This window comes from Oryctolagus cuniculus, chromosome 4 (genome assembly GCF_051225735.1).
Source record: "Oryctolagus cuniculus isolate XC-2025 breed Fujian yellow rabbit chromosome 4, ASM5122573v1, whole genome shotgun sequence".
In the NCBI taxonomy this organism is placed as follows: domain Eukaryota; kingdom Metazoa; phylum Chordata; class Mammalia; order Lagomorpha; family Leporidae; genus Oryctolagus; species Oryctolagus cuniculus.
In genome coordinates this window covers 139,501,132-139,958,157 of record NC_142870.1, presented here as the reverse complement: position 1 = coordinate 139,958,157, position 457,026 = coordinate 139,501,132, and the positions used below count along the sequence as shown (strand labels likewise).

Genomic DNA, 457,026 nt, shown 5'->3' with positions numbered 1-457,026 from the left:
TGTTAATGTGTACCTGGGAAGCAGCAGATGACTGCCCCTGCCAGCCATGTGGGAGACCCTGACAGAGTTCCCAGCTCCTAGCCTGGGCCTGGCCTAGCCCTGGCTGGTGCAGGCATTTGGCGAGTGAACCAGTGTTGCTGTGGATTCATTCTGAGGAGCAGCGTGGTGGGGTCAAGAGGCACGGAGTCACCACACAGAGCCCGGGAGTCAGGTGAAAGCGGGCCAGAGGAGAGCAGCCTACAGACTCATTTATTTCAGTTGGTACAGCAGCTTATATAGCCAAGGCAGCCAATCTGGCCAAGGGGCGGTTTATGCCCTAACCAATCACAGCCTGTTGCCAGGCAGTTTCCGAAGCCATCCAATCACAGCCTGTTGTCAGTCAGGCTCTGTTGTCATGTGGTTTCCGAAGCCATCCAATCACAGCCTGTTGTCAGGCAGGCTCCGTTGCCAGCGGCCATCTTGGCATGGCCTTCTCATTCCACCACAAACCAGCAGATGAAGACCTCTCTCCATTTCTCTTTCTCTGCTTTTTCAAATAAAAAAATAAAAATAAAAACTTACCTAGGGAGCAGACATTTAGCCTCACATCCCACACCTGTGTCTAGCTCCAAGTCCTGGCTGTGGTTCCTGACTGCAGCATTCTGCCAGTGCAGACTCTGGGAGGCAACAGCGGGGGCTCAGTGAGCTGGGCTCCTGCCACACAGGAGGAGATATGAATTGAGTTCCTTCCTCCCAGCTCTGGCCCAGGCCCAGGCCCAGCCATTGTGAGCATTTGGGCAGTAAAACAACAGATGGGAGTGCTCTGTCTGCCTCTCAGTAAATAAATAAAATTTAGGGGTTGGGTATTGTGGGGCAGGGGGTTAAACTGCCATTGGGATACTTGCATCCCCCATCCAAGCACTGGGGTGTAGTCCTGGCTGTTCTGTGCTTCTGAACCAGCTCCCTGCTAATGTGCCTGGGGAGCGCTCAATGAAGCCAGGGGCAAGGAACTTCATCCAAGTTTCCCATATGGGTGGCAGGGGCCCAAGGTCTTGGGTCATCCTCCGCTGCTTTCCCAGGCCATTAGCAGGGAGCTGGATTGGAAGTGGAGCAGCCGGGACTTGAACCTGTGCCCATATGGGATGCCTTCACCACAGGTGGTGGCTTTACCCACTACACTGCAGCGCCGGCCCCACAAGCGTATGTTAGCAAAACCTGAAAGCAAGTCCATGGAGACAGTACTTTCAGGACCACCACTACTGCATCAGCACAGTCTCCTCACAATTTCCAATTGTAGCCGGCGCCATGGCTCAATAGCTAATCCTCCACCTTGTGGCACCGGCACCCCAGGTTCTAGTCCCAGTCAGGGCACTGGATTCTGTCCCGGTTGCCCCTCTTCCAGTGCTTGGGCCCTACACCTCATGGGAGACCAGGAGAAGCACTTGGCTCCTGGCTTTGGATCAGCGCGGTGTGCTGGCCGCGGCGCGCCCGGCCACGGCAGCCATTGGAGGGTGAACCAACGGCAAAAGGAAGACCTTTCTCTCTGTCTCTCTCTCTCTCACTGTCCACTCTGTCAAGAAAAAAAAAAAAATTCCAATTGTGAGCCGGCACCTCCTGAGCCGGGAGGGGGATGAGACAGACGGTCACTATGCCCCGTGGCAACCATGCCAGTGACTCACATGAGAGGGAGAAGGCGGCTCCGACAAATTCCTTGCATGAAACGGGACTGGCATCATGAGCCTGCCTTGCTTTCCCACAGAGCGCTTCAGTGTAACAAGATTTCCAGCAAGGCTGGGAAGGCCTCTCCGGAAGAGGGCTTAGCACTCAGGGCATCACCCACGGCCATAATAATGGTGGAGCCTGCCACAAGACACCCAGAGAGCCGGAGGCACCCCTGGGAGTGAGCGTGGGCAGAACAATGGGTGGGCCGCAGGGGCAGCTGTCCGAGGTGGGGAACAGGCAGAGCAAGCTGACCGCCGGTCAGATCCTCTCTTGGCTCAGGCCTGGGTCTTCAAGCTGGGCTTTGTCCCCGGAGCCACGTTTGGCTCATCAAGACACTTGGCTCTGTGGACACCTCCCCTGGACAACAGTGTGCCCAGGGCTACCTGTGACCCTGCCAACGGTCATCACAGTGTTCCCCACAGGACCACAAGAACAAGAGCACTTTTTTTTTTTAATTAAGAGAATTTATTTTCATTTTACTTGACTGGGAAGGGGGAGAGAACCTCCCATCCACTGATTCACTCCCCAAGTGCCCACAACAGCCAGGGCTGGGTCGCCAGGCCAAACAAGGAGCCAGCGACTCATGTAAGTGGCAGAAATCCAGTGACTCAAGCCATCACCTGCTGCCTCCTAGGGTACACGTTAATAGGAAGCTGCGACCAGAAGTGGAAATCAGGGCTCAAATCCAGGTACCGGGATATGGGATGTGGGCAAACAAGGTGTCCTGGGACACCTTGACCACACAGCCCTTCATAGGAGGCACCAAGAAGGAACAGAGCACGCAGGGCCAGCTCAGGCTCGCCACCTCGCCTGGTCTATTGAACCCAAGTGAGAACTTTCCTTCCTGGGTATTAACACACATGAGTGCCTGTGGGACCGCCTCTTAGCGTGTGCGAGAACTGACCCCTGACTGGGCTGGCCCTGTGCCCAGCTTGCTGGAACAGAGGAGCTGGCGTTACCTTGGGCCCTTGCCTCTCCTCTGAACAGGGCCACGTGGCTCCCAGGCCAGGTGATGCTCCAGCTTGCGCCGGGGACACGGCTTTCTGTATTCCCCGCTGAGCTGTTCTGCCGCCGACGTGGTGGAAAGCAACTTCCCTAGGAACCATGGGTAGGGTGAGTGTTTCAGGATATTTCTCCCTGCTGTTGGCTTCCACAGCAGTCTTTAGAAGATCACACGAAGGTACTTGAGAAAGTTCACGGAAAAATCGAATTAAAATTACGAGGGGATTTTTGTTGTTGTTGCAAATTTTTTTCTCCCACAAAATGTGGAAAATACAATTGTGAAAAAACCATGCATGGATTTCAAGAACTCCTGCACCAAAATAACGCATGCTCTTTTAAGTCCATTTTCCTTGTCAGCTTCGTGCAGGACCGAGAAAGAACAGTGTTAAATGCCTGACGTATATGCCCGGCACAGGGGGGCAGGTGGCGCACACCGGGGAATGCTCTGGACCACCACGCAGCCGGTGGGGGAGGTGGGATGGCACGCAGGGAGCTGAGCCACGCTGCAGGGGATGCAGCTGCCCGAAAGTGGGGGCCCCCTTCGGCCACCTGGGGCTGCGGGGCAGGGCCTGTCTGGGGGTTATTCCTAGGGAGACGAGGCTGGGGAAGGGGTCTCGGTCCTAAATAGGGGTGGGCACCACAGCATCTGCCCCCCGACAGCCTGCTAATAATGAGACCAGCATTACTTTAAATCTTTTACTCTTTTGTATAGTACATATCATTCAAATCACAGAACAGTCTGATACATTTTTTTTTTTCTCAAGCACAGTGTACACTCATTTCAGATGCTTTTTCTTTCCTCCTTTCAGTCTTCCAGGCTGGACAGAGATATGCTTTGTAACAGACAGAACCATGCGTCCTCTGACTAAACCCACAGCTTCCCGGGCTCCACGATCCAGTGTCTGCAGGGGTCCCTGGAAGGCCCAGGCTGGAGACCCCACAGTCCATTCCACTGCAGGTGGTTCCGGAAATAGCCCAGGAGGGCGTGCGTGCTCAGGTCTGGTACCTTATCCATTGGGAGTGATGTCGGAACACCCAGGAATAATTAAGTATACAGAAATAGCTCTTCTATAAAATTTTCATATATAAAAATAATGGAATTTATTTACAAAGTTTGAGATACTACAAAATAATATAACATGTTGGCTAGGAACTTCAGTCTAACAGAGTCTATGCTAGGCAAGTCAAACGTGGTGGATGCATTTTCCTCTTAAATTGCTGAAAGCACACGGCACCACCATGCAGAAAAAGCAGAACTGTATTTTCTGGAAGGAAAACTTAAATGCACACAGTCAGGGTAAAGGCCTTCAAACGAGAGGTGAGCAAACTGGAGATCTGGGCTCAGAGCCGTGTCTTTTCTGTCCAGAAGCCAAGGGAGGTACAGGAGGTCCCTGGAGGAGGGGACAGTGGAGACGTGGTCCCCAGTGCCTGAGGCCTCCTGGTCAGCCATGGGACAGCTGGTGGCTGTTTCTCAGGACACTGAGAGGCTGAAGCGGACACAGGGCGATGGGGCCAGAGCAGCTTTGTCCCAGCAGTTGGCTGGCAGAGACCCAGGCTGCGTGGGAGAAATGACCAGGCCACATCTGATGATGCCCAGCACGGACAGCAGGTGTCTACGGTGGAGCATGACAAAGTGGCACACGGCTGGGGGCGTTTCCTTTCAGGGTTCACACTTGTCCCCGACCCAAGCCAGGCTGGCCTGGGAAGGGTCAGCTGGCCACTCCACCCCATGGGCCCCCCACCCACTGGTCAATGGAAGCACTCCCTGCTATGGAGGGGCATGCTTCTCCCCAGCGGGGTCCCAGCCCAGGGACTTCAGTCAGGAGGCCACGGCTGGCACTGTAGCTGTGTTCCTCAGCGGTTGGCACCGGGTGACTCCGAGGACAGATGCAGGGACTGGAGGGACAGCATGGCTTCTACAGGGTGACCTGGCCCTCCCAGGGGAGGCAGCTCTGGGCCTGCTTCACACTTCAATGAGGCCAGGGGAGAAGGGGCAAGTCTGCCCCTTTATGTTTCAGCTATGCTGGCTTCCAAGGCAGCTGCAGGCAGGGAGGCCCCAAGTCCAGGCTCCTGGGACAGCAGGGGTCAGGGTGGCACTGAATGCAATAGGCCTTTTCCGCCAAGGCTCCGGGAGGACACTTTGCCTGGGGTAATGCACGTGGCACGTGCACATGCCCATCTCCTGTTTCGGGACCAGGGGTAATACACGTGGCACGCGCACATGCCCATCTCCTGTTTCGGGACCACAGTGAACAGACGTTTGCCGGGAAGGGACCCAGGGGCACGGCCACAGGGCGGAGGTTTTGTGGACCCCACTTTTTCTTCCTTAGCACATATGTGGGGAAGATGGATCCCAGAAGTGGTGGTAGATATTTTGGTTAAGCAAAGGGGCTGTTTCCTGAGGAATGTTGTAATTCATGTGGGCATTCAGCTTGCATTGTTTTTTTTTTTCAAAGGCAAACTCTTGGGCAACACTCTCCTCCCCACCCCAGGCCTCTCCTGGGTGTGGGATGGCATCTGACTGAGTGCAAGGCTGAGGAACAAGGCGGCGACTGCGCCAGGGCTGGGATGCACACTTCTGAGTGTGTGTAGGCTCCTGGCTCACACGGCGGGCTTCAAAAAATTCCCATTCACGGTCATCAGTCCCTGGGGTGCAGGACAATGGGAAAGCCACTTGGGAAACTGTGTTCTTAGCTTCACTAAAGCCAGCTCGAATGCAGATTATCTTCAACCAGTGCAAAACCAGGTCCCTGTGTACCCAACTTAGAAATCAGGTAGAAAAACTCTACCACTAATCACTTTTGCTGTGTAAACAAAAGGAAGCTAGTAATGAGAAGAAACTCACGGGCTTACTACAATCTTCTCCTGATTTATGGGTACTGCTAGTAACTAGGCTTGGTATCTTTTTAAGTCTTCCAAGTTCCTTAACACACTCCAAAATGTGCGCCCGCACCTGCAACAGCAGGACTCTATGGGCGTGTTACGGAACAGAGCGGCCTCTTCAAGACAGTACACACATCTGTTTGCACCGAGACAGAACCCATGTCACTCTGTCAGAGGCCCTTTGTCGACGAGAACAGCCTCACCCCACCGCCACATCACGCCCCCGTTTCCCGCAGCACGAGGCACTCAGCACGCTGCCCGGGAGCACCTGTGTCCCCAGCAGAAGGCATGGCCCTCACAGCTCTACCACCCCCCACTCGGGGGCTCCCCAGTACTCACTGAGCCATGCAGCGTTTGCACTCGCTACCCGACCCACACTCACCAGAAGGCAGCTCGGGGCTGAGGTCGCTGTCACGGGGACAGTCCATTCTGTCAGGGACGCAGGGAGACAGGTATGTAAAGGGGCCTTGAGAGGAAACATTTGTAAGGCCACACAGGCTCCTCTCTCCGGGTGTGGTTGGGGCGGAAATGGCAGAGGCAGGTCTCCTCTGCTACCTCCCTCCCCCACGGGCCCACCCAGTCTGACCACGCCCCATGACCCAAACAGCCACAGAGTCTGGGTTCGGCGACGGGCAGAGTCCAAGGTGTCTGCGGGGCTGACTTGCCCAATGTGCACAGTGACGACGTCCCCTGGTCAAACAGCAGAGCTCTGAAGGTGTCCCGCTGCCTGTTTGGGGCATGCGGAACACGCGGTCACCGTCCAGGGTGCTCAGGGCAGTGGTATGGCTGCCTGTGCCAGCCCCTCCCCTCCTGCCCTGTCCCAGGCCCTCGGTGACCTTAAGGCACAAGGTGTACATTCCCTGACACCGCTCTGGCCACAGGGGACGCTGCAGGGAGGCCGGCAGGCACTGGGGGTAGGGGGCAGCACTGCCCTGGCACTAAGGGTCAAACACACAGGCCCGGGCACCTCCTGCGTGTGTGCTGAGAGGGGCGAGAGGCCGAGTGGCGCGACCCGCCCCTGGGGTGGGTGGGGGCTTTGTGGGTCCGCACGGAGCCTGAGGACTATTCCTACCTGGGAAGCTGGAGCTCGTGACCACAAGGTCCTCACTCAGACCCCGAGGAGCACGCCTAGGGAGACACGGCGCCACCGCGGGGCCTGGCCTGAGCCTCCCTGCCTTGTTTTTTCCAGGGAGGTTTCACACCAGCACGAGGTGGGGTGGCCTTGGTGGTGGTACCCTGCCAGGGGCCCTCAGCAGCGACCCCCACGTATCCCTGAGGGCGGAGGCCATTTCCACCCACACCACGCCTCCACGGCTGGGGCCCCACCACGCGGCAGAGCCTCCCGCCGCCTACCCTTTGGAAGCGCGCACTGGATGGAGCGCACAGCACTCTAGGGCAGAGCCAGAGGGCAGAGAGGGGAGAAGGCAGACGGGGAGCGGCCTCGGCCCTCCAGCAAGGACTCGGCCAGGGGCCGGAGCAGCGCTACTGTCCACGCACGCATCTCACATTCTGACATGGTCGGGCATCTGCGGCTCCACGTTTCACAGACAGAACAGGAAGCTGTGGCTGTTGGTCTCCCCAGGGCACTGCGGGGACCCCCAAGCGCGGGGATGAGAAAGGCTGTGGTTAGGGAAGGCAGGGCTGGAATTTAGTCCCATTTTCCTGCGGCTCAGACTCCAGGGCAGCATTGCAGGCCCTGCTGGCACGGCCTGGGCTCAGAACCCAGGCCGAGACAGGAGGCGCCAACAACGCCCGCTACCTTCCAGGCCCCTGCCACGCTGAGTCTGCGCTGAGGCTCATTAATTTCTGAACTTACACACGCCGGTTGTCAGTTGGGGTGGCCTGGTTAAAAGGTGACAAGTGGTCACCTGCAGGCCACTTCGGGCACAGAGGTGGGGCTCTAGGAAGGCACTGCAGCACAGAGCCCGCACCTGCACATGGGAGACAGGAAAGAAGCAATCTGGGCCCAGCACGGCGCCCAAGTATAACCTCAGGGCAAATCCCTGACTCTAGCAAAACTCAGGGTGAGCCTCCCGGCTCTCAGGGCTCCTCTTCAAGGTGGTAACGTGAAGCCAAGCCACCCCCACTCCCCTCTGCTCAGAGGGACAGGGCTCCGTGCCGCAGCAGCACCGGAGCACCGACTGCCCGCAGGCATCTTTGGCGAAGACACAGCGCTAAGAAACCACACGGCGAAGTGGCCAATCACCCACGGTGCTCACCGTCCTCCACGCAAACACCCCGCATCCGGCTGCTTCAAAATGCGATTTTCCCGGGGCTAAATCTAGTAAGGTCCTTGTGAAGAGTGGAAATGGGAAAGAAAGGTGACAAGTACACGAACACGCTGCTGTTCATATTCTTGCAATAGACTTTAGGACAACAGTCGGGACATTTGGTTCGTTCTCACAGAGCGCACGCTGGTGGAACCCACAGAACTGCCGCAGGGACTGGAGGCAAGCGGCCCGCTCGGGGGATCTGCTCCTTCCTTCTGCTCCGAATGGAGAAGCTGTACGAAAGGCACAGCTCTGGTGAAAACTGCAGGTGCAGCTTCCTGCCCTGGAAAGCTCTGGATCTAGAAAGCTGGCGAAAGGCAGTGCTGGCAGTGTTTAATGCACGTGGAAATGCTGTTCTATTGTGGCTCCCAGAAGTAGCCCTACTCAATTCTATGCACCAATGCATTGGCTAATAATGGTCATTTATTTCACTATAAATTATGCTAAATGTCACTTAAGTACTTAAGAATCAGCGCGCGCTCCTTTCTAGAAGCTGGCTAAGGCAGCGGATGCGTCAAGCACCTCGGCTACTCTCCCTAGTTCAGCAGCGCGGCCTGTGCTCCCGAGGCCACAGGGACTGCCGTCTGCACCCTCCCGGCACTGCCCGTCTCCTTCTGCTGCGGGCCGCCAGGCGGGAAGGCGAGAGAAACAGGGGCAGCAAGGGCTCCCCAGCAAGCTCAACTCTGACAAGGAGTCCCCGGGCATGGGGGAGGGGGCACACAGCAGCCCCTCCTCACAGAAGGCAGGCGCCCCCTTCGCCTGCCACTTCTGTGGGGTCTGCCCGGTCTGCCCCTCTGCTGGCTCGCCGGACAGGCTGGGGCTGCCCTGGCACCCGCCGCCCTGGGCGCTGGGCAGAGGAGCAGGTGGCCACGCCGCGTCAGCAGTCGTTTCAAGCATCCCGGCCTCCGTGGGGTTCGCTTATCGTGTTTCTCTAGCTGTCACTGCACACACAGTGCAAACAATGGCAAAGACTGAAGCAATCATTCCAGAAACAAGAGCTCACACTAAAAACACACATGAGCATCGCAGATTAAAAACGCGGGTTTTCTCCTGTCTTTATTCGGGGGAGGAGGAATCCTCCTCGTCGTCTTCCTCATCTTCGTCGTTGAAGGAGCAGGGGGTCTCCCCTCGGGATTCGGAGCAGTGAGAGGCGGCGCTGCTGGACTGCTGGCTGTGGGGGGCGAGCAGCTGCCCGGTCGCCAAGGCCACTTCAGCATCCAAGCACAAGCCCTGGCTCACGCTAGCGAACAATCAGAAACACACAGGTTTACGAACGCGGCGTGAACAGTGGTGCGCAACGCGGGCATCGCAACAGGAAGGGGGCGGCACCGGCGACACAGCCCTGGCTGGACCCTGGCACCTGGCACGAGACACTCACCTCGACTGCGGCAAGGCGGCCCCGGGGGTCAGGTCCAAGCTGGAGACGGCCTGGGTGGAGTTCAGCAGAAGTCCCTGATGTAACCAAGCGGGACCCGTGGAGATGTCTAAAGGAAGAACAGAACAGAACATGCGGGTGCTGGCGGCGCTGGGGCAGCCCAGAGGCCAGGGACAGGCTGTGCCTAACGACACCGACAATCCTGCCCCGGGGAAGAACCCAGGTGTCCTCATCTCCAAGGAAGGAAAAAAAAATGTCTAGAACCGAAGAGCAGGAGAAACCATACAGGAAGGCAGACCACCTTCGGGAGACAGAAGTCAAATGGAAACCACCACTGCCAGATCTGGCCACCTGCTGTCCTCACCGGCAAAGGCCTTGACTGTGGTGCTCACGGCCCCGGCCAGCAATGGAGAAAGTGAACATCAACTTGGAAATCCTCAGGTAGGGAGGACCCCTGCTGCGGGCCACGCAGGAACGAGAACTCAGTGCTGAGTCAGCACAGATCTGTCCTTCCTCCTGGCAAGTGTGCTCCGCGTTCTCTTTGCTCTACAGCTCAAGCTGGCTCTGATTTTAAAAGGTCATGTTTTCAGCACTGTCACGCCTCTGATGAGGGTGACACAGACGTTACTGTTTGTGTCTACATTAAGTATATCTTTGCAATCCTATTGCCCCCAATACACATATCATGTTTTTCCTACTGCAATACTGACCTATTCTTACCATCATTTTTCTTAATAGTTATCTAGAATATCAGCTCAAAGAAGGCAGGAACAAGAAAACAGAAGATCTAAATGTTACTGAGTTAGAGTTTCCTGGAACAGTGTCTTTAAGGTAAGCTTGAGCATATCCTAAGAAAATGTAATTCGCCAAAATAATGTTTTATTTATTTTATTCAATCAAGTATTTTGTAATTACTGTGCCAAAAGAAAAGAAAGGAACAAGAAACCAGAGATTGGGAACTCTGACGGAGTGAGAGGCCATTCCCATGTAGGTAAAGTGTAGACTGAGTGACTTCATTAATTTTAGGATGATCTTTTGAAACTTTTTCTTCCCAGGCTAACTACAGCAGCTGTGGGGGGCAAAAAAGAAAAAAAGAACTTCAATTCTGAGAGGAATCGCAGATGTGAAACACATTAAAAAAGAACAAGTCTATACAAGAAGATGAAATGAAAGCCGGATCCTGTGCTGAATATTAATCCATATACGGAACGCTGGAAACTTCCTGTCAGAACACAGCTATCTACTTGTTTATGAACACAACACATTCCACTTTCTCCTTACAATGGATGTGGAAATCCCAGCTTCTTTCACATGATCACAGGAGCTACACAATGGCTCTCACATTCTTACCCAAGAGCCTTCAACACTGAAGCCACACGCTTCTTCCTCTGAACGACCCAAATCTGTGTCCCAGTCTGCAGATGAGGTCATGGTGAGATCAAACCACAGAGCCTGCCTGGCCGCACCGAGCCTTTTCACTGGGAATCAGCTAAAATAAACTCCTCGTGATTTATTGAGTCAGCCCTTTATTCGGCCCCTGCTGGGCTGCCAGTGCATCGGGCAGGCCCTGCGCCAGGCAGCGTGCAGGGAAGGGCGCGCGGTGGAGACTCGGTGGGGCTGGCTAAAGGGCAAGGAGGCACGGGGTCACATTTGTAGGAGGTGGACGGTGCCAATTTAAGGATGAAATCCAACAGAAACCAGAGCTCAACCAACAGACTCTTCTGTGTAAGCAAAGGGCCAAAGCCATAAAACAAAACAAAATGAAAGCTACCTTTCTGCTTATATTTAATACAACTTAGAACTAATATTAAGATGGTCTTAAAAAATGAGGTGAAACTCTAAGTGGCAGGACTTACATATGAAGGAAACAGGAAAAAACAAAGGCAAAAAAATGTATATGTTCAAATTATATCTGCAGGGTACATGGCAGTGTCAGGAATCAGAACAATTCTGAAGACTTCTGAATTAGTGAAAAGTATCTCAATGACAGAACATGCAAAACATGGTGTTTCTATTTTCAACCATACTTGTAGACTCTCTACTAAGTAACTCAAAAAGAAGGCAAAGATCTGAAGAGACAGGTCTTCAAGGACGGTATTCAAGTGGACAGTAGCACATGACAAGATGCTCCACACCCTCCGTCACCAGGGAAAGCACATCCACAGTGAGATAGCACTTCACAGCCACCAGGACGCATCACTGAAGACAGCCCAAGCAACCAGTGCGAAGTACACTAAGAAACTAGAACCCTCACACATTGCTGGCAATACTGTGACATGCAAAGCAGTAGGGCATTTCCTAGGTATTTGCCCAACAGAACTGAACACATGTTCACGTGAGAACTTGTATAAGCAACATCAGTGGAAGTAACTCCAAACTGGAATAACCCAAATGTCTGCCCACTGACAACTGAATGCATACACAAAGCGTGGGATTGCCACCCAACGGAACGCTACTCGGTAATAAAAAATAAGGAGCCGATACACACTGCAGCCAGGACAAGCCTTGAAATCGTCATGCTCAGTGAATGAAGACATACGCAAAGCTCACAGCCTGTAAATTCCATTCATACGAAACCCACAGAAACAAATCTACAGTGGCAGAAAGCACACTGGTGGGTGCCAAGGGAGTGACTGCTTATGGGTGTGGAGTTTCTTTTCGGAGGGGTATAATTCGAGAATTAGATAGTGGCGGTGGCTGTCCAACCCTGTGAACACAGGAAAACATCACTGGATTGTACATTTTAAAACGGCATATTTGATGGTATGTGAATTAAGTCTCTATTTAAAAAATGGCGATGATGCCATTTCAGACTTACCTGAGAAAACAGAATACTTTGTGTGTGAGAGTGTAATTTGATAAAAAGAATACTGAGATTCTGACACTGCCTAGGAAAGCTGAAGACACATACAACTCCAACCCAACAATTTCAATTCATACATTTGCACATGGGCAGGCACCAGGGCACATTACAGGAATATTCAAAGCAGCCTTTTTAGGATTTTAACACCAAGTAATTAGGAACAAATTAAAGGTTTATTATCAATAAAATGAATAAGCTGTGCTTTTAGTCAAATACTGCAGTGGTCTTGGGAAGTAGAACTGTGTGAATGAACAGCCACATGAAATCATTTGGATGGATTCAAAGAACATAATGTTGAAGAAAAAATCCAATCACCAAAGAATGTATCTCTGATTCCATTCATATAAAGGTAAGAAGTGGGCAAACCTCAATAACAAATTGCTTTCAGTTACCATATTTGCTTGTTTCTCTAAAAGAAAAGCACGAGGCTCTAGTCACCATGTCCTGGCCTTGTTTTTCTGGCGCTGAAACTTTCTATTTTGACTTTTATGTAGAGAAAGACAATACAGAAAACAAAGGAGCCCAGAGAGCAGGACGGAGGGGCACCTACTTCCTCTTGCAGACTGCCCAGGTGGCCCTGGAAGGGTCCAGAGGGCACTCAGAAAGGATGTTCACAAACTCCATCAAGCACTTACTGAGCGCTCTCCCCTGCCCAGGCTCTAGGCCGACTGCTGGGAAGAACAGATAAAGATATCACTGGGGAGCCAAACTCAGTAATGAGTCAGCCAGTTTAGATCTCCGTAACGCATGCTGTACTACACAGGTGGAAGTTCCCAATGTCAGGAAAACAACGTATTTATTCTAATTTGGGGTGGGTGGGTGGGAGGAGTCCTAAATGTATTCAGTAAGGGGTTAAAAGTCTCAATTTGGGGACATAAGAACAGATTTTCCAAAATTCTGCCGTTTCCTATGGGAGAAGCTTGAACAGGTTGGGGTTTGACAGGGAGTAGGTGTGTGAGCCTGTTACCCTACCTGTGACGTAGCCTTCCAAAGCCTTTGGCACCAGAGATTTTGCAAGTTTCAGATCCTCCAGAGAGCATTTGCCCGACTCCAGGCCAAAGGACATGCCCATCCGCTTCAGCACTTCTATGTCGTCATGGATCTCAAAGGTGTTGTCAAAATTGAAAAGATACTCAAACCTGCATCAGGAAACAAAGTCGGTATGCGGTCGCTGCTAGTACTGGAGAGCTCTGAACAGTTTTGTACAAGCTACTTTAAACAAGAGAACGAGGGCCTAAGTTCAGCTACAGGGCCAGAACTGTCAGCATTTGGAGCAATGAGTCATTGTGCAGTGCTCGGGGAATGACATCTCACAGAAAGCGCTTTTCCAATTAAAACAACTTTCCCGAGACATAAACTTTAGCCCTAATGCTGTTGCATGCAGGAATCTAAAGTTTTATTCTGAATGCAATACATTTCAAAATGGTCTACAGCTTTGCCACAAAAGAAGTCTTTCTAGTTTAACGAATGATATTTGGACTGTGAATTGGCTTATCAGCTTCAAGAAAAAATATAACATTTTGAATGCTTACTTCATGTTCATGACTCAGTGTTAGCTACAGCATTTTTTTTTTAATTTTTTTATTTTTGACAGGCAGAGTGGACAGTGAGAGAGAGAGACAGAGAGAAAGGTCTTCCTTTGCCGTAGGTTCACCCTCCAATGGCCGCCGCGGCCGGCGCGCTGCGGCCAGCGTACCGTGCTGATCCAATGGCAGGAGCCAGGTGCTTCTCCTGGTCTCCCATGGGGTGCAGGGCCCAAGCACTTGGGCCATCCTCCACTGCACTCCCTGGCCACAGCAGGGAGCTAGCCTGGAAGAGGGGCAACCGGGACAGACTCCGGTGCCCCGACCGGGACTAGAACCCGGTGTGCCGGCGCCGCAAGGCGGAGGATTAGCCTAGTGAGCCACGGCGCCGGCTAGCTACAGCATTTTATCCATTCATTCATTCATTCATTTATTCTTTCATTTGAAGCAGAGAAAGCCAGAAGCAGAAATTCAGTCAAAGTTAGCACATGAATGGCAGAGACCCCACTACATCTCCCAGAGACTGCACCAGCAGGAAGCCGGAGTCAGGAGTCAGAGTCAGGATTCAAACCCAAGCAATCTGATGTGAGACACAGGCAGCGTGGCTGGCATCTCAACTGCTGGGCCAAATACCCACCCATACAGGATACTTCAGCTGGGCAATATATGGAAGACTTACCAAACTGAAGCACCCATGAATCCTAACTTGGTAGGCTAAGGAGTGCAAAATCTTAAGAAACAGTGTCATAGACATTGCCATTGCAAACTCCTCAATCCCGCTGCTCACCTGCCCAGCACAACCCTTCCACACAGAGGGGCCTGCAGGGGGCACAGCCACTGAGACCGCCACTGGGCCTCCGGCACCTTCACCCAAGGCCCCGACCACAGGGACAGAGTTCAGAGGAAGCTCCAGACAGTAGGGATTCTCACCTTGTCCTCAAATCATACTGAAATCATGGGAGGGTGAAACACTTTATGTTATATCAGTATAAAAATGACAACTTGAAGGCCGGCGCTGCAGCTCAATAGGCTAATCCTCCACCTAGCGGCGCCGGCACACCGGGTTCTAGTCCCGGTCGGGGCGCTGGATTCTGTCCCAGTTGCCCCTCTTCCATGCCAGCTCTCTGCTGTGGCCCGGGAAGGCAGTGGGGGATGGCCCAAGTGCTTGGGCCCTGCACCCCATGGGAGACCAGGAGAAGCACCTGGCTCCTGGCTCCTGCCATCGGATCAGCGCGGTGCGCCGGTCGCAGCGGGCCGGCCGCGGTGGCCATTGGAGGGTGAACCAACGGCAAAAGGAAGACCTTTCTCTCTGTCTCTCTCTCTCACTGTCCACTCTGCCTGTCAAAAAAACAAACAAAAAAAAACACAAAAAAACAAAAAAAAACAAACTTGCTAGTGTACTTTATTCAAATCCATGTATTTCAGGACTTTCTGCTTCAAGTTGTTTTTTTTTTTTTTTTTTTTTTTTGACAGGCAGAGTGGACAGTGAGAGAGAGAGAGAGACAGAGAGAAAGGTCTTCCTTTTGCCGTTGGTTCACCCTCCAATGGCCGCCGCGGCCGGCGCGCTGCAACCGGCGCACCGCACTGATCCAATAGCAGGAGCCAGGAGCCAGGTGCTTTTCCTGGTCTCTCATGGGGTGCAGGGCCCAAGCACTTGGGCCATCCTCCACTGCACTCCCGGGCCACAGCAGAGGGCTGGCCTGGAAGAGGGGCAACCGGGACAGAATCCGGCACCCCGACCGGGACTAGAACCCGGTGTGCCGGCGCCGCTAGGCGGAGGATTAGCCTAGTGAGCCGCGGCGCCGGCCCACTAGCAAGTTTTTTTGAAGAAAAAAATATCCACAGTAGATGCCTACTTCAGGGATGGTTTCAGGCATCTGTCACAAGCAGATGGTTTTTCTTTCTTTTTTAAGAGATTTATTTATTTATTTGAAAGACAGAGTTACAGAGGAGAGTGACAGTGAGAGATCCCCAAATGGCTGCAACACCAACTGAGCCAGGAGCTTCCCCAGGGTCTCCCAAGTGGGGGCAGGGGCCCAAGCACTTGGGACATCCTCCGTTACTGCATGGGAAGGGGAGCAGCCGGGTCTCAATGGCGTCCATACGGGATGCCGGCGCCATAGGCAGGGGCATCCTGCTGAGCTACAGTGCTGGCCCCCAGCAGAAGGTTTTATAAACTCAGTCCTCCCTGTGGGAAAGCCTCCTGGCCAATAAGAGGAAAGACTGCCTCCCCAAACTGAGAGCCAGGGTTTGGGACCCAGTTTGAGGAACAGGTTTACTGTTCAGGAATGCCTTCCGTACGCTCAAGGAAGGCTGGGAAAGGGCTGGGCCAGTGGCCTGGAGAGACAGAACCCTTGTCAGGCCCCAGCCTCGGGGCATGCTGCCATAATCTTGTGTGTAAAGGGTCACAGGTTTTCCTGATACCTTTTTTAGACTTAAACAACTGAAGATATGAATTGTTAATTCCCCTACAAAACAAGACTAATTTGAAAGAGACTAACTAAAAATGCCAAGTTTGGGGATTTTTTCCTCAAAAAAGATGTCAACCATTTTCTAGAATTCTCAGTTGAATGAGAATTGTTAACAGTCCTTTTAGAACTTCTTGCAAAGAAACTGCAAGGATATGAATAATAATTCAGACTTATGGACCTCCGGGCTGAACCTGCCCCTGTGTCTTTCACATACATTTTAAAAGAAATAAATAAATTTTAAAATGCTTGGTGGTTGAGGCTATGTGTCCATACACAGTAAAAAATAGTTTCAGTTTCCTGTAAGGCTGTACATGGTCCTTTTATTTCCTTGTGACCTGCAAAACTGGTTTATAATCAACTTTTAAAAGAATTAAAAAAAAGAAAGAAAGAAAAGACAAGACAGTAGACACCACGCAGGCGTCCAGGCAGCCCGAACCGCTGTCACAGCAGCTGACGTCTGTGAAGTGTCTGTCCCCAGTGAGACTCCTCAAGCATCGTCCAACTGCAGCCTCACAAGGCTAAGGCGACGGAAGCTCTGCTATCACTCCCGTCAGTTCTTGAGAAGTGGAGCTTCAGAGCAGGCAGCGTGGGTGGGAGGTGCAAGCCACACAAGGGCCAGGCTCACTCCACGCCCGTACACACTCTTCACCCTCTCAAGATACTGGGAACAGCCAAGACATTCCACGAGGGACAAAGTAATGCTGCGTTTGAAAAGTGCTACTTCGAACTTGCTATGATGTAGATTAATGTTATATCAATCGTAGTTAAAAATGTGAAATAAATAAAGTAAAAGGCAGAGAATGTGCCTAGCATGTTCATGTCCATCCGTTCGTACCCAGGAACACACAACAGCGACATGGCAAACACAGGAGCACAATGAACTACGCCAGGACGCAATCAGGACCCCACCTCGGCACAGCCCCTCAGCGATGCTCTCACCCACTGCACACAGGAAATGCATCGCAGCTGGGGCCCAGGCCGGGCCTCGCCTGTCACTCAGGCAGCACAGTGCCTGGACAGGACAGGGGACCGTGGAGGGCGCGTGACAGCGTGGCCGTGGAGAAGGCTCCTAGGCTTGAGGAGGCGATTTGTGCACCCCAGGCAGGGCAGCCTCGGGGGGCTGCGGCCGACAGAGTGCACGTGAGGACAGCACGCCCGCAGGGGGCCAGGCCTGCGCGCCCCCACGTCCCCACTCACTTGTCACTGGAGATGCTGCAGTCTATCACTGTCTTCTTGCTTGTGTTGATGATTATAAACGGCAGCTGAATGGTGGAGTTCTGCGCTGGAGGGCCCTGGTTCTGCTGTTCGCTCCGCCGATTCCTTTGCACCAAGTTTTTAAAAGCGATTTGCTGTAATGATCAAAAGAAAAAATACTGTAATGTAGTATGGACAAGTGAGTTAGAGTTTTAAATGAATTAACACAGGGCATGCAAAATAGCACTCGAAAATTTAAAGAAGCAGCCCACCTGTATGAAGGAATTAATTAAAAATTAAGCATTTCTACATGCAGATTGGAATGATCCCACTCAACAACAAATACATTCCGAGGCACCTAAATGCTGCCTGAGGTCCTGATGTCAGTAACAGGGCCTGTGGTTTCCAACACCCACAGGATCAGGATCTCACCAACGTGGCAGAGAGCCACGTGGCAGCTGCAGCTCTTCTCAGGGGCACACCAAGGGAGTTCATCTTCTCCACTGACCTAACACAGGCTGACGGGGTTTTAGATCATCTAGACCTGGGAAAGGCAAATGTTTCAAAGCCAAAGAACCTTTTATTTCCAAATTAAAAAAAAATTTTTTTCACTGGACCCTCACTGTATAAAACAGAAGGACGTGGGTTTGCTCTGGCTTGCTCCAGGGGCTGGGGCCGGTGCCGTGCCAGTGCCACCTCCACTAACTGCCACAGTGGTGCTAGGACACCGCCACCGAGCTTCTCAGCACCCACAGGGCACGAGGGCGTGGCCTGGAATCCAGTCCAAGCCTCCTCCCACCTGATGTCTGCCAGATGAAGACAGATGAATGCCGGAATCGTTCTCTGGTCTGTTTTAAATGTAATGGCAGAGCTTCACCGGCAGGGAAGACACACAGAGCTCTTCCGCATGCTGGCTCACTCCCTACATCGCCACAATGGCTGAGGCTGGGCCAGGCCAAAGCCAGGAGCCTGGAACTCCATCCAGGTCTCTCACGCAGGTAGTAGGGATCCAAGCACTTGAGCCATCTTCCGCTGTTTTCCCAGACATTTAGGTAGGGAGCTGGATTGGAAGTGGAGCAGCCAGGATTGGAACTGGCGGTGCTCACGCGTAATGCCAGCGTCACAGGTGGCAGGCTACACAATACTAGCCCTAAGGTCTGAATCTTTATTCTGAATTTTGCTCCAATTTTTAGTTACTCAAAAGCCAAAGAAAGCAACCCCCTCCTTTTAAAAAGTTATCTGAAAGGCAAAGAGACAGACAGACCCAGCAAGGTCTTCCATCTGCTGATTCATTTTCCAACTCCCTGTAACTGCCGAGGTTGGGCCAGGCCGAAGCTAGGAGCCCCAAACTCAATTCGAGTCTCCCAGGTGGGCAGCAGGGACCCAAGTTCTTGAAATATTACCATCTGCTAGGGTGTACCTCAGCAGGAAGATGGAACAGGAAAGAAGTGGAGATGGCCCAAACCCAGACATCCTGAAATGGGACTTGGGCACCTCAAACAGTGTCTCAACCACTATGCCAAAGGCCTGCCCCTGCACACACCCTTTAAAAAGGCAAAAGCATCGTAAAATGTCACAGTAAGACCTCGCCCAGCCCAGGTACTGCATCTGCTCATGAGACAGGTAATGGTTTCACAAGCTCACAGAGTCAAGGCTGTTGACCCCTTTCACTAGCTTGTAACGCAGCCTCTCTCTGTCACCATGAATTCAAGTTATTTTCTGCTGCTTAGTAACCTTATGCTCGGGACTGTTTATTGTAGATCCTGGGCCTTAACTAAAGTTTGGTTAAAATGACTAGTATCTCAAAATGGCGAGGTACTGTCTCTGTAGAAAGTGAACCCTGACTCTATTAATAAACCAGAATGTACAATTTATTCTAATACTAAGAAGTGTTTCCAAAAAACCACTAACAAAAAAAAAATCAATATCAGTATCATTATAAACTATTACTTAAGCTCTCTTAACTTTGTTATTTTCTGTTTCTTAAGAACTAAGGCTAGTTTATATTCATCTCTTAATTCACTCAGTATTAAGGGGAAATGTGCTGAAATGGCAAACTCGAGAAAAAGAGCTTCTCCCTGGCCTCTCTTCCCATCTACTGGAATGCTCATCTTTGAAAGTGCTCCTAGACTTTGCCTGGCTTTGTGGCCCTGGGTCATGGGAGGGCCTCAGCGTACGCAACGTATACATGGTGATGAAGAAGAGTTCTTACATCGTTACAACACCCTGCTTCATGCTGGGTGCACTTCATAGCTTGAGAGATTTGGTTTTTTGTTTTGTTTACAGGTGAAGAGAGCAATAAAAATGCAACGTTGTATTGGTACTAAGAAGAAGCATCAGGGATGAGTGTGTGGCACAGTGGTTACATCGCCACTTGGGATTGAGTTCCATATCCCCAATCCACCTTCTTGCTAAGGACATCATGAGAGGCAACAGGTGAAAGCTCGAGTTCTTGGGTCTCTGCCACCCACACGACAAGGCCAGCTTGAGTTTTAGGCTTCAGGTTTTGGCCTGGTCCATCTCCAAGTTGTTGGGAGCATTTGGGAAGTGAACTAGCTAATAGAAGTCCTTTCTCTGTCTCTGTCTCTGTCTCTCTCTTAAAAACAAACAAACAACAAAAAAAAAAAACCAATTAATTAAAAAATAATAAGAATTTAAAAAGACAGGTGATGTGACACCACTGAGTTGTGACATCAGCTTATTTTAAAATCATAATAATCAGGGATCAGTGGTGTGGCACGGTGGGTTAAGCTGCCTTCCGAAGTGCCAGCATCTCATATGGGCACAGTTCGAGTCCCCACTGCTCCATTTCCAATCCAGCTTCCTGCTAATGTACCTGGGAAAGCAACAGAGGGTGGCACAAATGTTTTGGCCTCTGCCACCATGTAGGAGACTGGAAGCAGCTCCTGGCTCCCGGCTTCAGCCTAGCCCAGACCTGGTCTTTGCAGCCATTTAGGGAGTAAACCAGCAAATGGAAGATATCTCTGTCTCACCTTTTCTCTCTCTATAACTCTGCCTTTCAAATAAATAAACGAATCTTAAAGAAAAAAAAAAAAAGTCAAGCTACCTTGTCCACAGCAAATTAGAGGGAAAGACAGAGACAGAGAGAGATAATCTTCCACCTGCTGGTTCACTCCCCCGATGACTGCAATGGCCAGCGGCCAGGCCAAAACCAGGAGCCAGAACCTTTTTCTGGGTCCCCTACATGGGTGGCAGGGGCCCAAGCACTTGGGCCATCTTCTGCTGCTTTTCCTAGGCCATGAGCATGGAACTGTGTCAAAAGTGGAACAACCTGGGGCCAGCACTGTGGCTTAGCAGGTAAAGCCTGCAGTGCCGGCATCCCATGTGGGCATCGGTTCGAGACCTGGCTGCTCCACTTCTGATCCAACTCTCTGCTATGACCTGGGAAACAAGCAGAAGATGGCCCAAGTCCTTAGGCCCCTGCACCTGTGTGGGGAGACCTGGAAGAAGCTTCTGGCTCCTGGTTTCAGATCAGCCCAGTTCCCGCCATTATGGCCACTTGGGGAGTGAACCAGCAGATGGAAGATCATTCATTCATTCATTCTTTCATTCTCTCTCTGCCTCTGCCTCTCTGTAACTCTGCCTTTCAAATAAATAAATAAATAAGTTAAAAAAAAAAAAGGTGTAGCAGCCAGAACACATACTAGTGTCCATAAGGGATGCTGGTGCCACAGGTAGTGGCTGTACCTGCTACACCACAACGCCAGCCCAATTTAATCTGCTTTCTAAGATAACTTCATAAATGTTATTTGATAAAAGAAAGAAATCAAAACTTTCAGAGGAGATAAGCTGTATGTCTACCAGAAGTCGTGGACTTCAGTTTTACTTTGGGCTTCATCTCAGTGATCTGTTTCTGTAAATGCTGCCAGCTAGGCGGACTCTGGGGTTGGAATCTTCCATAAACATTTGGCTTAAGACACAGCAGAGGAAAAGAAATCTGGGTCTTAAAAAATACAATATTCCCTGTCCAAAGATCAGCAGTGAAAACACACTCCACTGCACCGGTCGTGTGGGCCCTTGCAGAAGTGCAGGTCCCACCTCTGGGAGGGTGATCCTGCCCGCCTGGTTTCCCACAGACACACGACACTCGTGGGTTTGCTGATCAATGGGCTTTTGAAACCCTGGGCCAAAACTCGAGCTCCAGGATGTGCCACAGAGGTCCGAGGAACTCTCAGGCAGTTTAGGGACTGTACGCCAGTAGGGAACTACTGCAGCTGAGGTGCAGTTCAGGGCAGCGGACGGTGCCTGGAGGCAGGGCAGGAGCAGAGCACGGAGTGCAGCGCTGGCTTTCTACTGTACTTCTGAAAGGGTGTAGTACGCTCTTTCAAATAAAACATATCTGGGGGACCTGATGTGGTGTAGGGGGTTAAGCAGCTGCCTGTGACACCAGCATCCAACATGAGCTCTGGGTTTGAGTCCTGACTGCTCCACTTCTGATCCAGCTCCCTGCTAATGTGCCAGGGAAAGCAGCGGAAGATGGCCCAGGTGCCTGGGAGACCTGGATGGAATTTCAGGCTCCTGGCTGTGGCCTGGTCCAGCCCAGGTTGTTGCAATCATTTAGAGAGCGAACTAGAGGATGAAAGATCTCTCTTTCTCTCTGTAACTCTTTCAAATAAATAAATATTTAAAACAAAAAAACCTGGGGCTGATGCCGTGGCTCACTTGGTTAATCCTCTGCCTGCAGTGCCGGCATCCCATATGGGCACCGGGTTCTAGTCCCGGTTGCTCCTCTTCCAGTCTAGCTCTCTGCTGTGGCCCGGGAAGGCAGTGGAGGATGGCCCAAGTGCTTGGGCACCTGCACCCTCATGGGAGATCAGGAGGAAGCACCTGGCTCCTGGCTTTGGATAGGCTCAGCGCGCCGGCTATAGCGGCCATTTGGGAGGTGAACCAACGGAAGGAAGACCTTTCTCACTGTCTCTCTCACTGTCTGGAACTCTACCTGTCAAATTAAAAAACAAAAACAAAAACAAAAACTCATGTTTGGAAAATCACTATGAAATATACCTAAAAAGCAAAAATGTTAGCAGGGTTGCAGTGGCAGCTCCTGAGGCAGACCTCCTGGGGCTCAGCACGAAAACTGGACCCAGAGCACAGCCAGAGGGAAACGCTCTGACCAGGACTAGACGTCGTCCCTGGGCTTCCCGCGTGCACAGTCTCTGCCCTCGCCTTGCTTCTCTGCCTCCTTCCCAGGCTCACATCACTGATCTCTGGTGCTGCCATCTCCTACCTGATTTCTACATGTAACTACACCACAGCAAGTCAATGAGTAAAAAAAAAAAAAAAAAAAAACCTCAAACATATGCAGCCATAAAGTGAGAAAGAATCACCTGGAATACTTATGACCACAACATAACCTCATCAGCAGTGGAGTATTGAAGAAAAAAAGTCTGCTACGGTATTTGGTAACTCACCCCTACTTTTGAACAGTGGATTAGGGGTGGGTGCTTGGCAGAGCAGTTAAACTGCTGCTTGGGGGATGCCTGTAGCCTGCACAGAGGTGCCTGGGACTCATCCTGGCTTTGTTCTTAAATTCAGCTTCCTACCAAAGTGCACCCTGGAAGGCCACAGGCGATGACTCAAGCACACAGGTCCCTGCCCCCAATGTGGGGGACCGGGACGGAACCCCCAGCTCCCAGGCATTAGGGAGTGAACCAGGGGATGGAAGGTTTGTCTCTCTATCAGGAGGAAAAAGGAAGTACATTAAACCCAAAATTGAAAAGGATCTACATTTGTTCAAATCAAAGTGGATTTGCTGATTGGTGGCAAAATTATTCATATAAAGACATTTTGCTGAGGAAATCAGAAATAGCAACTTCCTCTGGTTCATTTTCCAAAGTTTATTTTTATACCAATCGCAATTATCAAAGAGAGAAAAAAAAAACCCTCTACCCTATAATTTTACTTCACATGATTTTTTTTTTTTTTGAAAGGCAGAGTTAAAGAGAGAGATCTTCCATCTGCTGGTTCATTCCCCAAATGGCTACAAGAGCTGGAGCTGGGCCAGTCTGAAGCCAGGAGTCAGGAGCTTCCTCCTAAGGACTTGGGCCACCCTCCGATGCTTTCCCATGTGCATTAGCAAGGAGCTGGATCAGAAGTGGAGCAGCATGACTTGAACTGGCACCCATATGGGATACTCGTGTCCCAGGTGGTAGCTTTAACCACTACATCACAATGCCAGCTTTCACGTGAATTTATATAAAAGCTCTATTACACTTTAGAAATTTATCCAAATTCTAGGCAGTTATCCAAAAAGTAGAAATATAAGAATCCTATAATACTATAAGGTTCTTCTTCTTTTTCTTTTTTTTTTTAGATTTATTTATTTATTTGAAAGAGTTACACAGAGAGAGGAGAGGCAGAGAGAGATGTCTTTCACCCGCTGGTTCACTCCTCAATTGGCTGCAACAGCCAGAGCTGCACAGATCCAAAGCCGCGCCGTTCTGAAGCCAGGAGCCAGGAGCTTCCTCCAGGTCTCCCACGCGGGTTCAGGTGCACAATGACCTGGGCCATCCTCCACTGCTTTCCCAGGCCACATCAGAGAGCTGGATCAGAAGTGAAGCAGCTGGGTCTCGAACCGGTGCCAATACAGGATGCCGGCGCTCCAGGCCAGGGTGTTAACCCGCTGCGCCACAGCGCTGGCCCCTATAAGGCTTTTCTTAAGCAGAAATGCATTTTAAATTTTGTTCTTTTTATAAATCTTTTTGAACCTTAAGTACTATGGGTAGATTCGATTATTTTACTTAAAGTACATACAATTAAAGTAGCCTTACCATTTTATATTCCAAACCAGGGCGAAGATAAACAGAAAAAGACCCCTGAACTTCGGTTTACATTTGGAGTGAGGATAAGGTCCGAAGTGCAGTGCCACCTACAGTGCCACTGGAGGGAGGGGCAGAGATGAGGCCACCACATAGGCAGAGAGCGGGATGCAGGCAGCAAGGGGAGGGGGCGGCACCCTGGTGTGGTCCCCCAGACACTAGCGAAGACCACAGTCAGAGATCAGCCACTCTGAACCCACGTAGGTGGAAAAGCAACCGGACAGGCAGGGCGGGTAAGGAAAACACAAACCCGGCATCTTTACCTGTAGGAGGAGCTCCTGCAGCTGGGCCCGCTTCTGTTTTATCCGCTCTATCCGCCTTTGCTTCTCTATCTGTAAAGGTTACAAAACACAGACCCGGGGAGAGCATAAAGGACTGCTCACTTTTCACGTCCCTATTTCTGACACAGCAAGAATTTTCCTTAGAGAAACGCAACCCATTTTACCCATCTTTAGGGACGTGGATTTGGGATGAGAAAGCAGGCACCCCAGTAGAAATACGGCAACTGTCTTTAGAAATGAAATTCAACTGTTCGCTGAACACTTGGCTGGTAGTACCTGTTGCCGTTATCACTCACATTCTAGTCAAAGCAGCCAGCACTCAGCTCATGCGGTCACACTCATGAGGCAAGATCTCGCCGATCGTGGCCTACTTGAGCCCCCAATGAGTGGGGCTGCTAACCTCATCACCACACATGTGCAACACAAAGTCCTGTGTGCAGTGAGAAACACACATGGTACTTCCCAGCTGGAAGCAACTGACGTTTTTTCTCTATTCTACAATGACCTAGAAAGCAACCAGAAGAGGTCTGAAGTTCCTTGCAGTTGATGTCTTTCCTGAGCAGACGTCAAAGCCTTCTGTCAAGTAAAATCTACAGGAGGCCTTTGGTTTCGACTGAGCTCCTGCACCAGGCCCAAAAGACCCCACCACAGTGGAGTCCCTGGCGCTAACGTCTGGGCACCGAGCCCAGACCACAGCATTACTCTGACTCTCGGGGAGACCAGCAGAGAGGGAGGTAAGAGCTGTCCCCGGACAGGCCGGTTCCAGTGGGCCTGACAGGGGAGGCCCTGTGCTTCCCGTGAGAAGGGCCGACCCGCACCGCTCTGCCTTGCATCTCTTCAGCCCTGTTTTGCCCGTACGGCCAGCCTGCTCTGCCAGCTCACCACAGCAGTTACTGTGTTTTATAGAACGGGGTGCTGCCCAACCCTGGAATCCCCAGGGGGAAAAAAAAATCCAATTCAAATCTTAACTAAATTTGCTGAAATTCTGTCTTTTGAGATATCAAATAACATCTTTTTGGGGGTCTACCCCCCAGATTGCTTCTTACTTGTTCCCCACCTACTTAGGAACTTCTGCCCATGCTCCCCCTCACCACCTTAACACCAAGCTTCACTGTGAAATCTCAGGCTGTCCACCCTTGAAGAACATCGTGCGGGAGTTCATCCAGGCCAAGCCTCCACCTGCCCACATCCAGCCAGGCCAAGCCGCACTGTCCCTGCCTCTAACCCCACTGACACTGCCCTAACCCCGACCAGCCGCTGGCTTCCTCCCTGCCCCTTCTCTTTCCCCATCTACCTTTAACTTCACCTCCAGCCCACACTGAGACACGTCCTGTAAAACGTCCTATTACCAACAGTTTCCCAACATTACGGCATCAGGGCCACCCTGCCCAGCACTGAAAATCTGACCCTTCTCCACGCCCACTCTCGGCCAGACATGGCCTGGGCTGTCAAGGCTTGTCCTACACCACCCAGCACCTCCCCTTCTCCATGGGCACCCTCCACTCCTGCCCCTCCCTCGTGACCCGGCACAGGGGTTACTCCCCTGTAGCCTCTTTGCTAGGAGTAACCACACTCTGGGAACTCTCGGACACTCCTCTCTAAAAGCACAGCGACAGGTCCTGGGGTGGAACCTGGGGCTGAGCACGAGGTGCACAATGACGGATCTTCACCTGCTGAGCCTCTGGATTCAGCAGAACGTTACTGATACGAAAGTTATGTTCAAATTCTACTATGTTAGGAGGAATAAAAAGAAGGGCCGTGTCACTCCAGTGTGTGAATAACGTTATTCTACAACTTTCGATGAGAGCCTGGCTTCTCCCCGGGGAAAGGGAATGAGAAAGACCAAAAAAAAAAAAAAAAAAAAAAAGTCAACCTTAATTATCTCTAAAACCCAAATTTAAGCTTAGTTTACTCCAATTCACGACAATAAACAGATTTAGAAACAATATGTCAGGGGACATGCTCACTTAGGGATGAATTTCTACAATGGGCAAGGTTAGCAGAACTAAAGATGTTTTGCCCACATTACTCCAAAGTTCCTGTACGTTGAACACTGTCCATCCTGATAAAGACACAAATGAAATACCATTCTGTTGCTACTGATTTCAGAGCCAAAGGTGAAAGGTTAGCTTTCACAGCTACCTTTAGAGGAACACAGAAATAAACATGCGGCTTGATCCTTTTCTTCTGATCCACACAGCAAGCCTTTCATAAAATTAAGGTGGTATTTCTAGTACACAGTTCACCAAAATTAGTAGAGTACTCAGAATTAGAATAAAAAAAAAAAGACCTTCTCTAAGAAACAGCAAGAATCACTTTAAGTCATTTAACTTTCCTATCCCTTAGTGTCATCACTGACAAGACTGCTGAGTATACTGCTACTGTTCCTTCCAGTTCCGAATTCTAAAGTGAGAGTCCATTGGAAAAATGATGTCATATATAAGAACTGCGACTATTTTAATTTTATGTGATTATATGTCTAAACTAAAATGTATCCGATGTAAAATAATGCAAGCAATCACCCACAAACAGGCGGGGGCCTGCTCGCTCACCTCCAGGTTCTGACACTCCTGGGCAGAGTTGGTGGGCAGCCCGAGCCACTTAATTTCTTTTTTTTCCTTTGAAATTATGTTCATCGCCATTAGCACATTTAAAGCATCATAAACTCTTCGCCTAATGTTCTTCTGATCGTAAGCCTGCTAAAAAACATTTTTATTGAGTGATAAATGTTATGGTTAAAATACAGTCACATGACATCAACATATTAAATTAATAATATTCAGATACTTTTTTTTTTTTTTTTTTTTGGACAGGTAGAGTTATAGACAGTGAGAGAGAGAGAGACAGAGAGAAAGGTCTTCCTTCCGTTGGTTCATCCCCCAAATGGCTGCTACAGGCCAGCGCGCTGCGCCGATCTGAAGCCAGGAGCCAGGTGCTTCCTCCTGGTCTCCCATGTAGGTGCAGGCACCCAAGCACTTGGGCCATCCTCCACTGCCTTCCCAGGCCACAGCAGAGAGCTGGACTGGAAGAGGATCAACCGGGACACAACCAGTGCCCATATGGGATGCCGGCACTGCAGGCAGAGGATTAACCAAGTGAGCCACAGCGCCGACCCCGATATTCTGATACTTTCAAAGTGCGGAAAGAGCTCTAACCCTAAGGATTATGTTAGCAGTAGATCTGTATTATAAAGTACTAAAGGGATTTCTTCAGGTGGAAGAAGATCATCTAAGATGGGAGCTTGCAGATGGGGGACAGAATGAAGACCCATTGGCCAGGTAAGCATGAGAGCAAATCTCAATTATTACTGCATAGAATGGATGACCAGGATGGCAGCCACCACGGCTCAGGAATGAACATCCCTTGCATTTCCTGACTATTGGAAGAACTCGAAGAAGGCCAGAAAGCAGGAGGAGGTGTCACAGTCACCTGGGGTCTAGAGGGTGACGGAGACATGACACTTGCAAGATGGACAGGGATGATAACTGGGCCTCCAAGAACAGTGTACGAAAACCGGAAACCAGAGGTACAACCTTAAAATAGAATGCGCACCTGAATACCCAGAAGCACCCCTCTTTGTATGATTTTAACAAAAATTAACATGAACATCAAGGTGCCTGCAGAGAACTGGAGCTCCCTGAGCTGCCAATCAGAGGGCACAGCCACGGGCTCTGCCGCCCCTGTTTGGTTTAAGCAGTCTTCATTTCCCCCAGTAGTAAATTTTCTAGATTCATCATGTAGGCCTCAAAGTACTGGGAAGGAAGTTCCCACTCAAAGGCAGTTTATCTAAAGATACTGTGAATGATACTCATTCTCTGTGCATTTATGTTCTGCTATACCATCACCTTTGCTTAACCAAAATTACTGCTGTATAAAATAAAGACCATGCCTAGGGGGTCTAGCACATACAAAGAATACACAGGCCAAGAGTTTACGTATCGGAAAGGGGCAGAGGTAGGCAGTGTTCTGTTTTTGGGAGGGTTGCAGCCTTTTAAAAAGGCAAGAATACAGGTTTCAAGTCCCAGGTGCAATGTACCTCATGTGGCCCTCCACGGACCAGAGGAGAGCTGGTCATGCAGCTTGCCCAGAGTAAGGACTTGTATGGAAACCGAACTACAGTGCACCAGGCCAAAGCTTTAGTTCGGCTCATCTTTTAAAATTAGTTTTGGTAGCAAGACTTTCTTTTTTGACAGGCAGAGTGGACAGTGAGAGAGAGACACAGAGAGAAAGGTTTTCCTTTGCCGTTGGCTGCTGCAGCTGGCACACCGCGCCTATCCAAAGGCAGGAGCCAGGTGCTTCTCCTGGTCTCACATGGGGTGCAGGGCCCAAGCACTTGGGCCATCCTCCACTGCACTCCCTGGCCACAGCAGAGAGCTGGCCTGGAAGAGGGGCAACCGGGACAGATCTGGTGCCCCGACCGGGACTAGAACCCAGTGTGCCGGTGCCGCAAGGCGGAGGATTAGCCTACTGAGCCGCGGCACCGGCTGCAAGACTTTCTTAATGAAAAAACCATGCTGATGTAGAAGAGTACTTCAAAAAGTTACTGGAGAAGCCAGAATTGCAAGGTTAAGTTGATCTTGGTGCAAAGGGAAACCCATCAGTTTGAAGGGTCATCCAAAGTTCAGAGGGCTGGGTGTCTGCTCCCTGGGGAGACTGGACTGAGTGTCAAGCCCCACCCTTCCCCTTGGGAGTAGACTAGCAGATAGGAGCTTTCTCTCAAATAAATAAAATCTTCAAAATAGAATTATTTATTTTATTTGAAAGTCAGAGTTACAGAGAGAGAGAGAGAGAGAGAGAGGTCTTCCATCCGCTGGTTCACTCCCCAACTGGCCACAATGGCCAAAATGGCGCTGATCCAAACCCAGGAGCCAGAAGCTTCTTCTGGGTCTCCCAGGCAGGCGCAGAGACCCAAGAACTTGGATCATCTTCTGCTACTTTCCCAGGCCATAGCAGGGAGCTGGATAGGAAGTGGAGCAGCTGGGACTCAAACCAGTGCCCATATGGGATGCCAGCACTGCAGTCAGCAGCTTTAACACCTACACCACAGCACCGGCCCCAATAAATAAACCTAAAAAAAAAAAAAAAAAAATCCATGGATGGGCCAGTGTTCTGATGCAGTGGGTTAAGCCACCTGTAACACTGGCATCACATATGGGCACCAGTTCGAGTAGTCCTGGCTGTTCGATTTCCATGCTAATAAGCCCAGGAAAGCAGCAGAAGATGGTCTAAGTGCTTGGTGCCCCCTGCACCCACGTAGGAGACCTGGATGAAGCTCCTGGGTCCTGTGTGGCCCAGTTCCAGATGTTGCGACAATTTGGGGAATGAACTAGTGGATGGAAGCTTTCTTCCTCTCTAACTCTGCTTCTCAAAATAAATCTTTTCCTAAAAATTCATGAAAATACATATTATGGAAAAACTACATAGGGATTTCCAAAAAATTTTACACCAAAACAAATCGATCTTTTAATTTCAGATTCTATGGACTTTTTGATCCCATACTATAAATATTTATATTAAGACCTCAAATAATTAGTTGTTACTATTTAATATTTCTGGGAAGAACATATGATTACATTTAAATGAGATGTGGACTGGAGACAGTGCTGTGGCGCAGCAGGTAAAAGCCCCTTACTCCAGTGCTGGCATGCCATATGGGTGCTGGTTCGAGTCCTAGTTACTCTACTTCTGATCCAGCTCCCTGATTAAGTGCTTTGGAAAGCAACAGAGGATGGCCCAAGTACTTGGACTCCTGCACCCATGTGGAAGACCCAGAAGAGACTCCTGGCTCCTAGCTCCTGGCTCGGGCTTGGCTCAGTCTGGCCATTGTGGCCATTTGGGGAGTGAACCAGCGAATGGAAGACACCCTCTCCCCTGTAACTCTGCCTTTCAGATAAATAAATAAATCTTAAAATAAATGAAAAAAAAAACTTAAAGATAAAAAAATTAAGATGTGGACTGCTCTGTAGTCACAAAAAGCAGATCAGTACTTGCTTGGAGATGGAAGCAGAGGGAAGGAGGGAGTCAAAGGCACACAGAGCCTCGGGGGTGAAGGAAGTGCTCTGTCAGCTGAGATGCTGACTTTGAGGGTGCAAAACTCATCAATTTTATACCTGAATACATCTGTGTAAGCAACCTGTTCATCAACGAGGAAACAAGAATTCAACTGCACACTTAAGACACGTATGTTTTCCTTTCCTAATTTTATCTCAACTGAAAAACATGAGGATGACTTCCATGCACTAAAAAGGAACAGTCTTTGTGGCTGGTGGTGTGGTACAGCAGGTTAAGCCACCATCTGCAATGCCAACATCTCATATGGGCACTGGTTTGTGTCTTAGCTGCTCCAATTCTTATTTATTTATTTATTTTACAAAAACCAGAGCCCATATGAGATGCCAGCACAACAAGGCCTCCAGGCCAGGCTGGGCTCTTTTTTTTTTTTTTTTTTAAAGATTTTATTGATTTATTTGAGAAGTAGAGTTACAGACAAAGATGGGGAAAGACAGAGAGAAAGGTCTTTCACACCCACTGGTTCACTCCCCAAATGGCTGCAACAGCTGGAGCTGAGCCAATCCAAAGCCAGGAGCCAGGAGCTTCTTCAGAGTCTCCCACGCAGGTGTAAGGGCCCAAGTATGTGGGCCATCTTCACTGCTTTCCCAAACCATCAGCAGAAAGCTGGATCAGAAGATTACTGCTCCACTTCTGATCCAGCTCCCTAATAACAGCCTGAGAAAGCAGCAGGAGATGGCCCAAATCCTTAGAGCCCTAGACCAGGAAGAAGCTCCCGGCTCTGGTTTCAGCCTGGCTTAATCCTGGCTGGTACAGCCATCTGGAGAGTGAACCAGTGGATGGAAGCTCGCTCACTTGTTCGCTCTTGCTCTCTCTCTCCCCACCTCATTCTAACTCTGCCTTTTAAATAAATACATAAATCTTAAAAGAAAATTTATCCTGTGCATACCTACAGAATTTCTGGGATGATTTATTCAAGAAACTATTAACGATTTTTTAAAAAAATTATATACTCTTATATAACTGAAATTTTAATAATCATACTCCTGTATTAACAATTAAAAATAAAACTGCTATTGACTTAGACATTAAAGAAACAGTAAGATTCAAAAATATATATTGGCCAGCGCCGCGGCTCACTACGCTAATCCTCCACTTGTGGCACCGGCACCCCAGGTTCTAGTCCCAGTTGGGGCGCTGGATTCTGTCCCAGTTGCTCCTTTTCCAGTCCAGCTCTCTGCTGTGGCCCGGGAAGGCAGTGGAGGATGGCCTAAGTACTTGGGCCCTGCACCCACATGGTAGACCAGGAGGAAGCACCTGGCTCCTGGCTTCGGATTGGCATAGTGCCAGCCATAGTGGCCATCTGGGGGGGTGAACCAACAGGAGGAAGAACTTTCTGTCTCTCTCTCTAACTCTACCTGTCAAACACACACACACACACACACACACACACACATATATATATAAAGCCACTGGACAAATGACTACTTGTAAAAATATGCTTCATCAATAGCCTCCCAAATTGCATCCATTTTTGTTTAAGTAAAAATTCCTTCCACAACTTTTACAACAACAAACATCCCCCACTAGATAGTACGAAACCCTCAAAGTCAAGGGGAAGGTGAAGAGTCTGTTGCTCATCTCAATCTCAAATCGTGACAGAGACAACTCAAAAAGGTAAATTGCAGCATCGCTCATCGTCATCAAGGTCAAGTTCATTATTTACTTACCGAATCAGCTGCCAAATGGTTATTCGAATTGGTGAACTCTGACACCAGCTCATCAGCTACCTCATTATACGATGTTGTACCTTTCCGCTGAACTTTCTCACACACTTTCATTGAGAAATGTCTCAAGCCTTTTCCATTTTTATCTCCTTTTTTACTCCGTTTACTAGAAGAAGAAAAAAGATCTACTTCATTACTCATTAGACTTCCCTTACAAAATTCTACAAGATCATGCAAGATACTGATTTGTGCTTTGAGAGGTCATGATTTAAACCAAGAAAAGTTCTTTTATCCCCCCAAGTTTATTTGTTTATTCAAAAGGCACAGGGTGAGAGAGGGAGAAAGAGAGAGAGAAATAGAGATGTTCCATCCATAGGTTCTCTCCCTCAATGCCCTGAACAGCTAGGGCTGGGCCAAGCCAAAGCTACGAGCCAGGAATACCATCATGGTCTCCAATGTGGGTAGCAGGACCTTGAGCACTTGAGCCATCTCAGGGTAGGCATCCGCAGTAAGCTAGATAGGAAGCAGAAGCAGAGGTGGAAGTCCATCCCAGATAGTTTGATAAGGAATGTGGGTGTCCCGAGCAGTCGCATATCCTGCTGCACATATCCTGCTGCCTGTGCCGAGTGAAATGTTTTTAAACTTCTATGTTCTTAAGACTATTAGCACCAAGCATTGTTACAGGCACTAGGAATATATATCAGTGAAGAAAGACAAAATGCCTAGCCTTGTAGAGCTTATGTACCAGGTAATAGTCATCTTTTTGTATCTATATATTATAGTTTTCCCCATGAACTTCAATTATCACTATTTCGCTTTATTTCCCTATTCAATTTTTTCTACTGAATTTTTTATCAGCTGTAATTAGTATTAATATTGGACCTAAGTCTTTAAGTATGCCAAACATGGCTAACTTAATCACCAAAATTTTCTGGGGCTCCAGACAGGTAATTTCAACATAAGAAGGTAAATGCCAAATTAAAGTTGTTCACAGCGTTCTACAGGAAATGGAAGAAGGACTTTCCCCGCAATGTGGAGGAAGGAGACCTGCTGAATGGGGGTCCTGAACAAGGAGTGAGTCAGGTGAAGGGGTCAGACTCCTGGCCAGGGAACCTGCCCCCCACCCACTCACAAAAAAGCCAGGGGAAGGAAGTCAGGAAGGCTCTCCAGGCAGGAGAGTCAGCAGCAGTAAACACGCAAATGCTCAGACAGATGACAAAAGTGAACCATCTGCGGGTTCACTCCCCAAATGGTCACAACAGCCAGAGCTGGGCCAATCCGAAGCCAGGAGCCAAGAGCTTCTTCCGGGTCTCCCATGTGGGTGCAGGGGCCTAAGCGTTTGGGCCATCTTCTACTGCTTTCCCAGGCCATAGCAGCAAGCTGGATTGGATATGGAGCAGCCAGGTCTTGGATCAGGGTTCATACGGGATGCTGGCACTGAAGATAGAGGCTTTCCCCACTATGCCACAGGGCTGGCTCCCAGCTACTCTCTTCAAGTATAATAATGCTTTTTAGGATTTTATTTAGCCATTAGCATAATCTTAATTTCTTCACACCATAAAGAAACCCTATACCCGCCAGGAGTCACTCCCCATTATTCCACTCCCTGCCCCCAGTCCCAACAACCACTATTTTTATCTCTATTTCTATACATTGTGCCTATTCCTGAAAGCCAACTTGGCAACTGAAATTCTTCACTACAGTACTTCTGTTTCTGTACTGTTTTCTTTCCTTGAACTTTCCCAATCTGCGAGCTTTATATTTATATATAAAAACAAACACACATTTATCATGGAGACTAAATCTGATCAAGACTCCAGATCCAAGGGCCAGTTTGAAGAAGTACAGAGGACAGCAGATGAACACAGTGAACTACACTACAGGATGCAATAGCAGAATCTTTAGGATTTCCGTTCAGGATAATAATATGATTATTTCAACTGAAGGGAAAATAAAGGAAGAAAGAGAGGTTTGGGTATAAAGTAGTTAACCTATAGATAATAAAAGATATATCAATTGATTTGAATCAGTGCAAATAAACTGTAAATACACACACACACACACACACACACACAGAGTTATAGGGCATCCTGGGAAGACAGCAGCAGCAGCACAGTTCTTAAACTCTTCAAATTCCCACTTACAAATAGACAAAAACTAGATAGCAAACCTGAAAACCCACTGCCAATATCTGCAACAAAACTACACAACAAGGTATCTCCACAACCACCAGAACGCCAGAAGGCCCACAGAGGAGTGTCTACGAGGCCAGGAGAAAAAACACTCCAGAAGCCGCATCCAGCAGACCTCAGGACAGGACAACTTCAAAACTGCCAAACAGAGTCTCCCAGGAAGCACAGCTGCCAGTGTGAAAGCATCAGCTGAATTGAGGAGCTTTGCTCTCTCCAGTATCAGTTGAGTACAAGAGGCCTACAACTAAGACTAACTAGCTAGTTGCTCTAACTAGGACAGAACAATCTAGCACGCGTGATTTCCAAAACTGAGATGCAAGAGAACGTGACAAATACTGGAGGTAGGCAGACAGTTTATAGATAAGAACGCCTGAAAAAGAAGACCAAGACAAGGAAACAGGATACTCCATTCCAGAGTTCAAGAAAGTGCTCATGAAATCAAAGAAAACAGCTAGTCAACCCAAATATCAAAATGTTCTGGTGTAATTACTGGACTTCAAAGAAAAAGAATACTTTGGAAATCTAGAAGAAACAAACATCAGATTTCTCAACGGCAAGTGGTAGGCCAGAAGAAAATTTCAAATTAAGAAAAAAAAAAGCACAAGTTGAGGCTTTTGTGACCAGCAAAACTAACGTAAATACAATTGATTCAGATACAAAACGTAGAACCTCAGGGATTGATATTCCATGAACTCTTCTTAGGAAAGCACTAGAGAACAAGCTTCAGACAATACAGACACAAGGCCTGGTGAGGAATAGTGATACACAGTTACTATAAATGTAAGACCAAATGAGGACAAGAGGGAGAGAAGAGCATGGATGCTCCACTACTGCAGACGAAATACAACATCAGAAAGTGGAGAGAGAATAGGGAGTGCATTTGCAACAAATCTAGCCTTTCTTGATCACATCAGTGGGAATATTATTATTTGGGACTGAGGAGAATGCAATAGATAAAGTCACTCAGTAATCATCATATATACAGATTTTTATCATTTTTTTCATCACTGTATCAAACAGCAGGATGTTCAGTGAGGAAGAAAGAGGACTGAGATGTAATGGAAAAGTATTTTAGAATTATAAGTATAAACATGAACTCAAAGTATTTTATCTTTGTGTGGATGGGTATATTAGCTTCATCCATTGAAAAGGATTAGGAAAAAAAGACCAACCTTATAGCAATAAGCACCCCTAGCCCCCTACTGGAGTCTTACACATAATTCTCACCAAAAGAAACTAGAGCTTCCTCCAGTTCTAGGACAGGAAACACACAAAGATGAACCTGGAGCATCTTGTCACAAAAGACACAAATCAGCTATCAAAGACTGCTACAGTCATGTCGAAAGGACCTAAGAGCCAACTTGATCAGGCTCCCTGGCCAAAGATGGGACCCTTTAGACTTCAGTTGTGATAATAATTACAGTGTATGAAATCTACCAGTTATGTTTAATATCATGAGTCTGTAGTATTTTTAAAAGGAAGACTTGGTCACATGGGGGGCAAATGGGAATTAATTCATCACCTTAATAACTGGTCGACAAAGGGAAGGGGTCAGGCACGTGTTTTCCTTTCACATATGAACTATGCTTCCAGATAATGAAACACAGGCTGAGGGAAGGGTCTTTCATAAAAGCAGAGCCAGTGGTGGAGGAAAAGGAAAGGACAGGATCAGAACAGTCCTAATTGTAAACCACAATGAATTAAAAGATGGAGGCTTTAGCCACCAGAAATACTCACATTATAGAAAGACAAATAATCTAATTCCACACGCCTGTAAGTGGAAGAACACACAAATACTTACATAAATCTTCACACAAAGCCTATGTCTTTGCTGCCTTGCCCCTGGAATCTGGTGTACTCAGATACAAATGGCCAGTCACATCTAAATTTATATAATTAGTACCAGTGACAAAATAAATAAATCTTGCTAAAAGTAGAAGGACATGAGTTATTTTGGAAGAAATTAGGTTGTGTATGGGGTTTTATATTCATGCTAAAAACTGGATAATGGCTTAAAGTAAATAAATGTCTTAACACAGTGGTTACATGCTTTTTAAAAACCAGGAGTGAAGTTCTTGTTTGTCATCTGCTTCTAGGTTTTTTAAAGGCAGCAATAAAATAATCATAGGGTGGTTTTGGGTAATCATTTGACTAATGTGCTCTCTGCAGTCATGTATGGATAATATTTAAAGGAAAACACTAAATAAGGTTCTTAAGTAGAATCAACTAGACTTTTAACAATTATTCAATGCTAATGGCCATACTCTTCAAACACAGATGCAAGCCTTCATGTAAAAGTTTTATAAAATTGGGGCCAGAGTAGTAGAACAGAGGCTAAGTTGTCACCTGTGATTGGGCATACCATATCAGATGGCTATTTAAGTCCTGGCTACTCCAATTCTGATCCAGCTCCCCAGTGGAGGAGGCCTAAGTATTTGGGTCCCTGCCATCCACTTATGAGATTAAGATAGAATTCCTGGCTCCTAGCTTTGGCCTGGCCCAGCTCTGGCCATTGCAGTCATCTGGGGACTGAACCAGTAGATGGAAGATCAACCAATCTCTCTCTCTCTCTTTCTCTCTCTCTCTCTCTCTCTATATATATATATACACACACATATGTCACTCTTGTCTTCCAAATGAATAATTATATATTTCTTTTCTTTTTTTTTTTTAAAGATTTATTTGTTTATTTGAAAGTCTGAGTTACACAGAGAAAGAGAGGCAGAGAGAGAGAGGTTTCCATCCACTGGTTCACTCCCCAGTTGACCTTAACGGCCGGAGCTGGCCTGATTCGAAGGCAGGAGCCAAGGGCTTCTTCCAAGTCTCCATGCAGGTGCAGGGGCCCAGGGACTTGGGCCATCTTCTGCTGCTTTCCCAGGCCATAGCAAAAAGCTGGATTGAAAGTGGAACAGCTGGGACTTGAACTGGCACCATATGGGATGCCAGCATTGCAGGTGGTAGCTTTATCTGACATGCCACAGCACTGGCCCCTAAACGAATATTTCTTAAAAGTTATAAAATTAGTTCCTTGCTGTGAATTCATAATAAACTTGAAGAAAATTTTCATTAAAGATTAATCTTGGGGCTGGCACTGTGGTGCAGCAGGTTAAAGCCCAGCCTGAAGTGCCGGCATCCCATATGGACGCTGGTTCTAGTCCTGGCTGCTCCTCTTCCGATCCAAATCTCTACTCTGGCCTGGGAAAGCAGTGGAAGATGGCTCAAATCCTTGGGCCCCTGCCATCCATGTGGGAGACCCGGCTCCTGGCTTCAGACTGGTGCAGCTCTGGCCATCACGGCCATCTGTGGAGTGAACCAAAGGATGGAAGACCTCTCTGTCTCTACCTCTCTTTGTTACTCTTTCAAATAGATAAAATAAATCTTATAAAAACAAAACAAACAAACAAAAAACCATAAACTGTTTAAAAAAAGATCAATCTTGATAAACTATTTACTAGCTATATATTTTGAGCAGTGTATGTCATGTAACTCTGATCCACAGTCTTCTATCTGGAAAAAGGGCATACAAGTTGAAAGAACGAAATCACACAGCATACACAAAACACGCAGCACCCAGAGGTGATTCTTCCCTCTTAGGAGCTGCCAGAATTTTCGCAAGCAATGCAAAACTTTAAAGGCACTACTCAATAATGGCTGAATCAAGAAATTAAGCTTAGTTTGCTCACAGGAAGGCTGATAGAACATCATGTCAAAATTCAATCAATATCGATATTAAGATTCAACAATGGAGGATAGAACAATCAGTACCTGCAGTGCACAGAGAGGAGATCCGGTCCTGACACTTAGAAAGTTGAGCAAACAATTTCTTTAGTAAATTAATGTTAAAAGGTCCCTTTTGGCTGGGATTGGCATAGCACAGTGGGTTAAGCCACTGTCTGTGATGCCAGCATTCTACATGAGCCAGCTGGGATCTAGCTGCTCCCCGCTGATATGCCTGGGAAAGCAGCAGAGGATGACTCAAAGGCTGGGCCCCTGCCATCCGGATGGAGACCCGCATGGAGTTCCAAGCTCCTGGCTTGGAGTGAACCAGCAGATGGGAGCTTTTGCAGTCTGTGTCTATGCATCTCTCTCAGATAAATAAATTAACACCCCCCCTCAAACATACACATTGCGATGCCATTTCATATCCACAAGGACAGCTACAACGAAAATGACAGATGTGGGAAGGCTAGAGCTGACCCACACTGCCAGTAGGAATGCACAATGGGTCAGCCACTTTCAAGTCTGTCAGTTACTCCAAGGGCTAAACAGGGAGTGATTACATGATCTGACAATGCGACTCCTACTGTTTACCAAAGAGAAATAACACACTCAACCAAAAACTTGTTAACAAATGTTCATAGAAATGTCATCGATCTGACATTTATATCCCTAGGTATATATCAAAGAGAAATAACACTCATTCAAAAACTTAACCAATGTTCATAGCAGCATCATTCATAGCAGGCAGGAACGGGAATGGATAAAATGTTGTACATCTACATAATGCAATATAGTTCAGGAATAAAAAGGGATGAAGTATCCACAAATGCCACAACACGGATGAGCCTTGAAGACATGCTGACTCAAAGATGCCAGCCACAAAGGACCACACATTGTATGCTTCCCTTTAAATGAAATACCTAGAGGGCTGGCGTTGTGGGGTAGCAGGTAAAGCCATCGCCTGTGACATTAGCATCCCATAAGGGTGCTGGTTCGAGTCTTGGCTGGTCCACTTCCAATCTAGCTCCTTGCTAACATGCCTGGGAAGGCAGCGGAGAATGGTCTAAGTGTTTGGACCCAGCTACCCACATGGGAGTCTTGGAAGAAGCTCCTGACTCCTGGCTCTGGCCTGGCTCAGTGCTGACAGCGGTGGCCATCTAGGGAATGAACCAGCAGATGGAAGCTCACTCTCTGTCTCTCCCTCTCTCTCTGTAAATGACTTTCAAACATTTCTAATTTGTTTGTTGATAAAACAGTGTTAAAAGGAAATTTTAAAAGAAAATACACTCCAACTAATCTATTAGAAAAACTATACACATTGTTTTTTTCTAGATTCCTTTGAACAGACTCCCCAAATTATGTTATACCATTTTTAATTTACATAAATGGTACTTTAATCATTTATGTAAAAGATATGGAATAAAAACTAAAAATTATAATGCATATGAACATTTGGTAAGTTTCTTGAACTTAGTATATATATTATATAATATTATTGTAAAACATTTTCCATGTTGTTTTACTTAGCTTTTTTGGTTCAGAATATTCCTCATAATAAAACAATTTCAACCCAAAAATAAATAAATTAAATAAATAAAAGAAATATCCAGAATAGGCAAATCTACAGAGACAGAAAGTCAATTAGTGGACGCCTAAAGTTGGGAGGGATGAGGGGTTGTAGATAAAAACGTTTCCTCTGTGGGGTGAGACAAGTCCTAACGTTGAGGGCTGCACATTTCTGTGAACATACCAGAAGTCATTTATTGTATTTTAAATGTGTGAACCACTGTAACACAGCATTCCTGTGCATGCCCACTCTATAGTTTGTACCACAAATGACTCACTCTGTGCAATATGACAGCACTAAGATAGAGTTGCCCATCCAGCAGGTGCTGAGATCAACATCAAATTGCTATGAAGGTCCTGAATTCGATTTGCAGACTTAATTTGCCATGGACTGATAACAAATTGTTCTGGACTGGCCCCAGTGCACTGACCACACGTATGTGTTACTACTTAGGACTACTTTCCTTTTGTCTCATTTTTTTTCTGCAGCTGGGACTTTGACTTAAAGAAAAAATTAAATGTATAAGTAAATTTTAAATTTCATTTACAGGTGATAAAAGAAACTTTTTTATTCAAAAAGGGATAACAGGTTGGGGAGGGTTGACATTACCATGCTAGAAACTGTTCACAATTACTGTGAATTAGCTTAGACTACAAAAGAGAAAGGAAAACACATGGGCCCACAACCTGGGAAAGAAAAGCTTTTGTCCACTGCCATAGCCTAGTGACTTCAAAGAAAGACCAGCTATTAAGAGCTACCTGGCCGTTGTTTTTAACCTTTCCCTGAGTTTATGCAATCTTATTAACACACAACGTTGTTTTTTTTTTGTTTTTTTTTTTTTTTTTTGACAGGCAGAGTGGACAGTGAGAGAGAGAGAGAGAGAGAGAAAGGTCTTCCTTTGCTGTTGGTTCACCCTCCAATGGCCGCCGCGGCTGGCGCGCTGTGGCCGGTGCACCGCGCTGATCCGATGGCAGGAGCCAGGTACTTTTCCTGGTCTCCCATGGGGTGCAGGGCCCAAGCACGTGGGCCATCCTCCACTGCACTCCCTGGCCACAGCAGAGAGCTGGCCTGGGAGAGGGGCAACCGGGACAGAATCCGGCGCCCCGACCGGGACTAGAACCCAGTGTGCCGGCGCCGCAAGGCGGAGGATTAGCCTAGTGAGCCGCAGCGCCGGCTCAACATGTATTTCTTAAAAAAGAAATGAACCATCTGTATTGTGTCTCCTTCTAGTTATTACCACCCCCAAAACACCTACCACCATGAAGTCTATTGTTACAACTTTGCTTTCTTAAAAAAAAAATTGATTTATTGGGGCCAGCTCTCTGGCATAAGTTAAACCTTAGCCTGTAGTGCCAGCATCCCACTGTATGGTCCCCACTGCTCCACTTCAATCCAGCTCCCTGTTAATGGCCCCTGTCACCCATGTGGGAGACTTGGAAGAAACTCCTGGCTTCAGATTGGTCCAGTTTGGGTGTTGCGGCCTTTTAGGGAGTGAACCAGCGGATGGAAGACCATCTCTCTCTCTAACTCTGTCTCTTACATAAATCTTTTTTTTTAAAAGATTTATTTATTTATTTTGAAAGTCAGAATTACAGAGAGAGGGAGAGATGTAAAGAGAGATCAATCTTCCATCTGCAGGTTCACTCTCCTGATGGTTTCGATGGCCAGGGCTGGGCCAAGCTGAAGCTAGGAGCCAGGAGTTTCTTCAGTGCCATCTGCTGCTGCTTTTCCAGGTGCATTAGCAGGGAGCTGGATCGGAAGTCAAGTGGCCAGGACATGAACTGGAGGCCATATGGAACGCTGGTGTCAAGGCAGTGGCTTTACCCGCTGTGATACAATGCTGGCCTACTTTTGCTGGTTTTGAACTGTTAAAATTTAGCTCATCTGTACTCTTTGTGAATGATTCAACATTACCTTTTGAGAGATTCACCTTTTGAGAGATTCATTCATGCTTTTCATGAAATTGTCATTTACTTAATCCACTATATGAATACACTGCTATTCATGTATCCACTCTGTGGGTGAACATTTGATTTGCTGTTAGTTGGAGGCTACCATGAACAGTCCTTCTAAGAACTTCCTTCCATAAAAATGTTTCTACACTTCTGGGGAGTATGCATGAATTTCTATGCAGTATATACTTAGAAACAGAATCAAAGAGTCACAGGGTTTGTGCTCCTTTTTCTATCTCTGCCTCTGAAATAAATAAAAGGAAACAAAGGACCTAGGAGGAAACATTCTTTACCAAATAAAAACCAAATTTAGAAACCAAAAGACAAGAAAATAAAACCATTAATAGTTTGAAAAGCATGTTACATTTTATTAATAATTTCATTTGAAGTATTCAAACCAAAAGAATAAAAGAAGATGAACTTAGCTTTCCATGGGAAGGAGCTGAAAGAGGATTAAATTTTATTTCTTCTGGAACTTTCCTACCTCCCACGCTGCATTATGTCACCCACATCTACAACCACTCACATGCTCATCATACCACCCATGAACTAATTATCTACTTGGTTAACTAATAAACTTGAACTTCACATATCTAAAACAAGACTCACTCCCTCAGTAGATGGTGTCACTACTCACCCAGCTGTTCACGAGAGGCAAACTGAAGAGCCACCCTTGATTTACTCCTTTGCTTCCAATCTATCAATAAATCCTGTTGGTTCCACCTCTGAAATCTGAGCACTTTTTCGCATCTCACTGCCAAGCTGCTGCTTCCAACAACAGCTTTCTAACTGATTTCCTTGCTCCTGATCTTTCTCCTTACAATCCATTATTCACTCAGCAGTTGGTGTATATTAGATCAGTCATTTCCCTGCTTACCATCCTTAGAACAAAAACCAAATTCCCTACGGCGACCACAAGGCCTTCCTGCTCCAACCCTCCCTCTGCCTTCTTTCCTCTCAACACTTGGCGTTTCTCACTATCTCCAGTCTACTTGCTCCCTCACTCAGGGGTTCTGTCCTTGCCATTTTCTCTACCTTGTCTGCCTGGCTCTCCTACTTACCCCCAGATTAGTTTACATACTTGGCTTTGCACTCACCTTCTTTCCAAGGTAGCCATTACTGTTCCACTGCTCACTACATCTCACCCTTATTTTCTTACATAGCATCTACTGCAATCTAGAATTATCTGGTTATTGCTCCCAACCCATGATAAGATTTTTAAGGGCAGAGATTTACCCATTTGGTTTATTATTGCCAATGCCTACAACAGAATGAGTGAACACTTGATAAACATCACTGAAGCAGTATACAGATTCTAATTATATTGATTTTTATTAGCTTATTGCTTCATATACTACAAATTGTAATCATTTATTATCAGTTTATTATATATAAACTGAGTTTTAACTGTATTTCTGACAGGAAAAAAAGACATTGAGATTAAAGGAGCATAAAGACAGAATGACCCATCACTGGGCTAAATCTTATTTAGTACAGGAATAAAGAAAACCATACATAGCAATCCTTGTGGACTACTGGGAGGTGGGACACAGTCCAGAAAAAAATACATTACAAAATAAAAGAATAATAAAAAGGCCACAGAATCGAAAGTAGAAAGTTGAGTGAGGGGCCAGTGCTGTGGCGTAGCAGGTAAAGCCACCACCTGCAGTGCCGGCATCCCATATGGGCTCCAGTTCAAGTCCCGCTGTTCCACTTCCGATCCAGCTCTTGGCTAATGGCCTGGGAGAGCAGTGGAAAATGGCCCAAGTCCGTTCAGTTCGGTCCAGCTCCTGCCATTGTGGCCATTTGGGGAGTGAACCAGAGGATGGAAGACTTTCTCTCTCTCTACCTTTGCCTCTCTGTAACTCTGCCTTTTAAGTAAATAAATAAATCTTTAAAAAAAAAAAGTTGAATTGATGGCTCCATCGATAAATTCGACCTAGCATCTTGCTGAGTGACTTCATAGGGCTCTCTCAAGGAGGAAGGGTAACAATGGGCTTGTTTTTATGCTGTTTGCAGTACAGAGGTGCCATCAATCAGAGCTAATGAACTGCTCCATTGTTTAGGCCTCAACCACTGCTAAACACATCTGTAAGAACACGCACTGCTTCCCTTCCCGCTGATGAATGCCAAGACCAGTGGGAGTTGGAAAGAGGACTCCATTAGAGAAAAGAACACTGCACCATATATTCTACATGATACACAAGTTCCTCAGATGTGACTGGCTCTGTACAAAACAGCTAAGAACCAAGAAGCAAGCAGCAAAGGTAACCGAGGAAATAAAGCAGCAGCACAGTCCATGCAAGAAAACACAGAAGGCTGAGTCTCCATGTATAGGGATCTCAAGGTCCTCCCACAGAGCCTAATCACACGCATGTGGACTGAGTCCTAACAGCTCTGGCCACCTAGCTTCTCAGTGCACAGCAAATCAGAGATTAGAAAATGTGGAAGACAGAAAACTATTATATCAAGAGCAGATGACTTAACAGGAGGAAGTAGATTAAGCACAATCTACAAAAATGAGTTACAAAATTTCAGAAATTAAAGCAAACCCAGAAAAGAATAGCTGGAAAGGTTTTTATTAAAAATAGTGGCAATCGGGGCAGGTGTCTAAACTAGTCCTGAAGATGCCACATGGGATGCTTGTATCCCATACTGGAGTGGCTGGGTTTGAACCCCAGCTCCCTGATTCCAGCTTCCTACTAATGGGCACCCCAGGAAGCAGCAGGTCAGAGAGCTTGGTCCCTGCCACCTGCTGGGAGAGCTAGACTGACTTCCTGGTTCCTAGATTTGACTTGGTCCAGTCCCAGCTTTGGGAGGTATTTGGGGAGTGAACCATTGGGTGGGAGGTCTCTTTCTACCTTTCAAATAAATAAATAAGAATTTAAAAAATGATAATCTTAGAGAGTTCAATTGTCACTGAGAATATGAGTCTTATCTTAAAACAGTGCAGCGTTAATATGGCACCTCATATAGTGGTTTCCATGAAACGCTGAATTTGCGTTCAAATAATGACCCTAAGTTGCTTTCTCTTAGTCCTGGAGTTTCTGACTTGATGGCCATTTATATTTTATTTTACAGACCACAAGTGATTCTGAATGAGGAATTACTATTGTAATATTCTAAAGAAAGGTAATAACACACTCAAAATATTACTTAAAAGAAATAAGTAATATTTTACCAATATCTACAAGTGTTTTCAATAAAATCTACTTATTAAAAAGTCTGGGTACATTAAAGTAATGTGAATATTCACTTGGGTAAAACACTTCATCTCCCAAAGTGAGGGAGGGGCTAACCAACACACCACCAACAGCCAACCTGCTCTCCAGATGGTTTCTCCTGAAACCACCCACTGTTACCAGAGAACAGGAATACTCGATATGGAATGAAATCGTGGTAGAAGCTGAATTGCAAGTTATAGGAAAAGTATTTCATGACTTAACACAGAGTGTGGGCGCCACACAGCAGAACACGCCAGACAAAATGCTGCACCTCTACTCACCTTTCTGAAAAATCAGAGTCGATAAATTCTCTAGCCCGTTTCCTATCACTAAAAAGAAAAGACAGCATAAAAACACTTAACATATATACAACTTTATTTAACAGGGAAGTATTATAACTTGTCTATTCCTACACTGAATACATCCAAAGACAAGAATTAACAAAAATAAAAGATACGTACAAAGTTTTAATTTTACCATGGGACAAAGACATCATGACATAAAAATCATAGGTTGAAACAAGCTTGACAATTAATATTTAGGGAAGAAATCATTGCATATTTACAAGTAAGAAGAGGAAAGTTTATTCGTTCTGGAATGGCTGACAATAAAAACACTAGACAGTCCTGTCAGCCCCAATATAAAGTGGGAGCTGAAAACACACAAATCCTGGTTATCTCCAAAGTGAGCCGACACTACTGGAAAGGGCTTGGTTCTCGCGTTAGAATCCTTCAGGCCATGTAGAAATCCAAGGTTAACTTTTAGACCTACATGAGAATTTTCCATGAGAATTTTCTTAAGGATTGAGTAAGGGTCATAGGGCTACAGGTGATTCTGTCATTTCATCTTATTAAGATGCTGGAAAAGCATGTACACATATATAAGACTCTCTGTCTCTCCTATACATGTATGTGTTCATGTATACATGTATGTATGTGTGTATATAAGCATATATATGGCCTAAAGCATTTGTTAGGATTGTTATTCCATTAATTCACTTAATATTTTTAAAGGAGATTCTAGCTCACACATGACAGAACCATCAATGCAGACGCCACTGTGTAAATAACTCCTAAAGTAACAACTTCAAGGTAGAGATGAGTATTTGGCTTAGTGGTTACAACCCCGGTTAAGACATCCTCATTCTACACTAGAGTACCTGGCTTTGATACCCAACTCCAGCTCTTGATTCCAGCTTTCTGCTGATGCAGGCCCTGGGAGGCAGCAGTGCTGGCTCAAGTGACTGGGTTCCTACTACCCACATGGATTAAATATGTATTATTATCTGGATAAATATAATAATCCATAAAGATCTGGATTAAATATCAGATCCCAATTTTGGTCCAGCCTCATCTCTGTTGTTGCAGGCAATGAGCCAGTAGAAGAGAGCTTGTTCTCTGTCTCTTACATTCACTCACTCTCTGCCTTTCAAAATAAACAAACAAATAAAACAAAAAACTTCTAAAATGACAAAATTAGATTTGGAGTCATTTATCTTAAAGTGTTTCTTTTTCCATGGAAGGATGAAATGCTAAAATGAAGGAGTGAGAAATGTTGGGTAAGGATACAAAGATTTGATACTAAGAGTGGCAAATGAGTAACACTGAAGGGACATTTGTTTAACTGGCCAACATTCAAAAAGAATCAAGGGATGGGGCTGGCATTGTGGTACAGCAGGTTAAGCTGCTGCTCGTGATGCATCCCATACTTGGGTACCAGGTTAAGTCCTGGCTACTCTGCTTCTGTTCCAGTTCCCTGCTAATACTCTGGGGGAAGGCAATGGAAGATGGCTCAAGTATTCGGGCCCCTGACACCCACATGGGACACCAGATAGAGTTCCTGACTCCTGGCTTCAGCCTGGCCCAGCCCTGGCTGTTGTGGCCATTTGGGGAGAGAACCAGCAGATGGAAGACCTTTCTCTCCCTGTCTCTCACTCTTTGTTGCTCTACCTTTCCAAGAAATAAATAAACCTTAAAAAAAAAAAAAAATACCTGGCCTCTTTTCCCTAGTTCCTTTTCTTGCTTTTATGGAAATAAGAATTCAGAGGGGAAATCTTGAGAATATCTAATACTTAATACATAACTACTTAAAACAACATACAAGACAGTTTTTATGTCGCCAAAGCAGCTCAATACTATAGCCATAAGAAGCAGTCCTGTTTCAGAGCTGAGAAGCCAGGAGATTCAGTTACAAGTTACTGTACTGGTTACTGGTTTTCCTGTTTACAAATGGTTGCTCCAGAGACGATTTATATCTAAGATGTAAAGTGAAATAAAGTAAGTGATTCTAAAGGAAACAACATTGGTTTTTATGAACCAAACTAACATAAAAGAACAGAAGACAAGAGAAATTAGGGAAAAAAGTTCAGAGCTCTTTTTAGAATTTTCATTTTAAGGTTTTAAAAATGGTAATTTGCAACACACTTACCTTGGGACCCAGCCAGTAGCTTCTGCTATGTGTGTCTGAGTAACCATGGCTGGTGCAGGGGTGTATGGACTCCCAATCAGAACACTTCCTGAACTGGTTAGTCTCTGTGGTGTGCTTATAATCTGCAAAGTGAGGAACAAAGAAAACACTCCTATTGATTAAGAGGAGAGTACAAGCAGAAAATCTACACATGAGGACGACACCTTGCTGCCCCACCACCTAAAGTGTAAGCAACTTGTTTGATTATATTTCTGTAATTATATCCTAGGATCTTAAGGTGTCTTTAATATCAACACGAGGTCACAAAACAGCTTTCAGCAAGTAAACAGCAACCTTGAAGGCTTCCTTTAAGTATCAATTAAGAGAAGGACTACATCTCCGTTACATAAGCCTTAACACAGAAGTGACTATTCTATGCAAATGAATGCTAATTAACTCCTTTCACTGTTTAAATGAAATCTGTTTCTGAAGCCTCAGTCTAAGTCACCAAATTAATTGTTAGCTTGCTCCACACAGGAACCAAAGGCAAGGATTCTTAGGCATTTCAAGCTCTTCTTTTGCATTTGAAAGAATAACCTCTGACCTGTAACAACAGTTCAGATTTAGCTGCTAAAGGGTAGTCCACATTTGTACACTTACTATTAGGGAACTTAGCTTCTGTTTCTGTTTGGCAATACATCAACTTGTGGCTAGGGAGATGTCAGTACAACAAATATTCAGGAATAATTTTGGTAAGTTAATTCTATAGTTAAAATAAAACCAGGGGCCAGTGTTTTGACGTAGTGGGTAAAGCAACAGCTGCAACACCAGCATCTGGTATGGACTCTGGTTTGTTTCCTGGCTGCTCTACTTCTGATCCAGCTTTCTGCTAATGTACCTGGGAAAGCATCAGAGGAAGATGGCAAGTACTCAGGCTCCTGCCACCCAGGTGGGAGACCCGAATGAAGCTCCTGGCTCCTGGCCTAGCATATCCCTGGCCATTGTGGCCATCTAGGGAGTAAACCGGCAGATGGAAGATCTCTGTCTCTAACTTTTTCAAATAAGTAAGTAAATCTTACTAAAACATAATATTAAAGTAAAATTAAAGCATAATAGAGTAGATGTCCAGAAAAATTGTGATTATCTACAATAGGCATTCTGAAGCCTGCCTCCTGAGAAAAGATGAAACTTTTGTACCTCACCGAAGTCTGCCTTGCACCCTAGGGATGTGCAGACCTCCCAGGCCTCCCCACATCTCACGGCACCTCCCCACTCCCACCTCCCTGCAGGATCTCCACAGGCAGCAAGCAAGCACACCTCGCTAAAAACTGCATCCTTTGCTGGGTCTAGCACAGTGCAGGGGAATGGAAAGCATGATAAATATTTACTTAGCTGGGACAGTAGCCCAATTTCTAAAATTACGGGCAGGAAAAAAAGTAGCTTCCTCATTCATTGAATGCTAAGAAAGGATTATATAAAACTCAGCCAGAAAAAAATGTATAATATAAAGTGCACAGTTCTCCTTTCCATGCATCCCTAATTTAAATGTAATCATATGGTTTCTCTGGTAACAGATTAGTTAGGCAGAAAAGTCAGATAGTGCTGGACTTCAGTCTGAAAATTTTCTGTGTTCAGTCAACTTCCTGATGCTCTACTGCCATCTACAGTCCGAAAAGCCAAGAAAGCAGACAGATTTTGAAGGGAAAAAGAATCTACATAAAGTGTTTATTAAGCTTCCATTACTTGACAAAATTTCGGTTTTTACTACAAGAATTTTTTTAACCTACTGAAATAAGATGGCCATGAAAATTCTCATCTATCAAATCATAAGATATGCATTTATATTGCTAGCCTCCAAGGTAAGCTGCAGGAGATGAACTGTCAGAAGGCAAACATCCCACATTAGTTTCCATAACCACAGAAAACAAATGAAACCTATCCACCACCACCACCCCCACCCCGTCCCCACATCCAGCTTCCCAGAGAGGAGAAGGGTGAAGGGTGAAGGGCAGGTGGAGAGAGATGGCTGCTAGCAGCAGACAGCAAGGCTTCATCCAAGAGCTACCCAGATAACGAACACTTTCAAAGGCCATGGATAAGGAATTGAGGGCGAGGGGACAAAGTGCAAAGAACAGGAAGAGAACTGAGAAATGGCTCTAATTGGGTATCTCAGTCCATCTGGGTTGCAGTTAACAAAATGCCTTAGACTGGGGGATGTGCCAACAACAGAAATTTACTGCTCCCTGTTCCAGAGGCTGGGAAGTCCTAAACCAAGCCACAGACCAATTCCACGTCTGCCAAGGCTCCTGCCTGCTGCACTCCCATGTGACAGTGAGGGTGCTGGGCCTCTTTTATGAGGGCACTCGCTGCTCCCACTCAGGACAGCAAAGCGCTCACACCTCTCCACCTCCTCTGCAGACTACCACAGTGGGGGTTAAGCTTAAACAGAACGTGGGGGAACACATTCAGAGCATAGCATTCTGTCCCCAGCTCCACCCTCCTCCACAGAAACTCCTATGAGTCTCACACAGAAACATATTCCTTCCATTCCAACAGCTGTGGAAGTCTTAACTCCTTCCAGTATCAACTCCAAAATCCAAAGTCTCATCTCTATCAGGTATGGGTGAAATCCAAAGGGGTGATTCATCCAGAGACTAGTTCCCTGCAGTGGGAGCCTGTGAAACCAGACAAGTTACATGCTTAAGAAATACAACCCTGGGACAGGCACAGGATAGACATTCCCAGAAAAAAGGGATAATAGTTCTTAACCAAATTCATACCCAGCAAGGAAAACATGAAATCTTCAGGTCTGAGAATTAATCTTGACACATGGGACTGGGCTGTGAGTCCCCAGACTCCAGGGCTTTGTTGGGACCGGCCCAGAGTGCAGTTCTCTTCCTCCTGCCTGCGGTTCGCCCACCACTTCACTGGGCATTTCTGCTGTCAGGGCTTTCTACAGAGCCCCACCCCGTCAGCAGGTCTCTGCCAGGGCATCCTCAAACTCAGACAGGAGCAACCAAGCCCACGCTCATGCACTCTGCCAGAGGCCCCAAGCGTTTTACCACCTGTGCTGTCTCGAGGAGTGGGTTCCGTGCCCTGCACTGCACCTGTGCCCACTGGAACCACGCTTGGAATGGCTCAGAGTTCTGTGTCAGAATGCAGGGAGCACGAACTTGAGGCAGTGCCAGGCAGCGATGGCCAAGGTCCCATAAGCTCCTGAAGCCACACTTCTGATACAGTTCTTTCCCCTGGCCCTGTGATGGGATAGGTAGCACCAATGGTCTCGTCAATGCCTTCGGGTTCATTCTCCCCTGTCTTGGTTAACAGAACCAGGCTTTCACTCATCTCATCCATTCCAATCTCCTTATCAAAAGGTTGCTTGGCAATGCTTTGCTCTCTCCCAGACATGCATGTTCACACAACATGGACAGGCTGTGAATTTCACAAATCTTTTACGTTCTGTCTCCTTTCTGATTACAAGTTCCATCTTTAACTTGTATCTCTCTTCTTGAATTTTCCTATACACAGAAGTTACCCAGGGGTGTGTGTTACAGCATGGCAGGATAAGCCACCACCTGGGATGCTGGATCCCATATCAGAGCGCCGGTTTTGGTCCTGGTGGCACTGCTTCTGATCCAGCTCCTGCTGATACACCTGGGAAGACAGCTGAAGATGGCCCAAGAACTTGGGCTCTGCCACCTGTACTGGAGACCAGGATGGAAGTCCTGGCTCCAGGCTTTGGTCTGACCCAGCCCAGGCTGTTGCAGCTATTTGGGGAGTGAATGATTGTTCTGTTTCTGTTACTTTGCCTTTCAAAAAAATAAAACAAAAAAAAAATCTTAAAAAAAAAAAATAGAAGCCATGTCACACCCTCAAACACTGCTTAGAGATTTCTTCCACCAAACTGAAATTCCTTCTTCCAGAAAACACTGCCTCACAAACATCACTGTCAAGTTCTTTGTCACTTTGTGACAATGGTCTTTCCTGCTCCTCACTTCCAAGATCCTGTTGTCCTTCACTGCTCCCATGTCTACCAACACTGATGGAGATCACCTGAGGCCATCTTTAAGCAAACAGGCTTTCTCTCCAGCTCTCCTTTTCCTCTGAGCCCACACCGGTCACCCTTTATGGTCTACACATGGCAATACGGGCTGGTTCTAGGCAGCTCCTCCAAGTGCTGCCAGTCTCTGCCCACCTCTCAGCTCCAAAGCCACTTCTGCACCTTCTGGTGTTTGTGACAGCAGCAACCAACACTTCTAGGTACCAGGTTTTGTCCCGGTCTGCTGCAACAAAATACCTTAGACTAGGCCACTGATAAATAAAAACCTACTCATTGTGAAAGACAGTATGGAGATTCCTCAGAAATCTGAAAATAGAGCTACCATATGACCCAGCCATCCCACTCCTAGGAATCAGAAAATCATCTTGGACACAGGGAGACAAATTAACGTCTTGGGCCAAAATCCTCCTCTTGTTCTGACTTTTGTTTTGCTAATCCTGAGGTTTACGGTGACTGGGTTAGTAGTATACATGACTGCTCATCGTCAGAGCTAACCTTTTTGCAAAGAGCTTACATGCACGTTAGTTCAACTTGACCATGGGAAGGCAAGTTTTGTTTCCCAAAGAGGAATTCAAAATTGAGTCACAGCAGCAACTAAAACACCAACAGCAAATGGTCTGTCAAAACACAGGGGCACTGTAAGGGCCAGATTCATAAAAGTCTGAGAGTGTTTAATTTGGTGCTTATATAATCACATTTCAAATTACAGACTTTAAAGTCAAGAGCCTTATCTCATCTGCACCTACTGAAGAGTTCGTGGGGTGGGGGTGGGGGCCCTAAATGCTCAGCCAATGTTTAAAAACCTACCCTGAATTACCTCAAAATGGGGACATCTATTTGAGCCTCCATAAGGTTTGGACTACATTCTTCACATACCTAATGGTAAACTGTGTTGTATCTTCAGCTTGAATTCTACAGATGATTAATAGTTCTCAACTGACCAAGGACAATGTCACATCCAGAAAGTGACTTTACAGTCTTTCCGAAACTATTAATTATGCCTTTAGAGAAAGGAACATATTTCCCATTTTATATACATTATTTCTACTGCTAAAGATGGAAATGAATTGCCATATTGTTTTCTCTGCACTGGCCCTTTAATGGGAAGGTTAAAATTAAGAGTTCCAAACACAGGTTAACTACTGCATCATATACTGAATTTATCAGAGGATGCAGAGTTTAGGCAGTGAAGCTCATTTTAAAAGGAAAAGAAAAATGAAAAGAACATAAAACATAATGGATTTCAAATCAACTTTTTTTTTTAAGATTTATTTATTTGAAAGAGTTTTACATGGAGAGAAGAAGAGACAGGGAAAGACAGAGAGAGTGAACTTCTATCCACTGGTTAACAAACCATACAAAGAGAAGGAAAAAGCTTCGTCTTATACACCCATAGGCCACTGATTTAAATATATGAAAATTAAACACTGAAGAGTGCAATGCCTTTCTTCTTAGGAATTAACCAGCTACACTCAAATAAAAACAAACTTTTAAAAAAGTAACAGAGGGATAATAATCTTCACTGCAATATTTAACCAAACATCTTCGGTACAATTATCCTTCAAATCAATCTTGCCTAGGCACAGTTTCACTTCTAAGATTCAATGATTGTCTTACCATTTGGGGTCCAACATTCACATTTATTGGTCCTAAGGTTTTTGGTAAAATCTTTGTTGGTGAGTTGGTGCTTGAAACGGGAAATGCGACAAATGAAATGTTACCTGCAATGACATTGAAAGAGGAAGTCAGTGTTCTGTAAACTATGGCCACGCTCCACCTATAAACCCATGGTCCTCACTCATGTTGCTAACTCATGATTATCTTAAAAAGCATATCATGGGGCCAGCTGTAGCACTGGCTGCAGTGCTGGCATCCCATATGGGCGCCGGTTTGAGACCAGGCTGCTCTGCTTCCAATCCAGCTCTCTGCCATGGCCTGGGAAAGCAGTGAAAGATGGCCCCCTGCACCTGTGTGGGAGAGATGGAGGAGGCTCCTGGCTCCTGGCTTTGGATCGGCTCAGCTCTGGCGGTTGTGGCCATTTGGGGAGTGTCCGAGCAGATGAGAGACCTCTCTCTCTCTCTCTGCCTCTGCCAATCTGTAACTCTGCCTTTCAAATAAATAGATAAATCTTTTTTTTTTTAAAGCATATTATAAGGGGCCAGCACTGTGGCATAGTAGGCTAAGCCCGGGGCACCAGCATCCCATGTGGACACTGGTTTGAGTCCCAGCTGCTCCACTTCTGATCCAGCTCTCTGCTAATGGCCTGGGAAAGCAGTAGAAGATGGCCCAGGTCCTTGGTCCCCTGCAGCCACGTGGGAGATCCAGAAGAAACTCCTGGCTCCTGGCTTCAGATTGGTGCAGTTCCGGTGGTTGCAGCCAATTGGGGAGTGAACCAGAAGATGGAAGATGTTTCCGTCTCTCTATCTATAAACTCTACCTCTCAAACAAATTAAGTAAAATCTTAAAAAAAAAAAAAAAGGCATATCATAAACAAGAAGCTTTACCAAAAATCCACATTTGACTGCTTTGTTGTAGTGAATACTGTTAGTTCAGCTGCGTAGTTGTCTTATTTATAAAAATCTACAGTTCCAGTCTATCTGACAATTACCTACTAACCTTTCAGTTGGTCTTTAGAGGAAAAAAAATTTAGAGTAAACATAATGCATACCATAGTTTATGGCAGACCTGTGATAAAATTAGATCTTTCATACATATCATGGCTGGGGCCGGCGCTGTGGAGCAGTAGGTTAATCACCTGCCTGCGGCGCCGGCATCCCATATAGGCACCAGTTCTAGTCCTGACTGCTCCTCTTCCCATCCAGCTCTCTGCTATGGCCTGGGAAAACAGTAGAAGATGGCCCAAGTGCTTAAGCTCCTGCACCCACATGGGAGACCAGGAAGAAGCACCTGGCTCCTGGCTTCAGATCGGTGTAGCTCCGGCGGTTGCGGCCATCTGGGGAGTGAACCAACGGAAGGAAGACCTTTCTCTCTGTTTCTCCCTTTCACTGTCTATAACTCTACCTCTCAAATAAATAAATAAAATCTTTAAAAAAAATACATATCACGGAACACAACAGTATAAAGTATAACATGAAAAGTTAAGTAAATGTCTATTTGAATTTCTTTATAGTATAAAGTATGTATATTAACAGTTGTATTTTCAAAATGTCCAGTTGGAAATCTTTTGAAGTTGACAGTATTAGTTAACAGGAAGCTAAGTGGCAAGTAAGTGAGGGTGGCAAAATTGGCTCTGAATAGTGTTTAAGTAATTTCAGCACTTTCAATTTCAAATTAACACAGTAAAATGCTACCAAAAAATCTACCCCCCAAATTAAAAGCCTACCAATTAGATTTCAAACTGCAATATCAACTATGAACTCCTCTGGGCAAACTGCAGTTTATCTACCAGAAGATAACAGAACACTGAAACAGAACAAAGGAGATCAAAAGTATGTGAAAGAGGCCCTTCCTGAAACCCTCAGGGAAGGCAGCGCTGAAGAGCAGACCCCTGCTCAGGCTCCTTCCTCTCAGGCTCCTGCACCCCTGTTCCCACTCTTGACAAATGACCGAGTCTTGGTATACGATCATCCTCCAGCCACCCAGCCACCCAGTCTAGGAACAACCTGCACTCACGCCCTCCGCATTAGCTGAGCACGCCCTTCTGGTTGCTGCCTTTATGCTGCTGGCACTTGTTTCATTTCTAACATTTTAGGTCGTGGTTCACAATCCTCCCCAGGCGATGGAGGCCCCGGGAGGCAAGGAACTCCACCAGGGCTGGGTTTAAGGGAGCCTTACAAGTTCTCCAGATGTTTGCACGGTGCAGCCAAGGGCAGCCTACCTCACAGAGCTTTCCTAGCCACTCCACACAAGTAGCAAACCTGTCTTTCCACTGAGAAAACTGTTCTGGACAGTCCCCTACTCGAGGCCTTCAAACACTCCACACATCACTTCCCAAATGCCTCTCCATGTCCTCAGAAAGTCGTCACAGCTGCTGTCTCAAGATGCCACCCTTCCCAGCTTCGGCTTCAGCTACTCCCCAGCTGGTCAATACCTCCCAGTTCCAGAAAGGCCCCCGGCTTCAGCCAGCTGGCCCTGCTGTCCACCTCTCCCTCTGCTGCAAAGGCCCTTCTCTGCTGGGTCAAAAACCAGACGAACCCTGCACCAGTCCTGGGTGACTGCTATGCATAGCCCTGCTCCAGAGGCCAGGACAACAGCATGACACAGGTGATCACTGGCCCCATTTTATACATGAAGAAACTGAGTCTGAGGACACTAAATGACTTGTGCAGGGTCCCCTGGCTTGTGCAGGTCCCAGTGTCCACTGCCAGGGCCTGTGCTCTGTGTGTCACCTCCTCCTCCTTCCAAGCTGTCCCAGCCTCTGTGCTCCGTGGTCTGGCTCTTGCTCTCCGGCTTCTCATATGCTCTGTTCTTACTGACCAACAGTCCTGAGCTGAGTGGGCCATCTTTCTTGGCTTTGCACCCCAGCACCCAGTTTAGTCCCGGACACAAGACAGGTGCAGGACACTGGACCAACCGTGACCAGCACAGACCAGACGGCAGACTTCCTGTGTAATACAGCCGAGCTGCCAACCTTTGTGACTTTTTTCAGCAGGGATCTTCTCTCATATTGAGCTGGAAATCAATTTAAGGGCCAAGTCCTTTGTTGATTCTATTTTAAAAACATAACAGACCAGCTAGAATTATGAAATTACATTTCCTAGCCTTGTAACTCTGAACTCTCCCACCTAAAACATGCATGTGGTACTTCAAAAAGTTCCTGGAAAAGAGTAAAGAGACAAGTTTATTTCACTGCAAAACATTTTTGAAATCTGGGGATAATTTTTCCATAATACACAATTCCCAGGAACTTTTTGAATAAATAAATAAATAAATAATATAATATAATAAATAATAATAATAAATAAATAATATAATATAATAAAAAAATAAATAAAGATTATTAGAACTCTAAGAATCTACTGCAGTGGAGAATGGTAACGTATGATTGTAACTGAGAGGCATGTGTTATAGAACCTGTAACTGTACCATAAACTCGATCCCGAGCAGAAGAACATGTCATGGAAGAACAGTCTGGGAAAGAGCTTTCTTAGAGGCTGGTTTTTAAAAATTACTTTAAGGGGCAGGCGGCACTGTGGCACAGTGGGATAAGCTGCTGCATGCGTCACTGGCATCCCATATGGGACCAATTCGAGTCCCAGGTGCTCCACTTCCCATCCAGCTCCCTGCTAACACGCCTGGGGAAGCAGTAGAAGATGGCCCAAGTGCTTGGACCCCTGCACTCATGTGGGAGATCAGGTAGAAGCTCTTGGCTTCCTCTGGCCCAGCCCCAACCGTTGCAGTCATTTAGGGAGTGAACCAGTGGATCGAAGATCTCTCTCTCTTTCTCTCTGTATCTCCCTCTAACAGTCATTTCCAAATAAATGAATCTTTAAAAACAATGACTTTAAGGCTGCTGAAAGTTTAAGATGAGATCATCTTTGCTACATTATGCTAGAAGCAAAGTAAAGGGGCTGGCACTGTGGCGCAGGTTAAAGCCTTGGTCTGCAACACTGGCCTCCCATATGAGCGCCAGTTCAAGCCCTGGCTGCTCCACTTCCAATCCAGCTCCCTGCTAATATGCCTGGGAAAGCAGCAAAGGATGGCCCAAGTCTTTGGGAGTAAACCAGCAGATGGGAGACCTCTCTGTCTATATCCTTCTAAATCTTTCTCTCTTTCTTTCACTCTCTCTCTCTCTCTCTCTCTCTAATATTTTACATACCCCCAAGCAATGTCTGAGGGTTCCACTTTTTTTTTTAAGATTTATTTATTTATTTGAAAGGCTGAATTACAAAGGTGGGGGGCCTTCCACCTGCTAGTTCACTCCCCAAATGGCTGCAATGGCTCGAGCTGGGCCAATTCAAAGCCAGGAGCCAGGAGATTCTTCTGGGTCTCCCATGTGGGTGCAGAGGCCTAATGACTTGGGCCATCTTCCACTGCTTTCCCAGGCCATAGCAGAGAGCTGGATCAGAAGTGGGGCAGCAGGGACTTGAACCGGTGTCTATATGGGATGCTGGCACTTCAGGCGGCGGCTTTACCCACTGTACCACAGTGCCAGCCCCTCTAACTCTTTCCAATAAAATAAATCTTAAAAAAAAAAAAGCAAAGTCAAAACATTAAAAAAATAATCTGAACCAAGAAACACAAAAGCAGATGCTTAAGGTTAGAGAACAGATTGAGCCTAATCTTAAAGCTAACATTAAAGGAAAATAAATCTTTGGTCAAAACAAAAAGGAAAGCATTAAAGCCAGAACTGCCAGGCTGGTTAATGTCAAAGGAATTTGGAGGAAACACAGTACATTTGACACACTGATTTTAAAGTGCATCTGGAAGAGTAACAGCAGAGAACAGCCAGGAAAATTTTAGGGGGCAAAAAGAGTAATGGGGAAAGGGAAACCACCAGATTTCAAAATTATGAAGTTACAGTCACTAAAATAATGTGGAAGCGGCAGAGAAGCAGGTGGAGAAATTGATGGGGGCTGGCACCTCTTCTGGCACTGAAGGCTCCCAGAGGCACCCCAGTGGCCCTGAGTTCAAGCACCAGCTCTGGCCCCAGGAACTGGGTTCCTGCCAGCCCTGTGGGGGCCCTGGGCTGTGTTCCTGGCTGCTGGCACCAGCCCCAGCCATCATAGGCACGGATGGAGTGAACCAGCAGATGGAAGTTCTCTGTTTCTGTCTCTCTGATATAAATAAATAAATAAAAGGGCAGTAGGATGGAGAGATACATCCTAGTACATGAACTAGTATTTTTTAAGTTGACAGTTGAGGAGAAGAGAGAAGAGGACTGTATAATCTATAAGCACCTTACTAATATGTACTAATATGCATACACTGACTAGGTCACTTTTAAAGGAAAGTTTAATTTACATACAGTAGGATTACATTTTGTTTTGTCCTAGTGTTTTGAGCACTTAATAAGCACATACCCCACCAAAGTTCAGGTCGCTTTCCAACTTATAATCAGGGTTAGAGGTAGGCTTGTCTTGTGAGGCTGGACCCTGTATATCTGGGATACACCAATGCTTTTTGAGAGATTCATAAGCCCCTAAAAAAGGCATATTTTTTACTATGGTAAGTTACCTAATTTGATTCTTCTAAGAGAATGTGATAGAGGCTTGGGTGAAGGTTTTTCTTAAAACTAATTAAGGGAGAAAAAAATTTTTTTCCCAGAGATTAATGTGAAAAAAATTATTAACACTGGCATCATCTAGAAAAAGCACAATAAATTGAGGTTTTTTGGGGCCGGCACCTACGGCGCCGGCATCCCATATGGGCACCGGTTCTAGTCCCAGTTGCTCCTCTTCTAGTCCAGCTCTCTGCTGTGGCCCAGGAGGGCAGTGGAGGATGGCCCAAGTGCTTGGGCCCCTGCACCCACATGGGAGAACAGGAAGAAGCTCCTGGCTCCTGGCTTTGGATCGGCACAGCGCCGGCTGTGGCGGCCATCTGGGGAGTGAACCAACGGAAGGAAGACCTTTCTCTCAGTCTCTCTCTCTCTCACTGTCTATAACTCTGTCAAAAAAAAAAAAAAAACAAAAAAACTTGAGGTTTTTTTTTTCTTTTTTTTTTCAGTTTTATTAGACATACTGAAGTATAGTAACTGTAACTGCACCCTACTGCAGAATCATGAGTGAAAGAAAGTTTTGGTATCTAGACAATTTTGGTTACAAAAGAAACTGAAGTTTACAATTATTCAAGAACTTAAAATAAATTTTGAGCTAAAATCGTGTGCTTGTGCCTAAGTTTGGCAAAAGCTTTCAGTTCCTCGGTTTCCCCTGGGTGATCTCACTCAGTTAACTGAGAGAACTGCTGGAACCAAAATCCAAGCCACTTGAAAAGTTTTTGTTTTTCATAAACACAACTGAGTGCCAAGAATTGTCCCTGGACAGTGTCAGGCTCCTATTGCCAAGAGCTGAGATCTAACGCCAAACACTTGTGAGAAACTGTTTGGGCTTGGTTTGGCTCACTTCTGCTAACTGGGGAAATCTGGAGTAACTGGCTGTTTGCAGCCTATTTAAATAAGTCCTTTTGAGTTAAAAAAAAAAAAACATATATTCTGCTGCTGAACTTAGCTGATTAGTTTAGTCTAAATAGCTGACTTCTGTTTCCGACTCTTAGGCTTCCCGGGATGCCAGTGGAGCCGCTCTCCACCCCGTCCAGGCGGGCTGCCTGGTTACTGACTGTGACGTGCTCATTCATGGATCTTCACCTTGTTTCAGCACCAGAGGCTGACGCATTCTCTCTTGTAACAGCTTTGAAAAATTTTATTTATTTATTTATTTAATTTGAAAGACAGAGATACCGAGAGGAGAGAGAGAGAAATCTTACATCCACTGGCTCACTCCCCAAATGGTTGCAACTGCCGGGGCAGGACCAGGCCAAGACCAGGAGCCAGGAGCTTCTTCCGGGTCTCCTGTGTGGGTGCATTTGGGCCGTCCTCTGCAGCTTTCCCAGGCACATTAGCAGGCAGCTGGCTGATGCTGCAGGCGGAGGTCTTCAGTGGCAGGGTCTTACCTACTTGAGCCATCATCACCTGCTGCCTCTCAGGTTCCACATGATTAAGAAGCTGGACTCGGGGCCAGCGCCGTGGCTCACTTGGTTAATCCTCCACCTGTGGCACGGGCATCCCATATGGGCACCGGGTTCTAGTCCCAGTTACTCCTCTTCTAGTCCAGCTCTCTGCTGTGGCCCAGGAGGGCAGTGGAGGATGGCCCAAGTGTTTGGGCTCCTGCATCCGCATGGGAGACCAGGAGGAAGCACCTGGTTCCTGGCTTTGGGGCTTTGGATAGGCGCAGGGCTGGCCGTAGCGGCCATTTGGGGAGTAAACCAACAGAAGGAAGACCTTTCTCCCTCTCTCACTGTCTATAACTCTACCTGTCAAAAAAAAAAAAAAAAAAAAAAAAGCTGGACTCAAACCCAGATACTACAACATGGGACGGGGGCACCTTAACCATTAGGCCAAACCCCTCCAACTAAATATATACATGCACCCACTTCGCCACACCCTCACCAACTCAGAGGGCATTCTTAACCTTTGACAGTTTGATAGGTGAAAAGGTTTATTTTTTGTAAAAGGTCAAGTTTTTGATTAATTTACCTTTTTCAGTATACTGGATGTTTGGCTGTAGAGAAATTCTGACTTTCAGTAAAATATGTTAATTTAATCCTTTCACTTAAAAATTTTAAATTCTGTATTATGGTTAGAAGGGCCTTCCTCATTCCTAAATTATAAAACCACTGCATTTATTCCTTCTAATACTTTTATGGCTCTAGCTTTTATGTTTAAATTTTTGCTCTTTCTGGAATTTAGTTTTGTGCAAGCTAAGAAATTGAAATCTGAGGGGGCTGGTGCTGTGGTGCAGCGGGTTAACGCCCTGGCCTGAAGCACCGGCATCCCATATGGGCACCGGTCAGTCTCGGCTGCTCCTCTTCTAATCAGGCTCTCTGCTGTGGCCTGGGAAAGCAGTAGGAGATGGCCCAGGTCCTTGGGCCCCTGCACCCACGTGGGAGACCCGGAAGAAGTTCCTGGCTCCTGGCTTCGGATCAGCACAGCTCCAATTGTAGCCAACTGTAGCCAATTGGGAATCAACCAGCGGATGGAAGACCTCTCTCTCTCTCCCCCCTCCTTCCCTCCCTCCCTCTCTCTCTCTCTCTCTCCTCTCTCTCTGTGTAACTCTGACTTTCAAATAAATAAATCTTTTTTAAAAAAAGAAAAGAAATTGAAATCTGAGGTTTCCTTTATCCTAATGCACAATCTCTTGCCCCAACATCATTTCTTAAGTAATCACCCTTTCTCCCATTGGCTTGAAATGCTACCTTTACAAATAACAAAAGTCTCATATATAATATATAAATGGAATAATTTATGAGCTTTAAGTTCTGCTTTGTTGACCTTTTTTCTTTTTTCTTTAGGAAACAGCCTGGTTAAGGTGGTTAAGGTGCTCATGTGCCACACTGGAGTTCTGGCTGTGGTTCCTGACTCGAGCTCTCCACTAACATAGACCTAAAGAAGCAGCGACAGATTTCCTGGCTTCCAGCTTTGGCCCTGGCCCAGCCTCAACAGCTATGGGCATTTGGGGAGTGAGCCAGCAGGTGAGACTGTATCTCAGTGCCTTCCAAAATCCATGTGTATTCTGTATCAACCACACCCTTCCTCTCTGCTGGATCACTCTCATCAGCACATACACAGACATCATCTCTTCTACCTTAGAAACAAGGAAACTTTTCTTGACCATGCGCAGCCCTCCAACTAGCAATTCCTTTCTGTGGTCATCTACAACAAGATTATTCACAAACAGCCCACACTGGCTGCTTCTACCTCTTCCACTTCTCAGTTTCTGGGCTCCTTTCCCCCCACAACTCCACCGAAACACCTCTTGTCAAGGTCATCCATATGTTGCCAAGTCCAGTGGTCAAATCTTAGCTCTCGGCTTCCTGTAACCTGCCAGCTACATAGGACTCTTAAAATCACAACCCCCTTCAAAACACTTTGCTCACTGGTCACCCAAACAACATTCTCCCTTGGCTCCTCCTGCGCATCCAGCTGTTCCTTCTCTCTCAGCATTCAGGAGCCTGAAGTTTGGTCCTCCGACTTCCCTGTCAATCCTTCCTTACTGGGTTGATCCCACCTAAAATTCATGACCCGAGGCAGGCACAAAAGTTCACATCCGTATTGGAGTGGTAAATCTCTCTCCTCCTGCCTTTCAAATAAAATTAAATAAATTTTAAAAATGTAAATCTCGGGGCAAGTGTTATGGCACTGTGGGTTAAGCCACCGCCTGCTATACAGGCATTCCATTTGGGCACCAGTTCAAGTCCTGGCTGCTCCACTTCCAATTCAGCTCCCTACTAATGCACTTGAGAAAGCAACAGAAGATGGCCCAAGTGTTTGGGCCCCAGGCTCCTGGATTTGACCTGGCCTAGCCCCAACCATCCCAGCCATTTGGGGAGTGAACCAGCAGATGGAAGATCTCTCCCTCTTTCTCTCTCCCTCACTGTATCTCTCTCTCTGTGTCTTTAACTATGCCTCTCAAAGAAATAAATAAATCTTTAAAAAAATGCACTGATGACTCCATACACATTTCTCTAGATTAAACCTCTCCTGGTACTTCAAATTCATATCCAGCTGTCTTCTCATATCTCCATTTTGATATCTTATACTCAAGCTTAACATATCTAAAACCTTTCATCTATTCATTTCAGTAAATGTCACCTCTATTCTAAATTATTCAGACCAAAAAAAAAAAAAAAAAGCCAAATCCTTTCTCTCATATCTGACATTCAATTCATCAACAAATCTATTTAGCAGGCCTTGAACACAGGCAAGCCTCACCACTCTGCTCCAGGCCATCACCTCTTGCTTGAATTATTGCAGTAACCTCCTGATTCATCTTCGGGTTTCTGCCCCTCCCACCCTGCTAACTCTATTTCACCAGACACACGTGGCTAATGAGCACTTAGCATGTGGTCAATGTGACTCAAGACCTAAATTTTAAATTTATTTAATTTTAATTAAGTTTTAAAACTAAGGTGGTATAAAATGTTTTAACACAACACTCTGTTTTGGTAGTATATACCTTATAGCACATCAACTGCTGAAAATTTAGCATCTAAACTGAGGGGTGCTTCATGTGTAAATTACGCATCACATTTTGTGTAAAAGATGTAAGCTATCTATTAATAATTTTTATTAATTACATGCTGGATGCTAATGTCTTGGATAAATATTTTGGTAAATGGATAATGTTTTGGATAAATGTTTGGGTTAAATAAAATATCATTAAAAATGAATTGATCTGTTTCTTTTTATTTTCAAAAATGTGGCTACTCATCATAAATGAGAGTGTCAATTGTTAAATCAACAACAGGAGTCACCATGCACTTGCTCCCATGTAGGACCTCTGTCCTTAATGAATTGTACTATGAGAATTAACGTAAAACTTGTCTTCAAACAGTACTTTATACTTTGTGTGTCTGTGTGGGTGCAAACTGTTGAAATGTTTACTTAGTATAGAGTTCATCTTCTGGAAATAAAGATAATTAAAAATGAATCTTAATGAAGAATGGGATGAGAGGGGCCAGCGCTGTGGTGTAGTGGGTAAAGCCACCACCTGCAGAGCCGGCATCCCATATGGGCACCGGTCCGAGTCCAGGCTGCTCCACTTCCGATCAAGCTCTCTGCTATGGCCTGGGAAAGCAGTAGAAGATGGTCAAAGTCCTTGGGCCCCTGCACCCATGTGGAGGACCTGGAAGAAGCTCCTGGCCCCTGGCTTTGGATCGGCACAGCTCCGGCCATTCCAGCCAAAGGGGAGTCAACCAGCGGATAGAAGACCCCTCTCTTTCTCTGCCTCTCCTTCTCTCTCTGTGTAACTCTGACTTTTAAATAAATAAATCTTTAAAAAAAAAAAAAAAAAGAATGGGATGGGATGGGAGAGGGAATAGAAGGTGGGACAGGAGTGGGGGTGGGAGGGCAGGTATGGGGGAAGAACCGCTATATTCTTAAAGCTATACCTATGAAATTTATATTTATTAAATAAAAGCTTTCAGAAAACATGCGGCTGCTAGGAGATTTAGAATTACGTAAGCAGCTCCTAGTATACTACTGAGCAGCACTGGTTCGTCCTGCACCAAGCAGTCAGAGCAGCACTTGGAAACCTCAAAGCGTTCCCTTGGCTTCGCACCCCCATCAACACAAAGCTCTGTGTCACCGGTGGCCTTCCTCTCTGACCTTGTCCTTTGTCAGTCCCCCACCCCAGCCCGCTCCACTCACCTACACTCACACAGGCCTCTTCCTGGAGGACTATGCCTTTCAAAGTTCCTCTGCCTGTAGCTTTCTTCCCCCGGAGACCTCAGGGCCTTAATTCCCTTCTCTGCCAAGTTTCCGCTCATCATCCCGGCAGAAGATGCCTGCCCACCTGCATCAGCTCCTCCTCATTCCTGGTGTTCACCCCAGCCCTTCTCCCTGTATAGCAACTTACAGACTCACAGGTACTTGCCTGTGTGACTACTATGACTCAGAGCCCCTCACAACAGAAGTCCTGCAAATTCAGGGGCTTTGTCATTTCATTCGCCGCTGTCTCCCAGCACCCAGCACAGTGCACATCGAGCAGAGCTGAATAAATGCTGGTCGGATGAATGAAGCAACGACTGTATGAACGCCTGCATGTAACCACACAGCACAAACTCCTGAGACACAACCACGCCATGAAAACGAAGTCCCTTCCCATCCCCAACAACCACCATTTCCTTCCCTAGTGACAACTCCAGTGCCAGTTTTGATAAACTTCCAGAAATACAAAAACATATATGCAAAAATAACATTTCTCTTTATACATATTTATCGGTTTCCATGGTTTTTTTTTGGGGGGGGGGCCACTAAGAACACTGTATTCTACCTTAGGTATTTTTTCCTTATCTGTATCATGTAATGTTACCTCACTATTATTGTTAGCAGTGCAGTATTCCTTTTTTATGGCTCCAGCAGTTTATCTGTTAAGCCCTTTAGTAACAGAAAAGCCTTCAGTGTTAAAAACACTGGGCCAATGACTACGCACATGACTTTACACCCACTAACTGTCCCATCTGGTTGCACCAATTTCCCTTCCCTTTAGAAATGCATTACAGCACCCATTGCCACATATCCTCACCAACCCAGTGAGTTACTAAATGCTATTTTTTTTAATGTTTATGCTTTCAAAAAGTATAGCACTTCACTTTGGTTTTAATATGTTGTTACTAGGCCAGCTTGGGGAGTAGCAGGTTAAGCCACTGCTTGCAACAGCAGCATCCACATGGGCACTAGTTTGTGTTCTGGCTGTTCTACTTCTCACCAGCTCTTCTATGTGTTATTATTAGTAGGATGTTCATACTGTTAGCTACATCTTTTTCTTAAAAGTCATCTGAATCTTTCCTGAGAATTATGTCCACCGTTTTACTGGTTGTTGGTAATTTAAAAAAAATTTTTTTTAATGTGTTCACTTTGGAGGCATAGAGGAGAAAGACCAGGAAAAAGAGAGAGTGCTCCCCAGATGCCAGAACAGGAACCCAATCACTTGAGCCATCACCTGCTGCTTCCCAGGGCCTGCATTAGCTGGAAGCTGGAGTCAGGAGCCCAGTATCAAACCCATGTATTCCACTGTGGGATATGGGTGTCTTAACTGATAGGCCAAATGCCCACCCCAGTAGTGATATTTTTATTGGTAGAATCTCTTTAAATATTTAAGGAATATGATCATTCTTTTGATATACCTGTGGCAAATACTTTTCCCAAATAAATATATCTTAAGAAAAACAAAAAGAAAAAAAAAAGAAAAAGTACTGGGTGCTTTTTTCCTTTCTGTACTACCCTTTTAACTATTGATTAGTAACTATTATAAAAGACTATCAACAGTTTCAAATACAGTACTACAGAGGTCAAGTCACAACAGGTCATTTTTGGAAAGGGAAATTATTTTTTAAAGATTTACCATATCTATTTGAAAGGCAAGGAAAGGAGAGGGGAGGGGAGGGGAGGAGAGGGGAGGGGAGGGGAGGAGGGTCTTCCACTACCTTCCCAGACCCATTAGCAGGGAACTGGAGCATAAGGGAAACAGCAGGGACCTGAGTGCTCATATGGGACGCTGATGTTACAGGTGGGGGGCTTAATCCTCTGTACCACAATGTCAGCCCTTTGTTTTGCACAAAAAAAAGATCCCACAATTTTTTTTTAAAGGTATTTATTTTCATCTACTTGAAAGGAGGAGAGAGAGAAAGAGAGAGAGAGATCTCCCTCCACTGGTTCATTCCTCACCTTCCCACAACAGCCCAGGCCAGGCCAGGCCAAAGCCAGGAACTCCATCCAGGTTTCTCATGTGTGTGGTAGGGGCCCAAGTACTTGGTCCACTATCATTTGCCTCCCAGGCACATTAGTTGAAAGCCGGATTGCAAGCATAGTAGCTGGGACTTGAACAGGCACTACAACATGGTATGTAGGTGACCTAAGCAGTGGCTTAACCTGTCACACTGCATTGCCCACCCTGAGATTATATCATCTTAAGACCATATTCTTTATTTTAGCTGGTCAGACATCTACAAAGCGATGTAAGTCAGTAAAAACAGGCAGACCAGTGAGAAGGGATATAAATAGCTCAGGGGCTATCTATCACTTTTATTTGAAAAGAAACCCAAGCCCTGTAGGTCAACAGTGCTATCTTCATAAATGAATCACATACCAATAACTCACAATTAATTTGAGAGCACAGCATATCCAACTGGAACTATCCACCCTGTGAGATCAACATATCCTTGTGTAATGTGCACCTGCAGAGTGGGGAGCAAAGGTAAGGACATAAGCATGGTTGCTACTCTGACTTCCTTCATTTTTATGTTTGAACATATGCAGATATCTTCTTTCTTAAAAAACAGTTCCCATTCTATTTAACAAGCATGGCTATAAAGTACATTAACAACTCACCCACTTTACCACCACTGTTATGTTCCATTTGAGAGCATTTATACTCAATCATATTCACTTAAGATCAACTCCAAAGGCAGTCACCATTATTAAACTTTCTTAACATTTATTTTGTATTTATTTGAAAGCCAGAGTCACAGAGAGAAGGAGAGGGACAGAGAAAGATTCTCCATTAATTATTCACTCCCCAAATGACCACAAGGGCCAGGGCTGGGCCAGGTCAAAGTCAGGATCCAGGAGCTTCCTCCAGGTCTCCCACCTGGGTGCGGGGGCCCACGCACTTGGGCCATCTTCAGCCGCTTTCCCAGGCACATTAGCAGGGAGCAGCCAGGTCTTGAACTGGCACCCATATGGGATGCTGGCATTGCAGGTGGCAGCTGAACCTGCTGCACCACAGCGCTGGCCCCATTACTAAACCTTTTAACTGAGCGATTACACCATCACTGTAAGTACGCTAGCTGAGAAGGCAAGAGTTTAAAGTACAACGGTTGACATACCCTCTGAAATCTCCTCTCTGTAACTGGTTCCAAAACAGAATCAAGCACCCCTGGGTGCACTGGTAAGCACACAAGATGCACAGGATTCCTACATGTCACAGACCCGAAGCGTGGTCTCCATGTTTTTGCAGCCGTGAGAGTCAGAACACAGAACTTTTGGGATTTCCCCATTAGAGCACGTACCCAGAATCTTTCCACGAGCCAACGACAGGTCCTTGCAAGGGCCGTAATAAGCACAATCCTGAGTGGTTCAATGAACCTTACACTTGTAAGTGAGGCTTCCCTAGAAGATCACATCTGCTCTCCTGGCTCTGATCAGAATTTTTACTTGGTGGACACCTTTCAAATGACTAGCTAGCTCCTTTCTCTGGCCTCTGGAACCATAAGTATCCTGGACTCTACAGTTTGAAAGGAGAAAAAACAAACATCGCTTCTCCATCTTCCCACATGCCAGATGTAAGCAGTACTTCCTCATTTCTTTTTTTTTTTTTTTTTTTAATTTTTTGACAGGCAGAGTGGACAGTGAGAGAGAGAGACAGAGAGAAAGGTCTTCCTTTGCCGTTGGTTCACCCTCCAATGGCCGTTGCAGCCGGCGCACCGCGATGATCTGATGGCAGGAGCCAGGTGCTTCTCCTGGTCTCCCATGCGGGTGCAGGGCCCGAGTACTTGGGCCATCCTCCACTGCACTTCCCTGGCCACAGCAGAGAGCTGGCCTGGAAGAGGGGCAACCGGGACAGAATCCGGCGCCCCGACTGGGACTAGAACCCGGTGTGCCGGCGCCACAAGGCGGAGGATTAGCCTAGTGAGCCGCGGCGCCAGCCTTCCTCATTTCTTAAGCAAATGCCTTGATTCAGTCTCTGCTAACTGCAATATTCTTTCTTTAAGATGTACTTATTTATTTGAAAGGCAGAGTTACAGAGAGAGAAGGAGAGGCAAAGAGAGAGAGAGGTCTACCAACCGCTGGTTCACTCCCAAATAGGCTGCAACGACCAGAGTTGTGCCAATCCAAAGCTAGGAGCCAGGAGCTTCCTCCAGGTCTTCTCATCTGGGTGCAGGGGCCCAAGGACTTGGGCCATCTTCTACTGCTTTCCCAGGCCATAGCAGAGAGCTGAATCGGAAGTGGAGCAGCCAGGACTAGAACCGGCGCCCATATGGGATGCTGGCACTGCAGGCAGCAGCTTTACTTGCTACACCACAGTGCCAGCCCCAACTGCACTATTCTAACTGGTTTCATTTAGTTAATGAAATCTCAAAGCTAAATAAAAAAATCTCAGAAATAATGTGGTCCCTGCTCACTAGGTCTCTTACATGGCCATTGCCTTTCAGTATTTTTAAATTATCTACCCCAAAACATCTGTTTTAGCCACAGGATTGATCTTACTGTCCTTTCCCTGGCTTCTTTATCTTAAATATGCGATTTTTGATCTTTTTTATGTTAACCTTCTTTAATCAAGAAACCTTTTTAAGTCTTAAATCTTCCCCTTTCTCTTCTACCTGCTTAACTAAAATTTCCTATTTTGGGCAATGCATTTTGTGCTGAATAACTGAGTAAGTTTACTACATACCATTCAGCGAGGTTCCTCCAGCCCATCACAGCGGCTCTCCCCAAATGCGCTTGGGTTATGAGATGTGAAGCGATAGGGAGGTCCTCTTGCTCACTCCACTGGACACACCCAAAGAATCAGAAACTACGTGGGTGGCCGGCTCAATAGGCTAATCTTCCACCTAGCATCGGCACACCGGGTTGCCCCTCTTCCAGGCCAGCTCTCTGCTGTGGCCAGGGAAGGCAGTGGAGGATGGCCCAAGTGCTTGGGCCCTGCACCCCATGGGAGACCAGAAGAAGCACCTGGCTCCTGCCTTCAGATCAGCACGGTGCGCTGGCCGCAGCGCCAGCCGTGGCGGCCATTGGAGGGTGAACCAACGGCAAAAGAAGACCTTTCTCTCACTATCCACTCTGCCTGTCAAAAAAGAAAGAAAGAAAGAAAGAAAGAAAGGAAGGAAGGAAGGAAGGAAGGAAGGAAGGAAGGAAGGAAGGAAGGAAGGAAGGAAGGAAGGAAGGAAGGAAGGAAGGAAGGAAGGAAGAAAGAAACTACGTGGGTAACTGTGCCTCTAACAAGTGCTTCACGTGATTCTTACCGTTAGCCAAGGCTGAGAAAGAACGACTGCTTCAAGTTCCCCTCTTCCGTTTGTCCGAATTAAAGAGTGTAAGCAGACTCTATTCCATTGAGCTTAAATTTATTTTCATTTTGAAAAAGAGAAAAGACTGGGTAACCCTTATTTCTTTAGTTTCTTGTTCTTAAATGTTGTATTTGTGCAATGGTTTATCTTTATTTTCAACCACCACTTTTAGCAACATCACCACAGCCAATACCCCGCCAGATGGCACACAGACATTGTTTACAGGCCTAGTAAAAGAGAATGAGTAGAAAGCAGCACAGTTTATCTCCTACCAACAGCCACTGAATGGCTAGAGCAGATCAAGACAGCTGGGTGCAACCACAGGGATCATAATTTGTGAATATTAAAATACCCAGGAGTGCTTAATTGGAAACCATTCTCACAACCCCTCTGAATTGGTAGCCATTGTCAACAAATCATTTTGAATTTACAGTTAAGTAAGGTCTTTTTCTAGCATTTATAAAAAATGACAATAAATACAGGCAGATCTTGAATTAAAAAGCTGGATTCTTAACAATGAATTTGCAATTTTAAGACACAAACAAAAAAAACAAGGACTACCTATGAATTACAGTTTCAAAGAAGCTCTTTTCCTTGGCAAATAAAAAAGGAAATAATTGGATTCCATAATACCATGTGAATTAACTCATCCAAAGCTGCGAGTTACTGATGTCCTCTCTCCCTCTCCCTCCCTGGATAGGCAGAGAGACACCCAGACAGACACAGAGAGGTCTTCCATCCACTGGTTCACTCCCCCAAATGCCCACAATGGCCAGGACTGGGCTGAGACTGAAGCCAGGAGTTGAGAACCCAATTCTGGGTCTCCTATGTAGGTGGGAGGAACCCAATTACTTGAGCCAACACTGCCATCCGTCAGGGTCCACAGCAGCAGACGCTGGAGTCAGAAGCTGGAAGAGGGTAGGGTATTGGACCAGACACTGATATGGAATGTGGATGCCTAGGCCAAATGCCTGCCCCACTTGGGGGCTACTATTGAAGAGCAGGACATCTAATCAGGCCTGCGCTGTGGTTCAATAGGCTAATCCGCCACCTGAGGTGCCCGCACACAGGATTCTAGTCCTGGTTGGGGTGCCGGGTTCTGTCCCGGTTGCCCCTCTTCCAGGCCAGCTCTCTGCTGTGGCCAGGGAGTGCAGTGGAGGATGGCCCAAATGCTTGGGCCCTGCACCCCATGGGAGACCAGGAGAAGCACCTGGCTCCTGGCTTCGGATCAGCGTGGTGCGCCGGCCGCAGCGCGCTGGCCGCAGTGGCCATTGGAGGGTGAACCAACGGCAAAAAGGAAGACCTCTCTCTCTCTCTCTCTCTCTCTCTCACTTTCCACTCTGCCTGTCAAAAAATAAAAAATAAATAAAAAATAAAAAAAAAGTTAGACATCAGTGTCAACAAAGCCCTGTTGTATTCATTCAAAGACTTCTTCAAACCTACTGGGTCTACTTTACACACAGTAAGTGCTCAGTTACTGATCTCTTGGTCAGAGATATAGTCAATGGGGTTGCCAAATTTTCACCAATGAGCAGACCAAAAAACCAATGTTCCATAATCATGGCCTGTAGCTTTGAGGTTCTATCATCTAAAAATCCTTTGAAAATACTAGTCCTTCGAAACTTGGTGAAAACTATGTTATTACACAATAGGTTCCTGGGTCTATTCCCAAAATACAGTGAACTCAGAATATACCCAAAGCACTGTGATCACACCGCTTCATTCGTTCTGAAGCCGTAGAAATGGTTTTCTTTTCAGAAAAATACAGGCGCCAGGCAAATCTTCCCTCTTACACCCACCCCGAAGGTGGGAAATTCTTAGGTAGCTATTAGCTATTTCTAATCACATCTACATGTAAGGCAGAGAGAACATTTAAATCAACCGCTGTGGGGATTCTGACTTGGGGAACAATGAACAGGTAAGGCTAATTTCCTCAGGACCTCAGTTTTGGGCTACAGGGGATATGATGGAAGAACCCCAGGTACCTTGCTCCTGAAGTCTTTTGTCAGTATATATTTTGTTTTCTTTTTTAAAGATTTATTTATTTATTTGAAAGTCAGAGTTACACAGAGAAAGGAGAGGCAGAGAGAGAGAGGGAGAGGGAGTCTTCCATCCGATGGTTCACTCCCCAATTGGCCACAACGGCCAGAGCTGCACCAATCTAAGCCAGGAGCCAGGAGCCTCCTCCGGGTCTCCCACGTGGGTGTAGGAGCCCACGGACTTGGGCCATCTTCCACTGCTTTCTCAGGCCATAGCAAAGAGCTGGATTGGAAGTGCAGCAGCAGGGTCTTGAACTGGCGCCCATCTGGGATGCTGGTGCTTCAGGCCAGTGCATTAACCCACTGCGCCACAGCGCTGGCCCCTTGTTTTCTTTATTTATTTGAAAGGCAGAGTTGCAGAGAGAGGGAGCGATGGACTTCATCCACTGGCTGCTCAACTCCCCAAATACCTGTAACTGCCTGGGTGGGGCCAGACAGCCCATTCAGGCCTCCCATGTGGGTGGCAAGAACTCAAGTACCTGAGCCTCCCAGCTGTATCAGCAGGAAACAAGAACAGCTAGGACTCAAACCAGGCACTCCCAAGTATGGGATGCAGGCATCTCAAGCTGAAGCTCAGTCTGCTCCATCACAACATCCACCCCTCAATCTGTATTTTTAAAGAGTGAAGTCAATTGGGGATGGAAGTGTTTCTTAGAAATTAAGGCTAATTATGGAATTACCTCTAGATGACAGCTGAACTAGGACTTTCTTTCCCAGACACTACCAATGAATTTCACACATAAATGCGCAGTATAATAGAAACTGGTTTATCACACAGTATATATACACTACAATAAAAACCAATATGATTTTCTCTACCATAATTTGAACACGCACTCAATAATTCCATGATAAATTACATTTACAGCAATAGTGGGAATTCATCTTCAAATAATTCAACTGATTTGCTCTTAACTTCTTAATTTGGAAGGTTAACAGTCTCAACTATATTTGTGTTGCTACTACTTATGCTGTTTTCCTGAAGTAACTTCTTATCATGTTTACATTTATCATCTTTAGTGACACATTTTTGATAACTACCATCTATGATGCTATCACAGTTACATATCTTATGGGGTCACCAACTTTTTTGAAGGCTATCTAGTCCATCAAAATTCACATACTTTGGTCAAAATTGCAAAAGTTCTCTAGGCAAATCTAAATTCCATTTTTAAACCCCAGTTAAGTTATTTTACTTATCTTACTTATCTTAGAGGGAGAAAAAAACACCTTAATACTAAAGGCTACTGTTCCTTAAAACTGCAAGATGTATATAGGTCAATTTTAGAATCATATCTTCATTTTAATTAAAACATTGATCTGATAAACTCCAAATTCTCTAAATTAGGTCATAATTCTTTGAATAAAAGAAAATCCTCAGGGAAGCCTACAGACCCTAAGCTAAGAGAAATTTTAAATAATCTCCTTGAATGTTGCTAACATTTCCAGTCTTCTCCTTAGATCAAATATTCAGAAAACTATATAATATTTGATCCATACACAAATTGTAAATTTCAGCTCAAGGAATTTTTTTAGCTATTTTAAGTCACTACTGATTTTACAGTGTAGGGTATGGCAAAATTTAATAGGTGCCTAGAAGATGAAAGATCGGATGCTCAGCACTGGTGTTTCCAGAACTAACTTTAAGAAGAACATTAAGTTGTTAAGTGTATAAATGTGCATTATATGGGAGCAAGGAACTTCTCTTTTGATTTACTTGTAAAGGAAAGGTTTAGAGTTTACTGAATATAAATCCCACAACTTCAAAAATATTGTTTTAATTTGACTACTTTCATTCCATGCATGTTACTCTTTCAAACTCTTTCCTCCTTACTCCTTCCAACACATTAAAAAAAAAAAAAAAGGATCCCCTCTTCCCAGTAGCAACCAATCTAGGCTTATTATCATTCTTTACTGAGGCAAACTGAGACACATCATTTCAATTACACCAGAAATCTTTCTCCCACATTCTTAATGCAAAGCTCTCTGTAAGTCTAATGCTTCTCAGAGAAGATAAAATGATTTCTCAACTTAGGCAACTGATGTTTCATATTTCAATTTCATTTTAAGCCCTTCTACCTATTGTGTAATTCCAAACTTCTGCAACCTAAGTTATTTCCTACATATTTTTATGGCTTAAGTTAAAAAAAAAATTCTATATGATTCAGTGATCCATTTTTTTTCCAAAGCTTTAAGTGCACTAAAATTAACTTTCCAACATTTTGATTAATTGCACACAATTTTCGAAGATCTTCTAAAAGGACTCTTTAAAACCTATGGTACTCCACATTGATTCTCAAATTCTGAATATAAAAGATTAAATTTTAAATGACTTCTGTTTGTCCCCTGATTAAGTCAGATTTATGACCCCTCTCCCTGTGGTAGCTGCTGAGTTTTGAATGAGGCAACCTCAATTGTAACCGAAGAAACATCTGTTGCTTTTTTCCTTCAGGAGGGCTTTCCTGGCTGAAAGAAAGGCTCTCCGCCTGACCTCCCACTCCCCTCCCCACCCACCCCTAAAGTTCCTTGAAACTTTTCAGTAACTGGATTAAAGTTCTACAGTATCTGTTAAAATACCATAGTTTATCTACCAGTGTTCACTTCCTTGTTAAAATTCAAAGGATGACCAAATGCTACATACATTTAAAAAAAAAAAACACACACACACACACAAGACATGTGGTTGGTGGGATATAAACTGTTACTAAAAAGCGGGCTTCAAGGGTATACTTGAAATGATCAATACAATCGAGTTGTCACACACATTCCAGGCTCACTAAGAACTGCTTAGGGGTAAGATTTTCTTCCCAGTATCCAGACTCATATAGCATCTTGTATGCTCTACTTTCTTTGCCAATCCAAGGCTAACATAATGGCAGTCACTACCCCAAGAGGCAGACACCAAATGGTGCCACCCACACTCTCACACTGTGCCTCATAATAAACCCTAAAGCAGTGGAATGCACCGGCCCCTTTATGAGCAAACAATGCCTGAGCTTCATTAGAATACAGCTGACATTTTCAAAGCACAAATACTTTTAAGAAAAATGTACTAGGAACAAAAAGGGAATGGACCAGCTATAAAAGCTGAAATATTTTTCAAGTGTCAGGTTGATTTACAAAGATCCCGAGGCAGCATTTCTTGCTGTTGACAATTTAAAAGTTTTTGTAAATGAGAAAAAATGTTTGGTTAAGGGCAAAGCTTATTTTATTAACTGTTGTTGGGGGGAAAAAATGAAAGTAAAAACTACCCTTTGAATTGCTTTCACAAGTAATAAGCATGGAGTACCTTTAAAATTATTAATATCCTCGCGGCTTCTTCAGTTCTTGAATAGAACTGGGCTCCAGAAGTATTTCCACATTTTAATTCATTTATGTAAGTCACTGAGTGATAAAATAAGCCAACTCTCCCCTCCCCCCCACCCCAACCCCCATGCCCTGTAGTTTTTCTGTCTGCAACAAGCAAGGGCGTCTTGAAATCAGCCCGTTCCTGGCTGTTTATCAATTTAACATTGCTGCTGTTTCAAGACTATAAAATAAACACCGCGCAAAAACTCACCCAGCAGTAGGAAACAAACTGATCTCTCTTACCTGGTCTAAGGAAGCATGCCTCCCACTGCAGTACCAACAACACTCCACAGTCTTTGTTACCATTCAGTGGAAACTTGAGACTGTGTCAGACAGAAGCAATCGAGCTCAGAAAAGCTCAATTTAAAATACTTCTCAGTAAAACTAAAAAGATGCTCAAGAAAACTGTTCGGCTAACTGGCTTTCAGAGGACATATGAATACTGTCAAATGTAACAGAGATATGAGAAAAGAAGCTGCAAGCGTAGGTCTTAAGAGACCAGGGGGCTCTTCTGTATAGAACTTTGCTTTCTTACTAAATTAATAGATTTTTTAAGTTAGAAAAACAAAAATGCTTAAAGTGAAAACAGTGACATGATAAAATGCTCAAATCCAAGCTAACATTTTTCTAAATATCATTTGAATTTTTAACTAGCTTAAAAATAAGATTAAACTTACTCGTGAAACCTGCACAATTCGAATTATACATGTCAGGGTACTGGCTGGCTCCAAAGAAGTCACAAAGCAGACCTCAGTGCATCTTGAAAGCAGAGCAAAAGCGCCTTGAGTTCCAGGGGGAAAAAAAGAAGAAACTCTTGAAAAACTGGTCGGGCTTTTTGAACCTGTAATAACTGTCCAGGCGCTTGTGGGAGGAAAAACAGTTGTGGTCCTGCCCCCTGAGATAGGCGGCTATGCTTCAATGCCAGAGTGAATGACAGGCCCATTTCTGATATCAACAAAGAGCAGCTTAGTTGGGCTTTATTTTTTCCCCCCACTTTCCCACATAGTCCGACATACGAAGAATCTGCAGGTTAGTCCCTTTATATCTAGGGTTAAGTACCTTTCTCCAATTTCTCAAGGGGGGACCCAATTATGTTGTCCTAGTTTTTTAAATGATTAATTAAAAATGCATACCTAATCATCTTGCTCAGTTTTCCTAGGCAGGAAGCTGAACAAAACATGACCTCTTAAGTTCCTTTCCAAATCTATTCTTTGCAATATCAAGTTACCATATGACTAATTATCAATATTAATATGTTTTTCCTGCATCCTGATACGGGGCACAAGCAAAACAAAAAGTAGGTAACATTAACAATAAAGCAACTGAGATAGCATTTTCCACTAGCCATATATAAAAACAAATTACCAATGCACATGTTTATTTTTATATACTAAATAACAAACAATAAACATTTTAATCAACAACATATTTACTTAAAACTTATTATAAACCAAACCCTATTTTGGGCCCCAGGACCTAGATGGGAACCCAGCAGACTGCAGCCCAACAAGCCTCGGGCTCAGTGAGCTTGTTAGTGGGCACCTCAGCTCCCCAGTGTGGGCCACCACTCCTTCCATTAGCAACCACCTAATCTGAACCAGTCCCCTTTCAGAGCGAGTCCTGACAGCAGCTCCAGGAAGGCAGACAGTTTGCACTGTGTTCAGTGCTGTATCTTCAGGGTCTAAAACTGTGCCTGTTACACATGCAAATGCATATTGAGCAAAAGAAACCGCAGAACCTTTTCCTACTCATTCCCCCCCCCACATATATTATGCCTACATGTATACAATGACATGCCAACAATGACACAGTATAGGCTGTAAATTAAATTGAGTTGTAGGGGCCGGCGCTGCGGGAAAAGCCACTGCCTGCAGCGCCAGCATCCCATATGGGCACCGGTTCTAATCCCGGCTGCTCCACTTCCAATCCAGCTCTCTGCTATGGCCTGGGAAAGCAGAAGAAGATGGCCCAAGTCCTTGGACTCCTGCATCTGTGTGGGAGACCTGTAAGAAGCTCCTGACTCCTGGCTTCGGATCGGTGCAGCTCTGGCCTTTGCGGCCAATTGGGGAGTGAACCAGCAGATAGAAGATCTGTGTGTGTGTGTGTGTGTGTGTGTGTGTATGTAACTCTAACTTTCAAATAAATGAATAAATCTTTAAAAAAAATTGAGTTGTAAACACCTTAGTTCAAACAAAATTGAAAATAAAACTTACATGGCCCTGTATCTTTTCAAATTCTAAAATCTGATTTTACCATCAGATATGAGGTCACTATAATATTTGAGGAAAGGAGTCAGTTAAAATTCTATAAACTAAGTTTCTGTAGACAGATTTCAGGAATTTTGACTAAAAAAGAAGAAACCTGGAAATTTCACAGGATCTGGTAAGTTTTGTGTATTAAAATCTTACATTGTATCCATTTACATAGTTGGAAACAATTTTAAGCTCTCCATCCTGCTTCCTACCATTCCTGATCATCTTACTGGATGAACCTGGTTTACAGAGAAAACTAAGAGCACACCTCTAACTGATCAGATCGGCCAGAAATGTCTGCCAACATCCCCCAAGGCCAGGGTGTTCATAATTTTGATCCGGTCACAGTATGAAAACTGAAGGAAATCCAACTTCCAACTGAGGTGTATTTTCACCACACCCCTAATAGCAGAGCATTCTCCCATTCCTGTCCCTCAGAGCTGGACAATGCTTACAAGTTCAGATACACACTACCAAGTACATGTTTTAACAATGAACTATGGGGTCGGCACTGTGACATAGCACGTTAAGCCTCTGCCTGCGGCGCAGGCATCCCATATGGGCACTGGTCCTGGCTGCTCCTCTCCTGATCCAGCTCCCTAGTGGCCTGGGAAGGCACTAGAAGATGGCCCAAATCCTTGGGCTCCTGCACCCATGTGGGAGACCTGGAAGAGGCTCCTGGTCCTGGCTTGGATTAGCCCAGCTCCAGTTGCTGTGGCCATTTATTTGGGGAGTAAACAAAAGTAAACGAACAGAAGGACGACATCTCTCTCTGTGTGTCTGTTACTTTACCTCTAAATACTTTAAAAAAAAAAACAACAAACAACAACAACAAACAATAAACCTAACAACAGCAACCCAAAGTCAGGAACACAGGTAGTGACTGAGCCCAAGTAAGGAAGAAAACAAGGTGGGGCCAGAGCAGGATTCCACTGCTCTTCCAGGAGCAATTTTCCTTCTCCCTAATGAGCACTCATTCTTATTGAGCACCTACCATCTATCAGGCACTGAGCTAGGTGGCAAATTCTCCAGCTACCTACTGTCTACTTCATACATCTACCCTCCACCTGTCTCTCTTCCCTCCACATATTTCCTCTTCCCAGTGCTCCACTCACATGGCCCTTTCATCTACAGTACTCCAAGAGCGTAATCACTACCCTCCACACTCCTTCGTAAGCGTACAACAGTGTGAGAAAATCCATGGGACTTGTCAGTGCAATAATAAAATGCATCTTATAAATAACTTCTCCTTACTCTTTTTTTTCTCCTTACTCTTCTATATGATATCCATTTGAGCATCAGATTAATTTCATCGATTATCTAGAAAACATCAAATGGAGCTAAGTATTCCCTCTCTCAGGTTTATAAACTGATTCATTTGAATTAGAGTTTGCTAGATATATAAGCAACCTGACCAAATACTAACCAAGTATAATGACGTATTTATGGTCCTATATGGCAGAAAACACACTATATGATAGCACAATAGCTTTTACATGTTCAATGCCTACTTGGAATAACTATCTACCAGGTAGAAGGAATGGAACTTAGCTATGCTGTGTCTAACTTAGCCACATTTTCAAGCAAAATTCTTCTTTTTTATTTTTTTATTTTATTTTATTTTTTTTTTTTGACAGGCAGAGTGGACAGTGAGAGAGAGAGACAGAGAGAAAGGTCTTCCTTTGCCGTTGGTTCACCCTCCAATGGCCGCCGTGGTCGGCGCGCTGCGGCCGGCGCACCGCGCTGATCCGATGGCAGCAGCCAGGAGCCAGGTGCTTTTCCTGGTCTCCCATGGGGTGCAGGGCCCAAGCACCTGGGCCATCCTCCACTGCACTCCCTGGCCACAGCAGAGAGCTGGCCTGGAAGAGGGGCAACCGGGACAGAATCCGGCGCCCCAACCGGGACTAGAACCCGGTGTGCCGGCGCCGCTAGGCGGAGGATTAGCCTAGTGAGCCGCAGTGCCTGCCCGCAAAATTCTTTTTTTTTTTTAATTTATTTTATTTATTTGAAGGAATTACAAAGAGAGGTAGCGACAGAGACAGAGAGAGGTCTTCCATCCACTGGTTCACTTCTCAAATGGCTGCAATGGCCAGAATTGAGCCAATCTGAAACCAGGAGCCAGGAGCTTCTTCTGGGTCTCCCTTGTTGGTGCAGGAGCCCAAGGACTTAGACCATCTTCTGCTGCCTTCACAGGTACACCAGCAGGGAGCTGGATCGGAAGTGCAGCAGCTGGAATTCGAACCAGCACCCAAATCTGCCAGACAGGTGCTTTAACCCGCTGCACCACAGTGCCAACCCCTCAAGCAAAATTCTTAATCTTGCTGACAAGTACTACACCTAAAGCAAGGGGTTCCTGCTACTACCTGGACAGGTTAGAGCCTGTTCCTTAAAAATATATCACAAGATAATTTCACCTCTGCCTGCCCTTCTTTCTACAGATGTTTTTCAAGGTGCTAATGTTTGATGCTCTTTTCTTAAAAATCTGCATTCCTCCTTTAGAGGACATTTCCCATTTCCATGGATATTTTGTTTGTTTGAAGATTTATTTATTGGAAAGGCAGAGTGACATAGAGAGATCTTCCATTCACTTGTTCACTCCCCAAATGGCTGCCCAGGTGCTAGGAACTCCACCAATTCTGCCATGTCGGTGGCAGGAACCCAAGTTTGAGCCATCATCAGCTGCTTTCCCAGTACCTTAGCAAGGAACTGGATCAGAGCAGAGTGGCCGGGAAGGAATGCAGGCATCCCAAGCACTAGTTTCACCTGTTGCGCCACAATGCCTGCCCCTGTGGCTTTATCACCTCTGTGTAGATGACTACAAAAATGTGTATTTCTAGTCCTGGTCTTTTGTGTTTTGCTCTAAACCCTTACTTACAATGGTTGATTAGACTTGTCTTTTCTCTGTCTATATATCCCATGATCTCAACTCTGCTTCCACAGTACTGAACTTACATACCTTTCCAAACCAGCTCATTCTCCTGTGTTCCCTATCCTTGTTAAAGGCATCAACTTCCAGATTAAAGAGTGATTTCTTTGCTTCATCCAATTGCCCACATCGTTTCCACTTTAACTCTTTTTTTTAAAAAAAAGAATTATCATTTATTTGAAAGAGTTACATAAAGAGGTAGGACACAGAGAGAGAGAGGTCTTTCATCCACTGGTTCACTCCCCAAATGGCTGCAATAGTCAGAGCTGAGCTGATCTAAAGCCAGGAGCCAGGAGCTTCTTCCTGGTCTCCCATGTGGGTGCAGGGGCCCAAAGACTTGGGCCATCTTCTACTGCTTCCCCAGGCCATAGCAGGAGCTGGACATACCGGCATCGCAGGCACAGCGCTGGGCCCTCCAGTTTTATTCTAACACATATCAGTCTGCTAGTTTAAAAACAAAAGAAATAAGAAATACAACCTCTGGTGATCTGCTAGAGGTCTGGAGCTACATTAACAAAATGGTAGCCTTAACTACATGTGGCTATTTACATTTAAATTAATTAAAATTCAATGCAGTTGAAATTCACGGTTTCTGTCCCATTAGCCACATGTCAAGTGCTCTGCCTGGTTAACAGCTACTACATCAGACACTGCACGTAGTAAACAACTCCATCACTGCATCAAGTTCTGTGAAACACCTCTGGCTTAGACAACAGCAAGAAACTACTTATGTTAGTCGTCCAAATTTTTCTCAGTCTGGCCCAAATCTACTTTCCTGTAACTTCGCCTCTTGCAAAATCCACATGCATGCTTTAGTCATGGCTGAGTTAGTGGCGCCCACAGAATTAAACTGGAGGCTTCACAGGACGAGCACGGCCTATGCCAAGTAACATAAAGAGGGATCTATGTGAAAGGAAAAAACCAGAGACGCCGAGAAGACAGAAATAGTTCACTGCCGCCCTTCTGAGTTAGGGAGGGACAATGTTTTAGACATAAGAGTTTTAGCCTTAGAGAAAAAATGGTACAGTGGAGAATGCATGAGCTTTAGTCAGAACACTTCACGCAAATGCAGGTATTGATTTAACCACAGGAAACAGAAATCAAACTTGGGTGACTTGAAAGGAATTAATTGGCTCAAATAGTTCACAGAATCCAAACAACATTAGATATCCAGAGTAGGAGGGTCAGGTATGTATCTAGGTCTCAAGAATTCAAAGGCTGGGGCCGGCATTGTGGCACAGAGATGTTAACCCAGCCAGCATGTGCAATGCTGGCATCCTGTACTGGAGTGCTAGTGCTAGTCCTGGCTGTTCTGCTTCCAATCCAGCTCCCTCCTAATGTGCCTGGGAAGGCAGCAGAGGATGGTGCAAGTACTTAGATTCCTGCCACCCACCCAAGAGACCTGGATGGAGTTCCAAGATCCTGGCTTCAGCCTAGACCAGCTGTGGACATTTGGGTAATGGACCAAAGAGCCCTCTTTCAGTCTGCCTTTCAAATAATAATAACACAACCAGCGCTTTGTCAATGTCATGCCTACCTTTGGCAAGAGGAAGGGTCCCCATGCCAACTCTTAAAGTCCTTTGTGATTCTGGCTTTCTCTAATAGAACAACTTAGCCCAGTTAAGAAAATAATAATAAATCTTAAAAAAAAAAAAAAAAGAATGTGAAGGGTGCCACGGCTGTGTGTTTGGCTTCATCTATTTTTTGCTTCTGATCTTGTCTTAGTTAGCATTATTGTCTTTCATGATAGATCAGCATTCTTCACTGGGAGGGAACCATGGCCACTAATGTGTCATTAGTTTTATACTTCACAGATAAAAAGTATCAGGAAGAGATTCATTGACTGCATTTAGGTCAAGTGTTCATCCCTAGCCAATGAAATGTTGTCAAAGTATCAAGGTGTTGGGCCAGTTAATTGTGACAGAAGACCTAATTATGTAAAATGTAGTGGCTAGGTAGCTAAGAGAGAGATTGGTGGGGAAACATCTGAATACCCCATACATGGCCACTCGCTGAACTATTTTGAATAAGTCATTTAAATAGATATGACATTAAGTGATTTTCCAGTAATCTAGCAAGAGGTGAAGACTTAACTCTAGATTTTCTGACTCCAACAACTATATTATTTTCATCAGAATATTCCTTAATCATTAAGTGGTAGGTAGGGGGAGCAAGTATTATCTACTCACTAGCCTAATGCTACACTGTCCACTCTGTAATAGATTTTTTCCAAAGCAGCAAGAGGTTTAGTTTCCAAGTTTACTTCTCTCTTCAAAATCTTTGATTTTTCCTCTCCTGAATTTATCTCTCTCTCACTTTAAAGATTTAGTTACTTATTTACTTCAATGGCAGAGAAACAGATAGAAGGGAAGAGACAGAGATAGAGATCTTCCATCAGCTGCTTCACTCTCCAAATGGCCACAACAGCCAGGACTGGGCCAGGCTGAAGCTAGGAATCAGAAGTCCATCCAGGTCTCCCACATGGGTAACAGGAATCTAAGCACGTGAGCCATCACCTGATGCCTCTCAGTTGCATTAACTGGAAGCTGAATCAAAAGCAGAGAATCTGGAATTCAAACCAGCACTCTGATATGAGATGCAAGCATCCCAGGCAGCAACTTAACTGCTGTGGCAAACAGAAAACTTTTTAAGAGTGCTAACATCTCAGCTCTCTGTTCATCAATTAGTTATAGTATATAATACATAGTCTTATCAATTAATTATAGTATTAGTTCTTCAAAAGTACACAAAGTGCCTCCTACATAATAATCACTCTGTTAGGCAGCAAGGATACAAAAATAATCAAGGCATAGTCCTTAGCCCCAAAGAAACATCCTAATCTGGCTTCTACCCAACTGCTCAAATGACACTGTATTTTCTAGACAACAAGCTCTGCCTTGGTAAATCTGACGTGGGCTATGCACCATAACCTTGCTGCATCTGACCTTGGGGATCACATCTTTTACTGCTATTAAAACTATCCTCTCTTGGCTTGGTAAAGATCATTCCTTCTCTGTTTTGATCTCAACTTTTGTGGTCTTGCCTTTAACTTTTTTCCTCATTACTTGTATTCTAGATGTCTCAGACATGGCCATCTCCTCTTGCAGTAAGTTTGCATTAAGAGGTAACTGACCACATCAATTCCCTACTTGAAAACCTTCAATAGTTCCTTTCTCCAAAACTTCAGGCACAGCATATAAAAACTTACTTAGAAATAGCTATCTCTTGGGGCCGGCGCCACGGCAAGGTAGGTTAATTATCCTCCACCTGCAGCACTGGCAACCCATCTGAGTGCTGGTTCTAGTCCCAGCTGCTCCTCTTCCAATCCAGCTCTCTGCTATGGCCTGGGAAAGCTGTAGAGGATAGCCCAAGTGCTTGGGTCCCTGCACCTGCGTGAGAGACCAGGAAGAAGCTCCTGGCTCCTGGCTTCAGATCGGTGCAGCTCTGGAAGTTGTGGCCATTTGGGGAGTGAACCAATGAATGAAGGGAAGACCTTTCTCTCTGTCTCTTCCTCTCACTGTTTGTAACTCTACCTCTCAAATAAATAAAATCTTTTAAAAAACACAAAAACTAGCTATCTCTTAAGATTAAACTTCTACCTTTTCTATGGCAAACTTCAGGTCTATCTTCACTCAGTACTCAACAGTACACAACAGTACACTTGGATTATATTATATCTAACAGTCTCATTTGACATCTTCCCCATCCAACAGCAACCTCATTACTTCCTCCTGATCAGCAGTGCACAAAAATCAGTCATAAGCCTCATTATTCACATAAAAAAAGGAGGCTTACCAATATGAAATAACTTGCATTCTATGCTAGCAAGCGGTAGAACTGAGAATCTAATCCAGCTCTTGCTATGTACTAGTGCACACACTATGTGGACACTATGACCACAGATATTAATCATAATTAAGAATGCAATGAGATTTTAGCAACAGCCTTACTAAAACCATTATTCTCCAGGTCATCTACATGCCCACTAGTTAAACTATTCCGGTGGAAAAAAAAATAAATAAAGAAGGTCATTTTAGTCCTCTATCTGAAAACTTTTGATGGTTCCCTCATCGAATAGATGACAGAAGGTCCTTAATGATCCTAAACTGCTTTCCTAAGCTCCATCTCCCCCAGCGCAAGGTGTGTGAATTATTACCATTATATGAATGGTCCGTGACTTTACTGATAAGGTCTCAGTTTCCTTCAACTGGTAAACTAGTACTCATCTTTCAAAACTCATATAAAATGTTAACCCCTCAGTCAAGATAGTCCCAATTCTTTGAGGCTCATGTCATGGCACAGCAGGTGAAGCTGCCACTTTGGACACCTGCATCCCACATCAAAGACCCAGTTCAAGTTCTGCTTCCTATCCAACTCCTTGCTAATGCGCAGAGGAAGCAGCATTTGATGGTTCAAGTACCTGATTTCTTGCAGTCCACATGGACTCCTTGCATGGAGTTATTGGCCCCAGGCCAGGGCTGCTGCAGCTACTAGAGAGTGAGCCAGCAGATGAAAGATCTCTGTCTCTCCCACTCTGTCATTTTGCCTTTCAAAATTCCCAATTCTCTACTGTAGGCTTGGTCCTTTTTTGAGTTCTCAAAGCACTGTGAAAATGCATTTATTGCAACATTTACCCCACTCCTTTTTTTAAAAAAAAATATTTATTTGAAAGGCAGAGTTATAGAAAAAGAAAGAGAGGAAGATACAGAGAGAGAGAGAGAGAGAGAGAAAGAGAGAGAGAGATCTTCCATCTTCTGGTTCACAACCTCAAATGGCTGCAACAACCAGGGCTGGACCAGGCTGAAGCCAGGAACTTCTGGGGCTCCCACATGGAAGCAGGAGCCCAAGGATTTGGGCCATCTTCCACTGCTTCCCAGGTGCATTAGCAGGGAGCTGGATCAGGAGTGGAGCCGTCAGGACCAGTGCCCATAGGGGAGGCCAGCATTGTCCCAATACCACTCCTTTTTAACTTAACATGTTTGTCACTTCCTAAAACTATGAGTACCTCCACAGCAGATTTTTGGCTTTCCATTCCTTCTATTCCATTTCTGAACTCCTGTCTGTAGTACAAAGGGTCTTCAGAGATTTCACATAGAAACAGATTTTGAAAAAAACTATGTCACCCAAACCAGGTGGGATTTATTCCTGGTATGCAGGGATGGTTCAATATTTTCAAATCGATAAATGTGATACATCACATTAACAAACTGAAGAACAAAAACCATATAATTATCTCAATAGATGCAGAGAAAGCGTTTGATAAAATACAACACCCTTTCATGATGAAAACTCTAAGCGAACTGGGTATAGAAGGAACATTCCTCAACACAATCAAGGCAATTTATGACAAACCCACGGCCAGTGTCCTATTGAATGGTGAAAAGTTGGAAACATTCCCACTGAGATCCGGTACCAGACAGGGATGCCCACTCTCACCATTGCTATTCAATATATTCCTGGAAGATTTAGCTAGATCCATTAGGCAAAAAAAAAAGAAATCAACGGGATACAAATTGGGAAGGAGGAAGTCAAACTATCCCTATTTGCAGATGATATGATTCTTTATTTAGGGGATCCAAAGAACTCTACTAAGAGACTATTGGAATTCCTAGAAGAGTTTGGTAAAGTAGCAGGATATAAAGTCAATACACAAAATCAACAGCCTTTGTATACAGACAATGCCATGGCTCAGAAAAAAAACTTCTAAGATCAATTCCACTCATAATAGCTACAAAAAAAAAAAAATCAAATACCTTGGAATAAACTTAACCAAGGATGTCAAAGATCTTTATGATGAGAATTACAAAACATCAACGAAAGAAATAGAAGATACAAAAAAATGGAAAAATCTTCCATGTTCATGGATTGGAAGAATCAGTATCATCAAAATGTCCATACTACTGGAAAGCAATTTACAGATTCCATGCAATGCCAATCAAAATACCAAGGACATTCTTCTCAGATAGAGAAAAAAATGATGCTAAAATTTACATGGGAACACAAGAGATCCTGAATAGCTAAAGCAATTTATACCACAAAAACAAAGCCAGAGGCAACACAATACCAGATTTCAAGACAAAACAACCTGGCACTGGTACAAAAACAGATGGATAGACCAACGGAACAGAATAAAAACGCCAAAAATCAATCCAGGCATCTACAACCATCTCTGACAAAGGAGCTAAAATCAATCCCTAGAGCAAGGACAGTCTCTTCAACAAATGGTGCTGGGGAAACTGGATCTCCACATGCAGAAGTATGAAGCAAGACCCCTACCTTACACCTTACACAAAAATCCTCTCAAAATGGATCAAAGACCTAAATCTACGATCCCATACTATCAAATTATCAGAGAACATTGGGGAAATGCTGCAAGACCTTGGTATAGGCAAACAGTTCTTTGAGAAGACCCCAGAGGCACAGGAAATCAAAGCCAAAATTGACAAATGGGATTATATGGATTACATCAAATTGAGAAGTTTCTGTACTGCAAAAGAAACATTTATCAAAGTGAACTGGCAAGCAACAGAATGGGAGAGGTTATCTGCAAACTATGCAACTAATAATAAAAGAGATCAAGAAACTCAACAACAAGAAAACAACCCAGTTAAGAATTGGGGAAAGGACTTACATGGACATTTTTCAAAAGAGTAAATCCAAATGGCCAATATACGTAAGAAAAAATGCTCAGGATCACTAGCTGTCAGAGAAATGCAAATCAAACCCACAAAAGCGGGTTTCACCTCACCCCAGTTAGAATGGCTTTCATACAGAAATCAACAAACTGGCGAAGATGTGGGGAAAGAGGCACCCTTAATCCACTGTTGGTGTAAGTGTAAACTGGTATGGAGATTCCTCAGAAATCTCAATACAGACCTACCACGTGACCCAGCCATCCCACTCCTGGGAATTTACCCAAGGGAAATGAAATCAGCATATGAAAGAGTTATCTGTACCCCCATGTTTATTGCAGCTCAATTCACAATAGCTAAGATTTGGAATCAACCCAAATGCCAGTTAAAACTGAAGGCTGGATGAAGAAATTATGGGATATGTACATCATGGAATAGTACACAGCAATTAAAAAAAAAAAAAACAAAAACACGAAATCCAGTCATTTGCAACAAAATGGATGAAACTGAAAAACATCATACTTCGTGAAATAAGCCAGTCCCAAAGGGACAGATACCATATGTTCGCCATGACTTGTAATAACTAATAAATTACCTAAAAGGCAATCTGTAGAAGTGAAATTGATACTTTGAGAAGCAAGGACTTTGAACAGCCCCTGTCTGGACTGTTGAGGAAGTTTTTTTTTTTTTTTTCTTACTATTTGTTGAACTCTTTACTTAACATAGAGTTAATCTTATGTTTATAAAGTTAATCGAAAACAGATCTTAGTTAAAAAAATAAGAGCAAGAGTAAGAGAGGGAGGAGAAGGAGGAGTGGGAAAGTGGGTACAGTGGAAGAATCACCATATTCCTAAAGTTGTAATTATGAATTGTAAGCTTGTATTCCTTAAATAAAAGGTTTTGGGGGGGGGACTACGCATGAATTTCCAAATATTTTGCACCAAAATAAACTCATCTTTTAATTCTATTTCCCCACAAATTTTTGGAGTGCCCTCATATACTTTATCTATTTGATCAATATCTATTAAATAAATGAATGACAAGGGCCAGTCACTTCATCAAATGCCTTCACTAGTGTATCTGTTAAAAAGAATGCCACTGACTACATTAATTATTACTACTATTTTGGCTTTTTTGCCAATAATTACATCCAGGTGAAACTACTAGCAATTTTCTATTTATAATTACCAGTAACTAGCTGCCTTCCCCATTAGCAACCTACAATTATCTATAATGTTTTCCCAAACATGCCAAAGGTATTCCTACAGTCTTGAGTTAAAAACTCTTCACATCTTCAAATTCTACCCACTCTTCAATGTCCAGTGGGAATTCCAAGTCTGCCATAGCAGCGTCTATGACCCCGAGTCTAATCAAACTTTCTCCTCTAAATTCCTACATAAAATACATTAAATATAAAAACCAATATGGCTAAAATACATGAGTTATACTTGTTATAATATAAATTACAAGAACTTAATTTAGTTACACCATGATTTTTTTTCAAGATTTATTTATTTATTTGAAAGGGAGAGTTAGAGAATGGAGAGGGAGGGAGAGATTTTCCATCCACTGGTTCATTCCCCAGATGGCCATAAGGGCCAGGGCTGAGTCAGGCTGAAAATAGGAGGCATCAGCTTCTTCCAGGTTTCCTAAATGGGTGGCAGGGGCCCAAGCATTTGGGCCATCTTCCACTGCTTTTCCCAGGCCATTAGAACGGAGCTGGATTGGAAGTTAGGCAGCCAGGACATGAACCAGTCCCCATACGGGATGCTGGTGTTGGAGGCGGCAGCTTAACCTGATTTGCCACATCGGCCCTGCAGAACAAATTCTTAATGGGCTACTGTCAAAACTGCAAAATTCAGTCTATTCAGTCAATCCGTACAAATTTACTGACTATTTACAATCATTAGAGGAGGATCTAAAAATATACTCATGAAGATATATTGGAAAGTGACAGTGCAAAGAAGGAGACACTTGACCAAGCAAATACAAAAACATCCAGTGTGTTAACTGCTATAAAAGAAATTATGGGCATGAGAGCTGGTAAGGGGTGTTATATTGATACTCTTTTAGATCAAGTGGCCCAGGAGGATGTATCTGAGTGGAGTGACGTGTAGGCTGCAACACAGAAGGTGATGCGGGCTTTGCCTCGGTTGAAGCAAGCAAGAGCAGTTCAGGCAGAAGAGTAGAACTGTACACACCACACCGAAAATGGAAAGTAAAGTGAACAGACTGAAACTGAGAAAGGCAAAATACACATAAGGAAATGGTTTGGGGAAAAAAGTTGTTGACTAATTTCAGCAATTTGCAAAACAGTATTAGGAACCCATTTCTTATTTGTTTATCTGGCTACTGCAAAGAACATTGAGTCTTTAAAGAAAATTATAGATGCTATTCTGATCAGAAGACTAACCATGGGATAACAGAATTACAGGATAAACAAACATTCTTTAAATAACATAACAGATAAATAAGTCTATCACAAAACTGTGTTATATTTTCTCTATAAATCATTATTTATAATCTCCATATTTTTTAGATTATACTTATGTAACAGATAATTCACTCAAATCTTTGATTTTCTTCTCATGACAAACTTCCAGAGGGTTTCTAATGAATGAAAGAACAGAAATTCTTATTATTAAATGTTTATTTATTTATTTGAAAGTCAGAATTACAGAGAGAGAGGGAGAGACACAGAGAGAAAGAGAGATCTTTGCTCTGATGGTTCACTCCCCAGATGGCTGCAACAGCCAAGGCTGGGCCAGGCTGAAGCCAGGAGCTTCTTCTGCGTCTCCCATGTTTGTGCAGGGGCCCTAGGACTGGGGTTATCCTCCGCTGCTTTCCCAAGCTCATTAGCAGAGAGCTGGATGGAAAGTGGAGTAGCCACGACTCGAACCAGTGTCCATACATGATGCAGGTGCTGCAGACAGTGGCTTAACCTGCTGTGCAACAGTGCTACTCCCCAGAAATTATTTTAAGTAGTTTGACATACACAATGTGTTATCAATTTGCTTCCTTGAGTTTTAGTGCTGACTTACATTCCCAACAGTAAAGAATAAATAGAAAAGATAAAAATAAATAGAAGTAGAACACAAAAAAGTGGATATGAATTGAAGACACAAATTTCTTACATCTTTGCTAACAAAGGTCATACTTAAAAACTTTTTTTGCTAACTGCGTAGAGGAAAAAGACTGGTTTTCCACAGTCTTTTACAAAATGTTCAAAATACTACACATGCTCATTGCATAAAAATTGCAAAATATACAAACATAAAAGCATACAGGAGGGGCCGGTGCTGTGATGTAGCAGGTAAAGCCGTCTGCAGTGTGAGTATCTCTTATGGGCCCTGGTTTGAGACCCAGCTGCCCCACTTTGAATCCAGTGCTCTGCTATGAGCTGGGAAGGCAGCAGAAGATGGCCCAAGTCGGTGGGCCCCTGCACCCACATGGGAGACGCGGAAGAAGCTCCTGGCTCCTGGTTCCAGATTAGCCCAGCTCTGGCCATTGCAGCCATTTGGGGTGTAAACCAGTGGATGGAAGACTCTCTGCCTCTGCCTCTCAGTAACTCCACCTTTCAAATAAATAAGTAAATCTTAAAAAAAAGAAAAAAAATCATCAAAATCACTCTGAAATATTACAATTAATGTTTTATTTACCTATATCAAGTCTTTTTCCAAAAAAGAGGATAAACCACACCATATCATGGGCACTTGCTCAAGAAGTTCATGGAAATCTATGTAGGAAAAAACTACGCACAGCTTTCAAAAAAATTTTGTATCAAAATATGCATAATGGAAATGCACATTATGACAACTATGCATGATTTCAAAAAAATTGTTTGTATCAGAGGTAGGCAGTTTGCCTAGCAGTTAAGACACTATTCTTAAACTGTCCCCCAGGCCACAAGTAATTCTGTGAGCCAATGTAGCAGTGATCCTCACCCTTAGCTGCACACCAGAATCAACTAGGAAACTTAAAAATCTCATGCCCAGGGGTAGCATCTGGTCTAGCAATTAGGACACCTATGCCCCATATCACAATGCCTGAGTTCAATTTCTAGCTCTCGCTTCTGATTCTAGCTTCCTGCTAGTACAGCCCTGGGAAGCAGTGGTGACTGCTTTACTTACCTAGTTCCCACCTCCGAGGTTCAGCCTGGCCCAGCCCCAGCTGTCACGGGTATTTGAGGAGTGGAGCGAGACTGTTTGCTCTTTCTGTTCCTCATATAAATGAATGAGTGAGTGAGTGAATGAATGAATGAATAAATAAAACGTCATGCTTAACCCACATGTCTAATTCCACCAGAATCTGAGGGTGGTACCAATGCAAAGCAGTGTTGTAAAGTAATAACAACGTGTACCTAAGCTGGAGAACCAGAGCCTTAGTCCTCTCCTGCCCTTATTAAAGCATCATCCCCATTACACACTGCTGAGTAATGCTGACTCCACGAGGCACAGGTCATCTCCCTCTTCCTCTGCTGAAACACTGGACGTCTGTGAAATACCAAAGCTCCAAGCTTTGTCATATTTGAGATAAGCATGAATATTTTAGTCTTTAGTTATATTACCCTACAAGAAATACACATAAGCAGCAACGCTCAGGACTTAATAAGAAGATCTTAGTTACATTTTGTTTTGATTTTTAAAAAACTCATGTTTACTCTATTCTTGTGGGACTCATTCATGACTGAAACAGGTTATTACCACTACATAAGATTCAGAATCATTTTCCCTTGGTAAAAATAAGGAATTTTCTTAGAAGTTTAACCTCCTTCCCTCAAACATATTCTCAGTTCCTTGACCAAATACATGTCTATTATACTATTGGCTCAACAGACATGACTAGATATTACCAAATTCTAGCTTAGGTTTAAATTAGAACTTCTGCCACAAATGCTTATGTCATAACCCAGCATCTCAATGAACTTTCTTATTAATACCAGTAACTTTTTATTTAATTCTTTTAGACTTTCAAGGTACACAAGTACATTAGATACATACAAATCATGATCATTTCATTTTTTCCTTTCCAATAACCACAACTTTTAAATCTATTTTATGTTGTATTATATGAGATCAGATATAATGAAAAAAGAACTGGTGCCGGAGACCTCCACTCAGGATAGAGAAAACCCCAGAGAATGTTTCTGCTATCTCTACAGAGAAAAGGCTAGGTCATGCACATAACTATAACTTCTGCTGAGTTCACCAAAGGACTGAAGCTGCAAGATGACCAAGCACACAGAACCTCGCAGGATGACAAGTCCTTTGAAGGAGACCTGGGACACCAACTGCTCCACCTGTGGCAGGGCATGAGAGAAAGCAGCAGCCACCATACAAATGACAAAGAAGAAAGCAGCTAAAAAACAAACAAATTCATATAAAAGTGTGGCTTAAGATGACAACTGGAAATTGTTGGAAGCCCCAGAGGCAAAAGGGAGTCCACATTCTAGCCTTGGCCAAGTGTTCACACAGCAGGGGGCTGAAGAGAGGCCCCCACAATGGCAGTGCACACGGGAGTTAGGCCACTGGCTGTCACAGGAAGACAGGGAAAAAGCCCTACCCACTTCTTCAGGTCCTTCTACCCTATGAAACTAAAAGTCACAGGCCACTGAGGGAGGGCTAGAAAGTCTTTTCACTCCCAGGGTTTGGATAAAAACAAATCACATCTTCTGGGGGGAGGCTTGATGGAAAGGACAGGGAAATCACACAGACCCCATGCTGTTTGGGGGAGAGGCAGAAGCAAAGATCCTCCATCTTCAGGACAGGCATGGGAAACCCTCTGGGAGCCAGGGTTCCACACTGGTGTCACACAGAAGTCTGCCGCTGCTCCTACTGATCTATTAATCAGGACACAGCAGCTAAAGGACATGCCTGGCACCCAGATGCCCAGGGACTGCCTTAGACCAAGGCTGGATCAAGACTCAGAGAACCGTCTAGGACACCACCAGGAGCACAGCACCAAGGAAAAGCAGCATCAGTCAACCCGGGGTGGAGGCCAAGGACATGGAAGAGATCCCCCTTCTGTAATGGAGGCAGGACAGGAACCAGAGAAGTGAAACAGGAACACCAGGGAAAGCCACCTGACATCACAGAACAAGGCAACAGCAGCCCAAGTACACTGAACACAGCCTTGGCAACAAAATCCAAAACCACCTCAGCTCCAGACTTGACGGACTCAAATCCACAGACAAATAACCTGACGGAAGAAGTGTGCCATTTTCAGGCAAAAATACCATCTACCTGTCTCCACTCTTCCTCTACCCATGACATCTGGCATTAAATCAGAGATTACAATCCACACAAAGGCTGGGGAGGGGACCACTACCAAGAGATAAAGCAATCAATGCAGCCAGACTCGGAAATGAGCCAGCTGTTGTAAACACCAGGTGAGGGCTTTCAAGCAACTATTTTATTTTTCCTATCATTAGATGGGAAGAGAACTTTTTTTCTACCTTTAATCACTTAAAAAGATGACTAAATTCTAAACCGAAGCACTAGAAATATATTGTGGAGCTTCTAACTACATATGGTACATTCTTAATTCTGCCCTGTGTGTCTTTTTTCTTAAAAAATCTCTTTTTTTTTAAGTTTTATTCATTTTATTTGAAAGGCAGAGTTGCAGAGAAGCTGAGGCAGAGAGAGAGAAAGAAAAAGAAAAGAGAAAAGAAAGAGAGAGAGAAAAAGAAAAAGAGAGAGAGAAAGAGGTCCTTATCCGCTGGTTCACTCCCTAGATGGTTGCAATGGCGGGAGCTGCACCAGCTCAAAGCCAGGAGCCAGAAGCTTCTTCAGGGTCTCCCACACAGGGGCAGGGGCCTAAGAACTTGGGCCATCTTCCACTGCTTTCTCAGGCCACAGCAGAAAGCTGGATGGGAAGTGGAGCAGCCAGGACTCGAACCAGCGCCTATATGGGATGTGGGCACTGCAGGTGGCGGCTTTACCTGGTACACCACAGTGCCGGCCCCTTAACAAATCTTAACCTCTATCCTTCACCTGTAATAAACTGTAATCATGGGTACAAGAGTTTTCAGGGCTGGTGCTGTGGTGTAGTAAGTAAAGCCACCACCTACAACGCCAGCATCCCATTTAGGTGCTGGTTCATGTCCCCACTGCTCCACTTCTAATCCAGCTCCTGCTGAGAAAAGCAGCAGAAGATGGCCCAAGTGCCTGGGCCTCTGCCACCCATGTGCGAGACTCAGATGAAGCTCCTGGCTCCTGGCTTTGTCCTGCCCATGTACTGGCCATTGCAGATGGAAGATCTCTCTATAAATCTGACTTTATATGAAAGGAAAAAAATAAAGTTTTCAGTAAGTTGTTCAGTCCTTCTAGTGAATTGCTGAACCTAAGGGTAGTTCTGGGAACCTCGAACTTGTGACTGATGTCCAAAACACAGACAGACTTCTGGACCCCGTTCTGACTCTGCAATTAACTGGCTTCGTGAAGTCTTTGATCGGATACATTTCTTGCAAGTAACTCCTCCCAGTATGTGGTTTTCATTCTCTCCACATTGTATTTCTAAGAGCAGAAGTTTTTCATTTTAATAAATTCCAACATCAGTCTTCTGATTCAGGAATCATGTTTTTGGTGCTATAGCTAAGAAGTCCCTGCAAAACCTGGCCGGCGCTGCAGCTCACTAGGCTAATCCTCCACCTAGCAGTGCCAGCACACCGGGTTCTAGTCCCGGTCGGGGCGCCAGATTCTTTCCCAGTTGCCCCTCTTCCAAACCAGCTCTCTGCTGTGGCCAGGGAGTGCAGTGGAGGATGGCCCAAGTACTTGGGCCCTGCACCCCATGGGAGACCAGGAAAAGCACCTGGCTCCTGGCTTCGGATCAGCGCGGTGCGCCAGCCGCAGTGCGCCAGCCGTGGCGGCCATTGGAGGGTAAACCAACGGCAAAAAGGAAGACCTTTCTCTCTGTCTCTCTCTCACTATCCACTCTGCCTGTCAAAAAAAAAAAAAAAAAAAAAATCTAATATCACCTAGATTTTCTGCTAATTTCCTTCTAGAAGGTTTACAGCTTGTATTTCACATTTAGATATATGATCCATTTTGAGCAATTCTTATGAAAAGTGCAAAGTCTATATCTAGAGTTTTTGTCTTTTGTTATTTATTTATTTTTAAAAATGTATTTATTTGAAAGGCAGAGTTACAAAGAGAGGAAGTGAGAGAGAGACAGAGAGACAGAGAAACATACCATCCATCTGCTGGTTCACTCCCCAGTTGGCTGCAATGGCCATAGCTGAGCCAGTCTGAAGCCAGGAACCAGGAGCTTCTTCTGGGTCTCCCATGTCAGTGCAAGCACCCAAGGACTTGGACCATCTTACACTGCTTTCCCAGGCAGATTAACAGGGAGCTAGGTAAGAAGTGGAATAACCAGGACTCAAACCAGTATCCCAGAGGGGCACTGGCACTGCAGGTGGCAGCTTAATCTTCTATGCCACAGTATGAAGGCCCCTAGTTTGTCTTTTGCAGGTGGCCTTCAATTGTACTAGCATCATTTGTTGAAAAGACTCTCTGTTCTTGGGCCAGCGCTGTGGCTCGCTAGACTAATTCTCTGCCTGTGGTGCCGGCACCCCAGGTTCTAGTCCCAGTTGGGGCACCGGGTACTAGTCCTGGTTGCTCCTCTTCCAGTCCAGCTCTCTGCTGTGGCCCGGGAGGGCAGTGGAGGATGGCCCAAGTGCTTAGGCCCTGCACCCACATGAGAGACCGGGAGGAAGCACCTGGCTCCTGGCTTCAGATCGGTGCAGCACTGGCAGTAGCAGCCATTAGGGGAGTGAACCAACGGAAGGAAGACCTTTCTCTCTGCCTCTCTCTCACTGTCTATAACTCTCTCTCTGTCTTTCTCTCTCACTGTCTAACTCTAAAAAAAATAAAAGAAAAAAACTCTCTGTTCCTTTGTCAAAGGCCCACTAGGGGTAAGCATTTGGGGCAAAGGTTAAGACACTGCTTGAGAGGCGCACATCCCCTGTCTAAGCACCTCGGTTTGAGTTCACCTTCCTGCTAATAAATACATGTCCTGGGAGGTAGAGAAGAGCTGGTGATGGCACAGGTACCTCCTTCCACCAGCATGAGAAAATCAGATTCAATTTTGGGCTCCTGGTTTTGGCCTAGGCCAGCTACAGCTGCAAGCATTCGGGGGGTGAGTCGGCAAAAGGAAACTAACTGTCTCTGTCTCTGTCTTTCTCTGTCTTTCAAATACTGCAAATACACAAATATCATTAAGTAAAATAAAAACTACTTATATGGGTCTGTTCTGGGTTCTATAGCCCAGTCCACTGATCTGTGTATCTACTCTTTTGCAATACTGCCTCGTTTTGATTAGTTCAGCTTTATGGTAAGCCTTAAAACCAGGTACTCTAAGTCCTAGACATGTTTTTTGGATATAATCTTTATCGTTTAAAACTTATGCTAGATCATTTTTATTCTGATTAGTTCCCTGATTTTAGTACTATCTCCTATTGTTTTCTTTTACTAATAACACTGCAGGTATTTTCTTTTTCATTTTCCTTTTCTCTTTTTAATCATTTAGTAAAGCAAAAGAAACTGTGGTAAATTTCATTAACTGTTCTTTTTTTAAGATTTATTTTTTATTTATTTGAAAGAGTTAGAAATAGGTGGAAAGACGGGGAGAGGGAGAGGGAGACAGAGAGAGAAAGAGAGAATTTCCATTCACTCGTTTACTCTCCAAATGGCTGCAATGACCCCGGCCAAAGCCAGGAGCCCAGAGTCTCTCTGGGTCTCCCATGTGGCTGTAGGAGCCCAAGCACTTGGGTAATCATCCTCTGCTTTTCCAGGCCATAAGGAGGGAGCTGGATTGGAAGTGGAGCAGCCAGGACTCAAACTGGCACTGTATGGGATGCTGGCATTGCAGGCGAAGGCTGAACCCACTATGCTACAACACAAGTCCCACTACAGCATATCTTTAATCCTCTTCAAAATTTAAAATTTTTAGTATTATTTTTTGGGGCCAGCACTGTAGCATAGCGGGTGAAGCTGCCTGCAGTGCCAGTAGCTCATATGGGCGCTGGTTCGAGTCCCGGCTGCTCCACCTCCAATCCAGTTCTCTGCTATGGCTTGGGAAAGCAGTGGAGGATGGCCCAAGTCCTTGGGCCCCTGCACCCATGAGGGAAGACCCGGAGGAACTCCCGGCTTTGGTTCAGCGCAGCTCTGGCCGTTGCGGCCAACTAGGGAGTGAACCAGCGGATAGAAGACCTCTCTCTCTGCCTCTCCTTCTCTCTCTCTGAGTGTAACTCTTTCAAATACATAAATAAATCTTTAAAAAAATTATATGGAGTTTCAATAACTTTGTGAGCCAGGAGAATCTTGAACAGATTCTAAATCTTTTCTTTAAAAATCCCAAGACAGGGGCCAGCACTGTGGCGTCTAACGGGTAAAGCTGCGGCCTGAAAGGCTGGCATCCCATAAGAGTGCTGGTTTGAGTCTTGGCTCTCCACTTCTGATCCAACTTCCTGTTAATGTGCCTGGGAAAGCAGCAGAAGACGGTCCAAGTCCTTGGGCCCCTGCACCCACATAGGAGACCCGAAGAAGCTCCTGGCTCCTCACTTCGGACCAACCCAGCTGTGGCTGTTGCAGCCATCTGGGGAGTGAACTAGCATATGGATGATGTCTCTTCCTCTCTCTGTAACTCTACCTTTCAAATACATAAATCTAAAAACAAACAAAACAAAAAACTGTAAAGATGCCCCATGTTTTTTATTTAAAAAAAATCTAATGGAGAAAAGTACAAAGAATGATGCAGGATTCTATGTAATCATCCTTATTTCCTCTAGCTCTAGGCAACTGAGTCAGCATATTTGGATTTAAATCTGAGACCTAATTCTTACTAGCTATAATCTTCAAAAAGGAATTTAACATATGCAATCTTCTTGAAAATAATCACTTGATTAGACTTAATCAGCCAACTCATGCGGGTTGGTTTTTTCATTTGTTTGTTTTTTTACATTTATTTGAGAGGCACAGAGATAAGCAGACTGACCAACAGAGCTCCCATTTGCTTGTTTACTCCCCAAATCCCTGGTCCAGGCTGATGCCAGGGTGTGAGTGTCACAGACCTAGCCACTGTTGCTTCTCAGGGTACACATTAACAGGTCACTGGGATTGACAGCAGAGCTGGGACTTGAACCCAGGTACACTGATACAAGATGCAGGCATCACAAACACGTGTGTTAGGCCAAAGGCCAATCGCCTTATGAAGTACTCAATAACTAGTGAACTATTATTATCACATAATCTTTGCTGACATCTTGGTTGATTCCCTTTGATGTCAGTTGTCTTACATACTATTTTGCAGTCATTAAAAAATGCTTTGAGGGCCAGCACCGCAGCTCACTTGGCTAATCCTCCACCTGCAGTGCCGGCACACCGGGTTCTAGGCCCAGTTGGGGCGCCGGATTCTGTCCCGGTTGCTCCTCTTCCAGTCCAGCTCTCTGCTGTGGCCCAGGAGTGCAGTGGAGGATGGCCCAGGTGCTTGGGCCCTGCACCCGCATGGGAAGACCAGGAGGAAGCACCTGGCTCCCGGCTTCAGATCAGTGCAGCGCGCTAGATGCAGTGCACTGGCTGTAGCAGCCACTTGGGGGGAGAACCAACGGAAAAGGAAGACCTTACTTTCTGTCTCTCTCTCTCTCTAACTCTGCCTGTCAAAAAATAAATAAATAAAAAATGCTTTGAGAATAAGTCAAACAGCATCTAATATTACCTGCTTCCTTTCTCAGTTCTCCAAAATATGATTTTCTTTTGTTTCTTAAGGATAACACTTCCTGGGGCCAGTACTGTGGTGTAGTGGTTAAAGCCACTACCTGCAGTGCCGGCATCCCATATGGCCGCCAGTTGGAGTCCTGGTTGCTCCACTTCCAATCCAGCTCTCTGCTATGGCCTAGCTAAGCAGTAGAAGATGTCCCAAGTCCTTGGGCCACTGCCTGGGAGACCTGGAAGAACCTCCTGGTTCCTGGCTCTGGACTGGCCCAACTCCGGCTCTTGTGGCCATTTGGAGAGTAAATCAACAGATAGAAGACCTCCCTCCCTTTCTCTCTCTCTCTCTCTCTCTCTCTCTCTCTCTCTGCCTCTGCCTCTCTGTAACACTGTCTTTCAAATAAATAAATCAATCTTAAAAAAAAAAAAAGGGTAACAATTCCTTTTAAAGCAGGTGTTTGGGCTAAAGGTTGAGATACCAGTTTGGGACTCCTGTATCTCAGAGTGGAATGCTGGGGTTCAACTCCAGCTCCACTCCAGATCCAAGCTTCCTGTTACAGTGCACAGCGGAAAGCAGCAGTGATGGCTCAAGTGGCTGGGTCCCTGCTACCTAGGTGGGGGACCCAGATTGAGTTCCTGACTCCTGGCTTCAGCCTGGCATAGGTCCAGCCTTGGCAGGCATTTGGGGAATGAATCAGGAGATGGGAAAGTTGTCTCTCTCCCTCTCTTCTGCTCAAATAAACAAGTTAACTAATTTTTAAAAAACCTTCCTTCTTTTACTTTTCAGAATTTCTTAATAACCCCAATATGGCTTTAAAAATTGTCAATTATTTGAAAATTGAGAAATCTATCCAGGTTTAGTTAAGGAAAAAGTTAGGTAAGTTCTCTCCTTTGTTGTCCAACGGCTGTTCTGTGACTTTTCACTCACAGTGCTGGTGTTGGAGAAAAGACTGAGTCACACAATTTCCAGTGTAAAGCAATCATGCAGTATTACAAGTCTCATAAATTGGGGGGGATGAAAGATCTCTGTGGGGAGTCCATTAAAATCTTATACTCTCTCCAGAGCACAGAATTTTACTCACCTTAGTTTGTCATAACTTGAAGTCAAGTCAGGGATTCTAGGTTAAGGATCTCCAGATGCTGCTGTCTTGTTATAGGTCTAGAGATTGATAATTCAACCCCAGATACTCCGAAGCAGACTACAGTTCCTCCCTAAGTAGTGCAGTCAAGTTGTTTATACTGTTAATCGGTGCAAGGGGATCCTTTGGACAGTTCTTTACTCTTGTAAACAGTCAAAGTTTTCCATAATAAAAGCTCCACTTGTGTCTTTGTCTGAAGGAGGACCTGAGAGGAAACCACTCCCTTGCAATTTCTTCTCTCTGTCCCTTCCACATCTCACAACCCACCCCAACCATGGATCCACTTCTAAGGCTGCCTTTACAAGGGAAGTAAAAGGTGATGATAAGAGAAAGGGGAGGGAGAAGGGGAGCCCTGGCAGCTGCAGATAACAGTTGCCACACAGCTGGCGCGTTTCTGGTTGACAAAGACCCTGCTTCTGTGAGGTTTTAGGTAGCAGTTAGAGATGGAGAGAAATCTGCCTTTTTCTTGCCTGTCCTCGCTATGAGGACCTTCACCTTTGCTCATGAAAATTCCTCCTGCTATGTGGCCTACTTGGATTTGAACTGCTGGCTTCTGATTCCATCTGTAGCTCTGCTTCTCCATTTTTCACGAAGTTGCCCATGGGCGAGTAAAGGAGACGGATGCCACTACCCAGATGCCAACTAAACTCAGGCTTCTCACACAATAACTGAGCACATGTTCACGCTGGAACAGCAGACAGAGAGGAGAGCGAGCTGCTCCTCCATCCTGCTCCCCTTCACCTGTTCAGCCACACTACAAGCTTACATAAGCAGAAATGCACTTACTGCTATTACTGAGCATACTGAGCAAAGTGAAAAGGCAAGAAACTCCAATCTGGATTAACAACATCAAAAACTTACCAATAAATGTAAGGTTTAAACTGAAGCACTGTTGACATTTAGAGATCTGATTGTTGTTTACAGCCCTTGTAAGTCCCTGAGGAACAGTGGTTTTTGTACTTGTTCAATTTTTTATTTAGTGGAGGATGAAGCTGTGATTACAAACTGAAAGTATATCACTGCAAAAATTAAAAGAAAAATAAGAAAAGAAGGAGGAGGGAGGGTAGGAGTGAGGGAGGTTGAGAGAGAAGTATCATTATGTCCTTAAAACTGTATATATAAATACATGGAACTTGTTCCCTTTAAATAACATTTTTTAAATAAAATGAAATATGGGGCCGACACTGTGGAGCAGCGGGCTAAAACCCCAGCCTGCAGCGCTGGCATCTCATATGGGCACTGGTTCAAGTCCGGGCTGCTCCACTTCTGATCCAGCTTCCTGCTAATGTGCCTGGGAAAGCAGCAGAGGATGGCCCAAGTTCCTGGGCCCCTGTACCCATGTGGGAGACCCAGAGGAAGCTGCTGGCTCCTGGCTTTGAATTGACTCAAATCCGGCTGTAGCACCCATTTGGAAGGTATCAGCAGTTGAAAGACCTCTCTCTCTCTCTGACTCTACCTCTCTCTCTTTCAAATAAATAATATAAAAATTAAATATATATGTCCTGAAGAAACAAAACTGAAGCATTCTAGCAACCAATTAGAAACATTTCAGCTAACGTACAGTGAACTGTCCTTGATAAATTGTTGGCGGCCAGCGCTGTGGCATAGTGGGTAAAGCCGTTGCCACCTGCAGTGCCAACATCCCATATGGACACTGGTTCGAAACCCAGCTGCTCCACTTCTGATCCACTCTGCTATGGCCTGGGAAGGCAGTGGAGGATGGCTCAAGTTCTTGGGCCCCTGCACCTACATGAGAGACCCAGAAGAAGCTCCTGGCTCCTGGCTTCGGATCAGTGCGGTGCGGCTCTGGCCGTTGCGACCAACTGGGGAGTGAACCAGCGGATGGAAGACCTCTCTCTCTCTCTCGGTGCCTCTCCTTCTCTGTATAACTCTTTCCAATAAATAATAAAAAGAAAGGAAGAAAGAAAACCAATCCATGTGATTCATAATATAAATAGAATTAAAAAAAGAAACTACACTATCATCTCAATAAATGTCAACAGGACATTTAATCAAATCCAGGAGCCATTCATGTTAATTCTCAAAAACAAGGAATAGACAGGAACTTCCTCAATGTGCTAAAAAGTAACTACAAAAATACTCATAGCTAAAAATCACACTGATGATTAAAAATAAAATTGAATGCTTTCGCCCTAAAATCCAGGACAAGACTATGATATCCACTTAAATGACTTCAATATTGAACTACATTTTAGCTAGTGTAATATGTCAGGAAAAAGAAATAAAAGGTATAAAATAAGAAAGGAATAAGTAAAACTATCTTTGTACACAGACAAAATACTGATCTATTTTTAAAACCATGATAGCTTTTTTCATAATACATACTTTTTATCAACTTTTTTGATGTATTCATGGATTTCTATTTTTCTGCAACAAAATAAACTTATCTTTAAAACATTTCTTTAAGATTTATTTGAAAGGCAGAGTTAGAGAGAGGCAGAGGCAGAGAGACAGAGAGAGGTCTTCCATCTGCTGGTTTACTCCCCCAAATGGCCACACTGGCTGGATCTAGGCTGATCTGAAGCCAGGAGTCAAGAGCTTCTTCAGAGTCTCTCACGTGGGTACAGAGACCCAAGGACTTGGGCCATCTTCCACTGCTTTCCCAGGCCATAGCAGAGAGCTGGATAGGAAGTGGAGCAGCTGGGACTCAAACCCCAGTGCCTATATGGGATGCCGGGACAGCAGGTGACAATTTTACCCACTATGCCACAGTGCTGGGCCCCCAACAAAAACATTCTTGAAATTAATTTGGGGCATTGGTCCCTGCCAAAAATATTTTAAATTAATTTGGGCCAGTGGACCTTTTGGATTTTAGGCAGCAGATATCAGGAATGTTACTGTAGAGGCTGCTGGCTTGTGGCAGATTACAATAACAGGATCATCCATTTTTGATCCTTCAATGCTGTCTCCTCTTATCACTAGGAACAAACAGCACACTGTTCAGAAATACAGGGAAAACAAGCTATTTTAACTAATCTAAAGCAGGTTAGTTTTATTCTACTGGTGTGTTGTGGCCACAGTAATCCCACTGCAGAAAGAAAGACATATTTGGCTCAGAATCTACCCTTGGTGGAATCATGAGTATCTGAACCAAGTGGCAGAACCAATCAAGGACTTACATTCTGAAGGTCAACGAAGCTCCATTAGAGATGTGCTGTGGCCCTATCATGTGCCAAAAACAGGTACCACACAAGGCAAGATCATGTGTTTTATCATGTAATCCTCACAATGTTCCTGCTTTGGGGATGAGAAAACTGACATTCTGAAATGTGACCAAGCCACTTGCCAAGACTTCACTATGTAACATGAAGATTCAAACTCAGGGCTATTGGATTCCATGTCCTTTACTGCTCCTTAAAACCTACTGCTTCTACAATAAGCCCAACTTCCAACTATTGTTTACAGTTCACTACAGTTCCTAGAAAATAGTAGGCCTAATTTTTTTTAATTTCCTTTTTCTTATGTTTTGCTTCCAAAGTAGGAAACAGGTATTATCCGTAGCTATAAGAAGGAGGAGCTGAAGCTTATCCTCATATTTATTGAATATTCACTAAACTCATGGTGTTTGACACTGGGATAGAACACTGAATTTAAAAAGTTTATTCCCATAGGTAAGTTCCAGCCATGTGGGAAAACACTGACAACAACTAAACAGAAGATTAAAATATACTGCAGGGGGTCAGCGCTAGGCGCAGTGGATAAAGCCGCTGCCTGCAGTAGGGGGATCCCATATGGGTGCCGGTTTGTGTCCCAGCTAATCCTCTTCCAACTCAGCCCCCTGCTAATGCGCCTGGGAAAGCACTGGAAGATGGCCCAAGTCCTTGGGCCCCTGCACCCACGTGGGAGACCCGGAAGAAGCTCCCAGCTCCTGGCTCCGGACTGGCCCAGATCCAGTCGTTGAGGCCATTTGGGGAGAGAACCAGTGGATGGAAGATCTCTCTGTCTCTGCCTTTCTCTAACTCTGCCTTTCAAATAAATAAATAGGTTATATACACACACACACACACACACACTGCAGTTAAGTGTCAAAATGATGCCACAGGTAGAGAAGAGAGGGTGGAAATTGGGCTATCAGATAAAATGGAAGACACTCAGTTAAATCTAAATTTCAAATAAACAACACATTTTTAGTAAAAGTAGCTCCCAAATATTGTCCACTATGTTCATTTATGTAATTGGCAACCCTTGGTGGAGGTGTCTCTGAATAAATGATACGTAAGGTGAAAACTGAACTACTATTACTTGCCCCAACAAATGTGGAGAAAATCATCAGGGACCTCATGAGAACAGCCAGCAAGGTCCCTGTTTGGGAGCCATCGTGGGAGATCTTCCAGCCCTAGTCTGGCTGTCAGGTGACCACAGCCCTGGCTACCAGTTTGCTTACAATCTCCAGAGTAGTCCTGGGGCAAAATTTACCTAGAGAAGCTACTCCTGGATTCCTAACTCTCAGAAACTGTGTGAGAGGGACTTTTGTTCATTTGTTATGCAGCAATGGGCAGGTAGTGCTGTGCTCATTAGAGGGGCCCTGTGTCCCTGATGAATGGGACTCTACTGGACCCCATCAGGCTCCTTCAGTGGCTGGGAGGAGCCACAATCAAGTGTGACCTCAGCAAGAATGAGGCTGTGAATCCCAAGGGGCCACAGCCTGGACTGTCAATCTGCTGTGCCTCACCCCAGCAGGAGATCTGAATGGTGCATTTTCACGGGCGCCACAGGCTTACAAAAAGTTTATTAGATACAGCATAGCCTTTCTGAAACAAAATAATAAGATTCTTTTAAAAGAAAATTTGAAAAACACTCTTTGAGTTCAGCTTAATCACTTGAGAGAACTTGTGAAAATGGAAAAATAAGGGAGAAAATTAGCAGAGCTAAGAAAACTCCAAATTTTGGATTAACTCTGGTTGTTAGCTTGATTCTATGTGCACAAGGAATTGACCTTGCTCTGCCAACCAAGAAAACAATATGTTCCGAGCTGGGTTGTCTTTCACTCAAAAAGGAATTTCTGAAACCTAAAGAGACCAGGCAAAGGAGGAGCTGTGAAGTGTGTTTTATCAACCAAGTCAGAATTTCTAAGAGTACTCTGAGTGTTGTGAATTCCATAAATTATTTCATCCCAATAGCAAATTCAAGTGACTGCATTCCCAACTATCAAAAGTGAACAGAAAAATGTCAGAGAATGACATTTCCCTCTTGATCCAAAAATACAGGATGTGTTGAAAAGGAGTAATAACACAACCGTAGAACTAACCATGGCAGCAGGAAGATACTGAACGCTTTCGTCCTCCACCACAACTCCCAGTTTCCATTCCTTGCCTTTATGAAGCTTTCCATCCAAGTCATCTAGAGTTTATGCTATTATGACCTATTCCTCACCCCACATGCCCGCCAGTTCAATGCCAGTTGAGCTGAGTATGTGTTTTATGTTGGAACCTATGTCTATGTCCCAGAAACACCAGATGTCATTTTTTTCCAGCAAAATAGTCACAACTATTTAAGACCTTTCACTCAAAGTTCATAAAAACTGAGCTAAGGACATTGCCTTAATGAGATTACACGGGATGAACATTACAGGCCAGCAGGGTAAACTGCCGCTTGTGACACCTGCATCCTATACTGAGTGCTGGTTTGAGTCCCGGCTGCTTTACTTCAGATCCAGTTCCGTTAGTGCACCTGGGAAGCAGCAGAAGGTGGCTCTAGGACTTAAGTTCTTGCCACCCATGTGAGAGACCTGGAAGAAGTTCCTGAATCCTGGCCTGGTCCAGCTCCAGCTGCTGTGGCCACTTGGAGTGAACCAGCATCTGGAAGATTCTGCCTTTCAAGTAAATACATAAATCTTTTAAAATAAATAAGTAAAAGCAGGGATTACACTTCCAGCAGAATATTATCCACTGAGTTAAGTAAAGCATGATCTAACATGTTTTCTAGAATCTTTGATGTAGGTTCATGTTTTAGTATTCTATTTAAAAAATATCCAAGTCATTTTAAAAGTATTTTGGTAAACCAGCCCTAAATATTAAAAGAAAGAACACAGTAATCAAAACAAAGGGCATCTAGACAATCTGTGAATTCAAGCGCCCAACAACAAACTGAAGCTGTTTTTACTCACAACACTTCTGACATCTACGCGAGAATTTTTCCCTGACACTAACTAGGTATACAGAATTTCAACTCAATTCTGACAGTAACTACTCAGCTCACAATCCACAAATTAACAGCTCAAGTCCACCAAGACTGCTCTCCATTTCAGATGTCAGCTACAAACGGGGTGCCCAGGTTGTTTTCCATTTTTGCCTGGCAGATTAGAAGTCCTACAGCTCCCCATGACTTCTCTCCTCAGGTTTGATAATTTGCTAGAGTGACAAGGAATTCAAGAAAGCATTTTACTTACTATTAACTGTTTGTTAAAGGACGTGGCCCAGGAATACAACAGCCAAATGAAAGAGGCACCCAGGGCGCCTTAAGGGGAAGGAGGAGTGGGCGGAGCTTCCACGCCCTCCCTAGGCATGCTACCCAGCCAGTACCTTGATGTGTCCTCCAACCAAAGGGCTCCAAACCCTGCCTGGGAGCTTCTAAGGAGGTCTCTGTGCAGGCAAGACCAATTAAATCACTGGCTACAGGTGACTGACTCATCTCCAGGGCTCTCTCCACCCAGGAAGCCAGGGCATGGGATTATAATGCCTTGGGTCTTTCCGGCAACAAGCCCACCTTCCATTCTGAAGAGATCTAGAAGCCCCAACCAACTATCATCTCATTAGCATACAAAAGACATTCTGATCACTCTGGAGTTTCCAAGGGTTGTAGGAACTGGGTGCTAGGAACTGGAGACAAAGACCACATATTTATTTTTCATGGCTATTCAGTTATTGTTTTTACAGAAAGAGACAGCAGTCACATATTTGCTTTTATTGAAAACACAAAAAATGATACACAAATCAAACATAGCACTGAAGTTTTAGGCCTAACCCCCTTGCATTTGCTTGTGGTCATTCTACCACATATGGTTCAAATTTTCCACTGAGTGTTTCATTGTAAGGTGGAAAGATCTGGAATCCAAAATGAGGATAAGCTTTAAATACTGACAAGCAAAACAATCCCCAATTTCTAGAGGACTGGCTAAATTTTCTAAACAAACATCACACACTGGGGCCAGTGCTGTGGCATAGTGGGTAAAGCTGCTATCTGCAGTGCCAGCATCCCATGTGGGCACTGGTTCAAGACCCGGCTGCTCCACTTCCGATCCAGCTCTCTGCTATGGCCTGGGAAAGCATTAGAAGATGGCCCAAGTCCTTGTGCCCCTGCACCCACGTGGGAGACCTGGAAGAAGCTCCTGGCTCTTGGCTGCAGATTGGCCCAGCTCCGGCAGTTGTGGCCATTTGTGGTGTGAACCAGTGGATGGAGGATCTGTCTGTCTGCTTCTCAGTACTCTGAGAATACTGAGTGGAAGTCTGGGAGTTCCACTATGAAAATTTCACCAATAGCAACTCTCTTATTCCTCTCAAATACCGCTTTTTAAACTAAAGTTCCAAAACTGGAGTTGAGGAGACAAGTGGAAGCTCCCAAACAAACCTGAAAAGAGGAAAACCTCAGAGTAGAATTTTGTCATTGTCAGGCCCTAGCCAAGGACAAGCACCCCCCTCGGGTGCAACTCTTACTTTGTTTCAAGAACCTGACCAAACAAAAGATTTTTTTTTTTTTAAGATTTATTTAAGAGGCAGAGCTGGGGGGGTGGGGAGAGAGGGGAGGCTTTCATCCACTGAATCACTCCCCAGATGGCCACAATGGCCAGAGCTGTGCTGATCTGAAGCCAGGAGCCAGGAGCTGCTTCTGGGTCTCCCATGCAGGTGCAGGAGCCCAAGGATTTGGGCCATCTTCTACTGTTTTCCAAGGCCATAGCAGAGAGCTGGGATCAAGTGCAGCAGAGGGACTCCAACTGGTGCCAGCACTGCAGGTGACAGCTTTACCTGCTATGCCACAGCACTGGCCCCTACAACAGACTCTTAAAATACCAATGAAGCTAATGCCATCCTATAGTTATTGACTAATTTCAACTCCACTTAAATAGATTACATAGATTCTATTTAAATAGACAGTTTCTGGATTGTTTTGTGACTTCCATCTTGTTTTTAAGACTCAGACAATAGTAAGAATGAAATAATTTCTGAGAATTTAAAATAAAATTCAAATAAGGGTATCAGTGAATAAAACAGAAAGCAAACCAAGATATTAAGAACATTTCAGAATTATTAAAGTTCTGAAAGTAATACAAAAACCTGTGTAGTGCTTTATAAATACTATCTTATTTGAGGCTAGCAGTGTTCCCGACTACAGCAGCCAGCAGAGTCTGGCTATCAGCTTACTCATCTTTGCCAAAAAATTCCAACTCAGTCTACAGGAGGATTTTCACATGAGAACACAGCTTCAATTTAGCAGGTGAAGTAAACAGGAAAATAATAGCATTCAATTACAAAAATTTAAATCAACAAATTTAAATAAAATCTTATTAGATGTCATAGCATATTAATTAACTCAAGTCTTAATTATTATTTACTTTTTTGTATTTTTTTAAGATTTTTTAATTTTGTTTATTTGAAAGAGTTACAGAGAGAGGTAGAGACAGAGAGAGAGAGGTCTTCCATTTGATGGTTCATTCCCCAAACGGCCGCAATGGCCAGAGCTGAGCCGACCCAAAGCCAGGAGCCAGGAGCCTCTTCCAGATCTCCCACATGGGTGCAGCAGCCCAAGGACCTGGGCCATCCTCCACTGCCTTCCCGGGCCACATCAGAGCTGGATTGGAAGCGGAGCAGCCAGAAAAGAACCGGCGCACTCAGGACAGGGCCTCGTCCCTATTTTTTTGGAGGTTTTTAAAAAATTTATTTGAAAAGAAGAGAGAGAGTTATCTTCCATTTATTGTTTACTCCTCAAATGCTCACAACAGCCAGGGTTGGGCCAGGCTGCAACCAGGAGCCCGAAACTATTCAGGTCTCCCACATGGGTGGCAAAAACTCAATCATGTGGGCGATCATTTGCTGTCTCCCAGGATACACATCAGAAGGAAATAGGATCAGAAGTGGACCATCCAGGACTCAAACTAGGCACTCTGATATGGGATGCAGGCATCTCAAGCAGCAACATAAGCCACTGCACCAAACACCTGCCTCTTGAACCTTACTTTAAATAGTAAATGTAAGCTATTTTTAAGATCATAGCCATAACATTGGATCAAGTTATAATATGCTTTTATGCATTTCAAAAAACACTTCTTGGGGCAGGAGTTGCGGCCCAGCAGGTTGTCACTGCCTGCAATGCCAACATCCCACAGGGGAGTGCCAGTTCGAGTCTCAGTGGCTCTGCTTCTGATTTAGCTCCCTGCTAAAGTACAGAGGATGGCCCAAGATTGGGGTCCCTGCCACCCATGTGAGAGATCTAATTGGAGTTTCTGGCTCCTGGCTTTGACCTGGCCCAGTCCTGGTTGTTGTAGCCATTTAGGGAAGATGGAAGATCTCTGTCTCTCCTCTATGTTTCTCTGCCTTTCAAATTAAAAAAAAAAATCCCAGACTTCTTATAATTAAACACCATGAAATGAAGCTAAAACACGTTCAATACTGAATCACACACTACAAAACTGTTTTAGCATAATTCACAACGAAAAATATAGGAATGGTTCTTCAGTCATTTCTCATATGGGAAACGTGAATTAAAGCCACAGTGGATTAACACTAAAAGCAGCCACACTGAGCTCAAGGAAATAGATGAAAAACATTGTGGCGGTTAATTTTATGGGCCAACTTGACTCGGCCAAAGGATGCCCAGAGAGCTGACAAAACATTAGTTCTGGGTAGTCTATGAGGGTGTTTCTGGAACACATTAGCATTTGGCCAAGCTGAATGAAGAAGGCTGCCCTCACTGATCTAAGTGAACATCATCCAATCTGTTGAGGGCCTGGATGGAGAAAAAAGATAAAGACGGGAGAATTTATTTCTCTCTGAGCTGAAACATCAGCCTTCTCTTGGCCTCAGATTTTGGCATTACTCATTCTTGGGTCTTGGAACTAGGACAAAGACTAACACCATCAGCTTCCCCGGTTCCTGGGCTTTCAAACTTGGCCTGGGACATACACCACTGGTTCCCCTGGTTCTCAGCCTTCAGACTCAGGCTGAAACGATATGATCGGCTCTCCTGGCTCTCCAGATTACAGATGGCAGATCACGGGGCTTCTGGCCTCCACAACCACATAAGCAATTCCCGTAACAAACATTCCTCCTTTCCCTCACAGTCTCTTTCTCTCTCTCACACACATGGACACACACGCACACACATGTTTACAGGGGGCTTCAAAAAGTTCACAGAATATGCGTACTTTTAATTCCATTTTCCACAAACTTTTGGAAGCCTCATCTTACTTATGAAACCAGTAAGAGATATCTTATTGATTCTGTTTCGCTGGAAAGCTCCATTAGGCACTGGCAAGGAATTGAAGCGACAGGAATAGTCAAATACTGTGGGTAGAAGTATAAGTTGGTATAAACATTTGGGAAAAAAAAATCAAGTGGAAGTATCTATAAAAGCTGGATCCTAATCAAACAATTCCATTCCTAGGTCTATGACCTACAGAAACGCACGTATGTGTTCACAAAAGGACATGAACTAGAATATTTCTGACATGGCTAATCATAAAATCTAAAAACTCAGGGGTTGACATTGTGGCATAGAGGGGGCAAAAATGCTGCCTACAATGGCGGCATCCCATACAGGCACTGGTTCAAGTCCTGGCTGCTCTACTTCCTATGCAGCTCCCTGCTAATAGCCCAGAAAAAGCAGCAGAGGATGGCCCAGGTGCTTCTCGCTACCCATGTGGGAGACCTGGAAGAAGCTCCTGACTTTGGCCTGGCCCAGCCCAAGGCATTGTGGCCATCTAGGGGAGTGGACCAGTGGATGGAAGGTTCTCTCTCTCTCTCTATATATATATAATTCTTTCAGGTAAAGAAATAAATCTATTAAAAATTCTGAAAACTTAAAACTACCATCAACATACAATACTAGAATAAATTATGTTTTATGCACACTGGAATATTAAATAGTGATGAGCAAGATGAACTACAACTGGTTACAACAATATGGAAGAAGCACATAAATATACTATTGATCAAGCCAGTTACAAAAGAATAAATGCTGTATGATTACAATTATATGAAGCCCAATAATACCCCATGCTTTACTTTTCTTCTAATTTTTTTGGAATGAACCACTCTTCTACTATTTTAATTTATTTTAGGTAGAGAAAGAGACACACAGACAGAATGGAGAAAGAGAGCGCCCATCTTCTGGTTGACTCCCCAGATACCTCCAGTGGCCCCCAGCTGAGGCTGAAGCCAAGAGCCAGAAACTCAATTCACGTTTTCAACCTGGGTGAGCAGGCACCCAATCACTTGAGGGATCACAGCAGCCTCCCTGGGTCTGCATTAGCAGGAAGCTGGAATCAGAAAATGCAGGCACTCTGATGTGGGATATCCGCATCCCAACTAGCATCTTAATCACCAGGCCAAATACCCACCCCAACCCGTGCCTTTAGAAGTCAAGACAGCAGTCACCTGGAAAGGAAATACAAAGCATGCTTCTGGGGTGCTGGCATTCTGCCTCTAAGTAGGAGAGCTGTTTGTAAAACGTCACTGTGTAATTGATCATAATGAAAGGACTAAGAGTCAAAGGGAGCACATAAACAAGTCTAGTACCTGCTAACACTAACCAATAGAATAAATAAAGGGGAGAGTGATCCAACATGGGAAGTGAGATACTCAGCAGACTCATAGAATGACAGATGTCCTAAATAGCACTCTGGCCTCAGAATCAGTCCTAAAGGCATTCGGATCTGGCTGAAAAGCCCATGAGAGTATTTCAGGCAATGAAAGCCAAGACACTCTGGCAAAAAGATCTCTGTGAGTGAGATCCCAGTGGAAAGAACAGGTCTTCAAAGAAGGAGGTACCTTCCTCTGAAGGGAGGAGAGAACCTCCACTTTGACTATGACCTTGTCTAAACAAGATAATGAGTCGGAGAACTCAGAGGGCTTCCATAGCCTTGGAAACTCATGACTGGAGCATAGGGAGATTACTGATGCCATAGACAGGAGTGTCAATTGGTAAAGTCAACAACAGGAGTCACTGTGCACTTACTCCTCATGTAGGATCTCTGTCCTTAATGTGCTGTACATTGGGATTTAATGCTATAACGAGTACTCAAACAATATATTTCACCTTGTGTTTCTATGGGGGTGCAGACTGTTGAAATCTTTACTTAATGCATACTAAACTGATCTTCTGTAAAAAAAAAAAAAAAAAGAAATTATCAATTCCCAACTTGACTCTCACTGGGATTAAACATGACAATAGGTCTGATCTGATTTCATCATCATCTAAAAAAATCATCTTTTATGTTTCTGTGTGGGAGCAAACTGTTGAAATCCTTACTTAATGTGTGCTAGGCTGATCTTCTGTATGTTAAGATAATTGAAAATGGATCTTGATGTGAATGGAAGGGGAGAGGGAGTGGGAGGGGGGAGGGTTGTGGGTGGGAGGGACAGTATGGGGGGGAAGCCATTGTAATCCATAAGTCGTACTTTGGAAATTCATATTCATTAAATAAAAGTAAAAAAAAAAAAGAAAAGAAAAATGACTAGAAAAAAAATGTCACTGTGTATGTGTCAACTAAAAGCTTGCAATATATATATAAATATAAAGCATGAATATTTTAATTATAAAGCTAATACCCTATTATGAACATATTTAAAAATACAGAAAGATATATAGTAACAATAAATCATAATCATATAAAGATGCTTTGCAAGAAATAACGACACATCTTATTTTTTCTATCAATTTCATAATTAAAAACATAAAATACAAAAAAATTAAATTTGAGCTGTTATATTACAGCAAAACACCCCCACATAAACTGTTTTTTTTTTTTAAAGATTTATTTATTTATTTGAAAGTCAGAGTTACATAGAGAGAGAAGGAGAGGCAGAGAGAGAAAGAGGTCTTCCATCTGCTGGTTCACTCCCCAAATGACCACAACAGCCAGGAGCTGAGCAGATCTGAGGCCAGGACCCAGGACCCAGGAGCTTCTTCCTGGTCTCTCATGAAAGTGCAGGGGCCCAAGCACTTGGGCCATCTTCTACTGCTTTCCCAGGCCACAGCAGAGAGCAGGATCGGAAGTGGAACAGCCGGGACTTGAACTGGCCCCCATAAAGGATGCTGGCACTGCGCGCAGCAGCTTTACCCGCTACCCTACAGTGCTGACCCCATAAAATGCTTTTCATAAACAAATTTTATTGACTATAAATAAGCTGTTGCATATATATTCAATTTATTTTAAAAATTATTTTAAAGATTTATTTATTTAGAAAGCAGAATTACACAGAGAGGGGGAAAGACAGATGTTCCCTAAATGGTCACAATGGCTGGGGCTGGGCTGAAGTTAGGAGCTTCTTCTGGGTCTCCTATGTGGATGCAGAGATCCAAGCACTTGGGGCATCCTCCACTGCTTTCCTAGGCCTTTAGCAGGGAGCTGGATTGGAAGTGGAATAGCTAGAACTCAAACCAGTACCCAAATGGAATGCTAATATCTCAGGAGGCAGCTTAACCTGCTGTGCCACAATGCTAGTCTACCCTTCATTTACTTTAAAAGCACCTAGCAAGGGATTTCTGAACAGGAGCTACTCTTATGCTAAACATATCTATTGAAATGATACTTTAAAATTCATTTCCTTAGGATAGAGGTGAATTACAGGAGCCATTATTTTCACATTAAAGTTAGTGAAAGATAAAACATTGCTGTAGCTTGAAAGCAGAGGCTTTATAAAAGCAACAAGAGGGCTGGCGAAGAAGCTCCTGGCTCCTGACTTCAGATCAGCACAGCTCCGGCCTTTGTGGCCAACTGGGGAGTGAAACATTGGATGGAAGACCCCCCCTCCCTCTGCTTCTCCTCTCTCTGTGTAACTCTGACTTTCAAATATTTAAAAAAAAAAAAAAAGCAACAAGAATACCTCTTCCTCCTCCATCTGAAAGCCCAGGGGCACGGACACTTGATGACCTCTCAGTATCAGACACACGCAGGTAAATTCAGTGAAAAATCTTAGGCAGGAACATCAGGCTGAAACCTACTGCCTGCTTTTCAATCCCCACCTCCATAATGCCCTTACATTCTTGCCCAGGACTGGCAACATCAGTTTCCCATGGGAACTTGTTAATAGTGATTTCAGACCCCACCCCAGACCCACCTACTTAGAAACTCTGGAGGTGAGCGCTGTAACCTGCCCTCCAGGTGATTCTGACGGTCGCTGAAATACGACAGCCACTGGGTTCTGTACTCCCAAATCCAGGCATAGGAAAGAAATGTTACTTTTATTAATCAGGGATTGGCAAAAAAGGTAAGTCACAATTTTTTGTGTTTTTTTTTCCAAATTATTACCATAATGGTTACTTTGCCTATTTGAGGTCTTTATTGATAGATAAATGTTTTCATTTAGATGTGTGATTTACATGACTGCACTTTCAATCAGGCTGTTATTCACACTTTAATAGCTCCCAAATGGTTTCAATACAAGATATGTAGGCACCCAGCCAGCACTGTGGCACAGTGGGTAATGTCCCACCTATCCAGTTCCCTACTAATGCACCTGGGAAAGCAGCTGAAAATAGCCCAAGTCCTTGGGCCCCTGCAGCCACAATGGGAGGCTGGGACGAAGCTCCTGGCTCCAGGCTTCGGCCTGGCCTGGCCCTGACCATTGAGGCCATTTGGGGAGTGAACCAGCAGATGGAAAAAAATCCCCCCTCCTCTTTTTCTGTACCTCTGACTTTCAAACAAAAAAATCTTAAACAAAAAAAAAAAAAAAAAAAGAGAGAGAGAGGTATGTAAAGGATGACATTGAAAAAAGGGCTAATCAAGAGTTCCCATCCATCTTGGGGTCCTCATTGCAACATCGAAGGGTAAGCCCCATTCAAGTCCCAGTTGCTGCCTCTCCTGATCCAGCTCCCTGCTAATGTACCTGGGAAGGCAGCAGATGACGGCCCAAATGTTTGGGTTCCTGCCATCCATGTGGGAGCCTAGATGGAGTTGCAGGTTCCTGGCTTCGGCCTGGCCCATATCTGACTGCTGTGGTCATTAAGGGAATGAACCAGCAGGTGGAAGAGCTCTCGCTCTCTGTCTCTGCCTTTCAAACAAAATGGAAATAAATTTAAAAATTTAAAATGTGCTAGCTTTACAAAAATAATATTTTTAGTTACTATAATTAATAAAGAAGGAGGGGGAGAAACTAGGTTAAATGTCAGAATGGAAAATTTAATTTCTCCTGAGTAACAAACACTTGCAAATAAATTACATTGCTAAATTTAATGAAAATACTTAGAAATAGAACTGTTCAACAGTGTTATGGCATGTTTGTGGATACTTTGCTTTTGGATTTGGCAACTCATGAAAATTCTGTTAATCACAAACAAGACAAATTTAAATAAGGAAGTTCAAATAAAACATTCAAAACAGATTTTAGAATCAAATGCTGGCCGGTGCCACGGCTCAATAGGCTAATCTTCCACCTAGCGGTGCCAGCACACCAGGTTCTAGTCCTGGTCGGGGCGCCGGATTCTTTCCCGGTTGCCCCTCTTCCAGGCCAGCTCTCTGCTGTGGCCAGGGAGTGCAGTGGAGGATGGCCCAAGTGCTTGGGCCCTGCACCCCATGGGAGACCAGGAGAAGCACCTGGCTCCTGGCTCCTGCCATCGGATCAGCGTGGTGCGCTGGCCCGCAGTGCGCCGGTCGCAGCACACCAGCCACTGGAGGGTGAACCAACGGCAAAGGAAGACCTTTCTCTCTGTCTCTCTCTCTCTCACTGTCCACTCTGCCTGTCAAAAAAAAAAAAAAAAAAAAAGAATCATGCCAATTGGGAACTAAAAGTATCTTCCTCACTTAGTGCTATGATTAGCTAGTAGCTGTCCCAACAGCAAGCAAGATGGCTAGCGAAGTTGAGCATGCAGCTCACAGACATGGAAAGATTTGGTTCAGTGAGAAGACAATGGTTAATACTGGAAATTGGAGATAAATAGGAAATCGCATTTAAAAAGACGTTTTCATTCCAACAGTATTCTACTGTGCTAACTGAAGCACAAGCTGATTCACCAAGAATGGAGTCTGAAATAAGACCGAAGCAAGACTCCAGACACTCTTTCCTCCAAAAAGAAGAATATTACTTGTCACCCTTTTCATAAATAGTAACTGCTTCTACTTTAAGAACTTAAAAAACAGTGATTATCATGTCACAGCTTTATAGTAATGCAATTTATGTGATCTACTAGAATACAGGATACAAATTTAAAATCCTTTTATTATTGTAGGTCAGGTATAACGTAAGTCTACAATAAGCCACAAACCAGCAAAATTATGTAATCCTGCCCAACCACAATGTATGTTACGAAAGTGTTAACAGGAAGATAAAACATGAGGTAACCACAGGTTTAAAAAAAACACTTTTAAGTTTTTCCCTTATTTTTGTGTCTGGAACTACTTAGAATTTCACTTCTAAAAGGTCACTGTTATTTAATTCAAACATTTAATGTGGGAACAGACTAACAACTATTATTTAAACAGAATGTATCTTAAAAGATAAATACAGGAAAACTACATGTGAGAAAAAGGATCTGACAAAGCTCCTTCAAAAGCCACCTACAGAAATGAAGAGGTCAATAAATAAAACTATTTGTAGAAGAGGAGAGTTGTCTATTTTCAGGTCATTAAGATATTTTTAAATATCCTGAAACCAAACCCAGATTCAAAAGGCAAAGCCAGAACCATTCACAGCGTTCATGAAAATACAATCTCTTACTAAGCCTAGCACAGTAAGAAAGGCCAGACTCACCCTAATATGACCTCATATGCAGTAAGCCTGCCAAAGAATGTTTATAGAAATAGCAACCAAATGTTGCATACACCTATTATTCAAAGTAATATAAAATAAAACAGAAACTTACTAGACATTTTAGGGTTTATATTTGTGAAATAATCCCCTACCACCAAAGAATGCGGGCAAAAGCAGCAGTCTGTTTAATTAAACACAGAACTCTTAAAATATATAAGCATCTACATCTCTTTCAAAAATTTATTTACTTGACAGGCAGAGTTAGAGGAAGGGAGAGACAGAGAGAGAGAGAAAAAGAGATTAACTATCTGCTGGTTCATTCCCCAAATGGCTGTAACAGCTGGAGTTGGGCCAGTCTGAAGCCAGGAGCCAGGAGCTTCATTCAGGTCTCCCACGTGGGTGCAGGAGCCCAAGCACTTGGGCCATCCTCCACCGCTTTCCCAGGCACATCATTAGGGAGCTGGATTTGAAGCAGAGCTGTTGGGAGATGCCAGTGTTACATGCAACAGGTTTACCCACTGCATCACAACACTAGGTCTGGAATCTGGATTCCTTTTTGTTTGTTTGTTTTTAATATTTATTTATTTATTTGAGCAGCAGAATTACAGAGAGAAGAGACAGAAAGGTCTTCCATCCTGTGGTTCACTCCCCAAAAGGCCACAATGGCCAGAGATGATGGATCCAAAGCCAGGAGCCACGAATTTCTTCTGGGGATCCCACATGATTGCAGGGGCCTAAGCACTTGGGCCATCCTCCGCTGCTTTCCCAGGCCATTAGCAGGGAGCTGGTTTGGAAATGAAGCAGCCAGGACTCGAACTGGTAGCCACATGGGATGCCAGTGCCACAGGCAGAGGTTTAGACTACTTTGCCACAGCACCAGCCCCAATCTGCATCCTTAACATTTTAAACACATAAGTTAACTTTCTAATACCGACTCCCTACCTCTTCAGGTTACCAACTCCTTTTAAACTTTATCTCATTCTCGCCAAGAAAAATGAAGTTCTTGTATTTTCTCTCTGCGGAAATGCATTTTCATTGTCCCTATAAGAGACACTTGTAACAGATATTTTTGGTAGAAATTCTAAATTCTTTCTCTTCCTACTGCTTTGCCCACATAAATACTTCCTTTACCCCTGTTTCCAAGCTGTAAAGATCTTTTCAGAAAACATCATAGGGGCCGGCACTGTGGCACAGCGGGTTAAAGCCCTGGCCTTCATCCCCTATGTGTGCTAGTTCAAGTCCCAGCTGCTTCACTTCCAAGCCAGCTCTCTGCCATGGTCTGGGAAAGCAGTAGAAGATGGCCCAAGTGTGTGGGTCTCCCTGTGGGAGACCACAAAGAAGTTCCTGGCCTTGGATCAGCTCAGCTCTGGCTGTTGTGGCCATTTGAAGAGTGAACCAGCGAATATAAGACCTCTCTCTCTGGCTCTACCTCTCTCTGTAACTCTTTCAAATAAATAAAATAAATCTTTAAAAACCAAAAAACATTATAAAATCTAAAACAATTGGTTCTACTCTAAACATATGTCCTCTAACTTCATCTGGGCCTCAGAAACCTGCTGCATAAGCAACGAATGTGCTAACCAAGGAAATCCCTCTGCTGATGCTGAAAGAAGAGTGGAAGATACACAACAGAGCTCTCCTGCCCGAAAGGACGTGAGCAGCTCACCCAAAGCATGCACCTACTCTATACGACCCTGTGGCTTCCCAGGGTACTGCATGTAGCTGCAGGCAGGTGTGGCCTTTCTACATAATATCCAAAGGTACAAGCCATGCAGTAACAGGTGCCTCTCATGACTAAGGAATCCCTCGTATTCACTTACAGATCTGCTAGTCTTTCACCACCACAGATAAAGATGTTGTGAGTTACACTATTTTTACCTCTCATTTTTCTCAATAATGTATATTATATTATATAATATATAATATATAGGCCAATATATTTCACAGCAATAATTCATGGCAAGGATATACCAATACTCAATTGCTTTTTTTTTTTTTTTTGACAGGCAGAGTGGACAGTGAGAGAGAGAGAGAGAAAGGTCTTCCTTTGCCATTGGTTCACCCTCCAATGGCCGCTGCGGCCGGCGCACCGCGCTGATCCAATGGCAGGAGCCAGGTACTTATCCTGGTCTCCCATGGGGTGCAGGGCCCAAGGACTTGGGCCATGCTCCACTGCACTCCCTGGCCACAGCAGAAAGTTGGCCTGGAAGAGGGGCAACCAGGACAGAATCCGGCACCCCGACCGGGACGAGAATCTGGTGTGCCGGCGCCGTAAGGCGGAAGATTAGCCTAATGAGCCGCGGTGCCGGCCTCAATTGCTTTTAAACCCTCTCTGGTTACAGGCTATACACAATTGCCTTGAGGCTTGCTATATTTTAAGTAATTGTACAACTTTTAAACTTCCAGCTCTTCAACACATGTTCTAAGACAAAGGGTTCAGAAATATTCCTCACTAAGCACCTTAATACTGTTTCAAAAAATACTTTTAAGGGGCCAGTGCTATGATATAGGGGGTAAAGTTGCCACCTGCAGCACTGGCATCCCATATGGGTGCTGGTTCGAGACCTGGCTGCTGCATTTCTGATTCAGTTCTCTGCTATGGCCTGGGAAAGCAGTAGAAGATGGCCCAAGTCCTTGGGCCCCTGCACTCATGTGGAAGACCCAGAAGAAGTGCCTGGCTCCTGGCTCCTGGCTTCGGATTGGCCCAGCTCCAGCCGTTGCAGCCATATGAGGAACGAACCAGCAGATGGAAAATTTCTCTCTCTGCCTCTGCCTCTCAGTAGTTCTGCCTTTCAAATAAATAAATAAATCTAAAAATAAAAAAGTACTTTGATAAAAAGCCTGAGGATGTTCTGTTTCATAAAAGCTCTGAACAGTTCAGTATCTCTAAGTATAACTGGGAGAGACACCAAGCTAGACCCAGGGGACAAAAATATTTAAAAAAAACCTTGCCCTCAGGGAGCTCCCTGTCTGGCCAAGGAAAAAAAGAAAGATAGAAAGAATCACAAAGCAATGTGGGAACGGCAGTAACAGAGTGCATTGGGTCCAAAGGTAGCACCAAGGAGGCCAGGGGACAAGGAAGCGCAGAGGAATGCATGTTCAGCTGGACTTTTGAAGAGTAAACAGGAGTTTGGCCCTGGCCAGAGGTACTGCGGGCAGTAGAAAGGACATACATTCTTTCAACAGAGCTCCTAGAGCAGACCGATACTAAGGCAGAGACACTTCCAGAACCTATCCCAGCGATACCATGATGAATAAGATAAACGTTTCTGACTTCCTGGAGTTTACAATCAGATGAGAAGAACAATAATTAAACTACAGGCTTCTGCTACACAACAGGGATAGATGCATACCATCAGTGGCCCAGGGCCGGGCGGGGGGTGGGGTGCTGAGCTTACATGTGAGGTGAAACGGATAGCAGGAGCCGCAGGAAGGACAGAGTGAAGGGAGCACAACATTCCAGGCCCAGAGAAGGGCGCCCAGCAGGGCTGCAAGGAGAGAGGGCATGGGAGCTGACAGGAGTCCAACGGGGCAGGAGTGCAGGTGTGTCTGAGATAAGACTGAGATGAAAACAAGAACCCTATCATGCAGGATCTCTTAAACTGGAGTTCAGGCTTTATCTTGAGGGCAATAGGGAACTATCAAAAGGTTTATTTAACATGGAAAGACTAGTTCAGATGTGTGTTTGAGAAAAGGTATGTAGCTATAGTCCAGTGAGTGAAACCAAAAGAAGTTAACCAAGAAGCAAAGAAAACAGCTATGAGAAACCAGGAAACAGTTTACAGTAGTCTGGCCTAGGGCAGTAGCAGTGGAAACAGAAAATGGGCCAAAAGGGCTGAGGGATTCAGCAGGCTAGGAGCGATTTGACTGGAAGGAGGGAGAATGAGAAAGGAGCCAAAGACGGAACCTCAGTTGCTGGGTCGGGCCACAAGCGGGTGGCACCATGATTCAACAGGACGAGGCTGAGAGGCAGAGTGGATGTCGAAAGGGTAAAATGATCATTCAGGAGTGAGCATTCAGCACACCGGTGAAGACCCTGCTTTGGTTACCTGCTTCCCACATCCGAGCGCCTCGGTGTGAATCCTGGTCTTGCTTCAGACTCCAGCTTCCTGTTAATGCAGACCCTTAGAGGCAGCAGTGATGGCTCAAGTACTTGGGTCCCCGCCACCCACATGGGAGACCTGGATTGAGTTCCTGGCCCTGCCTGGCTGTTGCGGACATCTGGGAAATGAACCAGAGGATAGAAGATTTCCACCACCACCCTCTCTACCTTTCAAATAAATGCAATAAATAAACACTTAACAAGAAAAAGCTTAAATATGTAACCAAAGGACCCAGCAATTTCACTCCTAGGAATGAATATATCAAAAGAACTGAGGGCAAAGTCTCAAAAAGATACAGAGACACCACTGATCACAGCAGTGTTAACCCGAGGGCCAAAAGGTGAAATAACCTATCGTCTCCCTGTAGATCCATTAACAGATGAGCGAACAACTGAAATGTGATATATAGAAATAATAAAAATTATTCAGCCAAAAAAGGAAATTCTGCTATATGCTACAACATATATAGACTTTTAAAACCTTACGCTAAATCAAAGATGCTAGGTACAAAATGACAAAGAATGGGTGAGTTCACTTACATTAAGTCCCTAGAATAGGCCAAGTCATCGAGACAGAAAGTAGAACAGAGCTTACTAGAGGCTGGGGTAAAGGGAGAAGGGAAAGTTATTGCTCACTGGATACAAAAAGCTTTCATTTGTGGATGATGATGAAAAAACTGGGGGTATAGAGGCAGTGATGGTTACACAAGACTGTGAATATATTTAATGCCAATGGATTGTACATTTAAAAATAGTTACAATAAGTATTATATTATACATATTTTACCACAATAAGATAGGTATTAGCAATCATACTCATTATTATTATATTTTATAATATTCCTTTTTAAAATATTTATTCATCTAAATGGTAGTGTGACAAAGAGACATCTTCCATCTGGTTCACTCCCCAAATGGTCCAAACAGCCCGGGCTTGGCCAGGCTGAAGCCTGGAGCCAGGAATGCCATCTGTGTCTCCCACCTTCCTGGGTGGCAGGAAATCAAGTACTTGGGCCACGACCTACCGCTTACTAGATGCACTGGCAGGGAGCTGGATGGGAAGCAGAGTAGCCTGGACTTGATTCAGGTCCTCTGATATGGGATGCAAATATCTCAAATACCTTCCTTGAGAATTTTAGAATCACCCTGTCAGTTTTTACAAAAGAAACAAAAAACAGCTGGGATTCTGAAATGAACTATGTTGAACCTATAGATCACTTTGGAAAGTACTACCATCTTTCTTTTTTTTTTTTTAAGGTTTATTTTATTTATTTGAAAGACAGAGTTACAGAGAGGTAGAGAAGAGTCTTTCATCCATTGGTTCACTACCCAGATGGCCACAATGGCCGGAGCTGCACCAATCCGAAGCCAGGAGCCAGGAGCCAGGAGCTTCTTCTAGTTCTCCCACATGGGTGCAGGGGCCTCAAGACTTGGGCCATCCTCTACTACTTTCCCAGGCCATATCAGAGAGCTGGATTGGAAGAGGAGCAGCAGAGACTCAAACCAGCGCTCATATGGGTTGCCGGCGCTTCAGGCCAGGGCTTTAACCTGCTGTGGCACAGTGCCAGCCCCAAAGAATTCCTTTTCAAAATCAACAATTTCCACCTTGGTTCTTGCCCTCACACATGGGATAGCTGGTAGGGGAAATTTTTTTGTTAATTTTCTCCTTTAATTGAGAAATACAGGGTCAGCACTATGGTTTGATGGGGTTAAAGTTCCAGTCTGCAGTACCAGCATTCCATACAGATGCCGGTTCAAGTTCTGGCTGCTCCACTTCCAATCCAGCTCTCTGCTATGGCCTGGGAAAGTAATAGAGGATGGCCCAAGTCCTTGGGCCCCTGCACCCACATGGGAGAACTTAAAGAATCTCCTGGCTCCTAGCGTCAGGTGAGCATAGCTCCAGCTATTGTGGCCATCTGGGGAGTGAACCAGTGGACAGAAGACCTCTCTCTGCCTCTGCCTCTCTGTAGCTCTTTCAAATAAATAAATAAATCATTAAAAAAAAAAAAAAGAAAGAAAAGAAAAATACATGCTCATGAAGAAATTCAAAGAAAAGCACAAGGAAAAAGATCTATTTCTAGTCGGTGCCGCGGCTCAATAAGCTAATCCTCCGCCTGTGGTGCCAGCACCTCAGATTCTAGTCCTGGTCGGGGTGCTGGGTTCTGTCCTGGTTGCTCCTCTTCCAGGCCAGCTCTCTGCTGTGGTCAGGGAGTGCAGTGGAGCATGGCCCAAGTCCTTGGGCCCTGCACCTGCATGGGAGACCAGGAGAAGCACCTGGCTCCTGCCATCGGATCAGCGCGGTGAGCCAGCCGCAGCGGCCATTGGAGGGTGAACCAACGGCAAAGGAAGACCTTTCTCTCTGTCTCTCTCTCTCACTGTCCACTCTGCCTGTCAAAAAAAAAGAGAAAAAAAAAAGATTTCTAACAAAACTAAAATAATATATTCATTGCATTATTTTTCGTCTGTTTTATTTATAATATTTACTCCCAGTATTTTCTTTTTTTTCAAGTGGTATTATTTTTTTAAAAATATTTATTTATCTATTTGAAACACAGAATTACACAGAGAGACAAGGAGAGGCAGAAAGAGAAGTCTTCCATCCACTGGTTCACTCCTCAATTGGCCACAATGCCAAAAGTGCACCGATCTGAGGCCAGGAGCCAAGAGCTTCTTCCAGGTCTCCCATGCAGGTGCAGGGGCCCAAGGACTTGGGCCATCTTCTACTGCTTTCCCAGGCCATCAGCAGAGAGCTGGATCAGAAGTGGAGCAGCTGGGACTCGAACTGGTGCCCATATGGGATGCTGGCACTGCAGGCAGCAGCTTTTACTTAGCGTCAGCCTCTCAGTATTTTCAAACTTGAGAAAAATTTTGTGACCATTATACAACTGTACAGCAATATAATAATCTTAGAAAGTTGACAGAGGAAACTACGATCAGGATGTCAAGTTTTGTGACACTTCAAAGTGAATTTATATTTTACTAATCACAACCTCACTTTCATACAGCCAGACCCTGGGTCCTCATGTTCCATCCATGAGCTAAACCCAGCTCCTGTGGACAGAAGAAGCATGTAGTCCTATAACGGCTTTTATCTGTACTGAACATAAGGTCTTTTCTCGTCCTTATTCCCTAACACAGAGTATATAACAAGTGTTTACATAAGTAGTCTACTGACGATTTAAAGTATAGGGGAAGATGTACTAGATTACATGAAACTCATAAGTCATTTTATTGAGGGACTTGGTATCCACAGTGATCCTGAAACCAATCCTGATGCATAAGGAGGGACAACTGTAAATACGTTAAGAGCCCTTGCAATAAATCAAAGATTCAAGGAAAAACACCATTACATGATTAGTAAATTTCCATATTCGTGCCACATACGATGTTTTGGTCAACAACAGATTACATAATACAAAGGTGTCTCCATGATATTATGATGGAGCTAAAAAATTTCCATCACCAAGTAATTACTTACATGTCTGTAGTAATGCAACAGTAAACAAACCTGTACTGCCAGTCATATAAAAACAGCATATACAATTATGTATATTAACAAACATTTGATAATAAATGACTATGTTACTTGTTTGTACTTGCTTGTTTGTACTATACTGCATTTATTTTTTCTTTTTAAAGATTTTATTTACTTATTTATTTGAAAGGCAGAGTTACAAAGAGGCAGAGGCAGAGAGAGAGAAGTCTTCCATCTGCTGGTTCACTCCCCAAATGATCACCAATGGCGGAAGCTGAGCCGATCCAAAGCCAGGAGCCTAGAGCTTCCTCCAGGTCTCCCACTCAGGTACAGAGACCCAAGGACTTGAGCCATCTACTACTGCTTTCCCAGGTCATAGCAGAGAGCTGGGTCGGAAGTGGAGCAGCTGGGACTGGAACCGGCGACCATATGGGATGCCGGCATTACAGGTGGCAGCTTTACCTGCTATGCCACGGGTGCTGGCCCCTACTATACTGCATTTCTATCAATATTTCAGAGTGTTTTCCCTTTATTCGAGAGACAGGCAAGGCTCCCATATTTTGAATCACTTTTCAAATGCCCACAAAATCTAGGCTGGGCCAGGCTGAAGCCAGGAGCAAGAACCCAATCCAGGTTTCCCAGCTGGGTAACAGGGATCCAAATACTTGAACTATCCATCTTATCTGCTGCCTCCCTGGGTACGCATTAGCAAGAAGCTAGAATCAGAAGTTTAGCTGAGACTCAAACCCAGGCATTACAATATAGGATGCAGTTGTTCCAACCCAACATCTTAACTACTGGGTCAAATGCACACCCCAAGTATACTACTTCCTTTTTCTTTGTTAAAACCAGTTTACTATAAAACAGCATGTTCACAGCTCCTCTTGATTACGTTAGTTCTCTTGTGTTTGATATTGTGGTGTTTTGTTCATTATGGTCCTAGCAAGATTATAGCTCCCTCATCTCCCCCTAACCCCAGACCAAACAGCCTAGGTGTCTAGTCAGCTATACCATATACCTGATTTCACATGACATATTTCTTAGAACAAATCCCATTATTAGAGAACACATGGCTGTACTGTTTTTCAGCTTGCCTTAGATGTCACATTTTCCCCACATTATTGTAAACCATGTCTAAATACTAAATAATTGCGTGATATTCTGTTCAGCAGAAACTATAATTTACTCATCTACTGCCCACTGTCTGACACGTACTTCCAGTCTATCACTGATAAACGGGACCAGAAACATCCTGTTTTAGTGACTTTCTGTTTCTGCTTCTGATATTGTCCTTTACCTCCTACTGGATCAATCCTATTGCAGATAACACCTAGACTTATTGGGTGAAATATCTCTTTTAAACACTATCTCAAAGTAATAGGGGGAGACCAACAAAGTCAAACTTGGCTAGCCAGGTGAGTTCACCATTCTTTGATCCAGACAAGGGAAGTCCCAAATTCTGTGTATAAACTGCCAAATTTGTGACAAACTCCTGAACCACGCATATACATGCCTGGGACAGGCTCCAAGTAGTACAGTTAAGGCTAAAATTTTCAAAATCGAAATTAAGATTTGAGTTGTCACCCATGCCATGGTAAACAGTTTTCAGTCAGAGTTCAATGAAGTGCCCACTAAAACCAAGTTAAAAAAAAAATACTCTTTAGAACAATATAAACAGATCTAGAATCTACAACATATTTGTTTATAATATAAAATTAAAAAGAATCAAATATAAACTCTAGTATTGAAAAGTACAGGATCTGGAAAAATTCATTGGATAGGATTAATAGCAGAATAGTGATAACAGAAAAAAAAAGAGTACTATATACAAATGAGTACTTTCTTGCTACAGGTTCTAAGTAGCTTAAATAAACAGCCTGAGGAAATCAACACTTTTAAACTCTCAAAATGCAAATTGGCTTCCCAAAAAAAACACCACTGAGGCTGAAGCACAGCGGGCATGAATCCATGTCAGAAGCAAGGATGTAACTCTTTCAAATAAATAAAATAAATATTAAAAAAAAAAAAAGAAGCAAGGATGAAGATACATGGGGGTAAGAGATAATATGTGATGGTGTAGGTGTAGAGTTTGGTAATTTATTTTAACTTAAATAAGAATTGTTTAAAATGTCCTAACCAGTAACTGTACTGCTGGATTATTTATCTTTTTTTTTTTTTTTTTTTTTGACAGGCAGAGTGGACAATGAGAGAGAGAGACAGAGAGAAAGGTCTTCCTTTTTCCATTGGTTCACCTTCCAAAAGGCCGCTGTGGCCGGCACACAGCGGCCAGCACACCGTGCTGATCCGAAGCCAGGAGCCAGAAGCTTCTCCTGGTCTCCCATGCGAGTGCAGGGCCAAAGCACTTGGGCCATCCTCCACTGTACTCCTGGGCCACAGCAGAGAGCTGGACTGGAAGAGGAGCAACTGGGACAGAATCCAGCGCTCCGACCGGGGCCAGAACCCAGGGTGCTGGAGCCACAGGTGGAGAATTAGCCTATGGAGCCGTGGCACTGGCCTGGATTATTTATCTTAAGAAAATTAATTATAAGAAACAAAAGCCTGGGGCTGGTGCTACGGCACAGAAGGTTAACGCCCTGGCCTGAAGCGCCGGCATCCCATATGACTGCCAGTTCTAGTCCCGGTTGCTCCACTTCTAATCCAGCTCTCTGCTGTGGCCTGGGAAAGCAGTAGAAGATGGCCCAAGTCCTTGGGCCCCTGCACCGGTGTGGGATCCCCAGAAGAAGCTCCTGGCTCCTGGCTTCGGATCAGCGCAGCTCCGGCCGTTGTGGCCATCTGAGGAGTGAACCATCAAACAGAAGACTTCTCTCTCTCTGCCTCTCCCCTCCCTGTGTAACTCTGACTTCCAAATAAATAAATAAATCTTAAAAAAAAAAAAAAAGTCTATGTGACTAAAGACATTATGATATTAAACACGCGTATGTTATAACATATATAAATATATGCACACATATCTGAGGGATAAATATATATATCATATATAATAAAACATCAATAAGTTCAAAAAACAAAATTAAAGGATAAGCTTATTTTGCTGCAAAAAATGTTTGAAACCCATGGATACCAGTTTTTTTCATAACACATTTTTTCATGAACTTCTTAAAGACCCCTCATATACATAGATTTCAATTTTTTTACACCAAAATAAACTTACCTTTAAATTCCATTCACCATGAATTTTTTAAGTATCCATGTGTGTTATGTGTGAGTGTGTGTTGTGTCTGTTTGTATACAAAATCAACATAAGTCTTAAATATCTAACAATAAGAAAATGGGGAAATGTTTAAAATATTATGATTCAGCTGGCGCCGCGGCTCACTAGGCTAATCCTCCGCCTAGCGGCGCCGGCACACTGGGTTCTAGTCCCGGTCGGGGTGCCGGATTCTGTCCCGGTTGTCCCTCTTCCAGGCCAGCTCTCTGCTGTGGCCAGGGAGTGCAGTGGAGGATGGCCCAAGTCCTTGGGCCCTGCACCCCATGGGAGACCAGGAGAAGTTCCTGGCTCCTGCCATCGGATCAGCGCGGTACGCCGGCCGCAGCGCACTGGCCGCGGCGGCCATTGGAGGGTGAACCAACGGCAAAGGAAGACCTTTCTCTCTGTCTCTCTCTCTCTCACACTGTGCACTCTGCCTGTCAAAAAAAAAAAAGAAAAAAAAATATTATGATTCATAAACAATGAGACAGCACAAGCTCTAAGAATGGTATTGATGAAGACTGTAAAAACATGGAAAGAGGGGTTTTTTTTGGATGCAGTAAATAAACAAACAAAACTAAAAACAGAATAGGGTCAGCATTGTCACACAGGGGGTTAAAGCCACCACATACAATGATGGCAACCCATGTGTGTGCCATTCTGAATCCTGGCTGGTCCACTTTCAATCCAGCTTCCTGCTAACGCACTTGGTAAAGCAGAGGAAGATGGCCCAACTACCTGGGTCCCTGCCACCTATGTGGGAGACCCAGATGGAGTTCTGCGCTCCTGGCTTTTACCATGGCAGCCATATGGAGAGACTGAATCAGCAAATGTGAAATCTCTTCTTTCTCTTTCTTTTCAAAATAATAAATATATAAATAAATAATAAATCTTTAAAAAATTAGAGAAGACTATATATATGAGTTTTGTAACTTTAAAACATAAATACTATATTTATAGGAGCTTTGTAACTTTAAACATAAATACTATATGTATATGAGCTTTGAAACTAAAACATAAATACATGAATAATGTAAAAATAATGAATCTATTTCATATAATGTATGATGAATAGTGAAATAATATACAAAAAAGAAAAGGTTGTGATAGACTGGTAGAATTTTTTCCATGTTTCAAAATTTTCTATACTATCTTTGCCATATCATTTCCATCAAGAAAAATATTTTTCTGTATCTTTTTTTTTGTTTTTTAAAGATTCATTTTATTTATTTGAAAGATGGAGTTACAGAGAGAGAGGTCTTCCATCCGCTGGCTCACCTCCTAGATGGCTACAATGGCAGGGAGATACGCCCATCCTAAGCCAGGAGCCAGGACCCTCCCATGCAGGGGCAGGGGCCCAAGGACTTGGGCCATCCGCCACTACTTTCCCAGGCCATAACAGAGAGCTGGACTGGAAGAGGAGCAACCGGGACTAGATCTGGCACCCATATGGGATGCCGGTACCGCAGGCAGAGGATTAACCTAGTGTGCCATGGCGCTGGCCCCTGGGCTTTCTTTTCTTAAGGTTTATTTATTTATCTGTTCGTTCTTTCTTTCTTTCTCTCTCTCTCTCTCTCTTTCTTTCTTTCTTTTTTTCTTTCTTTCACAGGCAGAGAGGACAGTGAGAGAGAGAGACAGAGAGAAAGGTCTTCCTTTGCCGTTGGTTCATCCTCCAATGGCCACTGCGGCTGGCGCACTGCAGCCGGCGCACCATGCTGATCCGATGGCAGGAGCCAGGTACTTATCCTGGTCTCCCATGGGGTGCAGGGCCCAAGCACTTGGGCCATCCTCCACTGCACTCCCTGGCCACAGCAGAGAGCCGGCCTGGAAGAGGGACAACCGGGACAGAATCCGGCGCCCCGACCGGGACTAGAACCCAGTGTGCTGGTGCCGCAAGGTGGAGGATTAGCCTAGTGAGCCGCGGCGCCGGCCTATTTATTTATTTGAAAGGCAAAGTGAAAGAGATCCTCCATCTGCTGACTCACTCCTCAAATGCCTGAAGCAGCCAGAGCTGGGTCAGGCTGAAGCCAGGAGCCAGGAACTCCATCTGGGTTTCCCACATGGGTGGCAGGAACCATTTTCTGCTGCATTCCAGGTGCATTACAGGGAGCTGGATCAGCAACAGAATAGCTGGGACTTGAATCAGCACTTCAATACAGGATGTAGGCTTGCCAAGCAGCAGCTTAACCTGCCGTGCCATGTCTACTCCTGTTGTACCTGAGGGAGTGCAAACAGGGGAGCACCACACATTGATAAAATCCGATGGGTCCTTTATTGTCGGTGGTGGAGTAGGCTCATGCCCTAAAGAACTCTTGACTCCAAAGCCCAATGGAACAGGGTTTATAAAGGCAAAAACCATAAAAACAGGAGGGGGAATACATGGTTACTGGGGTCAAGCTAACCTAAATCCTGTGCTAAACTAATATCAATTATAATCTTAAATTAATACCAGTTACAATCTTCACAGTTTTAATTATAATCTTGACATTAATCCAGGTATTGGCCTAAGTCATATACAGGACATAGACAAATCACAATCTTATCAGTAACCCAGGTACAGCCTGTTTTTGAACTTGAGCTGTCCTGCTAAGGGGATTTCTATGCTTTGCCAAGTGTGATAGTGTTTGCTAAGTGTGATGTAGTGGTTACCTATGACTTTATTTATTTATTTATTTTTTGACAGGCAGAGTGGACAGTGAGAGAGAGAGACAGAGAGAAAGGTCTTCCTTTGCCGTTGGGTCACCCTCCAATGGCCACCGCAGTGGGTGCATTGCGCTGATCTGAAGGCAGGAGCCAGGTGCTTCTCCTGGTCTCCCATGCGGGTGCAGGGCCCAAGCACTTGGGCCATCCTCCACTGCACTCCTGGGCCATAGCAGAGAGCTGGCCTGGAAGAGGGGCAACCGGGACAGAATCCGGCACCCCGACCGGGACTAGGACCCGGTGTGCTGGCACCACAAGGCGGAGGATTAGCCTATTGAGCCACGGCACTGGCTGGTTACCTATAACTTTAAGTAACCCTTTTGTTTGACTACAGCACATCCTATAAATGTTATCATTTTCTAAGGATGTCATAATGTGGAAAAAAAACTGAGAAGTATGAAGGCTTAAAGTCTAACGTAGGGGTGGCATTGTGGTGTATCAAATAAGGCCACTGCCTGTAGCGCCGGCATCCCATATGGGTGGCCATTTGAGTCCACTTCCTATCCAGCTCTCTGCGATGGACTGGGAAAGCAGTGGAATATGGCCCAAGTACTTGGGCCCCTGCGCCAATGCCGGAGACCTGGAAGAAGCTCCTAGCTCCTGGCTTCAGCCTGACTCCACCTTAGCCATTGCAGCCACCTGGGGAGTGAACCAGTACATGGAAGATCCCTCTCTGTCCCCCCCCCCCCCATAGCTCTGACTTTAAAATAAATAAATAATCTTTTTTTTTTTTTTTTTTTAATTTTTGGACAGGCAGAGTGGACAGTGAGAGAGAGAGAGACAGAGAGAAAGGTCTTCCTTTGCCGTTGGTTCACCCTCCAATGGCCGCCGCGGCCGGCGCGCTGCGGCCGGCGCACCGCGCTGATCCGGTGGCAGGAGCCAGGAACCAGGTGCTTTTCCTGGTCTCCCATGGGGTGCAGGGCCCAAGCACCTGGGCCATCCTCCACTGCACTCCCGGGCCACAGCAGAGGGCTGGCCTGGAAGAGGGGCAACCGGGACAGAATCCGGCGCCCCGACCGGGACCAGAACCCGGTGTGCCGGCGCCGCTAGGCGGAGGATTAGCCTAGTGAGCTGCGGCGCCGGCCAATAATCTTTTTTCAAAAAGTCTATCTTAGGGGCTGGTGCCATGGTGCAGTAGGTTAATCCTCCGCCTATGGCGCCGGCATCCCATAAGGGCACCGGTTCGAGACCCGGCTGCTCCACTTCCAATCCAGCTCTCTGCTATGGCCTGGGAAAGCAGTAGAAGATGGCTCAAGTCCTTGGGCCCCTGCACCCATGTGGGAGACCTGGAAGAAGCTCCTGGCTCCTGGTTTCGGATTGGTGCAGCTCCAGCCATTGCGGGCCATTTGGGGAGTGAACCAACGGAAGGAAGACCTTTCTCTCTTTCTCTCTCACTGTCTGTAACTCTAACTCTCAAATAAAATAAATAAAATCTTAAAAAAAATACTACCTATTAAAAAAAGTCTATCTTAAATAGCTTCTTCATATATCCTTAAACTTTCAGAGTAATTCTGGTAGACTCTCAATGTAGTCAAGCTGGACATTTTCATACTGAAATACAGATCTCTGGGCTTTTCTACAGAGTACAGCTGCTACCTTAAACATAAACCCTTTGAGGAAGCTGATTTTTTTCATACAGTTGTTTGTATTTTTTTTTTTTTTGACAGGCAGAGTGGACAGTGAGAGAGAGACAGAGAGAAAGGACAGTTGTTTGTATTTAATGGCATGCATTTTGGTCCTCTTTTACAGAAGGGAATACTGAACACCCCACATAGCTTAAACAATTAATCAATTTATAGAAAAAACTGTTTTACTGATGCTGCCACTCACACTACCCTCCTTCCTCCGGTGGATTATTTCGAAGCCTATTCCGACTTCCTATCATTTATCCATAAGTACTTCAGCAGGTGTCTCTGCATGTAAATGATACTGTTCAAAAACACATAAGCAAGACACTGCTGGTTCCTGGTCTTGTGATGCTGGCTCAGATTTCTGATATCAGGATTTCCTCAGGAAGCTATATATTAGGCACAGGGGAGTGTATAAACATATATTCATATTTTCTCTCTCTCTCTCTGTTACTTCCTTACATATTAAACCACTCAAAGAAAGGCTCTCAAGAAAATCAGACACAGAGTAGTTTGAATACTTTGAATTGTAACAGGATTACTGATCAAGGATTTTAGAGACGGCTCAGGGAAGAGATGGAGAAAAGTGACACACAAAACCCTCCACTTCTCAGTGGTGACTGACTTTCACTCACCCTATTGCTTGGTGTGCAACAGCTCAGTATTACAGTTACTGTACATGAAGTAACTCACATAGCTGCATATAAATAAATGCAATGAAGCTAGCTTAATTCAGAAAATGTCTATTAGTGATCCTTACCTTTTGCTGGATTGAGGTTCTGAGCTATAAATCCTCTTAGTTCTGCATTTGTGGAAGTCAAACCAACCTGAAAATAGTTTAAAAAATTAAAAATAGGACCTTAAGTGTTATGAGATCACTTAATAATCTATTTTATTTGCCTCACACTAGAAGTATGTATCAAACATCCATATATCCACATCAAAAAGAATTTTATTAACCATAGGAGTGTTTTTTAATGTTGCGCCGCTGTTTGAAATGGGAAAAATATGAATTGTCCAGATAAAGATAAAAACAAACTCAGTAACATTCTTAGGAGAATAACTGAGATCTATAGATTTACTAATGGTTTTTAGAAAGCAAGTAATATGGCAGCGAAGTTGTCAGAAGACTTGTCAAAATTCCACCCTCACTGCTGCCCTTAATTTCCTCTGTTCTTAGGTACTATCTGCAATGCTTTTTATACTATGACATGGACAGGATCAAAGAAAGACCATTAATACCACAGTGCAGAGGTGAAATGCACTGATCTCAGGTTCAGCTGCTTGGGTTCACATACGGCTCATAAGGCTACCAAAGGGTATGGCGTTCCCCAATCATGCAATCTCCTCACCTGTAAACTGGAGAGTGAAACCAGTACTTACCAATCCAGGTTGCTGACACATTAAATAAGATCATTTATGTAAAGCATATGGCATGGTGCTTGGCATATGGTGCTCAATCCATGTTAACATTCATTACTGTTAGTATTGTATCCGAGGGAATACTATAGAGAGTGCTCATAAATTCAACTCTAGATGATTTAACTACTGTAATGTCCACTGAACCACTCAGCATCACAGGGGTGAATATGGTAGTATCATCAAACAAGTTTTTAAAAATTTGTTACAGGGACTGGCATTGTGGCATATAGGGAAAAGCCCCCACCAGCAACACCAGCATCCCGCATGCATGCCGGTTCAAGTCCCAGCTGCTCCACTTCTGATCCAGCTCCCTGTTAATAGCTGGGAAAAGCAGTGGAGGATGACCTAAATGTCTGGGCCCCTGCCACCTACGTCAGAGACCCAGATGAAACTCCTAGTTCCTGGCTTTGGCCTGGCACAGCCTCAGCCATTGTGGCCACTTGGGGAGTGAACCAGCAGATGAAAGATCTCTCTGTCTCTCACTTTCTCTCTGTGATTCTAACTTTCAAACAAATAAATAAACCTTTAAAAAATTTGTTATAGAGGCTGGAGAAAGAAAAAAAAATCTCCATTTTTGAAAACTTAGTACAAAGCAAACATCCAATAAATGGCTCTATTATTACTAGTATATTATATTATTGGTTTAAGCATTGAAGACTTGTAATCTTGAAACGAGTTTATGACATTAAACAAACTTTAGTATTACAAGTTTGTAGTTTAATACTTCAAACATTTTTTCAAGGTGCTACCACAATGAAAGGATATTTCTAAACAGTTTTACTGAGTTATCATTGACATACAAAATTATACATATTTAAGGTACACAACTTGATGTTTTGATATATGTATACATTGTGAAATGATTACTACAATCAAGCTAACTGACATATCCACTACCTCTATAAAGCTACTTTATCACAGTGTTATGTGTATGTTGGGAAGATTCAATTTAAAATCTATACTAGGGGGTCGGTGCTGTGGAGAAGTGAGTAAAGCTGCAGCCTGCAGTGCTAGCATCCCATATGGGCACCAGTTCGAATCCCAGCTGCTCCTCTTCTGATCCAACTCTCTGCTATGGCCTGGGAAAGCAGCAGAAGGTAGCTCAAGTCTTTGGGCCCCTGCACTCATGTGGGAGACCCAGAAGAAGCTCCTGGCTCCTAGCTTCGGAATGGCACAGCTCCAGCCGTTGTGGTCAATTGGGGATTGAACCAGCGGATGAACCTCTCTTTCTCTCTCTCTCTCTCTCTCTCTCTGTAACTCTGCCTTTCAAATAAATAAATAAATCTTAAAAAAAAAAAAAAAGATCTATACTACATGTGAGTACTTAGCCTAGCAGATGAGATGCCTGCATCCCACAAAAGAATGCCTGGGTTCCACACTCAGCTCTGGCTCCTGACTCTAGCTTCCTGCTGATGTGATGGCTCCATTAACTGAGTCCCTGTCATCCATGTGGGATCCACCTCCTGGCTTCAGCACAGCCCAGTTCCAGCCACTGTGGGCATATGGGGAGTGAAGCCATTAGGACCTCTCTTTTTTTCTGTCACTCAAATAAGTAATATTTTAAAAATATTGTACTCTCACCAAATCACAAGTATTCAATACGGTATTATTAACTACCATTACAATGCTGTACATCAGATCTCTAGCAATTGGAAAGGATTTTAAATGCAACTGTACATTGTATTATTATTTTTTTAAAGATTTATTTATTTATTTGAAAGTCAGAGTTACACAGAGAGAGAAGAGGCAGAGAGAGAGACAGAGGTCTTCCATCCGCTGGTTCACTCCCCAGATGGCTACAACAGCCAGAGCTGTGCCGATCTGAAGCCAGGAGCCAGGAGCTTCCTCCAGGTCTCTCACTTGGGTGCAGGGCCCATGGACTTGGGCCATCTTCTACTGCTTTCCCAGGCCATAGCAGAGAGCTGGATCAGAAGTGGAGCAGCCGGGACTCGAACCGGCGTCCATATGGGATACCGGCGCTTCAGACCAGGGCGTTAACCTGCTGCACCACAGCACCAGCCCCTGTTGTATTATTTTTAAAAATCATTCACAGATTTAACATTATGTAATTGTACTTCAGGGAAAAGGGATTTAAAAGGTAAGTTTATTTTGGTGCAAAACATTTTTGAAACCCATGCCTATATTCTTCATAGACTCATATGATACTTTACAATTTTATAAGGTTATAACCTTATTAGTTGGATAACTCAAATATACTAACTGCTCACTTAATGGACGCCAGTTCAAGTCTCAGCTGCTCCCCTTTCAATTCAGCTCTCTGCTGTGGCCTGGCAAAGCAGTGGAAGATGGCCCAAGTCCTTGGGCCTCTGGACCTGTGTGGGAGACCAGTAAGAAGCACCTGGTTCCTGGCTTCAGATTAGATCAGCTCTGGCCATTGCAATCAATGGGGAATGAACCAGTGGATGGAAGACCTTTCTCTCTCTCACATCCACCTCTCTGTTCAAATAAATAAATAAATCTTTAAAAAAACAAACAAAAAACACAAAAAAGTATATAACCAGAAGTATGTGCATACAGTTCACATCATAGAAAGTAATTCTGAGGCAAATCTGTATCTGACATTGAGTACCAAATTTTACAGCAGCAGTCGAGTCTGAGATACCCAGAGGACAGTTTCTTAATTCAACACAGCCAACAATGTCCAGACTTAATTTTGTCTAGCTTCTTGAAAGCATTCAGTTAGAAGTAAAGTTAATCCTTTGCAACAAAATTTGCAGTAAGTAACTACACGCATGGCCTAGCTTCCCAAAGTTGCTCTCAAATATGAATGTTGAATATTCAATTTGCTGAAAATCTTTTGAAGAGTTCACTGTGGCATTATTAACATATTCCCCCACCAGACTCCTCTTATTTAAGCTCTTCCTCTCTAACAAGGAAAAGGCAAAAATTTTGTTGATGTTCTACTTTTAAAACAAAGCAAAGGCGGTAAAGATAGCCTTTAATATAGGCCATGCTTGAGCCAATGGGACCATTTGGTACATGTATTCTGATAACTCCAAAAGGATCCATTCGCATATTTTTGTTACTATACAACAGCAACGGCTAAAACCACACAGTCACAGTAGAGTTCACAGTTACTGGGTTCCTGTCATGCATAAACACCTGCCCTTGATGTCCAACTTCTGCAGATGAAGCAGCAAGCTAATTTGGAAACTTTTTAAGCAGCTGTACACCTGCACCTAAATAACCAACAAATTATATTCTAACTGTATGCTAATTTTAGTCTCAGAAACGGAAAGTTGTGTAAAACATACATGTAGCTTATATAAATACTATAACATATACTTAATTAAAATTCAAAAATCCATATATCTGCTCTCAGAAACACTTTGCAATTTATAGACTCAGAAAAAAGTACATTAAGAGTAGATGAAATTGATCAGGAAACACATTTCACAGTAGCTATTCTTTCCTATTCCACCTATTCAAAAAGTACCTATATTTTACTGAGAAAGAAAAAAGATGAATTCGTATGTCATACAATTTTTCTATTTTTTGCCTAATCGGGTACGGATAAATTCTTCTATCTGGGTCTGGGTGTTGTTCTTTTTTTTTTTTTTTTTTGACAGGCAGAGTGGATAGTGAGAGAGAGACAGAGAGAAAGGTCTTCCTTTTGCCATTGATTCACCCTCCAATGGCCGCCACAGTTGGCGTGCTGCAGCCGGCGCACCATGCTGTTCTGAAGGCAGGAGCAAGGTGCTTCTCCTGGTCTCCCATGCGGGTGCAGGGCCCAAGCACTTGGGCCATCCTCCACTGCACTCCCTGGCCACAGCAGAGAGCTGGCCTGGAAGAGGGGCAACCAGGACAGAATCCGGCACCCCGACCGGGACTAGAACCTGGTGTGCTGGCGCCGCTAGGTGGAGGATTAGCCTATTGATCCGCGGCGCCAGCCCTGGGTGTTGTTCTTAAAAAGGCTTTTTTTTTTTTTTTTTTTTTTTTTTTTTTTAATGGAACAGCCATTTGGTGCCATGCTTAAGATGACAATTGGACATAATAGGGCCTGGGTTCAATGATCAGTTGTCGCTCCCTGTCTTCGTGGAGGAACGACACAGGACCCTGCGCTGTTCTTTTGTCTGCTCGGCCCTCCCTGGGTTTGCTGCTGGTTCTTCCCGGGTTGGCTACCGACCCTTCCACCTCCGTGGAAGGGCGGTTCCCCCTGCCACTTTCCCCACTTCCGCGGGGGAGCGGCACACCACCGGCAGGCTCTCTCAGGGGCTGCACAGGTGTTCCTTCAGATAGATGTTCCTCTTAGATGTTCCTGGTGCATGTTGTCTCTCTCCTCCTTTATAGTCCTCTTCCACCAATCCCAACTCTGCTACCCACACGCCGAGTACGCTGCTCTCCTGCAATCAGGAGCAGGTCCTGCTGTTTATTGGTTGAACTGGAGGCAGCTGTGTAGAAGCTGTTTCTTCCTCTCCCAGCGCCATATTGTGGGAGAGCAGATGCATAAAATAAGTCTTATTTCCAGTAACTTAGTCCAGTCCGAGTTGCTCCCCACAATCAGTTCCACTTCTGGTTCCATGTTCCTGCTAATGTGTACCTTGGAAGACAGTAAGTGATGGCTCAAGTACTTCTGCTCTTGCCACTCACGTGGGAGACTCAGATTGAGTTCTAAGCTCCTGGTTTCAACCTGGCCCAGCCTTTGCTGTTTCGGCCAACTGGTGAGTGAACCGAAGTATGGAAGATATCTCAACCCCCACTCCTCTACCCCGTAACTCTTTCAAATAAATAAGTAAATCTTTAAAGTATATAACAGGATGTTATAAGATACATATTTACTTATTTACACATATTTATATTTATATAAGGCAATATCTGAGTACTCCAGATTCTATGCTGCATACTATCAGCAGTTACTAAACACTGAATACAAAAAAAGTCCAATTTTTAAGAATCAAATCGTATTTCCAATAATAACATTATGAAGTTATTGGAATTTCGCATTTCTGGTAGACATAAATGAAGAAAACAGGAGTTGGAGATGATCTGTGCTCCCTGTTAAGTCTCACCATCGATAGGCAAGGTGATCCTTGAGTCACTGCAAAACAGGGGTGACAGCACTTGTGCACACAACCAACACAAAGAACCACTCCGGTCAAGTGAAGTAGGTATGTGAATACATTTGTTTGTCAAAGGTTCACTCCCCAAATGGCCACAAAGATTGCGGTGGGGCCAATCTGAAGCCAGTAGCCAGGAGCTTCTTCCAGGTCTCCCATGTGAGTGTAAGGGCCCAAGCACTTGAGCCATCTTCCACTGCTTTCCCAAGCACATTAGGAAGGAGCTGTTTTGGAAGTGGAGCAGCTGGGACTTGAACTGGTGTCCATATGGAATGCCAACACTGCAAGCGGCAGCTTAACCCACTAAGCCACAATGCAGACCTGAGTATATAGAATTCAAGTGTGGGCTGTTATTCAATGGTAACGACTTCTGGTACCACAACCTCAACAGACAACTTACAAGAGAAATGCAAATGACTCACAGATATATGGAATGTTAGCTTAGACTAACCTTTAATCAGAGAAATGCAATAAATTCCACACCACTTTTTGTGGACGAGATTGTCAAAGATTAAAAAAAAAAAAAATAGGGCCTGGGGTTGTGGCACAGTAGGTTGGGCTGCTGCTTGCAATGCCAGCATCCCATGTTGGAGTACCAGTTTGATTCGTGACTGCTCTGCTTCTGATCCAGCTTCCTACTACTGTACCTGAGAAAGCAGCAGGAGATGCCCTGGCACTTGCATGGAAGAACCAGATGGAGTTCCAGGCTCCTGGCTTCAGCCTGGCCCTGCCCTGGTTGTTGCAGCCCTATGGGGAGTGAACCAGAGGATGTAAAGATCTCTTTCTCTTTTCCCTTCTCTACCACTCCACCTTTCAAATAAATAAAGCTTTTAAAAAATTATATAGCAGGCCAGCGCTGTGGCTCACTTGGTTAATCCTCTGCCTGCGGCACCAGCATCTCATATGGGTGCCGGGTTCTAATCCCAGTTGCTCCTCTTCCAGTACAATTCTCTGCTGTGGCCCAGGAAGGCAGTGGAGGATGGCCTGGGTCCCTGGGCCCCTGCACCCATATGCGAGACTAAGAAGAAGCACCTGGCTCTTGGCTTCACATTGGCATAGTTCCAGCTGTAGCGGCCATTTGGGGTTGAACCAACGGAAGGAAGACCTTTCTCTCTCTCTCTCTCTCTCTCTCTCTCTCTCACTAACTCTATCTGTCAAATAAAAAAAAATATGTAGCAGAAGTATTAAGATAAGAGAAGGTACTCAAGGGCTGGTGCTGTGGCACAGTAGTGGCTCTGGCATCCCATATGGGTGTCGGTTCAAGTCCCAGGGCTCCACTTCCAATCTAGCTCCCTGCTGATGGGCTGGGAAAGTAGTGGAAGATGGCCCAAGTGCCTGACATCAGATTTGCCCAACTCTAGCCATTGAGGTCATTTGAGGAGTGAAGCAGTGGATGGAAGACCTCTGTATGTAACTCTGCCTCTCAAGGCCAAAGACCTCAATAGACATATTTCAAAAGAGGAAATCCAAATGGCCAACAGACACATGAAAAAATGTTCATGATCACTAGCAATCAGGGAAATGCAAATCAAAACAATGAGGTTTCACCTCACCCCAGTTAGAATGGCTCACATACAGAAATCTACCAACAACAGATGCTGGCAAGGATGTGGGGAAAAAGGGACACGAACCCACTGTTGGTGGGAATGCAAACTGGTAAAGTCACTATGGAAGTCAGTTTGGAGATTCCTCAGAAACCTGAATATAACCCTACCATAAAACCCAGCCATCCCACTCCTTGGAATTTACCCAAAGGAAATTAAATTGACAAATAAAAGAGCTGTCTGCACCTTAATGTTTATTGCAGCTCAATTCACAATAGCTAAGACCTGGAATCAACCTAAATGCCCATCAACAGTAGACTGGACAAAAAAATTATGGGATATGTACTCTATATAATACTCTACAGCAGTAAAAAAAAAAAAAATGAAATCCAGTCATTTGCAACAAAATAGAAAAATCTGGAAAACAACTGACCAAGCACCAAAAAGGAAACCTGTTGAAGTGAGGGGAGGGTGCGGTGGGAGGGAAGTTATGGGGGGGGGGGGGGGGATAAGCCACTGTAATCCAAAAGCTGTACTTTGGAAATTTATATTTATTAAATAAAAGTTAAAAATAAATAAATAAATCTTAAACAAAAGAAAAGAAAAGGAAAGGTAGTCACGAAGATTCAGCTAAACAGTAGGTTATAAAACAGTTTGCTTTCCTTTTTATTAAAAAAAAAATATAGGGGCAGGCATTTGTGGTATGGCAGGTAAAGCCATTGCTTGGGACACCTGCATGCCATATTGGATGCTGGTTCAAGTCCAGTTTCTTGTTAATGCACCTGGGAGGCAGTGGACGATGGTCCAAGTATGGGTTTCTGCCACCCATGTAGAGATCTGGTTGGAGTTCCTGGTTTCTGCCTTCAGCCTGGCACTGTCCTGACTGTTGAAGGCACTGGGGGAGTAAATCAATGCGCACATGCTTTCTCTTTCTCTCTTATTCTGTCTTTCAAATAAATAAAATAAAAAACATTTTTTAAAATTAAAAATATGTTGTCTATGTAATTGTTTACATTTGTGTATATACTAGCTGCTGATAATTTCCACGCTAGCTATTTTTTTCTTTTCCTTATCAATGTTTTCTAATTTTTCTGTAATGAGTATCACAACATGTATTTTTTAAAAAATTCATCGACAAAGCAAAAAATTATTCCTCAAGTTATATTTCAAATTTTTAATTGTATACTAAGGGAACTTACATTAGAATATACCTGTATTGTTGGTCTAGAAGAATATCACTAGATACTATTCAATAACAGTTTGGCCTCAGATGCATGGAATATATTGCTTTTCATCTCCTTTTGCTAAACAATCCATTCCACAGCCATGCAGTTCTGATACAACTACTCATCTTAAAGGCTCAACTATGCCACGACAGCATAGAATGTGTTCATGACTCCAGCCTGGCGATCTATAGCACCCCACTTCCTACCCCACAGTGTCTACCCAGGTGGGCCAACCAGTGTCAACCGCAGCCCCTCCATGGAATTTGAAACACAAATACTAAAAGAGACAAGTTCTCTCTTCTTCTGAGATAAAGCATTGTAAAGCCATGGCAGGCCACTATGCCACTGCACAGAGAGTCAAAGATGAGCAGTGAGAGACAAAGCCCTGACACTACCACCTGAATCCCCTGAATCCAGATACATCTGCAGTTAGAGTACCCTTGACTTTGCAGTCATGTGAGACAGTACATTCCATTTTTTGTCTTGGTTTCTATCATTTGAAACCATAGGGGACTAGAATGGCAGAGACAACGAACGCAAAAGTAGCTCTTTGCAAAAATGTGGTTCTCATAAAAGAAATATGAAGTGAGAAGCAGAAATTAAAGGTGTTGAGTACTTCAACATCTGTCCAATGAGCCTCCAACAGACGACAACCTCTTTCATACCTGCAAGTCGCCTCTCGCAGCACGTGACACGGCTGACCCCGCCCTCTCTGAAACCTTCCTTCCATGGCCTCCGGGTTCCCCGACCTCTCTGGCCACTCCTGCACAATTTCCTTTGCCGCTTCTCCTTCTTCTCATGTTTAAATGGAGAAGCCCTGAGCTCATACCTTGGCCCTTCTGTGTTCTACATTCATGTACTAACTATGTAGTCTCATATGGTCCCACTGATTTAAAATAATTTTAATATAAAATCACTCCAAAATTTCACCCTCTGCCCCAAAGCATTTCCCTGAGCTCCAGAGTCACTGATCAAACCCCCCAGCCAGTATCTCCAGTTGGATGTTTCTGGATCCTTCAATTTATTAGATTCCAAAGAGAATTTCTGAATTTGCCACAAAATTCTGCACCTCCCCAAGAGTTTGTCTTCTCCTTAGATAGCAGCGCAGTCAGGAACCCAGTTACACAAGCCAAATACTGAGAGGTCCCCTTTTACTTCTCTCCTGCACCCATATCCTAACTTCTCAGGAAACCTGCTGGCTGTCCTAAAAATGACAAGGAAGCAAAATCTCTACCTGCTTATGGCTACTGAAGCATGTTAAAAGTTCTAGTTCTGAACTGTAAGCCAAATCAATGAGCAGAGATACAGTAATAGGCTAAGGGTTGGTTTGTTTATGCAACTCTTCAAGTGTATGATGGACAACATTTAGAACTTTTTGTCTGACTCCTAAGAGGCTGTTATCTTCTTGCCTCATACCCCGCGGGGGCCCCAGCTCCTGTTCACAACTAACCAAACCACTGGTGGACAACAGACTCACGCTGTACCAGAGTCCTCCCCAAGCAGTCTGAAGTCAGGGCCAACACAAGCAGGCCACGAGCTGCTGGAGATGCTGAGAGAAGCCGTGTTCTACCATGCGGACTGGGGAACTCCTCTGAGGAAGATAATTTGCAGAGGTGGGGAAAGAGGAAGAAATGAAGCAGAAACACAGCAAAAAGCAGAGACAAGAGATGAAACCAAACTCTGCTTCAACTCCTGGGCCTCGATATTCCAGAGGGCCCACTATGTTCCTATTCTTGAATTCCTTGAGGCATCTTTCAACCTTTGCAATGAATTACCTTTCTGTTTAATTCCCAAAGATTCTTGCCTAATAAGCTAATTCTGTTTAATTCCCAAAGATTCCTGGGGCCGGCGCTGTAGCACAGTGGGTAAAGCCTCCACCTGCAGTGCTGGCATCCCATATGAGCACCAATTTGAGTCCAGGCTGCTCTCTGCTGTGGCCTGGGAAGGCAGCAGAGGATGGCCCATGTGCTTGGGCCCCTCCCTGTACCCGTGTGGGAGACCCGGAAGAAGCTCCAGGTTCCTGGCTTCAGATTGGCTCAGCTCTGGCTGTAGTAGCTATCTGGGGAGTGAACCAGCAGATAGAAGACCTCTCTCTCTCTCTCTCTCTCTCTCTCTCTGCTTCTGCTTCTCTCTAACTCTGCCTTTCAAGTAAACAAATAAATATTTTTAAAACAATTTCCTGGAAGTTGCACTATTTACTTTATGGCATTATCCCTTCACCATAACTGGAAAGAAACCAAAACATTAACACAGGATGGTAAAACAATAACTTGGAGGAAAGTCATTTACAGTTGGTAGCCTCAAGCAGAGGGTAAAAAGGAAACAGCTTCTTCAAAGCATCTACTGTGTGACATTGCATGGGAAATAGCAGGCTTCTTCTGGATGCTGTCTAAACACACACATTTCCCTGAGGAAAAAATAAGCCAAAAATAATAGTGATCTTTTTCAATAGGGCCAAGTAACTTCATCAAGCACCAAAGTGAAAGTGTTACAGTACCCAAAAGAGGAGGTGGGTGAGAAACCTGAAGATGGCAATTTTACAGCTGTTGGTCAGGAGCAACTTGGCACCTGTTTATGAGAATGCCGCCATGCCCATTAGGGGACTGAGTTCAATAGCATCAAAGTTTATTACCTCACATTCTGCATTAAAAAAAAAAACCTGATAAATTCATGCCAATAAATACTTATCAGAATAGTGAGAAAATATGCAGAGGAAAAGGGACAATGCACTTTAAATTTTTTTTACATTAAAAAATTTACAAATACTTACATTTTTTGTCATCATGTCAAACTGTATTCTATTTAAGATTCTGTAAAGCCATTAAAAAACAAACAATAAAAAACCTCGATCTTCAATAATTCTTTAAAATAACATCCTGTTAAAAGGAAAAAGAGGGAATAGTAATGTAACAAAAGAAGAAGCAACACTGATGTCATATTTACTGTGTGACATGCATTGTCCTCTAAGTGAACTGCCTAAACTGATCCTCACAACAGCACTATTGAGAGCTACACCACTTAATCCCCATTCTGCAGATAAAAACTGGAGTTTGAAGAGGCTAAACAATTTGACCAAGTCAATTCAGCTCGTGGGTTATGCAGCCTGGACTCTGAAATATTAAACTATGCTGCTTTAGACCATGCAGTAAAAGAAACACCGAGGCTTCATGGAGCAATGGCCGACTCCAGGGCAGGATAGGAAACATACAAGATGAACCCAGAACATTTCATTGTGCCTAAAGTAAGGAAGGGCTCAGAAACTGCCGGAGCCAAGTCAAGAGCATGCGGGAAACAGCACAGGGCCTCTGACTGGATCATTCAGGACATGCAGGCGTCACAGAATACAATGACTGTCAAAGACAGTAAACCCAACAACTATGATAATTATATGGGATTTCTGGGGATGTGGGGGGGGAGGGCAAACTCTTTTTTGCAATCGCATGCCAACTAACAAATACAGTTTCTAAAACTTGCATGTATCATAATAACTGATAAGGCAAGACTCATTAATAGGTGGTAAGATCAGACAGTGAAAATGTGTTGCATGAAATATCTCCCTACAACATATCTATTAATTCAAACTTTCCAGTGACAAACTTGATGAACCTGGCACATACCACTTCAGCTAAGTGATCAAAGTTACCAAATGACCACCAATAATGGAGCACCCAACACTGCACATCTAAGTGCACCATGATGGGTACAACATCATTTCTGAGGTATTTCTTCCCACAACGCAAAATCTAAATCTAATTATGAGAAAATACTGGAGACACCAAATTTAGGGACATTCTACAAAATGATGGCCTGAACTCTCCACAAACAGCAGTGTTATAAAAGGCAGTAGTTGGAGAAACATTCCAGATTTTAAAAAACTAGAAACACATGAAAGCTAAATTCAGCATCTGATCCAGACTAGACACTGAACCAGAAAAAAATAATTGCTGTAAAGACCAGTATCGGGGTAACTGGCGATAATAAAGTCCCCAGACTTGGGGCTGGTGATGTGGCACAGCAGATTAGGCCACTGCCTGCAATGCCAGCATCCTATAGGAGTACTGGTCCAAGTCCTGGATGCTTCACTTCCAAGTCAGCTCCCTGCTAATGTGCCTAGGAAAGCAGCAGAAAATGACCCAAGCACTTGGGCCCCTGCACCCACACGGAGACCTAGTTGAAATTCCTGGTTCCTGGCTTCAGCCCAGCCCAGCCCCGGCAGACATCTGGGAAGTGTACCAGCAGACAGAAGACCTCTCTGTAACTTTGCTTCAAATAAATAAATAAATAAATAAGGTCATCAAATTAGATATAGTATTATTTCAATACTATATTTCTTGATTTTGATCAACGAACTAGGGGATTTTTCTGTAAGTGAGTGTCCTTGTTCTTCAAAACACATTAAAATACTTAGGAGTAGAAGGGTGGGATGGTAGGAATTTGCTGACAAAAGATACATAACAGAATGTGTGGGGACACTTCAACACATTCATGGAAAATGGAATTAAAAGATGTTTATTTTAACACAAAAAACTGCAATCCCTGCACGTAAGGGACTTCACAAATTCATGACAACTGTATATTATGAAAAAACTATCCATGGGTTTTAAAAAGATTGTCCACCACCATCAACTTACCCTTTAATCCCATTTTTCCACCAATTTTCTGAAGGACCCCCATACAGCTGGTCTTAAGTATCTGCAGGTTCCATATCCACAGTTCAACTGATTGTGGATGCATTGAACTTACTTTTGCAGCTTTTCTCTGAGACTACAATTATGTGAAAACTAAAGCTTTAATAAGACATTTAGAAGGAATGAGAAAACTTAACTTTGAAAAGTTCATAAGTGATGGGGGCTCAGAGAAAAGGTGCTTCAAATATCTGCCTTATATGCTACACAATAAATCTACAAGTAACATTCTATAGAAGAAAAACAACAATACAACACTTAGTTTATAATTTTTCAATGATGAAGAAAATACAAAGGGTGAGGTGTTTGCAGTAGCAATTAAGGCACTACTTGGGATGCTCAAATCCCAGAGTGCCTAGATTCCAGTCCAGGCTCCGCTCCCAACTCCTGCTAGTTGTTAATGTGCACCTGGGAGGCAGCCGTGATGGCTCAACTAGTTGGATCCCTGTCAACCACATGGGAGACCTGGACTGAGTTCCCCACTCACAGGTTCAGCCAGGCCCATCTCTGGCTGGTGTGGGTGTTTAGGGAGTGAACTAGCGAACAGGAAATCTCACTGTCTCCCTGTCTTTCAAATTAAATAATTTTTAAAAAGAAATAATAAATTTATAATCTAAGTAAGACCTGACCCACAACTATAATTTTTGCTTTCCCACTGTAGCTACACAATGTCTACTGTGACCTATCATGGAAATCAAGTTTCTACACTAGGTCTGCTTCACACTTATCAATTACTTCTCATGTCTTCTTCAGTGATACAAATTCAAACACAAGATAAATAATACAGCACAAATTCCTGGTAGCCCATTCATCAAACTACCTGACATATTCAAACTAGGCCTAAGGTATAAATATCACATAGTTTTTTTAACCAAACTTGATCTAACAGATCTATATAGAACTCTTTATCCAACAGATGTGAAACATCTCTTTAAGCACAAATTTACAAAATATGTCCACATACGCTATCACCAATGAAACAGCAACACATTTCAAAGAGAAAATATACAGATATGGTCTCTGACCACAATACAATTCAATTAGGAATTGATTATTTTCTTTAAAAAGTTAAAAATTATTCATAAAGAAAAATATAACAAAGATATTAAACATCCTATGAATTTGAAATGTTTAGCCCTGGACCTGGCACTGTGGCATAGAGGGTAAAGCCACCAGTGCTGGCATCCCATATGGGTGCTGGTTTGGATCCCAGCTGTTCCACTTCCCATCCAGGTACCTGCTAATGCACCAGGGAAAGCAGCTGAAGATGGCCAAGTCCCTGGGCCCCTGTGCGCATGTGCGAGGCCAGGAAGACACTTCTGACTACTTGGGGTGTGAGCCAGCAGATGGAAGATCTCTCTCTGCCTCTGCCTCTCTATAACTCTGCCTTTCAAATAAGTAAATATATCTCTTTTTAAAAAGAAATATTTAGAGCTGAATGACAATAAAAATAATTTTAAAAGTAAAATATTTAGGGGCTGGAGCTATGGTGCAGCAGATTAAAACTCTGGCCTGCAGCACAAGCATCCCATAAGAATGTTGGTTCAAGTTCTGACTGTTCCACTTTCAATCTAGCTCCCTGCAAACCCACCTAGGAAAGCAGCAGAGGAAGGCCCAAGTTCTTGAGCCCCTGAACCTGTATGGGAGACCCAAAAGAAGCTCCTGGTTCCTGGTTTCTGATTGGCTCAGCTCCAGCCGTTGCAGCCATTTGGGGAATGAACCAGTGGATGGAAGACCTCTGTCTCTCTCTCTGCCTCTGCCTCTCTGTAACTCTTTCAAATAATGAATAAATAAATCTAGGTTGGTAGCTTAATGAATGAAAAGAAATACAAGTTGAACATCCCTATTCTGAAAATCTGAAATCTCTACTTCTGACCCAGCTCTCTGCTATGGCCTGGGAAAGCAGTAGAAGATGGTCCAAGTCCTTGGGCCCCTGCACCCACATGGGAGACCTGGAAGAAGCTCCTGGTTCCTGGTTTCAGATCGGCCCATCTCTGGCTGTTGCGGCCATTTCGAGAGTGAACCAGCTGATGGAAGACTCTCTCTCTCTCTCTCTCTCTCTCTGCCTCTCTGTAACTCTACCTTTTATGTAAATAAATAAATCTTTAAAAATTATAAAAAATAAAGTAGAATAAAATAAAAATAAAATAAAATAGAATAAATTTAGGGGCCAGCTGTAGTGTAGTAGGTTAAGCCTCCACCTGCAGTGCTGGCATCCCATATGGGTGCCAGCTTGTGTCTTGGCTGTTCCTCTTCCTATCCAGCTCTCTGCTATGGCCTGGGAAAGCAGTAACAGAGAGTCCAAGTCCTTGGGCCCTTGTACCCATGTGGGAGACCTAGAGGAAGCTCCTGGCTCCTGGCTTTGGATCGGCCCAGCTCTGGCCATTGAGGCCATCTGGGAAGTGAATCAGTGGATGGAAGGCCTTTCTCTCTGTCTCTCTCTTTCTCTGTAACTCTAACTCTCAAAATAAATTTTTTAAAAAGTATTTATTCATTTATTTGAAATGTAGAGTAAGAAAGAGAGGAAGAGAAAGGGGGCGGAGTGGTGTTGTGTCATAGTGGGTAAAGCTGCCTCCTGCAGTACCAGCATCCCAATTCCGATCTGGCTCCCTGCTAATGGCTTAGGAAAGCAGAAGATAGCCCAAGTGCTTGGGCCCCTGACACCCACATGGGAGACCCGGATGAAGCTCCTGACTCCTGGCTTCAGCCTGACCCAGCCCTGGTCAATGTGGCCATTTGGGGAGTGAATCAGTATACTGGAGACCTCTCTCTCTCCGTCTCTCCCTCTCTCTTTCTGTAACTCTGCCTCTCAAATAAATACATAAATGCTTTCTAAAAAAATTAAAAATGGAACGTTTTACCTTTAAAATACAGCTTGGGATACTGGCATCCCATATTGGGATGTGCCTAGGTTCAAGTCTCAGCTCTGTTCCAGATTCCAGCTTCCTGCTAATGCATGTTTTGCAAGGCAGCAGTGATGGCTCAAGTCCTTGAGATACTGCTCCCAGTGTGGGAGACCTCGATAGGACTGCAGTTTTCTGGTTCAGCTCTTTTTTAATTAAATAAATAATTAAAAAAAAAAAACCATTTGTGATAGAGACCTCCTTTATTCAATTAAAAAGAAGCTCCTTTATTCAATTAAAAGTATGCTCTCTTGCCTTTGAGAAAGTTTATAATGTTTTGATTAATATATACTTATTTGTAATTATTTTAAAGCTTTTGTCTTTATTTTACATTGCCTTTCATGGAAAACTATTTGTAGTCTATGACTTAAACCCTCAAAGTACCTAGAAAGTAAATAAACATGGCACCAAACGTTTCAAGAACCTGCCGTCTGTGGCAGCCCTGATGATGTCAGAGACAAACCGGTCATGTGCGCTGATGCATTATGCTTTATCCAGACACAACAACTGCACACTTCTGCCTGTCACCCAGCCCTTCTGTTGGTTAAAAATATAAATCGGATTTCTTCTTCCAGCTTCATGAACACATTATGTTAAACTCAAAAAGTCAATCTTTTGACCTCACCATCTGCTATGATCTCTTGTCAGCTTCAGACAATGCAACTTCCACAGATGGTCTCCAAACACAAGCCCTTTTCTACTCCAATCACAATTTGGCAGCTCTGGCCACACAGCCTTTTAAAATGGTACATTAATTAAAACATAGAGAGAAAGAAAAAATAACTATAGGTAAATCCATAAAATAAAGCGGTAATGTCACTTTAACTGCAGCTTGTAGACTTTCAACACTGCCAAAAGGATGCTAGTAAAACCTGAATTTCAGCAAAGGCAGCTTATTTAAATGGCAGATATTACTAATTTTAAATACATGCTCATGATTCAAGAGTTTAAGAAATATACAGACAGCAAAGCAAGAATCACTATCAGCCATACTCTCACATGTCAGAGGCAACTACAGTAACTTTTGGGGATAACTTTCTTCAGTATTCTCTCCGTGTACCCTATCTTTTGACATGTAGTATTAACTAGAAGATATTTTCAAAGAGTGACAGTATGTAATTTTTTCTTATATGATCAGCACATCTAGGTACTCTCCTAAATGCTACATGTGTATGATAATATATAATTCACATCATAATTCTATCAGGCAAATATTATTGTTTTCATTTTATAGATGATAAAACAATTTCAGGTAGTTCAACTAATTTGCCCAGTTAACTAACTATACACATAGCAGTGCCAAAAAAAAAAAAAACAAAAAAAACAAATGGCAGTGCCAGAACATGAACCCAGGATCTGAGACCAGCAAACGTGTTAACTACTATGACACTTTACAAAATGTGGCTTAAGATACAGTAAATAAATAAATCTTTAAAATAAATAACTAAATATATCCTCAAAATACTATAACAAAATGACATACAGACTGACCATCCCTGATCTGAAAATCATAAACTTTTTAATCTCCAATATAATGCCACAAGTGAAAAATTCCACACCTGATCTCATGTGACAGGCCACAGTCAAAACACAGGTGTGCAAAATACTGTACAAAAATGACCTTCAGCCTGTATGTATAAGGTTTATGAACATATTAAATATTAAGGAATTTTATGTTCAGACTTGGGTCCCATCCGGAAGACACTTCATTATATATACACAAATTACTAAAAAATTCAAACAGATCTGATATCTAAAACAGTTCTGGCGCCAAGCACTGTGGAGAAAGGATACTTGACCTGCACATATAATTATTATTATTATGGAAAATAAAAAAAAGATAACTTATCATATACCAAAGAATCCTTGAAAATTTTCACATAGGACAGATCATATATAATTGGGTTGAGTTTTCTCCCTTTTTAAAAACTCTCTTTTTTTAAATCTAAACATTGAATTGGAATTTTTAAATTTTTAAGTATTTTTTAAAAACCACAAAAATATTCCTTTACATGATTATACTATAATTTACTATACCAGCCCCTACTGACGGACATTGAGATTTAATAATTTTCTAATCAGGTATCAGTAATCACATTTAAATGCTGCAAATCCTTCATGTGGTTTAGTATGACCTGGTCTGCCTACACCTCCAGCTTTGCAATGAACTACTTTCCCATAATCCTTTCTGATCCAGTTCCACTGACAGCTTGTCAGTTCCTCAACACTGGTTCACTCCCCAAACGGCCAGCCAGGCTGAAGCCAGGAGACAGAATTCCATCTGGGTCTCCCATATGGGTAGCAGGGGCTCAAGCACTTGGGGTATCTTCTGCTACTTTCCCCAGGCCATTAGCAGGAAGCTGGATCAGAAGTTGGGTAGCCAAGACTCGAACCAGTGCTCATATGGGATGCTGGTGTCAAAACAAGTGGCTTCATCTGTCGCACCACAATGCTGGCCTCCAAAGTAATTTTTAAAAATCACTTTTGGGGGCCAGCGCTGTGGAATAGCGGGTAAAGCTGCTGCCTGCACTGCTGGCATCCCATATGGGCGCCGCCAGTTTAAGTCCCAGATGCTCCACTTTTTTTTTTTTTTCCTTTGACAGGCAGTGCACAGTGAGAAAGAGAGAGACAGAGAGAAAGGTCTTCCTTTTTTCTGTTGGTTCACCCCCCAATGGCCGCTGCGGCCGGCGCACCGTGCTGATCCAAAGCCAGGAGCCAGGTGCTTCTCCTGGTCTCCTATGCGGGTGCAGGACCCAAGCACTTGGGCCATCCTCCACTGCACTCCTGGGCCACAGCAGAGAGCTGGACTGGAAGAGGAGCAACCAGGACAGAATCCAGCGCCCCGACCGGGACTAGAACCCAGGGTACCGGTGCCGCAGGCGGAGGATTAGCCTATTGAGCCGCAGCACCGGCCTGCTCCCCTTCTAATCCAGCTCTCTGCTATTGCCTGGGAAAGTGGCAGACGATGGCCCAAGTCCTTGGGCCCCTGCACCCGCGTGGGAGAAACTCCTGGCTTTGGATTGGCACAGCTCTGGCCATTGCAGCCAATTGGTGAGTGAACCAGATGGAAGACCTCTCTTTCTCTGCCTCTTTTTCTCTCTCTGCATAACTCTGATTTTCAAATAAATCTTTTAAAAAATCACTTTTATTTATTTAAATCTGTTCTCCCACAGAAGTCATTTTACACACAATGTTGTGGTGCAGCAGGTTAAGCTGCAGCCTGTGATGAGGCAATCTCATATGGGCACACGTAGTCATCCAGGCTGTTCCACTTCCAATTCAGCTCTCAATTAATACGCCTGGGAAAGGAGCAGAAGATAGTCCAAGTCCTGGGGCCCTTGCTCCCACATGGAAGACCCAGAAGAAGCTACTGGCTTCAGCCTGGACCAGCCCTGAGTGTCACAGCCATTTGAGGAGTGAACCAGTAAATGGAAGATCTCCTTTTCTGTCTCTCCCTCCTCTGTGACTCTGCCTTTTAAATTAATTAACTAATTGATTTAAAAAATGTAGAGGGGCAAGCATCTGTCCAAGTACCCGGTGTTCAAGTCCCAGTTCTACTCCCAATTCCACTCCCAATTTCCTGTTAACACACACCCTAGGAGGCAATGAGTGATGGCTCAAGTAGTTGGGTCCCTGCCACCAACGTGGGACACCTAGATGGAGTTCCCAGCTCCTGGCTTTGTCCTAGCCCAGCCCCAAATGCTGTAGGCATCTGGAGAATGAACTAGCAGATAGGAGGTAAGAATCTCCCTCTTTACTTTTCAAATAAATAAATAAATACAGGCCGGCACCGCGGCTCACTAGGCTAATCCTCCACCTTGCAGCGCCGGCACACCGGGTTCTAGTCCCGGTCGGGGCACTGGATTCTGTCCTGGTTGCCCCTCTTCCAGGCCAGCTCTCTGCTGTGGCCAGGGAGGGCAGTGGAGGATGGCCCAAGTGCTTGGGCCCTGCACCCCATGGGAGACCAGGAGAAGCACCTGGCTCCTGCCATCGGATCAGCGCGGTGCGCTGGCCGCAGCGCGCCAGCCGTGGTGGCCATTGGAGGGTGAACCAACGGCAAAAGGAAGACCTTTCTCTCTATCTCTCTCTCTCACTATCCACTCTGCCTGTCAAAATAAATAAGATAAAATAAATACATATTTTTTAAGATTTTTACTTATTTATTAGAGGGGTGGAGTTACAAGACAGAGAGAGGGAAAGACAGAGAGAAATGTCATCCAGCTGGGGGTTCTCTCCCCAAATGGCTGCAATGGCCGGAGCTGAGCTGATCTGAAGCCAGGAGCCAGGAGCTTCTTCCAGGTCTCCCACGCAGGTGCAGGGGCCCAAGCAGTTCAGCCACCTTCTACTGTTTTCCCAGTACTGAGCACTTGGGGCCAGCGCTGTGGCGCAGCGGGTTAACTCCCTGGCCTGAAGTGCCAGCATCCCATGTGGCCACCAGTTCGAGACCTGGCTGCTCCACTTTGGATCCAGCTCTCAGCTGTGGCCTGGGATTGCAGTGGAATATGGTCCAAGTCCTTAGGCCCTGCATCTGCATGGGAGACCTGGAGGAAGCTCCTGGCTCCTGGCTTCCGATCGGCACAGCTCCGGCCATTGCGGCCAACTGGGGAGTGAACCATCAGATGGAAGACCTCTCTCTCCCTCTCTCTCTCTGCCTCTCCTCTCTGTGTAACTCTGACTTGAGATAAATAAATAAAATCTTAAAAAAAAAAATGCTGAGCACTGAAAAGAAAATGCTACGGAAACAATGACACAGGCCCCACCTTCATGGTGACATTCTAGCTATGAAGGCACACACTGAAGAAAGAATTTCACAAGTAACTTCTTAATGATAATTACAAGTGCTAGGATGGAGACTCAAAAAATACACAGGAACAAGTAAAATAAGGGATTTGAACCTTGATGGTTTTACAGAGTGACGTTTGAACTGAATTCATCAAAAAATAGAATTCAAATCAGAGTGAATCACTGGCAAAGGGAAGAGCGGGGAGGAGAGCCCAGAGGAAGGAGAGCACATGGCAGTTCTAGAGCTGAGCCGGAGTCTGTGTGCCTGTAAACAAAGGGCAAGAGAGAGAGGGCTTCTGAGACCAGGGTGAGAGCCAGACAGATAATGAAGGACGACTAGTGGGAAGACCAGGAAGGATTCAAGCAGAGGCTGCAGCATCCGAGCCAGATTCTAAGTTCTGTTCACCAAAGATTAACGTGGATGTGAGTTCTAATTCTTTTTTTAAAATTAAGATTTATTTATTTATTTGAAAGGCAAGACTTGACAGATTTACTTATTTATTACAGAGGCAGAGAGAGAGAGAGGTATTCCATCCGCTGTTTCACCCCCCGCCCCAAATGGCCCCAACAGCCAGAACTGGGCCAATCCAAAGCCAGGAGCCAGGAGATTATTCTGGGTCTCCTATGCAGGTGCAGGGGCCCAAGCACTTGGGCCATCTTCTACTGCTTTCCCAGGCCATAGCAAAGTGGATCGGAAGTGGAGCAGCCAATTCATATGAGATGCCAGCACTACAGGTGGCAGCTTTACCCACTATGCTACAGCACCAGACCCATGTTCTATAAAAACCAGCAGTACCGGCTGTATTCCATTCTTCGGTAATTGAAAAGCTCACTCATTTTTTGAGTATACCCAATTCACTTATATTTGCTACCTATAATCCATTATCTAGCCATCAAACCACCTTTACCCACTAGAACAAAACTTCTAAGGTCAGAAATAATAGAAAAAGAAATGACCCTGGTGCTCACATTAGCTTCCACAAAACCCATGAACAAATTAGTTAATGCAGATCCTTGGGCTTGCCTTCATCTTACTGATTTTATTTAACATAAAGTTCATAGTAAATTTGTTTATCATATTCTCAGGCTAGAAGCCATTAATGCTCTGTGGAAAGGATGTGGCAATGAGGAGGCAAGGTTTACAGATGAGTACAATGACAAATATGAGACAGAGTTATGTATCACCCAGTAAATTCACAGAAGGAGGATTCCTCCCTTGTTTCCTGGCAGAATAGCATCATTACTGACTTTTCATACAGCTCCATAATAAAACCAAAGGCTGCCTTTGTTTCAAATACATGTAACGAATTATCAATACTTATCATTTATTAATTATTGAACACGAAAGTATGAGAAAGAAAACTTATTTTTGCCCCTATCCAAAGAAGCAGTATTGGATGGGATCACTCAAATTTAGAACAAAGTCACACTTCAATATCCTGCCAAGAACCTAACAGAAAGGGTCTTTCACTAAGCAGCACATTCCAGATTTTAAACCATGAATTCATTATGCAGAATGACTGCATGGATTAATCACCTGTTACACACATGCTGCTTAGCAAAGTCGCATTTCTAGATCAGCTCCATTTTAGGCTAGTGACACAAGCATCACAATTTAGCCTTATTTCATTCATCAAAACAAGCCAGACGTGCTTTTAAAGTACTATTTTGGTACTAATATAAGTTTATAGATAAAATGCTGTATAAAGAATTAGGAAAGCAAAAAATGGTTTGATTTACTCAACAGGAGTCCCAGGAGAAGACCACAGGACAAGCAAAGGGCAGCAATCAATAAAGAAAACACTGGCATGTCCGATGCTTATTTAGAACACCACTGTACTTATTAGACACATATTTAATCCACAGTCTAATAAAAAGGAAATAATTTTATAATCAGCATCATTGCAAGAGTCATTTAATAAGTAATTCTTCAAAATAACTCTGCAGAATAGTCACCTCCATTCACAGGAGGGAAAACTCAATCATAGGGCTTAAATGAGTTGTTCAAGGTCACAGAGAACCAAACTTTACCATAAAGTTTAGATAAATGAGATATATATTATCATGTTTCATGGTATCATAAAAAGGTAAGTTCTAAACAGCTTTAAGTATAAAGTAATTCTAGCTTTTTAAACCCATTAAAGATATTTGCATTGCTTATAAATGTTTAAGAATACAAATTAAATAGTTTAAATTTTATTTAATGAGCTTAAAAGAATTTTGGGGGCAGGAATTGCGGCACGGCATGTTAAGCCACCACTCGGGACCTTCACATATCCTAAATCAGAGTGCCAGCTGGAGTCCTGGGTCTTCACTTCCGATCCAGCTTCCTACTAATTCATCGTGGGAAGCAGCAGGTGATGGCTTAAGTGCTTGGGCCCTTACCTCCCACATGGGAAATTCAGATGGATTTCTGGGCTCCTCCTGGCTTTGTCTGTCCATTCCTGGCTGCTACAGGCATTTAGAGAATGAAAGAGAAGATGAAATCTCTTTTTCTCTCTCTCCCTCTGCCTTTCAAGTAGATGAAAATAAAGTACAGTTCAATATTGCAACACAACTGTATCATTTTAACTGATCAAGTGATTAGTACTCATATTTCCTTGTCTTTTCTTTATGTTTGGAGCTTCTGAGTGCTCTCTTTTAGTTCCTCATACAGTATGTAACACATTATTGTGAACTACAGTCACTGTGCCAGGGAATGCTAGATCTTATTCTGAGTGTACTTTAGTATCTTTTTTAAAAATTTATTTATTTATTTGGAAGTCAGTTACACAGAGAGAGAAGGAGACGCAGAGAGAGAGGTCTTCCATCCACTGGTTCACTCCCCAGTTGGCCACAATGGCCAGAGCTGAGTTGATCCGAAGCCAGGAGCCAGGAGCTTCTTCCAGGTCTCCCATGCGGGTCCAGGGGCCCAAGGAGTTGGGCCATCTTCTACTGCTTTTCCAGGCCATAGCAGAGAGCTGGATCGGAAGTGGAGCAACCGGGACTTGAACCAGCGCCCATATGGGATGCTGGCACTGCAGGCGGCAGCTCTACCTGCTGTGCCACAGAGCTGGCCCCAGTATCTTTTTAATCTAAAAGAAACTTTTGGGGGAAATGGTATGTTCTTAAGCTCCCCACACACTAAGCACGTTTTCATCCATCATAGGGTGAAATTCCCAACAGCTACAAATCCCTAGAAGACGCCACAGAATACAACGACAGCAGTGAAGTTTGAACTGACAGGGGTTAACTGTAAAAGCTGTCACCAGCTTTCTCAACTTTGAAGCAGGGTACAGATTTTTTCCTGTCTTTTGTTGTTCCTTTTTAAAGACAAATTTGGGAAGGGAGGGGAAAGCAGAATGATACATATGCTCACTAAAAAGTAATCCTTTCATGGCACAACGGACAGCGCAGTGGACTTCTAAAAGTAATCCAAACACAGCACAAAAAATGAAATAATAATGACTCTAAATCCTACCACTGAAACAGAATAACTTAATAGTATTTGTACAGATACTTCTAGGACTATATATGTATACATGTATGTTTATATGTAAAATACATATATGAATATTGTTATATAAGCAAAACAGATTGAGTCTGATACTGCCATTTTTTAAAAAAATATTTATTTATTTATTTGAAAGTCAGAGTTAGAGAGAGGGAGACACAGAGAAAGAGAGAGAGAGAGAGATCTTCCATTGTTGGGCCAGGCCAAACCCAGGAGCCATGAGCTTCATGTGGGTCTCCCATGGCAGGGATCCAAATACTTGGGCCATCTTCTGCTGCTTTCCCAAGTGCATTAGCAGGGAGCTGGATCAGAAGTGGAGCAGCCAGAACATGAACCAGCGCCCATAAGGGATTCTGGAATCACAGGCAGTAGCTTTATCTACCATGCCATAATGCCTGCCTAGAATTGCCAATCCAACTTGAGAAATCCTATAGATGAGGCCGCCATAATAGATTTTGTATTTTTAAAAAATTCTTTCAATGAAAAAAATTATACATGCTTATAATAAAAGCATTCAACAGTACACAAGAAAATGCAATTCAAAGCAAGTCTTCTCAATCCCTATCCCTCTACCTTATCTCAATTCTCACTAGGCGTACCATTAACAGAATTCACTGACAATTATATTCTTGTGCTCATATATATATATATATATGTACATTTTTAAAAGTTTTTATTTATGTATCTGAACGGTAGTTACATAGAAAGGGAGAGACAGAGAGAAAGGTTATCCATCTGCTGGTTCACTCCCCCAAATGGACACAATGGCTAAAGCTGGTGTAGGCTGAAGCCAGGAGCCAGGAGCTTCCTCTGGGTCTCCCATGTGGATGCAGGGACCCAAGTGCTTGGGTCATCTTCCACTGTTTTCCCATTAGCAGAGAGCTGGATCGGAAGAGGGGTAGCTGGGACATGAATCAGCATCCATATGGGATGCTGGCATCGCAGTTGGAGGCTCAGCCTACTAAGCCACAGTGCCAACCCCAGTTATATATATTCTATAAAAAAATTACAGGTGATACATGAAAACATTCTAGTTATAAAGATCTGAGTACAGAGAAAATCCCCATATGAACATTTCAAATCTAATTCATGAATTTCACTGTTATCAGTTTGGTAAATATTCTTACATAGAGTTCATTCTGTGTATTTTCATGTAAGTAATTAGATGGAGAGAAACATGGATTTTTAGTCTTCAAATTTTAGCCTTGTTAAATGGCATCATGTTGCAATAATTTTTCACTTAAGAATGACTCTTAAATGTTACTATAATGCAATCTCTTTGTGTTGACAGAGGAGTTCCATATTTTGATTGTGGTAGTGGCTATATTAACTTATACAGGTGAAAATATGTCCCAGGGGGCCAGCACTGTGGCGTGGTAGGTTAAGTCCCTGCCTATGTTGCTGGCATTCCATATGGGTGCTGGTTCAAGTTCTGACTGCTTCATTTTTGATCCAGTTCCCTGCTAATGACCTGGGAAAGCAGTGGAGGATGGCCCAAGTGCTTGGGCCCCTGCACCCCATGGGAGACCAAGAGAAGCTGGAGGAAGTTCTGGGCCCCTGGCTTTGGATCAGCCCAGCTCTAGCCATTGCAGCCATTTGGGGAGTGAACCAGTGTATAGAAGAACTCTCTCCTTCTCTCTGTAACTCTGCCTCTCAAATAAATATTTAAAGAAAAAATAAATAAGTTCCAGAACGGTATATAAAGACATACAAAAGAGAGCACACATGGGGCAGCATTGTAGTGCGACTCAAGCTGTACCTGTGACGCCCTATCTCCTATCAGAGTGCTGGTTTCAGTCCTGGCTACTCTGTTTCTAATCCAGCTTCCTACAAATGCATCTTGGAATGCAGCAGGGGATAAGGGTTTGGGTCCCTGGGAGATGAAGATGGAGTTCCTTTGTTCATTGCTTCCAACCTGGCCCAACTATGGCTATTGCAGGCATCTGGGAAGTCAAACAATGGATGGAAAATCTACCCTCCCCTAGTGGCTCTGCCTTCCAAGTAGATGAAAATAAACACTGCTTTTAAATGCATGGGCACTGAAACTGGTGATAGTCGATTAAGATCTATAGTCCAGTTAATCATACTATGCCAATGTCAATTTCCTGGTTTCATAATGAACTATCATCACATAAGATATTACCACTTGGTTGGTGGGTATACAGTAAGTAGCTCTACATTCTAGTTTTGCAACTTCTTTTAAGTCTATAATTAAAGTCAAAGTAAAAAAGACACCATACAACTTATTTTTAATTTGGTTTGCTTAATAGTTAGTACATTAACTTGGTAAAGGGGAGGAGAGCCAAACAGTAGAAAGGGTACACAGCGCAATGTCATTTTCCTAATGCTGTTCTTGTTTCTCGATTTCCCACCCACGCCACTGATACCCCTGTGTGGGACAGTTACAGTCCTAGTACCTATGTTCATGTACTACCTGGGGTTTCTCTGAGCATTATAAGCAATACAAGAACATCCTACTTTTCCCATTTTATATTGTGCTTTGATATATTTTTATATATAAATTTTTTAAAGATTTATGTATTTATTTGAGAGGCAGAGTTACAGACAGAGAGAATGACAGAGAGAAAGGTCTTCCATCTGCTGGTTCACTCCCCAAATGGCCATAATAGCTGAGCAGATCTGAAGCCAGGAGCCAGGGGCTTCTTCTGGGTCTCTTACACAGGTGCAGGGGCCTGAGCACTTGAGGCATCTTCCACTGCTTTCCCAGGCCATTTGCAGGGAGCTGAATTGGAAGCGAAGCAGCCGGGACTCAAACCAGTGCCCATATGGTTTGCTGGCACCACAGGCAGAGGCTTAGCCCACTACACTACAGTGCCAACCCCTTGAAATAGTTTTAAGATCCTGCCATATCAGTACAAAGAGAACAGTCTCATTCTTTTTCACAATAGTCTAATATTCTATTACATGACTATTACATTATTTAAGCAGTTCCCCTCTTGTTGAAATTTGGGTTTCCAATCTTTTGTTATTATAAACAATGTCTCAGTGAACAACTTTATGCATACCTAACTTCATATATGGAATTGCTTGGTCTATGATATGTGCAATTTGGAGAGGTATTAAATTTGCTCTTCACAGGTGCAGAAATTTGCCTGTATTTAAATTAGTAGTCTTTAACAGTAGCTGTTTAAAAAAAAAAGGGAGCTGTTTCTTCATAACTTTGCCTGCTCAGTGCATTTGCTACAGTGTTTATTAAACAGGTTTTTTTTTTTTTTAAAGATTTATTTATTTACTTGAAAGGCAAAATTACAGAGAGAAAAAGAGAGAGATCTTCCATCCGCTGGCTCATTCCCCAAACGACCACCAATGGCTGGAGCTGAGCCGATCCAAAGAGAGGAGCCAGGAACTTCTTCCAGGTCTCCCACGTGGGTGCAGGGACTCATGCACTGCGGCCGTCCTCTGCTGCTTTCCCAGGCACATTAGCAGGGAGCTGGATTGGAAGCGGGGCAGCGCCCACATGGGATGCTGGCACCACAGCGGAGGCTTTACCTACTACGTCACAGCACAGCCCCTATTAAATAGGTTTTATAAAAGAGTTATTTGCAGGCAATTTCATTTTGTTCTTTTCAGATTTTAATTCATTAACACTCTTGGTCTACTTTTCCATTTGAACTCTGCAATATACACTTCTAGTTCCAAGATTGGAAAATGTCAAAATGTCAGTGTTTTTTACTGGATCACATCAGTTTTCTCTAAATTAATAACTTAGAAATTGAACATCTTCATACTGCTGTCATCCAATCACAGAATATGACATATATCTCCACTTACTCAAACTCTACTCTAGTAGAGTTCTTCAGGAGTACTTTAAACTTCCTTCACATGGGTGTTATGAGTTTAACTGTATTCTCCACTACAGATGCGTTCAACTCCTAACTCCTGCTACCTGTAATGTGACCTTATTTGGAAATAGGGTCTTTTGCAAATGTAATCAAGTTATAAGGAAATCATAAGATAACTGACAGTCTTGTCAGAGAGGAAAAAAGAAACTGAGACAGAGGCAGAAAGGAAAGATGGCTGGGGAAGGTGAAGGTGGAGAAGAGGGTGACGCCGTCCCATGCCAGGGGATGCCCGGAGCTACAGGAGCTGGAGGATGCATGGAAGGAGACTCCGCCATGGCTTGGAGGGAGCAGGACCTGGCTGATGCCTTGACTTTAAACTTACAGGCTATAAATCTGTGAAAGAACAGGTACATTTCTGATGTTTTAAAACAACTGTCTTGTGTTACTTGGTAAGAGTAGCCCTGAGAAAGTAATACAACAGGTTTTGACACTTTTTGTTATGGTTACTTCTAGGTATTTCATTTATTTTGTTTTTGAGGTCCTTTTGTTCATTTCATTTTGGTATTGCTGCTATTATATACTTGGTTCTCCAACATATGTTCCAAGCATTTGCAAATAACAAAGTTAGACTCTGGGGGCTGGCGCTGTAATTTAGCTGGTAAAGCTTCTGTCTGCAGTGCCAGCATCCCATATTGGTGCCGGTTTGAGACCCAGCTGCTCCACTTCTGATCCAGCTCTCTGCTATGACCTGCGAAAGCAGCAGTAGATTGGCTGAAGTCCTTGGGTCCCTGCACCTGAGTGGGAGACCTGGAGGAATCTCTAGGCTCCTGGCTTCGGATTGGCTCAGCTTCAGCCACTGTGGTCTTTTGGGGAGTGAACCAGTGGATGGAAGACCTCTCTGCCTCTTTCTCTCTGTAACTCTGATTTTCAAATAAATAAATCTTTTTTTTAAAAAAAGCCAGACTTTAAAATTTTGTAATTGATTACATAACTGAATTCTCTTACTATTTATAGTAATTTTACTATAAACCAATTGATTTTTGATTTCTCAGGTACAAACATATCATCTGAGACAGGCACTGTGGCACAATGGGACAAGCTGCCACGTGTGATACTCACATCCCATATGAGAATGCTAGGTCACATCCCAGCTACCCCATTTCTGATCCTGCTAGAATGCAGCAAATGATGGTTCAAATACATGAGTCCCTGCCACCCACATAGGAGACCCAGATGGAGTTCCTGGCTACTGGTTTCTGCCTGGCCCATTGCTGGCTGTTGCAACCATTTGGGGATAGAAAGAGCAGATGGAAGATCTCTGCTCTCTGTTTTGTTCTTCTTTTCAAGTAGATGAATATAAATATTTAAAAAGAAACAAAAATCAAAACAACATTAAAGCTACATTCCAAGAAAACTTCCAAAAATAAAAGACTTAAATCTATATAATGAAAGGACCTACAAGATAGTTGAGAAAACATGATCCAGGATCATCAACTCATGACAAATATCATTGTAAACCTTTTAAAAAAAAATGAAGGGGCTGGCCGGCGCCGCGGCTCACTAGGCTAATCCTCCGCCTAGCGGCGCCGGCACACCGGGTTCTAGTCCCGGTCGGGGCGCCGGATTCTGTCCCGGTTGCCCCTCTTCCAGGCCAGCCCTCTGCTGTGGCCAGGGAGTGCAGTGGAGGATGGCCCAGGTGCTTGGGCCCTGCACCCCATGGGAGACCAGGAAAAGCACCTGGCTCCTGGCTCCTGCCATCGGATCAGCGCGGTGCGCCGGCCGCAGCGCGCCGGCCGCGGCGGCCATTGGAGGGTGAACCAACGGCAAAGGAAGACCTTTCTCTCTGTCTCTCTCTCTCACTGTCCACTCTGCCTGTCAAAAAAAAAAAAAAAAAAATGAAGGGGGGCTGGCACCATGGCTCACTTGGTTAAATCTTCCGCATGTGGTGCCGGCATCCCACATGGGCACTGGTTCTGTCCCAGTTGCTCCTCTTCCAGTCCAGCTCTCTGCTGTGGCCCAGGAAGGCAGTGGAGGATGGCCCAAGTGCTTGGACCCCTGCACCCGCGTGGGAGACCAGGAGGAAGCTCCTGGCTCCTGGCATCGGATCGGTGCAGCGCCAGCCATGGTGGCCATTTGGGGAGTGAACCAACGGAAGGAAAACCTTTCTCTCTGTATCTCTCTCTCTCACTGTCTATAACTCTACCTGTCAAATAAAAAAAATAAAAAAAAAAAAAAGAGGGGCTGGTGTTGTAGCACAGCAGGTTAAACCACCCCTTACAACACCAGTATCCTGTATCTGAGTGTATGTTTAAGTCCTGACTGCTGTACTTCCAGTCCAGATTCCTGCTAATGCACCTGGGAAGGCAGTTGAAAATGGCCCAAGTGCCTGGCCCCGACAATGAAGTGGAAGACCAGGATGCAGCTCCTGGTTCTTGGTTTCAGCCTGGACCAAACCTGGCAATGGCAGCCATTTTGGTAGGAAGGAAGGAAGGAAGGAAGGAAGGAAGGAAGGAAGGAAGTCTCTATTTCTCTCCTTAACACTCTTTCAAATAAACAAATAAACATATCTTTTAAATACTTCAGGCCTTATAGGCAAAAAGACAAATAATATACAAGTCCTAGGGAATTATCATCAAATTTTTCAAAAACATATAAAGCGAAACAGTGCAGCAGCATTTTTAAAGAACCTTAAGAAAATATAAACCAACAATATTTCATCCCGCCAAGCTATCCTTCAAGTTTCATGGTCATCAAAACAGTTCTGAGCACTACAGAAAACAAGGTGGCGATTCTTCAAAACACTGACTATAGATTTACTGACCAACATGCAAAATATATTAATGATAGAGTGTTATATTTTCTTAAAGAGAAGTGCAATCATTGTGACAGGAACAAAAAGAAGAAAGATTCATATCATAGAAAATAAAGCATTCATTCCTAATAAACATGAACCCACCCAGTCATTGGTAAAAAATATTTCAGAAGTAACAGAACCAGATGACTAAAATCTCCTACCTACCCAACAAGTCTGTAAAGCTCTCCACACAGTCGTAGCTGTTGTGTGTATCATTTTGCTTACTGGTTCCTTTCCCTTCTAGGATATTGCAGCAGTAAGGTTAAAAGGGGGTGGAAACGGAGCTCCCAGCTGCTGTACAGCTGAGGCGGCTGGGAAAGGTTTGCAGCTTATGTAGCGGTGATGCACTCCAGTCTCTGACAGCCCCCCCAAGCAAGTGCACTGACGCATACCAGTCCTGTTCATACGCCCGTGACACTGCTCACTCACTGTGCACATAAACACCTCTTGGCACTGGAATTCAACAACTGCAACAACTGCTTTCGCCATAGTCCTGGGGTTGTATCGCACTAATTTAGTTGGGCTGTAGAACAGAAAACCAAACCAGCTCAACAACGTCATCTGCAAATAGTGGGGACTCCATGAAAGAGGCAGCCAAGTGCAGGGGAGCCCAACAGCTCATGACGAGAACAGAACCAGACCTGTGGCATCAGCTTTAAAGTATGGACACTCACCACGGAAATTTGGAAAAAACAAATCAGATGAATAAAAAAAAATTGTTGGAACTGTCAATGAGCAACTAGGGGGCTTGGGCTTTCAAGGAGGCCAGGTTCATCTTTTGTTCAACATTTATTCAGAGCCTAGTTATCCCCTGCATTGTACTATTTCCAAAAGACATAAAGAAATCATAGCTTAAGAAGTTCATGAGAGGCTGGCGTTGTGGTATAGCAGGTTAAGCCACTGCCTGTGACGCTGGCATGCCATTTGGGCAATGGTTCAAATCTCAGCCACTCCATTTCTGATCCAGCTCCCTACAAATGGGAAAAGCAGCAGAGGATGTCCCAGGTACCTGGGCCCTTGAACCCACATGGAAGATCCAGAAGAAGCTCCTGGCTTCAGACTAGACCAGTTCCACTTGTCGTGACCACCTGGGGAGTGAATCAGCATATATACCTGGGATAAAGTTTGAGCTCTACCCCCAATTCCAGCTTCCTGCTAATGCATACCCTGGGAGGGACCAGGTGATAGCTCAAATATGTAGGTCCTATCACCCACATGGGAGACCAGGCCTGAGTTCCCAGGGCTTGGCTTTGGCCTGGCCCAGTTCTAGCTACTGCAGGCATTTGGAGAATGAACCAGCAGATGGGAAAGTTCTGTCTTTCTGACTTTCCTTATTTTGAATTTAGAAAATTTCAAAAGTTCACAAACAAATGAACAAGACAAATGTCTTCTGTGTAACATGCTGCAATTCTGCAAAAACTAGACAGATATATAGGGCACCATGGAAGCACAATGGAGAGACTTCCGCTAAGACAAAAACCTAAGCTGTTTATGGTCAATTCAACTGTTGGTGTTAAGCCAGCCAAAACCGCCTTCTAATTCTGCTGTGAGCAGTGAACCAAGGAGGAGAGACCCTCCTTGACTGGTTATCCAGTTTAGAAACTCTTTCAAGGAGTACCATACGCCTGGGATAGAGGCAACACACCTCTTCTAAAGAGGGCCAAAGGAAAGACCTATCCGTTACAGCTAGCCAGTTGTCTATTACACCGACTGGAAACAAGTTCAACCTTGTCAATCTACCCCCTAGTAAATCAGAAAAGATGGGTATCAGAGATGTTTGTACATGGTGCATATTCTTTTAAATCCTATTTTGTTAGGAGCCGGTGCTGTGGCATAGCAGGTAAAGCCGCCACCTGTAGCACCAGCATCCCATATGGGCGCCGGTTTGAGTCGTGGTTGCTCCACTTCCAATCCAGCCCTTTGCTAATGTTCCAGGCAGAGCAGCAGAGAATGCTCCCAAGTACTTGGGCCCCTGCACCCACATGGGAGACCAGGAAGAAGCTCCTGGCTTTGGCCTGGCCCAGACCCGTCCGTTATGGCCATGTAGAAAGGGAATCAACTGATAAATGCGCGCTCTCTCTCTCTCTCTTCTCTCTGTAATTCTGACTTTCAAATAAATAAATAAGAATATAAACCCTACTTTGTTAAAAGGAAGCCAGCATAAGGAATCTTTGCTCTCAAAGAACACATCAATTATTTAAATTACATTTCAAAGGGTGTTACAGAGTAGTGTAAGACTATGGCATCTTAAGCCCAAAAAACTACAGAATTCTACATCTCAGTCTAAAAATAACAATATATCAAAGTTTTACTGGTCATTTGGCTCCCAGGCAGTGGTAAGTTCAGGGCAAACCCAGCTATACAGCTCTACCTCCCACCAGCAATGGAGTCTTCACTGCCAGAGATCCATCTTCAAAACCCCTTCTTTGACCACCACCCAGGACCACTTCCAATACTGTCTTTGTCTTAGACTCATTCCTCCAAAACAGACGCTGAGAAAGAGACTAACATGCAGGAAGTTTCCTGGGGAGTGCTCTTGGGAGACATATTACTAACAAGTGAAGAACGGAAGAAACTAATGCAGTGATGTTGCAGTGGGAGCCTCAGCTGACATCAAATAGAGCCCTTCAGAGTCGCAGAGGAGGCAAGTTGAAGTTGGATCCCTGCAACATCAAGTATGGGCCACAGGACCTACAGAAACCTCAGGGAAACAGCATTAATGCTAGACAAACAGTGTCCTCAGCCAAGAGCAAATGCCAGTAAGAGATGCTGCTGTGAGCCACCAGCCCGAATAAGTACAGAACACTAGTTAAGTGAGGAAGAGATCTAGGCAAAGCATCCAGCAGTCACACGGAAATGAGAATACATTAACTGCAGTAATGTGTAACAACATGGATAAACCTTCCAGGTAAGAGTCTAAAAAATAGCAATACAATAGGAATGCATTTCTATAGTTAGAGCAAACAAAATGATGACATTCTTAATGAAAATGGATACTGAATGAGACTATATTATATTAAAAATGCATGTACGTATTAGCTTTCCATTAACACAATAAAATACCGAGGCAACTAACTTTATTTACTCATTTTTAAAAATTTATTTATTTATTTGAAAGGCAGAGTTACAGAAAGGCAGAGGCAGAGACAGAGACAGAGACAGAGACAGAGAGAGAGGGAGAGGTCTTCCATCTGCTGGTTCACTCCCTACACGGCCACAACGGCTAGAGCTGCACTGATCTGAAGCCAGGAGCTAGGAGCTTCTTCCAAATCTCCCACGCAGGTGCAGGGGCCCAAGGATTTGGACCACCTTCTACTGCTTTCCCAGGCCATAGCAGAGAGCTGGATCAGAAGTGGAATAGCCAGGACTCGAATTGGCGCCTATACGGGGTGCCAGCACTGCAGGCCACAGCACTGGCCCCGAGGCAACTAACTTTATAAAGAGAAAAGATTCATTTAGTTCACAGCTTTAGAAGTTCACATTCAAGACTGGACAGCCCCATTGGCTGGGCATCTGAGGAGGGTGGTGGTAGCAGTGGCAATGCTTGTGCAGAGAAAGGAAGCAGAGAGAAAAGCTGGGCCTAACTCAGGATTTTATAAAAAACCTTCCCTTGTGAGAACTACCTTCCAAGGGCACACCCCCCGTGACCTAAGGAATTCCCAACAGGCCTCAGCTCCCAAAAGTTCCAATACCTTCCAAGAGCGTCACCCTGGGGGCCAGGCCTTTAACACATGTGCCTCTGGGGAATACTCAACATCCAAACTCACATCCAAACCACGGCACATATACAATTTTATCAAACGTTCTTTCAAGCATCTATGGTATAGTTTTCATTAGATATCACTGAAATAACAATTGTAGTCAAGAAAACCACAAATGGTATCTCCTTGGGATGAGTGTTAAGGCGCAGTGGGTTAGGCCACCACTTATGATGTCTGCACCTCATTTCAGAGTAAGTGGTTTGAGTCCCAGTTGCTCAGCTTCAGATCCAGCACCCTGCTGATGCACTTGGAAGGTAACAGGTGACTGCTCTAGTACTGGAGTCTTTGCCATCCTTGTAGAAGACCTAGATGGGGTTCCTGGTCTTGGCATCAGCCTGGGTTGGCCCCACCTGTTGTGGATTTGGGGAGTGAATCAGGAGATGGGAGATGCTTTCTCTCTCTCTTTCTCTCTCTCTCTCTCTGTCTCTATTAGTCTTGCCTTTCACATAAATCAATCTTGAAAAAAGAAAAAGGAAATGATATCTATTCTTATTACTCACCATGATTATTTAACATTGTTGTACAGGTAGACAAAGCAATTCACAAGATAGTAGTACATATAGCAGAACCAAAGAGGTAAAAATAAGATCACTTTTATATGGATATGATTGTTTACAGAGAAGCCCCAAAAGACTCAAGTGAAGATGGATGATTACATAATACTCAGAAATTAGGATCTTCTATACATATATATGGAATCATGTCTTCTAATACCAGCTATTGACAAGAGATAAGGGAAGCAGTTACCACTTAAAAAAGCAACAACAAGAACAAAAAAGAAAAATTAGGAAGAAATTAAGCAAGAAATACCCAGGAATAGAAAAGATAAATTTAAAAAAAGGCTCTTGAATGACAAAATGCAAAACCATAACAAGATCAACTGCCCCAAAATTAATCTACAAATAGAATGAATCATAATAAAATTAATATGTTTTCCTTCTAATTAGACCAGATGATACAAAACCCAATAGGGTAAAATAAGCAAAAATAGCCATAAAATTCTGGAAACACTGATTCTAGCTTCCTGGGTTTTTTTTGTTTTTTTTTTTGTTTGTTTGTTTGTTTGTTTTTGAAAGGCAGAGTGGACAGTGAGAGAGAGACAGAGAGAAAGGTCTTCCTTTTGCCATTGGTTCACCCTCCAATGGCCGCCTGCACACTCTGGGAGACAGTAGTGATAGCCCCCAAGTATTTGGGTCCCTGCCATATACATGAGAGACTAAGACTGAGTTTCAGGCTCCTGGCTTCAGCCTGCCTGTTGTGGGCATTTGGGTAAAACAACTGACAGAAAATATCTATCTATCTCTATCTCTCTCTCTATTTCAAATAAATAGAAAAATATTTTTTTAAAAAGTTGGAAACAGAGAAGAATCAACCCCATTCAACTATAAAAAGAAGTTACAGATTTACAATAATTATAATATCATACACCGGTAAATGATTAAAAAAACACATATTGATAGAACAGAAAACAAGTTCAGGGATAGATTCAAGTCCACAAAGAAATTCAGTGTAAGTCAAAATTAACACTTCAAATTGGTGAAGTTAATCAGGTGGATTAAACAGGGCTGAAACAAGTGACAACTGAGTAATTGTCTGGAAAAAATTTAATAACAATTAATAACAGTCATAATTTATACTTCACTCAAAATAAATTCCAGATGGACCATAAAATTAAATGTAATTTTTAATTTTTTTTTTTTTGGACAGACAGAGTTATAGACAGTGAGAGAGACAGGCAGAGAGAAAGGTCTTCCTTCCATTGGTTCACCCCCCAAGTGGCTGCCACAGCTGGCGCGCTGCGTCAATCGAAGCCAGGAGCCAGGCGCTTCCTCCTGGTCTCCCATGCGGGTGCAGGGCCCAAGCACTCGGGCCATCCTCCACTGCCTTCCCGGGCCACAACAGAGAGCTGGACTGGAAGAGGAGCAACCGGGACAGAACCGGCTCTCCAAATGGGACTAGAACCTGGGGTGCCAGTGCCGCAGGCGGAGGATTAGCCTAGTGAGCCAAGGCGCCGGCCTAAATACAATTTTTAGGCAAAACAAGAAAACATGGTAGTTAAATTTTTTAAAATCTCTGACAGCTGATCTTTTTTTTTTTTAAAGATTTATTTTTTATTTATTTGAAAGGCAGAGTTAGAGAGAGAGGTAGAGACAGAGAGAGAGGTGTCTTCCATCTGCTGGTCCACTCCCTAAATGATCACAATGGCTGGAGCTGAGCCAATCTGAAGCCAGGAGCTTCCTCCGGGTCTCCAAAGTGGGTGTAGGGGCCCAAGAAATTGGGCCATCCTCAGCCGCTTTCCCAGGCGCATCAGCAGGGAGCTGGATAGGCAGTGGAGCAGCCAGGACTCAGACCATTGCCCATATAGGATGCCGGCACTGCAGGTTGGGGCTTTAACCTGCTATGCCATATAAACCCCAACCCACAAGTCTTCCAAGACAGATATGAGGAGCCAGTGCTATGGCAGAGAGAGCTAAGACACTGTTTGTAATGCAGGCATCCCATATGGAGTGCTAGTTCAAGTCCTAGCTCCTCCACTTCTGATCCAGCTTCCTACTAATGTGCCTGAGAAAGCAGCAGCAGATGGCCCAAGTACCTAGGCTCCTGCCATCTATGTGACCAGGATGGAGTTACAGGCCCCTGGCTTCAGCCTGGCCCAGACTTGGGTATAACATCCACTTGGGAAGTCAACCACTAGATGAAGATCTCTGTCTCTCCCTCTCTCTCTGTTGCTCTGTTTTTCAATAAATAAGTATTTTGGAAAATGGATGATATGATTACAAAGTAAATACACATATAATTTTTTGCACTTTAAGAAATAATGAAAATCGTAAGAAAATCAACCTATGAAAAAAGTATCTGCAACTCATAATAAAGAGTTCATTTCTAACATAAATTATAAGTTTCTAAAAATAAATAGAAGCCCAAAAACCTAAAGAAAAATGGACAAAGGATATATAATAGAAAACACAAATAACTTTAAAATAGATGAAATTATGTAACTCATAAGAAAATGTACTCATAAGAATAACATAAATTAAAGCTCCAAGACAAGATTAAAAATATTGATGCCAGGGGTAGGTGTTTGCAGGGGTTAAGTCGTTGCTTGGGAAGCCTAAATCCCAAGTTAGAGTGCTTGGGTTCAACTCTGGCTGCCTCTTCTGATCCAGTTTCCTACTAATATGCACAGGAAATGGCTCAACTACTTGGGTCCCTGCCACACACATGGGAGACTCATATGGAGTTCTGGGATCCTGGGTTCAGTTTGTTCCAGTCCCAGGTGTTCTGGACATTTGGGGAATGAACCAGTAAATGAGAGATTCCCTTTCTCTCTCTGCCTTTGCAATAGATGAAAATAAATTCTAAAATGTTTTTAAAATACTGATACCAATATATTGCATTGAGAAGGATAAGGGGAAACGGACATTCTGACACATTACTGGCAAGAGAATAAACAGATAATGTTCTTTGTGTGTGTGGAGGGCAATTTCACCATATCCATCTAAGTTACAAGTGCATACACCCTTCTATGAATTTTTTCTACAAATTCACATGGAACCACACACACACAGACACAGACACACACACACATATACATAAAGATTCTCAGCCGGCGCCGTGGCTCAATAGGCTAATCCTCCACCTTGCGGCGCCGGCACACCGGGTTCTAGTCCCGGTCGGGGCGCCGGATTCTGTCCCGGTTGCCCCTCTTCCAGGCCAGCTCTCTGCTATGGCCCGGGAGTGCAGTGGAGGATGGCCCAAGTGCTTGGGCCCTGCACCCCATGGGAGACCAGGAAAAGCACCTGGATCCTGGCTCCTGCCATCGGATCAGCGCGGTGCGCCGGCTGCAGCGGCGGCCATTGGAGGGTGAACCAACGGCAAAGGAAGACCTTTCTCTCTCTGTCTCTCTCTCTCACTGTCCACTCTGCCTATCAAAAAAAAAAAAAAAAAAAAAGATTCTCACTATGGTGTCAATTTTATAGCAAAAGATTAGTAGAAAAACCCTGTTTACCAATGGTGTACTGGTTAAACAAACTGTGGTCTAAAAAACCCGAAGGAGCTCACTGTGTTATAATATGGAAGAAGCTCCAGTCCCAACTGTTTAGCTGTAGCTGTAAAAAGACTGCTACAGGCAAGTCGGCGTGGCATTCACCACTTGCTTTCAATGACTATTCCTGAAGCAGAAGTACTGAATGGCTAAAAGATGAAATACATATTAATTTTCTTATCCTTTTTATTAATTCTTATAGAAAATTAGGATGATTTACTTACACCATTTTATACTACTTATATTTTGTACCAAGGACACAAACTATGCTACAACTTAAGTTTCAAAATTCTATATTTTCCTTCACACAGACACATTACACTTCCATTTTCTTAATGTAAGTAGCAATAACCATATGAGCTATCAACAGAGAAAAGCTATACTTAAAAAAAAATATTTTAGATAGAATCCCTTCTAAGTGAGCTTGAACAGACATTAAATATTAGGATGTAATCAAATCCTGTGTCCAGGAAAGCATTTTCCTCCAAGAAGCTAGGGAACAACAGAATAAGACCAAATGCACCGAATCTGACTCAGAGTACAAGTTAGTGCTTTAGTGGGGGTCCCCGGATGTAATTACAAATACAATGCGGTTCTTCAAGCAGCAGCTGCCGGTGTCACTTCTCTCACCTCTCACAGATATCTGGCCCACAGGCCCTTACTCTTTGTAACTCTGTTTGCTCTTTTGATTCCCTCCCATATTTTGGAAACTGAAATAAGCATGAGTAGAAAAGAACACAGAAGAAATTCCTGAGTGTGCATAAAAGTACAAGTAGCATAATTAAAATGCATTATAAGCTTCCTGTTAAATACGAACACCCAGGGGCAGGTGTTAGGTGCAGTGGTTAGGACATTGCTTGGGATGTCCACATTCCACACTGAAGTGCCCACTTTGAATCCAGACTACTTTGCTTCTGATTTCTGCTTCCTTACAGCACAGACCCAGGGACACAGCAGGTGACAGCCTAATTATGAGGGTCCCTGCCACCACACGGGACACTTGGAGAGAGTTCCAGTTATGGCTTTAGCCTGGCCCAGCTCTGGTTGTTGCAGGCATTTGGGGAGTGAACCAGTAGGTGGGAGATCTCTCTCTGCCTTTCAAATAAAATGAAAATAAATAAAAACTGTTAAATAATATGAACACACAGGTTTACATCCACTAAAATTACATAAAAAAATGAGGCTAAAAATTGACAAAGGATAAATCCATCACACACACACACCCCCCACATAAGGGTACTTCAAAAAGTTTATGAGGCCGGCGCCGCGGCTCACTAGGCTAATCCTCCACCTTGTGGCTCCAGCACACCGGGTTCTAGTCCCGGTCGGGGCGCCGGATTCTGTCCCGGTTGCCCCTCTTCCAGGCCAGCTCTCTGCTGTGGCCAGGGAGTGCAGTGGAGGATGGCCCAAGTGCTTGGGCCCTGCACCCCATGGGAGACCAGGATAAGTACCTGGCTCCTGCCATTGGATCAGCGCAGTGCGCCATCCACGGCAGCCATTGGAGGGTGAACCAACGGCAAAGGAAGACCTTTCTCTCTCTGTCTCTCTCACTGTCCACTCTGCCTGTCAAAAAAAAAAAAAAAGTTTATGGAAAAACATAATTGAAATATATTTTGGTGCAAAAAATTTTTAAAGCCATGCAGTTTTCTCATAATATGCATTTTCTGTCTCTCTCTCCCTTTCAAAATAAATTGATAAATCTTTTTTAGAAAGTGGTTAAGATAGTAAATTTTATGTTATATTTATTTTACAATTTAAAAATTGGGGGAAAAAATAGGTGTAGGGTAAAACAGACAAAGGAATAACAATTAGATCGAAGGTTTCTCAAAAGGAAAAAAAAAAAAAAACAGTAAAGTTGTAACATAGTCTGCATGTATATAATAACATGTGACCCCAGTAGAGCTGTTAAGGGAAGACAATGTGAATTCTTTTTTTTAAGATTTATTTTATTTATTTAAAGACAGAGTTATAGAGAGAGGTGGAGAGAGAGAGGTCTTCCATTTGCTGGTTCACTTCGTAGATGGCCGCAACAGTCGGAGCTCAGCCAATCCAAAGCCAGGAGCCAGCAGCTTCCTCCGGGTCTCCCACGTGGGTACAGGGGCCCAAGGAGTTGGACCATCCTCTACTGCTTTCCCAGGCCATAGCAGAGAGCTGGATCAGAAGAGGAGCAGCCGGGACTAGAACTGGCGCCCATATGGGTTTCCAGTGCTTCAGGCCAGGGCTTTAACCTGCTGTGCCACAGCACTGGCCCCAATGTGAAATGTGAATTCTAAACTGTATTTCAAAAACAAGGGTGAAATAAATTCATTTTCAGTGAGGTATGCTTCAACAGACATTCAGGGGGCAGCACTGTGGCACAGAGGGTTAACACCCTGGCCTTAAGTGCTGGCATCCCATATGGGCATCGGTTCAAGATCTGGCTGCTCCACTTCTGATCCAGTTCTCTGCTATGTCCTGGGAAAGCAGCAGAGAATGGCCCAGGTCCTTGGAACCCTGCACCCACGTGGGAGATCTGGAAGAAGCTCCTGGCTCCTGGATTCAGATTGGTGCAGCTCTGGCTGTTGCGGCCAACTGGGGAGTGGGTCAGTGGATGGAAGACCTCTTTCCCTCTCTCCCTCACCCTCTCCCTCTCTCTCTCACTGCCTTTCTCTGTAACTCTTTCAAATAAATAAATCTTAAAAAAAAAAAAACATTCTATAAAGACACTCTCAAAGGATACGTACTTCTGAAAAATGGAAATTGCTCTAAACTCAGAATAAATTAATGAAAGAGGAACATCCAAAAAATTTTAAATGAGTATATATGAACATCATTTGTATAATAGCTGTACTGATCCTGAAGAATTTCAGAAGATGAATAAAGAAGGAAAAAATAGGAATGAAATACAGCCAAGACAACAACATAATAAGGAATCATTTTGATCAGAATTAAAGAAGGCCTTCCTGTTGCTTAGAAAACAGTGTTACAGGGGCTGGCGCTGTGGCACAGCAGGTTAATGTCCTGGACTAAGGCACCAGCATCCCATATGGGCGCTGGTTCAAGACCCGGCTGCTCCACTTCTGGTCCTGCTCTCTGCTGTGACTTGGGAAAGCAGCAGAAAATGGCCCAAGTCCTTGGGCCCCTGCACCTGCGTGGGAGACCTGGAAGAAGCTCCTGGCTCCTGGCTTTGGATCGGCATAGCTCCAGCCATTATGGCCAATTAGGGAGTGAACCATCGGATAGAAGACACTCTCTCTCTCTCTCTCTCTCTCTCTGCCTCTCCTCATTTTGTGTAACTCTGACTTTCAAATAAATAAATAAATCTTTAAAAAATATTAAAAATAAAAGAAAGCAGTGTTATCATTTCGGAGGTTCACAGACCAAGACTGCACAGACCCCATTGGTTCAGCCATCTGGTGAAGCCAGAAGGTAGCAACTGCAGAGCATGCACCCGGCAAGCCAAGAAACAGAGCGGCTCGGTCCAATTCACTTTTTTTTTTTTTTTTTTTGACAGGCAGAGTGGACAGTGAGAGAGAGACACAGAGAGAAAGGTCTTCCTTTGCGTTGGTTCACCCTCCAATGGCCGCCGCGGCTGGCACGCTGCGGCCGGCACACCGTGCTGATCCGATGGCAGGAGCCAGGTGCTTCTCCTGGTCTCCCATGGGGTGCAGGGCCCAAGCACTTGGGCCATCCTCCACTGCACTCCCTGGCCACAGCAGAGAGCTGGCCTGGAAGAGGGGCAACCGGGACAGAATCCGGCACCCCGATCGGGACTAGAACCCCATGTGCCGGCGCCACAAGGCGGAGGATTAGCCTACTGAGCCGCGGCGCCAGCCCCCATTCACTTTTATAACCAACCCTCTCCTAAGAGCTACTTTCTGGGGCTGGCGTTGTGGTGCAGCAGGTTAAGCTGTCACCTGAAATGCTGACAACCCATGTGGGTGCTGGTTCAAGACCCTGCTGTTCTACTTTGAATCCAATTCCCTGTTAATTTGCCTGGGAAAGCAGTGGAAAATGGCCCACATGCTTAGGTCCCTGTACCCATGTAGGAGAACCAGAAGCAGCTCTGGGTTCCTGGCTTGGGCCTGGCACAGCCCAGGCCATTGCAGCCATTTGGGAAGTAAACCAGCAGATGGAAGATATCTCTGTCTCTCCTTTTTTCTCTCTCTCTCTCCGCCTCTTTCTGTGACTCTCCCTTTCAAATAAATAAATAAAAAGCAAATCTTAATAAAAATAAATTAATGTTCAGTAAAAACTGTAAGTCAAACACTAACAATATAAAATAAACAAAAGTAGGCAAGATAAAAGAATAGTAGTAGTACAGAAAAAGAAGTAAAATTTGACAATAGAAATAAATACAAACAGGTTATTCAAATAACTAGGTTCCTGTCACTCACACGGGAAACCCGGATTGAGTTTCCAGCTCCAGGCTTCATCCTACCCCTACACCAATGTTGTGGACATTTGGGGAGTGAACCAGTGGAGAGAAGCTCTGGGTGTATGTGTGTGTGTCCACACGCAAGCATACATGTGCCTGCCGCTCAAATAAATAATTTTAAAAGACTCACTGAATTAAAATAAACACAAAATCAAGAATAAAAGCCCACTACTGTCTACAAGAAACTTGCCTGAAGTATACCCACAGAAAATAATAGAATTTAAAAGGAAAGATGATGTGAAAATAGGCAAATGGCCTTTATATACTAAGAACATAAAACAACGATGGGGCTGGAGCTGTGGCGTAGTGGGTAAAGCCGCTGCCTGCAGTGCTGGCATCCCACATGGGTGCCAGTTTGAGTCCCGGCTGCTCCATTTCCGATCCAGCTATCTCCTATGGCCTGGGAAAGCAGTGGAAGATGCCCCAGCTCCTTGGGCCCCCTGCACCCACATGGGAGACCAGGAAGTTCTAGGTTCCTGGCTTCAGGACCCATCTGGGGAGTGAACCAGCAGATGGAAGACTTCCCCCAGCCATAGTAAATCTTAAAAAAAAGATAACAACGATACTATGATTAAAGGTTCCAATTAGAAGCAAGACACAGACACAGTCATGCAGGGCCTAATAACTTTCTATCAGATACAGACTGTGTACACAAAAATGCTCCATAAAGTGATAATGGGGCTGAAAATTCCTAACGCCTAGTGAAGCAGAAACCACCATAACCTTGTTTCACAACACACTGCTTATGTGTTTGTGAGTGCTGGCATAAACAAACACACTGCACAGAAAATTACAGCATACGCAATTATGTGCAGTACACATACATCAACGCTTGTGAAACTGGTGTATGTACTTACTAGGCAAGGGTACTTCAACAAGTTAGTAGGAAAACATGAAATCCAAAGATAAGTTTATTTTGTCTCCAAAGAGGAGGAAGGGACCTTCAAAAAGTTCATGGAAATTATTTTATGAAATATGCATGGATTTAAAAAAGTTTTATGCCAAAATCTTCTCATTCCATTTCCTCCATGAACCTTTGAAGTATCACCATACTATACTTAATATTTTAGACTATACTCTTGTTACTCATAATAAAGTTCAGGCATTTGGACAGCAGCTCAGACCCCGTTTAGGATGCCCACATTCCATTATGAAGGGTCTGGTTTGAGTCCTGGCTCTGCTTCTGACTCTAGCTTCCTGCTAATGCTCACCATGGGAGGCAGCAAGTAACAGCCCAAGCAGTTAGGTCCCTGCCACCCAGGTAGGAGACCCACACTGAGTGCCCAGCTCCTGGCTTTAGCCTGGCCAAGTCCAAAAACACTGTAACAGGTATTTCGGGAGTGTACAAGTAGAAGGGGGATTTCTGTCTCTCTCGCTTTCAAATTAGATTTTTAAGAAAATTAAATAAATTTAACAAGAATAAACTTTACCGTAAGAGTATGCCTTCTTATGCTGACAACAGTCTCATGCATCTCACATTTACCACAATGGCATCAAGAGGCCACATCCAGTGACTGATCTGCATCACCTGTGTGTAGTACATTCGATGATATTGGCACAATGATGAAATCTAATGATGCATTTCTCAGAACATGTCCCTGTCATTATGTGATGCCTGACTATATATTTTTTAAAGATATATTTATTTATTTTGAAAGTCAGAGTTACAGAGAAATCAATCTATCTTTCAGCCAACAGTTCACTCCCTAGATGGCCACAATGGCTAGGGTGGGACAGGCCGAAGCCAGCAGCTTCATCCAGGTCTCCCACATGGAAAGCAGAGGCCCAAACACTCGGGCCATATTCCACAGCTTTTCTCAAGCCGTTAGCAGGGAGCTGGATTAGAAGTGGAGCAGCTGGGACTCACACCAGTGCCCATATACATCACAGGAGGTAGCTTTACCCACTACACCACAGTGCCAGCCCCAATACCTAACTATATTCTAAATGTGAATATACTTAACATAATTTACAACCATGTAAGGCAAAACTGACAAACTTATAAGGAGAAACTAAGAAACACAATCATACAAGGAGATGTTAGCATACCCCCTCAATAACCAAGTGCCAAACTGACAAAGACAGACATGCTCTAAGGGTATATTAAATTTGAGCAACACCATGACTCAGCTGAATCTAAGACACACACATGAGAGAAGGTGTCTGGTGTAGTGGTTAAGATGTCACTTGGGGAACCTGGCTCCACTCCCAATTCCAGCCTCCTGCTAATGTGCACCACAGGATGCAGCATGTAATGATTCAAGTAGATGGGTCCCTGCCACTCAACTGGGGACCCAGACTGAGTTTCTGGCTCCTGAATTCAGTCTGGCCCAGCCCCAAATGTTGTAGGCGTTTGGAAAAAGAACAGCAAATTGAGATTTTTCTCTTTCTGCATTTCAAATAAAATTAAATTAAAATTTTAATAAATAACATACACAGAGGGCTGGCACTGTGGTAATACGGGTAAAGCTGCTAACTGCAGTGCTGGCATCCCATATGGGCACAGGTTCAAGTCCGGGCTGCTCCACTTCTGGTCCTGCTCACTGCTATGGCCTGGGAAAGCAGTTGAAGATGGCCCAAGTGCTTGGGCCCCTGAACCTGTGTGGGAGACCCGGAAGACGCTCCTGGCTCCTGGCTTCAGATCAGCTCAGCTCCGGCCCTTGTAGCCATCAGGAGAGTGAACCAGGGGATGGAAGATCTTTCTCTCTGTCTCTCCCTCTCTCTCTGACTCTACTTCTCAAATAAAGAAATAAAATCTTTAAAAAAAATTTTTAAGAACATACACAGAAATCCACCACCAAATGCAAGAGCATACACTGTCTTCCAAATAATTCTCTTCCCAACAATGCCTCATTTGAGGAGGTTGACATAATCTTTATACCACAACCAAAGTAGGACCAATATATTAAATTACATGTAAATTTAATTTAATTTATAATTAGTAAAAAAACACAATAAATACTTGGAGCATATAATGGTAGAGAAACTCCAATAGCAACAAAAATGAAATACTTAGGATAAATTTAATGAGAAATACATAAAGCCTTTATGAAGAAGTTAAAAACACATGTTTACCCAAAAGCTCATGCACAACTGTTCATAGTGGCATTACCATAACGAAAAAATTTGCCAATAAAAATTGATAGTGTACCATGTGAATAAACCTTAAAAGTGTTACACTGAGAATCAGTCACAAAATGCCACATGTTTTTGATTCCACTTACACATAAGATTCAGAATAAGCAAATCCATAGCAACAAGAGGCTGATTAGTAAAAAAGAGGATGAGGAGTGGTTGCTAATGGGTATGGGGTTTCTCTTTAGAGTGAGGAAAATGTTCTGCAATTAGGCAGTGATGATGACTGCACATATCTGGGAATATATTAAAAATTATTTAATTGTACATTTTTATAGGTGAATTATGTGTTATGTGAATTATTTCTGAACAAAGCTCTTTAAAAAAAAAAACAAAAAAACAAAAAAAAACCTGGGGGACAGGTATTGTAACACAGCAGGTTAAGACATCATTTGGGATCTCACATCCCACAGTAGTTCGGTTCAAGTCCTGGCTACTCCACTTTGAATAGAGTTTCCTGATAATGTACCTGGGAGGCAGCAGACAATGGATCAAGTACGTGAGTCCCTGCCACCCATCTGGGAGACCCAGATGGAGTTTCTAGCTCCTGGCTTTAGCTTGCCCAGCCCCCACTACTGTGGGCATTTGTGGAGTAAACCAGCAGATGGAAGATCTTGAACTCAATCTTTCTCAATTTTGCTCTTTCTCTGCCTTTCAAATAAATAAATCTTAAACAAATAAAAACCTGATAAGGAAAAAATTTAAATACTCCTAAAAGACACTAAAACAATACAAACAATGGAAAAACTATAATATGCTTGGATAAGACAATTCAACATTATAAACATATTAATTTCCCCTAAGTTAATTTATAAATTCAATGAAATCCCAATAACAGTACTAACAAATCATTTTACAGTGCTGAATATGCTGGTATTAAAACTGATATGTAAAAACAAACATGTAAGAAAGAAAAAACTGCAAAGATAAACTACAAAGGAGGACTAGCCTTACAGACTACAAAACCCTTTCCAATTAAAACACTGTGCTTCAAATACTTGGACAAAGGTATCAGTGGAATAGAAGAGAAACAGCAGAACTCAAACCAAATACATGATAGTCACGTAGTACATGATACGAGGCATCTCCAATAACCAGGTGAAGATATACTCTTTTCAGGTGACTGTTTTTTTTAAATTGCAGTAAGAAACACGTAACATAAGTTAGCTTCACTGTTTTTAAGTGTACAATGCAGTGTTCTTAAGTATATTCATGCTGTTGTATAACCCATCCCCAGAACTTTTTCATCTTGCAAAACAGAGATTGTGACCCATTAACCAAACGCCTCATTCCCTTCCCCCTTACCTGCTGACAACTGCTATCCCACTTTCTGTTTGTATGAATTAGAGTATACAAGATACCTCCCACCAATGAAATAAATAGTATGTTTTTTTGTGACTGGCTTATTCCATTTAGCCTAATGTTCTCAAGGTGTATCCATTTTGTAGCACGTGTCAGAATGCCATTTCTTTTTAAGGCTAAATAATATTCTTTAGATATGCTGCATTTTTGATAATCCATTCATCTATGGATAGACACATGGGTTGCTTCTACACTTTCTTTAAAAGAGGCATTTATTTGAAAGGCAGAGTGGCAGAAAAAGAAAAACAGAGAGATATCTTCTATCTTCTGGCTCATTCCCCAAGTGCCTGCAACCGTCAGGGCTGGACCAGGCCAAAGCCAAGGACTACATGGGAGACCCAGAAGAAGCTCCTAGCTCCTGGCTTCGGATCAGCACAGCTCCAGCCATTGTGGCCAATTGGGGAGTGAGCCAGCGGATGAAAAACCTCTCTCCCTCTCTCTCCCTCTCTTCACCTCTAATCTCTGTGTAACTCTTTCAAAAAATTTACTTATGTGGAAGACAGAGCTACACGCACACACACATAAACACACTCACACACACACACACACACACACACACACGGAAGGAGGGAGGGAGGGAGGGAGGGAGGGAGGAATGCCAGTGCTGGGCCAGGCCAAAGCCAGGAGCTTCCTCCAGGTCTCCTACTTGGTTTCAGGGACCCAAGTACTTGGGCCTTCCTTTGCTGCTTTCCTAGGCTGTTAGCAGGGAGCTATATCAGATATAGAGCAGCCAGGACATGGAACCTGCACCCACAGGAGATGCTGGTTTCTCAGGTGGTGGCTTAACCTGCTGTACCACAACACTGGTTCCAGGATTATTTTCTTTTCAGATTGCCCATTATTAGTATATAAAAGTGTCCCTGATTTTTCTGTGTTGGTTTTGTATTAATTCTAACAGCCTGGGTTCTTTTTTTTTTTTTAATGGAATCCATAGGTTTTTTCCATAAAAGATCAATTCATTTGTGAACAGAGATTTTACTTCTTCTTTTAGTGCTTCTTTTCCAATTTTGATGCCTTTTATATATATATATTTTAAAGACATTTATTTACTTGAAAGGCAGAGAGAGATATCATCCATCTGTTGATTCACTCTCCAAATACCCACAACTCCACCTGTTTTTCCACATGGTTAGTGTGAACCCAATACTTAGGCCATCAATGGTTGCTTCCCAGGTACATTAGCAGGAAGCTGGATTGGAAGTGCGGAATAGCTGGGACCTGTACCAGGTACTCCAGCATGGGATGTAGTAAGTCAAGCAGTGGTTTAACCCACCATGCCACAACTTTTTCTTGCCTAATTGCTCTTGCTGGGCATCTAGTACTCTATCAAGTAGCTGTGGTAGAAGTAGACATCCTGGTCTTGTTTCCTGATTGTATAGGAAAAACTGTTTTTCATCATTAAGTATGACTGCTGTGGGCTTTTCTTATATGACCTGTATCATGTTGCCATTGTTTCTTTCTATTTCTAGTTTGTTGAATGCTTTCATCGTAAAAGGGTGTTGAATTTGGTCAATATTTTTACATCAATTGAAAATATGGATTTTTAAAATAAATAAATGTTGCTGAACACTTACTTGGAAAATGACAGGAATAGATTCAAATCTCACACTATACATAAGAATAAACTCTTAAAGGAACAGGATGTAAATGTGAGAATAAAACCAGGCAGATATCAACCTATCCAAATGATCAAGAAAAACATCACCAATGATAAAACCTATCTTTTAATACAATGTCCTATGAAAGAAATAGACAACATCAACTTTGTGGTATGTTTACTGAAAATGCATAGCCTTACTTTAATCATGAGAACATATGAAACAAATACAAATAAAGGGATATCTTGAAAAGTAACTGACCAGTACTCTTCTAAAGTTCCAAGGTTATGAAATACAAAGAAAAACTGAAGGCTGGGAGAGAAGAGAGAAGATTGAGGAGAAATCACAATTAAATGCAATGTGGATCCTGGGGAGGATCCTGGAACAGAAAAATGGCCTTAGTGGAAAAACTGGTGATATTCAAATGAAGTCTAGTTTAATTAATAAAACCATCATTTACTATTATCATATTGTTCTTGATAACTATACTATGGTTATATAAAATGTTAACATTTGGGGAAATGAAAGACATAACTGAACTCCTTAAATCATTTTTGCAACTTTCCTGCAGTTCTGAAATTAAAACAGAGGCGGTACTTGGTCTAGCAGCTAAGGTACTGCATCCCCGGTGGGAATGCCTAGGTTCAAGTTCCAGCCCCATTCGCCCCATTCTCAGCTCCTGCCCTGTTCCTGCTCACGAGCATGCTGAGAGGCAGCAGGTGATGGCTCGGCACTGAAGTCCCTGCCACCATGTGGGTGACCTGAACTGTTTCCTTTCTTCAGGCTGGCCCAGCCCTGTCCATTGCAGGCATGTGGAGTGAACCAACAGATGGTTTCTCTGTCTCTGTCTCTCTCTAATAAATAAATAAAATTTTAAATTAGTTTAAGATAAAATGTTTTTTAAAAGAATTAGGGCAATATTTACATAACTTAGAGTTAAAGACATGAAACTAAAGCTGACACAGTTAAAGTTGATTTTATGGATCTACACTGTTAGCAGTTGTCCTGGTTGTGGTTTACCAACCTGTGCCATTAGCAGTTAACCTTGGAGAAGGGGTTCATGACTGGAAGGGGCACTGGGACCCCTGTAAAAGTCTGTTTCTGGATCAAGGGCGTGTGTTACAAAGATGTATGTAGTGAAAATTCATCCTATGTAATCATTACATGTACAATTTTTAAAATCTATCATACTTCTAAAAACAAGATTTAAAAAAAAAACTTGGTTTGATTTATGGAGAATAAGACAAACAATATAGAAAAGATTTTTCTTTTTGAAAATTTTAAAATTGAAACATAGCAAAATATTAATACAAGAAGTCAGAAAATCAAACCTAGGACCTCAGACTCAGAAGTAGTTAGAAAGCATAACTGGCCTCTTTGTTTTCCTCATCTCTAGCATCTGTTATCCTATCTTCCTCTTGAGGAGATACAGGGATTCATGTACAATAAACAATGCTGGCCGGCACTGCGGCTCACTAGGCTAATCTTCTGCCTGCGGTGCCGGCACACCGGGTTCTAGTCCCGGTCGGGGCGCCGGATTCTGTCCCGGTTGCCCCTCTTCCAGTCCAGCTCTCTGCTGTGGCCCGGGAGTGCAGTGGAGGATGGCCCAGGTGCTTGGGCCCTGCACCCACATGGGAGACCAGGAGGAAGCACCTGGCTCCTGGCTTCAGATCGGCACAGCACGCCGGCTGTAGCGGCCATTTGGGGGGGTGAATCAATGGAAAAGGAAAACCTTTCTCTCTGTCTCTCTCTCTCTCTCACTAACTCTGCCTGTCAAAAAACAAAACAAAACAAAAACAAAAACAAAAACAAACACAAACAAACAAAAAAACACAGAGTGCCTAAATGAAGAGTTATCAGATACAGTACAGTTCTCACAGAGTAAATACTGAAAAATATAATCTGAGAAAGCTGCCTGTTTTGGAGAAAATTAAAAAAAATTTTTTTTGACAAGTAGAGTTACAGACAGTGAGAGAGAGACAGAGAGAAAGGTCTTCCTTCCATTGGTTCACTCCCCTAATGGCCACTACGGCCAGCGCTGCGCCGATCCGAAGCTAGGAGTCGGGTGCTTCCTCCTGGTCTCCAATGCGGGTGCAGGGACCCAAGCACCTAGGCCATCCTCCTCTGCCCTCCTGGGCCACAGCAGAGAGCTGGACTGGAAGAGGAGTAACTGGGACTAGTACCCGGTACCCCAAATGGGACTAGAACCTGGGGTGCCGGAACCACAGGCGGAGGATTAGCCTAGTAAGCCACGGCGCCAGTCTGCAGAAAATTTTATCAAAACCAGATTCATTATTTAAGTCTGATATACACTAACTCAGTACATTTTATCAAAGTTGTCATTAATCACAACCTGGAAAATTGTTTTATTCTGTCTACTGCTGTAGGAATTCTAAAAAAGAACTAGAAGGTGGGTGAAGAATTCCTCTACCCATCAGGTAATTAACATGATACAGAGAAAATGTTCTATATAAATCAGTAAGTCGAATAAGTCTAAATGTTCTGAATTTTCATTCGAGGTCATTCTGAGTCCAAGTTTCTGTACAGGAGAATTGCTAGAGGAAATTTCACACAAACAGGAAGAAATATTAAAGACACCAAAGCCCCTAATATTTACAGCTAGACAGACAGACATAAATGCATACATACCTAGATCGATAGTCAATCCAGGCTCAAGCAGTTTGGCAGAATTCTTCATACACACCTAGAGTTAAAAGTAGAGAGAGAAAAATCTTTTGTTCTGTAATCTTCTGTTTTATGTTTTGATGACAGAGACATGTATCATCACTCTTGGTTTCTGGCCTGATATTCAGTTAATCAGACATATTCATGTTCTTGTTCATAACAGGATCATAAGCCACAGCATTTTGGACATTTCTTATATATAGTACTGCTCTGTGACTAACAGCAGACACTGTCCCTATTATCGCTATTATATGCTATTTTTCATGTTTTTTAGAAAACTTTTTCTCTTTCATTACAACTTTAGGATTTTATGTCATTTCATGATACTCATATTTCCTTTCAACTACTTACATTTAGTTTTTTAAGAAATCAGAAAGGAGGCGGGCGCCGCGGCTCACTAGGCTAATCCTCCACCTTGCAGCGCCGGCACACCGGGTTCTAGTCCCAGTCGGGGCACCGGATTCTGTCCCGGTTGCCCCTCTTCCATTTCAGCTCTCTGCTGTGGCCCGGGAGTGCAGTGGAGGATGGCCCAAGTCCTTGGGCCCTGCACCCCATGGGAGACCAGGATAAGTACCTGGCTCCTGGCATCAGATCAGCGCGGTGCACCGGTCGCAGCGCACCGGCCATCAGAGGGTGAACCAACGGCAAAAGGAAGACCTTTCTCTCTGTCTCTCTTTCTCACTGTCCACTCTGCCTGTCAAAAAAAAAAAAAAAAAAAAAAAATCAGAAAGGATCTAAAATGCAGAAAAGAGACAAATAAGCCTTATAAAAATGATGTATTTATGTTTCTTTTTTTCTTTTTAGAGATTTATTTATTTTTTTGAAGGCAGACATATAGAGAGGAAGGGAGGGAGGGAGAAATAGAGAAATAGAGAGAGAGGTCTTTCATCCAGATGTCTGCAACGGCCGGAGCTACGGCAATCTAAAGCCAGGAGCCAGGAGCTTTTTCTGGGTCTCCCACACAGGTGCAGGAGCCCATGGACTTGGGCCATCTTCTACTGCTTTTCCAGGCCATAGCAGAGAGCTAGATCGGAAGTGGAGCAGCTGGGACTCGAACCGGTGCCCATGTGGGATGCAGGCACTGCAGGCGGTGGCTTTACCTACTACACCATAGCGCCTCCCCCTATGTATTTATGTTTCAAAGAAGTTGGTTCAACATTATACATCTTACCTAAATATATACTTGTTTCTATTTACAGTAAACCCATCAGTTTAACAGATTCACACAGTTAACTGAAATACAGCTGAACTTAAGAACTTAAGACAGCACATACAAAATTGCACAGAAATGGTCTGCTTTTATATTACAGTACAGTGATGCTAGCAAAAGAACAATAATAAACTATGGCTAATTTTCAAATCATTCACTTAAATTCATATCTGAATGAATTCATAATAGTTAAAAAAAAAAAACCTAGAAACTACACTGGTAAGATCCAACCAAAAAGCAGCTGTAAGGACTTCTGGCTTCTCCAAACTACTTACATTCTTTCTACTTTGAGGGCTGAGACCATGGCACATCCCTTTGTCAACTCAGTACCTTACACACGGCCTACAACATGCTCAGCACTCCACATGCACCTGCTGAGTGACTCACATGAGGAACAGCTGGAGGGGAGTCACCAACTCTCGGAGCCAACTGTGTGGCTGCTGGTTCATCTCATCCCCAAGAACAGTAAGGAGGTAAAAAACGGCTTGACTCCAAAAGGATAGTAAATTTCATAAGAATTGGAGTTGGGAAGCATTTCTAATTAGATCATCACAGATTCTTACTACAGGGAAGAACCCACTTTGAAAAGACATGTGTGTTTAAAAAAAAGGGGCCAGCACTGCGACACAGTAGTTAATCCTCCACCCACAGTACTGGCATCCCATATGGGCGCCGGTTTTACTCTCGGCTGCTCCACTTCTGTATGGCCTGGGAAAGCAGTAGAGAATGGCCCAGGTTCTTGGTCCCTGCACTCGCGTGGGAGACCCAGAAGAAGCTCCTGGCTCCTGGCTTCAGGTTGGCCCAGCTCCAGCTGTTGTGGCTATTTGGGGAATGAACTAGCGGATGGAAGACCTTTCTCTCTGTCTCTCCCTCTCACTGTCTGTAACTCTACCTCTTAAATAAATAAAATCTTTACAAAAAAAAAAAAAAAGAAAAGAAAAGAAAGATGACTCTGGCTCCTATGCTTAGGGACTAGGGACAGCAAATGACAAGAAGGTAGCAGTAAGAACAGCTTCAGCTGTTGCAGGCTCCTAAGGAATGAATCAGTGGATGGGAGATCCATCAATCTCTCTCTCCTTGTCTTTGAAATAAATAAGAACAATCTTTAAACATGAAATTCAATACAGATAAATTTAACGTCCTACCAAGAAACATTTTAATAAAGAATTGGGGAGATTGAATTAAGATGGTGGAGTAGGGAGGGAACTTGCTGCTCTAGTCTAGGAGGAGATAGTTTTAAAAAAGTGGAGAGAGTGCAGTCTCAGGGAAGAGTTAGGGAGAAAACAGCAGAAGAAACTCCACAAATTGGAGGAACACAGTGGACATATGTGGAGGGCGAGGGTGCGCACAACTTAGGACCTCAGCAGCTGAGAGCCTCCGCACCTGTGTTGGAGAGTGAGGTGAGACCAGACTGAAATAGCACAAGCCACTGGCGAAAAAGCTACAGAAAGAGCCTAGAGGGAATCCAGCTTGGAACCCCGTGGGGGATAGTGTACCCACCAAACTAGAGGAGAAAAAACAAAGTGGGGGTACATTTTCTCTCTCCCCATCATCCTGCAAAGGTGTCCTATAACAAGCTGACAGAGAGCAGATGCCATTTTGGAAAGACATAACAGCTGTGCCAACTTGTCTTCGCGCCCTGTGTCCAGTCACGTGGAGACTCTTGAGACGGGTGGGGAGAACAGACAGGGGGTGGGTGCTCATGATTGTGGGAGGCTAGTGTGCCAGGACTGTGAAAACTCAGAGGCTGCATGGGAGGACTCGGTGTGGCTGGGACATTCGGCAGTCACTGTGGGAGCTTCCACATGATCAGGGCTGCCTGGTTACCTGGCAAGGGACATTGCTGGGGAATCTGGCTTACACTGAGCACTGCACAGATCCTTTGTGTGGTCTTTGTGGCAGAGGGGACGAATAACAAACTCACTGAAGCTAGCGCCCAGGCACTGATCTCCTTTGAGGAGAGGAGCTCAGATGAGTCTATGGCAACAAACAAGAAACCCCCCCCCCCCCGATTAAAAACAAAACAAAACAAAACCTTTAAAAAAGATTTACCATGCCAAACCTGGCTGCATCACTCAGACAAGCCCTCCAACCTGGAGCACTGAACAGGACACACCCACCACACTAATCCACTCAGACATAGTCCAAAGAAAAAAGCTGCCACAGTGAAAAAACAAAGAATAAAACCAATGAGTATCTCCACAAATGCCGAATAACAAATGCACCAATTCAAGAAACAACAATAAGGAAGACAACATGACCAACATGACACCCCCAAAAGAACACACAACTTCAATACTAGATTGTGAAGATGATGAGATTGAAGAAATGTCAGAAACAGAATTCAAAAAATTGATCATAGGAGTACTTAGAAGTATTCAGAAGCAAATGCATGAACTAATGAAATCCATACATACACGACATGAAAGAAAATTTCTCCCACCAAATTGAGATCTTAAAGAGAAATCAAAATGAAATCTTGGAAATGAAGAATTCAATAGAACAAATTTAAAAATACAGTGGAAAGTCATAACAACAGAATCGGTGAAGCAGAAGAAAGAATATACAACATAGAAGATAAAGCACATGAAATTATACAGTCAGACCAACACAAGAAGAAATTAGAAAACTAAAAAACACTGTTGGTAATCTACAGAATACTATCAAATGACCCAACATACAAGTTCTAGGAGTTCCTGAAGGTATGGAAAGAGATAAAGTATTAAAAGGCCTTTTTAGTGAAATAATAACAGAAAATTTCCCCAATGGAGAAAGGGACACCCAAGTACTGGAAGCACATAGAACTCTTAATAGACATGACCAGAAAAGATATTCATGACACATCATCATCAAACTCTCCACAGTAAAATATATATATAAAAAAAAAGATTCTAAAATGTGCATGAGAGAAATGCCAGATTACTTTCAGGGGATCTATAATTAGACTCACAGCAGACTTCTCATCAGAAACCCTACAGCCTAGGAGAGAATGGCAAGATATAGTCCAAGTCTTAAGAGAAAAAACTGTCAACCAAGAATACTATATCCTGCAAAGCTCTCATTTATGAACAAAGGTGAAATAAAGACCTTCCATGACAAACAGAAACTGAAAGAATTTGTCACCACCCGTCCAGCTCTGCAGAAGATGCTTAAGGATGTGCTACACGCAGAAACATGATCATCTCTACTGAAGAAGGTAAAGGAAGCAAAGCTCCCAGTAAAAGTACAAAGGAAATCCAAAGTAAAAAATAGGAATATTTATAGAAAAATGTCAGATCAAAGTCATTACTGATCAATAGCCACCTTGAATGTAAATGGCCTTAACTCTCCAGTTAAAAGATATGGAATGGCTGAATGGATTAAAAAACAAATCCCATCTATTTGTTGCCTACAAGAAACACATCTCACTAACAATGATACACACAGACTGAAAGTGAAAGGATGGAAAAAGATATTCCATGCTAACAGATATCAAAAAAGAGCTAGTGTAGCAATCCTAATATCAGACAAAATAGACTTTAACACAAAAACTGTTAAAAGAGACAAAGAAGGACACCATGTAATGATTAAGGGATCAATTCAACAGAAAGATATAACTATTATAAAGGTATATGCACCCTATTACAGGGCCTCTGGCTATTTAAAAAAATGTTAAAGGATCTAAAGAGAGACAAAGACTCAAATACAATAGTAATGGGAGATTTCAATACCCCACTTTCAGCAAAGAACAGATCAACCAGAGAGCAAATCAAGGAAACAGCAGAGTTAATCAACACTAAAGACCAAATGGACTTAACAGATTTCTACAGAACTTTCCATCCTACAGTTGCAGAATACACATTCTTCTCACCTGTGTATGGAACCCTCTCTAGGACTAACCACATGCTAGGCCATAAAACAAGTCTCAGCAAATTCAAAAAAAAATTGAAATCATACCATGCATCTTCTTGGACCACAATGAAATGAAGCTGGAAATCAGCAACTCAGAAATCTCTAGAACATATGCAAACACATGGAGACTAAACAACATCCTCCTGAATGAACAGTGGGTCACAGAAAAAATCAAAAAAGAAATAAAAAAATTTCTAGAAACAAATGAAGACAGCAACTCAACATATCAAAACTTATGAGATATAGCAAAAACAGTGTTTGTTAAGAGGAAAGTTTATAGCAATAGGTGCCTACATCAAGAAATTGAAAAGGCACCAAATAAATGAGCTATCAATGCAACTCAAGGATATAGAAAAACAACAGCAAACCAAACTCAAAACTATTAGGATAAAAGAAATAATTAAAATTAGAGAAGAAATCAACAAAATTGAAACAAAAAAATAGAAAAGATCAGCAAAACACAGAGCTGGTCTTCTGAAAAAATAAACAAAATTGAACACCATTGGCCCAACTAACCAAAAAAAGGAGAAGGCCCAAATCAATAAAATTAGAGATGAAAAGGAAATGTAACAACAGACACCACAGAAATACAACGAATAATCAGAAATTACTACAAAGAACTGTATACCAACAAACTTAGAAGCTTAGTTGAAATGGATAGATTCCTGGACACATACAACCTGCCTAAATTGAGCCATGAAGACATAGAAAACCTAAACAGACATATAACCAAGTTGGAAACTGATTCAGTAATAAAGATCCTCCCAGAAAAGAAAAGTCCAGGACGGGATGGATTCATTGCTGAATTCTGCCAGACATTTAAAGAACTAGCTCCACTTCTTCTCAAGCTATTCAAAACAATTGAAAGAGAGGGAATTCTCACAAATCCTTTCTATGCAGAAACTTGGAAAAGATGCAACAGAGAAAGAACTATACACCAATTTATCTCATGAACATAGATGGAAAAATCCTCAACAAAATTCTGGCCCACTGAATCCAACAACACATCAGAAAGATCATTCACCCGGGCCAAGTGGGATTTATCCCTGGTATGCAAGGAGGGTTCAACATTTGCAAATCAATCAATGTGATATATCACATTAATAAATTGAAGAACAAAAACTATATGATTATCTCAATAGATGCAGAGAAAGAATTTGATAAAATACAACACCCTTTCATGATGAAACTCTAAGAAAATTGGGCATAGAAGGAATATTCATCAACACAATCAAGGCAATTTATGACAAACCCATGGCCAGCAACCTATTGAATGGGGAAAAATTGGAAGCATTCCCACTGAGATCCGGTACCTGACAGGGATGTCCACTCTAGCCACTGCTATTCAATCTAGTCCTGGAAGTTTTAGCCAGAGCCATTAGGCAAGAAAAAGAAATCAAAGGGATGCAAATAGTTAATCTTATACAACAAAGACAAAGCCAGAGGCATCACAATACCAGATTTCAAGATATACTATAAGGCAGTTATAATCAAAACAGCCTGGTAATGGTACAAAAACAGATGGATAGACCACTGGAACAGAATAGAAATGCCAGAAATTAATCCAAACATCTACACTCAACTTATATTTGACCAAGGACCTACAAGCAATCCCTGGAACAAGGATAGTCTCTTCAACAAATGCTGCTGAGAAAACTGGATCTCCACATGTGGAAGGATGAAGCAAGACCCGTACCTTATACCCTACACAAAAATCCATTCAAAATGGATTAAAGACCTAAATCTATGGCCTGATACCATCAAATTATTAGAGAACATTGGGGAATCCCTGCAAGACACTGGTAGATGAAAAAGTTTCTTGGAATAGACCCCAGAGACACAGGCAATCAAAGCCAAAATTAACAAATGGGATTACATCAAATTGGGAAGTTTCTGCACTGCGAAAGACACACTCAGGAAAGTGAAGAGAGGCAACTGACAGAATGAGAGAAACTATTTGCAAAAAAATGCAACTGATTAAGGATTAATAACCAGAATATATAGAGATGAAGAAACTCCCCAACAATAAAACAAACAACCTAGTAAATAAATTGGCAAGGGACTTAAACAGACTTTTTTTTTTTTTTTTGACAGGCAGAGTGGACAGTGAGAGAGAGAGAAAGGTCTTCCTTTACCGTTGTTTCACCCTCCAATGGCCGCTGCGGCCGGCGCACCGTGCAGATCCGATGGCAGGAGCCAAGTACTTATCCTGGTCTCCCATGGGGTGCAGGGCCCAAGCACTTGGGCCATCCTCCACTGCACTCCCTGGCCACAGCAGAGAGCTGGCCTGGAAGAGGGGCAACCAGGACAGAATCCGGCGCCCCGACTGGGACTAGAACCTGGTGTGCTGGCGTGGCGAGGCGGATGATTAGCCTAGTGAGCTGCGGCGACATTTTTCAAGAGAGGAAATCCAAATGGCCAATAGATACATGAAAAAATTTTCAGGATAATTAGCCATCAGGGAAATGAAGATCAAAACCGCAATGATGTTTCACCTCACCCCAGTTAGAATGGCTTTCATACAGAAAACAACAAATGCTGGAGAAGATGTGGAGGAAAAGATACCCTAATCTACTGTTGGTGGAAATGCAAACTGGTAAAACCACTATAGAAGTCACTATGGAAGGCAGTTTGGAGATACCTCAGAAATCCGAATATAGACCTACCATATGACCCAACCATCCCACTCCTGGGAATTTACCCAAGGGAAATGAAATCAGCATATGAAAGAGTTATCTGTACTCCCATGTTTATTGCAGCTCAATTCACAATAGCTAAGACATGGAATCATCCTAAATGCCTATCAATGGAAGACTGGATAAAAAAATTATAGGATATGTAGTCTATGGACTACTACACAGCAGTTAAAAAAAATGAAATCTGGTCATTTGCAACAAAATGGATGAATCTGGAAAACATCATACTTAGTGAAATAAACTAGTCCCAAAGGGACAAATACCATATTTTCTCCATGATCTGTGATAACTAATAGAGCACCTAAAAGGAAATCTGTAGAAATGAAATTGACACTTTGAGAAGCAATTACTTGAACAGCCCCTGTTTTGATTGTCGAGTTACAGGTTTTTTGTTTGTTTCTTAATTGAGAATGGGACTGGGAATGGGAGAGGGTGGAATAAGTGGGGTGGGAGGGCAGGTATGTTGGGAAAATCACTATATTCTTAAAATTGTACTAATGAAATCTGTACTCATTAAATAAAAGGTTTCTTTGGGGGAAAAAAAATGAAAAAGCAAGGCCGAATGTGGTGGCAATTGGAGACCCGTATCTATCCTTGCTATGAACTGTTAAGGCAGAAACATTCTTCAAATGAACTAAGTGTCTTCTGAAAATTATTCTGGGTAGCAGTTTGAATGTGGTAGACATATTTGATTATTAAATGGGGACATGAATTTTGCATTTATGAAAGAAAGAAAAGAAAAGAAAAGAAAAGAAAAGAAAAGAAAAGAAAAGAAAAAGAAAAGAAAAGAAATGGGAGAACACAACTTCAAGAGTTGGCAGAGCCTGTACAAAATTCAAGGGGAGTGGTGGCACAGTTCCGGCACCCACTATGGGCACTGGTTGGAGCGCCGGTTCCTCCACTTCTGATCCAGTTCCCTGCTAACATCCCTGGGAAAGCAGCAGAAGATGGCCCAAGTCCTTGGGCCCCTGCACCCATGTGGAAGACCCAGAAGAAGCTCTAGGCTGCTGGCTTCAGACTGGCCCAGCTCTGGCTGTTGTGGTAATTTGGGGAATGAACCATCAGATGGAAGATTCATTCTCTCTCTCTCTCTCTCTGTAACTCTGCCTTTCAATTAAATGATAAATCTTAAAATAAAAAAACAATTCAAGAATTTCAGTTGATTACAAAATCAATACCAACAGGTAACATATATATGAACATATACAGTGAACATATATATATATACATGGCACTGAGATGCCACAGACTATTTTGAATGCTTTACACATATACATCCATCCTTTCAGTAACCATATGAAATAGGTACTATTACTAACATCATTTTATAGATGAGGAAACCAAGACTTACCATGTTTACGTAATATATTCAAAGTCAACCCGCTAATAAACTGTAGAGCTAGAATGTAAATCCAGGAAGGCTAACACAACAGTTACTGTGAACTAACAGCAGGATGTGGTTGCCAAAGCAGCAAACCTACTCTTAAAGGGCCTGCTTTAAAACCAGGGAAGTAAGTTAATGGTCTCCTGTTACTAGTTACCACCTGCCTGCGGTGTAATGCTTTGAAGACAAAGACAGATGAATTAAAACAATTCCAATGAGCAAGCCCCCAGTGCTGTGACCGGGTTTTCAAATGAAAACAAAGATAGAGAAGTTATCAGAAGAGGTGAAAGACTGAGAGAGAACACTTGCCCAAAGAACAGAAGAGTAGAAAATGGTAAGTATCTTCAAATAGTTGAAGAGCCACGATACAGAAGTTAGACAGAACATACGCAGTGACAATGCGACTTCCAGTTGAGTAAAAGAATTTTTTTTTTTTTGACAGGTAGAGTTATAGACAGTGAGAGAGAGAGAGAGAGAGAAAGGTCTTCCTTCCGTTGGTTCACTCCTCAAATGGCCGCTACAGCCGGCGCTGAGCCGATCCGAAGCCAGGAGCCAGGTGCTTCCTCCTGGTATCCCATGGGGTGCAGGGCCCAAGCACTTGGGCCATCCTCCACTGCCTTCCCGGGCCACAGCAGAGAGCTGGACTGGAAGAGGAGCAACCAGGAGTAGAACCCTGCGCCCATATGGGATGCCAGCACCACAGGCGGAGGATTAACCAAGTGAGCCACGGTGCTGGCCCCACTATTTTATAAAACTTAAGAGTTGTTGGAGCCAGCACCTGTGACGCTGGCATCCCATATGAGGCACCAGATTGAGTCCTGGCTGCTCCACTTCTGATCCAGCTCCCTGCTAATGTACCTAGGAAAGCAGCTGAAGATGGCTCAAGTGCTTGGTGCCCTGCCACCCATATGAGAGACCTGGATGAGCCTCCTGGCTCCTGCCTTTGAGTTGGCACCACCCTGGCCATTGCAGCCATTTTGGGAGTGAACCCACAGATGGAAGATCTCTCCCCTCTCTCTCTGCACTCTGCCTTTTAAACAAATAAATGCATCTTTAAAAAAAAAACAAAAAACAAGTTGTCCAAATACCTTTGCCTCAGAAATTATGAACATGTCTTCATAAAAACATGCAAATGTACGTAATTTTGCAGAAAATTTCTAGGGGGGGGGGCAGTGCTGTGGCGTAGCGGGTAAAACTGCTGCCTGCAGTGCCAGCATCCCATATGGACGCCAGTTCGAGTCCTGGCTGCTCCACTTCTGATCCAGCTCTCCACTACGGCCTGGGAAAGCAGTAGAAGATGACCCAAATCCTTGGGCCCCTGCACCTACACAGGAGACCCGGAAGAAACTCCCGGTTCCTGGCTTTGGATCAATGCAGCTCCGGCTGTTGCGGCCAATTGGGGAGTGAACCAGTGAATGGAAGACCTCTCTCTCTGTCTTTCAAATAAATAAATAAATCTTTAAAAAAAAAAGTTTCTAAGGGTTCACAAATCTACTTCTAAATATACTAGAGTGTTACGGATCCCAGATTAAAATGGAAAAGACTCAAGTATGAATTGATATATTAACAATTTAATAATCTTTAAAATCTATTACAACTTAAAATTCTGATCTCAAAGAACTCTCAACTTATGTTTTCTAGATTCCTCTGAGATTTACTATGATACATGTTACAATAAGCATTTAAGTGATGATGGCTTACAGGGGGTATAAACTCCATTTCAAGTCACACTAAAAGCACAGAGCCCAGATAAGCATTTTGGCCACAGTGCGAATACTTCACTGTGCTACACATTCCAAAGAAGGGGTCTGTGGTGGTGGGGGGGTACAACTGCATGATCACAAAATGGTCATGCCACACACTAGCGAAATTCAGCTTTCCTTCTTAAACAAACAACTAGAAACAAAGAGAACTCGAAAATAAGAGTTGAGTAAGTCTTGGGCCTTTCTGTACAAGTACCACCCTGCTGCAACTGTATGCCAGGGCAGTGCTCCCAGCCACGATGGCTGCCATTAGACCAGACCAGTTCCAGGCACAAGATGTTCTACCACACAACAAACACAGCCAGTGCCAGTGCCCAAGTGCGATAGAATCTGGGGTCTGGGTATTTGATTTTTCTCCTGGTGCTATTTGAGAGTGGACACTGTCATTAAAGATTAATTATAGTAATGTGATAGCGATAAAGCTTTCGCTAAACCATAGGCCAGCCAACGACATGGAACAGCAAGATGCAACACAGATTCAACTACTCTGATTCTGAACAGAGACAGGTAGGGTCATGATTATGTCCTTTTAGAGAACAGGTGAATAATTCCAATTATATTTATTAGGCAAAATGACTAAGATGAAACCATTAAGAGAAAAGAAAAACAAGTGACCCAGAAAAAATTAGGTAATAGAAATCAAAGGAAAAGTCATGAAACTAAGATCTGGGGGAGAGGGGAGAAGGCGGAAGAGGGAAGATGGGGGGAGAGGGGAGATGGGGGAGAAGGAGCCACGCACCCACTGAAGCAAGCAAGCAGGTGGCAGAGGGCGTCTGAGCCGTCTGCGAGGGAAACGGAAGAGGAGAGCGTTCCGGGCTTCGGCGGAGCTTCGGCGGTGAGTGGGCAAGGGGCAGAGAAAAGGATCCTCTCGCGAACCCGCGCTCGCGGCAGTCAGAAGCGAGGGTGCCCACCTCGTGCCCTGCGCTGCCGGGCGGCGAGCTCGCGCCCCGGGCGTCCCTGACCCAGGCGGCCCCAGACTTCCCTCGGCGGCGGCGCCCACGCCGAGGTCCCCCAGCTCGAGCAGACGGAGACCTCACAACGCGAGCGCGCGGCGTCTCGGCGCGGTCCCACCCAAACCCTGCCGCTGCCCGGCGGACGGGCACCTCGGCTCTCCGGGATTTCTCCAGCCGTCTGGGCCCACAGAGCAATGCCAAAGTTCCCTTACGGGGCACAGGTACACACAAAGCCTCCCAACTCTTAAAAACAACAACGAAACCCTGGCGGAGGCAGACGGGGGGTCGCGAAGCAGGGGGCAAAGTCAGCAGCCAGAACCCGAAGTCATCGCTCCCTACGGCCAGGACGGGAAGGGGGAAGACACCCTCTGCCCGCCTCGCCGAGGCGTGACTCAGGGACCTCACCTCCCCCAGTTTGCAGGCTGCGCGAGGAAGGGTGACCTCCCTGCCTGCCCAGTCTCGCCCGGACACTCAGGGGTTATTCCGCCAGGCCTGAGGAGCCCGTGGGATTCCCGGGGGTCCCCCGGCGTAGGTAGCGCGCCGGGCCGGGTCCAGAGGCCCTCGGCACGCGGGCCCGCGCCCTCGCCCCGGACCTTACCGCCGCTCGGCTGCAGAGGACCCGGCGGCCGCGCGAGGCTGCAGGGCCGAGCCGGGGGCGCGTCTTCGGGCGCCGCCGATCCTCTGGCGCCCGGGTCCCGGCGGACTCCCACCCAGGCAGCCGCGGCCTTGCCCCGGTCGAGGCCCCCAGGAGTTCGAGGCCCCGGCACGCCGACCTCGCGCCCGCGCGCGCCCTCAGGGCTCGGTCAGGGCGCGCCCCGCGTGCCGGACAGCGGCCGCGCTGCAGCCGAAAGCGCTGCCGACTTCGTCAGCCCGCACTCGGCTCGGCGGCCTCCCCGCTTCCCCCGCGCGAGCTTTGGCGGCGGAGCAGCACGATGCACGTCCATTGGCCGGTGAGAGGCGTGACGTAGGGCGCCGCTCCTCACGGATTGGCCAGGCCCAGCGGTGCGTGCAAAGAGTAAACAAACCCCGCCCCCAGGCTGCCCAATGATGGGAGGGGGCACGAGAAGAAGAGGCGGAGCCTTTAAGCGCCGCGCTCCGACCCCTGAAGTTTCTCCCGGGCTGCCCAAAGGGTAGGTGGCGGTGGCCCGGGCTCTTGGTTCCAGCTCCGATTGCTGGACAAGCTGTAGGCCTGAAGCCTAAAGTTTAGAAACACGCCCTTCCCTCTCGCTCCTAACTCCCCCACGAGGTCCGCCCACGAAGCAGGAAGATCGCAGCTGTTTGAGAGGCGGGAGAAGTGGGGCAGGTGCATCTGGATCCTTCGCATTTGAGGAGTCGCGGGAGTAAGCGGTGAGGCAGTGCTTGGGGCCAGCCGTGGAGCGCCTTGAAAGTATTCGATGAGTGAGAGACTCCTGGGGAGTTGGAGGTTCTTCCCTAGCCAGGCGAGTTAGGATCCACACAAAGCCAGGCCGCCTTGCCCTGGGGCTGCCCGCTTCCCCAGACACCTTCCTGTAGGGTCGGTAGGTTAGCGTTACAAGATTGTGTCTGTTCGTTTTCTGCTGATTTGGAAAATTCCGCGTGGACCGCGCTGTGGAGGTTGAGAGAGGAGAGAGAGATGGGAGCTGCCCTGCTGATGGAGTGAGGCGTGAGGGCACAGTGTTGCAACGATAGGCCTTTCTCATTTCGCTCTGCTCAAATTTTATAAATCGCCCACGTGCGGAACACTGTTCCAGGTGCTGGAGATACCTCTGTGAACAAAAAGAGACAAAAACTGCGTTCGTGGAGCCCGCATTCTAGTGCGGTGGGAAAGACGACAGCTAAAGAAATAAGCCAAATAAAAACGATGCTACCTGCTGATCTGAGCTGTGGAAAAACAGTAAGCAGAGTGTGTGTGGGAGGGATGGCTTCAGCCTTAAGCATGGTGGACAGGGAAGGAGATCCTAAGGACGCGTTTAAGTAAACACATAAAGGACTTGAGGGAGACAGGAGATCACCTTTGGATCTGGGTGCGGTGGCGAGACACTGGCCTGCCACATCACAGTAGGGAGGTGAAGTCCTCGGAGTCCAAGAATGCCGGATGCTGCCTGTTGCTGATTGACTGTGACATGCAGATCCCCAGAGGAGTGATTACATTTTTCAGCCACAAATCCAGAAGGAATTCTTTAGTTTTCACAAAAAATCTAGTAGATGTATTCAACTCAATTAAAAACACACAAACAAACAAACAAAAAAAAAAACTCTTACCACTAGAGATACAATGAGCAAGCCTGCGGACACTCCCACTCAGTTCAGGGAACTCAGTGTAGCGGGGGCACAGCTCATAAACCACCCCAATATGGTGTGCAAAGAACCTTCATGGAAGCAGACCCAGAAAGTGCCTCGGTTAAGGTGGAGAGGGGTGGGTGCTGTTGAGGCGCTGTAGCCAAGGGTCTCTTTATTACATAGCAAACTTAGTGCTAAATTTTGGAGTAAGGCAATGGCCAGGAGGAATTCCCTAACCTCTTTGTAGGTGAGACCCTGAAGATGACATTAAGTTGAATCCAATGAAATTGCTGATATTTGCCTATTTTCATAGGGTTCAGCTTACTCTAGCAGAGTTAATTGAGAGCATTTTGCTAAGCAGTGTGTACAGTAAGTGTTCAGTAAGTGGTAGCAATTATTATGATCATTCTATAATATTACTGTTGAGAAATGATTTCAAAGTCAATGTTTCATAACACCTTCCAATGCCACAAAGTCTAATAGGCAGTGAAAGCTTCAAATTTTCCATTGACTAGTTTGATCTAGCTGTGAATTTCCATGACCTAATCAGGGGATGCTGTAAAAGACAGTAAATGCTAGTTTCACAGCAGGCCAAGAAATTCAGAAGACAGAGGAACAGCTTGGCTTTGAGGCCAAAAACTGAAAATTCTCCAGCACAGAATAAATTGTTGAGTTGCCACTGGGAAGAAAATTCATGTAAATCCATTTTTAATTCCCACTCATAGTTCCAATTTAGCAATTTGTACAACAGTCAGCTCTCTGTCTCTCCTCTCACTTCCCCATTAAGGATTTTAATTCTTTTGGAAAGGAACACACAGCATCCACCATCTCCAGTGCCAGAGAGTAGATGGCTGAAATGTGCCGAAATGCTTATTGATGCAGCATACACTTATTAAGTGCCTATTGTAAGCCCAAAACTGTGCAAGGCATTGGAAATCCAAACACAAGTATCCAAAGAGTATTCCTTCCTTGTCTTTGGAACAATCTCCAATTCTCCTACAATTCAGCTTCCCCTGCCTCTTACCTAAACAACGCTTCACCCCAAAAAGGAAAAAGGTTCCCCTGACTTCCCATCTCCAGCTTTTTTTCTAGTAAAATTCCATTTGTCTTTCTGACATTTATTTAAACTGATAATTACTGGTTTGGTATCCCATCAAACTGTAAGGTCGGTCAGAGGCACAGCTGTATCCTCCCATTCACTACTGTACCCTCAGTGCTTACGAGACTTTCAAGGGGCCGGTGCTGTGATGTAGCGGGAGAAGCCGCTGCCTGCGGTGTCGGCATCCCATATGGGTGCCGGTTCAGATCCCAGCTGCTCCACTTCCGATCCAGCTCGCTGCTGTGGCCTGGGAAAGCAGTGGAAGATGGCCCAAGTCCTTGGGTTCCTGCACTCACGTGGGAGACCTGGAAGAGGCTTCTGGCTCCTGGCTTCAATCACCTCAGCTTTGGCCATTGCATTCATTTGGGGAATGAACCAGCCATATGAAAGACTTCTCTCCCTCTCTCCCTCTCCCCCTCTGCCTTTCTGTAGCTCTGCCTTTCAAATAAATAACAACCAGAGCTGGACTGGGACTGAAACCAAGAGCCGGGAACTCAATCCAGGTCTCCCCACATGAGCGACAGCTGCCTCACCAGCTACACACCACACTTCGAGTAACAGTAGTGACACCTTTTTTGTTTGTTTAAAGATTTATTTTGTTTATTTGAAAGACAGAGTTACAGAGAGAGGTAGAGACCAAGAAGCCTTCCATCTGCTGATTCACTCCCCAAAAGGCTGCAATGGCCGGAGCTGTGCCAATCTGAAGCCAGGAGCCAGGAGCTTCTTCCAGGTCTCCCACACGGGTGCAGGGGCCCAAGGACTTGGGCAATCCTCCGCTGCTTCCCCAGGTGCATTAGCAAGGAGCTGGATCAGAAGTGGAGTAGCCAGGACTTGAACAGGTGCCTATATGGGACACTGGTGCTGCAGGCTGGGGCCTTAACCTGCTGTGCCACAACACTGGCCCCAGTGACACCTTTTTATCACACAAAAACACTGGTAGTTGTCAGAACAGTTCAAGATATGATTTTATTTTTCTGAAAAAAAAAAAAAAGGCATCCTCTTTTCACACTGAATCCATCCACTGACTGACAAAAAAAGAACACTTTGCAAGAGAAGTGTTCAGTCTGGGTCTTGTCTTCCAGAAGAAGCCCCCTTAGGTGTGGTTTGATCATCTGAATCAGGAAGGGTTGAATCCAAGCCCTAGAATTTCCTTGGAGAGGGAAAACCACCTCTCCCCAGCTCCTTCCCAGAATGACTGCCTCACGCCAGCAGGACAACATCACAGCCACCCTAATGAAAGCAGCCCCTCCTTAAAGGCCCAGACCTAAAGGCTTTTATAAGATATTTTATTCCTCCTGAAAAGTAATGAAGCCGGCGCCGTGGCTCAATAGGCTAATCCTCCGCCTTGCGGTGCCGGCACACCTGGTTCTAGTCCCGGTCGGGGCACCGGATTCTGTCCCGGTTGCCCCTCTTCCAGGCCAGCTCTCTGCTGTGGCCAGGGAGTGCAGTGGAGGATGGCCCAAGTGCTTGGGCCCTGCACCCCATGGGAGACCAGGAGAAGCACCTGGCTCCTGGCTTCGGATCAGTGTGGTGCGCCGGCCGCAGTGCGCCAGCTGCGGCAGCCATTGGAGGGTGAACCAATGGCAAAGGAAGACCTTTCTCTCTGTCTTTCTCTCTCTCACTGTCCACTCTGCCTGTCAAAAACAAACAAACAAACAACAAAACACACACAGAGAAAAGTAATCAAGTAAGTGCGAAGCCTAAAATGAGGAGCCCACGTGCACAGCTGAAGCACCAGGATATTAACCCCATGGGAGCCACACCTGCTCCTACCCCGTGCCCTTCCATCTTGCTCTTCCCCAGATAACATCTGGAATTTTGTCCAGAATTTCCTTATTTTTCTTTGTAGTTTTAAGACACGTGCATCACCAAACAATACAAGAGTACTTCAAAGTTTGTGGAAAACGGTATTATAAGCTAATTTTATTTTGGTGCAGAAATTTTGAAATCCATTAAATCCTTCATAGCATGTATTTTCCAGGAGTTTTTAGAAAGTATTTATTTAGAGGCCGGTGCTGTAACATTGCAGGCTAAGCCTCCACTGCAGCACTGGCATCTCACATGGGCATGGTTGTCATGTCCCGGCTGCTCCTCTTCCATTCCAGCTCTCTGCTATGGCCCGGGAAAGCAGTGGAGGATGGCCCAAGTGGTTGGGCCCCTACACTCACGTGGGAGACCAGGAAGCAGCTCCTTGCTCCTGCCTTCATATCGACTCAGATCCAGACATTGGGGCCATTTGGGGAGTGAACCGATGGATGGAAGATCTGTCCCTCCCTCTGTCTGTCTGTAACTCTGCCTCTCAAATAAATAAAATCTTTTTAAAAAATCGAAGAACAAGTCAATGGAAGGTAAGAGACAGCTCTGTACATAAAAATACTATGGTTAGACAAGATATTGATCAGGGAAAGCTGGGTGAAGGGGGAACTCTACTGTTCATGTAACTCTTCTCTAAGTCTATAATTGTTTCAAAATAAAAGTTAAAACTATTGGGGAGTCTTATCAAAATACAGATTCTCATTCAGGAGATCTGGGATGAGGCCTACCGTTCTTTTCCTGAAAAGCATGGAGGGACTGTCTAGACTACAGGTTCCAACAACATATGTGAATAGCGAGACACTGTCCCAGTTGTACTGAGTAAGCGACAGAACTGTGCCTACTTACAGCAAGCACGGTGGTGAGTTTGGATGTACATACACATCCATGAAAGCATGGCCACACCAAGGAAAATGAATTTACTGTTGTGAGACAATCCTACACTGGTCTCTCGTTTCTGGCTTTTTTACAAGCCAGAGGCACTGTAGCCTTTGCAGTAATTACGATAGAGATGGTGGGGGTGGGTGGTGGCATTGTGGCATAGGGGGTAAAGCCACCACCTGCATGCTGGCATCCCACACTTCCAATCCAGCTTCCTGCCAATGCGCCTGGGAAAGCAGAAGATGGCCCAAGTACTTGGTTGTGCCCCTGCACTCAAGTGGGAGCTCTGGAAGAAGCTCCTGACTCCTAGCTTTGGCCTGACCCAGCCCTGGCTGTTGTGGCCATTTGGGAAGTGAGCCAGTCAATGGAAGATTCTCTCTCTCTTCCTCTCTCTATGTAACTCTTTAAAATAAATAAATTATTTTTTTTTAAAAAAGGATGGAGATGATGTCTTCCTTCAGAGCAGAGGGCAATTTTGTATAAGCGTTAATATAAGAAAAGTGATTATTTCTGAAGCAAGCATTGGGCAGGTTTACTTCCAACCCATTGCAGAAAGAGTCAGGTTTCCTAAGCTGTACCACACACACCACGTACAGCATCAACCTGGACTGCTCCACCTGGGACTTGGGAGGCATGAAGACCCAATGTACGTGCGAAGACAATTAATACTTGGCTATGCCAAGTTTTCTTTCTTTCTTTTTTTTTAAGATTTATCTGTTTATTTGAAAGGCAGAGATGCACACAGAGAGAGACATCTTTATTATAGAGAGATCTTTCATCTGCTGGCTCATTCCCCAAATAGCCACAACAGCTAGGGCTGGGCCAGACTGAAGCCAGGAGCCAAGATCGTCTTCCAGGTCTCCCACATGGGTGAAGGGGCCCAAGAACTTGGGTCATCTTCCGCTGTTTTCCCAGGCACATTAGCAGGGAGCTGGATCAGAAGTGGAGTAGCCAGGACTCGAACTGGCGCTCATATGGGATGCTAGTATTGTTGCAGTGGCTTAACCTGCTATGCCACAGCACTGGGCCCCAAGTAGTAATGTTCTTAGTCTCTGACCCAAGAGTCTCATATCTTTAGTCACTACCCATGAAACTATGGGAGACTCACTTCTTAGCTTTCATGTAGAGCAAAATTCCAGTCACAGTTATTGCAAACATTTTATGAGTGAAGCAGCAGATGGGACCTTGTTCTGCTGCCTCTCTGTGTGTCTGTGTGTCTGTCTTGCAAATAATTTTTAAAAAAGGGCCAGTGTTATGGCACAGTGGGATAAGCTGCTGCACCCATATTGGTGCACTAGTTCGAGTTCCTGTTGCTTGGATTCTGATCCAGCTCCCTGCTAATGCGCCTGGGAAGTGCTCAAGTGCATGGGAGCCTGTCACCCACATGGGAGATCCTGGCTCCTGGCTTTGGTCTGGCCCAGTCCTGGCCTTTGTGGTCATTTGTCAAGTGAACCAGCAGATGGAAGATCTCTCTTCTGTCTCCATGCCTGTCCCCTCTCTCTGTCACTCTTTCAAATAAATAGTTTTTTTTTTTTAAATCCCTTCCTTTCTTCAAATAATTAATTCACTGTTTATCATTCTTCAAATTTCCTACTACAAAATGACCCCATAGACTTAGAAACAGTAGGAGACTCCACTGCAGCCAGGGCAGGGGATCCAGAGCACCTGCTGTGTCTTCCAGCATATGGAGGTCACTGGAAATGTGTGTTCCTGCACAGCAATGAAGAGAGGAACAGGAAGTAAAAACAGCTTTAATAGACCCACATGTATAGGTCAATCATGCGCCATTTCATTGCAGTTCCCCAAATACTTTTCAATTATAATTTTCAGAAGTGATTTTTAATAGCCGCTAGACTACTTTCATATTAGTACATGAAATTACATTTCCTCTAGTTCTTGTCTTCTTAAATATTTAAAAGTACAATATATTTCACAGCATCTGATGGTTTCCTCACCACAAAGAACTAACCCTCTTCTTTAGTAGTTTCCTTTATGCAAAAATGTTATATATAAAGAATAATGAGCCTTAAGAGGAAGCTTTCATAAAATTCTTCTTCTCTAACTATATTAAGCATAAATTTATCTCAGGGTAGAATTGTAGTTAACATATGCTTATTTTTGTGACTTTCTTAATGTGCAGAAACCCAAACAGAAAATAGTAATAAAAATGTCCAAGTAATTTCTTTTTTACATTTAAAATTTAAAGTACACAAAAACCTAAGGGAAAAATTCACATGCATAGAAAAATATTTATTTCAATTGCTGAGCATCCTTGATTTTTATCTATAGAGCTTAACGATTGCAATTTATGAGGTTCTCAATGACTACTTAATAAAACTATGAAATTAAAGAACACCAGAGAAATAAGAATATATGAATGCACATGAATAGGATTCTACATTTACCCATGTTGCACAAATAGGAAAAATTTTAATTAATTTTTCACAAAGTCATTCTGACACCCTTAAATCACTTATTTTAAATAAAAAAGATTAGAAACATTCTGGTAGCCATGTACAATGTATATATCTGTACATTCTGCTTAACATTCCAAGTAAAGGTATCTTTGAAACTTTACACAGTATTAGTACCACACAAGGAATACAAGAATTCTTCTGCTCAGATTAAAAAATCATGTTCAAACACTATACATATTTTACCTAGAAGGATTTGAAAAACCTTTTAATGATTTCTTAAGTCACTGGACTGATTTAAAAAACTTTAAAAAGGATATTTTAAGATATGGCTCATTTAGCAAACAATCCAATTAGCAAACAGGCAAAAGATATAAACAGAAATTTCACAGAAGAGGATAAATAAATGGCAAAAAGATATATGAAAAGATGTTCAATATCATCATATTACAGTAATACAATTAAAACCACAATGAGATATCACTGTCAGATGACTAAAATAAAAGACAGTGACATCAATGCTGGTGAGGAAGTGGAGAAAGTTGACCATCATACACTGCTGCGGAGAAAATGATACAGCCACTTGGAAAACCAGTTTGGCAGTTTCTTATAAAGATAAGGCTCATTTAAATTGGAGTTCCTGTATCATTTTTTTTCCCCTAAACAACACCGATATCTGTCTAGACACAGCCATTTTATAATAGACTAAATTTAGGAAAGCGTCAAAGGAGGGGAAACAGAGTAGCAGGGAATTTCATAAATAAGTGATTCTGCAGGCTCCTGTCTCCTGTTCCCATTCCTGCGTTCCTCCAGGGACAAGCATCTCACGGAACGTAGAGACAACAGAGCCAGTGAATTACAATAGATGCTAGTGCCAAAATATTTATGGCTATGAAGCCCCAAAACTTACAAAAACAACATGATTCTGGATCACCTGTCGGATGTTTTGGCATCACCTATTTTGAATGGTTTGAACAGATGACCTGGCTTTTGCTATTTTGAGATAATTCTGGGACCAAGTAGGTCTCAGAGATCTGAGGTGGGTTTGGGGTCTTTAACTTCAATGGAGAAACGTGATCCAGGTTTCCCAAAGGGATTCAGAATCCATTATGGTATATTTAAACTGTCTAGGCTGTCTGTAGATGACTCCTGACTCCAAGTCTAAGAATGCCAGGAGATGGCTGTATCTCCCCTCGGAACTATAAAATTGCTGCCAGTTGGGGTTAAAGCTTGGTCTCCCGCATATACGTCCCCCACAGAAGGGGCTTCTTCTGCCTTTTCCTTCCTATAGCACCAGCTTGTTTGGCATCCGGAAGATTCAATCTCTTGTTTGTTACCCACAGTCAAACACATAAACTAAGCGATTTGCGGATGTGTCTCTCTGAGAAATGCACTTGCAGACATATAAACACATGAAAAATTTTTAAATAAGTAACACAAGGATTCTAGCTGTCATAGCAAAGTAGTCCTCAATCAGTCACTGACCTAGTTCACTTCCAACAAACGACCAGGAAAGTCAGGAACAAAACATGTATGCAAACAAAGTTGCACTTACAAAGCAAAAACGGATCCCACAGACAGGAAGGCACAGTGTTTGGTTCTGGGGATGCAGACACGATTTCTGCTTTCAAGGAGCTTCCAGTCTGGTGAGGGTTTATACAGAAGGCAGATGAAAGAGAGTGATCACCCTCTTTATTCCCAGTTAAAAATGAAGTAAAAAAGCAGATCAAGTCAAAGACAATCTGCAGAATACATTAACCCCTAACCCTAACCCTAAACCCTAAATACTATACTGAAGTCATGAACCTACTAAGTAAGATCACAGTGTGCAAAGGTAGGGCTGGGGGTGGGTAGATAAAACATCAGAAGACATAACTGCAACATCAGATTTTTTTTCCTTATTAACTAGCAAAGCAGAAACCCTATTTATTTTAACATACTACTACCACCTCTTAAACCATTTCCTAAGGTAAAATAAAACAGAGAAAAAGAATGTGACTCTATATTCACTGTGTCTTCCATTTTCTTCTATCATTGGCTCTCATCTGGGGGTGATCTTGTATCCCAGGGAGGCAATGCTTAGAGGCCTATTTGGTTATAACTAGGGGGAGCTGGAGGGCAGAGGTCATGGACACTGCTAAACATCCTATAATGCCCTCCAGAACAAAGAATTATTCAACTGAGTGTCAGTGCTGAAATTGGAAAATCTTATGTTGGTCAGATAGAAAAGATTTAAAAATCAGTTAAATCTATAGTGCAAACAAAATTTTAGTCCATTTTAAGATGGATTATACAGGAACATTCTCCTCCAGGGTGAGATACCTGGAGACTTCCTAAAACTATCTGATATTTTCATACAGGGAAAATAGAACATGCTAAGAAATATTAGCATACATTGTTTGAAACTTCCAATAGTGGTGCACAAATAAAAAATAAACTTGAAAGATGATAAGGATAATTTTTCTCCTTAGCTGATTTTGATTACAATGTTTTCTGGAACCATAAAAGCAAATGTGACGATGTTTTTGATCATGGTTAAATCTGAAAAAAGGATTTGCTGAACTGTCACTAATATTGGCTAGAAATATTAAAAGTAAAAGATTAGTTTATAGGTTCACAGAAGACAAGAAATTAGCCATGGATTTTTGAGGGGCTGCTTAAGTCCAGTGAGAGATGCTCAAAGTTATTTTCTCACACTGTCTGAAAAGTATTTATCAGGGCTAGCGTTGTGGTATAGTAGGTTAAGCCTCTGCCTGCAGCGCCAACATCCCATATGGCTACCACTTCAACTACTGGCTGCTCCACTTCTGATCCAGCTCCCTGCTAATGGCCTGGGAAAGCAGTGGAAGATGACCCAAGTGCTTGGGCCCCTGCACCCACGTGGGAGACATGGAGGAAGTTCCTGGCTCCTGGCTTCGGATCAGCCCAGCTCCAGCCATTACAGCCATCTGGGGAGTGAATCAGCGGATGGAGGAGCTGTCTCTCCCTGTCTGTAACTATGCTTCTCAAATAAATATATAAATAAATAAATCTTTTTAAAATAAAGTATTTATCCTTTATGTTGTGGTTATATGTTGAGAAAGAAGAATATGGAAAAGAAATAAACTAGCACGCTTTTAGGCACTATCAATGTTATAAATTGGTACATTCTAACAAAAAGAATTATTTCCTATGAAATCACACTCACTGAGAAGCAGAATCTGTAAGAAAGAGCAAAGCAAAAGAGCAGCCTTCATACAATTTTGAAAAGAAAGCCTTTAATTAGTCATTAGTCTTTGCAAAGATGTAAAAAAACAGAAAGAATGAAAAGAATATTATCTGACTTATCAAATACTCTGATTTAATAAAATAATTCCAAATCTTAATTCATGGGAGTTACTAATACCATACATTTGCTAAAATGCCTCCATCAGAAAAATTCAGTAATTTAAGAAAAGAATTGAGGTTCTCTGAAGTGGAATTTGCAGAAAATTTTACTATTAGTTCTGTCATACTTGTTTGACATTGTCATATATGACAACAACAAAATTCTCTGCAAGAATCCCTCCCTTAGTTACATATTATGTAATAGCTAGTTTCATAACTGTAGAACTTTATGTGATGGCTCTTGACCAAATCTTGACTGCAAATCCAAATAGAACCCATGGCAGATGTAGGGAAGGGAAGAGGGCAGTAGAACACATTGGAAGGTGTCACCCTGCCTTGTGACAACTTCACCCCAGCCTGGAGCTACTCATAACTCTCGCTTCTCTATGTTATTTCTAGCAAGAGAGCTTGAGGATGTTGGACTGTCCAACAGTCCAACTGTCCAACAGCTAGCTCCCCGCTGTGGATCTCTGGGTGGGCGGCCAGAGGGCAGTCATTAACGTGGACACATTCCCCTCACCTCTCATCTGCTATCCTCTACACACATCTCAGAGAGATGAGCAGACTGAACAACAACAGAAGATACTCAGACAAGTCAAATTCTCCAATGAAGGCAATTCTTAAGTCACTAATAAATTAGGGCACTTTCTTCAAAGTAAGCTCTGTCAGTTAGGCACTTAATAAAAAGGACATTTATGCCAGCATTTTAACGACTAACAATAAGAAAGAAAAAAGACAAGAGGAGACTAAATTTGTGTTAACTACTTACATTCTGTTTAAAAAAAAAAAACAGAATTTTGTGCCTCACAGTTTTTGAAAGAATTAATATTTCAGAAGGAAAATAAGCATATTTTTCTATTCCTTAAGAATCAATAACTAAAATTAGTTTTTTAACATATAAAGAATGCAAAGATTTTGGCTGAACAAGGAAAAATTAAGGCAGTGACTTCAAGTGCAGTAAAGGAAAGCACTGACTGACACATTTATCTGAGAGGGACATGCTGGGCTCATATTTGGATATGACATTAAAAAATTATGGCTTTAAACATAAAATATTAATATTCCAAAATTCTACACTTTCTCAGTTCTTTCTTTTTTACCTATATGGACTTCAAATAGCCCACTTAATTTTAAATAATTGAAGAAATACTTTTCACATTAATTTCGGAACAAAATGTGAATGGTGCTTGATCCACTGTTCAGAGGGTAAACAATTATGTTTCTATGTACAGTGGCCCCCTTTTCCAAAGTTTCACTTTTCATGGTTTCAGTTACTTGCAGTCAATTATAGTCCAAAAATATAACATGGAAAATTCCAGAAATAAACAATTCTTAAGTTTTAAATTGCGTGCCATTCTGAGTAGCATGATGAAATCCCACACTGTTGTGCCAATCATCCCGTTGTCCTGTGTATCCACACGGTATATGCTACCCGCTTGTCAGTCACTTATTATCTGTCTTGGTTATCACATCACTGTCACTTTACTGCAGATCTTGTGTTCAAGTATTTTACTCAGTAACGGTCCCAACACGCAAGAGCAGTGATGCTGGCCTTTCAGATATACCAAAGAAAAGCTGTAAAATGCTCCTTTAAAGTGGAAAAAAAAAAAAAAAAGGTGAAAGTCCTTTGCTTAGGAAAGAACAAAAATAAGGAAAGGAAAAAAACCACATGCTGAGATTGCTAAGATCTATGGTGAGAACAAATCTTCTATCTGGGAAATTGTGAAGGAAAAAGAAATTTGAGCTACTTTTGCTATTGCACTTCAGACTGTAAAGGTCAGAGCCAGGAAGCATAAGTGTGTACTTATTCAGCTCACTTCACCTCATTGCTCGCGCACTGTACATCTCACATCCACACCAAAAGGGAGGTCAGTAGTGCACAATGAGATATTTTAGACGAGAGACCTCCCTTATGTAATTTTATGACAATATATTGTTATATTGTTCTATTTTATTACCAGTGTTAATCCCTTATCACACTTAATTTATTAGCTGAATTTTATCACGTGTGTAGAGGAAAAACCATAGCAATATAGGTTTTGGTGCTATCCATGGTTTCGGCATCCACCAGGGTCTTGGAACACATCCCCCACAGGCAAGGCAAACAAGGAGGAGGACCTATAACTATCAAAATATGGCTGGAAATGGCTAATGTCCTTTGGAATTTGAGAAAAAAAAAATCCGAAGTTTTGAGGTATTGTTGCCATATAATTTTATCAAGCTTTGGATAAAAACAAAAGTTTTTTTGTTTTGTTTTGTTTTGTTTGGAAAGCAATTCTTTTTCCTCTGAAGCTGTGAAGCTTGCTTGGCATCTCTTCCAGGTCACTGTTAATTTCTGGTTATCCCTGAGCTTTGCCTCGTGTGCACAGCATGGATATCAGCCAGCTGCGGTTTCCACAGCATCAGTGGATTACATCTTGTTGTACCAATTCATGGAGCGTTTCACGGCTTTGAGCCAGTTTTCCATATTCATTTCATAGTCTTGCCATTTCTTCTGTGGCTTGAAAACCATTTCACTTTGCCTCAGTTTCTTTAGCTCCTCCTTGTCGGTCCAAAACCCTTTGGATTAAAAAAAAAAAAAAAGCATTCTCAAATTTTAAGGCAAATAATGAGTCTATAAAGTTTATCCACAGACCTGTGTGAGTGGGTGAAAGTTAACAATTTTTGTTTTAAAATACAGTCCAAAATATTTTGTTGTTTTTGAATTTTAGATGGATCATTCCCAGGAATAAATAAATACACTAAGATTTTAAAATCTCTTGGTTTCTAACTTTCAACTTTATTTCTGAGTCGTAGGCATCAAGTCCCTTTCAGAGCTGCCACATCCTGTCATTACTTAATTTTGTGATTTGCTATTTTTTCAAAAATCCCAAGTATTAGTATATTTTCTTTTTATACAATTTTAATATAAATTAAATTTAAGATAAATTAAGACTCTGTCACATATCTGGAGGTATGTGGCAACTCCCTGGAATATGCATAAAATTCACAGTCTGGGAATTAACATAGTTAATTTGCCTTTAATATAAGGCTATTTGAATTAACAATCACCTTTAATATAAGCTACTTAAATTCCACTTCAAGATAATATTGTAGTTCTAGCACATGCTGTTCTTTGCAAAGAGGATCATGTGACTTATAACAACAGCAAGAGAACACATTTATAACAAGGATCACACGCAGTTTGAAAAGAGGCAGCCATCTTGTTAATAAGCCTGAACCACCTCACCTCGCGGAGCCCAGCTCACCTACTCAGAGGCATCCACAGTCTACAGGTCCCCTCGGAGGGTGATTTCTCTTACCAATGCAGCTGACACACAAAACTCTTTTTCCTGAAATTTCTTATCAGGTCACATTCTTTATATTTACAAAGTCAGCATTTTAGATAATCTATACTTAAAGACATTAATTTATAGAAGTTTTAGAAAGATTAAAAACAGTTTTCACTGGCACTACAATTAGATAAATCCAATGATAAAATAAATGTTTCTTAAAATCTTTCTTTTCATAATTTCTTAATTACATTTTTGGGCATAGGTATCCTCAAAAGTCATTTTATTAAATGTGCATAGGACACTGGCTGGCGCCACAACTCACCTGGCTAATCTTCTCTCTGCCTCCCGGGTTCTAGTCCCAGTTGGGCTGCTGGATTCTGTCCCAGTTGCTCCTCTTCCAGTCCAGCTCTCTACTGTGGCCCCCAGGAAGGCAGTGGAGGATGGCCCAAGTGCTTGGGCCCTACACCTGCATGGGAGACCAGGATACGCACCTGGCTCCTGGCTTCAGATCAGCGCAATGTGCTGGCCGTAGCGGCCATTTGGGGGGTGAAGCAACGGAAGGAAGACCTTTCTCTCTTTCTCTCTCTCTCTCTCTCTCTCTCACTGTCTAACTCTATCTGTCAAATAAATAAAAAAAATGTGCATAGGACAGACCCAGTGTCTGGGTAAATTTAGGAAATACAGATGATGTACACTGTCTTCAGGTCTCACATTTCTGAGAGAAAAACCAAGATCTGAATTGAGACTTTAGGTATACTGAAGCAGCCAAAATTCATGCCACTGTAGTATGTGCAAGAATTGTTTAAGTATCTGAGAAGATCTTTACTATAGTTCTGAGTTTGTTCATTTGGGCATTTGAAATTAAGAAGAAAATCAGCTAAATTAGATTTATAGGAATTGGAATGTATAAAGCAATCTAAATTTGCAACTAGGCTGATTATTTAAGGAAAAGTTATTTTCTTCTACTTGACTTAATCAAACATCATGAGTGAACAAATAAAGGTGATTGTTTTAATTTTATTTAGAATTATTAAAATTTTAGCAGAAGAAAGTTGTTTGTTTGTTTGTTTGTTTTTTGACAGGCAGAGTGGACAGTGAGAGAGAGAAAGACAGAGAGAAAGGTCTTCCTTTGCCGTTGGTTCACCCTCCAATGGCCGCCGCAGCCAGCGTGCTGCGGCCGGCACACCGCGCTGATCCGATGGCAGGAGCCAGGTGCTTCTCCTGGTCTCCCATGGGGTGCAGGGCCCAAGCACTTGGGCCATCCTCCACTGCACTCCCGGGCCACAGCAGAGAGCTGGCCTGGAAGAGGGGCAACCGGAACAGAATCCGGCGCCCTGACCGGGACTAGAACCCGGTGTGCTGGCGCCGCAAGGTGGAGGATTAGCCTAGTGAGCCGCGGCGCCGGCCCAGAAGAAAGTTTAAGCTGAATTTTCCAAAGATTTCATATTTTTTGGACCTGTAACTTTAAATTGTAAAAAAAAAAAAAAAAAAGATTTATTTATTTGAAAGACACAGTTAGAGAGAGGGAGAGATAGAGATCATTTGCTGGTTCATTCCCCAAATAGTTGCAATGGTCAGGACTGGGCTAGACCTGAGCCAGAGCCAGGAACTTCGTCCAGGTCTCCCACAACAGTGGCAGGGGCCCAAGAATATAAACCATCCTCTGCTGCTTTCCAGGCACATTAGCAGGGAGCTGGATTGGCAGTGGAGCAGTCAGGATTCGAACCATTGCCCATATGAGATGCTGGTTTTGCAGGCAGCAGCTTAATCTGCTATGCCACAATGCCAGCCCCTAAATATTAAAAAAAATATTTCAGGGGCTGGCACTGTGGCTTAGTAGGTTAACCCTCTGCCTGTGGTGCCAGCTTCCCATATGGGCAATGATTTGTGTCCTGGAAGATGCTCCTGGCTCCTAGCTTCAGATAGGCCCAGCTCCAGCTGTTTCAGCCATTTGTGGAGTGAAACAGTGGACGGTAGATCTTTCTCTGTTTCTCCCTCTGTCTGTAACTCTACCTCTCAAATAAATAAGTAAAATCTTTTTTAAAAAATATTTATTTATTTATTTGAAAGTCAGAGTTACACAGAGAGAGGAGAGGCAGAGAGAGAGAGAGAGAGAAGGGTCTTCCATCTGATGGTACACTCTCCAATTGGCCGCAATGGCTGGAGCTGTGCCGATCTGAAGCCAAGAGCCAGGAGCTTCTTCCTGGCCTTCCATGCAGGTGCAGGGGCCCAAGGACTTGGGCCATCTTCCACTGCTTTCCCAAGCCATAGCAGAGAGCTGGATTGGAAGTGGGGCAGCTGGATCTCAAACTGATGCCCATATGGGATGCTGGCACTCCAGGCCAGGGCATTAACCTGCTGTGCCACAGTACCAGTCCCATAAAATCTTTAAAAAAAATTACTTGAGAGGCAGAAAGACCACTCCGGTTCACTGATTCACTCCCTAAATGCCTCCAAGGGCCGAGAGGGTAGAATCCAGGTCTCCCACGTGGTTGGCAGGAACCCAATTATTTGAGCCATCACTGCTGCCTCCTAGGCTTTACAGTAACAGGAAGCTGGAGTCGGGGGCCAGGCTAGGGATCAAAGCCAGGCACCCTATGTGGGACCCTGATGTCTCAACTGCTAGGCTAAATGGCTGCTTCCTACCTCACTAACCTGTTCACTAATGATTAAAGTCATCTGTTCAAGTGCAGATCTACCATGTCCCTCCCCTGCTTAAAATTCTTCAGTGCCTTCAGGATCAAATCCAAATTCCTCTTAGGGGCCTACACTACCTACTTAATACTACTGCTGCTCACTGGGCTTGTCACACAAATTTACTAGTCCCTTGACTTACCTGTCTGCTCCCATAAGAGATCAGAAACCATAGATTTTAATCCCTTTTTTTTTCTCAGCAGTGAATAAAGAGGTAGCAGGTGCTCCATAAATACGGATCAATAAGTCAAAGAATGAAGTGGTTTCTAATCTCAAAGACAATCCAACTGACAAAGATTCTCTCCTTGACCAAACACTGCTTTGGCTCCTCTGAACTCTTTTCCAAGTAGGAGTCAACGTTTGGATTTCCACATTTTTCTCTTCATTATCTAGTTTCATCAAGAATCCTGCTCAGTCAGTTTAGCCAGAATTCCCCATCTCCAATCATCCTTGATAGTTCATCTTCTACCATCGCCAGCTGATCACCTCAGCCTGCATTCAGAAAGAATCCTGTTGGGTTGGCTTAGCCAGAATTCCCCTTCACCCCACTGTTGGGGCTCAGAAAATAATGTTTCAAAAGAGGCTGCTTTGGACTTCAATCTGAGAGCACCTGGGGAGCAACAGTTGCAGGGAAGGGCTTTCTCTGGAAGTTTCTCTGTCAACCCTAAAGGCCAGATTCTCCAGAAGATATTCAATTACTGTGAACCTCTGCTCCAGATATTTCATCAGCCAGGAAAGACAGATGCTGAATCTAAGAAGGAAGACTAGAGTTGACACCATACCCAGAGCCAAAAAGAACTTTGTCCTGGGTTATTAACTGTTCTTCAGGCCCATTTGTTGTCCCTAAATATCATTTACTCTCCCTTTAGACTGCCTACCTCCCCTACTTCATCTCCACTATGAAGAGGGTATATAAGCTTTTTTTTTTTTTTTGACAGGCAGAGTGGATAGTAAGAGAGACAGAGAGAAAGGTCTTCCTTTGCTGTTGGTTCACCCTCCAATGGCTGCCACGGCCAGCACGCTGCGGCCGGCGCACCGCGCTGATCCGAACGCAGGAGCCAGGTGCTTCTTCTGGTCTCCTATGGGGTGCAGGGCCCAAGCACTTGGGCCATCCTCCACTGCACTCCCTGGCCACAGCAGAGAGCTGGCCTGGAAGAGGGGCAACCGGGAAAGAATCCGGCGCCCCGACTGGGACTAGAACCCGGTGTGCCGGCGCCACAGGCAGAGGATTAGCCTAGTGAGCCGCGGCGCCGGCCTATATGCTTTTGACTCGCACTGGATTACTGGCAACTCACTATCCTGTGATGCATCCATGCACATAATGAATTTGTATGCCTGTCTTCCTGTTAATCTGTCTGCTGATAGTATTTTTTTTTTTCAGACTCAAATATCGAACCTCCAAAGGGAAAAGGGAAAGTTCTCTCACTCCTACACCACCTACCAACCTCCTCGTTGGATATAAGTTCCCACCTTTCCTTGTTGCACTCAAAGTTATGCCTCCCTCCCCACTACATCCCACTGCAGCAGTCCCTTTACTTGTCTTGATAGTCCCCTTGGACAAAGTTCATCTTACCATCCTTTAACAAGCGCCACTGATACTTTTTTTGCTTTAGGACTCCCCAAAGACCCTCCCTCCCTGGACCCCAAAGCAGCTGCAGATTGCTCTTGCCTCGTACTTCTTCTGACTGAAGGAGTGAAGTGAGGCTGGACGAGGAACAACCGGACCAAGCAGCAGAGCGGGCCACAGGATATTTTGTGAGCAGTGTGCATAGGTGTTGGAGCCCAGTGGAGACCTGCAAGAGCCTCTCCACCACTTAGTGATTTATATACATATATAAGAAAGAGTTTGCAGGAAAGCCCTTGTTTTTATAAAATTCAGACATACCAACAGCAAGGCCTGCTAGAGATGCCGCACCTAGGCAGGACATGTCAAAGTGGTCAGGTCTCTCTATGTTCTCATTGATCAAGTCTGAAGTCATCTGCATGACAAAATTGTTCTTACAGACTCCTCCGTCTGCCCTGCAGGGAGCAAGACATGTGAGACAAAAACATCATGAATTCTTCTTAATTGGGTCATATAATTTTCTTAAATATTTGATTTGGCTTTATGTTTAACTTTTTTAAAAGATTTATTTATTTACTTGAGAGGCAGAGTTAGAGAGAGATGGAGAGACAGAGAGAATGGTCTTCCATCTGCTGGTTCACTCCCTAAATGACCGCAATGGCTGGAGTTCCGCCGATCTGAAGCTAGGAGCCAGGACATTCTTCCACGTCTCCTACATGGGTGTCAGGGCCCAAGCACTTGGGCCATCTTCTGTTGCTTTCTCAGGCCATCAGCAGGGAGCTAGATTGGTGTGGAGCAGCCAGGAATTGAATTGGCACCCATGTAGGATGCCGGCATCACAGGCGGATGCTTACCCTACTACACTACAGCACAGGCCCCTATGTTTAACTTTTTAATTGCAAATTATATCCCCTGTCATTGACCTAACTACAGAGGACCCATCTAGGTCATCTAGAATCTGTTTTCCTTATTCCTCCCATTATTTTTCCACCTGTCCTGTTTGTCTTGGTACTAACTTAAAATAGGCTAAGTGTAACAAACTAATCTAACATAAAAGTGCATTTGGACATACAGAAAAGAAAGCCAAGAAATTTAATGTTTCCATGTCAAAAGGATACCTACACACTCAAAAAAGATTTTTATAACACTAATATGGGTACTGAGAGCCTTCCAAATTTCATATTGTGTTTTATTCTCCATAAATCTGAAATTAAATTTCCTTTCTCTTCAAATTCCTTATATGCAAGAATTATATTGCAAAGGAGCTGGGTACAAGTTCTTTTTGAAATTCTGAGTAATTATAATGAGGAAAATATTAATAGCAGCTATCACTTCTTTTTTTATTTTTTTTTATTTAATAAATGTGAATTTACAAAGTGCAACTTTTGTATTGTTGTGGCTCCCTTCCCCCAACCTCCCTCCCTCCCGAGGCCCTCCCCTCTCCCACACCCTCTCCCATCCCGCCCTTCATCGAGTTTCATTTTCAATTACCTTCGTATACAGAAGATCAACTTAGTATACACTAAGCAAGGATTTCAACAGGCTGTACTCACACAACCTCACAAGGTATAGGGTATTGTTCGACTAGTAGTGTTGTCTTTAAGTTTCATAGTAAAACACATTAAGGACAGAGATCCTACGTGGGGAGCATGTACCCAGTGACTCCCGTTGTTGATTTAACAATTGGCACTCTTATTTATGATGTCAGCAATCATCCGAGGCTCTTGCCATGAGCTGTCTAGGCTATGGAAGCCCCTTGAGTTCACCGACTCTGAACTTGTTTGGTCAAGGCCATATCACAGTGGAGGTTCCTTCCTCCCTTCGGAGAAAGGCGCCTCCCTCCTTGATGGCCTGTTCCTTCTGCTGGGGTCTTGTTCACCAGGCTCTTTCATTTAGGTTGTTTTTGCCACCGTGTCATGGCTTTCCATGCCTGTATCACTCACTTCTAATTTCTAGTTAAGTCTGGTAGAAATAAAGTTTACATACCGGATTTTTGTTACAGGAATATGAATCTCTTTCTGCATCGTCTCATATAATTGTTTGTTTCTAATTAAGGAACAAGATAGTATTTAGAAGAAATTGCACAATAATCTATTCTAGCCTCAAAATATAAAACTATGCTTTATTTACTTGATATTTATAAAACACATAAAAGAAAATATTAAAGAAATGTATTATACTAACTAGAAAATACCTAGCAATTGCTCAACTATGCAAGAAGCTCAATTCATTGTGATTTTGCTTTCATACAATACAGCATAACTTCTACATCACAACTGAATTTACTCTATTACTATTTTAAAAAAGAAAAATTTAAAGAAAGCACCTACTTAGTAGATAGCTATTAAGATTATATACAATAAACACCTAAGAATATACCAAATATAAAAATTATTTTGTAGTCAGAAAATTGTAAACATTACAAACATTCCATATTCATGAAAACTGCATTCTTAATTTTAATAAGCTATACTTGTCCCATAATTTAAAAAAACACAGAGAAATATATATTAAGAATAATTCTGAAGAATCAATCTTTGGTATAACAGAAGAATTATTGGTTTGAATTATCCTTCATGAATAAAGTCATGAAACCCTTGAAAGTCCAAATTTTGAATTTTTAGGCTTAAGAAATTGGATTTTTTAATGATTCAATTTTCATAAAACAAACTTAAGTGGTTCTTGTACTACATATGAAAAAATAAGAGATAACAAGGACATTAACAACAATAATCAATTATATAATTTACAGTATATAGGAAACCAAAAGTATAAATCTAAAAATTTTAATATTATCACTTTTTTAATTTTAGTAACAAATTAATAAAGGAAAGAGCAATACAGTGAGGAGGGGCAGTTTGGGGTAGGTTTTGGTACCTGAAAGCTATTGACTCCAATATTGCTCGAACGAGGTGGTATTTACTGGTGGAAGGCTTCAAACCCATGAAGGAGGCACATGCACAGGGGTCGTTCAATGGAGCCTAGGGAAGAGAGTACAGGAATAGCACAGGTTCTAAAATCCACCTATTTGGGTGGGAGGCAGGGTAGGAGGGGAAATATCACTATGTTCTTAAATCTCTATATATGAAATATGTGAAACTTGTATAACAAATCAATTCTTTAAAAAAAGTTACACCTATTGACTTGAGGAAACATATACCATTAAAACATATACAGCCATGGTAGGAAGAAAAGAATGCTTAGAGTCAAATAATTTAAAAATAAATGGTAGCTCAATGCTGAATATTGGGAAAACTGTCTTTTTTTTTTAAGATTTATTTATTTACTTGAAAGTCAGAATTACAGAGAGGCAGAGGCAGAGGCAGAGAGGGAGGGAGGACATGAGGGAGAGAGGGAGAGATGGGGAGAGAGAGAGAGAGAGGTTCTCCATCCTTTGCTTCACTCCCCAAATGGCCACAATAGCTGGAGCTGGGCTGATCGGAAGCCAGGAGCCAGGAACTTCCTCCAGATCTCCCACGGGGGTGCAGGGGCCCAAGCACTTGGGCCAACTTCCACTGCTTTCCCAGGCCAAAGAGAACATCTGGGACTCGAACTGGTGCCCACGTGGGATGCCAGCACTGCAGGCAGCAACTTTACTTGCTATGCCATGGTACAGGCCCCAGAAAGAGTTCTCAACAGTGTTTAAACAAGGTTGAATCACAGTTAGAGGTTTAAGCTAGACCTTCTGCTTCAGCTCATACCAAGGAAAGAGACTGCAGCATACAGCCACAAATTATTAAATGCCTAGCTTTATCAATGTGGAAAATGAAGATGACTACAGAAATCATCCTTGCAAATAAAGGGTTTTTAAAAAATTTTTTTTTTAATTAAAAAGGCAGAGTTACAGAGAGAGAGAGAGAGAGAGAGAGAGAGATCTTCCATCTGCTGGTTCATTCCCCAAATGGCCGCAATGGCTGGGGTTAGGCTAGGTTGAAGCCAGGAGCCAGGACTTTCTTCCAGGTCTCCCATGTGGGTGCAGGGGCCCAAACACCTGAATCATCCTCCACTGCTTCCCCAGCACATTAGCAGGGAGCTGGATCAGAAGTAGAGCAGGCAGGACCCGAAGTGGCACCAAAAGGGAAGCCAGCATCTCAGGCAGCAGCTTTCCCTGCTATGCCACAATGCCAGCCCCCTCATGCAATTTTTATATTCAAACTCTTTACTAGGTAGAGTGGCTGTTTGATGATATAAATTATAGACTTAAGATTTAAAAAATCATAATGCAGAAAATGTGCTTCTCAGTGTGCACAAAATATGCTGTTGGTCATACTGCATTCTTTTATGCTAGCTTAATAGTCTGGCTGTCTGGTATCGGCAATCACTCAGTCTCTATGTGTCCATTGGAAAGGCCAACCTCTCGAGCTGGAAGTGTGTGTTCATCAGATGTAGTTTGTATTCATGTCTGTATTCCCAGAAATGCAAGACTATTCTGGGACAGGAAGATGAGGAACAAACCCCTGCTGGAGCTCACAGTCTCACAAAGACCGGGCAGCAGGATAGATCCGGTCCCGACAGAGGGACACGCTCGTGCTGTCAGGAGACGATGGGCCCCGCCACAAGCACCTCCTTGCTTTGAGACCTTTGCACGTGATAGCTACACCTGGAAGACCTCCCACGCCCTACCCCTGGTTAATCCCACTCTTCCTCAGCTTCCTCAGGGAAAATGCCTGACTCCAGAGACTAGATCAGGTCTCTCATTGCAAGTTTTTATGAAACACTATGATTTCCCATTATACCAGGCCTCAGTGTGCAATCGCATTGGTCTGTACGATTGCTGGTTGACGCTCCATCTTCCCTGCTATACTGCCCAAGGTCTCACAGAAAGAACCCTGTCTGATGTACCTGAGCTGTGTCCCCAGGGTCTAGCCCCACAGGCGGCCTTTATGGGAGATGAATAACCATTTGAAGAATGAAAGAACAATATTTTTCCTAATTGATTAAGAAATTCTACATTCCATCTTCTCTACTATAGCTATGTTTTTCCTCCTACTATGATTTCATTTTGGTAATTCTTTAATTTATTAAAATTTTTTGGTGACTTTAGTAAAAGCTGATTTATGTAGTATATATAAATACTATACTGTAAAACTAAGATTAGTCAAATTCGGCCAGTTCAAATTTATAATGGGAATTTATTATATTTTTCTTGTACAAAAATGACCTATTCTAATATATTACATAAAATCCTGTTACGACTGGCCTTAAGTCACTTTTGTACAAATAGCTATGAACATAATTTACTATTAGCAATAGGTCAATTTGAAGGGAAATAAATTCTATAGAGATTTAAAACTTTCTCTACAAGTTAGAACATTCCTATACTAGACCAAGTGAGTCTCTGTTTCGATGGAATGGTAGAAAAAACTGGGAAGGGTGCCAGCATTGTGGTGCAGAGAGTTAAGTCACAACCTGTGATGCCTAAATCCCATATATACACTAGTTTGAGTCCTGGTTGCTCAACTTCCAATCCAACTCCCTGCTAATGTGCCTGGAACCAGCAGATGGAAGATCTCTCTCTGTCTTTCATTCTCTCTTTCTTTGTAACTATGCCTTTTAAATAAATAAATAAATCCTTTTTTAAGATTTATTACTTTTTTTAAAAGATTTATTTATTTACTTGAAAGTCAGAGTTATACAGAGAGAGAAGGAGAGGCAGAGAGAGAGGTCTTCCATCTGCTGGTATACTCTCCAGATGGCCGCAACGGCCGGAGCTGTGCCGATCCGAAGCCAGGAGCCAGGAGCTTCTTCCGGGTCTCCCACATGGGTGCATGGACCCAAAGACTTGGGCCATCCTCCACTGCTTTCCCAGGCTGTAGCAGAGAGCTGAATCAGAAGTGGAGCAGCCGGGACTCGAACCGGTGCCCATATGGGATGCCGGCACTGCAAGCGCGACCTTACCCGCTACACCACAGCACCAGCCCAAAGATTTATTACTTTTTAAAGATTTATTTATTTATTTATTCGAGAGGCAGAGTTACAGAGAGAGAGAGGAAGAGACAGAAAGAGGTCTTCCATCTGCTGGCTCACTCCCCAAATGACCACAATGGCTGGAGTTGGGCTGATCTGAAGCCAGGAGCCAAGAGCTTCTTCTTGGTCTCCTACGTGGGTGCAGGGATCCAAGCACCTTGGCCAACTTCCACGGCTTTCTCAGGCCATAAGCAGAGAGCTGGATCAGAAGTGGGGCGGCCAGGACACTAACCAGTGCCCATATGGGATTCTGGTACCAGAGGTGGAGGTTTAACCTACTACACCATAGTGCTGGCTCCAATATGTAAATCTTAAAAAGAAAGAAAAAGATAAGACAAGACTGGGAAGGTCCTTCTAAGGGCCTAGACACACTTCATCAGGCAGATACCTCCAGCCATACCTTCAATGTATCACTGCCTACCCTATTGAGTGAGGTCCTCCCCACCTTGCCCCAAACCATCAACCAAGTTCTGTCTGTGCCCTGGGCAAATGTAGCAATAACCTGCCCAAGGCACAAACTACCTGTCCTGAACCCTTGTCACCATGGAGAACTCAGCCATATCTGAGGAGGATCAGCAGGGTGGTTAAAGCCAATGTGCCTCTTGTCGTTGTCAACCTAGACTCTAGATGCAAGCTCCTCAAGCACCACTGTGTATTCCCAGGGCCGTTACATCGTGTGTTGCCTGGGAGGCAGCACAGCAGAGAGGTTAAGGGCCTGGAACCAGGACACCTGGTTTTTTTTTTTTTTTTTTTTTTTTTTTTGACAGGCAGAGTGGACAGTGAGAGAGAGAGACAGAGAGAAAGGTCTTCCTTTGCCGTTGGTTCACCCTCCAATGGCCTCTGCGGCCGGCGCACCACGCTGATCCGATGGCAGGAGCCGGGTACTTATCCTGGTCTCCCATGGGGTGCAGGGCCCAAGCACTTGGGCCATCCTCCACTGCACTCCTTGGCCACAGCAGGGAGCTGGCCTGGAAGAGGGGCAACCGGGACAGAATCCGGCACCCCGACCGGGACTAGAACCCGGTGTGCCGGCGCTGCAAGGCGGAGGATTAGCCTAGTGAGCTGCGGCGCCAGCCACACCTGGGTTCTAAAACCAGATCTGCCACTCACTAGCCGAGTGAGACCGGGGAAGGGATGTAACAGCGCCAGTCTCCATCTCTTCATCTTCAGAATGTCATGAGAGGAGTTATCTCCTACCTTGCTGAGGTACCAAGAATTAAGTGAGAGAACGCATGTGAAGAACTCAGGACAGCGTCTGACACGCACTCAGAACTCATAGGTTAGTTGCCACTGCCATTTTAACTGTATTATCGCTCCTTACTCAAACCCTTCTCTCTAATCCTGACTTTCTTCACAATCCTTCCACTGTGCCTTCCCAACTCTTTGAGGCAGTTGCGCTCACCCCCTACAGCTGTGGTGGCAGCGGTGGGCTAAGGCCTGGAGCACGGCTGCTGTAGACACCAGAGTCTATGGATTCAAGCAGTTTCCTTACAGGGTGAGGCCAGCAGGTGCTGTGATTGGTATCTCTAGCTCTGTGAGTGACTGGGATGTCTGAATAGTGGAAATGTTAGGGAGATTGGGCAAGATGCTGATGTGAACCTAGAGCAAGCCTGAGGCAGGGAGGTGTCTGCTGAGACTAGAATTACAGCGGCCCAGGGTGGCAGCGTCCCTGTGGTCTCTGGTCTGGGAGCAGGAAAAGCCTCTGCCAAATAGCTCCAACTGAAGCCACTGACCTGGTGGACAGCCAAATTTGCTACAGCAACCACAGCACAAGTGGAGGGATGCCTTGGAAAAAAGTGAAAGGTTAGGGGAGTTTATTTATAATAGAATTAGAGTTGCCATTTCCTGAAGTGCTTGGCCCAGACTTTCCCATTCTCCTCAGAGCTCATCCAGTGTCGCTTTCTCCGCTGGCTCCCCTGAGAAACTGAGACTAGTAGGAGCCTTCGATATGCTGCCTCCCCATTAGCTAAGGCTGTCACGACATTCTGAGATTAAAGGCAGGATCAGACACTTGAGCCTTCCTTCCATTTCCCATCCTCATTCCCTAGTTGCTGACATAGGCAACATATAGGTGATCTTCCCCTTACTTTCCAAATGGCTTAATATCAACTAATTAGTTTCAATTTCTAGTTAACAGTTTCAGGGTTGGCATTGTGGTATAGCAGGTTAGGTCACTGCCTGCAATGCCAACATCCCATATGAGCACCAGTTTGAGTTGCAGCTGCTCCATTTCCCATCCAGGTCCCTGCTAATGCACCTGGGAAAGCAGCAGAAGATGGCCCAAGTGCTTGGGTCCCTGCACTCATGTGGAAGACCTGGAAGAAGCCCCAGGCTCCTGGCTTTCAGTTGGCCCAGCTCTGGCCATTGCAGCTATTTGGGGAGTGAACCAGCAGATGGAAGACCTCTCTCTTTGTCTTCCCCCACCCCCAACTCTGCTTCTCAAAATAAATAAATAAATAAATAAATCTTAAAAAAAAGAGTTTTCATTTCCCACTGGGACCTAAGTGACCTGCAGTCATCTCACACACAATGCTGCCCTCCCAAATGCACCCACTCACACTCATGTAGCAGTCATGGCAGGACAGGAACTTTTTCCAAGATGAAATTAAGAATCAATTCTATGAATCTTTGGTCTAAATCTTTTGGGCTTAGCCACACCTTTTTTCTTCATATACCTTATATCATTTTTAGAGCTATGTGAGATGATGGAGACGTTTAAGATAGAGTTGCCAGGACAAAGTCACTAAGTCCCCACAGCACATTAAAACCTAACCAAACTCGATCTTGGCTAATGATAATTACTTACCTAAAGTTTTCCCTGAAACTTCAATTAGATATTTTTCACCTTCTGACCTGAGAGCTGAATGGTAGTTATCTCATACCCTAAGAGGATGTCATGTAATCTCTATGAGTGTATGATTTATAAACTTTCAGTCCTTTAAGGATAAAGTATGTAGATGGAAAATCTTACATATTGTAAGAATGCTCATTTTTAAATCTAATATTGAAAGTATGGTACTTTAAAACATTTACAACATCTGGCCTGCTTTTTTTTTTTTTTAAATCAGCTTCTATATTATATTACCCAAACTTTCAAATGTTGAATTTGGAACTGATTGCCTGAATATGGAATAGATTAGAATGAAAATTTTGTTTTTTGAAGGGGAAAATATAGAGAGGAAGATTAAAAGAACAAACATAAGTGTTCTCAGAAAATATTATTTTGTTCACAACAATATACTGGAAAAGATTTTTCAGTGTTTGTAACAATATTCTCAATTTAAAGGCAGTATCATAGTCTTTTCAATTAAGTACAAAGTTAAACACAAAGTTAAATGCTACAAAATCAGCTATTTTACCAGACACACTTTTTGATTAGGCAAAGTAACCAATATTCAACCACAACAAGTTTGAAAAAAAAAAGAAATTTTTAAAAAGTTAATGAGGGTAATGTCAGCCAGATGGCTGACCAGTGCCTGGCACACCTCCCTCCACCACAAAGGACCACAGCAAGGGGAAAACAGCAGCAGCAGCCCTGGGGTGTCTGACACAGAGCACTGGCGTGTGTGTGGGTGTGTGTATCTGTGCAGGGGGGAAGATGTGGCAAAGCATCAGACACATGATGGCTTTATAAAGAGAACGAAGCACAGCGTCTACCATTTCACTCTCAAAATCAACCTTGAATCAAGAGGGACTCTGCCCTGCGCCCAGCTGGGAGCTGCCAGGTCACCACACTGGTGCATTTCCCTGGAGAATGGTCTTGTCCCCAACCCAGGCTCGCACTGCACAGTGCCATCCTGAGACCCGCCCACCTGGGGAACTGGCCAACTCAGTCCAGGAAACCAGGCAGGTGGCACCGCCCAGTTTCCTACCCCTGAGAAGCAGTCATACAAATGGGTCTACACAAAACCCTCAACCCCACAAAGCAGCTGAGAGCACCCAACCCTGAGCAGCTCAGCCCTGGGCACTGGGAAGCATTGTCCATTCTCCTGCAGTCCCAAGAAGTGGGTGAGTAGCCCAGTAAAAGTTCAACCAACTGAGGCCAGAGAAGCAGTCAGGTAACCCACCCACCCACTCACCTTCAGCCTGGTTATCAGGTGGGCGGCTTGACCTGAGAAAGTTAGTCAAGCGGCCTTTGACATTGACAGATGCCCCATCTAAAGCCCACTGGTGTAGCCTGTGCCCACGAAGACCTCAGACACTGACAGGTAGCCCACCTGGCTACCATGGGCTGCACAGGTGGTAGCCCACAGGGGTAGCCCCCTCTCACATGATCTGGAGAAACTACCAGGTGCCTCACAGCTAGGTGCACCCATGTGAGAGGAGCCAGTGGAACACTCCCCCTCCACCACTACCTAAGATAGTTAGAGCCCAGGGCACAAAGTAATCTCACAACCCTTGAAGCCTAGGGCACTGACAAATCCACAGACATGACCAGTGTTGTAATCAACAACAAAAGAAGCTACAACAATGCTACATTAAAGCCCTCACCTGGAACCAAAGTCAGTACGGTACATCCAACCAACACCAAAAAGACACAAAAGCCACCCTATAAAACTGGGAGAGGCAAGCAACCATGATCAAGTGGAATTTATCATAGTGATGCAAGAATGGTGTAATATAGGCAAACTAATAAATATCATACACTTCAACCGAATGAAGAGTAAAAACCATATGATCAATTCAATAGATGCAGAAAAAGCATTCGGTGAAATTCAACATCCCTTCCTGATATACACTTAAAAAGCCTAGAGGGGCCGGCACTGTGGCATAGCAGGTAAAACCATCACCTGCAGTGCCAGCATCCCATATGGGTGCTGATTCAAGACCTGGCTGCCCCACTTCCAATCCAGCTCTCTGTTATGGCCTGTGAAATCAAAGGAAGATGGCCCAAGTGGTTGGGCCCCTGTACCCACGTGGGAGACCCAGAAGAAGCTCCTGGCTCCTGGCTCCTGGCTTCGGATCAGCAAAGCTCTGCCCATTGTGGTCATCTGGGGAGTGAACCAGCATATGGAAGACTCTCTCTCTCTCTCTCTGCCTGTGCCTCTCTGTAACTCTGCCTTTCAAATAAAATAAAAATAAAGGGCCTTGAAAAATAAGATCAGAAGGAATGAATCACAACAAAGACTATATATGACAAACCCCCAGCCTATATGACATTAAGAGGGGGAAGCAGAAATAGTTTCCTCCAAGATTAGGAACAAGACAGGGATACCATGCTTAATGTAGAACCAGGGTCTTAGCTAAAGCAAAGAGGCAAGAGAAAGAAGTAAACAGCATTCGGGGTCAGCTCTGTGGTGCAACGAGTTAAAGCCCTGGCCTGAAGCGCCGGCATCCCATATGGGCGCCAGTTCCAGTCCCGGCTGCTCCCCTTCCAATCCAGCTCTCTGCTATGGCCTGGGAAATCCGTAGAAGATATCCCAAGTCCTTGCGCCCCTGCACTCACGTGGGAGAAACTCCCTGCATCCACCAGGAAGAAGCTCCTGACTCCTGGCTTTGGATGGGCACAGCTCAGGCCGTTGTGGTCATCTGGGGAGTGAACCAGCAGATGGAAGTCCTCTCTCTCTGCCTCTACCTCTCTCTGTAACTCTGTCTTTCAAATAAATAAATCTTTTTTTTTTTTTTAAAAGAAGTAAACAGCATTCAAATAAGAAAGGAGGAGGTCAAATTACCCCTCTTTGCAGACAACATGATTTTATATATAGAAAACTCTAACGATTTCATCCAAAAAACCTGTTAGAATTGATAAATAAATCCAGTAACACTGTAGGACATAAAATCAACATAGAAGCTTTTTCATATATCAACAATGAAATTGGTGAGAAAGAAGTCAAGAAAGCAGTCCCATTCACAATAAATAGAACAAAATATTAACATACCTAGGGATAAATTTAACAGAAGTGAATGACTTCTACAATGAAAATCATAAAATATTGATGAAAGAAATTGAAGAAATGGAAAAACATCATGTATGTGGGTTAGAAGACTGATACTGTTTAAATGTCTATAAAATTTAAAGAAATTTACAGATTCAACACAGTCCTTACTAAAATTCTAATGACATTCTCCACAGAAATATAAAAAACACTTCGAAAATTTATATGGAACCACAAAAGACCCCAAATAGCCAAACCAATCCTGAGGAGAAAGCAAAGCTGGGGGCATTACAACACCTGGCTTTAAAAAATACTACAAAGCTACAATAACCAAAATGGTATGGCACTGGCATTAAAAACAGACCCATGGAACAAAACAGAGAACCCAGAAATGAATCCACATAGTTATAGCCAACTGATTTTTTAAAAAGATTTATTTATTAATTTGAAAAGCAAAGCAACACATAGAGGGGCAGAGACAGCTCTGGTCAGGAACTCTTTCCTGGTCTCCTATATGAGTGGAGGAGGCCAAGCACTTGGGCCATCCTCTGCTGCCTCCCCAGGCACAATCCAGGAAGCTGGATTGAAAACAGAGTAGTCAGGACTAGAACCAGCATTCAGATATAGAATATGGCTCATCAAGCAGCAGCTTAGCACGTTGTGCCACAATACCAGCCGCCAGTCAACAGACTTTTGATAAAGACAGCAAGAACATACACTGGAGAAAGGACAGTCTCCTGAATCAACAGTGCTGGGAGAACTGGGTATCCACAGGCAGAAGAAAGGAACTAGTTCCTTTATGTCTCATCATGTATGAAAATCAACTCAAAATGGGTCAAAGACTTAAATGTGAGAACTGAAATTATGAAACCATCAATAGAAAACAGAAGAAATACTTTATGACACCGTCTCAGCAATAATTTGGGGGCGGGGGATATGGTCCCCAAAGCACAGGCCACATCGAAGCAAAAATACAAATGAGATTACTTCAGACTAAAATCCTTTTGGACAGGGAAGAAAATAATCAGCAGAATGAACAGACAACCTACAGAATGAGAGAAGCTACTCACAAACTACTCTGCTGACAAGGGATTTATTTCCAGAATATTTAAATAAATATTTAAATATTTAAAGAATATTTAAAGAAAGCAAAACAAAACAAACAAAATAAAGAGAATGTAAAAATCACCAGCAAGTGTATGAAAAAATGCTCAACATCACTAATCATCAGAGAAATGAAATCCAAACCACAAGGAGATGCCATCTCACCCCAGTTACTATGGCTGTTATCAAAAGAAAATGGATCAGATGCTGCTGAGGATGAAGGGAAAGGGGATCTTTCATATCCTACAGGTGGGAATAATCAGCACAGCCTGTTTGGAAAACAGGATGGCAGCTGTTTGTAAAACTACAAAATAAAACTATTGTAAAATATAGCAATCTCAGTACTGCATATATAAACTAAAGGAACTGAAATTGGTACGCCAAAGACATCTGAACTTGCTGTTAAATGCAGCGCTATTCACACTAGCCAAAATATACAATCAACCTGGGTGTGTATCAACAGCTGAATGGGTAAAGAAAATGTGGTATGTACACATAAGGGAATATCACTTAGCCATAAAAAGAATGAAACTCTATTATTGGGAGCAACGTGGATAAAACTAGAAGACATTAAGTGACGTAAGTCAGGCACAGAAAGACAAATACTACATGTTCCCACTTATACACATTTTGAGCTAAAAAGCTGATCCTGAAGAAGTAAAGACTAGAAGAGTGGTTACCAGAGTCTGGAGAGGGTGTGGGGAAGAGGGACGCAGAAAGGATGGCTAACGGGTACAGGGGTGCAGCTGGAACAGGAGTAGTCAAGTCTAATGTCGTATAGCACAGGAGGATAACTGTACTTGTCAACAATTAGTTGAGTATTTCTTTTTGTAAAGAGTTATTTATTTACTTATTTATTTATTTTATAGGCATGGTGACAGAGACAGAGGGGGCAGGAGGAGACAGACAGACATGGGTGGCAGGGGCCCAAGAATATGGGCCATCTTCCATTGCTTTCCCAGGCACATTAGCAGGGAGCTGGATCGGAAGCAAAGCCGCTGGGCCGAGAGCCAGGTCTCCAGTATGGGATGCTGTTGTGCCACAATCCTGGCTCCAACTGAAAATTTCGAAATAGCTAGCAGAGAGAATTTTCAGTGCTCCCAACACAAAGAAATGATCTATGCCTGAGGTGATATGCCAGTTACCCTGATCTTATCATTAAACTTTGTAAATAAATATGCATAATTACTAGGAATCAATTAAAAACCAAATTACATTTTTAGAAAGTTAATAGAACTTAAAAAATACATAGCCATGGGGCTGGCGCTGTGACTCAGCGGGCTAAGCCATGGCTTGTGGTACCAGCATCCCCTATGTGCCCCAGTTCGAGTTCTAGCTCCTCCACTTCCAATCCAGCTTCCTGCTAATGTGCTTGGGAAAGCAGTGGAGGATGACTCAGGTACTTGGGCCCCAGCACCCACGTGGAAAATCTGGAGGAGGCTCCTGGTTCCTGGCTTCGGCCTAGCCCAGACCCAGTTATTGCAGCCATTTGGGGAGTGAAACAGCAAATGGAAGACCTCTCTGTCTCTGTTCTCTCTCTGTAACTATGCCTTTCCAACAGATAAAACAAAAATTTAAAAAAATAAAAAGTTAAAAAATTTTAAAAACAGATAGTTGTAAAGTATGCACGTATCATGATGTTATTTCTTCATCTTCTTTTTTTAAAAGATTTATTTATTTATTTGAAAGAGTTACACAGAGAGAGGAGAGGCAAAAAGAGAGAGAGGTATCTTCCATTCACTGGCTTATTCCCCAATTGCCTGCAATGACCGGAGCTGCACTGATCTAAAGCCAGGAACTAGGAGCCAGGAGTTTCTTCCGGGTCTCACACACAGTGCAGGGGCCCAAAGACTTGGGCCATCTTTACTGCTTTCCCAGGCCATAGCAGAGAGCTGGATCGGAAGTGGAACAGCCAGGAACAGAACCACTGCCCATGTGGGATGCCGGCACTGCAGGCGGTGGTTTAACCTGCTATGTCACAGCGCAGGCACCCATGTTATTTCTCTAATTCTCAATGGCACACTCCTCAAAGAATGCCAATTTACTGATCTATTTTCCTCACATGGGAAATGGCTATCCTTAGTCATGCTAAAGTAATCCTAGGTCGTATGTCATGGTTCTATGATAAATCTGTCAACTTGTGGGCCCCACGGTGATAGAGCTCTAAGCAGAAGCCAGCTGAAGTTTGTCAAAACAGCAGGACACACTCATGGGACCTCTGCTTCCTCTCCAAGTTCATTCCAGGTCAAAGCACCACTTCTCAGCCCTGGGAATGCACCTCTCACCTCAGCTGTGTCCAATGCCTAAACTGCCAGGTAACAGAAAGACAGGTCTATAATTTGGGGTGTGAGAAGAGGAGAAAAATATTTGTCACTGCCATTGACTTTTTTCTTTAATACCTGTAATCCATTAAAAGATGGAACAAAATAAACTCCTTCAGAATCTTCCAAACTTTTGGCCATTTTTTCAGTTTCAGCAGCATCTGTGAAAAGATCTGCAAAAACAAACAACAACAACAACAAAACCCTAAAACAAAATGAAAGGGTTGGGGAAGGAAAATAGAACTATGCCGTATGACTACTATTATCTGCATACACATTTATTACGAATATAACATCAACTGCAACTCAACCAAGGGTTAACACAAAGGCCCTTCTGTTCTGGTATGAAGTCCTCAGACTACAGAGGCTCGCAAGCCCACAGAAGGCCCTGTGAATATGTAGCAGCCGTTATTTTTCCTTTAAAGATATTGGGGCTACATAAAGAATTAATCATATGTATGTTTTGGGGGATTAAGGAATTATTCTCACAAAGATAAGAGTCATCCTACTTTTCTGATGAAAGGACTTGTCATCTTATAACACCCAAGAGAATCAGATGAAAAACCTCTCCATGTTATGAGTTCAGCAAGAGCCAGTAACACATATACTAAAAGTCAATCTTTTAAAAACAAGTAAACAAACAACAAGAAGCAATTCATTCATAACTTTTTACTGATGTAAATATTTCAAAATGCATAAGTCCTAAATGTACAGCTGGATGAATTTTCAGTGTGGCTGCACCTGGGTAACTCACCAGGTAACACGCATTTCAAAATATGAACATCTTTTGCTCAACATTATGCTTATGATGTTCATATCGCTTTTTTAATGATTTGTTTATTTATTTGAAAGACTGAGTTACAGAAAAAGAGGGAGAAACAGAGAGAGAAACCTTCCATCAGCTGGTTCACTTCCCAGATAGCCACATGGCAGGGGCTGCTGGGCCAAGCCCAAACCAGGAGACTGGAACTCTATCTGGACCTCCCACATAGGTGGCAGGGGCCCAAGCACTTGGGCCATCATCTGCTGCTTTCCCAAGAGCATCAGCGGGCAGCCGGATCAGAAGTGGAGCAGCTGGGACTTAAATCGCCACTTCTATGGGATGCTGGAGTCACAGGCAGTGGCTTACTCCACTGTGCCACAACACCAGCCATGACAACCATTCCTATTGTACATGCGGTTGAACTCCATTCATTCTCACCCTTACACAGAGTTTTGCATTATATGACTCTAATGCTATTTATTAATCTATTCTGCTGATATGCATTTGGGTAGTTTCCAGGGGTTGGCTAATAAAAATAAGCCACATTGAATATTTGTGTGCATTTTTTTGGTGGACATATGTACTTGTTTCTTTTTTCTTTTTTAATTAATTAATTAATTTAAGAGGCAGAGTTACAGACAGAAGGAGAGGCAGAGCAGAGAGAGATCTTCCATCCACTGGTTCACTTCCCAAATGGCTGCAACAGCTGGAGCTGTGCCCATCCGAAGCCAGGAGCCAGGAGCTTCTTCCTGGTCTCCCATGTGGGTGCAGGGGCCCAAGCACCTGGGCCATCTTCCACTGCTTTCCCAGGCCATAGGCAGAGAGCTGGATCAGAAGAGGATCAGCTGGGACACGAACCAGCACCCATATGGGATGCTGTGCCACAGGTGGAGGCTTAACCTACTATGCCACAGCACTGGCCCCATATTTCTTTATTAATACTGGACAGAATTGCTAGTTGTAATATCTTTTGTTTAAATAAACTTATTATTTCATTCCAGTCTTCCACAACCTTTTAAATTTTATTTTAAAAAAGATTTATTATTTATTTGAAGGCAAGAGACAGAGTGATCTTCCATCCACTCATTCACTCCCCAAATGGCCACCATAGCTGGGTCTGGTCCAGGCTGAAGCTAGGAACCAGAAATTCCATCCAGGTCTCCCATATGGGTGGCAGGGGGCCAAGCACTGGGGCCATCCTCTGCTGCTTCCCCAGGTGCATTAGCAGGGAACTGGATTGGAAGTGGAGCAGCCAGAACTTGAACTGGCACTTTGACTTGGGATGCCAGCATTGCAGGGAGCAGCTTACCCCACTGTGTGTGCTACAATGCCAGCCTCGTAGTTGTAAGGCCTTCGCATTTGTGACTACCTTTAGCAGATACTGCCAAGCAGTTTCCCGAAGTGGCTCCTCTCAGAAGCATAAGAATTCCAGTTCCCCCACATTCTTACCAATGATTGGTGTTGCCTGTGTTTTTCATGTTAGTTATCTGGCAACGTTGCATGCTGATTGGCTTCACTCATCCCTGTTGATAAGTGAAGCTGAATACCCTTTAACTGGCCTTGGGGATATCCTCTCTGTGAAGTGACACCTGAATGAGCATAGCAGGACTGACAGCACCGAGCAGAGAAAAAAGCTCAGGAATGAGTCCTAATATTGCTGACTTTGCAGTGTCTGTTAAGTAGGTTCTATTTCATAATGTGATTTGTTAAACTTATGATAAACAATTGGCTAAAAAATACATTTAAGGAGCAACTACATTAAAACTGAAGTTAATGAGGAGCATTCAACAAGATTACAAATTTTCCTTAAAACCCATACATTTCAAGCATTTGGCCAAAACATCCCAGATAATAAATCAAAATGTCTCTAATGCTTCAAAAAGTAATGTTAAAAAGAAAGCAGTGGTTTTAAAATCTATTCTTAAAAAAAAAAATCATGTCCAAACATCTACATTTTTAAATTCAGACAAGACATAGAAAAAATACTGGACAGCTGCTTTGAGGAAAGTTTCTGGTAAGAGCCAGAGAAACCAAGAGACAGGGAAAGAGGGACGGATAGAGAGAGTTAGCTTATTCCTGTTCTTCACTGTTTGTTCCTTCCCTTGCGTGAATAATCTCTCACGGAAACAGCTCTCAAATGAACTTCCTGACAGCAAGCCTTCTGTAGTGAGCACACCACACATGGCCTCTCCCACTGAAGGCACCAAGAATCCCGGGTGGAATGCGTGGAAAGGCTAGGTGAGGCCTCCTATCCGAGGCCGGCAGGCAGACGGGAGAACGTAAAGTACCACCAAACTGCATTGAGCTTCCTGATGGAGTTTCTCTGCTATCTCCTGGCCTAGACTTACCAGCCTGAGACCCAAAACCCAGGTCTGCGCACTGCGGGGCAAAGATGAAAGCTTTAGCCATAGGAGAAGCCCACTTTTGCTGGTCTGATAAGCAGGACGTGGGACTGCTACAGGACGGAGTGGGCAAACAGGCTGTTTTTTTTTTTTTTAAACAATCTCATTCTTTTTTTTTTTTTTTTTTTTGACAGGCAGAGTGGACAGTGAGAGAGAGAGACAGAGAGAAAGGTCTTCCTTTGCCGTTGGTTCACCCTCCAATGGCCGCCGCGGCCGGCGCGCTGCGGCCGGCGCACCGCGCTGATCCGATGGCAGGAGCCAGGAGCCAGGTGCTTTTCCTGGTCTCCCATGGGGTGCAGGGCCCAAGCACCTGGGCCATCCTCCACTGCACTCCCTGGCCACAGCAGAGGGCTGGTCTGGAAGAGGGGCAACCGGGACAGAATCCGGCGCCCCGACCGGGACTAGAACCCGGTGTGCCGGCGCCGCTAGGCGGAGGATTAGCCTAGTGAGCCGCGGCGCCGGCCTCAATCTCATTCTTTTTTTAACATATAAACTTTTTTTTAAGATTTATTTTTTTTTATTGAAAGACAGTTACAGAGAGAGGTAGAGACAGAGCGAGGTCTTCCATCCGCTGGTTTACTCTCCAGACGGCTGCAACAGCTGGAGCTGCACCAGTCCGAAGCCAGGGCCAGGAGCTTCTTCCAGGTCTCCCAAGTGGGTACTTGGGCCATCTTCTACTGCTTTCCCAGGCCAAAGCAGAGAGCTGGATCAGAAGAGGAGCAGCCAGGACTAGAACCGGCGCCCATGTGGGATGCTGGCACCTCAGGCCAGGGCGTTAACCTGTTGCATCACAGCGCCGAAACAGGCCATTTTTGATGTTTAAATTTTTGCTCCCCATTCTTTCGGGCCGAACTCCTAGGCAATCCCATGGTAGCAGCCGCTGCAGCCCAGCAGCACTGGCATATAAAACTTACAAGAGAGCACAGGGGGCTTGCTTCTCTTTCTTTCTTCTTGTCTCCCTGCCCCAGGCCCCAGGAATTCTGTGCCTAGAGTGACAACAGAGCAGCACAGGCAAGCAAAACTCCAAGGCAAGAGCATTAAGGAAGCTCCTTTTGCTTTCCTTCCTTCCTATCCTCCTCCTTCCCTCCCTCCCCCCTTCCTCCCTTCCTTCCTTCTTCTTTTCCCCTCCATCTCTGTCTCTGTCAACCCTCTTGCTATGTGGCTAGGGAGGTAGCAGTAGTAGCAAAAAGTGTATTCAATATAGTAGAGAAACAGACGTAGCTTTCTAGCCAGAACATCACAGCAAGGCCTGCTCTGAGAGTCAGAAGTGCCACAGAGGTCACGGAGAGAAAGAAGCTCAAGAAAGCTGCCTGATCAAGTTCTTCATGAATTCCTGGTCTTCCTCCTGAGCCGGCCCCAAACAGCACACCAAAGGCTTTAACTGATCTCCAGGTAGACCATTACCCAGACCCGCCACTGGGTGGCGCAAATGAGAAACAGATCCAAAGAGCAAGGCTAAAGTTTTGGAAACTGAACTGACACGGGAACCACAGCCCAAAGAAAGCAGCAACCTCAGCATAGCTGAATTTCTTGTCTGTGAGAACAACTGGAAATATCAGGAGTGGGCGTGCGGTCTGCGGTGAAGACTTCAGCTGAGACGTCTGCGTTCCGTAGCAGACGGCCTGGATTCCAGTCCTGGCTCTAGGCCCGATTCCAGCTTCCTGCTTATGCACACTCGCAAGGCAGCAGGTGACGGCTCAAGCCCTTGGGTCCCTGCCACCCTTGTAGGAGACTGAGATTGAGTTCTGGGCTCCTGGCTTACGCCTGGTCCATACCCAGCTGCTGCAGCCATCTGGGGAGTAAGCCAGCAGATGGAAGGGACTTCTCTCTCTCTCTCTTGCTCGGCCTTTCAATTAATAATAAAATTTTTAAAACTGTTAAAAAATTATTTTAAAAATCTGCAAACAACTCTGAATAAATATTATTTGTTGTGCTGGTAAAGGTCTATAAATTCTGAAATTTAGGGGGTCTACGTGTGGCACAGAATGGTTAAGCTGCTGTCTTCGAAGAAGGATCAGAGTGCCAGTTTGGGTCCCAGTTACTGTTTCTGATCCAGGTCGCTGCTCATGTGCCTGGGAAGGCAGTGAAAGATGGTCCAAGTGCTTGGGCCCTACCGTGCATATGGGAGACACAGATGGAGTTCCTGGATCCTGGCTTCGGCCTGGCCCAGACCCATTTGGAGGGTGAACCAGAGGATGGAAGATCTCTTTTTCTCTGTGACTCTCCTCCCTCTCTGCCTTTCAAATAATAAAATAAACCTTAAAAAAGGAAGATAAAAATATAGGACAGGGAAAGACAAGCAAGGGCCCTTTAGAGCTAGATTGCAGTTGAAGGCACAACATAAACTTGGGATTTTTAATAGACTTATACACACATGTACATATCATCTCTACGTCTGTTGAAAGAGCCTGGACACAAGGACACTTCAAGCCACTGCTTTTAACCACTATTTGCCACTAAAATAAATCAGGGCTCAATGGTCAAGGGGCTAATTCCAGAGCAAGAGTAGAGAAAACAAGCTATGTTGAAAACATCTTGGGGTAGAAACTAAGAAAATGTACAAAAAACAATATAGATATTTAAAAGATGTAGAAGCTGGCCAGCGCCACGGCTCACTTGGCTAAAACTCCACCTGTGGAGCTGGCACCCCGGGTTCTAGTCCCAGTTGGGGCGCCTGATTCTGCCTGGTTGCTCCTCTTTCAGTCCAGCTCTCTCTGAGGCCCAGGTGTGCAGTGGAAAATGGCCCAAGTGCTTGGGCCCTATACCACACGGGAGACCAGGAAGAAGCACCTGGCTCCTGGCTTCGGATCAGCGCAGTGCACCAGCTGTAGCGGCCATTTGGGGGGTGAACCAGCGGAAAAGGAAGACCTTTCTCTCTGTCTCTCTCTCTCTCACTGTCTAACTCTGCCTGTCAAAAAAAAAAAAAAAAAAAAAAAAAGTAGAAGCCAGTTAAAAGGCATTCTCAGTGGTCAAACCTGGGAATGTTTGGTCATGGAGATAAAGAAGAACTACAAAAACCATAATCTGTCAAATAAAATAAAAAGTGAATCTATGTGGATAATAAGTAAACAAATTGAAGATAAGAAAAGCACTTCCTTATACAACAAACACAGTAAATAACGAATCTAGGAAACTGTTTTGTAAATGTAAAGTGACTCAGGCGGGAATCACCAGTGAATGCTGATCTAGCTCATCTCAAAGGATCTGCTCACAAATTATTTATTTCAAAAGGAAAAAAAAACATAATTACATAACAGAGAAACCAGAAAACATCTTATGCATGTAAACAAAATTAACGGAATGAAAATAGGACTCAGGACAGCTTGCATCTCCAGATACATATTCTGAGATGGAGATGGTATTATCTATATATTATTTCAGCTAAGACTTTGTAATCTGGATCTAGCAATGGGAAACCTGAATTAAGGGACATCCTATAAAATAACTGGCCTGTATTCTTCAAAAATGTCATTGTTACAAAAGACAAAGAATGGCTAAAGGAGCTGTCCCAGACCAAAGGATGCTATATAATAAATGATCTTAGACTGGAAAAAAAAATTCCATGAAGGGTAGCACTGACACACGTGAAGAAATTGGAACATGGTTTAAAAACTTGATAAAAATATTATGTCCAATGTGAACTGTCCTAAAATTAATAACTATACTGTAAATATGTCATAGAATATTCTCATCTTAGGAAATACACAGTGAAATACTACAGCATAAGGGGTAAGATGTGCACAGTTTACTCTTGGAAAACTGGATATTTATCTATCCTCTAACATGGGATGAATAAGTAGAAGACAGATAAATAGATAATAGAACAGGCCAGCGCCGCGGCTCAATAGGCTAATCCTCCGCCTTGCGGCGCTGGCACACCAGGTTCTAGTCCCGGTCGGGGTGCCGGATTCTGTCCCAGTTGCCCCTCTTCCAGGCCAGCTCTCTGCTGTGGCCAGGGAGTGCAGTGGAGGATGGCCCAAGTGCTTGGGCCCTGCACTCACATGGGAGACCAGGAGAAGCATCTGGCTCCTGGCTTGGGATCAGTGCGGTGCACCAGCCGCAGTGCACTAGCCGCAGAGACCATTGGAGGGTGAACCAATGGCAAAGGAAGACCTTTCTCTCTCTCTCTCTCCCTGTCCACTCTGCCTGTCAAAAAAAAAAAAAAAAAAAAAAAATAGAATCATGATAAAATGTTAGAAAGTGTCCAATCTGGGTAAAGGGTCTATAAGAGTTTTTATCCCATTTTTACAACTTTGAGAAACTATTTCAAAATTCAAAGTTAAGGCCGGCGCCGTGGCTCAATAGGCTAATCCTCCGCCTTGAGGCGCCGGCACACTGGGTTCTAGTCCTGGTCGGGGTGCCGGATTCTGTCCCGGTTGCTCCTCTTCCAGGCCAGCTCTCTGCTGTGGCCCGGGAAGGCAGTGGAGGATGGCCCAAGTGCTTGGGCCCTGCACCTGTATGGGAGACCAGGAAAAACACTTGGCTCCTTGCTTCGGATCGGCACAGTGTGCCAGCCGTGGTGGCCACTGAAGGGTGAACCAACGGTAAAGGAAGACCTTTCTCTCTGTCTCTCTCTCTCTCACTGTCCACTCTGCCTGTCAAAAATAAAATAAATTAATTAAAAAAATTCAAAGTTAAAATACTTTTCATTTTCTTCCCTCTCTCACTATATATTAATGTATGCATATACTGAGTGAAAAATACTCAAGGTATCAATCCTCAGGTATTTCAAAAAGAGATTTACTTTATTAATTTTACTTTTTTTATCATTTCTCAGTTCCATGATTTGTACATCTCATCTTTTTTAGCTTGGAAGTTTATTATGCATTCCTTTTTATTCTTATTAACAAGATCCATCGTTTTCTAACCTACTGTTTTTATGGAATTACATCCTTTTTTTCTCCATTTCGTGGAGACTATTAAATTATGTTTCAGTATTTCCCTTGGCCCCCATAATAATTAGGAAAACATAGTTCATATGAATTACTACAGAATTCTTCTCTTACTGTTTAATTCTAACTGTGTTGCATAATAGGCTGAGATAGTCCACCCTTTTTCTTTTCTAAGGCATTGAGAACAGGAACTCTGTGTGTGTGTGCGTGTGTGTGTACACGTGAGCATGTGAGTGCACACACACACGTGTGTTGAAAGAGATCTTTACAGACCTAAGAACATAAATTAACAAAAAGAAGAATGAAGGACAGAAAAAATGTATACTCTGTTGTCTATTCCTGACCAACAACTTGCCCCATAAGTCATACCATGAAATTGAAGCATTTATAGGGAGAAAAAAATACTATTTTGAAATAATTAACAGAAACATTGTTTTGTTTTGAACAACAACCATCCTTACACATAAAGTTCTTAAAGCCTGCAAATTTTAGTGTCAAGATAATCTTAGTGGGGCCGGCACTGTGGCATAGTAGGTTAAGCCTCCACCTGTGGCACCAGCATCCCAAATGGGTGCCAGTTCTAGTCCAGGCTGCTCCTATTCCGATCCAGCTCTCTGCTATTGCCTGTGAAGGCAGTGGAGGATGGCTCAAGTCCTTGGGCACTTGTATCTGCTAGGGAGACCTGGAAGAAGCTCCAGGTTCCTGGTTTCAGATCAGCTCAGCTCTAGCTGTTGCAGCCATTTGGGGAGTGAACCAGTGGATGGAAGACCTCTCTTTCTCTCTCTCTCTTTTTTTTTTGACAGGCAGAGGACAGTGAGAGAGAGAGACAGAGAGAAAGGTCTTCCTTTGCTGTTGGTTCACCCTCCAATTTGGTTCACCCTCCAATGGCCGCCGCGGCCGGCGCGCTGCGGCCGGCGCACCGCACTGATCCGATGGCAGGAGCCAGGTGCTTTTCCTGGTCTCCCGTGGGGTGCAGGGCCCAAGCACTTGGGCCATCCTCCACTGCACTCCCGGGCCATAGCAGAGAGCTGGCCTGGAAGAGGGGCAACTGGGACAGAATCCGGCACCCCGACCGGGACTAGAACCCAGTGTGCCGGCGCCGCAAGGTGGAGGATTAGCCTAGTGAGCCGCGGCGCCGGCCCTCTTTCTCTCTTCATCCCTCTCTAATTCTGCTTTCCAAATAGATAAATAGATAGATAGATAAACAAATCTTTTAAAAAAAATAAAAGATAATCTCAGTCTCTGTAAAGGATATCAAATGTTCTCAGTGTATAGAAATGGTATTTATATTAGTATAAGAAAACTTTTATCAGTTTGGTATATGACTAATTCCAAAACAATAGAACAAACAGAACTATCAGCAAAGTGGGAGGTAGGGTGGGAGAAATCCTTTAAAAAGCTATTTGAAAATCACCTTCTTTGTACACTTCCTACCTGTTGATATCTTTGTCCTATTTCCTTTTGGCTGGAGTATTTGCTGATAATTTTCTCAGAAAGTATATTATGCACTACCAAGAAATGTCCCTTTTTCACTTACTATGAGTATCTTAAGTAGGCACCAGAATACTGACTCACATCTTTTTTGTCTGCATTGTGTAGATATTATTCTGCTTCCCAAATGTTATAATTAACTTCCAGAAGTCCAATTCTTTTTCCTTTATAAATAGACTATACTCTTGTCTTTAAAATTTACTTTATCCTTGGAATTCATACAATTCATTCACATACACGAGAATTTCAAAGAGTTAACAGAAAATGGAATTAAGTGCTAAAAATTAAAAATAGAAGCTTTGTTTCTAAACATAATGTCCTTCAAGTTCAAGACACTTTGTAAGTAAGGACACCAGCCACTTAATCCATCCCTAAAGAACTGGGTGTCCTGGCAATTTAACCAGTTCAGTCTTCTTTTACATTATTTACTGAAGAAAAATGGGTGCTCTTACAAGAATTTCAAGTAGATTAGGAAACAAAACAAAGTCAAAAAGAGCCAGATCAGAACCGTAAGATGGATTCTTGGTGATCTTCCATTGAAAGTCTCAAACATTGCCCTCGTTGGATCAGAAGAGGGAAGAGGAGCACTGCTGCAGTGGAGAAGGACTTTCTGGTGAAGCTTCCTGGGAGATTTCCTGCTAAAGCTTTGGCTGTCTCAGAACACTCTCCTAGTAAGCACTTGCTATTGTTCTTTGGTTCTCCAGAAAGACAACAAGCAAAAATGTCTTGAGTATTCCAAAGCTATTGCCATGACCTTTGCTATTGACCCAGACCACTTCTACCTCTTCGTAGCCATTGCTTTGATCGTGCTTTGTCTTCAGGAGCTAACTGGTCAGGCTGTTTCAGCTGCTGTTACAATTCTTCATAGAAATGCTTCAGGGTCTTGATCTCACTTAAAGCTCTGCTCTTATCTGCAACTGATCCAGCTGCAACAGTTTTGGTACCCAATGAACAGAAGGCTTGCTCCACTTTAAACTTTCAGTCAGAATTGTGTAAGCCAAACCAAATGAGACATTTATGGTGTTGGCTGTTTTCTTTCTTTTCTTGACAGGCAGTGTTAGACAGTGAGAGAGAGAGACAGAGAGAAAGGTCTTCCTTCCGTTGCTTCACCTCCCAAATGGCCGCTACGGCTGGAGCTATGCCAATCCGAAGCCAGGAGCCAGGTGCTTCCTCCTGGTCTCCCATGCAGGTGCAGTGCACTTGGGCCATCCTCCACTGCCCTCCTGGGCTACAGCAGAGAGCTGGACTGGAAGAGGAGCAACCGGGACTAGAACTGGCGCCCATATGGGATGCCGGTGCCGCAGGTGGAGAATTAACCAAGTGAGCCACAGCGCTGGCCCCCGGCTGTTGTTTCTGCTGTTAATCATTGGCCCTTTTCAACTATGGCATAAAGAAGTTAATGTTTTCCTCACATTTTCATGTGGATAGCCCTCCACTGTGGGCTTCATCTTCAACATTGTGTCATCCCTCTTGAAAAAGAAGTTATTTGGGGGTGAGCATTGTGGTGCAGTGGACTAAGCCACTACTTAGGATGCCTGTATCCCATGGTGGAGAGCCTGGTGGAGTCCTGCTTTGCTTCCAACCCAGCTTCCTGCCAATGTGCCTAAGAATTTTCAGATGATGGCTCAAGTACTTGGGTCCCTGCCACCTATGTGGGACCCCAAATGTAGTTTCTGCCTCCTGGATTTGGTGGGGCCCATATCACTCTGACTTTCAAATAAAAGAAAGAATCTTTAGAGAGAAAAAGGAGAGTTTTTCAGGGGGTGGGAATTAAGTATAGCAGTTAACACACTTCTTGGGAGGCCCGCATCCCATGCTGGAGTTTCTGAGTTCTAGTTCTGCCTCTGTTCCTGACTGCAGCTTCTTGCTGATGTACATCCCAGGAGGTAGCAGCTGATGGTTCGAGTGGTTGGGACCCTGATACCAAATGAGAGACTTGGATTGAGTTCTTGGCTCCTGGCTTTGAGAAGTGAACCAACCAGCCAGTAGAAGACCTCCGTCTGGCTCTGTCTCTCTGCTCTTTAAATAAATAAAACAACTAAATAAAAAACATTTTAAAAATAAGTTACCCATTTGTAAACTGCTGGTTTCTTCTGGGGGCATTGTCCCTATAAACTTTTTTTAAAGGATCAATGATTGCACCGTTCTTCTACCCAAGCTTCACCATAAATTAGATGTTTGTTTTTGCTTCGATTTTAGCTGCTTTGAGAGAGGCTCTTTCAAAGCAGATGTCTTAATCTTCTTAGTGCCTCAAACTAGATCCTGTTCAGACATGTTATAACCAGTTAGTATGCCTTTATTTTGGTGCCAAAACACTTTGAAATCCATGCCTAATGTTTTCATAATATGCATTTTCCAGGAGCCTTTGGAGGACCCACTTACAAGCTGTCCAGATTTGTGTCAATTTATTTATTTATTTACTTAGCCTAGCTTAGCTTAGTAAACTATTTTAGCCTGAAAACAGGTATTTCTTCAGTTCAAGAGAAGTTTTCTTTCAATCACTATAATTTATTACTTTTCCTCTTTTTGAAAAAGTAGTATTTCAGAAAAGAGACTATTATCTACACTTTTTTTCCTCCATCCTTTCTCCTATATCCCTTACCTTTAGTTTTATATTTTTTTCCCTTTTTTAATTTAAAATTTTTTAAAATTTATTTGGGAGGCACAGAGACAGAAATAGAAACAGAACTCTCATCTGCTGGTTCACTCCCAAAATGCTTGCAACAGCTGGGACCAGATCCAGGAGCTGGGAATGCAATCCAGTCTCCCATATGAGTGGCAGGAATCCAATTATTTGAGCCATCACCACTGCTTCCCAGGGTTTGTATTGGTGGGAAGCTGGAGTCAGGGGTGGAACTGGAAATTGAACCCACCCTGATACGGGATGCAGGCATCTTAAGTGTTTTAACTACTAGTCAAATGCCCACTTCCTCTTTTTTTTTTAAATTATGATTTATTTATTTTCCTTTTGTATTTGAAAGGCACAGAGAGAGACTTCCCATCTACTCCCCTAATGCTCACAACAGCCTGGGCTGGGCCAGATTGAAGCCAGGAGCCAGGAACTCCATCTAGGTCTCTCACATGGGCAGCAGGGACCCAGGTAGAGCCATCCTCTGCCCCCTCCCAGGTGCATTAGCAGGAAGCTAGATCAGAAGTGGAGTAGCTGGAACTCAAATCAGGCACTCTGATATAGGATACGGGTGTCCCAAGCAGCAACCTAACCCCCTGAGCTGCAATGCCCACCCCTAGAAGGGACAGTTTTAAAACAGCATTAAAGAGTGGGCATTTGGTGCAGTGGTTAAGAGGCTGATTGTGACTCCTGCATCCCATATCAAAGTACCTGGGTTCAAGTCCCACTCCTCTTTGAATTCTAGCTTCCTCCTAGTACATAGCCTGGGAGGCAGCAGGTGATGGCTCAAATACTTGGGTCTCTCACCAATGCAGAAGATCTGGATGGAGCTTCTTGCTCCTGGCTTCAGTCTGGCACACCCCCAGTGTGGGGAGCAACCAAGACTAGACTAAATTACTGGAACTGCTAGGACTAATTCTATGCATCTGATCTCCCATCATATGGCGCTGAGAGAGAGTAAACAACTTCTACACAGCTGCCTCACCAATTCGACTGATAAGCTGCAGGAGCTGATCCTGCTCCTGGTTGGAGGAGAGCAGCATGCTCAGTGCGTGGGAAGAGAACGCCAGGAGAGTTAGGATTGGTGGAAGAGGACTATAAAGGAGGAGAGAGACAATATGCACCAGGAACATCTGAGGAACATCTGAGCAACCCCTGAGAGAGCCAGCAGGCGGTGTGCCGCTCCTCCACGGAAGCAGGGAAAGCGGCGCGGGGGGAGGGGGGTGCCGCCCCTCTGCGGAGGCGGGGGGGGGGGTGGCTGGCAGCTAATCGGTGGGGCCGGCAGCAAACCTGGGAAGGGCCGGCAGCAAACCCGGGAAGGACCGGGGAAAAAGAACAGCACAAGGTCCGGTGTCTTTCCTCCACGAGTGGGGGAGCGACACCCCAGCTGTTGTGGGTATTGGAGAGTGAACCAGCCAATAGGATATCTCTCTCTCTGTGTGTGTCTTTGCCTTTCAAATAAATAAACAAAATACATATAGAAATTTGTTCAAACAACAACAAAAACCAAACAGCTTTTACCCCTGAACCTGAATTGTTCAATTCACTAAAAAGACAGAAAAGTCACCATTCAGAGTGGAATAGCCCAGCAGGCCACACATACACCTGAGGCTCAGAGCTGACAGAGTTTGCACAGCTTCACAGAGCTGACAGGGTTCCATGTGCTCTGATGTACTGTGCTGCTCCCGAATGAAACGTGATTATTTTTTCAATACATGCATTAAAGTGAGTTTTCACAGGGGGATATATTCAAATACATGTCAATGTTTTGTGTGAATTTCACATAGATACTAGTAATATATAACTATGTCAGTGCCTAAAATTTTAAAGTAAAGAACTCAGCTCTGAAGTCTCTCTTCCTCCAGTTACAGCAATAGCCTCCTTTTCCTGCCAGGCATGGGACAGGCCTTCCGGAAGGGCTTGTGCTTCTGTGAGAAATCACATCACTTTTCAGAGTCAAGGCCATCTGGCCCTATTTCCCAGAAGAGTTTTCGCCACGTGAGACTCACAATGAATGAGCCTCATCCCACCCAGGTGGTGGGAGTAATTCCGGGGATAACGTGTACCTGGGGGCATGCGAGCTCAGGAATGATCAGGTTTGGAACTGTCAAATGTGAATGAGCTGCTCTGCTTTCTCCCTGCATCTTCTTGAGACACAAAAAACAAACTAAGGAGAGGTCTAACTGAGACAGAAGAAACATGGAACTTAAATACAGTTATCTGAAGAAATGTGTCCGGAATACTACAAGTAAAAGAAACACACGAAGAAGGAAGAGTCCTATAAACGATAAAGAACTCTGCAGTAACCTTTTTTAGTTAATAAATACTCTTACACTTCTAATGCAGGTGCAGGCTAAAGGGAAAAGGGAGAAAAAGAAAGAAAGGAAGAAACCGACTGGCTTTCTTCTCCTCAAGCGTTTTCTGCCAGCAGAACTATCTTTGTCTTTAAATCAGCTCAGTTCAGGGGCTGGCGCCATGGCTCACTTGGTTAATCCTCCGCCTGCGGTGCCGGCATCCCATATGGGCGCTGGGTTCTAGTCCCGGCTGCTCCTCTTCCAGTCCAGCTTTCTGCTGTGGCCCGGGAGGGCAGTGGACGATGGCCCAATTGCTTAGGCCCCTGCACCCTCCTGGGAGACCAGGAGGAAGCACCTGGCTCCTGGCTTCTGATTGGCATAGTGCCGGCCATAGTGGCCATTTAGGGGCGGAAGGAAGACCTTTCTCTCTGTCTCTCTCTCTGTCTATAACTCTACCTGTCAAATAAATTAAAAAAAAAATCAGCTCAGTTCAAATAAGCTATGTACAAAGTCACAGCCTGCCCCATAATGTAAGCATCAGAGACACCACCGTTAATATTTTGAAATATACCATTTCATACTTTCTTCATTGTTTATAAAAATCAGGATGCTCATTATTCACAACAGCTAAAGAAGCAGAAACACCCCCATGCTCCTTAACTGAATAATGTATTAATTATGGTACATCTATCTAATGGAATATTATACAGCAATAAAAAGGGAAGAGGTACTGACATATACTACACAATATGTAAACCTTGAAAACATTACGCTGAATAAAAAAGTTTACAAAAATACTTCAGTTGCTTCTAAAAAAAAAGAGAAAACATTATACTGAGTCAAAGAATCATGTCACAAATGACCATATATTATATAATTCCATTCATATGAAATGTCTAGAAGAGGCAAAAATCCATAGAGACAGGAAATGGAGTAGGAGCAGAGGGAAGCAAGAAGTCATTGCTAATGTGTACGAATTTTTTTAGTGGGAACAAAAGTATTCTAAAAGATTGTACTGATGGATGCTTAACTCTGTGAAAATGTTAAAAGAAAAATTTAAAGAGGTGAATTATATCTCAACAAATAAAGAAAAGGCAAAAAAATTATACAGGTTATTCTGTAATTGCTTCTTCTCATCTTTAATGTATCACAGACAATGTTCCCTGTCAGAAAAATATGCAACTGCGTTGTTATTTTTAAGCAATTGTACAATGTTCCATTGTATGAATATACTGATTTTTAATTAATGATTGATTAATAAACAGAACTTACTCCCAGTTGCTATATTAAACCCATGTATGGACACATATCTTTGTACATCAATCTGGTTATTTTCATAGAAAATAAAGAACAGAAATGAGGACAAAGTGTCTAGACGCCATAAAATGATACGTATTGCCTGACTGTCCTCCACAAAGGCCAAACAAATTAACACTCATCCTGGTGGACACAAGAACACCATTTTCCTGGGGTGAGCATTTGGTGTGCAGTTAAGATGAAGCTTGGGATGCCTACATCCCCCTCAGAGGGCCTGAGTTCAAGTCCCAGATCCTCTTCCTATTCCAGCTTCCTGCTGATGTACACCTGGGAAGGCAGGGATGATGGCTCAAGTGTTTGGGTTCCTGCCACCCACACAGGAGACCTGAATTGAGTTCTGGGCTCCTGGCTTTGATTTGGCTCAGATCCAGCTGTTGCAGGCATTTGAGAAGTGAACCTACTTCTCAAATAAGGTGAAAATAAACAATAAAAATTTATTTAAAAAATAATTTTTTCTCTACATTTCCACCAATGCCAAACATCATCAAACTTATTAATTTATGACAACAGGTTGACATGACAATAATGAACAGTATCATTTCTTAAACATGTATTTGATTATTAAAAATAAATGGCATTTCATAAGTCATTTGATTATGAGATGCCTATACTTTTGTCCTTTCTCCCTTTGGTTGTTTTAATTTTTCTTTTTTGGTTGTTTTAATTTTTCTGTCATTTGCTACAAATTATTTTTATTAATGTATCTCAATTTTGCTTATGATATCTCTATACATTCTAATATTTTATATGCTTAAATCTATTACTTTTTCTTTATGATTCATGGTTTCAATATCTAGCCTTTACCCATCCCGATATCATAAAAATATCCCATGCTTTCTTCTAGTACAAGTTATTTTACTTTAATATTTTATTTGAACAATCCATTTGTTCCCTGCTGATCTGCAAACCTGTTTTGTTCTTACATTACTTAAATGTGGCCTATGACATCTGTTTAAAAGATGACTCACCTAACTGCTGAGCCCACTTTATGGCAATACCAGTGTCTCCTGCATTGCTTTCAGCCAAGCACACAACTTCTTGCCCAATCTTCCACCCAATTAATGGGTAAAATCCTTAAAAAGCAAATAAACAAAAAAGTAAGTCACATAATAAAAACGTAACTCATCATAGGTTTCTACAATGGAACAATTTTATTAGCTCAAAAGAAAAAGAGCAGAGATCCTCTGAAGTCAGACTGCCTGGGTCCAAATCCCAGCCCTCTCACATTTACTAGCTGTGGGTTTACAGGTTTCAAACCTCTTGCCCACAGTTTTCTTGGCTGTAAAACGACCTGCCTCCTAAAGCTGCCATAGGAATAAATGGATAAATTTAATAATAATTTAATAAATAAATGTATTAATAAATATAATTAATAACAAATAGTTAACACATAAAAGGAACTGAGTACAGTGCCTAGCATATAATCTGAAGAATAAATGTTAGTTTTTACTGGTCAGAGGCATGTCTCTATCTCTAGAAACATGGCAGTAAATACTACAATTGAGAAGTAGAAGGTGACCATGAGATTAGCTGGCTAGAGAATTAACTATGCTGCTGAGTTTATCCTTGGTTTCCAAAGATGCCTCCATAGAAATGACTTAATACAGTGATTGGCCGGCGCCGCGGCTTACTAGGCTAATCCTCCGCCTAGCGGCGCTGGCACACCGGGTTCTAGTCCCGGTCGGGGCGCCGGATTCTGTCCCGGTTGCCCCTCTTCCAGGCCAGCTCTCTGCTGTAGCCAGGGAGTGCAGTGGAGGATGGCCCAGGTGCTTGGGCCCTGCACCCCATGGGAGACCAGGAAAAGCACCTGGCTCCTGCTCCTGCCATCGGATCAGCGCGGTGCGCCGGCCGCAGTGCGCCGGCCGCAGCGGCCATTGGAGGGTGAACCAACGGCAAAGGAAGACCTTTCTCTCTGTCTCTCTCTCTCTCTCTCTCACTGTCCACTCTGCCTGTCAAAAAAAAAAAAAATACAGTGATCAATGTTTTCTAGCTTTTAATTTCCCAGTTAGGGGAAAAAGCAGATCTTGGGCAGGGAAAGAAGGTAGAAAATGATTTTAAAAATAACCCTGTAGTAACTGAGTGAGAGGACCCGAGCTCAAACTCAGAGCCCCAGCCTTCCAGGGTACAGCTCTACAGCCCAAAGTTCTTTGGCTTGCACATTCCAGGATTTCCTCCATTAGGAAGAACACATTCTCAGCAACTGTTATTTAAAAAACAAAAAAAAAAAAAAAAAGATTTACTTATTTATTTGAAAGTCAGAGGTACACAGAGATAGAAGGAGAGGCGGAGAGGCAGAGAGAGAGAGAGTCTTTCATCCATTGGTTCATTCCACAATTGGCTGCAATGGCTGGCGCTGTGCCGATCCAAAGCCAGGAGCCAGGAGCTTCCTGCAGGTCTCCCACGTGGGTGCAGGGGCCCAAGGACTTGGGCCATCTTCTATTACTTTCCTAGGCCACAGCAGAGAGCTGGATTGGAAGTGGAGTAGCCGGGGCCTGAACCAGTGCCCATTTGGGATGCTGGTATCCACTATACCACAGTACCAGCCCCAGCAACTGTTATTAAAACCCTAAACATGCATGGATTACTATTTAAGAACTATTCCCCTAAAAAATTCGCAAAAGAAGAATTTTCTAACACACACAAAATTTTAGAGCCCTAGTAAGACACTGGAAATAAATAATAGCATGTGTCACAGATTAATATTTGGAAAACTGACCAAAATACCTGAATCCTTCCGAATTTTTTCCATAACATCTTTCTTATCTTTTTTTTATGCTTTTAACTTAAAGGGGAAAAAAGGAAATGGAAATTAACTTTCTTTAAGAATAATAATAAAAAGTATATTAGAAGATATCCTTACCATAAAATGGAAAAACAGTGTATCACAAAAATTAAACAAAAATAGAAGTGTGATTTTATTAACGAACAGGTTAAATTCTAACTATTTACCTCCCACAGTGTGTTGTAGGTTATTTCCAGTATTAATATCCAAAAAAGTCCCAGTTCCCATGGTTAATTTCACGTCTCCTGTCTGGAAGCAGCATTCTCCAAACATGGCTGACTGCTGGTCGCCGACCTGTGAGAAACGTTCAAGTGTAAGAGTCACTTCCCTTAGCGGTGGTGCCGCTCAGTACTCCCTATTGCTGCATTTAATGAGTTCTCATGGTTAAAAATGATTTTTCCTTTTTTCCTTTTCCCTGAAAAAACCAATCTCAGAGAACAGGGAGTAACAAGTATGGGACAGGACTGACAGCGTGCAGATAACTAATAATTTAAGAATGTTTAATGGGCAACTTGCTTTCCGATCCTGAAGTATCACATAAAACATCTCAGGGATGAATGTCACAGAAAAGCCTTTACCAAAATAATCAACTAAGATTTCTTATGTTCAACTTACATAGGTTTCATCCATTAGTCAAAATAACTGACCTCACTTTTCTTTAAAAAAAAAAAAGATTTATTTCTTTATTTGGAAGTCAGAGTTAGAGAGAGAGAGAGAGAGAGAGAGAGAGAGAGATTGATTCCATCCACTGGTTCACTCCCCAAATGGCCACAATGACTAGGGCTAGGCCAGGCCAAAGCCAGGGGCCAGGAGCTTCTTCTGGGTCTCCCATGTGGGTGCAAGGGCCCAGGGACCTGGCCCATCTTCCACTGCCTTCCCAGGCCATTCAGGATCTGAAGTGGAGCAGCCAGGTCTCGATCCAGAGTCCACATGGGATGCTGGCATTGCATGCAGCAGCTTCACTGGCTACATCACAGCACTGGCCCTCAACTCACATATTATTTATTACTAAGAATAATAGGTGTGGGGGCGGCACACAACAGGCCTGTAGCACCAACATCCCATATGGGTGCCAGTTCAAGTCCTGGCTGCTCCATTTCCGATCCAGCTCCCTGCTAATAAACCTGGGAAAGCAGCGGAGGACCCCTGCACCCACGTGGGAGACCCAGAAGCTCTTGGCTCCTGATATCGATCAGCTCAGCTCCGTCCATTGCAGTCATCTGAGGACTGAACCAGCGATGGAAGACCTCTCTCTCTCCACCTCTCTAACTCTGTCTTTCAAATAAATAATATAAATCTTTTTAAAAAAGGAATAATAGGTGCCTGTTTAAATATAAATAGATATAGGCCAAACTATCCATTTTTCAACCATACAAATTTGTTAGAAGGAAAATTAGAACATTTTGTTAATGTGGTTAATAAGGACCAAATTCACCTCAAAAAGCCTTTCACAAGGGCAGGCCTTTGGCCTAGCCATTAAGCCTCTACTTGGCCATAACAGAGAGCCTAGGTTGGAGTCCTGGCTCTGCTCCTGTTTCCAGCTTTCTGCTAGTGCACACCCCGAAGGCAGAAGGTGATGACTCAATAGTTGGGTCTCTTCCTCCCACAAAGCAGACTTAGACTGAGTCCCCAGCTCCTGGCTTTGGTCTGTTCCAGTACCAGTTGTTGCAGGCATTTTGGGAGTGAACCACTTGGGGATGGGAGTGAACATTCTGGGGAGGAAAACTCTCTCTATGAATTTCTGATTTTCAAATGAATAAATAAATAATTGAAAAGAAAACCTTTTTCTGGGGCCAGCACTGTGGGGCAGTGGGTTAATGCCCTGGCTTGAAGCGCCCGCATCCCATATGGGCGCTGGTTCGAGACCTGGCTGCTCCACTTCCCATCCAGCTCTCTGCTATGGCCTGGGAAAGCAGTAGAGGATGGCTCAAGTTCTTGGGCCCTTGCACCTGTGTGGGAGTCACGGAGGAAGCCCCTGGCTCCTGGCTTCAGATGGGTGCAGCTCTGGCTGTTGCAGCCAATTAGGGAATGAACCATCAGATGGAAGATCTCTCTGTATCTCTCTCTCTCTCTCTCCCCTCTCTGTGTAATTCTGACTTGCAAATAAATAAATAATATTTTTTTAAAAAAGAAAGAAAACCTTTCCCACTAATCTATAACTCCTCCAGTCATACCTTAATCTAACACTGAATCTATCCCTAGACTGAATAAGCCTGGACCTCTCTAAATGACCATGAATTTGTAACTTGGGAATTAAATTCTCCTTCCCTTGCATGCTGCCCCAGCTATAGTGGAGACTGTCTATCTTGAAAAATCAAAGACAGCCTTTGAGCTTTACAGTTTGTTAATAAAGTAGCTACTTCTTGAGGTTCTCCAACTTCTGACTCACGTGCACCCAGAGAAAAAGTATAATCAAGAAAGGACTCTTAAAACTCAAAAGCAGTGGGGCCAGCACCATGGCGCAGCGGGTTAAAGCCCTGGCCTGAAGGGCCAGCATCCCATATGGGTGCTGGTTTGAGACTTGGCTGCTTCACTTCCCATCCAGCTCTCTGCTATGGCCTGGGAAAGCAGTGGAAGATGGCCCAAGTCCCTGGGCCCCTGCACCTGCGTGGGAGACCTGGAAGAAGCTCCTGGCTCCTGGCTTTGGATGGGCGCAGCTCTGGCCATTGCGGCCAATTAGGGAGTGAACCATCGGATGGAAGACCTCTCTCTCTCTCTCTCTGCCTCTCTCTTCTATCTCTGTGTAACTCTGACTTCAAATAAATAAATCTTAAAAAAAAAAAAACCTCAGAAGTAGCAATTCTTCATTATTCTGCAAACTTCTGTTCTGGTGGGTACTGGCTAAGGATTAAAAAATGTAAATACAACTTTCTCCTTTAGTTTAAATTGCCCTATTACTATTTATAGTTACACTGTAAAATATAAATCAAACATTGGCTCCATCATTGCTTTTGTTTTTAAAATGCTTATTTATTTAATAGGTAGAGAGGAGGAGAAAGAGGAGGAGGGAGGAAATGAGAGGAAGGGAGTGGAGGGGAGGGGAAGGGAAGAGATGAGGAGAGAAGAGAAGCAGAGCAAAGAGAAGAGCTCTCATCTACTGGTTTACTCCCCACATGACTGTAACAGTCAAGACTGGGCAAGGTCAAGGCTGGGAATGGACAGTACAATCCAGATCTCTCAGTGGGGGACAGGAACCCAACTAACTGAGCATCATCACTGCCTCCCAGGCTTTGCATTGGAGGGAAGCTGAAGTCCGGAGCTGGAGCCAGGAATCAGAATCCAGGTACTCCACTATGGGATGGCAGCATCTTAACTGCCAGGCCAAACGCCTGCTCCCCATCATAGCTTTTTTTTTTTTTTTTTTTTTTTTTGACAGGCAGAGTGGACAGTGAGAGAGAGAGACAGAGAAAAAGGTCTTCCTTTGCCGTTGGTTCACCCTCCAATGGCCTCTGCGGCCGGCGCACCACGCTGATCCGATGACAGGAGCCAGGTACTTATCCTGGTCTCCCATGGGGTGCAGGGCCCAAGCACTTGGGCCATCCTCCACTGCACTCCCTGGCCATAGCAGAGAGCTGGCCTGGAAGAGGGACAACCGGGACAGAATCCGGCGCCCCGACCGGGACTAGAACCCAGTGTGCCGGCGCCGCAAGGCGGAGGATTAGCCTGTTGAGCCGCGGCGCCGGCCCCCATCATAGCGTTTTGTCTCAGAGTATAAAATATCAACCAAAGTTACTCAGAATAGATTACTTTTTAAAAATTGAACACGGTTTCTGAAAAACAATACACAGATAAGTTAGATAAGGTTATGAAGTGCTTCCATGATATAATACTGGCCCTGTGGTCCCTTTTCCAGAATATAGAGGACACTTCTGGTTATATCCAGGGCCTTTTAGCTTAAAAGGAAAAATAAACTTTAATTTTATTCTGCCAATGACCTTTTCTTTTGTTACAGAAATCTGAGGTGGGATGACTCCCTTTGTTCAAACAGGCACCAGAGACGGTGGAGGATAAAGCACTTTATTACGCCAGCGGGCTCAGCTGGAATCATTTCCTGAGAACTGAGCAACAATCCCAAGTTTCTTACAGCATTTATAGGTTCATCAGCATCACACCTTAGCTGGTACAGCATTGGGGGGTTTAAATTGCAGCCCATGTGATTTAGGACCACACTTGCAATGGTCGGTGGGCCTGGGATGTTTGTAGAAGAGATATCAGGGACAGATTCATTAGGACAGATATATGACTGGAGCTGACAGAAGCAGAACTTAGGACTTCTTCCCTCCCTAGACAAGATAACAGTGGGCAGCTGCTTCACTAGTTAATTGCAAACAGCCACTTTTCAAGGTCTGTGTTGGGAGGAGGGGTCCGCTTTTCTTTCTTTGTCTCTGGTTGCAGCTGTATTTCCTCTACACTTTCTCATAGAGCTGGTCCTTACTATTCATTTATATTCATTTGTTTATATTATACAAAGAGAAACTCTCATGTTTCCTACTTACCAAGGCAACTATTGGTATAGGCACACCAAATATCTCTTTATCCACTGATCCAAAATTGTGGCTTCAAATAAAATTGATTAAAACATTAGTTATATCTCCAGAAATGTTAATTATTAAAAATTCAGTAAACACTTTATAGGCCAAAGAGTTATGCCATGAAAATATAAGCATCTCAGACATGTAATAAATGCTTTCCCCCACCAAAGCCAAGTGAATTCAAGGACAATTCTGTTGGTTCCTCTACGTGATGGTCATTATTACCTCGTGTCCTTCACAGGAGGCAGGAGGGAGAGTGGTATTGAAACCAAGGAGGTAATGAGACTGCTCCAACACATCTAAGTATAAAAATATATCACCAGAATATACATATTTACATATGTCAAACCCATATACATATTTCAAAACATCATGTTGTACATGATAAAATATACACAAGTTTTACATGACAATTTAATCTTTAAAAATCTGACATAAATTACACAATAATTGCTGATTCAAAAAGAAGAAAAAAAAATCTTTACCTTATAGGGATCAAAAAGTCCAGTTGTACTGGCATTTGAAACATCCGTGGCATATTCAGAACCTAAATTTACATTGGAAATAGTACACATATTATCAGGTAGGATAAATCAATATCTATTCCTAGTTTATAATCTAAACCTTTGTCTACCCTTGAGTTCATTACTAACTGCATTATTTCCATTGTAAAGTCTCCAAAACAATTTCCTACTTAACCTTTGGAAACTTATATAGCTTACAAAGCACTTTCATACGCATTGTCATTTTATGACCCCCAGCTTAAAGAGGCCCAAAGAGGTTCAGTGATGTCAAACGATCACCTGTAGTTATACTCTCTTGCAACCTGGCAGATTTGGCACTGAACTTAAGTCTTACCCTTCTTGATTAAGACTGTTGGGGCCAGCATTGTGGCTCAACAGGTAAAGCCACCACCTATGACACGAGCATTTCATCTGGGTGTCGGTTTGAGTCCCAGCTTCTCCACTTCCCATCAAGCTCCCTGCTAACACTCCTGGGAAAGCAGCAGATGGTCCAAGTCTTTGGGCCCCTGCACACACATGGGAGACCCAGAAGTAGTTCCTGGTTCCTGGCTTTGCCCTGGCCCAGCCCCGCCACTGCAACTGAGGTCATTTGGGGAGTAAACGAGCAGAAGGGAGAGCTCCCTCTGTCTCCCCCTCCTCTGTAACTCTGACTTCCAAATAAATAAATACATCTTTTTAAAAAGCAATTAAGACTGTTACCCAGTGCTTTTTTTTTTTTTTTTTTTTTTTTGACAGGCAGAGTGGACAGTGAGAGAGAGAGACAGAGAGAAAGGTCTTCCTTTGCCGTTGGTTCACCCTCCAATGGCTGCCGTGGCCGGCGCACCGCGCTGATCCGATAGCAGGAACCAGGTACTTCTCCTGGTCTCCCATGGGGTGCAGGGCCCAAGCACTTTGGCCATCCTCCACTGCACTCCCGGGCCACAGCAGAGAGCTGGCCTGGAAGAGGGGCAACCGGGACAGAATCCGGCGCCCTGACCGGGACTACAACCTGGTGTGCCGGTGCCGCAAGGTGGAGGATTAGCCCAGTGAGCCGCAGCACCGGCCTACCCAGTGCTTTTTAAAAATATATTATTTATTTATTTATTTGAAAGTCAGAGTTACAGAGAGAGATGGATGAGAGAGGGAGAGGGAGAGGGAGAGTTATCAATCTTCCATCTGCTGGTTCATTCCTCACAACAGCTGGAACCGGACCAGGACAAAGCCAGGAGCCAGAAGCTTCTTCCAGAACTCCCACGTGGGTACAAGGTTCCAAGGACTTGGGCCATCTTCCACTGCTTTTCCCGGGCCATTAGCAGGGAGCTGGATTGGAAGTGGAGCAGCTGGAACATGAACGAGTGCCTATACAGGACACTAGCATCACAGGCAGCAGCTTTACACACCATGCTACAACACTGGTCCCTACCCAGTTCTTATATTTGAGGTTTTATTAAAACTTAAAAATCACTGTCCTCTTCAACAAATCTGAGACACATCTAGCTTTTCTGTAATGTGCAGTTGTTAGGATACCAAAGAGCAGTATGTCTGGGATGCAGGAAGGAAAAAGGGAGCAAAAGGGAACTTCGGTTTTCCTAGGTACATCCTGTCTCTGTCAAGTTTTAACTGAGACAGAGCTATGAGGTCATGCGTACCTTTGGTGAGCTTATGTAATAACCAGGTGTCAATAGTTCCAAAGCAACAATTTCCTTCTTCAGCTGCCTTTTGTACCTTGAAAATGTAACAGCACAAAATCAATTCAAGAAGGCTGAAGCTATTAAGTACCTAATTAAGTGCACAGCATGATGTAATATATTCCCATTTTACTAGATATAATATGCTTCCATTACATTAATATACATAGCATAATATACTCCCATGTTGATAAAAATTAATATATACACAAGAAAATAATGCCTAGAATATATTCTAAATGTTTCTATGCAATTATTACAGCATTTCCGATTTAGTGTGGGAGACTTTACTTTTCTGTGTAATATTTCTGAAAAGCGTTAGTTTTTAACTAAGCATATATTACTTTTGTGATTAAAAAAGGCAAAGTATACATATTTCAGTTTAGACATGCAAATACACTAGTATACCTTGCAGCAGGAACAGCACAGTATGGCCCCCGGGCCCAGCCCAGTTCAGTGCCTGTTTTTGTGCAGCAAGGTTAGAGTGGTTTTTAAATTTTTTAATGGCTAAAAAAAATGAAAGAAGAATCTTCTGTGTCAGTGTCCATGAACAAGTATTACTGGAATGCAATGAAACTCATTTGCTCACGGATTACCTGTAGCTGCTTTCCTGCAGCAACGGCAGAACAGTTGTGATAAAAACCTTACAGTACTGGCCGGCACCACGGCTCACTAGGCTAATCCTCCACCTGTGGCGCCGGCACCCCAGGTTCTAGTCCCGGTCGGGGTGCCGGATTCTGTCCCGGTTGCCCCTCTTCCAGGCCAGCTCTCTGCTGTGGCCCGGGAGCGCAGTGGAGGATGGCCCAAGTGCTTGGGCCCTGCACTCACATGGGAGACCAGGAGAAGCGCTTGGCTCCTGGCTTTGGATCAGCACAGCGCCGGCCGTAGCGGCCATTAGGGGAGTGAACCAACAGAAAAAGGAAGACCTTTCTCTCTCTCCCTCACTGTCTATAACTCTACCTGTCAAAAAAACAACAACAACAAAAAAAACAAAACAAGAGCCGGCGCCGTGGCTCAATAGGCTAATCCTCCACCTTGCGGCGCCGGCACACCGGGTTCGAGTCCCGGTTGGGGCGCCGGATTCTGTCCCGGTTGCCCCTCTTCCAGGCCAGCTCTCTGCTATGGCCAGGGAGTGCAGTGGAGGATGGCCCAGGTGCTTGGGCCCTGCACCCCATGGGAGACCAGGAAAAGCACCTGGCTCCTGGCTCCTGCCAGGATCAGCGCGGTGCGCCGGCTGCAGCGGCGGCCATTGGAGGGTGAACCAACGGCAAAAAGGAAGACCTTTCTCTCTCTGTCTCTCTCTCACTGTCCACTCTGCCTGTCAAAAAAAAAAAAAAAAAAAAAAAAAAAAAAACAAAAAAAACAAAACAAAACCACCTTACAGTACTAAAATACCACCATCTGGCCTTTATACAACATAAACTGCCAATCCTTAGGCCAAAGCATGCCAAGGGAAATAAAAGCATCAAAGCCTGTTTAAGTGGCTGGTGGTGTGGCAAAGTGAGTTCTGGCATACCACTTGGGTGCCGATTCAAATCCTGACTGCTCCACTTCCAATCCAGCTCCCTGTTAATGGCCGGGAAAAAGCAGCAGAAGATGGCTCAAGTGCTTGGGCCTCTATGACCCATATGGGAGACCTTGATGAAGTTTCTGGCTCCTGGCTTCAGTCTTGGCTGTTGTGAGTATCTGGGGAGTAAACCAAGGGATGGGAGATTTCTCTCTCTCTCTCTCTTTCTTTTTCTTTCTCTTTCTCTCTCCCCCTTTTCCTCTGTAACTATTTCAAATGAATAAAATAAATCTTTTTAAAAAATTCTTCCATCCCGCGTGGGCGACCTGGAAGAAGCTCCTGGCTCCTGGCTTCAGATCAGCTCAGCTCTGGTCGTTGTGGTCATTTGGGGAGTGAACCAGCGGAATGGAAGACCCCTCTCTCTCTGGCTCTACCTCTCTCTGTAACTCTGTCTTTCAAATAATTATTTAAAAAATTCTGTTGTTATGACTTAGTATGATTTTAAACAGGGGTGGGGAATATCTGGCCCTTGGGCCATATAAGGCCTGTGAAATCATTTGTTCTGTCCTTGCCAAGGCAACTGCAGGTAGGTCTTAAAGTTCAATAAATCTATAGCAGGCTAATTTATAAGTTGATAATTTTGTATGACCTGCAAATGATGTTATAAATATCCAAATGGCCCTTGGCAGAACAAAGGTTACCCACTTATTCTTTAAAACATGGCCCCAAGTTTCTTTCATACTCTTTCCATGCGAAGGTCTGACTGATGCTCCTCCTCTTTCAATCCGGCCTCTGTGACTGTATGAATTGAATACCACAGAAGCAGGGGTGGCTATGGGCAGCAGGTTAACCCACCATCTGCAGTGCTGGCATTCCCATACGAGCTCTGGTTTGAGTCCCAACTGCACCACCACCAATCCAGCTCCCTGATAATGAGCCTGGGAAAGTAGAAGGTGATGGCTCAAGTACTTGGGCCCCTGCCACCCACATGGGAGATCTGGATGGAGTTCTAGGCTCCTGGATTCAGCCTGGCCCAATTCCAACCATCGTGGCCATTTGAGGAGTAAACCAGCAGATGAGAAATCTTCTCTCTCTGTAACTCTACCTTTCAAATAAATAAATAAATCTTTTAAAACAAAACAAACAACAAAAAACCTCTTTAAACTAGCTAGTCGTGAAACTGAAATGCTTGTTAGGATGTTACTAACATATTGGAAAACAACTTTATAAAATATGTTTACTGTCTCTCCAACTCTTATTTTTCCTTCAAGAATAGTGTTTCCTGGCCTCACCCAACTCTGCCTGCTGCCTGCGTTCCTCTACTTAATCTACAGAACCTGATGCATATCTTCCACATAGCCATCATTTCACAGTATCACTGCTTCTCTACTAGGCCCTAAACTCCTTAGGGGAGGGGCAAGATTGTATTCATATGTATAACACCAACACCCGGAAGGGTTCCTGGCATAGAGCAGATCTTCAAACAAAACGCTTGTTAAGCAAATAACTGAGCAGTGGGCATTTGGTGCTGTGGTTAAGAGGATGCTTGGAGCGCCTGCATCCTCCATCGGAGTGCATCAGTAGAGACTATTTTCCATCCAGCTTCCTGCTGATGTGCACCCTGGGAGGCAGTGGATGTTGGCTCAAGTACTTTGGTCCCTGTCACCTGTGTGGAAGGCCCAGACTGAGTTCTGGGCTCCGGGCTTCACCCTGGCCCAGCCTTGGCTGTCACAGATATTTAGGACATGAACCAGTAGATGGAAGACTTCTCAATGTCTGTCTCTCTGCCTTTTGAGTTATCAAAAATAAACAACAAAATTTTTAAAGTAAATAACTGAAATAAAAATAATGAATGGAAGCAGTAAAGATGTTTAGGGGAGCAGATGTTTAGGGGAGCAGAAGGTAAACATCAAGACTTCCCAAGGTAGAATCAAGGTCAATTGCCCTCATCTTGGAAAGGACTCCAAGAGGCTCTATCCTAAGAATAAGGGTAAACTAGAATGACAGGAAGTACAACTCAGATTTAAATCATCCCAGTTATTAAGATTGAGACAGTCCTGGTGCCTGGTGAAGAAAGCAAACATAATTCCTATCTAGAGCAAAATAGAATTAGGTTAAGAATGTCATAATTTCTAACCACCATTTTGCAAATATGATGTCCAGCTCACACACATACACAGGTTAGTAACCAACTATGAAATGAGAACATGGGAAGAGAGGTGGCAGGAAAAAGAGGAAGCTATACATATTAGAATAATTAATTAACATCCATGGACTTTTAAATAAACAGGTTAATAATTGGGGAGAATAGAAATTACAGAACTAAAATTTTTAAAAGTTAACAAATAGACTTGAAAGGATAGTTTAGGAAAAACAAAACACTCAGAATGAAGTCTAGAGACAAAAGGATGCCAAATACGTAAGAAAAGGTAAGAGACCTAGGGAGTTTAATAAGAAGGTCTTAAACATGTGTAGTTTGCCCTTTGTATCTTTAGGTCCTGCATCTGTGAATTCAAACAACCATGGATCAAAATGTTTGAAAAATAAACTGCATCGGGCCTTGTGCTGTGGCTTAGCAGGTAAAGCTGTTGCTTGCAGGGCTGGCATCCCATATGGGCGCCAGTTTAAGTAACGGCTGTATCACTTCCGATTTCAGCTCTCTGCTATGGTCTGGAAAAGCAGTGGAAGATGGTTCAATTCCTTGGGCCCCTGCACCCACATGGAAGACCTGTAAGAAGCTCCAGGTTCCTGGCTTCAGATAAGCCCGGCTACAGCCATTGTGGCCATTTGGGGAGCAAACCAGAGGATGGAAGACCTCTCTCTCTGTCTCTCTCTCTGCCTCTGCCTCTCTGTAACTCTGCCTTTCAAATAAATAAATAAATCTTTTTTTAAAAAAAAGTATTAAAAAGAAAAAGTAGTGGCTCCTCAAAGAACTTTTCAAAATCATCAATATGTGCCAAGCAATAAATTCAAGAAACCCTACAAACCCAATTAGGTTACATAAAATACACTACACTTAAATAATAAGTGCAGAAAATAATGAAATTCTCAGCAAATGAGAAAAGGAAGAGAACTTCCTTACTTCCATAAAGGATCTTTTTAAAAAATCTATTGCAAATTCATAAATAGTGAAATGTTGAGCTTTTCATTCTGAGTTTAAGAATGAGAAAAAGAATTTGGGTTCACTCATTCTAATTAATATGTCATGGAGGTTGGCACCAATGCAAAGAAAAAGAAATGAAAGTGCTGGACCAGTAGAAATAAACATGCAACTATTTGCAAAATAGACACTAGTGTACTCCCTCACACATTCACACAAAATCATTATGTAAGTTACTTGAATAACTGAGTTGATGTAAGAATATTTTTTGATCACAGGTAAAATCAGAAAACTTAACCAATTTCTAAATACCAGCCAGAGAAGGCTAGAAAATAAGTAAACAGACTAGATAAAACAGCTATAAACATATCCACTATCTAATAGTGGATCTAATAGAATTTAATTTAAAAATGTATAAGAAACCTACAGAGAAAACTGTGGGACATAATTTAGGTATATTAAAGACTATTGTAAAGGGAAAGATCATGCCATGGATCCAAGGCTCACTACTATAAAGATGACAATTCCATTGCCGCCCCAACAGAAGTTCCAGCTCTGGCTGGGTTTGTGGTTTTTCAGGAGGGTGTGTTTGTGTGTGTATGTATGTGTGTGCATAAATTGATTAACTCATTCTAAAGTTGGTGTGGAGGCAGAAAGGATCAAGATAAATGTGACAGGAAATTTGATTCTTACTTTATACCAACTACAAAAATCAATTCCAGTTTAATTATTGACTCATGGAAGGTGAAAAGTAAGTATCTTTATGAGCTCAGAATAGGAAATGACCTCCCTAAAAGGACAACAACAAAAAAGAGGTACTAAACATTAAGACTGATAAACTAGACTGCTTTAAAATCAACAACTTATTTTTCAGAAGACGACAGAGGCAAAGGACAATTGGAGAAAATACTTGTAATACATAGCAAACAAAAATATCATCCAGGATTGTAAGAAATATGCAAGGAAAAAAGAAAATTTCTGAACATACAAGATAGAATCGTTTCCGGTCTGCTGTGTAAGAAGTTTGAAGTTGTCACTCCCATCCTTACAAGAAAAAAGCTGAGCAAAGTGAAAAGCAAAACCAGCAAGTCTTCTTACATCTGCCAGAGAGCTGATGCCACAGGACAGGCAGCCCCCAGAAAATCCAAAAGCAGTGAGCACGAGGAGTAGAGCTTACCAGGAACAGAAGCTGCAGCTGGAGCTTGGGAGGAACACGTCAAGAGTGTTGCTGCAGACTAAACTGTGGATTAGATTTGTTGATTAAAAAAAAAAAAAAAAAAAAAACCTGGAGGTCCAGGCTTACAGGAATCCAATACTTTTGTGACTTTAACTCCAGGAGCCTGCCCAGGGTTTCAGGGTGAACACTGGAGAAAAGGCAGAGAAGCACAGAGGTTGTGCTTCAGACAGGTAAAAGGGAAAGTAACAACTGTGAAACAAATCTAGAGTATGCTGTACTCCTTACAAGTGGGCTGCACTTAAGAAAAACTACTTCGTTATAAGGGCAGGGTTATGATCAGTTCCAGCCTCTTCCAACCCTCCTGCCCCATCTAAAAGATAAAAGAGTAAGTGGGGTGGGCATTTGGCACAGAGGTTAAGCTGCAGGTTGCAATGCCCGCATCCTATCATCAGAGTGCCTGGGTTAGGTCTTGGCTCTGCTCCCCATTTCAGCTCCCTGCTAATGTGCGCATCCTGGGAGACAGAGATGATGGCTCAAGCAGTGGGTCTGTGCTACTCACGTGGAAGTCCCACACTGAGTTTACAGCTCCTAGCTTTGGTCCAGCCCAGCCCTGGAGGTTGCAGGCACTCTGAGAAGCAAATCAGCAGGTGGGAAGTTCTGTGTGTCTTTCTCTTTGCCTCTTAAGTAAATGGATGATAGACTGTTTTGCCTTCCCCCAACCTTCACCACATCAACAGGACTTCTGAATTAATCAGAGATTACAACTGAAAGCATTGCCAGCTTCAGGCTGTATTTAAGAAGTCTCCCGGGAAACCCAGAGATGACACAGGAGATAAAAATAAGGAAATGCGAGGAAATTTATCTCCGACATCACAGCTGCAACTAACAGTAAATACAGCATAACTCCCAGTGAGATCAACATTAAACCTCAGATTAAAAGCCTATTTTGTCTCAGTTCCTTTTACCCACTACATCATGTACAGCTTTGAACAACAACAAATCAGAAGGCAAGAAAACCCAGTCTAAAGGGACAGAGCAAGCAAAGAACCAGAAGCAGACAAGGAATTTAATTAGCAGACAGGGAATTTAAAATGTCTATGGTTAATATGGTAAGGGCTCTAATGAAAGAAAGTGGAAAGAATAGAGAGGTAAGCAGAGGAATGGAAACTCTCAGAAAGAAAAAGGAAATGCTACAAATAAAAAACACTGTAACAGAAATGAAGATAGCGCATAGTGGACTCATCAGTAGACTGGACATAGTAAAAAAAAAAAATCAGTTACCTTGAAGATATAAAGAGATAAAAGACACATCAATAAATCTTCCCAAACTTGTGGCATGGTAGGTTAAGCCATCGCCTGCAACACTGGCATCCCATATAGGCACCAGTTCCAGTCCTGGCTGCTCTACTTCTGATCCAGCTCCATGTTAATGCATCTGGGAAAGCAGTGGAAGATGGCCCAAGTGCTTGGGCCCCTGCACCCACATGGGAAACATGAATACAGCTCCTGGCTCCTGGCTTCTGGCTTCAGATTGGCCCAGCTCGAGTTGTTGCACCCATTTAGGGAGTGAACTAGTGGATGGAAGATTCTCTCTTTAACTCTTTCAAATAAATAAATTAATTTAAAAAAAAAAAACTTTCCAAACTAAAAAGAAGAAAGTGGGGAATAAAAAGAAAGCAATATTAAAACAATATTCATGGGGCCAGTGCTGTGGCATAGTGGGTAAATTGCTGCCCGAAGCTCCGGCATCCCATATGGGTGCCAGTTCTAGTTCTGGTTGCTTCACTTCCGATCCAGCTCTCTGCTATGGCCTGAGAAAGCAGTAAAAGATGGCCCTAGTTCTTGGGCCCCTGCAGTCATGTGGAAGACCTGGAAGAAGCTCCTGGCTCCTGGCTTCGGATCGGCGCAGCTCCTGCCGTTGCGGCCATCTGGGGAGTGAACCAGCAGATGGATGATCTCTCTCTCTCTGCCTCTGCCTCTCTGTAACTGTGCCTTTCAAATAAAATAAATAAATCTTAAAAAAAAAAAAACCACAATATTCATGAGCTCTGTGTCAGTGCAAGAAGTATAACATGTATAGTGGGAGTTATCAGAAGACAACAATGGAACAGAAGAAATATTTTCCATAAAACTTACTGAGCATTTTCCAAAATTAATAACAGATACCAAACCATAGATCCAGGAAGCTCAGAGGATACTAAGCACAAGCATCAACATCAAAAAATCCACACCGGGTGTATTATATTCAAACTGCTGAAAACCAAAGACAGAGAAAATCTTCAAAGAAGCCAGAGAGATAAACATCTTAAATAGGAAAATCTAAACTGCAACTGACAAATTGCTGGAAGCTCTGTACCAACAAGGATGACCAGAGGGGATTTTTAGGGAAGTAAAACTATTGTGTATGAATCTGTAACAGTGAATGCATCTCATTATGTATTTGTGGAGACCCATAGAACGTACAACACAATGGGTGAATCCTAAGATAAACTATCGATTCTAGTTAGTAAAAGTACATCAAAATTGGTTAATCAATTGTAACAAATAATACTACACTAATGCGATATGTAAGTAATAGGAAACTGGTAGTGGTGGGCATGAAGATGTATGTAGAAACTATTTTCCATTCAGTTTTCTGTAAGCCTAAAATTGACTAAAAATTAGTCTACAAACTAAACATTTTTCAAGTGGGTAAAGGATCTATATAGACACCTCCCCAAAGAAGATATTCAAATGGTAAATAAACATAGGAAAATGTATTTTATATCATATGCCATTAGGGAACTGCAATGAGATACCACTACACACCTATTAAAACACTAAGATAATACTACACCCTGTTACAATGAATGACTAAACTCCAACACTAACAACATCAAATGCTGATGAGGATATGAACAATAGGGAATCTCATTCATTGTTGGTGGGAGGGAAAATGCTACAGTCACTTTGGAAGATAATTTGGCAGTTTCATACAAAATTAAATGTAGTCTTACCATACTATCTAGCAATCACATACCCTAGGTATTTACCTAAATGAGCTGAAATTTTATGTCCACATAAAAATCTGCAGACAAAAGTTTATAGGAACTTTATTCATAATTGCCAAAAATTAGAAGCAACCAAGATGTTTTTCAATAGGTAACTGAATTAACAAATGTTGACAACATCCAAATAATGACATATTTCTTAGTGACAAAAAGAAATGATCCATCAAGTCACAAAAAGACATGGAGAAACTTAACCCATTATGTCCCATCATCCTATATAAGGGCAGTCAAAACTAAAAATGAGCAATAAACATACCATTTATGGTAAGTTTGAAATAAATATTAGGTTGTTGAAATATTTTGAAATTGAAAACTTGGGAGTTAATCGGCTAAAAGTATACTGGTAAGCAGAGTAAGCCAGTGTGAAAAGGCTACAAAATTATATTATTTTAATTATATAATATTCTGAAAAAGGCAAAACTATAGAGACAATAAAAAAATAAATGCCAGGGGTTTGCTAAAAGATTAAAAATAGAAATTACATTGGTAAATAAAATAAAAAGTCCTCTCATCACTGATGGTGGATGTGTAAATTATTAGAACTACTTTAAAAGTGTTTTGACATTATTCACTACAGGTGATGATACACATGCAAATTCATACTCTAAAAGTTCCATCCCTGTATGTAGACCCAGCACTGACATGTACACGGACAAATGTATTATTAATAATAACCCACAACTAAGAAGAACTCAAATGCACATCAACAGAACGGATAAATTATGGTAAAATAACAGTCTAAACAGTAAATATCAAAGAAAAATAATTTATGCACAATATGAATATTTATACACATATATTACAGTATATGTTGACTAAAAGGAATCTGACATAAACCATATATAAACCATAGGATTCCATCTTTTGATTAAAAAATCTTCAGGCAAAATTAAAGTATGAGGTTGAAAAATAAACATACAAATATTAGAAATAAAATGTGATATTAATTATTATAGTGTTCCAGTTTTTGATCCGATTGGCATTACAGAGATGGCTACACAGTGCATCACAGATAGGTACATTTTGTTTTGTTCACCTTTCTAGATGTATTAGGATGTAATAAAAATGTTTAGAAAAAAATGAACCACATAAAGATACCTTGTCTTCCACTCCAATATATGATAAATACAAGTTTCCCTCAAATAATCAAATCACTATCTTTATTCCTCGAATATTTTCTTCCCCACAGTCTTTATCTTGTTTCTATACACACAATCTCTGCTTACCTCTATTATATTCTGTAATATCCAGGCCAGGCGCAGAGAAGCATGCTGGGTTGTGAAAGTGAACATATTGGCGGCTAGCAGTCGTTTACTTCTAGTGAAAAAGTGAAGCACTCGGCAGGAACTGTGTATTACCTAGTTAGGAAAAAGACATTTTAGGAAAATGCTTTCAATGATGTATGATGTTTCTATATCAATTATTTGCACATATAAACAAACCAAGCAGAAAACAATCATTTAACTACTTGTAAAAGTGTTATCAGCACAAAAGAAAGTCAAGTCCAGCAGTATTATCTTGAGTACACTGCATCCTTTTTTAAAAATTTTATTTATTTGAGAGGTAGAGTTACAAATAGAGAGTGGGAGAGACAGAGAAAAAGGTCTTCCATCCGCTGGTTCATTCCCCAAATGGCTGCAATGGCCAGAGCTGTGCTGATCCGAAGCCAGGAGCCAGGTGCTTCTTCTGGGTCTTCCATGCGAGTATAGGGACCCAAACACTTGGGCCATCTTCAGCTGCTTTCTTGGGTCATTATCAGGGAGCTGGATAGGAAGAGGGGTTAGCAGGGACACAGACTGGAACCCATATGGGATGCCAGTGCTGTAGGCAGAGGCTTAGCCTACTGTGCCACAGCGCCGGCCCCCAGACTGTATTCTAACATATGAAAAGCAACACATCTATTTGGAACTCCTCTGACTACACAAATCTTTTAAAAACAACTATTTTCTACCTGTCTACCTCTTTTTAACTATAGAAATGGAAGGAGGGGCCAGCACCGTGTGCAGTAGCTTAGTCCTCTGCCTGTAGTGCCAGCAACCCATATGGGTGCCAGTTTTAGTCCCAGCTGTTCCTCTTCCCATCCAGCTCTCTGCTGTGGCCAGGGAATGCAGTGGAGGATGGCCCAAGTCCTTGGGCCCCTGTACCCGCATGGGAGACCAGGAAGAAGCACCTGGCTCCTGGCTTCCGATTGGCACAACTCCGGCCATTGCGGCCATTTGGGGAGTAACCAATGGAAGGAAGAACTTTCTCTCTGTCTCTCCCTCTCACTGTCTGTAACTCTACCTCTCAAATAAATAAAAATCTTGGAAGGAAGGAAGGGAGGGAGGGAGGGAGGGAGGGAGGGAGGGAGGGAGCGAGGGAAGGAGCCAGTCAAGGGAGAAGGCTACCTTTGCAGCATTCTTATTTCATTGAGACATGCCACTTAACTACACTGGCAGCACAGAAGCATCCACTCACTGCTATTAAACAATCATTTGTACGAAATTGTTAGCTAATCTTTGATTTTGAGGGCTCATGTTCCAAATATTTTCATGCTTTCTGTAACCTCATATCTCAACTTCAGATTGCCTCTCTAATCAAAAGCCTGAGTAAACTTAATGCCAGCCAGTGAAGAATGAGCTCCTAATACCTTGTTTTTCCATCAGAAGTCAAGTTAGTAGTAAGGAAATTCCCCTACACATCAAACACTTAAAAATTGGAATGTATGATTTTATTTAATACTATCTATACTTATCTAATGATCAAAGATGAAGCATATACAGTTTCAGATTTACTTTTTTAAAAAAAATTTATTTGAAAGTCAGCATTACAGAGCAAAAGAGAGAGAGAGAGAGAGAGAGAGAGAGAGATCTTCCATCTTCTGGTTCACTCCCCAAGAGGCCACAACGGCCAGGGCTAATCCAAGCCAATGCGAATAGCCCCATCCAGGTCTCTCACATGGGTCCAGGAGCCCAAGCACTTGGGCCACTTTCCATTACCTTTACAGGCCATTCGCAGGGAGCTGGGTTGGAAGTTGATCAACTGGGACATTGCAAGTGGCAGTGTTACCCACTACACCACAATGCTGGTCTGTGAGATTTACTTCTTAATAAGTAAAATCACTAATTAAAACAAAACACAGTTACACAGAAAACCAGCTTGGAGTTTTAAGGTTTTAAGACATTGAAAAATAAATGGGGCAGGTTTTGTGGTGCAGCTGTTTACCTGCTGCATGGGAGGCCCGCATCCCATACTGGAGGCGAGTGCCGGTTTGAGTCTTGGCAGCTCCACTTCTGATCTGGCTTCTGACTTACACATCCTGGGAGGCAGCAGGTGACAGCTCAAGTACCTGGGTCCCTGCCACACACGTGGGAGACCTGGATGGAGTTCCTGATTCTTTGGCCTGATTTGGCCCTGGCTGTTGTGGACATCTGAGGAGTAAACCAGCAGATGGAAGACACCCTTCTCACTCTTTTGGTCATTCTACCTCTCAAGTAGATGAAAATAAACATTAATAGAATAAAATAAAATAAAAACTCTTATTCTGCAACATACTACAAGGACACAGATGGACAATTCAACTTACAAAACTGACATGTTACAAAACACAGTGAACTGCCCACTCCCTTTTGAATTAATCTACTTCTGGTAATCCTAACCTCATTCCCACAAATAAATCTAAAGGCTTTGGTTTGTTTGTGAAAAACAGTAATATAAATCTGTTTTCCTTTCATTTTTAGCTGAAAATAGATCAATTCAGAAAGTCCATAGACTCAGTCCTCTGTACATCTCAGACATGTCTTTTTAACTTTGCATCTTTGTCAATGCTCAAACCTTCTCTATTTATATTTTGCATGCATGTATATTTTTATATTATTCATTAAAGAATAAGACTTGGAAAAAGTATTTAAAGTGACTGTCCATAAGGTTTTAGCTATTATTTTAAGAAATGATCAAAATGGGTTCTTCTTTAAGCACATTATACCTTTAAGTTTGGATTTAGTTTTCTTCAGGGATATTCTGTTAAAATGCAGATATCATGTATGCATAATACACGGAAAGTATTGGCCGGCGCCGTGGCTCACTAGGCTAATCCTCCGCCTACAGCGCCAGCACACCAGGTTCTAGTCCCAGTTGGGGCGCCGAATTCTGTCCCGGTTGCTCCTCTTCCAGTCCGGCTCTCTGCTATGGCCCAGAAGGCAGTGGAAGATGGCCCAAGCACTTGGGCCCTGCACCTGCATGGGAGACCAGGAGAAGCACCTGGCTCCTGGCTTCAGATTGGCGCAGCGTGCCTGCCGTAGCGGCCATTTGCGGGGTGAACCAACAGAAAAGGAAGACCTTTCTCTCTCTCTCTCTCTCTCTCTCTCTCTCTCTCTCACTGTCTAGCTCTGCCTGTCAAAAAAAATTATTTAAAATGCCACTAAGAAATACATCCTGAGGCTGGCATCATGGTATAGTGGGTTAAGCCACTACCTTTGATGATGCCATCCTGTATCAGAGCGCTGGTCCAAGTTCTGGCTGCTCTGCTTCAGGTCCAGCTCCCTGCTAATGTGCCTGGGAAAGCAGTGGAGGATGGCCCAGGTACAAGGGTCTCTGTCTCCCACCTGGGAGACCTGGATGAAATTCCAGGCTCTTGCCATTGTAGCCATTTGGAGACTGAACCAGTGAATCGAAGATCCATCTCTCCATCTCTCTGTCTCTGTCTCTCTATCTCTCTTGGCTCTCTCTGTTACTCTTTCAAGCAAATAAGTAAATCTTTAAAAAATAAAAAGAAATGTATCCTGATTTCAGAGATGTTTACACATAGAAAAACACGTTTGGTTTTTTTGTTTGTTTGTTTGTTTGTTTTTGATAAGCAGAGTTAGACTGTGAGAGAGAAAGACAGAGAGAAAGGTCTTCCTTTTTCCGTTGGTTCACCCCCCAAATGGCCGCCATGGCCAGTGCACTGCAGCCAGCATGCTGCGCCAATCCGAAGCCAGGAGCCAGGTGCTTCTCCTGGTCTCCCATGCGGGTGCAGGGCCCAAGCACTTGGATCATCCTCCACTGCCTTCCTGGGCCACAGCAGAGAGCTGGACTGAAAGAGGGGCAGCCGGGACAGAATCCAGAAGGAAGACCTTTCTCTCTGTCTCTCTCTCTCTCTCTCTCTCTCTCACTGTCTAACTCTGCCTGTCAAAAACAAAACAAAAAAAACTAACATGCAATTACTGTATGACCTAGCAAATGTACTCTTGGGACATTTATTCCAGAAAAAGTCAAAACTTTTGCTCATAAAAAATTCTGTACAAAAAATGTTCATAGCAGCCTTATCTGTAAGAACCAAAAACTGGGATCAGCAGAAGTTGTTCAACAGGTAAATGGTCCATCCGCACTGAATACAACTCAGAAATAAAAAAGAATGAGCTAGTGTTATACCCAATGACTTCAATGAATCTCCAGGGAATTATACTATATGGGGAAAATAAAGTACCAAAAAGTCAGTTTGTAAAAAAAAATTTTAAAGGTTTATTTTATTTATTTGAAAGGCAGAGAGACAGAGAGAAAGAGATCTTCCACCCATTGGCTCACTCCCCAAATGGCTATTATGGCTAGGCTAGGTGGAAGCCAGGAGCCAAGAACTCCTTCCAGGTCTCCCAATTAGGTGGTAGGGACCCAAAGACTTGGATCCTCTGCTGCTGCCTTCTCAGGCACATTAGCAGGAAGCTGGATTGGAAGTGGAGCAACAGGGACTCAAACCAGCGCTCCAACATGGGATGCAGTGTCATGGGTGGTGGCTTAACCTCCTTTGCCACAATGCCAGCCTCTAAACCTTGTATTTTTAAAAGAGGTATGGCTCTGTGGACTCAGACCTAGGTGGCAGTGACATGTCTAAGCGTACCAAGAAGATCAGAATCATCAGTAAATACAGGACCTGCCTGCCTCCTGCAAAAATGGTGAAAACTAAAATCAACCAGCTCACTGAGTCCACATGCTCCTTCTGTGGCAAAGCCACGATGAAGAGATGAGCAGCGGGGATCTGGCACTGCAGTTCCTGCATGGACACGGGAACTGGTGGGGCCTGGACCCACAGCACCACTTCTGCTTCACAGGAAAGCCCACTATCAGAAGCCAGGAGGGACTGAAAGACCAGGAGAAGCTCCACCATTTCAGACATCACTAGCCTACAGTAACAAAACTGTCTAGATTGTTACTTGTATTAATTAGAAATTCTGATTGCATTGTGTTAATACTGCTTTTTCCAAAAAGACATAATTTGTAATTTCCTAATTTATATTGCAAAAGAATAAGCATACTGAGATTATAATCCAGTCTTTTTTTAATGGTACTCAAATGAAATGATATGGCATACAAATAGAGGCCTAACAGGTTGGGTATACATCTTGGCTTTTTTTTTTTTTTTCTGTTCTTGCAAGTTTGACTTTTTTGAGATATATTGGTACAAATTGTGCAAGCTTTTCTTTTTAAATCAGTTAATGAACTTTGCTTCTAAAGGTATAAGGTATATTAAAGGATATAAATATATCATCCTTTTTTTTTAAACAAAATGGTATGATTCTATGCATATAACATTTCTAAAATTAGAGCATTTTACAGTAGAGGACAGATTCATGGTTGCCAGAGCTAAGGATAGGACATGGTGGGGAGGTATATAGGAGAGAGGGAGATGTAGTCATGAAAAAGCAAAACAAAGGATACTTCTGGTGATGGATTTGTTCAGTATCTTACATGTGGTGTCTGATGCATGAATCTATACAGATGAAAAGATCGTATAGAAATCAGTACACACAAACACATACACGTACACAGTAAATACAAGTGAAACTGGAGAAATCTGAATACAGCTATAGATAGTATTAATGTCAAGATCCTGGTTGTGACATTACACTATTGTTCTATGAAATGTTACCATTGGGATGAACTGCAAAATGGACAAGGGATTTCTGTATTATTTTTGGAAACTGCACATGAACCTACAATTAGCTCAATTAAAATTTTAAATGTATGCCTCAGAATCTTTGAAATTTAGTAAGTGCTATGGAAGCAATAAAGGACAATGTGAGAGTCTGGGTGTGGGGAGGGGCCACTTTAAATAGAACGGCTGAGAAATGCTCAAAGGCACATGAGCTGGACCCTAAAGGGCGAGAAGTTTCCAGTCATGATGGCAGAGAGACCACTGCATATAGGAGGGCATTGTGGTGAGAAAGGGCTCCGGGGCTACAAGAACAAAACCAGCCTGGCAAAGATGGAGCCCCACTATTAGCAACTTCAGGAAGAAAAGAGTCTGGGATGTGGTCAGAGTTATACGTGGAACCAAATCAGGTTAATGATTGGGATTTTATGCTAAGAGCAAAGAAGAGCCTTAGCAATCACTGGGAAGAGCAAAACTAACTATGAGAGGAAGTTTCGATGCTTGAGGAGACTGAAGATAGCAAAAGATGACCAACATGCCACAGATATTTCACCATTCAGCTTGAGGCTAGCCTTGGCTAAACTAACGACTTTCGTGCCAGCTCTGAAAAATACTTCAGAGACCTTTCCGAGAGCCTCAATCAATACACCATTAGTAGTTGTGCAGGACGACTGCAAGGTTGGGTCCCTTTCTTTCTTGGACAGGCCCTGGAATTGTGTGAGCTAAACTGAGAATCTGGGTTGCATTTTTCTGGTAAGAAGAACCAAAACTGTGCACACGTTCAATATCAGGTAGACAAATTGACTTAGATGCTCAGTTTTAACCTTGAGGCCACAGTTTTGCAACAAGATTTAGATTTTGGGCTTTACTATGGAAATAAATGTATTTATAAAGTCACAGTTTATTTTCAAAGGAATGTTTGATGAACTATTAAAAACTAAAATTACACATTAAAGCACATAAATTATATATATATATATTTTTTTTTTTTGACAGGCAGAGTGGACAGTGAGAGAGAGAGACAGAGAGAAAGGTCTTCCTTTGCCGTTGGTTCACCCTCCAATGGCCGCCGCGGGCCGGCGTGCTGCGGCCGGCGCACTGCGCTGATCCAATGGCAGGAGCCAGGTACTTATCCTGGTCTCCCATGGGGTGCAGGGCCCAAGCACTTGGGCCATCCTCCACTGCACTCCCTGGCCACAGCAGAGAGCTGGCCTGGAAGAGGGGAAACTGGGACAGAATCCGGTGCCCCAATCGGGACTAGAACCCGGTGTGCCAGTGCCGCAAGGCAGAGGATTAGCCTAGTGAGCCATGGCGCCGGCCCACATAAATTATATTATTATAAATTATACAGTTAAGTTTATAATTCAGGTCCATCTGATTTCTTATGAGCACCTGGAACTCCTCTAATCAGTGTGTATCTTACCTACAAATAGCAACTTCAATATTCATCCTCACAAATTATTGCAGCAAGGTGCATTTTTATATATTCTTTAAAAGATTTATTTGAAAGGCAGAGTAACAGAGAGGCAGAGTCAGGGAGAGAGAAAAAAATCTTCTACCTACTGGTTCACGCCCTAAATGGCCACAACGGCCAGAGCTGGGCCAATCCAAAGCCAGGAGCCAGGAGCTTCCTCTGGGTTTTTCCATATGGGTAAAAGAGCCCAAGGACTTGGGCCAACTTCCACTGCTTTCTCAGGCCATAGCAGAGAACCAGATTGGAAGCGGAGAAGCCAGGACTCGAACTGGTGCCCATATGGGATGCTGGCACTGCAGACAGCAGCTTTACCCACTACACCACAGTGCTGCCCCAGCATTTTTATATTTTAAGCAAACAAAAAAACCCTATGCAGGTGAGATTATGGAAAAACTGTGCCACTCATGCATTGTTGTTATATTCTGTGAGTACATTCATGTTGTTTTCATACAAAACTATTATGTCTTCAAATGCTTATCAAGGGGTTGGCACTGTGGCAAAGCAGGCTAAGCCTCTGCCTGTGACACCAGGCATCCCATAAGAATGTCAGTTCAAGTCTCAGCTCCTTCACTTCCAAGCCAGCTCCCTACTAATGCTCTTGGGAAAGCAGCGAAGGATGGCCCAACTGTTTCAAATAAATAATAAGAAAATAAATTAAAAAAAGGTAAATCTTTAAAAAATGCTTATCAAGTAAAACTGATACTCCAGACATTCCTCCGTGTACCATCAAGTACCAACCAGTACAATAGCTGAGAAGGCATTAAGTGATACATTAGAAGTATTAAAATAATCAATATAGCATGTTGATTATAACATCAACTACTATAGATTTGATTACATTTGAGGATCTGAAAAGTCATTTTAGAACTCAGTGATCTGGGGCTGAGGCTGTGGCATACAGTGTAAAGCCACGGCCTGCAGTGCTGGTATCCCTTAGGGGTACCGGTTTGAGTCCCAGCTGCTCCACTTCCCTTTTTTTTTTTTTTTTACCAGGCAGAGTGGACAGTGAGAGAGAGAGAGACAGAGAGAAAGGTCTTCCTTTGCTGTTGGTTCACCCTCCAATGGCCGCCGCAGGTGGCGCACTGCGGCCAGCGTACCGCGCCGATCCAAAGGCAGGAGCCAGGTGCTTCTCCTGGTCTCCCATGGGGTGCAGGGCCCAAGTACTTGGGCCATCCTCCACTGCACTCCTGGGCCACAGCAGAGAGCTGGCCTGGAAGAGGGGCAACCGGGACAGAATCCAGTGCCCCGACCGGGACTAGAAACCGGTGTGCCGGCGCCGCTAAGCGGAGGATTAGCCTGTTGAGCCGTGGCGCCAGCTGCTCCACTTCCAATCCAGCTCTCTGCTATGGCCTGGGAAAGCAGTGGAAGATGGCCTGAGTCCCTGGGCTCCTTGTACCTGCATGGGAAAGCCCAGAGGAAGCTCCTGGCTCCTGGCTTTGGATCGGCGCAGCTCCGGCCATTGCAGCCATATGGGGAGTGAACCAGCAGATGGAAGACCGTTCTCTCTGCCTCTCCTTCTCTCTCTGTGTAACTCTGACTTTCAAATAAATAATAAATCTTAAAAAAAAAAAAAAAGAATTCAGTGGTCTCACAGCCAGGAGTGAAGATCTGGAAAAAATGACACCAGAGTGGCTAATGTTCATGCTGTTGCTATGGTCACTGTCATGATCATTATAAACTGTCATTTGCTGATGGCCTACTATGTGACAAGCATAACATTAAGAGCAGAGGGCAGTCTGCTAGCTAGCTATCTCAATATCCTCTCCCTACTTTTCTAACCTAAGACAATAAAATTTCACCATATCATTCTCTCCAGGCTACATCATTTCCATTTCTCAAGGGCAGAAACATCAGTTCTCACTAACATGTGAAACTGTGGTCCACTCTGACTCCATCCCCCCAGGACTTCTTGTGGTGCAGGTGTTAAGTACTACAGTGTACCATGTATGCTTTTGGGTGACAACTATTCATTTCACTGGTGTGGAGAGTGTGAATGTATGTGCATTCTTTTCTTAATCTCCATTAAGGTCATTTACCAGAGAAAACAACAATATCCAAATCACAGAAGACAAAGTTTACCTTCATTAGAAGAGAACTATTCCAGGATTTTACAAGTTCAATAGCTCTTAGGTCTTGCCAACTAATGAAGTTGTGAAAATGATGTCCTGTTTTCCTATGAAAGATGGAAACAGTTTTGAGACTCAATATAAATCAGAGACTCCATGAAAGATCTGCATACGAGAAAACAACATGAGAGACCAAACTGTAACGTCTAAGTATGACTTAATGATACGGGCTTTCTGAATGATGTCTCTTGGCTTTTATAAACGGAACAAAGTGCATAACAATTAGGAAGTGAGGTACAACACAAAACTTGAAATCAGACATTATCTGTAGAGGCATTCCTTTTGAAACATGACAGTGTGCACAACTCTAAAAACAAACATAACTTATAAGAAGGCCTTTGATGATTTGATCTATAAACTTTTTTTTAAAGATTTATTTATTTATTTGAAAGGCAGAGTTACAGAGAGGGGGGGAGGGAGGTCTTCCATCTGCTGGTTCACTCCCCAAATGGCAGGAGTTGTGCCAATCCAAAGCCAGGAGCCTGGAGCTTCTTCTGAGTCTCCCACATGGGCACAGGGGCCCAAGGATTTGGGTAATCTTCCACTGCTTTCCCAGACCCATTAGCAGAGAGCTGGATTAGAAGTGGAGCAGATGGGGCTCAAACTGGCATTTATATGGGCTGTTGGCACTGCAGGTGGCAGCTTTACCCGCTGTACCACAGTGCCAGCCCTTTGATCTATAAACTTTTAAAGCAAGATAAAAATGCCAATGTTTCTCCCCTGCATTGCATTTATGAGACAAACTCCTCTGACGTACAAGGGGCTGAAATATAGCCTGAGCCTTTTCTATACCTCTCAGCTTGAGGGTGGGCTTAGCCATTGGGAGCCTAACATACTTAATAAAATTTCCCTGATAAACAAAATTTTCCTGAAAAACAAAATTTGACCAAGCCTCAGGTCAATACTACAATACTACAGAGCTAAGAAATACAGAAGAAAAAAAATCTGGAATGCAGAGTAATTTATATACTTATATATTGAGGCTAAATTTCTTGAGGATAGGCATTTTAAAAAATTTATTTATTTATTTGAAAGAGTGACAGAGAAAAAGGGAGAGACAGAGAGAAAAAGAAAGAGAGATATTTCCATCTGTTGGTTCATTCCCCAATGTCCACATCAGCAGCGGCTGGGTGAGGCTGAGGTCAGGATCCAGGATCTGAGGTCAGGATTCAGGTCTCCCTTGTGGATGGCAGGAAACCAAGGACTTGACCATCATCATCTGGTGTCTCCCAGGCACACTAGCAACAGGTTGGATGAGAAGGGGAGGCGGGACTCAATCCCAGGCACTCCAATATGGGATGCAGGCAACCCAAGCAGAGTTAACTATACCACGACATCCACTCTGGGACTGTCATTCTTATTCTTCATCATATTGAGTTTGGCAGCCAGCCCAGCGCCTTACTTCTGCAAGCCCTGAAACAGTTACTGCATGGATCCCAGCTCGTGTGATTCATAGTTGATTTGATATTGCTAATTGCCATTCTCCCTGATCTGGGGTTACTAAGCAGAAGTCTCCTGAAGAGACACAGTAACTAGAAGAAACAAACAGCTTTTAGTTTCTTAGAACAAAAGAAATTTGAAAGAACCAAGATGGAGGAAATACCACTTAGAGTTATTTGAGAAAGCAGGCTAAACACATCAGCAATTAAATATACTGAATAAAAAGAAAACTTAAGGACTGAAAAAAGTTACTATAAAAGTCGTTTCCTGATCAGAGGAGGAGAGGGTTGAGAAACAAGGAGAAAAGCAAAAAGAAAGTTCAAAGTTTAGACCTCTGACAGCAACAAGAAGGAAAATAACATTTCTACAGCCAAGAGGACAGGAATGTACCAAGAGGAAAAAAAAATAAAAACAAATCAGTGAGTTAGGAGGAGGCGGGCTGGCTGGGACTAGAGCGAACAATAGATTTTCCACAGGGCCCAGTCCTTCTCTGGTAAATGGGCAAGAAGTACTTCCTGCTGGCTCTGAGCCGTGCCCACTGCTGTGTTTTGGCTGTTTGTTGGGAAGCTTGTAGAAGCTGCTAGCAACACAGTGGCTCACTGGGGTTCACTGAGCAGAATGCGGTTCCAAGATTTTAAGGCAAAAGAGGCATGAAGCCATGGGAGTTTTTCTGAAAAGTACCTTGCTTTGGTTTCTATAAACAGTGTTTCCAAGACTCATAAAAGAATATGGATATTTCTTTTTTTTTTTTTTTTTTTTTGACAGGCAGAGTGGACAGTGAGAGAGAGAGACAGAGAGAAAGGTCTTCCTTTGCCGTTGGTTCACCCTCCAATGGCCGCCGCGGCCGGCGCGCTGCGGCCGGCGCACCGCGCTGATCCGATGGCAGGAGCCAGGAGCCAGGTGCTTTTCCTGGTCTCCCATGGGGTGCAGGGCCCAAGCACCTGGGCCATCCTCCACTGCACTCCCTGGCCACAGCAGAGGGCTGGCCTGGAAGAGGGGCAACCGGGACAGAATCCGGCGCCCTGACCGGGACTAGAACCCGGTGTGCTGGCGCCGCTAGGCGGAGGATTAGCCTATTGAGCCGCGGCGCCGGCCTCGAATATGGATATTTCAAAAGAGAAAAAAGGGACAGCCAAGAAGTGAAACTCATAATTAACTGCTTAGGAAGAAATCCTACCCCTTTCAACAACAGCAACACCAGTACGGGAAGTGAGCAGTATCGGAATCTGATTTTTCTACGTCTTCCAAAAGGAAGGTATGGTCCTAGTGTCACACAAAAACCTAATACTCTGGCCTTCTTGTCATCATTGGTATGGAAGCAGCAGGTCCTGATGAAAGCAACCTCATTTCCAAATCAGCTGCTCCCCTGGGAACACTCTCCTGGCTCCTCTTACAAGACCAGCCACTTCCAGATTTGTCTTAGTCCTGTTTTGTCAGCTTTTTCTTCCCTAACACCCTTTAAACTTAGTAATGAAATGTGGCCTAGAGGTTAAGCTGCCAGTTAGGGCACCCACATCTACATCAGTTCCTGGCTCCAGGCCCTGACTCCAGCTTCCTGCTAATGCAGGGCTCAGAGGTAGCAGGTGATGGCTCAGGTAGTTGGGTTCCTGCCACTAACACAGGAGACAGGGATTGAGTTCCCACTTCCCATCCCAGCCCAGTCATGGCAGGCATTTGGGGAATGAACCAGTGCATGGAATCTCTCTCTCTCTCTTCCTCACTCTCTTTCAGTATCTCAAATAAATAAATTTTAAGGATAAAATAGGAGCCAGCATTGTGGTTTAGCAGGTAAAGCCACTGTCTGCAATGCTAGCATTCCACATGGGTGCCGGATTATGTCCCAACTGCTCCGCTTCTAATCCAGCTCCCTGCTGATGGCCTGGGAAATGCAGAGGAGGGTGGCCCAAGTATTTGGGCTCCTGCCACCCATGGGAGGAACCCGGAAGAAGCTTCTGGTTCCTGGCTTTGGCCTGACCCATCCTCTGCCATAGCAGCCATTTGAGGAATGAACCAGCAGATGGAAAATTTCTATGTATCTCTCCCCCTCTCTCTCGCAGTCTGCAATTCTATCTTTCAAATAAATCTTAAAAATAATTTTGGGGAAGACACTCATAGTCCTAATCTTCAACCCAGTGTTCTTTTCTCCAGATAATCTCTGCCAGAGAACACACCTATTTCCCAATGCTTCATCTGCACCAATGGTTCTCAGATAGGGGACATTTGGCAATATCTGGAGACATCTGTGGTTGTCATAATGGTAGGGATGTGCGTGCTACTGGCATCTAGCAGGTAGACGCCAGAGAGGCTATTAAACATGTGCAATGCCACAGGGGAGAGTTCCCGCAACAAAGAATTATCTGGCCCCAAATGTCAATAGCACCATTAATTAGACACCGTGATCTACACAGATAGCTTGAAATAACTCATTTCTTCATCTGACAAGAACATTCCTATTTTGAGATGTGCCCAAAGTGGGTGGTGCAGGGGGACTGCAGACACAGGCCTCAACCTGAGCTGCACCATGCCCTATAAAACCAGAGCACCCATTTGCAGGTTTCCATGTCTCATTCTACATCAGACCAATGATCTGGAGAACTCTAGGATAACTCCACATCCACATGTCCAAAACTCAACCACTTCAGCAGCTCCCCTTGTACCCACCACCACCACCACCATCACCCACCCCATTCTTTTCTTCTAGTCTCTGTAATTTCTATCACGTCTGCCCAAACGTGAAGGGCAGAAACACTGGCAAACTCAAATTTCCTCCTCTTGCCTAATACTGGATGAAAAGCCAAGTCCTTATGAATTCACTGAATATATTCCTAAGACTCTTCCCACGTTTTTTTCTCCACTGCCCAAGCTCAAGATATCCTTTGCGGTTCAGTGCCTACGAAGACAGATACAACTAACAGTATTGTTTTTTTTTTAAAAAAAGAAAAGAAAAAAAGCAAGAAACACACGCTGAAGGCAATATGAGGGTAGTGGAAAGAACATGTGCTTCAGAGTCAAAAAGAGAATCTGAAATCTTGGCTCTATGTACTGACTGACCTTGAACAATGTACTTATTTCACTTCAGTTTCTTTCTCTTTTGTAAAAAGAGATATGATACCTAAATAACAGGTTTTAAGAATAAAGAGGGCCGGCGCTGCGGCACAACAGGCTAATCCTCCGCCTAGCGGTGCCGGCACACCAGGTTCTAGTCCCAGTCGGGGTGCCGGATTCTGTCCCGGTTGCCCCTCTTCCAGGCCAGCTTTCTGCTATGGCCCGGGAGTGCAGTGGAGGATGGCCCAAGTGCTTGAGCCCTGCACCCCATGGGAGACCAGGAGAAGCACCTGGCTGCTGCCTTCGGATCAGCGTGGTGCACCGGCCACGGTGGCCATTGGAGGGTGAACCAACGGCAAAGGAAGACCTTTCTCTCTGTCTCTCTCTCTCACTGTCCACTCTGCCTGTCAAAAAATAAAAAATAAATAAATAAATAAATAAATAAATAAAAGAATAAAGAAACTTATAGTATCACAGGTAATGACTATGTGGTAGTTACTCTATTATAATCATGTTTATATATACCTCATCTGTTATAAATAATGTATTATTACATTTGAAGTAGACTGAAAATAAAAACCATACACATGTATTGTATTTCTAAATTTATTAGGCTCCTGTAACTCTCTTTTGGTATAAGCGAATGTTTTAGATCTTCAATCCATGCTTATTTGAAAAGTTAACTATAAAAAAAAGGAACAGAGAATTTAATGACAGCAACAGTTTTTTTAATTGTTATTATTTTATAGAAGCCAAACCCAGATGATAGGCAGGGAACATGCTTTCATCCTTTTTAACCAAGCAAAACTGTTTTCAATTCCCAAATTTAAAACTGCCTGGACAGGTTTCTCAGCAGTGTGTCCACACAGCGTGAACTGAGAGTGGACAGCTTGCCACACAACACACTTACTTGTTCCACGTAATGAAAGTTGCTCTCTGTGTTGATATGCCAAGACCAACAACTTGATTCATCTGTATTCCAGCAGCTAGAAGACAAATAAAACATGTTTAAAAAGTTAGTGAAGTTTTTCATTATAATATTACAGTACAGAAAAGAAATGACTTGATGTCATTTTTTCAGACAAACATGTGGCATCTCCATTTGTAAAAATTTTGATTGACATGTCATAATCACACAAAGGAGGGGACTTCAGGAACTTTCTGGAAAAACTGAATTATAATAAGTTATCCTGGTGCACAAATTTTTGAAATTCATTCATTTTCCCCTCAGGGAAAAGAATATAATTATTAAGGTGAAGTCTTATTTTGAACACAAACAGATGTCAAGGCGGCAAATAAACCCAAGTTTCTTTAATACAGAAACTCAAGTGTGTGTGTGTGTGAGTGAGAGAGAGAGAGAGAGAGAGAGAGAGAAATTCTTTTAAAATCAATTTACCCAACATGAGACACCTTTAATTTGAGTTCTGAGGAAAATGTATCACTCCTTATATGAATAATTCCTTCAAAAATGTTTAACCAGAATTTAATCATAGGATACAATCAGACAACCCCAAAGTGAGGTACAGTCTAATAAACTGGACTGTATCTGTGAAAACTGTCAGTATCATGAAGAACATGCTCCAGATTAAAGGAAACAAGAGACTGTGAGCAAAATGGAATACCTCATCTTTGGTTGGATTCTAGATTGTAAAAAGATAAGAGAGAATATTAAAGTCTGAGTACCACAAAATCAATTGCATTAATGTTAAATTTTCTGAGCATGATAACTGTGTTTCGTTTATATAGGAAAATACTCCTTTCCTTTGGAGACAATGTTGCAGTATAGAGGGCTGACAACTAAGCCTTGAATGGTTTGGAAAAAAACAGTTTGTAGAGAACTGAAAACAATGTGAAATATGTTCAGAACTAAGAGAGGGGTCTACAGGTTTCCACTGTATTATTTTTGCAGCTTTTTAATAGGGGTTGAAACACTTCACACTCAAAAGATGAGGAGAAGAAATTCAGACAGAAAGACGAAGTCAAAGAGCTTTTGGAATTTACATTTACAAATCATCACACACCATAGTCTTAAACAAGGCTGCACTGAAAACACTCTTAAACAGGTAAGATTTTATGCCAGGGGGTACTTTTCCAAGTGGTCACGCAGAAAACTAAACAAAAAAAATTTTTTTATAATGGAGGTAACTCAGTTGTAAACCTTATGAGAGTAGGAACTGTGCATAATAACTTTGTTTATAATCATGTGGTACTTTGTACCCAACAGGAAATCAAATCAGCACAAGCTACAACTTAGAACAAAGGAAGGTAAACACTTATTATATTACAGCAACAGAGACAAACCAGAGGAGAAAGATGCTGTTACCTTTCTTTGATAAAGTGCCTCACTGTAAACCACAAATTTCACCCTGAAAATTATGGGAAACTATGTCCCCAATAAAATACTGTATGCATATTATAACATAAGAAAACCATAAACTCTTATTATAAACATAATATACTATAGAGATTATTATTTTCATAAATCCAATTACCTTTGACAGCATCTTTTATTACAGCAATAAATTGAACCCAGAGAACATCAGGATCAATTTCAACCCAGCCAGTTTGAGGATAAAGACTTTCCACCTATTTAAGAAAAAAAAGATTTAGAAAAAACATCATTAAATCATCAAAAGAATCTGTCATAAGACCGATGGTTAAAATAATTAACACATGATTTTATTACCTAATTAACTTTGTTGTTAAAAGTATATATTAAATAAAGAGAACTATCTACCAACACAAAAATATCATAAGCGCATGAGTGTTCATAAGTTTACAAAAGACTTCAGCTTCTTTTATCTTTACCTTTATTTTCCAAATTTTCTACAATGAAAATGTATTTTTATAATAAAAATTAGACTTTCAGAAAATAAGAAACAAACCAAGAAGGATCCAGGTTTCAGTTCAGACTGTGATGGAATAAAAACACTCTATCCTGTGTGTCTCTCTGAATACAAATATAAAATCTGGACAGAGTACAAGGAATAGCTATTTGCGTACTCTGAAAAAGTATACACTAGCAGGCAGACTGGGAAGTGACAAGAACTGCAGCGCTATTAACTTAGTGGTGAGTGCCCCAGATTTCTTCTGACATCTCCTGGCTTGGACCCCAGGCTCCCTGAGAAGCAGAACTGGGTCTCAAGCATGGACCAGGGGACACTCTAGTGTTTGGCTCAAAAAACAGGAAAGAGAACTCCTAACACTCAGGCTATGGGAGAGATTACCCCAGTTCGTTCCCCGCTACCTTGGGTCCATGCTTTTGTACCCAGCCTATCCCCTCCTTGTAGCCACAGTTGTGGGTTTCAACAAGCACCTAAAACACTGAAACTTCCTGCAAGGTGAACCCCCATGGCTACTTTTTCTCTCTCCCACTACTTGACACCAGTTAATACCCAGAAGATTGGGGGGGGGGGTAGCCAAAGCCTCAGCTTTCTGGCCAAGGGACCAAAAAGGGATGCTGTGGGAATCAAAAAGTACCAGAAAGATCTGAGAGAGGGAGAAGCTTGGGAAAGAAACCACAGAAAGTTGTAAATGAACTCTCAGGCTCACCCCAAGTTGCATATGGGTGAATGTAATCTTGAACAGCAGACCAAAGATGTTAGGGACAGAATGAAGGGGCCAGCAGTTGTTGCAGTGGGTGAAGCTGCTGCCTGCAATGCCAGTCCCATATCAGAGCCATAGTTCTAGTTCTGGCTGTTGTGCTTCTGATCCAGCTCCCTGCTACTGAGCCAGGCCCCTGCCACCCACGTGAGAGACCAGGACGAAGTTCCAGCCTCCTGATTTCAGCTTGGCCCAGCCCTAGCTGTTACAGCCATTTGGGGGGAATTAATCAACAAACAGCAGATCTCTTTCTATCCCTCCCTCTCTGTCACTCTGCTTTCAAATAAAGAAAAATAAAACTTTTAAAAAAAAAAAAAAGAAGAAGAGAACTAAGAGGTGGGCTACTGCCCAGGTGCCAGACTGGCCTCCAGGTTGCACACAATCAGGGCAGATCTGAACAGTACTACCCATATTTAGTAAACAGAATTGACACTAAAACTACAGTCACAGACAGCTGCTCAGAATTTGTGGCTTAAGCCCAACTGCAATAATTATCTCCTGAAAGAAAAATATCAATGTAGTTCACAGGAAAAATGTTAACTCACATTGGAAAAGTTAAGAAACAGACAGCAATGCCAAATTTTCTGCTACAGACTAATTTTTTTTTTTTTTTTTTTTGTAAAGCAGAGTGACAGAGAGAGAGAGAGAGAGAGAGAGATCCTCCATCCTGTGGTTCACTCTCCAAATTCCCACAACAGCCCAGGCAGGACCAGGCCAAAGGCAGGAGCTTGGAATTCAATCTGGGTCTCCCATGTTGGGTGGCAGATACTTAAGTACTTGAGCCATCATCATCTGCTGCCTCCCAGGCACATTAGCAGGAAAGTGGATTGGAAGCAGAGTGGGACTCAATCCCAGGGACTCTGATATGGGATGCAGTGTCCCAAGCAGTGGCTTAATCCAATGCATCATAATGCCCACCCCAACACAAACTTTAAAGTGTCTATTATAAAAATATTCTTGAAATTAATGGAAAAACAGAAACTCTCAGCAAAGACAACTGTAGGGGGCCAGCGCTGTGGGTCACTTGGTTAATCCTCCGCCTGCGGCCCAGCATCCCATATGGGCGCCGGGTTCTAGTCCCAGTTCCTCCTCTTCCAGTCCAGCTCTCTACTGTGGCCTGGGAGGGCAGTGGAGGGTGGCCCAGGTGCTTGGGCCCCTCCACCCGCTTGGGAGACCAGAAAGAAGCTCCTGGCTCCTGGCTTCGGATTGGCACAGCGCCAGCCGTGGCGGCCATTTGGGGAGTGAACCAACGGAAGGAAGACCTTTCTCTCTGTGTGTCTCTCTCTCACTGTCTATAACTCTACCTGTCAAATAAATTAAAAAAAATTTTTTTTAAAAAGATAACTGTAGTAACCACTTCATTATGTAGATATACACTGAGGTAAATATACCAAAAAGGTAAAAATACCAAAACATCATGTTATACATCTTAAATATAAACACACTTTTCTTAGCAAAATTAATTAATTAATTAAAAACATTGAGAAAAAATAGACTTGAAAATTGAAATAATCAAAATTTAAAACTTACTGGATAGGCTTAATGACAAAGAGAAGAGAAGAAAGATCAATGGACATGATCTAATCTGAAGAACGGAAAGAAGATGGGTGGGGCTGGCTCTGTGGCATAGCAAGTAAAGTCGCAACCTGCAGTGCCGGCATCCCAGTTCAAGCCAGTTCGAGTCCCGGCTGCTCCACTTCTGATCCAGCTCCCTACTATGGCCTGGTAAAGCAATAGAAGATGGTCCAGGTCCTTGGGCCCCTCCACCTGCATGGGGGACCTGGAAGAAGCTCCTGGCTCCTGGCTTTGGATCAGTGCAGCTCCGTCCACTGCGCCCAATTGAAGGATTAACCAGTGGGTGGAGGACCTCTGTCTTTCTCTCTCTTTCTCTCTCAGCCTCTGTGCCTTTCAAATAAATTAATTAATTTAAAAAGATGAAGATGGGAAAAAAAAAGCCTCCAGGATGTATGTGATAATAGCAAATGGTCTAATATTTGTGTAATCAGAATCTCTAAAGAAGAAAAAAAAATTGTCAGTGGAGAAAAAAAGTGATGTTAGGAAAGTTACAATGCTAAAAGCTTCCCAAGTTCAGTGAAAGATTTAAAATCTATATATCTGAAAAGCTTGAAAAACCCCTACCAGAATATATCCAAAGGCTTACACACTCAGATACATCATAATTAAAATGCTAAAAACTGGGAGCTGGCACTGTGAGTAACAGATTAAGCCTTCGCTGCAGCACCAGCATCCCATATGAAAAGACCATCATTTAATAATTCTAAAAGACAAGACCATCATTCAAGAATTCTATATCAAAATTCTATATCAAAATTCCAGTAGGATTTTTTCTAGAAAGACAAAATGATTGTAAAATGCATAGGGAAGGGAAAAAAATCTAAAATAGCAAAAATTAAAGAAGAAGAATCATATTATTCATTTTCATTGTTTACTATAAAGCTACAAGAGCCAGAACAGTGTGCTACCGGCATAAAAACAAGAAAACAGATCACTGAACCAGAATACAGAGTTTACAGTTTACAAACAGACCTGCACAAACATAGACAATTGATTTTTGACAAAAAGACAAAAGCAATTTTATGAGGAAAAGATCATTTTTTTAAAACAAACATATTGGAAAAATTGGCCATCCATAAGTGAACATATCAACTTTAACATAAACATAGCTTACACAAAGACTAACTTAAAATCAATCAAGATCTAAATGCAGAACACAAAACTGTAAAACACTAGAGAAAACATTTAAAACATGAGAACATTTTTCTGACTTGGGGTTAGGCAAAGAGTTCTTAAGTATGACACCAAAAGTAGGTTAGTATTCATAAAAAACTGGTAAGCTGGACTTCACAAAGTCAAAAACATTTCTCTGTGAAAGATACTCTTAAAGAAAGATAAATAGAGGCTAACAGAAAATATCTGCAAATCACATAAACCTAGAACAGTATGTAATGTTCAGAATAAATAAAGAAATCTCAAAACTCAACAGTTAAGGAAAAAACTCAATTAAGAAATGGCCAGGGCCGGCAGGCATAGTAGGCTAAGCCTCTGCCTGCAGCACCAGAATCCCAAATGGGCGCTGGTTTTTTGAATCCCAGCTTTTCTGCTTCTGATCCAGCTCCCTGCTAATGGCCTGGGAAAGCAGCAGAAGATGGCCCAAGTGTTTGGGTCCTTGCACCTGCGTGGGAGACCCGGAAGAAGCTCCTGGCGCCAAGCTTCGGATCAGCTCAGCTCTGGCTGTTGTGGCCATTTGAGGAGTGAACCAGCAGATAAGAGACCTTTCTCTCTGTCTCTCCTTCTCTCTGTAACTCTACCCTTCAAATAAATAATGAAAATCTTAAAAAAAAAAAGAAAGAAAGAAAAAGAAATGGGCAAAAGACTTGAACAGACTTGAACAGACACTTCACTAAAGAAAATACATGGATGGTAAACATGTACATGAAGTATTCAACAGCATTAGCAATTAGGGAAATGTAAATCAAAGCCACAATAAGGGGCCAGAGCTGTGGCACAGCATGTTAAGCCACCACATGCAGTGCAGGCATCCCATATAGGCACCAATTCAAGATCCAGCTGCTCCACTTCCAATCCAGCTTTCTGCTATGGCCTGGGAAAGCCATAGAAGATGGCCCAAGTCCTTGGGCCCCTGCACCCACCTGGGAGACCCAGAAGAAGCTCCTGGCTCCTAGCTTCAGATCAGTGCATCTCTGGCCATTGTGGCCATCTGGGGAGTGAACCACCAACAGATGGAAGACCTCTCTTTCTCTATCTCTCCTTCTCTCTGTGTACCTCTGACTTTCAAATAAATAAATAAATCTTTAAAAAAAGAAAGCCACAATAAGTTGCCACTCATTTGTGGATAACTAAACTAACAAGTACTGATGAGGAGGTGGGACAACTATAATTTTGATACATTGCTAGTAAAGATGCAAAATGGTATAAACATTCAGGAAAAGTCTGGCAATTTCTTACTAAGGTAAACGTTCACTTCCTATACAACCCAAGAATCCTACTTTTGGGTATTTATCCTAGAGAAATGACAATCTATATTCCCATTAAAATCTGCACACAAATATTTATAACTGTGCTATCTATAACCACCAGAACTGAGAAAAAAACAAATGTTAAAAGACGTAAATGAATATATACATCCATATAATAGACTCAGAAATAAAAAGGAATGAACTATGGATATATTCAACAAACATGAATGAGTCTCAAAGACATAATATGAAAAAAGGTCTCAAAAGACTACTTATGATATGACACCACTTACATGACATCCTCAAAAACACAAAACCATATCATTGAGAATAGATCAGTGGTTACCAGAAGTTAGATATGGGGGTGGGAGGTATGATTACAAACAGCTGGTATAAGAGAGTTTTTTGGGTTACTCATACACATTTGCTAAAATTTATAGGCCAAAACCATACCCCAAAAAAAGTCCATTTTATTTTGTTAAATTAAAAAAAATTGACAAAAATCATGATTTCAAATTAAAACAATGGCTTAAACACATATATTTATTTCCAATTCCTCTCAAGACTCTACTAAAAGAAAAACATTAAGGGCAAGCAATGTGGCATGGTTGGTTAAGGCACCACCTGTGATGCCGGCATCCCATGTGAGCGCTAGTTCAATTCCTAGTTGCTCTACTTCCCATCCAGCTCCCTGTTAACGGCCTGGGAAATAAGTGGAAATTCCCAGGTAGGAATCCCAGAATAAGCTCCTGGCTCCTGGATTCAGCCTGGCCCAATCCCAGGCATCGTGGCCACTTGGGGAATGAATCAGTGGATGAAAGATCTCTCTTTCTTCTCTCTGCATAACTCTTTCAAATAAATAAGTAAATCTAAAAAATGTTCAAAGGCACAAAGAAAAAGAGAAAGAGAGCAAACAGGATCAGACTAGATTTTTAACAAATGTCTTTGATATGAACAGTGAGTGGCCAGGTGGTACACGGCTTAGAACAGGGAACAAAATGCCAGTACCTCAGTCCCTGCTTGGATTACACTATGCCTCTGCTCAACTCCTGGCCCCATTCACGCAGGGTCAAGCCATTACGCCATTAAAAATATATAAAAATATATATATAAGACAAGTCTCCTATTCTTCAGAAGGTGAGAACCCAGAGGGCAGGGAATGTGTCCTTTTTGTTCATTTGTCCTCCAGTGCCTAGGATTTCCTAGGTTTTCCATTAAAAAGGCAAGATGTATGAACAAAAATGAAATATATGAGCAAACTCTCAGAGGGAACAGATTCTAAGGTGGAACCTTGGAAATTAGAAGACCCTCTGAACACTGAAATTCAGCCAGCCAGGGCTGAATGTAGGACAGATTCAGTCTTTCTGTGGATGGCCAATTCCCCTTTTCCTGCCAAACCACCACACCTCCCTAACCCGGTAGAACCTAGGAGATCCGCCCTCTGGAGGAACTGAACCAGAGAAGTTCCACACTGGCAAATTTCAGATATAGCTGTGTTAGGGTAAGGCATGGTATTAAAAAAAAAAAAATGAACAATTAATTAAGCAAGATCACAATGTAGGGGAAATCTCTCACATGTAAGAAATGGGTAAAGCTTAGAAAAAGGAAACTCTGAGGAAACAGTGGCAATGTGGGGAACATAAAGGTGACACAGGGTGACATGGAAAATAAATCTATTATTCCCCAGTGAGCTCATCAGAAACAAAGATGTAATGAAATCTATTCCATTTCCATCAAATAACATCAATTAAGATTTTATGGCTGGTGCCACAGCTCAATAGGCTAATCCTCCACCTAGCAGCACCAGCACACCAGGTTCTAGTCCCGGTCAGGGCACCAGATTCTGTCCCGTTGTCCCTCTTCCAGGCCAGCTCTCTGCTGTGGCCCGGGAAGGCAGTGGAGGATGGCCCACGTGCTTGGGCCCTGCACCCCATGGGAGACCAGGAGAAGCACCTGGCTCCTGCCATCGGATCAGTGCAGTGCGCCAGCCGCAGCGTGCTGGCCGCGGCGGCCTTTGGAGGGTGAACCAATGGCAAAAGGAAGACCTAGCTCTCTGTCTCTCTCTCTCTCTCACTGTCCACTCTGCCTGTCAAAAAAAAAAAAAAAAAAAAAAAAGAGAGACTTTATGACTCTGATGGTAATGCACCAACTATAACAAATACTTCCTTATCCCCAGAAATTCAATGTGGATACCACTGTTTTGGGCCTTTCAGACTTGACAGTGGTCCTTCCAGGTCACTTCCTCCCATTCCACCAACCTGGACAGCTCACAACATCCCATACAAGTCGACACAGTGAGACCTGTTCCTCTACACAGCACCAAAACAAAGCCAGATCAAGGATATTATCAAAGTCAAGAAAGAAGTGTCTTTTGTTGATTAAAAACAAAATGAGAATACTACCCACAGAGGGCACACAGTACTAAAGAGCGCCCTGTTCCCTTGGAGGTGGACTCTGTCCTGTTCCTCCAACCAAGATGTTACTTTCTTTTATGGTTTCTCATATTGGCATGATGTTCTATTGGGGGGGGGAGGGGTTTGCCGTAAATCTTCTCTCCTCTTAAACATGAAAAAGTGAACGCTATGGAAACAGAGCTGAAATCTTCTGAGACGCCTAGTACAAATCTCCAAATATAAAGGTTCATGCTTGGAATTCTCTCTCTCTCTCTCTCTAAAGATTATTTATTTGAAAGGCAGAGTAATAGAAAGGGAGGAACAAACCCAGAGATAGAAAGAGAGAGAGAGAGAATGAATCTTCCATCTACTGGTTCACTGCCTAAATGACAACAGCCAGGGCTTGACCAGGCTGAAGCCAGGAACTCAGAACTCCACTAAGGTCTCCCATAAGGGTAGCAAAGGCCCAAATACTTGAACCATCATCCTCTGCTTTCTCAGGCACATTAGCAGAGAGCTGGATGAGAAGCAGAGCACCCAGTAGAACTGGGGCTCTAATATAGGCTGCTGGCCAGTGAGCCACAGCTTAACCTGCACCACAAGGACGGCTCCCAGTTGCAATTTATAATAAAAGATCATAGGCCGGCGCTGCAGCTCAATAGGCTAATCCTCCGCCTGCGGCACCAGCACCCAGGGTTCTAGTCCTGGTTGGGGCACTGGATTCTGTCCCGGTTGCTCCTCTTCCAGACCAGCTCTCTGCTGTGGCCCGAGAGTGCAATGGAGGATGGCCCAAGTGCTTGGGCCCTGCACCCGCATGGGAGACCAGGAGAAGCACCTGGCTCTGGCTTCAGATCAGTGCAGTGCGCCAGCTGCAGCACACCGCTGGAGTGGCCATTGGTGGGTGAACCAACGGCCAAAGAAGACCTTTCTCTCTGTCTCTCTCTCTCACTGTCCACTCTGCCTGTCAAAAAAAAAAAAAATCACAGACTATCTTCCTCTTGTTTCTAAAGTACGATATATTAGGCCAGCGCCGCGGCTCACTAGGCTAATCTTCTGCCTGCGGCGCCGGCACACCAGGTTCTAGTCCCGGTCGGGGCGCCGGATTCTGTCCCGGTTGCTCCTCTTCCAGTCCAGCTCTCTGCTGTGGCCCAGGAAGGCAGTGGAGGATGGCCCAAGTGCTTGGGCTCTGCACCCCATGGGAGACCAGGAGAAGCACCTGGCTCCTGGCTTCGGATCAGTGAGGTGCGCCGGCCACAGCGTGCTGCCGGCGTGGCCACTGGGAGGTGAACCAACAGAAAAGGAAGACCTTTCTCTCAGTCTCTCTGTCTCTCTCTCACTATCCACTCTGCCTGTCAAAAAAAATCTTTTTTAATTAAAAAAAAATTCCTGAGGTGGGCATTGTGGCATAACGGGTAAAGCTACCACCTGTGATGCCAGCATTCCATATGGGTGTCAGTTCAAGAACTGGTTGCTCCACTTCCAATCTAGCTTCCTGCTTATGTGCCTGGGAAAGCATCAGAGGATGGCCCAAGTGCTTGGGCCCCTGCACCCTTGTGGGAGACCAAGAAGATCCTGGCTCCCGGCTTGGAATCTGCCCAGCTTCGGCCATTGCAGCCATTTGGGGAGTGAATCAGCAACAGATCTCTGTCTCTCCTTCCTCTTTCTCTCTATAACTCTGTCTTCCACATATATAAATAAATCTCTAAAAAATAAATCCCTAAAACAAAAGTACTTTGTGTCTGGAACTGTAAGAGAGATGGTAAAAAGTATCCTTGTGTTTGTGATAAGACTTGCAAAAAGATAAGGAGGGACAGATGTTTGGAGAAGCAGTTAAGACACAAGTTAGGATGCCTGCATGCCACAATAGAGTGCCTGGGATCCAATCCCGACTCCCCCTAAAGATGCCAGTTTCCAGCTAAAGTGTGCCCTGGGAAGCAACAGGTGATGTCTCAAGTAAGGAGTATGCAAGGTAGGGATGGAGAAAGAAGAAAGAAAAAGCAGATAAGATGCACACCATCAGCAGTGTCTGCCTGTCTCGGTGCTTTGAGGCTGGGGGTGGGGAGAGGGTGTGGGGGCAGTGTTCCTGCACAGCTAATCAGGGAAGGGAAGGGCGAGCTGCTGCAGTCTCCGCTCACTGTCCTGGACGCAATCCTGAATGGAAGCTTAGTGTTGACAAATGCTTAAAGCAGTCACTACTTGTACTCCAGCTGGACTTATTCCTGGGATGAGAAAGATCTCCGTGAGGGCGGAACAAGGCTGCTGGAAATGGTACCTGATGGCTCCTGTCCTCCCTAACACTCCTAACTTAAAAAGATGTTGTGTTGGAAAGAAGAAAAAAAGAGTAGCAGATCCAAAAAGTGTGATTTGCCAATAAGCATTATTCCAATAACACATCATTAAAATAAGAACAAAGAATACCAACTAGCTGGCTGCTGACCAACTTTATCAACAGTTCCAGGCTTTACTAGCAACAACCAACCAAGACTGGTAGGTTTCTCAAAGCAGGAGATATCGACGGGAATTCTCAATGACCACACAGCCCCTACCTCTGATACGCAAGGGGGTCAGCAGGTTGGGTGAACAATCAGTAGTCAGTAATGGTGACCACTGAAGAATAAACAAATTTAAATTATATCAAGACTTGAGCAATTAAAATGTACGTAAAGACGGACTTGGAGGTCTATCAAGGAAATGAAGAAAAAAATCAAGCAAATCACAAATCGCCCTCTGGCTGCAAACGAGCTGCTTGCCCAGTTCTGCCCCGCCAATCACTTCAGTCCCACCCGGGTAAGGACGGGAGGCGAATCCCCCAGGTGACAGGAAGCGAGCGGGCGGTCCCGGGCCCCACGCCGGGCCCCTCGCGCCTCAGCCTGGCTGGAAGGGCGTGCGGGGTTCAGTCCAGCCCGGGGAGGGAGGGCGGGGATCCAAGGACCGAGGGCCCTCCGATGCGGCAGGTGGACGCGTGCAGACCGAGTGAGGCAGACCCGCCGGCTCGCCGCCCGCAGCCCCCATCCCGGGTGCTCCGCGAGCCCCAGGCCCGCGCCCCGACGCCCGCTGCCGGGTCACCTTCTGAGTGCTCGAGCCGCGGATCCGCGCCGCCCGGTCATAGACGTGGCAGCGGATCACAGAGCTGCCCACGTCCAGCCCCAGCACGAAGCCAGCGCGCGGCGCGTCGGGCGCGCTCTGCTCCGGGCCGCCGGGCAGCCCAGACATCCTGATCCTGCACGTCGCTCCGCCGCCGCCGCCGCCGCCTCCCCCGAGCCGGCGCGCTATGAGCGGCCGCACCTCAGGGGCCGAGCGCGCCCTGCCGGGCCGCCGCCCCCGGCCCGCCCCCGGCCGCGAGATCCGCGGGCGGCCCCGCCCCTCCGCGGGCCCCGCCTGGCGCCGTGACGTCACGGCCGCGCGCCCGGGGCTGCGTGGGCGGGCGCAGGGCAGAGGGGTGTGGTCGCAGCCTTGAGTCAGAATTCTCTCTCCTTCCGTGCTTCCCGCGTGGGCTGAGCTGGGCGCTGCCTTAGCCCTTATAATTCTTTCTCTAGTAACTCCTAACACCTTGAAGCCGCCTCTAGTACTAGGAAAAGGAAAGTGACTTCAAACTCGAGGTCCGGCCGAAAGTGTTTATTAATAAACTGCGGGGTCCACCAAGACTTCTCTGAAGACGTGGGAGCGTTTGAACGAATCTCACGCGTCAATAAATACATGGTACACGAAAGACGAGTACGACGCATGGTGCAGGCGGCCCGAGCGCTGGCCGGAGAGGACGGAGGGCCCTGAGGCGCTGGGTGGACACTCACGTCCCGCCCGGGCTCGGTGCAGACGCCCTGCACCTGCCTTCCGCGGGCAGTGGCCGGGTGGTGCAGCCTGCTCCGCCCGCCCTCCATTGCAGCGTCACCTGGGAGTACCTAGGTTTGTCAGAGTGGGATGCATATGTGCTTTCTGTGAAGGTGTGTAACAGTGCAGAGTGATCTCCCGAGAACGGGGGCAGGCTTTGCGGTGCAGCCAGTTAAGCTGCGATGGTGCAGGCATCCCATATCGAAGCCCAGGTTCAATCCGTGGAGCCCCACTTCAGATCCAGCCCCCTACTGAAGCACCTGGAAAAGCACCAGAGGAAGATGGCCCAAGGGCTGGGGGCCCTGCACCCACTTAGGAGACCTGGGTGGAGTGTTTGGCTTCTGGCTTTCTTGTGGCTTTTTGGGGGAGTGAACCAGTTGATGTAAGATTCTCTGCCACTCTGCTTTTCAAATAAATACATCTTTGAGGGTCGGCGCTGTGGCGCAGTGGGTTAACGCCCTGGCCTGAAGCGCCGATGTCCCATATGGGTGCCTGTTCGAGACCTGGCTACTCCACTTCCGATCCAGCTGTCTGCTGTGGCCTGGGAGGGCAGTGGAGGATGGCCCAAGTCCTTGGGCCCCTGCACCTTCATGGGAGACCTGGAAGAAGCTCCTGACTCCTGGTTTCGGATCTGCACAGTTCTGGCCATTGCAGCCAATTGGGGAGTGAACCATCAGATGGAAGACCCCTCTCTCTGCCTCTCCTCTCTCTGTGTAACTCTGACTTTCAAATAAATAAAAAAATCTTTTAAAACAAATAATTAAATACATCTTTTAAAAAAAAAGTATCATAAGCCCAGTCATTCTGTTGGTCAGGGTGTCCTTGTAACCAACTTGCTTTTTACCAGTTTAACCAGATTGGCGTTTTGGCCTTATAACTTGAAGCTTTATACCCTGTCCTGTAGTACCGATTTGTTCTAAATGGCTTCAGGTCTACTGTTACCAGCACTAACCATTTTGTTCAGGAGTGTGTATGTGTGTGAGAGAGAATTCTCAGTATTGTAATTTGAAATACATGACTAATGAGTCCTGCCCTAGTCAGGGTTCTCCAGATAAATAGAACCAATAAGGCAGAGAAAGAAGGTTTATTTTAAGAAAGTGATTCACGCCATGGTGGGGCCCGGCAAGTCCTGGAAGTCTAAAGGACAGGCTGGCGAGCTGGAAATTCAGGCAGATTGTGATGACGCCCGGTGAGAATTCTTTCTTTGGAAATCTCAGTGCTTGCTCTTAAGGCTTTCAGCTGAATGAATGAGGCTTACCCACATTAGGAAAGGTAATTTGCTTTCCTCAATGACCATTGATTTAAGTGTTTTTTAAAAAAGATTTATTTATTTGAAAGAGTTAATGAGAGAGAAGGAGAGACAGAGCGATCGTTCATCCACGGTTCACTCCCCACATAGCTGAAATGGCTGGGGCTGGGCCAGGCCACAGCCAGGAGCTTCTTTCAGGTCTCCCACCTGTGTTGCAGGGGCCCTTGGACTTTAGCAGGGAGCTGGATTGGAAATGGAGCAGCTGGGACTCAAACTGGGCACCCATGTGGGATGCTGGTGCTGCAGGCAGTGGGTTAACCTGCCCACGGGGGTGGGGGGGCTGATTTAAATGCTAATCACACCTAAACAAGCACCTTCATGGCAAAGACTGAGCAACCATGTAGTGTCCAAATAGCCTAAAATAGTTAACACCCAAGATTAATTGCCACAGTTCCCCATTCACAACAGAGAAAACTTTTGCCCTTGTATAGTCTGAAGTTGACATTTAGCATATTTCTCAAAATGATATTTATTGAGTTTCTTGAGCTATGACATTTCATGTTCATTTTTTAGGGATGATCCCTGATTTTTTTTCCATATTTATGTATTTGAAAGGCATAGTTAGAGACAGAGGCAAAGGGGGAGAGAGAAAAGTCTCCCATCAATATTCAATATTAATACCTACAAAATGAACATAGGGGTTGGTTCTGTGGCATAGTGAGTAAAACCACTGCCTTTAGTGCAGGTATCCCATATGGGTGCTGGTTCAAGTCACAGCTTCTCCACTTCAGATCCAGCTCTCTGCTATGGCCTGGAAAAGCAGTGGAAGATGACCCAAGTTCTTGGGCCCCTGCACCCATGTGGGAGAACCAAAAGAAACTCCTGGCTCCTGGCTTTGGGTCAGCCCCGCTCTGGCCATTGCAGCCATTTGTGGAGTTAGCTAACGAATGGAAGATTCTCTGTTTCTCCTATCTCTGTAACTCTGATTTTCAAATAAATAAACCAATCTTCTTTTTAAAAAAAAAAAAATCACTTGGTCAGGTGTTTCTTAAACCATTTCAGTATCTTGAAAAACTCTTGAGACCATGATGAATGCTATCTTCCAAGGAAGATGCTTTCTGCTTGCAAAAGTTTGCAGGTAACTTGCTGGGTGTAGGGTAAACTAAATATGAAGATCTCAGACAAAAAGTTCAGAGCTGATTCCTCTTAAGGGGACTGACTGCTGCTCCTGAGGAAGGGCCTGGGAGAGAGAAAGAAATGCTGTATTCCTTCCATATTCATTGCTCTCTGCTAGCACCCCTCACCCCGCTCTGCCCTTAGGGGAAGAAATATATGGGCTGCAGGGCCCACAAACACTCCTTTCCTAGTGCGTCAGTTCAGTTCATTGTTCTTGACTCAGAGACTACTGCTGTTGTGAGCGTTTTCACCTTGTGACCCTGACCTTCATCTTGGACCGGCTGCTTCTGTTCCTCAGATTTTGGACTTGGCTGCTCTCCCAGGCTCTTTCCCCACCACTGTTGCTTCTTTATCTTCTTAGAGCAGGCCCAGGATTGCAACTCGGTGTACCAGCTTCCCACCCTCTCAGGAAGACTGGATACAGCTCTTGAGTTGCCGAATCAAAAGGTATGTGATAGTCACCATTCCCCGTCACATGCCAAAGGGAAATGAATGGTAGTTCAGGTCTGAGACCTATCCCTTCTATAGAGACCAACTGTCCCAGGTTTCCCATGATTGGGGAGTTTTTTGGAACCCAGGACTTTGAATGCTAAAATCAGGACAGTGCAAACCAGAACAACAGGTCATCCTACTCCTTTAAGAAGTCTCAAGGACAGCAGTGCCCCATCAGGTGCTCCTAGCAATGTCTTGGACCTAATCTTTGTCCCAGCATTCTTTTCACTACTCTTCCAAGGTTCTTGGGGCCTGCAGGTGACTTCCTTTGGGAACTCTGGCCACATCATGTTGAGGTGTTGGTTGCTGCAGTTCAGTAGTGAGTGCCTTGAGGGCAAAGATAGGCCTTGGTCTTGTTTTTCCTCTATGCCACAGAGAGTAGGCAAGAAAAGACTGAATGAATAAATGCATTATTGTGTGCAAGTCCCTACCAGACCTCATTGCCTGCTTCACTTGGTCACAAGACACAGAGGCCCTGAGCCTTATCTTTTGCCCTGTGCTAATCTGGCCAGGCCATCATATGATGAAGACTGTCTGGCCTGTATGTGAGGCCTGGAGTTGGGCTGGCTGCCCTGGATAACCACATGAACAACAAGCCATCTTTCTCTTAACCCTTGATCTATGAGCCCAACCTATTTTAGGATGATTTTCTGCCTCAGTTTCCTGACTTGACTGTGTCTGGAGCCTTAGCCTGAACCCCTCTGTGGGACCAAGGTAGACGTGCCATGAAGGGAATGAAGCTTGCCCTTCGGCCCCTCACTTGCATGGCCCTACCAAGCCCTTCAGGAGAGCCCTAGCCAATGCTGCACTCTATGACTTACACCATTTACATTTCTGTGTTTGTTTTCCCAGAGTGAACCCATACATTGTACACATTTTAGGTCTCACAACACCTCCATCCTCCTCAATCCCTGAAATGGTCTTCAGAAATTCCTTCCTTCCTAAGACCTGAACTCTGTCTTCTGAGTTCCACTCGGGGGTCCAGAATGCTGCCATGGTATTTCCTGATTCCTGCTAGAGCCCCCCGATTCTGCCATCAGCTGAGACTGAGTCTGTCTTCCCTGGTCAACTCTGTGAGAGTGACAGTTTTATCAGTGGCTTCTCTCCTTGGGACCTGCCCCATCGGCTGGCTGCTTCCTAATGCTCTAGCCCTGCTCCTTCCTCACCACTGCTCCGCTGAAGTCCCAGCCTGCCTGGCTGTTGAACCCATTCACTCCCTGGAGCAGCTGAGTCAGAAAGAATGAGAACGAAGAGCTTCAAATGCTCAGGCCTGATGTCCATTGAGGTCTGGAAGTAAAAGAGAACTTTTAGACAAAAATCAAAGCGAGAACTGAGGAGTGAGGGGTAGGCTCAAGATACAGGAAAACCCTGACTAGAGGAAGTTTTTTCATAGAACTTTGTTTCAGGCTTCCCTAGCAGGCAAGGCACTCACGGGAAGAAGTATGTGAGCTACAGGGGACAGGGCCCCAAGGCTTCCGAAGGCCCCTTTGCTTGTGGGTCAGGTTGGTTGGTTCTCGATCCAGAGGCTACTGCTGCTGTGAGCTTCATCACATGGTGGCCTTGACCGTCATCTGGACTGGCTGCTGCTTCCCCTCAGATTCTGCGTGTGGCTGCCCTCCATGGCTCTTTCCCCACTGCTGTCACCCCTTACACTTTGTACTTTTACAGTGGGCCCAGGATTACAGCTCTCTGTGCTGGCCTCCTACTCTCTCAAGAAAGTTGGGCACAGTTCCTGGGCTGGATCAGAAAGTAGGTGAAGGTCACTGTTCTATCAGGAAGAAGTCATGTGAGTGTGGGCTGTGCCAGTTGCTGCAACTGTGCTGACATATACAACCCCTAGTGTTCTGGCTTTTTTTTTTTTTTTTTGTAAGATTACTTATTTATTTATTTATTTGAGAGGTAGAGTTACAGACAGTGAGAGGGAGAGACAGAGAGAAAGGTCTTCCTTCCGTTGGTTCACCCCCCAAATAGCCGCTACGGCAGGCACGCTGCGCCAATCCAAAGCCAGGAGCCAGGTGCTTCTCCTGGTCTCCCATGTGGGTGCAGGGCCCAAGGACTTGGGCCATCCTCCACTGCACTCCTGGGCCACAGCAGAGAGCTGGCCTGGAAGAGGAGCAGCCAGGACTAGAACTGGCGCCCATATGGGATGCTGGTGCCGCAGTCGGAGGATTAACCTACTATGCCACAGCGCCGGCCCCAGTGTTCTCTTATTGTTATCCACAGAACCCAGAGGTGGATTTCTGTTGTTCCAGTAAGGATTAACCCCTTGCAGTGTGCACAGCCAAGAACCTGAAGGAAGTGGAATTCTTCCCCCTGGACCGCAGTTCTTTAGAGAGCTGGAAACCCCTTGATTCCAAAGGTAAACATGAACATATTATGCCTTCCAGATGTTTATACAAACCTAACAGCATGGACACCATCCTGTCCCAGGCTGGCTTCTTCAGCCTCCCGTATTAGTGCTGGGTTAGCACTGCCTAACCCTGGGGGAAACCAGGGAACGGTGGCCTCTTTATGGCCAAACTTCAGGGAGACTTAGAAATGATGATCACTGAAGGGCCCGCGTGGTGGCACTGGGGTGAACCTGCTGCTTGCCGCCAGAGCTCCAGTTCAAATCCTGGCTCTTCCACTTCTGATCCAGCTAATGTGCCTGGAAAGCAGCAGATGGTGGCCCCAGTGTTTGGGCCCCTGCCACCCAAATGGGAGCCCCGGATGGAGTTCCTGACTTCTGGTTGCAGCTTGGCACAGCCCTGGCTGTTGCAGCTGCTTGTGGATTGAATCAGTAGAAGAGAATCAGTAGAGAATCTTTCTCCTCTTCCCTCTGTGTTTCTGCCTTCCAAATAAATAAACCAGCAAACAAATCTTTTTTTTTTTTTTTTTTTTTTTAAATGAAAGCAAGGATTACCATTGAATGGAAGGGAACCAAGTCAGGGTGCCACGCCTGTCGCTCATGTCTGCCCATCCTCACGCCCTGAAGAAACATGCAGAGTCAGAAACTTGAGCAGGCTGGTTCCTCTACCTCTTAAATTTCCCCTCCTGAAGTGTATTAGGTGGCAGGAAATCTCACTCACTCGCTCACTCACTCAGCTGCCTATATTGTAGGAAGGAGGGGACAGCATGTCCACCCACTTGTTAGCCCGCTTTTATGTTAATGAGCACCCAGAGCCTGGGAAGTCCTAAAGATAGGCTGTTGCTTAAGAGGAATAGCCAACCTCCCTGCTCCTCTCAATCCTGGTGTTTCACTTGTCAACCCAAGTGACCATCAGAAAGAGATTCTTCCAAAGAATGGTCCCATTTGCTTAGGAACAGCAGGGCTTTTATGATGGGAATACACAAGCCGAGGTAAGCTATGATCATATTCTAAGGGGTAACGGGGCGTTTTTAAAGGCAGATATGAAGAGTATTGTGTAAAATGCCCTAAAACAGTACTCCTTGGCCACAAAGATTAATAATAAAGCTGAGCCAGTCTGAGGTTGAACACACCATTGGTGGGCAAATGTTTTTGCAGAAAAGATGTATTTATTTATTTGAAAGGCAGAGTTACAGAGAGAGGGAGAGACGCAGAGAGCGAGGTCTTCCATCCACTGCTTCCTTTCCCCAGATGGCCATAACAGTTGGAACTGGGCTGGCCTGAAGCCAGGAGCTTCTTCCCAGTCTTCCTCATGGGTGAAGGAGCCCAAGCACCTGGGCTGGCCTAGGCTGCTTTCCTAGGCCATTAGCAGGAAGCTGGATCAGAAATGGAGTAGCCAGGACTTGAACCGCAGCCCATGTGGGATGCTGGTAGCACAGGCAGCATCTTTACCCGCTATGCTACAACGCCAGCCCCAGAAGTATTTTTGTTTAAGGTTACAATTGCCTTTGTGCAAAGATGTGGTTCTGTTGGAGTCCTTTGTGGTTGTTAGCACCAGGCAACCACGCAGGAGAATGTTTCCTTCATAACCTCCTGGTTACATAAATCGTGGTTTATTTATTTTTTCATTATCGTCAACATAAGCAACTCCAGCTTTACTCTTTTGCCAGTGTTTGCGCACTCATGGTCAGAAGATTTCTTTTCAACTAAGGACATTGTGAAAATCTTGTCTGAATTTTATTTGGGTGGAGGAAAGAAAATTTTGACTATGTCTAGGCAATTAAAAATCCAAAAGAAAGAGTGATAATACAGAAGAGATTAAAAAAAAAAAGCCACATTACTGGATTCAAAGTAAGTTTTCAGTCATAAAGGTTCCTGGCTCAGCCTTTTGCCTGAGTGAACAGGAAGGGCTGCTCGCCCACACACTGCTTAGCCTCTGCTGACATCACTGTCTTCCCAAGTGCCACAAGGTTCCTCTGCTTTGAAAGTCACATTTACTGAGATATACGGTTTGTGGGTTTTGACAGACGTCCACAGCTGTGAACCTAGCACCCTCATCAAGCTAGAGAATATTTCCGTCACCCCAAAAGCTCCCGTTTCCTCGTTACTCCAAAATCTTTATAATGAGCATAAGGTGATGCCATCTGCATATATAACTCAGAATTCTTACACTTAGCAGATTGAGCTCAGTCATTCTAGAAACTTCCATTTCCACACTGACTTTAAATTGGACTCCAAATCCTGATGACACAGGAGCAAGCTGTGTGGCCCTGGAGGCTTTCACTTCAATGACACACACACACATAAAATTAAGTACCATGAACTGTTTCATATGATTGTTGGCAATGGGGACCTCTAGTAGGCAGGTTTACAGTTCATTCTGGCATGTAAAAAAGACCTGCCTCAAAATAAATTGAGTATGACTATTTCTCAAATTGTAGCTCAAAACTATAATGTTTTATTACTATAAAGGAGATTAGAACTTTGAATAAAGCTCAATTAATTCAAAACGCAAAAGAAAGTAGAAATGAGAATACAGAAACAATGAACACTGGACTTTAGCTGAAAAATAATTCTTCAAAAGAGTTAATTCTCATCATTCAAGGTAGCTGTGCTGCATACAGTCACTATTGACACTGCATTAGCAAATATTGAACCACTTCTCAAGAGGAAGTACAGGAGTTTGGTTCCTGCAAGTGTTTGATTATATTTTTGTCAATTAATACATAACCCTTTTTTATGTTTCCATTTAAAGACACCTGACTGAATGTGCACTGTTGATTCATTAACATTTAACCCACTGCCACCCGCGCTCTAACTTAAGTCTCAACAAAGCTGATCTAGCGCATGCATTTCCTCCCCCTAGACAGCCTTCTTATGCTAACAAGCATCCGTGAGCATTTCAGGTCTGCACTTGGGGGCCAGTTTAAACAGCAAAACTGCAGAAAAATGCAAAAAACATAGTTCTAAATAGACAATAGAAGGGACATCCATTTTTAGTGTGAGAGCTGAGGCAAGGAGGCTGAGAGTCGCATTGGTTGAGCTCAGCCAGGAATATGCATGTCCAGTGACTCAAATCGTTTGCTGCTCTACACATGTCTACAAATGACCATGAAAGCACTGCAAGTGGTTTTTAAGTGAAATGCTACACTACAACTATTGATTTGGGCATTACAAATAAATTTTGGCAAGTAGACCGATTCACAAATGTGATAATTAATAATGAGCATCACCTATACTGACATTTTCTCTTTTTTAAAATTTTTTTATTTAATGAATGCATTTTTACATAGATACAACTTTAGGAATACAGGGGTCCTTTCCCCATATTCCTCCCCGCCAGCTCCCATCCCACCCCCCATTCCCTCTCCCATCTCCTTCTTCATTATGGTTCATTTTTAGTAGGACTTTACATACAGAGGACCAACTCTATGCTAATCATAGACTTCAACAATTTGCACCACACCCACACACATCGTATAGAGTACAGTTTGGGGAGAGAATTTGCAGTCGATTCTCATAGTACAATTCATTAGGGACAGAGGTCCTATATGGGGAGCAAGTGCACAGTGACTTCTGTTGTTCCTTTAACAATTAACACTCTTATTTATGATGTCAGTGATCATCTGAGGCTCTTGCCCTGGGCTGCCAAGGCTATGGAAGCCTTTTGTGACCATAGACTCCACTGGTATTTGGACACCGCCATAAGCAAAGTGGATGTTCTCTCCTCCCTTCAGAGAAGAGTGTCTCCTTCTTTGATGACCCTTCCTTTCCTCTGTGCTTTCACAGAGATCCTCCGTGTAGGATATTTTTTTGTCACAGAGTCTTGTCTTTCCATGACTGAAATGCTCTCGCAGGCCTTTCAGCCTAACCATATACTGATATTTTCATTTTTAACATTTGAGAATTCTGTAATCATTACGTAAATACCCCCTTCCTTCCTTTTTTTTTTTTTTCTTTTAAGAAGACTTACTTATTTGTTTGAAAGTCAGAATCACAGAGGGAGAGACAGAGACAGAGAGAGATCTTCCATATACTGTTTCACTCCTCATATGGCCGCAATGGCCAGGACTGAGCCAAGCTGAAGCCAGGAGCGTGGAGCTTCATTCAGTCTCCCACGTGGGTGGCAGGGACTCAAACCTATGGGCCACCATAGGTTTGCAAACCATCAGCAGTAGATGGATCAGAAATAGAGCAGCAGGGACACAAATTGGTGCCCATGTAGGATTCTGGCTTCTCTGGTGGCGGCTTTAACTGTTACGCCCCACCATGCTGGCCCCCAATACCCCCCTTCTTTAGATATATTATCTGTCCTTATATATGATAGGGACAATGCTGGTTGTTAAAATAGAGATAATAAGGGAAAAACATTTTTGGTTGAAGATAAAGAGATACGATTCCATTTATATGCAGCCATTTCCTTATTATAATGCCCCAAGGTCACTCATTAATAGTGAGAAATTCACAAGTGGCCATGAGAAAAATTGAACACAAATGACCTGAAATGATTTGGCATGATTCAAATTCAATAGGATAATAAGGATATAAGAAAGTAGTTCATATATTGGGCTTCAGATCATTAGATTGTATAAGTTTAAAATTCATTTGTTTTTAAGATGTTGTGTATCTATTTGAGAGGTAGAGTCATGGAGAGAGGGACAGAGAAAGGTCTTCCATCTGCTGGTTCACTCAACAGCAGGAGCTGGGCCGACCCGAAGCCAGGAGCCAGGAACCTCCTCTTTGTGTCCCATGTAGGTACAGGGGCTCTACCACTCAGGCCATCTTCCACTGCCTTCCCAAGCCAAAGCAGGGAGCTGAATCAGAAAGAAGAGGAACAGCCAGGCCGGCGCCACGGCTCACTAGGCTAATCCTCCACCTGCAGCGCCGGCACCCCAGGTTCTAGTCCCAGTTGGGGCGCCGGATTCTGTCCCGGTTGCTCCTCTTCCAGTCCAGCTCTCTGCTGCGGCCTAGGAAGGCACTGGAGGATGGCCCAAGTGCTTGGGCCCTGCACCTGCTTGGGAGACCAGGAGGAAGCACCTGGCTCCTGGCTTCAGATCAGCACAGCACACTGGCCATAGCATCCATCTGGGGGGGTGAACCAATGGAAGGAAGACCTTTCTCTCTGTCTCTCTCTCTCTCTCATTGTCTAACTCTACCTGTCCAAAAAAAAAGGAACAGCCAGGACACAAACCTGCACCCACATGGGATGCCAGCACCACAGGCAGAGGCCCAGGCCACCACGCCACAGCACTGGCCCCAAAATCCATTTGTTTTAAAAATGGGCTTTATGTTAGTGAAGGAGAACTGTGCTTTCATGAGCTTCTGTTCATCTAAATAACATCCCCAAATGCTAATAAGCTTTGTGTGTGGCTCCACTCCTTTCATCAGTCCTGAGAAAAAGTAACAATTAGAGATCTCAGGAAGTTATTGCTCTTAGGTAGGTGGAATAATACCATCTTCCCCACTACCATAAATGTCCATGTCCTGATCTTCAGAACTGGCAATGATACTGCCCTACAGGAAAAAGGGGATCTTGCTGATGTGATTAAATTAAGGGTGTTGAGATGGGGGGATTATCTTGGATGATGTAGAAGGCTGGTGTAATCCAAGAGTCATTACAAGGAAGAGGAGAGAGAGGCAGGAGCGTCAGAGAAGGAGATGTGATGACAGAGGGAGTCAGACAGAAGTGGGAGTCATGGCATTGTGAGGGGCCATGACCAGGGAATGCAGGCAATCCCTGGAAGCTGGAATAAGTAAGTGTTGGGGTCTTAAGCCTGAGGCTGGCCCCTGACCAGCAGGGGACAGTACAAGCACTCCCCTGAGGCTGGCCCCTGACCAGCAGGGGACAGTACAAGCACTCCCCGACAAGGGGAACGGGAGAGGTAAGGTCAACAGGTCAAGCACACCGCAGCAAGCACTCGTGAGTTCTGTCGAAGCAGGAACTATATTGAGGAAGTGTACAGGCTTATACAGCTTACGAAAGACATGCGCAGTAGGGGAGCCAATCAGCAAAAAGGTCATGCAGGCATGGGTGGACCACGCACAGGGGCATATAGAGATCATGCACTGCCTACGTGTCCGGAACTAAAGTGGACCTATTCCTGCAGGTGGTTCGATCTTGCGTGGCTTAACCACAGTGGCTGCAAACACGCCTGCCGAACATCCGCCAGGCGCCATGTTGTTAGGGACTATTTTAGGCAATGCCCACTAAGTAAGGGGTGAATTCTACCCTCGGGCCTTGAGAAGGGACACAGCCCTGCCCATACCTTAATTTTACCCCACACGATGCATTTTTCAGACTGACCTCTAGAACTACAAGATGATACATTTGAAGGCACTGACTCTGTGGTAATTTGTTAAAGCAGCAATGGGATACAAACACTTTAGCAGAGAAATCTGACCTGGTGTGACAGCTGTGAGGAGCCCCTAGGACCCACCACCCCGTAAAACTGATGAAATTATAAAGAACAACTGTGAAAAGTCTCTGGAAGTTGTCTTAAAGGCAACAGTAGAAGAAGAAACATCTGTTCAAGGAGGTCTATAAAAACTCAATAAGGAAAGAGTCAGAGATCCATGAACCAAGACAGTTTCCTTCATCCCCTCCTCCTGGCTAAATGAGACAGAAACTCCACTGCAGACTGAAGCCAAGAGCACAGGGATCCCCCTCCCCTCAACTCCCACTCCGAGGGCTAGGAGCACAATGTCAGCTTTTGTCACACTCTCTCCAGTGGAGGGATTCAGCTTGACCTAATGTCATAACTGCTGTCTTATCCTTGAGGTAACTCTCAAGGTAAACAAAGTCATGGAGCTAATGTACCAGGCTTTTCCTGCTAGGCCAGAGTCCAGAACGTCCCTTGTCTAATACCTGAAATGTTACTATTTCTCAAGAAAGTTCTGGTGCATTTAGGTTCTCCTTGGATCACCTTGCTCAATACATAAGTCCCTTACTACTGGCTGTAGCCCCAGATCATGCTTCTGTCCATAATTCCCTCAGTCAATTACCCTTTGTGTTATTTTGGCTTTGTCTGCCTTCTTCTTCAGTCCCTTTACAACTTCCACTTTAGGGGGCCAATAGTCATGTTACCCAGTTTTCTGGAAACACTCCAGTGACCTGTTGCTGAAGCTGAGCCCCAGGTGGGTGTAGCTGAGTGAGAGGTGGGTGCTCCCTTCTTTGCAGGTCTGTATTTGGAGCCGAGGCTTTACCTGAGCATGGTACTACAAGTGTCCCGGGGTCCTGATTTTTCTTGTCCTGCTCCTAAGTTGGTTGGCTCCATGTGAGAAGAGGCAAGATGAGAAGATCTTAGGTTACTGTCTCCATTCCCACCCCCAGTCTTGACTCCAATTTCACATTTATATTAATTTAATTAAAATTATATATAGAAACATTACTCATATATGTCTTTTCTTTTTCCCTTTGTTTGGCTTTACTGTTTTTTTCTTTAAGGTTTATTTTATTTATTTGAAAGAGTTACAGAGAGAGGGAGAGACAGAGAAAGGTCTTCCATCTGCTGGTTCACTTCCCAAATGGCTTCAACAGCTGTAGCTGGGCCAATGTGATGCCAGGAACCTGGAGCTTCTTCTGGGTCTCCCACATAGGGGCAGGGGCCATTGACCCATCCCCAGATCCAGAGCCCTAACTCAGAGATTTGTATAGCTCCTATAAAGTTTCTAGCTTTATAGAACAGGTAGCTCCTAACCTCTTCCTAAAGGAACTGACTTCACAGAGCTTTCAGAAGTTCTAGTCTAAGGACACTCTCCAGAGCAAAGAAGGTGTGGTAATGCAGAAGGAAAGAGATTGAAGAGACAGGCTTAACTGTAGATCAGCTAATTCGCTAGAGGTAAGCAGACAAAAGAGGTGGAGGAGCGACCTCAGATCCCAACAAGCAGCAAATCCTGACCTCCAGTGCTATCTGCAGTTTCATGCTTTCTCTGGGGTCTTGAAACATATCCCCTATGGGTAAGAAGGTACATCATTATGTTTAACAATATAACCATGGAGCCGGCGCTGTGCTGCAGCAGGTTAAAGCCCCAGCCTGTGGTGCCAGCATCCCATATGGGTCCTGGTTCGAGTCCAGGCTGCTCTACACTTCCTATCCAGCTCCCTGCTAATGTGCCTTACAAATCAGTGGAGGATGGCTCAAGTTCTTGGGCCCCTGCACCTATGTGGGAGACCCAGAAGAAGCTCCAGGTTTCTGGCATCACATTGGCCCAGCTACAGCTGTTGAAGCCATTTGGGAAGTGAACCAGCAGATGGAAGACCTTTCTCTCTGTCTCTCCCTCTCTCTGTAACTCTTTCAAATAAATAAAATAAACCTTAAAGAAAAAACAATAAAGCCAAACAAAGGGAAAAAGAAAAGACATATATGAGTAATGTTTCTATATATAATTTTAATTAAATTAATATAAATGTGAAATTGGTTCTGGTTAGTCAAAATGTGTACAGGAAACCCTAGAGAATATACTAAGCACACACACACAATATATAGTGAAAGAGTAATTAAAGGAATTTAACTACTTTGTTAAAAATGTTCACATAATGCAAAAGAAAGCTGTAAAAGACTAGAAGAACAAAAACACATGAGATCCTAGGAATAAGTAAAATGGTAGGCATAACTTCACTTGCATCCGTAAAAGCACTAAATGTGAATGGACTAAACAATCTAATCAAGGGCAGAGATGGTCAAACTGAATTAAAAAACAAGATCCAACTAAAAATAGATTGAAAATAAAAGAAAAGGCTATATCATGCAAAGAGTCACCACAAGAAGCGGAATGAGTATGCTAATATCAAAAAAGGAGACTTCAAACAAAAACAAAATGTTACCAGAGATAAAAAGAATAAATTCATCAGAGATATATAAAACAGTTATAAGCATATTCTAGCTAACAACAGAGTCCCAAAATACATGAAGCAAAACTAGCAGAATTTAACGGTGAAATAGACGACTTAGTAATAATTGTTCAGGATTTCAGTATGTCACTTTGAATGATGACTAAAGCAACTAGCTAGAGACCAACAAAGACATGGAAGTCCTGAACAATAACACCACAAGCCAAGTAGACCTAATAGATATCTGTGCAACATCCCATCTGACAACTGCAGATTAAACATTCTTCTCAAGTGCACACGGAATACTCTCAGTGTGGAGCACACTCCAGGTCACTAAATGAAAACACAATAAAATCAGAAGGAGAGTAAGCATCATTTTTGACCACAATAAATGAATTTAGAAACCAGCAATATAAAAAAAAATTGAAGGGCCAGCGTTGTGGCGTAGCAGGTAAAGCTCCCCCGTCCGCAAAGCCAGCATCCCACATGGGTGCCTGTTTGTGTCCCAGCTGCTCACTTCTGATCCTGCTCCCTGGGATGCACCTGGGAATGCAGCAGAGGATGGCCTGATTCAGTCAAGGTCTGTTGGGTTTTACTCCCTATGTCTCAATGGCAGGAGGGGGTCACCAAGGCGTGCCTTCATTTGTCCCCTGCACTCTGGGGTGGGACTTACATGCCCAGGAGGGAGGTATCTCTTGGTGGATAGGAGGGTGAGGAGGGAGATGGCTGGGGGCACAGGCAAGAGCAGGGAGCAGTGCTGGGTCTCCAGCCAGAGCTGGCTGGAAGCTTTGGACCCGGTGCCTTTCCATTTTCTGCCAGTGAGTGACCCAGCTCTCTTTTTGGTGAAGCAAATGTTCTAAGTTCGTAGTGATGATTGCATATATCTGTGATTATGATGAAAACCACTGAAATACACACACACACACACACACACACACACATTTTAAAGATTTTATTTATTTGAGAGACAGAGAAAGGTCTTCCGTCTGCTGGTTCACTCCCAAAATGGCTGCAACGGCTACAGCTGGGCCACTCTGAAGGAAGGGGCTTCTTCCAGGTCTCCCACGTGGGTGCAAGAGCCTAGAGACTTGGGCCGTCTTCTGTTGCTTTCGAAGGCCATAGTAGAGAGCTGAATCAGAAGAGGCGCAGCCAGGATATGAACTGGCACCCATATGGGATGACAGCACTGCGGGCGGAGGCTTAGCCCACTACACCACAGCATTGGCCCCAGGGTTAATTCCCTTTTACTTAGGTTTTATTAATAACAAGTACAATTAGGCTCTTTGATTAGCTGATATCTTTAGTTTTTCAATACCTGAAAATATCATTATTATATCCTCTCTTTCAAACCATTGCTCACCTTGGTTAATAATATTTTGGCAGTTATTTCTTGCACTTTGAAAAATATTGTTTTGTTGGCTTCTGGCACCATAATTGCTCATGAGAAATCTACTACCAACCTAGTGCTCTATCTTTTGTGGGTTCTGTCTTTTCCGTCAGGTAGCTCTAAGATTTTCTTGTCACATTGAATGTCTGGTCTTGCTAGGTGATGTTCTAGTTTTAATTTATCCTGCCTGGGACATGTTGTGATTCAATCAGCCTGAGGACCTTGGCCTTTAATTCTAGAAAATGTCCTATGTTGTGCATGTTGCTTCTCCCCATTCTCTCCTTAGATAACTATTACATATTTGATATTTTAAAAGATTTGTTTAGTCATTTATTTGGAAAGGAAGAGAGATAGAGAAAGAGAGAGATTATCTTCCAAATGCCCACCCACAGCCAGGACAGGGCCAGGCTGAAGTCAGGAGACAGGACCATCATCTACTGCCTCGCAGGCTGTTAGGAGGAAGCTGGACTGGAAATATATAGTAGCTGGAATCCAAACCAGCACTCCAGTATAGGATGCAGGCATCCCAAGCAGTGGCTTGACCTGCTGAACCACAATGCTGTCCCAATATTTGACTTTAAAAATTATTTTGGCATAATTTTGGAGTTACAGATAAGTTAACACATGGCACAAAGAATTCCAATATAACATGCATTTGTATTCCTCCAAATTAATTAATTACTACATTTATCTTTTTCTATCATCTATCTATATACATCTATTTTTTAAAACCCATTTAAAAGTCAGTTGCAGAAATGATGACCATTTGCTCCTAAATATTTGAGTCTGCATTTTCTACAAGCAAATTTATTCTCTTACATAATCACCACACACAACACTATTAATCTACAGATCTTACTCAGATTTCACCAACTGGCACAGGAGTGTCCCTTACAGGAAAAGGAAATCCTGGATCGTGTGTCTCATTCCCCAGGTGCTGCACTCAGTCTTCATGTTTCTTTAGTCTCCATTTACTTGCTTTTACTACATTTACTTGCTTTTTACTACATTTACTATTGCTTGCTGTTTCTGCCTTTAATGACATCGACATTTTGCAGCATGTCCTTCATATTGGGTTTGTCTGAAGTTTTCTCGTGGTTAGATTCAAGCCATGCACTTTTGGTCAGAATAGCCCAGGAGTCACATGGTCCAGGTTAAAGCAAGCAAGATAAATACAGTGCAAAATTTCAGGAAATACTCACAGGTCCGTGCAGGTGTGAGGGCAGCCCTAGATGCCTGGCTTGCCTTGCCCTAGTCCCAGCCCTGCTTCTCAGTACGTCGTATTCGCCAGTGTGTGGCATCCAGCGGCCTCATGAAGTGTCCGCTGGTCACTTGGTTAAATGATGTCAGTCATATTTCTTCATTGTACAGTGACTGATTTATTTTGTTAGTAATAAACACCTTGGCCGGCACCGTGGCTCACTAGGCTAATCCTCTGCCTGCGGCGCCAGCACCCCGGGTTCTAGTCCTGGTTGGGGTGCCGGATTCTGTCCCGGTTGCCCCTCTTCCAGGCCAGCTCTCTGCTGTGGCCAGGGAGTGCAGTGGAGGATGGCCCAAGTGCTTGGGCCCTGCACCCCATGGGAGACCAGGAGAAGCACCTGGCTCCTGGCTTTGGATTGGCACAGCGCCGGCCTTGGTGACCATTTTGGGGGTGAACCAACAGAAGGAAGACCTTTCTCTCTGTCTCTCTCATTGTCTAACTCTGCCTGTCCAAAAAAAGGAAAAAAAAAGGTAATAAACACCTTGCAAGGAGACACTTTGTGCCGTGCTTTGGCTATAGTTTATCCCCTGGAAGTTCATGTGATGGAGGCTTGGCCCCCAGTGTGATGGTGTTGATGTCGTGGAAACCAAGAGATGGGGCCCAGTGGAAGGTGCTGGATTCGTGGGGGCTCCCTGCTCATAATTAAGGTAATGCTGTGCTCATGGAGTAGGTGGGGTCTCACAGTGTGAAGTAGGTCATGAGAGAGTAGGTTGCTAAAACCAGAACAATGCTGGCCCCTGCCCGTTTTCTTGCCTCCTGCCTCACCATGTGATCTCTCTCTTCTGTGTGCTTCCACCATGTTGAGACGCAGCTACCGGAGCCCAGCACGTGCCGTGCTGTTTGGACCCTTCAGTCGCTAAAATTGGAAACAAAAATAAACCTCTTTACTTTTAACTTACAGTTACCCCGCCTCAGGCATTTTATATAGCAACAAAAACCAGACCAATACACTTTGAGATCACGTAATAACCTATCACTCTTCACATTTTCACCCAGTAACTTTAACATCTTTTGATGATTCTTATTTAATCAGCTATTTAGGTGGTTGCTAAATTGTGACTTTTTCTATTCTGTTATCCTTTATACATTTATTCATTGTCTTTGTATAGCAAAGAGTTTTTCCTTTTTCCCATTTGGTTGTTTGTTTACATAAATGCAGACTAGTGGATTTTCATTATAGTCAGTTGCAGTCATTACCTTCACTACTTTAATGTTCAAATTCTCCCACATTTGCCCAGAAAGAACCTCTTCGTGCTGAGCCCTGACTTCCCATGTGCACTTGCCTAATGTCTGCAATAGTAAGATGCTCCAAGCCCACTCTGAACCTACTCTACCTCAGTCTGCAATGGCCATTTCTTTAAGATGCTCTGCTACCCGTAACCAGGAAATAACATTTAAAAAAAAACACATTTATTTATTTTTATTTATTTGAAAAGGAGAGAGAGAGAGAAAGAGAAACAGAGAGAGAGAGAATGATAAAGGAACAATTCACTTCCCAAATGCCAACAAGAGCTCAGACTGGGCCAGGCTGGAGCCAAGAGCCAGGAACTCTATCTGGGTTTCCCACATGGAAGGCAGAGACTCAAGTACTTGAGCCATCAAATGCTGCTTCCCAGGACGCACACTGGCAGGAAGCGGGATCAGAAGTGTGGCATAACTGGGACTTGAATCAGGCACTCTGATGCAGGATGTGGGTGTTCCAAGCAACAGCTTAACCTGCTGAACCACAGTGCCCATCCTGAACATGGCATTTAGAAACTACAATTTGTGTTCTAGTTAAGCTAATGGCTATAGGGGTATGGTTGCTTCTGGGTCCTTCAGGAGTTGGGAACATTTTTTGTGCCAAGGGCTATTTGGATATTTATTTTTAAAAAAATGTAGGTATTTATTTGAAAGGCAGAATTACAGAGAGAAGGAGAGACAGAGAAAGAGAGATCTTCTACCCACCAATTCACTTCCCAAGTGGCTGGGAACCTGGAGTTCCATCTGGGTCTCTCACATGGGTGGCCAAGGCCCAGGCACTTGGATCATCTTCCACTATCAGCAGGGAGCTTTGGATCAGAAGTCAAGCAACTGAGACTCAAACTAGTACTCATATGGGGTGCCAGCGTCTCAGGTACTACAATGTGGGACCTGGGCATTCTAATCAGCACCTGAATTCCTGGGCCAAACACGTACCCCAAACTTTTTATTTCTGTTTTTCCACGACTTTTTAAAATATTCATATGTCAGGGCCTGCATTGTGGCATAGTGGGTATGGGCACTGGTTCAAATCGCAGCTGTTCCACTTCCGATCCAGCTCCATGCTAATGTGCCTGGGGAAGCAGCAGAGGATAGTTCTGGTGCTTGGGCCCCTACACTCACGTGGGAGACCTGGAAGAAGCTCCTGGCTCCTGGCTTCAGATCAGCTGAGACCTGCCTGGCCATTGCAGCCATTTGGGAAGTGAAACAGCAGATGGAAGATTCTCTCTCTCTCTCTCTCTCTCTCTCTCTCTCTCTCTCTCCACACCCTTGTCTCTGTAACTCTGCTTTTCAAGTAAATACAAATAAAGTTTTAAAAAATGCTCATATATCTATTTATAGATTTGTTTGAATCCATCTGTCTAAAAACCCCTAGTTTATATCAGTGCCTCCAATTTTGTTCCAACGTAAAAGATTCACATGATCTTTCCCCTTTTCCATGTGTGTAACTCCCTTCTCTGCCAGTGAGAAACCTTGCTCCCACCATCCACATGTATTTACTAATTCAGGCAATCGTGGAATACAACTAAGCCAGTTCCAGAACTGTTACCCCATGTTTATATGAAAAAGAGCTCTGTTAGCTCAAGGTCAACATTTGTTCAGCCCGAGGGCAGGGAGTCAGTACATTTTCTTCTGCGGTTTTTCAGCTTTGGGACTGCAAAACGCTCTCTGGTGAAACTCTTTTCCATGGAAATTCTGTGGGTGGTTATGAAGCACCTATACAGCAGTTCCGTGTCTACTTCTGCCAGCGCCTTGACGCTTTCTCTGGCTTCAGAGGACTGGTACTGCTGATGTCGCAGCTCAGGGTTCCCACCACACATGAGTGTTGTGAATTCAGCACCTCCTCTTGCTGGTGGGTGATGTAGTGACAAGCAGTCTCTGGACACCATGACTACTAGGGCCGCTGGGTCAGCTTGCCACACTTCCACACCTTCAGCCACTACGAAGACAGACCCCAAAGGATTTGGGCCCAGCAGGCTACATGAGCTTCAAGCGCACAATGGTTCTTCTTGCCCCACAAGACTAGGGGTGTGCTGGGCACGCAGAGGTCTGCATCACAGCCCAGTAGCACTGAGCGTCCGAAACCCCCATTCTGGAAACTGTGCCCAATCTTTGCCCCTGAGGAAGATACCATCCGGATTGTCCTTAACAAGAAATGCATCTACTCTCTCACCCAGATGGAGCCACGGCCTGGTGCCAAGGCTACCTGCTGTACAAGCATACTTGAAAGAGTCCCAGATGAAAATGTCGCGAGAAGTCTAGAAGCGCCATGGGGGGTGACCTCTGCACACAAAGGTCTCAGGTTCTCCTAAGTGGCTCTTTCCTTGCATAGCAGGAGCTCACTGCTCTAAGGACCATGGGATTCACCTTCCCTGATTTCAGAAATGGCGGTAAATCCAGTCTCTTTGGGTTGCTATTGTTAACTGTTATGCAGCATTTCTCTACTCCTGACTGGGACTAGAACCCCGGTGTGCCGGCGCCGCAAGGCGGAGGATTAGCCTGTTGAGCCGCGGCGCCAGCCTGCAGCATTTCTCTTGATTTGACTTTGAGCGTGGAAGGTGGTGGGCAGAGCTTCCTCCTTTTAACCAAGTATCAGCAATTGCATCTCCTTCCTTACTGAAGCTCTTCTGAGTATAAATCTCAAACATGTCTCTCACTATTTGTCAGTACTTGCTTAATACTACCAAACTGAACCCTTGCCCCAGGAATCTAATCCGAATCTAATCGTGTGAGAACAGCTGGACAGATCCGAACTGAGGGACATTGTGCGAACAGCTGACGTGGAAACTTCAAGAATACTGACGTGATTAAAAGAAATAGGTTGAGGACTTAAGTCAGATTAAGGAAAATTAAAGACACATGACAACTAGATTCAATGCTAATCCAATTCCTACTTCTAGATAGGGGAGAAAAAGCCATTTGATTATTGAATATGTCCTATATATTAGCTGTAGAATTGTATCCAGGGTAAAGTTCCTTATAATCTGTGTGATAATCTGTGTTTTTATAGGAAAATGCCCTTGTTCCTAGGAAACTATGCCTAAGAATTCAGACAGAACTTATCAGAAAAGGAAGGAAAGAGAATCAGTAAAAGGCACAAAACATCCACAAGTGAAGCTGGGTGATGGGTGTGTGGCTGCTCACCACGCTGCTCTCGAGAGTTTTCCATGGACTCTGCACTTGTTAATGTGAGGAATTAGGGAGAAACACACCACTCATTGCCCTGTCCAGGGAAGGACTTTCCCGGAGGCTTGAGCGCTTTGCTGTGCACCAGTGGGCCTCATCGGGGCTCTGCCTCCCCAGTGGCACGTGTCCTATTAAGCTCGCACACTCTTTCCTTTCATCTTTGTGTTAGCACCACCAACCACACAGCAGGGGTGGGATGTTTGCTGAACACATGGAGTTAGGAAGCCACCAGTCTCCAAGTTTACCCAAACCATTCCCAGTTGTGGGCTTCCAGAATGACCTCCTATCTATGCCCTGAGCCACTGGCAGGGTTGACGTCTTTCTAACTCAAGTTTGGATTCATCAGATAACCTGAAGATGTACCTATGAACGTCCATGCCCAAATTATCACATCATGAAATGGAACAAGTGTGTGTATTGATTTGCAATTCTCAGTAGAAGTCCACTGCCCTGTTTCTTCTCTCCAAGGCCATTCTCCACATACATTTTCTTTACAACCAAGAAGCCTCTTTTAAAAAATTTGAGTGTGAGTGCATGTGTGTGTATAAAGCATGTCATACTACTTTTTATAGATGAAATTTTATCCTCACATATATGTTTTCTATCCACTTATTTAGCATTTTAAACACATTTTTAAAAGCTTTTCTACTTAGAGAAACTGTTTCCTAATCTGGTTGAATTCAGTTAGTATTTAATATTAGCATTTAATATTAAATATTAGTATTTAATATTAGGAGTTTTGTTTTTCTAAGCATAGACACTCTTTTTTTTAATTTTTTTTTTTTTTATTTTTTGACAGGCAGAGTGGACAGTGAGAGAGAGAGACAGAGAGAAAGGTCTTCCTTTGCCGTTGGTTCACCCTCCAATGGCCGCCGCGGCCGGCGCGCTGCGGCTGGCGCACCGCGCTGATCCGATGGCAGGAGCCAGGAGCCAGGTGCTTTTCCTGGTCTCCCATGGGGTGCAGGGCCCAAGCACCTGGGCCATCCTCCACTGCACTCCCTGGCCACAGCAGAGAGCTGGCCTGGAAGAGGGGCAACCGGGACAGAATCTGGTGCCCCGACCGGGACTAGAACCCGGTGTGCCGGCGCCGCAAGGCGGAGGATTAGCCTAGTGAGCCGCGGCGCCAGCCAGCATAGACACTCTTAACAAAATATTGTTTATACTTTTTTTTTTGAAATGGAGAAAGAGAGAGAAAAATTTCCCATCCACTTGTTCACTCCCCAAATGCCAACAGACAAGGCTGAATCAGGCCAAATTCAGGAGTAGGGAGCTCCATCTGGGTCTCCCACGTGGAGGGAAGGGGCCCAGCTACTTGAGCCATCCCTGTTGCCTCCCAGGGTGTGCATTAGTAGGAGACTGGAATCAGGAACAGAGCTGGAACCTTTCCTGATTTCCTCGAACCAGGAACTCCAGTATGGGTTGAGGGTATCCCAAGTGGTGGCTTACCCATTGCACCAAACACCTGCCCCTACCTGTTAGTTTTTAAAGGTTGCCCAACATTTGGGTATTTACAAGTTTGGTGCATACGTGAAGCATTAAATCCCTCAATCTGGTTATGTTGGCAGACATCCTTGGAAGTGCAGTTTAATGTGAACTCTTGTACTTTCCTGCAGGGAGTCTAAAGTGGTACAACCACTTTGGAAAAAGTCTGACAGTTTCCTATGAAAACAGTAGTATGCATATAGTATGACCTACAAATCCCATTCCTAGCTATTTACCCGAGAAAATGGAAAACAAATGTCCACAAAAAGACTTGTACAAGAACATTAATAGCAGCTTTGTTCATAAGAGCCCCAAACTGGAAATAGCCCAGCTGCCCGTCAGTTGGAGAATGAATAACAAGCTGTGTTCTTCCCACAATGGGCTACTATTCAGAAACAAAGAGAAACAAACTGCTGGGACACACAATAAGTAACATGAATGAATCTCAAAACAATATATTGCATAAAAGAAACCTTGCATAAAGAGTATATATTGTATTATTCTAATGATATGAATTCCAGAACAGGGAAAATTAACCTATGGTGGAAAATTTTCACAGCAGCGATGACCTCTTGAGGGTAGAGACTTATTGGAAGACGAATGAGGGAATTTTCTGTGGGTGATGGTGGGGTTCGGTGTTCTGGTAACAGTTTAGGTTGCATATATATTTGTGGCACCTTATGAAATGGTGCATTTAAGATTTGTGCATTTTGTTTATGTACATTTTACCTCAAAAAGAAAACAAACAGCAATCATAAAAATCACTGAACTCTGGTTAATGCTATGCATGGTGAAGTATTTGGAGGACATTACACTGACGTCTGCAACCTGCTATGAAACACAGGCAGAAGCAAGATGCACAGAGAGAGGGACGGCTGGATGGCTGGGTATATACTGAAGCAGGAATAGTAAATGTTAACAGTAGAATTTAGGTGATGTGGATATGGTTGTTAGCAGAAGTATTTTTTAAGCAAATGTGAGTTTGAAAACTGCTGTTGTTTGAAAATCAACTATGAGGGAGAAGAAACAAGCAAATAAATAACAAAATAGACATCATCAAACCTACCCTTTGTATTGTTTGGAGTCTTAAAAGTTAGCAAGAAAATTGAATAGACTTGCTTTTTTTAAAATGTATTTATTTATATATGCATTTATTTGTTTGAAAGGCATAATGACAGAGAGGGGGAGGTAGATATGCCATCTACCACTTCACTCCCCACAATAGTAGGGGCTGGGTTAGGCCAAAGCCAGGTCTGGGTCTCCCACATGGGTGGCAGGAACTCAAACGCTGGATCAGAAGCACAGAGTAGCCAGAACTTGAACCAGGCACCCCAACATGGGATGTGGGTGGCTGAAGCAGCAACTTAAGCACTGTACCCCAACACCTGCCCCTGGACAGATTTTTTTAAAGCAAGCCAAGTACCCCAAATTCTTTTTATTTTTTAAGATTTATTTTATTTTATTTGAAAGGCAGAGTGACAGAGAGAGGAAGAGCCAGAGATCTTCCATCTGCTGGTTCACTTTCCAAATGGCTTTAAAACCCCCAGTTGTCCCAGGCTGAAGCTAGGAGCCAGGAACTCTATCCAGATCTCCCACGTGGATAGCAGGGGTCCAAGCACTTGGGCCATCCTCTGCTGCTTTCCCAGGCACATTAGCAAGGAGCTGGATTGGAAGTAGAGCAGCTGGGACTTGAATTGGTATTCCAGCATGCAAGTCCCCCAAATTCTAAGAGCAATTTTGCTTTGTGTAAAAATTCCAGTGGTCACCAGGAGCAGTAACAAAGCTGTGTGTCAGTCCTGACTTCTTGACACTTGGGTACAGCCTGTGAGCCAAACGCTTCCAAGTTGATCACCGTGTGAACAGATGAAAGTCAAATCTAGCAGAGTGAATTCTTCATGTGCTGAGAGCACCCACTCTACAGTCAGTCTCAATTTCTTTTGCAAGGCCGTATCTGAGTGCCGTTTTTAAATCTTCATGGTTTTTCTTTTTCCTACCTTTTCACCCACTGCTATTAATGGGTTTCTTGAGAAAGAGCTTAGATCACTGAGCAGTTATCTGCCCACTAAGCAAGGGCATGATATAACAGGAGATGAAGGATTCACGTGCATAAAGAGAAGGCCACTGCAACAGCAGGTGGAGAGGTGGCCGGGCTGTGAAACAGGCGTGTGCCCGCGGGCAAATCACTGTCTGTACAATGGGCGGGGCAGGAGGAACACGTCTCTAAGGTGAAGCCCAGCCACAACGAAAAAGTACTAATTTCTGAATAATGATTTGATTGTGATGTAACATCTTCTTAAAATTGTAATACTTCTCCTATCAGCGTTAACATGTCTTATTAGTTTTCATTCTTATCAAAATTAGACACACTTGTAGCCTATAGTGTCAAAGGCTCAACAAGGTTTATTTATTTTTTTTAAAGATTTATTTTATTTATTTGAAAAACAGAGTTATAGAGAGAGGTCTTCCATCCACTGGTTCACTCCCCAGATGGCCGCAAAGGCCGGAGCTGTGCTGATCCAAAGCCAGGAGCCAGCAGCTTCCTCCGGGTCTCCCACGAGGGTACAGGGGTCCAAGGACTTGGGCCATCTTCTACTGCTTTCCCAGGCACCCAAATGGGATGCTGGTGCCTCAGGCCAGGGCTTCAACCCGCTGCGCCACAGCACCGGCCCCTCAACAAGGTTTATGATGGCAGCGTAGCACTCCCTAGAGGTCATCCTTGTGCTTTTTTTTTTTTTGACAGGCAGAGTTAGACAGTGAGAGAGACAGAGAGAAAGGTCTTCCTTCCATTGGTTTACCCCCCTAAATGGCCGCTACAGCCGGCGCACTCTGAGCCTATCTGAAGCCAGGAGCCAGGTGCTTCCTCCTGGTCTCCCATGTGGGTGCAGGGCCCAAGCACTTGGGCCATCCTCCACTGCCTTCCCGGGCCACAACAGAGAGCTGGACTGGAAGAGGGGCAACCGGGACAGAATCCGGCACCCTGACTGGGACTAGAACCCCATGTGCCGGTGCCGCAGGCGGAGGATTAGCCAAGTGAGCCACGGTGCTGGCCAGGTCATCATTTTGTTTTAAAATAGTTATTTATTTTAAAGGCAGAGTTACAGAGGAGAGGCAGGGAAACAGAGAGAGAGAGAGAGAGAGAGAGAGAGAGAGAGAATCTTCTATCCACTGGTTCACTCCCCAAATGGCCACAAGAGCCAGGAGTTGGCCAGGCCGAAGCCAGGAGCCAGGAACTCAGCCTGGTCTCCAGCAAGGATGACAGGAGCCCAAGTACTTCTGCGGCCTTCCCAGATGCATTAGCGAGGAGCTGGATCAGAAGCAGAGCAGCCAGGACTGGAACCAGCACTCTGCTATGGGATGCCAGCATCATAAGAGATGGCTTCACCCACTGTGCCACAACGCTGGCACTTCTGCTGCTTTTTAAAAATTAGACAAACGCTGCAGTTGGGTGCGATTCAACAGTTGAGTCAGGAATCAGTGTGGTGAGGTTTGCCTTTTAGAAGAAACCTCTGACCGCAAAGTGGGGAGGCAGGTGGCATCCCGTGGTGGCTGAGTTGTTGGCTTTGGAATTCTGTGAATTTGGGTTTGAATTCTGCCTGTGTTTTCATAAGCAAATCAAGTCACCTCGGAGAGCTTCCTCTAACTGAGGTAACAATGCCTATCGCATGTCGCTGGGGAGTGTGAAATGCCACACGCTTCTCACTTGCTTTGCTCATAAATAATATTTCTGATTGTTATTTTCTTGGATTAGGGTTGTCCAACACTAGGAGAAGGGAAAACTGGACTACTGAAATTCTCCAATGAAGGGGCTGGCGCTGTGGCACAGTAGGTTAAAGCCCTGGCCTGAAGTGCCAGCATCCCATATGGGCGCCGGTTCTAGTCCTCGCTGCTCCTCTTCCAATCCAGCTCTCTGCCTTGGCCTGGGAAAGCAGTGGAAGATGGCCCAAGTAGCTGCACCCCTGCACCCACGTGGGAGACCTGGAGGAAGCTCCTGGCTCCTGGCTCCGGATCACATGGCTCCAGCCGTTGTGGCCATCTAGGGAGTGAACCAGCGGATGGAAGACCTCTCTCTCTCTCTGTCTCTATGTTTCTCTGTAACTCTGTCTTTCAAATAAATAAAATAAATCTTAAAAAAAAATTCTCCAATGAAGATGGAGGAGAGAGGGAAGAAACAGAGATAAAGATGTTCCACCTTCATTTGGGGCTAAGAGGGAAGGCAGAATCAAAGTGACTCAGGAGGAACAGGCATCGTGGCAGCATGGGACAAGCGGCTGCTTTGTAACATCCCCGTCCCGTATCAGAGCGCCAATTCCAGGCCTAGCCACTCTGCTTCCTACCCAGCTTCCTGCCAATGCATTCTGGGAGGCAACAAGTGATGGCCCAAGTACTTGGGTCCATGGCTTCCGTATGAGGGACCCAAATTGAGTTCCTGACTTCAGCCTGCCCAGCCCCAGCTGGCATCTGGGGAGTGAGCCAACAGATGGAAGGCCTCTGTCTCTGCCTTTCAAATGTAAACAAATTAAAAAATTAAAAAGAAAAGAAATGCCCTATGAAGACACTTCAGGCAGAAAGTCATGATTTACTTCATTTAGTGGCCCTAAGGACATGCATTTGGGAAATCATCACCTGATAACCCCAGAGATCTGGGTTATGACTCCGTTAGCATTTGAGCTCTTGAGTTAGGGGTAGTGTGTGTCGTTGAGTTGGGGTAGTGTGTGTTGTTGAGTTAGGGGTAGTGTGTGTATGTGAGTTGAATTCAGGAAAGATTTATCTGGCAACAGTGAACTATAGCTTTAAAAAACCAAGGGCCATGAAAACAGAATTAACAATTTGTTACACAACTTGTTATAATGAGTGTAGATGCTGGGGTTTAAACTCCTGGACCCCCGGCTTATTAGTACAGATCCTTGTCTGTATTGCTCATTTGGGTTTTGCATCCTGCTCTCAGTTGTGTCTGCTTATGAGGACTCTCTTATGTCATCCTGTAATAAGTTGCCCCTTCCAGGAAGGAATAGATAAATGAAATAGGCTGTGACTAATTAAGCAAGCATCCATGTGCTCATTCCCCAGGAAAATATTAGATTATTTAGCAGCAAATGAAGAGAACAAAATTCCCTGTCAAGTCTTGCTTTGCCTGGAGATTTTGTGACTCCTTATGACACCAGAAAGCAGGGACCCTGTGTGGATTACCGTGACCTCAGGAGGGCCTTTGGCTTCTGCAAGGGATAGAAATCAGTTGCAAGCCAGCAAAATGAAAGCAAGAGGGTTTTTATTAAAGACAGTAGCAAAGAGAGGGTACATGCGGCTTTAGGTTGGGTTGAAAGCAGGTTAAGCACCATCTTGGATCCAGCTGATTCAAACTGCCTTTGAACCAGTGGATGGAAGATATCCCTGCCCCCCGCCCCCAACCCGTCTCCTTCTCACCTGCCTGGCTCACCAAAAATATTAGCAGAGATGGGTGGGATAGGTTCCTGTGTTCACACAAGAAAGAGTTCAGACATGAGACAGAGAGGAGTGGTAGGTAGGGGAGCAAGGCTGAATAGGGTAGGGCGTCCATCAGAACGAATGGGCCCCTCTCCAGACAGATCGGAGAGAGAGCGTCCACTCACTCAGCCTGGAGCAAGCAAGGTGCCATGGTTGGATGGACAGAATACACCTGACAGCCGGGCGGGCGGCTCAGGAAAGAGCTGAGAGCTGAGCGCGCAGTCTACACAGACTGGGGCTTACCAGGGCACGGGATCCAGTTCTTCCTCTCCTCCTCCTGGACGGAGTTTGCTCAGTGTCAATTAGGTAAAATTTCTCCCGTGGTTTTGTTACCTGGTGCTCTCAGATGGGGCAGCCCAGTTAGCACTGCACAAAGGAGTTTCCCCTGGGACCACCACATGGTTTAATGGAGAGAATACAGCCGGGCGGCGGCTCAGGAAAGAGCTGAGACCCGAATGTGCGGTCTGTACTCACCCCGGGGCTCATGAGGGGGTGGGGTCCAGGTTTTCCCTGTTTCTCCTCCCCCTTCTCCCTCTTCTCCAGGACAAAGGCTTTGCTGGGTGTGACTTAGGTAAAATCCCCCCCTAGGTTTCACTACTCCGTGCTCAGACGGGGGAGCCCACCTGGCACAGGGCAGAGGTGCTGCCCCTCGGGTGCCTGCCTTGGGGGAAGACTGGGAAGGTTTTGTCGCCCAGTGTCACCAGGCTGGGGGAACCCATCTGGTGCTGAGCAGAGAGGATCCTCCTGGGAGCTGTCCTTGGGGGAAGGCTGGGGCCACCTGTAAAGTTACGGGGGTGTGGGCAGGACTCTGTCGCGTGGAATCCTGGGCTGCTTTCAAGGCTGCTAGAGGCCGCTGCGTTCTTGCCCTTTGCCGGTGCTTTGTTTTCCTTAGGCCCTCCTCGCACACATGGGCTGATGTTGCCATTTCCTCTCCTGCCGGAAAAGTTCCTCTCTTCTTAGACTGAAACCCAGCCCGGTACACAGCCTTAAATGCAGAAGCTGGATACCATCAGGTCTTAGCCTCCCTCCCTGTCCTGCTGTTATGATTGCAAATCAACCTGCCCACTGCACTGAGGGAGCAGCCAGCCCTGCGCGGTCCCTAATCACCAGCCTCCTGAGGTCATCGATCTCCCCGAGAGATAACACCTGGATGTTCAGTCTTGAGTGGATTCTTTGCCAGGAGCCAAAAGTAATTACCACCTGCTTGTAGCCCCCAGACTGACTGGAGCCCACTTGGCCGTCATGAAAATTCACTGAAGGACATGGTATCACCAACCGATCGGAGAAAAGCCACAAGCACAGCACGCCAACCAGGAGCCGGAACACGAGCTGAACACGCATCCCTCAGCCCCAGCTTCAGTCTACAAGAACCTTCACCCCTAACCCTCAGGAAACCTGGGAATGAAGCAAAAGCTGCCCCGCTCCTTGCTGGGCGCTTTGCAACAAACGCCTCCCTTCCATCGACCACGCTGGCGTCCGTGACTTGCTTTCTGTGCAGTCTGTGATCAGAGCCAGTTTGGGGGCCTCTGCATCTGTGCCACATCGCCTCTTGCATTTTCATGGAATACCTTTGCTATAAATGGGGGGAGATGCCGCATTAGCCTTTCTCTTCTTTGATATCACAAGCCAGGAAACACGAGTCATAGGAGTGAGAACAGACCCATGGGAAGAGGCCCCCGGACATGGGCCACTAGAAGGTTACACTTGTTTGCCTGTCAAGTCTGCATCAGCCTTTGTCAACTTAAAAATGAAACTCAACTCAGAAGTGATGGGAGAAGGTCGGCAGGGAGTTAAGACAGGGGAACTGGAGTCTTTGCCCTGCATTCTAAGTTTATTCCTTCTCCTGTCAATCTAATGAGTCCTCCCAAGGATATGCTCACCCAGGTTGCGTCTCATCCAGGGCCCAGGAGACACCATGACGTCCACAAGGGAGTTAAACTCCACCTGGAGGTGCCATAAACATCCCAGAAGGCTTCGGGCAAGCTAGGACCCCCCACCCTGTTTGTTTTCTTGATTAAGGCACCACCCCCTATCTCATAAAAGAAACTGATGACTGGGAGAGGCCCCCTTTGCCTCTGACCAGGCTTGGGGATGTGCCTCAGGCCTTCTCTGGCCTACTCATGATGGATGTCTCTCCTAGGGTGGCCTACACTCATACATCTCACTCCTATACATTACCTCCTATGTGTCATGCCTCTGCTTTGAGTTCTTATCTCTGTGGGGGCAAGAACCTGGAGTGAAGATTAAGATTCCTTGGCCCATAGCAGAGGGGCAGGGCCTCTAGAATAAAAGATTTTAATCGGAATAACAAATGGTTGCAGCTGAGTTTGCAAGCTAAGGAAAACGTGGGCACACCCATGGACATCAAAACAAAAGGGAGCTTTTTAAAGACAACACAAGAAGTCCACGCAGACTACTTTGAGCAAACTTCCTGGGTCCAAGGAAGTCACCGCCTGAGTTGGCATTTCTTCATTGGTGAAGGCAGCTGTGCAGGTCTGAAATGTGACAATCCAGAGGAAGTTCCTGTTTATAAGGTGTAGATGTGCGGATATGGCAAGAACGCAAACATGAGAGCTGCCCTTTTGGTTAGGGTTTGGGCATAAATGACTCCTTTTCCTATTGTCAACCTCCACACCTCCTTGAGGTGAATCACTTTCTGCCTCACTTGCTCTGACCCAGTTAGGGCCTGTTGAGGCTTGTAGTTGTTGTTTTTCTGTCTAAGAAATTAAGAAATACAGGACTGCCTGTTCTAAGAAATCTCAGTCCCATGACATTTCCTAGGTTGTCATCCAGAAATTGACTCCCAGGGTCACAGTCATGGATTCCCAGGAGCATGATCCCTCGCTGTCTTACCAAGGATGCCTCACCTTAACCTTGGCTTATTATGTCAGGCAGATAATGGGTAGGAGTGACTGTGAAGGGGTGAAACCAAGAACGCTGCTCTCCGAGGGACCCACCCAAGATGGCCAACTTTCTGGTTTTACTTGTGGTTCATATATCCTGATAAAATGAGAGCTTGGCCAGTCCAGAAAGTCTGGGTTATAGCCACACACACACAGAGCCCAGAGATGTGCAACTTCGGCATTTTAATCACAAATGCTGATTATAAGAGTCTAATCCACGCCTCTCATACTTTAGGGGTAAAAGCCCTAAACCTTGAGATTGGTGTTGTAGTAGAGTGGATGAAGCCACCATCTGCAGTGCCGGCATCCCATATGGGCACTGATCCAACTCCCTGCTATGGCCTGGGAAAGCAATAGAAGATGGGCCAAGTTCTTGGGCCCCTGCACCTGTGTGGGAGACCCAGAAGAAGCTCCTGGCTCCTGGCTTCAGATCGGCGCAGCTCTAGCTGTTGCAGCCATTTGGGGAATGAACCAGCAGATGGAAGACTGCTCTTCTTTCTCTCTCTGCCTCTGCCTCTCTGTAACTCTGCTTTTGAAATAAATGAATAAATCTTAAAAAAAAAAAAAAGCCCCGTACCAGGAAGGGCACCACATATTCTTGTGACTGGCTTGTTCCTTCATTGGAACGTACTTTAATAAATTTTGCTTTACTATCCCTACTTTCATCTCTGAATTGCAGTTTATTACTCCATCACCAAAAAAGAATTGAGGCAAGCTGGCCACTGCAGTGACAATTATATTAGAACAGAATGTTCTAAAAAGAGAACTGGGCACAAATTGTGATGGCCAAGGCTGGAAATTTCTCCACTACCTTGGTTGCTTTATAATTTGTATTGCTCACAAGACAAATCATTAATTTTTAAAAAAGATGTTATTTATTTATTTGAGAGGTAGAGTTACGGACAGCGAGACTGAGAGACAGAAAGGTCTTCTTTCCACTGGTTCACTCCCCAGATGGCCACGACACCTGGAGCTGAGCCCATCCGAAGCCAGGAGCCAGGAGATTCTTCCAGGTCTCCCATATGAGGGCAGGGGTCCAGCCACTTGGACCATCTTCCACTACTTTCCCAGGCCACAGCAGAGAGCTGGATTGGAAGTGGAGCAGCCAGGACTTGAACTGGCGCCCACATGGGATGCCGGGGCCGCAGGCAGGGGATTAACCTGAGCCACAGCAGAGGCCCCCAAATTGTTAATTTTGTTTTGTTGAACACAGCATGAATTTTGTTCTCAAGGTCAGTAATAATAACAGTTCACCTTACAGAGCATCTACTAGGTAGGTACTAGTTACTGTATGCAATACTTTCAATCCTCAAAACATTAAATATAACAACATTTAATTCACTGTACAAATGAGGAACTTAAGACACAAAAGATTAACTTGCCAAAAAGAGTAAGTAGCTAAGCTGGGACTTAAAAGAGAGCATGTGGGATCCCCCAAAAAAGTATAGAAGTGATATATAGCTATATTTCTTATGGATTTTTAAAAAATTATTTGACAGGGAAGGAGAGCCTGAGTGGTAGAGAGACAGACACACACATGGAGAAGAGATTCCACCTGCTGACTGACTCCCCAAATGTCTGCCACAGCTGGGGTTGGACCAAGCTGAAACCAAGAGCCTGGAAATCAATCTGGGTCTCCACGTGTATGGCAAGGTATATAGCACATTCATAAAATATTAAAAAAATATGTTTTAAGCTATTTTAGGATATAAAACTAGTTTGACATAGTAAAGCTGTTTGAATAAGACGATGCAGTTTCAGTAAAGTGTTACATGACTTACAGTAAATAAGTTTTTTTTTAAGATTTATTTTATTTATTTGAAAAAGTTATTCAGAGAGAGAAGGAGAAGCAGAGAGAGGGAGAGAGAGAGGTCTTCCATCTGCTGGTTCACTCCCCAGATGGCTGCAATGGCTGGAGCTGCGCTGATCCGAAGCCAGGAGCCAGTAGCTTCTTCTGGGTCTCCCATGCGGGTGCAGGGGCCCAAGGACTTGGGCCATCTTCCACTGCTTTCCCAGGCCAAGGCAGAGAGCTGGATCAGAAGAGGAGCAGCCGGGACTAGAACCCGCACCCATATGGTATGCCAGCGCCTCAGGCCAGGGCTTTAACCCTGTACCACAGTGCTGGGCCTGTAAATAAGGTTTCTGAAAGGCATTAACTTTTTTTTTTTATAGAGGGCTTTTATTTAATAAATATAAATTTCATAGGTACAACTTTTGGATTATAGCAGTTCTTCCCCCCATACCCGCCCACCGACCCCCAAACTGTCCCACCTCTTACTCCCTCTCCCATTCCATTCTTCATTAAGATTCATTTTTAATTATCTTTATATACAGAACATCAACTCTATACTGAGTAAAGATTTCAACAGTTTGCACCCACACAGACACACAGAGTATAAAGTACTGTTTGAAGACAAGTTTCACCATTAATTCTCAGGGTATAACACATTAAGGACAGAGGTCCTACATGGGGAGCAAGTGCACAGTGACTCCTGTTGTTGATTTAACAACTGACGCTCTTATTTATGACGTCAGTAATCACCCGAGGCTCTTGTCATGAGCTGCCAAGGCTATGGAAGCCTCTTGAGTTGACAAACTCCAACATTGTTTAGACAAGGCCATAGTCAACGTGGAAGTTCTCTGCTCCCTTCAGAGAAAGGTACCTCCTTCTTTGATGGCCCCTTCTTTCCACCGGGATCTCACTCACAGAGATCTTTCATGTAGGCATAGGCATGTAGGTCATTTTTTGCCACAGTGTCTTGGCTTTTCATGAAAAGGTTAACTTGTAACAGCCCTCCATAAGCCAGAAAATAGGCTCGATAAGGAGAAAACCACTTGTTTTGACGAGGGTGCAAGTGAAGCAGGGTCAAGCCCTGGCTAACAGGCTTGTTTCACAGAGCCTCTCTCCACCTGAGTATCAGAAAAAGCACGCGCCCAGCTCAGCAACTGCAGGTCTTGGTTGGAGAGACTCCCCAGTAGTCTGAAAGGCCACTGGTGGGGAGTTCTCACACCAGCAGCCTGACTGGGTGAGATGAGCAGTTCTCGCCTGGCCGGCTGGCCTTGTACAACAAACAGTGGTCGTGCTTTGGCGTTGTATGCCTGTAATGCAGGAGCCCAGCTCCAGATGTGAACAGGCCTGAAAACAGCTGCAGAGCAACTACAGATTCAGGCCTCTTTTTTCTCGCAGCAGCAGGTGAGAACACACAGAGGATCCGCCTTTATCCTCGCTGTAGCACACACACAGAGGTTCTGTGCTCAGCTGTGCCCGGTACCTTAAATCTGCTTATACACGATAACAGGCAGCCAAGCAGTTAAACAGCAGACCTGCATCAGCTTCAAGGCTCAGCAACAGAGACGACAGGGAGGGAGCCTGACTGACTGAATTTTCCCAGCACTCACCTCTAGCCTCACAATCCTCGCCCTAGAATCTACATGTCGGTTACCTTCTGGGAGAATCCCTGTGTGAGGAGTGTGCAAGAGAGGTGGAACATTGCATCCAAATTCCCTAACAACCGTGCAAGCTGTAAGAGCAAACGATGAGTGAGGATGCAATATCAAAGAAAATGAGCAAGGCTGCCCAGTTGCAGAGCTGATGGGTAGCTCGATGCATATCTAATAAGCTGATGGGCTGGCTATCATTGCAAAGGTATGTGCCTAGTTCACCAGAGTATTTGCAGCCACTAACCTAAGAACAATTAGGCAAAGAAGTAAGTGGCACCAACAATGATAAAACCTAAGTATTGGGTAGGATACTGGCAAGGAATTTCTCTTGAGACAACACTACAGCTGGTAAAAGGGGTCATCCCAGCCTCTTACACCAGCTGTGGTGGGCCACAGCTTTTGTCAAATATTCCTCCAGAGGTAGGAATATGGGAGTGGTTAGCATTGGCTTAAAAGCTAAGACAATGTTTCAGTGAACAAGGCAGCGGCCCCTTCCTTGCATGGGTAAGTGCCTTGACCATTACCCATGATGTCACCTTCAGGTCATGTTCTGTTCCTGCTCCTGTGGTGACAGCAAGGCAAACCAGGCCTTGCTGGCTTTTTTAATTTTCCATGGCCATGGGAGCAGGTGGCAACACAAGGCGTTGTCTTTTTTTTTTTTTTTTTTTAAGATTTACTTATTTATTTGAAAGAATTACAGAGAGAGAGAGAGAGAGAGAGAGAGAGAGAGAGAGAGAGAAAGTCTTCCATTTGCTGGTTCACTCTCCAGATGGCTGCAATGGCTGGAGCTGTGCTGATCCAAAGCCAGGAGCCAGGGGCCCAAGGACCTGAGCCATCTTCCACTGCTTTCCCAGGCCATAGCAGAGAGCTGGATCGGAAGTGGAGCAGACAGGACTCGAACTGGCACCCATATGGGATGCTGGCACCGCAGGCAGTGGCTCTACCCGCTATGCCACAGTGTGGGCCCCAGGCTAAATCTTAAACACAGTGATGGTTTTGAAGTTCATGGCTGAGGCAGTCCACCATATTGCTTATTGATGATACCTCTGTATGCAAGGGAGGGACGAGTTTCTTAAAGTCTCGGTAATCTACCCTCATCTGCCATGTCCCATCTGACTTTCTTCTGGCCTTATTGGTGAACTAAATGGGCTGTGTGAGGGCTGAACGATGCCTGCCTTCTCCATTTCCTGGGTGGCTCCAGTAATTTTTTCATGATCCCGGCAGTTTGTACTGCTTGGGGTCTATCACCTGCCTAGGTGTGGGTAGCTGTCGTGGTGGGTAGGTAGCAGGCCCCTCAGTACAGCTCTGACCATGCACGCTCGTGGGCAGGGATTCCCCATTGTAGTTTTTAGTCACAGGCCCAGAAGGACATCAGCGGCCAGTATGTACTCAGGTACGAGGTGCTTTTACCCAGATAGAGCATTCTCCATAGCCATCTATGGCTACTGGGGGCCTGGGAAACTTCTCAGGGTTGTTGTATGACAAAGTACATTCAGCCCCTGTGTCGGTCAATGCCAGCACTCTCTGGACATTATTAGAAGGGGACCAGTGGATAGCAAACTCCACATGAAGCCCGTTCCCACCAAGCTGGTATGTTGGCCTCCCCACCCACCCCCACCAAATTTAAGCACCCAACTGTCAGTAGTCATCTCAGACAGCTGAGGATCTCCCAGAAAATCCTGTAATCAACTGCTTGGACCCCTCGTGTCCCTTGGGTGCTTTATTCAAGTGTTCCCCTTCCACGGCAGGAACCATTGTGCTGGTATTATTGTTGCCAGAATTCTAGCAATATCTTATTGGTTTGCCCATCTAATTTTTCCCTGTCTGCCCCCACTGAAGGTTGACCCACATCTGGGTTCGAGTGACCTCAATCCTTCCTTTCTTTCTTGAGTGGTGACCTGCACTAGCCACATTGATGGGTGGTCCCTCGTCCAGGGCTGGCCTCACCAACAGGGGCCCAAACAGGGCAGAGGGAGCAGCCTGCGTCCCAAGAGCCTGCATCCCTGCAGTAAAAAGCGCCGCATCTGGCATTGCACATGGCATTTCACATGCCCCGCTCGTCCAACATTTGCTGTAGCTCAGTGTATGTCTGCCACCTGCTGGTGGCTCTGGGCAAGTCTCTGGCACTAGGCCACATCATACAAGGCTTCCACCATAATCCAGTCCAGAGGGGAATGATTTCCTGCCGTAGGATCGGTGGTCTGAAGCCACTGCTGCAAGCCTGGGTGCACAGTCGGGGATGCCAATTTTTCCACTTCCAGTCCTGAGAGCAAGATCCTGTCCACCCCTACAGCCCGTGATTGCAGCAGCCTAGCTGGAACAGATTCAAAGGCCTTCTGCCTAAAGTTAGATCCAAGATCGACTAGTTCTGCCTGAATGTACGGGCAGAAAACTAAATGCTCCACCACTGTGGGCTGCCTGGCAGAACGCCCTGTTGCGGAGTCTTAGGTGGGTGACTGTGGGCGGACGTGGAATCGCACCAGAGGCTCAGCAGCATCCTCATCAGAGGACACAACCACGCGACCCTGATTCCCAGGCTGCCTCTGGTGTCAGGGTGAACCAGAGAATGGCGCTGTCAGTCCCCAAGGCACCAGTGGAATCTTCCCTCACCTTCTGATTTTCTCTCTCCTCTTTTATGGTGCACTGCATGTCCCATTCTTGGACCTCTGCCTGCAACCTAGCACTGGTGTCTGCTCCCAAGGGAGTTAGAAAGACCCACCCCATGGCTCCTGCCACTGCTTGGGCATACTCCTCTAGCATCTGTCCAAGCACCTGCATGCCTTTTCTTTTCCTTTTTTTTTTTTTTAAAGATTTTATTTATTTATTTGAAAGGTAGAGCTACAGTGATAGGAAGAGACAGAGAGAAAGGTCTTGCATCCGCTGGTTTACTCCCCAAATGGCCACAATGGCCAGAGCTATGCCATTCCGAAGCCAGGAGCCCGGAGCTTCTTCCAGGTCTCCCATGTGGGTGCAGGGGCCCAAGGACTTGGGCCATCTTCTACTGCTTTCCCAAGCCATAGCAGAGAGCTGGAATGGAAGTAGAGCAGCCGGGACTTGAATTGGCGTTCATATGAGATGCCGGCACTGTAGGTGGCAGTGGCTTTACCCCCTACACCACAGCACCAGCCCTGTCCCCAAAATCTTAAAAGTGATACTTTAAGCATTATTCTAAAACTTGCATTCTTCCCTCAATGACCATCTCCAAGACCTAGCATGCTCTGCTCTTACCCAATATTGTGGGCCTGCTTCCTGGAGTCCAGGTGCAGTAAATAGCGGGGAATTGTGTCCAAAGATGTGGCTCCCCAAACGAAGGGAAATGGGTACCTTTTATTTTATAGTGAAATGAAAATATAAGAGGGGAAAATCTTGTCATCACAAGTAACAGTGGGAGCAGGTGGGTTTAGAAACGTGTCTCAGCACAGATTGCGTGTTACGGCAGTGAGGCGTAAGCGCCTCTGGGGGCGGGGAGCTGAGTGTTCAAACGAAGCATAGGACACGTTTTGTGACTGCACAGGCAGTGCCCTTGCAGTAGGGCCGACAGTTCAGGGTCGCAGAGGACTGCATCCCTCCCTGGAGCGTGACTGAAAGCGTGAGAAACACCTGGAGGAAGCAGTGGGTGCTCTGGAAGCATTGGGGTCTTGAAGCAGAAGTGAGTCACTGCACTTCTGTGGGCACCGGCTGGTGACGCGGCTCCCGTTCCTGTGTACACCTGCTCTTCTAAAACTTGGCAGAGCCACAGCTGGTGCTGAAGTCTTAGTTCATGGCCACTGACAGGACCAGCCCCCAATCAAAGGATTTCTTCCTTTTCCCAACATTTTGTTATGAAAATTTTCAGATAGCAAAGTTTAAAATACTAACTAGGGGGCACCCCTGGACCTACCACCTCGACTGTACCATTAACATTTTACTGTATTTGCTTTATTGCATCTCCATCCACCAAGTTCTAATATTCGAATTCGAATAAATATATATATATTAATATATATATTATATAATATAATATATAATATATATTTATATATATTATATATATATTATATATATATAATATTCCTGTATTTAGGAACTCAGTGAAACATGGTTAAGACTCTTAGAACTGGGCCGGCGCCGCGGCTCACTAGGCTAATCCTCCGCCTAGCGGCGCCGGCACACCGGGTTCTAGTCCCGGTCGGGGTGCCGGATTCTGTCCCGGTTGCCCCTCTTCCAGGCCAGCTCTCTGCTGTGGCCAGGGAGTGCAGTGGAGGATGGCCCAGGTGCTTGGGCCCTGCACCCCATGGGAGACCAGGAAAAGCACCTGGCTCCTGGCTCCTGCCATTGGATCAGTGCGGTGCGCCGGTCGCAGCGCGCCGGCCGCGGCGGCCATTGGAGGGTGAACCAATGGCAAAGGAAGACCTTTCTCTCTGTCTCTCTCTCTCACTGTCCACTCTGCCTGTCAAAAAAAAAAAAAAAAAAAAAAAGACTCTTAGAACTGTAGGAATCAGTGACTCCATAAAAGCACTGGAAAATTCTAGAGGGAACCATTTCCAAACTCAAGTTTTAACTGGGCTTACTCTTTCATGAGAGCTGTCTGCAGCCTCATCGGTCAGTTTTGGTTATTAGCAAACTTTTTGTAAAACCTGTGTACTTGTTAACTGTCGGCCCAGGTTGTGATGGCTGCTGAAGAACCTACCCGTCAGCATTTCCTCAGCTGCCTGTGCAAATCCTCTGAGATGGTGTCAGCCCTCCCTCCCTTCCTCCGGGTCGGTGGGCAGAGCTCTGCCTTAGCCCAGACCTCACAGCCTCATGAACGGGAGACAGAGGAGCTGGAGGGTGACACCCACACCGTGGCCTCACTGCACTTCCAGGATCGGATTCTTCTAAGATTTTCCCACCGTCTTACAACAAACTCCTTTTCCATAAGCCAGTTGGACTGTGTTTTGGTTTGTTTTGATTCTCAATAAATTACTGCCAAAGTGGGAGGGTGGCCCAATGAGACTACAGCAGGGGCGGAGGCGGGTGGTTCCTGAGGATCTCGGCAGAGCTGCCAGTGTGGGGCCCGCCGAGTCTCCACTGTTAGAGACCGCGTGTCTCCCTTGCCCCAGGGCTGTATCAGAATGTGGTCACTTCTCAGGGCCTCGAGTGAAGCATTCGAGAAGGGGCAGTCTGAGGTTACGGGGCAGAGCTGGAAGCAGATAAAGGAGGAAGAGACTTTCTTCCCTATTTACCCTCTTTTTTTCCAACTTCTTCCTATCCTACCAGAGTCTGATAAAACAATGCAGTTATACTGTGAGACACGGTCACGGTTGACAAGGGTTAGTCTTGTGGATTCTGCAGTCCTAAGAATAGGAATGAGGGGCTGGCGCTGTAGCTCATCCCAAATGAGCACCGGTTCAAGACCTGGCTGCTCCTCTTCTGATCCAGCTCTCTACTGTGGCCTGGGAAAGCAGTAGATGGCCTGAGACCCAGGACCCCTGTTCCCATGTGGGAGACCCAGAAGAAGCTCCTGGTTCCTGGCTTCAGATGGGCACAGTTCTGGCTGTTGCGGCCAATTAGGGAGTGAACTAGCAGATGGAAGACCTCTCTCTCTCGCTGCTTCTCTGTGTAACTCTTTCAAATAAATAAGTCTTTTTTTTTTTTAAGAGGGGCTGGCACTGTGGCGTAGCGGCCTGTGGCACCAGCATCCCATATGGGCACTGGTTCAGGTCCCAGCTGCTCCACTTCTGATCCAGCTCTCTGCTGTGGCCTGGGAAAGCAGTAGAAGATGGCCCAAGTGCTTGGGCCCCTGCACCCGTGTGGGAGACCCGGAAGAAGCTCCTGGCTCCTGGCTTCTGGCTTCGGATCAGCACAGCTCTGGCCATTGCAGCCAATTGGGGAGTGAACCAGCAGATGGAAGACTTCTCTCTCTGCCTCTCCTTCTCTGTGTAACTGACTTTCAAAGAAATAAATAAATCTTAAAAAAAAAAAAAATAGGAATGAAAGCCCTTCCTGTGTGGCTCTGTGATAATCTTCCTCTACAGGGGAGAGGGAAAAGGAGGGACAAAGAGGAGAAAGGGAAGTCTCTAAGATTCCTGAGTGAGGCACAGGAACTCTGAATTTGGTATTGGAGGGGGACCGGGTGGGAAAGGCAAAGACTTATTTGGCACCATCCAGAGGATCCCGGGTGAGTCTGAGTATACGTGTGACAGATCCTTACTTAGTACTATAGGTTGAGCACTCCTAATCTGAAAATCCAGAATCTGAAGCACCTTGGGATCCAAGCTAAAGCGGCTACTGAGCACGTGGTGTTTTACATGTATCAGCAAAACACGGGGTGCTGTTTCCGCCTTCAGGAGCAGCAGTTGAGGCTTGGACCTTGTGCAACTCGCCAATGCTAACATGAAAATGACTCACTTATACACAGAGGTAGAGCTAGGATCTGAATCAGTTATCTGAACCTACAACTTAGGGATTCCCGCCAGCCACGCTGTCTCGGCTGTACATGATGTAGCATCAAGATATGGATCTGGAAAGGATACGAGGTTTAAGTGAGAACCGCAATGCTTCTACCTTCAACATTAATGAAACCACGTAACTCACAGCTTATGAAATCATTCTCAAGTCTTTAATTAAAATCCATACAGCACTTAACATGTATAGATGTTTTAAACTTTCAGTGACTCATATTTTAAAATTCTTTAGCACAGCATGTTGAGGCTAACTTCATGCTAGAAATCTACAAATGTACAACACAAAAATACATTCGGAGTCCATTGCAATGCAAGATTAAAACACTTTAATTGGCAGACAAACAATGTAAAGATATTTAAAAACCAAAATCTATAAAATGAGCACATAAAAGTCTTCCCTTTTGAATTTTTAATAAAATACTGCTCTGTATAAGATCTAATGAAAAATTCCAGTTACTTATAAAATATATATGTGAGAAAAGAAATGAATTAAGATATATATATATATGAATGACACCTAATTATAGTATTTAAATGAACAAAATGTTGAACACGTTGGTGACACAGCACGCCATCTATTACTATACATCCAAATAGATGAAAACACTCAAAGAAGCAACTGGGCGCAGGCAAAAGAAAATATATGATACTTGAGGCCCTCTTTTTGCCCCCAAAATTTTAAAGAAACCAAAATCAAAACTACACAGAAAAACCCTTCATTGTAAGGAAAAAGAAAGAAAAGAAAGAAATCAAAGGACTTACAACAAACTGTGGCCTCAATTCTCACTCCAATTTTTTCAGGAGAAACAAATGAGAATTTGGCTCCAAATTACTAAAACAGCTACAGAAAATTATTTGGCCTGGGCAATTTAATAGTATACCAAATATATTGAAACGATCAATAGCAATGAGTGTAATGCTGGAAAAAAATGAACTTTCATAGGTTAAGCTATGTAAAAAATATATCTGTTGGAAACCACAGTTTCCTTCAGAAATTGCACTTGAGATGGCTGAATGCACTGACTGAGCAAGGCCTTGAGACTGGCTGACACACACGCACACGCACACGCACACATACGCACGCACACGCACGCACGCAGCTGTGGAAGCTGACATTCTTGACTACAGCTATTTTATGCATGTTTCCCCTCCGATTCTCTAAGAAGAATCTGTGATGTCTGAGTCCTTAACTCTGTAAGCGAACAGTGAAACACGATGATTTGCCTGATTCCTCTGCTGGAGATCTGACGCTGTCTATTTCAATACTGTTTACTGCTCCCTGGTAGAATACGAGGACGTCTGATGGAAATATAATCAAGTCAGGTGGAAAAACATTCATTTCTGGCAGTTTAAGCTTTAGCCTGACTAGGAAAGGAGTCTCCTGCAAAAAAGACTGTTTCACTGGCAAAGCTTACAAAACGGACGTCAGGTACACTGCCAGTTAGAGTACTCTCACTATCTCTAGAAAAACAACAAGTGGACTTCTGTGATACGTGGTTCTAAGAGAATGCTTTGCCGAGCAATTTCTCTCCAATAAATTCATTCTCTTCTGCAGTAAAAACACAGCATGGAAGCAACATGGCACTAAGAAATAAAGCGGCCTCGAAAAGCTGGAACTGTAGAGTTGCGTTAAGAAAGGTGCTCTGGAAACTGGGAGGAGCATGTTAGGACTAACTTCGGAGGAGATGGGCGCGGCTGCACCTCACTCCCATAATGGAAGAAGCCACATAGCCGGTATGGAAATGGCGAGTGATACAAATTTAACCGATTTCCTTCTTCCAACTGCCTCCCTGTCTTTGCCTCCTCCTCTTAAAAACAAGAACCTAGATTAATTTGGAAGGAGTCTAAAGCCAAAGCAAATATCAGATCAAAGAAAAATAAAGAAATTATGAAAACCTTGCATTAACAGTTCCTCATCCCTCCCATTATTAGGAAAAACAAATTCTGATCTTTGCTATGTACCCCTTTGAAAGATAAAATCTTAAATTGAAATCCAGGTTCAACTGAAGTCAATTTAATTTCATGCAATTGAGTCTTAGATGTTTAAGACTTCAGTCTGTATGATATCTAAAACAATTAACACATTATATTTATCATATTGTAAAACTGAGGTTAGGACCAGGTAATGGAGGAAGTTGTGAAAAGGAAAGAGACCGGAAGGGTCACTCTTCAAAATCCACTTAATTTGGTCCAAAAAAAAAAAAAAAAAAGAAAAGTATTGAACAAGAACATTTAGAAATAATGTTTCAGCGTGAAGAAGGCTTCAGTAGATTTTAGTACTCCGGTTACGTGGAAGCACGGAGTAATCTGGGGAATCTTTCCTTCTGTACCCTACAGGCCATCATTTACACAGAAAGTTCTCCTAAGTAAACAGCTGAATGAGCATATTTTTAAACTCTGGGGGATGGTTTTAGTCTGCCTCGCCCAAAGAGAAAAACTGTAAGTTTTCCAAAGTCCAGCTGTTTCTCAGAGGTGTAGTGGACTCCCCCAGGCATGACTACCAGTGGATCCAGTCTCCAGGTCATCCTGAGGGAACCATGCCCTTTCCTCCATGTCCTTCATAGGGGGTGCATGCGCCGTGATCTGGGGCCCACACTTGGAACAGGGCTATGAGGATAAAAGAACAGGGAATGACTGACCACTATGTAGTCATTATGGAGTTCTCTCCTTTTCAATCTTGACTGCTAGAACAACATGCTTTTTCTAAAAAGAAAAAGGGAAGAAAGGAAAAGAAAACACTTTTACTGCCTATCCATATAGAATTATCAGCTGGTTGTACTCAAACATTGGACAAGTGTCTTTATGGGCTCAGTGGCATGATGTTTAGTCAACCTACTCTTGAGCTTTCCAAAGATGGCCCATGATCCTTCCTCTGTGTTCTGTAACAGATGTGGGCAGAACACGGTTTATAGAACTCTCTCACTGGCGTGATGAATGAGGCAGTCCTTGAATGCTAGAGTTCACACAGTTAAGTCAGGAGAAAAATATCCCACACTTTAAAGTAGTAAGAGGCTAACAGAACATTACTGTCACAATTTAACTTTTCCTTGTAATCCCTTCCCCTTAAAACAGAGAATTTGTGAGGCAATAAAGATAAACACTGAGAATTACTTGAGCTCATTACTAAGATCCCACTGTAGATAAACAAACAAGGAAATGTGGGAACTGATGAACATCTGAACCTAGGAAATTATTAGAAAACAAAGTCATAGAAACCCACATGACTACAATAAATGATGAATAAATACCATTTATCACTTATACAAAAGGCACTACTAAAATACAAATATGCTCCTCATAGCTAGAGAAACTCTGGAACCAGCAATTAGAGAAAGGAATACCAGCATTTAAAAAAACAAGCAGACTGAGACTCATGGCAAAGCTTTCAATGTGCTAAATGAAATCAGATATAATCATAAGCAGCTCCATATAAAGATTGTGGTTCTTTAAAAAAGTATAACTTACTTCTTTAAAAATATAAGCATATCACAAAAACTAAAGGATAAATATATATATTATACACACATATACATATATATATCTATAAAAACCCAGGCCCTGGTACCACTGAGACATTTTCTAAAATAATTTCAACAGTTATAATATGACCAACACACCTCCACATGACATGCAAAGACGAAACACCAGCATCAATGAACAGTTCGCATAAAGCTAAAATTACAGAACTCCAATGAGACAGGCAGTAAATAATGTACATCACAAACGGATTGTGCCTGTATCACAGCACACCTTAGACTTAAAAAAAAATTGAATTCCATCACTCCCAAAAAGTATTACACATGGACCAACACTGGAGCTCTCACGTATGTTAAGTAAGCAGATCAAAAGCTACACAAAATAGTAACAACGTGATTCATATTTTGTTCTTTATTCTATAGAAGATAAATCTGTAGTAACTGTACCCTGTAGATTTTGAAACAATTTTATTAGAAATTACTAATGCTGGTTCTTGAATAATCTAGAAAACTTTTAAAGTACTAACTCAAATCTAGATTGCTATTTATGTTTCTTAACAATTAAATGAAATATTCTTCTGATCAGTAATCTAAAGTTGCTTTGGTACAAAATTGAGAATAAAGCAAAACTGGCAGCACCACAACAAGTGTGATCATTTCACAGGCCCCTCAGGGACAGAGAATAGAAGTTAAAATACACATACAGAAGAGCCGTTCTCTTGATTCATTTTGTTACATCATTAAAAAGAGAAAAAGAATCCTTACGTTTAGTAAATCATACTTGAGGCTCAATTTTCATGCTCCAATTAATTATACCCCAATGATAATGTAAAACAAAGTTTTACTATTATTGCTAAAAGGGTGTCTAATTCATAGTTGGGGATATTTCTAACGAGGAGGCCAGTGGTTAGAGTGGTACATTTTAATGCTTAGCCCACTCATACTATTTTAGCACAAGGTTTAATTTAGTTTTTTTTTTTTTTTTTTTACAGCTTTATTGAGGCATAACTGATGCACAACAAACTGCACGTATTTAAAGTGCACAATCTGATATTTAACCTTTAAATAGCATGAAAAGTGCCTGGCATCTTAAAAAGGAAAACTTCTCACTTTAAACCTATTATTTTAAAATAGTAGTATGCTCATTTTTTATGAGACATGGATATGGACCTGTAAAAAAGGTGATGCAAAGTAAACAAATTAATTGAATTCCAAGTACCAAATTTATTCAGAAGGTTTAGAAATGCCAAAATTGACAGCCAGTTTTCTTGATTTTCTTCTTGAAGAACTTGGTGCTGACTTACGGTGAGACGCACCATGGCCCTGAGAGGCAGCTTCAACTTGAATAGAAGACGAAGGCGGCGCAGTCTCAGAGGGCTTTAGGGAAGCCGATGGGCGGTCCTGCAGACTCCCTTTGGGGCCATCAGGAGATCCTGGCTGGTTAGTCTTAGCTGGAGTGGTTTGAGAAGAACTCTGGGCCTCCTTATTCTCAATGATCTTTTTGTTTGCAACCCTTTTTTTGGTAACCTTTAGGAATAAAAATATCATTAATTAATAATATAAGCAAAAAAACCACAAATAAATCCTAGTGTCAAATGATACCATAAATGATGCTGCTAACAGTTGTAACTGTTGATTTGTGACTTCCACTTTAACCTCCAGAATTTAGTAATAAAATACTAAAAGAATTTGGTTACAAAAATTTAAAGATTCTCTGTAAAATATTAAAAAATTATGTTTTTCTATCACTTTGTGGTAGAACAGTACAGTATTACTTGCTACAACAGTTATTATTTAGAAGAACACAAACTTAGCAAGGACAGAGTACTCAGACCAGTACTGGATTTTGAGCTGGCACTGAAAAAATAAAACTGAATAAATATATAGTCTTTGAGCATCTGAAACAATAATTCCCTTAAGAAGATAATAATTATTTTTCCAGGTCTCACCTGCAGAGGTATGAACTGATTATGCACACCACCTGGCATCACTCCAGCCATGGGCATGGTCCCAGAATATGGAGGATGATGGAAGGGCTTCCCAGGAACTGGCACTGGTGGTCCCCACGGCATTGAGCCGAAGAGATGAGATGGAGGCATTATATTAGCTGTTAAAAACCACAGAAAATCTTTCTCTTAGTAAAACAGAATTATCGAAGCCCTAACATTTAAGACCTTCTTCTGTTAGCCTTTTTTTTTTTTTCCCTTTGGCAAAATGTCCAATTTAACCTATAACTTCTGCTTAGAACATTCAACCCTAGCAGCCCTTCTTTGGACTTTCTACAGAAAGGAATTTATCATTATGCTGGCATGCAAAGACTAAGGGTATCGTACGCTGACATAAACTTTAGGAATATTTGAAATTATATTAAAAAATAACAGGGTCATGATACTGTTATCTGGGAGAGAAAATCCTGGGCACAAAGAAGTCTTAAGAATCTCACCTGCCCCCAATGCTAAGTTGCTTCCATAGTGATCCCAGCCTATAAGAAAACCAAAAAAGCTCAAGTCCTGAAATCTGATCATTTTCATATGACATGCAAAATCTTTCTTTTCCCTATTCTAGTATTTGTAATTCAAGGATTTTTTCATTTACATTTTTTTTTATTAAAAATGCATCAAACCAATGATTCCCAAACCTGCTGTGTGTATCTGAATTACCTAGGGAACCTGCTAAATATAGACTTCTGGGCAGGGCCTCAAACTTTGTAAACCAGACCCTGAAGGGCCCAGAAATAAGTATTTACTAACAAACTCCATAGGTGATTCTTATGTAGACAGCTAACATCAATGCAGCATTTGTGAACAACTGCATTAAAAATGGTGATAATCAAGGCAGCAGCTCATTGTCACTAAAGAAGATATGCACTAGGTTCAAACCTTTACAGAGAGAGAAAAAAGCAGCCTAAAACAGTGTAGCTTAGTTAAAATTCAGCCACTTGAGGAATTTTTGCATCAGTGAAAAAGAATCATAATATATTTTAGTATTATTAATTATACATAACAATTCCCAGGATGAAGAAAACCTTTAATTTGGAAAACACTAATAAGATTTAGAAAATTAGGTCTTGATACTGCCAACAAGCAAGTTTGACGGGAGTCATAATGTTAAGAACTACTGAAAAGACGCCAAATACTGTTCACATCTTTTGGCTGCTATGTATTCATAACTGGAACATTTGGAGAATACCTACTAAAGACCAAAAACATTTCAATTATAACCTTAAAATTCCTGGTACAGGTATGAATAAATTAGACAACATGAAAAGGTAAATATGAAAAAGGTAAAATTATCAAGCTGTAAAATATTGGTAATAAAAAGGGAGTTAACAATTATTTCCTTTAGGGTTCCTTATTCTCATAAGACACTTTTTTAAGTTGATTTGTTTATTGTTTGAAAGATTGTGAGATAGAAAGCTTCTGTTTGCTAGTTCATTCCCCAAATGCCTGCCACAGTCATGTTAGGCCAGTCCAAAGCCAGGAACTCCATCTAGGTCTTCCATATGTGTGGCAGGAACCCAGGTTACTGAAACCACTACCTGCTGCCTCTCAGTGTGTGTGTGTTAGCATCCACGAGGGAGACCTGGATGGAATCCTAGGCTCCTGGAGTTTCAACAATTATTGGAGTGAATCAGTGGACCAAAGATTCATATTCTCTCTTTCTCTTATTCTCTTTCAAATAAATAAATAAATCTTTATAAAAGAAAAAAGGAAGCAATACTAAAACTGTGGTTAGAAGCAGAGTCTATATGGGAGGGAGCAGGATTAAATGACTTGAGGGCTTCACTCTAGGATGAGCAGGTAGACAGCCAGCATTTGGTGGATGCCCTCTAAAAGTAAGTAGATCTTTCCTTTGGAGGTCAATGAATTTCTCAAAAGAATCATCATCCAACTTTTTATCTGTAGGGTAGGATATGTGTGGCTACGAGCTGGGAAAAGGGGAAATTTATCTTAACCATTGTATTTAGTCTCACACTTCTTTCTCTACCCTGTGCCTAGTGTTCCTGCATCCAGAGGTCCCCTTCAAGGAGAACACAGTTAAGGTTTTTGCTTGAAGAGTCAACTGCCTGGCCGCACTGGGGACAGATGGGAGGGGGTTGTCCTGTTACTCCACATAACTTTCAGCCAATCTCTCTTTTCAACAAGCACTGTTAAAGTGTGGTAGCTCCAATTTCTGAATCCTTGGGAATTGTGAGGGACAATCTATTTCACCAACTCCTTTCTCTGCTACATTGGTTACTTCTCCACTTGTTTTTCTCATCATAAACTCTTTTCAAATCTCTAATCTGCTGATATTTCTTCCCACATCTCCTGGTGAGTATATACTTTTAAAATCCTTTATTATTGGAGATGGAAGCATGTTCTAAATTTACCTTCTCTTCTTAGCATTATTAATCTAATGTTTATAGTAAGGATTAGAGATGCAGAATTCCTGAAATAACAGCTAGCATACAACAGCCACAGAAAAGTAATTTTCTAAGCTTAAAATAAATAAATAAATTACTGGACTTAAGTGATAATAATGAAAACATAAAGAAGCCAAATGCTATTGGAAAAAGGCTGGATGATATAAGAAATATCAAAATCAAATGAAGTTAAGATTAATAAAATTATTAATAAAATTATAAAATGCTAGTTTCAAAGAAATCCTTAATCTAGTCTACTACAAATAAAAAAAGAGACCCAGAAAGTTACATGATGTTTTTCACATGTGTTTTTGATGTCTTACTTAAACTTCTGTTTATCAGCTAGCAGCTGCTGCGAAGCAAGGGTCTGCTCACTATGAAGAACAGCCTTCTGTGCAGGCTGGAGGCGGCTTTGGCTGCAGGCTCACTTCTCAGTTTCTAGCATTTCTGGACACTTGAACAAAGGTTTTGATTTCTTAAAAATTATACTTCTCAAAAGAACTTGGTAAAAATGACAATTCAATGACAAATATTTAGAAAAACAAAATTATTATGGTCAATGTTGTGACACAGTAGGCTAAGCCTCTGCCGGCAGTGCTGGCATCCCATATGCATACTGATTCGTGTCCCAGTTGCTCCTCTTCTGATCCAGCTCTCTGCTACGGCCTGGGAAAGCAGTAGAAGATGGGCTAAGTATTTGGGCCTCTGCATCCACATGAGAGACCCGAAAGAAGCTCCTGGCTCGAGATTGGCCCAGCTCTGGCCATTGCATCTATTTGGAAAGTGAACCAGCAGAGGGAAGACCTTCCTCTCTGTCTCTCCCTTTCTATGTCTATAACTCTGCCTCTCAAATAAATGACTGAAATCTTAAAAAAGAAAAGAAAAGAAAGGAAAAGAAATCTTACCAGTAGGTTGGGGAAAGACTGGAGGAATGGTTCCAGGTGTTACAGCAGAAGGATAATTTGGAAATATTGGTGGAGACAAAGGGAAGTTCACTAAGGAGCCCTGTGAAGTATTAAAAAACTGTAAGACAATGTAACAAAAACTTTTCATAGACACTAAAATTTAATAGAGAAGTCATGGATAGTTCTTACCAACTGTTGTAAAGCAAAAAGTGCAGCTTTTTCCTTGGCTTCATTTTCAGAGTGGCACTGTGGCCCATGTACCAGTAGGCCATTAGATAACTTTACCTGGCAAACTGTCATGGTCTGAAAAAGAGAATATGGGTGCTTATGAAATAACCTGTCTATGAAGAGCTGATCTCGTCCCCTAAAGTACAGTCTTTGATTTGGGACCCTGGCCCATTTTACTTTATTCTTTTTGGTGCTTTCATAAATGGAACTGTTTTCTTAATTTCCTTTTCAAATTGTTTACTATTTGTGTTTAGAAGTACAAGTGATTTTTGTCTGATTTTGTATGTTGCAACTTTGCTGAATTTATTTATTGGTTCGAATAGTTTTTTTGTTGTTTGTTTTGGTACAATCTTTAGGGTTTTTGTACAACATGTAAGATCATAACATTTGTAAACACAGCTAATTTAATTTCTCTCTAATTTGGATGTTTTTCATTTTTTTTTTTCTTGGCTAAAACTTCTAGTAGTATGTTGAACAGAAGTTGCAAATGTGGGCATGTTGTGTTGTTCTTGATCTTAGAAGAAACTGCTTTCTGTTTTAGGCAAGAATGTGTTAAGAACTTAGATGTAATAAGGGTAAGACAACATTCTTGCAGCCAGTAGGTCTCAACATGTGCTGGGAGTTCCTGAGACCCTTCTAGGAGTTCACTGAGATTAAAACTATTTCATAATAATGATATTAAGATGCTGTCTGCCTTTTCACTGCCTTTTCTCATTTTCTCACCACTAGTTGATATAGAGGACAAAAGCTCACTGATGAAATTTCAGATTCTACACTGTAACTAATCCTTAAGGAAACATCACATTTAAATGATAAAGTAGTATCAAATAATAGCCACAATTACCTAGAAAGGCTATTAAAATTTTGTTCTTTTTCCAACTAGCTATCTCTGTGTGGCTACATGCTTTCACCAAAGCGGCATATCACAAGTGATTGAAAGTACAAAGCACGTAAGAGAATCTAGCCCCTTCTATTAAGCTAGATACGGAACAGGTTTTTAAAATGTACAGCATTACCACTCCTCTCACCAAATGTTTTGTAGTTATTCTTAGTAAACAATGAATTAATCAACACTTAAACTTTTTTTCTACTTTTAATTTCTAATATTGTAAATATGGGCTTCTCTAAAAAAGTGGAGGAGTTTCTGAGATCAGAATGTTTGACAACTGCTGTTGTAGACCAAGATCCCTAGATTTATCATTCCGAAGAACTGCACCAAGATACTTGCCGGCCAGGGTCCGGCCATCAGCTTCTCTGAGGGCTCTGGTTATGGGTAAATGGAATAACCAAAGACAGAAGCATAAATCCATGCTTTTTGTAAAGCAAAAAAAAAAAAAAAGTAAAAACCAGCCACATTATATTTTTCTAGCCAAATATTTTTAGTCAACTTATTTAAGCTCAGTGTTAAAGCAGTTACACATATGGAACAGCTGTACTATACCTGTGGTGTTCGAAGAAAGGAGAAATCTGGTTGTGGCATTCCAACAAGTGAACAAATTCGACAAAGTTCAGTTACCGGTGTAGACAAAGGAGGAATCTGGCTGGGAGCAGGCCAACACACATTGTCCATAGACTGAACATTATGGTACTCATTAACACTGTGAGGCTTATTCATATAAGATGCTAGGAAAAAGACAAAAAGGACAGTGTCTTGGGATGGGTATTAAGACTAGTGATTAAGATGCCTGTGTCCCATATCACAGTACCCAGGCTTTCTTGTCTCTGGCTCCTGACTTAGCTTCCTACTAATGTAGAGCCCTGGGAGGCAGCAGTCATGGCTCCAGTAACTGTGTTCCTCTCATCCATGTGGGAGATCTAGAAAGTGTACACAAGCTCTAGGCACAGCTGCCAGTTCTGGCATCTGAGGAGTTAACTAGAGGATGGGAGCTTTCTCTCCCTCTCTCTCAAAGAAACATAAAAATAAATAAAGTGATATCTCAAATTATATAATTATTGCAGGGTTTTATGAAAGAACAAACACAAAATTCCTGAGGGGTATAAAAATGAAATCTCCTATAAAGAAAATATGAAATCTATTCAGCACTGCCTAAAATTATTGTGGCTTCAATAAATTTTTAGATGATTATAATTAATCAATGAAAAATTATTAAGACATAAACAGGGGTCAGTGTTGTGGCACAGGTTAAGCAACTGCCTGTGACACTGGCATCCTATATGGTATCTGCTTTGAGTCCTGGCTGCTCCACTTTCCATTCAGCTGTTTCTTCCAGCTCCCTGCTAATGCATCTAGGAAGCAGCAGACAATTGCCCAAGTGCCTGGTCTCCTGCCACCCATGTTGGACAACTGGATGGAGTTCCAGGCTCCTGGCTTTGGCCAGGTCCAGCCCTGGCTGTTGCAGCCATTTGGGGAGTACAACAGGGGATGGAAGACCTCTCTCTCTGTTTCTCCCTCTCTGTCTGTAACTGTGCCTTGCAATTAATAAGTCATTAAAAAAAAAAAAAAAAGACTGAAGGCAAGGCAGTCTCAAAACTTAAGGATTAAGTGAAAACCAACTGATTTCAATTCAGTTTCCTACTGATGTGCCTGGGAGGGCAGTGAAAGATGATCCAAAGTGCTTGGGCCCTGGCACCTTGTGGGAGATTCCAGGTCTCCCATGTGGGTACAGGGGCCCAAGGACTTGGGCCATCTTCCACCACTTCCCAGGCCATAGCAGAGAGCTGGATTGGAAGTGGTGTAGCTGGATCTCAAACTGGAACCCATGTGGGATGCTGGCACTGCAGATGGTGGCTTTACCTGCTATGCCACAGCACTGGTCCCCCAATTTTGTTTTAAAATTTTATTTTGCTCTATTTCAGAAGCATGTCTGTCACTATGATAATGATCAACTCATTTCCTAGTAGTTTGGGGATTTTTTTTCAGTAGATTTTATTTAATTGAGGCGGGGAAGAGGTGGAGGCAGGGGTGCATGGCAGGCAGGTGAGTGAATGAGAATGACCCCATTTGCTGGTTCACTCTCCAAAAGCTTGCAGCTGCCAAAGCCAGGAGTAGAAAATGCAATCCAAGTCCCATGTGGATGGCAGTGGCAGAAAACCAACTACTTGAGCTATCATTGTTGCATCCCACTTTCTACATTGGTGGAAAGTTCTAGTCAGGAGCTGAAACATAGAATCGAACCCACTCTAATATAGGATGCAGGCATCTTAACTGCCAGATATCTACAATGTGTCAGATAACAGGCCTAACTGCTCTATACAGCAGTAATAGATTATTCTCATTTTGTACATAGGGAAAAAAGAATTTTAGAAAAGTTAAATAACATCTTTAAGTTATATAAACATTTTTAAATTACTGAGAAAAAAAGCTAGAATGTGAAAAGCTTCCTAAGTTTGGTTACCTACAGAATGAGTGCCTATAATAATGAAATTTAAGTAACAAAAAGATGATATTTAGGGATCACGGATCTATTACTTACATAGTTATGACATAACTGACAAAAGTATAGAAACTATGCTTCTTTGGGACTGGTGTTGTGGTACAGCAGTTAAACTGCTACCTGTGATGTGGGCATCTCATATGGGCACTGGTTCAAAAACTGATTGCTCCACTTTTTTTTTTTTTTTTTTTTTTTTTGACAGGCAGAGTGGACAGTGAGAGAGAGAGACAGAGAGAAAGGTCTTGCTTTTGCCGTTGGTTCACCCTCCAATGGCCACCGCGGCCAGCGTGCTGCAGCCGGCACACCGCGCTGATCCGATGGCAGGAGCCAGGTGCTTCTCCTGGTCTCCCATGGGGTGCAGGGCCCAAGTACTTGGGCCATCCTCCACTGCACTCCTTGGCCACAGCAGAGAGCTGGCCTGGAAGAGGGGCAACCGGGACAGAATCCGGTGCCCTGACCGGGACTAGAACCTGGTGTGCCGGCGCCACAAGGCGGAGGATTAGCCTAGTGAGCCGCGGCGCCGGCCGATTGCTCCACTTCTGATCCCTGCTAACATGCCTGGGAGAGCAGCAGAGGATGGCCTAAGTGCCTGGGCCTCCTACACCCACGTGGAGACCTGGAAAAAGCTCTGGGCTCCTAGGTTCAGCCTGGCCAACCCCTGGCCATTGTGGCCATTTGGGGAGTGAATCAGAAGATGGAAGATCTCTCTCTGTCTCTCCTCTTCTCTCTGTAACTCTGCCTTTCAAATAAGTAAAAATCTTTAAAAACAAGAAAAATTATACTTATAAGAATAAAAGTAGTTTTATCTTTAAAGCACATAATCAAATGAACTGAATTTTTGTAATGATAATCATTATCAGTAATAGTACTTAGTTTACTTACATAATTTCTTATTTTGTTTAGGCTGTGAGGCCAGTCCATATTCATCTTTTCTATTAGAAGAAACAGTGACTTCATCACCAGATTTTTTCATCTCATTCTTACGGTCCACAGTGTCGGATCCATCAATTTTTAGTATTTCTTTAAGCATCTTTGTTCCCTTCTTTGAAAATGATTCACATGGAGATGGTGGAGGCGGGGAGAGGAAAGTTAACATTAGATTTATAGTTTATTGATTTTTCTTTTGAAGAGATCCATTGTTAAAAATTAAGACACGAGTTACATCCAGTAGCAAGTAAGAGAAAATCAGCAGTCAAAAGCCAAACAAAACTCTGTTATTTCTAGATATAGAAATAATACTTATCTTTGTGTTTAATCTTTGCTTCAATCCCTAGTAGCAATATTTGAAAAGCAAGGGAGTTATTATGTAAAGAAAAAGATGGCTGAATTGCCCAGGGCAGCCTGGTTTTCCTCATAGGATGACAATGATAACAGTCATATCAGTCTACACGAGGCAAAAATGTTGGAATACCTGCATGGGGTGCATGTGCCTGGCCAACAGTAGAGAAATTACCATGACATAAAAGCTCCTACAAAATACGAACCATAGCAAATGACTGTGGGGACAAATGCTCTTCATTTAGAGGCTCTCCATGATGAGCTGACGAGACTTCATTTTCTTTGGAGATAGTCAAGGATGCTAAAATGTTCTCCATTCCAGAGTTAGGCTAAAAGAATTAATATTTTGTGCATGAAGATGAAGGTAGAAGGATACAGAAAAGCTAACAGTTTTACATTCAAAATAGGTCATTTAATTTTTACTCAATCATCTTCCCAGGTATTAAAGTTTGGGAAGAGAAACTGAATAAATAGTGTTTTACCTTATCAATAGGATTTGGATAACCAGTCACAACCTTTTGGGTTTCTGAGACTTCTGGACTTTCATTTCTCTTCAATAGCTTAATATTACATTTGGCAGGCCCTCCAAAAGTCTATAAAAAAGTGAGAATGACCTTTTTTTTGCAAATAAATTTGTAGTTACTACTTAATAGTGTTCAAAATAAATTGTTGCAAAAAGTTTTATATGCTGTTTGTCTTTTATATCATAAGAAAAAAAGGGGGGCCTGTAAACTAGGAGGAGGGAAAATTACATATTTATCTTCTCACCCTTTCAATGAGATTTTGCATTTCCTTTGATTATGAACAGGAAATAAAGCACTTACACAGACTGCATGTCTGCATCCGCTCAAAATCCCTATGCTGAAACCCTAATGATATGGGGTGGCAGTAGAGGTAGGGCCTTTAGAAGCTAGTTAGATTTAGATGACATTGTAAGGGTGGTGTCCTCAGGATGGGATTAGTATCCTCATAAGAAGAAGAGAATAGGGGCCAGCGCTGTGGTGTAGCAGGTAAAGCTGCCGCCTGCAGTGCTGACATCCCATATGAGTGCCGGTTCAAATCCTGGCTGCTCCACTTCCAATCCATCTCTCTGTTTTAGCATGGGAAAGCAGAAGATGGCCCAAATCCTTGGGCCTCTGCACCTGCATGGGAGACCCAGAAGAAGCTCCTGGCTCCTGGCTTTGGATCAGCGCAGCTCTAGCCATTGTAGCCAGTTGGGGAGTGAACCAGTGGATGTGTAACTCTGACTTTCAAATAAATAAATAAATCTTAAAAAAAAAAAAAAAAAGAAGAGAATAGAGCTTCTCTCTCCATCATGTAAGAGTATAAGAAGATGGGCTATCTTTCAGGAAGAAAGCTCTCATCAGGCTCTAACAGATTTGAACTATATTTTAATAAAACTACTTTTTTCCAAGTTTTATTTTTGTTTCAAGTTGTATCTCATTTAATTTCTTTTTCTTTTTTAAGATTTATTTGAAAGAACTACACAGTGATAGAAAGAGAGGAAGAGAGGAAGAGAGAGAGAGAGAGAGAGAGAGAGAGAGAGAGAGGTCTGCTAGTCCACTCCCCAGTTAGCCACAATGGCTGGAGCTGCGCTGATCCGAAGCCAGGAGCCAGGAGCTTCTTCCAGGTTTCCCATGCGGGTGCAGGGGCCCAAGGACTTGGGCCATCTTCCACTGCTTTCCCAGGCCATAGCAGAGCTGGATCGCAAGTGGAACAACCGAGTCTCAAACGTGCCCATATGGGATGCCGGCACTGCAGGTGGCGGCTTAACCTGTTACGCCACAGTGCCGGCCCCTCATTCTGTTTCGATATTAAAAGTATTACTCTACCAGTGCCTTGATCTTGAACTTTCTAAGCCCCCAGAACTGTGAAAAGTACTTGTTGTCTGAGACACCCAATCAATGGTATTTTTGTTATAGCAGTCCACACTGCCTCAGAAAACCACAATAGCAGTGATTCTAATTTTACTTCAATATAACAAGTTCTCCTTAAGTTTCTAGGTATTTTATTTTAGCATCAGAAACATTATTCTGGGGGTGGACACTTGACCTAGTAGTTAAAACTCATGTGTCCCACATGGGAGTGCCTGGGTTTGACATCTGGCTCAGGGTCTGGCTCCAGACTCCTGACTCTAAGGTTTTCTTAGGACCAGTTTAGGATCCCAAACTGGGGCGCCACTGTAAGCATTTGAGTAGTGAACTAGCAGATGGAAGAATTCTATCTTCCCCTCCCCCTCACATAAATACAGAATAACAGTAAATAAATAAAACTATCTTAAAAAGTAAAAATGTTATTCTGAGAATAGTAAAGGCTTCAAAGAGAACTGCACGGGCCGGCGCCGTGGCTCACTAGGCTAATCCTCCGCCTTGCGGCGCCGGCACACCGGGTTCTAGTCCCGGTCGGGGTGCCGGATTCTGTCCCGGTTGCCCCTCTTCCAGGCCAGCTCTCTGCTGTGGCCAGGGAGTGCAGTGGAGGATGGCCCAAGTGCTTGGGCCCTGCACCCCATGGGAGACCAGGAGAAGTACCTGGCTCCTGCCATTGGATCAGCGCAGCGCGCCAGCCGCGGCGGCCATTGGAGGGTGAACCAACGGCAAAAGGAAGACCTTTCTCTCTGTCTCTCTCTCTCACTGTCCACTCTGCCTGTCAAAAAAAATAAATTAAAAAAAAAGAGAGAACTGCACAAAAGTTTACTAATCCATTTTCTAGAGGAAAGGAAATTACAGTGTAGGAGTGTCAGCAGAGGACCTTAAAAGTCAGGTAACTACACCATGTACTGAGAACCTGTTCTATACCAAAAATTCTGCTAATATAATATAAATAATATATTATATAAATATAATATAAATAATATAATAGAAATGCAATGTATTACTAGCTTATAACAGATCAGTTTTTAAAGGGTGTATTATAATATGTATCCAGAAAACTACATATATCATTAAGCATACATATCTAATTTTTAGCAATTAAAATTGTTATTCTAGAGGCTGGTGTTGGGGCACAGGGGGTTAAACTGATTGCTTTTGACGTCAGTATCCCATATCTGAGTAAGACTTGAGAGTCCTGGCTGCTCTGCTTCTAACCCAGCTCCTTGTTAATGAGTTCAGGAATGCAGTGGATGAAGACACAAGTGTTTGGGCCCTACCACCCTAATGGGAGAACCAGACAGAATTCTGGGTTCCTGGCATTTGGCCTGTCTCAGTTCTGGCTGTTGTGGCCATATGGGGAAAGAACCAGTGGATGGAGGATTTCTCTTTCTCTCTCTGCTGCACTGCTTTTCATATAAATACATACATAATTAAATAAATCTTTCATAAAAATGTTATTCTTTGATTATAAAATATCTACCTACTCCTTATAAAATAGCATTGACTATGTAAAACATAAGTGATCTCAGCTCCCCCCTCAATCTAATTCCATAAAATTTACCTTTTAAATGTGCTGTTCTTCAATATACTTATCTTCTACATACAAATATATTTCCACATATATTATTATTATTATTTTTGACAGGCAGAGTTAGTGAGAGAGAGAGACAGAAAGAAAGATCTTCCTTTTTCCGTTGGTTCACCCTGCAAATGGCCACTACGGCCGGCGCTGTGCCGATCCGAAGCCAGGAGCCAGGTGCTTCTCCTGGTCTCCCATGCGAGTGCAGGGCTCAAGGACTTGGGCCATCCTCCACTGCCTTCCCAGGCCACAGCAGAGAGCTGGACTGGAAGAGGAGCAACCAGGACAGAATCTGGCGCCCCGACCAGGACTAGAACCTGGGGTGCCAGAGCTGCAGGCGGAGGATTAGCCTAGTGAGCCACGGCGCCGGCCTCCACATATATTATTTTAATATCTACAGACATTATATAGACTATAGGTGATCAATATTTTAGTGACTATTTTAAAGATGAAGATATGAAGAGGGTATGAGAGGTGAACTGCTCAAGGTCACTCGACTATTAAATGGCAGAATCAGGATTTCAGGTGACACTAGTTCCAAATCTTGGACTCTAATTGAGCAACCTCCCACCCAACAGAGTATCAGCCTATGTTTCATCAATCTTCCTGCCACATCCCTTACAGATTTGGTAGAAAAGTTTGTAAAATTCAGGCAGGGTCACAAAGCCATCCTTTGCGTAACAAAGTTTGCTACTAGAAAACAAATTATAAGAAATCTTACCTGCTTATTGGACATTTTTTGTGACCGACACTCAACTTTAGGACTCTTACACTCTTCTTTAACTGGAGACAAGAAAAGAGAAATTTTGGTAAATCAAAGAGCTTACTGTACAACAATTAAATTTATCACAGCAAGGTAATGTTAAAAGTTCAGAGAATTTGGGGCTGGCCCTGTGGCGTAGCTGGTATAGCTGCTGCCTGCAGTGCCAGTATTGGTTTGAGTCCTGGCTGAGCCACTTCTGATCCAACTCCCTGCTAATGCACTTGAGAAGGCAGCAGAAGATGGCCTGCCCAAGTGCTTGCGCTCCGGAACCTGTGCAGGAGACCCAGAAGAAGCTCCTGGCTTCGGATTGGCCCAGTTCTGGCTGTTGTGGCCATTTGGGGAGTGAACCAGTGGATGGAAGATCTCTCTATCTCTCTCTGCCTCTGCCTCTCTGTAATAAACAAATCTTTAAAAAAAATTCAGAGAATTTTAAGACACAGTCTCTGGTTTAAGTAATATATAATTTAGGTGAAGAAAGGAAGCGATATTTATAGATAATAATAAGAGAAAGGAATGGGGATATTTGAATTGTGTATTGAAATATCATAGGTATTCAAAGGGCAGACGGAATAAGAGATTAAGGATTTAAGTGGGGGAAGAGTGGGAGGAAAGACATGGGAACAGAAAGCAAGGCATGTGTTTATGGAACTCTAGGTAGAACAGTTTCACTGAAGATCAAGGAATTTAACAGAACTAAAGAAGAGGTTAGAGCCATAATTTTCAGGATATTGACCACCATGGAATTAATTTGGTAGGCAACGGGGAACCAATCACAGATACATTTTTAGCAGTTGGAACCTTATCAGAACAGTACTTAGAAAGATCAAAATATAGCAACAGCCTCTTGGCTAGATAGGAGAGTAAGATACCAATTAGGAAGCTGTTTTAATACTCCTATTAAATGGAAATTGGAGGTGGGTGGTGGTAGGAAAAAGAAAAGGAAGAATTTGAGATTATAAGAATTAGGAAATTACAGGATATGGAGATGAAAGAGATGAGAGGCTTGAGAGGGATAAAAAGAGGAAAGGAAGGAAGGAAGGAAGGAAGTAAAAAGTAAACAGAGTAAGGAAAGAAGCAGGGGGAGAGGGAAAGAGGGAGGGATGAGAAAGCTGGGAGCTAGGAAGGATAAAGTGGGGGAAGAGAGGCTCAGAGAGAGGACACAGGTGGAGGCACGGAGAGGAAAGGGGGTGAAGCGAAGAAAGTAATCTTTTATTTTTTTTTAAAGATTTATTTATTATTTATTTGAAAGTCAGAGTTACACAGAGAGAGGAGAGGCAGAGAGAGAGAGGTCTTCCATCCAATGGTTCACTCCCCAACTGGCTGCAATGGCCAGAGTTGTGCTGATCCAAAGCCAGGAGCTTCTTCTGGGTCTCCCACGTGGGTGCAGGGGCCCAAGGACTTGGGCCATCCTCCACTGCTATCCCAGGCCATAGCAGAGAGCTGGATCAGAAGTGGAGCAGCCGGGACTAGAACTGGCGCCCATATGGGATGCCGGCACTTCTGGCCAGGGTGTTAACTCGCTGTGCCATAGTGCCGGCCCCAAAGAAAGTAATCTTACAAAAAGAAGAAAAAAGTGGGCTGATATATATCAACCCAGACACATGAAAATTAACTGTAACTCCAAATAATAATTCAAATATTTATTTCAGTTTATATATGTAAATAAAAATCTGGGAAGAGTATCACAATGCATTAAAATTAAATATACAATTTTCCAAGCTACCTTTCATATTTAAAGGGATGTTAATCTGGATTTAACTTTAAAAAAATAACAAATAACTGTTACAAAAAATGGTCTAGCAGTTATCAAACTGATGACCTAGCAAAACTGATCAGATCTGGAGTTATACCACAATGAAAAACCCTTTTCCCTAGAGGCCATATTTGAAAACAATTATAAGCAATTAGTTAACTTTGCTACTGCCTGAAGTGGTAGAATAACAAAAAATAAACTAACAAGAAATTTAAATGAAAAGTCAGAGAACGAGCTATCCAAGGGAGCTTAGAAAAGCCCTTATGTACTACTGGGAATCTAAAAGCCAGGCTATGCCCCAGCTGTGGGGATGTTCAGCATAGACGTGAGAAGACCCTGAACTCCCACTTCTGACTGACCTTGATGGTCTGCATGAGCAGAACATGAAGGCTAATGCATGTCGCTCCCTCATTCGCGGAGGAACGACACTGGACCCTGCGCTGTTCTCTTTTGCCTGGCCCTTCCCGGGTTAGCTGCCGGTCCCTCACTCACGGAGGAACCACGCCGTTCCGGGTTAGCTGCCGGCCCCCTGCCGCTTTCCCCGCTTCCGTGGAGGAGCGGCACACCGCCGGCCGGCTCTCTCGGGGGCTGCTCAGATGTTATCCGGATGTTCCAGGTGCATGTTGTTTCTCTCCTCCTTTATAGTCCTCTTCCACCAATCCCAACTCTGCTGCCCACACGCTGAGCACGCTGCTCTCCTCCAATCAGGAGCAGGATCAGCTCCTGCAGCTTATCAGTCAAACTGATGAGGCAGCTGCGTAGAGGCTGTTTGCTCCCTCTCAGCGCCATATTGTGGGAGAGCAGATGCATAGAATAAGTCTTAATTCCAGTAACTTAGTCTAGTCTCAGTTGCTCCCCACAAATGCAGAGATGCCAACGCCTGGTAGAGTACTGAAGGCATGACCTACCAAAAAAGTAGACCTACTGGTTCCAGGCAGTTAGTGAATGCTAAATAAAAACCACAAGGGCATTGTTTTGGACTAAGCTCCTGCCCTAGGCTCCAACAGATGAGACTGAAAAAGAAAAGGGAGTCATTCATACTAAAACTGAAACTGAGTTATTAACTGACCTTCTGAAAAATAAGGAGAGACAACACTCAAATTTTCCAAAACAGGCCAGTTTCTATTAAGATGATAACGATGTTCCCTCTGTTTTAAACTTTACAGAAGAGTAACCTGAGGTTACCCTTCTGGTATTGGTTTTTTATTGTTCTACTTTCCTGTCCCTGCCTTATTGGGAAGGTAACTTCGAGATGATCAATTCATTTTTTTTGTTCTTTGTTTCTGCTTCCTTCAACCCTTTGTCTATAAAACCAATCACTTCCACTCAGCCCATGAAAACACCTACTCAATTTTATGAAAGCAAGTGTTACCTGATCGTAAAATAAAAAAGCAAAGTGAATTAAGGTCTCTAATTTGTTGTAATATTATACTTTGATGATAGAAAAGATATATCCTTTACACATTTCCCAAATGAAAACTGAAGTGGCTACACTAGTGTTAGAACAATCATTACTAGGGACAAAGAAGAATAGATTACTTATTTATTTTAAAGATTTATTTATTGAAAAGTCAGAGTTATGGAGAGAGAGAGAGAGAGAGAGAGAGATCTTCCATCTGCTAGTTCCCTCCCCAGATGGCTGCAATGGCCGGAGCTAGGCCAGGCCAAAGCCAGAAGCCAGAAGCTTCCTCTGTTCTCCCACGTGGGTAGCAGGGGTCCAAACACTTGGGCCATGCTCCACTACTTTTCCCAGGCCATTAGCTGGGAGCTGGATTGAAGTGGAGGAGCCAGGACACAAACCGGCACTCACATGGGATGTTGGTGTCTCAGGCAGCAGCTTTACCTGCTATACCACAATGGCGGTCCCAAAAGGATCTTTTATAATAAGAGTCAATATAACAACATATGCTAATTAAAATTATATGTGTGGCTGTTGCTATGGTGTGGTGGGCTAAGCTTCCACCTGTGGTGCCTGCAGCCCATATGGGCAATGGTTCGTGTCCTGGCTACTCCCCTTCTGAATGGGCACTGGTTCGTGTCCCGGCTGCTCCCCTTCTGATCCAGCTCTCTGCTATGGCCTGGGAAGCAGTAGGAGATGGTCCAAGTGCTTGGGCTCCTGCACCCACATGGGAGACTTGGAAGAAGCTCCTGCTTCCTGGCTTTGGATCAACTTAACCCTGGCCATTGCAGCCATCTGGGGAGTGAACCAGAGGATGGAAGACTTCTCTCCCTCTTCTCCCCTCTCCTCGGCTTCTGCCTCTCTGTAACTATGCTTTTCAAATAAATAAATAAATCTTTTAAAAAAAGGAGAAATAAACAATTCAATAATAACAGAAGACTTTAAAACTCCACTTTCAATAATAAAAATACTAAGCAGAAAATCAGTAAGGATATGAACAACACTATACACCAACTAGAATTAACAGAAATCTACAGAATACTTGACCCAACAAACAGTGGAACATACATTCTTCTTCAGTACACACAGAACATTCTCTAGGATAGATTATTTACTAGGTCATAAAACAAGCTTTTTATTTTAAAAAGGCTGAAACCATGCAAAGTATGCTCTCTGACCACAAAGGATTGAAATTAGAAAAAGTATCAGAACAAATCTGGGAAATTCATGAAAATATGAGAATTAAAAAACACTCTTAAATAACTCATGGGTTGAAGAAATCACTGGAAAATTAGAAGATACCTTGACATGAATAAAAAGGAAAACACCACCCCCCAATATTTCTGGGATGCAGCTAAAGGTTGGCTTTAAAGGAAATTTATACCTTATATTAAACACAGCAATTTAATTACATTAAGATTATACTGTACATTTAAAAAAAGAAAGTTCTCAAGTTAAAAGCTAGCAAAAGAAGATTACATTAACTCCCAAGCAAGGAGGAAAGAAATAGTGAGAACTAGAGTGGAAATAAATGATATAGAAACCAGAAAAATAATTGAGAAAATCAATGAAACCAGAAGTTGATTTTTTTATTATTGTTTTGTTTTTCAACTTAAAATTTTATTAGAATATCAACATTTTTTCTGTGACTAAAAAATAATCATATATAAACCAGATAAAATAATGGAAAGTGTTTTCATTATCGTTTCCAAAAAATCAGGAAAGAAAAAGAGACAAAAGGCAGGAAGGAGAAGTTAGTGTTTTACAAAGACCAGCAAAACTGATAAAAAAAAAAAAAGACCTTTCTCCCTGTCTCTCTCTCTCACTGTCCACTCCTGCCTGTCAAAAAAAAAAAAAAAAAAAAAAAAACAACAACAAAAAAAAAAAAAACAAAAAAAAAACTTTTATGTAGACTGAGATAAAAGAGAAGATGCAAATAACCAAAATGTAAAGTGAGGATACTATTATCAACCTTACAGAAATAAAAATAATTATAAAAAATATTTTGGGTATTTTAGATAACCTAGATGAGATGGGCAAAATTCTACACGGATACAAACTATTCAAACTGACTGATGTGGAGACAGACAACTTGATTAGAACTGTTAACAAGCATAGAGACTGAAAAAGTACGTATAAAAAGTTTCATTAAAGAGAAGTCCAGGTCCATATGGTTTCACTGGTGAATTTACTCTTTCAATAAAATAGAATGAAGGAATTTTTTGAAATCACTCTATGAGTAAGTGTCATGACTCCAAAATCAAAGCCATCACAAGAACATTACAGAGAAACATCCCTTATAAACATGCATGCAAAAATCCTCACCAAAATACTACCAAACCAAACTGAAAAGCATATAAAAAGGTTTACACGTGAAGACTTAGTGAGATTTATCTCAGGAATGCAAATGGTTTCAATATATGAAAAACAGTCATTGGAACACATACACTGAATAAAGGATGAAATCCACTACTCATCTCACTGAGATAACATCTGACAAAATGTAGCATTCCTCCAAGATTAAAAAAACAAACAAACCTAGGAATAGAAGTGAACTTCCTCACCTCATCAAAAGCATCCATAAAAAGGCCAAAGGCAGTATACATTTAATGGTGAAAGACTGAAAGGTTACCTCCATGATCAAGACAAGGATTTACATTCTTACCACTTCTATTCAACAACTGCACTAGTGTTTCTAGCTACAGCAATTACCTAGGAAAAATGAATGGCATCCTGGTTGTACAGAAAGAAGTAAAACTAATTTGCAGAAGCTACCCCACCCAAAAAAAGGGCTAATGAACAAGTTCAGTGACATGACAAGATCAAAGTACAAAAGTCAGTTTAATTTCTATAAATAGCAATGAACAATTAACAAATAAAGTACTCAGTTCCACTGACAAAAGCATTAAAAATAATAAAATACTGGGGCCAGTGCTGTGGCTGGTAAAGCCACTGCCTGCAGTGCTGGCATCCCATATGGGCACTGGTTTGATTCCTGGCTGCTCTACTTCTGATCCAGCTCTCTGCTATGGTCTGGGAAAGCAGTAGAAGATGGCCCAAGTCATTGGGACTCTGCCCCAACATGGGAGACCTAGAAGAAGTTCCTGGCTCCTGGCTTTGGGTCGATGCAGCTCCAGGCACTGCGGCCAACTGGGGAGTGAACAAAGTGGATGGAAGACCTTTCTCTCTCTCTCTGCCTCTCCTTCTCTCTTTGTGTAACTCTGACATTTAAATAAATATTTTTTTTAAAAAAAGGAATAAAATACTTAGGAATAAATTTAACAAAAAATGCAATGTTTGTATACTGAAATTTAGAAGATACCGCTGAAAGAAATTAAAGATGTAAGTAAATGAAAAAACATCTTGTGTTCATGGTCTTAATATTGTGAAGATGACAATAATTACCCAAGCAATCTATGGAATCAATGCAATTCCTATAAAAATTCCAGCTGCCTTTTTTGCAGAAACAGGTTAAGATCATCCTACAAATAACATGGATATACAAGGACTCAGAATGGATAAAACAGTCTCAGAAAAAAACAAAGAGGACTCAAACCTTCTGATTTCAAAACTTACACAAAAGAGATAAGGTAATCAAGATAGCACGTTGTTTGCATGAGCACAGGCAAATAAATCATGAAATGGAACTGAGAGGTCAGAAATATATCCATATAGGAAGAAGGAAGGGATATCTTTATATCTTTATATATATAAAAAAAAATATATATATATATATAAAAAGATCAGCACCGCGCTGATCCGAAGCCAGGAGCCAGGTGCTTCTCCTGGTCTCCCATGTGGGTGCAGGGCCCAAGGACTTGGGCCATCCTCCACTGCACTCCCTGGCCACAGCAGAGAGCTGGCCTGGAAGAGGGGCATCTGGGACAGAATCCAGTGCCCTGACCGGGACTAGAACCCGGGGTGCCGGTGCCGCAGGTGGAGGATTAGCCTAGTGAGCCGCGGCGCCGGCCTTTATATTCTTAGAATTGTATCTATGGGGACTGTGGTGCTGGTTCATGTCCTGGCTGTTCCTTTTCCAATCCAGCTCTCTGCTATGGCCTGGGAAAGCAGCAAAGATGGCCCAAGTGCTTGGGTCGCTGTACTCAAGTGGCAGACCTGGAAGAAGCTCCTGGCTGCTGGCTTCGGATCAGCTCAGCTCCGGCCATTATGGCCATTTTGGGGAGTGAATCTCTTGGGGAGTGAACTTCTCTGTCTCTCCCTCTATTTATAACTCTACCTCTCAAATAAATAAATAAAATATTTTAAAAAAAGAATTTTATCTATGAACTACATAGAATCTGTATAGGATCTGTTAAAAAAATAGAGAAAAAAGCAACTAGAAAAAAAAAAAGGGAAATAAATCCATACATCTACAATCAACTGATTTTTGACAAGGTGCCAAGACTATTCGATGGGGTACCAAGAGATTTCAATGGGAAAAGAAGAGCAGCTGCTTCTCTCTCTCTCTCTCTTTTTTTTTTTTTTTTTTTTGACAGGCAGAGTGGACAGTGAGAGAGAGAGACAGAGAGAAAGGTCTTCCTTTGCCGTTGGTTCTCTTTTTAAACAACGGTGCTAGGACAATGCAAATGAATATCTGTAATGCATGTGAATACGAACATGCATCCACAAAATGGAAAGAAACCTAAGAGTAAGAGCTAAAACTATAAAATTCTTTACAGGTTAATTCTTTGTGAACTTGAATTAGCCAATTCAAGTAACTGAAGGGAAAAAATAAATTTGAAAATAAAAATTAAAAATGTGTTTCAAGGAGACACTATAAAGAACATTAAAAGACAACCCACGCAATATATTGGTGAGAATATCTGCAAATCAGATATCTGATAATTGTATAGTATTTAGGATATAACTCAAAAATCAAGAATAAAACTACGAATAATACAATTAAAAAATATCAACCAGGATTTGAATAGGCATTCTCCAAAAAATATATATAGTCAATAAGCAGGTGAAAAGATGTTTAACATATCAGTTATTAATAAATTGCAAGGGCCAGCACTGTGGAGCAGTGGGTAAAGACACCTCCTGCAGTACCAGCATCCCACATGGACATGGGTTCGATTTCTGGCTGCTCCACTTCTGATCCAGCTCTCTGCTGATGGCCTGGGAAAGCAGTAGAAGAAGGCCCAAGTCCCTGGGCCCCTACACCCACATGGGAGACCTGGAAGAAGCTCCTGGCTGCTGGCTTCAGAGTGGCTCAGCTCTGGCTGTTGTGGCCATTTGGGGAGTGAACCAGCGGATGGAAGACCTCTCTCTCACTCTTTGCCTCTGCCTCTCTGTAACTCTGCCTTTCAAATAAATAAATAAATCTTAAAAAAAAAAATAAACTGCACATGAAAATCACAAGGAGATTCTACTTCAAATCTATCAGGAAAAATGGACAATAAGTATTGTGGAGTATGTGGAGAAACTGGACCCTCACATATCCTGGTACAAATATAAAATGGCATAGCTACCTTTTTTTTTCTTTTTAAAGATTTGTCTATTTAGTTAAAAGGCAGAGTTAATAGAAAGGCAGAGGCAGAGAGAGAGGTCCCCGATCTGCTGGTTCACTCTCCAGATGGCAGCAATGGCCGGCTGGAGCAGTGCCAATCCGAAGCCAGAAGCCATGAGCCTCCCCCAGGTCTCCCACGTGGGCGCAGGGACCCAAGGACCTGGGCCATCCTCTATTGCTTTGCCAGGCCATAGCAGAGAGTTGGATCGGAAGTGGAGCGGCTGGGACTTGAACCAGTGCCTATACGGGATGCCAGCACTGCAGGCGCCAGCCCTGACATAGCTACTTTGAAAAACAGTTGAATAGTTTCACAAAAAATTAAACACAGAGTCATCACCTGATTCGCAATTCCACTCCTACATATATATCCAAAAGAACTGCAAACATGTTCATACAAAAACTTGTGATAGCTATATTCACAGCAGCATTATTTATTATAGCCCTAAAGTAGAAACAACCCCAATGTCCATTCATGGGTGAATGGATAAACAAAATGTAAATCTCATACAGTGGAATATTATCTAGCCATAAAAAAGGAATGAAGTACTTATTGATATATGCTGCAATATGGTTGAAATTTAGAAACATGCTGAATGAGAGGAGTTAGTCACAAAGGTCACAAATTTTCTGATTCTAGTTACATGAAAATGTCCTGAATAGGCAAATCCATAGAAGTACACAGTAAATTAGTACTTGTTAGATTTTGGAAGAATGTCTGCTGATAAGTATAATGTATCCTTTTGGGGATGAGGAAAACATTTTAAATTAAATACGGTGTTGGCAATACACAGTTATTCTCAAGTGTTGAAACTTAACTGAAAAGTGATCGCTGTTAAATATAAGAGTGGGAGTAAGAGAGGGAAGAGATGTGCAATTTGGGACATGCTCAAGCTGACTTACCTCAAATGGTAGAGTTAGAAACATACCAGGGATTCCAATTCAATCCCATCAAGGTGGCATGTACCAATGCCATCTCACTAGTCCCGGTGATCAATTTCTGTTCACAATTGATCATAATGATAGGACTAAGAGCCAAAGGGAGCACATAAACAAGACTAGTGTCTGCAAATACTAGCTGATAGAACAAAAAAGGGAGAGAACAATCCAACATGGGAAGCGAGATACACAGCAGACCCATAGAATGGCAGATGTCCTAATCAGCACTCTGCCCTCAGAATCATAAACAAGACTAGTGTCTGCAAATACTAGCTGACAGAACAAAAAAGGGAGAGAACAATCCAACATGGGAAGCAGACCCATAGAATGGCAGATGTCCTAAACAGCACTCTGGCCTCAGAATCAGCCCTTAAGGCACGTGGATCTGGCTGAAAAGCCCATGAGAGTATTACAGGCATGGAAAGCCAAAACACTCTGGCAAAAAAACAAAAAAACAAAAAAACAACAGAAAAAAACCCTATATGAAAGATCTCCGCGAGTGAGATCCCAGTGGAAAGAATAGGTCATCAAAGAAGGAGGTACCTTTCTCCGAAGGGAGGACAGAACTTCCACTTTGACTACGACCTTGTCTAAATATGATCAGAGTTGGTGAACTCAAAAGGCTTCCATAGCCTTGGCGACTCAATGACAAGAGCCTAGGGTGATTACTGATGCCATAAACAAGAGTGTCAATTTGTTAAGTCAACAACAGGAGTCACTGTGCACTTACTCCTCATGTAGGATCTCTGTCCTTAATGTGCTGTACATTGTGATTTAATGCTATAACAAGTACTGAAACAGTATTTTTCACTTTGTGTTTCTATGTGGGTGCAAACTGTTGAAATCTTTACTTAATATATGCTAAACTGATCTTCTGTATATAAAGAGAATTGAAAATGAATCTTGATGTGAATGGAAGGGGGGAGGGAGAGGGAAAGGGGAGGGTTGCGGGTGGGAGGGAAGTTATGGGGGGGGAGCCATTGTAATCCATAAGCTGTACTTTGGAAATTTATATTCATTAAATAAAAGTTAAAAAAAAATACGGTGTTGGGTATACAATTTTGTGAAAATACTGAAAAAACACTAATTATATACTTTAAAAAGGAAGAGTTTATTTTACAGAGTGTGAATCACATCTCAATAAAGCTGTTTATTAAACAACGAAAGAAACAGCAAGAGTAACAAAAAAGGAAGCAGAAACCAAGAGTATACCTTTCTAAATTAAAACTTACATTTTCTGTGAGGGTCATGTTTTCTTTGCTGGTATTTAACACTGTTGTCACTTAAGCCAGATTTATGTTGTTGAGTTACTTGATTAATTTCTTGAGGTAGAACTGCACCCTGAAAGTTGATATTTTTTATAAGAATGATATGGTTCTTTAGAAAAAAGCTTAATACAGAAAAGTATGGAGAATTCTAAAAGCTACCCAAGGTTCACTATCAGAAATAACCTTGCTTAATACAATGACTATTATTCTAGATATTTCCTTATGCACTAGTTAGCAAGACACACAGAGAACACTCATTTTACAAAAATGTTACTTTGATTAGAAAGAATTAAACCTATTTCTAAGCTAATAAATACAGAAACTGGGGTGGTGGTTTAAGGGTCAAGTTTCACTGCCTAAATGCCCACACCAGCCAGGGCTGGGCCAGGCAAAAGCCACGAGCCTGGAACTCAATCCAGGTCCCTCATGTGGACTGCAGTGACCCAAGCACTTGAGCCATCATCTGCTGTCTCCCAGAGTATATGTTAACAGAGTTGAAATGAAAGTGGAGGAGGCTGGACTTAAACCAGGTACTCTAATATGGGCTGTGGACATCCCAAGCAATAATTTAACTGATGCTTAGGACTCCCACATCCCATATTGGAGTACCTGAGTTTAAGGCCTTTGGGCAATGAACCAGTGGATGGAAGAGCTCTGTCTCCATGCCTGTCTCTCAAATAAAATGAAAATAAAAAATTTAAAAAATTAAGCATGGAATGCTATAATGGTAATTTATTGCACCTTTTCTCTATCTACATCTACTTCCTTGGGTGGACAGATAGATAGACATAGATAAATGTACAAACATACATATTTACATACATACTTGATGATTCTAAAATCTTTCTTCAGTTTGCACATCCTCTATGACCTTTGGAGTCAATGTCCAACACTATACCTACACTTGATTGTTTAAAATACATCTCAAATTTACCATGTTCAAAATTGAATTCTTGATCTTCTCCCACAAACCTGAATGACCTGAAATCTTTCCCACCTCAGTTAACAGTCATTCCATCCCTTTCATTCAGACCCTAAATGTTATATCCTTTATTCCTTCCTTCTTATTTTATCTTTATTTTCATTTCACCATCAGCTAGAAATCCCTTCAAAATATGTCTGGAATTGAACCACTTCTCAAAGGCTCCTGTTACTCTAGCTTAAATTCATATTAACTCAGGGCTGGCATTAAGGTGCATTGGGTTAAGTTGCTGCTTGCGATGCCAGCATTCCATATTGGAACGTCCTGACTTCTCTGCTTCTGCTCCAGCTTCCCACCTGGGAAGGCGGTAGATGATGGCCTGAGTACTTGGGCCCTGGTCACCCATGCGGAAGACTCAGATGGAGTTTCTAGCTAAGGTTAGACCTGGCTCAGACCTGGCTGTTGTGGCAACTGGGGAGTGAAACAACAGAGCTCTCTCTCTGACTCTCCCTCGCTCTCTCTTTGCTTTGCCTTTAAAATAAATAAATAAATCTATCTATCTTTTAAAAAAGTTCTCATTGACGCTCACCTTTGTGATAAAAGAATTCTTCTGACCTAGGCTCCTATACAGTCTGTTCTTCAGATAGCAGGCAGAGTGATTCTACTAAAATGTCAGATCAAGTCCCTCTGCCACTCAAAATCCTCCATGGATTCCCCATCTCACTGAGTAAAGCCAATGGCCTGGAAGGTCTTACATGATATAGATGTCTCCTGTCTTTATACTTCCTCCAACTTACCCTACTGCCTCTGCCATAAGAACATTCTGGCCCTCCCAGTAGGGACTTTGAATGTGCCTGGAATACTTTCTCCTCAGGTATTTACTTACATCACTCTCGATTTCATGATTATTTTTGTCTAAATTGGTATTCTATTTAAGACTGCAATATCTCTCCTCTTCATCACCCAAACATTCCCTATCTTCGTCTCCTGAAATTTCTCTCAATCTCCTACAGTGTCTTCTAATATACCATGTAACTTACTTGTTTATACTATTGACCTCTCCTCCCTAAAGTACTGTTTAAGGGAAGATTTTTCTTTTGTTTACTGATATTCTCACTGCATATAACAATGCCTGGCATATGGTGGGCAGTCAATAACTATGTGCTGAATGAATGAAAGAATGATACTGGAGCATTCCTGAGCGATGGGTGGCTAACAGTATCAAATAAACTAGCGAGAAAAAGGGGGTTTAAAAATCTGGATGTGGGTTATATTCAGGTGGAAAGGACTTATGTATGGTCTAAGGAAACTTGCGATAGCTTAATGGCAGAGGAGATCTGTGCATCTTGTCATCAGCAACTTTTATGTTTATTTTACCATCATTCTTTTTGCAAATTTTCTCCTCAGCTCTGACAATGCCACCATCATAAGGTATTAGAATAAATGAAGCTCTGATGGTTTAAAATTGCACAGAACATTCCTTTTTGACCTAAGCTGAGAAAGATGTCAGTAACTAGCAAAAAAATGTAGTAGGAATTAATTTCTTTTCCATTTCCTTTCTTTGTGTGAATCTCTACACTTTTAAGAACATTTCTTACCTCTTCTTAATCTCCATCAAGGAATGTGAATTTATTCATTCACTTTTAAGACAACCAACTGCCAGTGTAAGTTATCCATTTAAGTAGATAAAAATAAGTAATTTCCAGTAAGGCCTTTGTTGAATTTAAAATATAGTTATTAGGATTTTGTAAACAACTAAAAAATTCAAAATTGATTTAAAATTATCTATACTCTCATTCATTGGTCCAAAAACTTATTATGTCTATAAAGAATTATGAAAATTCATAATCAAAACTCTCATTTTTTGAGAATTCAGAGAAAAATAATATACTATATGCTTAAAAGTAAAATATAAAAATACCCTGTATTTATATTAATTGTCCATCAAACAAAGAATACTAACCTTATCTTGTGTAGTTGGCTGAAAGTGTTGAAGCTTTCCAGATGCCTGTAAGGACTGCCAAATATTGCAAAATTCATCATCATCTTTAACAGGTACCTAGCAAAGTACAAATAATTTCTTAGGGAAATAAAACATGAAAAATAAGGATTCAACAAAAATAAAACAATTTATTTATAAAGCTATTCAGTATTACTCAGAATATTTAGTTTTTTTTTTTTTTTTTTTTTTTTTTTAAGATTTATTTATTTGGAAGGCAAAGTTAGAGAGAGAGGGAGAGACAGAGAGAAACAGACACAGAGACAGAAACTTCCATCCATTGGTTCACCCTTCAAATGGCCTAAATGGCCAAGGCTAGGCCAGGCTGAAGCCAGGAGCCTGGAACTCCCTCTGAGTCTCCCATGTGGGTGCAGGGGCCCAAGGACTTGGGCCATGTTCACTGCTTTCTCAGGTGCATTAGCAGGGAGCTAGATCAGAAGTGGAGCAGCTAGGACTTGAACTGGCACCCAAATGGGATGTGGTGCTGCAGGAGGTGGCTAAACCCTCTGACCATAAGCTGGCCCCTTACTTTTATTATCTGGAATAACTTGGCTCTTTTTTTCTAGAGCTGAGCATTATAATGACAAAATTATTCTACTGGAGTAAAACTGGTCTTCTTCATATGCAATAAGTTTTGAATGTTTTTTTAAAAAGTAATGAAAGTGGGGCCTGCACTACAGTGCAATGGGTTAAGGCATCTGCTCCACTTTCGATACAGCTCTCTGTTAATAGCCTGGGAAAAGTAGTGGAAGGTGGTCCAAGTATTTGGGCCCCTGCCATTCATGTGGGAGATCTGGGAGAAGCTCCTGCCTCCTGGCTTCAGCCTGGCCCAGCCCTGGCCATTGCAGCCATTTGGGGAGTGAACCAGAGAATGGAAGATCCCTCGATCTGCAACTCCCCAAACACTGCCTTTCAAATAAATAAATAAATCTTTAAAAAAGTAACAAAAATATAATAAACACCATAAAAATTATACTGAATTAATCTCACCATCAACAGATTTTTCTTTCAGTGTACTAATACATTATCTTATCCAAAAAGACATTTCAAGATTTTACTTTAAAAATCTTCATCTTATACAAAAGTAATATAAAAAATTTTTATAAGTCATCTATTTCTCTTGAGGAATTGATTTCATATAGTTTAAGACTGTAGAAAACATGCATAAAATTTAACAGTGGTTACCTATGAGAATTGAGAGAATTTTTGCTAGTGTTTCCTTTATTCTTATTTACTTTTATGTCTTTTAGCTTATAAAAATATTTTAATTGATAAAAAATATGGATGAGCATAAAATTTTGGACTCTAAATTAAATAAGGTATATCACTCAAGAAAACTCAAATTCTGTCCCACAAAGATGAAATAAGGGAAATCACCCATGAATTGCATGGTAGAAAACTTGAAAACTGCTTTTGACAAATGTGATATATTCCTCTCCCTTTTATCTTTCAAATTTATGTCATTTGTAGCAGATAGTATAGGATATTTGGGCTATATAAGAATAAACTTAATTGTGAACTTGAAAAGTAAATATATAGAGAGAAAACAAGGATATTTTCAAGATCATTACTTAATATTTCTTTACAGAAGTGTGATTTTGTGACAGAGGTAGAATGCTATGAATGTTTATCAAGTATTCTTGATTAGCCTACTTTCTTAGAACGAATTTGAACTAAAGCTTTTTAAAAAGAAAACCAAGTCAAATTAGCTTTTCAACTACAAAGTATGCACTGATTTGCGATTTGTAAAGTGGGTGGAAAGAAATCAAAGACTGCGAGTCTTACTTGAGTAGGAACAAAAAGTGACTGAGGGGAATGGTTGAGGCCGCCCATATGTCCAGAGGAAATTAACGAGTTGGAGCTACAGGGATTCACAGCTGGCTGTGGTTTCACAATGGCTGTCAATTTCTGATTTCCACTTTCAGGGCGACTTCCATGAGAAAGGTTCACCAAGGCACTTGTTGGCAATCGATAACCTCTTCCAGGTGAGCACCTACGAATAAAAAGTTCTATCAGGATCACAGGAAAATAATACTAAATGTACTAGGAGAAGAATCAATTTTGGGTGGGCATCCATAATCAGAATTCATCAACACTGGATCTAACATTGTGTTGTAGCCAGTTAAGCCAACACTTGCAATGCCGCATCCCATGTCAGTGTGCTGGTTCAAGTTCTGGCTGCTCTGCTTCCCATCCAGCTCCCTGCTGATGCACCTGGGAAAGCAGTGGAAAATGGCTCAAGTACTTGAGTCCCTGCCATCCATGTTGTAGACCTGGATGGAGTTCCCAGTTCTTGGCTTTGGCCTGGCCCAACTCCCCTGTTGCAGCCACCTGTCGAGTGAATCAATGGATTTTGAATAAATAAAAGTAAACCTTTAAAGAAGAAAAAGTAAGGGGTCAGCGCTGTGGCATAGTGGGTAAAGCCGCTGCCTGCAGTGCTGGCATCCCAAATGGGCGCTGGTTCTACTTCTGATCCAGCTCTCTGCTATGGCCTGGGAAAGCAGCAGAAGACAGCCCAAGTCCTTGGGCCTCTGCACCCGCGTGGGAGACCTGGAAGAAGCTCCTGGCTCCTGGTTTCGGATCGGTGCAGCTCCTGCCATTGAGGCCATCTGGGGAATGAACCAGTGGATGGAAGACTTCTCTCTCACTGCCTCTTTTTCTCTCTCTGTGTAACTCTTTCAAGTAAATAAATAAATCTTTTTTTAAAATTTTTATTTTTTTGACAGGCAGAGTGGACAGTGAGAGAGAGAGACAGAGAGAAAGGTCTTCCTTTGCCGTTGGTTCACCCTCCAATGGCCGCCGCGGCCTGTGGCCGGTGCACCACGCTGATCCGATGGCAGGAGCCAGGTGCTTCTCCTGGTCTCCCATGGGGTGCAGGGCCCAAGGACCTGGGCCATCCTCCACTGCACTCCCTGGCCACAGCAGAGAGCTGGCCTGGAAGAGGGGCAACCGGGACAGAATCCGGCGCCCCGACTGGGACTAGAACCCGGTGTGCCGGCGCCGCAAGGCAGAGGATTAGCCTAGTGAGCCGCGGCGCCAGCCAATAAATAAATCTTAAAAAGAAAAAGAAAAAATGTAATAAACACTACTTTTACATTCATGAGTGTAATCTGAATTATAGAAAGATCTTAATCTATAAGATGATCTATTTCTTAAAAGATTGCAAATGCATCATTTAATGCGTAGTAACTGGGGAAAAACATCACCACGCTGCACTGGGCATGGTGGTGGTGGTGGTGGCGGCGTGTGTGTCTGTGTATCTGTGCATGTGTGTGTTGGCTTATTCTTAAAAAGGCTGCATCTTAATAGCTGAGTATAACCGATATTTATGACATTTATGAATTGTCAAACTTCTTGAAAAAAAACAAAAAACAAAAAACAAAAAACTGGGGTTTGTAGAATTTAGGTTATAAAAGTCCAGGAGTTAACCAAGTGAAGAGCAATTCTCAGGGCAGATTTATCTAAGCGATATGATAAATGTTAGGTTTGATCTCATTTGTCTACTTATCACTGAGTTGTCCTTTTTTTGTTGTTTAAGACTTATTTATGACTTTATTTGAAAGGTAGAGTGACAGAGAGGGAGAAACAGAGATCTTCCATCTACTGGTTCACTCCCAAAATGTCCACAACAGCCGGGGCTACCCCAGGCTGAAGCCAGGAGCAAGAAACCCATCCTAATCAATTGCAGGAGCCCAAGCACATAAGCTATCACCTGCTGCCTCCCACAGCATTAGCAAGCTGGATCAGAAGCACTGCGTAGCCAGGCCTTGAAATGACACTCTGATATGGGATATGGGATGCCTAAGAGGTGGGTTAACCTGCTGTGCCACAGTGCCCACCTATCAGCTCTCCTGCCTTTTCAATGTCTATTCACTTTTTAGAAAGATTTATTGGGGCTGGTGCTGTAGCTTAGTAGGTTAGGCTGCTGTCTGCAGTGCAAACATCCCATATGGGTGCCAGTTTGAGTCCCAGCTGCTCCATATCTGATCCAGCTCTTCGCTATGGCCTGGGAAAAGCAGCAGATGATGGCTCAAGTCCTTGGGTCTCTGCACCCATGGAAAAACAGATGTGGGAGACCTGAAGAAGCTCCTGGCTCCTTGCTTAGGCCTGGCTCAACCCTGGCTGTTGTGGCCAACTGTCTCCCCCTCTCTCACTGTAACTTTGACTTTAAAACAAATAAATAAATCTTTTTAAAAAAATTACTTGAAGGAGAAGCAGATACACACACACAGAGATGTCTTCCACCTGCCGGTTTACTCTCTAAACGTCCACAACAGCTGGGGATGGGCCATGCTTAAGTCAGGAGCCAGGAACTCCATTTGTGTCTCTCACATGAGTGGTAGGGACTCAAGTATTTGAGAAATCAGCTGCTGCCTCCTGAGTGCATCAGCAGGAAACTAGATCCAAAACAGGGATGGGACTTGCTACCAGGCACCTGCATATGGGGATGTGGGCATCCCAAGCAGTGAGTTATTCCACTTTTGCCACAATGTGCAATGCCCCCAACTTTTTAATGTTTCTGTATTCATTTTTATTTATTTGAAAGGGAGGGAGAAAAAGAGAGACAGCAAGAGAGCATGGAAGTTCAGTCCTTTATCTTCATTTTCTCACCTTAAAGTTCTGGACATGAAACTGGGAAGACTTAAGAGATAAGTATTTGTAATTCCCTTCCTTTTTTTAAAAAAAGATTTATTTATTTACTTGAAAGTCAGAGTTATACAGAGAAAGGGAGGGAGGGAGGGAGAGAAAGAGAGAGAGAGAGAGAGGTCTTCCATCTGATGGTTCACTCCCCAATTGGCCGTAACGGCCAGAGCTGCACCAATCTGAAGCCAGGATCCAGGAGCTTCTTCCAGGTCTCCCATGCGGGTGCAGGGGCCCAAGGGCTTGGGCCATCTTCTACTGCTTTCCTAGGCCATAGCAGAGAGCTGGATGGAAAGTGGAGCAGCTGGGTCTCGAATTGGCACCCATATGGCAATGTGCCACAGCATTGGCCCCTGTAATTCCCTTCCTTCATGGCCTTGATAAACATGTTAGATAATAAAATAAGCCCTCTCTTGTCAAAAGTGGTCAACACTAACAACTATTTTTAATCTCTGAGAATACAATTTTCTTATATTGAAAGATAGTGGAGGCAGGCATTGTGGCACAGCAGGTTAAGCCGACACCTAGGATGCCTGCGTCCCATTCTGGAGTACCAATTTAAATCTGGGCTGTTCTGCTTCCAGTCCAGCTTCCTGCTAATGAATTTTCAGAGGAAGTGGAAATGATGGCTCAAGTACTTGGGCCCCTGCTACTTATCTTTTCCCAGGCCATTATCAGGAAGCTGGACTGGAAGTAGAGCTGCTGAGATATGAACCAGAGCCCATCACAGGTGGCAGCTGAATCTGCTACACTACACCACTGACCCCAATAGTGTTCTTTTACGAATATTTATTTTCATGAGAGCTACACTTTACTAAAGATTCTGCATCATAAAAATGAATGTACTCTAGGCAGGTAGTATTTTACAAAGCCTTTAGGAGGAAAAAATACATAAAAATATATTTTGAAAGTTAGTGGGCTAAAGTTATTTGTAATTAAATATTTTCAGAAAAAATAAAATCAGATATGAGATCCAGATTTGGCTGCTGCATTTGAAGAGTGCAGATAGGAAGGTCTATTAGTAAGAGACATACTCAAAGCTCAGACAAAAATAAAAGCATATGCTTCACTATGTTTATAGCAGCACTATTCATGACAGCCAAAATATGGAATCAATCAATGTGTCTACCATCCGATGAATAGATAAAGAAAATGTGGAATGAATACACACACACACACACACACACACACACAATTTTTTCCCTGCAGCAAAATGGTTAGAACTAGAGGACATGGGCTGGCACTGTGGCACAGTAGTTAAGTATCTGCCTGCAGTGCTGGCATCCCATATAGGCACTGGTTCAAATCCTGGCTGCTCCTCTTTGATCCAGCTCCCTGCTGGTGGCCTGGGAAAGCAGAAGATCGCCCAAGTGCTTGGGCCACTGCACCCATGTGGGAGACCCAGAGGAAACTCTTGGTTCTTGGCTTCAGATCAGCTCAGCTCCAGACATTCTGACCATTTGAGGAGTGAACCAACAGATAGAAAACCTCTCTCTGTTTCTCCTTCTCTCTGTAACTCTGCCTCTCAAGTAAATAAATAAATCTTAAAAAAAAAAAAAAAAAAAAAAAAACCAACCAAACAAAAAAAAACTAGAGGACATCATGCTGTATAAAATAAGCCAGAAAGAAAGACAAATACTGCATGTTCTCCCTTAAATGTGGAAGCTCAAATCTGAAAGAGAAAGTTGATTATTAGAGGTTGAGAGGGATATGAGAAATCTAGATTAAAAAAAAATTAGGGGAAGCTAATGTGGTTCATTAATTGTGTCAAGTACACTAACATGAAATATTATGAAATACACAAATATAAGAATGAAATGTTAACAGGGGAAATGGGGTAAGGAGTATATGGGAACTCACTGAAGTACCACCTCAGAATTTTTGCTTTGTAAATTTATAATTAATAAAAATAAAACAAATAAAAGCATCTGGAAGGTGACTACTTGGCATAAAACTAAGAGTGATTCTATGCAAGGAGGCTAAATAAGAATAATTTATTATTTTAATTACTCATTAATTAAAATGGGAGAGAAAAATTTAACTAAATCAGTTCAGTTTTCCAGCTGATTTTTAATAACATTTTAATTCGTTAATCTGAGAGGCAGACCGACAAAGAGATCTCCCACCTGGCGGTTTACTCCCATATGCCTACAGCATCTAGGGCTGGGCCATGTGGAAGCCAGAGACTGTGAACTCAATCTGGGTCTACCACATGAGTGGCAGGGACCCGATTACTTGAGTTACTATCTGCTGCTTCCCAAGGCACATATCAGCAAGGAGCTCAAATCGGGGACTCAAAGCCAGGCTCCCTGATATGGCATGGGCATATCCCAAGCGGTTGTGTTAACTGTTGTGCCTGCCCATGATTTCTGGAAGGGTGAAATGAAAATTGGAAAGGATTTTATATTACCCTTAAAAAAATCTAGCAAAATATTTATATCTTCATTGCAGAGGAGGACACTGAGGATCAGATGTTTTTAACTAACCCACCATCATAACAAAAAGGATCTGGGAGCTTATACTTCCTAGTAGAGCACAGAGATTCCCACTCTTACCATAATGCTTCCTCCTATAATTCCAAACTTTCCACTAGAGCTCTCCAAAGTCTACTGAAGCCTCACCATTGTTAAAATAAAAACAATCTAACCATCTTCCTTTTAAACCTCCTATCCTCCAGTTACCTTTTCCTCTTCTTCAGTTAAATTTCTAAAGTTTCCTGCTTCCACTGCTGTGTCTGCCATTCACTAGTCAAGGTACCCCAATCTGGCTTAAGCACCATTAAAACAGGTGAAAACTTACCTATCACCAAGTTCAAAGGATATTTCTGTTCCTCAAATTATTTAGCCATGGGGCTTGGCACTGTGGCATAGGTTAAGCCTCAGCCTGTGGTGCCAGCATCTCATATGGGCACCAGTTTATGTCCTAGCCAGTTGCTCCTCTTCTGATCCAGCTTTCAGCTCATGGCCTGGGAAAGCAGGGGAAGATGGCCCAAGTGCTTGGGCTCCTGCACCCATGTGGGAGACCTAGAAGAGGCTCCTGGCTCCTGACTTCGGATTGGCCCAGCTCTGGCTGTTGTGGCCATTTGGGGAGTGAAACAGTGGATGGAAGACCTCTCAAGTATTCTGTCTCTGTTACTCTACCTCTTGAATAAATAAATAAAATCATTAAATAATTACTAAGCCATAAATGTGGTTTTTTAGATATGTCACTCTCTTTTTAAGCACTCTTCATTATTCCTCCCTCTTCTCCCAGCTATTATTCATTCTTCAGGTTCCATTGTAATCACCCCTTTTTCAAAGAGGTCTTTCTGGAATTCTCAGGACAGGTCATATTCTTTTTTTTTTTTTTTTTAAGGATTTAATTTATTTATTTGAAAGGTAGAGTTACAAACAGTGAGAGGGAGACAGAGAAAAATGTCTTCCTTCCGTTGGTTCACTCCCCAAATGGCCTCAATGGCCGGAGCTGCGCTGATTTGAAGCCAGGAGCCAGGGTTTAACTCCTCGTCTCCCACGTGGGTGCAGGGGCTCAGGCACTTGAGCCATCCTCTACTGCTTTCCCAGGCCAGAGAGCTGGATTGGAAGAGGAGCAGCTGAGGCCAGTGCCGCGGCTCAATAGGCTAATCCTCTGCCTGCAGCACCGGCACACCGGGTTATAGTCCCGGTCGGGGCGCTGGATTCTGTCCTGGTTGCCCCTCTTCCAGGCCAGCTCTCTGTTGTGGCCAGGGAGTGCAGTGGAGGATGGCCCAAGTCCTTGGGCCCTGCACCCACATGGGAGACCAGGAGAAGCACCTGGCTCCCGGCTTTGGATCAGCATGGTGCGCCAGCCGCGGCAGCCATTGGAGGGTGAACCAACGGCAAAAGAAGACCTTTCTCACTGTCTCTCTCTCTCACTGTCCACTCTGCCTGTCAAATAAAAAAAAAAAAAAGGAGCAGCTGGGACTAGAACCCGGTGCCCAATGGGATGCCGGCGCCTCAGGAGGAGGATTAACCTACTGCGCCACAACGCTGGCCCCATGGGCAGGTCATATTCTTTGTAGAAATGTATACTTCTCCTTCCTGGCACTTGTCACATCTTAGTCAAATAATTAATAATGCAAGCAGCTGCTTATTTATTTCCCCCACTAAAACGAAAGCTCTATGAGTATAGAAAGCATGTTTGTCTTATTCACTGTTAAAATCTCTGTGGCAAGTATGACATCTATGAACTTAAACTGTGGACAAATAAATGAGTAATATAAAACCACTGGCCACATGGATCAATTCCCAATGTGCAATTATCATCTGGAAACACAAACCTTATTGTTAAGCCTCCAGGAAATTCTTCATCAAATAATACTTCAAATAGTACATCAGCTTCTCTATTAGCTGTTAAAAAAGGAAAGACACACTAAAAAATCATATGATTAAAAAAAATCAGCATCTAAATTTTTAGAGTGCTAGGAAGTATTTTATTTTTAAAATTCATAAAATATACTCTGAATTTAAGAATGGCATAATAATAATACAATGAAGATAAATAAGATAAGAAACAGAATATCAGTGCATTGGAAGACCACTGTACCCCAATTCCCAAACAGGTAACTGCAACCTTCAATTTGTCAATTTGATTCCTATATAGCTTTATACTTGTATTATGTATCTTCAAATAATATGCCGTATTGCTTTCCAAGCTTTTTAAAAAATTATTTGAGAGGTAGTGAGAGTAGTGAAAGAGAGAGACAGAGAGGATCACTATCTACTTGCAAATGAGCAGAAAGCTGGAATTGGGGGTAGAGGTGGAACCTGAACCCAGGTACTCCAATAAGGGATGTGTGCATCCCAACCCACCATCTTAAACCTCTAGGTCAAATATTCTGCTTGGCAAGTTTTGAAGCATCTACAACTAGAGGCTACAACTGCATTCATTTGCAATTTGTTTCAACAATGTATTTGCGAGATTCACCCATGTGAATATGTGTTCAGTTTTCTAGGTGTACAGCATCCCATCCATGGATAAACCATAATTTATCCATTCTCTTAATGATGTTTAGGTTGTTTCTAACTTCAGCTATTAAAAACAATGTTTCTTGGGCTGGCACTGTGTCGTAGTAGGTTAAGCCTCTGTCTGTAGCCCTGGCATCCCATGTGGTCATTGGTTCAAGTTGTGGCTCCTCTACCTCCAATCCAACTCCCTGCTAATGGCCTGGGAAAGCAGTGGAAGATGATCCAAGTGCTTGGGCCCCTGCACCTGCATGGGAGACCTGGAAGAAGCTCTTGGCTCCTGGCTTCGGATCAGTCCAGCTTTGGCTGTTGTGGTCATTTGGGGAGTGAACCAATAGATGGAAGACCTTTCTATCTCTTCCTCTCTCTGTAACTCTGCCTCTCAAATGAATAAATAAATATTTAAAAAATGAAATAGAATAAAAACAATGTTTCCATGAACATTATGTAAATGTCTCCTTTCTAAAAGGGAATGCTTCCCTAGGTCAGAAGTGAAATTGCTGGGTCTTAAAGTCTTTTTTATTAGACTTTGATGTGTAATGAACACAAAACTATCATACATAAGATAATCACTCACAAGTTTCCCATGTCCTTTTATAATCCAATTCCTCAGTGCCCAATAACTAAAAATATGCTGTCACCATAGATTTATTTGCATTTCTAAAGTTTTATGTTAATGAAATCATATAATATATATTTCTTTTTTTGTCTGGCTTCTTTCAACATAATTATTTTGAGAATCATCATGCTGTATATATCATGTTTTTATTTACCACTGAGCAGTATTCCATTGCAAAATTCAATACTGCAGCATTCCAACAATTTACTCCATTCACCTGTGTGATGGGCATTTGGATTGTTTCTAGTTTTTTTGTTGTCACATATAAAGCTGCTATGAAGATTCATAAATAAAGCTTTGTATTTAATCCTCTGTTTCTCTTAGGTAAGTACTTAGGAATGGAATGGAACATTGTAAAAATAGGTTTGACTTATTATTTAGTTGTAAAAATTCTTTACATATTCCAAATACAAATATTTTGTTGGATTTATGTTTGGTTAGTATTTTCTTTGTGCTTGTGTATGGCTTGCCTTTTTAATTCTGTTGAGAGTCTCTTTGGAAGAGAAAAAGTTTTCTTTTTTTGAAAAATCCAAATTATCAGTATTTTCTTTTATAGTTCTTTTATTCAGATTTTTCTCGCTAAGCTTGTGGTCCATCTCCTTTTAGGATGATGAAACAAGACATTGGGTGCCTTGGACCTGGAGGGACAGTGATGCCAGCACTCTGACCTTAGGGCAAGTGATTTGCTGCTTCATACCAGAGCTGAATTTTATTTTTTTTTAAAGAATTTATGTTGTAAAACTGCTCACTCCAGGCATCTCTTTAGGTATACATTTAGATCTTTAGCAACTTCTTCCCAATTCTTTCCCCTCCTTTATTTTATTGTGGCAAAAACCACGGAACATAACATTTACCCTTTTAGGCATTTTTAAGTGTACAAAACAGCAGGGTTAATTATGTATACATTATTATGCAACAGACAGGTCTATTTTATACACATAATATACTTGTGTTCATAAAATTAAGATTAATATGTATATTAAATTTTCAAATCTTATTTACATGTAAAGTCACGTTTGTTTACTTCTTCATAGAAATGAAGAGATTACTATGAAAATTAAGGTAAAACTTGGGCAAGGCTAGATGAAAGCTTAACTAAATGATGAGAAATTTCTCCCAGTTTCATGAAAATATATGTAATATCCATGAGACTCATAGAATTTTAATGTAATATTTAGCAACTGCGAAATTCTCCACAGTCCCTTTTCAACTTCCCCTTCTTTTAACCTCTTCCCAGGTGATTACACAAGACAGAAAAGGAGAATTTTCTCTTAAAAGTATAACCTAGAAAACATTAACTGAAACATAAAATAATTAAGTTTTTTCCTGATCTATAATTTTTTTCTGCTTATTTTCTGCTTATATTTAAAAAAATCCGCTAATTTGTACAATTTAATACTTTATCCCTTTTAGTATTTTTTTTCTAGTTAATTCTATAGGTTGAACTCTGTAATTAACACACATTTATTCTTAGGTGCTGAAATTTAACTGAAAAGTGATCCCTGTTAAATATAAGCATGGGAATAAAAGAGGGAGGAGATGTACATTTTGGGACATGCTCAATCAGACTTGCCCCAAATGGTGGAGTTAGAAATGTGCCAGGGGATTCCAATTCAATCCCATCAAGGTGGCATGTACCAATGCCATCTCACTAGTCCAAGTGATCAATTTCAGTTCACAATTGATCATAATGATAGGACTAAGAGCCAAAGGGATCACACAAACAAGACTAGTGTCAGCGAATACTAACTGATAGAATAAAAAAGGGAGAGAACGATCCAACATGGGAAGTGGGATACACAGCAGACTCATAGAATGGCAGATGTCCTAAACAGCACTCCGGCCTCAGAATCAGCCCTTAAGGCACTCGGATCTGGCTGAAGAGCCTATGAGAGTATTTTAGGCATGGAAAGCCAAGACACCCTGGCAAAAAACAAAAAACAAAAAACAAAAAAACAAACAAAAAAACCCAAAACCCTAAATGAAAGATCTCTGCGAGTGAGATCCCAGTAGAAAGAATAGGTCATCAAAGAAGGAGGTACCTTTCTCTGAAGGGAGGAGAGAACTTCCACTTTGACCACGACCTTGTCTAAATAAGATCAAAGTCAGCGAACTCAAGAGGCTTCCATAGCCTTGGCAACTCATGACTAGAGCCTAGGGAGATTTCTGGCGCCATAAACAAAAGTGTCAAATTGTTAAGTCAACAACAGGAGTCACTGTGTACTTACTCCTCATGTGGGATCTCTGTCCTTAAAGTGTTGTCCAATGTGATTTAATGCTATAACTAGTACTGAAACAGTATTTTACACTTTGTGTTTCTGTGTGGGTGCAAACTGATGAAATCTTTACTTAATATATACTAAACCGATCTTCTGTATATAAAGATAATCGAAAATGAATCTTGATGTGAATGCAATGGGAGAGGGAGCGGGAGATGGGAGGGTTGTGGGTGGGAGGGAATTTATGGGGGGGAAAAGCCATTGTAATCCATAAACTGTACTTTGGAAATTTATATTTACTAAATAAAAATTTTAAAAAAATTTGTAAATATAGTACAAGACATATCAGGTATTGACATATTACCCCCTTTAATTCCTATGATGGTGCCCCGAAGGCCAACTGGAACTGAAAAGTTCTCTCTCACATTTACAACACGGTCAAAGAGACGAAATTCTGCATCTCGATCAGGAATGACTCCATGTTGCTGTTCCAAAGGCTGGAGAGAACAGAGGATTAATTTCAATTTAAAGAACAAGTTTTCCTACTAATATATTGAAAATGTTTTTGTTTCTTCTACTCTTCTGACATAAAAATAACAACTTTAAATTCTTTGAGAGGAAACTTACTCTGTACAGCAAATGGGGCTTTACTGTCACTCGAACCTTCTTATTATTCTTTCTTTGCTAAGGAAACAAGAAAAAAAATTTAAGTATTTTAAAATATATAATTACAAACTCATTAATCACACTTCAACATGTCTGAATTTTAAAAGCCAAAAGAAATTATTGTAAGAATATTTAAAGTCCTACAAACTCCACAGGAAGGAATAAAATATTTATAAAATTCCTATGGCTTAAGTTTTCTTTTTTTAAAGACTTATTTATTTGAAAGGCAGAATAACAGACAGAGGGAGAAAGAGAGGTATAGAGACAAAGAGATATCTGCGTTAGGACAGGTCAAAGCTAGGAGGCTGGGAATTCACTACAGACCTCTCCTGTGGGTGGCAGGGACCCAGCTATCTATCTGAGTTATTACCTGTTGCCTCCCAGGGTTTGATTTGCAAAAAAAAGGGAATGTGGAATGGAGCCAGGATTTGAATCCAGGATTCCAATATGGGATGCAGGAATCCTAACTGGAGTCTTAATCACACTAAGCCAAACGTCCATCATTAGATGCATTTTTCTAGTGTTATTTGTAGGGTACAATAACTACAAGTTACCTACTGTACCTTGCTCAAGAAACATTACTAAGCACAACTTAAAAAATCCTTTCCACCTCTTCTCACTTAGTATCCTTCAGAAAAATTAATCTTACATCTACTATAAATGATTAGATTTGCTTGTTTTTGAAATTATGCAAATGCTATCCTATTAGATGTTTTTTTTTTCTCTAAAAGGGATTAAACAGAATGCTCAACAAAGGTTTATATAAAAATAAAGTATAAAGTCTTAATCTATGACAATAGTATGGGTTTTGTGAATACTTACAAAAATTAAGGTGACACTCATTTAACAAATCCTTGCCTTTGGAATCTAATATGAAATTCTGATGTGTGAATATTTTTATTATCTAAAAAATATGGAAGAAGACTTATCTTCTAACTTTCCTGCTTATTAGTCTGTGAACTCACACTTCACTATCTAGGCATCACCTTCTTTCCATCTGTAAGATAGAAACAATACCTGTTTTACATAATATAAGAATAATTTTATTAACTGTAATCTAAAAACCATTATTCATTATTAAACTTTTTTTAGAATAGTTTATTTTTAAAGGTGGAGCCACAGAGAGACACACAGAGACAGGGACAGAACTGGAGACAAGAGACAGAGAAGGAGAGAGACACAGACAGACACATCTTCCATCCACAGGTTCACTCCCCAAATTTCTGCAACAGCCAGGATGGAGCCAGGCTGAAACCAGGAGCCAGAAACTCTATTCAGGTCTCCCATGTGGGTGACAGGGATCCAGATACTTGAGGAACCATCATCTGCTGCTTCCCATGGTGTTCATTAAAGGAAGCTGGACTGGAAGCAGAGGTAGGACTTGACCCCAGGTACTCTGACATGGGATGCTGGTATTCCAAGCAGTGGTATGTCTTGCTGAGACACAATGCTTGCCCTCATATTAAATGTTTTTAAAAAAATGAACTTTTACCTAATGAAAAAATAGCATCAGTTTAAACATAAGGAGTTACTTATCTTTAGAGTATAACTTTTAGAAATAAGGACAAAAAGATGTAATACAATTCCAAGTACAAATACCATAAACTATAGAGTTTATGTATTTTTTAAAATTTTTTTTATTTTATTGTATTTTTTTGATAGGTAGAGTTAGACAGTGAGAGAGAGAGAGAGAGAGAGAGAGAGACAGAGAGAAAGGTCTTCCTTCCGTTGGTTCACCTCCAAATGGCTGCTGTGGCCGGCACACTGCACTGATCCAAAGCCAGGAACCAGGTGCTTCCTCCTGGTCTCCCATACAGGTGCAGGGCCCAAGCACTTGGGCCATCCTCCACTGCCTTCCCAGGCCACAGCAGAGAGCTGGACTGGAAGAGGAGCAACCAGGACAGAACCGGCGCCCCAACTGGGACTAGAACCCAGGGTGCTGGTGCCGCAGACGGAGGATTAGCCAAGTGAGCCGTGGTGCTGGCCTGAGTTCATGTATTTATATAGTATAAAATGCTCAACCCTTTAAATAGTGTCTATTGAGACATTTCATTTATTCTTTCTATATTTACTGTTTTCCATTTATGTGCCTTGTATTGACTGATGTAGATGTTAGGGATAAAGCATCAAATTGTTCTTTTATTCTAGTTGAGGGAGACACATAGGAAAGAATAAGGGGGTGTTTGGCACAGTGGTTGTCACTGCTTGGGATACCCGCATTTCATACTGGAGCGCAGTCTGAGTACTGGCTACTCAGCTTCCAATCCAGTTTCTGCAAATGTGCACTCTGGGAGGCAGCTCTTGGGGCTTAAGCACTTGTGACCCTTTCACTCATGTGGGAGACCTGGACTGAACTTCAGGATCCTGGGTTCAGCCTGGCCCAGTCCCAGCTGTTGCTGGCATTTGGATAGTGGATCAGTGGATGGAAGATCTTTCTCTTTCAAATAAAATGAAAATAAATAAAAACTTATGAAAACGGGCAAGAAAATAGGAAAATATATAGCTGTTTGAAGGTAAAAAGCATCGAGGAAAATAATGCATTTAAGGTAGAACTATAGGGGAAACAAGGCAATTTTCTTTTTAAAATTTTATTTATTTATTTGTATTTAATTGAAAGAGGAGGAGAGACAGAGAGACAAAGGCAGGCATTCTCCATCTACTGGCTCAATTCCCAAATGTCCCCAACAGCTGGGGCTGGGTCAGATGAAGCCAGGAGTCTGGAACTCAATAAGGATCTTTCATGTGGGTGGCAGGGTTCCCAGTACTTGAGCTATGACCTACTGCCTCCCAAGGTGCATATTAGCAAGAATCTGGAATTGAGAGTGGAGCCAGGACTCAAACCCAGATACTCAGAGATGGGATGCAGGCATACCATCAGTACCTTAACTGCTGCACCAAATGTCTGCCCCATTGCAATTTTAATAGGCTGAACACTGAAGGCCTTATTCACAAGGTATCTGTCTCTCAGCCCTTAGCAGACTGGAGTTCTAGTAGTAGTATAAATGGTGTTCATTTGCAATAGCAAGAACAAATAATATAACAGATTTAAAGGAATTAAAAAAAACAGACAAATGAACTATGCCTGGCATATAGCATATGAAAAAAAAAAAAACTCTTTACATGCTCTAATAAATCCCTAGGCATTATTATAATATGACATTGATTATAGGATCTGGCTATTAAGCCTGGTTCAGTAGGCAAATGAAAAAACGAAGGAGTATTTACAGTAGGCCCCAATGCACAGATAATGGAAATTGGCTATTCAAAATGCACAATTTCAAGCCTCACACTAGACCCACTGAATCAGAACCAGTACTTTCCCCTATCCCCTGGTGATCTGTTTGCATCTTAAAGTTTGAGAAGCAGTGCTACAGGATGGAATCCAGAAAGTGTATTTCTATAAAGCTTCACCAGTAATTTTGATAATCTATTGTATTTGGGAACCTCTAATAAAAAAAACTGATACTTTTAATGATGACCCTGCTTTATAAAAAAAAAAAAGTTTAAATTATCTTCAGAATGTTTTTATTTTTAGTTTTTTTCTAATTTTTTATTACTCTAATGATATTATAACACTAAAAGGAAAAAAAATCACTTATACTGTACCTCTCTGAAACATTAACAGGCTTAAAAAATTTCTGTCTCATCTATATGCACACTTTTAAAAATGTTTAATCAAAATAACTGCCTACAATTGTGAATGTGTATCTTCTGCTTGTAAAGTAAAGGAAAATGTATCAAATATTTTAGAAAGCTCTGCATCAAAACAGGTTAAAATAAAATTTGGAGGTCTAAAGTTATAATGTTTGGTAAATAAAACTGACTTAAAAAAATGTTGTTGAGGGGTCAGTGTTGTGTGGCATGTAAAACTGCCACCCACGATGCCGGCACCCCATCTTGGCACTGGTTCGAGTGCTGCTCAAACTTCTGCTGCTCAAACCTGGCTGCTCCACTTCTGATCCAGCTCCCCGTTAATGGCCCGGGAAATCAGTAGAAGACAATGCAAGTGCTTGGGCCCCTGCACCCAAATGGGAGACCAGGAAGAAGCTCCTGGCTCCTGGCTGGCCAGGTTCCTGGCTTTGGGCTGGCCCAGCCCCAGCCATTGCGGCCATTTGGGGAGTGAACCAGCTGATGGAAGTTCTCTCTCTGTCCCTCCCTCTCTCTAGTTCTGCCTTACAAATAAATCTTAAAAAGAAAAAAAAAAAAAATGTTGTTGAAGGGCTGGTATTGTAGCATAGCAGGTTAAGCAACTCAGGCATCCCGTGTCATAGTATTGGTTTGAGTCCCAGCTGCTCTGTTTCTGATTCAATTCCCTGCTAATGTGTCTGGGAAAGCAGAGCAATTCCCTGCCACCCATGCGGGATACCAGGATGGAGTTCTAAGCTCCTGGCTTCAGGATGGCCTAGCCTGGGATGTGCTGTAGTGGGTAAAGCTGCCGCCTGCCACACTGGCATTCTATATGGGTGCCAGTTTGAATTCTGGCTGCTCCACCTCTGATCCAGCTCCCTGCTAATAATGTGCCTGGGAAAGCAGTGGAAGATGGCCAAAGTGCTTGGGCCCCTGAACCCACATGGGAGACCTGGAAGAAGCTCTTGGCTTCTGGCTTCGGATTGACCAGCTCGGGTTGCTGCAGCCATTTGGGGCATGAACCAGCATATGTAAGATCTCTCTCATTCTCTCTAACTCTGGCTTTTCAAATAAAAAAAAATCTTAAAAAGAAAAGCGTGTTCTAGACCAGGAAGGAACAGGGGACTAATCTTTTTTTCCCAATAATAAACTTTCTATTGTGACAAGGATCACAAAATATTCTTAAAATTAGGAACACTACAAAGATATAAATTTAAATATCTTGATTTATATATTTAAGTATATTTATATTTATTCAGATAAACTTATTCATGGCTGTTGGGAATGGTTAGAATAGCCTAAGTTATAGAATTATTTGACATTAATTAGAATCAACTGAATGTATGTTTTATTTGTTTGAAACAGAAATGAGCTATTTGTAACATTAACCTATAGTTTATTTAACTTCAAATCTCATTAATAATCTTGCCTGCAAAAGTTAGTACCTTGCACTTTTCAACTTCTTCCTCAATTTTCTCAACAATTGCTGCATCCAGAATTTGTAAATCACATGAAGAACGAGACAAAGTACTGACAGGATGTCCTTTTAGCCAAGTCGTAATTTCCTGGACTTTCTCAGCACTGCAGTAAAAACAATATTTTTTTCACATTGATTAAAACTTTTATAGGGCTTATATAAAAGATTTAACAAAAACTTTCTAAGGGCTGTGAATTTTGACATCAGATTTTATAATTAGTAATTAGTCACTAAACACATATAATTTTTACCTCTTAGCAATAAGAAATCACAAAAAATTAGTTCAAAATCACTGGTATCTAAAATAAATTTTTTATTAAGCTCTAAAAAGCAAAAACGAAACAAGACACATCCTAAAAAAGTAGTAAAAGAAATTTTTAAAAACTTTAAAACTTTTTTAGTTTTTCATGCATTACCCAGGAACTGTTCCTTCTCTTTCCCTCCCTCAATCATCCTCTACCACCTTCCACCAAAACCCCTCCCTCCCCTCTTTCAATCACAGGCTTAAAAATATTTTTGATAAACTAGATAAACTTTCATCAGAATCACTGAGTTAAACCATGAGACAATTTATACCACAAATCTAGCTTACCCATTCTCATTTTCTCCAGGCCAAATGTCATCTTCATAGAATACATCCTCTTGGCTATTTTTGGCTATATAACTAAATAGTTCTGGAGCTCTAGTCAAGCAAACAAACAAAAATATTATTTTTAAAAACACATGGTTAACTTCACATAAACTTCCAATGAGATATTTTGGATCTTAAAGAATCCATATACATCGAGGATTAATTAGTATCAAAAGGGATATTATCAATAAAGGCTAAAGACTCAAAAATTTGAAAACCGTGGTATTCCTTGACCCTCAAAAATATTCCCATTTTCTGAGGGAGAGATGGTTTAATTCAAAAATTTAAAGAATTTCAATTATGACTTTAATTCCTCTTTTATTACAATAACTGGTTATAAATGCACAAAAGTTATACAGGTTCATTTTTTAATTTTCATAACAAAGCTAGGGCACTCTTTAAATACAGAAAATTAAAACATATATTCCTCTAAACTATAGTTCTTTCCAAATAGTGGAAGACTTTCAGGTATGTATATGAGATTGAAGATTTCTTATCCTTTGTCCCTCCTCAGCCCACTAAAATGACAGTGAAGTACAACAAAGGTCATAGACCTAGAAAGATAGATGAAGACAGAAGCAGAGTATCTTATGGCATATATGAGTTAACAGAATTTTAGAAGTTGGATCCTGGATTAATATTAACTTATCTGACAACCAAGAATAAGCTAAATCCTAAAGCACTAGTAGCCAAAAAGCAAGTTGATTTGAACTACAGAACTTTGTAATGAAGTGATACCCTGAGGGTAAGGACTCCATTTTATATAGATGAGGCTCCACCTTGAAAAAATCATCCCCCACCGTGAGACTATGGTCTAAAACTAAGACAATAACAGCACACCACAATTTGCTTGGCAGAACACAGAAATCCCCTAGCCTGACTGCTCAAGCTTAAAACAGATAGGCTGCACCTGGACTAATGTCAAGATTGTAGTTTGTTTAGGTCTCGTATATGATTTAGGTCAGTATTCAGGAGGGCTCTTCAGACTTGGCCTGAAATGGGGCAATCAGGTTCACTGGGCCTTTACACCTTCTTGTAGATGAGGTACTTGTTCTGGGGTTATTGTGGGAAGGGAATGTAACTTTAGTTGAGGCAGTTCTCATCATCCAGGCAATTCCTGAAGAGGGCTCACAGCTGAGAGCTGTCAGAGAGCAGTACACCTGCTACCGGGAGACTATGTCTTTCAGTATTGAAGAGATATCTAGGAGTATATCAGTGTCATTTAGATAATGAGAACCCTTCCTCTGGTTAATTTCCAAAATATTGTTAGTTTTGTTTCTTACTTCTATTCCTGAAGGAAGAGGCTGGCACCTCTCTGGGAATATCAAAGAGAAAAGATACACATGCAGGTAGTGATTTTAGATCCTCTTTAGCAATAGCAAAGTGCTGATAGGCCATCCCATGTGCACTAACTTTCCAATTAGCATTTCAGTATCCCATTCTCAAATATAATTGGACTTGCAGAATCATTAGAGAAGTGAAAGTAAGTCTTAAACATGAAAGGAGCCCAAACAAAAGAGGAAACAAAGAATTGGAAGAAATCAGAACATATAAAGAAAAAAATCTTGACTCACTATATATACAGAAATGAAAAGAAGACATTCCATTCACTATAAGAACAAGATGCTTAAAAAAAAAAACAGCCAAAGAATAAGGATACAAGGATACATTTTAAGGAATTAAAAATTATTATATGCAACATAAGTAAAAACAGCAAAAGATGAAGAAATTTACCACAGAGTATAACAAAAGTATAATAATATAGGAAATGGTTCAGATGACATAAGAAAAATTAAGAAGCTTGATCCAGAGGGTCTAAGATCTAACTAATAAAAGTCCCAGAAAGGGAAAACAGAAAAAATGGTGAGGAGGGAATTACCAAAGATATAATACAAGAATGTTCCTAAGAAAGGAAGGGTATCAGTTACAAGCGTGAAGCACTCAATAGCAGAAAGAAATAAAAATGATCCCAAGGCACACACAAACAGCACTGGCAAGGGGAATATCCTAAAAAGATTTCAGAAAATGAAAACTGATCACTTACAAAGATTCAAAATCACAACGGCAAAAGATTTACCAACAGCAATAGTGGAAGACGTTGGAGTAATGTTTTCAAAATTTCTGGCAGAAAATAATCTCCAATACAGGATTCTATACCCAGGCAGGCTCAATAATTCAAGCTCAGTAACCTAGAGTTGTTAAGACTCAGGAAAATCCACTCTGCCAAGAGCTATTTTGTTTATTCATACTAGCCCTCTTAGTACTAAAACAGGTATGCAAAGTAGTAATTAGTGATATAAAGTTGAGGTCAATTCTCATCATGTGTTTTCTTTTTGATAATATAGTATGAAATTTTTCTACTTTAATTTAGTTAATAGCTGTGATGTTCCATGTATGTATATGTCACATTTTACTAAAGAAAATATTTTCCTCTAAAACTGGTATCTGTAAGGCAAAATAAAGAGCACATTCCCAGATTCTGGACACCTCGTAGGATCTTTCTAGGCACTTACCTCTCTAAGTATTCTGCAAGAAGTTGTTCTGCTGCAGATGAATACATCCATTCACTTCCAACTTTCTTAGTATATCCAGGGACCTCCTCATTCTTTTTGTTGAATTTGAGATTCAAACCCACATTTGCTTTATGGTCTCCATGAGGGCTGAATTTAAACCATATACACAACACACACACACACACACACACACACACATTTTAAAATGTTATTGAAATAAAATGTTTTGCTTTTAATTCTTAGAAAATTTCAATTTTGATTACTCTGTATTTTAGTTATTATGGTTATTTCTAAAGTAGTATAACTGAAAAACTAGAGGAAAGCCTCAAAACCTGAGTTAAAGCATGTAAATAAATTATGCAATTATAAAGGAAAATGAAGTAACAAAATGCAAGGAAATATATTATTGAGGTTCACACACACCCTCTGATACCTTTTTTCAAGGTTCATTTTGTTAGCTGCTAAAAATAAGAACTGTCTTTCCAACCACCTATAACATGTGCCATTCAATTGAAAGATCACCATTAGAGGAATTTATGTACAATTTTAAAAGAAATTCAGAGCACTTAATAAGAGAAAAGAAATACTGAAAAATTAAGCATTTAATCTTTAGCATTTAATTTTTCTGCCACTTAAGTAAATTTCTCTAACATAAACTTACTTTCTCCTAGATCCTCTTCCAATAAAAATACTTCCTGTAAACCTTGAAACAAGGTATCCACTCACTCCAAGGCGACTGGCCAACACATATCCTGGGTTGTACTTTATAGAATATTTCTTTAAATATAAAAACAAAAAAGTCAATTATGGAAATAAAAGTTTACATTAAACGTTATTTCTTTACCTTTAAAATCTGGAGATAATCAAGACATCACTAACATTGGATTGTGGCAATATAAGGATTCTCATTTAGATCCATTTCCCCTTTTTTTTGAAAGGATCTGTAGGCAGAATTTTTCTGCTCCTCTCTCTTTCTCCTTAAAGGACTGAATTCCCAATGATAGATGAAAGGGGGAGGAAATATAGAGTTTGTAAAACTGTCTCAAGAAATAAACTCTACTATAAGTACTAAATGGCAAACTCCAAGGCAAGATTTTTTTCCTACTGATTGTCATATTACTAGTGGGCCTAGCAAAGTTCCTCAAAAATTATTACACTGAATTAAAACATGTCATCAAAATTGCTGCTATTGAGCAAAAATAAGTGTTTCTTTTAAATTGTCCTTCATATATGGACATAAATATTCCATTCCCCTAATATTTACTATTATATGGAAGTAACAAGTACATATATGTTCATAATTAATACAGTCAATAAAATGCAAACTTAATTTGTGTACTCAAAGGAGAAACTGTGAAAGTTGTTAAATTAAAAAAAGGTATATCAGATCATAATTTTTAACCAGGAAGCACACAACTCACAAATTCAGTACCATTAACTCTTAAAATAATATATAAAAAACCACATACTTAGTTAATATTCTTATATTCATATTAATTATAGGTATAATTTACATTTAAATATGAATACATTTATATTTTATTGTCAACAAAATAAATTTCCAGAGCTTGGCAAGGAATTAAATCAACCACCACTAACACTGATTTTTATCTAAAATGCCCCCTGAATGGATAAGTTTATTGGTGGTCTGGAAGATAATGTTAATATGTTAGTAAAGAATATATTTTTCCTCAACAAAAACATCAGAATTAGCAATAAGTTAACAAATATCAAGTATGCTTTCCAGAATAGATCAGAAAATTGATGATAATATTTCTTAATCTGGTGTAGTACCATTTTTCTAACATGGAAATTTGAAGGGGCACATTCAGTTACAATAACTGGCACGGGCTACTAGTACATCATACCCAGGAGCCAAAGATTCCAACTGTCTTGCCATATGCAGGACAGTCCTATTTAATATACAATTACACTGCCTGAAATACCACTGTATTCCTTTCAAGAACTATTAGATTATGCTATAACTAAAAATCAAATGAAATCATCACATATATGCTACAAAGTATTAGATAGCTGAGAACATTTGGGTAGACATAGGAGGTGCTTTGATTCAAAGTTAAAAAAGGTATCTCTGTATACCAGACAAGGCACACCAATCAACACTGTACACTGTAGGTGGGCAGGTTCATCTGCAGTTCACTTGCTCCCAGAACCAACATCCACTTCTTCATCTAGTTTTCTGACTAGGCTGTCTAAATTCTTTCTCCAATGGAGACCTGATGATAAGATTTTAGGGATGTGTTTGCCTTCAGTACATAAAGTTTCTTGATAGGAAACAATGCCTAATGTCTGAAATTCATTTCAGAGGATGTAATATTTTAGACATCACCCTTAGGAAAAAAATAAAAGCATGAGGTAAGCAGCACTAGCTAGTTGATTGTAAATAAATAAAAACAAAACCAAAAACAACTAAGTAAAACCATGTGGGAGACCCAGAATGAGTTCTAGCTCCTAGCTTCAGTCTGATCCAGCGCTGGTTCTAATGGGCATTTCAGGAATAAAAGAGGGCATGAAAGATCTATATTTCAAATACAATAAAAATAATAATTAAAAAAATACAATAAATGATGGACCTCAGAAACTTTCTTCCATCTAACAGGGAGAAGAAAGGTTATTGAATATTTTTAAAGAAAAAGCTCTGAAAAAACAAACTGAACTTAAAGGCAGTTTCCCAATAATATCCAGAGTTCAGAGTGTTCATTTTCAGCTATGTTAAACAACCTTTGCAGAAAGGTCATTTGTCACTCTTAACCAGAAAGCAAGATTTGAATTATCATAAAAGGTTTAAGCACCTAAATCTATTCCCAGAGGGTATGTTAATCAATGTACTTCTTGAAAGCTTGAGCACAATAATCCGTAATAACTATTATGGACTAATAATGGAATTTCAGTATTTTTCACCCTAACCACTTACATGAAGTTCTGATCACAGATTCTGCATTTAGTTTAAAATAATAATATACACAATTATGAGGGAATCTGTATTAACTGAAATATCTGAAATAAATTCAAAGGTGGTTGCAAAAAGATCCTTCTAATATTTAAAAATTTTATTTATTTTAAATGAAACACCAACTACTGTACTTACATGCTGGTTTTGTATTAAAGCATCAAGATTGGGTTCACATGGGATGCTGAAAACCACACGAATCCTACCTTCTGTAATCACATCACTTGAATCCTGAACCTTGGAGAGGGAAACAAAAAATCATGGTATGTGTTAGTCTCTCACTATATTTCATTAATTTTCTACCTATTGAAAAGTATTATTTCTGAAATACAGTATGCCAGTCAAGATGAATAGTGGAAATTCTCTTGGAATTTACATGTGGATGTAGTAATACTGTAAACAGTCATGGTATCCTTGCTTTAATAGTTTTTCATCATTCTTTAATTCTTCTTATTTTCATATAATTTCAAAGTACAAAAATGTTACAAAAATAAAAACAGTACAAAGAACACCTGAAAACATTTATCCAGATTCACTTATTGCTAACTTTGTAAAGCTGAAGGCTTTAACATTTGTGTACTCTGTGTGTATTTACATTGGGGATATATTACATATCAAGTTGCTTATCTCTAAATATTCAGTGTATATTTCCTAAGGATATTTTATTATATGACCAAAATATAGTTATTAAGTATATAAATTTACATTGATACAATACTTTTATTGATATAATACTTTTATCTAGGCTTCTGCCTATATTTCAATTTTGTCATTGGCCTAATAATGTCATTGATACAACTTTTTCTTGCTCTGCTGCAGGAGTCAGGCTAGAACTAGATAGTCAATTTAGTCGTTAGATATTAGATACTGCATTTAATAGTCTTTAATTTGGAATATACCCAGAACCTGTCTTTGTTTTTTTACAATAGTGTCATTTTGAGAAATACAATTCATCCTTCACTTTAGATCTTATCTTTAAACAGCAACAATGACAACTTCTCATTTTGAGTTTGTGTGATGCTTCCTTATAATTATGTTAAGGTTATCCATCCTCAGACAGAATATTCCATAGGTGATGTGTCCTTCTCAGGGTATCACATCTGTAGGTATGTAAATTAATTTCACTTGTGCTTCACTGTTACACCAACTTTTATCTTACCAACAAGATGCGGCTCAATTTCCTCACTGCATAATTACAGTCTTTTTGTTTTTGTTTTTGTTGCTGCCCTTGCAGCTAACATATACTTTTTTTAAAAAGATTTATTTATTTTATTTTATTCAAAAGGCAGAATTACACAGAGATCTTCCATCTGCTGGTTCACTCTCCAAATGGCCGCAACAGCTGAAGCTGAGCCAGGCCAAGCCCAGAGCCAGGATCTTCTTCCAAGTCTCCCACACCAGGGTAGGAGCACTTGTGTTATTTTCCGCTGCTTTCCCAGGTGCATTAGCAAGGAGATAGGTTGGAAGAGGAGCAACTGGGAATTGAACCGGCACCCATATGGGATGCCAGTGCTGCAGCAGTGCTACAGGTGGTGGCTTAACCTGCTACGACACAGTCCAGACCCTGCCTTGAAGCTAATAAATAGTCTGTGGGTAGACACTGTAGCCATGTAAATATCCTGTTTCTGTTTAAAAGTTTCCCCTAGATTTATTTCCAATGATGATTCTTATCTGATTCAATCTTTATCAACGTGGTTGCAAATGGTTTTCTAACTCCAGACCTCTCTAAACATTTACACTATAAATAAGAGGCCCCCTTCCTTATTTATTTATCTTTTTAATCACTATGGAATTATGGATTCCTCTTTTCCCTCAGTGGTTTACAATTCATCACTGAACTTACTTATTTTGGCACTTAAAATTATCTGAAATCTAGCCAGTGGAGGAGCCCCTTTAACTGGATTCCTGTGTTTACATCATAAATTTCCATCATTCTCCAAGGAACTCTGTTCCTCTTAGCAGGGCATGGTACTAGAGATTGAGATCTCTAGTCACATGTGTCATATGTGTTCACTGCTACTAGGGTGTATCTTTGCTTCTTCCTCTTTTGAGCAAACAGAACTAGAAAATACTTGCATACATGGATATATATGCACACATATGAGTGGTCTTCAAAAAGTTTGCATAAAATGTATAATATGAAAAAATAATGAACGGATTTCCAATTTTTTTTCTGCACCAAAATACACTTATCTTTTGAGTTTTTCATAAACTCTATGAAGTCCTTTGTATGTATATACACACACACATATACATGTGTCTATCTATATACATATGTATTTTACAAATCCACTAATAGTTTCAAATTTGTCCTCACAGGTTCTTTGTTTCCCCCATTCCATATCTGTATGTACGTTTTCCATATAGGAATGGGATTTCCTCAAAACATCAAGACAGTTGCAATTTATTTTAGTCCTGTAATATAAACTAGTTTCAGAATTGCTTTAGCTATACTAAAACAGTAAAACTTATTAAAAAAGAGATCAGGATTTGAATTTCTTTTTCACTGCCTGACCCTAATCTCAAGAATAAAGATACATAAGGGAGCTTCATAAAGTTCATGAAAAGGTAGAACTAAAAAAATAATTTTGGTTAAAAAATAGAACTCCATGTATTTTTTTTTTACAATACACATTTCCACAAACTTTTTGAAATATCCTCATATAATCAAATATCGTCCCTGTTAAGTTGCATGAATGGGCTTTTTTCTTATTTTTTTCTTTCAATATTATATTTTATTTTACACCTAAATGAAGAAAAGTTAAATAATCATATTAATTTGAAACCAGAAAAAATTTTGTAGTAATTACAGAAACTAACTTCTCCAGTGCAGCCATAATAGGGGGTTCCCAGCATAAAGACCATACTTCTAGGAGGAAACAAATCATCCAATGTTTTGATACTGGAGAAACGGGAGTCAAAAGCTCGGATGTCCTGTGTAAAATGAAACAGAAAAGTAAATCATCATAGTCAAAATATCTATAAATTGTACAAGTTTTTTCTCCTATGGTTGGTATGTCTATGTTGTCTACAAAAAGTTAAATGCAAATATTTTCCATACAATAATACCAGCATATAAAATTTATTAACAGGTTATATGTCAGACACTCTTCTAGGTACTTCACACATTTATGTAATTCATTTAATTCCCAAGACAATCTCCTATGGCAGAACCCATTATCAGCTTCCCTTTACGGATGAAGAAATGAGGGCAGAGAAGGGCAGTGACTCCTGTCTAAGGCTACAAAGCTAAAAAGGCACTTTGGCAGTCTGTGCTCTAGTCACTTCAACTATACGGTACCCACAAATTACAGGATCACAACACACAGTGTTCTAAGAACACTTCCTCCCAAGGCCCTGGCCATGGATGCCTGAAGCTGAGCATAGTACTGAACTATATTTTTCCTATACATTCAAATCCATGATAAAGTTTAATTTATAAATAAGGCACAATAAGAGATTAATGACAATTAAAAACAATGTTAATGATATACTGTAATATGAACATGGTCCTTCTCTTTCTCTCCTGTAATCATCCTTTTGGTAATGATGTGAGATGATATAATAATTCGAGATGTGAGATGATATAATAAGTGAGATGGTGTAAGATGTGAGATGTGAAATGATATAATAATGCCTATATAATGATACGAATAAATACTTATCAAACCTGTGGCTGTAACTTTTGCAGTATGAAGTACAGCAGCAAAACTAGCATGGATTTCTTTTCCCTTCCACACAATTTCAGAGTGCAGATTTGTTCTTGCAGTGGATCCTTTTTTTTTTTTTTTTTTTTTTTTTGATAGGCAGAGTGGACAGTGAGAGAGAGAGAGAAAGGTCTTCCTTTGCCATTGGTTCACCCTCCAATGGCCGCCGCGGCCAGCACGCTGCAGCCGGCGCACCGCGCTGATCCGATGGCAGGAGCCAAGTGCTTCTCCTGGTCTCCCGTGGGGTGCAGGGCCCAAGTACTTGGGCCATCCTCCACTGCACTCCCTGGCCATAGCAGAGAGCTGGCCTGAAAGAGGGGCAACTTGGACAGAATCCGGCACTCTGACCGGGACTAGAACCTGGTGTGCCGGCGCCGCAAGGCGGAGGATTAGCCTAGTGAGCCGCGGCGCCAGCTTGCAGTGGATCTTAGCAACTTCAGGATATGATTTTTTAACATTTCCTTATTAGGTTGAGAATTTTCACTTTTTTAACTTAAAAGAAGCATGTCACAGCTTATCTTTGCTCTATCTGAATTGCCAGCATCATTATTCTTACCCTTATGTAAAATAAAAGTAAGTTGAAAACAAGCACTGCAATACCATGATGGTAAATCTGAGTAACGAGATGGTCATTAAGTTACAATGTGCAGGCATGGGTACTCTAGACAGAGGTATGATTCTCATCCCGGGCAGTATGGCGTAAGATTTTACCACACTACTCAGAATGGTGCACAATTTACAACACATTAATTGTTTACTTCTGGCATTTTCCATTTAATATTTCTGGGCTGCAGTTAAGCATGAGTAACTGAAAGCAAAGCCTCAGATAAGGGGGGATTACTGTACTTTTGTCTCCTTGCCAAATCTGAAATTATAAACACAAAAGAAAATGGCTTCATGTTTATTAGTTCACTTAAGGTAAACATTTTTGAAGGATAAAAATAAAAATGTAAGAGTGTAAGTTAATACATTTTTTTAGAGGTTAAGTCCTTAAAAAAATTGACAAGTTCTCTAAATGTATATATAGTGAGTATTTGAACATGTAATATATTTCATAAAGGCTAAGGTACTTCAAAAACTATGTAGTATTTTAAAAAAATACTAAGGTATTTCAAAAGCACTGCTAAATTATTTTTCATTTATAAATAAATATTCATGATAGTATTTTCCCAATGTAATATGTAATAGTATACATTAAGATAGAACTGAGGGGTTGGCGCTGTGGCATAGTAGGTTAAGCATCCACTTGTGGCACCAGCATCTCAAATCAAGTCCCAGCTTCTCTACTTCTGAGCCAGCTCTCTGCTGATGGCCTGCGAAAGCAGTAGAAGATGGCCTAGGGGCCTGGGTCCCTGCATTCACATGGGATACCTGGAAGAAGCTCCTGGCTCCTGGCTCCAGATCAGACCAGCTCCACTGTTGTGGCGACTTGTGGAGTAAACCAGCAGATGGATGACCTTTCTTTCTGTCTCTCCCTCTCTCTGTACTAGACCTCTCTAATTATAAATAAATCTTTAAAAAAATATAAAATTGAGACTCAAATTGATGCAGTCTTACCTTGACAATAGTTTGATAAACAAAAGGAAGAACTTGTTTTGACCATTGTTTTTCTAGACGAACTTCACCATTTTGATTTATTTGATATTTACGACCCGTGAGTAACTGAGCATACACAACTGCAGATGTTTCATTTATTATTATTCCTTTTCTTCTCAAGTAGCTAAAAGAAATATAAATATGTATATGTTTTTATTCTAGGGTGAAAATCATCCTGCAGACTATGAACTAAAAATTAAATGTTTAGATAAACTTCAAATAAATAATGCTGGTAGTTGTAGGTACCATACTTAAGACTTTTTATGTTATTTACTTTAAAAATTTGTGGAGACTTCCCCCACTGAGAACTCACAAAGCTGTAAGAAACTCCTGTGTTTCACAGCCATCAAGATGGCTATAATTTTAAAAAGTGGTGGGTGGTGGTAGGGAGGAAGAGACAACAAATGTGTTTGATGTGGAGAAATTAGAACACTGTATATTGCTGGTTAGAATGTCAAACCATGCAACCATTATGAAAAATAGTCTGGCAATTCTTCAAAAGGATAAACATAGAGTTACCATATGACCCAGCAATTCTACTTCTAGATATTTACCTCCTACCCCAAAAATTGAAAACAGGTATGCAAACAAATACGGACATGTAAATGTTTATATAGCCCCAAAGCTCTTCAGTAAAAAGCCCTCAACTCAAATGGTAACTAGTTGAATAGACAAACAAAAGATGGTATATCCACACAATAGAATACTGTTGAGCTATGAAAAGGAATAAGCACTGACACATAATACAGTGTATATGAAATTCAAATACATGCTAAGTGAAAGAGGCCAGATGCAAAAGTTCATGTTGTATGATTCTATTTATATGAAATATCAGAATAGGCAAATCCAGAGATAGCAAGCTAATCAGATTAGGCCCTTTTGATGGGCCTTTTCAATCTCAAACCAGGAGCTGCAAACTATGGCCTGGGGCCAAATACAGAATGCCTCCAGTTCTTTTATTTACTTATTTTCATTTGTTTGTAAGGCAGAGAGATAAGAGTGAGTGGCCATCTCTTACTTTATTCCTCAAATGCTAGCAATGGCCAGGGTTGGGCCAGGCTAACGCTGGGAGCTGAGAATGCAATCCAGGTCCTCCCATGTGAGTGGTAGGAACCCAGTAAGTAAAGCCATCACAGTTGCCTCCCAGGGTCTGCACTGGCAGGAAGCTGAAGTCATGAGCTGAGGCTGGGAATCAAATACAGGTACTCCTAGGGGATTCAGGCATTTTAACCACTAGGTTAAAGGACCACTCTGCTTTAAGTTTTATTGAAAAAAGTCACCTTTTACTTACTGTTTATGGCTGCTTTTGTGCTATAACGGCAGAGCTGAATAGTTGTGACAGATACTGAGAAGTCTCCAAAGCCTAAAATATTTTGGATCTGGACTTTGTTTTGTTTTTGACAGGCAAAGTTAGACAGTGAGAGAGAGAGAGAGAGAGAGAGACAGAGAGAAAGGTCTTCCTTCCATTGGTTCACCCCCCAAATGGCCGCTGCGGTCGGCGCGCTGCACCGATTCGAAGCCAGGAGCCAGGTGCTTCCTCCTGGTCTCCCATGTAGGTGCAGGGCCCAGGCACTTGGGCCATCCTCCACTGCACTCCCGGGCCACAGCAGAGAGCTGGACTGGAAGAGGAGCAACCGGGACAGAATCCAGCGCCCCAAACAGGACTAGAACCTGGGGTGCCGGCGCCGCAGGTAGAGGATTAGCCTAGTGAGCCATGGCACCGGCCATGGATCTGGACTTTTAAAAAGATGTCTGCCAATCCCTTCATCTAGGGGATATGATCTTATTTCTTTTCTATTTTTACTTTGTAGAAATCTTCCTAGATAGATATGGGGTATCTGACAATATTTCTTTTCTTTTTCTTTCTTTTTTTTTTTTTTGACAGGCAGAGTGGACAGTGAGAGAGAGGGACAGAGAGAAAGGTCTTCCTTTGCCGTTGGTTTACCTCCAGTGGCTGCTGCAGCTGGCGCACTGCACCAATCCGAAGCCAGGAGCCAGGTGCTTCCTCCTTGTCTCCCATGTGGGTGCAGGGCCCAAGCACTTGGGCCATCCTCCACTGCACTCCCGGGCCATAGCAGAGAGCTGGCCTGGAAGAGGAGCGACCGGGACAGAATCCAGCACCCCAACTGGGACTAGAACCTGGGGTGCTGGTGCCGCAGGCGGAGGATTAGCCTATTGAGCCGTGGTGCCAGCCTGACAATATTTCTTAAAAAAATTATTTATCTGAGAGGCAGAGAGAGACACAGACAGAGTTCCCATCAGCTGATTCATTCCTCAAATGTCTCAAATGCCTGGTGTTGGGACAGGTTGAACCAGGAGCCAAGAACTCAATCTGGGTCTTCCACATGTGAGCAAAGAACTCATTACTTGAGCCATCATGGCTGCCTTTCAGAATCTGTACTGGCAGGAAGCTAGAATCAGGAAATTGAGCCAGGAATTGAACCTGTACTCGGATATGAGATGTGGACACCTTAATGGCTATGCTAAATGTCTGTCCCAAATTCTGGCTACACTTTTTTTCAGCTCTTTGTGCTTTTGTACTATTTACTGAGAGTATCCTCAGCATGATCTTTTTGCTCACTGATTTCAGTATGCCCAGATGACTAGTGAACTCATTATTATAATCATATTTAATTTGTTTCAAACAAATGAGAATCATATATACAATTTACAATATGCACAATTATATAACATATTTTCATAGTCATTTATACATATATGTGTGTATATATATTTAAAAAATTGTTTGATGAGCTTCCATCCTCCAGGTCATTTCCCAAATGTCTGCAAAGGCCAGGGTTGGGCCAGGCTGAATCTGAGAGTCAGGAATCTAATCCAGAGAGCTGCGATGCAAGCACTTGAGCAATCATCCTCTGCTTCCCAGGGTTTGCATGAGCAGGGAGCTGGGACTTAACCCTTTTCCCTTTCTTACTTCATCTTTTTCAATATCTGCTGCTATTCCTTTCTCTGAATCATTTTCAAGGAATTTATTTTTTTCAATCAAGAGTCTTGACTAAACTTTCACTCAACAAAAATTACTGAGTGCCTAGGGTACTAGTCAAGAAATGAGAATAAACTGGTGACAAAAACAAGTATGGGGGCCGGCGCGGTGGCACAGTGGATTAATCTTCCACCTGTGGTACCAGCATCCCACATGGGTGCCATTTCTAGTCCCGGCTGCTCCTCTTCCAATCCAGCTCTCTGCTGTGGCCTGTGAAAGCAGCAGAAGATGGCCCGGGTCCTTGGGTCCCAGCACCCACATGAAGGACCTGGAAGAAGCTCCTGGCTCCTGGCTTTGGATTGGCGCAGCTCCGGCCATTGCAGCCATTTGGGGAGTGAACCAACGGACGGAAGACCTTTCTCTCTGTCTCTCCCTCTCACTGTTTGTAACTCTACCTCTCAAATAAATAAATAAAATCTTTAAAAAGAAACAAAAAACAAGTATGTTCCAGGGCTGGTGTTTTGGCACAGCATGTTAAACCGCTGCCTGTGACACTGCCATCCCATATGAGTGCCAGTTCTAGTCCTTGTTGCTCTGCTTGTGATCCAGCTCTCTGTTAATGCACCTGAGAAGGCAGTGAAGATGGCCCAAGTGCTTGAGCCACTGCCACCTACATGGGAGAACTGGATGGAGTTCCAGGCTCCTGGCTTCAGCCTGGCCTAGCCCCGGACATTGCGTCCATTTGGAGAGTGAACCAGCAGACGTCTCTGTCTCTCTCTCTTTCTATAACTCATCTGCTGGTTCACTCCCCAAATGGCTGCAATGGCAGGAGGTGAGCCAATCCAAAGCCAGGAGCCAGGAGCTTCTTCTGGGTCTCCCACGCAGGTGCAGAGGCCCAAGGACTTGGGCCATCTTCTGCTTTCCCAGGCCATAGCAGAGAGCTGGATTGGAAGAGGAGCAGCTGGGACTCAAATTGGCACCCAAATGGGATGCCGGTGCTGGGATACAGGTGGAGGATTAACCTACTGTGCCACAGTGCTGGCCACAGTAACTCTGCTTTTCAAATTAATACATTTTCAAAACAAACAAAACAAAAAAACAAGGTATGTTCCCTATCTTCATGGAGCATACTTATAAAAGAAAGAGGTATTAAATCATACAAATAAGTTTAATTTTTTTTTTAGATTTTATTTATTTGAAAGACACGGTTACAGAGAGAGGTAGACAGAGAGAGAGAGAGAGAGAGAGAGAGTGTCCCTCTGCTAGTTCACTCCCCAAATGGCCTCAACAGTCAGAGCTGAGCCGATCCAAAGGCAGGATCCAGGAGCCTCCACCGGATCTCTAATTTGGGCGCAGGGACTCAGCTGTTTGAGCCATCCTAGGCACTGTCTCCCAGCATAAAGGAAGGTGGAATCAGGAATGGAGCCAAGAAATGAATTCCGGAACTCTGACATGGGATGTGGGTGTCCCAAGTAGCATTACCCACTGGGCTAAAGGCCTGCACCTTTAGTGTGATTTTATTTATATGGCATAAAAGAAAATTCAGAATGTGAGTTATGAAAGGAATATCTTATTTATATTATTGAAAGGCAAAAATACATTGTACCTCCATCTCTTGGGAGCTATGTTATTTTCTATGCTGGATGGTTTTTCATGGTCTTTATACATTTTCCCTGTTTTATCATCTTTGAAAAAGAATATTATGGCCTGGTATTAGTTCCAAAATTATAGAAGAGTCTCTCTGAATTCTTCAAAAGCTTTCAGTGCATGTGATTATAGTTTAAACAGAGAGGCTGATGGAGGTACATTTATACCACCATTTCATGTACCACTACTGGTCTCTATTTTTCTGTTTTGGTACTTGGATACAGAAGGACAGGTACTGTCAGGGTGAGATCACAGGATACAAAGCACTCTGGTGACCTTCATAATTAGATTCTAATGAGAACCCACCCTAGTGTGGTTGTTGGATGTTTACCCTGTATGTTTCTATACTCAGAGGTATACAGAGTTGGGTAGAGAAGGACCAAGGGGAGTGGACAAGGGGAGAGGATGAGGAACAAAAGGTCTTCATATTTTCTTCATTACTTACATGTAGCCAAAAAATTCAATGGCCTTATGCCTAATAAAAATAACTTTGAAGTTTAAGTAACATACTAAATGTTATTCTTAATAATATTAAGTGATCATGTCATTCTATTTTTTTTTCTGCACTTCATGAATTATTTTAGTGACAAACTGGACAAGGTTGGGGCTGGTAATGTGGCGTAGCAGGTAAAGCTGCCATCTGCCTCAGTGGCACCCCATATGGGCACTACCAATTCATGTCCCAGCTGTTCTACTTCTGATCCAGCTCCCTGCTACTGGCCTGGGAAAAGTAGTGGAAGATGGCCTAAGCATTGAGACCCGGATGAAACCCCTGGCTTCGGCCTGGCCCAGCCCTGGCCATTGCAGCCATTTAGGGAATGAACCAGTGGATGAAAGATCTCTCTCTCCCTCTGTTTGTAACTTTTAAAAAATGAATAAATCAATCATAAAAAACCAAAACAACCAACTGGATAATTTGACTTCTGGTAACTAGACACTATTTTAAACTAGAACTCATTATTATATTTAGAATATGGGATGAAGATGCAGTCAATATGCAGAGTAAGCACTATGGTAAATTGAAAATTAGTAAGAGGATGAATACATTAAAATAGATCCTAGTTCTATGACATTAAATACTTTTCATGATACTCACTGTTCTGAAATTCCTTGTACTTCTTTTGCCCAGTTAGATTGTTCTTTATCCCCAAGATGGACCACTTTAGACGGTGGGGCAGTTCTTCCCAAATAAAGTTTCTGCGTTCCTGGAGGTTCTTCCAAGTAAAACCTTAGAAATTAAAATAAAAACTATATAACCCAAAACTTACGGTTTAACATAGAGTTTTAACAGCAGTATTTTTAAAAATGAAAACATTTCTATATGAGGTAACAAAAAGAAAGAGAGAAAGAGAGAGAGAGAGGAATGAGCAAGCCTCCTTTTGAGAACTGTAATATAGGGCTGGCGCTGTGGAATAGTGTGCTAAGCCTCTGCTGGAGGCTCCAGAATCCCATATGGGTGCTGAGTCATGTCCTGGCTTGCTCCTCTTCTGATCCAGCTCTCTGCTATGGCCTGGGAAAGCAGTAGAAGATGGCCCAAGTCCTTGGGCCCCTACACCTGTGTGGGAGTCCTGGAAGAAGCTCTTGGCTCCTGGCTATGGATCGGTACCAGCAGTTGCAGCCACTTGGGGAGTGAACCAGTGGATGGAAGGGATGGAAGACCTTTCTCCTTGTCTCTCCCTCTCTCTGTAACTTTATTTTTTTTAATTTATTTTATTTTATTTTATTTTATTTTTTGTGGACAGGCAGAGTGGACAGTGAGAGAGAGAGACAGAGAGAAAGGTCTTCCTTTGCCATTGGTTCACCCCGCAATGGCCACTGCGGCCAGTGTGCTGCGGCCGGCGCACTGCGCTGATCCAAAGCCAGGAGCCAGGTGCTTCTCCTGGTCTCCCATGAGGGTGCAGGGCCCAAGCACTTGGGCCATCCTCCACTGCACTCCTGGGCCACAGCAGAGAGCTGGACTGGAAGAGGAGCAAACAGGACAGAATCCGGCGCCCCGACCGGGACTAGAACCCGGTGTGCCGGCGCCGCAAGGTGGAGGATTAGCCTAGTGAGCCGCGCCGGCCTCTCTGTAACTTTACCTCTCAAATAAATAAATAAACAAAATCTCAAAAAAAAAAGAAAAAAAAAAGCACAGGGCCGGCATTGTGGCATTATGAATAAAGCTGCCACCTGCAATGCTGGCAGCCCATATGGGCGCTGTTTTAAGTCCAGCTGCTCCATTTCCAATCCAGCTCTCTGCTGTGGCTTGGGAAAGCAGTAGAGGATGGCCTGGGTCCTTGGGTCTCTGTACCGGCTTGGGAGACTCAGAAGAAGCTCTTGGCTCCTGGCTTCAGAACTGCACAGCTCCAGCCATTGCAGCAATTTGGTGAGTGAACCAGCAGATGGAAGACCTCTCTTTCTGCCTCTCTGTAAATCTGCCTTTCAAATAAATAAATAAATCTTCAAAAAAAAAAAAAAAGGTACTGTAATATAAACCATAGACCAAGGACTTGCAAGGGATTTCAATAGAATTGAGGCTGATAATGTGGCAGAGCAGGTTAAGCCACTGCCTGCAGTGTTGGCATCCCATATGGGTGCCAGTTTGAGTCCCAGCTGCTCTGCTTCCCATCCAGCTCCCTGGTAATGTGCCTGGGAAGGCAGTGGAGGAAGGCCCAAGTGCTTGGGCCCCTGCACCCACGTGATAAGCCTGGATGAAGCTCCTGGTTCCTGGCTTTGGTCTGGCTGTTGTGGCCATTTAGGGAGTGAACCAGTGGATGGAAGACTTCTCCCTTTCTGCCTCTGCCTTTCCTTCTCTGCAACTCTACCTTTCAAATAAATAAATAAATAAATAAGAATTTCAATAGGAAATTAAAAGTAAATTATTTTTTTCTTTAAGAAACTATGTAACAAAAAGCAAGCATATTGAAGAATTAAAAATACTTAAAAGTTTAATACAAAGTACATATTTTTGTCAAAAATGTTTCATCTGAATCAAATCAACCACTAGATCTAATTTCTAAGTTATGGGATATATGTGAGATAAAAGACCAAGCTAAATGACACTACGAGGCCGGCGCTGCAGCTCGATAGGCTAATCTTCCACCTTGCGGCACCAGCACACCGGGTTCTAGTCCCGGTCGGTGCGCCGGATTCTGTCCCAGGTGCCCCTTTTCCAGGCCAGCTCTCTGCTGTGGCCCGGGAGTGCAGTGGAGGATGGCCCAAGTGCTTGGGCCCTGCACCCCATGGGAGACCAGGAGAAGCACCTGGCTCCTGGCTTTGGATCAGCGCGATGTGCCGGCCGCAGTGCGCCAGCCGTGGCGGCCATTGGAGGGTGAACCAACGGCAAAAGGAAGACCTTTCTGTCTCTCTCTCTCACTATCCACTCTGCCTGTCAAAAACAAACAAACAAACAAACAAAAACAAACTAAATGACACTATGAGCAACAATAGTTAAACTGACAATTCTACAAAATAACTAGCAGGACTCATCAAAAATAAAAGGCCAAAAAGTAAGCTCAGTAAGGTTGTAGGATATAAATCAACAAATAAAAAATAAATGTGTTTCTATGTCCTAACTTGGGAATCATATTTAAAACACAACTACCATTTATAGTTGCTCCAAGAAAAATAAATACTTAGGTATAAATCTAGAAAACATGTATATGAACTGTATGATGCAAAAAAAAAAAAAACCACTGATGAAAGAAATAAAAGATTTAAATAAACAGCAACATAACTGTGTTCATGGTTTAGAAGATAATATAGTAGAGATGTCAAACCTCAAATTAGTTTATAGGCTTCATATAATTTCTATCAAAATCCCTTCCACATTTTTCATAGACATATCCTAAAATTTATATAAGGTCTTTTGCATAAATGATGCCAGAGCAACTGAATACTCCTAGGCAAATATATGAAACCTGATTTAAATGTCATGCTTTATATAAAAATTAATTCAAAATGGATTACTGATTTACTGTACAAGGAGATAAACTATAAAACTTTTCCCAAAAAATGAGACAATGAGGATCTATGGCTATGTGTATTTTTAGACCTGATACCAAAGGCATAAAGAAAAAATCTGATAAAACTGGACTTCATCAAAAAAGTAGGTGAACAGCATTTTGATGATTAAAAAATATTCCTCAGGATTGTTACAGAAAAGTAGATACCAACAAAGGGAAAAAAACAAACTGGCATTGATTTCTTTCTCATCAACAATATTCAAGAAGAGATGTATGTGAGCTAAGGAAAAAGGATTATTCCTCTAAAATTCTAAATTCATGTGTGAAGAAAACCGGGGGGAACGGGAAAGATATTTTAGACATGCAGTAACTCAGAAAACATAACACCCACCCATTTTTTTCTGAAAAAAATTACTTCAGAATATTCTTGCCACATGGAAAGTAACAAAAGAACAAGAAATCAGGAAGACAAGGTTTACACAAAATAATGGTAAAAAATAACAAATAAAAGCTTAAATAACTATTCTTGATAAAATGATTCTGAACTTGAATAAAATGTGAATAAATTATTCTTAAAGTTAAAACATGTATTTTAAAAACATTATTACTTAAATGAAGCATAAGAGGAACATGGTAAAGGTAAGGTCTTATATGCTATCAATTATTCTCAAAAGAGAATTATATTTGCTTAATTATATTTACATTAATAATGTAATGATAACAACTGCTAAGGAAAGAATTAGGATATAAAACTTCCAAGGGGTAGTGCTGTGGCGTAGCGGGTAAAGCTGCCATCTGCAATGCTTGCATCCCATATGGGTGCTGGTTCGAGTCTTGGCTGCTCCACTTCCAATCCAGCTCTTTGCTATGGCCTGAGAAAGCAGTAGAGGATGGCCCAGGTCCTTAGGCCTCTGCACCTGCATGGGAGACCAGGAAGAAGCTCCTGGCTACTGGCTTTGGATTGGTGTAGCTAGAGCAGTTGCAGCCATTTGGGGAGTGAACCAGCGGATGGAAGACACCTCTCTCTCTCTCTCTCTCTGGCTTTCAAATAAATAAAGAAATCTTAAAAACAAACAAACAAACAAACAAAAAACCTTGCAAGCTATTAAGAGGATAAGAAGGGAAAATGAAAGCAAAACACAACATATGCATCTAAAATATCTCAAAGGATTTACAATAAACTCTCAATACTGACATTACTTTGAATGGTGTGATTAAAGACTTATTTCACTGCGGTGGTAAATGTTCTCAGAATAATTTTATCAGTGAAAAAAAAATGAATCAATAAAAGCCATAAAAGCAAATAACTGTAAGTTTAAAAATGATAAACCAAATTTTACTTACTTAGTTTCTCCATCTGATACAGCCACAACTCTAGCTTCTTCAAGGTGAGGCCAATTAACAAAGACAGACTTTCCAAGTACAGATGAAGCTACATTTTCTATACTCTTAAATTAAAAGCAGAAAAGTTCATTCATGCATTAGGTCCAAGAGAAAACTTTACACAGGCAACATTTTTCAATCTCCAATTAATTTTTTAATTTGTTAAGTGATCAAGTTGGAGTAGTTTTTACAAAATTCTATCCAGTTGTAAAATTTCATGATTCTACTAATTAGACTCATATCTTTATTTTTCTCATGTTAACTAAGAAAAGTGAGGAGAAAAAGAAATGTCTAGAAAAGGGCTATTCATCATTTCTCAAGAAATAGATATTTAAAACAGAATGTAAGAAATATAATTTAATTTCAATTTGTGCTAAATATAATGGAAAAAAGAATAGTAGATTTAAAATCAGGAGACTAAGGTCCAAATTTAGGTTCTCTCTCTTTTCAGTCATAATAATCTTGGGCAAATCATCCATCTTAAATAATTCTCAGTTTTCTTTTGTGAGAAGAAATGATGTCTACCTTACAATGCTGGGGATCAAAGAAAATAATAAACAAAAAATGTTTTACAAACTGAAAAATTCTGTACAAATATTCTGTACAAAATTTCTTAAAGTTTTAGTTTTAAACTATATTTAGGCCGGTGCAGCGGCTCACTAGGCTAATCCTCCGCCTTGCAGTGCTGGCACACTGGGTTCTAGTCCCGGTCGGGGCGCCAGATTCTGTCCCGGTTGCCCCTCTTCCAGGCCAGCTCTCTGCTGTGGCCCAGGAGTGCAGTGGAGGATGGCCCAGGTGCTTGGGCCCTGCACCCCATGGGAGACCAGGAGAAGTACCTGGCTCCTGCCATCGGATCAGCGCGGTGCGCCGGCCGCAGCGTACCAGCCATGGCGGCCATTGGAGGGTGAACCAACGGCAAAGGAAGACCTTTCTCTCTGTCTCTCTCTCTCTCTCACTGTCCACTCTGTCTGTCAAAAATAAATAAATAAATAAACTATATTTAAGATGTATTATCCAATTTATACATATAGATAGACAACAATTTGGTAGTAGAAACTAAAGTTTAAATACAAATTTTCATTTATTTTTTATTATCCTTAGTCATTATTAACAATCATTTCTTTAACAATTAAAGATTACTTTTGACTTTTGAGTAATTACTTATTTTTCTATTCAGACATTTCTTATTGTGAACTTACAAAACAGAAAAACTATTTTGACAAATAAACAAGTTATCAATAGAACAAGCTTCCCTTTTCATTATATACGTCTATATCTGATTTAATTCTTGTACCCTTTTCTTCAGTTTTTGTTGAAAAGTTGTCTCCTTTCCTAGGTTAAACCTTTATTTATGCCTGGAAAAACTCCCTTATTACTTCACATGGGGTCTAGTTTTCAAAACAGCCTTTTCCTCTTCAGTGGCTTTTAGATCTCCTTTCTCCTCCAATTAGTGTTATCTCCTGTCTTTTACATGGATCTTGCTTGATGATTTCCTCCTTCTCTACTTCCAGTTATTATTTGTTTCTAGCTCTCTTTTCAAAGAAAACTTGACCAATCACTTATACCTGCTATCATTATTCCCTCTCTCCTAGTTCTGGCCTTGTCCTTAGGGCTTGGGACTTCTGCTTGCACCAGTTTACTGGAACAGAATTCTCAATGGCCAAAACTGATACTCTATAGCACAGATTCACAGATCTTATTTTAGTTTTTATTTTTCCTGCAAAAATTGTGCAGCATACAGCCTTTCTCCATGCTTTTGTGATACTACTTGGCAATCATTCTTTCTTACTTTTCTGTCACTGTGTCACTTTTACTAGCATTATTTTGAAACTACGCACACTTTAGTGTATTTTCTTTAGGAAAATGAGCCACAAGGCTCCATTCACCAGTTCTCAATTTTATTTTGTATAGACCTACCTCCCTTGAAGCTCTAGCTCTAAGTATCTAATGGTTTATTAAAAGCCTCTATAAACTTTTTTCTCCTGAACCACTGAACACAAAAGATGATCCATTTTCTCAATTATGTATGATGGTATGTAATTAGTACTATTCTAAATGCACAAAAGATACACTAATTTATTACATATAAAGAATGATTTAGAGAACTGGGGCTCATATCTCTTGTAGAAAATTGGGTGAGAAAGGCTAGAGGTACACCTCCTGTTAAATATCCCATTACCACCTTAAATTTCTATTATATTTATCATTAATCTTCCTAAATCAGCAACTTTCTTCTTTTCCCTTTTCTAGTCCAGTACAATGTAATTATCTTTAACTAGCTTGGGTATTTCAGTCATATTTACTATTTTGTTCCTCTTTTAATTACCCATATTTGAACATAAATAATGTTAATTTTACTTTATCTTGTTCCTCTAGATCTATGGCTATTTCCACAGTTTATGTTCTTATAGTCTAATGCTACAATCTCTGAATTTGCAGGCTTTCCCATTATCTTCCACAAATCTTTTGTGCAATTTAGTTTAATATACTGCCACCAAATTAATCTTCACGAAAATACCAATTTCAAGATAACAATCATGTAAAAAAAAAAAGTTCAAACTCCTTAGCCTGGTATTCAAGGTCTTCCTCCATAATTTGACCTCAATCTGTTTTTTCAACCTTATCTTCCACTACTTCCCAACACAAGTCCTCTGCTTCAGTCAGGTTTATCTATGCCTTCTCGTCAAATATATCACACTTATTCTAACAAAAGAAAAAGTATTAAGAAATATTTCAGACATACTAAAAAACATAAAAGAATAAGATAACATACTGCATTTTTTAAAAACTAAAATCCCCATCTCATGTTTCTTTCAGGTAAAATGCCTTTCTTCTCTTCTCCTTTGTCCTAAAGGGTTTTTAGCATCCAGCTCAAGACTATTTTCATCTACAAGCCTATAGTGTTGGCTCATTTCGTTTTCAAAATTCCAGGAACAATTTTTGCTTATGGTACCACAATTATTTAGTTCTTAAATTGTTATATAATTTGTGTATATGTTTCTTAGCTTTATCCTTATTTAGATTTTGAATTTCTGGAGTTAACAGCATGTTACACCTCCTTCGTAAATACTTCAGCACCTATAAATAGTTTTATGCCTAGTAAGCTTCAGTAAATGAATGAGAAATAAAATACTCACAAGTTCATCTGAGCCTGTATTCATTAAGATTTCCAACATCATGTTTTCACCACGACTGCTTTGCTGGAACACTTGAACACCACTTTTCTTCAAAAAAAACTAAAAGAATCATAAAAATTTAATTTTAACGCTTTTTAATCACTTTGCATTTAATAAAGTAAAAGAGCTCTGAACCAAAAAGTCACTGACATTGTGTTTGATGTGTTTCAGAGAAGGAAATCCACAGAAATACAATGCTTTCTGGTCAACCTTGGTTATTTTGTTCTTATTTATGTCTACACGCCAAGCATCTAATGATATTATTTTGTACCTGGAAAATAAACAAAGGCATTTCATTTAAAATTCATACAATACAGTCAATTAGGTTTTTAATTTCCTTTGAATATTTTGCAAGAGTCATTCTTACTACTTAAGAAAAACACAAAGCAGGCAAAGCTAGCTCCTCTGTTATTGGGCCAGATACAATCATGAATATAGATTACTAAGCAGAAGTTTTCCCCCATTAATTTTAAATAAAACTAAAATATTTATATATATATATTTATTTGAAAGGGAAAGAGAGGTAGAGAGAGAGAACAAAAGATCTGCCATCCACTGGTTTATTCCCAAACACCCACAATATTTGGGTTAAGTCAGGCCAGAGCCAGTAGCCAGGAACTTCATCCTGGTCTCCCACATGGATATTTGGAAGGAATCAAGATCCTGGGCAATCACCTGCTGCCTCCCAGGCACATCAGCAAGAAGATGGACTGGAAGTACAGAGCAGCCAGGAATTGTACTAGGCACTGATATGAGATGTGAGTGTACCAAGTGGTGGCTTCACCCACTATGCCATGATACCTGCTCTTATAAGGAAAGGATAAAGCATAACAAATCTTTATATTTTTCATGTTCTGGGACCCAGGATAGGAAATTAACATTTTTAGGGGCCAGCGCTGTGGTATAGTGGGTAAAGCTGCCGCCTGCAGTGCTGGCATCCCGTATGGGCAATGTTTCATGTCCCAGCTGCTCTACTTCAGATCCAGCTCTCTGCTATGGTCTTGGAAAGCAGTAGAAGATGGCCCAGGTCCTTGTGCCCTTGCATCCGTGTGGAGATCCAAAAGAAGCTCCTGGATCCTGGCTTTGGATCGGCACAGCTTCAGCCATTGCGGCTGTCTAGGGAGTGAATCAGCGGATAGAAGACCTCTTTCAATCACTACCTTTGCCTCTGCCTCTCTGTAACTCTTCCTTTCAAATAAAAAGATTAATAAATCTTAAAAAAAAAAAAGAAAATTAACATTTAAAAATATTTATTTATTTGAAAAGCAGAGTTTACAGAGGGAGAAACACATAAAGACAGAGAGATCCATCTTCATCCACTGGTTCACTCCCCAAATGGCTGCAAAAGCTGGAGCTGGGCTGCTCTGAAGTCAGGAACTTCTTCCAGGTCTCCCCTATGGGTGCAGGGGCCCAAGCACTTGGACCATCCTCTGCTGCATTCTCAGGCACAATTAGCAGGGAGCTGGATTGGAAGTGGAGCAACCAGGACTGGAACTGGTGCCCATATGAGAAGCCAGTGTTGCAGGCCGTGGTTTAACCTGCTATGCCATAATGCTGGTCCCCCAAATTAACATTTCATAATACCAATTTCATCTTTTACTTTGCCTTAACAAGAGGAAAAATCATAACTGGGAGATATCTGCTTTATTAGTAACTCAACTGCTGACTGGGCAGATTGAAGGGAGAGTGAGAAAGGAGAAAAAAACGAAGACATTTTAATGAAGAAAAGAAAGGAAAAAAATGGATCTGAGGTAAGAAAACATAGAGGCTTAATTTTTTTTCCTTTGTCCTACTTGGGTAGTTAGCAGGAATAAGATACTAAATCGTAGTGTATCTAATGCTTGGAGCAGAGACAAGGAAAATGGAAATAAAATGCAGACAAAGAACTTTTGGGGAGAGGAAAACATGGCAGAAACACTAAAGAGAAAAATTCACAACTTTAACAGAAGGAAAGAGAGAAGTAGAATCTCATTAAAGTAGAGAAAACGGTTTATAGAAACAGATGTTAAGAGATGCTATGATTCTTGGCAAGCTGGATATAACTCATTAATTAACAATGGCTATATATATGAAACTGTCTATTAATTCTTCAAATAGATATTCAACATCATGTGTGTGCATGTGTGTGGGAGTCAGGGCATACTTTTATTGCTGTTAAAAAAAAAAATTACCAAACAACATTACCTTGTACAACATCGTTCTATGGCAGGAAACTTTTCTGGCCATGGAGAGGGGTAGGTGAACTCTGTTTCTCCATCATACCAACACATTAGGCACTCGCTATGTTGGTTTCTTTTCCTCTCTTCCTTTTTGAGGGAGTGATTACAAGCTTCCATTGCTTCCAACAATCGCTTCTGAATATAAAGATTGAAGAGGAATGTTAGCAGCATAAAAATTCTGTGATCTCGGGGCTAGCACTGTGGCATAGCAGGTAAATTCTCCACCTGTGATGCCAGCATCCCATATGGGCAGTGGTTTGAGTCCCAGCTGTCCCACTTTGTATCCAGCTTCCTGCTAACACGCCTGGGAAAGCAGCAGAAGATGACCCGAGTGCTTGGGCCCCTACACACACATGGGAAACCCAGAAGAAGCTCCTGGCTCCTGGCTTCAGCCTGGCCCAGCCCCAGCCATTGCAGCCACTTGGGGAGCGAAACAGCAGACAGAAGATCAATTGATCAATCCCTCTTGTCTCTCTCTCTCTCTGTAACTCTTTTAAATAAATAAATAAATAAGCAAATCTTTTTAAAAATTCTGTGATCTCAACATACAGAACAAATATTTTCCAATCATATACAGAATCACTATTTGTATTCTTGAAAAGCAAATTCTTAACTAATGGAAAAATCTATTTCATGAAATAAAAAACTGACATTATTTATTTCTTTCAAAGGTCTCTAGAATATCGCTGCCACTGCAGATTCCTCTGAAGATACTACTCTTTTCTTTTTTTCATTTTAAAGATTTATCTGTTTAAATGAAAGGCAGAGTTACACAGACAAGGAGAGACAGAGGGAGAGATCTTCCATCCGTTGGTTCACTCCTCAAATGGCCACAATGGTGGGGACTGGGCCAGGCTGAAGCCAAGAGCCAGGGTCGTCTTCTGGGTCTCCGATGTGGGTACAGGGGCCCAAGCAGTTGGGCCATCTTCTGCTGCTTTCCCAGGCACATAAGCAGGGAGCTGGATAGGAAGCGGGACAGTGGGGACTCAAACCACTGTAGATATGGGATGTTGGCATCACACGTGGAGGCTTAACCTGCTATGCCAGAATGCTGGCCCCTAAGCTATTATTCTTCACAGTAACTGCTAAAGTGCAGATAAGTGCAGTAGCACAGAAATCAAAGTTTAAATGTGAATTTATGATTAATTATTACCTAATTCACAGAGCATTCTGTTTCTTTATAAATTCTGCAGTGGTATAACAATATCTACCTTTCCAAATTAACATGTAACTCCAATCAGTGCTTTAAAGTAGTTTCTTTAAAAAAAGGACAAAAATGATGTCAGTTTACATATGAAAAAATGAATTTATGAACAGCAAAAAGGAATTTGGGACTTGACAGAGTGTCAAGAACATATAATGGATGTACATGCTAATTAATTGGATCATAATGTTACATACATGCATTTAAATATCAGACTGTACACCATAAGTATGTACAATTTTGCCAATTATGAAAACATATATTAAAATATATATAATGGGGAAAGATATAATCTCTTCAATAAATGACGGGAAAATTGAAGAGCCACATGTAGAAGCAAGAAATTGGACCCTCATCTTACATCATATCCAAAAACCAACTCAAAATGAACTGAAGACTTTAAGACATGAATCTATAAAACTAGCAGAAGAAAACAGGGAAAGTTTCTTGACACTGGTCTGGTTAATGATTTTTTGGATATACCCACAAATGCACAGGTAAGAAAAACAGACAGACAAGTGTGAATTTGAATCAAAAAGCTTTTTCTTCATACAGCAAAGGTAGCAATCAACAGAGTGATAATGGGAGAAAATATCTGTAAATTTTAAATCTCACAAAGGATTATTATCTAAAATATAAAAATTAAAGCCCCCCCAATAACCCAATTATAAAATAAGCAGAGGACTTGAATAGACATTTCCCAAAAGACATACAAATGGTCATATGTATTATGAAAATACACTCAACATTACTAACATCAGAGAAATGTAAGCTAAAACCACAATGAGGTATCATCTCACACTTGTTAGAATGGCTATTATTAAAAAGACAAAAAAAATAAAATTGATACCAATACAGAAAAAGGGAACACTTTCTACATGTAAATTAGTATATAAATTATATATTATGTATAGAGTAATAACATAAGTTAGTATAGCTTTTATGGAAAACAGCATGGAAGTACTTTAAAAAATTAAAACTAGTGTTTGATCCATCAATTTCACTACTGGGTATACAGCCAAAGGAAATGAAATCAGTATGTCAAAGAGAAATCTGCAATCCCATGGTTGTTACACTATTATTCACAACAGCCAAGCAACAAAATCAACCTAAGTGTCCATCAATAGATGAATAGATAAAGAATATATGTAACGGATCTCTGTGAGACCTCAGTGGAAAGAAAGGGCCATCAAAGAAGGATGTACTCTTCTCTGAAGGGAGGAAAGAACATCCACTTTTGCTTATGGCCGTGTCCAAATACCGATGGAGTCTATGGTCACAAAAGGCTTCCATAGCCTTGGCAGTCTATGGCAAGAACCTCGAGTGATCACTACATCACAAATAAGAGTGTTAATTGTTAAAAGAATAACAGAAGTCACTGTGCACTTACTCCTCATGTAGGACCTCCATCCTTAATGAGTTGTACTATGAGAATTGACTGCAAATCTTGTTCTCAAACTGTACTCTATATGTGTGTGGGGGGGTGCAAATTGTTGAAATCTGAGCTTAACATGGAGTTGGTCCTCTGTATCTAAAATCAAACTAAAAATGAACCATAATGAAGAAGGAGATGGGAGAGGGAGGTGGGATGGGAGGTGGGGTGGGAGGGTGGGTATGGGGGAAAGAACCACTATATTCCTAAAGTTGTATCTATGAAAAAAATGCATTCATTAAATACAAACTTAAAAAAGAAATATATGTAATATACACAGCCCACACTCACAATGGAATACTATTCAGCCCTAAAAAATTAGTATGTCTTGTCATTTGTGACAACATGGATGGACCTGGTGGACATTATGTCACGTCAGACACAGACGGACAAACCCTGAATCACTTATGTGTGGAATCTAAATATGTTGAACTCTAAAAGTAGAATAGGGGACGAGGATGTGGTGCAGTAGTTTAATCCTCCACCTGCATTGCCAGCAACCCATATGGGCATTGGTTCTAGTCCCGGCTGCTCCTCTTCCGATCCAGCTCCCTGCTATGGCCTGGGAAAGCAGTAGAAGATGGCCCAGGAGCTTAGGCCCCTGTAACCACATGGGAGAGTGGGAAGAAACTCCAGGCTCCTGGCTTTGGATCAGCCCAGCTCCGGCCTTTGTGGCCCTTTGTGGAGTAAATCAATAGATGGAACATCTCTCTCTCTTTCTCTGCCTCTGATAACTTCACCTTTCAAATAAATAAAATCTTTGAAAAGAAACATTTTGTGGCATATCTTAAATATATACAATTTTCTGTCAATTACACCTCAGTAAAACTGGGGAAAAATATACTCAAATTAAGAACCAGGGAGAAAAACTGAATAATAAGACAGTGACACTTTTTATCATCAATAGATTGACAAAAATTAGAAAAAGCAATAGTAGAAGCAGCAAAGTGAGCACTCAAATATTGCTAGTGCAAACTGAACCAAGCTTCTTGAAAGGTAATCTATTAACTTCCACTAAAATGAAAAATGTACATTTCTGTTAAGCAATCCTGCTTTTGGAAGTTAACTTTATAGAAGGTTCATAATACAGAAGAATATATTTAAAAAACACAAAAAGATAGAGTGAACATATTCTGCAGCAATTAAGATGCTGCTTGGGATACACTCATATCGGAATGCCTGGATTTGAGTTCTCATTCTGCTTTTGATTCCAGCTTCTTGATAATGTGTACCCTGGGAGACAGCAGGCAATACCTCCAGTACTTGGGTCCCTGCCAACCATGAGGGAGACCCTGATGGAGTTCATGGATCTTGGTTTCAGTCTGACTTAATCCAAACTCTTGTAGGCATTTGAGGAGTGAATCAACAATGGGTGATAAGTCTTCCCCCTCTTTCAAATACATAATTTAAAAAATTTTAAAAAACCATTTATTTTATTTATTTGAAAAGGCAAAGTTACAGAGACAGAGAGGGAGAGACACAGAGAGATCTTCCATCTGTTGGTTCACTCCCTAGATAGCTGCAACAGTTGAGGCAGAGCAAGGCCAAAGCCAGGAGTTTCATCAAAGTCTCCCACGTGAGTACATGGGCCCAAACAGTTGGTCCATCTTCCACTGCTTTCCCAGGCACATTAGCAGGGAGCTGGATTGGAAGTGCAGCAGCAAGGTCTTGAACTGGTGCCCAAATGGGATGCAGGCATTGCAGGTAGAGGTTTAACCCATTATGCCACAATACCAGCCATTCAAATAAATAATTTTTAAAAACTCAAAAAGAGTACATTAATACATTAGCACTTGTATCACAAAACTACACTCACTAGCCAATGACACATGAGGTAGCTGACTATCCATAAGGGTTTTGGGTGAATAAGTTTTGGTACATTCATACTATGACATATACTATCAAAGAATGTGTAAGATTTCTATCTACTAACCTGATGGGATATTCATAATATTTTTATTATAGGAAAGAAGAAGTTGTAGAAAAAGACTTATGTGTCCCATTTAAAAAAAGCCAGGACTAAGAACTCAATTCTGGTCTCCCACAGGATGGCAGAAACCTAAGCATTTGGGCCATCATCTACTGCCTTGCATGCACATTTGCACTAAGTTGGATAAGAAGTAGAGTAGTCAGGTCTTGAACAGGTACTTGGATACAGGATTTATGCATCCTAAGTAGATTGGAAGTAGAGGAGCTGGGATGTGAACCAGTTGTACTCTGGTGTCACAAGCAGTGGCTTAACCTCTGTGCCACAATGCTGTCCCCGCAAAAACAAACTTTCTATAAATTGTTTATGTTTTAATGACTACCTTAGAATAGAGAGAGACTGTTATTTCATAAAAAAGTTAACTAAATAGTAGTAAACCAAATAAGCAAACATCTCTCATTCTCACACACACACACACGTACCACCATGAGTATGAGTATATCCATCTTTACACATAAAACCTTTTGCTATTTGTAGAAAAAAATTAAATTTATAATACATACAATAAGATTCTAAGAGAGAAAGTGCTTAAGCTTTTTATTTATATAACTGGGGGGAAAGTAGACAATTCTACTAAAGACAAAATTGTATAAGTACACAGCTTTTAGCCAGGTACAAAGGAAATATTCAATCAATATTTGCTGACTGAAGATAGCTTGTCACTCTTTTCCTTGGATTATACATCATGGGGTAATGCTGTCAATGATAGGACATTATGCTAGACAAGTGACAGCCCTCTGAGACTTTTCCAAAATAACAATTTAAGATTCACAAGATGTTACAAAATTAGTACAGAATATTTCTATGTACCTTTGACTAGTTTTTCCCAATGGTAACATCTTACATTTAGGAATAGTTCATTACCAAACCCAATGACAATGAAAGAGGCACAACACCATTAACTAATATACTAATTTTTACAATTGACTTTTTGCTTTTGGTACCTGGCACCATAGAACTTTTATCATACACATACTTTCATGGAATCATCATTAAACTTGGTATATAGAACTGTAATACCGGCCGGCGCCGCAGCTCACTAGGCTAATCCTCCGCCTAGCGGCGCCGGCACACCGGGTTCTAGTCCTGGTCGGGGCGCCGGCTTCTGTCCCGGTTGCCCCTCTTCCAGGCCAGCTCTCTGCTGTGGCCAGGGAGTGCAGTGGAGGATGGCCCAGGTGCTTGGGCCCTGCACCCCATGGGAGACCAGGAAAAGCACCTGGCTCCTGGCTCCTGCCATCGGATCAGCGCGGTGCGCCGGCCGCAGCGCGTCGGCTGCGGCGGCCATTGGAGGGTGAACCAACGGCAAAGGAAGACCTTTCTCTCTGTCTCTCTCTCTCACTGTCCACTCTGCCTGTCAAAAAAAAAAAAAAAAAGAACAAACCTGACCCAGTCCAAACTGCTGACTCAGAATTGTGAGCAAGTAAAGTGACTTTAAACTGTACCCATCTCTTGCTCATATCAACCTCCTCACCTTGCACCCATAAATAAATCAGATGAATCAGATGGAGCACTAATAAAAAATGCATAGATGTGAAAGGAAGTCTCACACAAGCTCAAGCTGAAAGGACGTGTGTGTGTGCATGTGTATATATACGTGTGTATATGTGCAAAGTTCACACCTTACAGGTTAAGCTCTTCCTGCTTATACTACTAGAATTTGAGCAATAATTCTCTATGAGGCACAAATTGGTCTCATCAATATCTCTCAGCTCTGAAAATCCTGCCATGTATCCCAATTTGATGTTTCCACCATTACTTTCTCTGATTAAAGTATAACAGGAACTTTGCTTTTCATATCTACATACCTATTTTCAGATACCTTACTTTGCACATAAATTCTGAGCTTATAGTTTTTGTTTACAAAAACTATAAAGAATGTAGTAATTCTGTTGCTACAAGTTTTTATCAGAGGTATATCATAATAAATCTTTTTGAAACTACTTAAAATGTCCTTTAGGTTCTCAAGCTGAAAAGAAACATCATTCACAAAGAATTAACGTGATAACTGGATGAACAGCAATAAACATCTATATGGAACTAAGTTTGCATACATGCAGGCAATAATGACTATCTCATAGCTTAGTCCTCTGTCTAGTGGCCAGCAAATGTCTTTTTACAAGCAACAAGCACCCTTATTTAAAAACTAGTAAGATGTTGTAGAACTGTTCAAATTTTTATATTTCTTTGTTACTTGTGTATTTAAAGAAATGTTGGATAAAGAAATTCTTTGAAAATGTTGAATTTGTTGGTATAAAGTTGTTCAAAATATTCCTTAACTATCATTATGTGTAGGCTCTATAGGATAGTTCCTCTAATATTCCCAATATTGGCAGTTTATGTATCTCCCTCTCTCCCCTCCATCCTCACTTTTTTTCTTGATTCATATATCTAGGAATCAACGTTCAGTTTCATTGATTTCTCTCTGCTGTTGGTCATTTTCCCTGACTTATATTTCTATCTTTTGTTATTTTTTCATCTGCTTAGGCAGAAGCTTGGATAACTTTCTTTTTAAAAAAAATTTATTCGTTTGAAAGGCAGAATGAGAGAGAGAGGAAGACACAGACAGATGTGCAATTGCCTGCAAGAGTCAGGTCTAGGCCAGGGGGATTCCATCTGGTTCTCCCACCTGGGTGGCAGGAACCCAAGCACTTAAGCCATCATCTGCTGCCTCCCAGGCCCATTCCCAGGAAGCTAGATTGGAAGTACCGAGTCGCTGGGACTTGAATCAAGCACTTCAATATGAGATGTGGGCATCCCACATGGCCATTTCTTTCTGTTAACATATTTTTAAAAGATTTATTTACATATTTATTTGAAAGGCAGAATTACAGAGAGAGAAGCTGAGAAAAAGAGAGAAAAAAAAATATCCCATCTGCTGGTTCACTATTCAAATTGCTACAATGACCAGGGCTGGGTCAGGCGTAAGCCAGGAGCTAGGAATTTCACCTGGGTGAAGGGGTCCAAGCACCTGGGCCATCCTCTGCCGCTTTCCCAGGCACATTAGTAGGGAGCTGGATCAGAAGTGCAACATCCAGGACTCAAACTGGCGCCCATATGGGATGTCAGCATCACAAGTGACAGTTTTACCTGCTATTCCACAACACTGGCCCCGCAAGAGGTCACTTAACCAACCATGTCACCATGCCTGCTGCTATATAATTAAAAAAATTTTTTCTTGTTCTTAATTTAGAACATTAAGTTTCCTTTTAAGCTCTACTTTAGTCAAATCACAGTTTATGATAAGCTGTATTTTCATACTCATTCAGATAAAATATTTTTAAAGCTTTCCTTTTATTTTTAAATTTTCCATTTATTTCCATTTTATTTGAAAGGCAGAGAGAGAGAGAGAGAGGAGAGAGAGAACCCAAACATCTGCTGGTTCACTATCCAAATGCCTACAACAGGACAAATCCAGCAGCCCAGATCTCAATCCAAATCTCCCACAAGGGTGACAGGGACCCAGGTACTTGAGCCCTCATTTGCTGCCTCCCAGGATGTGTATTAGCTGGAAGCTGGAATGGCAAGGGAAGCTGGGACTCAAACACATGCACTCTGATATGGGATACTGGTATCCCACGTAGCACCTTAATCACTGTACCAAATGCCTTCTAATTCTAGTTTTAATTTCTTCTTTCATCCAGAGATTATAGAGAAGTGTATTATTTATTTTCAAAATATTCAGAGATTTTCCAGATCTTTGTTACTAACTTCTAATTTAATTCTACATGTTCAGAGAATATTCTCTATATGATTTCAATTCTTTTAAATTTATTAAGACATGTTTTATGGTTCAGCAAATAAACTTTGTGAATGTTTCTTATTCACTTACAAAGAATATATTTTGCAGTTTTTGGGTGTAGTGTTCTATAAATATTAATGTAGCTAAATATGCATCTTGCATTATTCAAGTATTATGTATCTTTACTGATTTTTTTTTGTCTTCTTGTGCTACTGATTCCTCAGAGGCAAGTATTGCTATTTCCAACTGTTTTGAAATCAGCATATGAAATAGTTATCTGTACCCCCATGTTTATTGCAGCTCAATTCACAATAGCTAAGATATGGAATCAACCCAGATGCCCATCAACTGGTGACTGAATAAAGAAGTTGTGATATACATGCATGACAGAATACTACTCAGCCAAAAAAAAAGAATGAAGTCCCATCTTTCACAACAAAATGGATGCAATTAGAGAATATTATGCTTGCCAGTCAGTCCCAAAAGGACAAATATCATGTTTTCTCTGACTTGTGATAACTAATACACAGAATACAAAAACAATGTGATGTATATGAGTGAAATTGACATTTTGAAATTATTATTTATAATCCTTGTCTATACTCCTCAGGAACAGTGGTATTTCTCCTTACTACTTGTTGAATTCTTTAGTGGAAGACTAAGCTTGTGATTATAAAGCAAATTGAAAGTATGTCATTATAAAAATTAAAAGAAAAATAAGAAAGGAAGGAGGAAGTACCATTATGTTCTCTAAACTGTATTTACAAAATACATGAAATTTGCTCCAATTACATATAATACATATATGTATAATACATATAAAATTACATATGTATATATGTGTGTACACAATAATTTCATATACTTACCTCATCAATAAAAGGTATTAATACCACAGCTTCCCATTCCTGTTGTTTCCCATTTAGGTCTGTTTTAAAATCAGGTGGATAATATTCTATAATTGGTGAGTCTTCACTGGTCATCAAATGCTGTAAAAATAAAATAGTATAATATGAATCAGAATATCAGTTTAGATCTTTGTAAATATATTTGTAGCATTTCCTCATTTTAGTTTAAAATTTTAAGCAAGCTAAATTTTTATATCTTAGATATGTTATACTTCCTATATTTTTTGATTTTCTACTATAGGATTCTTATTTCATTAATATTTATCAATGACCTGTTTTACTCTGGGCTTTGCTGTTTTTCATTTTTTAATTGTCTTTTCACATTACAAGACCTACCACATAAATTCTATTTTCACACTAAACTTCATTTCAGTTCATTAAGAGGCTACTAATTGTCTTCTTTTTTTAAAAGATTTATTTTGTATTTATTTGAAAGGCAGAGTTAGAGAGAGAGGAGAAGAGAAAGAAAGGAGGGAGAGAGGGAGAGATAGATCTTCCATTTTCTAGTTCACTCCCCAAATGGCCTCAATGACAATGGCTGGGGCTGGACTATGCCGAAGCCAGGAGCCTGGAGCTTCTTCCAGGTCTCCCAAGTGAGTGCAGGGGCTCAAGTACTTGGGCCAAACTCTGCTGCTTTCCCTGGCATATTAGCATCCAGGACTTGAACAGGCAACCATATGGGATGCTGGTGCTGCAGGAGGTAGGCTAAACCAGCTAAACCATAATACCAGCCCAGTCCTCCAATTTTAACCTCAAATTAACAATCTACTTTTGTGTCCTAATCAATTGGTTGCATTAAGTAATCTAACAACTGTCATTTGAATTTAAAAAGAAAAAAAAATCCTAAAATCCAAGAGTCAGTGCATCACTTGTATTGAAGAGAAACATTCCAAAAACACATTTTTATTAAAGATTATATAACAGAGGTAGACAAAGAAAGCATAAAGATGTCTTATGGGAAATAACAATGAAAGATTATATAAGAAATTATTATTTTAAGAAGATATTTATTTGAAAGGCAGAACTACAGTGAGAGTGAGACACACACACACACACACACACACACACACACAGATATTCATTCCTGGTTCACTCTTTTTTTGTTTTTTTGACAGAGTGGACAGTGAGAGAGAGAGACAGAGAGAAAGGTCTTCCTTTGCCGTTGGTTCACCCTCCAATGGCCGGCGCGGCCGGCGCGCTGCAGCCGGCACACTGTGCTGATCCAAAGGCAGCAGCCAGGTGCTTCTCCTGGTCTCCCATGGGGTGCAGGGCCCAAGCACCTGGGCCATCCTCCACTGCACTCCCTGGCCACAGCAGAGAGCTGGCCTGGAAGAGGGGCGACCGGGACAGAATCCGGCGCCCCGACCGGGACTAGAACCCGGTGTGCCGGTGCTGCAGGCGGAGGATTAGCCTATTGAGCCACGGCGCTGGCTTGGTTCACTCTTCAAATGGCTGCAACAGCTAGGGTGGGCCAGGCCAAAGCCAAGAGCCTGGAAATTCAACCATGTCTCATATGTGGGTGGCAGGGGCCCAGGTACTTGGGCCATTGTCTGTTGTCTTTCCAGGCACATTAGTAGGGAGCTGGATAGGAAGTGGAACAGTAGGGCCTTGAACCAACTCTCATACTGGATGCCAGTGTTGCATGCTGCAGCTTAACCTGCTGTGTCACAATGCTGGCCCCTCTAAAATTACTACTATTTTTATTTGACAGGTAGAGTTATAGAAAGTGAGAGACAGACAGAGAGAAAGGTCTTCCTTCCATTGGTTTACTCCCCAAATGGCCACTACAGCCGGTGATATGCCTATCTGAAGGCAGGAGCCAGGTGTTTCCTCATGGTCTCCCATGCGGGTGCAGGGGCCCAAGCACCTGGGCCATCCTCCACTGCCCTCCCAGGCCACAGCAGAGAGCTGGACTGGAAGAGGAGCAACTGGGACTAGAACCCAGCACCCATATGGGATGCTGGCGCCGTAGGCGAATTAACCAAGTGAGCCACAGCGCTGGCCCCTAAAATTATTTTGAAAGAAATAAAACAGCAAACTCCCAGGTGATACTCAAAATACTTAATAAGCAACACTGCATGGAACTGAGCAATTAAAACAGATGTGGCTGTAAAACACTTGCAGGGTCATCCTCCAGAGTAGTTGAATTTAAGTATCTGAAGAAAGAAGTATCAGTGTATCTGAAGAAATAAAAATAAGCATCCAAAAAACATATGAAGGAAGTCAGGAGCCAGGATCAAGGATAAACTAAGGTTCAGAATGATGCAGAAGAGTTCTAACATTGTTAAAGCAACGGGGTCTGTATGTGTGTGTGCATCTGTTCACAGAAGTTCTTCAGACTATGGAAGGACAAAAGTCTGAAATGGACATTTGGTTCAGTGGTTAAGAAGCTGCTTGGGAGACTTGCATCCCATATTGGAGTGCCTGGATTCAAATCCCACTTCTGCTTCAAATTTCAGCTTCCTGCAAATGGCTACCCTCACAGGCAGGGGGTGATGGTTCAAGTACTTGGACTCCTGCCATGCATGTGGGACACCCAGACTAAGTTCTGGGCTCCTGGCTTTGGCTGGCATTTGAGGAGTGAACCAGCATATGGAAGATCTCTCTCCATCTGTCTTTTTCTGTCTGCCTTTCAAATAAATAAAATTTTTTTTAAAAAATAGAAATAGATACCCTTACCTTTAGTCAGCCTAGTATGTTTAGTGTATCACCCTCATTAATAACATTTCTCTTGATACGTGAAATGTTGTATTTAAATATGAAATATACATGAAATGTTAACCAGAGGAAATCCTTTCATTTTACAATTTGATATATGAAACGTTTAAAATGCAACTATACTCATTAGATGGGTAATAGTGCTGTAAATGACTTATTAGAACCACTCATATTCATAAGAAGTAAAAGAAAAGAGGAATAAATATTGTTTAGACCGAAGTAAAAGAAAAGAGAAATAAATATGGTTTAGACCAAGTAGATAGCTTCTGATTTTGTCTGTTTTACTTTCTTCAGTGTTGAGACAAGTTGATGTGCTTTAAACGGTTTAAAAATAAAGAAGCTGGGTTCTGAATGGTTTAAGGAGTTCATTTGTATTTTTAAAACAAAGCTGACAGGGCCAGCAATGTGGCACAGTGGGTTAAACCACTGCCTGCAGCACTGGCATCCCTATGGGTGCTGGTTAAAGTCCTGGCTATTCTACATCTGATCTAGTTCCAGGTTAATGCTCCTTGGAAAGCAGCAGAGGATGGCCCATGTGCTTGGGCCCCTGCACCTACATGGGAGACCCAAAGAAGCACATGGTTCCTGGCTTCAGCCTGGCCCAGCCCCAGCCACTGTGGTATTTTGGGGAGTGAACCAGTGGATGGAAGTTCTCTGTCTTTCCTCCTTTCTCTCCCTATAACTCTAACTTTCAAATAAAAAATAAATTTTAAAAAACTGATTTTAAATCAAGGAATTACTTTTTAAGAGATGTGCTAAATATTATATTTAAAATGAAAATAAATATATTTAGTTACTAAATAAATTTGCAGACTATTATTTCTCAGTCTGGACAAAGAGTTATGAACTACCAAAAAGCACATAAAAACATTCAATTCTAAAACCTACCTGGTAACATGCAGGAAGCAAGTTTTTGCTAGCTGCTGGAAGTACAGCAAGAAGCTGTTCAAATGGCTTAAAAGGTTTTCCAAGTTCAAAATGGATTTTGAGTGTACTAATATTTCGGATATCAGATAGGAAAGGTGCATAATGATAAGGATAATACCTATAAAACAAAATGTGTTTTAAGCAACTAGCAACTCCACAAAACAAGTCAATATTAAGCACGTACTTTCCCCCATGTTTTATTTTTAAAATATATAGCAGTAGTTTTAAAGAAACACAGTAATACTCACAAAAATAAAGTATTACCATATGAATGTAAGAAATTAGCACCACTGGAAAAATTAGATCAAACAATGGTAACAAATATTACAGTTCCCTGATTTTCAAGGTGTTGTTTCACATTTTTAAGATGGTATATTATCAGGTAATTGAAGGAGCCATATAAGGTAGTGCTCCTTTTAATTCCCAAAACGTTGATCATGAATCTTGCAATCAATAGACTGGAACAGAATTAATGATGCAGTCAGAAGTACTTCAGTTGGTCACTTGGACCAACCCTACATTGAAGGGGCTAGAAACAGCTAAAATGTTCTGATAAAAACCCCAAAGAGCTCATGAGGACAGAGTAAAGAAGAGTAAGTCTGAGCCAATGTAGCTATTACCAATCAGCTTTAAGAACTTTTATCTTTGAATCAGTTATGCACATTAGTGAGTTTGTGATAAGGATTAAACCATATATCAATCACACATTAATTATTTTTAATATCTTCCCTTTAACTATATAATACCTAACCTTTAAGAATATTTTTACAAAGCTTCAACACAATTTATAATTTAAAAAAATATTCTCTTAATGTTTGACTCAGGATACAGGAAAGAAAGGGAGGGAAGAAAGGAAGGACATGTCTTATAATCCATAACTATGGACCTAAGGAATACATTTGAAAAGTATGGGAAAGTCTGGTAGGAAGAATGGCATGTGAAATAATGGGAAATGTGTACAATGGAATTAGATACATATGGATTAGACTGTATACACTTGGGAAGATTACTTAAGCTTTCTGAACTGCAATTCTCTTATCTGTAAAAGGGGAAAAAAAGCTTGCTTTAGACAGTTATGAAGATAATATGAGAACATATTTTTCAAGAGACTGGACTTAATGCCTGGATACAATAGCAATAACTCACACTTTTTTTTTCAAACACAAAAAAGGTAGGAAGAAAACCTTTACCTAAGCATAACACAGACTCAGTAATTACCAAGACTATGTCATACTTGATTCATTTTGATAAAGAACTTTAAATTCTTAAAATTAACAAAGACCTTTTATTGTGAATCATCTATTAGGGCTGGAGGCATTTTTGTTATACAAAAGTCTTTCTTAGTGCTTTAATTTAAGAAGAGATTATCTGTATTTCTTTTAAACTTGGTTGTTTAAAAAAATATGGCATAAGTAGAAATGAAAGGAAAAGATATTCTTAGATGGGATTCTAGTAGAATGAAACATTACTAAAAAACAAAATGCTATTTTTGTTTTTAGTCTCTCACCAGCTCCAGGACTGAACTCCATGATAGTAATAGTGCAAAATCCACTGTATTGCCTGAACATAACATGCAGCTTGATCAGCCAGAAAGTCACTAAAAACAGAAAGGAATATTTTTATTACAATATTATTTTTGAGGAGAGGCTAGTGACTTTATGGCACATGTGCTGGCACCACACTTTAATTCATATGGTTAATTTAAGCAACAAATTAGCTAAAATTCACAGCTAAAAATTCAAAAATATTATTTAAAAAATTCTATCCTATCATTTACAGGACATACCTTACAGTTTTCCTAAGTACTCAAATAGTTAATCCTGCTATGCATATTTAATCAGCAAACAATGCCTCTGGTTTAAGTTTGAAGATTTAGCCAATGAAACTTCTGATAAAGTGGCACTGACATTCTTAAACTGCGCAGGTGGGGTTAGGAAAAAGGAATGGGGATCTTCTTCATTTCAGAAGATACTGAAGACTAACATAGAAGCAAAGCAGGGGCCGGCGCCGTGGCTCACTAGGCTAATCCTCCGCCTTGCGGCGCCGGCACACCGGGTTCTAGTCCTGGTTGGGGTGCCGGATTCTGTCCCGGTCGCCCCTCTTCCAGGCCAGCTCTCTGCTGTAGCCCGGGAGTGCAGTGGAGGATGGCCCAAGTGCTTGGGCCCTGCACCCCATGGGAGACCAGGAGAAGCACCTGGCTCCTGCCATCGGATCAGCGCGGTGTACCGGCTGCAGTGCGCCAGCCGCGGCGGCCATTGGAGGGGGAACCAATGGCAAAAAAGGAAGACCTTTCTCTCTGTCTCTCTCTCTCACTATCCACTCTGCCTGTCAAAAAAAAAAAAAAAAAAAAAAAAAAAAAAAAAAAAAAGTAAAGCAGGAAAATCTTTTTATTATTATTATTAATTTGAGAAACAGAGTTAGAAACAGAGGGAGAGAAAGAGAATTCTTCCATCTGCTGGTTCACTCCCCAAATGGCTGCAACGACTGGAACTGGGTTGATTTGAAGCCAGGAGTCAGGAGCTTTTTCTGAGTCTCCCACATGGGTATGGGGGCCCAAGCACTTGAGTCATCTTCCACTGCTTTCCCAGGCCATTAGCAGGGAGCTGGATTTAAAGTGGAGCAGTCAGGACTTGAACTGGTACCCATATGGGATGTCAGCACTGCAGCCGCAGGCTTAACCTACTACCAGAGTGTTGGATGCAGGAATATCTTTAAAATCTGGTTGTAGCAGCCAGAACACTCTTTGGCTTTATCTGCCAAACAGTATTCCCTCTAATCACTTCTTTCTCCAAAACTAAATGTTGTAATTTAAGGCTTAGGTAAAATAGATGTTCAAATGACCAAAACAACGAAAGAGAACAAAAATAATCTTAGACTTTTTCTATCTCCTGGGTCAGCAGGTATTTAACCTAACAGTTACAATGCCTACCTCCCATTTCACCTGGGTTCAATACTCAGCTCTTGACTCCAGCTTCCTCCTTAAGAGACCCTGGGAAGCAGAGGTAATGTGGTTCAAGATAGTGGGCTCCTGTCATTCACAGGGGAGACCTGGATTGAGTTCCTGACTCCCAGCTTTGGCTTGGCCCAGTCTCAGTTGTTGTGGGCATTTTAGGGGTGTCTGTCTCTGTCTAATAAATGAAAACTTCTTAAAAATAAAGAAATTCTATACCTCTATATCTTTGGGAAGTGTGCTTGTGAACCTGCAATTTATTTTCTTATTATAAAAGAAATATTTCCTCAGTGTTGAAATCCTGAATGATGAAGAAAAGCATTTTTATCACCTTGTAACAATCACTACCACATTTTGGTCTGTTTCTTTTCAGTCTTTTTTTCTATACTCAGTTTTTTAAAAAAAAATTTTAAAGTAACGAGAGTATACTATATATATGATTTTGTGTTGTGCTTTGAAAATTTGTCTCTATTAAGATACTATAAGCATCCTTCCAAACTGTTAAGAATCAGTCATAGCAATTCTGCAGATCTGGGGAATGGTGGAAGTGACAGAGGTAATGATCTGCTGATGCTGAAGCAAAGGCTGACCACAATGAATGTTCTTACTGAACATTTAGATAATTTCCAACTTTTTAATATATAATAACTTTATAATATATTGTGGATCACATTCTCTTTGGTAATTTTTAAAACAGGAATAGAACGTATGTCAGAATTAATGTTACTTTCTCCAAAAATAGTCAAAAGATCTACAATAACTTTGTAAAATCAAAAAAATCCCGGCCGGAGTCACGGTTCACTAGGCTAATCCTCCGCCTTGCGGCGCTGGCACCCCGGGTTCTAGTCCCGGTCGGGGCACCGGATTCTGACCCGGCTGCCCCTCTTCCAGGCCAGCTCTCTGCTGTGGCCTGGAGTGCAGTGGAGGATGGCCCAAGTGCTTGGGCCCTGCACCCCATGGGAGACCAGGATAAGTACCTGGCTCCTGCCATTGGATCAGTGCGGTGCGCCGGCCGCATCGCGCCGGCCGTGGCGGCCATTGGAGGGTGAACCAACGGCAAAGGAAGACCTTTCTCTCTGTCTCTCTCTCTTTGTCCACTCTGCCTGTCAAAAAAAGAAAAAAAAATCCCTTTTCTCCCACTCTTAGAAAAATTATGCTCTTTACTAGGAACTGCAAGACCTAATTTTTTCTACTTTCCATAAGTAAAAGCATTAGTAAAAACATACTCAGACACTATATCAACTCCCATCTTCGTCATGTAATATGTTCTTTTATATTGTCTAAATTCGGTTTCAAATAGGTCATCATCTTCAGTCTCATCTTCTAAATTATCTGGGGGAAAAAAACAGAAAGATAATGACTGACAATTATGAATATCTTGGATTTCCACCTAACACTTTGAGAAATGCATATCAAAGAAGATGTTTACACACTATCATAGAAATCTGTTCTATCATTATTGAATTATTATTTGTCAAAGGAATAACATCAAAATACATAGTCTGTACTCACCCTTAGAAGTTACTACTTCATTTTTGTCTAAAGCAGCCCAACATATAGAGTTTTCTTGGCCCTATAAAAATTATAAATTAACACGAAATGAATGGCAAAGCATTTCAAAGTGAAATATTAAATAGGGAGATTTAAAAAATACTAAAAAAAGGTGAAACAATCATTAAAAATAAACCTCAGGTAATATAGTTTCGGTTATCACTGTTTCCCCAAACTATGCATTTCTATTATGTAGAACTTAGCTTTCAGGCCTTTCAAAGACACACAATAAGTAATTTTTACCAGTATAAAATATTTAGCTAAATATGTTTTCCAGGAAAAATACACTTTAAGAATATTTCATTTACTTAGAAAAGAGTATTTAAATACTCAATATAAAATCCTTTTATCATGTTCCAATTTTAATATTTTGATACATCTAATTCTGGGTTGCTGTTAATACAGTGTGTTTACGTTTGAATTCAATGGTTATATATATTACCTATTTTCTGTATCTTTGAATCCTGTCATACTTAAGACTCTTACTATCTATATTCCACTTCATTTGTCTTCCATAACAATTTTGCTTTTCTATAATTCTCCCATCACCACATCTTTCATATCCCACCCATCTATTTTTCCTTCTTGTGATCTCAATCCTTTATTTTCTCTTTTCTAATTGCTAATCTACTGCCAGTGACTTCCAATAGTTCTTTGAACTTCCTTATTTACATTTCCTTTTCGTCATCCAATCTAGGGCCTCTGTTAACACTCCATGCCAGGGCCATTCCTATAGTTGTTAAGTTGACCACATATGCCTGGAAGACTGATGAAGTTTAAGGACTGAGATGAGGGAACCCAGGATTACTGAGATTTAAGTTTTGTGCATACAGGTTACCAAAATGTTGCAGAGCCTGTTTTCTTTAGAGTAACCAAACAGTAGAATGCTGACTGGCTGCTGTTTCATTACAATGAAGAGCTAGAAACAGAACTCACTGATTTTAAATAATATCTTTCAAATGATTGTTTTTTATTTTTACAGCTGAAAAAATGAAAGGACACCTAAAAAAACAGACACCTTTGATTTTTTCTTTTCCTTATAGTTCTTGGCTTCTTCTGCTGCAATACCCGCTGCTTCATTTAGGTACTTGTTACCAACTTTGCTTTCAAACCACTTTAGGTCCACAAAAACTTCACTGAAGTGCTCCCGATCAAACTGCACAGAAATATTTAAATTCATTTAAAACGAATTTAAGTATATCTGGATGAATACAAAGTAAGCTTTTAATAGTGACTACTACTACTAGGGAAAAGTAATTTGGAGAACAGTACTTTTTTATACACTTGGAGACTTCATCTTTTACTCAGAAAATTAAAAATGAAAAACAAATAAAAATAATTTAGGTGAAATTACTTATATAGAGGAAACAACTGGAAAAGAATTTTAAAGTCTCTTTCTTCCGGCATCATGTAATTTGTTACTGACCATTGTGAGCTATCCCGGGACAGGGAAGAAACTGTTAGTTACTTACATCTGATAGTTTCACAAGGTATTTTTCAAATCGAGGTAAGTTGAGATGCCCACTTTCATTAATATAACCTGAAATGAACATGATCTAAATTTGTATATTATTTTTTCTAAGCAATTCTATAATATTCTATCCACAAAATGCTGATTATTAACATTCCACTAATCAAGAAAAACACTCAGTGTTGGGCTATACATAAACTGGTCCTTGTTTTTATGACCTTTGTTTACCATAATGTAAATTTAAGAAATTTAAGGTTCTCATAAGCAAAATATAAGAAATTCCAGGTTTTCATAACTGTAATTTCCAACATTTGGTAATAATTAATTAAATTTAAAATGTTGAGGAACTTATCTAGATTATTCAGTTTGCAATGTTAACTTAAGGACTATTTTCCTGCTATCCTGTTCATTTTATTCAGCATCCTATCATTTGTAAATTTTCTATTTTAATGGAAAAAGTTTTCTTTATATTAAATACTCTGATACACGCAAATCCATTCAGAAAAACTGATTTTTTCTACTCCTAAATATGAAAGGAGTCAAGTAAAATCAAGTTCCTCTGACTTTCTTAAGGACCTGAAGCAAAAGACTGGCTAGGCATCACCAGTTAGTGAAGTTGCTTAATTCTGTTCAGTTTCCTTCTTTGTGAATCATCAAAAGTGACAACCTCAGTGTTTGGCATCTTAGACCAAAAAAAACTCCCAATATTTTCCTACTCAAGTGGTGCATGTAATAACCTAAAAAATGAAATGACATTTTTTGGATATGTCACTACTAAATTAAGGTAGAGTCAAATGAACAATAAATTTTTCTTACCCCCAAGTTCTGGCAGGATGGTAATATATGTTCCATAAAGAAGAGGCAGTGCATCATGATTAATATGTAAATGAGGTAGATGAGGGATAAAATCATTGCCAACAAGAAATCCCATCAAAATCCAATCATCTATAATTCTTTCAATGTCATATTTAAATGTGATCTTTTCCTGCGATAAAATAGAGAACACATAGAGAATCCCATAGAAATTTCTGCAGACAAGTCCTTGGTCAGTGGCTATATTAATACTTACTTTTAATGCTGAAAATTCATAGTCAATATACTCTCTCATTAACGACAAGTGTAGGAGGTGAAATGTGGTTTCTTCTGGTGCACACACCCTGGAATTCGATAATCAAGATACAGTGAATTATATTTTTATACCCAAGATTAAGAATGTACCAGAGCTTAAATCAAAATTATCATCAGAAGATCATTAAGTCTTATAATTAAGGCATGTAACTTACATGAAAGCTACAGGATAATCTAAAGATAAAAATATAATATAAATCATAGAATATAAAATATGACAAAGTTCTAAATTATTGGTTCACATTATTGTTCTTGTGGAATGATTATCAGAATTAAGAAGCCCTAAGTAGAAATCAGTTGGGTCTGGCCCATTTAAGGCTGGCAATGAGCAGAAAGCACACAGATGATTAAGTACATACTTTTATATTTGTTGAAATATAGTCCACTGCTACAAAGGTAAGGCAGTATCACTTCTTCCTCTTATCTCTCCCTGGATTGGTAGAGGGTTCTACATTCTTAGCTGTTGGCTTCTACTCCAAATCTACAAGTAAGAATTTAAGGGGACAAGGGGTCACTGTGGCACAGCAGGTTAAAGCCACAGCCTGCAGTGCCAGCATCCCATCAGGGTGCCAATTCTAGTCTGGGCTGCTCCACTTCCCATCCAGCTCCCTGCTGATGCACTTGGGAAAGCAGAGGATGGCCCAGGTGTTTGGGCCCCTGCAACCACATGGCAGACCCAGAGGAAGCTTCTGGCTCCTGGCTCCGGCCTGGCTGAGCCCTGGCCATTGCAGCCATTTGAAGAATGAACTAGTGGATGGAGGATCTCTCCCTCTGTCTCTCCTTCTGTCTGTAACTTGCCTTTCAATTGAATAAAAAAAATTAAAAAAAAAAAAAAAGAATTTAAGGAGACAATAGCACATTATACAAATTACACACCACTCACAAGAGGGATTTATCTCAGGAATGTAAGAGTATTTCAACATAAGAAAAATATAACCCATTAATAGAACGAAGGGGAAGAAAACCCCACACTATCATTTTGGAAAAGAGGCATTTGCCAATCTTCAACACTCTTTTAAGAAAAATATTCATCAAACTAGGAATAGAAAGAAATTTCCTTAGTCTGATAAAGGGCACTTGTGAAGACCGATAGCTAACATCATAATCATCAACGAAAGACTGAAAACTCTCCTCCTAGCATCAGGGACAAGACAAGTGTGTACACTTTACCACAGCTACTCATCACTTCTGGAAGTCCTAGTCAGAGCAAGTAGGCAAGAAAAAGAAAGAAAAGGCATCAAAATTGGAAAGGAAGAGTAAAACGATCTCAACTTACAGATGGCACGATCCTATATATATAGAAAATTCTATAGAATCCACAGAAAAACTACTTAGAGCTAAAAAATGAATTTAGCATAGCTGGAGGGTCCAAGATAAATATGCAAAAACAATCTGTGTTTTTATATATTTTCAAAGAACATTCCCAAAAAGAATAAGAAAATACTCCCATTTATAACTGTATCTAAAAGAATAAAATACTCAGAAATAAACCTGACTCAGGAGCCAAGACTATACACTAAATAATATAAAAATACTGCTCAAAGGGATCTACAGATTCAATACTATCCCTATCAAAACCTCAATGATGTTTTTTTCAACAACAGAAAAACTCATTCTAAAAATCATATGGAACTCCAAGACACCCTGAACACCTAAACAGTCTTTAAAAAGTAGAACTAAGCTGGAGGTCTCTTCTGATTTTAAAACGTACTACAGGGGTCAGTGTTGTGGCTTAGCAGATTAAGTGACTGCCTGCAATGTCAATATCCCATATGGACACTGCTCCACTTTTGATTCAGCTCCCTGCTAATGACCTGGGAAAAGCAACAGAAGATGGCGCAAGTGTCTGGGCCCTGGCCACCTACACGGGAAACTCGGATGAAGCTCCTGGCTCCAGCCTGGCCCAGAGCTAGCCCTTGCACCCATCAGGGGATTGAACCATCAGATGGAAGATTTCTGTCTCTCCCTCTAATTCTTTCAAAAATAAATAAATATATCTTTTTTAAAAAACTTACTGCAAAGCAATAATCGTAACACTGATGTCATAATCATAGACACATATACTATTAGAATAAAATGGACAACCCAGAAACCAAACATTGCATATATAGTCAAACCATTTTCAACAGAACTGCTAAGACATTTAGTGGGGAAAGATAATGTTTTCACTACTGGTGCCAGGAAAATCGAATATCCGTATGCAAAAGTTTAAAGGACGCTGGAGGGGCCACAGTTGTGGTGCACTGGGTTAAGTCATTGCCTGCAATGCCAGCAGCTGGTATCAGAGTGCCAGTTCAAGCCCTCGTTGCTCTGCTTGCAATACAGCTTCCTGCTAATAAACCAGGGAAAGCAGCAGAAGATGGCTCAAGTACTTGGGTCTCTGCCACCCACATGAGAGACCAGGATGGAGTTCCTGGTTCCTGGCTTTGTCCTGGCCCACCCCTGGTTATTGCAGTCGTTTGGGAAATGAACCAGGGGTTAAAAGATCTCTCTCTCTGTCTCTCCTTCTGTCACTCCGCATTTTGAATAAATAAATCTTAAAAAAAGATATACTATACACAACAGTTAACTCAAAAAGATCAAATATCTAAATGTAAAAGTCAAAACTGAGAAATTCTTAAATAAAACACAAGAGAAAAACCTATGGCATTGAATTTGGCATGATTAGATGTGTTACTAAAGGTACAGGTAACAAAACAAGTAGATAAAGTGGACTAAACACACAAAATTGGTCTACATAGATATAGAACACTTGAACATCAAATGACAGTATCAATAGAGTGAAAAGGCACCCCATGGAATGAAGGAAAAATATCTGCAGATCAAATATCTGCAAAGAGATTACTATTCAGACGCTGTTCTTTCTTCCTATATGCTATATGATTTACCTTTGTGTTTTTTTGCCACCAAATCGAACCTCTTCTCTTAAGAGAGAAAAATGTGCCTCATGACTTGTTAATCCAAGCATAATCTGTTGAAAAATAATTAAGAAATGTTTCTGTTCTCTCATTTTTTATAGTTCTAGGTTCATAAAAGCAATTAAATAAAAACATTTATAGAGAGAGCAATAAACATTTAGTACATTAAAGATAAAAATATTCAAATATGACCCATGTGTAGATTATGAATAGGATAAAGTATACTTTTCTAAGACAAAATGATCACTTCAGATATATATGACCTTTATAACCATGCCCCCTACCTACCCTCCCAAATTCCAAAATCCTTGGTTTTCACATTTTTCTACTGGGGCTGGGGAAGAGAAGGAGGATAAATTAGAAACGAGAGGCAGTAACTTTTCCATGATAAAAGAATATGGCAGGGGTGAGGGGCAGGCATTTGGACAAGCTGTTCAGATACCCATATCCTACACTGGAATGCTCGGTTTGATTTTTGGCTGTGGCTCTTGATTCCAGCTTCCTGCTAATGTGGATCCTGAGAGGCAGAGGAATGGCTCAAGTAGTTGGGTTCCTGTCACTGACACTGGGAAATCAGGACTGAGTTCTTGATTCTAAGCATTTGCTCAGTCTTTATGGGATTTTTTGGGAGGTGAGCCAGCAGATAGGAGCCCACTCTATCTGTCTATACTTTGCTCTGTCAGCCTCTAAAATAATTTTTTAAAAATCTAGAATTATTTTGGAGGCCAAGATAACCTCTAATGTAGTAAAACTCAGAAAAACAGTAAAGGGCATTTTCAGTTAATTTTCTCACATAGTAAGCATAAGTGCAATGAGACATATTATCCAGGTGCATTGTTTACTATTTATTTTACTTCAAGGCTTATTGAAACAACAAACCATAACATTTAAGAGGGAACCAAGGAAATAAGAATACTAACTGGTTATATAAATACATTAAGCAATCAGTTTTCTTTGTTTTTTATGTATCATGGTTTATATGCATTTTTAAAAACCCTTCCCCTTTAGAGCAATATTATAAATTTGAATAGATTAAATGATATAAAGTTTGAGATTTGTTTCAATAACCCAGAAGGGTAGGAGTTAAAGAGGAGACAGATGGTTAGTGATAGGAGTTAAAAATTAATATTTAAGGTAGATGAAGGCCACAAGGACATTTCATTTCCTTGGGGAAAAAAAGGCTATCTTATCTATTTATTTCCTTGGGGAAAAAAAAGGCTATCTTATCTATTTTTGTTTATGCCTGAAAATTTCCATAATAAAAAGTTATAGCAAAAGAAGTCTAGATAAGGGGATATTAATAATCATGTAGGGGGGCTGGCGCTGTGATGCAGTAGGTTAATCCTCTGCCTGTGGCGCCAGCATCCCATATGGACACCAGTTCCAGTCCCAGCTGCTCCTCTTCCGATCCTGATCTCTGCTGTGGCCTGGGAAAGCAGTGGAAGATGGCCCAAGTGCTTGGGCCCCTGCATCCACGAGGGAAACCAGGAAGAAGTACCTGGCTCCTGGCTTTGGATGAGCTTAGCTCCAGCCATTGCAGTCATTTGGCGAGTGAACCAACCGAAGGAAGACCTTTCTCTGTCTCTCCCTCTTACTGTCTATAACTCTACTTCTCAAATAAATAAATAAAATCTTTAAAAAAAAAAATCATGCAGGAAGCCTAAGGGTAAAAGTGCCTTTTCTCACCTCAGCAGTCTTCGTATCACTAGCGTTTGTCAGATCTATGATTAATTCTAGAGACCTGCTGATCATAAAGTATGACAAAAAAGCTCAATTTTCTAATTGTCTTAGAATCTTGGAAAAGGCAGAAACAGCAATTATGATTTCCCCAGTATTTGTTGTCACAGCCAGTAGGCTCCCTGTATAAAACAAAGTTTTTTAGATATTGATCTACAAAGCATAAGGTTATAATAACAGCAAACATTATACCTACCAAGTCAGCATCTAAACCATAAAGACAGTGTCTGGTGTTTGGATCATGATCTGGCTTTGCTTTCTCGGATCTGATAAATTCCATGATTTTATGTTCTCCCTCTCCAGGAGTCTAAATGTAATATTTAAAAAGAAAAAAAAAAAGGGGGTAATATGCTGTGGTTTAGACCATTAAATAAATTCTTAATAAATCTTTAAATATAAAAAGATAATAACCTCATGGCCTGAGAAGTAGATAGTAACTCCTTGCCATGACTTGTCTGTGGAAATTTTCATATTTACAAAATACTTCAGATGTTCGTGTAACCTGGCCATGAATTCAGTCCCTACAAATAAAAGTTTTAAGAAGGTTAATCTGAGAAAGAAACAAAAACAGTGGGTCTCAGTGACAACATGTAATCAGATCTAGGTGCCCAGGAAATAGATAGGTATATGACCTGTAAAGAAGACCAAAGCTCTCTTGCTTATCAGGGAATGTTGTACACACTTTTTCTGATGTCATTAGTGACTCCAAATGAAGGCATATAGGGAAAGTCAAGGAATTTAACTCCTTTCTCAGTACTTTTTTTCAGGTGCTTTCAGATAAGGGCACACAGTTTGAATTCTTTAATAATCCTGAATTGTCTTTCTTCTGAAGTTTTTTTTTTTTTTTTTTTTTTTTTTTTTTTTTTGCCTTAAGGTGTGATGTTTTGATCAGACTGACCATAACTATAAAAAAATTAACAACTATTCCTCTGATGCGGGCATCTCTTTTTTTTTTTGACAGGCAGAGTGGACAGTGAGATAGAGAGACAGAGAGAAAGGTCTTCCTTTTGCCATTGGCTCACCCTCCAATGGCCGCCGTGACTGGCGCACCGTGCTGATCTGAATCCAGGATCCAGGTGCTTCTCCTGGTCTCCCATGGGGTGCAGGGCCCAAGCACTTGGGCCATCCTCCACTGCACTCCCTGGCCACAGCAGAGAGCTGGCCTGGAAGAGGGGCAACCGGGACAGAATCCGGCGCCCTGACTGGGACTAGAACCCGGTGTGCCGGTGCCGCAAGGCGGAGGATTAGCCTATTGAGCCGCGGCGCTGGCATCTCATCTCTTAAGAGCACTGGCTTGAGTCCTGGCTGCTTCACTTTGGTCTAGCTTCCTGCTAATGCTCCTGGAAAAGGAACCAAAGAGGGCCCAAGTGCTTGGGCCCCTGCCACTCATGGGGGAGGCCTGGATGGAGTGCCAGTCTCCTGGCTTCAGCTTGGCCCAGCCCCAGTAGTTGCAGCCATTTGGGGAGTGAACCAGCAGAAGAAAGATTTCTCTCTTTGTATCTCTCTCTTTCTCTATAACTCTGCTTTTAAAAGAAATCAATATTTTAAAAACATGATTAATCTAGAAACTGAGTCTACAAAAATTAAGAAAAGTCCAGAGAGTCAATAGTCAAAGGCAAGGGCCGGTGCTGTGGAATAGCAGGAAAAGCCGTCTTCTGTAGCGCTGGCATCCCATATGGGTGCCTGTTAGAGTTCCAGCTGCTCCACTTCCAATCCAGCTCTCTGCTATGGCCTGGGAAAGCAGTGAAGGATGGCCCAAATCCTTGGGCTGCTACATCCTCGTGGGAGACCTGGAAGAGGCTCCTGGTTTCAGATCAACACAGCTCTGGCCATTGCGGCCATCTGTGGAGTCAGCCAAGAGGATGGAAGACTTCTCACTCTCTCTCTCTCTGCCTCTGCCTCTCTGTAACTCTGCCTTTCAAATAATTAAATAAATCTTAAAAAAAAAAAAATAGTCAAAGGCAATACAGTCTTAAATCACAAATGGGATATAGTTGGTTATTAAATTGAGCAACATGTTACTAAGGAACTTAATGAAAGAGAAAATACCATTGTTAGTAAAGAATTCATGAGAAAGTAAGAATTTAAGATGTTTTTTCAACAGAAAGAATTATAATGTTACACAGCATTCTTAGGAATATAAAATATGCTATTACACATAAAATTATAATACTGATAAATTCATCTTCCTTAAAGTCATAAAAATCTTAATTGTTGTTGAGAAGTAGAATAGTAAGTGCCCTGAACTAGGAGAATGGGTTTCTCATCCTATACAACACAAATTAGATGCATGAACTTAGCAGGCCACAACCTCAATGACTCTCTTTTTATATGAACAAATAACAGGAGTAGGTTGAAAGATCTTCTAAGTCCCTCATAGGTTTGGAATTCTGTGTATCTGGCAGAGTTATGCTCATATGTACTTTTTATCAACATCTGCAAATCTCTACAGTGGGTCTTTATAGAAGGACTTACAATCAAGGTGAACAAATCATCTTACCAGCAGACACAAGTGGGAAAATACAGCAAATGAAAACCTAAGGCCAAAATAGATCCCAGAAAATAAAATACTTTGGAAAAGCAACTTTTCAATTTACATTTTAGTTCTCTGAGAATTTTTATTTTAGTTTACCTGGTGTAATACAGTTGGAATCAAATCTGGCCTCTGTGGGAAGAGTTTCTCCCTTTTCTACTGCCTTTTTAATTTTGTCTTCTGCCTCCTTTGCTGACCTTAAAGGTTAAAGGAAAATAAAAAACCTTAAACTTTCTGAAAAAAGGTAGGTTCGGCGTATAAATACTTGTATGCACTTATAACTAAAATACTGATTTACCAATTTTAAGATTCAAAATAAACAACTTAATTATTATAAATGAAATAATTACAATTGATAGATGAGTCTCAATTATTTTTACTTAAAGAGTTGAGTTTTTCAGAGAACTACAGAAACATTATAACAGCAAAATAACAACAGAACAATATAAACAAATATATGGCAATCCTTATAAGTATATACCAAGTTTATTCTAGAAACAAATTCAAAAGTACTATATAAACATTCATTCAATACACACTCTACATTCTATGACTATAATCATCTTAAATAATAATAAAAATCTTTCAATGGCTTTAAATGTTATCATTAAAGTTCGTTAAAAGGATCTCTAAGGCTATTATATAAAATACAGTTAATATATGCCTTTTTGTCTCCTACTAAAAATATTTAAAATGAAAGCCTAATGACATTAATGACATCGCTTGCCAAAATCATCTCATTAAAAAATTTTTTTTTGAGAGGCAGGGAAAGACACAATCTCCCATTTCCTGGTTCACTCCCCAAATGCCCACAACAGCTGGGGCTGGGTCAGGTTGAAGTCAAGAGTCAGGAACTCTATCTGGGTATCCCTTAAGGGTGATAGCAACTCAACTACCTGAGCTATCACCTGCTGCCTCCCAGGGTATACACTGGCAGGAAGCTGGAATCAGGAGCAGAGCCAGGACTTGCACACAGTACCCAGATATGGGATGCGGGCATCCTAATCCCTACTCCAAACTCACTCCAAATCATCTTTTTTGAGGCAACAGAATTTGTAAGATGGTTTTAGAGTCAGAGGGAACTGGGTTAAAATACAGATGTCCCAATTCCTCTCTGGCTTCTCCTGTAACTCTGTTTCAGTGTACCAGTATGTCACATGACATGCAAGCTGAAAGTTCTGCTTGAGGTACAATTTTCAGTCTTCCTACTAGTTCTACTGTACCCTATAGAATTCTCTCTTTGCAGTGAAGAAATTCCTATTATTTAACCTCCTTCTCACCAACTTCTTCAACACAACAAAAGCTCTGAAGATCTCAACTTATTTGTAATGTCTGTCATGTATATGAGAGGAAGAGAAAGACACAGATAATCTCCCATCTGGTATTTCACTCCTCAAATGCCTACAACAGCCAGGGCTGGATCAAGTTGTAGCCAAGTCAGGAACTCAATCTGGGTCTCCTTTAAGGGTGACAGCAACACATCTACCTGAGCCATCACCTGCTGTCTACCAGGGTGCACATCAGCAGGAAGCTGGAATCAGGAGCAAAGCCAAATTGCCTCTCAAATTTGTAATGTCTGTAATGTATTCCTTTTTTTCTTCCCTTCTTTGACTTAACAAATGATTACTCAATATTACTGTGTGACAACCAATGATTCCTCTCTTCTTAAAGGTTACACTCTAGAGACTGGAGTATGACATAGCAGGTAAAGCTGGACCTGCAATACAGGCATCCCATGTGGGCTCCAGATGGAGTCCCAGCTGCTTCACTTCCAATCCAGATGTGCCTGGGAAAGCAGTGGAAGATGGTCCAAGTGCTTTGCCCCCTGCACCCATGTGGCAAGCCAGGAAGAAGCTCCTGGCTTTGGCTTGGCCCAGCCCAGGCCGTTGGGGAGAATGTCAGAAAGCAACTGAGAGATTTCTGGAATACGAAGGACTTCAGGCTAACACAGTATTTATTAAGTGCTTGAAGTGGGCATGGCAGATTGGTCTTAACCTCTATTCCATTCTTTTAGTTTGTCTTCTGATACTGGACGTTGGGAAGCTCAAAAAATAAAACTGTCAGGCTTGCCTGCAGATAGTTTTGTGGGTATGACTCAGATTTTTATCAACTGGATACTTCCATAAAAGCTTTGGAAACTATACATGTCTGCATGACAGTTGAGGCACTGGGGCTTGGGGTGTATATTTCAGTAGTGGTAGAGAAGATCCCAGTATTCAGTATCTTTGCAGATGCTGCGAAGCAAGTATTGCATTTCTTTTCTGTTACCTGCAAGTGAAGCTTCCCTAACACTAAATTTTCTAGCCTAGTGGCTCCCCAAACTTAGTTTAACAAATACTAGGGGAGCCCAATAAAAATAGCTCCAGAAGTCTCCTAACTTCTAGAGGTTCATATTAAAAAATCTTTGGTAGTACATGAGAATCTAAATTTTGGTAAGAGACAGTCCCTGCCTTTATGTACCATCCTTCCAAAACTTAAATCAGTATTTTTCCCCATTCTCTTCCTATTCTCACTGGTAGTTCTCTCCAAGGCACTCTGCCACCTTCTTTGACGACTTCCGTATGTCATGCATAGGTATTCTTACTTGCAAGTATGATTAAAGGATTCATTAAGCTAATGACCCAACACTTGAGACTCAGAGTTTCTTGCCTACAATTCTAACAACTTTCTTAACTTTGGCTACTCATAAACAGGGACACAGTCTGATCTCCTTGTTAACTTGGAAATATTCCACATGTGCAAGACTTTGACCTTATTTTTAAAAAAGATTTGTTTATTTATCCAAAAAGCAGAGTGACAGAGAGTGAAGGAAAGACACAAAGAAAGAGAGAGAGAGAGCTGCTCTATCCATGGGTTTACTCCCCAAATGGCTGTAACAGCCAGGGCTAGCTGAGACCAAAGCCAGGAGCCAGGTCTCCATCCTGGTCTCCCACATGGGTGGCACTTAGGCCATCTTCTACTGCTTTCCCAGGTGCAGGGACCTGGATCAGAAGCAGAGCAGCTAGGGCTCAAAGGTTTGCCACAGTCCCTATTTTGACTTTAAAATCCTCTCTGTGTGTAAAAATTCTTCTCATCCTTTTACTTCTACTATCTGACTCATGCAGTGGTGATGGTAATTCCCTGAGTATCCTAATTCACCTATCTTCCCACAGTCCATCTCACTTGCTTTTCTGCCTAATTCACACCCATGCTCCACAAAGTCTGGGCATGTAACACGCGATTGTTGAGTTAAATCAAATGTCAACAATGTTGTCATTAGAACATTATTCTCAGTTCATTCTGCAGTTATCATCCCAGGACAGACTACTATAGGAGTTTTTCTCTACTAGTAACTTTTTCAAATCATCACTGAGAAGTCTGAAAACTTGTAACAGAACATGAAAGGGTGACTTTAAATAAAACCCAACATATGCTATGGGAAATGATGCTAATTGGAATTACTAACTCTTGGCTGCTAATATAAAGTATGAAATATTATCATTTCTGGGGGGAATTAAGTAGGAAACAATCATGAACAGAAGATGAATTGTGTTAAGTCAATTATCTTTAAAATAGTGTTTTATTAATCTAAATATTATTTTAAAATCAACCATCAATATTTTACCTAAAACGCCTCCCACGCTGCTGGTTCATTTTTGCTCGAGGAGCCACACCATCAACAGCCATAAAGAACACTTTCCTAGGTTTAATAATGCGAAACAACACCTCCAGGTAGTGAAAAATATCAGTAAAGATTTTATCCTCTGAAATTCTGAAGTGAACATCATCATCATTAGGATGGGAACATTGATGTATAATTCCATTCATATCCAGATACAAGTTGTCAAATTCAGGAATCTAAAAAACAAAGAAAAATGCTATGAACGTTAACTTTAATCAGCCATAGATATCTTTTTTTTAAAACATATTATTTATTTATTTGAAAGGTAGAGTTACAGAGAGAAGGAGATTCAGAGAGAAAGGTCCTCCATCCATTGGTTCACTGCCCAAATGGCCACAATGGCTGAAGCTGAGGGATCTGAAGCCAGGAGTCAGGGGTCTCTTCCAGGTCTCTCACACAGGTGCAGGAACCCAAGCACTTTGGCCATCCTCCACTGCTTCCCCAGGCCATAAGCTGAGAGCTGGATCAGAAGAGGAGCAGCCGGGACTTGAACCAGCATCCATATGGAATGCTGGCTTAGCCTACTACGCCACAGTGTCAGCCATCAACCATAGATATTTTTAACAGCTGGGGAAAATAATTATTCAGTAATAATAATAAAAAAAAACAGAAATAAGGGCATTCTTATTACATAAGAACTGAGTAAACAATTCCAACCGAATAAAGGAGGAATTAATAACACAGAGACATATCATATGGTTAAAAAAGTATAATGCACCAATGGCTTGATTAAAATTTATTGCCAGAAAATAATTTACTTATTCAAAATTAGGTACCCAGGAAAACACCAAGTAAAGTACTTGGTTCGAGTGATACTTGAAATATTAATTTCCTTTCTTGCTACTATGTGATGTTAAATTCTCAAAGCCTCAATTTCCTCTATGAATGGGACAACATAATCCCTATTTATATCAAAAACATGTTTGTACATGGTTATAAAAAGGTTTTACAAGTTATTGAAAGCCACATTATATATTGTTTCAATGAAAGAATCATTGATTTGATTACATTGATTTTTATAAGAGGAATACTATAGAAACAAATATACACCAACAAAGAACTGAAATGGATGTAACTAAAAAATTATAATATTTAGTATAATCAATGAATTGTAGATTAGTCTGCTTTACTAATTAAATAAAATACCTTTAATTTTCAAATATAAAGACATAATGGGTTTTTCTTGTAAAAATGTAATGAAAACAACTTCTGAAATGATAATTCAACTTTTACAACACATGCAGGTAACAATACACTTTCTTATTGAGAAAATGGCATACCTTTGAGCTTTGAAGGTGAACAGTGTGAATCAGTGAACACCATAAAAACTTAATTTATATAGTGTTGCAGTAAGAAATTTTAAATATTGTTATTGAGTAACAGGCTCAACTAAAATGACAATTGTGATCATGAAATTTTTATTACTTTTTTACTATTTTTATTTACTATTTAATTCAAGAAATATAAAAACCTGGGAAGTAAAAAAAAAGTACTAATAAGAAGAGCAATGAAATAAAATTTGCCATAGATGAATAAAAATGATAAAACAGTTTGGAATAATCGAAGTGTATAAGGAAACTAAGAGGCATTTCAAATCAGTGAAGGAAAGAGATAGGGAATCTACCTAATTACATGAAATAAAACAAAACTGCATCTCATAACAAAATAAATTCCAGAAGGATTAACAATTAGCTGTGAGAAATCTAAAAATTATGTACATATCTTGCTAATATTAGAGTGGAGAAAGCCAGGTTTTTTTTGTTTTTTTTTTTTTTTCCCAGCATGCTGGGGCTCTCTGATCAAACCAGAACACAGCAGCCCCGAGGAACTACAGCATAGGGTTTATAAAGGCAAAAACCGCAAAATCGGGAGGGGGGGAACGCACGGTTGCTATACACGGTTGCTAAGATCAAAAGAGAGTACAAAAAAATCAAAAGAGAGTACATGGTTACTGGGGTCAACATAACCTAAGGCCTAGGTGAAATTAATATCCATCATAATCTTGACAATACCAGTTACAATTGTACAATTATCATTTATGATCTTGACATTAATCCAAATTATATGTAAGACATAGACAAATCACATCTTTATCATTAACCCAGGTGCAACCTTTCTACTTTCAAGCTTGAGCAATCATGCTAGGGGGTTTCTGTGCTCTGTCAAGGGTGACGTAGTGCACTGCTATTGTCTGACTATTTGAGATCATAGTTTCAGACCAGAGTCTCACGGTGGGGGGGTTACTTTCCCAGAATGCAGTCTCAAGTACTCCAAAATGGAGTCCCTACTGTCAAGGTGCTACTTCATTCCCCACTTCCTGTTGGCACAATCTCTAATCCTAGAGATTATCAGTTTCAGAATTCTGGAGAGTGGCATACTGCTGCCGAATTACCATAAGTTTAACGTTGCCAATTTGTTCCCTAAAAAAGGTTACAAGTCTATTTAAAATGCAAGGTCCAATGGTAACAATTAGGAGCAGAATGACCAGGGGACCTGCTAGCAAGGAGAGTGGCGTAGTCAGCCATGGGGATAGGGTTCCCTACATCTAAGTCAGGCAGGTCGCAGGTATCCACCCCTGCAGCCAGCTGACACACATCTGGGTGGAGGAAGCCTAGATGGCGCCATCCAGAGTTTAGAGGAAGGGTGAGCAAGACCCCCTGGAGAATGGAGATCCGGAGGCTGGACATAGATGTCTTTTCTGTAGGCCTTTATGTTACACACACATAAGCTCATAACTGACTTTCTACCTAACATTTTTTCCTCAAGAGGAGTACCCCAAATTCTTATTTGGGATTATGGATGAAAGCCAGGTTTCATAAAGCAAACAAATGGTGGAATTGGCCATATAGAAAAGTATCATTTTAACTCCACAGGGTTAAAAAAAAGTGTCATAACAAACTTGATTCAAAATGAAGATTCAAGGAAGTGTTTGCAAACTAAGAGAATCAACATTCCTACAACACAAAATATTCTGAGAAAAAGAGCAAATCTTAAAAATAATCATAGAAAATGGAAAGTAAGTCTAAAGAAAAACATAAAAGTCTAATAAGCTTTTGAAAAGATGTTATCATCCCTGCAGTAAGAAACAACGAAATCCCGTCATTTGCAACAAAATGGAGGAATCTGGAAAACATTATGCTGAGTGAAATAAGCCAGTCCCAAAGGGACAAATACCATATGTTCTCCCTGATCGGTGACAACTGACTGAACACCAAAAAGGAAACCTGTTGAAGTGAAATGGACACTATGAGAAATGGTGACTTGATCAGCATAGCCTTGACTGTTAATGAACAACTTAATACATTATTCCTCTTAGTAGTTTTTTTTTTTTTGTCTGTTCTACTTAATATGACTGGTTTAATTCTGTAATTAATACACAGCTATTCTTAAGTGTTGAAATTTAACTGAAATGTGATCCCTGTTAAACATAAGAGTGGGAATAAGAGAGGGAAGAGATGTACCATTTGGGACATGCTCAAGCTGACTTGCCCCAAATGGTAGAGTTAAAAACATACCAGGGGACTCCAATTCAATCCCATCAAGGTGGCATGTACCAATGCCATCTCACTAGTCCAAGTGATCAATTTCAGTTCACAATTGATCATAATGAAAGAACAAAGAGTCAAAGGGAGCACATAAACAAGTCTAGTACCTGCTAATACTAACCGATAGAATAAATAAAGGGGAGAGTGATCCAACATGGGAAGCGAGATACTCAGCAGACTCATAGAATGGCAGATGTCCTAAACAGCACTCTGGCCTCAGAATCAGCCCTAAAGGCATTCGGAGCTGGCTGAAAAGCTCATGAGAGTATTTCAGGCATGGAAAGCCAAGACACTCTGGCAAAAAAACAAACAAACAAACAAACAAACCACACAAAACCTAAATGAAAGATCTCTGTGAGTGAGATCCCAGTGGAAAGAACAGGTCTTCAAAGAAGGAGGTACCTTTCTCTGAAGGGAGGAGAGAACCTCCACTTTGACTATGACCTTGTCTAAACAAGATAAGAGTCGGAGAACTCAAAAGGCTTCCATAGCCTTGGAATCTCATGACTGGAGCATAGGGAGATTACTGATGCCATAAACAGGAGTGTCAATTTGTAAAGTCAACAACAGGAGTCACTGTGCACTTAACTCCTCATGTAGGATCTCTGTCCTTAATGTGCTGTACATTGAGATTTAATGCTATAATGAGTACTCAAACAGTATATTTCACTTTGTGTTTCTATGGGGGTGCAAACTGTTGAAATCTTTACTTAATGTATACTAAACTGATCTTCTGTAAAAAAAAAAAAAAAAAAAAATTATCAATTCCCAACTTGACTCTCACTGGGATTAAACATGACAATAGGTCTGCTCTGATTTCATCATCATTTAAAAAATCATCTATTATTTTTCACTTTATGATTCTGTGTGGGAGCAAACTGTTGAAATCTTTACTTAATGTATACTAAACTGATCTTCTGTATATTAAGAGAATCGAAAATGAATCTTGATGTGAATGGAAGGGGAGAGGGAGTGGGAAAGGGGAGGGTTGCGGGTGGGAGGGACGGTATGGGGGGGAAGCCATTGTAACCCATAAGCTGTACTTTGGAAATTTATATTCAAAAAGTTAAAAAAATAAATAAAAAAAATTATCATCATCAGTAATAATAATAAAAAAAGAAAAGATGTTACCATCCAAAATATTTCATATTAAATTAGCAAAGATTTAAGAGACTGATGTTATCCAGTATTGGCCAGGTTTTGGTTTGGGGGAAATGCATATCATATGTTATGACTGGGGCTGCCATTGTGGCACAATGGGTTAAGCCACCATCTGTGATGCCAGGATCCCATATGAGCACAGGTTTGGGTCCAGGCTGCTCCATTCCAGATCCAGTTCTCTGCTAATGATACCTGGGAAAGCAGCAGGTGAAGTTTTTGGGTTCCTGCCAACCAAGCTACTGGTTCCAAATAGCCCAGACCCAACCACTGCAGCCATTTGGGGAGTGAACCAGCAGATGGGAGCTTTCTCTATCTCTTCCCCCTCTCTCTGTAACTCTGCCTCTCAAAGAAAATAAAAATCTTATTTAAAGAAACCAATAACTAAAAATTATTAGGCCCTTAGTATGTGTCAAACACTGGTCTGGAGGCAGGTGGTTATGGTGCATTGGGTAAGCTGCTGCTTGGGACACTTAGATCATATATTGCAGTAATGGTTTGAGTCCTGCATACTCCCTTCTGACCCAGTTTCCTGCTGATGCTCCTGGGAGGGATCCAACCATGGGTTCCTGTCACTCATGGGGGAAACCTGTATGGAGTTCCTGACTCTTGGCCTTGGTCTGACTCAAATCTAACTATTGCAGGCATTGGGTGGCCTGATTCAAATGCAAATGCAGGCATTTGGGGAGTGAACCAATGGATGGAAGATATTTCTCTATCCCTGTCTCTGTTTATCTCTGTCTCTCTCTCTCGGTTACTCTGCCTTTCAAATAAATAAACTTTTAAAAAATGAAATTCTTTTTAAAAAGTGGGCCATATATATTATTTTGATTATAACAACCTTGTCTTTAGTACTTAGCATCCTATTTTAAAAAGTTTTTTACTTATTTGAGAAGCAGAGAAAGAGAGAGCTCCCATATATTGGATCACTCCCCAAATGTCCACAAAGACCAGGGCTGGCTAGGTAGAAATCTGGCCAGGAATTCAATCCAGGTCTCCCAAATGGGTGACTGGAATCCAATTACTTGAGCCATCACTCTGCCTCCGAGAGTTCAACATTAGTAAGAAGCTGGATTTAGGAGCTAGAGTTGAAAGGAGTCTAGACCAGTGTCTTAACTGCCAGGCTAAACCTAAACATCAACCCCAGCATTCTCATTTTAGAGAAGAGGAAAGTCACAGAGCTAGAAAAGAGAAATGGGATTTATATAATTAAGTAGGGAAAGGAATACAAATTGGTACAACTAATCTGAAAATCTGCAATAAGATCTGGAACACCGGCCGGCGCCGCGGCTCAATAGGCTAATCTTCCTCCTGTAACGCCGGCACACGGGGTTCTAGTCCCAGTCGGGGCGCCAGATCCTGTCCCGGTCGCTCCTCTTCCAGGCCAGCTCCCTTCTGTGGCCCAGGAGCGCAGTGGAGGATGGCCCAAGTGCTTGGGCCCTGCACCCGCATGGGAGACCAGGAGAAGCACCTGGCTCTTGGCTTCGGATCAGCACGGTGTGCTGGCCGCAGCCTGCCAGCTGCAGTGGCCATTGGCGGGGGTGAACCAACGACAAAAGGAAGACCTTTCTCTCTGTCTCTCTCTCTCACTGTCCACTCTGCCTGTCAAAAAAAAAAAAAAAAAAAAACCAAAAACCAAAACCAAAAACAAACAAACAAACAAACAAACGAAAAACAAAAAAAACCCCTGGAACATGTATATGATTAAACCAGGATTTCAACTACTAAAAATTTATCCTGCCGGCGCCGTGGCTCAATAGGCTAATCCTCCACCTTGCGGCGCCGGCACACCGGGTTCTAGTCCCGGTCGGGGCGCCGGATTCTGTCCCGGTTGCCCCTCTTCCAGGCCAGCTCTCTGCTATGGCCAGGGAGTGCAGTGGAGGATGGCCCAGGTGCTTGGGCCCTGCACCCCATGGGAGACCAGGAAAAGCACCTGGATCCTGGCTCCTGCCATCGGATCAGCGCGGTGCGCCGGCTGCAGCGGCGGCCATTGGAGGGTGAACCAACAGCAAAGGAAGACCTTTCTCTCTCTGTCTCTCTCTCTCACTGTCCACTCTGCTTGTCAAAAAAATAAAAAAATAAAAAAAAATTTATCCTGAAAAATAATCAGAAATGATTAACTTACAAAGATACAAGTGTATAAAAATACTCATAGCAGTATTGCTCAGAAAAAGATAAAGGGTGAAAACAATCCAAATGTCTGAAAGTGATCATTGTATATCCATACAATGCAATATTGCACAGCAATTACAAATTATGTCATAGATACATATATGGAAGATAGGAGCTATGGTCAAGTGACAACCTAAGGTATAAAACAGTAAGTACATTATTTGTCCTACTTACAGAACATATTTATATGTTCAACAACACAGAAAAGTTAGGAAGTATATAGAAACAAGATCTTACTAGTAGATAACCTGGATGTTGGAATTTCTAAAAATTGCTTTTCATTTTCAATCTCTATACTATAACTTTTACATTTTTCTGTATTTGAATTTGTTTATAATGAGCACATATTACCTAAAATTCTGAAAATAAAATACTAAAATGTTCTTTCTAGAAAAGAACTATACATATTCTCTTGGATTTCAGATTAGTAAGCAAGAAACAGAATAAGTCATCGTTAGCCACTGCAGTGAAGAAAGAACATGCCAAATTTTGCTCTTTCACAAAAGAGTAATACTGATAATGTAGTTTCTTTTCCCAGAGCTATTATATCTGCAAGTTAAGAAATTTCAAAATTACTTTATACTCTTTCCCTGTGCAACTCTATTAGTCACCCAGTGCTTTCCTATGATTTTAAAATTAATGCCCAAAATGTTTTCAGAATTTCACCATCTTACCCATTCTCACTGTCTTAGGAAATCTCATATTTTTGTTTTTCCCAGATTTCCTGCACTGGACTAGCTTGCTCCCAGTTTTCTCTCTCATCACAGCTCAGCCATTTCCCTAACACATAATCTAATCATGTCACTTCCTTACTTGAATTATATAGGAAAATACAAATCTTAATACTATAAAAGATCCTGCATGATTTGACAGCTATCTTTTTCCACCAATCCCATGTTCTTTCCTGTTTCCACGTACACTTTAAAAAATGACTACAGTAAATTACTCGGACGGCCTTGAATGTCCTGGGCTATTTCAAACCTGATTTCACAGATGTTTTTCCTACTTACTAAAATGCTCTTTTCTCCTGCTCTTTCTCCCACTGGCTTTCAGGATTTTGACTCATCTTTCAACATCCAGCTCAAGCTTTTTGGCTGGAAGCTTTCCTTTACTCATCCAAGAGACCACACTCTATTTAGCAGTATCTCATATGTGCCTCTCGCACTTTACTTAATAAGGCAATTAGGCATTCACTGAATACTTTTGCTATCCTGCTTTTCAAATCTGTCCTCAGATTTGCATCTTAAGAGCAAAATCTTATTTTTGGGTTTCCAATATGTAAAAGAATGCTTGGCACATTACCAGTACTCAGTATAGTTAATCAGATGGTAATACAGGCACTCAATACAGTTAATCAGATGCTTAACGCATGTAACAGTTCTCCACTACTGAACTATGAGCTCCTCAAAACAAACCAGTGCCTCTGGATTGTCTGTTGTTTAAAATCCTTAGCGAGGGGCCAGCGCTGTGGCACAGTGGGTTAAAGCCCTGGCCTGAAACGCCAGCAACCAATATGGATGCTGGTTCTAGTCCCGGCTGCTCCTCTTCTGATCCAGCTCTCTGCTATAGCCTGGGATAGCAGTAGATATGGCCCAAGTCCATAGGCCCCTGCACCGCATGGGAGACCCGGAAGAAACTCCTGACTCCTGGCTTTGGATCACTGCAGCTCCGGTCATTGCAGCCATCTGGCAAGTGAACCCAAGGATGGAGATCTCTCTCTCTCTGTCTCTACCTCTCTCTGTAACTCTGTCTTTAAAATAAATAAAAAATAAATCCAAAAAAAAAAAAAAAGATTCCTTAGCAGACTGCAAAACACAAAGCAGCAAATCAAAAATATTTAATCAATAAAAAATAAAGCTTCCCTTCATGGGAGGTGACATCACATGTAGCTTATCACAATCCCTTGGAATATGTATTTATACTGCTTCAAATTGTGGTTAAGTATTAATATCATAGTATCTAATCTTAAAAACATTAGTTTCTTTTTGTTAGTCTAACTTTGTATCCTACTTAGTATTGTTGCAAAACTCTTGTTACATAAAGCCAAACAATGTTGTTTTGGCTGACTAAAGGAGCTGTCAACAACTTTCCTTTCAGTCCTTTAATCTTATTCATTTTAAGCAATCTCAAGATTTTGCTGCTTCAATTCATTTTCAAGAAAGGAAGTTTTATAACCTACTAATATACTATGCATATTTCAATATATAGTTTCCAAGGGTTATGCTTTACATATTATATAATGTGCTACAGTTGTTAAATTCACTCAGTAAATATTTATTGAGTACTCATTATGTGCCACACATCATGTTGGGGGCTGAGAAATACAGTGAATAGAGTAGCACAATAAACAATATGACTGATAAGACCTCTATAGAACAGCAAATACATTAAAATAGAGATGCCAGCATGTGTTCCCTACAATTTGAAATTTTAGATTTTCCTAAGCAAGAAACATCTTTTAGCATAATGCATTGAAGATTAGTTTTAGAAGCATGGGTATAGTATAATAATCTGAATGCACTACACTGTACACTTGAAAATGATTAAGATTGTAAAACTGTTATGGATATTTTATCATACTGAAGAAAATAATGCAGGATCTACAGCATACATTATTAATTATTAAAAATATCACTCCCCAAAGTGTCAAAATTGGTGTTCATACATAAACAGATATGCAGTACATCTGTGACATTAAAATTCTATGGAACAGTGGGAGTGATTAGGAAAAAAAAAACAAGCCTAAAGAGATTCCTAAAGAGGGTTAATAATAGGGGTAATAATAATGACAACAATAATAAACCACAGTGCTAGAGCAATTCAACTTGATTTCAAATTCAGTTCCAGTATTTACTTTACTAGTGGTTTAAAAACTCAATGTATGTAAAGCATTTAAAACAGTGTCTGAAACATGGCAAGTGCTTAACAAATTTTGGCTTTGGCACTGTGCTGAAATATAATGTAAAAAAGAAGTGCATATACTCTAATAGTTTATAGTTTTAGTTGTATGACTTATTTTGTAAAGGACACAGATGATGGATGCATTCAGCTTCTCTTCTTTCCCAAGACTCGATGACAATAAAGGATTTCATACCAAAGCCTGAGAATGGGAGGTACTGGACAATCACACATTTCTACAAGAGAGTAAATGGCTTTTATTGGTAAAGCAAGGTGCTCTGGAACAAACCCAGAGTACTACATCAGAAGCTGGAACTGCTGTACAACGTCACCGATCCTTATAAGCTGTAAGCTCCAAGTTCTGAAGACACATAAAGGATGACCTGGTGCTAAACTAGAAATGATTATTTGAACAAAATGTCTACAGAATTGTTCTCTCCTTCCTTCTTCAGCGGTGGTACTATCAATGCTAAGATAAAACCACTCACCAATCTTCAACAAAATCAAACAATGTGGTTAGAAGTTTCAGATTTATAAAGCTATTTTCACTTTGTCTTTTCTCTTCTCTTCAACTGTTAAGGGGAAACCTGTCCCTAATAAAGGGACTCTTGGGTGAATTCGCTAGTCCTTTTCTTTTTCTTTAAAGTCTAGTAATTTTCCGGAATATGTCTTGCTTTGGTCATCTGAATCAGTATTCTCAGGTACACAGTATTTCTCTCAATATGCAAGGTTTTTTTGTTTTTGTTTTTTAAATTTCAGGAAAGTTTGAATTATAGTTTTAGTGTTTATGTTGCTTTGGCTTTTTTTTTTTTAGTAGCATTATTTGTCTTCTTTGCCTATTGTTATTTGTTCTTTTTCTTGAATGCTTTTTATCTTTTTAATTTTTTAAAAATGTCCTTTTCTTTCTACCCTTCCCCCCACCCATTGTATCATTTATTCTTGCTTTTTATTTTTTCACTTAAGGCCTCATTTCTAAAATGATTTTTTCCATTTACTTCAAATTTTCTTTAGGTTATGTCATCTCATTCCTAAGTTTTCATAGTTTATATATATATGTGTGTGTGTGTGTGCGTGTGTTTTCATGCCTTTTCTTAGTGCATTTTCTTTCAGAAATAGGTTACAGTTTTTGAATGTTTTCCCCGTGTGTTTTATTATAAGCTTATAATATCTGTTAGGATATTATTTTGTTCCTTTTTATAATTTTGTATATGATTTGATATTAATACCTTTCTGTTTATTTTTATAAAACTTAACTTTCTCGAACTTTTTTCTTTTCTTTTTTTAAAAGATTTATTTATTTATTTGAAAGAGTTACACAGAGACAGAAGGAGAGGCAGAGAGAGAGAGAGAGGTCTTCCATCCGCTGGTTCACTCCCCAATTGGCCACAACCACCGGAGCTGCACCAATCGGAAGCCAGGAGCCAGGAGCCTCCTCTGGGTCTTCTCATGTAAGTGCAAGAGCCCAAGGACTTGGGCCATCCTCTACTGCTTTCCCAGGCCATAGCAAAGAGCTGGATCAGAAGCAGAGCAGCCAGGTCTCGACCCAGCACCCATATGGGATGCCAGTACTGCAGGCAGTGGCTTTACCTGCTATGCCACAGCCACAGCGCTGGGCCCCACTGAACTTCTAGAATAAACAAAGGTTTAGGAAAGTCTTAATTTCTTTTTCTTTTCTTTTCTCTCTCTCTCTCTCTCTTTTTTTTTTTTTTTTTTTTTTTTTGACAGGCAGAGTTAGACAGTGAGAGAGAGAGAGAGAAAGGTCTTCCTTCCGCTGGTTCACCCCCCAAATGGCCGCTGCAGCCGGTGCTGTGCTGATCCCAAGCCAGGAGCCAGGTGCTTCCTCCTGGTCTTCTATGCGGGTGCAGGGCTCAAGCACTTGGGCCATCCTCCACTGCCTTCCAGTCAGTGGAGCAGAGAGCTGGACTGGGAGAGGAGCAACTGGGACAGAATCCGGCTCCCCAACCGGGACTAGAACCCAGTGTGCTGGTGCCGCAGGCAGAGGATTAGCCAAGTGAGCCACGGCACTGGCCGGAAAGCCTTAATTTCACCAGCTCCCTTTTCTGCTGTTTTTGGGTAGTATAAAAACTTGATGGCTTGCTTGTTGGTTTCTAAGATCTCTTAACTTTGTAGCCTCCCTCATTTTTATCTGGATCATCTGTTTTGTCTCCAATGCTTCTTTCATGAAAAAATCTTATTCCAGTCCAAGCCGCTTCTCCAGAGGGTGGGATGTGCTCTAGAATGGCACTGTGACAAGTTAGTTTCAAAGGTTCACAGGACATACACTGCTCCTGCCCTTTGCTCTTTCTTACTGTAGACCTTTCACTAGTCAGTAAAACTCCTCGGACTCAGGCACTGCCCTCTAGTTGGCCAGCAGTCTTTTAGTGAAAACCTCTTGGCTATTCTGGAGTTCTCCTGTTCTCGGTCCTCCAGAAGAAGCCCCAGCTTCCTTCTTCTTGCAGATGTCAACGGTGCCTATGTTGTTGAGAGTTTGTCTTCCCTGGCTGTATTTTGAGGTGTGTGGGGATACTATGCCCCGTGGATTGTTAGAATTGTTTTATGGGTCTTAAATATTGCTATCTAGTTTCGCTTTCTGTTTTTACCTGAGGAATCAGGACTAAGAAAAGGATGCTGTGCCACCACTGCCATTTCACGGAACACTCTCCCTCGCAATCCCTTCTACCCAGGACTAGCTTTGAACCACCGGGACTTACTTAAGCACGGTCATCTTGTCTATAAGCACTGCTTGACAGAGGGTAGCCTGGTAGCCCTTCTGTCCCTTTTAAGCAAACACTTTTGAAAGACATCACTGTGATGAATGAAGTTTTAAAGCTTACTTCAAGTGGAATTTAAAAACAATTTTACTTAATGTGGAATTAAAAAATTTTACTCTCAGTTTCTATCTAGAGTAAAGTTTTCAGAAAACTTACCCTTAGTGCTCATGTCATAAACTGTCTTAGACTATTTTTGTTCCTCAGTAACAAAAAAAGTCCTCAGGATGGAGAGAATCCAAGATATTTTCATTAAACCAAGCTCTGTGCCAAAGAGTGCTGAATAAAAATAGTACTGAGCAGGGGTGGGCATTTGGCACAGTAGTTAAAGCACTTCTTGGGACATCTGCATCCCTTATCCGAGTGCCTGGTTTCAGTCCTAACTCTCCTCCCCATTCCAGCATCCTGCAAATGCTGCGCCCTGGGAGGGAACGGGTGATGGCTCAAGTAGTTGGGTCCCTGTCACACACATGGGAGCCCCAGATTGAGTTCCTGGATCCCAGCTTTTGCCTGGTCCAGCCTTGCCTGTTGGAGGCATTTGGGAATTGAACCAGTGAGTGGGAGATCTTTTGATTTATCTCCTCTCTGCCTTCTCCTTCAAATAAAATTTAAAATAAATAAGTAAATAAAATATTGCTGAACAAATCATGCATTATTAGGTCACTCTGGCAATCATCTTACATGTTCACTTTAGAACTAAAGTGACTGATGTGTGTGTGGCAGGTACTCAAATGTTTGATGGAAGGATCCAGGAAAAGTCAAAGTAAGTTGTATGTCTTCAGTGTACTGGTGTCCTTTTAAAACTCTCTTCTCAGGAAATAAATGCATTCCTAAATCTAACTCAATGCACTGTTCCAAATAAATTAATCATAAGCCAGTGTTTTGGTATTTTTGAAAGCCTTTTCTCATGTACCAAATCTGATTGGAAGTCAACAACAAACAATCCTTTGCAGAAGTTTAAGTCTTCCCCCAAGTTTACAAATATTTTCAAAAGATCAAACCATTATTTTACAGCACGATGGCATTCACGGAGTTACTTCCCTCCCCCTATTATTAACACAGCGCTACTCATGACAACTAACCCAATCAGCCACATACATTTGAAACTGCTTTTTTTCCCTTGTAAAACACAATACAAACAAAAAGAGCTCTCAGATTCACCGAATGGGGCCGACATTAAAGTTTCATCCAAAGTCTAGCTTATCTATCGGACAACTGCTTTCTCTTCTCTTCCCACAGTTGCAAAATACAAACTACATTGTTGGAATCTACATTGCCCTGGTTTCAATACATGCCAAATATTCGTAGTAGGATCAACGCTCAAACAACCCCTCTCTCCTCCCCAAAGTCTCAAAATAACGCCCGCCGCACGTCCAAGTGCGGCTCTGGCAACAGCGGAATTGGTGTTTCTTTGGGATACCAGAAAGAGTAACAATCGGCATCATAAACGTGACCCTTCGGGCACGTCGGAAAAGTCCAGGCGTGGAGGCGGGGTGGGATGCAGCTCCCGGCAAGGAAAAGTAAACAAGGTGATTCAACCGCGGAGGCGGCTGTTATTGTTCGTAGACACCGCGGCTTCAGGTGGGAAGGGGGGACGGCCACACCAGCTTCGCAGCCCCGACAGAGGGAACAGCGACCTGAAGCCCCCCTGGGGAGGAGCGGGGAGCCCCATCAATATCGTTCCCTCCCCGGACTTCATCTCCAAGGCGCGGAAGGCCCCGCCGAGGCGGGAGAGCTGTCAGAACAGCCCGAAGCCCCGCGCGTCTGTCCCCAATTCAGATCATCCCGGGGTCTTCACACCTTCTTGGGCTGCCTTCGCCACTCGTCGGGCCGACAACAAGCGAAAGGCTAGAAAGCCCGGGTCTCGGAGCGGAGGGAGGGCCGCGCAGCCCCCAGTGCTCAGCCTGCCGAGCTACCGCGCATCGCTCACCCACCTGATGCTCCTTCACCACTTCGCTGAGGCAGGGATACCGCTCCGAGATCCATCGGTAAAATTTGGGGACTCCCATTTCGACCGTCAACACTAATTCTAGTCAGGGACAAACCGAAACCAAACGCCCCGCCGGGGCCTACGCCGCCGCCTCCGGACGTCGCTCCGCCGATGACAACACACCGGCCGCGCGACCATAGAGAGCGCCCGGCGGGCCTAGAGCGGCCGGATTCGAGGCCGGGCCCGGGGCGGGACTCAGCCCCGCCTACCCTGGCCGCCGCCGGCGCCGTGGCGTCACAGTGCTCCTAGCGGCTGTGCCGCGGCCGAGGGTCTGAGGAGTTCCGAGGTCAGCCTTCTGCGTTTCGGGAAAGGCCAGTCGTGCTGGG

At 42.7% G+C, this 457,026-nt stretch overlaps 3 protein-coding genes and 1 long non-coding RNA gene across 71 annotated transcripts; 1 reads left to right on the top strand and 3 right to left on the bottom strand.

Annotated features, from left to right (window-relative positions):
- Positions 1–8,886: 8,886 nt before the first annotated feature.
- Positions 8,887–197,138, bottom strand: TFDP2 (transcription factor Dp-2). 50 transcript variants are annotated; one of them, XM_089331116.1, is made up of 16 exons: positions 196,804–196,885; positions 184,273–184,327; positions 143,556–143,661; positions 132,276–132,342; positions 100,342–100,499; positions 66,534–66,610; positions 52,877–52,980; positions 47,221–47,342; positions 45,075–45,122; positions 32,142–32,304; positions 26,955–27,098; positions 24,385–24,453; positions 17,286–17,437; positions 13,067–13,233; positions 9,235–9,340; positions 8,887–9,096 (listed from the first exon to the last, which is right to left on the bottom strand). In XM_089331116.1, exons 6-16 carry the CDS (start codon positions 66,553–66,555, stop codon positions 8,913–8,915), a joined length of 1,281 nt encoding a protein of 426 aa, XP_089187242.1. In that variant the 5' UTR covers positions 66,556–66,610; positions 100,342–100,499; positions 132,276–132,342; positions 143,556–143,661; positions 184,273–184,327; positions 196,804–196,885; the 3' UTR covers positions 8,887–8,912. The 50 variants fall into 50 exon arrangements, with proteins under 50 accessions (XP_089187242.1, XP_089187240.1, XP_089187241.1 ...); XM_089331114.1 differs by lacking the exon at positions 100,342–100,499 and having other exon boundaries at positions 196,804–197,082; XM_089331115.1 differs by lacking the exon at positions 143,556–143,661 and having other exon boundaries at positions 196,804–196,894.
- A 116-nt stretch (positions 197,139–197,254) lies between these two features.
- LOC149127134 (uncharacterized) lies at positions 197,255–201,889 on the top strand. Of its 2 annotated transcripts, XR_016232754.1 has the most exons (3): positions 197,265–197,552; positions 197,936–198,078; positions 201,669–201,889. It is a non-coding gene; the product is annotated as an uncharacterized LOC149127134 (long non-coding RNA). The 2 variants fall into 2 exon arrangements; XR_016232753.1 differs by having other exon boundaries at positions 197,255–198,078.
- A 2,597-nt stretch (positions 201,890–204,486) lies between these two features.
- Positions 204,487–293,282, bottom strand: GK5 (glycerol kinase 5). 6 transcript variants are annotated; one of them, XM_008266275.5, is made up of 16 exons: positions 292,997–293,275; positions 282,429–282,522; positions 280,847–280,922; positions 275,405–275,498; positions 266,192–266,323; positions 256,093–256,168; positions 254,426–254,487; positions 254,166–254,239; positions 253,905–253,965; positions 249,576–249,702; positions 247,595–247,699; positions 230,917–231,011; positions 218,448–218,551; positions 217,557–217,616; positions 215,892–216,025; positions 204,487–210,596 (listed from the first exon to the last, which is right to left on the bottom strand). In XM_008266275.5, the coding sequence occupies exons 1-16, from the start codon at positions 293,141–293,143 to the stop codon at positions 210,448–210,450; spliced, it is 1,590 nt and encodes a 529-aa protein (XP_008264497.2). In that variant the 5' UTR covers positions 293,144–293,275; the 3' UTR covers positions 204,487–210,447. The 6 variants fall into 6 exon arrangements, 5 of the variants coding, with proteins under 5 accessions (XP_008264497.2, XP_017202305.2, XP_089187234.1 ...); XM_051859010.3 differs by lacking the exon at positions 204,487–210,596 and adding an exon at positions 212,707–213,698 and having other exon boundaries at positions 292,997–293,282; XM_017346816.4 differs by lacking the exon at positions 215,892–216,025 and having other exon boundaries at positions 292,997–293,277.
- Positions 293,283–334,793: 41,511 nt separating this feature from the next.
- XRN1 (5'-3' exoribonuclease 1) lies at positions 334,794–456,795 on the bottom strand. 13 transcript variants are annotated; one of them, XM_008266280.5, is made up of 43 exons: positions 456,645–456,795; positions 442,113–442,345; positions 438,608–438,705; positions 436,387–436,496; positions 436,172–436,282; positions 431,680–434,291; positions 431,262–431,349; positions 431,009–431,177; positions 430,194–430,261; positions 429,740–429,877; positions 428,683–428,743; positions 428,397–428,502; positions 425,728–425,817; positions 424,182–424,338; positions 420,537–420,656; positions 411,271–411,440; positions 409,237–409,357; positions 409,048–409,146; positions 405,872–405,975; positions 401,680–401,811; positions 395,957–396,119; positions 393,513–393,626; positions 390,831–390,929; positions 388,383–388,498; positions 387,722–387,868; positions 385,170–385,259; positions 384,546–384,681; positions 379,435–379,491; positions 379,172–379,304; positions 375,285–375,354; positions 368,135–368,342; positions 366,314–366,409; positions 363,393–363,501; positions 352,519–352,580; positions 348,830–348,940; positions 348,554–348,676; positions 347,952–348,111; positions 345,116–345,297; positions 343,636–343,749; positions 343,447–343,546; positions 340,580–340,618; positions 340,086–340,243; positions 334,794–339,663 (listed from the first exon to the last, which is right to left on the bottom strand). In XM_008266280.5, the coding sequence occupies exons 7-43, from the start codon at positions 431,298–431,300 to the stop codon at positions 339,361–339,363; spliced, it is 4,464 nt and encodes a 1,487-aa protein (XP_008264502.3). In that variant the 5' UTR covers positions 431,301–431,349; positions 431,680–434,291; positions 436,172–436,282; positions 436,387–436,496; positions 438,608–438,705; positions 442,113–442,345; positions 456,645–456,795; the 3' UTR covers positions 334,794–339,360. The 13 variants fall into 13 exon arrangements, 12 of the variants coding, with proteins under 12 accessions (XP_008264502.3, XP_008264499.3, XP_008264500.3 ...); XM_008266277.5 differs by having other exon boundaries at positions 434,209–434,291; XM_008266278.5 differs by having other exon boundaries at positions 347,952–348,108; positions 434,209–434,291.
- Positions 456,796–457,026: the final 231 nt, after the last annotated feature.

Bases quoted from the DNA above. Each gene is read 5' to 3' on its own strand.
- TFDP2 (XM_070072691.2), bottom strand. The intron at 27,102-32,141 runs GTAAGTAAATAA...AATGTTTTTTAG, and splicing joins ACCATTTGGCAGCTGATTCG to CAGGCTTACGATCAGAAGAA. The intron at 17,438-24,384 runs GTAAAGATGCCG...TGATCATTACAG, and splicing joins TGCAGGAGCTCCTCCTACAG to CAAATCGCTTTTAAAAACTT.
- GK5 (XM_051859010.3), bottom strand. From the start codon at position 293,143: ATGTCTGGGCTGCCCGGCGGCCCGGAGCAGAGCGCGCCCGACGCGCCG. The intron at 280,923-282,428 runs GTAATTGGATTT...TTTGTCTTCTAG, and splicing joins AATAAAAGATGCTGTCAAAG to CTGCTGGAATACAGATGAAT. The intron at 249,703-253,904 runs GTAAGTAGGAAA...CGTTTCTCACAG, and splicing joins CTATACCAATAGTTGCCTTG to GTCGGCGACCAGCAGTCAGC.
- XRN1 (XM_008266277.5), bottom strand. From the start codon at position 456,719: ATGGGAGTCCCCAAATTTTACCGATGGATCTCGGAGCGGTATCCCTGC. The intron at 428,503-428,682 runs GTGAGTACAGAC...TTTTTCCCCCAG, and splicing joins TGAAGTAGTAACTTCTAAGG to ATAATTTAGAAGATGAGACT. The intron at 348,941-352,518 runs GTAAGATTTCTT...ACTTTTTTATAG, and splicing joins AAAAAATGTCCAATAAGCAG to ACTTTTGGAGGGCCTGCCAA.